Below are 515,138 nucleotides of genomic sequence, written 5' to 3'. Positions count from 1 at the left end.
ACGCACTCACCCCTCTCAAACACACACACGCACTGGCCCCTCTCAAACACACACACGCACTCAACCCTCTCAAACACACACACACCCCTCTCAAACACACACCCGCACTCACCCCTCTCAAACACACACCCGCACTCACCCATCTCAAACACACACCTGCACTCACCCCTCTCAAACACACACACGCACTCACCCCTCTCAAACACACACACACTCACCCCTCTCAAACATACACACGCACTCACCCGTCTCAAACACACACACTCACTCACCCTTCTCAATCACACACACACACTCACCCCTCTCAAACACACACACCCACTCACCCCTCTCAAACATACACACACACTCACCCCTCTCAAAAACACACACACTCAACCGTCTCAAACACAGACATACACACACCCTCTCAAACACACACACACACTCACCTCTCGCAAAAACACACACACATTCACCCCTCTCAAACACACACACACACACACACCCCCTCTCAAACACACACACTCATCCCCCTTAATCACACACACACTCACCCCTCTCAAACACACACACGCACTCGCCCCTCTCAAACATACACACACACTCAGCCCTCTCAAACACACACATACACATTCACCCCTCTCAAACACACACACACACAAACACTCACCCTCTCAAACACACACACGCACTCATCCCTCTCAAACACACACACGCACTCACCCCTCTCAAACACACACACACGCACTCAACCCTCCCAAACACACGCACGCACTCACCCCTCTCAAACACACACACGCACTCACCCCTCCCAAACACACACACGCACTCACCCCTCTCAAACACACACACGCACTCACCCCTCTCAAACACACACACGCACTCACCCCTCTCAAACACACACCCGCACTCACCCCTTTCAAACACACATCCGCACTCACCCCTCTCAAACACACACACGCACTCACCACTCTCAAACACACACACACGCACTCACCCCTCTCAAACACACACACGCACTCACCCCTCTCAAACACACACACACCCCTCTCAAACACACACCCGCACTCACCCCACTCAAACACACACCCGCACTCACCCCTCTCAAACACACACCCGCACTCACCCCTCTCAAACACACACACAAGCACTCACCCCTCTCAAACACACACACGCACTCACCCCTCTCAAACACACACACCCCTCCCAAACACACACACGCACTCACCCCTCACAAACACACACACGCACTCACCCCTCTCAAACACACAAACGCACTCACCCATCTCAAACACACACCCGCATTCACTCCTCTCAAACACACACGCACTCACCCCTCTCAAACACACACACGCACTCACCCCTCTCAAACACACAGCCGCACTCACCCCTCTCAAACACACACCCGCACTCACCCCTCTCAAACACACACCCGCACTCACCCCTCTCAAACACACACACCCGCACTCACCCCTCTCAAACACACACCCGCACTCACCCTTCTCAAACACACACCTGCACTCACCCCTCTCAAACAGACACACGCACTCACCCCTCTCAAACACACACACAAGCACTCACCCCTCTCAAACACACACACACACTCACCCCTCTCAAACACACACACACCCCTCTCAAACACACACCCGCACTCACCCCTCTCAAACACACACACACCCCTCTCAAACACACACACGCACTCACCCCTCCCAAACACACACACGCACTCACCCCTCTCAAACACACACACGCACTCACCCCTCTCAAACACACAAACGCACTCACCCCTCTCAAACACACACCCGCATTCACCCCTCTCAAACACCCACGCACTCACCCCTCTCAAACACACACACGCACTGGCCCCTCTCAAACACACACACGCACTCAACCCTCTCAAACACACACACACCCCTTTCAAACACACACCCGCACTCACCCCTCTCAAACACACACCCGCACTCACCCTTCTCAAACACACACCTGCACTCACCCCTCTCAAACACACACACGCACTCACCCCTCTCAAACACACACACACTCACCCCTCTCAAACATACACACGCACTCACCCGTCTCAAACACACACACTCACTCACCCCTCTCAATCACACACACACTCACCCCTCTCAAACACACACACCCACTCACCCCTCTCAAACATACACACACACTCACCCCTCTCAAAAACACACACACTCAACCCTCTCAAACACAGACATACACACACCCTCTCAAACACACACACACACTCACCTCTCGCAAAAACACACACACATTCACCCCTCTCAAACACACACACACACACACACCCCTCTCAAACACACACACTCATCCCTCTTAATCACACACACACTCACCCCTCTCAAACACACACACGCACTCGCCCCTCTCAAACATACACACACACTCAGCCCTCTCAAACACACACATACACATTCACCCCTCTCAAACACACACACACACACAAACACTCACCCTCTCAAACACACACACGCACTCATCCCTCTCAAACACACACACGCACTCACCCCTCTCAAACACACACACACGCACTCAACCCTCCCAAACACACGCACGCACTCACCCCTCTCAAACACACACACGCACTCACCCCTCCCTAACAGACACACGCACTCACCCCTCTCAAACACACACACGCACTCACCCCTCTCAAACACACACACGCACTCACCCCTCTCAAACACACACCCGCACTCACCCCTTTCAAACACACATCCGCACTCACCCATCTCAAACACACACACGCACTCACCCCTCTCAAACACACACACACGCACTCACCACTCTCAAACACACACACGCACTCACCCCTCTCAAACACACACACACCCCTCTCAAACACACACCAGCACTCACCCCGCTCAAACACACACACGCACTCACCCCTCTCAAACACACACCCGCACTCAACCCTCTCAAACACACAACCGCACTCACCCCTCTCAAACACACACACGCACTCACCCCTCTCAAAAACACACACACCCCTCTCAAACACACACATGCACTCACCCCTCACAAACACACACACGCACTCACCCCTCTCAAACACACAAACGCACTCACCCATCTCAAACACACACCCGCATTCACTCCTCTCAAACACACACCTGCACTCACCCATCTCAAACACACACACGCACTCACCCATCTCAAACACACACACCCGCACTCACCCCTCTCAAACACACACCCGCACTCACCCCTCTCAAGCTCACACCCGCACTCACCCCTCTCAAACACACACACCCGCACTCACCCCTCTCAAACACACACCCGCACTCACCCTTCTCAAACACACACCTGCACTCACCCCTCTCAAACAGACACACGCACTCACCCCTCTCAAACACACAAACACGCACTCATCCCTCTCAAACACACACACACACTCACCCCTCTCAAACACACACACACCCCTCTCAAACAAACACACGTACTCACCCCTCTCAAACACACACACACTCACCCCTCTCAAACACACACACCCACTCACCCCTCTCAAACATACACACACACTCACCCCTCTCAAAAACACACACACTCAACCCTCTCAAACACAGACATACACACACCCTCTCAAACACACACACACACTCACCTCTCGCAAAAACACACACACATTCACCCCTCTCAAACACACACACACACACACACCCCTCTCAAACACACACACTCATCCCCCTTAATCACACACACACTCACCCCTCTCAAACACACACACGCACTCGCCCCTCTCAAACATACACACACACTCAGCCCTCTCAAACACACACATACACATTCACCCCTCTCAAACACACACACACACAAACACTCACCCTCTCAAACACACACACGCACTCATCCCTCTCAAACACACACACGCACTCACCCCTCTCAAACACACACACACGCACTCAACCCTCCCAAACACACGCACGCACTCACCCCTCCCAAACACACACACGCACTCACCCCTCCCTAACAGACACACGCACTCACCCCTCTCAAACACACACATGCACTCACCTCTCTCAAACACACACACGCACTCACCCCTCTCAAACACACACCGCAATCACCCCTTTCAAACACACATCCGCACTCACCCATCTCAAACACACACACGCACTCACCCCTCTCAAACACACACACACGCACTCACCCCTCTCAAACACACACACGCACTCACCCCTCTCAAACACACACACACCCCTCTCAAACACACACCCGCACTCACCCCACTCAAACACACACCCGCACTCACCCCTCTCAAACTCACACCCGCACTCAACCCTCTCAAACACACACACATGCACTCACCCCTCTCAAACACACACACGCACTAACCCCTCTCAAACACACACACACCCCTCTCAAACACACACATGCACTCACCCCTCCCAAACACACACGCGCACTCACCCCTCTCAAACACACAAACGCACTCACCCCTCTCAAACACACACCCGCATTCACCCCTCTCAAACACACACGCACTCACCCCTCTCAAACACACACACGCACTGACCCCTCTCAAACACACACACCCGCACTCACCCCTCTCAAACACACACCCGCACTCACCCCTCTCAAGCTCACACCCGCACTCACCCCTCTCAAACACATACGCACTCACCCCTCTCAAACACACACACGCACTAACCCCTCTCAAACACACACACACCCCTCTCAAACACACACACGCACTCACCCCTCTCAAACACACACCCGCACTCACCCCTCGCAAACAGGCACATGCACTCACCCCTCTCAAACACACACCCGCACTCACCCCTCTTAAACACACACCCGCACTCACCCCTTTCAAACACACATCCGCACTCACCCCTCTCAAACACACACACGCACTCACCCCTCTCAAACACACACACACCCCTCTCAAACACACACCCACCCCTCTCAAACACACAGCCGCACTCACCCCTCTCAAACTCACACCCTCACTCACCCCTCTCAAATACACACACGCACTCACGCCTTGCAAACACACACCCGCACTCACCCCTCTCAAACACACACGCGCACTCACCCCACTCAAACACACACATGCACTCAACCCTCACAAACACACACACACCCCTCACAAACACACACGCGCACTCACCCCTCTCAAACACACACACGCACTCACGCCTTGCAAACACACACCCGCACTCACCCCTCTCAAACACACACGCGCACTCACCCCACTCAAACACACACACGCACTCACCCCTCTCAAACACAAACCCGCACTCACCCCTCCCAAACACACACGCGCACTCACCCCTCTCAAACACAGACCCGCACTTACCCCTTTCAAACACACACGCGCATTCACCCCTCTCAAACACACATGCGCACTCACCCATCTCAAACACACAGCCGCACTCACCCCCTCAAACTCACACACGCACTCACCCCGCACAAACACACACGCGCACTCACCCCTCTCATACACACACATGTACTCATTCCTCTCAAACACACACACCCCTCACAAACACACACGCGAACTCGCCCCTCTCAAACACACAGCCGCACTCACCCCCTCAAACACACACACGCACTCACCCGTCTCAAACATACGCGCACGCACCCCTTTCAAACACACACACGCATTCACTCCTTAAAAACACACAAACATGCACTCACCCCGCTCAAACACACACACGCATTCACCCCTCTCAAACACTCACATCCCTCTCAAACAGACACACGCAATCATCCTGCTCAAACGCACACACACTCACCCCACTCAATCACACACACACTCACCCCTCTCAATCACACACACACTCACCCCTCTCAAACACACACCCGCTCTCACGCATCTCAAACAAACACGCGCACTCCCCCCTCTCAAACACACACGCGCACTCGCTCCTCTCAAACACACACGCACTCACCCCTCTCAAACACACACACACCCCTCTCAAACACACACGCGCACTCACCCCTCTCAAACACAGACCCGCACTTACCCCTTTCAAACACACACGCGCACTCACCCCTCTTAAACACACACGCGCACTCACCCCTCTCAAACACACACGCACACTCACCCATCTCAAACACACAGCCGCACTCACCCCCTAAAACTCACACACGCACTCACCCCTCTCAAACACACACGCACTCACCCCTCTCAAACACACAAGCGCACTCACCCCTCTCAAATACACACGCACACTCACCCCTCTCAAAAACACACACACACACTCACCCCTCTCAAACACACACACGCATTCACCCCTCTCAAACACGCACACAACCCGCTCAAACACACACACGCACTCACCCGTCTCAAACGCACACACACTCACCCTTCTCAATCACACACACACTCACCCCTCTCAATCACACACACACTCACCCCTCTCAAACAAACACATGCACTCACCCGTCTCAAACACACACACGCACTCACCCCTCTCAAAGAAACACATGCACTAACCTCTCTCAAACACACGCACGCACTCACCCCTCTCAAACACACACACGCACTCACCCCTCTCAACCATACACACACACTCACCCCTCGCAAACACACACACACTCAACCCTCTCAAACACACACACACACTCACCCCTCTCAAACACACACACGCACTCACCCCTCTCAAACACACACCCGCACTCACCCCTCTCAAACGCACACCCGCACTCACCCCTCTCAAACACACACCCACACTCACCCATCTCAAACACATACGCTCTCACGCCTCTCAAACACACACATACACTCACCCCTCACAAACACACACACACCCCTCACAAGCACACACATGCACTCACCGCTCTCAAACACACACACACACTCACCCCTCTCAAACACACACACACACTCACCCCTCTCAAACACACACTCACCCTTCTCAAACACACACTCATCCCTCTCAAACACACACTCACCCTTCTCAAACACACACTCATGCCTTTCAAACACACACTCATCCCTCTCAAACACACACACCCCTCTCAAACACACACGCGCACTCACCCCGCTCAAACACACACGTGCACTCACTCCGCTCAAACACACACGCGCACTCACCCCACTCAAACACACACCCGCACACACCCCTCTCAAACAAACACGCGCACTCACCCCTCTCAAATACACATGCACTCACCCCTCTCAAACACACACATGTACTCACCCCTCTCAAACACACACATACATTCACCCCTCACAAACACACACACACCCCTCACAAACACACCAGCGCACACACCCCTCTCAAACACACACCCGCACTTACGCCTTTCAAACACACACAAGCACTCACCACTCTCAAACACACATGCACATTCACCCCTCCCAAACACACACACAAACTCAACCCCTCAAACACACACCCGCACTCACCCCTCTCAAACACACACCCGCACTCACCCCTTTCAAACACACACTCACCCCTCTCAAACACACACGTGCACTCAACCCTCTCAAACACACACGCGCACTCACCCCTCTCAAACACACATGCGCACTCACCCCTCTCAAACACACAAACGCACTCACCCCTCTCAAACACACACCCGCATTCACCCCTCTCAAACACACACGCACTCACCCCTCTCAAACACACACACGCACTGACCCCTCTCAAACACACACACCCGCACTCACCCCTCTCAAACACACACACGCACTCAACACTCTCAAACACACACACACCCCTTTCAAACACACACCCGCACTCACCCCTCTCAAACACACACCCGCACTCACCCTTCTCAAACACACACCTGCACTCACCCCTCTCAAACAGACACACGCACTCACCCCTCTCAAACACACAAACACGCACTCATCCCTCTCAAACACACACACACACTCACCCCTCTCAAACACACACACACCCCTCTCAAACAAACACACGTACTCACCCCTCTCAAACACACACACACGCACTCACCCCTCTCAAACACACACACGCACTCACCCCTCTCAAACACACACACACATACTCACCCCTCTCAATCACACACACACTCACCCCTCTCAAACATACACACACACTCACTCCTCTCAAACACACACACACACTCAACCCTCTCAAACACACACATACAAACACCCTCTCAAACACACACACACACTCACCTCTCGCAAAAACACACACGCATTCACCCCTCTCAAACACACACACACACACACACCCCTCTCAAACACACACACTCATCCCTCTTAATCAAACACACACTCACCCCTCTCAAACACACACACGCACTCACCCCTCTCAAACACACACACGCACTCACCCCTCTCAAACATACACACACACTCAGCCCTCTCAAACACACACATACACATTCACCCCTCTCAAACACACACACACACTCACCCCTCTCAAACACGGACACACACTCATGTCTCTCAAACACACACACACATTCACGCCTCTCAAACACACACACACAAACACTCACCCCTCTCAAACACACACACGCACTCATCCCTCTCAAACACACACACGCACTCACCCCTCTCAAACACACACACGCACTCACCCCTCCCAAACACACGCACGCACTCACCCCTTCCTAACAGAAACACGCACTCACCCCTCTCAAACACACAAACGCACTCACCCCTCTCAAACACACACACGAACTCACCCCTCTCAAACACACACCCGCACTCACCCCTTTCAAACACACACCTGCACTCACCCCTCTCAAACAGACACACGCAGTCACCCCACTCAAACTCACAAACACGCACTCATCCCTCTCAAACACACACACACACTCACCCCTCTCAAACACACACACACCCCTCTCAAACACACGTACTCACCCCTCTCAAACACACACACACACTCACCCCTCTCAAACACACACACGCACACACCCCTCTCAGACACACACACACACTCACCCCTCTCAATCACACACACACTCACCCCTCTCAAACACACACACCTACTCACCCCTCTCAAACATACACACACACTCACCCCTCTCAAACACACACACACTCCACCCTCTCAAACACACACATACACACACCCTCTCAAACACACACACACACTCACCTCTTGCAAAAACACACACATTCAACCCTCTCAAACACACACACACACACCCCTCTCAAACACACACACTCATCCCTCTTAATCACACACACACTCACCTCTCTCAAACACACACACGCACTCACCCCTCTCAAACACGCACACAACCCTCTCAAGCACACACACGCACTCACCACTCTCAAACACACACGCTATCACCCGTCTCAAACACAAAAACGCACTCACCCCTCTCAAACACACAAGCGCACTCACCCCGCTCAAACACACATGCGCACACACCCCTCTCAAACACACACGCACTCACCCCGCTCATACACACACATGTACTCACCCGTCTCAAACACACACACACCCCTCTCAAACACACACACGCACTCACCTCTCTCAAAAACACACACCCACTCACCCCTCTCAAACACACACACGCACTCACGCCTCTCAAACACACACACTCACTCACCCATCTCAAACACACACACGCACTCACCCCTCTCAAACACACACACGCACTCACCCTTCTCAAAGACACACACGCACTCACCCCTCCCAAACACACACACGCACACACCCCTCTCAAACACACACACGCACTCACCCCTCCTAAATACACACAAGCACTCATCCCTCTCAAACACACACACGCACTCACCCCTTTCAAACACACACACGCACTCACCCCTCCCAAACACACACACGCACTCACCCCTCTCAAACACACACATCACTCACCTCTCCCAAACAGACACACGCACTCACCCCTCTCAAACACACACACGCACTCACCCCTCTCAAACACACACACGCACTCACCCCTCTCAAACACACACGCGCACTCAACCATCTCAAACACACATCCGCACTCACCCCTCTCAAACAGACAAACGCACTCACCCCTCTCAAACACACACACACGCACCCACCCCTCTCAAACACAAACACGCACTCACCCCTCTCAAACACACACACACCCCTCTCAAACACACACCCGCACTCACCACTCTCAAACACACACCCGCACTCACCCCTCTCAAACTCACACCCTCACTCACCCCTCTCAAACACACACACACGCACTCACCCCTCTCAAACACACACACGCACTAACCCCTCTCAAACACACACACACCCCTCTCAAACACACACACGCACTCACCCCTCCCAAACACACACACGCACTCACCCCTCTCAAACACACACACGCACTCACCCCTCTCAAACACACAAACGCACTCACCCCTCTCAAACACACACCCGCATTCACCCCTCTCAAACACCCACGCACTCACCCCTCTCAAACACACACACGCACTGGCCCCTCTCAAAAACACACACCCGCACTCACCCCTCTCAAACACACACACGCACTCAACCCTCTCAAACACACACACACCCCTTTCAAACACACACCCGCACTCACCCCTCTCAAACACACACCCGCACTCACCCTTCTCAAACACACACCTGCACTCACCCCTCTCAAACAGACACACGCACTCACCCCTCTCAAACACACAAACACGCACTCATCCCTCTCAAACACACACACACACTCACCCCTCTCAAACACACACACACCCCTCTCAAACAAACACACGTACTCACCCCTCTCAAACACACACACACTCACCCCTCTCAAACATACACACGCACTCACCCGTCTCAAACACACGCACTCACTCACCCCTCTCAATCAAACACACACTCACCCCTCTCAAACACACACACCCACTCACCCCTCTCAAACATACACACACACTCACCCCTCTCAAAAACACACACACTCAACCCTCTCAAACACAGACAAACACACACCCTCTCAAACACACACACACACACTCACCTCTCGCAAAAACACACACACATTCACCCCTCTCAAACACACACACACACACACACACCCCTCTCAAACACACACACTCATCCCTCTTAATCACACACACACTCACCCCTCTCAAACACACACACGCACTCGCCCCTCTCAAACATACACACACACTCAGCCCTCTCAAACACACACATACACATTCACCCCTCTCAAACACACACACACACAAACACTCACCCCTCTCAAACACACACACGCACTCATCCCTCTCAAACACACACACGCACTCACCCCTCTCAAACACACACACACGCACTCAACCCTCCCAAACACACTCACGCACTCACCCCTCTCAAACACACACACGCACTCATCCCTCCCTAACAGACACACGCACTCACCCCTCTCAAACACACACACGCACTCACCCCTCTCAAACACACACACGCACTCACCCCTCTCAAACACACACCCGCACTCACCCCTTTCAAACACACATCCGCACTCACCCATCTCAAACACACACACGCACTCACCCCTCTCAAACACACACACACGCACTCACCCCTCTCAAACACACACACGCACTCACCCCTCTCAAAAACACACACACCCCTCTCAAACACACACCCGCACTCACCCCACTCAAACACACACCCGCACTCACCCCTCTCAAACTCACACCCGCACTCAACCCTCTCAAACACACACACATGCACTCACCCCTCTCAAACACACACACGCACTAACCCCTCTCAAACACACACACACCCCTCTCAAACACACACACGCACTCAACCCTCCCAAACACACACGCGCACTCACCCCTCTCAAACACACAAACGCACTCACCCCTCTCAAACACACACCCGCATTCACCCCTCTCAAACACACACGCACTCACCCCTCTCAAACACACACACGCACTGACCCCTCTCAAACACACACACCCGCACTCACCCCTCTCAAACACACACCCGCACTCACCCCTCTCAAGCTCACACCCGCACTCACCCCTCTCAAACACACACACACGCACTCACCCCTCTCAAACACACACACGCACTAACCCCTCTCAAACACACACACACCCCTCTCAAACACACACACGCACTCACCCCTCTCAAACACACACCCGCACTCACCCCTCGCAAACAGGCACATGCACTCACCCCTCTCAAACACACACCCGCACTCACCCCTCTTAAACACACACCCGCACTCACCCCTTTCAAACACACATCCGCACTCACCCCTCTCAAACACACACACGCACTCACCCCTCTCAAACACACACACACGCACTCACCCCTCTCAAACACACACACGCACTCACCCCTCTCAAACACACACACACCCCTCTCAAACAAACACCCACCCCTCTCAAACACACAGCCGCACTCACCCCTCTCAAACTCACACCCTCACTCACCCCTCTCAAACACACACACACGCACTCACCCCTCTCAAACACACACATGTACTCACCCCTCTCAAACACACACATGCACTCAACCCTCACAAACACACACACACCCCTCACAAACACACACGCGCACTCACCCCTCTCAAACACACACACGCACTCACGCCTTGCAAACACACACCCGCACTCACCCCTCTCAAACACACACGCGCACTCAGCCCACTCAAACACACACACGCACTCACCCCTCTCAAACACACACCCGCACTCACCCCTCCCAAACACACACGCGCACTCACCCCTCTCAAACACAGACCCGCACCTACCCCTTTCAAACACACACGCGCATTCACCCCTCTCAAACACACATGCGCACTCACCCATCTCAAACACACAGCCGCACTCACCCCCTCAAACTCACACACGCACTCATCCCTCTCAAACACACACACGCACTCACCCCTCTCAAACACACACACGCACTCACCCCTCCCAAACACACGCACGCACTCACCCCTTCCTAACAGAAACACGCACTCACCCCTCTCAAACACACAAATGCACTCACCCCTCTCAAACACACACACGAACTCACCCCTCTCAAACACACACCCGCACTCACCCCTTTCAAACAAACACCTGCACTCACCCCTCTCAAACAGACACACGCAGTCACCCCACTCAAACTCACAAACACGCACTCATCCCTCTCAAACACACACACACACTCACCCCTCTCAAACACACACACCCCTCTCAAACACACGTACTCACCCCTCTCAAACACACACACACACTCACCCCTCTCAAACACACACACGCACACACCCCTCTCAGACACACACACACACTCACCCCTCTCAATCACACACACACTCACCCCTCTCAAACACACACACCTACTCACCCCTCTCAAACATACACACACACTCACCCCTCTCAAACATACACACACTCCACCCTCTCAAACACACACATACACACACCCTCTCAAACACACACACACACTCACCTCTTGCAAAAACACACACACATTCAACCCTCTCAAACACACACACACACACCCCTCTCAAACACACACACTCATCCCTCTTAATCACACACACACTCACCTCTCTCAAACACACACACGCACTCACCCCTCTCAAACACGCACACAACCCTCTCAAGCACACACACGCACTCACCACTCTCAAACACACACGCTATCACCCGTCTCAAACACAAAAACGCACTCACCCCTCTCAAACACACAAGCGCACTCACCCCGCTCAAACACACATGCGCACACACCCCTCTCAAACACACACGCACTCACCCCGCTCATACACACACATGTACTCACCCGTCTCAAACACACACACACCCCTCTCAAACACACACGCGCACTCACCTCTCTCAAACACACACACGCACTCACCCCTCTCAAACACACACACGCACTCACCCCTCTCAAACACACACACTCACTCACCCATCTCAAACACACACACGCACTCACCCTGCTCAAAGAAACACATGCACTCACCTCTCTCAAAAACACACACGCACTCACCCCTCCCAAACACACACACGCACTCACGCCTCTCAAACACACACACGCACTCACCCCTCCTAAATACACACAAGCACTCATCCCTCTCAAACACACACACGCACTCACCCCTTTCAAACACACACACGCACTCACCCCTCCCAAACACACACACGCACTCACCCCTCTCAAACACACACATCACTCACCTCTCCCAAACAGACACACGCACTCACCCCTCTCAAACACACACACGCACTCACCCCTCTCAAACACACACACGCACTCACCCCTCTCAAACACACACCCGCACTCACCCCTTTCAAACACACATCCGCACTCACCCCTCTCAAACAGACATACGCACTCACCCCTCTCAAACACACACACACGCACCCACCCCTCTCAAACACAAACACGCACTCACCCCTCTCAAACACACACACACCCCTCTCAAACACACACCCGCACTCACCACTCTCAAACACACACCCGCACTCACCCCTCTCAAACTCACACCCTCACTCACCCCTCTCAAACACACACACACGCACTCACCCCTCTCAAACACACACACGCACTAACCCCTCTCAAACACACACACACCCCTCTCAAACACACACACGCACTCACCCCTCCCAAACACACACACGCACTCACCCCTCTCAAACACACACACGCACTCACCCCTCTCAAACACACAAACGCACTCACCCCTCTCAAACACACACCCGCATTCACCCCTCTCAAACACCCACGCACTCACCCCTCTCAAACACACACACGCACTGGCCCCTCTCAAAAACACACACCCGCACTCACCCCTCTCAAACACACACACGCACTCAACCCTCTCAAACACACACACACCCCTTTCAAACACACACCCGCACTCACCCCTCTCAAACACACACCCGCACTCACCCTTCTCAAACACACACCTGCACTCACCCCTCTCAAACAGACACACGCACTCACCCCTCTCAAACACACAAACACGCACTCATCCCTCTCAAACACACACACACACTCACCCCTCTCAAACACACACACACCCCTCTCAAACAAACACACGTACTCACCCCTCTCAAACACACACACACTCACCCCTCTCAAACATACACACGCACTCACCCGTCTCAAACACACGCACTCACTCACCCCTCTCAATCAAACACACACTCACCCCTCTCAAACACACACACCCACTCACCCCTCTCAAACATACACACACACTCACCCCTCTCAAAAACACACACACTCAACCCTCTCAAACACAGACAAACACACACCCTCTCAAACACACACACACACACTCACCTCTCGCAAAAACACACACACATTCACCCCTCTCAAACACACACACACACACACACACCCCTCTCAAACACACACACTCATCCCTCTTAATCACACACACACTCACCCCTCTCAAACACACACACGCACTCGCCCCTCTCAAACATACACACACACTCAGCCCTCTCAAACACACACATACACATTCACCCCTCTCAAACACACACACACACAAACACTCACCCCTCTCAAACACACACACGCACTCATCCCTCTCAAACACACACACGCACTCACCCCTCTCAAACACACACACACGCACTCAACCCTCCCAAACACACTCACGCACTCACCCCTCTCAAACACACACACGCACTCATCCCTCCCTAACAGACACACGCACTCACCCCTCTCAAACACACACACGCACTCACCCCTCTCAAACACACACACGCACTCACCCCTCTCAAACACACACCCGCACTCACCCCTTTCAAACACACATCCGCACTCACCCATCTCAAACACACACACGCACTCACCCCTCTCAAACACACACACACGCACTCACCCCTCTCAAACACACACACGCACTCACCCCTCTCAAAAACACACACACCCCTCTCAAACACACACCCGCACTCACCCCACTCAAACACACACCCGCACTCACCCCTCTCAAACTCACACCCGCACTCAACCCTCTCAAACACACACACATGCACTCACCCCTCTCAAACACACACACGCACTAACCCCTCTCAAACACACACACACCCCTCTCAAACACACACACGCACTCAACCCTCCCAAACACACACGCGCACTCACCCCTCTCAAACACACAAACGCACTCACCCCTCTCAAACACACACCCGCATTCACCCCTCTCAAACACACACGCACTCACCCCTCTCAAACACACACACGCACTGACCCCTCTCAAACACACACACCCGCACTCACCCCTCTCAAACACACACCCGCACTCACCCCTCTCAAGCTCACACCCGCACTCACCCCTCTCAAACACACACACACGCACTCACCCCTCTCAAACACACACACGCACTAACCCCTCTCAAACACACACACACCCCTCTCAAACACACACACGCACTCACCCCTCTCAAACACACACCCGCACTCACCCCTCGCAAACAGGCACATGCACTCACCCCTCTCAAACACACACCCGCACTCACCCCTCTTAAACACACACCCGCACTCACCCCTTTCAAACACACATCCGCACTCACCCCTCTCAAACACACACACGCACTCACCCCTCTCAAACACACACACACGCACTCACCCCTCTCAAACACACACACGCACTCACCCCTCTCAAACACACACACACCCCTCTCAAACAAACACCCACCCCTCTCAAACACACAGCCGCACTCACCCCTCTCAAACTCACACCCTCACTCACCCCTCTCAAACACACACACACGCACTCACCCCTCTCAAACACACACATGTACTCACCCCTCTCAAACACACACATGCACTCAACCCTCACAAACACACACACACCCCTCACAAACACACACGCGCACTCACCCCTCTCAAACACACACACGCACTCACGCCTTGCAAACACACACCCGCACTCACCCCTCTCAAACACACACGCGCACTCAGCCCACTCAAACACACACACGCACTCACCCCTCTCAAACACACACCCGCACTCACCCCTCCCAAACACACACGCGCACTCACCCCTCTCAAACACAGACCCGCACCTACCCCTTTCAAACACACACGCGCATTCACCCCTCTCAAACACACATGCGCACTCACCCATCTCAAACACACAGCCGCACTCACCCCCTCAAACTCACACACGCACTCATCCCTCTCAAACACACACACGCACTCACCCCTCTCAAACACACACACGCACTCACCCCTCCCAAACACACGCACGCACTCACCCCTTCCTAACAGAAACACGCACTCACCCCTCTCAAACACACAAATGCACTCACCCCTCTCAAACACACACACGAACTCACCCCTCTCAAACACACACCCGCACTCACCCCTTTCAAACAAACACCTGCACTCACCCCTCTCAAACAGACACACGCAGTCACCCCACTCAAACTCACAAACACGCACTCATCCCTCTCAAACACACACACACACTCACCCCTCTCAAACACACACACCCCTCTCAAACACACGTACTCACCCCTCTCAAACACACACACACACTCACCCCTCTCAAACACACACACGCACACACCCCTCTCAGACACACACACACACTCACCCCTCTCAATCACACACACACTCACCCCTCTCAAACACACACACCTACTCACCCCTCTCAAACATACACACACACTCACCCCTCTCAAACATACACACACTCCACCCTCTCAAACACACACATACACACACCCTCTCAAACACACACACACACTCACCTCTTGCAAAAACACACACACATTCAACCCTCTCAAACACACACACACACACCCCTCTCAAACACACACACTCATCCCTCTTAATCACACACACACTCACCTCTCTCAAACACACACACGCACTCACCCCTCTCAAACACGCACACAACCCTCTCAAGCACACACACGCACTCACCCCTCTCAAACACACACGCTATCACCCGTCTCAAACACAAAAACGCACTCACCCCTCTCAAACACACAAGCGCACTCACCCCGCTCAAACACACATGTGCACACACCCCTCTCAAACACACACGCACTCACCCCGCTCATACACACACATGTACTCACCCCTCTCAAACACACACACACCCCTCTCAAACACACACGCGCACTGACCTCTCTCAAACACACACACGCACTCACCCCTCCCAAACACACACACGCACTCACCCCTCTCAAACACACACACGCACTCACCCATCCCAAACACACACACGCACTCACCCCTCTCAAACACACACACGCACTCACCCTTCTCAAAGACACACACGCACTCACCCCTCCCAAACACACACACGCACACACCCCTCTCAAACACACACACGCACTCACCCCTCCTAAATACACACAAGCACTCATCCCTCTCAAACACACACACGCACTCACCCCTTTCAAACACACACACGCACTCACCCCTCCCAAACACACACACGCACTCACCCCTCTCAAACACACACACACTCACCCCTCCCAAACACACACACGCACTCACCCCTCTCAAACACACACACGCACTCACCCCTCTCAAACACACACACGCACTCACCCCTCTCAAACACACACCCGCACTCACCCCTTTCAAACACACATCCGCACTCACCCCTCTCAAACACACACACGCACTCACCCCTCTCAAACACACACACACGCACCCACCCCTCTCAAACACAAACACGCACTCACCCCTCTCAAACACACACACACCCCTCTCAAACACACACCCGCACTCACCACTCTCAAACACACACCCGCACTCACCCCTCTCAAACTCACACCCTCACTCACCCCTCTCAAACACACACACACGCACTCACCCCTCTCAAACACACACACGCACTAACCCCTCTCAAACACACACACACCCCTCTCAAACACACACACGCACTCACCCCTCCCAAACACACACACGCACTCACCCCTCTCAAACACACACACGCACTCACCCCTCTCAAACACACAAACGCACTCACCCCTCTCAAACACACACCCGCATTCACCCCTCTCAAACACCCACGCACTCACCCCTCTCAAACACACACACGCACTGGCCCCTCTCAAACACACACACCCGCACTCACCCCTCTCAACACACACACGCACTCAACCCTCTCAAACACACACACACCCCTTTCAAACACACACCCGCACTCACCCCTCTCAAACACACACCCGCACTCACCCTTCTCAAACACACACCTGCACTCACCCCTCTCAAACAGACACACGCACTCACCCCTCTCAAACACACAAACACGCACTCATCCCTCTCAAACACACACACACACTCACCCCTCTCAAACACACACACACCCCTCTCAAACAAACACACGTACTCACCCCTCTCAAACACACACACACTCACCCCTCTCAAACATACACACGCACTCACCCGTCTCAAACACACACACTCACTCACCCCTCTCAATCAAACACACACTCACCCCTCTCAAACACACACACCCACTCACCCCTCTCAAACATACACACACACTCACCGCTCTCAAAAACACACACACTCAACCCTCTCAAACACAGACATACACACACCCTCTCAAACACACACACACACACTCACCTCTCGCAAAAACACACACACATTCACCCCTCTCAAACACACACACACACACACACACCCCTCTCAAACACACACACACGCACCCACCCCTCTCAAACACAAACACGCACTCACCCCTCTCAAACACACACACACCCCTCTCAAACACACACCCGCACTCACCACTCTCAAACACACACCCGCACTCACCCCTCTCAAACTCACACCCTCACTCACCCCTCTCAAACACACACACACGCACTCACCCCTCTCAAACACACACCCGCACTCACCCCTCTCAAACACACACACGCACTCAACCCTCTCAAACACACACACACCCCTTTCAAACACACACCCGCACTCACCCCTCTCAAACACACACCCGCACTCACCCTTCTCAAACACACACCTGCACTCACCCCTCTCAAACAGACACACGCACTCACCCCTCTCAAACACACAAACACGCACTCATCCCTCTCCAACACCACACACACACTCACCCCTCTCAAACACACACACACCCCTCTCAAACAAACACACGTACTCACCCCTCTCAAACACACACACACTCACCCCTCTCAAACACACACACGCACTCACCCGTCTCAAACACACACACTCACTCACCCCTCTCAAACAAACACACTCACCCCTCTCAAACACACACACCCACTCACCCCTCTCAAACATACACACACACTCACCCCTCTCAAAAACACACACACTCAACCCTCTCAAACACAGACATACACACACCCTCTCAAACACACACACACACACTCACCTCTCGCAAAAACACACACACATTCACCCCTCTCAAACACACACACACACACACACCCCTCTCAAACACACACACTCATCCCTCTTAATCACACACACACTCACCCCTCTCAAACACACACACGCACTCGCCACTCTCAAACAACACACACACTCAGCCCTCTCAAACACACACATACACATTCACCCCTCTCAAACACACACACACACAACACTCACCCCTCTCAAACACACACACGCACTCATCCCTCTCAAACACACACACGCACTCACCCCTCTCAAACACACACACACGCACTCAACCCTCCCAAACACACGCACGCACTCACCCCTCTCAAACACACACACGCACTCACCCCTCCCTAACAGACACACGCACTCACCCTCTCAAACACACACACGCACTCACCCCTCTCAAACACACACACGCACTCACCCCTCTCAAACACACACCCACAATCACCCCTTTCAAACACACATCCGCACTCACCCATCTCAAACACACACACGCACTCACAACTCTCAAACACACACACACGCACTCACCCCTCTCAAACACACACACGCACTCACCCCTCTCAAAAACACACACACCCCTCTCAAACACACACCCGCACTCACCCCACTCAAACACACACCCGCACTCACCCCTCTCAAACTCACACCCGCACTCAACCCTCTCAAACACACACACATGCACTCACCCCTCTCAAACACACACACGCACTAACCCCTCTCAAACACACACACACCCCTCTCAAACACACACACGCACTCACCCCTCTCAAACACACACACGCACTGACCCCTCTCAAACACACACACCCGCACTCACCCCTCTCAAACACACACCCGCACTCACCCCTCTCAAGCTCACACCCGCACTCACCCCTCTCAAACACACACACACGCACTCACCCCTCTCAAACACACACACGCACTAACCCCTCTCAAACACACACACACCCCTCTCAAACACACACACGCACTCACCCCTCTCAAACACACATACACACTCACCCCTCTCAAACACACACACGCACTCACCCCTCTCAAACACACACCCGCACTCACCCCTCTCAAACACACACCCGCACTCACCCCTTTCAAACACACATCCGCACTCACCCCTCTCAAACACACACACGCACTCACCCCTCTCAAACACACACACACGCACTCACCCCTCTCAAACACACACACGCACTCACCCCTCTCAAACACACACACACCCCTCTCAAACACACACCCACCCCTCTCAAACACACAGCCGCACTCACCCCTCTCAAACTCACACCCTCACTCACCACTCTCAAACACACACACACGCACTCACCCCTCTCAAACACACACACGCACTAACCCCTCTCAAACACACACATGTACTCACCCCTCTCAAACACACACATGCACTCAACCCTCACAAACACACACACACCCCTCACAAACACACACGCGCACTCACCCCTCTCAAACACACACACGCACTCACACCTTGCAAACACACACCCGCAGTCATCCCTCTCAAACACACACACGCACTCGCCCCTCTCAAACATACACACACACTCAGCCCTCTCAAACACACACATAAACATTCACCCCTCTCAAACACACACACACACAAACACTCACCCCTCTCAAACACACACGCGCACTCACCCCACTCAAACACACACACGCACTCACCTCTCTCAAACACACACCCGCACTCACCCCTCCCAAACACACACGCGCACTCACCCCTCTCAAACACAGACCCGCACCTACCCCTTTCAAACACACACGCGCATTCACCCCTCTCAAACACACATGCGCACTCACCCATCTCAAACACACAGCCGCACTCACCCCCTCAAACTCACACACGCACTCACCCCGCACAAACACACACGCGCACTCACCCCTCTCATACACACACATGTACTCATTCCCCTCAAACACACACACCCCTCACAAACACACACGCGCATTCACCCCTCTCAAACACACAGCCGCACTCACCCCCTCAAACACACACACGCACTCACCCGTCTCAAACATATGCGCACGCACCCATTTCAAACACACACACGCACTCACCCCTCCCAAACACACACACGCACTCACCCCGCTCAAACACACACACGCATTCACCCCTCTCAAACACTCACATCCCTCTCAAACAGACACACGCAATCACCCTGCTCAAACGCACACACACTCACCCCACTCAATCACACACACACTCACCCCTCTCAATCACACACACACTCACCCCTCTCAAACACACACCCGCTCTCACGCATCTCAAACAAACACACGCACTCCCCCCTCTCAAACACACACGCGCACTCGCTCCTCTCAAACACACACGCACTCACCCCTCTCAAACACACACACACCCCTCTCAAACACACACGCGCACTCACCCCTCTCAAACACAGACCCGCACTCACCCCTTTCAAACACACACGCGCACTCACCCCTCTCAAACACACACGCGCACTCACCCCTCTCAAACACACACGCGCACTCACCCATCTCAAACACACAGCCGCACTCACCCCCTAAAACTCACACACGCACTCACCCCTCTCAAACACACACGCACTCACCCCTCTCAAACACACAAGCGCACTCACCCCTCTCAAACACGCACGCACACTCACCCCTTTCAAACACACACACGCACTCACCCCTCTCAAACACACACACACACACTCACCCCTCTCAAACACACACACGCATTCACCCCTCTCAAACACGCACACAACCCGCTCAAACACACACACGCACTCACCACTCTCAAACACACACACACACTCACCCCTCTCAAACACACACTCACCCTTCTCAAACACACACTCATCCCTCTCAAACACACACTCACCCTTCTCAAACACACACTCATCCCTCTCAAACACACACTCATCCCTCTCAAACACACACACCCCTCTCAAACACACACGGGCACTCACCCCGCTCAAACACACAAGCGCACTCACCCCTCTCAAACACACACGCGCACTCACCCCACTCAAACACACACGCGCACACACCCCTCTCAAACACACACGCGCGCTCACCCCTCTCAAACACACACGCACTCACCCCTCTCAAACACACACATGTACTCACCCCTCTCAAACACACACATGCACTCACCCCTCACAAACACACACACACCCCACACAAACACACCAGCGCACACACCCCTCTCAAACACACACCCGCACTTACGCCTTTCAAACACACACAAGCACTCACCACTCTCAAACACACACGCACATTCACCCCTCCCAAACTCACACACAAACTCAACCCCTCAAACACACACCCGCACTCACCCCTCTCAAACACACACCCGCACTCACCCCTTTCAAACACACACTCACCCCTCTCAAACACACACGTGCACTCAACCCTCTCAAACACACACGCGCACTCACCCCTCTCAAACACACATGCGCACTCACCCCTCTCAAACACACAAACGCACTCACCCCTCTCAAACACACACCCGCATTCACCCCTCTCAAACACACACGCACTCACCCCTCTCAAACACACACACGCACTGACCCCTCTCAAACACACACACCCGCACTCACCCCTCTCAAACACACACACGCACTCAACCCTCTCAAACACACACACACCCCTTTCAAACACACACCCGCACTCACCCCTCTCAAACACACACCCGCACTCACCCTTCTCAAACACACACCTGCACTCACCCCTCTCAAACAGACACACGCACTCACCCCTCTCAAACACACAAACATGCACTCATCCCTCTCAAACACACACACACACTCACCCCTCTCAAACACACACACACCCCTCTCAAACAAACACACGTACTCACCCCTCTCAAGCACACACACACGCACTCACCCCTCTCAAACACACACACGCACTCACCCCTCTCAAACACACACACATACTCACCCCTCTCAATCACACACACACTCACCCCTCTCAAACATACACACACACTCACTCCTCTCAAACACACACACACACTCAACCCTCTCAAACACACACATACAAACACCCTCTCAAACACACACACACTCACCTCTCGCAAAAACACACACGCATTCACCCCTCTCAAACACACACACGCACTCACCCCTCTCAAACACACACACGCACTCACCCCTCTCAAACATACACACACACTCAGCCCTCTCAAACACACACATACACATTCACCCCTCTCAAACACACTCACACACTCACCCCTCTCAAACACAGACACACACTCACGTCTCTCAAACACACACACACATTCACCCCTCTCAAACACACACACAACCCTCTCAAACACACACAAGCACTCATCCCTCTCAAACACACACACGCACTCACCCCTCTCAAACACACACACGCACTCACCCCTCTCAAACACACACACGCACTCACCCCTCTCAAACACACACACGCATTCACCCCTCTCAAACACTCACATCCCTCTCAAACAGACACACGCAATCACCCTGCTCAAACGCACACACACTCACCCCACTCAATCACACACACACTCACCCCTCTCAATCACACACACTCACCCCTCTCAAACACACACCCGCTCTCACGCATCTCAAACAAACACGCGCACTCCCCCCTCTCAAACACACACGCGCACTCGCTCCTCTCAAACACACACGCACTCACCCCTCTCAAACACACACACACCCCTCTCAAACACACACGCGCACTCACCCCTCTCAAACACAGACCCGCACTTACCCCTTTCAAACACACACGCGCACTCACCCCTCTTAAACACACACGCGCACTCACCCCTCTCAAACACACACGCGCACTCACCCATCTCAAACACACAGCCGCACTCACCCCCTAAAACTCACACACGCACTCACCCCTCTCAAACACACACGCACTCACCCCTCTCAAACACACAAGCGCACTCACCCCTCTCAAATACACACGCACACTCACCCCTCTCAAAAACACACACACGCACTCACCCCTCTCAAACACACACACGCATTCACCCCTCTCAAACACACACACAACCCTCTCAAACACACACACGCACTCACCCCTCTCAAACGCACACACTCACCCCTCTCAATCACACACACTCACCCCTCTCAATCACACACACACTCACCCCTCTCAAACAAACACATGCACTCACCCGTCTCAAACACACACACGCACTCACCCCTCTCAAAGAAAAACATGCACTCACCTCTCTCAAACACACGCACGCACTCACCCCTCTCAAACACACACACGCACTCACCCCTCTCAACCATACACACACACTCACCCCTCGCAAACACACACACACTCAACCCTCTCAAACACACACACACACTCACCCCTCTCAAACACACACACGCACTCACCCCTCTCAAACACACACCCGCACTCACTCCTCTCAAACGCACACCCGCACTCACCCCTCTCAAACACACAGGCGCACTCACCCATCTCAAACACACATGTACTCACCCCTCTCAAACACACACATGCACTCACCCCTCACAAACACACACACACCCCTCACAAACACACACACGCACTCACCCCTATCAAACACACACACACACTCACCCCTCTCAAACACACACACACACTCACCCCTCTCAAACACACACTCACCCTTCTCAAACACACACTCATCCCTCTCAAACACACACTCACCCTTCTCAAACACACACTCATCCCTCTCAAACACACACTCATCCCTCTCAAACACTCACACCCCTCTCAAACACACACGCGCACTCACCCCGCTCAAACACACACGTGCACTCACTCCGCTCAAACACACACGCGCACTCACCCCACTCAAACACACACCCGCACACACCCCTCTCAAACAAACACGCGCGCTCACCCCTCTCAAACACACATGCACTCACCCCTCTCAAACACACACATGTACTCACCCCTCTCAAACACACACATACATTCACCCCTCACAAACACACACACACCCCTCTCAAACACACCAGCGCACACACCCCTCTCAAACACACACCCGCACTTACGCCTTTCAAACACACACAAGCACTCACCACTCTCAAACACACACGCACATTCACCCCTCCCAAACACACACACAAACTCAACCCCTCAAACACACACCCGCACTCACCCCTCTCAAACACACACCCGCACTCACCCCTTTCAAACACACACGTGCACTCACCCATCTCAAACACACACGCGCACTCACCCCTCTCAAACACACAAGCGCACTCACCCCTCTCAAACACACACGCGCACTCACCCCTCTCAAACACACACCCGCATTCACCCCTCTCAAACACACACGCACTCACCCCTCTCAAACACACACACGCACTCACCCCTCTCAAACACACACGCACTCACCCCTCTCAAACACACACACACACCCCTATCAAACACACACCCGCACTCACCCCTCTCAAACACACACCCGCACTCACCCCTCTCAAACACACACCTGCACTCACCCCTCTCAAACACACACACGCACTCACCCCTCTCAAACACACAAACACGCACTCATCCCTCTCAAACACACACACACACTCACCCCTCTCAAACACACACACACCCCTCTCAAACAAACACACGTACTCACCCCTCTCAAACACACACACACGCACTCACCCCTCTCAAACACACACACGCACTCACCCCTCTCAAACACACACACATACTCACCCCTCTCAATCACACACACACTCACCCCTCTCAAACATACACACACACTCACTCCTCTCAAACACACACACACACTCAACCCTCTCAAACACAGACATACAAACACCCTCTCAAACACACACACACACTCACCTCTCGCAAAAACACACACGCATTCACCCCTCTCAAACACACACACACACACACACCCCTCTCAAACACACACACTCATCCCTCTTAATCACACACACACTCACCCCTCTCAAACACGCACACGCACTCACCCCTCTCAAACACACACACGCACTCACCCCTCTCAAACATACACACACACTCAGCCCTCTCAAACACACACATACACATTCACCCCTCTCAAACACACACACACACTCACCCCTCTCAAACACAGACACACACTCACGTCTCTCAAACACACACACACAAACACTCACCCCTCTCAAACACACACACGCACTCATCCCTCTCAAACACACACACGCACTCACCCCTCTCAAACACACACACGCACTCACCCCTCCCAAACACACGCACGCACTCACCCCTTCCTAACAGAAACACGCACTCACCCCTCTCAAACACACAAACGCACTCACCCCTCTCAAACACACACACGAACTCACCCCTCTCAAACACACACCCGCACTCACCCCTTTCAAACACACACCTGCACTCACCCCTCTCAAACAGACACACGCAGTCACCCCACTCAAACTCACAAACACGCACTCATCCCTCTCAAACACACACACACACTCACCCCTCTCAAACACACACACACCCCTCTCAAACACACGTACTCACCCCTCTCAAACACACACACACACTCACCCCTCTCAAACACACACACGCACACACCCCTCTCAGACACACACACACACTCACCCCTCTCAATCACACACACACTCACCCCTCTCAAACACACACACCTACTCACCCCTCTCAAACATACACACACACTCACCCCTCTCAAACACACACACACTCCACCCTCTCAAACACACACATACACACACCCTCTCAAACACACACACACACTCACCTCTTGCAAAAACACACACACATTCAACCCTCTCAAACACACACACACACACCCCTCTCAAACACACACACTCATCCCTCTTAATCACACACACACTCACCTCTCTCAAACACACACACGCACTCACCCCTCTCAAACACGCACACAACCCTCTCAAGCACACACGCTATCACCCGTCTCAAACACAAAAACGCACTCACCCCTCTCAAACACACACACGCACTCACCCCGCTCAAACACACATGCGCACACACCCCTCTCAAACACACACGCACTCACCCCGCTCATACACACACATGTACTCACCCCTCTCAAACACACACACACCCCTCTCAAACACACACGCGCACTCACCTCTCTCAAACACACACACGCACTCACCCCTCCCAAACACACACACGCACTCACCCCTCTCAAACACACACACGCACTCACCCCTCTCAAACACACACACACACTCACCCATCTCAAACACACACACGCACTCACCCTGCCCAAAGAAACACATGCACTCACCTCTCTCAAAAACACACACGCACTCACCCCTCTCAAACACACACACGCACTCACCCCTCTAAATACACACAAGCACTCATCCCTCTCAAACACACACACGCACTCACCCCTTTCAAACACACACACGCACTCACCCCTCACAAACACACACACGCACTCACCCCTCTCAAACACACACATCATCACCTCTCTCAAACACACACACGCACTCACCCCTCTCAAACACACACACGCACTCACCCCTCTCAAACACACACACGCACTCACCCCTCTCAAACACACACACACGCACTCACCCCTCTCAAACACACACACACGCACTCACCCTCTCAAACACACACACGCACTCACCCCTCTCAAACACACACACGCACTCACCCCTCTCAAACACAAACACGCACTCACCCCTCTCAAACACACACACACCCCTCTCAAACACACACCCGCACTCACCACTCTCAAACACACAACCCGCACTCACCCTCTCAAACTCACACCCGCACTCACCCCTCTCAAACACACACCCGCACTCACCCCTCTCAAACACACACACGCACTAACCCCTCTCAAACACACACAAACCCCTCTCAAACACACACACGCACTCACCCCTCTCAAACACACACACGCACTCAACCCTCTCAAACACACACACACCCCTTTCAAACACACACCCGCACTCACCCCTCTCAAACACACACCCGCACTCACCCCTCTCAAACACACACCTGCACTCACCCCTCTCAAACAGACACACGCACTCACCCCTCTCAAACACACAAACACTCACTCAACCCTCTCAAACACACACACTCACCCCTCTCAAACACACACACACCCCTCTCAAACAAACACACGTACTCACCCCTCTCAAACACACACACACTCACCCCTCTCAAACATACACACGCACTCACCCGTCTCAAACACACACACTCACTCACCCCTCTCAATCACACACACACTCACCCCTCTCAAACACACACACCCACTCACCCCTCTCAAACATACACACACACTCACCCCTCGCAAAAACACACACACTCAACCTCTCAAACACAGACATACACACACCCTCTCAAGCAACACACACACACTTCACCTCTCGCAAAAAACACACACACATTCACCCTCCTCAAAACACACACACACACCCCTCTCAAACACACACACTCATCCCTCTTAATCACAACCACAGACTCCACCCTCTCAAACACACACACGCACCTCACCCCCTCTCAAACACACACACACGCACTCAACCCTCCCAAGAACACTACGCACGTACTCACCCCTCTCCAAACACACACACGCACTCACCCCTCCCTAACAGACACATGCACTCACACCTCTCAAACACCACACGCACTCACCCCTCTCAAACACACACACGCACTCACCCCTCTCAAACACCACACCCGCACCCTCACCCCCTTTTCAAACACACATCCGCACTCACCCATCTCAAACACACACACGCACATCACCCCCTCCAAACACACACACAAGCACTCACCCCTCTCAAACACACACACGCACTCACCCCTCTCAAACACACACACACCCCTCTCAAACACACACCCGCACTCACCCCACTCAAACACACACCCGCACTCACCCCTCTCAAACACACACCCGCACTCACCCCTCTCAAACACACACACATGCACTCACCCCTCTCAAACACACACACGCACTCACCCCTCTCAAACACACACACAACCCTCTCAAACACACACACGCACTCACCCCTCTCAAACACACACACGCACTCACCCCTCTCAAACACACAAACGCACTCACCCATCTCAAACACACACCCGCATTCACTCCTCTCAAACACACACGCACTCACCCCTCTCAAACACACACACGCACTGACCCCTCTCAAACACACACGCACTCACCCATCTCAAACACACACCCGCACTCACCCCTCTCTAGCTCACACCCGCACTCACCCCTCTCAAACACACACACCCGCACTCACCCCTCTCAAACACACACACGCACTCATCCCTCTCAAACACACACACACCCCTCTCAAACACACACCCGCACTCACCCCTCTCAAACACACACCCGCACTCACCCCTCTCAAACACACACCTGCACTCACCCCTCTCAAACAGACACACGCACTCACCCCTCTCAAACACACAAACACGCACTCATCCCTCTCAAACACACACACACACACTCACCCCTCTCAAACACACACACACCCCTCTCAAACAAACACACGTACTCACCCCTCTCAAACACACACACACTCACACCTCTCAAACATACACACGCACTCACCCGTCTCAAACACACACACTCACTCACCCCTCTCAATCACACACACACTCACCCCTCTCAAACACACACACCCACTCACCCCTCTCAAACACACACGCGCACTCACCCCGCTCAAACACACACGTGCACTCACTCCGCTCAAACACACACGCGCACTCACCCCACTCAAACACACACCCGCACACACCCCTCTCAAACAAACACGCGCGCTCACCCCTCTCAAACACACATGCACTCACCCCTCTCAAACACACACATGTACTCACCCCTCTCAAACACACACATACATTCACCCCTCACAAACACACACACACCCCTCTCAAACACACCAGCGCACACACCCCTCTCAAACACACACCCGCACTTACGCCTTTCAAACACACACAAGCACTCACCACTCTCAAACACACACGCACATTCACCCCTCCCAAACACACACACAAACTCAACCCCTCAAACACACACCCGCACTCACCCCTCTCAAACACACACCCGCACTCACCCCTTTCAAACACACACGTGCACTCAACCCTCTCAAACACACACGCGCACTCACCCCTCTCAAACACACATGCGCACTCACCCCTCTCAAACACACAAACGCACTCACCCCTCTCAAACACACACCCGCATTCACCCCTCTCAAACACACACGCACTCACCCCTCTCAAACACACACACCCGCACTCACCCCTCTCAAACACACACACGCACTCAACACTCTCAAACACACACACACCCCTTTCAAACACACACCCGCACTCACCCCTCTCAAACACACACCCGCACTCACCCTTCTCAAACACACACCTGCACTCACCCCTCTCAAACAGACACACGCACTCACCCCTCTCAAACACACAAACACGCACTCATCCCTCTCAAACACACACACACACTCACCCCTCTCAAACACACACACACCCCTCTCAAACAAACACACGTACTCACCCCTCTCAAACACACACACACGCACTCACCCCTCTCAAACACACACACGCACTCACCCCTCTCAAACACACACACATACTCACCCCTCTCAATCACACACACACTCACCCCTCTCAAACATACACACACACTCACTCCTCTCAAACACACACACACACTCAACCCTCTCAAACACAGACATACAAACACCCTCTCAAACACACACACACACTCACCTCTCGCAAAAACACACACGCATTCACCCCTCTCAAACACACACACACACACTCACCCTCTCAAACACCCACACACTCATCCCCTTAAACACACAGCCGCACTCACCCCTCTCAAACACACACACGCACTCACCCATCTCAAACAAACACACACACTCACCCCTCCCAAACATACACGCGCACTCTAACCTCTCAAACACACATACACACTCACCCCTCTCAAACACACACACGCACTCACCCCTCTCAAACACAGCACACACTCACGTCTCTCAAACACACACACACAAAACACTCACCCCTCTCAAACACACACACACACTCACCCCTCTCAAACACACACACGCACTCACACCCCTCTCAAACACACACGGGCACTCACCCCTCCAAACACACGCACGCACTCACCCCTCCTACAGAACACGCACTCACCCCTCTCAAACACACAACACGCACTCACCCCTCTCAAACACACACACGAACTCACCCCTCTCAAACACACACCCGCACTCACCCCTTCAAACACACACCTGCACTCACCCCTCTCAAACAGACACACGCAGTCACCCCACTCAAACTCACAAACACGCACTCATCCCTCTCAAACACACACACACACTCACCCCTCTCAAACACACACACACCCCTCTCAAACACACGTACTCACCCCTCTCAAACACACACACACACTCACCCCTCTCAAACACACACACGCACACACCCCTCTCAGACACACACACACACTCACCCCTCTCAATCACACACACACTCACCCCTCTCAAACACACACACCTACTCACCCCTCTCAAACATACACACACACTCACCCCTCTCAAACACACACACACTCCACCCTCTCAAACACACACATACACACACCCTCTCAAACACACACACACACTCACCTCTTGCAAAAACACACACACATTCAACCCTCTCAAACACACACACACACACCCCTCTCAAACACACACACTCATCCCTCTTAATCACACACACACTCACCACTCTCAAACACATAAGCGCACTCACCCCTCTCAAACACGCACACAACCCTCTCAAGCACACACGCTATCACCCGTCTCAAACACAAAAACGCACTCACCCCTCACAAACACACACACGCACTCACCCCGCTCAAACACACATGCGCACACACCCCTCTCAAACACACACGCACTCACCCCGCTCATACACACACATGTACTCACCCCTCTCAAACACACACACACCCCTCTCAAACACACACGCGCACTCACCTCTCTCAAACACACACACGCACTCACCCCTCCCAAACACACACACGCACTCACCCCTCTCAAACACACACACGCACTCACCCATCCCAAACACACACACGCACTCACCCCTCTCAAACACACACACGCACTCACCCTTCTCAAAGACACACACGCACTCACCCCTCCCAAACACACACACGCACACACCCCTCTCAAACACACACACGCACTCACCCCTCCTAAATACACACAAGCACTCATCCCTCTCAAACACACACACGCACTCACCCCTTTCAAACACACACACGCACTCACCCCTCCCAAACACACACACGCACTCACCCCTCTCAAACACACACATCATTCACCTCTCCCAAACAGACAAACGCACTCACCCCTCTCAAACACACACACGCACTCACCCCTCTCAAACACACACACGCACTCACCCCTCTCAAACACACACCCGCACTCACCCCTTTCAAACACACATACGCACTCACCCCTCTCAAACACACACACGCACTCACCCCTCTCAAACACACACACACGCACTCACCCCTCTCAAACACAAACACGCACTCACCCCTCTCAAACACACACACACCCCTCTCAAACACACACCCGCACTCACCACTCTCAAACACACACCCGCACTCACCCCTCTCAAACTCACACCCTCACTCACCCCTCTCAAACACACACACACGCACTCACCCCTCTCAAACACACACACGCACTAACCCCTCTCAAACACATACACACCCCTCTCAAACACACACACGCACTCACCCCTCTCAAACACACACACGCACTCAACCCTCTCAAACACACACACACCCCTTTCAAACACACACCCGCACTCACCCCTCTCAAACACACACCCGCACTCACCCTTCTCAAACACACACCTGCACTCACCCCTCTCAAACAGACACACGCACTCACCCCTCTCAAACACACAAACACGCACTCATCCCTCTCAAACACACACACACACTCACCCCTCTCAAACACACACACACCCCTCTCAAACAAACACACGTACTCACCCCTCTCAAACACACACACACTCACCCCTCTCAAACATACACACGCACTCACCCGTCTCAAACACACACACTCACTCACCCCTCTCAATCACACACACACTCACCCCTCTCAAACACACACACCCACTCACCCCTCTCAAACATACACACACACTCACCCCTCTCAAAAACACACACACTCAACCCTCTCAAACACAGACATACACACACCCTCTCAAGCACACACACACACTCACCTCTCGCAAAAACACACACACATTCACCCCTCTCAAACACACACACACACCCCTCTCAAACACACACACTCATCCCTCTTAATCACACACAGACTCACCCTCTCAAACACACACACGCACTCACCCCTCTCAAACACACACACACGCACTCAACCCTCCCAAACACACGCACGTACTCACCCCTCTCAAACACACACACGCACTCACCCCTCCCTAACAGACACATGCACTCACCCCTCTCAAACACACACACGCACTCACCCCTCTCAAACACACACACGCACTCACCCCTCTCAAACACACACCCGCACTCACCCCTTTCAAACACACATCCGCACTCACCCATCTCAAACACACACACGCACTCACCCCTCTCAAACACACACACACGCACTCACCCCTCTCAAACACACACACGCACTCACCCCTCTCAAACACACACACACCCCTCTCAAACACACACCCGCACTCACCCCTCTCAAACACACACCCGCACTCACCCCTCTCAAACACACACACGCACTCAACCCTCTCAAACACACACACATGCACTCACCCCTCTCAAACACACACACGCACTAACCCCTCTCAAACACACACACACCCCTCTCAAACACACACATGCACTCACCCCTCCCAAACACACACGCGCACTCACCCCTCTCAAACACACAAACGCACTCACCCCTCTCAAACACACACCCGCATTCACCCCTCTCAAACACACACGCACTCACCCCTCTCAAACACACACACGCACTGACCCCTCTCAAACACACACACCCGCACTCACCCCTCTCAAACACACACCCGCACTCACCCCTCTCTAGCTCACACCCGCACTCACCCCTCTCAAACACACACACCCGCACTCACCCCTCTCAAACACACACACGCACTCAACCCTCTCAAACACACACACACCCCTTTCAAACACACACCCGCACTCACCCCTCTCAAACACACACCCGCACTCACCCTTCTCAAACACACACCTGCACTCACCCCTCTCAAACAGACACACGCACTCACCCCTCTCAAACACACAAACACGCACTCATCCCTCTCAAACACACACACACACACTCACCCCTCTCAAACACACACACACCCCTCTCAAACAAACACACGTACTCACCCCTCTCAAACACACACACACTCACACCTCTCAAACATACACACGCACTCACCCGTCTCAAACACACACACTCACTCACCCCTCTCAATCACACACACACTCACCCCTCTCAAACACACACACCCACTCACCCCTCTCAAACATACACACACACTCACCCCTCTCAAAAACACACACACTCAACCCTCTCAAACACAGACATACACACACCCTCTCAAACACACACACACACTCACCTCTCGCAAAAACACACACACATTCACCCCTCTCAAACACACACACACACACACACCCCTCTCAAACACACACACTCATCCCCCTTAATCACACACACACTCACCCCTCTCAAACACACACACGCACTCGCCCCTCTCAAACATACACACACACTCAGCCCTCTCAAACACACACATACACATTCACCCCTCTCAAACACACACACACACAAACACTCACCCTCTCAAACACACACACGCACTCATCCCTCTCAAACACACACACGCACTCACCCCTCTCAAACACACACACACGCACTCAACCCTCCCAAACACACGCACGCACTCACCCCTCTCAAACACACACACGCACTCACCCCTCCCTAACAGACACACGCACTCACCCCTCTCAAACACACACACGCACTCACCCCTCTCAAACACACACACGCACTCACCCCTCTCAAACACACACCCGCACTCACCCCTTTCAAACACACATCCGCACTCACCCATCTCAAACACACACACGCACTCACCCCTCTCAAACACACACACACGCACTCACCCCTCTCAAACACACACACGCACTCACCCCTCTCAAACACACACACACCCCTCTCAAACACACACCCGCACTCACCCCACTCAAACACACACCCGCACTCACCCCTCTCAAACTCACACCCGCACTCAACCCTCTCAAACACACACACATGCACTCACCCCTCTCAAACACACACACGCACTAACCCCTCTCAAACACACACACACCCCTCTCAAACACACACACGCACTCACCCCTCCCAAACACACACGCGCACTCACCCCTCTCAAACACACAAACGCACTCACCCCTCTCAAACACACACCCGCATTCACCCCTCTCAAACACACACGCACTCACCCCTCTCAAACACACACACGCACTGACCCCTCTCAAACACACACACCCGCACTCACCCCTCTCAAACACACACCCGCACTCACCCCTCTCAAGCTCACACCCGCACTCACCCCTCTCAAACACACACACACGCACTCACCCCTCTCAAACACACACACGCACTAACCCCTCTCAAACACACACACACCCCTCTCAAACACACACACGCACTCACCCCTCTCAAACACACACCCGCACTCACCCCTCGCAAACAGGCACATGCACTCACCCCTCTCAAACACACACCCGCACTCACCCCTCTTAAACACACACCCGCACTCACCCCTTTCAAACACACATCCGCACTCACCCCTCTCAAACACACACACGCACTCACCCCTCTCAAACACACACACACCCCTCTCAAACACACACCCACCCCTCTCAAACACACAGCCGCACTCACCCCTCTCAAACTCACACCCTCACTCACCCCTCTCAAACACACACACACGCACTCACCCCTCTCAAACACACACACGCACTAACCCCTCTCAAACACACACATGTACTCACCCCTCTCAAACACAAACATGCACTCAACCCTCACAAACACACACACACCCCTCACAAACACACACGTGCACTCACCCCTCTCAAACACACACACGCACTCACGCCTTGCAAACACACACCCGCACTCACCCCTCTCAAACACACACGCGCACTCACCCCACTCAAACACACACACGCACTCACCCCTCTCAAACACACACCCGCACTCACCCCTCCCAAACACACACGCGCACTCACCCCTCTCAAACACAGACCCGCACTTACCCCTTTCAAACACACACGCGCATTCACCCCTCTCAAACACACATGCGCACTCACCCATCTCAAACACACAGCCGCACTCACCCCCTCAAACTCACACACGCACTCACCCCGCACAAACACACACGCGCACTCACCCCTCTCATACACACACATGTACTCATTCCTCTCAAACACACACACCCCTCACAAACACACACGCGAACTCACCCCTCTCAAACACACAGCCGCACTCACCCCCTCAAACACACACACGCACTCACCCGTCTCAAACATACGCGCACGCACCCCTTTCAAACACACACACGCACTCACTCCTTAAAAACACACAAACATGCACTCACCCCGCTCAAACACACACACGCATTCACCCCTCTCAAACACTCACATCCCTCTCAAACAGACACACGCAATCACCCTGCTCAAACGCACACACACTCACCCCACTCAATCACACACACACTCACCCCTCTCAATCACACACACACTCACCCCTCTCAAACACACACCCGCTCTCACGCATCTCAAACAAACACGCGCACTCCCCCCTCTCAAACACACACGCGCACTCGCTCCTCTCAAACACACACGCACTCACCCCTCTCAAACACACACACACCCCTCTCAAACACACACGCGCACTCACCCCTCTCAAACACAGACCCGCACTTACCCCTTTCAAACACACACGCGCACTCACCCCTCTTAAACACACACGCGCACTCACCCCTCTCAAACACACACGCGCACTCACCCATCTCAAACACACAGCCGCACTCACCCCCTAAAACTCACACACGCACTCACCCCTCTCAAACACACACGCACTCACCCCTCTCAAACACACAAGCGCACTCACCCCTCTCAAATACACACGCACACTCACCCCTCTCAAAAACACACACACACACTCACCCCTCTCAAACACACACACGCATTCACCCCTCTCAAACACGCACACAACCCGCTCAAACTCACACACGCACTCACCCCTCTCAAACACACACACACTCACCCCTCTCAATCACACACACACTCACCCCTCTCAAACAAACACATGCACTCACCCGTCTCAAACACACACACGCACTCACCCCTCTCAAAGAAACACATGCACTAACCTCTCTCAAACACACGCACGCACTCACCCCTCTCAAACACACACACGCACTCACCCCTCTCAACCATACACACACACTCACCCCTCGCAAACACACACACACTCAACCCTCTCAAACACACACACACACTCACCCCTCTCAAACACACACACGCACTCACCCCTCTCAAACACACACCCGCACTCACTCCTCTCAAACTCACACCCGCACTCACCCCTCTCAAACACACAGGCGCACTCACCCATCTCAAACGCACAAACACTCACCCCTCTCAAACACACACATGCACTCACCCCTCACAAACACACACACACCCCTCACAAACACACACACGCACTCATGCCTCTCAAACACACACACACACTCACCCCTCTCAAACACACACACACACTCACCCCTCTCAAACACACACTCACCCTTCTCAAACACACACTCATCCCTCTCAAACACACACTCACCCTTCTCAAACACACACTCATCCCTCTCAAACACACACTCATCCCTCTCAAACACACACACCCCTCTCAAACACACACGCGCACTCACCCCGCTCAAACACACACGTGCACTCACTCCGCTCAAACACACACGCGCACTCACCCCACTCAAACACACACCCGCACACACCCCTCTCAAACAAACACGCGCGCTCACCCCTCTCAAACACACATGCACTCACCCCTCTCAAACACACACATGTACTCACCCCTCTCAAACACACACATACATTCACCCCTCACAAACACACACACACCCCTCACAAACACACCAGCGCACACACCCCTCTCAAACACACACCCGCACTTACGCCTTTCAAACACACACAACCACTCACCACTCTCAAACACACACGCACATTCACCCCTCCCAAACACACACACAAACTCAACCCCTCAAACACACACCCGCACTCACCCCTCTCAATCACACACCCGCACTCACCCCTTTCAAACACACACTCACCCCTCTCAAACACACACGTGCACTCAACCCTCTCAAACACACACGCGCACTCACCCCTCTCAAACACACATGCGCACTCACCCCTCTCAAACACACAAACGCACTCACCCCTCTCAAACACACACCCGCATTCACCCCTCTCAAACACACACGCACTCACCCCTCTCAAACACATACACGCACTGACCCCTCTCAAACACACACACCCGCACTCACCCCTCTCAAACACACACACGCACTCAACCCTCTCAAACACACACACACCCCTTTCAAACACACACCCGCACTCACCCCTCTCAAACACACACCCGCACTCACCCTTCTCAAACACACACCTGCACTCACCCCTCTCAAACAGACACACGCACTCACCCCTCTCAAACACACAAACACGCACTCATCCCTCTCAAACACACACACACACTCACCCCTCTCAAACACACACACACCCCTCTCAAACAAACACACGTACTCACCCCTCTCAAACACACACACACGCACTCACCCCTCTCAAACACACACACGCACTCACCCCTCTCAAACATACACACATACTCACCCCTCTCAATCACACACACACTCACCCCTCTCAAACATACACACACACTCACTCCTCTCAAACACACACACACACTCAACCCTCTCAAACACACACATACAAACACCCTCTCAAACACACACACACACTCACCTCTCGCAAAAACACACACGCATTCACCCCTCTCAAACACACACACACACACACACACCCCTCTCAAACACACACACTCATCCCTCTTAATCACACACACACTCACCCCTCTCAAACACACACACGCACTCACCCCTCTCAAACACACACACGCACTCACCCCTCTCAAACATACACACACACTCAGCCCTCTCAAACACACACATACACATTCACCCCTCTCAAACACACACACACACTCACCCCTCTCAAACACAGACACACACTCACGTCTCTCAAACACACACACACATTCACGCCTCTCAAACACACACACACAAACACTCACCCCTCTCAAACACACACACGCACTCATCCCTCTCAAACACACGCACGCACTCACCCCTTCCTAACAGAAACACGCACTCACCCCTCTCAAACACACAAACGAACTCACTCCTCTCAAACACACACACGAACTCACCCCTCTCAAACACACACCCGCACTCACCCCTTTCAAACACACACCTGCACTCACCCCTCTCAAACAGACACACGCAGTCACCCCACTCAAACTCACAAACACGCACTCATCCCTCTCAAACACACACACACACTCACCCCTCTCAAACACACACACACCCCTCTCAAACACACGTACTCACCCCTCTCAAACACACACACACACTCACCCCTCTCAAACACACACACGCACACACCCCTCTCAGACACACACACACACTCACCCCTCTCAATCACACACACACTCACCCCTCTCAAACACACACACCTACTCACCCCTCTCAAACATACACACACACTCACCCCTCTCAAACACACACACACTCCACCCTCTCAAACACACACATACACACACCCTCTCAAACACACACACACACTCACCTCTTGCAAAAACACACACACATTCAACCCTCTCAAACACACACACACACACCCCTCTCAAACACACACACTCATCCCTCTTAATCACACACACACTCACCTCTCTCAAACACACACACGCACTCACCCCTCTCAAACACGCACACAACCCTCTCAAGCACACACACGCACTCACCCCTCTCAAACACACACGCTATCACCCGTCTCAAACACAAAAACGCACTCACCCCTCTCAAACACACAAGCGCACTCACCCCGCTCAAACACACATGCGCACACACCCCTCTCAAACACACACGCACTCACCCCGCTCATACACACACATGTACTCACCCCTCTCAAACACACACACACCCCTCTCAAACACACACGCGCACTCACCTCTCTCAAACACACACACGCACTCACCCCTCCCAAACACACACACGCACTCACCCCTCTCAAACACACACACGCACTCACCCATCCCAAACACACACACGCACTCACCCCTCTCAAACACACACACGCACTCACCTTTCTCAAAGACACACACGCACTCACCCCTCCCAAACACACACACGCACACACCCCTCTCAAACACACACACGCACTCACCCCTCCTAAATACACACAAGCACTCATCCCTCTCAAACACACACACGCACTCACCCCTTTCAAACACACACACGCACTCACCCCTCCCAAACACACACACGCACTCACCCCTCTCACACACACATGTACTCACCCCTCTCAAACACACACACGCACTCACCCCTCTCAAACACACACACGCACTCACCCCTCTCAAACACACACACGCACTCACCCCTCTCAAACACACACCCGCACTCACCCCTTTCAAACACACATCCGCACTCACCCCTCTCAAACACACACACGCACTCACCCCTCTCAAACACACACACACGCACTCACCTCTCTCAAACACAAACACGCACTCACCCCTCTCAAACACACACACACCCCTCTCAAACACACACCCGCACTCACCACTCTCAAACACACACCCGCACTCACCCCTCTCAAACTCACACCCTCACTCACCCCTCTCAAACACACACACACGCACTCACCCCTCTCAAACACACACACGCACTAACCCCTCTCAAACACACACACACCCCTCTCAAACACACACACGCACTCACCCCTCCCAAACACACACACGCACTCACCCCTCTCAAACACACACACGCACTCACCCCTCTCAAACACACAAACGCACTCACCCCTCTCAAACACACACCCGCATTCACCCCTCTCAAACACCCACGCACTCACCCCTCTCAAACACACACACGCACTGGCCCCTCACAAACACACACACCCGCACTCACCCCTCTCAAACACACACACGCACTCAACCCTCTCAAACACACACACACCCCTTTCAAACACACACCCGCACTCACCCCTCTCAAACACACACCCGCACTCACCCTTCTCAAACACACACCTGCACTCACCCCTCTCAAACAGACACACGCACTCACCCCTCTCAAACACACAAACACGCACTCATCCCTCTCAAACACACACACACACTCACCCCTCTCAAACACACACACACCCCTCTCAAACAAACACACGTACTCACCCCTCTCAAACACACACACACTCACACCTCTCAAACATACACACGCACTCACCCGTCTCAAACACACACACTCACTCACCCCTCTCAATCACACACACACTCACCCCTCTCAAACACACACACCCACTCACCCCTCTCAAACATACACACACACTCACCCCTCTCAAAAACACACACACTCAACCCTCTCAAACACAGACATACACACACCCTCTCAAACACACACACACACTCACCTCTCGCAAAAACACACACACATTCACCCCTCTCAAACACACACACACACACACACCCCTCTCAAACACACACACTCATCCCTCTTAATCACACACACACTCACCCCTCTCAAACACACACACGCACTCGCCCCTCTCAAACATACACACACACTCAGCCCTCTCAAACACACACATACACATTCACCCCTCTCAAACACACACACACACAAACACTCACCCCTCTCAAACACACACACACACTCATCCCTCTCAAACACACACACGCACTCACCCCTCTCAAACACACACACACGCACTCAACCCTCCCAAACACACGCACGCACTCACCCCTCTCAAACACACACACGCACTCACCCCTCCCTAACAGACACACGCACTCACCCCTCTCAAACACACACACGCACTCACCCCTCTCAAACACACACACGCACTCACCCCTCTCAAACACACACCCGCACTCACCCCTTTCAAACACACATCCGCACTCACCCATCTCAAACACACACACGCACTCACCCCTCTCAAACACACACACACGCACTCACCCCTCTCAAACACACACACGCACTCACCCCTCTCAAACACACACACACCCCTCTCAAACACACACCCGCACTCACCCCACTCAAACACACACCCGCACTCACCCCTCTCAAACTCACACCCGCACTCAACCCTCTCAAACACACACACATGCACTCACCCCTCTCAAACACACACACGCACTAACCCCTCTCAAACACACACACACCCCTCTCAAACACACACACGCACTCACCCCTCCCAAACACACACGCGCACACCCCTCTCAAACACACAAACGCACTCACCCCTCTCAAACACACACCCGCATTCACCCCTCTCAAACACACACGCACTCACCCCTCTCAAACACACACACGCACTGACCCCTCTCAAACACACACACCCGCACTCACCCCTCTCAAACACACACGCGCACTCACCCCTCTCAAGCTCACACCCTCACTCACCCCTCTCAAACACACACACCCGCAGTCACACCTCTCAAACACACACCCGCACTCACCCTTCTCAAACACACACCTGCACTCACCTCTCTCAAACAGACACACGCACTCACCCCTCTCAAACACACACACACGCACTCACCCCTTTCAAACACACACACGCACTAACCCCTCTCAAACACACACACACCCCTCTCAAACACACACACGCACTCACCCCTCTCAAACACACACCCGCACTCACCCCTCGCAAACAGGCACGTGCACTCACCCCTCTCAAACACACACCCGCACTCACCCCTCTTAAACACACACCCGCACTCACCCCTTTCAAACACACATCCGCACTCACCCCTCTCAAACACACACACGCACTCACCCCTCTCAAACACACACACACGCACTCACCCCTCTCAAACACACACACGCACTCACCCCTCTCAAACACACACACACCCCTCTCAAACACACACCCACCCCTCTCAAACACACAGCCGCACTCACCCCTCTCAAACTCACACCCTCACTCACCCCTCTCAAACACACACACACGCACTCACCCCTCTCAAACACACACACGCACTAACCCCTCTCAAACACACACATGTACTCACCCCTCTCAAACACACACATGCACTCAACCCTCACAAACACACACACACCCCTCACAAACACACACGCGCACTCACCCCTCTCAAACACACACACGCACTCACGCCTTGCAAACACACACCCGCACTCACCCCTCTCAAACACACACGCGCACTCACCCCACTCAAACACACACGCGCACTCACCCCTCTCAAACACAGACCCGCACTTACCCCTTTCAAACACACACGCGCATTCACCCCTCTCAAACACACATGCGCACTCACCCATCTCAAACACACAGCCGCACTCACCCCCTCAAACTCACACACGCACTCACCCCGCACAAACACACACGCGCACTCACCCCTCTCATACACACACATGTACTCATTCCTCTCAAACACACACACCCCTCACAAACACACACGCGAACTCACCCCTCTCAAACACACAGCCGCACTCACCCCCTCAAACACACACACGCACTCACCCGTCTCAAACATACGCGCACGCACCCCTTTCAAACACACACACGCACTCACTCCTTAAAAACACACAAACATGCACTCACCCCGCTCAAACACACACACGCATTCACCCCTCTCAAACACTCACATCCCTCTCAAACAGACACACGCAATCACCCTGCTCAAATGCACACACACTCACCCCACTCAATCACACACACACTCACCCCTCTCAATCACACACACACTCACCCCTCTCAAACACACACCCGCTCTCACGCATCTCAAACAAACACACGCACTCCCCCCTCTCAAACACACATGCGCACTCGCTCCTCTCAAACACACACGCACTCACCCCTCTCAAACACACACACACCCCTCTCAAACACACACGCGCACTCACCCCTCTCAAACACAGACCCGCACTTACCCCTTTCAAACACACACGCGCACTCACCCCTCTTAAACACACACGCGCACTCACCCCTCTCAAACACACACGCGCACTCACCCATCTCAAACACACAGCCGCACTCACCCCCTAAAACTCACACACGCACTCACCCCTCTCAAACACACACGCACTCACCCCTCTCAAACACACAAGCGCACTCACCCCTCTCAAATACACACGCACACTCACCCCTCTCAAAAACACACACATGCACTCACCCCTCTCAAACACACACACGCATTCACCCCTCTCAAACACGCACACAACCCGCTCAAACACACACACGCACTCACCCCTCTCAAACGCACACACACTCACCCCTCTCAATCACACACACACTCACCCCTCTCAATCACACACACACTCACCCCTCTCAAACAAACACATGCACTCACCCGTCTCAAACACACACACGCACTCACCCCTCTCAAAGAAACACATGCACTAACCTCTCTCAAACACACGCACGCACTCACCCCTCTCAAACACACACACGCACTCACCCCTCTCAACCATACACACACACTCACCCCTCGCAAACACACACACACTCAACCCTCTCAAACACACACACACACTCACCCCTCTCAAACACACACACGCACTCACCCCTCTCAAACACACACCCGCACTCACTCCTCTCAAACGCACACCCGCACTCACCCCTCTCAAACACACAGGCGCACTCACCCATCTCAAACACACAAGCACTCACCCCTCTCAAACACACACATGCACTCACCCCTCACAAACACACACACACCCCTCACAAACACACACACGCACTCATGCCTCTCAAACACACACACACACTCACCCCTCTCAAACACACACACACACTCACCCCTCTCAAACACACACTCACCCTTCTCAAACACACACTCATCCCTCTCAAACACACACTCACCCTTCTCAAACACACACTCATCCCTCTCAAACACACACTCATCCCTCTCAAACACACACACCCCTCTCAAACACACACGCGCACTCACCCCGCTCAAACACACACGTGCACTCACTCCGCTCAAACACACACGCGCACTCACCCCACTCAAACACACACCCGCACACACCCCTCTCAAACAAACACGCGCGCTCACCCCTCTCACACACACATGCACTCACCCCTCTCAAACACACACATGTACTCACCCCTCTCAAACACACACATACATTCACCCCTCACAAACACACACACACCCCACACAAACACACCAGCGCACACACCCCTCTCAAACACACACCCGCACTTACGCCTTTCAAACACACACAAGCACTCACCACTCTCAAACACACACGCACATTCACCCCTCCCAAACACACACACAAACTCAACCCCTCAAACACACACCCGCACTCACCCCTCTCAAACACACACCCGCACTCACCCCTTTCAAACACACACTCACCCCTCTCAAACACACACGTGCACTCAACCCTCTCAAACACACACGCGCACTCACCCCTCTCAAACACACATGCGCACTCACCCCTCTCAAACACACAAACGCACTCACCCCTCTCAAACACACACCCGCATTCACCCCTCTCAAACACACACGCACTCACCCCTCTCAAACACACACACGCACTGACCCCTCTCAAACACACACACCCGCACTCACCCCTCTCAAACACACACACACACTCAACCCTCTCAAACACACACACACCCCTTTCAAACACACACCCGCACTCACCCCTCTCAAACACACACCCGCACTCACCCTTCTCAAACACACACCTGCACTCACCCCTCTCAAACAGACACACGCACTCACCCCTCTCAAACACACAAACACGCACTCATCCCTCTCAAACACACACACACACTCACCCCTCTCAAACACACACACACCCCTCTCAAACAAACACACGTACTCACCCCTCTCAAACACACACACACGCACTCACCCCTCTCAAACACACACACGCACTCACCCCTCTCAAACACACACACATACTCACCCCTCTCAATCACACACACACTCACCCCTCTCAAACATACACACACACTCACTCCTCTCAAACACACACACCCACACTCAACCCTCTCAAACACACACATACAAACACCCTCTCAAACACACACACACACTCACCTCTCACAAAAACACACACGCATTCACCCCTCTCAAACACACACACACACACACATACACACCCCTCTCAAACACACACACTCATCCCTCTTAATCACACACACACTCACCCCTCTCAAACACACACACGCACTCACCCCTCTCAAACACACACACGCACTCACCCCTCTCAAACATACACACACACTCAGCCCTCTCAAACACACACATACACATTCACCCCTCTCAAACACACACACACACTCACCCCTCTCAAACACAGACACACACTCACGTCTCTCAAACACACACACACATTCACGCCTCTCAAACACACACACACAAACACTCACCCCTCTCAAACACACACACGCACTCATCCCTCTCAAACACACACACGCACTCACCCCTCTCAAACACACACACGCACTCACCCCTCCCAAACACACACACGCACTCACCCCGCTCAAACACACACACGCATTCACCCCTCTCAAACACTCACATCCCTCTCAAACAGACACACGCAATCACCCCGCTCAAACGCACACACACTCAACCCACTCAATCACACACACACTCACCCCTCTCAATCACACACACACTCACCCCTCTCAAACACACACCCGCTCTCACGCATCTCAAACAAACACACGCACTCACCCCTCTCAAACACACACGCGCACTCAAACACTCTCAAACACACACGCACTCACCCCTCTCAAACACACACACACCCCTCTCAAACAGACAACCGCACTCACCCCTCTCAAACACACACACGCACTCACCCATCTCAAACACACAGCCGCACTCACCCCCTCAAACTCACACACGCACTCACCCCTCTCAAACACACACGCACTCACCCCTCTCAAACACACAAGCGCACTCACCCCTCTCAAATACACACGCACACTCACCCCTCTCAAAAACACACACACACACTCACCCCTCTCAAACACACACACGCATTCACCCCTCTCAAACACGCACACAACCCGCTCAAACACACACACGCACTCACCCCTCTCAAACGCACACACACTCACCCCTCTCAATCACACACACACTCACCCCTCTCAATCACACACACACTCACCCCTCTCAAACAAACACATGCACTCACCCGTCTCAAACACACACACGCACTCACCCCTCTCAAAGAAACACATGCACTAACCTCTCTCAAACAGACACACGCACTCACCCCTCTCAAACACACACACGCACTCACCCCTCTCAAACATACACACACACTCACCCCTCTTAAACACACACACACTCAACCCTCTCAAACACATACAAGCACACACTCACCCCTCTCAAACACACACACGCACTCACTCCTCTCAAACACACACCCGCACTCACTCCTCTCAAACGCACACCCGCACTCACCCCTCTCAAACACACACGCGCACTCACCCCTCTCAAACACACACGCACTCACCCCTCTCAAACACACGCGCACTCACCCATCTCAAACACACAGCCGCACTCACCCCCTCAAACTCACACACGCACTCACCCCTCTCAAACACACACGCACTCACCCCTCTCAAACACACAAGCGCACTCACCCCTCTCAAATACACACGCACACTCACCCCTCTCAAAAAAACACACACGCACTCACCCCTCTCAAACACACACACGCATTCACCCCTCTCAAACACGCACACAACCCGCTCAAACACACACACGCACTCACCCCTCTCAAACGCACACACACTCACCCCTCTCAATCACACACACACTCACCCCTCTCAATCACACACACACTCACCCCTCTCAAACAAACACATGCACTCACCCGTCTCAAACACACACACGCACTCACCCCTCTCAAAGAAACACATGCACTAACCTCTCTCAAACACACGCACGCACTCACCCCTCTCAAACACACACACGCACTCACCCCTCTCAACCATACACACACACACACCCCTCGCAAACACACACACTCAACCCTCTCAAACACACACACACACTCACCCCTCTCAAACACACACACGCACTCACCCCTCTCAAACACACACCCGCACTCACTCCTCTCAAACGCACACCCGCACTCACCCCTCTCAAACACACAGGCGCACTCACCCATCTCAAACACACAAGCACTCACCCCTCTCAAACACACACATGCACTCACCCCTCACAAACACACACACACCCCTCACAAACACACACACACACTCACCCCTCTCAAACACACACACACACTCACCCCTCTCAAACACACACACACACTCACCCCTCTCAAACACACACTCATCCCTCTCAAACACACACTCATCCCTCTCAAACACACACACACACTCGCCCCTCTCAAACACACACACACACGCACCCCTCTCAATCACACACTCATCCCTCTCAAACACACACACACCCCACTAAAACACACACATGCACTCACCCCGCTCAAAAATACACGCGCACTCACCCCTCTCAAACACACACGCGCACTCACCCCACTCAAACACACACCCGCACACACCCCTCTCAAACAAACACGCGCGCTCACCCCTCTCAAACACACATGCACTCACCCCTCTCAAACACACACATGTACTCACCCCTCTCAAACACACACATACATTCACCCCTCACAAACACACACACACCCCACACAAACACACCAGCGCACACACCCCTCTCAAACACACACCCGCACTTACGCCTTTCAAACACACACAAGCACTCACCACTCTCAAACACACACGCACATTCACCCCTCCCAAACACACACACAAACTCAACCCCTCAAACACACACCCGCACTCACCCCTCTCAAACACACACCCGCACTCACCCCTTACAAACACACACTCACCCCTCTCAAACACACACGTGCACTCAACCCTCTCAAACACACACGCGCACTCACCCCTCTCAAACACACATGCGCACTCACCCCTCTCAAACACACAAACGCACTCACCCCTCTCAAACACACACCCGCATTCACCCCTCTCAAACACACACGCACTCACCCCTCTCAAACACACACACGCACTGACCCCTCTCAAACACACACACCCGCACTCACCCCTCTCAAACACACACACGCACTCAACCCTCTCAAACACACACACACCCCTTTCAAACACACAGCCGCACTCACCCCTCTCAAACACACACCCGCACTCACCCTTCTCAAACACACACCTGCACTCACCCCTCTCAAACAGACACACGCACTCACCCCTCTCAAACACACAAACACGCACTCATCCCTCTCAAACACACACACACACTCACCCCTCTCAAACACACACACACCCCTCTCAAACAAACACACGTACTCACCCCTCTCAAACACACACACACGCACTCACCCCTCTCAAACACACACACGCACTCACCCCTCTCAAACACACACACATACTCACCCCTCTCAATCACACACACACTCACCCCTCTCAAACATACACACACACTCACTCCTCTCAAACACACACACACACACTCAACCCTCTCAAACACACACATACAAACACCCTCTCAAACACACACACACACTCACCTCTCGCAAAAACACACACGCATTCACCCCTCTCAAACACACACACACACACACACCCCTCTCAAACACACACACTCATCCCTCTTAATCACACACACACTCACCCCTCTCAAACACACACACGCACTCACCCCTCTCAAACACACACACGCACTCACCCCTCTCAAACATACACACACACTCAGCCCTCTCAAACACACACATACACATTCACCCCTCTCAAACACACACACACACTCACACCTCTCAAACACAGACACACACTCACGTCTCTCAAACACACACACACATTCACGCCTCTCAAACACACACACACAAACACTCACCCCTCTCAAACACACACACGCACTCATCCCTCTCAAACACACACACGCACTCACCCCTCTCAAACACACACACGCACTCACCCCTCCCAAACACACGCACGCACTCACCCCTTCCTAACAGAAACACGCACTCACCCCTCTCAAACACACAAACGCACTCACCCCTCTCAAACACACACACGAACTCACCCCTCTCAAACACACACCCGCACTCACCCCTTTCAAACACACACCTGCACTCACCCCTCTCAAACAGACACACGCACTCACCCCACTCAAACTCACAAACATGCACTCATCCCTCTCAAACACACACACACACTCACCCCTCTCAAACACACACACACCCCTCTCAAACACACGTACTCACCCCTCTCAAACACACACACACACTCACCCCTCTCAAACACACACACGCACACACCCCTCTCAGACACACACACACACTCACCCCTCTCAATCACACACACACTCACCCCTCTCAAACACACACACCTACTCACCCCTCTCAAACATACACACACACTCACCCCTCTCAAACACACACACACTCAACCCTCTCAAACACACACATACACACACCCTCTCAAACACACACACTCATCCCTCTTAATCACACACACACTCACCTCTCTCAAACACACACGCACTCACCCCTCTCAAACACGCACACAACCCTCTCAAGCACACACACGCACTCACCCCTCTCAAACACACACGCTATCACCCGTCTCAAACACAAAAACGCACTCACCCCTCTCAAACACACAAGCGCACTCACCCCGCTCAAATACACATGCGCACACACCCCTCTCAAACACACACGCACTCACCCCGCTCATACACACACATGTACTCACCCGTCTCAAACACACACACACCCCTCTCAAACACACACGCGCACTCACCTCTCTCAAACACACACACGCACTCACCCCTCCCAAACACACACACGCACTCACCCCTCTCAAACACACACACGCACTCACCCATCCCAAACACACACACGCACTCATCCCTCTCAAACACACACACGCACTCACCCTTCTCAAAGACACACACGCACTCACCCCTCCCAAACACACACACGCACACACCCCTCTCAAACACACACACGCACTCACCCCTCCTAAATACACACAAGCACTCATCCCTCTCAAACACACACACGCACTCACCCCTTTCAAACACACACACGCACTCACCCCTCCCAAACACACACACGCACTCACCCCACTCAAACACAAACATCACTCACCTCTCCCAAACAGACACACGCACTCACCCCTCTCAAACACACACACGCACTCACCCCTCTCAAACACACACACGCACTCACCCCTCTCAAACACACACCCGCACTCACCCCTTTCAAACACACATCCGCACTCACCCCTCTCAAACACACACACGCACTCACCCCTCTCAAACACACACACACGCACTCACCCCTCTCAAACACAAACACGCACTCACCCCTCTCAAACACACACACACCCCTCTCAAACACACACCCGCACTCACCACTCTCAAACACACACCCGCACTCACCCCTCTCAAACTCACACCCTCACTCACCCCTCTCAAACACACACACACGCACTCACCCCTCTCAAACACACACACGCACTAACCCCTCTCAAATACACACACACCCCTCTCAAACACACACACGCACTCACCCCTCCCAAACACACACACGCACTCACCCCTCTCAAACACACACACGCACTCACCCCTCTCAAACACACAAACGCACTCACCCCTCTCAAACACACACCCGCATTCACCCCTCTCAAACACCCACGCACTCACCCCTCTCAAACACACACACGCACTGGCCCCTCTCAAACACACACACCCGCACTCACCCCTCTCAAACACACACACGCACTCAACCCTCTCAAACACACACACACCCCTTTCAAACACACACCCGCACTCACCCCTCTCAAACACACACCCGCACTCACCCTTCTCAAACACACACCTGCACTCACCCCTCTCAAACAGACACACGCACTCACCCCTCTCAAACACACAAACACGCACTCATCCCTCTCAAACACACACACACACTCACCCCTCTCAAACACACACACACCCCTCTCAAACAAACACACGTACTCACCCCTCTCAAACACACACACACTCACCCCTCTCAAACAAACACACGCACTCACCCTTCTCAAACACACACACTCACTCACCCCTCTCAATCACACACACACTCACCCCTCTCAAACACACACACCCACTCACCCCTCTCAAACATACACACACACTCACCCCTCTCAAAAACACACACACTCAACCCTCTCAAACACAGACATACACACACCCTCTCAAACACACACACACACTCACCTCTCGCAAAAACACACACACATTCACCCCTATCAAACACACACACACACACACACCCCTCTCAAACACACACACTCATCCCCCTTAATCACACACACACTCACCCCTCTCAAACACACACACGCACTCGCCCCTCTCAAACATACACACACACTCAGCCCTCTCAAACACACACATACACATTCACCCCTCTCAAACACACACACACACAAACACTCACCCTCTCAAACACACACACGCACTCATCCCTCTCAAACACACACACGCACTCACCCCTCTCAAAGACACACACATGCACTCAACACTCCCAAACACACGCACGCACTCACCCCTCTCAAACACACACACGCACTCACCCCTCCCTAACAGACACACGCACTCACCCCTCTCAAACACACACACGCACTCACCCCTCTCAAACACACACACGCACTCACCCCTCTCAAACACACACACGCACTCACCTCTCTCAAACACACAAACGCACTCACCCCTCTCAAACACACACCCGCATTCACCCCTCTCAAACACACACACACTCACCCCTCTCAAACACACACACACCCCTTTCAAACACACGCCCGCACTCACCCCTCTCAAACACACACCTGCACTCACCCTTCTCAAACACACACCTGCACTCACCCCTCTCAAACAGACACACGCACTCACCCCTCTCAAACACACAAACACGCACTCATCCCTCTCAAACACACACACACACTCACCCCTCTCAAACACACACACACCCCCTCAAACAAACACACGTACTCACCCCTCTCAAACACACACACACTCACCCCTCTCAAACACACACACGCACTCACCCCTCTCAAACACACACACACACTCACCCCTCTCAATCACACACACACTCACCCCTCTCAAACACACACACCCACTCACCCCTCTCAAACATACACACACACTCACCCCTCTCAAACACACACACACTCAACCCTCTCAAACACACACATACACACACCCTCTCAAACACACACACACACTCACCTCTCGCAAAAACACACACACATTCACCCCTCTCAAACACACACACACACACACACCCCTCTCAAACACACACACTCATCCCTCTTAATCACACACACACTCACCCCTCTCAAACATACACACACACTCAACCCTCTCAAACACACACATACACATTCACCCCTCTCAAACACACACACACACTCACCCCTCTCAAACACAGACACACACTCACCTCTCTCAATCACACACACACATTCACCCCTCTCAAACACACACACACAAACACTCACCCCTCTCAAACACACACACGCACTCATCCCTCTCAAACACACACACGCACTCACCCCTCTCAAACACACACACACACTCATCCCTCCCAAACACACACACGCACTCACCCCTCTCAAACACACACACGCACTCACCCCTCCCTAACAGACACACGCACTCAACTCTCTCAAACACACACACGCACTCACCCCTCTCAAACACACACACGCACTCACCCCTCTCAAACACACACACGCACTCACCCCTTTCAAACACACATCCGCACACACCCATCTCAAACACACACACGCACTCACCCCTCTCAAACACACACACACGCACTCACCCCTCTCAAACACACACACGCACTCACCCCTCTCAAACACACACACACCCCTCTCAAACACACACCCGCACTCACCCCTCTCAAACACACACCCGCACTCACCCCTCTCAAACTCACACCCGCACTCAACCCTCTCAAACACACACACATGCACTCACCCCTCTCAAACACACACACGCACTAACCCCTCTCAAACACACACACACCCCTCTCAAGCACACACACGCACTCAGCCCTCCCAAACACACACGTGCACTCACCCCTCTCAAACACACAAACGCACTCACCCCTCTCAAACACACACCCGCATTCACCCCTCTCAAACACACACGCACTCACCCCTCTCAAACACACTGACCCCTCTCAAACACACACACCCGCACTCACCCCTCTCAAACACACACCCGCACTCACCCCTCTCAAACTCACACCCGCACTCACCCCTCTCAAACACACACACACGCACTCACCCCTCTCAAACACACACACGCACTAACCCTTCTCAAACACACACACACCCCTCTCAAACACACACACGCACTCACCCCTCTCAAACACACACCCGCACTCACCCTTCTCAAACACACACCTGCACTCACCCCTCTCAAACAGACACACGCACTCACCCCTTTCAAACACACAAACACGCACTCATCCCTCTCAAACACACACACACTCACCCCTCTCAAACACACACACACCCCTCTCAAACACACGTACTCACCCCCTCAAACACACACACACGCACTCACCCCTCTCAAACACACACACACACTCACCCCTCTCAATCACACACACACTCACCCCTCTCAAACACACACACCCACTCACCCCTCTCAAACATACACACACACTCACCCCTCTCAAACACACACACACTCAACCCTCTCAAACACACACATACACACACGCTCTCAAACACACACACACACTCACCTCTCGCAAAAACACACACACATTCACCCCTCTCAAACACACACACACCCCTCTCAAACACACACATTCATCCCTCTTAATCACACACACACTCACCCCTCTCAAACACACACACGCACTCACCCCTCTCAAACATACACACACACTCAGCCCTCTCAAACACACACATACACATTCACCCCTCTCAAACACACACACACACTCACCCCTCTCAAACACAGACACACACTCACCTCTCTCAAACACACACACATTCACCCCTCTCAAACACACACACACAAACACTCACCCCTCTCAAACACACACACGCACTCATCCCTCTCAAACACACACACGCACTCACCCCTCTCAAACACACACACGCACTCACCCCTCCCAAACACACACACGCACTCACCCCTCTCAAACACACACACGCACTCACCCCTCCCTAACAGACACACGCACTCACCCCTCTCAAACACACACACGCATTCACCCCTCTCAAACACACACACGCACTCACCCCTCTCAAACACACACCCGCACTCACCCCTTTCAAACACACATCCACACTCACCCATCTCAAACACACAAACGCACTCACCCCTCTCAAACACACACACACTCACTCACCCCTCTCAAACACACACACGCACTCACCCCTCTCAAACACACACACACCCCTCTCAAACACACACCCGCACTCACCCCTCTCAAGCACACACCCGCACTCACCCCTCTCAAACTCACACCCGCACTCAACCCTCTCAAACACACACACACGCACTCACCCCTCTCAAACACACACACGCACTAACCCCTCTCAAACACACACACACCCCTCTCAAACACACACACGCACTCACCCCTCCCAAACACACAAACGCACTCACCCCTCTCAAACACACACCCGCATTCACCCCTCTCAAACACACACCCGCACTCACCCCTCTCAAACACACACACGCACTCAACCCTCTCAAACACACACCCGCGCTCACCCCTCTCAAACACACACCCGCACTCACCCCTCTCAAATACACAAACAGGCACTCACCCCTCTCAAACACACACACGCACTAACCCCTCTCAAACACACACACACCCCTCTCAAACACACACACGCACTCACCCCTCCCAAACACACGCACGCACTCACCCCCTCAAACACACAAACGCACTCACCCCTCTCAAACACACACCCGCATTCACCCCTCTCAAACACACATGCACTCACCCCTCTCAAACACACACACGCACTGACCCCTCTCAAACACACACACCCGCACTCTCCCCTCTTAAACACTCACACGCACTCACCCCTCTCAAACACACACATACCCCTTTCAAACACACACACACACTCACCCCTCTCAAACACAATCCCGCACTCACCCTTCTCAAACACACACCTGCACTCACCCCTCTCAAACAGACACACACACTGACCCCTCTCAAACACACAAACACGCACTCATCCCTCTCAAACACACACACACACTCACCCCTCTCAAACACACACACGCACTCACCCCTCTCAAACACACACACACACTCACTCCTCTCAATCACACACACACTCACCCCTCTCAAACACACACACCGACTCACCCCTCTCAAACATACACACACACTCACCCCTCTCAAACACACACACACTCAACCCTCTCAAACACACACATACACACTCACCCCTCTCAAACACAGACACACACTCACCTCTCGCAAAAACACACACACACACCCCTCTCAAACACACACACTCACCCCTCTTAATCACACACACACTCACCGCTCTCAAACACACACACGCACTCACCCCTCTCAAACATACACACACACTCAGCCCTCTCAAACACACATACACATTCACCCCTCTCAAACACACACACACACTCACCCCTCTCAAACACAGACACACTCACCTCTCTCAAACACACACACACATTCACCCCTCTCAAACACACACACACACACTCACCCCTCTCAAACACACACACACACAACCACTCTCACTCCTCTCAAACACACACACATTGACCACTCCAATGTATACACACTGCCATGAAGCTATTAATATATATAATGTTATTGGAAATTATTATTTTTAAATGGATGGTTAGTCTGTGGATGTGTCCTAATTGGATTAAAGCCAGCTAGTCCGGACACTTTCATGTATACTAGTTTTGAGGTGTAAGTGAGGTAGAGTGCATTTGCATTTTGTTGAGTAGTGCATTCAAGAAGGGGAGTGAAATCTGTCACCTAGCTAGCAGAGACCAAGCAATGTTGCTATTACTAATAAAATTGGTACAATGAAAGGTGTTTTATTGTTAGAGGAGGTGGAGTTCAAAGGGGCTGGTGATATAATGAGAATTTACATTGAATGAGCTGTGCTAAGTATAACAGTTGGCAGTTGTGTGTGTGTGCAGGGCAGAGAAAATGTAAGATCAAAGCCTGTCAGCCTACCATTGTGTCTGCAAAGAAACCAAAGTAAAAAGAACCTCATTTTGAATTTGTAAATTGAAAATGCTTTGCCTGGTGTCTGCTTAAAGTTTATGGGTTACTGCTGCCTTAATGGGAATTAGTTTGGGAATTTGTTATAAGTTATGATAGTAGTAATTCGTAGCCATGAGTATATATTTAACTTGTGTAAATTAATAAATGTTTCATGTAGTTTGATATAAAACCTCTCAAGAACTGGTGGTCTGATTCCTGAATTTAGAGTTGCATCCCAAACAATACAAATGAAAATCTGGATTATGTCAGTTATTTAAAGTTCCCCTCTGGGATTGCTAAATAACTAAGCTATCCCAACTACTGGGTCATAACAACACACACGCACACTCACATTCATCCCTCTCCCTCTCTCTCTCACACACACACACACACACACACATTCACCCTTCTCTCACACACAAAAACATATTCACCAGTTTCATACACACACTTTTCTCGGATTCACAGCTCACACACACTCTCCCCTCTCTCTCTCTCTCTCTCACACTCTCCCCTCTCCTTCCCACCCCCTCCCCCCTCACCCTTTCCCCGCTCTCTCCCACCCTCTCTCTCTCTCACACTTTCTCCTCTCTCTCCAAGCCTCTCACCTCTCTCTCACTCAACCTCACCCCCATCTCTCTCATGCTCCTCCATCTGTCACACGCTCTCCTCTCTCTCGCGCACGCACTCCCCCCTCTCGCACACTCCCCTTCTCGCACATGCTTTCCCCTCGCTCTCGCACGCGCTCTCTCCTCTCGCTCTCCTGCTCTCCCCTCACCCTGACTCTCGCTCTCCCCTCGCCCTGGCTCTCCCTCTCCCCTCGCCCTGGCTCTCCTTCTCCCCTCGCCCTGGCTCTCCCTCTCCCCTCGCCCTGACTCTCGCTCTCCCCTCTCCCTGGCTCTCCCTCTCCCATCGCCCTGGCTCTCCCTCTCCCCTCGCCATGGCTCTCCCTCTCCCCTCGCCCTGGCTCTCCCTCTCCCCTCGCTCTGGCTCTCCCTCTCCCCTCGCCCTGACTCTCGCTCTCCCCTTGCCCTGGCTCTCCCTCTCCCATTGCCCTGGCTCTCCTGCTCTCCCCTCGCCCTGGCTCTCCCTCTCCCCTCGCCCTGGCTCTCCCTCTCCCCTCGCCCTGTCTTTCCCTCTCCCCTCGCCCTGTCTTTCCCTCTCCCCTCGCCCTGGCTCTCCCTCTCCCCCCGCCCTGGCTTTCCCTCTCCCCTCGCCCTGGCTCTCCCTCTCCCCTCGCCCTGGCTTTCCCTCTCCCCTCGCCCTGGCTTTCCCTCTCCCCTCGCCATGGCTCTCCCTCTCCCCTCGCCCTGGCTCTCCCTCTCCCCTTGCCATGGCTCTCCCTCTCCCCTCGCCCTGGCTCTCGCTCTCCCCTCATCCTGGCTCTCGCTCTCCCCTCGCCCTGTCTCACGCTCTCCACTGGCCCTGTCAGATGCTCAACACTCTCTCTCACAATCTCCCCTCTCTCTCGCTCAGACCACACTCTCTCTCTGTCTTCCCTCCCTCTCGCTCAGACCACACTCTCTCTCTCTTCCTCTCTCTCGCTCAGACCACACTCTCTCTCTTCCTCTCTCCCCTCCCTCTCGCTCAGGCCACACTCTCTCTCTCACTTGCTTTCTCTTGCTCAGACCACATACTCTCTCATGCTCTCCCCTCTCTAGCTCAGAGCACACTCTCTCTCTCAGACCACACTCTCTCTCTCACGCTCTCCCCTCTCTCGCTCTACCCCTCTCTCGCTCTACCACACTCTCTCTCTCACGCTCTCCCCTCTCTCTCTTCCTCTCTCTCGCTCAGACCACACTCTCTCTCTTCCTCTCTCCCCTCCCTCTCGCTCAGACCACACTCTCTCTCTCTTCCTCTCTCTCGCTCAGACCACACTCTCTCTCTTCCTCTCTCCCCTCCCTCTCGCTCAGACCACACTCTCTCTCTCTTCCTCTCTCTCGCTCAGACCAGACTCTCTCTTTCTTCCTCTCTCCCGTCTCTCTCGCTCTACCACCCTCTCTCTCTCTCGCTCTCCCCTCTCTCGCGCTCAGACCACACTCTCTCTCTCACACTCTCCCCTCTCTCGCTCTACCCCTCTCTCGCTCTACCACACACTCTCTCTCACGCTCTCCCCTCTCTCGCGCTCAGGCCACACTCTCTCTCTCACTTGCTTTCTCTCGCTCAGACCACACTCTCTCTCTCTTCCACTCTCCCTCTCTCACTCAGATCACACTCTCTCTCTCATGCTCTCCCCTCTCTCTCGCTCATACCACACTCTCTCTCTCACGCTCTCCCCCTCTCACACTGTCCCCTCTCTCCCGCTCAGACCACACTCTCTCTCTCATGCTCTCCTCTCTCTCACTCAGACCACACTCTTTCTCTCTTCCTCTCTCCCCCCTCTCTCGCTCAGACCACACTCTCTCTCTTCCTCTCTCCCCCCTCTCTCACTCAGACCACACTCTCTCTCTTCCTCTCTCCGCTCTCTCGCTCAGACCAAACTCTCTCTCTATTCCTCTCTCCCCTCTCTCTCACTCAGACCACACTCTCTCACGTTCTCCCCTCTCTCTTGCTCAGACCACACTCTCTTTCTTCCTCTCTCCCCTCTCTCTCGCTCAGACCACACTCTCTCACGTTCTCCCCTCTCTCGCTCTAGCCCTCTCTCGCTCTACCACCCTCTCTCTCTCACGCTCTCCCGTCTCTCTCGCTCAGACCACACTCTCTCTCTCTCGCTTGCTTTCTCTTGCTCAGACCACATACTCTCTCATGCTCTCCCCTCTCTAGCTCAGACCACACTCTCTCTCTCACACTCTCCTTTCTCTCACGCAGACCACACTCTCTCTCTCACGCTCTCCCCTCTCTCGCTCTACCCCTCTCTCGCTCTACCACACTCTCTCTCTCACGCTCTCCCCTTTCTCGCTCTACCCCTCTCTCGCTCTACCACACTCTCTCTCTCACGCTCTCCCCTTTCTCGCACTCAGGCCACACTCTCTCTCTCGCTTGCTTTCTCTCGGTCAGACCACACTCTCTCTCTCTTCCACTCTCCCTCTCTCACTCAGATCACACTCTCTCATGCTCTCCCCTCTCTCTCGCTCATACCACACTCTCTCTCTCACGCTCTCCCCCTCTCACACTCTCCCCTCTCTCCCGCTCAGACCACACTCTCTCTCTCATGCTCTCCTCTCTCTCACTCAGACCACACTCTCTCTCTTCCTCTCTCCGCTCTCTCGCTCAGACCAAACTCTCTCTCTCTTCCTCTCTCTCCTATCTCTCACTCAGACCACACTCTCTTTCTTCCTCTCTCCCCTCTCTCTTGCTCAGACCACACTCTCTCGCTCAGACCACACTCTCTCTCTCGCTCAGACCACACCCACTCTCTCACGCTCTCCCCTGTCTTGCTCAGACCACACACTCTCTCTCACGTTCTCCCCTCTCTAGTTCAGACCACACTCTCTCTCTCACGCTCTCCTTTCTCTCGCACAGACCACACTCTCTCTCTCACGCTCTCCCCTCTCTCTCGCTCACACCACACTCTCTGTCTCTTCATCTCTCCCCTCTCTCTCGCTCAGACCACTCCCTCTCTCTTCCTCTCTCTCGCTCAGACCACACTCTCTCTCTCTCTTCCTCTCTTCCCTCTCTCTCTCACTCAGACCACACTCCCTCTCGCTTCCTCTCTCCCCTCTCTCTTGCTCAGACCACACTCTCTCTCTTCCTCTCTCCCCTCTCTCTCTCACTCAGACCACACTCCCTCTCGCTTCCTCTCTCCCCTCTCTCTTGCTCAGACCACACTCTCTCTCTTCCTCTCTCCCCTCTCTCTCTCACTCAGACCACACTCCCTCTCGCTTCCTCTCTCCCCTCTCTCTTGCTCAGACCACACTCTCTCTCTTCCTCTCTCCCCTCTCTCTCGCTCAGACCACACCCTCTCTCTCACGGTCTCCCCCCTCTCTTGCTCAGACCATACCCTCTCTCTCTTCCTCTCTCCCACACCCTCTTCCTCTCTCCCAAACCCTCTTCCTCTCTCACAGTCCCCTCTCTTCCCACTCTCCCAGTCCCCACTCTCCAGTCCCCACTCTCCCAGTCCCCACTCTCCCAGTCCCCACTCTCACACTCTCTCTCCTCTCTCTCACACTCTCTCCCCTCTCTCTCACATTCTCTCCCCTCTCTCTCACACTCTCTCCCCTCTCTCTCTCTATATATATACACCCTCTCCTGGAAATTCCTCTTGAACAGCACTGTTGGTATGCCTACACTATATGGACAGCAGCGGTTCAAGAAGGCAGCTCTCAAGGGCAATTAGGGGTGGACAATAAATGCTGGCCTTGCCAGAGATGACCATATCCCATTCATCAATAGTGGAAAAATAAGGGCACCACTACCCCCCCTCATATTTTAAGTCCAAGAAGTGTACTCACCTTTTGCTTTTTTTGATCTTGGGATGTGGCCAACACCGGCAAGGCCACATTTCGTGCCGATCACTTGTTGTCCTGAGGCCATTAACAGTTAAGCACTTGGTGACGAACTGGAAAACAAGAGCTAGGAGTGAAGGCAATTGATGAAGAGACTAAAGGATCCAAATATATAACTCATTGATAGTGAGGAAAAGATCTGCTGCCTGACAGAGCCTTGTAAGCACAACCTTTGTGCGCACTGTTTCTGTCACAGACTGTAACTCTCTTACAAGTTACCAGTGGACAAACTCCAGTGACACTGGTTGCTTATTTCAATGCACCCATACCATGGACTATACCTCGATGTCATGAAACTGTTAATATATATAATGTTATTGGATTTTTTTTTTAAATAGAGGTTTAGTTTGTGTGTGGTTCAACTGGATTAAAGCCAGCTAGTCTGGGAGCTTTGATGTATAGTAGTTTTGAGATGTAAACACAGAGGTAGAGGACACTTGCATTTGGTTGAATAGAGCGTTCAAAGACTGGGGGTGAAATCTTGCACCTAGGCAGAAGAGACCTATCAATGTTTATATTACTAATAAAATTGTACTATGAAAGGGGTTTTATTGTTAGAAGAGGTGGAGTTCAAAGGGCCTGATGGTACAATGAGAATTTGCATTCAAAGGGGAGTGCTGGGTATAACAGAAAGCAGTTTTGTGTGTACAAGGCAGAGGCTGTAAGCCTACAACTGTCTGCAAAGGAACCAAAGTGAAAGGAACATCATTTTGAAATTCTAAGGTGAAAATGCTTTGCCTGGTGTCTGCTTAAAGTCTATGAATTGTTGTTGCCTTAGTGGAGATAAATTTGGGAATTTGTTAAAAAGTTATGAGAGTAGTAATTTGTAACCATGTTTATATGTTTAACTTGTGTAAATTAATAAAGTCTCATGTAGTTTGATTTAAAAACCTCTCGAGAACTGGTGGTTTTACTCCAGAAGTTAGAGCTGCATCTCAAACATACCACTTGAAAATATAGGTTATGACAGTTGTTTAAAATTTCCCTCTGGGATTTTAAATAACAGTCTTTACCAACTGCTGGGTCATAACACTTGACAACATTCGGGTGATGGCCAATGCTCCATTCAGCCTATCTTTCTCTGTATTCCAGTTGAAAAGTGAACATCTAGAGGGGAACAAAGCCCCTTTATTCATGTTCCATGTTGTACCTCTTCTTGTCTGTGCCAAGCAATGGCTGGTACATTGAGAGTGGATTTTATAAATTAAGGCACGATCTGGCCAAGGTAGACTGGGAACAGCTACTTGTGGGGAAATCTACAGAGGAGCAGTGGGCGGTGTTCAAAAAGGAAGTGGGGAGCATACAGGCTCAACATGTTCCCTTTAGGGTGATAGGAAGGAGTAACAAGCCCAGAGAACCATGGACAACCAGAGATAGTCAGGATAAGATGAGAAAGAAAAGAGAGGCTTTTAACAGGTACAAGGGAAGCAAATCAACAGAGGCATTAGTGGAGAACAGAAAGTGCAGGGTGGAGCTTAGGAAAGCAATTAGGAGAGCAAAGAGGGCATATGAGAAAGCTCTGGTTGGTAAAAGTAGGGAAAAGTCCAAGATATTCTATAAGTATATCAATGGGAAGAGTAGGGCTCATAAGGGACCAAGGGGGCAATCTACGGGTGAAGCCAGAGGACATTGGTAGAGTGTTGAACGAATACTTCTCATCCATCTTCACCCAAGAGAATGAGGATGAAGGTATCGAACTTGAGGAGAGAGACTGTGAGGTTCTTGAGCAAATTGATATAGGGAGTGACAATGTATTGGAGGTGTTAGCAGGCTTAAAAGTGGACAAATCTCCAGGTCCGGATGATTTGTGTCCCAGGCTGCTGAGGGAGGCAAGGGAGGAGATCGCAGGGTCTCTGACCCAAATTTTTAATTCCTCTCTGGCCACGGGGAAGGTGCCAGAGGAGTGGAGAACAGCTAATGTGGTTCCGCTATTTAAGAAGGATTGTAAAGATAAGCCAGGGAACTAAAACCAGTGAGTCTCACGTCAGTGGTAGGAAAACCATTGGAGAAAATTCTGAAAGAGAGAATATATCTCCATTTGGAAAGGCAAGGTTTGATCAGGGATAGTCAGCATGGCTTTGTCAGATGGAGGTCATGCCTAACAAATTTGACTGAATTTTTTGAGGAGGTGACCAGGTGTGTAGATAGAAACATAGAAACTAGGAGGAGGAGTAGGCCATTTCGCCCTTCAAGCCTGCTCCGCCATTCATTATGATCATGGCTGATCATCCAACTCAATAGCCTGCTCCCGCTTTCTCCCCATACCCTTTGATCCCTTTCGCCCCAAGAGCTATATCTAACTCCTTCTTGAAAACATACAATGTTTTGGTCTCAATTACTTTCTGTGGTAATGAATTCCACAGGCTCACCACTCTCTGGGTGAAGAAATTTCTCCTCATCTTAGTCCTAAATGGTCTACCCCATATCTCAGACTGTGACCTCTGGTTCTGGACTCCCCCATCATCGGGAACATCCTTCCTGCATCTATCCTGTCTAGTCCTGTTAGAATTTTATAGGTTTCTATGAGATCCCCCCTCATTCTTCTGAACTCCAGCGAATATAATCCTAATCGACTCAATCTCTCCTCATGTGTCAGTCCTGCCATCCCAGGAATCAGTCGGGTAAACCATCGCTGCACTCCCTCTATAGCAAATACATCCTCCCTCAGGTAAGGAGACCAAAACTACACACAATATTCCAAGTGTGGTCTCACCAATGCCCTGTGCAGTTGCAGTAAGACATCCCTGTTCCTGTACTCGAATCCTCTGGCTATGAAGGCCAACATACCATTTGCCTTCTTTACTGCCTGCTGCACCTGCATGCTTACCTTCAGCGACTGGTGTACAAGGACACCCAGGTCTCATTGCATATTCCCCTCTCTCAATTTATAGCCATTCAGATAATAATCTGCTTTCCTGTTTTTGCTACCAAAGTGGATAATCTCACATTCATCCACATTATACTGCATCTGCCATGCATTTGCCCACTCACACAGCTTGTCCAAATCACACTGCAGCATCTCTGCATCCTCCTCACAGCTCACCCTCCCACCCAGCTTTTTGTCATCTGCAAATTTGGAGATATTACATTTAATTCCCTCATCTAAATCATTAATATATATTGTGAATAACTGGGGTCCCACCACCGATCCCTGCGATTCCCCACTAGTCACTGCCTGCCATTCGGAAAAAGACCCGTTTATTCCTACTCTTTGTTTCCTGTCTGCCAACCAATTTTTTATCCATCTCAATACACTACCCCCAATCCCACGTGCTTTAATGTTACACGCCAATCTCTTATGTGGGCCTTTGTCAAAAGCCTTCTGAAAGTCCAAATAAACCACATCCACTGGCTCCGCCTCATCAACTCTACTAGTTACATCCTTGAAAAATTCCAATAGATTTGTCAAGCATGATTTCCCTTTCATAAATCCATGCTGACTCTGTCCGATTCTGCCACTGTTTTCCATGTGCTCAGTTATTAAATCTTTTATAATGGACTCTAGAATTTTCCCCACTACCAACGTCAGGCTGACTGGTCTATAATTCCCTGTTTTCTCTTTGCCTCCCTTTTTAAATAGTAGGGTTACATTAGCTACCCTCCAATCTGTAGGAACTGTTCCAGAGTCTATAGAATCTTGGAAGATGCATCCACTATTTCTAGGGCCACTTCCTGAAGTACTCTGGTATGTAGATTATCAGAACCTGGGGATTTATCGGCCTTCAATTCCATCAATTTCCCCAACACCATTTCCCTACTAATACGGATTTCTTTCAGTTCCTCCCTCTCAGTAAGCCCTGTGTTCCCCAACATTTCTGGTAGTGCAGTTGATGAAGTTTATATGGATTTCAGCAAATCCTTTGACAATGTCCCACATGGGAGACTTATAAAGAAGGTAAATGCACATGGGATACAGGGTAATTTGATAAGGTGGATTCAAAATTGGCTTAGTTGTAGGAGACAGAGGGTGATGACAGAAGGATGTTTTAGTGACTGGAAGCCAGTGTCCAGTGATGTACCACAGGGATCTGAGCTAGGTCCCCTATTATTTGTCATTTATATAAATAACATAGATGACTATGTGGGGGGTAGGATTAGTAAGTTTGCGGATGACACAAAGATTGGCCGGGTGGTTAACAGTGAGGTTGAGTGTCTTGGGCTACAGGAAGATATAGACAGGATGGTCAAATGGGCAGATAAGTGGCAGATGGAATTTAACCCTGAAAAGTGTGAGGTGATACACTTTGGAAGGAGTAATTTGACAAGGAGTTATTCAATGAACGGCATGACACTAAGAAGTTCTGAGGAACAAAGGGACCTTGGCATGTGTGTCCATAGATCTCTGAAGGCAGATGGGTCTTGTTAGTTGGGTGGTGAAAAAGGCATATGGGACACTTGCCTTTATCAATCAAGGCATAGATTACAAAAGTAGGGAGGTCACGTTGGAGTTGTACAGAACCTTGGTGAGGCCACAGCTGGACTACTGTGTGAAGTTCTGGTTGCCACATTATAGGAAGGATGTGATTGCACTGGAGGGGATGCAGAGGAGATTCACCAGGATGTTGCCTGGGATGAAACATTTAAGTTATGAAGAGAGATTGGATAAATGTGGGTTGTTTTCGTTGGAGCATAGAAGACTGAGGGGCGACCTGATCGAGGTGTACAAGATTATGAGGGGCATGGACAAGGTGGATAGGGAACAGCTGTTCCCCTTAGTTGAAGGGTCAGTCACGAGGAGACATAAGTTCAAGGTGAGGGGCAGGAGGTTTAGGGGGGATGTGAGGAAAATCGTTTTTACCCAAAGGGTGGTGATAGTCTGAAATGAACTGCCTGGGAGGGTGGTGGAGGCGAGTTGCCTCACATCCTTTAAAAAGTACCTGGATGAGCACTTGGCACGTCATAACATTCAAGGCTATGGGCCAAGTGCTAATAAAAGGGATTAGGTAGGTCAGGTGTTTCTCATGTGTCGGTGCAGACTCGACGGGCCGAAGGGCCTCTTCTGCACTGTGTGATTCTGTGATACACCAAGCAATTGTGGTTACGATAGTTTATTCTTATTATTAATTAATGAATTATTTATTGAGAGTCATGAGAACGAGGGGAATGACAAAAGCTGACCCTAAGATTTAAACAGATGGAAGGTAGAGAAGCAACGGAAAAGTGAACAGCACTTCAGGAAAAAAAAAAACTGCAAAGTGACCCTGCAGCACAAGAAGGACTGGTGAGTATTAAGCTTTCAGGCATTCATTTCCATTAACCTACCTATAACTTCATTCAGATTGAGAAATTAGCTTAAAAATAAAAAAAACCTAATTGAATCAGAGAGCCTGGAGATAAGAGAGCATAAGTCTTATGAAGAATTCATAAAAACACCTAAAGTGTCATCAGCAGAAGGGAAGTGAGCAGCTAATGATTTTTTTCAGTCTTAAGTTTATTTCTGTTAAGTTAGTTAATAGTGTAATGGAGACATTGCAGGGCAAATCAGTCATGTGCCATGAAGCTATTAATGCATATAATATTTTGGAAAATATTTTTCTTTTAAAATAGAGATTTAGTCTGTGGATGTGTCCTAATTGGATTAAAGCCAGCTAGTCTGGGTGCTTTGATGTATACTAATTTTAATATATAAGAGAGATAGCGTGCATTTGCATTTTTTTGAACAGAGCATTCAAGAAGTGGGGTGAAAACTTGACGCTTATCCAGCAGCTACCAAGCAATATGTTTCTATTCCTAATAAAACTTGTACTTGAGAGAGGTTTCATTGTTAGAAGAGGCTGGTGAGACAATGAGAATTTGAATTCAATCAGTGGTGGTAAGTATAACTTCAGCAGTTTTCGGGTGTGCAGAGCAGAGGCGATGTGAGATCAAAAGGCAGCTGTAAGCCTCCAACCGGCTCCACAAGAACGAAAGTGAAAAGAACCTCATTTTGAATGTGCAAGGTAAAAATGCTTTGCCTGGTGTTTAGTTAAGTCTAAGGGTTGCTATTGCCTTAATGGAAATTTAGTTTGGGAATTTGTTAAAAGTTATGATAGTAGTAATGTGTAGCCATGTATATATATATATATTTGAACCTGTGTAAATTAATAAAATGTTTCACTTAGTTTAATGTTAACCTCGAGAACTGGCGGTCTGAATCCTGAATTTAGAGTCACATCTCAAACATAACACTTAAAATTATAGATTACGACAGTTGTTTAAAGTTTCCCTCTGGGATTTTTCAGTAACTCCACCTTCCAACTGCATCTGCGATAAAACCTGTGCAATGAACACAGGTCCCTGAAGATAGCAGGACATGTTGATAAGGTGGTTAAAAAGTCACATGGAATAGTTTCCTTCATTAGCCAAGGCATAGAATATGAGGGTAGGGAGGTTGTGCTGGAGAAATATAAAACACTAGTTAGGCCACAACTTGAGTACTTAGTGCAGTTCTGGTCACCTCATTACAGAAAGGATGGAATTACATCTGACAGGGTACAGAAGAGAGTTATGAGGATGTTGCCAGAACTGGAAAATTGCAGCTCTGAGGAAATATTGGATTGGCTGGGTGTTGTTTTCCTTGGAATAGAGGAGCCTGAGCTGAGATTTGATTGAGATGTATAGGTTATGAGGGGCCAGGATAGAATGGATGAGAATGACCTATTTCCCTTAGCAGAGAGGTCAGTGACTAGGAGGTATAGATTTAAAGTGATTGGTAGAAGGATTAGAGGAGAGGTGAGGAAAATTGTTTTCACCCAGAGGGTGGTAAGGGTCTGGAACTCACTGCCTGAAAGTGCAGTCGAGTCAGAAACTCTCAACTCATTTGTGTCTTGATATGCACCTGAAGTCCCGTAACGTCCAGGGCTATGGATCAAGCGCTGGAAAACAGCATTAGGCTGGGTGGCTTGTTTTTCCACTAGTGCAGACATGATGAGCAGAGTGGCCTTCTTCTGTGCCATACGTTTTTCTTCATTTTCTAAATATCTGAAAAGAAGGAATGGGCAGGGATGTGGGGAGAAGATGGGGCAGTGACAGTACATGAATTGCTCCTTGCGAGAGCCAGCACTTGACACATATGAACGTACGAAATAGGAGAAGTAACCAACCATTCAGCCACTCGAGTCTGCTCTGCCATTCAATAAGATCATGGCTAATCTGTTTGTGTTTCGAGTTCCACATTCCCATCTATCCCCGATAACCTTTGATTCCCTTGCCTAATAAGAATCTATCTACCTCTGTCTTAAAAACACACAGTGACCCCGCTTCCACCACTTTCTGAGGCAGAGAGTTCCAAAGTCGCACAACCCTCAGAAAAACATTCTCCTCACCTCTGTCCTATAAGGGTGACCCCTAATTTTAAAACAGTGCCCCTAATTCTGGACTCACCGACAAGAAGAAATATCCTTTCCACATCCACCTTGTCAAGACCATCCAGGATCTTATATACTTCAATCAAATCACCCCTCACTCTTCTAAACTCCAGTTCTAAACAAGGCCATCCGGTTAAACCTTTCCTCATAAGGCTCATTCCAGGTATCAATCTATTAAACCTCCTCTGAACTGCCTCCAATACATTCTCATCCTTCCTTAAATGAAGAGACCAAAACTGCACACACTATTCGACATGTGGTCTCATCAATGCACTTTTATGTTTAATACCTCTTGTAATAAAGGATAGCATTCCATTAGCCTTCTTGATTACATGCTGTACCTGCATACTAACTTTGTGACTCATGCACGAGAACACCTAGATCCCCCTGCAGCTTGGAATTCTGCAATTGTTCTCTGTTTAAGTAATATTCTGCTTTTTTATTCTTCCTGACAAAGTGAACAAATTCACATTTTCCCAATTTATACTCCATCTGCCAGATTTTTTCCCACTCATTCAACTTATACAATATGTCTGCAAAATCTTTATCTTTTCTACCTATCTTTATGTCATCTGCAAATTTAGCTACCATGCCTTCGCTTCCCTCTTCTCAGTCATTAATATAAATCATAAAACGTTGAGGCCAGAGCACAGACCCCTCCGAGACTCCACTTGTCACATCCTGCCAATCAGATAAAGACTCATTTATGCATAGTCTCTATTTTCTATCAGCCAGCCAATCTTCCATCCAGACTATGTTACCCCCTACAACATGAGCTTTTATATTCCGCAATAACCTTTGGCGTGGCACCTTATCAAATGCTTTCTGGAAATCCAAGTACAGTATGTTTACAGGCTCCCCTTCATTCATAGCGCATGTGATTCCTTCAAAGAACTCCAATGAATTGGTTAAACATGATTTCCTTTTCACAAAACCATGCTGACTCTTTCTCATTACCTTGAGTTTTTCCTCAGTGCCCACCTCTTCAATGATTGACTCAAACACCTTCCCCACGATAGATGTCAAGCTAACTGGCCTATAGTTTCCTGTTTTCTGCCTCCCTCCCTTCTTGAGTAGAGAGTTATATTTGCTAGTTTCCAGTCTGATGGAACCTTTCCAGAATTTAGGGAATTTTGGACAATTAACACCAACACGTTTAGAACCACATTAGCCACCTCTTTTAAGACCCGTGGATGAAGGGTCTTAAAATCTGGACCCAGAGAATTGTCAGCCTGCAGCTCCATCAATTTGCCTAGTACTGCTTCCTGGGTGACTGTAATTTCACCAAGTTCCTCTCTCCCCTCCACTTCTTGATTTATAGCTATTACTGGAATGTTTTTTGTATCCGCCAAAGTGAAGACAGAAGCAAAATATTTGTTCATTTCATCAGCCATTTCCTTATTATCTACTATTAACTCCCCATTCTCACTCTCTAGAGGACCAACACTCACTTTACTTGCTCTTTTCTTATTTAAATACCTGTAGAAACCCTTGCTATCCATTTTTACAATATTAGCTAGCTTCCTCTCATACCCTAATTTCTTTCTCCTGATGAACCTTTTAGTCATTCTCTGCTGTTTTTTTATATTCTGACCAATCATCTGACCTGCCACTCATCTTTGTGCAGTTACATGCTTTTTCCTTAAGTTTGGTGCTTTCCTTAACTTCTTTAGTTAACCACGCATGGTGGGTCCTCCATTTAGAATTTTTCTTTATTGTAGGAATATACTTATTCTAAGTATTCTGAAATATCTGCTTAAATGTCTGCCACTGCTTCTCTATTGATCTATTCCCTAGCCTAGTATTCCAGTTCAATTCAGCTAGCTCAGCTCTCATGCCCACATTGTTGCTCTTATTTAAGTTTAAAATACTAGTCTTAGACCCACTCTTCTCCCTTTCAAACTGGATATGATGGGCAGAATGGACTTTTTCTGTGCTGTGACGATTCCATGATTCTAACATACTGTGCCATGTGAAAACTCCAGGGTACTTCTTGTGTCCTGGACAACCACTTGGCAAGAAGTGTCATCAGCTGGGAGATCTCAAACCCCAGGGGTCAGAGCTGGAGGGGCAGTTGGCATCACTGTGCTACATGCACGAGGCTGTGAGCTACGAGTTTGAGGCAGGGGATTGGCACTAGGTGAATTGCTCCTTCAAAAGGCCAGTAGAAGGAACCCCCTCATCCTAGTAATCAACCTATCAACTTTCTCTGATCTGCCTCCAATGCAAACATATCCCCCCTTAAATAAGGAGACCAAAAATATTCCAAAAGGTACTTTGCTTCTGTCTTCCCCAAGGAAAATGCTACCTAAGTCATAATGAAGATGGAACACTGCCTGGGCTAAAAATTGATTCAGATGAGGCACGAGAAAGGCTGACTTTACTTAATGCTGTTAACTCATCAGACCTGGATAGGATGCATCCAAGGAAGCTAAGGGAAGTAAAGGTTTATTTCTGATGAGAGTTTTAATAATAATGACTGTCAAATGAAAAGAATAATTTAGGAACAGTCAATCCTAACATAATTATGTTTCAATTTACTCCTTAACAGCAGGTTTCAGTTTCCATCTCAAAATTTAATTAATTAATGACTGTCTAATTGCAAATGGTAAAAAGAGGTAGCTACAGTAAGTTAATTAGGTAGCTAGTTTGAACAAGTTTCTCTAGCCAGCAGTGCTGACTCATCTCTGTAGAATTTCAGCTAGTTTAAATAGAGCTGATCTTGCTAAATGCACAAAGTAAGCAAGAACAAATTCAGCATCTGGTCACTGAATGCAACTAATCACATAGTATGTGCCTGGGAAGTTGGTCAGTAAGGGAGGAGTTGCTGTTAATTTAAGTAGCTACCTTAACTTTGAGTTTAAAAGAGCGCGGAAAGTGGCAGACCAGTTTAAAAGAGCAAGGGAGCTCATTCTGTGGATCTGCCGCGTTCTGAGAAAGCTCAAAGTGTGACTCAGGGAAACTGATAAGTAATTGGTTGGTGATTATTTTGCTCACTTATCTTTTAAAATCTGTGTAACTGATTGTAATGTTTACTAGCAATAGTAAAGCTTATTAGCAAGAGTAAAGTTTATTAGGAGTAGGAGGATTTATTAATTATCAAATTAATTAATTAAACATAATAAAGATGGTAAAGCAGGTGATGTGTTGTGACTGCAGAATTTAGGTTTCCTGGACACCAGTGCGATCCAGGGCAAACAGGTCTGCAATAAGTGTCTGTGACTTGAGGAGCTTAGGCTCAGAGTCATTGAGCTGGAGGCCAACCTGCAGACACTGCGGAAGGAAAGAGTTAAATGCTCTGTATCTGAATGTGCATAGCATTCAAAACAAAACGGATGAATTGACGACTTAAATAGAGATAAATATGTATGATCTGATAGCCATCACTGAGACATGGCTGCAAGATGCATCAGGATTACCTGGACACTGTTTCAGGAGGTAGTCAAACCCATTAGGATAGGGTCTTATTATTTGGGACAAGAAAGTGTGTCTGTGATTTAGGCAGGTAAAGAAACCAAGAAGGTAGAAGTGGAGGAGCCTCAGCCCTTGCAATTGTCCAATGGGTTCAAGGTTCTTGCAGCTTGTGGGGGGCGAAAGGCAGGGGGCTTCAGGGTGGAGGAGAGAATTGGCCATGGTACAGGAAGCCATTCATGTGGGGGAGTAGCATGACACTAGGAAGTTCTGAGGAGCATAGGGACCTTGGTGTGGGCGTCCATAAATCTCTGAAAGCGGAGGGGCATGTTAGTGGGGTGGTGAAAAAGGCATATGGGACACTTGCCTTTATCAATCGAGGCATAGATTACAAAAGTAGGGAGGTCATGTTGGAGTTGTACAGATCCTTGGTGAGGCCACAGCTGGAGTACTGTGTGCAGTTCTGGTCGCCACATTATAAGAAGGATGTGATTGCACTGGAGGGGGGTGCAGAGGAGATTCACCAGGATGTTGCCTGGGATGAAACATTTAAGTTATGAAGAGAGGTTGGATAGACTTGGGTTGTTTTCATTGGAGCAAAGAAGACTGAAGGGCGACCTGATCGAGGTGTACAAGATTATAAGGGGCATGGATAGGGTGGATAGGGAGAAGCCTTTCCCTCTAGGTGAAGGGTCAGTCACGAGGGGACATAAGTTCAAGGTGAGGGGCAGGAGGTTTAGGGGGCATGTGAGGAATAACTTTTTTAACCAGAGGGTGATGATGGTCTGGAATGCATTTTCTGGGAGGTTGGTGGAGGCGGGTTGCCTCACATCCTTTAAAAAATACCTGGATGAGCACTTGGCATGTCATAACATTCAAAGCTATGAGCCAAGTGCTGGTAAATGGGATTAGGTAGGTAGGTCAGGTGTTTCTCACGTGTCGGTGCAGACTCGATGGGCCTCTTCTGCACTGTGTGATTCTGTGAATATGATATTGTTGCTATCACAGAGACATAGTTGAGGGAAGGGCAGGACTGGCAGCTCAATATTTTAGGGCATAAAATCTTCAGGCGTGATGGGGGTGGGTGTGTGTGTGTAAAAAGGAGGTGGCATTGCACTATTGCCAAGGAGTCAATTACTGCAGTAAGGAGGGATGGTATCTTAGTAGGTTCAAATGAGGCCATATGGGTAGAACTTAAAAACAGCCGATTTCAATATGATAAGACAGGATCTGGCCAAAGCGGACTGGGAGCAGCTACTTGTAGGAAGGTCTCCACCAGACCAGTGGGGGTCATTCAAAAAGGAAATAGTGAGAGTTCAGGGCCAACATGTTCCCGTAAAGGTGAAGGGTAGGACCAACAAGTCCATGGGAACCCTGGATGTCAAGGGTAGAGGATTGGATAAGGAAAAAAAAAAGGAGGCTTATGGCAGATACAGGGGTCTGAAAACAGCAGAAGCCCTAGAGGAGTATAGAAAGTGTAGCGGGGAACTTAAAGTAATTAGGAGAGCAAATACACTGGTGGGCAAGATAAAGGAAAATCCCAAGGCATTTTATAAATATATTAAGGGCAAGAGGATAACCAAGGAAAGAGTAGGGCCCATTAGGGACCAAAGTGACAATCTGTGTGTGGAGCCAAAGGATGTAGGTGAGGTTTTCAATGATTACTTTTCATCTGTGTTCACTATGCAGAAGGACGATATAGGTGTAGAAATCAGGGAGGGGGACTGTGATACACTTGAACAAATTAGCACTGAAAGGGAGGAGGTATTAGCAATTTTAGCAGTCTTAAAAGTGGATAAATCCCCAGGCCCAGATGAGATGTATCCCAGGCTGTTATGTGAGGAAAGGGAGGAGATTGCAGGGGCTCTGACACTAATTTTCAAATCCTCTCTGGACACAGGAGAGGTGCCAGAGGACTGGAGGACAGCGAATGTGGTACCGTTATTCAAGAAGAGTAGGGATAAACCAGGTAATTACAGGCCAGTGAGCCTAACATTAGTGATAGGGAAACTAGTGGAAAATATTCTGAGGGACAGGATTAATCCCCACTTGGAGAGGCAGGGATTAATCAGGGATAGTCAGCATGGCTTTGCCAGGGTGCGGGGTAGGGGGGAATCAGGTCTAACAAATTTGATTGAATTTTTCGAGGAGGTGACCTGTTGTGTAGATGAAGGTAGTGCAGTTGATGTAGTCTACATGGACTTCAGTATGGCTTTTGATAAGGTCCCGCATGGGAGAATGGTTAAGAAGGTGAGAGCCCATGGGATCCAGGGCAATTTGGCAAATTGGATCCAAAATTGGCTTCGTGGTAGGAAGCAGATGGTGATGGTCAAACGTTGTTTTTGCGATTGGAAGCCTATGACGAGTGGTGTACCACAGGGATCAGTGCTAGGACCCTTGCTGTTTGTAGTGTACATAAATGATTTAGACATAAATATAGGAGGTATGATCAGTAAGTTCGCAGATGACACGAAAATTGGCGGTGTCGTAAATAGTGAGGATGGGCTGGTAAGATGGGCAGAGCAGTGGCAAACGGAATTTAATCCTGAAATGTGAGGTAATGCGTTTTAGGAGGGCTAACAAGGCAAGGGAATACACATTGAATGGTAGGACCCTAGGAAGTACAGAGGATCAGAGGGACCTTGGTGTACATGTTCATAGATCCCTGAAGGCAGCAGCACAGGTAGATAAGGTGGTTAAGAAGGCATATGGAATACTTGCTTTTATTCACCAAGGCACAGAATATAAGAGCAGGGAGGTTATGTTGGAGCTGTATAATAGGCTAGTTAGGCCACAGCTGGAGTACTGTGTGCAGTTCTGGCCTCCACACTTTAGGAAGGATGTGATTGCACTGGAGAGGGTGCTGAGGAGATTCACCAGGATGTTGCCTGGGCTGGAGTGTTTCAGCTATGAAGAGAGACTGGATAGGCTAGGGTTGTTTTCCTGAAAGCAGAGAAGGCCAAGGGGGGATCTGATAGAGGTATACAAAATTATGAGGGGCATAGATAGAGTAGAAAGGAAGAAACTTTTCCCCTTAGCGGAGGTGTCAATAACCAGGAGGCATAGATTTAAGGTAAGAAGCTGAAGATTTAAAGGGGATTTGAGGAAAAAAAATTTCACCCAGAGGTTGGAATCTGGAACACACTGCCTGAGGGGATGGTAGAGGCAGGAACCCTCACAACATTTATTTAGATGAGCACTTGAAACACATAGCATACAGGGCTATGGGCCAAGTGCTGGAAAATGGGATTAGAATAGGTAGGTGCTTGATGGCTGGCATGGACACGATGGGCCAAAGGGTCTGTTTCTGTGCTGTATAACTCTATGACTCTATAAATCTATTTCCTTCTTAATCATATTTAGTGACGGCCTCCACAGCCCTCTGTGGTAGAGAATTCCACAGGTTCACCATCCTCTGAGTGAAGAAGTTTCCCCTCATCTCAGTCCTAAATGGTCTACACCATGTCCTGAGACTGTGACCCATTGTTCTCGCCCCCCAGCCAGAGGAAATATTGTCCCTGCATCTAGTCTGTCCAGCCCTGTCAGAATTTTATGTTTCAATGAGATCCCCTCTCATTCTTCTAAACTCCAGTGAATACAGGCCTAGTTAGCCCAATCTCTCCTGATACGACAATCCTGCCATCCCAGGAATCAGTCCGATGAACCTTCGCTGCACTCCCTCTATGGCAAGTATATCCTTTCTTAGATAAGGAGACCAAAACTGCACACAATACTCCAGGTGCGGTCTCACCAAGGCCTTGTATAAAATCAATATTGGCGGAGGGGAAAATGTGATAATTTGAAGAGAGAGGATAAGGAATGAGAACAGAGTAGCAATCAGGGAAATATTAATCAGACTGTGGCAGAAAGAGACAAAGCATGCAAACTTTAGAGTGTGCCAGCACAGAAGGCTAAACGTTGTGAAAATAGTAAAGAGAACTAAAGGCTCTGTAGCTGAGCTGAAAGAAGGATCATACGGACTCGAAATGTTAACTTTGTTTTTCTCTCTCCACATATGCTGTCAGACCTGCTGAGTTTATCCAGCATTTTTTGTTTTTGTGTCAGATTTCCAGCATCCACAGTATTTTGCTTTTAGCTCTGTTGCTGAATTGTGCATAGCATTTGCAACAAAACGGATGAATTGATGGCTCAAATAGAGATAAATATGTATGATCCGATAACCATGACTGAGACATGGCTGCAAGATGACAAAGAATATTCAAGGGTACATGACATTTCAGACAAGAAGCTAGGAAAAGGTGGTGGGGTAGCTCTGTTAATTAAGGATGACGTCTGTACATTAGACAGAGATGCCCTTAGTTCTTAAGGTCAAGACGTAGAATCAGTTTGTGTAGAAATAAGCAACTAATAAAGGTAGGAAGTCACTTGTGGGAGTAGTTTATTGGCCCTCTAACAGTAACCACACTGCAGGACAGGATATATAGGAAGAAATAATGGGGGCTTGTGAGAAAGATACGGAGGCAATCGTGGGTGATTTTAATCTATGTATAGATTGGACAAGTCAGATTGGCAAAGGTAGCATGGAAGATGAGCTCAGAGTTTCTCAGGACAATTTCTTAGAACAGCATATCCCAGAGCCAACCAGAGAGCAGACTGTTCCAGATCTGGAAATGTGCGACAAGGCAGGATTAATTCAAGACCTCTGATATGAAAGGTCCTCTAGGTAGCAGTGATCATAATATGATTGAATTTCACATTTGGTTTTAGGGAGGGAAGAGTGGATCTAAGGCTAATGTTTTAACCTTAAATAAGGGCAATTCTGTGGATATGAAGACCAAGCTGGCTAAAGTGAACTTGGACATAAGGTTAAAGGATAAGTGAGCAGAGATGCACTGGCAGACATTGAAGGAGATATTTCATAACACTCAGGGAAGATACATTCCAGAGAGAAAGAGCGGCTCTAAATGAAGGACACATCATCTGTGGCTAACTAAGGAAATCGAATCTAGTAACAAATTCAAAGAAAAAGCATACATTTCCAGCAAGATTAGTGGCAGGTTAGAACATTGGACAGAATACAGAAAACAGCAAATAACAAAAAGATTAATAAGGGGAGAGAAAGTACGAGAGAAAGCTATCTAGAAATGTAAAAACAGAAACTAAGAGTTTCTAAACCATGGGGAGGGGGTGGCATAGAGGTAATATCATTGGACCAGGAATCCAGAGGCCCAGGATAATACCATGGGAACATGGGTTCAAATCCCACCATGGCAGCTGGTGGAATTTGAATTCTATTAATAAAAATCTGGAATTTTTTATAAAAAGCTGGTCTCAGTAATGGTGGCCATGAAACCATTGTCGATTGTAAAAACACATCTCGTTCACTAAGGAAGGAAATCTGTTGTTCACAGCTGTCTGGCCTACAAATGACTCCAGACCCAGAGCAATGTGGTTGACTCTTAAATGCCCTCTGGAATGGCCAAGCATGCCACTCAGTTGTTTCAAACTGCTATAAAGTCTAAAAGGAATGAAACCGGATGGATCACCTGGCATCAATCTAGGTACCAGAAACAATGACAAACCTAGCCCTGTTGACCCTGCAAAGTTCTTATTACCAACATCTGTGGGCTCATGGCAACACTGTCAAGCAACAGCCTGACATAGTCATACTCACAGAATTATACCTTACAATGTCCCAGACACCACCATCACCATCCCTGGATATGTCCTGTCCCACTGGTAAAGGTGGCGGCACAGTGGTATACAGTCGGGAGGGAGTTGTCCGGGGAGTCCTCAACATCAACTCCGGACCCTATGAAGTCACACGGCATCAGGTCAAACACGGGCAAGCAAGCTTCCTGCTGATTACCACCTACCACACCCCCTTCAGTGGATGAATTAGTACTCCTCCACGTTAAGCACCACTTAGAAGAAGCACTGACAGTGGCAAGGATATAGAATGTATTCCGGGTGGGGGGACTATAATATCCATTACCAACAGTGGCTCATAGCAGCATTACTGATTGAGCTGGCATGAGTACTCAAGGACATAGTTGCTGGACTGTGTCTGCGGCTGCTGGCGAGGGAACAAGAGGAAAACATCTACTTGACCTCATCCTTACCAATGTACTGTTGCAGATGCATCTGTCCATGATAGTATTGGTAGGAGTGACAATCGCACAATCATTGAGGTCTTGAAGTCCTGTCTTCACATTGAAGATATCCTCCATCATGTAGTGTGGCACTATCACTGTGCTAAATGGGATAGATTTCAAATAGTTTGAGCAGCTCAAAATGGGGCATCCATGAGGCGATGTGGGCCATCAGCAGCAGCAGAATTGTATTCGACCACAATCTGTAACCTCATGACCCAGCATATCCCCCACGCTACCATTAGCATCAAGCCATGGGATCAACCTTGGTTCAATGAAGAGTGCAGGAGGGCATGCCAGGAGCAGCAACAGGCATACCTAAAAATGAGGTGTCAACCTGATGAAGCTACAACACAGGACTACTTGAGTGCCAAACAGTGTAAGCAGCAAGTAATAGACAGAGCTAAGCAATCACACAACCAATGGATCAGATCTAAGCTCTGCATTCCTGCTGCATTCAGTTGTGAATGGTGCTGGACAATTAAACAACCCAACTAGAGAAGGAGGCTCCAGTAATATCCCCTTCCTCAATGATGGGGGAGCCCAGCACATCGGTGCAAAAGATAAGGCTGAAACATCCGCAGCCATCTTCAGCAAGAAGTGCCAAGTGGATGATGCATCTCAGCCTCCTCCGGTGGTCCCCAGAATCAAGCAGTCTTCAGCCGATTCAATTCACTCCATGTGATATCAAGAAACAGTTGAAGGCACTGAATACTGCAAAGGCTATCTGCCCTGACAATATTCCGAAAATAGTACTAAGGGCTTGTGCTCCAGAACTAACCGTGCCGAGCCAAGCTGTTCCAGTACAGCTACAATATTGGCATCTATCCAGCTACGTGGAAATTTGCTCAGGTATGTCTTGTACACAAAAAGCAGGATAGATCCAACCTGGCCATCAGTCTACTCTCGCTTATCAGCAAAGTGATGGAAGGGGTCATCGACAGTGCTTTCAAGCAGCACTTGCTTAACAATAACCTGCTCACTGATGCTCAGTTTGGGTTCTGCCAAGGCCACTCAGCTCCTGACCTCATTACAGCCTTGGTCCAAACATGGACAGTAGAGGTGCACTCCAGAGGTGACAGGAGAGTGACTGCCCTTGACATCAAGGCCATATTTGACCGGCTCTGGCATCAAGGAACCCTGAAAAACTGAAGTCAATGGGAATCAGGGGAAAAAACTCTCTGCTAGTTGAAGTCATACCTAGCATAAAGTAAGATGGTTGTGGTTGTTGGAGGTCAATCATCTCAGTCCCAGGACATGACTGCAGGAGTTCCTCAGGGTGGTGTCCTAGGATCAACCACTTCAGCAGCTTCATCAATGATCTTCTCTCCATTATAAGGTCAGAAGTGGGGATGCTCACAGACGATTGCACAATGTTAAGTATTTGCAACTCCTCCAATACTGAAGCAGTCCGTGTCCATATGTAGCAACACCTGGACGATGTTCAAGCTTGGGCTGATAGTTGCCACTGTCACTCACGCCACACAATCTTCCCATCTCCCACTGACATTCAATGGCATTACCATCACTGACTCTCACACAATCAGCATCCTGGGGGTTAACACTGACCACAAACTGAATGGACCAGCCATATAAATTCTGTGGCTGCAAGAGCAGGTTAGAGAATGGGAATTCTGCAGTGAGTTACTCACCTCCCGACTCCCCAAAGCCTGTCCACCATGTACAAGGCACAAGTCAGGAGTGTGATGGATGAGTGCATATCCAAAAACACTCTAGAAGCTTGACACCATGCAGGACAAAGCAGTTGTTTCACTGGCACCTCATCCACCACCTTCAACATTCACTCCCTCCATCACTGAGGCATTGGCTGCAGAGTGTACAATCTCCAAGATGCACTGTAGCAACTTCAACAGTACCTTACTAACCCGTGGCCACTACCACCTAGAAGGACAAGGGCAGCAGACAAATGGGAACACCACCGCCTGAAAGTTCCCCGCCAAGCCACTCACCACCCTGACACTGTCACTGGGTCAAAATCCTGGAACTCCCTCCCTAACAGCACTGTGCATGTACCTACACCACATGGAATGCAGCAGTTCAAGAAGACAGCTCACCACCACCTTCTCAAGGGCAATAAGTGCTAGCCCACCAGTGATGCCCACATTCCATGCAGGCAAAGAGTAAGTAAAGTGAGGGTTGGTCCTCTAGGGAGATAGTCTGGAGAATTTAATAATGGAAAATAAGGAAATGGCGGATGATTGAACTGGTATTTTGTCAGTCTTCACTGTGGAGGATATAAATAACATGCCAGAAATAATTGTGAATCCAGAGGTGAAAGGGAGGGAGGAACAAGAAACGATTCCAGTCACCAAGGAAATGGTACTGAGAAAACCATTAGAACTAAGTTCACAAGTCCCCAGTTGATGAGAGATCCATAGCATCTGTTTGTGGTGGCATCTGTCACTTGGTTTCAAAATGTGGTGTGCTTGACTACAGGAATGTGTACTTACTGTGAACATTAGAGTATAAGATAGCTTTTGTAACTTGTGTTATCCATATAAATCTTTATATATCTGTAAAGATGTAGTTGTGGGTGACAGAGTATTGAAATATCATTCATCTTTTCTTGTTTAACAAATGTTTTATTCCTTTGTTAAGAGTTCATCAGCTCTCTCCTGTGACTCTGTTCAGTAGCCACCCTCCACCTATCTAAACAAAAAATAAAAGTTAGGATCTATCAACCCAGGTTCCACCCTGGGATCAGGCTTGTCCAGCAGTAACGTCAGCTGGGATCATCACAGTATGCAGGCACAGCAAGTGATTTGGAAGACAAAGGGAATGTATATATATAAAGTGCATGAGAAGAAGTTCAGAGGAGATTCATTTCACTGATTCCTTGGGGTGGGTGACGAGGGCTGGGAGTTATTTTATGAGGAATGGTTGGGTCTGGAAACACTGGAGTTTAAAAAGAGAAGTGATCTTATTGAAACATCTAAGATCCTGAGTAGGCTTGACAGAATGGTGATGAGAAGATATTTTCCCTTGTGTGAGACACCAGAACTGGAGGACACGGTTTAATAAGGGGTCTTCCATGTAAGGGAGAGATTAGGAGAATTTTTTCTGAGTTGAGAATCTGTGGAACTCTCCCCCAGAGAGCAGTGGAGGCAGGGTCATTGAATATTATAATAACTGTCACTTGAAGGAATGTAGTGACTGTAGCTTTAAGACTTATTGTACAATGTGGCTTCACATGACAGCATGAAGGAATCAGCACCAAGAGTGGGGAACCTTATGGGGTGGAGTTTGTGCCTGGTTGTGGTTCTTGATGGAAGCATGTAACTGCTGCTGATGCCCTGTAAATAAAGTTCACTGTTTCTTATGAGAAACCTGTCTGGAAAAATCAAGTCCAGAACAACTATATTTTTAAAGGGGGAGGTAGATTGACACATTTGTTCGTTAAGGAGTATAGAAGGTAAAAATGAAAGTGGAATTGCGGCCCCAGTCTGACCAGCCATGACTTGATCTTGCGGATCAGTGGTCAAATGGCCTGATCCTGATGTCTTGTTGTTCCCCTGCATGGCTTCATGAGAGTGCCTGATGCTGCCTGTGCACAGCTGCTCCTCCTGGTGTTGCTGCACGAAAACCAACCACAGCCGCATCAAATCACCACATTGAATTCAAAAAGACAGACAGCTGGGAAAGCTCAGCAGGTCTGACAGGCAGATGCTCTGCGGAGAGGGGCACAGTCAACCTTTGGAGACCTGCTGAGTTTTTCCAGGTGTTTTTTCTTTTGGATTTCCAGCATCCGCAGTTGTTTTGCTTTCACCGCATTGAATTGTCTGGGAGAACGACTGTGGAAATAGAAGATACATTTTATAAAACAAAAGGGGTTGAGAAAGAAATAATGAATGAAGTTCAGTTATAAACAAAGGTACCCGCTTCCCTCCAGGGAGAAATTCTCCCTGTCTGATACAGTTAGACAGAGGGCAGACACTCCACTTGCCTGGACGACACCACCAGGACCATAGAGCCGCTTCATCGGCAAACCCGCATCAGCTGCGATAAAAGGCCCGCCACAGCCCTGCATTCTTCACCCCGGAGGTCCCAAATCTCCCTCCCGCAAACCCGAGGCCGAGGCCTAAACCTGACAAACGGTATCCAAGGAGCGGGGGGGGGGAGAGGTGGGGCTGTGTGGCACGTGACGCAATCGAAGGAGCCGGACCTGGAGCGCGTGACGCAATCCAAGGGGCGGGGCCTGTGGCGCGTGACGCAATCCAAGGGGCGGCCCTGTGGCGCGTGACGCGATCCAAGGGGCGGGACCTGGTTGGAGAGCGGAAGATGGCGGCGCGAACAGCGATGGCAGCCGGAGCCCGTGCGATGCAAACGGCCTGGCGGTTGACGGCTATTCGAGGCCCTGGTCCAGTTTTCCGTTTCAACCGTGTCCCCTGCAGGGCGCTGGCGTCTGGCGGTGAGTAAAGCGGGAGCGGGGAACGGGAGCGTGTTGAGTGCCCGACTGAAGCTGAAGGTCATCGAGCGGAAGCGAGGGAGCGTTTCACCCCCGAGCTCCTGGTTATTGGGGCTGGACAGGTGACTTCAGGCCTTGGGCCTGGGGATGTGGTTCAGACACAGCAGGTGGAATTTGATGTAATTTGGGAGGCACATTGAGAAGATGCGGGGATCAGGGCAGGCACACACACATTCCTTTTCAATGTAAGTTGAATAGTATTGAGAGACTTTATTAAGAAACGTATTGAGTACAAGAAACAAAGTTATCTTGAACCAGGACATCATGAGGTACGTCCCTGCCGACATGTGGCGTCAAACTTCAGCTGGGTGCAGAGGAGATTTGAGAATCGTACCAGGGGTACCTACCTTCAGATTAAAGCAAAATACTGCGGATGCTGCAAATCTGAAACAAAAATAGCTGGAAAAACTCAGCAGGTCTAACAGCGTCTGCGGGGAGGAACACACAAGTTAACGTTTCTCTTCAGTTCTGGTGAGTCATTCGGACTGGAAACGTTAACTCTTGTCTTCCTCTCCACAGATGCTATCAGACCTGCTGAGTTTTTTTTTTCCAGATACTTACCTTCAGTATGTGAAAACTTGGCATTGTTCTCCTTTGGAGCAGAGAGTGACGATGCATAATTTCTGCTGGCCGCAGGATTGGTAACCAGAGGAAACAGACTAAAAATAATTGGCACAAAAATTTTAGGTGATGTAACGTTTTCTTACATCCCAAGTTGCTGTGATTTGGAATGTGCTGCCATCAATGGCGGAAGGTGAAATTGGAATTTTCAAATGGGAATTTGATAAATGCTGGAAACAGGGTGCCTGCCCTTAAATGGTTTATTTCTGTTGTCATTACATGTAGTGGCATTTTTGGGGAGCCTGCCATAAAGTCCACCAGTGCAGCCAACCCACTTCTGCAATTGACAAGACGCTGGGTGCATTAATGAGTCATCTGTTGATGGGACATTGCACCACTGGACCTTTGGAGTTGAAACTGTGAATGAGAGGAATAAGGTCAGTGGGATCGAAGGCTTGGCATTGGCAGCTGATCTCACTACTTTAACCATAATGCTTGGCTGTAGATCAATGTTGTACCTCATTTTCTAACACAGTTGGGCCGATAGCAAGCATGCAGTTGTGTTTGAGAATAGTGTGGTGTGGGGTGCTTGGTTCTGCAGCTGACATATGCCATTACTGCCTGACTTGTCAACCTTCTGGGCGTTACACTAAACATAAACTGAACTGGACCAGCCATATAAATATTGTGGCTACAAGAGCAGATCAGAGGCTAGGAATCCTGCGGCGAGTAACTCACCTCCTGACTCCCCAAAGCCCATCCACCATCTACAAGGCACAGGACAGGAAAGGAGTGTGATGGAATACTCCCCACTTGCCTGGATGAGTGCAGCTCCCACAACACTCAAGAAGTTTGATGCTGCCCAGGACAAAACAGCCTGCTTGATTGACACCCCATCAACAAACATTCACTCCCTCCACCACCAATGCACAGTAGCAGCAGTGTGCATCAATTACAAGATGCACTGCAGGAACTCACCAAGGTTCCTGAGACAGCACCTTCCAAATCCACAACTGCTACCATCTAGGACAAGGGCAGAAGACACCTGGAAGTTCCCCTCCAAGTCACTCACCATCCTGACTTGGAAATATATTGACGTTCCTTCACTGTTGTTGGGTCAAAATGAATGAAGAAAAGAAAAATAAAGCTCCCTTGTGCCCAGGAGCCAAATGCACCTCCTGGCAGCTAGCAGGCACAGGTGAGGAAAGTCTGTGATCTTGCCCTCTGAACTGGTGGCTTGCTTCAATGTCCATTGTTGGGGGAAAATTGGTTAAGATCAATATTTGGACAAAAAGGAACTGAATGGAGCAGTGTGGGAAGCCCAAGTCGAAGTAAGCCCAAGAAAAACCCATATGTTCACCTTGCCTGTTCCATGTTTAATCAAAATTCTTTCCCCTTTGAACTGTAGGTATTCCGACTGATGAAGAGCAAGCAACTGGGATGGAAAAGATGATCATGCAGTCTATGAAAACTGGGAAGGTACTTAAACTGTTTGCCAGTTCCCTATTTGAAGAGACTGGTAATCTCAAATGTTCAGGAGACATGGGGAGGGAGTGTCTCAGGGCTGTTTGAATATGTATTCTTCTGCTTCAATGGAGATCTGTCCTTTAAATGTTCCTCTCTAATCAGCAAGTTTGAGGTGGGTGGGGCAGATTGAACCCGAGAACCTACACTAATCTCTTGCCCCCTCACTGGTCGAATGTATTTAGAGGCTCTAATCCAAGCTGATTGTATGAGGGTCATCTGATGTCAGAACTGTGGCCAGGCCATTTCTTTTAGCAGGTGTCTGGGCCTTTGCCCAATGAAGCTTGGGTGTTTAATTGTGGCCAGAATTACGGGGCAGGGCTGCTCTGCTGTTTCCAATAACAGCTTGTGTGTGACTGAGTATGAGGGTGCCCTGTCGAGAACATATGTTGCCCTGCTTGAGGCTGTACTGAAGTTTTCACAACCTTGCTGTCCTATTCCACAGAATGCTAAGTGGAAGATTGTAAAGCTGTGACTTTGTATAAGTATTGAGCAGGGCTCCTTCATTCAACTGGATCTGATATTTCCTTTAGGATCCCTTTAATATGCTGAAGCCTAAGGAGTATGCTGGGACCAAAGACGATCCTCACATTGTACCATCTGTCACCAACAAGAGACTTGTAGGCTGCGTTTGTAAGTACAATATTCACTGCCTGTACACACAATGAAGGGCAAAGTATTGTTGTAATTTTCTTCAACTGAATGTCTGCTTTCACCTACTTCTGCCTGTTAGCTGTACAAATGGTGGCTGAAAACCAATGGCAAGTGAAAAGACCCTTCATCCAGAAGTTGTTCTGTTTTATGGGAAGGATTTTTGATGAATTACAAAGCCCAGGATGAGTTAGTGAATGTGCCAGGTGGTGACCAAGAGTAGGTTGAGGTAACACTTAGGTGGCAGTGCCTTGTTGCAGCCTGTAGCTGTGATCCCCATGTGCTGGGAAAAGGATTATATGTTAACATTAATGAGGCACTTTGCTTTGTAGGTGAAGAGGACAATACTGCAGTCATCTGGTTCTGGCTTCATGAGGGAGATGCACAGCGCTGCCCCTCCTGTGGGGCTCATTACCAGCTCGTACCCCACCATCATTGAATGTTGACAATACTGGGTACATTCCATTCACTCATCTGTATTTGATGGATCTTGCTTCGTGTTTGTGGTTCGGGACCCAACATGTAACACTCCAGGCTGTGTGCCACTGTATTCTTACAGAAGTATAAAATATTAAAAATGAAATTTACATCTACCAGTGTTGTTTCCTGGACTTTATTGTAAGTCACAATTTTCAAAGGGTTTTTCTGAAGAATGCTATAGCTTAGGGTCTGTGACTGGTTAGCCAGTTGTAAGAGATGCTGCTTCAATTGGCCTGGGTTCAACATAGATTCTGTCTTTGCACCCCTCTCCCCCCACAACAATACTGGAGGGGGAAATCTGACTTCTAGGCCATGAAGCAAAGAGAAGAAAAAAGTGGAGTAAACACCTCAAAAGCAAGACAATAATAGAATACAAGGAGCATTTACAAGAATCAAAACATTACAAAAGTAAACAACCACACCAAAATGGCACTGTACAAATTTCCCAGTGCCTCAAATTGAGCAATGAATACCCTCATAGAGGGGTTATTTGCCGTTTGGATTGAACTAGTAGCAGTGGGAGGGCAAGGAAGGGTGGGTTACTTTAGGTCAAGGGTCCTTGCTGTGCACTAGGTGATGGTGTACCTGTGGGGTGGGGAATCTCTGTGGTGTGGATTATGGTGCTGCCTTGGTCCATCACAGAGGGCATCTTTCCCAGGGTCTCACTGCTGCTGGGCCTTGTGCCTGGGGTTTTGGAAAGGGGTGAGGCAAGGCCAAATCTTTCCCCTGCTCCGGCAGGTTGTACTTCACTCTTAGTGGTGAGAATCACTGTCTTTGAAGAGCTCTGAAGAACAGGCCCCACTTTGGAAAGCATCACGGTGCAGGTAGAGCTGGTGATAGTAGGAGCCAGTACAGGACCAGCTGTGTTTGAGGACGGGGTTCCTAGCAACTTAGGAGTGGAGGCTTCGAGTGGACTGACTATAGACTTTGTGAGAGCTGACATCTTCGCATCAGACATCACGTAAAGGGTTTTTGTTGGACTTGTAGTAACTGCAAAAGAATGAAAGAAGGGTTAGTGATCAAACTATCACTTTTAGTGAAGTTCAGTACAGCCACAGCTCCTCACTAACACTTAACTGGCTGTAACAATTCCCCTGATATGCTGCATTTCCCATATTCAGAGACACTTAATTATTTCAACATTGGAATAAGCTGAATGCCTAAGAACTGAGTATTAGTTAGTGCTGTTTGCACTCAGCACCACCATTCTCCCACCCCTTCAAAAACAGTTGGGAGTAAATGCACTGCTGTCAAGTTCCAAAGCCGCTTCTTGCACTACCTGTTCTGTTGGCTTTGTTGTTTCTCCCCCTCCCCTTCTACATGACTACTCAGAGAACACAGTGATTCTGGAGTTTGATGCTTGGTCTTTGCCATTATTGTACAGGAAAGGGTGGGGGGGGTGCGGTTAGATTGTGACTCATTTTGCACATACTCAAGTGGTGAGGGCTTACTGGATCCCACTCCTGTCACATTCAGTAAACAGAATCATAACTGATCAGAGAAACAGCTACCCGATTCAAAAAGCATCGAATCTATAGCGTTTAAACAGGCCCTTCAGCCAAACATATTTATACTCCACGAGCTTTCTCCCACCCTCCCTCTCATCCTGTCAACATATCATTCTATTCCTTCCTCCCACATCTAATTATCTAGCTTTCTCTGAAATGTTTCTATTCTCTTCACCTCAACCACTCCATGTAGGAGCAAATTACACATTCTCACTGCTCTCACAGTAAAAAGAAGTTTCTCCTAAATTCCCTGTGGGAATCAACAAAATAAAGTTCTCAAGGACCCAGCCCCCAGTAGAAACATTTTCTTCATGACTATCCTATCAAACCCCTTCATTGTTTTAAACACCTCAGCATTCTTTCCTGAAGAAAGAGCCCCAGCCTGTGTCTGATGGGTATAACCTCTGAGCGCGCTTCCTGCAGTGTTTCTTGGTCAGTTCAGGGAATCTTAAAACTCTTCCTAAAAATCTAATATTGTATAGAGTTAACATTTAACTGCAAGTGTTGTTTAAATTCTCATCCAAGGGACCGAAACAGGGAGATAGAAGTGATCCATTGGCAGCAGCTGAAATGTCCAACTTGGGAAACTAGCTCAAACTGGTTTCTTCTGTACCTGGGCTCAGTCCCTCAGTTTCAGAACATGTAAATTCAGACATTCTCAGTGTGACTTTAACAGAGTGAGAGTTTGGTGAGGGGAGGGAGGTATCCCCTTTGTTTATATCTAATTTTTTTCACCTTGCAGGAGTTGCGGTTTGGTAAGTGGATAAGTTTAATCTATCGATAAGGCTCAAAATAATACAGGAATTTGTGGTAAGATTTTTAAAATACATAAAAGAAAATAAATAATTGAAGCACATAAACATGGCACACCGCCTGTCCTGCCAATGGCTGCAGCCTGTGGGAGCTCCAGTATGTCAGTGTGATCCAGGGCAAACGTGTCTGCACCTTAAGGAGCTTCGGCTCAGTCATTGAGCTGGAGGCTAAGCTGCAGACACTGTATCACATCAGAGAGGGGCAGAGTTACCAGGACACTTTGTACCAGGTGGCGGTCACACTCCTTAGGATCGGGTGTTCTAATTTGGAAGGTGGCCAGGGAAAGGAGGCAGTGACTGCGAATGAGACACAAGGGGACCCAGAGGCAAGGAGTTTGAGCCTGTGCTATTGTCCAACAGGTTTGAGGTTCTCTCACTTGTTTGGATGGGATTGAGGGCTGCAAGGTGGATGAGCTGACTGACTATGGCAATGTGGTACAGGAAGCCGTTCAAGTGGGAGAAGCAAAAAGGAATGTAGTGGTCGTTGGGGACAGTATATTGAGGGGCCTGACACTGTTTTCAGTAGCAAAGGGCCAGAGTCTAGGCGGCTGTGCCAGGGTTTAGGACATTTAGGTGTGGAGAGGAACTTAAAATGGGAGGGGGAGGATCAAGTTGTCGTGGTCACATGTAGGTACCAACGACATAGGCAGGACAAGGAAGGAGGCTCTGCATAGGCAGTATGAGGAGCTAGGCGCCACATTAAGCAAGAGAACCTAAAAGGTAACTCTGGATTATCACCTGAGCTACATGCAAATTGGCATAGGGCAAAAAAGATTACAGAAATAAATACATGGTGTCACGAAACTGCTATTTTTTAAATAATTTTCTTGGGGGGTATTGTAAAGTAGGCTTACGTTTGTGTGTGTGTGGATGGTTCTGTCTGTGGCTGATGTAATTGAATTTGAGTCAGACAGACTGCAAGGTTGAAATTATCAGAAGAGTTAGGTGTAAAAAGGGTATTTGAAATGCTAATGAGTGACTAGGGTAAAGTCTGTAGATGGGGTGCGAATGAAAATTGCATTTTAAGATAGGTGAAAAGTTGTTGGATTTTCAAAGAAACATGATAAAGTTTTACGACTGACGAGATAAATAGGGCAAGGTTATTACATTTATTTTTCCCAAAAGGAAAAGGCCATATTGACAACATAAAAGATATTATTATGGGATAAGTAAATTCCAAAGACATATGGGAACAATGGGATTTACAGATTAAAGAGGAAGAAATATATTTAAAGAAGGATGGAGGGTTGCATCAGGGGTGGTTGTGTAAGACCTCATAGACACACCATGGAAAACAGCCTCTAGCCACTTTGCAGAAGTCTGCTGGTCCAGTAAGCAAAGTTGTGTTAAAAGCCTTTAAAATTGCAATGTCGAGTGGGTGCCTGTGGTAACCTTGCTGGATTGTCTTATCGACATTTAAAATCTATTTTATCCTGTTGCCTTAAAGGATATGTGAAGTTGGGAGTCAGGTTAATTAGGAATTTTGGGATTTATTGTAATATCAAGTAACGGCTTGGCTGTAATCTTGTGTTTTATTCCTTTGTTTTGTTAATAAATATTTTAATTTAATGCTCAAAAGTGTTAGTGGATTCTACTTCTAAATTCAGTGCGCAAACCTTCTCGTAATAAATACAAATTGCAAAAGCGCTGTGAATAACATGGCCAGGTTTCCCTTGAGGATTTGGTCAGCCTGGCAAATACCACCTGCCGAATCATGACAGTGGCTCAAAGACAAAGGAGAAGTGTGTTCTAGTTTGTGGGGCACTAGCACCAGTACTGGGCAAAGTTGGGACAGTCTACCCTGAACCATGTTGCAGCAAGCCGCACTAATGGGAACTTGTCAGAAAGGTACAGTAATAATCATGGCAATTTTAATCTACAGATAGACTGGAAAAATCAGATGGGTAAAGGTAACCTAGATGAGTTCAAAGAAAGTTTTGGCAATAGTTTCTTGGAACAGCACATTCTGGAGCCAACCAGAGAGCAGGCAATACTGGACCTGGTACTGTGCAACGAGATAGAATGAATTCATAACCTCATAGTGAAAGCACCCCGAGGTAGCAGCGATCATATGATGATTCAATTTTACATTCAGTTTGAGGGGCAGAAGACTGGGTCCAGGATTAGTATTTTAAACTTAAATAAGGACAATTATGACAGCATGAAAGCAGAGTGAGCTCGAGTGAACTGGCAAATGAGGTTAAGGGATAGATATATCGCGATGCAGTGGCAGACTTATAAAGGGATATTTCAGAATACACAGAATAGATACATTCCAGTGAGAAAGAAGACTTCCCAAGGGAGAACCCACCATCCGTGGTGAATGAAAAAACTTAAAGACAGTATCAAACTTAAAGAAAAAGCATATAATTCTGCAAAGATGGGTGGCAGGTCAGAAGATTGGACAGAATATAAAGAACAGCAAAGAATGACAAAACAGATTAATGAGAGTATGAGAGCAAGCTGGAAATATAAAGATGGATAGTAAGAGTTTCTACAGATATTTAAATAAGAAAAGGGTTAACAAAGTGAGCGTTGGTCCTATAGAAAGTGAATCTGGGAAATTAATAATGGAAAATAAGGACATGGCAGATGAACTGAACAGGTATTTTGCATTGGTTTTCATTATAGAGGATATGAATACCATCCCAGAAATAGCTGTAAATCACAAATGGAAATGGGAGGAACTCAGTAAAATTATAACCACCAAAGAAGTGGAATTTAGCAAATTGTTGGAGCTGTGGGCTAACAAAGCCCCAGATCTTGATGGAATTCATCCTCAAGTCTTGAAAGAAGTGGCAAGTGAAATAGTTAATGCATTCGTTTTAATTTTCCAAAATTCCTTATATTTGGGGAAGGTTCCATTAAATTGGCAAATAGCGAATTTAACTCCTTTCTTCAAAATAGGAGGGAGACAGAAAGCAGGAAACTGCAGGCCAGTTAGCCTAACATCTGTCAAACGGAAAATGTTAGAAGCTAATATTAAAGATGTTATGACGGGGCATTTAGGAATGTTTAAGGCAATCAGGCAGAGTCAAGCTGGTTTTGTGACAGGGAAATCATGTTTAATCAATTCATTGGAGCTCTTTGGAGGAGTCACATGTGCTGTGGATAAAGGGGAACAGGTGGATGTCGTGTACTTAGATTTCCAGAAGGTATTTGACAAAGTGCCACATCCAAGGTTATTGCAGAAAATAAAAGTTCATGGGTGTAGGGGCTAAGATGTTGGCATGGATAGAAGATTGGCTTGCTAACAGGTAACAGAGAACAAAGAAAAGTACAGCACAGGAACAGGCCCTTCGGCCCTCCAAGCCTGCGCTGAACATATTGCCCATCAACTAAAACATTTTGCACTTCCGGGGTCCGTATCCCTCTATTTCCATCCTATTCATGTATTTGTCAAGCTGCCTCTTAAACACCACTATCGTACCAGTTTCCACCACCACCTCTGACAGCGAATTCCAGATATTCACTACCCTCTGCATAAAAAACTTGCCTTGCACATCTCCTCTATAGTTTTCTCCTCTCACCTTAAATCTATGTTCCCTAGAAATTGACTCTTCCACCCTGGGAAAAAGCTTCTATCTACTCTGTCCAAGCCACTTAAAATTTTGTAAACTTCTATCAAGTTGCCCCTCAATCTCCGTCACTCTAGTGAGAACAATCCGAGTTTCTCCAACCTCTCCTCATAGCTAATAACCTCCAGACCAGGCAGCATCCTGGTAAACCTCCTCTGCACCCTCTCCAATGCCTCCATATCCTTCTGGTAATGTGGTGACCAGAATTGCACGCAATATTCCAAGTGTGGCCTAACCAAGGTTCTATACAGCTGCAGCATGACTTCCCAGCTTTTATAATCAATACCCCTGCTGATGAAGGCAAGCATGCCATATGCTTTCCTGACTCCCTTATCCACCTGCGTTGCCACTTTCAGTGACCTGTGGATCTGTACACCCAGATCCCTCTGCCCGTCGATGCACTTAAGGGTTCTGCCATTTACTGTATAATTCCTGCCTGTATTAGACGTTCCAAAATGCATTACCTCGCATTTGTCCGAATTAAACTCCATCTGTCATTTCTCCGCCCAACTCTCCAACCGATCTATGTCCCGTTGTATTCTTTGACAATCCTCTTCACTATCTGCAACTCCTCCAACCTTAGTGTTGACTGCAAACTTACTAATTACCCCAGTTACATTTTCCTCCAAATCATTTATGTATACTACAAACAGCAAAGGTCCCAGCACTGATCCCTGCGGAACTCCACTATTCACAGCTCTGCATTCAGAAAAGCACCCTTCCACTGCTACCCTCTGTCTTCTATGATCAAGCCAATTCTATATCCATCTTGACAGCTCACCTCTGATCCCATGCGACTTTACCTTCTAAGGGTAGCCATAAAGGGGTCTTTTTCTGGTTGGCAAGATGTAGCAAGTGGTGTGCCACTGAGATAGTGCTGGGGCCCCTCAACTGTTTGCAATTTATATAAATGACTTGGATGAAGGGACAGATGGTACGGTTGCAAAATTTGCTGATGACACAAAGACAGGTAGGAAAGTAAGTTGTGAGGAGGATGTAAGGAGGCTACAAAGTGACATAGGTTAAGTGAACGGACAAAGACTTGGCAAATGTGAAATTGTCCATTTTGGCAGGAAGAATAAAAAGGAAGCATATTATCTAAATGGTGAGAGATCGCAAAGCTCTCAGATTCAGAGACATCTGGGTGTCCTAGCACATGAATCACTAAAGGCTCATGTGCAGGTACAGCAAGTAATTAGGAAAGCTAATAGAATTATCATTTATTTCAAGAGGAATTGAATACAAACGTAGAGAGGTTATGCTTCAATTGTGCAGGACACTGCGGAGATCACATCTGGAGTCCCGTGTACAGTACAGGTCTCTTTATTTAAGGAAGGATGTAAATACGTTAGCAGTTCAGAGAAAGTTTACTAGACTAATACCTGGAATGGGCAGGCTGTCTTATGAGCAAAGATTGGACAGGTAAGGCTTGTATCCACTGGAGTTTAGGAGAGTAAACGGTGACTTGATCAAAACCTTTAAGATCCTCAGGGATCTTGACAGAATGGATGTGGAGAAGATGTTTTCTCTTGTGAGCAAATCTAGAACTAGGGGTCACTGTTTAAAAAAAAGGGGTCACTTATATAAGACAGAGATGAGGAGAAATTTTTTTCTCTTAGAGGGTTGTGAATCTTTGGGACTCTCTTCCTCAAAAGGCAGTGGAATCAGGTCTTTGAATATTTTTAAGGCAGATCTGGATAGATTCTTGATTAACAACGGGGTGAGAGGTTATCGGGGGCAGGCAGAAGGTTAAAATCAGATCAGCTATGATCTTATTCAATGGCAGAGCAGGCTTGAAGGGCTAACTGGCCTACTCCTGTTCCTAGTTCATATTATTTACCAAAGGTTCACGATCATTTTACTCCAATGTGCATTAACATCCTTAACAATCTCCAAGAGAATTTATAACCTCAACAGTTACTGTGGAATGAAGATCCATATTCACAACCGAAGCTCAATACCACAATCTACCAGCTCTATTGATGTGGCCTCACCTACAACTGTTGATGAAGACTGAGGAGTTGGAACCTTTTCTCCGGAAGGTAGTTCCACAGGGGATTGACCTTTGCTGATGTCTCCTGGTGCATTGGTCTGTTTGACTGTGGTGTTGCCTTGGGAGCTCAAGACTGACAGTAGAGAATCACAGCACTGCAGAGAGAGAGAGAAATATGAAAGGTCAAAGGCAATGTTTCCTTTAAAGTTCATGAGCTGTGCGTGGGGCTCTCTAAATTTCTATGTGTAGTCTCACACAGATGTCATCCCAGAAGAAAGCTGTGCAGTTTAGCAGGACCATTGATTAGAGGTGGAGAAATACCACCAAAGGTGGCAAGCGTGTTATTACTTGTACAACATGAGAAGCCACCTCATCTGATAACCCCAATAACACAGTTCTAGTAGATATAGGTAAGGAATCTTGCAACTCCATGGACTTGTTACATGAAGCTTTAATCTGTATCCAGTCTAGGCTGTATCAGCCCTGGGTAGATGGAAAGCAATGCAACCTCGACAGAGTCCAATTAAATGTTCCCGGGGCAGGTACAGCACCAGGTTAGATTAAGAGATCTTAATTTTCTCTCTCTGGAAGTCAGGACCAACACCAGACTGTGAAGTCTCAATCCTCCTGAACCTGTTGCATAGCTGAAGGCATTCAGCCTCTCTATCTGGTTCCACCATAGCATCAGATCGTGGCTGAGCCATATCTTAACATCACCTACCCGATTTTGCTCCATAACCATGGGTACCCTTACTTAACAAGAATCTTATCATTCTCAACCTTGGAAGGTGCTGCCTATGGAGCCTTAGTGAGTTTCTACATTGCATCTTGTAAATGGTACACACTGCTGCCACTGTTTGTCGGTGGTGGTGGGAGTTTGTGGATGTGGTGCCAGTCAAGCGGGCTGTTTTGTCCAGGATGGTGTCAAGCTTCTTGAGTGTTGTGGGAGCTGCACTCATCCGGGCAAACAGAGAGTACTCCCATCACACTCCTGACTTGTGCCTGGTAGATGGTGGATAGCCTGTGAGGAGTCAGGTGAGTTACTTGCTGCAGGATTCCTAGCCTCTGACCTGCTCTTGTAGCCACAGTATTTAAATGGCTAGTCCAGTTCAGTTTCTGGTCAATGGTAACCCCTAGGATGTTGATAGTGGGGGATTCAGCGATGATGCCACTGAATGTCAATAGGCAATGGTTAGAGTCTCCCCTGTTGGGGATAGTCATTGCCTGGCACTTGTGTGGTGCGAATGTTACTTGACATTTATCAGCCCAAGCCTGGATATTGTCCAGGTCTTGCTGCGTTTGTCCATGGACTGCTTCAGTATCTGAGGAGTTATGAATGCTGCTGAACATTGTGCAATCATCACCAAACATCCCCACTTCTGACCTTATGATGAAAGGAAGATCATTGATGAAGCAGCTGAAGATGGTTGGGCCTATGACACTACCCTGAGGAACTCCTGGGACTGAGATGACTGACCTCCAACAACCACAACCATCTTCCTTTGTGCTAGGTATGACTCCAACCAGCAGACAGCTTTCCCCGATTCCCATCGATTCCAATTTTGCTAGAGCTCCTTGATGCCACACTCGGTCAAATGCTGCCTTGATGTCAAGAGCAGTCACTCTCACCTCACCTCGGGAGTTCAACTCTTTTGTCCATATTTGAACCAAGGCTGTAATGAGGTCAGGAACTAAGTGACCCTGGCGGAACCCAAACTGAGCGCCAGTAAGCAGATTATTAATAAGCAAGTGCCACTTGACAACACTGTTGATGACCCCTTCTATCGCTTCACTGATGATCAAGAGTAGACTGATGGGGTGGTAATAGGCCAGGTGGATTTGTCCTGCTTTTTGTGTACAGGACATACCTGAGAAATTTTCCACATTGCCGGATAGATGCCAGTGCTATAGCCGTACTGGAACAGCTTGGCTGGGGGCGTGCGAAGTTCTGGAGCACAAGCCTTCAGTACTGTTTCCGGAATATTGTCAGGGCCAATTAGCCTATGCAGTATCCAATGCCATAAGCTATTTCTTGATATCGCGTGAAGTGAATCAAATTGGCTGAGGACTGGCATCTGTGATGCTGGGGTCCTTTGGAGGAGGCCAAGATGGAACATTCACTCAACACTACTGGCTGAAGATTGTTGCAAATGCTTCAACCTTATCTTTTGCACTAATGTGCTGGGCTCCTCCATCACTGAGAATGGGGATATCTGTGGAACCTCCTCCTCCAGTGAGTTGTTTAATTGTTCACCAACACTCACGACTGGATGTGGCAGGACTGCAAAGCTTAGATCTGATCTATTGGTTGTGGGATCACTTAGCTCTGATTTTCACTTGCTGCTTCAGCTGTTCGGCACGCAAGTCGTCCTGTTTAAAGAGTCATACGGACTCGAAACGTTAACTGTGTTCCTCTCCGCAGATGCTGTCAGACCTGCTGAGTTTTTCCAGGTATTTTTATTTTTGTTTTGGATTTCCAGCATCCACAGTTTTTTGCTTTTGTCCTGTTTTATAGCTTCACCAGGTTAACACCTCATTCTTAGAGATGCCTGGTGCTGCTCTTGGCATGCCCTCTTGCACTCTTCCTTGAACCAGGGTTGATCCCATGGCTTGGTGGTAATGGTAGCATGGGGGATATGCCGGGCCATGAGGTTACAGATTCTGGTTGAGACCTATTGTACTGCTGCCTCATGGTTGCCCAGTCTTGAATTGCTTGATGTTTTCAAAATCTATCCCATTTAGCACGGTGGTTTTGCCACACCACACAATGGAGGGTATCCTCAATGCGAAGACAGGCCTTTGTCTCCATAAGGACTGTGTGGTGGTCACTCCTACCAATACTGTCATGGACAGATGCATCTGCGGCAGGCAGGTTTGTGAGGATGAGGTCAAGTATGTTTTTCCTTCTTGTTGGTTCCCTCACCACCTGCCGCAGACCCAGTCTAGCAGCTCTGTCCTTTAGGACTCGGCCAGCTTGGTCTGTGGTGATGCTACTGAGCCACTCTTGGTGATGGACAACAAACATTCCATTAGCTTTTAAAATTATTTTCTGTACCTTTCCACAAGCTGTTAGTGAATTGTACTCCTCTCAGCCCCACCAAACAGGTGAATCATGAGCTTTCCTCATTTGTTAAATGGCAACAGACATAGTACAAATCTCCAGTATCTCACTTGCTCTAAAAGCAAGCATTTGATGCACAGTAAAAATTTCATATTGCCACTTTGCTTTTTAAACCAGTTTGATGTTAAAAATTACATTTCTCAACTGCCTTTGAAAAACATGAGACTCATGGACACTCACCTGCTGACTCTGGGCTGCCTGCACTTTGACCTCTTGATCCATCTCCTCAAGGTTAAGACCCAGGCTACCCACCGTGCTACATAAGCTGGGCATAGCACTGACAGTACTAGGTTGGCTCAGGGTGGGCACTCGGCTGCCCTGGGTCCTCAGAGTCACAGTGATAGTGGTTGGAGGCTTCGCACCTGGAGAACATGATGGATAAATGTACAAAGGTCAACGAATGGCCACAGAGCACAGACTAGAACACAGAGATAATTTTATAAAAGAATTTCAGGAAGGAGGCGTCACCTCTGGCTGAGTGTCTGGCATTCTCAATTTGGAATAAAAGGTCATGGATTCAAAGCCCAATTCCCAAATGCTTTAGCCCATAATTCAGGCTGCAATTCCCGTGCAGTACCATGGAAGTGCTGCACTTTTGGAGGTACAGTGCCTAGAGCATGCTGCACTGTTGAAGGGGCATTACTGAGGTTGTGTTGTGCTGCACTACCAGTGGTGCATTACTGAGGGTGCGGTGCACTGGCAGAGGAGTGTTACTGAGGGTGCGCTGCACTGCCAGAGGGATGTTACTGAGGGTGTGTTGTGCTGCACTGCCAGAGGGGTGTTACTGAGGGTGTGTTGTGCTGCACTGCCAGAGGGGCGTTACTGAGGGTGCGCTGCACTGCCAGAGGGGTGTTACTGAGAGTGTGTTGTGCTGCACTGCCAGAGGGGCGTTACTGAGGGTGCGCTGCACTGCCAGAGGGCTGTTACTGAGGGTGTGTTGTGCTGCACTGCCAGAGGGCTGTTACTGAGGGTGTGTTGTGCTGCACTGCCAGAGGGGCACTACTGAAGGTGCGCTGCCCTGCCAGAGGGGCACTACTGAAGGTGCGCTGCACTGCCAGAGGGGCACTACTGAAGGTGCGCTGCCCTGCCAGAGGGGCACTACTGAAGGTGCGCTGCCCTGCCAGAGGGGCACTACTGAGGGTGTGTTCTGCTACACTGCCAGAGGGGCACTACTGAAGGTGCACTGTACTGCCAGAGGGGCACGACTGAAGGTGCACTGCACTGCCAGAGGGGCATTATTGAGGGTGCACTGCACTGCCAGAGGGGCATTACTGAGGGTGCGCTGCACTGCCGGAGGGGCATTACTGAGGGTGCGCTGCACTGCCAGAGGGGCACTACTGAGGGTGCGCTGTACTGCCAGAGGGGCACGACTGAAGGTGCACTGCACTGCCAGAGGGGCATTATTGAGGGTGCACTGCACTGCCAGAGGGGCATTACTGAGGGTGCGCTGCACTGCCGGAGGGGCATTACTGAGGGTGCGCTGCACTGCCGGAGGGGCACTACTGAGGGTGCACTGCATTGCCAGAGGGGCATTACTGAGGGTGCGCTGCATTACCAGAGGGGCATTACTGAGGGTGCGCTGCACTGCCAGAGGGGCATTACTGAGGGTGCGCTGCACTGCCGGGGGGCATTACATTTATCCCCCAGCCAGCATCAATAAAATCGGAAGGTCCTGAAACATGAACACTGTTTCTCTGTCCATAAAGGCTGCCCGACCTACTGGGTATTCCAGAATTTTATGTTTTTATTTCAATAAAAATCAGATTATCTGGTCACAATCACATTGTTGTCTCCTTCACCCTCATATCCAACAGTAAGTGCAAGGAGTTCATGGATTTCTTTATCACTGAGATCAGCTGCCTCTATTATGTCCCTTCCTTCCACAGGCCCCCAGCCAAACTTACTCTAAACCTTCCCACTGGCCTAGCCCTGAAATCACAACTTTCTTTCCTCTTTCCCCTGATGACCCCTCTGAATGCTTCTTGTCCACAAGATTCACCTCTAGTTCCCTTTGATCCTATTCTCATTAAACTGCTGACCACCCAATTTCCTGTCCTAACCCCCATGTTACCCCATCTGTCTTTCTTCAAGTGTTCTCCCTCCCGCCTTTAAACCTGCTATCAACACCCCTCCCTCCTCAAAAAAACAAACCCCTGACCCTCCTTGCAAACTACCAGCCCATCCACAATCTCCCTTTCCTCCCCAAAGCCATTGTACATGTGGTCGCTTCCCAAATTGATTCCCATTTTTCCTGGAACTCCATGTTTGAATCCCTCTAATCAAGTTTCCACTCCTGTCACAGTATTACAACACCTCTTAACGATGTCACTGTGACAAAAGAAAACCTTTTGTCCTCATTCTTCTCACTGTGTCTGCAGTCTTGAATATGGTTGACTATACCATCCTCCTCACCTGATTCCATTCTAACCAATCGAATCGTAGCAAGAAAATCATGTACAATGGCTTCCCCTCCTGCTCCTGCACTATTACCTCTGGTGTCCCCCAAAGATCTAATCTCAGCCCCCTTCTATTTCTCATCTATATGCTGCACCTCAGCAACATCACCTGAAAGCACAACATTAGTTTTGACTTGAATGTGGACGACACCCACCTCTACAGCACCACCACCACCACTACCCCTTGACTCTCTGCCATTGCTAAATTATCAGACTGCTTATCCAACACCCAATACTGCATGAGCAGAAATTTCCAATTAAATATTGGGAAGACTGAAACCATTGTTTTTGGTCCCAAAGCTGTGTTCCCTAGCTACTGACTTCGCCTCTCTCCCAGGCGACAGTTTGAGATTAATGAGTTCTGTTCACAGCTTTGGTGTCACATCTGACTCTGAGATGAGCTTCTGACCTCATATTCATGCCATCACTATGCCTGCCCATTTCCACCGACCTGACTTGGCCCATGTGTCAGCTCATCTGCTGCTAAAATCCTCAATCATATCTTTGCTAGCTCTGGACTTGACTATTCCAACACACTCCACCTTGCGTAAACTTATCATACAAATCTCTGCTGTCCATGTCGTAAATTGTCCCAAGCTTCGTTCCCATGTCAGCCGTGCTTGCTGACCTACACTAGCTCCTGGTCAAGTAGCACCTTGATTTTAAAATTCTTGTCCTTGTTTTAAAATTCCTCCATGACCTCCCCTCCCAATCTCTGTAGTTTGCTCCAGCCTGCACAAACCTCCAAGATTTCTGTAGTCCTTTAAATCTGGCCTCTCGTGCATCCCTGATTCCAATCGCTCCACCACTGGTGAATGTGTCTTCAGTTGGCTTGGCCTCAGCTCTGGAATTCCCTCCCTACAGCTTGCCATCTCACCATCTCACTTTCCTCCTTTAAGACACTCCTTAAAATATTAATCTTTGGTCATCTGTATGAATATTTTTTATATGTCTCGGTGTTATAATTCTCCAGTGAAGCATTCCAGAATTGTATTACTTTTAAGGCACCATCTAGGTTGTTGCTGTTTGTGGCACCGTGTAAATTGGCTGCCACGTTTCCTGCATATTACAACAATGACATAGGTACCAGAGCGGTGAGAGGATCTGTAGAAACTCTTTACTTACTTGCAGTGGACAAGCTACTCGTCAGTTTGGACAGTCCTCCGTTGGTCAGCAGTTGGTGGATGGCGGTGGATTTGCTGCTCCCGTTACCGCCCAGGAACCCCGGTGCAGGCGATGCACTGACTGTGCGGACAACAGGATTTGCTGCCATGCTGACGTGGCCCAGCGTGGAGGCTGAACTCTTCACATTTGGGGTCTGTGGACGACATGGTTGCTGAAACATCAAGGTAAACGCAGGGACCAAACACACCAGGCACAGCCATACAGGCCTGAAAACATGGCAGCACCAGAATGGGTGAGCCCAGGTTATTGAGGGAGCCAACTAGAGCCCATCCAATTTCTAGACCACCACTCGCTGCCCCACTCCACTTATTCCCCACCCCATACCCAATTAGCTCCACGCTCCTCCAGCTTCCCACCCCTAGGAGCAGAGGAATTGATAGACAAAGAAAATTCAAGATCCATCTTGTGTTCCTTCTAACATCATGGTAGCCGTATTAAATGGAAAATTGAATTGTCGGCTAATCAGAGCAATCAAACTCTATCAATTAGTCTACAACAGACCCTAACATGAATGATAAAAAAAATGCCTAATGTTGGGCTGCTTTTGAAATGGTGGTTGAAAATCAAACTCACTGCATGCACACACGCCATGTCTCAAACTACTCATATCCTGGATTCAGAAAATTACATTTTTAAAAGATATCTATCTAATTTACATTTGAATAAATACCAACTGTTTCCACCAGATCCCTTGGGCAGTCTATTCCAGAGATTCATCACTCACTCATTGAGTTATTATTTCCACAGATCAGTTTTAAATTTACACCCCTTCAAGCACATGCCCTGTCCTTTGGTTTAACTCCTTTGACCACGGTGAAATAGCTGGCCATGGTGGACATTGTCCAGTCCTTTAGAATGTGAAAAAGCAGCAATCTGTTGTCAACCTTCTCTCAACGCAACGGTCTAAAAGGTATGAGATGCTGTGCAGGTGAATTGTACTGTACCTGGCCTGGGCTGGCAGATGTTAGGCTGGAGGCCTTCGTTCCAATCTCTTGCAGACTAAAGCTCAGTCCCTGGAGCAGGCTACTGGCAGATGGAGTCCCTAAACACAAACCAAGATGTCAGTAACCAGGATCCGCAACAACTGTGCAAGATCACTCATATTATTACAAAGCTAAAACACAACCATGTTTACACAGCCCTGGGGTCCTTTCCTGACCTATGTGGGCTGAAATAGCAGCTTGGGAGCAGGAAGCAGCACTTATAACCTCACTAAGTCAAGGTGGAAAAGGAGCCACAATTCTTCACCTGATTATTAAGCACTGCCTCCCATCAAGATCCAATTATGTGCAGTTGATGACAAAGAACATGATCAGGCTCAGTGGCAATGCTGAATTGCCCAAAACTCATGAATCTAGCCTAATACCAGAATAGCCAACGTGAGCAAGAAAAGTGGGACAGAAAATTATGTTTTGACCATTTCATGAGTGCTTGGATCTTGAGTCAGAATAAGTGCCCAACATATAAATTAAGATATGCTCTTAAGGGCAGTGTCAACTTCTTGGTACATTCAAACCATATTAAACTGTAGCCTTTTAAAAAATTATTTCATGGGATGGGAGTGTCACTGGCAAGGTCAGTATTTGATGCTTATACCAAATTGCCCTTGAGAAGATTGGTGAGTCACCTTAAACCACTTCTCAAAGATGATTTGTTCCAAGTAGGAATGGTATGTGGCTTGGAGAAAAACTTGCAGGTGGTGGTGTTCCCATGCATTGGCTGCCGTTGTTTTTCTCGGTGGTAGAGGCGTGGGTTTGGAAGGTGCTGTTGAAGGAGCCTTGGCGAGTTGCTGCATTGCATCTTGTAGATGGTACACACTGCCGCCTCTGAGCGTCGATGGTGGAGGGAGTGAATTTTGGAGGTGATGGATCAGATGCCAATCAAGCGGGCTGCTTTGTCCTGGATGATGTTTAGCTTCTAGAGTGTTGTTGGAGCTGCACTCAGCCGAGCAAGTGAAGAGTATTCCATCACACTCCTGACTTGTGCCTTCTGGATGGTGGACAGGCTTTGGGGAGTCAGGGGGTGAATTACTTGCTGTATAATTCCCTGCCTCTGGCCTGATGTTGTAGCCTCAATATTTAAAGGGCTGGTCAAGTTAAATTCCAGTTCTCCAAGACAGCGATCTTGCAGAGTGCCCCTGTGCTTCAAGTCTCCTCTTACCCACAAATTAGCAGCATCTCTGCAGCAGCAGTTCTCCACACATCCTGGACCCAATCTATGCTGCTCATCAGCTAACACAGGAAAACATATTAAAGGCAGATGACCATTTCTGCGGTTACATTCTTCAGGGTCGATCTTGCAAACACAATGAAATCTGCTCACTGACAAGCCCAGCACTTCTCAATGAACTCAGCACTCAGAGCTTGGGGCAGGGGGAGAGTGGAGATCTTAACCAAACAGAATCATTCAGTTGTCCACACCAGAAGTAGCATTTCTTTCCGTTAACTAGGCCAAAGATGGAGCGCATTGCTGTGTTCAACAGCCCATACAAGAGGCCCCGATGGCTTGGCCACATTCGGGATTATGCTGGTCTGTAATACTCCTCGCATAGTAAAATAGCCAACCAACATTCAGTGGGGAGTCGGGAGATATGGGCAAGTGTCAAGCCCCAGTGACACCAAATTCCAGCAAGAAGATAGTGTTAACAGGAAATCAAAATCTTACTGAAGCAGCCATTCAGCCTAACGTGCATGTGCAAGCTCTTTGAAAGAATTATCCATTTCCTGCGCTTTCCACAGAGACCCTGCAATTGAAAAAATTTTTTTTTGTACAACTTCCTTTTAAAAGTTGCTAATCAATATGTTTCTGATGCCCTTTCAGGAAGCACATTCCAGATCACTACCTAAGCAGAATTCTCTCTTTTGCCAACTATCATTAATTTGCATCTTCTAGTTACCAATCCTCCTGCCACTGGCAATAGTTTCTCCTTATTTACTCCAAGAGAAAGTAATGGATTAAGGAACATATAGAGCGTTAAGTACCTGAAGTTGTGATAGGAGCAGAATGAGGTTGCTGTGAAGTGCTGGAGCCCGGCGCAGCGACCAGTCTGGCCTGAATGGTATGGAAGGCACTGGCTGTTGTGCTCATGGCTGGAGCAGGTGAGGTTACTGGACTTGGGCAACTGGCGAATGTGTCCACAGAGACTGATCTGAGAGAAGCAGAGAGAATATGAGGAGATAAAGTCATCTTCATATTAAGAGAAGAACAATTGCATTTCACAAAGTTAAGACATGCCAAAGTGCTCTTGACTCAATGAAGTATTTCTGAAGTGTTATCATTGTTAGAAAGTATGAAACGCAATACAAATTTGGAGACAGCAAGATCCCACAAATGGCAAGGAGATAATTGTTGTATTATTTGTTCATGGGGTGTTAGCATTGCTGGCTAGAACAGCTTTTTAATGCCCATCCCTAATTGCCCTTGAGAAGGTGGTGGTAAGCTGCCTCCTTGACCCACTGCAGACCATGTGGTGTAGGTACACCCACAGTGCTATTAGGAAGGGTGTTCCAGAATTTTGACCCAGTGACAGTGGAGGAACGGCAACGTAGTTCCAAGTCAGGGTGCTGTGTGGCTTGGAGGGGAATTTTTGGTTGGCGGTGTTTGTGTGCGTCTGCTGCCCTTGTCCTTCTCGGTGGTAGCAGTCGTGGGTTTGGAAGGTGCTGTCTCATGAGGCTTGGTGAATTCCTGCAGTGCATCTTGTATATGGTACACTCTGCGGCCACTGTGTGTCGGTGGTGGAGGGAGTGAATGTTGAAGGTGGTGGATGGGGTGCCATTCAAGCGGGCTGCTTTGTGCTGGATGATGTCCAGCTTGAGTGTTGTTGGAGCTGCACTCATCCAGGCAAATGGACAGTATTCCATCACAGTCCTGACTTGTGCCTTGCAAATGGTGGACAGGCTTTGGGGTGTCGAGGTGAGTTACTTGCCGCAGAGGTCCAAGCTTCTGACCTGCTGTTGCAGCCACAGTATTTATATGGCTAGTCCAGTTCAGTTTCTGGTCAATGGTAACCCCAGGAAGTCGATAGTGGGGGTTCAGCAACAGTAATGCCATCAAATGTCATGGGGAGATGGTTAGATTCTCTCTTATTGGAGATGGGGATTGCCTGGCACTTGTGTGGCACGAATGTTACTTGCCACTTATCAGCCCAAGCCTGAATATTGTCCAGGTCTTAAATTATCAAACCATCTGCTTCAGTGATGTTGACTGTGACATAAATATTGGCCTGGACACCAGAAAGAACCCTCCTGTTCTTCTGTGAAATAGTGGGATCTTTTACATCATCAAAGTTCTTGAACTTTTTTTGGCTGAACGGCTCCTTTCTAAATGGATTAATAATCACGGACACCCCAACCAAAATTATAATACTATAAAATAGGAAAATACTGCATGTTAAAAAAAAAGTTTCAATGATGCTTTCAAGGTATTTACTTAGTTATCAGTGAGATGGATGTGCTTGCTTGATCCTTACACATTCCCCTGTTAGGTGAAACAGCCAGTTCACTTTGTGGCAGCTGCACATGACTCTTGGTACTTGGCTCACATTTCACATTATTTTGCAAACCTCCGAAAAGTCTCTGATCCTAATTTGAGAACAAGTGTTTTTATGTGACTTGAGAGACAAACGGAGACTCACAATTTAACCGCCTCAGAAAAATGACACCTCGGGCAGCGCAGCACTCCCTCAGAACTGCATTGAGTGGCAGCCTGGATTATGGGGCACAATTCTCTGCAACCTGAACATGATCTCCTGACTCAGAGACAACAGTATTGTCCCCTGAGCCATGGCATCATTTCTATATCTACTGCTTGGTTTTGTCTCTGTCCATGTCCTTGAGTTAGCTGACTGACTGCTGCCCAGCTTGTCCTATTGGAAAGTGTATGTGGTGAAGGGACAACGCAGTGTGAGTCTCTGCATTTAGTCCTTCACTATAAGGTTTGCAGCAGGGATGGTCGTTAATGGAAACTTCGTCCATGATAGCCACTTATCAAAAACAAACCAAGCATCTAGCCTGGTGTAACTGTAGCCCCTTTCACAGTGACCTCTGTTCTTCAGGCTCCCACCTGAGGGTCACTAGGAACTGTAGTTTGTAGGACTGCCTGTTCCCTGCAGAGAGCCCAACTCTTGTATATTGATGCAGCCCTCAGAGTTATGCAACTGAGCTAACTAATTTGAACTACCATCACCTGCAGTTCAACCTTTACCAGCACCAAGTGGCTCCTCAGTGAAGCGGGGCTGAAGGCCAGGTACTCGGCCTGGATTAACACCCTTCCTCTCCAGTTTCATCCAGCCCGAGCCTGTATCAATGCTCCAGGGAGTAAATATTGCAAATGAAATCGTTCATAAAATGTTGCTGCACAGGAGGCTGCCATTCGCTCTATCTTGTTTGTGCTGCTTTTTGAATGGGTTACTAATAAACCCCACTCACCCATTCTTTCCCCATATTTCTGCATATTTCTTCCATCACGGGTGGATACAGAATATAATCCCAGTCACAGGCCTTCAAACATCCTGATTCTTAGATTCATGGAAAATCTTATACTCTCTGTTCCAATTTTACAAATAATTTACAGAGGCACCAGAGAGGGCTGATGAGATGTACATGGACTTCCAAAAGGCATTCAATAAAATGCAACATAACAGGCTTGGCAGCAAAGTTAGAGCCCATGAAATAAAAGGGAGACAGTAGCAATACAAGTACAAAATTAGCTGAACGACAGGAAGGAGAGGGTAGAGGTGAATGGTTGTTTTTCGACTGCAGGAAGGTTCCCACGAGGTTGGTGTTAGGACCCCTGCTTTTCTTAAAGTATATTAATGGCCTAGGCTTCAATGTACAGGGCACAATTTCAAAATTTGCAAATGACAGAAAATTTGGAATTTTGTCAACTGCTAGGAGGATAGTATTCAATGAAGAACATTGACAGACTGGTGGAATGCACAGACAAGTGGTAGATGAAATTTAATCCAGAAAGTGTGAAGCAACCATTTTGGTAAGAATAAAGAAAGGCACTAAAAACTAAATGGTATAACTCTAAATGGGATGCAGGAACAGAAGAACGTGGGGTTATTTCTGCACAAATTATTGAATGCGGCAGAGCAGGTTGAGAAAGTGGTTAAGATGATATATGCGATCCTGGGCTTTATAAATAAGGACAGAGTATAGAACGAAGGAAGTTATGATAAACATGTCTAAAACACCAGTTCAGACTCAACTATAGTATTATGTCTGGTTCTGGGCACCACACTTTAGGAAGGAAGTGATGGCATTAGAGAAGGGGAAAGAAAGATTCATAACAATGTCTCCAAGGGTGAGCGACGTCAATTATTGGATAGATTGGAGAAGCTGGGGATGTTCTCCTTGGAGAAGAATGAGAAGAGATTTGATGAAGGTTTTCAAAATCATGAGAGAACTGGACAGAGTAGATGGGGAGGAACCTTTCCCCTTTGTGGAAGCATCGAGAACCAGAGAACACTGATTTAAGATAATTGGCACAATAAGCAATAGCAACACAAGGAAAATCTTTTTTACCTAGCAATGGTTAGGATCTGGAAGGCACTAGCTGACAGCATGCAAGCGGCAGATTCAATCTTGGCCATCAAAGAGGAATTAGATCATTATCTAAAGAGATTATTTTCAGAGCGATGGGGAAAAGGTAAGGGAGTGGGACTAGGTGAGCTGCACTCGTCAAGCGTCAGCACAGACACAATAAACCGAATGGCCTCCTGCTGTGCTGTAACCATTTTATCATTCTACGATCCAGACACGAGAGACAGTGCTTCTGAGCTCCAGGAGAGTGACTGGTGGACATATATGAGCCAGATCAATGGGTACAGCCACTGATGAGATTCAGGATCGATAGCCAGGCCACAGTGCATGGTAATTACTCAAGATTGGAACACAGTCCACAGTACAAAGGGTGCCCTAGCACTGGGACACTAATCACATTGCAGCCAGTAACCAGACACTGAGGCACTGACCAAAGTGCAGCCAGTGTCCAGACACTGGGACACTGATTACACTGCAGCCAGTGCTTTAACACCAAAACATTGATCAAATACAGTCAGTGATGAACTGGTGTAGTTTTTATCCATACTGCAGCACATTGCTTTGTATTAACACAATTCAAGGAGAGGTGGAATTACAAAGTAACTGAATGTTGTGAAGCTATAAATGTATATATTATTGGAAAATATTTTTCTTTTAAAATAGAGGTTTAGTCTATGGGTGTGTATTAATTGGATTAAAGCCAGCTAGACTGGGTGCCTTGATGTGTACTAGTTTTGAGATGTAAGAGAGGTAGAGTGTATTTGCATTTTTTGAATAGAGCATTCAAGAAGTGGGGTGAATTCTGGCATCTAGCCAGCAGGGAAAAGCAATATGTTTATATTACCAATAAAATTGGTGCTATGAAAAGGGGTTTTATTGTTTGAGATGGAGTTCAAAGTGGCTGGCGATACAATAAGAATTTACATTCAATGGGCTGTGCTAGGTATAACAAAACAACCATGTTGTGTGTGTAAAGGAGAGGTAATGTGAGATCAAAAGCAGCTGTAAACCTCCAACTGTCTCCACAGGAACCAAAGTGAAAAGAACATCATTTGGAATTCTTAAAGTTAAAATGCTTTGCCTGGTGTCTATGGGTTGCTGTTGCCTTAATTGAGATTAGTTTGGGAATTTGTTAAAAGTTATGATCGTAGTAATTGTAGCCATGTGTATATATTTAATTTGTGTAAATTAATAAAACTTCTGGAGAACTGATGGTCTGATTCCTGAATTTAGAGTTGCATCTCAAACATAACACTTAAAATTATAGGTTATGACAGTTGTTTAAAGTTTCCCTCTGGGATTTTTTTAAATAACTCAGCTTTACCAAAAGGCTATCTCATAACACTGAACAACTCCTTATGAAGAAATCAAGACTGGAGGAAGTATTTTTGAATTCATTGACAGAACCAGTCCAAGGCCCAGAGGTCAATAAATATTAAAAGCTCACCTTCCAACAATTATTCAACAAGCTCACTCTTAAACCAGATGACATATCAAAGGCCAGCTTTCAAAGGGGCTTGAAGTACAGCCGCTGTCACCCTCACTGCCCTTGATGTAGGCTCTCAGGAGAGGGGTATCATATATCTCAGAACCCTGAGTATCATGGCACTTTCTGTCCCTAGGCCCGAATCTGGTTATGTCACGTTCCATGTGCAGCTCGACCCTACACCAGTGCAACTCCTTCCTCTCAGAAAGCTGTCACTATGGCTTTTTGCAGGTAAACATCTCTACAATTTCACACTATGAAAATTTCCTGGGATTTATGCTGCTGCGTGAGACCGCACTCACCTTTGACCTGTTAGAGATCCAGTCAGTTCCTTGCTGCCAGATCCTGGTTGACTCACTGACAACGTTAAGGATTTCCCTGCCCCACCTGTCAAGTAGGAAAAATATATCAAGTTGTCTCCATCAGCCTGACTCAGAGTCAACACTCACCGTGATCAGATGACATTTCTGCTCCAACTTGGTTAAAAACTCTTTTACAATTTTACTAAAAATTCTTACAGCAGCCTCCACTCCCCTTGGTCTGGCAGTTACCCCACTCTCTGGACCAGAGTCCTCTGGCTTTTCAGTGCCCAGCACAACATTTTCAAATTTCTCAAGGGAACAGATAAGCTGACCCCAGGTACAAAAGTTAAAAACAGCAGATGCTGGAGATTTGCAATTAAAACAGGAAATGTTGAGAATACTCAGCAGCTCTGGCAACAACTGTGGAAAGAGGAACAGAGTTAATGTTTCAGGTCAATGACCTTTCACCAGAAACCAGTCATTGACCTGAAACGTGAATTTTGTGTCTCTCTCCAGAGATGCTGCCAGACCCGCTGAGTATTTCCAACATGATTTTTAGAACACCCAAACTCAACTATGTTCAGAATTGCTGTAGAACTCCAGGCTAGGGCAACAAAAGGACCAGTCTTCAGAAAGAGATGCCCAATTTAGATTCAACTTTGCAACATCCCTTCTACCCCTAGACTGCTTTAAGGCATTTAGTTAGAGAACTTTTCCTTGGATTCAAAGCTATTCCCCTACTGACCACAATCATCAATACTGAGCGCAAAAGAAGAGACAAGCAGCAGCAATCCTTTAAGGCCAGACATTTAAGATGTGACCTGCTGCACAAATGGAAAGTGCACCGACAGCGGATTAAAATTATTTTAGTGAGATCCTGATGAGTACAGCACCACTCCTACCTGAGCAGCTGTGTCAGTTGCCATCTCGAGGCCATGTTCTTCACCAGAGCAATCATCCTTGAACTGCTCCTCATCTGGCTCAAGTCTAACTTACTTGTGCATCTTTAGGATTTACAGTTAGCTTTCTTATGCTCAGCCTCCCAGATCACTGTGACTTACAACCCAAAATGTAAGCCCTGCACTCAATCTGGTGAGGTTGCACCAAAAGGGAAAAGAGACATGCTAGGCACTATATTCAGCTTACCGCATGCAACAACCCTGATTCCCTAGACCAAGGACAATGAAAGAAAATAATCTACAATCAGACTGTGATAAATATGCTACAAGCACTAGAACAGAGTAGCTTAGAGTAACAGGTGAGCAGGACAGGAGGCAGTGCAGCACTCCCCATTCATTGTGACTACATTCCCTCTACAACTAGAAGCTCCGACTTGCTTCTTCCCCAAGGCTCCCCCTCACAAATCCTGTTAATTTCATTTTGGGTTTCCCTCATGGCTGCCATAGCTCCTCGTAACCTCCAACACAAGTGCAGCATTGATGGTGCTTCAACCAAGTTTTCCAAATTTGGAACATGGTTTATGAACTCCCCAGCTATCTAAGTGCACGTGTGAGAGATATCCAGCAGAATATGTTAAACAGTTTCTACTTGCTTTGCAATTGGATTTATTTGCTCAGCTTGATGCTGATTGCCCATTCCCCACATCGGCACCCAACAGAGCTCTCACGTAACAATTTCTGGAACATCAGCTCCCAAAGCAATGGAGGAGCAAGGAATTGCAGTAGGAAGGAAATGGGACAAGGACTGGTTCCCCTCTCCTTCAAGGGCCAGTTGCTTTTCTGCTCATAGAGGGTACTGAACTATGCAATGAAGCCTAATGGCGTGATACCTGCTTACCCTCCTTGGCACCTGTGTAAGGCATGGTAGCAGCTGACGTCTCTCCTTGGGAGAGAATGGTTACTTTGATCTTGGCTCTTTTTGCAGGCTTGGAGACCACTTGAGTTGGGCTGGATGTTTGCCGTCTTTTCAGCTGATTCTTCATGTCCTCCTTCTCCACCAGCTCTTGCTGCTCCGAGGACAGTGGAACTGAAATTCAGCAATGTACATTGTAACTGATGGGAGCAGTCCAGTAAAACAACAATAAAAGCTGCAGCGTTCAAAACACTCCTCATTTAATTGCTGATGGACAATTAGCAATGGTTGAGAGTTAAGCTTCTGAACATAAATCATGCTGAGACTCCAGTGCAGTACTGAAGTGGTAATGCACTGTCAGAGATGCCATTTTTCACATGAGACATTGAATCAAGGCTCCATCTGCCCTCTCAGGTGGATGTAAAAGATCCCGTTTCACTTATCAAATAAGAGGGAGGGTGTTCCCGCTCATGCTAGGGTTTGACAGGGTAAATGCTGAGAGGCTATTTCCCCTGGCTGAAAAGTCTATAATTACTGGTCATAGTCTCAGGAAAAGGGGTTGACCATTTTTAATTGAGGAGTAACTGTTTCACTCATTGGGTTCCAGATCTTTGGAACAGTTGAACCCAGGGAGGTGCAGCTGCTCAGTTATTGAGGATATTCAAGGCTATGATTGATAGATTTCTGGGTGCTAAGTGAATTAAGGGATATGGGATAGTGCAGGAATCTGCAGGTAAGGTCGATGACGAGGCCTGATCATACTGAATGGTGCAGCGAGCTCAAAGAGCCAAATGGTTTATTTCTGGTCCTGTTTTTAATGATCTGATGGGAATTCAAAGCCAACCATTAGCCTTTGAGAATTGGAATTCATTTGGAAAAACAACAAGGAAACTGCCAGTTTTTAACCAGTAAAAGTGGCCATGAAGCTCTGGATTGCCATTAAATCCCAATTAGTTCAATGGTGTCCTTGGAAGAAAGAAAGCTGCCCTCCTGCGCTTATACTCCACTCCAGGCCCACATCAATAGCATGGACTTTTAACTGCCCTCTTAAGCATCCACACAGTTCTATCAACTGTGAGCTTTTTAAAATTGTGGAGGAGGCATGAGATGGCTTTTTTTTTAATGTTCTTATTCTTTGGCCAATATTTATCCCGCAACCAACTTGATAGAATCATTAGGCCAAGTTTCTTTTAGTAAGAAAGGAAGGTGACAGATTGGTGAGTATTAACACAGTAATTTTTTTTCACTCCAAGTTAGGACAGTGGGTTAAATTAAGTTAGTTAGTGGGTTTATAAGTTAAGTAGATTTAAAAGGTAGATTTAGATGACAAAAAATGGGAGGAGGCTCAAGTGGAACAAAAACACCAGCATGGACTGCTTGTGCCCAATGTTCTGGTTTCTGTGCTGTATATTTTGTGTAAACACCAGAAACGTTGCACACAGATCACATACAATGGCCCTTGAAATTGCCGTGTGTATCCAGCCACAGAAAAAAAATTTTAATCGTCTACACACTTAAACAAGTTGTCCAGGCACTCAAAAAAATTACAGCCTATGTTGGTGGCAGGGACAGAAACCCTCATCTCATTTAAAAACGCTTGACCATCCACTTGAAACGCTGTGAGCTAGGGCTACGGATCAAGAGCTAGGAGTGAGATTACTATTTTTTTTGAGTAGCACCGACACGATGGGATGAATGGCCGGCTTCTGTCTCATAAATTTTTCTGTGCTTTTAAAACATATTACTTTATCATGATCACACTGCCAGTTTGTGGGAGCTTGCTGTATGCAAATTGGGTGCTGTATTCTTTACATTTCAGAAGTGAGCACATGTCAAAAAAAGTACTTGTGACTGTAAAGCACTTTGGCAGGTCTTGGGATTGTGAAAGGCTGGTCAGGGTTTAGAAGAATGAGAGATGATCTCACTCAAACATATAAGGTTCTCAGAGGGTTTGATAGAACGGACGCTGAGAGGCTGTTTCCCCTGTCTGGATGGAGAGTCTGGAATTCAGGGGTTCCATCTCAGGATAAGGAGTGGGCCATTTTGATTAAAATCAGGAGAAATTTCTTCACTCACAGTGGTGAATCTCTGGAGTTCTCTATATTGAGGACCCTGGTTGCTCAATATATTCAAGACTGGAAAGAGTTTTGGTGAATGAGGAAACTGAGGGATATGGGAAATGATGGGGGGGGGGAATGATTCGTCATTTATATAAACGACATAGATGACGATGTGGGGGGTAGGATTAATAAATTTGCGGATGACTCAGAGATTGGCCGGGTGGTTAACAGTGACGTTGTGTGTCTTGGGCTACAGGAAGATATAGATGGGATGGTCAAATTGGCAGATAAGTGACAGATGGAATTTAACCCTGAAAAGTGTGAGGTGATACACTTTGGAAGGAGTAATTTGACAAGGAAGTATTCAATGAACGGCATAACACTAGGAAGTTCTGAGGAACAAAGGGACCTTGGCGTGTGTGTCCATAGATCTCTGAAGGCGGAGGGGCATGTTAATGGGGTGGTGAAAAGGCATATGGGACACTTGCCTTTATCAATCGAGGCTTAGATTACAAAAGTAGGGAGGTCATGTTGGCGTTGCATAGAACCTTGGCAAGACCACAGCTGGAGTACTGTGTGCAGTTCTGGTCACCACATTATAGGAAGAATGTGATTGCACTAGAGGGGGTGCAGAGGAGATTCACCAGGATGTTGCCTGGGATGAAACATTTAAGTTATGAAGAGAAGATGGATAGACTTGGGTTGTTTTCGTTGGAGCAGAGAAGACTGAGGGGTGACCTGATCGAGGTGTACAAGATTATGAGGGGCATGGACAGGGTGGATAGGGAGCAGCTGTTCCCCTTAGTTGAAGGGTCAGTCACGAGACGACATAAGTTCAATGTGAGGGGCAGGAGGTTTAGGGGGGATGTGAGGAAAAACTTTTTTACCCAGAGGGTGGTGACGGTCTGGAATGCGCTGCCTGGGAGGGTGGTGGAGGCGGGTTGCCTCGCATCTTTTAAAAAGTACCTGGATGAGCACTTGGCACGTCATAACATTCAAGGCTATGTGGGCCAAGGGCTGGTAAATGGGATTAGGTAGGTAGGTCAGGTGTTTCTCACACGTTGGTGCAGACTCGATGGACCGAAGGACCTCTTCTGCACTGTGTGATTCTGTGAAAGTGGGGTGGCTGTCGAAGTTCAGCCTTGATTTTATTGAATGGGGGAGTAGGTTCCAAGGGCTGTGTGGCCTATTTGTGCTCATTTCTTTACACTGTCACATTAAATTTAGCTCCTTCTTTCTCTATCTACAAGAATCAATATCACAGATCAAGATCTTCAGTTTTAATCATTAATATGCACCAAGTTCCTTGGTCTCAGCCTTAAAGCTCCGAGGGTTTTGGAAAGGAGGAAAAACAATATCAGGATGTTGGGCACCAACATAAGTTCAATTGTGGTCATTTCAATGGTCCAACAGTCTAAACTTCAATGTTCCCTCTGATTTTTTTTTTGGTGTACTGTCTATTCATTTAAGCGCATAGACCCTTGAAATTATTTTGCACAGCCACAGATACGCAGTAACTGAAAGGGACCAATTTATGCTTGGCCAGCATGGGAGCTCCAGATTCAATCAGATAACCTCTCATTCTTCTAAACCCAATTTTACTCAATATCTCCTCATCTGACAACTCTCTCATCCCAGGAATCAATTTAGTGAACTTTTGTTGCACCCTGTCTAAGGAAAGTGCATCATTCCTTGTGTACGGAGACCAAAACTGTACACGGTACTCCAGCTGTGGTCTCACAAAGCTCTGTATAACTGCAGCAAGACTTCCTAACTGTTATACCCCAAACCCATTGTAATAAAGGTCAACATACCATTTGCCTTCAAAATTGCTTGCTGTACCTGCAATTTAAGTTTGTGTTTTGTATACAACAGACGTCAATCCCTCAGAGAAGCAATATTTTGTTATTTCCCACCATTTTAAAAAAAAAATCAGGTTTTCTAATCTTCCTACCAAAGTGAATCTCCGTATATTAGCTGCTTGTACAAAGACTGTATGGTACAGATTTAAGGTTTTGGGCAAGAGATACAGGTAGCATGTGAAAAAGATCATTGCAGTAAGGATCTGGAACCTGCTGTCTGCGAGGGTGGTGGAAGTGGAGATGATTGATGATTTCAAAAGAAAACTGGATGGGCACGCGAGAGATATAAGCTTGCAAGGCTGGGGGATAGAGTAGGAGAATGGGATTGACTGCATTGCTCTACAGAGAGCTGGCATGGACCCAGTTGGTCGATGGACCTTCTTCTGTGCCTTAAATGACTAGACATAATAATTCAACTGTTACCTTCTTACCCACTTCATGCATTAAATTCAATCGCAATGAATCCCTAACTTTTATACTCCATTTAAATTGCACTTTGTGCATCAGCAGACACTGTTTACTTTAAAAGCCCTTTTCCAATCACCAGTGCTCAGTCAGCTTCCTGGTCAGCCCTATTCAGGCAATCATTTACAGCTGATGAATTGTTAACTGCCACAGCCAGTTTCTGTCAAGTGTTCACTACCTTGTAGTTTCTTTTACAGTTTTTAAAGTTTAAGCTTAATTAAAAACTAAATTTAAGTTTGAGACTACTCAACCACTAAATATCAGAGACTTCTCACTGTCACCAAATTTCCAACTTCTATATTCTCTAAATGATGCACTCCATGTATCATCACTTTGTAACTACTCTCTTGACATTATACTCGAGTTACCTAGCTGATCCCTCCTTCTGTAAATAACAGGAATGTCATTTACAACTTTCCAATTCCCAAGGAACAATACCTGAATCCAGGGAACTTCAGAAAATTATGGGCAAAACATATGCAACTTTCTAACTTTTTAATATCCCAGAGTGGAAGCCTCAGCTCCTAAACATTTGTTCAGCTTAAATCTTATTATTTTTCCCATGACATTTTTTCTAAATGGTAACAAATTAGATTTATATAGCGCCTTTAATGTAATAAAATGCCTCAAGGAACTACATGCAAGTGTTATAAAATAAAATTTGATATCATACCACATTAAGAGATGTGAGGACAGATGAACAAAAGTTATGCTTTAAGGAAAATCTTAAAGGTAGAAAGAGAAGTAGAGAGACAGATTGGTGTAGGGAGGGAATTACAGAGCTTGGGGCCCAGGCCACCAGCAAGGGAGTATTAAAATTGAGGCTGCAGAAGAAGCTAGAATTAGAGGAGTACAAATAGCTAGTAGGATTTTAAGGCTAGAGGAGATTATTGAGAGGAAGGAACCGAAAACAGAAATGAAGTTTTAAAACTAAGGCATTACTTAACCAGGAGCCAATGTAGGTTGTCAGTTCGCACAGAGGTGATAGGTAAATGGGATTTGGTGTGATCTTGGAGGTAGAACATGGTGCTCAATCAGCAATGAATTGGAATAGTCAAGCCTCAAACTAACAAAGCCATGGATGAGGGTTACAGTAGCAGATAAGCAGAGGCAGGGTCCAAGTCCTGCAATGTTATGGGGTAGAAATATGCAGATACCTAAACAAATATGACACCATGGTTGAGAACAATCTAGGTCAGCGTCAGAGAGGTGCTTGGTGGGGTTGCCAACCCTCCAGGATTATCCTGCAATCTCCAAGCACTGAAGATCAACCTTCAGGACACTGCTGTGTGCAACCCTGGAGAAATATCACAGGGATATTAAAAAAGAATTTTTTTACTCATTTTCTTTGAGCACTTCTCTTTACCAGATATAAAAATATTGTAAATGGGAAAAAGGCTGGTTGGCTGACAGTCAAGTATCATCCAATTGGGTAACGAGTCTTTTTGCTTTCCAATTGGTGAGGAAGACAGTACGCCACAGGGATTGATGTGTTGGCCGACTAGCAGCTGGAGCGTGGGGAAAGTCATGTGATTAAAAACTCTAAGAATACATTAAATTGCAGATAGCAACCCCGGTGCTTGGGAGAGGGACAGAGTTGGTGGCTGGTGCGAGGTTTTTGGATGGGGATTAAAGACAATGGCTTTGGTCTTCCAAAAACTTAGTTGAATGAAATTTCTGTTCATCCAGTACTGATCATCAGACAAGTTGTCTGATAATTTAGAGAGAGTGCAGGGGTTGAGAGAGATGCTGGTAGGCTAAGAGCTGGGTGTTGTCAGCATGCTTGCATCTGGAAACTGACGTAGTCAGTTAAATCCAGTAAGCTCCTCCTTGAACTTACTTTCGGTTTCTGCTGCACTGAAAATCAACACTGCTGAAATCCAGCTCTAGTAACAAGCAACCAGTGTAGATGGAACCAAACGTGCATTCACACAACATGATACTGAAGCATGGGATTCAGCATCAGTGTGTCAAGTCCTGACTTGAGCTAGGATGCCCGAGAGGAGACAGACTTACCAAAGACACAGGATGAGCTGGCTGGATTCAAATTCTTCCTCACCAGCATGTTTTGTTTCAGAAAAGCAGCAAACTGAGCTGGAATCAATCATAGGACAATTAGCAAATCACAAGACTTCCAGTCCCATCTGTAAGATTCTCAGAAATGCACACTGATTCATTCAAAGTTAAACTTAGGATCCACAGACAGTGGACTGTCCAGATCTGGTGCAGCCTTGCTGCTCAGTGATTGGTGTGGAACTCAAAGAATCACAGAATGATACAGTAAAGTTAGATGAGAAAATAAGCAGTGAAGAGAATACAAAAAGCCTGCAAAGGGATATAGACAGCTTAAGTGAGTGGTCAACAATATGGCAGATGGAATATAATGTGGGAAATGTGAAGTTGTCCACTTTGAGAGCAAAAACAGAAAATCGCATTTTCTTTTACATGGTATGCAACTGGGAAACTGATATTCAGGAGGGTCGTTGTACATGAATCTCACTAAACTAACATGCAGGTACAGCAAACAATTAGGAAAGCAAATCATAAGTTGCTCTTTATTCCGAAGAGATCGGAGGTTAAGAGTGAAAAAGTCTTACTGAAATTGCACAGGGGTTTGATGAGACTACATCTGGAGTATCACACAAAGATGTCCCCTCCCAAAGATGCATATACTTGCCTTGGAAGGGGTACACAAAATTTTACTGTATCAATTCGGATGAGGAAATCGCCCTATCAGGAGAGATTGAGTAGACTTTATCTATATTCCCAAGAATTTAGGAGAATCGGAGATAATCTCATTGAAACAGACATATAAAATTCTTTAGGTGCTCAACAAAGTGGAGGCTAAGAAGCTGTTTCCCATGGCTGCTAAGTCGAGAACGAGGGGTCATTTCTCAAGATAAGGGGCTGGCCATTTAGGACAGACATAGGGAGAAATATCTTCAATCAAAGGGTTGAGGCCTTTTAGAATTCTTGAACCCCGATGTGGATGCTCAGTAACTGAGCATTTTCAAGGCAGAAACTGATTTTTGGAAATGAAGGGAATTAAAAGGAATGGAGATTGTGTGGGATGGCAGAGTTGAGGTCAAGAATCAGCTAAGTTCTTATTTAATAGCAAAGCTGGTGCAAAGGGCCAAATGGTCTACTCCTGCTCCTATTTCTATACATTCTTATATCAGAAGGCCATTTGGACCATCATGCCTGTGCGAGCTCTTTGCTGGAGCTATCCAATTAATCACAATCCACTGCTCTTTCCTTATAGCCCTGTCAGTTTTCCCCTTTCATGTACTTATCCAATTCCCTTTTGAAAGTTAACATACAAGCCACTTTCTCTGCCTTTTGAGAGAGTGTCTTTCAGATCACAACAACTTGCTGCATGAGAAAATTCTCAGTACTGAAATATGGGATTAAGAGTATCTCAACTAAGTTAACATATCATGATTCCAACCAAAGCCTCAGCAGATTCTGTCCATTCGAGATGAATCCTTGAACATTCAGCACTGGTGGAACTCAAGACAAATAACTAACACTGTAAAGCACAAATGATACAAGAACAGAGCGCATGGCGCAAGGATGGAGGAGGGGGGGCGCACACGGTGGGAGAGAGGTTGCGCCAGCACCGGGGTGGGGATGGAGAAGAGGTCACGACGGCACAGAGGGAGACAGCTCACAGTATGGAGGATTACACGGTGACACAGATTGGATAGGCTTTGCTGAAACAACCTGCGTGCAGAATTCAGAGATTTAGTTCTAACCCTCAAAGCTGTACCACACTGCGCACCCCTCCCTGGAACTCCTCAGCATCTCACCAGCCAAGTGTTGGTCTAATTTGTGCAACATGTGCCCTTAACTGCTCTGAGTTACCTTGAGCTTGTTTCTGGGTCAGCACCGTGCCAGTCCTCTGCATGTGCTGTTTGAGAATGTGGGTGAACTGAGCGGAGAGGCTGGGCGACTGGCTGGCAGCAGTGGCAGTGGCTGTGATCAGGCTGGCCTTCTGGGCGGGTGACAAGGTTGAACTCTTGGTCTTCGGGCTGGAATTAGGGCTGCTTGACACACTGGATGTGCCCTGTGAAGACAGACGGAACGTCAGAACATATAAAATAGAAGTAACAGAAGGCCATATGGTCTGTTGAGACTGCTCCAACATTCAATAAGATCACAGCTGATCCAATTTTGAACTCAACTCCATTTTCCTGCCTGTACGCCATAACCCTCAGCTCCCCTCTAGTCCAAAAATCTTTCTCAGCCTTGAATATATTCAGTCACATCTCAACCACCCAGCTCTCTGAGTAACATTTACCCAATCTTCTGGTCTACTACTCATCTTCACAACATTATATGCCTTTTCTTTCAATTTGATACCATCCTTAACTTCTTTAGTTTGACAAAGATGACTGATACTTCTCGTTGAGTTTTAGGAACATAGGACTTAGGAGTAGATTATTCAGTCCTTCTGGTTGTGCTCTCAACTCCACTTTCCTCTCTTCACCAACCCCCATTAACTCCTGACTCCCTTGTCTATCAAAAATCTGTCTAATTCTGCCTTGAGTAAATTCAATGACCATTTTCCAATACTTTCTGGGGAAGAGAGTTCCACATTATCACGATCCTTGGGCAGAAACAATTTCCCCTCATCTCCATGTTAAACAGGAGACCTCTTATTCTTAAACCGTGCCCCCTGGGATCTCATCTCTCCCACAAGTGCTATCTACCCTATCAAATCTCCTCAAGATCTTATATGTTTTGATATGATCATCTCTCATTCTTCTAAACTCCAGTGGATATAATGTTAAACCTTTCTTCAGAGGATAAGCCCTTCAACCCAGTCATGAGTCAAGTGAACCTTCTCTGAACTCTTCTAATGCAATTATATCTTTTTTCAAATAAGACAACCAATACTGTACAGGGTACTCCAGGGGTGGTCTCACTAATGCCCTGTACAGTTGCAGTAAAACTTCTTGACTTTTATATTCCAATCCCCTTGCAATAAATGCCAACATTCCATTTTCCTTCGTAAGCACATGCTGTACCTGCAAAATAACTTTTTGTGATTGATGTACCAGGACACCCAGATCCCTCTGTACTACCGAGTTCTGCATTCTCTCTCCATTTAAATAGCATACTGCTTTTCTATTCTTCCTGCCAAAGTGGACAAGTTCACAATTTCCCACATTCCACTCCATCTGACAATTTTTTTTGCCCACTCACTTAACCTATATCCTTTTGCAGGCTCCTCTTCCTCCTCTTGACAACTTACATTCCTACCTATTTTGATGTCATAGACAAATTTGGCTACAATACATTCAGTCCCTTCATCCAAATCACTGATGTAGATTGTAAATGGTTGAGGCCCCAGCACTGATCCCTGTAGCACTCCACTTGTTGCAGCTTGCCAACCCAAAAAGACCCATTTCTGTTCACAAACCAATCCTATATCCATGCTAATATGTTATCCCCTGCACCATGTTGTAACCTTTAATGTGGCACCCTATCAAATGCCTTCTGGAAATTCAAGTACACCACATCTACAAGTTCCTCTTGATCCTCCTTGTTATTCCTCAGAAAACTCTTTAAAAAAAAATTAGTTAAACATGATTCCCATGCACAAAGCCATGTTGACTCTGCCTGATCATATTATGATTTTCTATGTATCCTGCTATAACATCCTCAATAATGGATTCTAGCAATTTCACTATAACAGATGTGAGGCTAACTGGCCTGTAGTTTCCTAATTTCTGAGCCATCCTCTCTTGAATAAAGGTGTTAGCTATTTTCCAATCCACTGGGACCCTTCCAGAATCTAAGGAGCTTTGAAAGATTGTAACCAATGCATCCATCTCTGCAACCACTTCTTTTAAGACCTGAGGATGCAGGCTATCAGGTCCTGGGAGCTTAATCGTTTTCCCAGTACCTTTTCCCTGGTGATGGTGATTGTTTTCAGTTCCTCCCTCCCTTTCACCTTTTGATTTTCAACTCTTTGGGATGTTTTCCAAATCTTTTACAGTGAAGACAGACACAAAATACCTGTTCAACGCCTCTGTCGTTTCCTTGTTTCCATTATCAATTCCCCAGACTCTCTTTAGAGGACCAATACTTACTTTAGTTACTCTTTCACTATTTAAATACTTGTAGAAACTCTTAGTATCTGTTTTTATATTACGAGCTAGCTTTATCTCATATTCTTTCTCAATGAAACGTATCTTTGTTGAGAATTATAAAATATCCCCTTAAATACCTGCTACTTTTTATCTCCCATTTTACATTAAAATCTATTTTCCCAGTCCACTTGAGCCTTTATTTGTACCTTTATTTAAACTCATAAAAAGTGGCCTTCATGAGGTTTTAATCCCCTCACTCTGATGGTGCAGAGCTTCCTCAGCACCACCCCTCCGACAGTGCTCAGCTCGCTCCGTACCACACCTTCTGGCAGTCTGGAACTCCATCACTACTGAAATCAGAGTGTCGGCTGAATTATCCACTCAAGTCTCTTGAACGGTTTTTGAACCCGTGATCAGCTGTACTCGAGGTGAGAGATTTACGCAATGAGGCAGTGTTGGCACTGATGTGTCTATACACATGCAGCAAGAAGGCAGTGAATCCAGTGAATCTATCTGAAAGGTAGTGCAGCAGACCAATACTGGTGCTAAGCTCAACCATCATAGCACAGATCAGGGAATCAAACCTCAGATCTTCCTGTTCTGTATAGGACTATGAGGTAGCCAGCAAACCTCAGATCTTCCTTATATGTATGGGACTATGAGGTAGCCAGCAAACCTCAGATCTTCCTGTTCGGTACAAGACTATGAGGTAAGCAGCAAATCTTCAGCTGTGGAAGTAACTTATTGCTTGTACTGAAGTCCCTGCACCACAATACTTGATACACAAAGTCTAATTCACAGGTTCTGCCTACCCCATGCACTGTGTACCACTTCCTCGACTCTCACCTCCTTTATCAAGTGCTGTTCCACACTGATAGATTGCAGCAACACCAAATTCCCAGAGTTAAAATGCTTGATTCCACAGAACAACAACAACTTGTCCTGAACGAGGTTCCTAAAACCTTCATCAAAGAGGTAGGTTTTAGGGATCATCTTAAAAGACGAGAAGAGATCCTAGGAGAGGATTCCAGTGCTTAGGCAGCTGAAGGCAAGGCCACCTCTGGTGGAGTGATGAAATTTGAGAATGCACTAAAGTCCAGAACTGGAGGGGTGCAGAGATCTTGGAAGGTTGTTGGGCTGCAGGATGTTAGAAATAGGGAGGACCAATGCCATTGGGCTTTCAATTTTAAAATGGGGATGTTACCAGACCAGAAGCCAATTTAGGTAAGCAAATACATGGGGGATAGAGGAGTGGGGCGCTAGTGTGATGAATCTTGTGCCTTGCAAAAGCCTGGATTTATGCTTTGACATTTTATTTTCTTTACTATTTCATGGGATGCGGACATCGCTGGCAAGGTCTGCATTTGTTGCCATCCCTAATTGCCCTTGAACTGACTGGCCTTCTACGCCATTTCAGAGAGCAGCTAAGAGTCAACCACATAGCTGTGGATCTGAAGTCACATCAGCCAGACCAAGGAAGGACAGCAGATTTCCTTCTCTTAAGGCCATTAGTGCATCAGATAGGTTTTTACAAAACTTGATGACAGTTTCATGATCACCATTACTGAAACCAGCTTTCAATTCCAGATCTTATTAATTCAATTCAAATTCCACCAGCTGCCATGGCGGGATTTGACCCCATGTCCCCAGAGCATGAGCATGGACCTTGGGATTACTAGTCCAGTGACATTACCATGACAACACCCCTTTAAATCCAAAGTGAAGCCAAGCTAACTTTGGAAAAGGAGGGATTAATTTGATCTCTTGGGCATAACATCACTGCTGAGAAGTTCAACTCTGGCTGAGGTTGCTATAGGAATGCAAGGTAAGAATATCAAGTTACAGCCGGTCTGAGCTGGTGAAGAAGTCGGAAGAATTCTCTGAGAATAAGACAGGATTGTGAAACTGTGGCTGCGAGGCAGCTGGGGACGGAGGTTGTGACAGAGCAAGCAAAGGAGACCATAAAGGTCAATTCTGGGAATCAAGCAGTTAAGGTTGGGAAGGACGTGCCTTTTGGGGATCTGTGGAAATCAGGTAAGGTGAGGCTGCTGCCTGAAAGGGCTTCTGGCCTACCTCCTGTCTGAGTAAAAGAACTGAATCTCCACCTGGGAAATACAGGAGACCGTGGGACTCAGTACCTGAGTTTAATGCCATATATGCTGAGATGGGTGTGTTTGTAAATTCATATGGCATACCTTTCTTGTATTAAGTGTAAATTACTTCTCTGAATTACTTTGTGAAATCTTGTCCATTGTCCACAAAGTCATTTGGGAAACGCTTATTTTACTAAGTTATTAGACTCTACTAGGATGAGAACAATAGAGTCATTCACCTCAGAACCAGAGGGAGAAGCCGGCACTCGGCTGAACGGAGAAGTGGGGCGGCTACTTCGTTCCGGCAGCTCAAAGGCCAAGTCCCTGCGAGCATCCCGGCACCTCTTCTTCTTCTCCGCATCCACATCTTTGGCCTCAGCCCCTGAGTGTGATTCAGTCTTGGTCAGGACACCAGTAAGGAAATCGCCAATTTCATCCTGAGGTTAAAAAATCCAAAGGACTTGTCAACTTTTCATTACACCAAACTCGGAGGGAGATGAGAGAAAAAATCTCTGGGGTGTGTCAGGATGGGGGATGAAACCAGAATGGCTTTATTTTGCCATAATGTCACGGGCTGCACAAGAAACGAAGTTGTGTGGGGAGCAAGGGGATGTGAGTAAGGTTGCGTGTGATGAACATCAATGCACAGTGTGTGATTGTAATACAAGTGTCTGAGTCGACCTGTAAGTGAGAGTTGGCAGAATTCACATGCGAGTGAGTGTGTCAAGAAATTACATGTGACAGCCTGAGTGTGTCAATCTACTTGTGAGTGAGAGTGAATGTGTTAAGAGTCTATGTGAGTGCGTCAACACTATATGAGTGACAAAGTACTTGTCAATACATGACTAACAGTGAGAGAATGAGTGTTCCAAAATCCTTCGGTTAGTGAGAGTACCTGGATACACCTGTCCACCATGCTCTGCGTGAGACCCTCCACCTTCTTCTTTGCTTTGCTGATCCTGTAGTGAAACATGATGAGATTTATACACAGTCCAAATTCACCTTCCAGGCCCTTCCTTCCTCTCCCATCAACCACCACCCTCAGGCACACCTTCCTCTTTGAAGGCTGCTCTTCACCTGGGTCCATGATGGCAGGAACAGAGAATGGTCTGTTCGTGCTCAATGTGGGACTCATTGCGTCAGAGTATCCTGATGCCAAATTTAAATTGCTTGGCACTTGAGGAGCGACAAGAGAATGTGAACATGAGTGATGTGCCACAGCTTGCAAAGGGAACACTCTGGCAATAGGCCCTCCCATAGTTCTGTACAAATTAGCATGAGTTACACAACAATTTATTTCAATGAGCAGTAGCCAGAATCTCTGCCACTCCATTTCAAGCCTAGTAGCACAAGAAATAGAGTTGTCCGTTCAGTAAAGCCCTGTAGCACCTGTGAAACCAGGCTACAGCAAGGAGACGGGAAGGGAGAGCGACTTGAGTATATACAGCACCTTTCCAATCTGAGGATGTCCCAAAGCACTTTACATCAAAATGAACTATGTTTAAGGTGTTGTCACTGATGTGATATAGGAAATATCACAAATTGTGAATGGCAAGCTGATAAATTACCATCTGGGATCTTTTACAGCCACCTGAGAACAGAAGGGATCTCGGTCTCACCCAAAAGATGGTACGTGCTACAGTGTGGCGCTCCCTCAGTATTCAGCCTCTGACAGTGCAGTGTTCCCGCAGTACTGACCCTCCCACAACTAGGCACTCCCCTCAGTGTTCACCTTCTGACAGTGCAGCACTCCCTCAGTACTGAACCTCCAGCAGTGCAGCATCCCTCAGAAATAATCCTCCAGCAGTGCAGCACTCCCAGTATTGACCCTCTAACACTGCAGCACTTTCACATCACTAATACTCCAACAGGACAACACTCCAACTGCTCTGACCCTCCAATAGGGCAGTGCTCCATCAGTACTGACCCTCAGCAGCACAGCACTCCATCAGTACCGACCAACCGACAGAGCAGCACTCCCTCAATACTGACCTTCCAACAGTGCAGCACCCCCTCAGTACTGACCAACCGACAGAGCAGCACCCCCTCAGTACTGACCTTCCGACAGTGCAGCACTCCCTCAGTACTGAGCCTCTGCATTGCAGCACACCCTCAGTACTGATCTTCCGACAGTGCAGCACTCCCTCAGTACTGAGCCTCCGCATTGCAGCACACCCTCAGTACTGATCTTCCGACAGTGCAGCACTCCCTCAGTACTGACCTTCTATGACAGTGCAACACCACACTGGGAACATCAATTTTAATGTGCTCAAATTTTTGGTGTGGGACTTCAACCCACAAACCTCTGACTCAGGGGACAAGTGCTACAACTGAGCCACAGAAGGAAAAAAGGGATGAGGGGTCAAGTTGCACAAATACCTCAGATTGTCGTCTGCGCCTCCAATTATCACCATACTGTTTTCAGCACGAAGTTTCTCCCGGAAATCCTCAATGGTGTCAGCGTTGCACTGCACAGAGTTCTGCCCGATCACAAATAAGACAGGGGTCTTCATGTCCAGCAACGGGTCATCAACATCCTGAAGGGAAAAGTCCAGACACTTAACATCACAGTAACAAACTGGAGGATGGCCCTCAGACATTCCACCCATCATTAAGTATAGCTCCCTTTGGGCTAATTGTGGGACCAATGTGCCGACAGCCACCTAGTCCCCAATCTCTAGAATTCATAGGAACACAGGAACAGGGGTAAAATACTCAGCACCTGAAGTCTGTTCCACCAATGAGGTCATAATGTCATGAACACATAATTATGATATTACAGATTTTAAAGACAACTGTTTTCAAAGCACATTTCTGTTCTCAAACATTTACACTGAGTTCAAAAAGCTTTTTTCCAAACGGAATATGGGCAGACAACATGGCACCTTCTGGTGTTTAAACACTGTCAAACTCATAACTCTACATCTGGCTGTGAAGAGTCACTAAAAAATGCAGACTCCTCCAGGGATACCCAATGATGTCCAAAACGTGTTAAAGACCATTTTACTTCTGAGAGAACAGGAGACAGGAAGGACTTCTTCAAAACACTGCAATTTAATCGACTTCTTTGCTCTGTGGGACAAGGACTCACTGAAATTAACACAGCAGCCATTTTGTGTTTCTGAAGTATAAAAAGGGCTGCAAGAAGCCATTTTAGTGTAGCAGTTTTGAGACACACTATCAGCAGACAGCTCTCAGCTAAAACACATATAAGAGCTGGGGTTCCTTGCCACCTGGGCCTACAAAGGAAGGTACCCAGAAGAAAAACATCGCATTTCTGCTAAAAAAGGAAACCAGGCAATCTTCAAACGTCCTACTGGCAGGACCCATAAAGGAACGGGACCTTCACTTGCTCCTCAAAGCTGCTGACCTGCTCAGTCCACCGGTACAGGCAACCTCTCAACAGTCGACTATTCAGGCCATCGCAGGCTATAGAATCTGACTTCAAGTTTCAAACCCTTCACTTCGGGAGGAAGGAATTCAAAGCAACAGGCCCACAATGATGGTTCACAGAGGCTGATTTGAAATCTCATCTTTAAGTATTCTTTTCACTTCTTTTTGCAATTTAATCTTTGTATCTGTATTTCTGTTTCTAACTTTATTACTTTTTACCTAAGTAACTTTCAGCAGTCACCTTGTAATAAACTAACTTTTATTTTGTTTAAGACTAAAGCTTGTCTGCTGGTTTATTTTTAATTGAATCAGTCATAAATTAAAAGGGGCTATATACACACACACACACAAATTCTGTTTAAGGAAAGGCCTTTTACATGACTGTGACAATAGTGATCTGTGACCTAACTCCAAGTACCAACCTTTGTCCCATAGCCCTAAATAGTTTGGAGTTCCAAAAATTCATTACTGATTGAAAAATTCACAATTGATCTAGCATTAATTGCCATTTTTAGAAGAGAGTTCCAAATTACGACTGCCCTTTCTGTGTTGTGTTTTCTGTTTACACTTGTAAAAGATTTAACTCTAATAGTGCATGAATGCACTCATGAATCTGACATTTCTCAACCAACAGAAAAAGTTTCTATCTAATCCATCTGTTCCCATTAATAGCTTCAAAAAGTTGATTAAATCATCCCCATCCTTATGCATTCCAGGTAACAGAACCATAGTTTGTGCAAACTCTCCTCCTCATGAAAGCCGTGGAGACCAGGTATCATTTTGATCAACCTACTCTGCACTCCTTTCAAGGCCAATATATCCATCCCAAGGTGTGGTGCCCTGAGCTACTTATAGTACTGCATGTTTGGTCTAACCAGGTGTTGGGCCTGGGGCATGAAAAGGAATCCAGAATTTTATTCTTATTGCTATTTTTTTCAAATGGACTTTCTGCTGAACCAAAAGAAAATGGCTGCTACACGTCACATGACCACAGGGTTGGCCTTTTGTCCTGGGGGCTGCAACGAGTTACAAGAAAAACAGAATTCTTTTCTTGGCCGGTGGTATCTCACACCTCATTGTATAGACCCCTTGTAATCACAAAAACCAGGAGAATCACACGTTGAAACTCATTATGCCTGCAGAGCTGCTAAGACCCATATCACGACTGGGGCTGTCCAGGTCCATTTCAAAAGGGAATCAAAGGGATGTCATTTGCATCTGACAGGCTCACCTTGCTAGCGGAGTCAGTGAATCTGCCTAAACAATGCCTTCCTGACACCTCAATATGGATGGTAACTCTTCCAACAACTAATGACTGGGACATTATCAGTCCTGAAATCAAAGCCACTTCCAGACACTGGATAAACATCCCTTTTGGAAGTCATTGTGGAAAAAGAAGTTCACATGACTTGAGTGACCACTTTGAAATCCAAATGCCTTTGAGAACTGAGAAATCCTCAGCCTGCTGTTTTAACATCAACTAGAGAGCAATTCAGCCGCCTGGTTGAGCAAGCAGTTGGTTACCATCTCAGCTCCTCCAAGCCTGTCTCTGCTGGGAGGTTCCTACCATCACCTGCAGAACCAACCCAGCCTCTGTGTACCTACTTCATCTACGTATCCACACCAGCTGTAAACAAAACCCAACAACTCCTGCCTTTAGTCAGCTGAACTTGAATTCCTACATGAAAGAATTCCTCACTGGACTCTGATTCTGGAAATCAGGTAAACTACTATTCATTTCTAAGGTCCTTGTACTAGTCATATTGGTAGTTGTAAAACTCCTTTTCCTATCCCTTTGCTGAGTGTGTATGTGTGTGTGTGTGTGAGAGAGAGAGAGACTCATCCAAGCTCTGAACCAGCTCAATAATTTACCTTTAATGTCATGTGTTTCAACAAACAATCTCTCGAGAGGGATTTTATCAAATGCCTTCTAAAGTCCGTATAAAAAACATTCATTGACGTTCCCCTGTCCGTTACTTAAGTCACTTCTTCAAAAAATTCAAACAAATTTGTCAGGCATGACCAACCCTTTTCAAATCCATGCTGGCTCTTTCAAGGTGTTGTCACCCCATCTTTAATTATAGACTGTAGTAATTTCCCAAAGACAGGTGTTAGGCTAACTGGTCTACAACGCCCTGGTTTTATTTTCTCATCTTTCTTAAATAGTCGAGTGACATGAGTATCTTTCCAACTTAAAGGGATGGTTCACTGAATAAAGAGAACTTAGGAAATTTCTAGGGCTCTGAAGAAGAGTCATGTGGCCTCAAAACGTTAACTCTGTCTTTCTCTCCACAGATGCTGTCAGACCTGTTGAGTTTTTCCAGCATTTTCTGTTTTTGTTTCAGATTTCCACCAACCGCAGTATTTTGCTTTTATCTTGGGAAATTTCTAGTTCGGGCATCTGCAATATTCCCACCTACTTCCTTAAAACCCACAGATGGAAACCATTTGACCTTAGGGATTTGTCATTCTTTAATGCCATTTTTTTCCCTCACTACTATTATTTTGTTTCTAGTTGCTTGATAGTACAGAATTTGAGTATTGCTGAAAAGAGAGACATGTTCTCAAAGCTTTTCATCTTGCACTCATCAGGACAGATTCCTAACTCCTTGCAACTCCGTCCTGATGAGTGCGAGATGAAGCACTTCCACAGCATGTCTCTTTTTTTCAGCAATACTTTATTTTTGCGAATTTTGGTGAGTCTGTCCCTGATTCAATCTTCGTTTTCTTGGGAATTGCAGCATGCTGAACTCTTCCTCTTCTCAGAATCAGATTCAACTCAGAATCATAGAATGGTTACAGCAGAGGCTGCTGCCATCTGGCCCATTGCGCACATGCCGGCATCCCTGTAACCCTGCAAATGTCCACCATTTCCTTATTTTCACTGACAATATCACCGTTATCAGCTTTGAAGGGGCCTACATTGCTCCTGGACACTGTCTTTTTCCCAATATTTACTTCATTTCACAGAATTTTTACAGCGCAGGAGGCAGCCATTTGGCCCATCATGTCCAGACCAGCTCTCCAAATGAGCACTTTTGCTTCATGCCACTTTCCTGCCTTCTCCCCATAACCTTGCACGTTGTTCCTTTTCTAATTCCCTTTCAAATGCCTCAATTGAACATGCCTCCAACACATACTTAGACAGTGCATTCCAGACCTTAACCTCTCGCTGCGTGAATATATTGTAAACATGTTTTGTATTCATTTTAATACTGATTTTGATACCTCTTACAAGATTTTAATACTTCTTTTTTGTAGCTCATTATCTGTTTGGTCACCAGTTGTAGTTTTTTATATCTTCCCATTTGTCAGGATGGTGCTATTTTTTGCTCTTTTGTACGCTCTTTAGTTTTGCATTGTCACTGGCCTCTTCAGCTGTCAATGCCTGTCTTTTTTGCTAAGTAGAGCTCTTGCCCCTAAGAAGTATAAACTGGTTCTGTATCACAAATTCTTCATTGAGCACCTTCCAATGACCTTCTGTGGTTTTATCCATAAACAGATTTGTCCAGTTTCACGTGGAGAGTGTGTGTATGATTGCACTGAAGGTAACCTTAACGAACTCTCGAATCTTAGTGTCTGTTTCACAGTTCTTCCTCTCAAACACTATGCTGAATTCAATCATATGATGGCCATTAGATGATTGTTCACATACCATTTGGTTCTCAACTAGATCTGACTCATTGTTCATTACTAAATCTAATACAGTATTCAACAGTCTTTTGTCACATACTGCTGCAGAAAACACACTGAAGAAATCTGCTACCTTTCTGATCTGCTAGTCTGATTGTCCCAATCTATACTAAAACTTAAATACCCCATTAAAACTACTCTATTAGGGGCACAACTCTCATTCCAGTCTTAAATGCTTTTCAATTTCTTAATTCTACTTGTCAAACTCTCCACTCCTGCTTATCCCTCATTATCTCCTCTTTTATACTAAGATGACTTCATCTTTAATCACAAAAGCTACTCCTCACCCCCACTCCGCCCATTTTTCCTATCCTTCCTTTAAAATCTGGTATATTTAGTTCCCAGTTTTGACCACCTTGCAGACATGTCTCAGTAATGGCTACAATGTTATGGCCTCCAAGATGAATTTGCTCGTACAATTCCTTCGATTTGTTCCTTATACTTTGTGTTTGTAGAAAGAACACTTAGTGGTCCATGCAGCCTAACCTGTCCTTAGGCTCTTATGTTTTCTTACACATTTATTCTTTCTCTCTCCCAGTTTAATTACTTTATATCTTGCAGTTCTTTCTTTCCCTAAAGCACAATTTCTGACTGTTGCTCTACTTTCATCCTTTTCCTTTGTTTTTGAACTATTATTTATTCCCCCTTTTCCACCTGAACACCCATTCCATCTCCATTTACCAGTTTTAAGTGCTGGTGACTGACCTATATAGCCTTCCCTGGTCTATTTGGGACCCTGGCCCCAGCCCAGATCAGTTGTAGCTCATGCCAATGTTACAGGTTCTTCACATCCGAAAACAGGTGCCAGTGTTCCCCTCTTTCCCACACTATAACTTCAGCGACATATTCAACTCTCTAATCCCTACACCAATATGTATGTGTCTCAGGTAATAATTCAGAGATAATAACCCTTGAGGGCCTGCTCTTCAATTCAGCTTCTAGTTCCTGGTATTCACCAAACAGGATCTCTTGCCTACTCTTCCCCCCAAGTTAGTGATCCCAACATGGATCACAATGATTGGATCCTTCCCCTTTCTTTCAACCTGGTTCAAGATGTCCATTGCCCAGGCACTGGGGAGGCAATATACCATGTAGGACTCTCAATCCTGCTTACAAAACATGCTATAAGTCCCCCTAATTAGTGAATCCCCAACAACTATCACATCACGTTTCCACTCCTCCTCCTTTTTTGTCAGCCTCCTGCTCAAAGATCTGCATCTAGCTGTTCTTCCCATATTCTTCTCTCCCAAGGCAGGGGATACACTGTACTCTTCAGATAGGATCAGTTTTTGCAGATCCTCATGCTCCATCTCACCTGGGTTCCCCAGACACTGTACACTACTGGTCACACCAACCCTGTTCTGAACCTGCAGCACGTGACGAGGTGCGACTGATGTCTGGAGCAAACTGCCCAAATATTGCTTCCCCCCACCGTTTACAAGTTGGAGTCTCTCCAACTTTCACTCCAGCTCAATGACTCTCAACCAGAAAGTTTAGGAATGAAGACACCTACTGCAGCTAAGTTTACTTGGGACAGTTTCATTGCCTAGAAGCTTACACATGGTACGTTCTCAAAACACAACCTGCTCTGCATATCTTAGTCTGATTTATTCATAGCTGCTTCTTACTTTGTTGCAAGATTCTTCCTTATACACTAACTTCCAGTAAGCACTGAAGCACTGGAAAAATAATTTAAATACTTAGTACCTCAAGCTTAGGCAAATCACTGTAAATTTTGAAGGAAAACACAGTACCTCCCGCACTCTTTTCACCAAATTCCCAACTTTTGTACTCTTCATGAGGCAGAATTCTGTGATCACTCTGTGCTTACTCTCAATTCTCTCATTAAACCTCTCCGATCTCTCTCTCCTTTAAAAGGCTCCTTTGTTCCCAAGCTTTTAGTCACCTGTCCTAATAGCACTGTATGAGGTTTGGTGTTGATGCGCGTTTGCTAATATTCCTGTGAAACACCTTGACACGTTATACTGCCACTGAAAAGTATAAAAGTTCACGTTGCAAAAGAACATGTGGTCTAGGCTGTGACTGGAAACATGGGTTCAGAGTGGCAATGCCATCTGCAACACTGTGTGCCAAGCACACAGAACCCCAAAACAACAGCATCACAGCAAATACTCATCACAGCATTTCTCCCTCTGCAGTTACCAACATAAAGTGGGGTTCAGCATTACCCAGCCTCACCCATTTTTCTAAGTGCAGTGACTGCTGGAGACTGATTCAACAATTAAGTCTGTGGTTGGTTTTTTTCCAGGCTCAGGGACACAGATCCTAGTCAAATACTCCCAGAATATTTGTTGGGGCCAAATGTTGACCTTTCACTTCAGACAGCTCACTTCATATCAGCCACAGATTGATGGGATAAAATCTACTGGTGGTCATGGTCCCACCTCAAAGACTGAAATCTTCTCAATTGCAACCCTGCCCAATAAGGAGTCTCAGCACATAACAGTCTATACGTTCCACTAATGTGACAATCATATTCAGAGATGCACAGCGATGGCTATTGTCACAAAGAGTATTCACACTGGTGTAGTAGGAAGTACTGTGTTCTGGCAGTATAAAGGGAACATTATTCTGTGTCTGACCAACATTGTACCTGCCCTGGGAATATTTCATGGGACAGCATAAAGGGAGCTTTACTCTGTACATAACCCCATATTGTGCCTGCCCAGGGAGTGTTGAATGGGGTATACTGAGACCCCTTACTTGTGCATCTAACACCATGTTGTACCTGTCCTGGAAGTGTTTGATGGGGACAGTGTAGAGGGAGCTTTACTCTGTATCTAACCGCATGCTGTACCTGTCCTGGGAGTGCTTGATGAGTGTAGAGAGCTTTACTCTGTATCTAACCTGTACTGTACCTTCCCTGGAGTGTTTGATGGGGAACAGTTTAGAGGGAGCTTTACTCTGTATCTAACCCTGTGCTGTACCTTTACTGGGGGTATTCCATCAGATAAAAAAAATATTTTCCAACACCAGCATTTATAACAACATTTCACCATTTAAAAATAATTAAAATAATTTGACCCTTACTCCTCTTGGTCCTTCAACAGTGAGTAGAGGAAATCCGAGACAGACAACAGCTGAGACAAACTCCATCATCGAGACCTGTATAGAAACACATCAACCGGTAACTTCAGGCAGCATTTCCGATTTTACAACAGTGACTACACTTTAAAAAAAGTACCTCACTGGCTGCTAAGTAGTGCAAGACATTAGAGAAGAGCATTACATAAATGCATAAACATCTCCTACAAATCCACTACTCTGGTGCACAGATTGTACTTTGCCAGTTTAAATGAGTGTTCCCTAACTGCAACAGAGGTTTCATTTGATAGAAATAGCACTTTGCAGAAAGAGAGCGAGTGTTCGAATCATCACTAATGCTAATGCTCGTGGGTGGCAGGAGGAAGCAGGAAAGAGAGTCAGGCTATCATTCGATTCACATTGAAAAACATATGTTTGAAGATTATGGAAGTAATGGACTCTCTCAGAAAGGCCCCCAAGCTGGTTCATACACTTCACAAGCTTAAACCAGGATGACCACCTGTTCTCCATACTGGAGATCTGAAAGTTCACACAGCCTGACTCCAGTGGACACAGTCAGTGGCAGAACCAACTTGAGCATTTTCTGGGTTCATGTTTAGAGTTAACCACAGGCTCTTAACTGTGCGTCTCCTTAATTTATGGGGTGGATCATGAGACAGTTCCTGCTAGCCCAGACCCTGGATTACTTCCTGTTCCCAATCCCAGACTCCGCACTACTGCCTGTTCCCAATCCCGGACTCCACGTTACTGTCTGTTCCCAATCCTGGACTCTCCATTACTGCCTTTTGCTAATCCCAGACTCTATATTACTGCCTGTTCAGCCAATGCTGTCCTGGGACTCACTTCTTCCCACTTATTTCAATAACTGCGATTTTGCTTGCTTGTCAGAAATCCTGCACTTGGTGCTCACTGCTGACTGCTCTGCTATGAATTTATGGGATGTTTATCCTTGGGAGCTGTGCTGTATAAATCTGGGTTGCTGCTGATGTTTTATCTCTGACAGCAGTAGTCAGGGTGCAGGGATGGAGAACTCGCCTGGAGTCTATAATTGACTAAATGACTGAATCTCCCCGACCAGAACATGTCTGACTCAGGCTCCTTACATGGCAAGCTACGAGGGCTCCGACATTCCAACCAATCAGCACAATTGGTCTGCTCGCAAAGTGGGTCTGCAGCTGAAAGAGAGAGACATAGGTTACAATCCACTCCTGCAATACCATCTTCAGTGACACCAAGATTCACCCCTACCTGGAGCCTGGAAGTAGGGTGTCATGCAGGCAGATTCAATTGTAGCTTTCAAAAATGAACAGGAAAAGCACCAGAAGATAAAAACATTGCTGGGCTACTGGAAAATGATGGGGGAAGTGGGATAATCTGATTTGCTCTAGCAGAGAGCCAGCACGGTCACGACAGGCTCGATGGCCTCTTTCAGTGCTGTAACCATTCCATGATAACACTCCCAAGATTCTGTCCAACCTCCCAATAACACGCTTTATCCATAGTTCCTTCCCCTATTCCTGGTTTATATTGCAGACCTTGTCCCTACAAATGCAAGTAACAAGTTGATTACGCCAGTGAGGGTATGTTAGAAAGAGCCAGCAAGGGAAAATTACACATTGGGGATGGATAGAGAGAGAGAGAGAGAGAGAGAGAGATAGACAAAAAAAAGAGAGGTAAGCAGGCAGCAGGCCCAAGAGAGAGGAGCCGTTAAGTTCTCAGAAAAGAATGAAGAAATCTGATATATAAAAAAACAAGTGGACAGCAGAGGGAGGGTGACAGGTGATGGCAGCAGTGTGGGCCTGTATCACAGGCACAATATCTGCTGGATTTAAAACACCATGGCGAGGATAGGTTGGAAGAAAATGGGAGGTTGCAAACACAGGATCCTGGGGGGCCAAGTAGTGGCCTCCTGTTCCAAAACTACACTCTCTAACTCCTGGTGCGTCAAATCACCTACCTCAAGGATCTTTGCTCGAATCGCTCCAATCATGTGCTCTAGACACTGCACCACACTCACTCCTGAACCTCCAGTTACAATATGCATGGTGACTGGGATAACCTGTAGGACAAAAATCAGAAATGAAACTTCCTTACTGTCCTCCACATCATTCCCCCACTGCATTCATGGCCACTGGTTTTCAAGTCGAGCTCCAGAGTTATAGCAAATGCCAGTGCTTTTATTCATCTGCATCAATGTATTATATCTGCTTCCAATATTCAACAGGACATCTGGAGTTTGACTCCTTGAAACAACTGGCAACTATCCCGAATTTCTCAGCATTACACATAGCCACCTCCCCATCCGCACTTCATCCTCCCTCCATCTCTCATCAACAACCCATCCCTGCTCACGCTCTCCCCATTCCGTGCCACCTCTCACTAGTAGCTGACCACCCTCCCATCCCTACCCACTCTGACAGGCAACAGACATGTTACAAGTGCAGCGATGAAATATCCACCTATCTGAATGGAATTTATCAATAATTTCCCAATGAGAAGATTTGCTGATGACACAAAACTGGGCAGGGTTGTGAGGAGCATGTAAGGAGGCTTCAAGGCAATTTAGACAAGTTGTGTGTGTGGGAAAACACATGGCAGATGCAGTATAACATGGATAAATGTGAAGTTATATGCTTCGGGGTGAAAAACAGAAAGGCAGAGCATTATTTAAATGGTGATATATTGGGACATGTGGATGTACAAAGGGATCTGGGTGTCCTTACCAGTCAATGAAAGTAAACAGGCAGGTGCAGCAAGAAATTAGGAAGGCAAATGGTATGTTGGCCTTCATTGCAAGAGGATTTCAGTTCAGAAGTAGGGATGCCATACTGCAGTTATACCACACCTGGAGTACTGCGTGCAGTGATTGATCTCCCTACCTAAGAAAGGATATACTTGCCATCGAGGGAATGCAACGAAGGTTCACTAGGCTGATACCAGGGATGCAGGACTGTCATATGAGGAGAGATTGGTTCAACTGGGTCTGTATTCACTAGAGTTTAGAAGAATGAGAGGGGATCTGATTGAAACATATAAAATTCTAACAGGGCTAGACTGGCTAAATGCAGGGAGGAGTTTTCCTTGGTTAGCGAGTCTAGAACCAGGGGCCACAGTCTCTAGATACAGGGCAGGCCATTTAGGACTGAGATGAGGAAAAATTTCTTCACTCAGAGGATGGTCAACCTGTGGAATTCTCTCCCGCAGAGGCTGTGGAGACCGGTTCAGAGTATATTCAAGAAAGAAATTGATCATTTTCTTGGATATTAGGGATAACAAGAGTATGGAGAGAAAGCGGGAGTATGGCGTTGAGATAGAGGATCAGCCATGATCATACTGAATGGCAGAGCAGGCTTGAAGGGCCGAATGGCCTATTCCTGCTCCTAGTTTCTATGTTTCTATCCATATGCAGGCACCACTGGGATCAAGGTTGCAAAACAGCTCACTCAGAAATAAACAGAACAAATTTCTTCACAGTGTGATTAAAATACATTGTTAACACAACAAACCTTTCCCAAACAGGACAGCTGCGATAACCAGAAACGATTTCTGCGTGATGCAGATGTCATGTTATTCATAGGTCCACTGGGAGTGACAAGCAGCAATGGAGAACCTGGAATCTTGCTCTGCAGGTGAAAACATTAGCATTAAAAAAACTTCCAACAGCAATCATCAGACCTGAACAGACCCACAGGAGTCAACATCTGTGCATGCAGTGCAGCCAGCACCAACTGTGGAGTTAGTAAAAGGAGCCATTATTCTCAGTCATTCCAGCCCCTCCACACCCCCACCCAGCTTGGCCTCATCCGCATGTACATATCTGCACCCACACCCTTACTGTCCACCACACCTGTCCCCACCCTGTGCCTCCAGCCTCATCCCTCCCTGGCCCCAACGATCCCGGCATAGCACACCCCACCCCGCCAACAACCTCTCCCCTGACCCTCATGCCAGCCCACCACCCGAGTCAACCCACCCACCAGCCCTCTACCAACCTCATCAACTCCAACCGCTCACCCCTGTCACGTCTCCGCCAGCTCACTCACTCAGCAATTTATACCATCTCCCAAAACACATTAAGAACCAACATTCCATGCTGACTGCACTTATTTCAATTCAACAATAATGTGAATCCAGCCCATCGGTAGCCCCCCGTGCAGTCAAGAAGTTTATATTCCAGATAAGGAACTCACAGGTTTGTTGTGAGAAAGCACGCCCACTGCAGGATCCCAGGGTCGTTTCAACAGCAAGGACAAGGCTTCAGCTCCAGCAGCTCCTGACTTTGTGGTAGAAGAGATGATCATTTTATCAATCAGCGTTGGGACCTGAAAGGAAACAGATCAGAGAGGAGGGAAGCAGGCAAGTCCAACTGGATAAGCAGACAAGATGAAATACAGTCAGGGTGCTCAGGGAAACCTCAGCAAAGACAAACAGGTGACCTGGGTACAAAAACAAAAATACCTGGAAAAACTCAGCAGGTCTGACAACACTTGCGGAGAGGGATACAGTTGACATTTTGAGTCCGAATGACCCTTCATCAGAACTAAAAAATACAGAAATGAGATGAAATATAAGCTGGTAGAGGGGGGTGGGTGGGACAGGTAGAGCTCGACAGGGGGCCAGTGATAGGTGGAGGCCAAGAAGAGACTGCCAAAGATGTCATAGACAAAAGGACAAAGGGGTGTTGACGGTGGTGATATTATCTGAAGGATGTGCTACTGGGGATATCAAGGGTAACAAACAGGACAAGCTAGTGGCAGGGCCCTAGTGGGGATGGGGAAGGGATCGAAATGGGCTAAAAGGTGGAGATGAAACAATAAATCGAAATAAATTTAAAAATAGGTGGGAAAAGAAAAATATATTTGTTAAAAAATTATAAATTATTGGAAAAACGGGGATCAGAAAAGGGGTGGGGATGGAGGAGAGAGTTCATGATCTAAAATTGTTGAACTCAATATTCAGTCCAGAAGGCTGTAAAGTGCCTAGTTGGATGATGAGGTGCTGTTCCTCCAGTTTGCGTTGAGCTTCACTGGAACAATGCAGCAAGCCAAGGACAGACATGTGGGCATGAGAGCAGGGTGGAGTGTTGAAATGGCAAGCGACAGGGAGGTCTGGGTCATGCTTGTGGACAGACCGTAGGTGTTCCACAAAGCGGTCACCCAGTCTGCGTTTGGTCTCTCCAATGTGGAGGAAACCACATTGGGAGCAGCGAATGCAGTAGACCAAATTGAGGGAAGTGCAAGTGAAATGCTGCTTCACCTAAAAGGATTGTTTGGGCCCTTGGACGGTGAGGAGGGGAGAAGTAAAGGGGCAAGTGTTGCACCTTCTGCGGTTGCAAGGGAAGGTGCCGTGGGAGGGGGTTGAGGTGTAGGGGGTGATGGAGGAGTAGACCAGGGTGTCCTAGAGGGAACAATCCCTGCAGAACGCTGCCGGGGGCGGAAGCGGAGGGTGATGGGAAGATGTGTAGCATGAGTCGGGAACATAGGAGCAGGCCATTTAGCCTCATGGGCCTTTTCCACTTCTCAATGAGATCATGGATGATCTTTGAGCTCACTCCATATGTCTGCATTTCCCCATATTCCTTTACACCTTTGGTGAACAAAAATCCAGTCAACCAAAGAAAGCTTACAGCACAGAGAGGCGCCAACTGGCACATTATGTCTGTGCCAGCTGAAAATTGAGCCACCAGCCTAATCCCACTTTCCAGCCTTTGTTCCGTGGCCCTGGAGGTTACAGCATTTCAGGTCCATATCCAGATGCCTTTTAAATGAGTTGAGAGTTTCCGCCTCTACTACCCCTTCAAGCATTGAGTTCCAGGCCTCCACAACCTCTGGGTGGGAACAATTTTCCTCATCTCTCTTCTAATCCTTCTTCCAATCACTTTAAATCTATGCTCCCTAGTCAAGGACCTCCCTGCTCAAGTAAGTAGGCCCTTCCCATCCAGTCTACCAAGGCTCCTCACAATTCTGTGCACCTCAATCAAATCTCCCTTCAGCCTCTCTGTTGCAAGGAGAACAACACCTAGCCAATCCAATCTTTCCTCATTGCTGTAATTTTCCAGTCCAGACAGCAGTCTCGTAACTCTCCTCTGTACTCTCTCCAGTGAAATGGCATCTTTGCTGTAATGAGGTGGCCAAAATTGCACACAGTACTCAAGTTGCAGTCTATTGTTTTATATAGTTCCAGCATAAACTCACTGCTCTTACATTCTATACCTCAGCTAATAAATGAAAAAATTCCACATGCCTATCTAACCACTTTATTATCCTGTCAGAGATCTGTGGTCATTCACTCCAAGGTCCCTCACTTCCTCTAAACCTCTCAGTAGCCTCCCATTTATTGTGTATTCCTTTGCCTTGCTTGACCTCCCTAAATGCATCACCCTCACATTTCTCTGGGTTGAACTCCATTTTCCAGCCACAGATTTGAAATTAACAACTGATCCTGCACTAATTGCCATTTGTGGAAGCGAGCTCCAACTTGTACCACCTTTCCTGTGTAAAAGTATTTACTAATTTCGCACCTCAAAAGTCTGTCACTAATTTTTACACTCTGCCCCAGTCCTCAATTCCCAACCAATAGAAATAGTTTCTCTTGATTTATCCTATCTGTTCCCATTGCATAAAGCTATAGCTTAGACCTAACTCAACCAATACAAATATAAATTACTTGAAACAATCTCTAGTTCCTAACAGTCGTGGTTAATGGATGTTTTCAGGCGAAAGGAAGGTTTGTACTGGAGTTTTCCAGGAGTCGGTGTTGGGACCCTTCTTTTCCTGATATATAATAATGACCTAGACTTTGGTGAACAGGGCACAGCTTCAATTAACGGATTATATGAAACTTGGAAGCACTGTGAACGGAGGAAGATAATGTAGAACTTCAAAAGGACACAGGCAAGTTAGTGAAACAGACAGACAAATGACAGATGAAGTTCAATGTGGAGAAATGCGAAGTGATACACTTTGGTAGAAAGAACATGGAGAGACAATGTAAAATAAAGGATAAAACATTAAAGGGGGCAGAGGAGCAGAGGGATCTAGGTGTTTATATGCATAAGTCATTGAAGGTGGCAGGACAAGTTGAGAGAGTGGTTAATAAAGCAGACAGTATCATAGGCTTTATTAATAGGGGCATAGAGTACGAAAGCAAGGAGGTTATTTTGAACTTGTATAAGACACTAGTTTGATCTCAGCCGGAGTCTTGCGTTCAGGGCATTGCACTTTAGGAAAGACGTGAAGGCACTGGGGAGAGAGAGAGAGCGCAGAAAAGATTTACGAGCATGTTCACTGGGATGAAGAACTTCAGTTATGAAGATAGATTGGAGAATTTAGGACTGTTTCCCTTGGAAAAAGAGCTGAGAAGAGTTTTCATAGAGGTATTCAAAATCATGAGAGATCTGAACAGAGTAGACAGGGGGAAACTGTTCCCATTGGTAGAAAGATCGAGAATGAGTGGGCACAGATTTAATTTGCAAAAGAAGTGCAATCTAAAAGAATGGATAGACTGCAAGGTTGAAATTATCAAAACAGTTAGATGTAAAAGGGCACATGAAATGCTACTAAGTGAACTAGGGTAAAATCTAGGTAGGTAGGGTGTGAATGAAATTTACATTTTAAGATAATTGGAGAGGTGTTTGGCTTTCAATGAGACAGGGACGGTAGTTTGTTCACAACTAACAAGATAAATAAGGCAGGTTGATTTTTCTCAAAAGTGCTGACCATATTGACACCATAAAAGATTTTATTATGGGAAAAGTAAATTCCAAAGGCATGTGGGAACAATGGGATTTACAAATCAATAAGGAAAAATATATTTAAAGAAGGATGGAAAGCTGTATGAGGTGTGGACGTGTAATATCTGAAAGGTACACCATGTGAAACAGACTTGGGGAGAAGCCTCTACCACTTTGCAGAAGTGTGTTGTTCCAGTAGCCCAAGTTGTGTTAAAAGCCTTTGGAATTCCACTGTCAAGTGTCGCTATAAATTTAAAATGTATTTTTGGATTGTTGCCTTAAAGGGGATGTGTAGTTGTGAGTCTGGTTAACTAGGAGTTCTGGGAATTGTTATAATATTATAATATTAATAAACCGTGTAATTGTAATTTTGATTTATGCTTTATTCTTTTCTTTCGTTCATAAATGTTTTAATTTAATTTGTAAAATCTCTAAAGGTGGTAGTGGACTCATAACTTCTGAATTGAGTGCACAAATCTTCTTGTAATAAATACAAACTGCAAAACCGTTGTGATAGCATGGCCAGGTTTCCCTTGTGGATTTGGTCAGCCTGGCAAATACCACCTGCTGTGTCATAACAGAAGCAAAAGTGACATGAGGAAAACATTTTCATGCAGCGAATGGTTAAGGTCTGGAATAGGCTGCCTGAGAGTGTGGTGGAGGCAGGCTCAGTTGAAGTATTAGATTTAGATTATTATTTGAAAAGGAACAATGTGCAGGGTTGTGGGGAGATGTCGGGAATTTGCTCATTCAGACGTGATGGGCCAAATGGCCACTTTCTGCACTGTAAAATTCAGTGATTCTGTAAGATCTTAAAAACAGACAAATCACACATTTACCTTCTAAAACCAAAGGAAAGTAATTCTATTTTGTGTAATCTCTCATGATTTAACCCTTGGTGTCCAGCTAAATCTACGATGCACTCCGTCCAAGTCCAAATATACCTTTCCAAAGGTGTGGTGTCCAGAACTGCTCACAATACTCCAGGGGTGGTATAACCTGGGTTTTTTATAATTCAAGCACAACTTCCACCCTATTCTCATCCTCTAAATATAAAGCCCAGCATTCCTTGAGTCTTTTGGATGATTTTCTGAGCCTGTTCATGACATTTTAATGATCCATGTACCTGGGTGCCTCGTCTCTTTAAACTGTTCCGAGCTTCTCACCATCGCTTGGGTAACCTGTTTTATCCTTTCTTCAGTCCGAAACAGATAGCCTCATATTTGCTCACGCAGAAATGTATTTGCTGGTTTTGTGCTTTCACTTATTCTATCAATGTAAGTATCAAGGAAGCAGGGTTTAAAGGTTCACCAGGAATGGCAGCCTGTGTCAACTCAATGAGCTTAGAAAACCAAAAGGAGGCCTTAAATTCTGTCAGAAGCACTCAGTAAGTTGATGGCAAGGGTTGAAGTAAGGAAGATAAAGGTCAGGCAAAGGAGGTGGTAAAGAGCTCGGGGCCGGAGGGGTGCGGCCCGAGGGAAGGGGTGCAGCCGGAGGGGAGGGGCGTAGCGAGCGAGCATGGCAGGAGGGGAGGGTCGCGGCGGGGCAGGAGGGAAGAGGCACAGCGGGAGGGGAGGGGCGCGGCGGGGCAGGAGGGAAGAGGCACGGTGGGGGGGAGGGGTGCGGCGGGGCAGGAGGGAAGAGGCACGGCGGGGCAGGAGGGAAGAGGCACGGTGGGGGGGGAGGGGCGCGGCGTGGCGGGAAGAACAGGGCAGGCCGAGCACAGCAGGGCAGAGGGGCGGGAGAGGCAGCCAAGAGACAGACCGAGAGAGCTCACTCAGTACTGACCCTCTGACAGTGCAGCGCTCTCTGGATGTCTCTCCGATGGTACAGCACTCCAGTGTGAGCTTGAATCACAGGCTCAAGCTTAACGTTCTTGAACTGTTTTTAGCGATTGGGCTTTTAAGTGTCTGTTGTAGCTCAGTGGGTAGCGCCATCACTTTGCAGTTCCTGTAACATGCTTGAGTTACAAGGTCACATGATCATATCCACTGCATGAGAGAGAGCACAAAATCTGAAATGATACTTTCCAGGGCTGCACTGTCAGAGGGGTCAGTGCTGAAGTGTTGCTGCACTGTCTTAGGTTCTGTCTTTTGGAAGAAATGCTCCACCCAAGTCCCGCTTGTCTTCTCAGCTGTATATACAAAATTTCTATGAACTATTGCAAGAGCAGGGGTATTGCCTCTTGTCCAATATTTATTCCTCAACCCACATCAATACAACAAGATTACGCAGTCATTGCCATTTTGCTGTCTGTTGGAGCTAGCTCTGTGCTAATTTGCCTCTGCATTTCCCTACAACTGGAAGGCAACTTTGGCCCGAAAGCAACTTTGTAATTTCCTGAGGCCACAAAAGGAACAAGATAAATGCATTGTTCTTTCACCAAGTGAATGCAGTTGAGTTCCCCATCGCCATACCTTGCATTTCAGGGTCTGGAGCACGTCTAAGTAGGCTGCCAGCATCGGCAGGCTGAGGGTTTCCACCAGAGTCGTGTGCAGCCATTGCGTTAACTTGGTGTCCCAGTTCACACTGGCAAGGGCCTGTCGAATGCGCCGAGCACACTTGTCCACCGCTATCCTCCGCAGCACCGGCTCATTGCTGGCCTGAATAAAAAAGCCTTGGTTTTACATTGGCCGATCCATTACAAATCCTTCACGAACAACAATTTCCTATACTTGGACTTCCCCTCCCTCCCAAGCAGGAGACAGAGAGACTTAGTCCCCAATTATTTACATTTAAGTCCAAATCATTTATGTACACCACAAACCGCAAGGGCCCCAGCACCAAGCCCTGCGGAATCTCACTGGAAACAAACTTCCAGTCACAGAAACATCCCTCTACCATCACCCTATGCTTCCTGCCTCTCAGCCAATTTGGGATCCAATGTGCCACTTTGCCTTGGATCCCATGGGCTCTTACTTTCTTGACCAGTCTGCCATGAGGGACCTTATCAAAAGCCTTGCTAAAGTCCACGTAGACCACATCAAAGACATTACCCTCAACAACACTCCTGGTTACCTCCTCAAAAGATTCGATCAAATTTGTTAAACACGACCTTCCCTTGTCAAATCCATGCTGACTATCTGTGATTAACCTGTCTCTCTCCAAGTGCAGATATATTCTGCCCTCAGAATTCTTTCTAATAACTTCCCCATCACCAAGGTTAGACTGACTGGCCTGTAATTTCCTGGTCTATCCCTTCCTCCCTTTTTTAATAATGGGACGTTAGCAGTCCTCCAGTCCTCTGACATCTCACCTGTGGCCAGAGAGGATTTGAAAATTACTGCCAGGGTCTCTGTTATCTCTTCCCTGGCCTCCCTCAACAGCCTGGGATACATCACATCCGGGCCTGTGGATTTATCCACTTATAAGGCCGCTAAACCTGCTAGTACCTCCTCTCTCTCTCTGTTAATTTTCTCTAATATTTCACAGTCCTCCACCCTGATGTTTATACCTGCATCGTCCTTTTCCATTGTGAAGACTGACGCAAAGTATTCATTGAGGACTGTACCCACAGAGATTACCTCTATGGTCCCTAATTGGCCCTCTCTTTCCCTAGTTACTTTCTTGCTCTCTATATATTTAAATAACCTCTTTGAGTTTTCCTTTATTCTACTCACCAATACTTTCTCATGCACTCTCTTAGCTTTCCTAATTTCCTTTTTAAGATCCCCCCTGCACTCTTTATACTCCTCTAGATACTCTGCCGTATTGAGCCCTCAGTATCTGCCATAAGCTTCTCTTTTTTGCTTAATCCGAACCTTTATGTCCCTTGACATCCAAGGTTCTCCAGACTTGGATCCCCCCCTTTGTCTTTACGGGAACGTATTTGCCCTGTACTCTTGCTATTTCTTCCTTGAATGTCACCCATTGCTCTGACACAGTTTTATCTGCAAGTAGCTGCTCCCAGTCCACTTGGGACAAATCGTATCTCATCTTAGTAAAATTAGCCTTTCCCCAGTTTAGAACTTTTATTCCCAGCCCAAGCTTATCCTTTTGCATAACTATCCTAAATCTAACTGAGTTATGGTCACTATCTCCAAAATGCTCCCCTACTGGTGCGCCTTCCACCTGCCCGGGCTCATTTCCGAATATTAGGTCCAGCCTTGTTGGGCTTTCTATGTACTGGTTAAAGAAGTTCTCCTGGATGCACCTTAAGAATTTTGCTCCCTCCCTACTTTGCACACTAAAACTATCCCAGTTAATGTTTGGGTAGTTAAAATCCCCTATCATTACTGCTTTATTATTCTTACACTTCTCTGAAATTCGATTACACATTTGATCCTCTATCTCTCCCTGACTGTTTCGGGACCTAGAGGACACACCCAACAGCTTGTTTTCTCCTTTTGTGTTTTTTACTTCTACCCTTATGGCCTCATTTGATGATCCTTCCAAGATATCATCCCTCCTTGCTGCAATAATTGATTCCTTGATCAATATTGAGACCCCCCTTCCTCTTCTATCCCCCTCTCTATCTCATCTGAACCCCAATAACCAGGAATGTTGAGATGCCAATCCTGCCCTTCTTTTAGCCAAGTCTCGGCCATAGCTATGATATCATATTCCCGTGTGCCTATCTGTGCCCTCAGCTCATCTGTCTTATTCCTCAGGCTCCTTGCATTAAAATATATTCCATTTGGCTTTGCTAACCTCACTTCTTTGTTATTTAGCCTATGTTTCCTCCGCCTTCCAGACTCAATTACTAGCGTTTTAACTTCTAATTCCATCTCAGCTTCTTTCCCCTCTGAACTACTTTTCAGGATCCCATTCCCCTGCCAATTTAGTTTAAATCCACCCCAACAGCATTAGCAAACCTCCCCGTGAGGATGTTGGTCCTGTTCCTGTTCAACCCGTCCAACTTGTACAGGTCCCACCTCCCGCAGAAACAGTCCCAAAGCCCCAGGAATCTAAAGCCCTCCCTCCTGCACCATCTCTCCAGCAATGCATTCATTTGCTCTATCCTTCTGTTCCTATACTTACTACTGCGTGACACCAGGAGTAATCCGGAGATTACTATCTTTGAAGTCCTGCTTTTCAATTTCCTACCTAACTCTCCAAAATCTGCTTGCAGGGCCTCATTTCTCTTTCTTCCTATGTCATTGATCCAACATGGACCACGACCTCTGGCTGTTCACCCTCCCCCTTCACAATGTCCTGCAGTTGATCTGTGACATCCTTGACCCTGGCACCTGGGAGGCAACATACCAACCTGGAGTCACGTCTATGGCCGCAGAAGCACCTGTCTACTCCCCTCACTAACCCCTACCACTATTGCCCTTCCACACTACTTCCTCCCTCCCCGAGCAGCTGGACCCCACAGTGCCATGGCCTTGACTCTGGTTGGCCTCCACAAAGGAACCGTCACTCTCAACGTTTTCCAAGACCGATAAATGGTTTGAGAGATGCACTCGGGGGATTCCCTCATTACCTGCCTGGTCCCCTTCTTCTGCTGTAGGTCCCCTATTCCCTCTTTGTTTGCGCTTCCTTAAGCTGCGGGGTGACCACGTGCTGAAATGTGCTATCCACGAACCTCTGAGCCTCGTGAATGACCGTAGTGCCCCCAGCTGCTGCTCAAGCACCAAAACCGGGAGCTCGAGTTCCTCCTGCACACATGGTCATCCAGGCCATCAGCAGCGTCTAGGATTTCCCACATAGTGCAGGATGTGCAAATCACGGGACTGAGCTCCCCAGACATATCTTAACTTAATAGAATATGGACCCTTGTTTTTATTTTACCCTTACTCCTACTTGAGTATAGACTAGATGCTCGATCCTCCAGATAGACTAGATCCTCTAGTTGCTGTTGACTGCCTGTCCAAGGATGGTCCTCTCACACTCTCGGGGAGATCAGAGATGGAATTTGGGGTTTCTCTGTGTGGCTATTTAAAAGCAGTCTCGTAAATGCATCCTATTATTTCCCATCTTTAGAAGCATAACCAGATTATTAAAAGTGTGATATCACCCTCACCCTGCCTTTGACTGACCACCAAAGTGGGTGAGTTGCCATTGCCTCGCTGAGCAGATGAGCAACCAACATATTGCCTGGGTTTGGATCAAACAGTGCAGATTGGTGATGTGGGAGTGAGCGGGGGGGGGTAGGTAGGCAAGGGTGGGAAGATGCTCTTCCAAAACCACATATCTTACCATTAACACCCACCCCCCACACCACTCCTCTGGGTGCCCCTATATCCCAAGGCACCTGTCCCTAAGTCAGACAGACTCCCCCAATTGTCAGGCTGTGCTCTAATTCAACTGTTCAGTACCCACACCATAGGCCAGGATTCAATCAAACTCATCCATCACCTCAATATCCAGCTGTTGGCAACAGCTGCCATCTATCTTTGAGGGAGTTAGGGCATTACATGCCAAACATGCACCAGGCTTAGTAATCGCATGGTACTCACCCCCTCGTTTGCCAGTCTCGCCAACCGGTCCGAATGCAACGCCTTCACAATCTTGTTGAACAGTTTGTTCTGAGCAGCAGTCCATCCTAACCTGGATAGGAGATGCAAGAGATGGATCAGACCCACCAGGCAGCACATGCACAACAGAAAAAACAGAGGCCCATGAACTCATTGGCCAAAATCACCTAATTCACTCGAAATGGAAAGAAGTGCTATAAAGAAAGAAAGGTCGACAGCTTGTCAAGCCTATTCCACCCCCCATTGCATTAACTCATGGGAGGAGGGGAACAGGTGAGAGCACACCTCTGGGAAATGTAACAGACACAGTCAAGGGCCCTGTCAACCAATGTAAGGGAATCCCAGGGAGCTCTAGAATGAAAGTGGCTTTGTCAGAACAGATGTGACAGAGACAGGGAAACTGGGAAAATGGAACAGCGTTCTTACAAGAAGCCAGGAGGGAGAAAGTGTCGCTGTGGGCGTCAGTGGGTTTCTTGTGGATTTTGGTCAAAAGTCTATTCCCCAGAAATGGAGATAGGGGATTCAAGGAAGGAAAGGAAAGAGTTGCAAATGAACCATGGAGCCAAGATGGAAACTGGAAGCAAAGCTGATGCAATTCTCCCGTGTGGAGCTAGAGAAGGAAATGGCAGTGATAGTCAAAAATATACCACACACATCTTCATCCCCCTCCTTTCCTTTTGGCATGCTGAATGTGCCACTCTCTCTGTGAGATGCTGGTCCACTCTAATAATGGCAACACCCCTACACTTGGCAGACAAATGCAGGAGATACTGACCTTTTCCTTTTATTTCCTCCCTTCTCAACATCCTAACATTCTTTCCAGGCGAAACAGGGATTTATTTGTACTTCTCTCAATTTAGTACACTGTGTTCACTGCTAATGATGCAGTCTCTCTAACATATGAGGATTGGGTGACCAATTTGTGGAACACCTCCGTCCGTTCATAAGTTCATAAAAAATAGGAGCTGGAGCAAGCAATGTGGAGCCTGCTCTGCTGCTCAACAAGATCATGGCTCATCTTCTACCTCAACTCTACTCTCACACACTATCTCCATATCCCTTAATACTTTTAAAGCTATTGACCCCAATCTTAAATATCCTCAACAACTGAGTATCCACAACCCTCTGGGTTTGAGAATTACAAAGATTCACCACCCTTTGACTGAGGAAATTTCTCATCTCAGTCCTAAATCCCTGATTCTCAGTCTATATTTTCCCAGCATCTACCCTGACAAGCCCCTGAAGAATTTTATTCAATGAGATCACTTCTCATTCTTCTGAACTCTGGGGAATATAGGCACACTGTATTCAATCTCTGCACATCCTAAGCAACAGTCCGGTGAACTTTCAGGCGCCCCATTTGGGGCAACTACGACCTTCCTTAGGTAAGGAGCCCAAAACAGCACAAAATTCTCCAGGTGCAACCTCACCAATAGTCTGTATAACTGCACTTATTCTTACACTTCCATCCCTTTGTTAAAAAAAGCTAACATAGCATTTCCCTTATAATAAAAACAGAAAATGCTGGAAAAACTCAGCAGGTCTGAGAGAATCTGTGGAGAGAGAAACAGAGTTAACATTTCGAGTCTGTATGACCCTTCTTCAGAGCATACGATTTCCCTTTCTCACCGCTTGCTGTACCTGCACATAAATTGTGGTGATTCATGTAAATGGACGCTCAGGTCCCGGGAATGCAAACATTTTCCAATCTCTCACCATTACAGAAATATTCCGTTTTTTTTAGTTTCCTTATCAAAGGGGATAACTTCACACTTGACGTGGGATATTCCATTTGCCATGCTTTGCTCCATCACCCAACCTTGCCTATGAAGCTCTGCAGCTTCTTAGTGTGCTCCTCACCACTGATATTCCCACCAAGCTTTGTATCATCAGCAAACTTGCATTCATTTCACTCAGTCCCTCATGTAAGTCATTAATGTCGTTTCTAAATAGCTGAACCAAGTACTGATCTCTGTGGTAACCTGCTAGTTCCAGCCTGCCAACTTGAAAAATCTCCGATTTATTGCTCCCTTATGTTTTCTGTCCATTAATCAATTCTCAGCCCATGCTAATATAGTACCCCCTCCCATGGGTCCTATAGTTTTGTGTAACAACCTTGTGTGGCAGCTTACCGAATGCTTTCTGAAAATCCAAATACAAGACATCCACTGGTGGCCCCCACTGCCGCCATTCATCGCACGTTACATTCTTAAAATACTCTTTAACAGATTTAACAAACATGATTTCCCTTACACAATTTCTGATTTTCTATGTGCTTCTTAGCATGTCCCTGATAATAGATTACAGTATTTCCCCAACTACAGTTGATTGCCGAACCTGCCAATACTTCTCCATTTTCTCCCTTACTCCTTTCTTAAACAGCAGGAATATATCTGCTACTTTCCGATCCTTGGGAATGTTCTAGGATCTAAGAAATTCTGTAAAATCAATGTGCTCACTGTCTCGGTAGTCAACTCTTTTAAAATTCTAGGATGCTGCAACTTAGTCTCAATCGTTTCACCAATACTATTTCTTTACTCATAGCACTTTAATTCTCTCGTTTCCCATTATTTCCAGAATGTTTTTTGTGTCTCCAAGTATGAAGACAGATAACAAAGCCTTTGTTTAGGCTGAGTTTAATGATGCAACAACCACAAAGGTGCACTTCCCACACCTTGCTTCACACTGCCTGCGATGTCAATGTCAGTGACTGAAATGCTCTGATGATAAAAATAGTACAGATTTGTAGAATGGTTTAAAGCAGAGTGAATTGCATAACTCTTCTTCAAGTGTCATGTTAGTCCCAGTGGAAACAATCCAAATGGTGGTCAGGAAACTCTACTTACAAGGTTACACCTTAATGTCCACTGTTTCCCAGACTGCAAATGTGCTCACACATGCCTACACTATACAATGTCATGAACAGATCAATGTCTAATGTTATTGGAAATTATTTTTTAAAATAGAGTTTAGTGGTGTGTGTGTCTATATGTGTGCATGTGCCTTACCTGGATTAAAGCCAGTGGGTCTAAAGGCTTTGATGTATAAAAAGTAGGTTTGACATGGTAATTAGATAAACATGGGGAGGTTCAGAAGCATAGGTGTCAAGGTGGCAATGTGCATTTTTAAATCAAGTATTCAAAAGAATGGGTGAAATCTTGCACCTAGCTAGAAGATGCCAAGCAATGTGTTTATTGTTTCAGCTTACTAACAAAATTGGTGGAATCAAAGGATGTTATTGGATGAAGAGATAAAATGAAAAACCTAGCAAGACGATGGAAAATTTACATTCAAAGTATAAAGGAGAAAGGAGATTGTGTGTAAGGAAGAGGCATTGTAAGATCCATCAAGTGTGAGAAGCCTCCAGTCTGTAAACCTCTAGTCTATCTGCAAGGGCCCAGAGCTGAAAGAAACTCATTTTGAATGCGACTGTCCAGGGGGTGCTCTGCCAGACATCCTTTTATATCTATGAGTTTTACTGTTGCTTTAATGGGGGTATAACTGAGCGTCAGATTAATTAGGGGATTTTTGTAGTTATTATAGTAGTAAATTTGTAGCCATGTGTATGTGTTTACAATCTTGTATTAATGAATGTTTAATTCATTTTCATAAAAAAAAACTTCTTGAGATTCAGTGGTCTGAATTCAAAGCCTGCATCTTGAAACATACAAATTGCAAAAATGGGTAACGACAGTTGTTTCAAGTTTCCCTCTGGGATTTGAACTCAGCCTTTACCATCAGCTGTGTCATAATAATGAATTCCTGCGTTTGAATTTTGCCAAAGCTGTCTGGTGTGAAAGCTATTGACATTGCCTCGTATGTACTGAGATGCACAAATATTTTGGCACTCACAAATAGCTAACCACCAGCAGGGCCAGATAGACCATGGCTCATAACTGCCAGAGATGGGAACGCAGCATGGCAAGGGGTTGGCAGAAGGCTGCCGAGATCATAACCATGACCATATCGAGGGCTCAAGGGAGGGCTGGAGGCAGTGGAGAGAGAGCCACTCACTGCTCGGTGAAGTGGAGAGAGTGAGCTAGCAAGGCCTCAGGGTGATGGAGGGAGTGGGGATGACAGACAGAGAACTAGAGCAGGAGCTTGGGGTGGTGGAGAGAATACAACAGCCACAGCCAGCGAGGGCTCAGGGCAGCAGAAGGAGCGAGAGAAAAAGGGCTCAAGGCACATACCCATTTCACCAGCAATGGGATTAACTGTGAGGGTGGCGACAGATGCAGTGCGAGCTGAGTGCGCATGCGGAACTGTTCCTTGAACCTGGCCGATCAGCGTCAGGTGTTACAGTGACTTGTTTAATTTTCTGTAATTTTGTTACCATTATAATTTTCTAGTCTTTGCCTCTCATGTGCTCATATTTATTTTACTAATGTCTTCCTATTTACATAACCATAGTCTACTCTCAATTTCATTTCTTAGCAATTTCTTGGTCCTCCTTTGCTGAATTCTAATTCTCCCAATCCTCAGGCTGACTACTTTTTTTCGCAACATGATAAGCCTCTTCCTTTGAAATAAATACTGACTATCTTTTAACTCCTCATTGTCCATGGTTGAACCACTTTCTCAGTGGGGTTTTTGTGCTTAAAATGAAGGTGTATATGTTGGCAATGATGTCTTAACTAGCAGAGACCTGCAAAACGACTGCGGTGAAATTAGTATCTTTATTGCAACAGAGGTTCTTTAAATACAGGATTGAGGGTTATGTTTTCACGAAAAACTTGAACAAAATTGAAACTGCTCAGTCTTCTCAAGTTGTCCATGTGTAAAAATGGAATAGAAATTAAAACCATATCGAATTTTGGCATGTGACTTTTTCAGAATCATAGAATATAAAAGTCGAATTGAGAGCTGTTTTCTCCAGAGTTGAAAAGGCAGGTTTATACTTCATGGACTCAATCTTGTTCGAGAATTAAAATCTCTTACTTCGTTCAAATCTATCTGCTATAAAAGCAATGTAAAGCTGTAAATGTTTTTTTTTATTCATTTAAGGGTTGTGGGTGTCACTGGCTAGAGGAGCATTTATTGCTCATCCCAAATTGCCCTTGAGAAGGTGATGGTGAGCCACCTTCATGAACCGCTGCAGTCCATGTGGTGTAGGTACACCCACAGTGCTGTTAGAGAGGGAGTTCCAGGATTGCGACCCAGCGACAGTGAAGGAACGGCAATATATTTCCAAGTCAGGATGGTGAGTGACTTGGAGGGGAACTTTCAAGTGATGGTGTTCCCATCTATCTGCTGCCCTTGTCTTCTAGATGGTAGTGGTTGTGGGTTTGGAAGGTGCTGCCTACAGAGCCCTGGTGAGTTTCTGCAGTACTTCTTGTAAATGGTGCACACGGCTGCCACTGTTCATCAGTGGTGGAGGAATTGAATGTTTGTGGGAAGGGTGTAAATCAAGTGGGCTGCTTTGTCCTGGACACGTCAAGCTTCTTGAGTGTTGTTGGAGCTGCACTCATCCAGGCAAGTGGAGAGTATTCCATCACACTCCTGACTTGTGCCTTGTAGATGGTGGACAGGCTTTGGGGAGTCAGGAAGTGAGTTACTCGTCACAGGATTCCTAGCCTCTGAACTGCTCTTGTAGCGAAAGAATATATATGGTTAGTCCAGTTCCCTTTCTGGTCAATGATAACCGCCAGGATGTTGATTGTGGAGGATTCAGTGATGGTGATGCCAATGAACGTCAATGGGCAATGGTTAAATTTGCTCTTGTTGGAAATGGTCACTGCCTGGCACGAATGTTACTTGCTACTTGTCAGCCCAAGCCTGGATATTGTCCAGGTCTTGCTGCATTTGGACATGGACTGCTTCAGTATCTGAGGAGTCGTGTATGGTGCTGAACAATGTGCAATCATCAGTGAACATCCCGGCTTCTGACCTTATGATGGAAGAAAGGTCATTGATGAAGCAGCTGAAGGACTGAGGACACTACCCTGAGGAACTCCTGCAGTGGTATCTTGGAACTCGGATGACTGACCAACAACCACAACAATTTTTCTTTGTGCTAGGTATGACTCCAAATGTGTAAAAACAGGGCTCAGAAAAAAAGTGCAAATTTTGCCGACAGTCTGGCCTTGCTGTGTGCTGATTCTTGGTTTATTTCTACACCATCAGCAACCTCCACAGCCCACCATCGCAGCCAGCAACCATTTGTACTATGTGTGCAGTATGAAGTTTATTGGTGGTATTTCCATCTGCGAAGCAATACCCCACCCCTGCCCCCTCCCCTTGCCATGTCAAAATTTTCTGCCCACTTTCAAGAAACAACATTTATAGCTATCAGGGGGGAATCCACATGCAGTACACTGTTATAATCAAGTTTTTAAATATCTTATCATCCAACCATCATCCCATAGGTGCAGGTATGTTTATGCCCTCTTACCTTTGTTACTGATCTGCACTGCTTATTTTTACCCAAAGTGATGCTTTTAAATTTCCCCTTTCCTGAATCCTCTCATCCCATCTTTATTCTTTTAAAGCTCTGTGTACTGGCTGAATTACTTGATTCGCAAGGACACTGATCCCCACTCAGTTTAAGTGGAGCCTGTCCCAACAGAACAGCTCCCTTTATCTCCAGTTGGTGCCAGACTGGATGCATGACTCCCCCTAACTTCCAGATTCCTGTCATTTTAATTCTCCCTTTCACTCTGACCTCTCTTTCCTTGGCCTCCAACACTGTTCCAATGAAAAGCCCAGCTTTCGATTAGGTATTTTACAGCTGTCTGGGCTCAACAATGAATTCAATAAGCTCAAATCATAAACTCTGCCTCCAGTTTTTCCTGCATCAGCTGTTGATGATGCCACCATTCCACTTTACAGCTCCTCTGGACACACAGTTTGTTCCTTTAATAAAAACAGAAAATGCTGGAAATACTCAGCAGGTCAGATAGGTTTCTCTCCACAGATGCTAGCGTTTCAGATCAAAGACCCTTCATCAGAACTGAGGAAAGATAGAAACGTATTCGATTTTAAGCATGAAAGGGAGGATGCAAGAGGATAAACAAAAGGGAAGATCTGTGATAGGCTGGTGGGCAGGAGAGATTAAAAAGCAAAAGGTTTTGTGGTAACAGGTGCAGTAAAAAAGGTGTGTCCAAATGAGGTGTGAATGGCTCGCAAGCAGCTGTCCAGATGAACAAATAAAGAACCAGCCAAAAAAAAAGAAATGGAGGCACAGATTATGATCTAAAACTGTTGAACTCAATGTTGAACCCAGAGGCTGTCAAAAGATGAGGCCCTGTTCCGAGAGTTTGCATTGGAACAATGAAGGAGGCCAAGGACGGAAAGGTCAGAGTGGGAGGGGGGGTGGAGAATTGAAACGACAAACGACACGAAGCTCGGGGTCATGCTTGCGAAGTGAACGGAGGTGTTCTGCAAAGTGGTCACTGCGTCTGCGTTTGGTCTCCCTAACGTATAGGAAACCACATTGTGAGCAGCGAATACCATATATTAAATTGGAGCAATAGATAGAAGCAAAATATGCAGATTCTGGCAATCTGAAACAAAAATAGAAAGCGCTGCAAATACTCAACAGGTCTGGCAGCATCCATGAAGAGAGAAACAGAGCCCTTCCCCTCGCTCCAAGAATCGCGATACAGTTCCTCCTGTCTTCACTTTCCACCCCATCAAACTCTACATTCAAAGGATCATCTGATGCCATTTAGGGGGAGGTGATGGTATGGTCACTGGACTAGTATTCTGGAGACACGGGGTAATGCTTTGGGGACCTGGGAGCGAATCTCATCATGGCAGATGGTGAAATTTGAATTGAATAAGAATCTGGAATTAAAAGTCTGATGTTGACCATGAAACCACTGTCAATTGTTGTAAAAACCCATCTGGTTCACTAATGTCATTTAGGGAAGGAAATCTATCATCCTTACCTGGTCTGGCCTACATGTGACTCCAGACCCACAGCAATGTGGTTGACTCTTAAACGTCCTTTGAAATGGCCACACAATTGTAACAAACTGCTACAAAGTCACAAAAAAGGAATGAAACTGGACGGACCACCTGGCATCGACCTAGGCACCAGAAACAACAACAGCAACTCAACTCTGTCAACCATGCAAAGTCGTCCTTACTAACATCTGGGGGCTAGTGCCAAAATTAGGAGAGCTGTCTCACAGACCAGTTAAGCAACAGCCTCACAGTCATCCTCACGGGATCATAACTTACAGATAATGTCCCAGACTCCACCATCACCATCCCTGGGTACGTCCTGCCCCAGCAGCAGGACAGACCCAGCAGAGCTGGCGGCACAGCGGTATAAAGTTGCCCTGGGAGTCCTCAACATTGACTCCGGACCCCATGAAGTCACGTGGCATCAGGTCAAACATGGGCATGGAAACCTCCTGTTGATTACCACGTGCCGCCCTCCCTCAGCTGATGAATCAATGCTCCTCAATGTTGAACACCACTTGGGGGTAGCACTGAGGGTGGCAAGGGTGCAGAGAGCACTCTGGGTGGAGAACTTCTCTACTGACCGAGCTGACCGAGTCCTAAATGGCATAGCTGCTAGACTGGGTCTGCGGCAGATGGTGAGGGAACCAACAAGAGGGAATAACATACTTGAACTCATCCTCACAAACCTACCTGCCGCAGATGCATCTGTCCATGACAACATTGGTAGGAGTGACCACTGCACAGTGTTGAGGAGATGAAGTCCCGCCTTCACATTGAGGACACCCTCCATCGTGTTGTGTGGCACTACCACTGTGCTAAATGGTATAGATTTCGAACAGATCTAGCAACTCAAGATTGGGCATCCACGAGGCACTGTGGGCCATCAGCAGCAGCAGAATTGTACTCGAACATAATCTGTAAACTCATGGCCTGGCATATCCCCCACTCTACCATTACCATCAAGTCAGGGGATCAACCCTGGTTCAATGGAGAGTGCAGGAGTGCATGCCAGGAGCAGCACCAGGCATACCTAAAAATGAGGTGTCAACCTGGTGAAGCTACAACACAGGACTACTTGAGTGCCAAACAGCAAAAGCAGCAAGTGATCAAGTGATAGTCAGAGCTAAGCAATCCAACAACCAACGGGTCAGATCTAAGTTCTGCAGGCCTGCCACACCCAGTCGTGAATGGTGGTAGATGATTAAACAACTCACTGGAGGAGGAGGAGGAGGTGGCTCCACAAATAGCCCCATCCTCAATGAGGGAGGAGCCCAGCACATCAGTGCAAAAGATAAGGCTGAAGCATTTGCTACAATTTTCAGCCAGAAGTGCTGAGTGGATGATCTATCTTGGCCTCCTCCTGAGGTCCCTGGCATCACAGATACCAGTCTTCAGCCATTTCAATTCACTTCACGTGATATCAAGAAACAGCTGAGGGCACTGGATAGTGCAAAGGCTACCGAGCCTGACAATATTCCAGCAATAGTACTGATGACTTGTGCTCCAGGACTTGCCGCACCCCTAGCCAAGCTGTTCCAGTACAGCTAAAGCGCTGGCATCTACCCGACAATGTGGAAAATTGCCCAGGTATGTCCTGTACACAAAAAGCAGGACAAATCCAATCTGGCCAATTATTGCCCCTTCAATCTACTCTCAATCATCAGTAAAGTGATGGAAGGGGTCATTAGCAGCGCTATCAAGCAGCACTTACTTAGCAATAACCTGCTCATTGACACCTAGTTTGGGTTCCTCCAGGGCCATTCAGCTCCTGACCTCATTGCAGCGTTAGTTCAAACATGGACAAAAGAGCTGAACGCCCGAAGTGAAGTGAGAGTAACTGCCCTTGACATCAAAGCCCCATCTGACCAAGAGTGGCACAAAGGAGCCCTAGCAAAACTGAAATCAATGGAAAGCAGGGAGAAAACTCTCCACTGGTTGGAGTCATACTGAGCACAAAGGAAGATGGTTGTGGTTGGTGGAGATCAGTCATCTCAGCTCCAGGACATCACCGCAGGAGTTCCTCATAGTAGTGTCCTTGGCCCAACTATCTTCAGCTGTTTCAGCAGTGACTTTGCTTCCATCGTAAGGTCAGAAGTGGGGATGTTCACTGATGATTGCACAATGTTCAGCACCATTCACAACTCCTCAGATACTGAAGCAGTCCATGTCCAAAAGAAGCAAGACCTGGACAATATCTAAGCTTGGGCTGACAAATAGCAAGTAATATTCACACCACACAAGTGTTAGGCAATGACCATCTCCAACGAGAGAGAATCCAGCTATCGCCCCTTGATGCTCAATGGCATTACCCTCACTGAATCCCCCACTTTCAACATCCTGTGGGGTTACCATTGACCAGCGACTGAACTGGACTCGCCATATAACCACTGTGGCTACAAGAGTAGGTCAGGAGCTAGGAATCATGCAACGGGTAACTCACCTCCTGACTCCCCAAAGCCTGTCCACCATCTACAAGGCACAAGTCAGGAGTGTGATGGAATACTCCCCACTTGCCTGGATGTGTGCAGCTCTAACAACATTCAAGAAGCTTGAATGGCACACGTCCACAAACAATCACTCCCTCCACCACCGACGCACAGTAGCAGCACTGTGTACAATCTACAAGATACACTGCAGGAATCCACCAAGGTTCCTTAGACAGCACCTTCCAAACCCATAACCACTACCATCTAAAAGGACAAGGGCAGCAGATAGATGGGAACACCATCACTTGGAAGTTTCCTCCAAGTCACTCACCATCTTGACTGTGAAATATATTGCCGTTCCTTTACTATCTCTATTCAATAAGGGAGGGAGGCAGAAAACAGGAAACCATAGGCCAGTTAGCTTGACGTCTGTCATGGGGAAGGTGTTACAGTCGATCATTAAAAATAAGTTATAGCTGGGCACTTAGAAAAGCTCAAGGTAACCAGTATGGTTTTATAAAAGGTAAATTATGTTTCAACAATTTATTGGAGTTCTTAGAAGGAGTAACATGTGCGGTAGATAGTAGGGAGCCTATAGATATCCCATACTTGGATTTTCAGATAGCATTTGATAAGGTGCCACATCAAGGGTTACTGCAGAAAATAAAAGCTCATAGTGTATGGGGTTACATACAAATCAGGACAGAAGATTGACTGGCTGGCAGAAAACAGAGATATATGCATAAATGCGTCTTTTTCTGATTGGCACGCTGCAATGAGTGGAGTCCCACAGGGGTCTGTGTTGGAGCCTCAACATTTTACAATTTACATCAATGACTTAGATGCGGGGGGGGGCGAAGGCATGGTAGCTAAATTTGGAGACAACAGAAAGAAAGATAGAGGAAAGTATGTTGTGAAGAATACATACGGAGTTTCCAGATAGATATAGGTAATGTTATGATCCCAGGTGATGTTACTTCTGGGCACGCCAGATCCCAGGGTGGAACCCGGCTTGATAAATCCTAACTTTTATTTTTTGTTTAGATATGTGGTGAGTGGCTACTGAACAGAGTCACAGGAGTCAGCTGAAGAACTTTAACAAATTTAACAGAAGAAGCAAGATGAGCTATATTACAATACTCTTTCACCCACAACTGTACCTTTACAGATATATACAGATTTGCAAGGAAAACACATGTTACAAAAGCTATTTTATGCTCTAGTGTTGGCAATAAATATACAGTCCATGTGAACCAATAGATGGCCTGGGGTCAGACAAACTACACTCTGAAACCAAGTGACAGATACCACCCGAAACATGCTAATGGATCGCTCACGAACTCCCCCCAGCTGCTTGTCACCCTGTGAGCCTACCAGTCTCACTGAACTCCGTCTTTCACATGAGGGTTTCAAAACTCCAATCTCTTAGAACCTGCTTCAGAATCTTCTCCCAAATGGCCCTTTCACAAGGGTCCATCTCCAGGGTTTCGAACTCTCCTTCCAATGTTCCTTTTCCCTGGATCACCACATGCATTTAATCTTTCTTCCACGCACTCTCTCTCTGACTCAGCCAAACTAACAGAACACCACTGCTTCACAAGCCTATAGTAAAGAGTTACAGACTTTCAGCTGTCTCCTTGGAACTCTGGCTTCTCGCAAGCCTATTTTTGCTTTAAATCTGCGTCCTGTAGCTTTCCCTCTTTAAGCTTGGAGTCTTTCTCTGCTCCTCACTCTTAACTGCACTTAAAAGAACCTTTTCCTGATTCTTGTTCGTTCTCTTTGCCCATTGATTAGAAGGTCTTCTTGGGACTCTTTCTTCTTCTGTTCTTTGGGGAAATCTGCTTCCTCTGCAGTTCCCTCTGTGTCCAGCCTCCCATGACATCTACTTCCAACTGAACTGAAACATGTGTGTGTGTGGCCTCCCTTCTGCACCCCTGTTGCTAGGCAGTTTTTTCCTACTTTGCTTTAACTTCCCTTCAAGAGTCATAAAATCTCATTGGGATGCAGGCACCTTTTCAAGTGAAAGTAAAACTTAAGTTTCTCCTTTTCTTAACACACAAATACAGAAACACAAATCAAACTTCATTCCTAACACCCAGAAGTATGGATTGGGAAAATGCAAATTTGTTCAATTTGGCAGGAAGAATAAAAAAGCAGAGTATTACTTAAATGGAGAACAACTGCAGAATTCCAAGGTGCAGAGGGATCAGTGTTCTGGTGCAAGAGTCACAAAAAGTTAGTATGCAGGTACAGCAAGTAATCAAGGCTAATACAATACTATCCTTCATGACAAGAGGAATTGAACATAAAAGTACAGATTTTATACAGGGCATTGGTGAGACTGCATCTCGAATACTGTGTGCAGTTTTGGTCTCCTTATTTAAGAAAGGATGTGAGTGCATTGAAGACAGTTCAGGGGAGGTTTACTAGATTGATATCTGGAATGAGTAGGTTGTCTTATGAGGTTGAACAGGCTGAGCTTATCTCTACTGGAGTTTATAAGAGTGAAGGGTGACTTGATTGAAGTATCTAAGATCCTGAATGGTCTTGACAAGGTGGATGTGGAAAGGATGTTTCCTCCTGTGGGTGAGTCCAGAACTAGGGGGCACTGTTTTAATATTAGGAGTTGCCCTTATAGGACAGAGATGAAGAGGAACTCTCAGAGAGTTGTGTGACTTTAGAACTCTCTGCCTCCGAAGGTGGAGAAGGCGGGGTTATTGAATATTTTTAAGACAGAGGTAGATAGATTTATGTTAGGCAAGGGAATCAAAGGTTATCGGGGATAGATGGGAATGTGGAATTTAAAACACAAACCGATCAGCCACGATCTTATTGAACAGCAGAGCAGGCTCGAGGAACCATATGGCCTGCTCTATTTCGTATGTTCATCTTTAACTAACAATGCCACCCCACTCCCTTTTACTTTTTGCCTGTCCTTCCTAAAGTTCCCAGCATTAGTCACCCTGCAGCCAAGTCTCCGTAATCGCAAGCATATCATACCTTTTTACATCTATTTGTGCTGTTAATTCATCTACCTTATTGCGAATGCTCCATGCCTGCATTTACAGTAGCTTTAGACTTGTCTTATTAACATATATACACTTTTTTTTATACTAGGGCCCTGTTTACTGCCAGCCCTTGTTTCCACTTTTACTTGTTACTTTTCAGTCTTTCATTCCTATCTTTGTCTCCCTCTCTTCTGTTTCCCCACTCAGGTTGCCCCGCAAAACAATTGACTCCAGCAGTATCCAAAATGGAAAATCTGTTAGAGAGGAAGATGGACCTAGGGGACTCCTGCATTACCTGCCTAGTGCTTTGACTCTGTCTGGCAGTCACTCATTCCCTTTCTGCCTGTGCGCTCTTTATCTGCAGTGTGACCACCTCACTGTACATGCTATCCATGAAGATCTCACCCTGCAGATGCTCCGCACTGATTCCATCCATAGCTCCAGCTCCGAAACGTAGATTTCAACTAGGTGCATATGCAGACATGTCCTGCACACGTGGTCGCCCTGGATATGTCCCTGACTTCCCACAACACACGGGAGCACAGGCCAAGCTGCCTTGTCATGACTTACCCTTGAATTACTCCCTTTACTTTACTTACTCTAGTTTAGAGAAAATCAAGGACAGCAGATATACTCACCAGGTCCTTCTTACCAAAGCCACTACTCTTCTTTCTGAGGAAAGGTAGCAAATGAAAGGATCACCTCCTTCCCTCTTCACTGAACTCCCTCACTCACCAAACTCCAATTTAAGCACTCTAAGGGCCCAAAGCAGCACTCCAGTGCACGCATACTCCATCCCTCGCCCTGCTAACAATCTGAGATTAAAGCAGTCTGTTTGAATCCTGGGTGAACTATAGGTGTATTTCTGAGCACACATTCACACCATTTCCAGTTCTGTAACATTGCCCGACTTCGCCCTGTCTCAGCTCATCTACTGCTGAAACCCTCATCAATGCCTTCATTACCTCTAGACCTCTCCAGTCCGACGCAGCCCTGGCTGGTGTCCCACATTCTACTCTCAGTATATATGAGGTTATCCAAAACACTTGGTACCCATGTCTTAACTTGCACCAAGTCCATCCCCCATCACCCCAGTGCCACTGACCTGCGCTGGCTCTAAAATCATCATGCTCGTGCAAACCCCTCCATGGCCTCACCCTTCCCAATCTCTAATCTCCTCCAGCTCACATGCCTCCAAGATACCTGCTCTCATCTTATGCTGGCCTCTTGACAATCGCTATTTTTATTGCACCACTGCTGGTGGCTTCGCCTTCAGCTGCCTCGGCTCCAATTCCCTTCCTTCACCTCGCGACCACGTTTTCCTCCTTTCAGATACTTTTTAAAGCCTACCCCTTCAACCAAGCTTCAAGTCATCTGATGTACTATCTTCTTACTGGCTTGGTGTCATACCTGACTCTATAATACTGGTGTCAAGGGCCTTAGATTTGTATAGTGCCTAAATGCCCCAAGTTGTTCACATTGTTGATTATGTACCCCTGCACCCCTTTCAAGGTCAAGGTATTTTGGCTAAGTTGCGGTTCCAGAACCAAATGCAGTTGCTCCAGTTGGGGACCTAACAGAACTCTAGCACAAAAACTGCCAACCATTTGTATTGCACCTGTCTTGAGATCAAAGCCAACATTCCATTTATCCTTTCAGTTATATTTTACACCAATGATTGGACTAACTCATGTTGAAAGTACTTGCGTTACAACAAGTCCTGCTGTAATACAAAACAATCGCTAAGTAGACCTGACTGACAACACATGCAAAACAGCGAAGTAGAGATTTGATCAGCTTATTGAAATGCCTGAGTGTGTACGCAAGGCTCATTGCACCAACAGATGGTTTTGTTGTAATAAGAATGCCATCTATTGATGATGATTCCCCACATGCGGCACCAGCCCAGGAGCCACTGACATCAAGGGTGCTCAGTGTGGAAGGTACCCACCTGTTAATGTGATCCTCCCAATCATCAGGCGGCAGAGGAGCATCTGTGTCTGTTCTTGCAAAGATGACATGGCGCTCACACTCGTTCATCACACTCCGAGCCTTCTGGTTATCATACAAGGGTGTTGGGGTTGGAACCACTGTTTCCACATCTACAGTCACGTCACAATCACTGCAAAACACAAAACCCATCATTATTTGCGGCAAGGGTGGCAATCCAAAAAAAAGTGAAAAATTCTGGAACTGCCATGGGACAGCATTTGGGTGGAGATTCAACCACTTTTCCATTAAGGTTATACATAATTACATAAAATTCACAGCACAGGAACAGGCCATTTCGCCCAACAGCTCTGTGATGTTAATGCGCCACTCTAACCTCACCAAATCAGCATAACCTCCTATTCATCTCTCATGTGCTCATCTAGCTTCTCCCAGAATTGCATGTGTGCTATTTGCCTCAACCACTCTCTGCAGTATTGAGTTCCACATTCTCAGCACTCTCTGGATAAGGAATTCCCAATTAGGTTAATTAAGGGATAAGGTGGAGAAGTGGAGCTGAGGGGGAAAGTCAGCTATGATGTTAATGAATTGCAGAACAGGCTGAAAGGACCAACTGGACTTAGATTGCACACATTTCTTTGTTTCTTTTCTTATTAGGCATTGCCATCTTCTTTCCTTCTACACAAGATGATGGGTGTGCAGCAAATCAAGTTCATTGGGGATGAGTTAGATTAATTTGATGCACTTTTCCTGATGGCTGGAGACCAATCCGTGGGTAACAGGTTTTGCCACAAGTGCCGCATATGAAGTGATTTATCAGGTGTCCTTTTGGGTAATTGTTTTTATGTTGCCACTTGTTGCCAAGCCACTGTGGCTCATGCTGGCCCACTGGCGTTGTCATTTTCCTCTGTCATCGGCTAGTGTGAGCATCAACCTTTAAGCTCTTCATGTGACGCTTGAAAAATTCTTTGAAAAGGAGCTCAGCATGCCTGGTCATCTAGCTCCAGCTACCTCGCCATATAGAAAATCTTTAGGTAAGCATCCGACTTCCGTCCTGTGAACAGGCCCAAGCCAGCAAAGTTGCCTCTGCTTGATCAGTGCCAACATACTTGGGAGCTTGGAGATGAAGACTGCCGCATTCATAATTTTGCCCTCCCATAAGACATCCAGAATGTGCCAGTTGTTGAGCTTTGTTTCTTGATCGCTCTAAGCCCTCCACGTTTCACAGTCAAACAACAAGGTGCTGAGAAAACAGGCCTCAGAAATAAGTATCTTGGTCCTAAGAGTCAGCTGGATGTGATTCCAGGCAAGTTGAGAGTCGAACAAAGGAGGCAGCCACATTCCCTTTGCGAGTATCAAGTTCTGCATCAAGAGACAATGTCTGTCACCGTGGACCCAAGGTTGCAGAATATGCAAACTACTTCATGTTTTCTTGATGCTTACAATAAGGGAGAACGATTTACAGACATAGAAGAGACAATCCTTGACTTTTGTAGTTGAGTTTCCATATAAACAATTAGTACGGCATCAGCGCAGAGGAGTTTCTGATTATGAGGTGCTGCATTTGCCTTTGCTTTCAGTCTGTACAGCTTGCCATCTGATCTAATATGCAGGTCAGGGTCACGTAGATGATGATATTATTGCTAATAACAAAATTTTATTCTTTTTGGCCCCAAGTTCTGGTCTCCACCTCAAGCACAAATCGTAGGAGTTGCAGGGTTTTGACTCAATGACAGTGAAGGAACAGCGAGGATGCTCAAGTCAGGACGGTGCATGGCTGGGAGAGAAACTTGCAGCTGGTCATGCTCCTGTGCCCTTTTCCTTCTCGATGGTAGAGGTCAGAGATTTGGAAGGTGCTGTCGAAGGCAACTTGGCTAGTTGCTGGTCCGTACTGTAGCCATCGGCATGTCGGTGGTGGAGTGAATGAATATTTAAGTGGTGCCTGGGGTGCCAATCAAGCAGGCTGCTTTGCCCTGGATTGGGTTGAGCTTCTTGAGTGTTGTTGGCACCACACTCAGCCAGACAAGTGCAGCGTATTCCATCATACTCCTGGCTAGTGCCTTGCACTTGGTGGACAGACAACTGCGCACAATACTCCAGGCGTAGTCTCAGCGAGATTTAATCTAACTTTTTGAGAAAGAAACCCGCAGGCTGAGAGTTCTCATGACCTTATCTACTTGGAGTGATTTGTGGATGTGCCCCTCGGCCCTGTCCATCCCCCTCGGACCTGTCCAACCCCCTCTCCCCTGTCCATCCCTCTCGGCCCTGTCCAACTCCCTCTCCGCTGTCCACCCCCCTCTCCCCCGTCCACTCCCCTCTCCCCGGTCCACTCCCCTCTCCATCCCCCTCGGCCCTCTCCATCCCCCTCTTCCCTCTCCACCCCCCTCTCCCCTCTCCACCCCCCTCTCCCCTCTCCACCCCCCTCGGCCCTCTCCATCCCCCTCGACCCTGTCCATCCCCCTCTCCCACCACCACCCCCCCTCCCCCCAACCTAAATGCTGACCCTTCGGGCCCTCACCTACTGCTGTCCTGGTGCCTCCTGGGTGTAACGAAGAGAAGCCGGGCCGGCCTGGAGCTGCTGGCCTCCGGGTGGGCGCTCCAGGGTTTGGCGTAGCTGTGATCCAGAAAGACCAGGTCCAGTTCCCGCTCGTGGGCCGAGAGCTGCAGCAGGAGGGAGGCGCCCATCCGCCGGGCCGAGCTCTGCAGGTCCCGCTCGCTACCCCGGCAGCACATCGAGCCTGAGTCACGGCTCCTGGGCCTCAGGGAGGGGGGGGGGGGGGACACAATTCACCGCCTCTCCTCAGCGACGCTGCCGGGGCCTCCGGTCTCTCTCCCTCTCTCTCTGCGGCCAAAATCGCAACTCAGGCCTCGGCGACGGAAAGTCAAGCAAGCGCCCGGCGGCCTCCGCAAACAGCGCCGCCCGCGGCTACTCGGGGAGCTGCTTTCGCTGGAGTCAGAGAGGCTCCGGGAGGAGACACCTGGACCTGGGAGCGAGCGCGAGGGCAAAGGCGGCCCTTCATGCCCGTACCCTTTAGCTGAACTATCCAACCTAGCTAATGGGGGCTGGGAATTGTATAGACACCTCGGGCTGTACGACTCTCAATAAATTTATGCCGCGAATACTAAATGTATCGTAATTGTATTGAAGCACCTCACGAGTGTAACCTGATGTATGTCGATAACTCCAATCCCATTGCACTAATGGTCTGTAATGATCATATTGAAATGACTGTAATATTCATTGGGAGGGATAGAAACACAGAAACTAGGAGCAGGAGTAGGACATTCGGCTCTTCGAGCCTGCTCCGCCATTCATTATGATCATGACTGATCATCCAACTCAATATAAAAACAAAAAAACTGCGGATGCTGGAAATCCAAAACAAAAACAGAATTACCTGGAAAAACTCAGCAGGTCTGGCAGCATCGGCGGAGAAGAAAAGAGTTGACGTTTCGAGTCCTCATGACCCTTCGACAGACCTTGAGTTCGAGTACAAGAGTTGAAATATAAGCTGGTTTAAGGGGTGGGAGGGGGGAAGAGAGAGAGAGAGAAGTGGAGGGGGGTGGGTGTGGTTGTAGGGACAAACAAGCAGCGATAGAAGCAGATCATCAAAGGATGTCAACAACAATAGAACAAAAGAACACATAGGCATTAAAGTTGGTGATATTATCTAAACGAATGTGCTAATTAAGAATGGATGGTAGGGCACTCAAGGTATAGCTCTATTGGGGGTGGGGAGAGCATAAAAGATTTTAAAATATTTAAGAATAATGGAAATAGGTGGGAAAAGGAAAATCTATATAATTTATTGGAAAAAAAAGGGGGAAACAGAAAGGGGGTGGGGATGGGGGAGGGAGCTCAAGAACTAAAGTTGTTGAATTCAATATTCAGTCCGGAAGGCTGTAAAGTGCTAAGTCGGAAGATGAGGTGTTGTTCCTCCAGTTTGTGTTGGACTTCACTGGAACAATGCAGCAAGCCAAGGACAGACATGTGGGCAAGAGAGCAGGGTGGAGTGTTAAAATGGCAAGCGACAGGGAGGTTTGGGTCATTCTTGCGGACAGACCGCAGGTGTTCTGCAAAGCGGTCGCCCAGTTTACGTTTGGTCTCTCCAATGTAGAGGAGACCACATTGGGAGCAACGAATGCAGTAGACTAAGTTGGGGGAAATGCAAGTGAAATGCTGCTTCACTTGAAAGGAGTGTTTGGGCCCTTGGACGGTGAAGAGAGAGGAAGTGAAGGGGCAGGTGTTGCATCTTTTGCATTTCATCAACTCAATAGCCTGCTCCTGCTTTCTCCCTGTACCCTTTGATCCCTTTCACCCCCAAGAGCTATATCTAACTCCTTCTTGAAAACATACAATGCTTTGGTCTCAACTACTTTCTGTGGTAACGAATTCCACAGGCTCACCACTCTCTGGGTGAAGAAATTTCTCCTCATCTCAGTCCTAAATGGTCTACCCCATATCCTCAGACTGTGACCCCTGGTTCTGGACTCCCCCACCATCGGGAACATCCTTCCTGCATCTAACCTGTCTAGTCCTGTTAGAATTTTATAGGTTTCTATGAGATCCCCCCTCATTCTTCTGAGCTCCAGCGAATATAATCCTGATTGACTCAATCTCTCCTCATGTGTCAGTCCTGCCATCCCAGGAATCAGTCGGGTAAACCATCGCTGCACTCCTTCTATAGCAAGGACATCCTTCCTCAGATAGGGAGACCAAAACTGCACACAATATTCCAGGTGTGGTCTCACCAAGGCCCTGTACAATTGCAGCAAGACATCCCTGTTCCTGTACTCGAATCCTCTGGCTATGAAGGCCAACATATCATTTGCCTTCTTTACCGCCTGCTGCACCTGCACTCTTACCTTCAGCGATTGGTGTACAAGGACACCCAGGTCTTGTTGCACATTTCCCTCTCTCAATTTATAGCCATTCAGATAATAATCTGCTTTCCTGTTTTTGCTACCAAAATGGACAACCTCTCATTTATCCACATTATACTGCATCTGCCATGCATTTGCTTACTCACTCAGCTTGTCCAAATCACACTGAAGCATCTCTGCATCCTCCTCACAGCTCACCCTCCACGCAGCTTTGTGTCATCTGCAAATTTGGAGATATTACATTTAATTCCCTCATCCAAATCATTAATATATGAATTAATGTGTGAATAACTGGAGTCCCAGCACCGATCCCTGTGGTACCCCACTAGACACTACCTGCCATTCGGAAAAAGACCCGTTTATTCCTACTCTTTGTTTCCTATCTGCCAACCAGTTTTCTATCCATCTCAATACACTACCTTTAATTTTACACGCCAATCTCTTATGAGGGCCTTTGTCGAAAGCCTTCTGAAAGTCCAAATAAACCACATCCACTGGCTCCTCCTCATCAACTCTACTAGTTACATCCTCAAAAAATTCCAGTAGATTTGTCAAACATGATTTCCCTTTCATAAATCCATGCTGACTCTGTCCAATTCTGCCACTGTTTTCCATGTGCTCAGCTATTAAACCTTTTATAATGGACTCTAGAATTTTCCCTACTATTGACATCAGGCTGACTGGTCTATAATTCCCTGTTTTCTCTCTGCCTCCCTTTTTAAATTAGAATATAGTGGCATGAATTGAGAACTGGTTAACGGACTGTAAACAGAGAGTAGGAATAAATGGGTCATTTTCAGGTGAGCAGGCTGTAACAAATGGAGTACTGGAAAGATCAGTGCTTGGGCCCAAGCTAGTCACAACCTATATCAATGATTTGGATGTGGGAATTCAAGGTAATGTTTCTGAGTTTGCAGATGACACAAAAATAGGTGGAAGGGTGAGTTGCGAGGATGCAGCAAAGGTGCTTCAAAGGGATTTGGGGGCTAAGAAAATGGGCAAAAATTTGGCAGATGGAATACAATGTGAAGAAATGTGGTGGAAAAAACAGAAATGCATACTATTAAAGGATGAGAACTAGAAAATGTTCAATTTCAAAGCAACTTGGGTGTCCTTGTTCATGAGTAACTGAAAGCTAACATGCAGGTACAGCAAGCAATTAAGGCAGCAAATAGTATGTTGACCTTAATTGTAAGAGGATTTGAGTATAGGAGTAAAGATGTTCGTGCAATTCTACAGAACCTTGGTGAGACCGCATCTGTGTGCGGTTTTGATTTTGTTACCCAAGCAAAGATATACTTGCCATAGAGGCAGTGCAACAAAAGTTCACAATTAATTCCTGGCATGGAGGGATTGTCCTATAAGGAACAATTAAGTAGACTTGGCCTTTACTCACTGGAGTTTAGAAGAATGAGAGGTGATCTCAATCAAACATACAAAATTCTTAGGGCTTGACAAAGTAGATGCAGGAAGGATGTTTCCCCTGGCTGCGGCGTTTAGAACCGGGGGACAGAGTCTCGGAATAAGGGGCAGGCCATTTAGGACTAAGATGAGGAATTTCTCTCAGAGGGTTGTGAATCTTTGAAATTCTCTGCCCCAGACGGCTGTGGATGTTCAGTCATTATGTTCAAGACTGAGACTGATAAATTCCTACATATTAAAAATACCAACGGATATGGGGACAGTGCTTGAAAATGGTGTTGAAGTAGAATCTCAACCATAATCTCATTGAATGGTGGAATGGGCTCAAAGGCCTACTCCTGTTCCTGCTCCTATTTCTTATGTTCTTAAATTTGGTGAAAATTGTGGTTTCAGCTGATCCAATAATGGGACTGATGCAGAAATACCACGGGATCAAAGTTTTGGTTTGGGAAGATGATCTTCCATATTCAAAAGGGTACCATGCACACAATGAATGGACTGTGAAGACTCCTGCCTGAGGCTTGAGGAGGAAAAAGGGGGAAATTGTAACTCCCCAGAGACTGACTGTGGGATCAGCTAAGTAAAAGCAGATGTTGGGGAAGGAGCAGCAGTGCAGGCCATGCAGAAGGACGTGGGACCTTCCTTGCGATGTTTGATGGCCACACAAAGTCACCAAAGGTAAACCAATTACATGGACCTTGGCTGGAACAAGTCAGTCTTTGCCCTTCAGAGCATGACATGGCACCAGCCATGTTAAGTGTATCCTATCCTTTAAATCACACTTTAGGTCTTTGATCTGCTAATTTTTGCTTCCCAGCACCTTCAACAAACCATCCATTCCATGAATCTTCCTACAGCCCTTTGCTGTGGAAATTGTGTTATTCTTGTGTTCTTCAATGCAATTGGGAGGGTAGACAGAGTGAGAGAGAAACTATTTCCTTTGGTGACAATAGTCCAGAACAAAGTGGCATAACCTTAAAATTAGAACTGGGACATTCAGGGGTGATGTCAGGAAGCACTGCTTCACACAAAGGGTAGCAGAAATCCATTACTCTTTCCAAAAATTCTTGTGAGACTGTGTCAATTGAAAATTTCAAAACAGCTTCATGAATTTTTGTTCCACCAGGACATTTTGGAACCAAATCAGGTAAAGTGGAGTTCAAGAACACATCACCTATGATCTGACTGAATGGAGAGCAGGCCTGAAGGACTATATTACCTACCATTTATGTATATATAGCATTCATGCAGATGCGGAGTCTGTCGGAGTTTGGAATTGAATGGGAGTAAAAGGCAACTCTGGCCCTGGGCATAGAACAAATGGATGAAGGGGAAGATGGATGACAGAGTAAGGGCTCCCCCATGACATCTCTGCTTTAAAATTCCCTTTGGTAGTGACACATTGCTTCCCCTTCATTTCCCTTATTAGAATCTTCAGTCCATGCCCCTTGTTGCTGATTTACCAAGTGGGGACAACCCTCCGTGAACCTTTCAAAAATTTGGTAATTTCTTCAAACCTGACTTAACCACCTATGTCCCTAAGAGGAAAGGACATTTTTTATTGCTAAGTGGCAATGGGATGTTTGGGGGGGTGGCAGTGGTGACATGAGTAAGGGTTTGAGGCATTGTTTTTAACTCTAAACTCTCATATTTGCTCTAATTCTGCTGCATTTTCCTTTTCCACGATTCTAATTCTCTCCACTCGATAGGGTGCCCAGAATGTACAAATTCACCATCACTTTCTCGTCTTCGTATTTGATAGCTCCAAGATTCCAACTCAGAATCCTACCATATTTTTTTAAAATATGCCTGCCATTAAAATTACAAGGGTCTGGACCCAAACTCCATTCTGTTGTGATGTGAAGAGCTCAATTCAGGCATGCCTTCCATTGCATTTGTCACCTGCCTACTCACACCACTTACCTCCACTAGTATTCTGTGATGAACTTGTATCCTCGGCCCCACAGGTTGGATTTTTTTTCTTTTAATGATTTCTCTGCAGTGCAAAATTGTGGATGACACAGGCACCCACAGGCATTTAGTTGAAGCCATATATCAGATTAATGTTTGGTAGGTGCCATTACTGAATGATGCAAATAACGTCTTTCTATTGCTTTTTTCATGACCTCAGTATGTTCCAAAGCACTTTTTACCAATGAAGTACTGTCTGAAGTGCAGTCACAGTTGCAAAGTAGGAAACACAGCAGCCAATTTGGACTCAGCAAAATTCCACAAACAGCAATGACATAATTGTCAGATGATCTGTGTGAGTCCTTGATGATTTAGGGATAAATATTGGCCAGAACAATGTGGAGAACTTTGCTCTTCTTCCAACAATGACATGGGGTCTTCTAAGTCTACTTGAAAGAGCAGACAGACCCTCGGTTTCACATCTCAACTGAAAGATGGGTTTTCTGACTGTGCAGCAGTCCTTTGGTACTGAGAGCCTCAGTTCTGCACTGGGTATGTCAACCAGGATTATGTGCTCAAGTCACTGGAGTGGGATGAGAACCCACAACCTTTCGACCCTGAGGCAAAAGTATTTTTCCTTAAAATGAAGCAGAGCTGAAAGACACAAATTTCACTCAATGATTATTCCATATTTTTGAAAAATAAATATGATTGTATGAGTGATTCTGTCCAGCTTCTGTGCATCTTGAAGCTCCATCAAAAATCAGAGAAGTTCAAACACTGTCAAGTTGCCCTCAAGTCAAAGCCTCTGAAGATTTGAGCAGAAAATAACCACCTACCAGAGCGCAGCACAAAAGATCCCAGAATATGTAGAGCTTCAAAAAAAAAGAGAAGCTTAGGACAAGAGACCAGAAACATACCAAAGCAACTGAGTAGATCAAAGTGTAACCAAGATTAAAATGACGAATTTGCCAGATTTTGTCATCAGTGCGTAAGGAAGCATGTAAGGTTTTGCTGGGAACAACGGTGAAGCAATACTGGGGGATACGGTGCTCGTCATTCCCTTGCACAGCTGACCTACGGGCAGTATCCTTGGACCCATAAACGTTCAGGGCAGCGCTTTTACGATCTGTCCCCACAAATCTGACCGAACAAATCAATGTCACATATACATTAGAGTCTGGTAGATCAATGGGATGTTGAAGATGATTAAAGGAATTGATAGGGTCGACAGAGAAAATTGCATTCCACCCAGAGCAAAATCAGAGCAGTCATTTAGGCAACATGACAGGAAACTTCTTCAAAAGGGTAGTGGAAATTTGTAATTCTCTCCCAGAAAAAGCTGTCAGAGCTGGGGAATCAATTGCAAATTTCAAATTTGAGATTTGAAATTTGTTGAGGGATGGTATGAGGAGTTACAGATATATGGCAGGTTGATGGAATGAGGGCACAGATCAGCTACGATCTAACTGAATGGTGGGAACAGGCTCAACATGTTCCTAGCCCAGATGGCCTGTATTTCACTTCAATAGAGACAATAAGCAACTAAGTTACAGCAGAAACCAGCCACCAATTTATTCACATAGCATAGGAAAGGACTTTGCATATTCAAACAAACCGTTAAAAAAGACAAAACACTACATGGTACCAACAGCAGAGGCTAGATCATTAAGTGAAAGCTGAGTTAAACCCCATCATTTTTTTGAACTTAAAAACCATGTATATTTGTTCTTTTCCATTCTCAATCCTCGTTTTCGTTCATTTTGAAATAATACATTTCGCAAAGGAGTGTACAAACTGCCTCGAATCCTATATCAGATCGAGCAAGTGTGACTGTGCACCGGGTAAAGTGCAGCAGGCACAGATTCCATTCAGTGCCATTCATTTACATGCTTCAAATTCTCTGCAATTGGAATGGAATTCTCTGAGTGTACCTCTGATATTTAAGCCAGGAGTCACCCCATTTGGCAGGACACGGCAGGGATTACTGATCTTCCAGGGCGAGACTCCAGCCAGTTCACAACCACTGGCACCTAATCACCCTGGGGTAAACTCTACTCGGGCTCATGACCAAGGACAGGAACAGCATCCGTGTTCTTCGAAACAGTGGTATGACACAAGGTCCTTAAATGAAATTACTGCAGAATCAAGTACTGTCCAAGTAATCATTGTTCTCTCATCTGCCCTGAAATCTGAACCTCCAAAGTCAGTTTAACCAATAGGGAGCAATCGCAAGCCCCTTTTACCTAGCGGCAGGTTTACAGAGGCGTTTGCACGCCACAGAGGCCCCAGGGTGCACTGGATGAATGGCATGACATTGAAACACACAAACCAGGAAGATTCCAGTACAGAAGCAGTGTTTCTTGCCTCCTGATCTCTTCTCTGTCGAGTTAAGCCTTAGCTAGGGTGACAATATCTGCATTCTAATCAGCCTCAGTGCTCCTGAACTCAGGCTTTGATTGCACTCCTGACTGCTGCCCAATGGCTGTTGCTGGTCAGTTAGCCTGTTATCAATGAGCCTGCCAGCACTCACTAATCTAATATCGGGGATCTCAGTTTACAATCTCACCCAGTATACTGGAATCAAAATCTACTCTGCCGATGACTGTAAGAGCCCTATTTCGAACGTACCAAGGACACCCTCGGTCCAGTCACAAGGAAGCAAGGGCCTACAGTACTGGTCGGAAATCTCACTCTTGGGCCGCAGAATATCTGGTGCAATTCTCAATCGTGCAGTAGGACCTCCCTGCCATTCATAGCAGTCATTTGGAGAGGCGGGGAGGGGGGGGGGTCATTAAAAACATACCATGGGGTCCCCAATGATTCTGTGGGCAGTGCGGCAAAGGCTAACAGATAAGGGAGACCCTGGTTCCAGTTCTGGCACCTACACTGGGTCTCAGCCTAGCCGGCCCTCCACGGACTAAAAGTAACCTGATCTTGGGGGATGAAGGGGAATCCCCAGCCTGTGACGAGCAAGCAGGAGGGAATGGGATGAGGCAAATGAATGAACCACCAGAGTGGCTGCTTGGGGCACCTGCACCAGCAGAGCCCATACACCTCAGGACAAGGGAGTAGCATCCAAAGGATGTAGGGGTAGGGATTCAAAGCAAACTGTTTCCTAAGTAAATAGCAGCCATACACCAGTTGATATCTGCAAAGGAGCATTCATTCCCAGCAAAGTTCAGCAGGTGCGTTGCAACCGTGTCGACACACGGATATGAATTGCACTATTCACTAAAACCGTGCTCAAGAGGCTCTGTGATTTCTGGGTATGTACAGACACACTTATATAATCTATATATAAAAAAAAACACGCACTCGACAGGATGCAGTGCAGACAGCATAAATAGAGCAGGAAAACAAGCTTCACATTTCCAAAAAATAAACACTTACTGAGTTGCTATTCCCTCCCTCCTATCTGTGACTGGTAAAATGCTGGGGGACCAGCGAACAATTGACTGTGGTCACAGAAACTGGCGATAAAAAAGGAAATATGTATATGTATATTTCAAAATACACATCCATATATGGCAGGCCGACTGCTCGAACTAGGCCAGAATGCCTCAGCACTCAGACACAGAGCTCCTCACCCTTCACCAAGTATAAAATTCATTGTGAATGGCACATGGGATTCCATAAAACTGCAGCCAGCTTTTATTTTTGCATTCCAGATTATGTAAAGGAGTTATTATTTCTTGTCTGTCACTGTTACATTGCATATTTGTTTGTCCAATCTCTGGCCAGTTTGTTGTACCTAGAGCAAGAGAGAGAAAGAGTGATTATTATTGCCAGCTTTAAGTTTGCAAACTTTCTCTTTGTGCATCCATCCAATCAACTTACAACAGCATTCTGACCCTCCTCATAAGACCAGGTCAAGGCGCACAGCCCCCTTCACCTGCCCCCACCTCTCAGAGATCCTGGTCATGTCCAACACCACCCTCCACCTCACACAGATCCTGGCCATGTCCTGTCTCTCCCTACCCCATCTCACACAGATCTTGGCCATGTCTGTCTCTCCCCATCCTCCACCTCACACAGATTCTGGCCATGTCCTGTCTCTCCCCACCCCACCTCACACAGATCTTGGCCGTGTATAACACCACCCTCCACCTCACACAGATCCTGGCCATGTCCTGTCTCTCCCCACCCCACCTCACACAGATCCTGGCCATGTCCTGTCTCTCCCCACCCCACCTCACACAGATCTTGGCCATGTCCTGTCTCTCGCCACCCTCCACCTCACACAGATCTTGGCCATGTCCTGTCTCTCGCCACCCTCCACCTCACACAGATCCTGGCCATGTCCAATGCCACCCTCCACCTCACACAGATTCTGGCCATGTCCTGTCTCTCCCCACCCCACCTCACACAGATCTTGGCCGTGTATAACACCACCCTCCACCTCACACAGATCCTGGCCATGTCCTGTCTCTCCCCACCCCACCTCACACAGATCCTGGCCATGTCCTGTCTCTCCCCACCCCACCTCACACAGATCTTGGCCATGTCCTGTCTCTCGCCACCCTCCACCTCACACAGATCCTGGCCATGTCCTGTCTCTCCCCACCCCACCTCACACAGATCCTGGCCATGTCCTGTCTCTCCCCACCCTCCACCTCACACAGATCCTGGCCATGTCCAATGCCACCCTCCACCTCACACAGATCCTGGCCATGTCCTGTCTCTCCCCACCCTCCACCTCACACAGATCCTGGCCATGTCCAATGCCACCCTCCACCTCACACAGATCCTGGCCATGGCCTCCTTATTCCCCAACCTCACACAGATCCTTTGCTATGCTCTCCATCTCAGACCGATCCTGGCATATCCACTCCACTCTCTACCTCAGACAGATCTGCACTGTGACACCATTACCTTGAAAAATGTTTGGGATCAACCTTATCTTATTTAATGTGCAAGGTACCCTCTCATCCACTCCCATTCAACATCAGAGTCCCTCCTGAAGACCTGACCTGAATACAGTACTCAAGGTGCAACTTCTGCATTTCATGATTGAAACATTTGGGGCTTTTGTTCAAACAATGCAGATTGAGCAGTGATGTAAAACAAGTGTTTAAAATTTCTGAAAAAATAGGACAGGGTTGATTGGGACAGACTGTTCTGAACAAGGGATCCGAGCTACAAGGATAAATATAAAAGCATGGAGTAGGACAAGCTGAAATAGCATTTGCATCACTCATTTGAGAAATCCCAATGTTAGTTTCATGTGCACTCGATATGCTTTGATGCAAGCTCCAAACTGCTCATTAAACAGGAAAATTGTTCCATCCCAGGAGGAGGCGCTGTCCTGAACACTTACTTCTCCCTGTCAGATTTGTAGGTGTGTGCAATCTCTGGTACCAAAGGATCATCAGGGTTTGGATCACACAACAGCGAACAGATAGACAGAAGAACTGAAGGAGAGAGAAAGACATGGCAACAGGTTACTTAACAATATATTGCCTTCTATAGGTTCAACGTTCAGCAGTTCAAACTTAACCTTGTTGCTTGACATTCTCAACAGATCAATAGGACAAAGGTCAGTCTGTGATTCCCTACAGGATGATAGGATGAGAGTCAGTCTGTCATTCCCCATAGGGTCATGGGACAAGATTGAGTCTGTGATTCCCCACAGGATGATGGGACGAGAGTCAGTCTGTGATTCCCCACAGGATGATGGGACAAGATTGGGTCTGTGATTCCCCACAGAATGTTGGGATGAGAGTCAGTCTGTGTACCCCACAGAATTGTGGGAGGAGAATCAGTCTGATTCCCCACAGGACACAGATGTTGGGACAAGAATCAGCCTTTGGCTCCCCACAAACTGATGGGATAGAATCAGTCTGTGACTTACTTCTCAATCCTCCTTCTGTGGGGCTAGCACCTGCTATTGGATCAGCAAGGAAACATACAGGCACCATTATCTCTATTGAGAGGTTACAATTGTACCAGCCCCTTTCACCTATGGTGTAGGAGGGGAGAGAAAATAGCACTGTTTCGGTGCAAACTAAAGTACAAATCAAGGATGCCATTCTACCCATCGACTTATAACTCCGAAGAGAATTCAGGTCCCCCTCTAGTTTTAGAATAATGTTTTTGCTTTAAAAACAGCATGCCATGAGAAAGGCCAAATTTGCTTTTTTTTCCTCAGTCTGAAACTGGTATTATCCTTTCCTCATCAACTTTACATCACATTTTGAAAGCCCCATTTTCATTTGCTTTCTTTTTCTTGTAACTCAGTTGCTCCAACCAAATCAATTAGCTTCACCATCCCCCTCGCACTGCATATGCTATAACAACTGTGGATATATAGACCGCACTGTTCAAAATTATACATTCTGGCATGTGCAGCGATACATTTTTCATACTCAGTTCTGTCAAACCTTAAGATCTCAGAGCGACAAAAACAAGACATGAACAAACACCCCATTACCCCCCAGTACCTTACGTGTATGGCTAATTGGGATTCAATCTCTGGTCTACACTCCATTTCTGGATACAAGCTGGATTGCTGTGATTCATCACTTGCACTGCATAAGGTGATTATGGGGTGGGGAGAAGAGAGGTCAAAGTCTGCTGTGGACGCGACTTCAGATTACTGCCCTTGCGAGAATTATGGCATTAACATGTATCTATATACAGTGACTATAAAAAATTCCAAAGTGCTTCATAGGTGTGAGACTGAGACACGTGAAATACTAAGACAGGTGACCAAAGGTTTGGTTAGAGACGTAGGTTTTGATGAGTACGTTACAAGTATTAAGAGAGGAAGAAAGGTGGAGAGGTTTAGGTAGCAAATTCCATAGCTTAGGGCCTAGGCAGCTGCAGGTATGGCCAGCAATAGTACCATGTGTCAGTTAGAGAGTCATTATGACACAGGAGGTGGTCACTGAAGTCAGCTCATGAGTCCACGCTGGCTCTGTGTGGAGCAATCTAGTCTCTATAATCCCTTTGCCCTGCAAGTTTATTTCACCCAAGTGTCCATCCAAATTCCTTTGGAAATTATCATCTCTGCTTCCACCACTCTCATAGGCAGCGAGTTCCAAGTCTTCACCATTCACTGTGTAAAGTTCTTTCTCACATTTCCACTGTATCTCTTGCCCAAAGCCTTAAATCTGTGTCCCCTGCCCTTATACCAACAGCTATTGGGCAAAACGATTAAAATGAGAGAGGACCAAGAGGCCAGAATTTTAGGAACTTAGAGATCTTGCACGGTTTTAGATTCGGAGGAGGTTACCAAGGTAGAGAGGGGAAGGCGAGGCGACAGGTCTGAGAATTTTCAAGTTGAAGTGTTGCCAGGTCAGGAGTCATGGCAGGCAGTCGAGGACAGGAGTGATAGGTAGATGGGACTTGACTCCAGTTAACAACAGTTCGGCTAGCTATTTGATCATGGAGGACACTGGCAGCAAACCCAATGCTACTCTTGGCTCACAGGCACACAGAAATCAGTAAGCGGCGATCCGGAGCAGGACAGCTGACAATGTTCCCCTGGCCTCGTCTCAGGGCCAAATGTCCCATCCCGAATGTCGCCTGGTCAAGATGAGCTAACTCGAGTCAGAGTCAGAGTCCTTACAGCATAGAAAGAAGCCATTCAACCCACTGACTCAATGCCTGCGCTCTGGAGAGCAAACCAGTCAATCCCATTCCTCTGCTCTGTTGCCATAACCCTGCAAGTTTATTTCCCTCAAATGCCATCCAATTTCCATTTGAAATTACTGACTGTCTCTGCTTTCACCACCGTCATAGACAGTGTTTTCCAGGTCATTACAACTCACAACGTAACAAAGTTCTTCCTGACAACTTCCTACATCTCTTGCCCAAAACCTTAAATCTGTGTCCTGTGCTCCTTGTACCATCAGCTAACGGGGACAGATTTTCTTTGTCAATCTTGCCCAAACCTACATAATCTTCTACACCTCTATCAAAACTCAGCTCAATCTCTTTTGCTCCAAGAAGAACCACCCCATCTTTCCAACCCAATTTTTTAGCCAGTATCTCGCATCTCTGGATCCGTACTGGGTAAATCCTCTGCACCCTCTCGAGGACTCACATCCTTCCTCAAGTGCGTTGTCGAGAACTGGGCACAATATTCTAGTTGTGGCCTATCCAGAGCTTTTTAGAAACTCAGCATAACGTCCCTGCTTTTGCACTCAAAATCTCTATTTATTAAGCTCAACATCCCATATACTTTGCTAACCACTCTCCCATTATGTCCTGCCACTTTCAAAGACCTTTCAGATGCAACCCAGGTCCCCCTGTCCATGCACAATCTTGACAATTGTGCCATTAAATCTGTACTGCCTCTTTCTATTACTTCTGCCAAAATGCGTCACCTCTCACTTCTCTGTATTAAAGTCATTCTGCCACTTGTCTGCCCATTCTGCTGGCCCAGCACTGACCTCGATTGGTTATCGGCCTCATTTTCCAATATCCGAGTCACATAAAAACCAAAATAAGCAGTGGTCTTTTCACTGAACCTTGGAGAATACCACTGTCTACCCTCCTCCAGTCTGAAAAATGACCATTTACCACAATTCACTGTTTTCTTTAAACCAATTTTTTTAATCCAAGTCACACTGACCCTCCTATTCACAAGCCTCAATTTTGCTAACCAGCCTTTTATGTGGTAAAAACAAAAAAACTGCGGATGCTGGAAATCCAAAACAAAAACAGAATTACCTGGAAAAACTCAGCAGGTCTGGCAGCATCGGCGGAGAAGAAAAGAGTTGACGTTTCGAGTCCTCATGACCCTTCGACAGAAGGGTCATGAGGACTCGAAACGTCAACTCTTTTCTTCTCCGCCGATGCTGCCAGACCTGCTGAGTTTTTCCAGGTAATTCTGTTTTTGTTTTTTATGTGGTACCTTGTCAAAAGCTTTCTTAAAATCCACATAGAAAACATTCATTGCGCTCCCTTCATCAACCTTCTGTGTTACTTTATCAAAAAAAACAATTAGTCAAGCGTGATCTTTCTTTTACAAGTCCATGCTGGCTCTCTTTAATTAAATGGAACCTCAACACAGAGATTGAGGAACCTTTCTGGTCAGCAGGATGAGTATGGTCACAAGGCCATGTGCTTATCCACTGAGCCCCTGCTCCACTGGGACAATCAGGATGGGTTGCCCTTACCTTTTGACAATGTTAAAGCTGGAGACCATTGCGAGCGGAGAATATCAAGGCAAATGCTGCCATTACTGTTAATGTTTGGATGATAGATCTTTGTTGTGAATGAAACCTGTGGAAAGAGAGGTGGGGAAAAGAGAGTATTACTCCCCCTGTAGCAGGCACATTGACACAAGCAACAATGGTTAGAATATCAAGCTGTGGCTCCTACCTTAGGCGGCTTGAAAGGATAATCTGAGGGAAAGTGGATATTCAAGAAGAAGACACCACCTTGGTAAGGGCTATCACTCTACAATAAAACAGCAGAGAGAAGAATCAGCAAAAACAATGGCACAGACAGTGAAAGGCACTTTGTACAAAGACAGGATACTTACTGGCCCCATGATAGTCGCTTGCCAGTGAAAATCTGTGAAAGAAAGAGGAGTGTAAGTTGGCTTTTCTCTTCAAGTCAGCAATTACTTCATTCCTATTCTCTATTTCTCGCTCTCTAAACCTGGAGGTTTCACCTTTCCCTAAACACTGTGTAACTCTGGGGCACAAAAGTTGTGGGAACAGGTTTGTCACAGATTAAAACCAGGGGACAGTACAGGTGGGTACAGCTCTGTCAATGTCTAATGCTGGATATAGGTGAGTCACTGTATAACACTGGGATACAGTACTAGCGGGGACAGGTCTGTCATTTTATAATACTGAGGTACAGATCTGTCACTATCAAACACTGGACACAGACAGGTCAGTTACTGTCTAACACTATAATACAGTACTGTTGGATACAGGTCTGTAACTATATAACACTTGGTACCGTACCACTGGTGGGTGGGTAGAGGTTAATGATGGCAGCCTTCAGTCTCTAAGATGGTGGTTTGCACGTGGCAGTCAACTTTGTTTTAGACGTCGCCTGGTGTGGCTCAGAAGCCTCACTCTAGTATGGCAGTCTCTGCCACATTTGCTGCACAGGAAAACAGCGGGCTGAGAAAATGCATGATTCACTGGCCTCTGTTATCTCTGATCCTAGCCTCAGCCAGCTGAACTTTCTGTTTCTGCTCATCTCTTCCAATTCCCTTCTAGTCAACCTCCAGAAGTCACAGCCATCAGCAACTGTCTCCCAGTTGCTTGTTTTCAATGTCCAACATCTTCATATCTCTCTTATAGGTGTGCTTTAATGGACATGAGTGCCCAAGTGGTAGTGACTCAATGGCCAGTTCAGCGTACAGAAGGTCATTGGGGATGTGGCCGTCATCCATTCGATTATTGTGACTGAGCCAGCGTTGACATCGTTGGTTTAGCAATGAGTGCATGCAGGTGGACTTGGCACACTCCAGGACCTCTGAGTTGGTGACCTTGTCCTGCCAAGAGATTATCAAAGATAAGTCTAAGACTGTGAAGGTGGAAACTGTTCAGTCTTTTCTCCTGCCTAGTATACGTAGTCCAGGTCTCACCACTGTAGAAAAATGCACTGAGGACTTAGGCTTGGTAGGCTCACAGTTTGGTGTTCTCAGTCAGGTTGCTGTTGTTCCACTTTCTTAGTCAGCCCATGTTGCCCTTGTGAGATTGAAGACCCTGGCTGAACATATCTACCCTGAAACCTAGTGTGTTTTCATAACTGTAAGATCTACAATTGACATGATCTTCTCAGTCCACAGCTGTAAGAAAATGCTGTGAACAAAGGAGACCACTATATATTGCCTTCATCAATCTCACTAAGGCATTCGACCATGTGAGCAGAGGCGCTCTATGTAAGCTGGAGAAAACTAGCTGCCTCCCAAAGCTGCTCAATGGGATCTCTTCTTTCCATGATAATGTGATGGGTAAGGTCAGCTATGAGAGGGCAACATCAGAACCCTTTGAGATCCACAGTAGAGTCAAACAGGATGTTTTGTGGCAGTGACACATTGGCGTATTCTTCTCTTGGTTGTCGTGATGTGCCTTCATGCCTACAGAGGGTGTCTACTTACATACCAGAACTGACGGAAAGCTATTCAGCCTTGCTCGCCAGAAATCCAAAACAAGGGTAGGCCAATCTTTCATCAGAGAATTGCTCTACGCTGACAATGCCACACTAGCATTCCATACAGAGGAACACCTTTGGCAGCAAACAAACAGACTCTATCACACTTGTAAAGAATGGCCATCGGCATCAGGAAGACAAATATCAGGTCCAGGACATTGTCATGCCATCTATCAGCATTGACAATGTGACACTAAAGGTTGTGACAGCTTCACAATCACTACTTGATGGTGTAATCAACACATGCATCGCAAAAGCTGCAGCTACTACATCCAAACTGAATATGTGAGAGTGGGTACAGGTCTCTCACTGTCTAATATTGGGGTACAGTACTGGTGGGAACAGGCCTGACACACCGTTTCATACTGGGCTGATTATAAATTGTGCCCACATCTGCGAAACAAAATAGCCAAGTATCGTTACCCAGTCTCACCTTGGTGGATAGGGTATAACTGACTAGTTCACATCAGCGTATCCATTTGAAATGAGTGTATTGGAATCGGAATGGAGAAAGATGACAGGAAATATGTGCCCAATGTATTAGGCACATGAGAACATTATTTCACAAAACTAAAACAAGTCAACATTTTGGTGACTCGGACGTGACCATGTTTGAGCTCAAAACACCTGAAGTGGGAGTGACCTATTCACAATACAGCTGTACATAACCTCCACTAAGATAACTAACATTTATTAGAACATCCTGCTTTCAGGCACATGCAGAAAACAGACACTTCTTGCCTTTCATTCAAATACCAGAGGCTTATGTAAGTGGCACCTGAAATGCAACAATTATGTCAACAGGTGAGGTGAGAGTGATGATTTGACCAAGTGTGGCATCAAGGAGCCCTTGTAAAACTGAGTCAAAGGGAATCAAGGAGAAAACTTTCCGCTGGTTGGAGTCATACCTAGCGTAAAGGAAGATGGTTGTGGTTAATGGAGGTCAATAGGGAAGGCATTGACATAGTGGTATTGTTGCTGGATTAGTAATCCAGATACCCAGGGTAATGCTCGGGGCACCATGGCAGATGGTGAAATTTGAATACAATAAAAATCTGGAAGTGAAAGTCTGATGATGACCATGAAATCATTGCCGATTATTGTAAAAAACATCTGGTTCACTAATGTCCTTTAGGGAAGGAAATCTGCTGTCCTTACCTGGTCTGGCCTACATGTGACTCCAGACCCACAGCAATGTGACTGACTCTTAAATGCCCATGAGCAATGGCAATTAGGGATGAGCGACAAATGCTGGCCTAGCCAGCGATGCCCACAAACGAATAAAAAAAATCATCTCAGTTCCTGGAGCTCCTTAGTGTAGTGCTCTTGGCTCAACCATCTTCAGTGGCTTCACCAATGACCTTCCTTCCATCATAAGGTCTGAAATGCGGATGTTCTCTGATGATTGCACAATGTTCAGCACCATTCATGACTCCTCAGGTACTGAAGCTGTCCATGTCCAAATGCAGCAAGACCTGGTCAATATCCAGGCTTGGGCTGACAAGTGGCAAGTACCATTCGTGCCACACAAGTGCCAGGCAGTAACCATATCCAACAAGAGGGAATCTAATCATCTCCCCATGACATTTAATGGCATGATCATTACTGAAGGCCCCACTATCAAATCTTACGGGTTACCATTGAACAGAAGCAGAACTTGACAAGCCACATAACTACTGCGGCTTCATGAGGTCAGAAGCAAGGAATCCTGCAGCGAGTAACCCACCCCCTGATTTCCCAAAGCCTGTCCACCATCTACAAGGCACAAGTCAGGAGTGTGATGGAATACTTTTCTGTGGAAGGGTCATGAGGACTCGAAACGTCAACTCTTTTCTTCTCCGCCGATGCTGCCAGACCTGAGTTTTTCCAGGTAATTCTATTTTTGTTTTACTTTTCGCTAGCCTGGATGAGTGCAGCTCCCATAACACTTAAGAAGCTTGACACCGTCCAGGACAAAGTGGCCCACTTGTTTGGTACCTCATCCGCAAACATTCATTCCCTCCACCACTGACGCACAGTGGCCGCCGTGTGCACCATCTACAAGATGCACTGCAGGAACTCACCAAGGCTTCTCAGACAACACCTTCCAAACCCATGACCGTGAACATCCAGAAGGACAAGGGCAGCAGCTACATGGGAACACCATCATCTGGAAGTTCCCCTCCAAGCCACTCACCATCCTGACTTGGAAATATATATCGCCGTTCCTTCAATGTCACTGGGTCAAAATCCTGGAACTCCCTCCATAACAGCACTGTGGGTGTACCTACACCATATGGGCTGCAGTGGTTCCAGAAGGCAGCTCACCACCACCTTCTTGAGGGCAATTGGGGATGGGCAATAGATGCTGGCCTGGTCAACAACACCCACATCTCATGAATGAATAAAAAAATACTTTTAGACACTCAAATAATGCCTCTTGCCGTAACAATTTTCATGGAGTCAGCAATGAAGCTACTGTTTCTGAAGGAATGGAGCTGCTGGAATAATGGAGTGGGGCCATGACTGCAATCCTCTTCAGCTTTCCTTCTTGACCAATTATCTTTGTGCCAATACTTACTGTTAAATTCAGGACTTCAATTTGATCCTTCCCCTGGTATTAGACAGTGATAGACCTATTCCTACCAGTACTGTACCTGAGTGATATAAAGTGACGGATCTGCATGCACCTGTGCTGTATTTCAGAGTTCCGGATAGGGGTCTACTTAGTATAGATTATAAAACTCATTTCTAATCAAAAACACACCTCAAAAAGGAAAATGACAAACAATGCAAAATTATTTTTCAGGGCTACAAAGAAGCTGGTCCTTTCTTCCTCTGCCTGCTTGAGGTTGATTCTTTGTTTGCATTTGTCCTCAATGGATAATATTTGCATAGGAAGCGGTTCAGAGAAGGTTCACTCCGCTGGCTTCTGGGATGAAGGGTTTGCCTTATGAGGAAAAGTTGGGCCAAAACTCATGACACTTTGGAAAAATGAGAGTTGATGTAACTAAACCATAAAAGATCCCGAGGTAGATGCTAGAGGATCTTGTCCCTCATGTGAAAATGTAACACTAAGCAGTTTAAGACAGAGATGAGAAGGAATTTCTTCTCTCAGAGCCATTTGTAATTCCTGCACAGAGCAGCCAAATCCTTTGGAATATTAATATTTACTTCATTGTTGCCAATATGCATTGATACGCAGGTGACTGGGGGAGTGACTGACAAAGGGCAACAGACCTTGTTCTGATTGGTCTCTCTCCTGCAGTTTGCAGAGTGAATCACGATCCAAAAACAGGATTCAGAGAAAATTGGATCAGAGAAAATCAAACCCAGTTTCTTCCCATTTCGCAGTCATAAACTTGGCCTTTGATCCCAATGTTAACACCTATTGTGCCAGCAAGTGATGGCATTGTGGAGCTTTCATTGACAACAGGGTATGTTTACAGTGTGACAAGTTTACATAGGCAATGATAAATAAATATCAACAAAGGAAGTTACTATGGAAAGGCTGATGAGTAGAATGCACAGACATTGGATTCGTAATTAAAATAACAGATGATGCTGCACTTCCGGGCGCTGCAAAGATCCTGCAGCAAACCACTGAATATACACCATAGATATCATTGGCCCCTTAAGTGCTAATTCGGCATTATTCATATTCATATAAATGCACACCATCCTGACTGACTTGAAATTATGCCCTCTGTCTCAGAGGGTAGTGAATCTGCGGAATTCTTTACCGGAGGGCTGTAGAGACTGGGTCATTAAGTATATTCAAGGCTGAGATAGAGACACAGATTTTTAATCAGTAAGGGAGTCGAGGTTTATGGGGAAAAGGCAGGAAAGTGGAATTGAGGATTATCAGATCAGCCATGATCTCACTGAATGGCAGCGCAGACTTGATGGGCCTAATAGTCTACTTCTGCTCCCCAAGCCTTATGGTCTTATATGTTATATCGTGTCCATTTATTTAGATAATTCTGCCATCCTGTTTTTGTCACATTTCACCAGTCAACCTAATCCCGCCATAACTCCAAAAAATCCATGTAATCTGAGCATGTCCTCTCCCCTAATTTCCTAAAATGCATCTGAATTTCTGTCATCAGCACTGATGCAATATTTTTCATCAGCTTCTGGCACTTGCTGTGCAGTTTTTCTTCAAATCAATCATTTGAAAAAGCTGCAGGACAAATTTCAAAAGCTTCACTCTCAACTGCACATGTTACAGCATTTCTCTTGCCCCCCCCCTCAACAAACACTGCCTCATGTCTATTCCATCCCTTAAAGAAAGAGAAATATATTGAACACGTATGCAATATGAGATATCATGAGACACGAGAGAAGAAACAAGCGAGTAAGCCAGAAACGTGATAAGGATTAACAAGGTGGAAAGTGTGCAATAGCTAGAACGAGAGAGAAAAAGGTCAGAGTGCAAACAGAAATAAAGATTTGGCATGTGAATGAAGGTTAAAGGCAGATGGAAGTGATTTGCTTATCAAGCTAATTCTAGTTTTGTGACCATGTATCCTCCAATTGACAATAGAAGGCCATTCAACATCACAACAGCATCAAGGTTTAAAGAAAAACTTATTTAGAAAACTTTATGTCAAAGTTTCTTTGAACTTTGCCTTTAGTCATAATCCCTTTGAGACCAATTAGTATCCAATGAAAACAACCTTTCACCATTTAGCCTTTCACTAAAAACCTCCATTGAACCACCATTTTCTATTCGGGAAGACAGGAAAATAAATGCCTATTTTTTTTTAACTTTTCTTCACAATGCTAACTCAGTCCAGCTTTCAGCGTCTTTTTCTGAATGTAGACATTTAAATGGAAGTCTTGCCCTCAAGTGAACACCACACAAGAAACCCATTCCTTAAGTTCTGTACACTTACAGTCATCTCCTACTGGACCTGCTGAACAGAGTGCTGGAGGGTCACGCTCCAAGTCCTGGTATTCCTGGTGAAGAATAAATAACAAACTTAAGACATGCAGGTTTCATTTGGTTGCAACTCTCAACATACAGGTTCAGCAATACTATATGGATACACAGACCAAGAATTGACAGGGCAATAGTTAGGTGACAGGCTGAGGATTGACAATAAGATACACAGTAAAGGTTATGTTCTTACTAGTTTTTTTTTTGCTTACAATCAACCTATTACCATTACAATTTGAAAAATATTCAAAAACCACACAGCATGCTCAGCTTGTGCAGGCAGACCAATGTCTAAAATTCAAAATCAGACCTTAACCCTGCTGTCAACAGGAGTAGCATGCCATGGGATTAACAATGATTGTAGCCAAGACATTCTTTGCACCACTCACTTGTGTGTTTTCAAAAATCTCCTATCAGCCCTGACCACAGAATGAAGCCATTCAGCATACCTGTCCTCACTTATCTGTCACAGGTGAATCTGTCCATAACAGTATTGGTTGGAGTGACCACTGCACAGTTCTTGCAGAGATGAAGTTCTGCCTTCACTCTGAGGTAATCTCATAATTGTGCAGCACTACTAACGTGTTAAATGGGATAGATTCAAAAATGATCTAGCAGGTCAAAACTGGGCATCCAGAAAGTGCTGCGGGTTATCAGCTGCAGAATTGAATTCAACCACATTATGCAACTTCATGGTCTGGCATATCTCCCCACCCCTCACCCCCCACCATTACCAGCAAGTCAGGGGATCAACTGTGGATCAATGAGGTGTAGGACAGCATGACAGCAAGAGGATCAAGCATATATGGAAATGAGATGTCAAGCTGATGAAGCTACAACACACCACATGCATACTGAGCAGCCGAAGCAGCATGCGATAGACAGAGCTCAGGGGGAATCCCCCCCCGCACACACACACACAACCAACAGGCCAGATTAAAGCATTAACGCTCTACAGTTCTGTCCCATGCAGTTATGAATGTTGTCGGACATCCAACAACTAACAGAAGGAAGATATTCCATGAACATTCTCAAAGATAGCAGTCTGGCACCTAAGTGTAAAAGACTAGGCTAAAACATTTGTAACTATTTTCAGCCAGTGTCATACAAGTGAGTCTTCAGCAAATTTGATTCATTCCACATAATATCAAAAAGCAGTTGGGTGCACTGGACACAGCCAAGGCTATGGGCCCTGACAACATTCCAGCAGAAGTACTGAAAACTTGTGCTCCAGAACTTGCCATACCACTAGCCAAGTTGTTCCAGTTCAGCAATAACACTGGCTATGAGGAAAACTGCAAAGCCATGTTATGTCCACAAAAAGCAGTCCAAATTCAATCCAACTAATGACCACCCAATTAGTCCACTTTCAATCATCAACAAAGTGTGGGACTGCATCATTGGCAGTACTATCAAGTGGCACTTACTCACCAATACTCAGTTCAGAGTCTGCCAGGGCAAGTCAACTCCAGACCTCATTTGTAGTCTTGGTTCAAACATGGACAAAACGGAGTTCAAGAGGGGAGGTGAGAGCAACTTATCCTTTTTACTATTTATATACATCACTTGGATGAAGGGACAGATGGTATGGTTGCTAAGTTTGGCGACACAAAGATAAGTAGGAAAGTAAGTTATGAAGAGGATGTATGGAGGCTATAAAGGGATATAAATAGGTTAAGTGAATGGACAAAGACCTGGCAAATGGAGTATAATGTGAGCAAATGTAAATTTGTCCATTTTGGCAGCAAGAATAAAAAAGCATATTATCTAATTGGTGAGAGATCGCAGAGCTCTCAGATTCAGACCTCGGTGTCCTAGTGTATGAATCACAAAAGGCAGGTAGAGGAAGCAATTAGGAAAGGTAATAGAATATTATTGTTTATTGCGAGGGAAATTGACTACAAAAGTAGACAGCTTATGCTTCAGTTATACAGGGCACTGTTGAGACCATACCTGGAGTACTGTGTACAATACTGGTCTCCTTATTTAAGAAAAGATGTAAATACGCTAGAAGCATTCAGAGAAGATTTACTCGGTTAATACAAGAAATGGGCGGGTTGTCTTATGAGAAAAGGTTGGACAGGTTAGGCTTGTGTCTACTGGAATTCTACAGTAAGAGGTGACTTCATCGAAACCTTTAAGATCCTGAAGTACCTTGACAGAATGGATGTGGAGAGGATGTTTCCTCTTATGGGAAAACCTAGAGCTAGGGGTCACAGTTTAAAAATAAGGGGTCAACTCATTTACAACAGAGATGAGGAGAATTTTTTTTCCTCAGAGGGTTGAGAGTCTTGGATACCCTCTTCCTCAAAAAGCAATGGAAGCAGGGTCTTTGAATATTTTTACGGAAGAGCTAGATAGGTTCTTCATCAAAAGAGGCGAAAGGTTATCGAGGGTAGGTGGGAATTTAAAATCAGATCAGCCATGATCTTATTGAATGGTGGAGCAGGCTTGAAGGGCCGAGTGGCCTACTTCTGCTCCTAGTTCGTATGTTCGACATCATGGCTGAGCATGGAATCAACGAGCCCCACATTCTATTGAAATCAATGGGAATCAGGGGAAAAACACTCCACAGGCTGGAGTCATAACTAGCACAAAGGAAGATGGTTGGGATAGTCAAAGGCCAACCATTTCAGTATCAGGACAGCAATATCAGAGGCCCAACTATATTAAGTTGCATCATCAATGACCTTTCTTCCATCATAAGGTCAGAAGTAGGAATATCTGATGATTACAGTTTGCACTTTCATATACAATTCCTCAGGTAATCAAAGAAACACTGCCCACACACAGCAAGGCCTGGACAACATTCAAACGTGCTCATAGGTGACAACTAAGACTCACACCACACGCCAAGTGCCAACAGCTTAAACACTCACTCCTCCCAGCACCAGTGCCATTTGCAAAATGCACTGCAGCAACTTGTCAGGTATCCTTCAACAGCATAATCCTAACCCCTGACCTCTACTGCCTAGAAGGACAAAGGAAGCATCACCAACTGCAAGTTGCCCTCTATCCATACCATCCTGTGTTGGAAATATATTGCCAATCCTTGGGTCATCACTTGATCCAAATTCTGGAACTTCATCCCCAATAGCCGTGGGAATACTCACCCCTACATTGACTGCAATGGTTCAGGCTACAGCTCACCTCCACCTTCTCAGGGCTGCCTGATTAATGCTGCCTTGCCAGCGATGCTCATGTTCCATGAACAACAAGTGACTGCGCTGGTCCTTTGAAATGGTTATCACATTACCCCATTCCTTTGCTTTTGCCCAATAGTTCTGGAAATTTTTTCCCTTCAAGTATTTGTCTAATTTCTTTTTAAAAGATATTATGCAAACAGCTTCCATGACCCCTTATGGCACTGCATTCCAGATCACTTAAAAAAAGTTTTCTTATAATGCCTCTGGCTCTTTTGCCAATCACTGTAAATCTTTGTCCTCTGATTACCAATCCTCCTGCACTGGAAACAATATCTGCTTATTTAGTCTTCGCAGAACAGATCTTCATTTTGAACAACTCTAGGTTCTCCAATTTCCCTCCAACATGGAAGTCCCTCACCTGCATCTCTTCAGCATGCTCTGTAAGATATTGGCAAAGTCCAGCTGAGGCCTAACCGTGTTTCACAAACTGCAGCATAACTTGATGGCTTTTGTAAAGAACACTGCAGCAGGCCGAGGACAGAAATGTGGGCATGAGAACAAGGTGGTAAATTGAAATGGCAAGCAACAGGAAGGTGGGGGTCATGCTTGCAGACGAAGCAAAGGTGACCTGCAAAGTGGTCACCCAGTCTGTGTTTAGTCTCCCCAGTGTAGAGGAGACCGCCTTGGGAGCAGCTCCCACAGTGAATTTAAATTCCAAGCTCTGAAGAATCATATAGGCTCAAAATGTTAACTCTGTCTCTCCACAGATGCTGCCAGACCTGCTGAGTTTTTTCCAGCATCTGCAGTATTTTGCCTTTATTTTATATTATTGCTTGCTTTTGTATTGTCTCTATGAGTAAAGCCAAGAATCACATATATTCCACTTCTAAAAAGTCAACTTAACTTTGTCCTCTGATCCTCAAATAGCGTAAGCACATGCCCAGATCTCTCTGTTCCTGTATCCTCTTTACAAATGTACCAGTTTATGTTGCCTCTCTTCATTCTTTCTACCAAATGTATCATTTCATACTGCTACATGTTAAGTTTCAGCTGACACATGTCTGCCCATTTCACCAGTCCATGTCGCCCTGCAGTCTGTTACTGACATCCTCATTGCTTCATTCACGAACTCCTGGGGAGCAGTACTAAAGTCTGAAAAACAACTGTTCACCACTCCACTCTGCCTTCTGTCCCTTAGTCAATTTCACACCCAATCTCACTGTCCCTTCAGTCCTATGGGTGTTAATTATAATTGAATGACAATCATTTGCACTTTAAATGAAAGTTAGCTTACATACAAAATTCATTATTACACAAAAGAAAATGGACGTAGCCAATAAGCTCTGGACTTGCACAACTGGGAAGTGTCTGCCCAAAATCTAAAAGGACTTTGCAAAATTTTTTACACCAAATTTTGGGTGGTGCTGACAAAGGAGTGCCTCTGGCAGAGTCTACCACCTCTGCCCCAGGAAGTCCTGTGTAACCAGGGAAATGAAAACAATTGGACCAAGAATGGATGGAATAGGGAGAACACCATTGAGGCCATTTGCCTGGGTCTCCTAAGGCACTGTGCACAAAAAAAAATTGAATTATTTCCCACTGGACAGGCAATAGTCTTTTTAATTTTGACGTTCAAATCGTCGTCTGAATTTTGACGTTCAGATTGCTGAGCTTAATTCCGCTGATGACCAGTTGTTTTTAGCACCCAATCTATATATTAGACAAAAGTAAAATACTGTAGATGCTGGAAATCTGAAATAAAAACACAACACACTGGAAAACTCAGCAGGTCTGACAGCATCTGTGGAGAGATAAACAGAGTTAACGTTTTGAGTCTGTATGATTGACTAGTATGAGTATGAGATGAGCTTTTCCACCATTTTCTGTTTTTATTACATATTAGATAACATGGATCAAATAGAAGCTGCAGATTTGGATTGCATGAACATATCAACCTCAAGATAACAACTGATGTCATTCAATTAAAAGCATTATCAACAGCTCCATGGGAAACTGGATACCAGCAGCTATCTTTGGACAGATATGATCTGACTTTGTCTCTAGAGACAAGATAATATTTTTTAGAAAGTATTTTGTTTTAAACTCACAATATCACAGCCTAACTAAAAAAGGCTATATTACAATTTAAAACAAACTGGGTTTCCATCCTACATTACAGTGTACATATAAATTAGTCCTTACTGCACATCTGTATTGGAATCCACAAGAAATGTGGGGTTCTGATGAAGGGTCATCAAACTGAAACGTAAACTCTGCATCTGTCTCCACAGATGCTGCCTGATCCGCTGAGCAGTGACAGCATTTACTGTTTTTATTACACATTTGTGGGGGGCTGTCTGTCTGAGCTGGGTAGGTCTTTTCCAGTCGTTCCTCTTATGTTAAGTGTAAAGATAACTCATGTGTCCAAGAGCTTATTGTGGATGATTGCATCAACATCATAGCCTTGAATGAAACCTGCCTGAGGGGAGTTGACAACTTCCCCTAAATGAAGTCTCTTCATCTGGCTTTATTTTCCATCACTTGCCCCAACAAGACCATAGCTGTGGCATGTGACTCTTATCACTTGCACACACCTTGTTTGACATGTGTCCCTATTCCTCTGGCACTTGCACCTCCTTGAGCATCTCGCCTTGCTGCACGCCTGATTTGGTTAAACCATTCACCACTATATCTTCCTGGACCATATGAATCGTTATCAGGTCCTCTTTCACCTGCCAAAACTGATCATTTATCTAGAAACACAAAGATAATCCTCAGCTTCTTCACCTCACCCATTTCTCTCGTCTACTTCATCCTCACCACAAATGACAAGTGCAAGGAGCTCTTGGACTTACTTTGTCATTGGCAGCAGTCGACCAGCTGCCTCTGCCATTTCGCTCCTTTCCCTGCGCCCAGCAGATCAAACTTCCTCTGAAGCTCCCCCATTCCCTTGCCCTGAATTTCTGTGACCCCGAAACTCCTGTTCACAAGATCCAGCTCCTGCTCCCTCAATCTTATTCCTGCTAAATTAATGGCCACCCAACTTCCCTTCCAGGTTCTATGTTAGCCGATATTGTTAATGATGCTCTCCTTGGTGTTGGTATTGTCCCTCACTCTTTCTAAACAGCCATCATCACCCTTCTCAAGAAGCTTACACTCAACTGGACCATCCTTGCAAAGCACTTCTCTATCGCAAATCTCCCTTACCTCTCCAAGGTTCTTGAATGCACTGTCACCTCCCAAATCTGTCCCCATCATTCCCAGAACTCAATGGACGAAATGTTCCAAAACAGCCTTCTGTCCCTGCCCAAGTACCAAAATGGTTCCTACCTTGACATTGTTGACAACACCACCCTCCTCCAACACCTTTGTATCATTGTCCACCTGAAAGGAACTGCACTTGCCTAGTTCCATTCTTAGCTATCTCAGTGAAGCCAGAGTTATCACTTGCAGTGGCTTCTCTACCTATTTATGCACCGTTAAGGATTTATCCTTGGCCCCCACCTATGATTCATCTACATGCTGCCCCTTGGCAACATCATGCGAAAAGTCAGTTATCACATCAATGCTGATGACCCAGCTCTACTTCACCACTGCCTCTCTTGCCTCTTCCCACCTCAAAATCAAACTGGATGAGTAGGCCATTCAGCCTAATGAAACAATCATGGCTGATCATCCACTTCAATGTCAGTTTCCCCACACTGAGCCTGTATCCCTTTATTTGATTTCAAAATTCTCATCCTTGCTTTCAAATCCCTCCATACCCCTTCCCTGTCACTGTCATCTCCTTCAGCCCCACAACCCTCTGTGCTCTTTAATTCTGGCGGCATCTTGCGCATCCCTGATTTTAACTGCTCTGCCACTGGGCCCTAAAGTCTGGAATTCCCTCCCTAAAGCTCTCTAGCTTTTTCCTCCTTCAAAATGCTCCTTAAAACCCACCTCTTCGAGCAAGCTTTTGGTTATCTGCCCGAATATCACAAGAGATTTGGCGTCAAATTTTGCTTCTTTACACTAATGAAAGGTGATATATAAATACAATTTACTGTGGTAATAAAAGCATTCTTTTTGGATATGTGTTAACTTGGCCCAGCTGCTGTAACACTTATTTGAGTTTGAACCTTGTGTTTCAGGCCTCTTTTCAGTCATGTCCATGTAATGCAGGGTGACACTTTAGTGCAGTAGAGAAGGGAGCACTCGAGTACCACCGAGGAACAGGTAGACCAACCATTCAACCCCTTAGCTGTTTCGCTTTTCAAAAACATCAGAGCTGATCTTTTAATAAAAACAAAATGCTGCGGACACTGGAAATCTGGAACAAAAACAAAAATTGCTGGAAAAACTCAGGTCTGACAGAATCTGCGGAGAGAAAGACAGCCAACGTTTCGAGTCCGTATGATTCTTCTCGATCTTACCTTGATTTAATTCACCTGCCGTACTAGCCCGAGCTAATAACTCAAATCCACAGCCCCATCTACTCATGAGAAGGTGATCCCCCCCCCCCCCCCAACATTGAACCAATTCCACTAAAGGTCATCGAGCTCAACTGTCAACCCTCCCTCTCTGGCTACTGAAGCTTCTTTTTTTAAAACAGGCTACCGGAAGCATTTGCTGTTTTTATTCCAAATTTCCAGCATCTGCATTATTTAGCTTTTGTTTCACTGACCAACCTGTATTTGTGTGATTTTGTGATCCACAAAATGGGATCTTTTCAGTTCACTTTCATCAGGCTGAAGAGAGAGGGGTCTCCATGTCTTCCAGAGGCAGACCCCCTCACCTCTGGCTTAGGGAAGCGGCTGTGGGCTGGGGGGCCTGGCTGGATGGCTGCCGGCCGCTTGCTGGGGTGGGGCATCAGCTCAGGGTCATAGAGAACAAGCAGCCGCAAAGCTCCTTGGCCGGACTCTGCCAACTCCCACAGGGAGCTCCAGGCTTGAGGCCTCGGTCTATCCACCGGCCTCCCGACCCTCCCAAACTCCGGCTGCTGAGAGCTCGCCCCCCCTCCCCCCTCGCCCACACGGTGCCGCGGGGACCCGGCCTCAAATAGGGTCCCCAACTGCCGCAAGCGGGTGGGGCCTAACCCAGGACGGCTCCCTCCTTCAGCCCACCGGCCTCGCTTACCTTCTGGATCCGCCTGAGCGCCATCCCCCGCCGGCCGGCCTCGCCGCACAATCCCCTCCGCACTGGCGTCACTCAGACCGCGGGGGCCGCACCCTGGGCGCAGGCGCAGCAGCGGGCAATCCCGGGCCGGGCCGGCACCCGGCAGCGCATGTGCGGGAAACTGCCCGGCAGTCCCACCGCGGAGAAGCGAACCGGTCCCAGCGCGGAGCTCCGAGGACAAGAGCCGGGGTCCCCAGCGCGGAGCTCCGGGGACAAGAGACGGGGTCCCCAGCCCGGAGCTCCGGGCACAAGAGACGGGGTCCCCAGCCCGGAGCTCCGGGGACAAGAGACGGGGTCCCCAGCCCGGAGCTCCGGGGACAAGAGACGGGGTCCCCAGCCCGGAGCTCCGGGGACAAGAGACGGGGTCCCCAGCCCGGAGCTCTGGGGACAAGAGACGGGGTCCCCAATCCGGAGCTCCGAGAACAGAGCCAGAGTCCCCAGCCCGGAGCTCTGTATCTGACCCAACATGGAGCTCTCAGCCTCCTGCCCCATCTTCGAGAATCAGCCATAGGCCAGAGTCCAAAAATTCCACCATCACCACCTATGCCCTGAAATAATCTCCCTGAACCTTCCTCTGTCCTGCTCGAGTCCTATCTATTAGTCCCCATTAAAACCGTGAATGCTAGAAATAAAGAGAATGGTAATCGACCTGGAAAATCTCCTTCCAGGTGCTGTCTGGCTGCTGGCTTTTAGAATTGTTCCAACATTTTCTGCTTTTATTTCCAATTTCCAGCAAGTTCCACAATCTAACCACTCTCAAGGTAAAGTTTCTGCTGAATTCCTGATTTGATTTTTGATAACTATCATATAATCATAATTGTGGCTTTTCAGCCCATCGACTCCTTGCTGGCTCTCCATGAAGAATCCAGTCTGCCGTCCCTTTCCCTTACTCTATCCCAGTAGCCCTGCAAGTTTATTTCCCTATCGCAAATTTATGGCCTCTAATTTCCCACAAATGCAAATGTTTGTGTTCATTCTATCAAAACCTTGCATAATTTTAATGACCTACATTAGGCCACACCTCAACTACCTTCTTTCCTGATTTTACACATCCACTGTTTTCCTCCTGTCTACATTTTGTTGCTGCTTCAAAGAATTCAAAAGGTTGGTCAAGCAAGACTCTCCCTTTTGAAATTGATGCTATTGTATTTTTGCTTCCTTGATGTTTTTCTTTTATATTTGAGGAAAGATTCCATTATTTCTCTGGTCAACTACATGCTAATTGGTCTATCATTCCCTGGATATGTTCTACTCGTTTTTTAAAAAATAAAGAAATAACAGGAGCTGCCCACCAGTCCTCTGGTACGATCCCTTTTTCTCATTTTTATATCTAACCACCTCCACAATCTGTTTTCATGTGCATGAATCCAACTGACTGAACAGGGTTGTATCCTGCATCAGTATGATAGTATATCCATTATCTCTCCTGTTTCTATATTGAATGTCTTCACATCTTTTTTGAAGTCGTGCTATGTCATGTCCAACTCCTTTCCCTCCCTCATAAACACAAATAGGAGGCAGCAAACCAATATTTCTGCTGTTTCGCTGTCATTGCCAGTATAGTTTGTGCATTTGTAAGCGGCCCTATCTTGATTTTCCTTTATTCATGTCTGTCGAATACTTTACTAGTTCTTTATGCATTTCTCCATAATTTAAGTTTTTAGTCCTGCTTTGCTACTTTATTGACTTTCAACTGAACCTTTTCCTATACCCTTTCGTTATCCTATTCTTTAATGCCAGTGTACTTTGGCATGCCTTTTGATTTAGTTTCAATTTACCCTTATCATTTTATTCATCATTTCTTGTGAGGGGAATTGATTACAAAAGTAGGGAGGTTATGCTTCAGTTGTACATGCATTGGTGAGACCACATCTGAAGTATTGTGTACAGTACTAGTGGTCTCATTTAAAGAAAGATGTAAATGTGTTAGCAGTTCAGAGGTTTACTGGACTAATACAAGGAATGGGCAGGTTGCCTTATGAGGAAAGGCTGGACAGACTAGGCTTGTACCCACTGAAATTTAGAAGAGTCAAAGGTCTGTTAATTGAAACTTTTATGATCCTAAGGGGTCTTGACAGGGTAGCTGTGGAGAGGATGTTTCCTCTTGTGGGAGGATCTAGGGGTCACTGTTTAAAACTAAGGGGTCACTCATTTAAGACAAGGGAGGAGGAGAAATTTTCTCTCTAATATGGTTGAATGTCTTTGAAACTCTCTACCTCAAAAGGTGGTGGAAACAGAGTCTTTGAATATTTTTAAGGCAAAGCAAAATAGATTCTGAAGCAGAGTCATACAGACTCAAAATGTTAACTGTATTCCTCTCCACAGATGCTGTCAGACCTGCTGAGTTTTTCCAGCTATTTTTGTTTTAGATTTCCAGCATCCGTAGTATTTTGCTTTTATCTAAGTAGATTCTTGATTAACAAGGGGGTTAACAGGTTATCAGGGGGAGGCAGGAATGTGAGGTTGAGGTTACATTCAGATCAGCCACGATCTCATTGAATGGCAGAGCAGGCTCAAGGGACCGAGTGACGAACTTCTGCTCCTATTTCATAAGTTCGTGTCCATAGCATGTCACAACTAGCCTGTGTGGTTTTTTTTTTTTAAGGAATTTATTTTCTCTATTTATTCCTTTATGAAGTCTATTGATCAGTGATTTAAATATTTATGCTGCTTTTCTCTGCCTTTTTTCCATTTCCTCTTCCCAAGTTCCATTCACTCAAAATTAGCTTTTTTCTGATATTAGCTTTACTTCTTTGTCAATAACGATTTTGATCCTCAGGTCTTCACTATTGCTGAAATGTTCTCCCCACAGTTACTTCTCCTATCTGCTCTGGTTCTTTCCCCACTACTAGATCCTACAGTCATCTCTCGTTGGGCTTTTTACATGCTGTGTAATAATTCCCACAATTAGCACCTGTGAAGTATCACTAACCTCTACAGCTATCACCCTTTCAACCCTGACAGCCAGTACCCATTGTTTATTTTTTTTCCACTAATTAACGCCCTTTGATTTCCTTTTACAGTATCTTCCGTACGTTGTTAATGTTCGATTTTAATTATTCCAATTTCCCATGTCCTTTCTGCACTACAACAAATTACACCTATATCATGCTTTTAATGTAGTTAAACACCCCAAGGTACTTAACTGGAGCGTAATCAGACCAAATGTGACACTGCGCTAAAGAAGCAAACATTATGCAGGTAAGCAAAAGCTTTGACGTATAGCCCTATGATGAGCTTTACCTATTGGTCCTCAGTGCATCATGTGACTTCCATTAAAATTTCAGTTTTATTTATATTCATTTGTTTATTTATCAAAAAGAGCAGGAGGAGAGGTCGCCTGGGGTCCAAGTCAACATTTATTCCTCAACCCAATACCAAAAATTAGATTCTCTGGTCACAATTACATTGTCATATTACTTTACTGTGCACGAATTGTACAACATGGCTACACTTGAAATGTATTTTGTTGACTTTAAAGGCCGTGGGGACACTCTGAAGTGCTGACAGACACAAGATAAATGCTGGTCTTGCTTTCTGCCACCCCTCTGGTTTCCAAGACTCAAAACTCAAAAGAGGCCTAAGGGGTTGGACTAAATTGAAAATCTCTGCCCTGTTCTGTCTGCATTGCTAGATGGCCAAAGAGGAGTCATTGAAGTTAATGGGCAGCTCCAAGTCTGGCACAGGATTGAAGGATTCACATTCTTGGGCATTGCATTGATTTGCGAAACAAGGGAAGTCTGTGCGTTCATCTCAATGCTCACAAGCACTCGTATCCAAAATCAAATTCGTGCCGAAGTTTCGACTGCCACTAGAGTCTGAAACCCCATCTCTCCCTCCATACCAACCACTGCCTCTACCCACTACCCCCCTCACAAGAATGCTCAATTACCACAAAATATCTATCTCACCCTTCCACTGGATGTCGCTGCCACTCGTGTCCAGAGGAGGGGGGGGGGGGGGGGGGGGGGTGAAAAAAGGAGAATGATGGGAGGGGTGGAAAAAGGAGGTGGTGGGAGGGGTGGAAAAAGGAGATGATGGGAGGGCAAGGAGATCATGGGGGAAACGGGGAAAGGAGATGATGGGGGGGAAGGAGATGGTGGGGGGGGGGGAAGGAGATGGTGGGGGGGGGGAAGGAGATGGTGGGGGGGGGGAGGGAGATGGTGGGGGGGGGAGGGAGATGGTTGGGGGGGGAGGGAGATGGTTGGGGGGGGGAAGGAGATGGTGGGGGGGGGGGGGGAAGGAGATGGTGGGGGGGGGAGGGGGAAGGAGATGGTGGGGGGGGGGGGGGAAGGAGATGGTGGGGGGGGGGGGGGGGGGGAAAGGAGATGATGGGGGGGGGGAAGGAGATGATGGGGGGGGAAGGAGATGATGGGGGGGGAAGGAGATTATGGGGGGGGAAGGAGATGATGGGGGGGGAAGGAGATGATGGGGGGGGAAGGAGATGATGGGGGGGGAAGGAGATGATGGGGGGGAAAGGAGATGATGGGGGGGGGAAGGAGTTGATGGGGTGGGAAGGAGTTGATGGGGGGGAAGGAGATGATGGGGGGGAAGGAGAAGATGGGGGGGGAAGGAGAAGATGGGGGGGGAAGGAGAAGATGGGGGGGGAAGGAGAAGATGGGGGGGGAAGGAGAAGATGGGGGGGGGAAAGGAGATGATGGGGGGGAAAGGAGATGATGGGGGGGAAAGGAGATGATGGGGGGGAAAGGAGATGATGGGGGGGAAAGGAGATGATGGGGGGGAAAGGAGATGATGGGGGGGAAAGGAGATGATGGGGGGGAAAGGAGATGATGGGGGGGAAAGGAGATGATGGGGGGGAAAGGAGATGATGGGGGGGAAAGGAGATGATGGGGGGGAAAGGAGATGATGGGGGGGAAAGGAGATGATGGGGGGGAAAGGAGATGATGGGGGGGAAAGGAGATGATGGGGGGGAAAGGAGATGATGGGGGGGAAAGGAGATGATGGGGGGGAAAGGAGATGATGGGGGGGAAAGGAGATGATGGGGGGGAAAGGAGATGATGGGGGGGAAAGGAGATGATGGGGGGGAAAGGAGATGATGGGGGGGAAAGGAGATGATGGGGGGGAAAGGAGATGATGGGGGGGAAAGGAGATGATGGGGGGGAAAGGAGATGATGGGGGGGAAAGGAGATGATGGGGGGGAAAGGAGATGATGGGGGGGAAAGGAGATGATGGGGGGGAAAGGAGATGATGGGGGGGAAAGGAGATGATGGGGGGGAAAGGAGATGATGGGGGGGAAAGGAGATGATGGGGGGGAAAGGAGATGATGGGGGGGAAAGGAGATGATGGGGGGGAAAGGAGATGATGGGGGGGAAAGGAGATGATGGGGGGGAAAGGAGATGATGGGGGGGAAAGGAGATGATGGGGGGGAAAGGAGATGATGGGGGGGAAAGGAGATGATGGGGGGGAAAGGAGATGATGGGGGGGAAAGGAGATGATGGGGGGGAAAGGAGATGATGGGGGGGAAAGGAGATGATGGGGGGGAAAGGAGATGATGGGGGGGAAAGGAGATGATGGGGGGGAAAGGAGATGATGGGGGGGAAAGGAGATGATGGGGGGGAAGGAGAAGATGGGGGGGAAGGAGAAGATGGGGGGGAAGGAGAAGATGGGGGGAAGGAGAGATGGGGGGAAGGAGAAGATGGGGGGGAAGTAGAAGATGGGGGGAAGGAGAAGATGGGGGGAAGTAGAAGATGGGGGGGAAGTAGAAGATGGGGGGAAGGAGAAGATGGGGGGAAGGAGAAGATGGGGGGAAGGAGAAGATGGGGGGAAGGAGAAGATGGGGGGAAGGAGAAGATGGGGGGGAAGGAGAAGATGGGGGGGGGAAAGGAGAAGATGGGGGGGGAAGGAGAAGATGGGGGGGAAGGAGAAGATGGGGGGGAAGGAGAGATGGGGGGGAAGGAGATGATGGGGGGGAAAGGAGATGATGGGGGGGAAAGGAGATGATGGGGGGGAAAGGAGATGATGGGGGGGAAAGGAGATGATGGGGGGGAAAGGAGATGATGGGGGGGAAAGGAGATGATGGGGGGGAAAGGAGATGATGGGGGGGAAAGGAGATGATGGGGGGGAAAGGAGATGATGGGGGGGAAAGGAGATGATGGGGGGGAAAGGAGATGATGGGGGGGAAAGGAGATGATGGGGGGGAAAGGAGATGATGGGGGGGAAAGGAGATGATGGGGGGGAAAGGAGATGATGGGGGGGAAAGGAGATGATGGGGGGGAAAGGAGATGATGGGGGGGAAAGGAGATGATGGGGGGGAAAGGAGATGATGGGGGGGAAAGGAGATGATGGGGGGGAAAGGAGATGATGGGGGGGAAAGGAGATGATGGGGGGGAAAGGAGATGATGGGGGGGAAAGGAGATGATGGGGGGGAAAGGAGATGATGGGGGGGAAAGGAGATGATGGGGGGGAAAGGAGATGATGGGGGGGAAAGGAGATGATGGGGGGGAAAGGAGATGATGGGGGGGAAAGGAGATGATGGGGGGGAAAGGAGATGATGGGGGGGAAAGGAGATGATGGGGGGGAAAGGAGATGATGGGGGGGAAAGGAGATGATGGGGGGGAAAGGAGATGATGGGGGGGAAAGGAGATGATGGGGGGGAAAGGAGATGATGGGGGGGAAAGGAGATGATGGGGGGGAAAGGAGATGATGGGGGGGAAAGGAGATGATGGGGGGGAAAGGAGATGATGGGGGGGAAAGGAGATGATGGGGGGGAAAGGAGATGATGGGGGGGAAAGGAGATGATGGGGGGGAAAGGAGATGATGGGGGGGAAAGGAGATGATGGGGGGGAAAGGAGATGATGGGGGGGAAAGGAGATGATGGGGGGGAAAGGAGATGATGGGGGGGGAAAGGAGATGATGGGGGGGAAAGGAGATGATGGGGGGGAAAGGAGATGATGGGGGGGAAAGGAGATGATGGGGGGGAAAGGAGATGATGGGGGGGAAAGGAGATGATGGGGGGGAAAGGAGATGATGGGGGGGAAAGGAGATGATGGGGGGGAAAGGAGATGATGGGGGGGAAAGGAGATGATGGGGGGGAAAGGAGATGATGGGGGGGAAAGGAGATGATGGGGGGGAAAGGAGATGATGGGGGGGAAAGGAGATGATGGGGGGGAAAGGAGATGATGGGGGGGAAAGGAGATGATGGGGGGGAAAGGAGATGATGGGGGGGAAAGGAGATGATGGGGGGGAAAGGAGATGATGGGGGGGAAAGGAGATGATGGGGGGGAAAGGAGATGATGGGGGGGAAAGGAGATGATGGGGGGGAAAGGAGATGATGGGGGGGAAAGGAGATGATGGGGGGGAAAGGAGATGATGGGGGGGAAAGGAGATGATGGGGGGGAAAGGAGATGATGGGGGGGAAAGGAGATGATGGGGGGGAAAGGAGATGATGGGGGGGAAAGGAGATGATGGGGGGGAAAGGAGATGATGGGGGGGAAAGGAGATGATGGGGGGGAAGGAGATGATGGGGGGGAAAGGAGATGATGGGGGGGGAAGGAGATGATGGGGGGGAAGGAGATGATGGGGGGGAAAGGAGATGATGGGGGGGGAAAGGAGATGATGGGGGGAAAGGAGATGATGGGGGGGAAAGGAGATGATGGGGGGGAAAGGAGATGATGGGGGGGAAAGGAGATGATGGGGGGAAGGAGCTGATGGGGGGGAAAGGAGATGATGGGGGGGAAGGAGATGATGGGGGGGAAAGGAGATGATGGGGGGGAAAGGAGATGATTGGGGGGAAAGGAAGATGATGGGGGGGGAAAGGAAGATGATGGGGGGGAAGGAGAAGATGGGGGGGAAGGAGAAGATGGGGGGGAAGGAGAAGATGGGGGGGAAGGAGAAGATGGGGGGGGAAGGAGAAGATGGGGGGGGGCAGGAGAAGATGGGGGGGAAGGAGAAGATGGGGGGGAAGGAGAAGATGGGGGGGAAGGAGAAGATGGGGGGGAAGGAGAAGATGGGGGGGAAGGAGAAGATGGGGGGGAAGGAGAAGATGGGGGGGAAGGAGAAGATGGGGGGAAGGAGAAGATGGGGGGGAAGGAGAAGATGGGGGGGAAGGAGATGATGGGGGGGAAAGGAGATGATGGGGGGGAAGTAGAAGATGGGGGGGAAGGAGAAGATGGGGGGGAAGGAGAAGATGGGGGGAAGGAGAAGATGGGGGGAAGGAGAAGATGGGGGGAAGGAGAAGATGGGGGGAAGGAGAAGATGGGGGGAAGGAGAAGATGGGGGGAAGGAGAAGATGGGGGGGAAGTAGAAGATGGGGGGGAAGTAGAAGATGGGGGGAAGGAGAAGATGGGGGGGAAGGAGAAGATGGGGAGGGAAAGGAGAAGATGGGGGGGGAAGGAGAAGATGGGGGGGAAGGAGAAGATGGGGGGGGGAAGGAGAAGATGGGGGGGAAGGAGAAGATGGGGGGGGGAAGGAGAAGATGGGGGGGAAGGAGAAGATGGGGGGAAGGAGAAGATGGGGGGGGGGAAGGAGAAGATGGGGGGGGGGAAGGAGAAGATGGGGGGGGAAGGAGAAGATGGGGGAAGGAGATGATGGTGGGGGAAGGAGAAGATGGGGGGGGGAAGGAGAAGACGGGGGAAGGAGATGATGGGGGGGGAAAGGAGATGGGGAGGGGGGGAGGAGATGGGGAGGGGGAGGAAGAGTAAGTGGGGCCGTCCCCCCTTCCTCTTCCCGCTCCCCATCAGTCTTATCCTCCCCTTCGGTCCCCGTCCACCTCAACCTCTCCAGTTGCTGCCTGGCCAGGGCTCGAAGGCATCAACTGGGATTCTGAGTCAAGGGAGCCGTGAGGCCTAGAATGGAGGGAGGAGGCGGAGAGTTCGAGTTCAGTTCAGGCCTAGGCCGGGGCCTGGCTACTTTGCAACCGCTTGCCCTGCCGCGCTTACCTTGAGGATCCGCCTCTTCGCCATCCCCGCCTGGCCGAGTGTCCAGCCCGACCACACTACGGGTTGACGTCACAGCGGGCGCACGACGCGTTGAGGTCACCAAAGCATCGGTCACGTCACCACACAGACAACGCATGCGCAAATACCATCAGTTAGAATGGAGGAGAAAGCTGAAGAAGTCACTTTCCCCCATGGAGACAGATCAGTGACATTCGCATCAGACAGAGTGCGATAGGGGTGGAGCTCAGAGTGAGAGGGTTACAGAACAGGAAGGAATGCTTGTCCCCCGCCGCCCCAAATCTGTTTGCAGGTTTTGCCGGAGCCGATTCCAAGACTGAGCCACCAGAGTGAACTCATTCACCAGTGTGGCCTTGGGGAAGGGGGGAAATGGCGGCCCCACCCTGCCCCAGCCCCGCTCCCCCAGCTCCACCCCTCCCCCCCCAACCCCGGCTCCCCCATCTCCACCCCTCCCCTCTCTCACCCTCCCCCTCCCCCAGCTCCACCCCCTCACCCCACCCATGTACCTCCCCCAGCTCCACCCTCTCACCCCACCCCCCACCTCCACCCACCCCTGTACCTCCCCCCCCCCTGCTCCCCCACCTCCACTCTGTCACCCCACCCACACTCCCCCATCTCCACCCCTTCTCCCCCACCCCTCTCATCCTCCCCCTCCCCAGCTCTACCCCTGCCTCCACCCCTCTCTCACTCTCCCCCTCCCCAGGCACCTCCCCACCCCCCCCTCCCCCAGTTCTACCCCCGCTCCCCCACTCCCCCATCTCCACTCACCCCCCCCCCCCCCCCCCCCCCCCCCTCTGGCCCCCTCCCACAACTCTTTCTCCGGTACATCAATGATTACTTCGGTGCTGCTTCATGCTCTCCTCTGGGCCTGGAAAAATTTATTAATTTTGCTTCCAATTTCCACCCCTCCATCATTTTCACATGGTCCATCTCTGACATTTCCCTTCCCTTCCTTGACCTCTCTGTCTCAATCTCTGGTGATAGACTGTCCACCAATATCCATTACAAGCCTACCGACTCCCACAGCTACCTCGACTACAGCTCCTCACACCCCGCTTCCTGTAAGGACTCCATCCCATTCTCTCAGTTCCTTCACCTCCGTCGCATCTGTCCTGATGATGCCACTTTCAAAAACAGCTCCTCTGATATGTCTTCCTTCTTCCTTAAATGAAGTTTTCCACCCAGAGGTTGACAGGGCCCTCAACTGTGTCCGGCCCATCTCCCACGCATCCGCCCTCACACCTTCCTCTCGCTCCCAGAAACATGATAGGGTCCCTTGTCCTCACTTATCACGCCACCAGCCTCCACATTCAAAGGATCATCCTCCGCCATTTCCGCCAACTCCAGCATGATGCCACCACCAAACACATCTTCCCTTTACCCTCCGCACCCCCCCCCCCCCCGACGGCATTTCGCAGGGATCATTCCCTCCTGGACACCCTGGTCCACTCCTCCATCACCCTCTCCCATGGCACCTTCCCATGCAACTGCAGAAGACGCAGCACCTGCCCTTTTATTTTCCCACCTATTTCCATTATTTTTAAATGTATTTCCATCCATTGTTTTATCTCTACCTTTTAGTCCTTCCCTTCACCCCACCCCCACCCGGGCTATCTGTACCTTGCTTGTCCTGCTTTCTACCTTTAGCACATTCCTTAGATAATATCACCACTTTCAACACCTCTTTGTCCTTTTGCCTATGACATCTTTTGGCAACCTCCACTTATCACTGGCCCTCTCTCCAGCTCTACCTGTCCCACCCATCCCCCCCACCACCTTAAACCAGCTTATATTTCACCTCTCTTCTATTTTCACTTAGTTCTGTTGAAGAGTCGTATGGACTCGAAACATTAACTGTATCCCTCTCCACAGATGCTGTCAGACCTGTTGAGTTTTTCCAGGTATTTTTGTTTTTGATCACTCTTCTGTTGTTCGAACAGATCTGAGATTTCCCAGGACGTTTGCTACTCTGTCTCTCGCAATTTGGAGGCCTATGGAATACCCCAAGGTTTAAGATAATACTCTTATTCCTCAACTTTAATAAAATGGATTGTGTCCTTGTCCCTTCAAAGATACCCTCTGTTTCCAACATTACATTGTCTTTCTTGATCGGTACTGCCACCCCACCTCCCTTTTCCTTCCCTATCTTTGCTGACCACTTCAGCCATGTTTGCATTATTGCTGCTACATCATATTCTCCCACTGATATTTGTGCTTGCAGCTCACAGACCCTATTCACCACACTTTGTGCATTTACGTACATGCATTGTTATCCTGCCTTTGTATTCCTCGTAGTTCTTCGTCACCTCTTATCCAAAATGGAACTACATCCTTCTTTGGTACTGCCCAACACCCTGACTTAATGCGCCTCTTTTCCACATTTCTACTTTCATGTGTTCATGCTAACCCTCTGCCAATTTAGTTTGAAACCCTCCCCATCCACACTCGTGAATCTCCCCATGAGAACATTGGTCCCATTCCAACTGGGGTGCAACCCATCCCTTTGAATAGGTGCCTCCTGGCCCACAACTGGTTCCACTAATCTGAAGCTGTCTCTCCTGCACCATGCCTCAAGCCACGCGTTGATCCTTCTTGTTATATTGCTATTTCTACTCTCACCAGCAAGTGGCACTGCATATAATCCAGACATTCGCATCTTTGGGATCCTCATTTTTAACTTCCTTCCTTGCTCCTGAAATTCTGACTATAGGGTCTCAATGCATGCCTTTGATATGCTGCTGGTGACAACGTGTACCTCAACTTCTGGCTCACTCCCTTCTGCAAAATATTCTGCACCCTCTCCATCTTGTCTTTTATCCTGGCATCAGAGAGGCAACACCTCATACAGGACTCACAAAGCTGGTTACAGAAATGCCAATCTGTCTCCCTGGCAATAGAACCTCTTAAACTTTGATGACTGCATTCCTACACTTAGCAATTGTAGTGATAACATTACTCAGGCCCAAGCTAATACTCTGGGGACTTGAGTTCGAATCCAACCGCACCAGCTGGTAGAATTTAAATTCAATTAATAAATCTGGAATTAAAAGCTGCTCCCAGTTATGTTGACCATAAAACCATTGTCAATTGGCAGACAAAACCATCTGTTTCACTGCGCTTTGGGGAAGCAAATCTGCTGTTATTGCCAGGTCTGGCCAACATGTGACTCCAGGCCCACAGCAATGTGATTGACTCATATGCTCTCTGAAATGGCCTAGCAAATCACTAATTTGTAACAAACCGTTCCAAAGTCTGAAAGGAATGAAAGCAGCCAGACCACCCAGCATCAACCTAGGCACCAGAACGGACAATGGCAAATCCAGCCCTGTCCACCCTGTCCTTCTTACGAACATCTGGGGGATTGTGCCAAAATTGGCAGTCAAGCAACTGCCTGACATAGTCATTCTCACAGAATCATATCTTAAGATCATGTTCCAGACCCTATCGTCACCTTTCCTGGCTATGTCCTGTCCCACCGGCTGGACAGACCCAGCAAAGCTGGCGGCACACTAGTATAAAGTCAGGAGGGAGTTGCCTGGGAGTCCTCAACATCGACTCCGGTCCCCATGAAGTCTCATGGCATCAGGTCATACATGGGCAAGGAAACCTCCTGCTGATTACCACCTACCATACCCTCTCAGCTGATGAATCAGTGCTCCTCCATGTTCAACACCACTTGGAGGAAGCATTGTAGGTGCACAGAATGTACTCTGGGTGGGGGACTTCAATGTCCACCACCAACAGTAGCTCAATAGCACCACCACTGACTGAGCTGGCTGAGTCCTAAAGGACATAGCTGCTAGACTGGGACTGCAGCAGGTGATGAAGGAACCAACAAGAGGGAAAAAGTTACTTGATCTCATCCACACCAACCTGTCTGTCGCAGATGAATCTGTCCATGACAGTATCGGTAGGAGTGACCACTGCACAGTCCTTGTGGAGACGAAGACCCGTCTTCACACTGAGGATACTCTCCATCATGTTGTGTGGCACTGCCACCGTGCTAAATGAGATAGATTTTGAACAGATCCAGCAACTCAAGAGTGGAAATCCATGAGGCTCTGTGGGCCATCAGCAGCAGCAGAATTGTACTTGAACACAATTTGTAACCTTGTGGCCTGGCATTTCCCCCACTCTACCATTGCCATCAAAACTAGGGATCAACCCTGGTTCAATAAAGAGTGCAGGAATGCATGCCAGGAGCAGCACCAGGCATACCTAAGAATGAGGATCAGCCTGGTGAAGCTACAACACAGGGTTTACCTGCATACCAAACAGTGGAAGTAGCATGTGATAGACAGGGCGAAGCGATCCCACAACTAATCGATCGGATCTAAGCTCTCCAGTCCTGAATGGTGGTGGATAATTAAACAACTCAATGGAGCAGGAGGCTCAACAAATAGCCCATTCTACACAGCAGTGCAAAAGGTAAAGCTGAAGTATTTGCAACTATCTTCAGCCGGAAGTGCTGAATGGATGATCCATCATGTCCTCTTCCAGAGGTGCCCAGCGTCACAGATGCCAGTCTTCAGCAAATTCAATTCACTTCACACGATAGCAGGAAACGGCTGGAGGCACTGGACACTGCAAAGGTTCTTGGCCCTGACAACATTCCGGAATTGGTACTGAAGACTTATGCTCCGGAACCAGCTGCGACCCTAACCAAGCTGTTCCAGTACAGAGACAAGACTGGCATCTACTCAGCAATGTGGAAAATTACATAGGTATGTCCTATACACAGGAAGCAGGACAAATCCAACTGGCCAATGATTGCCCCATCAGTCTACTCTCAATCATCAGTCACGTAATGGAAGGGGTCATCAACAGTGCTATCAAGCAGCACTTGCTTAACAATAACCTGCTCACTGACACTCAGTTTGGGTACTGCCAGGGCCACTCAGCTCCTGACCTTATTACTTAAGGCTGTCACGAAATCTACTGATCTGTGTGTCCCTTGGTGTTAAATTCGCAATCGGTGGAGATTGTAACATTTAAGGTACAGTATGTTCCAATGCTTGTTACATGGGTTCCTGCCTAGCAACAAAGGCGGGATGCTCTAGGAGTGTTTTGATAAGTCAACAGATCAGTTCAAGGGTAAGTGAACATCACTTTGTGAGGCAGTCCGTTTGACAGAGTCTGCTAGCCTGGAAGTGTCACAGAGATAATAACTTTACCTAAAGAGGGCCGTTGGGGCAAAGGTACCCCTTTGGACCAATTGTGTTCTGCTTGGCACGGCCATTGGTCTTAAAGTGTGTTTGAAAGCTTGTGTTTGAATTACTCGGGAACCCAGGGAGAAATCATTCCGGAAGGCGAGATTGAAACCCTGAAATGTGGGCCATTGTTAAAGCCATCGTTTGGACAGAATTCCAAGGCAGGATCTTCAAAGCTGGAAGCCCTAGAGGGAAAGACAAAGCTTCAGTGGTATTGCGTGACTCACAGTGAGACAAACGGCTTGGTGATTTCTTGAGAACTCTACAGATTCTGTTTTTGGTTGCACCTGTCATTTAGTCTGCAGTGTGGTGTGTTCTACCACAGTTTGTTGATTCAGATTTACTTCATATTTACCCTGAAACATAGATTATAATTTACATATTGTACATTGTTTTATCTCCCTGAACTTGCATCGTAAAGTTTGTTTCCCGTTTTTGCTCATTCGAAACCTGTGGAATCTTGTCACTTTCTCCAAAAGCAGGTGTCTTGAATCTCAATCTTTGTCTACTTTACACAAAACGTTTTTGGTCCTGGGGTTGTGACAAAAACATAAATAGACGTAGTAGGCCATTTAGCCCTTGAAGCCACTCCGTCAATGAGATCGTGGCTGATCTTCTACTTCAACACCAAGTAGCTGCACTATTCCTGTATCGCTCGATGTTTTTAGTACATGGAAATCAATCAATCTCAGTTTTGATCATACTCAATGACTGAGCCTCCTCAGCCCTCTGGGACAGAGAATCCCAAAGATTCACCACCCTCTGGTTAAAGAAATTCCTCCTCATCTCAATCCTAAGTTATGGTCTTGGTTCAAACATGGGCAAAAGAGCTGAACTTCAGAAGTGAGGTGAGAGTCACTGCCTTGGCATCAAGGCCACATTTGACCGAGTGTGGCATCAAGAAGCCCTAGCAAAACTGGAGTCAATGGGAATCAGGGGGAAACGTCTCCACTGGTTGGAGTCATAGCTAGTACAAAGGGGGTTGGTTGTGGTTGTTGGAGGTCAGTCATCTCAGTCCCAGGACATCACTGCAGGAGTTCCTCAGGGTAGTGTCCTTGGTCCTACCATCTTCAGTGACTTCATCAATGACCTTGCCTCCATCATAAGGTCAGAAGTGGGGATGTTCGCTGATGATTGCACAATGTTCAGCACCATTTGCGACTCCTCAGACACTGAAGCAGTTCATGTCCAAATGCAGCAAGACCTGGATAACATCCAGGCATGGGCTGACAAGTGGCAACTAACATATGCATCACACAAGTACCAGACAATGACCATCTCCAATAAGTTAGAATCTAACCACAGAGATAAAAACAAAAAACTGCGGATGCTGGAAATCCAAAACAAAAACAGAATTACCTGGAAAAACTCAGCAGGTCTGGCAGCATCGGCAGAGAAGAAAAGAGTTGACGTTTCGAGTCCTCATGAGGCTGTTGAAGGGTCATGAGGACTTGAAACATCAACTCTTTTCTTCTCCGCCGATGCTGCCAGACCTGCTGAGTTTTTCCAGGTAATTCTGTTTTTGTTTAGAATCTAACCATCTCCCTTGACATTCAATGGCATTACCATCACTTAATCCACCTCCTGGGGGTTACCATTGACCAGAAATTGAACTGGACTAGCCATATAAATACTGTGGCTGCAAAAGCAGGTCAGAGGCTGTGAATCTTGAAGTAATAAACTTGTCTCCTGACTCCCCAAAGCCTGTCCACCATCTACAAGGCACAAGTCAGGAATGTGATGGAATACTCTCCACTTGTCTGGATGAGTGCAGCTCCAACAACACTCAAGAAGCTCGACACCATCCAGGGCAAAGCAACTCGTTAATGACCACCCTATCCACCACCTTCAACATTCACTCCCTTCACATTGACACACAGTGGCAGCAGTGTGCACTACATGCAAGAAGGACAGTGGCAGCAGTGTGCACCACCTGCAAGAAGCACTGCAGAAACTCACCAAGGCTTGTCCAGCAGCACCTTTCAAACCTAAGACCTCTACCACCTAGAACAGGCTTGTCCAATCTTTGTGTGTGAGGGGTCACACATGATCCTGACTTGGAAAACCTGGATCACATGACCAGGTGCAGCGCACCATTGCAGACAAGTGTCCCAGGCAAGGGATCAAGAGAGGTCTGAAAGGGAGCACAGGCAGGCAGAGGGCCATAAAGAGGTCTCCCAGATAGGGACAGAGACAGGTCTCAATTAAGTTAAGGAACAAAAGAGAGGAGCAGAAATAGAAGCTCCAACCAGAGAAAAGTTGTCAGGCTTTAAGTGGGGAGGGCTCAGGAGAAGCACTGATGACCTAAGGCGGCAGCGAAAGGTTTCTGACTCCATGCTGGGGACCATTAGGGCATAGGTTACACTGTGGAGCAATAATATTCTACTCAGCGTGGCCAAAAAACACAAGTTGTGCTTGTGATTTGGTGCTTGAGTGCATACTCAGGAATCCAGGGGAATGGGATCAGGAGACAAGATTGAAACTCTGTGAGGTGGGCCTTCGTTGATGTGGTTCGAGTTGGAATTGACTCCAAAAGTCAATCCAAGGTTAGATCTTTGGAGGCAAAGAATCTTTCACACGAGAAACAAAGTTTCAGTGAGATTGGTTGAATCATGGTGTTTACTGACATCCGGGTGTCTTGCTGAGAAATCTGTGGAATCTGTCTTGGTCGCAGTTTATCATGCAGTGTTTAACCATAGTTTGTCTGTGGATTCATGTGTACCTCATATTTACCCTGAATGTTAAGAGTAGAAGATAGCTACTGTAAATTGTTTTATCTTTCTGATCTTGTATAGTGAAGTTTAATTTTGTTTGTCCAAAACACATGTTGTTATTCTCTTAGCAGCCGTCTCGAATCTCAAATTGGGGGTCTGGTCCAGGATCGTAACAAAATGGAGAAATGGAAGCTCGGAGCCACATCAGCAGCATACTGGATGGGTATCTACAAAGACATTGGATGAATGCTGTGCACATGAAGTGTATGCCATAAGTATATTATGTACCACCCATACCATGGCAGATTGTACAGCCGACCACTTCACGCACAACCATGAATGGTATCTTACCATAGCAGGCTATTACTCAACATCCCCATTCATGAGAAGGTTGAAAGATTGGAGAACCATAACAAGCACCACCGCAGTACAAGTCCTGTTTGCTGTGATAATGGAACCCAATTTACCTCCAAAGAGTTTAAAGAGATTGTTGAACACTACAGTTTCAACATTGTTAACTCAGCCCCACATTGCCCAAGAGTACACTGTTTCACAAAAAAAACACCTCCGCACAGTCAAGAGGACCCAGAAGTGCTAAAAAGAAACAAGGCAAGAGCCAAAGCTCCCCTTATGGTCACTCTGTCCTTCACCTCTCAAGACTTACAGAAAGGAGAAAAAGCAGAATATAGGAGGGTCCGTATCCAGCCAGATAAAAAATGGTTTTATGAAGAAAGCAGAGTGTCTTGGTGGATGGATGTCTTTTCGACTGCAGGGTGGTAGACGGTGGTGTTCCTCAAGACTAAGTGCTTGGATCATACTCTATATAAATCACTTGGATCTTGGATTATGGGGATCAAAATTTGCCGATACCAAAATTGGAGGAGTGGCAAACAGTAACGATGATATGAATATGCTGGCAGAATGGGCAGACAAGTGGCGATGGGATAAATTCAGAGAAGTGTGAAGTGATGCATTTTGGCAGAAAGGATAGGAAGAGGCAATATAGACTTCATGATCCAGTTCTGAAGAGTATGCAGGAACAGAGGGAACTGAGAGTGCATGTACATTGATCTTTGAAGGTGGTTGGACATGTCGGAAGCGTGCTTCATGAAGCACAAGAGATCCTGGGCTTCATAAACAGAGCTATTCAGTAAAAACAGCAGGGATGTTCCGCTGAACCATTATCAAGCTCTAATATGCACCAAATAAGAGTACAGCGCCCAGTTCTGCTCAGCACACTTTAGCAAAGCTGTGAAGGTCCTTGAAAAGGTGCAAAGGAGATTTACCAGAACTGGGGGTTTTAGTTACAAGGTTAAGTTGCATTAGCTTAAGTTGTTCTCCTTGGAGCAAAGGATATTGAGGGGAGATTTGATAGCAGTTTACAAGGTTATGACAGCATTAGATAAGGTAGACAGAGAAAGAACTCTTCCTGTCAGCTGATGGTACAAGGACCAGGGGACACAGATTTAAGGTTTTGAACAAGAGATAAAAGGGGGTACGTGAGGAAGAGCTTGTTTACGCAGCAATTGGTAATGTCCAGGATAGCTAACAGCAAACAGATTTGGCATAAATGGGTCTTTTTCTGGTTGGCAGGATGTGACGAGTGGTGTGCCACAGGGAACAATTCAAAGGAACCTCATTTTGAATTTGTAAGGTGAAAATGCTTTGCCTGGTGTCTTAAAGACACCAGGTTGTTGTTGCCTTAGTGGAGATTAATTTGGGAATTAGTTAAAAATTATGATAGTAGTAATTTGTAGCCATGTGCATATGTTTAATTTGTTGTAAATTAATAAATGTCTCAGTTTGATATAAGAACCTCTCAGGAACTGGTGGTCTTATTCTGGAATTTAGAGCTGCAACTCAAAACATACCATTTGAAAATATCCCTCTGGGATTTTAAATAACAGCCTTTACACACTGCTGTGTCATAATAATTGGGGGCTCTTGGTGGGATAACATTTATAATTCCTGGACAAAAATAAAAATACCTGGAAAAACTCAGCAGGTCTGACAGCATCTGTGGAGAGGAACACAATTAACGTTTCAAGTCCGTATGACTCTTCAACAGAACTAAGGAAAAATAGAAAAGAGGTGAAGTATAAGCTGGTTTAAGGGGGGTGGTGGGACAAGTAGAGCTGGATAGAGGGCCAGTGAAAGGTGGAGATAGCCAAAAGATGTCATAGACAAAAGGACAAAGAGGTGTTGAAAGTGGTGATATTATCTAAGGAATGTGCTAATAGGTTACATTAAGGGTAGAACAAAGAACAAAGTACAGCACAGGAACAGGCCCTTCGGCCCTCCAAGCCTGCACCAATCATTTTGCCCATCAACTAAAACATTTTGCATTTCCAGGGTCTGTATCCCTCTATTCCCATCCTATTCATGTATTTGTCAAACTGCCTCTTAAACACCATCGTAACTGCTTCCACCACGTCCTCTGGCATGGAATTCCAGACACTCACTACCCTCTGCATAAAAAACTTACCCCACACATCTCCTCTATAGTTTTCTCATCTCACTTTAAATCTATGTCCCCTAGTAATTGACTCTTCCACCCTGGGAAAAAGCTTCTATCTACTCTGTCCATACCACTCATAATTTTGTAAACTTCTATCAAGTCGCCCCTCAATCTCCGTTGCTCTAGTGAGAACAATCCGAGTTTCTCCAACCTCTCCTCATAGCTAATAACCTCCAGACCAGGCAGCATCCTGGTAAACCTCCTCTGCACCCTCTCCAACGCCTCCATATCCTTCTGGTAATGTGGCTACCAGAATTGCACGCAATATTCCAAGCGTGGTCTAACCAAGGTTCTATACAGCTGCAGTATGACTTCCCAGCTTTTATACTCAATACCCCTGCCAATGAAGGCAAGCATGCCATAGGCCTTCCTATCTTATCCACCTGCATTGCCACTTTCAGTGACCTGTGGATCTGTACACCCAGATCCCTCGGCCAGTCGATGCACTTAAGGGTTCTGCCATTTACCGTATAATTCCTGCCTGTATTAGACCTTCCAAAATGCATTACCTCGCATTTGTCCAGATTAAACTCCATCTGCCATTTCTCTGCCCAAGTCTCCAATTGATCTATATCCCTTTGACAATCCTCTTCGCTATCTACAACTCCTCCAACCTTAGTGTCATCTGCAAACTTACTAATTAACCCAGTTACATTTTCCTCCAAATCATTTATGTATACTTCAAACAGCAAAGGTCCCAGCACTGATCCCTGCGGAACTCCATTAGACACAGAAAAGCACCCTTCCACTGCTACCCTCTGTCTTCTATGACCAAGCCAATTCTGTATCCATCTTGCCAGCTCACCTCTGATCTCGTGCGACTTTGCCTTCTGTACCAGTCTGCCATGAGGGACCTTGTCAAAGGCCTTACTGAAATCCAAGTAGATAACATCCACTGCCCTTCCATCGTTGATCATCTTTGTCACTTCCTCGAAAAACTCGATCAAGTTAGTGAAACACGACCTCCCCTTCACAAAACTATGCTGTCTCTCACTAATACGCCCATTTGCTTCCAAATGGTAGTAAATCCTGTCACGAAGAATCTTCTCCAATAATTTCCACACCACTGACGTAAGGCTCACCAGCCTGTAATTTCCTGGATTATCCCTGCTACCCTTTTTTAAACAATGGAACAACATTGGCCATTCTCCAGTCCTCTGGGACCTCACCCGTAGCCAGTAAGGATACAAAGATTTTTGTCAAGGCCCCAGCAATCTTCTCCCTTGCTTCCCTCAGTACTCGGGGGTAGATCCCATCAGGCCCTGGGGACTTATCCACCTTAATATTCTTCAAGACACCTAACACCTCTTTTTTGATCTCAACATGATCCAGGCTATCTACGCACTCTTCCCTAGACAAATCGACCGCTAACTCCTTCTCTTTGGTGAATACTGATGAAAAGTATTCATTTAGTATCTCTCCCATTTCTTCTGGCTCCACACACAGATTCCCACCTCTGTCCCTGACTGGGCCTACCCTTTCCCTGGCTACACTCTTGCTTTTTACATATGTATAAAAAGCCTTGGGATTTTCCTTAATCCTGGTTGCCAGGACTTTTCATGAACCCTTTTAGCCCTCCTGACTCCTTGCTTAAGTTTCTTCCTACTTTCTTTATATTCTCCGAGGGCTTCATCTGTTCCCAGGCATCTAGCTCTTACGAATGCTTCCCTTTTCTTTTTGACTAATCTCACAATATTCTTCGTTATCCAAGGTTTCTGAAACTTGCCATGCTTATCCTTCATCCTAGCAGGAACATGCTGGTCCTGAATTCTTATCAACTGACGTTTGAAAGCCCCCCACATGTCAGTTGTTGATTTGCCCTCAAACATCCGCCTCCGCTCTAGATTCCTCAGTTCCTGCCTAATATTGTTATAATTAGCCTTCCTCCAATTAAGCACCTTAACCCGAGGATTCATGTCATCCTTATCCACCAGTGCCTTGAAACTTACTGAATTATGGTCACTTTTCCCGAAACGCTCCCCTACTGAAACTTCGACTACCTGGCCGGGTTCATTCCCTAATACCAGGTCCAGTATTGCCCCTTCCCTAATTGGACTATCTACATATTGTCTCAGGAAGCCCTCCTGGATGCACCTTACAAATTCTGCACCATCCAAACCCCTAGCACTAAGTGATTCCCAGTCAATATAGGGAAAGTTAAAATCACCTACCACAACAACCCTATTGCTTTTACATCTTTCCAAACTCTGCCTACATAACTGTTCCTCAATCTCCCGCCGGCAGTTGGGAGGCCTATAGTAAATCTCCAACATTGTGACTGCACCCTTCCTATTCCGGAGCTCTACCCCTATTGCCTCGCTGCATGAGCCCACCGAGGTGTCCTCCTGTCGTACAGCTGTGATATTCCCCTTAACCAGCAGTGCAACTCCCCCACCTCTCCTACATCCCTCTCTATCCTGCCTGAAACATCTAAATTCTGGAACGTTTATCTGCCAATCCTGTCCATTCTGCAACCAAGTCTCTGTAATAGCAATAACATCATAGTCCCAAATACTAATCCAAGCTCATCTGCCTTGCCTGTTATACTTCTCGCATTGAAACAAATGCAGTTCAGACCCCCAGTCCCACTGTGTTCAGTAATTTCTCCCTGCCTGCCCTTCCTCTTAGTCCTACTGGCCATATTCACTGATTCCCAGTCATTTATTTCACCTGCTGACCTTTTGCTCTGGTTCCCACCCCCTGCCATACTAGTTTAAACCCTCCTGAATGACACTAGCAAACCTCGCAGCCAGGATATTGGTGCCCCTCCAGTTTAGATGCAACCCGTCCTTCTTGTACAGGTCACCTCTGGGTAGAAAGCAGGACGAGCAAGGGACAGATTGCCCTAGTGGTGGTGGAGTGGGGGGAAGGGATTGAAATAGGCTAAATGGTAGAGATAAAACCATGGATGGAAATACATTGAAAAATAATGGAAATAGGTGGGAAAAGAAAAATATATATAAATTATTGGAAAAAAGGGGGATCGGAAAAGGGGTTGGGGACGGAGTAGAGAGTTCATGATCTAAAATTGTTGAACTCAATATGAGGAGCGGGTAATAATAAGTGGGGTTCATAGCAATGCTAAATCTATTCCATTGTAGAAGATAAATTTAAAGAGCAAATGGAGTGGTGGAAAACTTGCCCATTGCAGGGGTTCAATTTATTCTGGGTAATGATATAGCTGGATCGTAAACATGGGTGATGCCTATGGTAGTTGAGCAGCCTGTAGAAGTGTTTTCAACAGAGATGTTACAGAAGGAACATCCTGGATTGTTTCCTGATTGTGTTGCAACGAGATCAAAGGCTCATGGAGAAGAACAAGAAAGGTAGACAGTTCAAGGGCAGGAACAAGAAGTTTCAATGGACACTGGAGTGTAAGAAGTCATTTGATAGTTTATAAAGTGTATTAATTATGACACCAGTTTTGGCAGTACTGAATTATGCCAAGCAATTCAAGTTGGCCTTTGACACAAGCAATATAGGCTTTGGGGCTGTAGTGTTACAAGAATATGACACTGGAATTGAGAAACAAAAAGGGTATTTTTCATGGAAGCTAAATGTACAACAGATAACAAAAACAGAATTACCTGGAAAAACTCAGCAGGTCTGGCAGCATCAGCGGAGAAGAAAAGAGTTGACGTTGCGAGTCCCCATGACCCTTCGACAGAACTTGAGTGAATCCAAGAAAGGGGTGAAATATAAGCTGGTTTAAGGTGTGTGTGTGTGTGCGTGTGTGTGTGTGTGTGGGGGGGGTTTGGGTGAGGGGAGAGAAGTGGAGGGGGGGTGTGGTTGTAGGGACAAACAAGCAGTGATAGAAGCAGATCATCAAAAGATGTCACAGACAACAGAACAAAAGAACACATAGGTGTTAAAGTTGGTGATATTATCTAAACGAATGTGCTAATTAAGAATGGATGGTAGGGCACTCAAGGTATAGCTCTAGTGGGGGTGGGGGGAGCATAAAAGATTTTAAAATAATGGAAATAGGTGGGAAAAGAAAAATCTATATAATTTATTGGGAAAAACAAAAGGAAGAAGGGAAGAAACAGAAAGGGGGTGGGGAAGGAGGAGGGAGCTTAAGACCTAAAGTTGTTGAATTCAATATTCAGTCCGGAAGGCTGTAAAGTGCCTAGTTGGAAGATGAGGTGTTGTTCTTCCAGTTTGCGTTGGGCTTCACTGGAACAATGCAGCAAGCCAAGGACATACATGCGGGCAAGAGAGCAGGGTGGAGTGTTAAAATGGCAAGCGACAGGGAGGTTTGGGTCATTCTTGCGGACAGACCGCAGGTGTTCTGCAAAGCGGTCGCCCAGTTTACGTTTGGTCTCTCCAATGTAGAGGAGACCACATTGGGAGCAACGAATGCAGTAGACTAAGTTGGGGGAAATGCAAGTGAAATGCTGCTTCACTTGAAAGGAGTGTTTGGGCCCTTGGACGGTGAGGAGAGAGGAAGTGAAGGGGCAGGTGTTACACCTTTTGCGTGGGCATGGGGTGGTGCCATAGGAGGGGGTTGAGGAATAGGGGGTGATGGAGGAGTGGACCAGGGTGTCCCGGAGGGAACAATCACTACGGAATGCCGATAGGGGGTGAAGAGAAGATGCGTTTGGTGGTGGTACCATGCTGGAGTTGGCGGAAATGGAGGAGGATGATCCTTTGAATAAGGAGGCTGGTGGGGTGATAAGTGAGGACAAGGGGGACCCTATCATGTTTCTGGGAGGGAGGAGAAGGTGTGAGGACGGATGCGTGGGAGATGGGCCGGACACGGTTGAGGGCCCTGACAACGAATGTGGGTGGAAAACCTCGGTTAAGGAAGAAGGAGGACATGTCAAAGGAACTGTTTTTGAAGGTAGCATCATCGGAACAGATGCAACGAGGCAAAGGAACTGAGAGAATGGGATGGAGTCCTTACAGGAAGCGGGGTGAGAGGAGCTGTAGTCGAGATAGCTGTGGGAGTCGGTAGGTTTGTAATGGATATTGGTGGACAGTCTATCACCAGAGATTGAGACAGAGAGGTCAAGGAAGGGAAGGGAAGTGTCAGAGATGGACCACGTGAAAATGATGGAGGGGTGGAGATTGGAAGCAAAATTAATACATTTTTCCAAGTCCCGACGAGAGCATGAAGCAGCACCGAAGTAATCATCGATGTACCGGAGAAAGAGTTGTGGAAGGGGGCCGGAGTAGGACTGGAACAATGAATGTTCCACATACCCCATAAAGAGACAGGCATAGCTGGGGCCCATGCGGGTACCCATAGCCACACCTTTTATTTGGAGGAAGTGAGAGGAGTTGAAGGAGAAATTGTTCAGTGTGAGAACAAGTTCAGCCAGACGGAGGGGAGTAGTGGTGGATGGGGATTGTTCGGGCCTCTGTTCGAGGAAGAAGCTAAGGGCCCTCAGACCATCCTGGTGGGGGATGGAGATGTAGAGGGATTGGACGTCCATGGTGAAGAGGAAGCGGTTGGGGCCAGGGAACTGGAAATTGTTGATGTGACGTAAGGTGTCAGAGGAATCACGGTTGTAGGTGGGAAGGGACTGGACAAGGGGAGAGAGAAGGGAGTCAAGATAACGAGAAATGAGTTCCATGGGGCAGGAGCAAGCTGAGACGATCAGTCTACCGGGACAGTTCTGTTTGTGGATTTTGGGTAGGAGGTAGAAGCGGGCCGTCCGAGGTTGGGCGACTATCAGGTTGGAAGCTGTGGGAGGAAGATCCCCAGAGGAGATGAGCTCTGTGACAGTCCTGGAAACAATGGCTTGATGTTCAGTGGTGGGGTCATGGTCCAGGGAGAGGTAGGAGGAAGTGTCTGCGAGTTGACGCTCAGCCTCCGCGAGGTAGAGGTCAGTGCGCCAGACAACAACAGCACCACCCTTGTCGGCAGGTTTGATGACAATGTCAGGGTTGGACCTGAGAGAATGGAGTGCAGTAAGTTCAGAGAGAGAGAGAGATTAGAATGGGTGAGAGGAGCAGAGAAATTGAGACGACTAATGTCGCGCTGACAGTTCTCAATGAAAAGATCAAGAGAAGGTAAGAATCCAGAGGGAGGGGTCCAGGTGGAGGGAGAATATTGGAGGTGGGTGAAAGGATCCGTTGAACAGGGAGAGGACTCCTGCCCAAAGAAGTGAGCCCGGAGACGAAGACGGCGGAAGAAGAGTTCAGCATCATGCCGAGCCCGAAATTCATTGAGGTGAGGGCGTAAGGGTATGAAACTAAGTCCTTTGCTGAGCACTGAACGTGCAGCATCGGAGAGGGGAAGGTCAGGGGGTATAGTGAATACACGGCTGGGGCTGGGATTGGAAGATGGGGTGGGGACGGAGGGACAGGCAGGGGTGGAGGGTCCTAGATGGGTGTTGGTGTCGATGAGTTGTTGGAGCTTGTGTTCCTTAGCACTTGAGAGAAAGAGAAAAAGTTTCTTGTTGAGGCGTTGGATGAGACGAAGAATAAAATGAAACTGGGGGCACGCAACAGATAAGATATTCAATGATCGAAACAGAGACTTTGGGTTTGGTGTTAGCAGTGCAGTATTTTGATATTTATGTTGCAAACAATTAATCAGAAAGAATTGTGTATACACTCCATAATCCTTTAAAGTTTCTGGAGAAATCTTGAGACAAAAGTGCAAGACTTTTCAGATGGAGACTATTATTACAACCATTTAATCTATGGATTATACATATTGCTGGAAGAGAAAATCTGTTCGCTGATGCATTATCAAGAGTTTGAAGCTTAAAAGAAAACTGGACATTTTTAAGACCCTGGACACTGAACTGGAGTGATATCTCTTGATACCAAGGACTTGTGTGTATATATATATAGTTATGTTATTGCATGCATCTGGTAACTTAGCAGTGTAATAAGTATAGTGGTTAATGTGAGATGGGTTATTAAAAAATGAAGCCCTCTTTTAGAATTATGACGGTTCATTTTCTGATAGGAAGAGGGATGTCATGAAGCTATTAATGTATATAATGTTATGATATTATGTTATAATGTTTGATATAAAAACCTCTCAAGAACTGGTAGTCTTATTCCTGAATTTAGAGCTGCAATTCAAAACATATCAATTGAACATATAGGTTATGACAATTGTTTAAAGTTTCCTTCTGGAATTTTAAATAACAGCCTTTACCACTACTGTGTCATAACATGGGGGCATCAACTTTTTACAATTTATATAAATGACTTGGATGAAGAGACCAAAGGTATGGTTGCTAAATTTGCTGATGACACAAAGATATGTAGGAAATTAAGTTGTGAAGAGGATATAAGAAGGCTACAAAGAGATATAGACAGGTTAACTGAATGTACAATAACCTGGCAAATGGAGTATAATGTGAGCAAATGTGAACTTGTCCATTTTGGCAAGAAGAACAAAAAAGCATATTATCTAAATGGTGAGAGATTGCAGAGCTGAGATGCAGAGGGATCCGAGTGTTCTAGTGCATGAATTGCAAAAGGTTCGTAATTAGGAAAAGTAATTAAGAAAGCTCATAGAATGTCATCACTTATTGCGAGAATTGATTACAAAAGTAGGGAAGTTATGCTTCAGTTGTACAGGACGCTGGTGAGACCACATCTGGAGTCCTGTGTAGAGTACTGGACTCCTTATTTAAGGAAAGATGTGTTGGAACAAGTTCAGAGAAGGTTTACTAGAATAATACAAGGAATGGGCGGGTTGTCTTAAGAAGAAAGGTTGGATGGGTTAGGCTTGTATTCACTCAGAAGTGATTTAATTGAAACCTTTAAGATTGTGAGGGGTCTTGACAGGGTGGATGTGGAGAGGATGTTTCCTCTTGTGGGAGAATCAACAACAAGGGGTCACTATATAAAAATAAGGGGTTGCTCATTTAAGACAGAGATGGGGAGAATTTTTTTCTCTCAGAGGGCTGAGTGTCTTTGGAACTCTTTTCCTCCAAAGGCGATGGAAGCAGAGTCTTTGAATATTTTTAAGGCAGAGCGAGATAGACTCTTGATAAACAACAGGATGAAAGGTTATTGGGGTAAGCGGGAATGTGGGGTTGAGGTTACAATCAGATCAGCCATGGTCTTAATGAAGGGCAAGTGACCTCCTCCTGCTCCTAATTTGAATGTTCATAACTTGCTGCCCACGCGGTTGGTGGAACTGGAGACAATCAATGATTCCGAAAAGGAAATTAGAGGGGCACTTTAAGGTAATAAACTTGCAGGGCTAGGGGAGATTGAGCTATGGAGTGGAGTGTTCCACCCGGAGCCAGTTTGGACTCGAATGGCCGAATTGTCGCCTTCTGTGTTGTAAATGATCCTCTGACTCCACAAGACAACTTTGCCAAGCAAAATACATCCTCCAAATGGCTAGAAGGAAGCGAGCCAACAACTCACTGATGCACAGGTAGAAAAGGGTCAACACTTCAACAAGCATGCCAAATCCTTGTATCGGTTGCCAAGAGAATCAACTGTGCCCATACAGGATTCAATCCTGAAAACCTGGAACCGAGCAAAGGGTAAAGATCACCTCCAAGATCATAGATGATCGTTACTGAAACTGGTAAACTGGTGCGAAGAAACAGAAGTAGTAAAGCAGAAGAAGTCATCAGTAACATAACTAACAAGCGTTGCAACAAGGACAACAACATCAACAAGTGACACAACATCAAGTACAACTCGGGCAACACCAGCAGCAGCATGCACAACGTGGCCATACAGCAATACAGTACTGCCAATTGAGAGAGATCAATCACAGCCAAATCCACAAAATGCAGGTACAACATTTGCATATTTGAGCAATACAGTAAATAATGTTTTTTGGGCAAACAAGCTGAAGAAGAGTCTTAAGCCATTCAGAATTACAAGCTTAATTATAAAAGCCTATGGTAATTTCTCTTTGGCGTAGAAATAATATACATAAAGAAAAACGTTAATGATTGGAAAAGTTATGTGGATATGAAGAGGCATGACAATATTTTTTTAAAAAGAAAAAGGTTGTTATATTCTTCCAAAATGATTTAGGAACCATTTTGTCATGTGCATATTTACATGTATATCCCTCGCTGAAACATCAATGCATCATTCTGCCACACACTGAGATCTGAAAAATATAGTCAATTAAAAGCTCCAGTGGCACAAAATGTGATTATTTCGACTTGTGGGAACCACATGCAGTAACATCCCCTGTACTGAGACTCAGTTTCCCCAGACAGACGGAATATCATCCTGTACAATATTCACTCCAACAAAACTTGTTATCAATTTGGAAAACCCCTTTTCTACTTTATCCTCTATTTATTAAGTCAATCATCTCGTATGCTCCTTTTTTAAAAAAATGGCCTTCTTACTCACTTGCTCTGTCCTCATTTAAGACAACACCAAATCACAGATATGAACAGACAGAAGGAAGTAATTTGGCTTATCACATCTGTGTCTTAAGTTTGAGTGTCTACCTCTCCTGCTCATTCATTTGACTCTACCTATTCGACCAAGCTCTGTGAGGCTCGGTGTCAAATTCTGTTTGATAACAATCCTGTGGACTGCCTTTGGAGGTGTTAGCACTTTTAGGGAGCTACAAATACAAGTTACTGTTGGAATTCTTTCATTTTCTTTCCCCACTTGTCACTCTGTATTTACTTAGTGCTCTCTCCACCTTATGACTGAAGATTTCCCACCACTTCTCCAACTCATTTGCTAAGTTTTCTGCAGTGAAGTCAAGCAAGAGCCCATGGGATCCAAGGCAAAGTGGCACATTGAATCCAAAATTAGCTGAGAGACAGGAAGCAGAGGGTGATGATAGAGGGATGTTTCTGTGACTGGAAGTCTGTTTCCAGTGGGGTTCTGCAGGGCTCAGTGCTGGTGTACATAAATGATTTGAACTTAAATGTAGGGGGTATGATCAAGAAGTTTGCGGATAACACAAAACTTGGTAGGGTGGTAAGTAGTGAGTAGGATAGCCGTAAACTGGTCAGGTGGGCAGGGCAGTGGCAAATGGATTTCAACCCAGAAAGGTGTGAGGTAATGCACATGGGGAGTGCTAACAAGGCAAGAGATTACACTCTGAATGATAGGACCCTGGAAAGTACAGAAGATCAGAGGGACCTTGGTGTCCATATCCACAGATCCCTGAGGGTAGCAGAGCAGGTAGATTAAGGTGGTTAAGGTGGCAAATGGGATACTTGCCTTTATTAGCCGAGGCATAGAATACAAGAGCAGGGAGGTTATGCTGGAACCGTATAAGACGCTGGTTAGGCCACAGCTGGAGTACTGCTTCCATTTCTGGTCACCACATTATATGAAGAATGTGATTGCAGTGGAGAGAGTGCAGAGGAGATTTACCAGGATGCTGCCTGAGTTGGAGGGTCTGAGCTATAAGGAAAGATTGGATAGGCTGGGGTTGTTTTCCTTAGAGCAGCGAGGTTTGAGAGGGGACCTGATAGAGGTGTATAAGATTATGAGGGGCATAGATAGGGTCAATAGGAAGGCACTTTTTCCATTAGCAAAGGATTCAAAAACCAGGGAGCATAGATTTAAGGTAAGAGGTAAAAAGCTAAGAGGGGAGTTGAGGAGAAATTTTTTCACCCACAAAGTCATGCATCAAGCCTTAATTCCAGTATCCCAGAGATATGGCAGATGTGATGATTCAAATTTTCTTCTGAACAAGGTCTGCCAACACATATTGAAGAAAAACATTTTGTAGCCACATTAACAAGTGCAGTTCAGTTCCCTGTGGCATCGCAACAACACCACCGAGTTAAACAGTACAACTGCATGTGCTCACATTTGGCAGCAAACGCAGCCTAAAAATAAACCATGGTCATTTGGGTCTGGAGTCACATACAGCTCCAGAATGGGCCATGATGCCAGGTTTCCCTCCCTAAAAGACATGTGAACCAGTTGGGTTTTTATGACGAAGAATTCAACAGCTTTACAGTCACTTTCCTGATCCCTGACTTTCAAAAGCGAATTCCAAGTCTCAAACTGCTCCGACGGGATGGTATTTCCGTCCCCCACGTTGTGAGTCAAGACTTCTTGTTTAACAGGACAGGTAACGAAACATTTGACTAAAGACGTGGGCTTTATAAAAGCCCTGAAAGGAGGAGTGAGAGGTGATGAGCTTGAGGAATGGAATTTCAGAACCCAGGCAAATGAAGACATGGTCATCAACAGTGCTGCAAATGAAGGACGGCCATTTCCCAGGCTGTACTTCCCAACCTTTTCTCCTTCCAGGTCTTTCTGCCTCAATGTCCATGAACCACTGCCTCTGACTTCTCACTCCCAACTCATATCGCTTCTGACCATTCTCCCTCCCTGGCCCCAATCCTGCTGATCCCAGCTGAACCATGCAGGCCTCTCCCCTGCTCTGAAGAAGAGTCATACAGACTCCAAACGTTAACTCTCTTTCTCTCTCCATAGATGCTGCCAGACCTGCTGAGTTTTTCCAGCATTTTCTGTTTATGTCTCTCCCCCCGCCCCCGCCCCCGCTCCCGCTCCGTGTCTTTCCCCATTCATGGTGACCTTGTTGATCCCAAGTCCCGGTTACCATGTTTCTCCTGATTCCATTTCACCAGCGACGCCGCCGCAGACTGAGTGCGCTGACGTCACGCCGGCCAGAAGCCTCAGGTGCGAAGCGGACCAATCAGAGCGTTCCAAGTGCGCATGTCCGTATAAATGGCGGGATTTGGGAGGAAGTGGGGTGTCCATCAGGTGTACTCGTGTATTGCCTGCTGCCCGTTCAAACTCCTTCCCACTGACACTTACCCTGTTTCTCTCTCCACCATGGCTGACATAGATATACTGAGTTTTTCCAGCACTTTGCTTTTATTCCTTCTGAGTGACAGGATACACGGAGAGGCAATTTAATCCCTCCAACCTGCCCCAAAGCTGCTGTCAGTGCTGATCTGGACCTCCTCCCCATCCGTCGACCTTTGCTCTAAATCTCTTAATGGAGCAGATAGAAACTAAAATCATCTTAAACACCTGGACTCAATCTTCTTTCATCAAAGAACGCAGGCGGTAAAAGGTGTAGGACCGTTTAGGGACCTAAAAGGGAATTTACAAATGGATGAAGGGGCCATGGTATTAAATGAATACTTTTCGTCTGCCTTTAACGAGGAGGTGGTTGCTACCCAGGCCATGGTGACAGACGAGGAAAGTCTGTCACAAGGAGGGTTCAAAATTGATAAGGAGGAAGTGTTGAAGAGACTGTCAGTACTTCAAGTTGACAAGGCACTAGGACCGGATGAGATGCATCCAAGGATATTGAAGGAAGTGAGAGTAGAAATTGCAGGGGCACTGGCCATAATCTTTCAGTCTTCCCTAGACTCAGGGAAGGTGCCAGAGGACTGGAGAATTGCAAACATTACACCCTTGTTCAAAAAAGGTTGTAAGAATAAGCCCAGCAATTATAGACCAGTCAGTTTAACTTCAGTGGTGGGCAAAGTTCTAGAAACAATTATTTGGGTTAGAATTAGTAGTCGTGGAAAAGTATAGGCTGATTAGGAAGAGCCAGCATGGATTCTAAAGTGTAAATTGTGTTTAACTAACTTGGAGCTTTTTGAAGAGGTAACAGAAAAGGTTGATGAGGGTAATACTGTTGATGTAGACTTTCAAAAAGTATTTGACACAGTGCCAAACAACACTTGTGAGAAAAGTTATTGCTCATGGAATAAAAGGGACAGTAGCAATGTGGATACAAAATTAGCTGAAAAATAGGAAGCAGAGAGTAATGGACAATGGAAATTTTTCACGCTGGAGAAAGGTTTGCAGTGGAGTTCCCCATTGGGACTCTTGCTTTCTCTGATATCTATTAATGATCTAGGTCATGGTGTGCAGGGGACAATTTCAGAGTTTGTGACTGAAACGAAGCTTGGGAGTGTTGTGAACTGGGAGGAGGATGATGTAGAACTTCAAGAGGACATAGACAAGTTGGTGGAATGGGCAGGTAGGTGGCAGATGTAGTTCAATGTGGAGAAGTGTGAGGTGATGCATTTTAGTAGGAAGAAAATGGGCAGACAATATAAAATGAGGTAAAATTTTGAAGGGGGTGCAGGAGCAGAAAGACCTGGATGTATATGTGCATAGATCATTGAAGGTGGCAGGACAGGTGGAGAGAGCAGTTAATAAAGCATATGGTAGCCTGGGCTTTAGTAATAGAGGCATAGAGTACAAGACCAGGGAGGTTATGCTGAATTTATATAAACCACTCATGAGACTTCAGCTGGAATATTTTGTAGAGTTCTGAATGCCACACTATAGGAAGGATATGAACGCATTGGAGAGAGTGCAGAAGAGGATGAGAAACTTCAGCTATGAGGATAGATTGTAGAGGTTCAGACTGTTCTCCTTGAGAGAAGAAGAGGAGATTTGATAGAGATGTTCAAAATCATGAGGGGGCTGGACAGAGTAGATAGGGAAAATCTATTCCTGCTCATAAAAGCATTAAAATTGATAGGGCACAAAATATTTGCAAAACGATACACAAAAGAATGTGATATAAGAAAAAACTTTTCCACACAACGAGTGGTTTGGGTCTGGAATGCATTGCCTGGAAGTGTGGTGGAGGCAGGTTCAATCGAGGCTTTCAAGAGGGCATGAGATGATTATTTGAATAGAAACAATGTGCAGGGGGGAACGAATCGAGGCTTTCAAGAGGGCATGAGATGATTATTTGAATAGAAACAATGTACAGGGGGGAATGGGGAAAAGGCAGGACAATGTCACTAAGTCATAATGCTCATTTGGAGAACCAGTGCAGACACAATGGGCCAATCTGTGAATAAAAGCCAAGTCTGGAATCTGTCCTCATAACTTAACTCTTCATCCTGACATCATTCTGATGAACCTGCAATGTATTCCCTCTTATTTATCATATCTTTCCAGAGGTGCTGTGTCTAGAACTGAATGCAATGGGGCTATCCCCGACCAGATCAGGGTGGACTCCTTAAAACTCAAATAGCTCACTATTGCAGATGGAAAAAGAACTTCCAGCTTCTTTTTAATGTTGCAATCTATCTTCTTAAACCCCTCACTCCACAAGACCACCTGGCAATTCAAAAGAAACTTTATTCAGAGAGGTGACAATGAAGAACTTGCTACCACAGAGAGTGGTTTAAGCAAATAGTTCAGATGCATTTCAGGGGAGGTGAGACAAGTGTCTGAGGGAGAAGGGGACAAATGGTGCTAATGATAGATTTAAGTGAGGAAAGATGGGAGGAGGCTCATGTGGACCATAAACACCTGAACACCGGCCTGAACTAGTTGGGCCAAATGGTCTGTTTCTGTATTGTATAATCCAACGTAAACATATGTAATAAGTGCGAGGAGCTTATGGACATCTTTGTCATTCAGAGCAGTTTTTCTCCAATCTTACCAATAACTTGGATTAAGGAATGGAGTTATAAAACTCTAGGTTTGCTGATGACACCCCATTAGGAGGTGCAATAAATTGGAGGGGGACATTAACAGATGTGAGCAGAACTATGGAAGATGGGGTTCAATTTGGGGAAATCTGTGTGCATGAACTTTGAATTCAAGAAATATAGGTCAGGGTGACTGGAAACTTTGGAGAAGCAGAGAGATTTAGGTGGCTTGGTACAAAAATCATTAAAAATTGGTAGACAGGTCGAAAGAGAAATTAAAAACTCTAATACAATGTTGGTCTTTATATCCAAAGGGTTGGGATACAAAGGGGTGAAGGTTCTGCATCAGTTTTGTAAATCCCTGGTTCGCATAGCAACTTATATTTACATAGCATCATTAACGTAATGAACCGTCCCAAGGTGCTTCGCAGGAGTATTCAAAAACAAAGTATGATCCCGAGTCATGTAAGGAGATATTAAGAGGTGACCAAAAGCTTGGCCTGTGAGCTAGGTTTGAAGGAATGCCTTAAAGGAGGAAAGTGAGGTAGTGGGGTGCAGGGAGGGAATTTCACAGACTTTGGCAGAGGCCATCAGTGGTGGACTGATTAAAATCAGGAATGCACAAGAGGCCAGTATTGGAGGACCGCAGAAATTGCAGAAGAATGGAGGAGATTACAGAGACAAAGAGGATTGAGACCGTGGAGAGATTTCTTCAAAACAAGGATGAAAGTTTAAAAACCAAGACGTTGCTTAGCTGGGAACCAACATAGGTCAGTGAGCACAGGGTGAGTGATGGGTGAACAGGATTTGGGGGAGTTCAAATACAATCAATCAGCAAAGGGCCAAAAAATCAGAGACTGAAATAGCCATTTTCATCTAATCAATCAAATTGGTGAGGCAGAGAACTGATGTTGGACGGATTGAACTGCGTGGTCGCCGAACATCTTTCCCAGCTCTCCCTCCCATCCAAGTCCCATACTCACACCAACCATATCACACCGACACATCACTCCCCCTCCCCTCCCATCCTTATCCTCCTCTTCCAATCCCCTGTCCCTCACCAGCCTCCCACATTCCTTCCATCCCCTCACCGACCATTTCAGGTTTGAGTCTTGATTGTTCTTGGCTTTAAGCACCAGGTCCCTGGGGTCTCTTTACCGTAGAAAAAACACAAAAATTCTTCTCGATTCTGGGCCAATGAGCTGCTTTGATCTGTTCCCCCAGTGTGTCCATAACTTGGATCCAAAACTGCAGTTGTCAACTCAAGATTGTCTCATTGTCTGGAAATCAGTTAGAACACGCAAGGGTTAATTCACGTGTAAAATGATAATCAGGAACCTGTGACTTAGTCTGATGCCAAACATTACAGGGAGAGAGGAAATGCCAGAAACAACAGCATCCATTTAAGCACACACTTTGCACTAACTCAGCATAAGAGCAAGTAGTGATGCACTCGGATCAGACAGGACTCCAGCGCTCAGAGGTGGAACTGAATTCTCTAACAAGTATATTCTGGATTTTATATGTGTTTATATTTGTCATGAAGCGAGAACAAGACCCAAAATGCTGGACTGAAGGAAACCAATCATATGGTCCAAGTGAGGACTGCTGGCTCAGGAGTTGCTTCTGAGAGCTCTAACAAATCAGGGCATTGATCATGAATGCTTCTCTGCTTTTCTGGGATCCAGAATATCTCATTTGAATATCAGGTCACATTGGAGTCGATGTAACAATCTCGCAGCCGTCAGAAACCAATCCAATTATCTTGTTTCTCTCCACCCTCCCCAAATAAGACACAGTGCTCAAAGTGTGTCTGGAAGTATCAGCATTCAATACAAGCTGTTACTTTCGAGGACTTGTGTTTGATCCCTGGACCCAGAGAGTCTAAGATCCGATTTGCCCTTTTCCCAGGACATGTTGATGGTTTAGTTTTGCACTTAGCTTCCACCAACCCACCACAATCCCATGATTTCCTGTGGACTGTTCCTCTGCAGTGTTTTCTTATCTCATTTCCTACGTGCTATTCCCCACATTAAAGAACATCCCCCACATTTGCCCAGTCAATCAACTTGACCACAAACATTTACTCACTATTCATGGCTGCTGTCACTTGACTCTCTACAAATGCTGAGACCCTTCCTTCAAATAGTTACTGTACACTGTCTCATTAACATTTCCTCACTGTATCCAGAAGTTACCTGCAGATGTATCTTTGCCTGTGGATTTCACCCCGCCTCATGCACTCTCAATTGGACTAGTTATTCATCTGTAACATTTCCTTGGAATCCATGAGTCTTCAACTCATGGTGCAATTTTCTCGGACTTCTCTCCCTTGGTTCATTCAATTAACTTACCTCCTTCTTTACTGGTGATGTCCCTCATAGAGAAGGCAGGTTTGTCACATGAGAAAACACCTGTTAAACCATAGGGACTGTCTCTTATTCTCTGCTGCTTCTTACCCCTCAGTCAAGGATGTAAACTCTCCCGCTGCCACCCATAAGATTGGGGAGTTGGTTTCTCCATATCCCTAATGTTCTTTCATAGTGAGAGAAGATCCCAATATCCCAGACCACCCCCACCAACCACTCCAAATTCTGAAGGGTCATTCCAGAATGTCCCTTCCATTTTTGGTCTCATGACATACCAACTCCGGTTGAATGTACTCCTGGGATGTTTCATCACATGACATCTCACCTCCAAATCGCACCATCTGATAAAAGATCCTGCCTCCATCAACCCCATTGATCCCCCAGCCCCAAAATTCTCAATACCATTTGCAATATAAAAATCTTCAAAAAAAAAAATTTCTTTTTCAAAGACACAAATGTTTTTTTTTTCTCTCAGTGATGCCAGGGCTGCCCACAAACTAACTCTGGGGCTTGGAGAGCAAAAGGAAGCTCAATTTTATTCAAAGAATCTTCATTTTCTCCCCCCCCCCCCACCCCCGACCCTCCAAAATTTACATGTGTTGGTTCTGTTTATTTACACATCTCAAACACGGAAGAACATTCTGGAAACTTCTGTTTCCAAAAGCAGAAATATGCTAAACATAAATCTGTAAAAAACCCCTAAATACAAAGAATTTTTCATGTACAATGTTTATGCAGTAAAATTTTTACATTTTTTAAAACGAGGCAAATTTTAAAAAAGAGACGGAGGGAATACTGCAGATGGGAAGTGGAGGCGTGGATATGAGACGGAGGGAATACTGCAGATGGGAAGTGGAGGCGTGGATATGAGACGGAGGGAATATTGCAGATGGGAAGTGAAGGCGTGGATATGAGACGGAGGAATACTGCAGATGGGAAGTGGAGGTGTGGATATGAGTCGGAGGGAAACTGCAGATGAGAAGTGGAGACATGGATATGAGATGTAGGGATACTGCATTGGGAAGTGGAGGCATGGATATGAGATGTAGGGATACTGCAGGTGGGAAGTGGAGGCGTGGATATGAGACGGAAGGATACTTAAGATGGGAAGTGGAGGCGTGGATATGAGACAGAAGGATACTTTAGATGGGAAGTGGAGGCGTGGATATGAGACGAAGAGATACTACAGATGGGGAGTGGATGCGTGGATATGAGACTGAGGGATACTGCAGATGGGAAGTGGAGGCATGGATATGAGACGGAGGGATACTACAGATGGGAAGTTGAGGCATGGATATGAGTCGGAGGGATACTACAGATGGGAAGTGGAGGCGTGGATATGAGTCGGAGGGATACTGCAGATGGGAAGTGGAGGCATGGATATGAGACGGAGGGTTACTGCAGAAGGGAAGTGGAGGTGTGGATATGCCAACATGCAGCTGAATGGAACAGGTTGGGTCTGTTTGAGCGTATTCCCCGAGGTTGGGATCTGTTTGGACCTATTTCCCCAATGTCCTCCTCACTGGTGAACTATCTCAAAATCAAATTCCATACTCAAATCAAGAGAGAAACACATTCTCCTTTTGGATTGACCAGTCTTGGCACTGTGCCATCCAAAATCGCAAATGATGGCAGCCCTCCTGTCACAGCAACGACTTTCAATGGGATCTGGTGCCCTGTCCTTTCCTCAGCAAATATTCTGTCAGCATCAAAAGCATGAATGGGCCATTTGACGACAGGATCAGTGCACCTTGAACAACATCGCTGCAGAGGGGCATTTCTTTCACCCAAGACCTAGGAGCAACACAAGGGTCATCACAGGTGAAGACCAGAATTGGTCTGCTCTTCCCAGCAGCACACAGGGCAGCCTGACTCCCCAATGAAGCTATCAACAAAGTTCTATCTCAGCCAGAAACTTTTGATTAAAAACCCCACTTGCTCATCAAACTCTTATCCTTTTAAAACCAAGGATCTGTGATGCCAGCTTTGGCAGAGGAGCTACCCACCTTCTGTAGGATAGATGTTGAATTTTCTTTTGTCCAGAATGATTCATGGACTGAATTCTACAACCTACATCCATCATTGGACAGGGAACAGCTCCTGAAGTTTCCTCAAGTCTCCCCTCCCTGTCAAGCATCAAGACTAGCATTACCCAGCTAGGAAACTGCTCCCAGCAGGGGTAGGGGGGGCTGGCAGTTTCAGTGGTACCATGATTGTCTCACTTGTTTGTGCATCCATCACCTGCCCCACCAAACCCCTGCTCTGCAGTAAGGCTCAGATGAAACCAGTTCAGGGTTTGGGTCCCTCCACCTCTCGAAATCCTGACTGACTTGTGATCAGGAGCCCAGGCCATTATCCAACTCTGCTCAATAACCTCCCACCTACCCCCATATCTCCTCTGCCCCACCTGACCAATACTGTGAACCTGCCCCATCCCCGCCCAAACTATTTTTCCCAACCTCCCACCCGCCCAGCCCCTGGGCAGTGTCAGCCTTTTCCATGAAGAGGCCAATGTCTGCCAGAGCTCCAGTGAGATCTGGGAATTCAGCCATCTCTCCCTGACCCCTGATGAAACCTGATCCCCACACTCAGGTAAGGCGGGAGTTCAAAGGGCACCTCCACCAATAATGTTGAACTCAAGAATTGAAACTGAGCTGGTTCAAACAGAGAAAGAGAGAGAGAAAGACCCCCCGTAGTCAGCGGAACACCTCACTTGCACCTCACTTCACCCCCTCCCTCCAGCTGCATCAACTGAAAAATATATTTACAGGTTTCAGTATCAGAATTGGGTCAAATATTGACCAGCAAAGAACATCTTTTAAAAACTCTCTGGGAGGATGCGGGTCTGAGATACGGGCTGTACACGGTCACTCCACAGATTTGGTCACGAGGGACAATGGCTGCGTCTGCATGGCAGGTACAGCGTGTTGGGAATGTGTAGCGGCCTCCACTGATGAGGGAGGAGTCAACAAGAAAGTGGGGATGGCAGTGTAGGAGAGCTGCCGTGCACTGGCAGGTGAGGGGCTACTCTCGGTAAGGCCGGAAGCTGGGGTAATAGAGGATGGGGCGCTCAGCTTTGTGCTGAGTGACAGGGGCTGAGCTTGCTCGGAGGCTGGGGGATCTGGCAGTAGCTGCAGAGTGGACGGCGAAGGTGGTGAGTCCAAGATGCTGCCGCTGGCAGAGACAGGTGGGGCGCTGCTCTCATCTGCCCGCAGGTACTGGACACACTTCAGCCTCCGACGGGACACTGGCAAGGAGAGATCTAAAAGAGAAGAAACAATCATCAGAGTGAGACAAGAAATTGAGGAAGTCACAGCGAAATACACAGTACCTGCCTTTCACACCATCACCCACTCCACACTCACAGCAATTGTACATCCCACTGGATGGCTAACTGAGGAGGTAGCAAAGGAGGGAAATAGAGTCCCAGTGATGCAGTCCCTGGGGGTTGGGAGGGATGGAATCCCAGCGGCACAGCCTGTGGGACTCCGCAGAGACAACATAAAACTGAAAGCAAAAGCTCATCAAATTGCAAATAAAATCAGATCCTAACCAATGGTAAACATACAAAGAAGTGTAAAAGGTGAGAAATATCAAAGGAATATCAAAATCAAAAAAAAAATTACAACTATGATCATAAAAATAGAGTAGTCAGGAGCAGTGCAGGCCCTTTGAAAATTGATATGTAAATCAAAGAAATGGTAGACCTGCTAATTGATTAATTTGCATTAGTATTTACAGCAAAGAGGTCAGCTTGCCAGATATCCTAAGGAAACTAAGATTGATTCAAGGGCAGGTTATTAGCAAAATTAACAAAATAAGTTCTGAAGAAAATACTGCGCTAAAAAAACAACAAATCTCCAGGATCAAATAGTTTCCATCTCAGCGATTTAAACTAAGTAATTGCAAAGTTGGTTGGGATCAAATGGAGATTTGATAGATTGTGACAGGCTTGGATCAGGTAATCAAAGATGTTCCCATTCACTGATGGTGCAAAGACGAGGGAACACAGGTGTAAGGTTTTGGGCAAGAGATGCAGGGGGACGTGAAGAAGAACTCTACGCAATGAGTAGCCATGACCTGGGACTTGATGCCTATGAGGGTGGTGGTAGCGGAGATGATCAATAATTTCAAAAGGAAATCAGATGGGCACTTGAGGGAAATAAACTTGCAGATCTACAAAGATAAAGCAATGGAATGGGATTGACTGGACAGCTCTACACAGAGGTGACATGGATTGGATCAGCCAAATGGCCTCCTTCTGTGCTGTGACTCCAGGTGGGGAAATTGCTGACACTCTAACTAAAGCTTCTCCGCTTTGAGGACTTAAATGGGAAAATTACACATGTCACTATGCTATTTAATAATGGTGAGCAACGAAAACCAGGGAATTATAGACCAGTTAGCCAAACATCTGTTGTCAAGAAAATATTAGAATCTGTAGTTAAGGATAGGGGGACAGACAGCTTGAAATTTTTCAGCAGATCAGAGAGAACCTACATGGATTTGAAAAGTGTAGGTCATTCCTGTTAAATCTAACTGAATTTTTTGAAGAGGTGATTAAAGTAGTGGACAAGTGAATGTCTCTGGATGTTATTTATATGGACTTCCAGAAGGCAATTGATAAAATCCGTCGGAAGGAACCATTTGCTTAAGTTGAAACCCATGGAAGTGAAGACAAATTATTGACCTGGCTCAGAGATTGGCTGAGTGGCAGGAAACAAAGAGGGGTCATGGGGAGGTTCTCCAAATGGTAGGGTGTGACTGGTGGTGTCCAACAAGGATCTGCGTTGGGGCCTCAACTATTGACTGTATTTTATAAACTTAGATGATGTGATAGAAAGCCACATACCAAATTGTCTGATGTCACAATGATAGGCAGCATTGCAAACAGTGTAGATGCAAGCATGAAATTAGATATGTTGATAGAATAAGTGAATAGGCAAAACTGGCACATGGACTTCCATGTAGGCACATGTGGTCTGCCTATAGAGATCATTAAAATGTTCTGAATAGGTACAGAAGGAATTGGAAAAGTGAATGGAATGCTGGCCTTTACATCCAGAGGAACAGAATACAAGGCCATAGATGTCATGCTGCAGCAGTTCAAAGCCCTGGTTAGACAACACCTGGAGCAACGGCAGAAGTTTGGGCACCACATCTTCAGAAGGATATCTTGGCCTGGAGAGACTGGAACAGAAGTTTACTCAAATGTTACTTGGTTAAGAGGAGAGACTACACAAATTACAGTCATAATCCCTGGAGTTTAGAAGGTTCAGGAGCAATTTAATCAAAGTTTTCAAAATATTAAGAGGTATATATAGGGTAAACAGAGGGAAGTAGTCTAAAAGTTAAGAGCCAGACCTTTTAGGAGTGTAATTAGAAAATACTTCTTCACACAATTTGGAATGCTCTCCGCAAATGGCAATTGATGCAGGATCAATTGTTAACTTTAAAACTGAGATAGTTTAATTTTTGTTAAACAAAGGTATTTAGAGATATGGGGCAAAAATGAATAGATGGAGTTAGATTCCAGATCAGCTATGATTTCGTTGAACATCAAACAGGCTCCAAGTGCTAAATGCCCTGGGAGTCCTGAACATCGACCCCGGACCCCATGAAGTCTCATGGCACCAGGTCAAACATGGGCAAGGAAACATCCTGCTGATTACCACCTACCACCTCTGCCCACGACCACCCCCCACCTCAGTTGATGAATCAGTACTCCTCCATGTTGAACACCACTTGAAGGAAGCACTGAGGTTGGCAAGGGCACAGAATGTACCGTGGGCGGCGGACTTCAATGTCCATCATCAAGAGTAGCTCGATAGCACCACTACTGACAGAGCTGGCCGAGTCCTAAAGGACATAACTGCTAGACTGGGTCTGCGGCAGGGGGTGAGGGAACCAAGAGAGAGAAACATACTTGACGTCATCCTCACCAACAGAAGAATCTATCGGTCGGTGGGACCATCGCACATTCCTCGTGGAGATGAGGTTCCTGTGTTCGTATTAAGGATACCCTCCATCGTGTTGTGTGGCACTATCCCTGTGCTATGTAGGATAGATTTCAAACAGATCTAGCAACTCAAGACTGGGCAACCATAAGGCGCTGTGGGCCATCAGCAGCAGCAGAATTGTACTCGAACCCAATCTGTAACCTCATGGCCCGGCATATCCCCCACTCTACCATTACCACCAAGCCAGGAGCTCAACCTTGGTTCAATGAAGAGTGCAGGAAGGCATGCCAGGAGGAGAACCAGGCATAACAAAAAATAAGGTGTCAGCCTGGTGAAGCTACAACACAGGACTACTTGCGTAGCTAACAGCAGAAGCAGTAAGTCATATTCAGAGCTAAGTGATTCGCAACCAATGGATCAAATCTAAGCTCTGCAGTCATGCCACATCCAGTCATGAACAGTGGTGGACGATTGAACAGTTCACTAGACGGGGAGGGTCCGCAAATAGCCCCATCCTCAATGACGAGGGAGCCCAGCACATCAGAGCAAAAGATAAAGTTAAAGTATTTGCAACAATCCTCAGCCAGAAGTGCCAAGTGGTTGATCCATCCTGGCCTCCTCCTCCAGTCTCCAGCATCACAGATGCTAATCTTCAGCCAATTCAATTCACTCCAAGTGATATGGCTGAAGACACTGGATACTGCAAAGACTATGGCAATATTCTGGCAAAAGCACTAAAGACTTGTGCTCCAGAATTTGCATGACCAGAGTCAAGCTGTTCCAGTGCAGCTACAGCACTGGCGTTCCATACAACCGGAGAATGTGTCGGTTCACGGATTCCCAAGAGGCCTGTGTCTTTTGTGGCCTTGTGGAGTCCACGCACCACACTTATGTAGGTTGTTGTAGCTGCATGTCCTTTTTTGTTTCTCGAAAAACCTTTTATTGTTGTTTTGTTTGCACTTCAGTCCCACGCTCCTGATCTCTGAGCACCCAGTGCAGTGAGGGGTGTGGAGGGAGGAGGACCTCCTCATGAACCTGCTCCTGGGCCTGGCCAAGTTGGCCATTAACAGGTCCAGGCAACGGGTGATCGGGGGTGGTGGGAGGGTGTTGGCCGACCCGACGGTCTGCCTCTCTTTCGCAGCCGGGTGTCCCTGGAAAGGGAGCATGTGGTGTCCGCCAGCACCATCAAGGCCTTCTGTGTTCAGTGGGCACCGCGGGGACTGGGGTGTTTTATCACATTGTGATTTAATGTAGGCAAGTTTCCTCTAAATTTTGTCTTTTATTTTTGCTGTTTCCCTTTAAGGGGCTGCCTTTTACTTTGTCCCTTGATTTGTTAAGTAGCTTATTTGGTTTTGACTCGAAAGAGTTACAATGCTGGCATCTACCCAGCTATGTGGAAAATTGTCCCGGTGTGTCCTGTACACAAAAAATAGGACAAATCCAACCCAGCCAATTACCACCCCATCAGTTATACTCTCATATATCAGCAAAGTGATGGTAGGTGTTATCAACGGTGCTATCAAGCAGCATCAGCTTAACAATGACCTGCTCACTGGCACTCATTTTGGGTTCTCTCAGGGTCACTCAGCTCCTGACTTCATTACAGCCAAACATGGACAAAAGAGCTGAACTCCTGAGGTGAGATGAGAGTGACTGCCCCTGACAATCAAGGCAGCACTTGACCGAGTCAAAGGAGCCCTAGCAAAACGAGTCAATGGGAATCAGGGGAAAAGTCTTCACCAGTTGGAGTCATACCTAGCACAAAGGAAGATGGTTGTGGTTGATGGAGGTCAATAATGTCAGTTCTTGGACATCACTGCTGGAGTTCCTCAGGGTAGTGTCCTTGGTCCAACCATCTTCAGCTACTTCATCAACGACCTTTCTTCCATTGTAAGCCCAGAAGTAGGGATGATTGCACAATGTTCAGCACCATTTGCAACTGCTCAGATACTGAAGCAGTCAATGTCCAAATGCAGCAAGACCTGGACAATATCCAGGCTTGGACTGACAAGTGGCAAGAAACATTCACGCCACACAAGTGCCAGGCAATGACCATCTCCAACAAGAAAGAATCTAACCATCGCCCCTTGACATTCAATGACATTACTTTTGCTGAATCCCTCACAATCAACATCCTGGGGGTTACCATTGACCAGAAACTGAACTGGACTAGCCATATAAATACTGTGGCTGCAAGAGCAGGTCAGAGGCTAAGAATTCTGCAGCAAGTAACTCACCTCCTGACTCCCCAAAGACTACCCACTGTCTACAAGGCATAAGTCAGGAGTGTGATGGAATACTCTCCACTTGCCTGGATGAGTGCAGCTCCAATAGCACTCAAGATGCTTGACACCATCCAGGACAAAGCAGCCGGCTTGATTGGCATCCCATCCACAAACATTCACTCCCTCCACCACTGATGTACAGTAGCAGCAGTGTGTACCATCTATAAGATGCACTGCAGAAACTCACCATGCCTTCTGGGACAGCACCTTCCAAACCCACAACTGCTACCATCAAGAAGAACAAGGGCAGCAGATATATGGGAACACCACCACCTCAACTTTCCACTCCAAGCCACTCACCATTTGACTTGGAAATATATCGCTGTTCCTTCACTGTCACTGGGTCAAAATTCTGGAACTCCCTCCCTAAAAGCACTGTGAGTGTACCTATGCTACATGGACTGCAGTAGTTCAAGAAAGCAGCTCGCCACCACCTTCTTAAGCGCAACTGAGATAGGCAATAAATGCTAGCCTAGCCAGCGATGCCCATATCCCATGAATGAAGAAAGAAATACATGCTCGATCTGAACTTCACTGCCAATACTTGGGGAGTGCTGCAACACCTGACGGACATTACTCAGGGAGCACTGCACTGTTGGAGGGTCAGTATTGAGGGAGCACTGAACTGTTGGAGGGGCATCACTCATGTGGGTTCATTGTAGAGGGTCAGTAACTGAGGGTGGGACCGTACTTTTTGTTCCCTCTTGTCTTTGGAAATGCACAGATGCAACCTATATTTTGAAGAGGTTTTATCCGTCAAGATATTCGTGGGGGTGGTGTCGGGGGCTACGCTGAGGGAGCAACGTCCAAGGTCCTTTATTGCAGATGAGACATTAAACTGCGGCTCACCAGCCCTTTCATGTGGGTGTGAAGGATCTTACAGCCATTATTGGAAGAGCAAGGGAGTTCTCTCCAGTTGTCCAAGTCAACATTTATCCCTCTACCAACATCACTAGAACACATAATTTTATCTGACTGCTGTGGTGGCATTTTCTGCGTACAAATTGGCTCCCATGGTTTCTACATTACAACAGTGATTACATTTCAAGGAGTACTTCATTGGTTTTGGGCCATCCTGAGGGTGTAAAAGCTCCAAAATAAACAGGAGTCCTTCCCTCAATCAATCAGTTAAGGCTTTGACTTCTAAGGCTCTCGGTGGAATCCCTGGAGTTTTGCCATCACCCAACCACACCCACAATGCTCATTCACACTATTCACCCCTGATCTGCTCAGGAATTGAAACATGGCCCACGTCAGGGAGATGCAGAGGGAGGAAACTGTGTCAAGCAGAAATCCCTCACACAGCACTGGCTTCCTGAAGCTCTGACATCCAACTGACCCCAAAAACACACACACACACACACGTGACACAGCAGAGCTAGACAACCGGGCTTCGATCACACACACACCACGCACACACACCTCACCTCGACTGTCTGTCTCTGCCTGCTGCTTGTCCCGTTTCCTCTTCTTCCTCTTCCCCTGTCAAACAGATACTTCAGAGTCAGTGCTTCCCTTCCACAATCAACATAAAACAGTGAGATGTGGGGCATGGCAAGGAAAAAATAATGCTCTAACAGTCAGGAGATGGTTAGAACACTGATGACTGTCCTGGTGCAGCTGGCCTGAACTCACCTAGCCTCTCCTTGGCTCTGTCCAGCTGGTACCTTGTAAGACTGGTGGTGGTGGGGGGGTGGTGGTGGGGGGGGGGTCCCCCCAGTCTCACACACCCTCCAAATTAAATCACATTCCCCCAGCCTCTCCCCACTCCCATGGTCAATGGGCTGTGCTTGCTCAACCCACGCTGGATACTCACATAATTGTCCCGTGCTGACCACCCAGGATACAGCTGAGAGTGGAGTTGTCGTTCCTTCCTTGCGAGTTCGTAATATTTCGACTGCTCTTCTCTAGTCAAAGCATGCCACTGTCAGGAGATACAATGAGAGAGTTCACCTGCAGCAAGTGTAGGAGACAATTCACCCCCATCCCTCCCAACTAAAGCATATCCCATCCACCCCAGCCTCATACAGCCAGAGTCCGAGCAAGGCAGCTTCCAATGAAGATATTTTCTGGAATCCATTTCAATCAGGATCCTGCTCCAGGTTCAAGCCAATACAAGCTGAACAACAACTTGTGTTTATAGGGCACCTTTAATTTTGTAAAATGTCACAAGGCACTTCACAGGAACTATTATCAAACAGGAAATGGAAATTATCTGCAGAACATGTTAAAATGATATTAATGTGATAATGTGGAGAGATTGACTAGAAGACAACTGCAGTGGGTCCAGAATCAGTACAGGTTCTGCAGCCAGCCTCCATCGTAATACATGAGGCCCACCCTGGCCCTGACTAACCTTGCGTCCCAGGATCTGGTTAATGGCAGCACTTTCTTTCAGTGTACACTCCGCCACCACTTTAGCCCGCATCTCCTTCATGTACAACATGAAAGCGTTCAGTGGCTTCTTGATGTGAGGCTTCCTCTTCTCATCTTCCTTCTTCACCACCAGGGGCTTCCTGAAATAAACACACGGTTCACATCAAGAAGAGCTGACCAAGACAGGAGACACTGGATGTGGAGGTGCATACATACAACACACTCCTTCCAATGCTAACCTCAATCCGCACTTCCTGTACTTCACTCATGGGAGCAGGGCCAAGTTCATTGAACGCAATCCCAATGGAGCACACTCCTTTCCATTCACTCCCGCTGTGCAGAATCCCAATGGACTAAACCCCCTTCCCATTGGGACCAATACATGATCCAATATCTCAGGAAATCTGTGCCAGGAAATGAATCTTCTTTTCATAGTATGTCCACCATCATGGAGGTGAAGTTTTAAGCCATTTTCCACACCTTGACCCTGAACCATCACCCCTACCCTCCACCCCACCTCCCGATGAACTCCGAAATCAGAGCCAATTGATACAACATGCAAATTATTCCATTTACTGCTTAACGTCCAAAACTTAGAGCAGTAAGAAAGGAATGGCATACTCACGAGGCATCGTTGGGGCTGGGCTGGTTATGAAGCCGTTCCTGTTTGATACCTGTTGTCACTATGGCTGGATGAGGAATTCCAGTTGCATGTGAAGCATGTGGTGCTGGGGCCATGTGAGGAGAAAACCTTCAAAGAAGCAGCATCAGTCAAGAAAGTAGGCAAACAAAGAACTCTGCCAGGCAACTGAAGCAGCACCCTCAATTGCTAAGTGCAACGCTTACTCAATTGGAAATTCCAATATAATCTGGTCAATATCAAGGCATGGGTGAACCAAACCTTCAATCAACTGAACAATGGGAAGACCAAAACTATCTTAGCTCCTGCTTTAAAAGCTCTGTAGCTTTGTCCAACCCTCCACTCTAATCCCACATCTGCCCAGTCACTGTGAAATCATGTTTGACAAATTTGGACTTCTTTGTGGATGTAAAAAACACGGTGGATAAAGGGGAACCAATAGATGTAGTGCATTTGAATTTCCAAAAGGTGCCACATAAAAGGTTACTACACAAGCTAAGAGCTCATGTTGGGGGTAGTGTGTCAGCATGTATTGAGGAATGACTAACAGGAAACAGGGTCTGGATAAACGGATCATTTTCAAGCTGGCAAACTGTAACTACTAGTGTGCCACAGGGACCAGTGCTCGGACATCAACTATTTACAATCTACATTAATGACTTGAATGAAAGGACCAGCTGTACTGTAGCCAAATTTGATGATGCTATAAAAATAAGTAGGAATATAAACTGTGAGGAGGTCACAAAAAGTTTGCAAGTAGATATAGTTAAGCGAGTGGGCAAAAATTTTGCAGACGGAGTACAATTGGGAAAATGTGAGGTTGTTCACTTCAGCAAGAACAATAGAAAAGCAGAATATTATTTAAATGGAGCAAGTGGTTCAGAGGGATCTGGGTGTCCTGGTACATCAATCACAAAATGTTAGCATGCAGGTACAGCAAGTAATGAGGAAGGCAAAGAGAACATTGGCCTTGACTGCAAGGGGGATGGAGTATACTGTAAGAAAGTCTTACTACAACTGTACAGGGCATTGGTGAAACTCAGCTAGAGTACAGCATACAGTTTTGGCCTCCTGACTTGCATTAGAACCAGTCCAGAGAAGATTCACTGGGCTGGTTCCTGGGATGATGGGTATGTCTTATGAGCAAATGTTGAGCAGGTTGGACCTACACTCATTGGAGTTTAGGAGAATAAGAGCTGATCTTATGGTAACATATAAGATTCTGAGGGGGCTTGACAAGGATAGATTCCAGAGGATGTTACCCGTTATGGGGGAATCAAGGCCTAAGGGGCACAGTTTCAAATTAATGGACTTCTCATTTAAGATTGAGACGAGGAGGAATTTCTCTGAGGGTCATTATTTTTTGGAATTCTCTTCCCCGGAGAGCAATGGAGGCTGGGTCCTTGAATATATTCAAATCTAAGTTAGATAGACTTTTGATCTACAAGGGAGTCCAGGGTTATGGTGGGCAGTCAGAAAAGTGGAGTTCAGACCAAAGTCAACCAGTCATGATCATACTGACGAGTGGAGCAGGCTCAAGGAGCCGAATGGCTTACTCCTGCTCCTATTTCTTACGATCCTATGATCCGTCAGGCTGAAAGCCCACATCAGAATGCCAAGCCTCACATTCTACCAAACTGAAAGATCAAGTCGGAATTTGCGTCCCTTTAGCCCTTTTCAGGACCCTAGGATGACCCAAAGCACTTCACAGTCAATTAAGTATTTTTTGGAGTGCAGTCACAGGAACATGGAACAGGAGTCGACCATTCAGCCCCTGAAGTCCGATTCACCGTTCCATGAGATCATGGCTGATCTGTATCTTATCTCCATTCACTGGCCAGCAAAAATCTTCTGACGTTAGATTTGAAGCCCATTGAGAAAGCATCAATGGCTTTTTGTGGGAGACAGTTCCAAACATCTCCCACCCTGGGTATGACAAGAAGTGTTTCCAAACTTCTGAATGGTCTGGCTCAGATTTAAGGTTATTGCATCTCTACCAGCAAAACATGTTTCTCTCTACCTATCCTACTCACTCCTTCAAAATCTTAAAAATCATATCACCCCAGAACCTTCCATTCTAGTACATGTAATTCTCCTCTCAAGGGCAGTTCAGATGGGCAACAAATGCTGGCCTTGCTAGTGACAGTCACATCCCATAAAAGAAAAAAAAAACTTCACTCTTGGCACGTTGGTAACATTCTGGTGAATTTGTGCTGCCCTCCTTCTAAGGTCAATGTCTCCTTTCTAAGTTGCAGTGGCCAGAACTGTCCACAGTACTCCAGGTGTGGTCTAACCAGAAACTGAACAGCTGCAGTAAAACTCCATCCTTTTTATATTCTAACTCCTTAGATAGAAAGGCTAGCATGTCACAAGCTTTTCGGATTATTTTCTGTGGCTGACCAGTATAATATATCTGTGTACATGGGTCCCTCAATCTCTTTGGATCTCCACTTTTCCTAACTTTTCATCATTTGAATACTACTCGGATCTTTTTACTTTACTCCAACGGATGATCTCACACTTGCCTGTGTTGAAATCCAGCTGCCACTGTTTCATCCACTCAATCTACTCATGTCTCTTCTCTCCACTTTGTATACCGCCAATCCTTCTGTCATCACCAAACTTGGAAATATAGCTTTCTATTCTTTTATCTAAGTGGTTAATAAATCAATCCTTTTGGGGCATCACAAGTCACTTCCTTTCAATTCAAATCTATACCCATGGTCTCTAATTTCTGCCTTTTTCACCTAGCCAGGTTAATCATTTATCTTCAATTTCACGAGTTTTAATTTGACGTTACAGTCTCTTATGCGGAACAGACTTTGAAGGTGGGGGCAGGATGGGGCGGTGAGGGGGCAGTGGAGCTGCACTAGACCTGCACTGACTGCAGGGGAAGGCGAGGGTCAATAGAAGTGTACTGGCCTCGCACAGGCTGCCAGGGTGTGGAGCCAGTTGAGTTCTACTGTCCCCACAGTGGCCACAGGAGGACAGTGGAAACTGCACTCTTCTGTCGGGGTCTCTGAACAACAGGTAAAACAGAAAATGTAGAACCTTCCACACACCTGGACATGGAAGCATTGACAGTCAGCGCTGTGTGGTAGGAGGGCCTGAAGCTTCCTGCTGGAATCGGGTAGAGCGGTGGACTTTGCCTGGGACACAACAACATCAGTGAACAAGCTGGAATCCCACTCCACTGACTCAACACAAACAAAACAGGAGGTAAACGAGAGGAATAAATAACAAATCAAAAGCCACCACCCAGCAGCTTGGCAACCAACATTCCCTCATCCAACTCATGGTCACTCCCCAATCCTTCCCACCTATTCCCAGGGGACAATCCCTGCCAGCCCCAACCCCCTCATCTACCCACACCAGACAGCACTCAGGGTTCCAAGAGGCTCCAGTGCAACTAACTCCAGATTCCATTCAAATTTCAACTCCAATGTTGATACAGGCACCAAGGGCCAAATGGTCTCCATCTCTGCTCTAAGATTCTAGAATTCTAATTCTTCACTTATTTGGGGCCCACTTTGCTCCTTTAGATCTTCCATACTGCTCATGTCACTGCAACACGAGCACCAGATGTGGTGCAAAGTTCTAGACAATGTCCCCGTCACTTACTCCCATGACAGGTACAGCACAGGGTTAGATACAGAGTAAAGCTCCCTTGACACTGTCCCCATCAAACACTCCCAGGACAGATATAGCATGGGGTTAGATACAGAGTAAAGCTCCCTCTGCACTGTCCCCATCAATCACTCCCAGGGCAAGTACAGCACGGGGTTAGGTACAGAGTAAAGCTCCCTCTACACCGTCCCCATCAAACACTCCCATAACAGGTACAGCACGGGGTTAGGTACAGAGTAAAGCTCCCTCTACACTGTCCCCGTCAAACACTCCCAGGACAGGTACAGCACGGGGTTAGGTACAGAGTAAAGCTCCCTCTACACTGTCCCCATCAAACACTCCCAGGACAGGTACAGCACGGGGTTAGATACAGAGTAAAGTTCCCTCTAGGAAGAGAGACTCGCGTTTCAATAACACATTTCATGATCTCAGATTATCCCAAAATGCTTTGTAAGCAATGAGGTTCTTCGGAAGTTTAAGGTAGGAGACATGGCAGCCAATTTGTCTGCAGCAAATTCTACAAACAGCAACATGATAACAATGAAAGAATCTGTTGCACTGATGTTGGCTGTGGGATAGATTATGACCTCAGGGTGAGACTCCCTGCTCTTCTTCCAAGAATGGCCATTGGATCTTTCATGTCTATTTGAGAGGGCAGCTGGGGCCTCGGTTTACTGTCAGATCTGTCAGACAGCACCACCCTCAGTATTAAAACTCGGAGTGTCAGCCTAGATCATATGATCAAGTCTTGAGAGTGGGGGCTTGAAGATATGACCTCCTGACTGAAAGGAGAGAGTGCTACTCGGCTGGTGGTAAAGCACTTTGAGGTAACCTGAAGTCAAAAAAGGTGCTGAAGAATACACTTTTCCCTCTTGATAACTGGTGAGATGCCAGGGGCTCTACTTCTCCCACAGCCGAGAGATGATCTTTTTGGTCCATTACGCACAGCCAGATCTGAACCAATGATCACCGAGGTTTACAATCAATGTCTGACCTTGTAGCTGCCTGGAGATCTAGCATGCTGATTGGGCAGAGTGCCACTGACAGGATGGCAGGGCATGGGCATCATCTACGACACCAACAGCTGCAATTCCTGGAGACAAGACAAAGGCCAAAAGATTGCTGGCAGGAGGCAGAAGAGAGAAATAACGGAATGTCTTACGGTGGCATGACCCAGCTCAATGGGTGAGCGATCTGCCCCACTGTGCCAGGAGACAGTGGGTAGTAAGGAGACAGCTCGGAGGGGTGTGGAACCCGAGGGAGTCCTGCGACAAAGGACAAAAGAGAGCAGAGGATCAAGATGGTGGTCAGGATTCCAGAAAGGCCGAGTTTGAAGGCAAATTTAATTACTCACCAGCCTTGGAGTCGAGCTCAGAGGATAGATGAGGGGTTGGGTTCCCTGGCGAGAAGTGCTCGTTGCTGTATGTAATGAGTGGAGTGAGGGGATGCATGTGGTGAGCATGCTGCACCAGAGGCAACCTATTCGTCTACAGGAAAGAGAGAGAGGACACAGCAGTCAGCAAGTTTCCACAGATGCCCCGACCCCTGCGGTTCATTGATAAGAAATCCTGTTGTGCCACACCCCAGGGCCCCTCGCATTTCCACCAACCCAGTGTAAGATAAACACCATTGCAGAGATTAAGGAAGGTGAAGTGGGCGGGGAGGGAGAGATGCATGTATTTGCGAGGGGGGATGGGGGAAATGCGAGAGGTAGGGTGATCCGTATCTGAACTCTATCAATCCGTCTCGCTTCTGTAACCCTTAATCCACTCATTCAATAGAAATCAAGATGCATGTGGTGAGCAACTCAGTGCTGAAATGTTCATCTGACCTCCAGCCTCCACAGCATTTTGGAGGAGACAATTCCAGATTTCCACTGTTTGTGTGAAAAAGTGCTTCCTCCCATCACCCCTGAATGGCCTGCATCGAATTTCCAAGTTTTTCCCCCTTATTCTGGACTCCCCAAATCAGAGGAAATTGTTTCTCTGTACCTATGCTGTCAAATGCTTTAATCATTTTACGCATCTTGATTGAATCACTTTTTAATCGTCCATACTCTAGGGTGTACAGGCCTAGTCTGTGCAACTTGTCATCACAATTAAACCCTGTTAAGTCCCAGTATTATGCTGATAAATCTGCATTGCACATCCTCCAAGGTCAAACTATTCTTCTTGAGATGTGATGCCCAGAATTCTTTTTTTTTAACTAATTCATGGGATGTGGGCATCGCTGGCTCAGCCAGCAATTATTGCCCATGTTCAGAGGGCATTTAAGAGTCAACCACATTGCTGTGGGTCTGGAGTCACATATAGGCCAGACCAGGTAAGGACAGCAGATTTCCTTCCCTAAAGGGCATTAGCGAACCAGATGGGTTTTTACAACAATCAGCAATGGTTCCGTGGTCATCATTAGACTTTTAATTTCAGGCTTTTATTGAATTCAAATTCCACCATCTGCCATGTCAATTCGAACCCGGGTCCCCAGAGCATTACCCTGGGTCCCTGGATTACTGGTCCAGCAACAATACCACTATGCCATCACCTCCCCCATGCCATCCCCCATCCCTCCCGAATGAACAAATGAACACCGTTACTCCAGATGGGGTCTAACCAGAACTCTTCATAACTGAAGCACAACTGCTCCTTTATATTCCAGCCCATATGAGACAAAAGCCAACATTCCATCAGCACTTTAATGATTTCTGTACTTGGGCCCCAAAACCTCATTTACAGTTCCTCAGTTATCATCATTTTGTTAATTCTAAAAGACTTGGATTGATCTCAAATCCAAAGTGGGATCACACTTTGCCCTAGTGGTCTGTCTGACAGTTTCTCAGCGGCATTCATCACCCACCCAGAATAAATTGGCTGCTCCAATCCAAGTGGTCAGCTCATCGCCTGGCCCACTGTTCCAGCCAACTCACAAAATGTTTGATGTTACTCACCAGGTGGATGGGAGATGGTGAATCTTTGAGACAGCTGGCCGCCTGTACATCTAACAGAGGCCACTTCATCTGCAGGTACTGGAAAGAATCAAAATGCAGTCAGAATATGGCAATGGATCAAATAAAATACCAGGCAACAGTCTCAACCAGAGAGGAAAAGCTGCTTTCTCTGCAAAGTCCTTTATCAATCCCAAACCAATCCCCACTCTGCCCAAAGTCCTGTAACAATCCCAGCCTAATCCCACTGCTCCACCATCTCTCTACAGCACTGTCTCAGTCCCAAACTAAGCCCACTTCGTTTCCCTGATCTCACCCCATAGCCCTCTGCCAAGTGCAAACTAATCCCACTGTGCCACTCCTTCCCAAAGCCCTGTATCAATCCCAAATTAATGCCCTGCTGTCTCCCCATGCCCTCCATAATTGCCAATTAATCCCCAGTCCCACCGTTTGCCAAAGTTCTATCAATCCTAAACTAGTCCCACTTTCCTACTGTCCCCCAAGAGCCCCGCATCAAACCAAGTTGAGGCATTCCACCCCATAATTCAGCTGACATTCCCAGTGCAGCAGTGAGGGCATGCTGCACTGTCAGAGATGCCAATTTTCAGACAAGATCTTCAACAAAAGCCTTGGCTGCTCTCACATGTGGCTTCCACAAGGCTATATGATAAAAGCAGGGCCAAGATTTATTTCTCAACCAGCATCACTAAAACAGATTATCCAGTCATTATCACATTGCTGTTTGTGGGATCTTGCTGTGCAAAAATTTGCTGATGTGTTTCCCACATGACGACAATGACAACACTAACAGTACTTTGTTGTCATGAAGCATCACAGGATCTTCCGAGGTCATAAAAGGCACCACATAAAAGCAAGTTCTTCCTTCTCTCTTCACTTAGTGAGGACATTAAACTGATGATCTCATATCACAGAGAGAATAATCACTCTCCCTCTCTTCCTGACCCCCCTCTCTGTTCATCGGACACTTGTAGTCACACATTCTGGCCAACACACCTCATGGCACAGGATGGCAGCAGTTAAGAATTTGGGCACTGCACTGTGCCCAAGGGGATTTAGGAGTTTAATGGTCAATGCCCGTGATCTTTCTCCTCCCAAAAGTGTCCTGGAAATTGATCTTTAATTCTTAGAGACTTAAGCTAATCCTGGAAACTGAGGCAGCCAAGTTAAGCACAGCAAGATCCCACAAACAGCAATAAGCTAACTGTACAGGAAATGAGTTTTCACAATAAAAAAGACTTGCACTTATATAACACTGTTCAAGACTCAAAGCACTTTACACCCAATGAAGACTTCTGAAGTGTAGTTACTGTTGTAATGCAAGATTTAATTGAGGGATAAGTACTAACCAGGACAGCCTGACTCTTGAACAATGCTGAGCTTCTTGAGCATTTTGCTGGGTATCTCAATATGCTTTTGTGCTCAAGCCTCTTGAACTCTGTACCTTCTGACTCAAAGGCAGGAATACTACCCACTGAACCAACCTGACACTTACTACCACAGCCTTGGAGTCTGATAATATCCCTCTCAGTTCTCTCTGCTTTGTGAGCTCACATTACCTCATCTTCCAACACCCATTCTTCCCCCTCTCTCTCCATCCTCACCATATTGGAATGGAGACCTCTCGGACCATCTGGATTTCCCATGGACCTCTCTCAAAGAAACATAGATATCTCAGTTGGATCAAACCTACCAACAGTTCAAGAAGGTGGCCCAACACGCCCTTTACAGGGCAACTGAGGATGGGAAATAAATGCCAGCTTTGTTAGTGACACGCACCTCCTGAGAATGAACAGATGTATTGAGAAAAGATCGAGAGACAAAGGCAGCAATAGAAAATTAGCAGCTTTTTAAGCACTGGGACAGAGAAAGTCAAGAGGATCTAATCAAGTTTTTCAAAAAAGTGTGATCAGAACTCGGAATATGTCATCGTAAGGTGAACAATGGGCTGACTTTAAAGAAGAGATGATTCAGGCACAGTTAAGATACATTCCACAAGGGAAAAAAGTAGGACAAATAAAGCCAGAGCTCCCTGGATGATGAAAGAGGTAGAGAAAATATGTACAGGGGCGGAGATGATGGGGTAGTGGTAACGTCACTGGACAAGTAATCCAGAGATCATATGAACAGAAGAACTAGGAGGAGTAGGTCATTCGGCCCCTCGAGCCTGCTCCGCCATTCAATACGATCATGGCTAATCTTGTGTTTCAATTTCCACATTCCATCTACCCCCGATAACCTTTGAATCCCTTGCTGAACAAGAATCTATCTACCTCTGCCTTAAAAATATTCAATGACCCCGTCTCCATCACCTTCTAAGGCAGAGAATTCCAAAGTCGCACAGCCCTCTGAGAGAAACAATTTCTCCTCATCTCTGTCCTAAAAGGGCAACCCCTAATTTTAAAACAGTGCCCCCTAGTTCTGGACTCACCCACAAGAGGAAACACCCTTTTGACATCCCACCTTGTCAAGGCCATTCAGGATTTTAGATACTTCAATCAAGCCACCTCTCACTCTTCTAAACTCCAGTGGAAACAAGCCCAGTCTGTCCAACCTTTCCTCATAAGACAACCCACTCATTCCAGATATCATTCTAGTAAACCTCCTCTGAACCGCCACAATGCATTTACATTCTTCCTTAAATAAGGAGACCAAAACTGCACACAGTATTTGAGGTGCACTCTCACTAGTGCCCTGCATAACTGAAGCATAACATCTTTTCTTTTATGTTCAATCCTTCTCGTAATAAAGGATTAGCATTCCATTAGCCTTCATAATCACTTGCTGTACCTGCATGCTAACTTTTTGTGACTCATATACTAGAACACCTAGATCCCTCTGCACCTCAGGATTATGCAGCCGTTCTCCATTTAAGTAGTACTCTGCTTTTTTTGTTCTTCCTGCCAAAGTGAACAACTTCACATTTTCCCACATTAAACTCCATTTGCCAGATCTTTGCCCACTCACTCAACCTATCTATATCTATCTGCAACCTCCTCATCTCCTCTTCACTACATACTTTCCTACCTTTGTAAATTTGCTACCATGTCTTCGCTCCCCTCATCTAAGTCATTGATGTAAATTGTAAAAAGTTGAGGCCCAGTACACACCCCTCTGGGACTCCACTCGTCATATCCTGCCAGTCAGAAAAAGACCCATTTATGCATACTCTCTGCTTTCTGCCAGCCAATCTTCTATCCATGCTGATATGTTACCCACTACACCATGCGCTTTAATTTTCTGTAATAATCTTTGATGTAGCACCTTATCAAATGCCTTCTGGAAATCCAAGTGCAGCACGTCTACAGGTTCCCCTTTATTCACAGTATATGTTACTTCTTCAAAAATACTCTAATAAATTGGTTAAACATGATTTTCCTTTCACAAAACCATGCTGACTCTTCTTAATTGCCTTGAGCACTTCTAAGTGCCCAGCTGAAAGGTGGTCCAAACGAATACTCTGAGGTCACAGGTTCAAATCCCACCATGACAGCTTGTGCAATTTATATTCAATTAATAAATCTGGAAATAAAAAGTGATGGTGACCATGTTCTTTAAGAAAGGAAATGTGCCATCATTACCCCGTCTGGCTTACAGGTGACTTGAGACCCACAGCATTGTGGTTGATTCTTAAAATGCTCTCTCAAATGGCCTAGCAATTAGAAATCAAGGGCAATTATGGATGTGCCACAAATGCTGCCCTTGCCAACAATTCCATGAAAAAATATGACAGATGCGAGCTGGATAATACCTGGAGAACCAGGCTGAATGTAGAAAATTCAGAGGGCAAGTGAAAAGAGAAATAAAGGAAGCAAGGAGAGAGCATAAGAGACTGACAGCAAACATAAAGGGAATCCAAAAGTCTTCAATAGGCAAATGATTAACAAAATGGTGGAAATGAAGCAGTGGGGCCGATTAGGGACCAAAAGAAGTTTTATGCATGGAGGCAGAGGTACTAAATGGGAACTTTGCTTCTTTATCAAGGAGGAAAATGCTTCCAAATTGATGGTGAAGGAGGTGAATAAGCTAAAAATTTAAAAATTGTACTTGAACTTGTTAAGTCACCAGGATCAGAGAACATACATGCGAGGATACTGATGGGAGAAAAAAAAAAGGGAAATTGCAGAGGCATTGACAATAAGTTCCCAATACTCCTTAGACTCAGGGGTGGTGCCAGAGGACTGGAGAATTCCAAATATTACACGCTTGTTCAAAAAGTGGTGAGGATAAGCCCAGCAACTACAGGCTAGTCCATTGAACCTCAGTAGTGGAAAGCTTTCAGAGCTGATAAACCAGAACAAAATTAATAGTCATCTGGGCAAATATGGATTAATTCAGGAAAGCTTGCATGGATTTGCTAAGGGCAAATCGTGTTTAACCAACCTGCTTGACTTATTGGAAGAGGTAACAGACAGTGTTAATGAGACTAATTTGTTTGATGTGGTGTACGTGGACCTCCAAAAGGCATTTTATAAACTGCTGCACAACAGACCTGTGAGTCAAGTTACAGCTCATGGAATACACGGGACAGTAGCAACAAGGGTAAAGCTGGATGAGTGACAGGAAACAGAGAGTAGTGATAAACTAAGGTAAAAGCAAAAAACTGCGGATGCTGGAAATCCAAAACAAAAACAAAAATACCTGGAAAAACTCAGCAGGTCTGGCAGCATCGGCGGAGAGGAACACAGTTAACGTTTCGAGTCTGAATGACTCTTCAACAGAACTAAGTAAAAATAGAAGAGAGGTGAAATATAAGCTAGTTTAAGGGGGGAGTGGGACAAGTGGAGCTGGATAGAGGGCCAGTGATAGCCTTTTAGCCATTTTTGATTCCTTCACCCCACCCCACCCCCACTAGGGCTTTCTATCCCTTGCTTGTCCTGCTTTCTCCCCCTAATTAGCACATTCCTCAGATAATATCACCACCGTCAACACCTCTTTGTCCTTTTGGCTGGGACATCTTTTAGTTATCTTCACCTATCACTGGCCCTCTATCCAGCTCCACTTGTCCCATCGCCCCCCTTAAACCAGCTTATATTTCACCTCTCTTCTATTTTTACTTAGTTCTGTTGAAGAGTCATTCAGACTCGAAACGTTAACTGTGTTCCTCTCCACAGATGCTGCCAGACCTGCTGAGTTTTTCTAGGTATTTTTGTTTTTGTTTTGGATTTCCAGCATCCGCAGTTTTTTTGCTTTTACCTTAGTTTATCACTACTCTGTTTCCTGTCACTCATCCAGCTTTACCCTTGTTGCTACTGTCTCGTGTATTCCATGAGCTGTAACTTGACTCACAGGTCTGTTGTGCAGCAGTTTATAAAATGCCTTTTGGAGGTCCATGTACACCACATCAAGCAAATTAGTCTCATTAACACTGTCTGCATGACACAAAGCTTGGAAGTATTGTGATTTGTGAGAAGGACAGCTATAGGCATCAATCAGACCTGGACCAGAGATGAAATAGGTAGACAAGTGGCAGATATAATTTTATGCAGACAAATGTGAAGTGATTCAGTTTGGTTAGAAGAACATGGAGAGACAATTTAAAACAAAGGGTACAACATTAAAGGGGATACAGGAGGAGGAGGACCTGGGGTTTTTGTGCATAAATTATTGAAAATGGAAGGGGCAGGTTGAGGAAGCAGTTAATCAAGCATCCGGGATCCTGGGCATTATTAAGGCATAGAATACAAAAGCATGGAGCTTACAGTCAGCCTTTATAAAAGGTCGGCCTCAACTGAAGTAAGGCATCCAGTTCTGGGCTCCACACTTTAGGAAGGACGTGAAGGCATTAGAGAGGGCGCAGAAAAGATTTACAGAACTGGTTCCAGGGAAAACACAGCTCCAGTTGTAATGCCAGCAATGTCTTGCTTGGGCAGCCTGAGCCAAGTGACCTCCTCCTGACCTGTTGAGTCAATAGTGTTCGCTCTTTGTGGCCATCATGAGCAGGAACCGCTGGTCTTACCCAGGCAATTTGACCCTACTCACAGGACCTAATTAAGATGCATCAAATAAACACAGATAGGAACTGAAGCTAGGATTCTCTGTCTCCTGTGTGATTCAATAACAGACCAGGACACTGCTCCTGAGCCTGCATCAGCTCAATTAAACACTAAGATAAAAGTAAAATACTGCGGATGCTGGAAATCTGAAACAAAACCAGAAAATACTGGAAAAACTCAGCAGGCCTAACAGCACCTGTGGAGTGCAAAAAAAAACAGAGTTAATGTTTCGAGTCCTTATGACTCTTCTTCAGAGCTCTGAAGAGTCATACGAACTCGAAATCATAACTTTTTTTTTCCTCTCCACAGATGCTGTCAGACCTGCTGAGTTTTTCCAGCATTCTCTGTTTTTGTTTCGACATCAGCTCAGTTTGCTTTGAACTTTTTGCTCTTCAGGTATCTTTACTTCAGCACCTATTGGAAATTGGTGACCGAATCTATGAGAGAATGCCAGGAGGGTCCTGTTGGAAAACAAGACATTCTCACCATGGCAACACTCCAGTAAAGTCATTATTTATGAAACCAAAAATTGCAAGGATTTGTGCCAAAGTGTTACAACTGCAAACAAGGCCCAGCTGACACTTCAATTTTCACACTTTGCAAACAGGTCCCAAGATTACACAGCCCGAGGTAAGAGCAAGGTTCACAAGAAGCACATAACAAGAGTAAAGCTCCCTCTCTACACTCTCTCACCAACATTTCCAGGACAGATACACCAAGGGGTTGGATAGAGAGCAAACTGTCCCAAACCTTTTCAGGATCAACATTCCCTCCAAGCTGCATGGGGTGCTGGGCAGAGCTTTGCTCCCTTGGGGAATTAAGTAACCTGGGAGGAAGAGGATGGGAAGGTGGAGTTGAGGCAGATCAGTCATGAAGGTATTGAATGGCAGAGCAAGCTCAAGGGGTAGTCTGGTCTATTTCTGCTCTTGTCTCTTATATTATGCTCTTAATTGAAAATGTGTTGTGCAGGACAGAAACAGACTGTGCACAAGCAGCAGTCCCTTTAAGAAACTTGCATGTGTGGTTGAGCAGCAAACTAAAAAGGACCACACAGTGCATCTAATGGGCTACACACAGTGAAGGGAATTTAAAAAGACCATTGCTCAGGATAAGAGTGAGGGGGAGAAGGAGTATATGAGGAGTGGAGACTGGGGGATGAGGAGTGTTTGGAAAGGGAACAAAGAGCACAAAGCTTTCCCACATTCCAGTCCCTGAAACCCAACTCTATTCTCCACCAAAGTCTGCAACCTCAAATCCCAAGTGCTGCAGTTGTGCTATACGACATGGTTGAAGCTAAAGTGGGTTGGAGGGGGGAGGGGCAACAAGAAATTCAGAGCTCAGATCTCCAGAAGGTGGCAGCTCATTCCCACACTGCAGACTGGGAACAGAGAGGCAATTGTGAAGCAGCTGCTCACCACGACATACTTCAAATGTTTGTAATGAAAACAAAACGTAACAACTCGTCACTGATTCAAACCAGTTTACAAATGCTGACAGAGGACCAGGCACTGATAGCGACACCATTAATAGGGTTAATGGGGAAAGGCAGAGCCAGAGTGAGCAAGTTAGAAAGCAAGGGTGTGTACAAGAGTGGCAAAGAGAAACAGCACCCAGTCAAACAGACTTTTGCAGTTGAACCGACACACAGAATACCTTCTCAAGTTCTGTGCAATCCCCTTCCCAACGTCTGACTCACTGCATTGTACAAGTGACAGCAACGATGCCAAATGTGCACACGGGGGACACAAGGGGACCCAGAACAAAAAGTAGTGAGATCGCAGCCAGACCAACTTCACAGAATCACAGAATTTTAAGGAGGCCTTTCAGCCCATCGTGTCCAGCTCTCCATTATGACCTAGTGCCATTGCTCTGCCTTTTCCCTCTATCCCTGCACATTGTTTCTATTCAAATAATCATCTAATGCCCTCTTGAATGCCTCAATTGAATCTGCCTCCACCACATTTCCAGGCAGTGTATTTCAGACCCGAACCACTTGTTGTGTGAAAAAGGTTTTTCTCACATCACATTTGCTTCTTTTGCAAATCACTTTAAAGCTGTGCTCTCTTGTTCTTGATCCTTTCATGAGCGGGAACAGCTTCTCCCCATCTGCTTTGTCCAGCCCCCTCATGATTTTGAACATCTCCATCAACTCTCCTCTTAGCTTCTCCTCTCCAAGGAGAACAGTCCCAACTTCTCCAATCTATCTTCGTAACTGAAGTTTCTCATCCCGGCAACCATTCTCGTAAACCTTTTCTACACTCTCTCCAGTGTGTTCACATCTTTCCTTTAATGTGGAGCCCAGAACTGTACAAAATACTCCAGCTGAAGTCAGGCCCATTGCACAAAGGGAGTGCCAAGAAACCTATAGGGTTTTAACTTGCTCCACACGCCTCACAGAATCACACAGTGCAGAAGAGGCCCTTTGGCCCATTGAGTCTGCACCGACACATGAGAAACACCCGACCTACCTACCTAATCCCATTTACCAGCACTTGACTCATAGCCTTGAATGTTATGACGTGCCAAGTGCTCATCCAGGTACTTTTTAAAGGATGTGAGGCAACCCGCCTCCACCACCATCCCAGGCAGCGCATTCCAGACCATCACCACCCTCTGGGTAAAAAAGTTTTTCCTCACATCCTCCCTAAACCTCCTGCCCCTCACCTTGAACTTATGCCCCCTTGTGACTGACCCTTCAACTAAGAGGAATGGCTGCTCCCTATCCACTGTGTCCAAGCCGCTCATAATCTTGTACACCTCGATCAGGTCACCCCTCAGTCTTCTCTGCTCCAATGAAAACAACCCAAGTCTATCGAACCTCTCTTCATAACTTAAATGTTTCACCCCAGGCAACATCCTGGTGAATCTCCTCTGCACCCCCTCCAGTATAATCACATCCTTCCTATAATGTGGAGACCAGAACTGCACACAGTACTCCAGCTGTGGCCTCACCAAGGTTCTATACAACTCCCACATGACCTCCATACTTTTGTAATGTCTCGATTAATAAAGGAAGGCAAGTGTCCCATATGCCTTTTCACCACCCCACTAATATGCCTCTCCACCTTCAGAGATCTATGGACACATATGCCAAGGTCCCTTTGTTCCTCAGAACTTCCTAGTGTCATGCTGTTCATTGAATACTTCCTTGTTAAATTACTCCTTCCAAAGTGTATCACCTCACACTTTTCAGGGTTAAATTCCATCTGCCACTTATCTGCCCATTTGACCATCCTGTCTACAACTTCCTGTAACCCAAGACACTCAATCTCACTGTTAACCACCCGGCCAATCTTTGTGTCATCCGTAAACTTACTAATCCTACCCCCCACATAGTCATCTATGTCGTTTATATAAATGATAAATAATAGGGGACCCAGCACAGATCCCTGTGGTACGCCACAGGACACTGGCTTCCAGTCACTCAAGCAGCCTTCTGTCATCATCCTCTGTCTCCTACAACTAAGCCTATTTTGAATCCACCTTATCAAATTACCCTGTATCCCATGTGCATTTGCCTTCTTTATAAGTCTCCCATGTGGGACCTTGTTAAAGGCTTTGCTGAAATCCATATAAACCACATCAACTGCACTACCCTCATCTACACACCTGGTCACCTCCTCAAAAAATTCAATCAAATTTTCTCCAATAGTTTCCCTACCACAGACATGAGACTCATTGGCCTGTAGTTCCCTGGCTTATCTCTACAATCCTTCTTAAATAGCAGAACCACATTAGCTGTTCTCCAGTCCTCTGGCACCTCCCCTGTGGCCAGAGAGGAATTAAAAATTTGGGTCAGAGACCCTGCGATCTCCTCCCTTGCCTCCCTCAGCAGTCTAGGACACAAATCATCCAGACCTGGAGATTTGTCCACTTTTAAGCCTGCCAACACCTCCAATACATTGTCACTCCCTATATCAATTTGCTCAAGAACCTCACAGTCTCTCTCCCCGAGTTCGATACCTCCATCCTCATTCTCTTGGGTGAAGACAGATGTGAAGTATTCATTCAACACTCTACCGATGTCCTCTGGCTCCACCCATAGATTGCCCCCTTGGTCCCTTATGGGTCCTACTCTTTCCCTGGTTATCCTCTTCCCATTGATATACTTATAGAATATCTTGGGATTTTCCCTACTTTTACCAGCCAGAGCTTTCTCATATCCCCTCTTTGCTCTCCTAATTGCTTTCTTAAACTCCACCCTGCACTGGCTGGACTCCACTAATGCCTCTGCTGATTTCCTTCCCTTGTACCTGATAAAAGCCTCTCTTTTCCTTCTCATCGTAACCTGAATATCTCTGGTCATCCATGGTTCTCTGGGCTTGTTACTCCTTCCTATTGCCCGAGAGGGAACATGTTGAGCCTGTACCCTCCCCATTTCCTTTTTGAACACCCCCCACTCTTCCTCTGTAGACTTCCCCACAAGTAGCTGTTCCCAGTCTACCTTGGCCAGATCCTGCCTTTTTTTACTAAAATCCACTCTCCCCCAATCCAAAACATTTTTTTGCAATTTGTCTATTTCTTTGTGCATAACAAGCTTAAACTGTACCATGAGATAAAAACAAAAATAAAAACAAAAAACTGCGGATGCTGGAAATCCAAAACAAAAACAGAATTACCTGGAAAAACTCAGCAGGTCTGGCAGCATCGGTGGAGAAGAAAAGAGTTGACGTTTCAAGTCCTCGTGACCCTTCAAGAGAACTAGGTAAATCCAAGGAGAGGGGTGTAATATAAGCTGGTTTCAGGGGGGGGGTGTGTGTGTGTGTGTGTGTGTGTGTGTGTGTGTGTGTGGGGGGGGGGGGGGGGGGGGGGGCGGGGGGGGAGAAGTGGAGGGGGGTGGTATGGTTGTAGGGACAAGCAAGCAGTGATAGGAGCAGCTGCTCTCTCGCCCCCCCGCCCGCCCCCCCGCACCCCACACACACACACACACACACACACACCTTAAACCAGCTTATAGTTCACCCCCTCCTTGGATTCACCTTGTTCTGTTGAAGGGTCATGAGGACTTGAAACGTCAACTCCTTTCTTCTCCGCTGATGCTGCCAGACCTGCTGAGTTTTTCCAGGTAATTGTTTTTGTTTTAAATTGTACCATGTTGTGGTCACTATCACTAAAATGCTCCCCCACAACCATCTCAGCCAGCTGTCCGGCTTCATTCCCCAGAATTAGGTCCAGCACTGTGCTGTCCCTTGTTGGAATCTCTACATACTGACCTAAAAAGTTCTCCTTTACTTGTTTCAAGGAATCCACTCCATTCAAGCTCTTAACACAATGTCAATCCTAATTAATGTTGGGAAAGTTGAAAGCACCTAATATAATGACCCAGTTGTTATTATTTTTACACACCTCCACAAATTGTGCACATATTTGCTCCTCAATTTCCCGCTGACTATCTGGGAGTCTATAATAAACACCTAACAATGTGGCTGCTCCTTTTTTATTCCTAAGCTCTACCCACAAAGTTTTATTCGATGCCCCCTCCAAGATATCATCTCTCCTTACTGCAGTAACTGACTCCTTAACTAATAACGCAATGCCTCCTCCTCTTTTACCTGCTCCCCTGTCTCGCCTGAAGATTCTCTATCTCAGAATGTTGAGCTGCCAATCCTGCCTTTCCCTCAACCACGTCTCAGTGATGGCTAATATATCGCAATTCCACGTGTCAATCCTCACCCTTAACTCATCCGTTTTACCTATAATACTCCTGGCATTAGAGGCCATCCAGCCTTGCCTAATGCCCTTGAAGCTTAGTGCAGCTGTACTCCCTCTGACTTGATTGTTTTACTGTATTATGATGTGTCCCTATTCTGCTAACATTCTGTGTCCCCTCCCTGCCAAATTAATTTAAACTCCTCCCAACAGCACTAGCAAACACGCCCGCAAGGATGTTAGTCCCACTCTGGTTCAGATGTAGACCGTCCTGCTTGTACAGGTCAGGCCCATTGCAGAAAGGGAGAGCCAAGAAACCAAGGGGGTTTTAACTTGCTCCTCAAGTACTTACACAGTGTGGACAGTCAGCCCATTCAAAGTGGGACATACTGCACATAGAGGTGAATGGGAATGCACCATGAGATGCTGCCACCAAAAGGACAAATCCAACCCAGCCAATTATCACCCATCAGTCTACTTTCCATCATCAGCGAAGTAATGGAAGGGGTCATTGACAGTGCTATCAAGCAGCACATACATGGCAATAACTTGCTCACTGACGCTCAGTTTGGGTTCCATCTGGGGCTACTCAGCTCCTGACCTCATTACAGTCTTGATCCAGAGGAGAGGCAAGAGTGACGGCCCTTGACATCAAGGCCGCATTTGATTGAGTGTGACATTAAAGGGTCAATGGGAATAAGGGGGCAAACTCGCCACTTATTGGAGTCACACTTAGCACAAAGGAAAACGGTTGTTAGAGGTCAATCATCTCAGCCTTGGGAATTCACTGCAGGAGTACCTCAGAGTAATGTTCTCAGTCCAACCATCTTCAGCTACTTCATCAATAAGCTTCCTCCATCAAAAGATCAGAAGTGGGGATGATTGCAAAATTCGGGACTCTTCAGATACTGAAGCTGTCTGTGCCCATGTGCAGCAAGACCTGACAAATTCAGGCTTGGTCTGACAAGTGAACTGGCAAGTAACATTCATGCCACACAAGTGCCAGGCAATGACCATCTCCAACAAGGCAGAATCCAACCATCTCCCCTTGACATTCAATGGCATTACTCCCACAGAATCAACATCCTGGGATTGACCAGAAATTTTATGGGCTAGCCATGTAAATACTGAGGGCAAGAAATGTTAGAGGCTGGGACTTCTGTGGCGAGTCGCTCACCTCCTGACTCCCCAAAGCCTGTCCGTCATCCAAGTCAGGAGTGTGCTGGAATAGCCTGCTTGATTGGCACTCCACCCACCACCTTCAACATTCCCTCCACTACCAACGCACAGTGGCAACAGTCTGTACCATCTACAAGATGCACTGCAGTAACCCACCTTTAACAGCACCTTCCAAACCTCCAACTTCTACCAGCTAGAAGGACAAGGAAGCAGATGCATTGGAACACCACCACCTGCAAGTTCCCCTCCAAGCCACACACCATCCTGACTTGGAACTATATTGCCATCCCCACTGTGACTGGAACTCTCTTCCTCACCTGCACCACATGAACTGCAGCAGTCCAAGAAGGCAGCTCACTACCGTGCTCTCAAGGGCAATTAGGGATGGGTAATAAATTCTGGCCCAGCCTGTGACGCCCACAACCCATGACTGAATAAATAAAATTATCAGGAGTCAGAGTGGGTGGGAAATGCTCCTGGGGCAGCACACAATATAGAACCCACAGATTGTGAATCCAAATCACTCTCTGTCCATCTTTTCCTCACTTCATGTCCATCTCTGTCCTCCCTGTTCCACTTGCTCTGCTACTCACCATCTCAAAAACACACTACCATAACACACCTTTCCCTCTCCGCTGAATGCACAGCATTACCTCCAGCCCCAAGCATTCTCAGCACAGAAGGAGGCCATTCAGCCCATCATATCTGTGCCAGTGAACAAAGATCAGACAACACTAATCCCATTTTCCAGCACTTGGCCCATAGCTCTGGAGGCTATGGCTTCGCAAGTGAATATCTAAATACTTCTTAAATGTTACGAGAGTTTCTGACTCAACCACCCTTTCAGGCAGTGAGTTCCAGACTCCCACCACCCTCTGGGTGAAAAACTTTCTCATCAACTCCCCTCTTAGCCTTCTACCTCTTATCTTAAAGATACGCCCCCTGTACTAATGGAAAAAGTACTTTCCTATCCACCCTATCTATGCCCCTCATAATCTTATACATCTCTATCAGGTCGCCTGAACCTTCGCTGCTCCAAGGAAAACAACCCCAGCCTATCCAATCTTTCCTCATAGCTCAGACCCTCCAGCCCAGGCAGCATCCTGGTAAATCTCCTCTGCACTCTCTCCACTGCAATCACATCCTTCCTATAATGTGGAGACCACAACTGCACACAGTACTCCAGCTGTGGCCTAACCAGTGTTTTATATAGTTCCAGCAAAACCTCCCTGCTCTTGTATTCTATGCCTCAGCTAATAAAGGCAAGTAACCCCTATGCCTTCTTAACCACTTTATCTACCTGCCCTACTACCCTCAGGGATCTGTGGACATGCGCACCAAGGTCCCTCTGTTCTTCAGTGCTTTCCAGGGTCCTCCTATTCAGAGTGTAATCCTTTGCCTTGTTAGCCCTCCCCAAATGCATTACCCCACACTTTTCCGGATTGAATTCCATTTGCCACTGCTCTGTCCACCTGACCAGTCTACTGATATCCTCCTGCAGTTTACGGCTATCCTCCTCACTATTTACCACCCTACCAATTGTCATGCCATCCCCAAACTTTGTTGATCATATTCCCAACATTAAGTCCAAATCATTTATGTACACCACAAACAGCAAAGGCCCAGCACCAAACCCTGTGGAACCCCACTGGAAACAGACTTCCAGTCACAGAAACATCCCTCTACCATCACCCTCTGCTTCCTGCCTTTCAGCCAATTTTGGATCCAATGTGCCACTTTGCCTTGGATCCCATGGGCTCTTACTTTCTTGACCAGCCTGCCACGAGGAGCCTTATCAAAAGCTTTGCTAAAGTCCATGTAGACCACATCAAATACATTAACCTCAACAACACTCCTGGTTACCTCCTCAAAAAATTCGATCAAATGTGTCAAACACGACCTTCCCTTGACAAATCTTTGCTGACTATCTGTGATTAATCTGTGTCTCTCCAAGTGCAGATATATTCTGTCCCTCAGAATTCTTTCTAATAACTTCCCCATCATCAAGGCGAGCCTGACTGGCCTGTAATTTCCTGGTCTATCCCTTCCTCCCTTTTTCGTTAATGGGACAACATTAGCAGTCCTCCAGTCCTCTGACATCTCACCTGTGGCCAGGAAGGATTTGAAAATTATTGACAGGGCCCCTGATATCTCTTCCCTTGTCTCCCTCAACAGCCTGGGACACATTTCATCCGGGCCTGTGGATTTATCCACTTTTAAGGCCGCTAAACCTGCTAGTACCTCCTCTCTCTATGTTAATATCCACCAATATTTCACAGTCCTCCACCCTGATGTCTATACCTGCATTGTCCTTTTCTATTGTGAAGACTGACACAAAGTATTCATTGAGGACTGTACCCATGTCTTCCGGTTCCACACACAGATTACCTCTACAGTCCCTAATTGGCCCTATTCTTTCACTAGTTATTCTCATGCTCTCTATATATTTAAAAACTCCCTTTGGGTTCTCCTTTATTCTACCCACCAATGCTTTCTCATGCACTCTCTTAGCTTTCCTAATTTCCTTTTTAAGTTCCCCCATGCACTTTTTATACTCCTCTAGATACTCTGCATTATTGAGCCCTCAGTATCTGCCATAAGCTTCTCTTTTTTCCTTAATCCGAACCTTTATGTCCCTTGACATCCAAGGTTCTCCAGATTTGGTTCCCCCACTTTGTCTTTACGGGAACGTATTTGCCCTGTACTCTCACTATTTCCTCCTTGAATGCCTCCTACTGCTCTGACACAGTTTTATCTGTGAGTAGCTGCTCCCAGTCCACTTGGGCCAAATCGTATCTCATCTTAGTAAAATTAGCCTTTCCCCAGTTTAGAACTTTTATTCCCAGCCCAACCTTATCCTTTTCCATAACTATCCTAAATCTAACTGAGTTATGGTCACTATCTCCAAAATGCTCCCCTACTGGTGCGCCTTCCACCTGCCCGGGCTCATTTCTAACTATTAGGTCCAGAACTGCCCCCTCCCTTGTTGGGATTTCTATGTACTGGTTAAAAAAGTTCTCCTGGATGCAACTTAAGAATTTTGCTCCCTCCCTACCTTGCACACTAAAACTATCCCAGTTAATATTCGGGCAGTTAAAATCCCCTATCATTACTGCTTTATTATTCTTACACTTCTCTGAAATTTGATTACATATTTGATCCTCTATCTCTCCCTGACTGTTTGGGGATGTATATTCCACACCCAGCAGCGTGTTTTCCCCTTTTATGTTTTTTACTTCCACCCCGTGGCTTCATTTGATGATCCTTCCAAGATACCATCCTTCCTCACTGCTATAATTGATTCCTTGATCAATATTGTGACCACCCCACTCCTCTTCTATCCCCCTCTCTATCTCGTCTGAATACCCTATAACCAGGAATTTGAGCTGCCAACCTTGCCCTTCTTTTAGCCAAGTCTCGGCCATATCATATTCCTATAGCTATGATATCATATCCCGTGTGCCTATCTGTGCTCTCGGCTCGTCTGTCTTATTCCTCAGGCTCCTTATGTTAAAATATATTCCATTTAGCCTTGCTAAACTCACTTCTTTCTTATCTAGCCTATGTTTCCTCTGCCTTCCAGACTCACTTACTAGCATTTTAACTTCTAATTCCATCTCAGCTTCTCTCCCCTCTGAACTACTTTTCAGGATCCCATCCCCCTGCCAACTTAGTTTAAATCCACCCCAACAGCATTAGCAAACCTCCCCGTGAGGATGTTTGTCCTGTTCCTGTTCAGATGTAACCTGTCCAACTTGCACAGGTCCCACCTCCCCCAGAAACAGTCCCAATGCCCCAGGAATCTAAAGCCCTCCCTCCTGCACCATCTCTCCAGCCATGCATTCACTTGCTCTATCCTTCTGTTCCTATACTTACTACTGCGTGACACCAGGAGTAATTCGGCGATTACTATCTTTGAAGTCCCGCGTTTCAATTTCCTACCTAACTCCCCAAAATCTGCTTGCAGGACCTCAGATCTCTTTCTTCCTATGTCATTGGTCCCAACACGGACCACGACCTCTGGCTGTTCACCCTCCCCCTTCAGGACGTCCTGCAGCTGTTCCGTGACATCCTTGACCCTGGCACCCGGGAGACCAGGAGTCACGTCTACAGCCACAGAGGCGCCTGTCTACTCTCCTCACTTCTTCCTCCCTCCCTGAGCAGCTGGACCACCCACAGTGCCATGGCCTTGGCTTTGGTTGGCCTCTACAGAGGAACCGTCACTCTCACCGTTTTCTAAGACCGATAAATGGTTTGAGAGTGAGATGCACTCGGGGGGATTCCCTCACTACCTGCCTGGTCCCCCATTCCCTCTCTGCTTGCACTTCCTTAAGCTGCGGGGTGACCACGTGCTGAAATGTGCTATCCGCGAACCTCTGAGCCTCGCGAATGCACCGTGGTGCCCCCAGCAGCTGCTCAAGCACCAAAACCCAGAGCTCGAGTTGCTCCAATCAGAGGCACCTCCTGCACACATGGTCATCCAGACCGCCAGGAATGTCTAGGATTTCCCACACAGCGCAGGATGTACAAATCACAGGACTGAGCTCTCCAGACATATCTCAATGAAATAGAATATGGACCCTTGCTTTTATTTTACCTTTACTCCTACTTGAGTCTCACTGTTTTAACCTCTCTCTTCTGAAGTCTCGCTATTTTAACCTCTCTCTCTCTCCCAAGTCTCCCTGTTTTAAAAGCAAAAAACTGCGGATGCTGGAAATCAAAAACAAAAACAAAAATACCTGGAAAAACTCAGCAGGTCTGGCAACATCTGTGGAAGGGAGCACAGTTAACATTTCGAGTCTGCATGACTCTTCAAGAGAACTATCCCTGTTTTAACCCCTCTCTCCCGCAGTCTCCCTGCTGTAACCTCTCTCTCCCGCAGTCTCCCTGCTGTAACCTCTCTCTCCCGCAGTCTCCCTGTTGTAACCCCTCTCTCCCGCAGTCTCCCTGTTGTAACCCCTCTCTCCCGCAGTCTCCCTGTTGTAACCCCTCTCTCCCGCAGTCTCCCTGTTTTAACCCCTCTCTCCCGCAGTCTCCCTGTTTTAACCCCTCTCTCCCGCAGTCTCCCTGTTTTAACCCCTCTCTCCCGCAGTCTCCCTGTTTTAACCCCTCTCTCCCGCAGTCTCCCTGTTTTAACCTCTCTCTCCCGCAGTCTCCCTGTTTTAACCCCTCTCTCCCGAAGTCTCCCTGTTTTAACCCCTCTCTCCCGAAGTCTCCCTGTTTTAACCCCTCTCTCCCGCAGTCTCCCTGTTTTAACCCCTCTCTCCCAAAGTTTCCCTGCTTTAACCCCTCTCTCCTGCAGTCTCCCTGTTTTAACCCCTCTCTCCCGCAGTCTCCCTGTTGTAACCCCTCTTTCCCGCAGTCTCCCTGTTTTAACCCCTCTCTCTCCCGCAGTCTCCCTGTTTTAACCCCTCTCTCCCGCAGTCTCCCTGTTTTAACCCCTCTCTCCCGCAGTCTCCCTGTTTTAACCCCTCTCTCCCACAGTCTCCCTGTTTTAACCTCTCTCTCCCACAGTCTCCCTGTTTTAACCCCTCTCTCCCACAGTCTCCCTGTTTTAACCCCTCTCTCCCACAGTCTCCCTGTTTTAACCCCTCTCTCCCACAGTCTCCCTGTTTTAACCCCTCTCTCCCGCAGTCTCCCTGTTGTAACCCCTCTCTCCCGCAGTCTCCCTGTTGTAACCCCTCTCTCCCGCAGTCTCCCTGTTTTAACCCCTCTCTCCCGCAGTCTCCCTGTTGTAACCCCTCTCTCCCGCAGTCTCCCTGTTTTAACCCCTCTCTCCCGCAGTCTCCCTGTTTTAACCCCTCTCTCCCACAGTCTCCCTGTTGTAACCCCTCTCTCCCGCAGTCTCCCTGTTGTAACCCCTCTCTCCCGAAGTCTCCCTGTTTTAACCCCTCTCTCCCGCAGTCTCCCTGTTTTAACCCCTCTCTCCCGCAGTCTCCCTGTTGTAACCCCTCTCTCCCGAAGTCTCCCTGTTTTAACCCCTCTCTCCCGCAGTCTCCCTGTTTTAACCTCTCTCTCCCGCAGTCTCCCTGTTTTAACCCCTCTCTCCCGAAGTCTCCCTGTTTTAACCCCTCTCTCCCGCAGTCTCCCTGTTTTAACCCCTCTCTCCCAAAGTTTCCCTGCTTTAACCCCTCTCTCCTGCAGTCTCCCTGTTTTAACCCCTCTCTCCCGCAGTCTCCCTGTTGTAACCCCTCTTTCCCGCAGTCTCCCTGTTTTAACCCCTCTCTCTCCCGCAGTCTCCCTGTTTTAACCCCTCTCTCTCCCGCAGTCTCCCTGTTTTAACCCCCCTCTCTCCCGCAGTCTCCCTGTTATAACCCCTCTCTCCCGAAGTCTCCCTGTTTTAACCCCTCTCTCCCGCAGTCTCCCTGTTTTAACCCCTCTCTCCCGCAGTCTCCCTGTTGTAACCCCTCTCTCCCGAAGTCTCCCTGTTTTAACCCCTCTCTCCCGCAGTCTCCCTGTTTTAACCTCTCTCTCCCGCAGTCTCCCTGTTTTAACCCCTCTCTCCCGAAGTCTCCCTGTTTTAACCCCTCTCTCCCGAAGTCTCCCTGTTTTAACCCCTCTCTCCCGAAGTCTCCCTGTTTTAACCCCTCTCTCCCGCAGTCTCCCTGTTTTAACCCCTCTCTCCCAAAGTTTCCCTGCTTTAACCCCTCTCTCCTGCAGTCTCCCTGTTTTAACCCCTCTCTCCCGCAGTCTCCCTGTTGTAACCCCTCTTTCCCGCAGTCTCCCTGTTTTAACCCCTCTCTCTCCCGCAGTCTCCCTGTTTTAACCCCTCTCTCTCCCGCAGTCTCCCTGTTTTAACCCCTCTCTCCCGCAGTCTCCCTGTTTTAACCCCTCTCTCCCGCAGTCTCCCTGTTTTAACCCCTCTCTCCCGCAGTCTCCCTGTTTTAACCCCTCTCTCCCGCAGTCTCCCTGTTTTAACCCCTCTCTCCCACAGTCTCCCTGTTTTAACCCCTCTCTCCCGAAGTCTCCGTTTTAACCTCTTTCCCGCAGTCTCCGTTTTAACCCCTCTCTCCTGCAGTCTCCCTGTTTTAACCCCTCTCTCTCCCAGTCTCCCTGTTTTAACCCCTCTCTCTCGAAGTCTCACTGTTTTAACCTCTCTGTCCCGAAGTCTGCTGGTTTTAACCCATCTTTCCTGAACTGAACTCTCCATCACTCTCCGCGCCCTTTCAAACGGAAGTCTCTCCCGCTCTCCACACCCTTTTCAAACTGGTCTCTTCCGCTCTCTGTGCTCTTTTTAAACTCTCTATTCCCCGCCCCCTCTTACATCCAGGCCCCATTCCAGACTCTGTCCTGGAGCCAGTTCCCAGCTATGCCCCATTCTTCATACAAGAGGCAGGAAGTTCATAAATGTTCCTTCCGCCTATGCCATGCTGTGTGGTGACATATTGACAGCCAGGTGCCCATTAATAGGTGCAACTACCCACTCCGTGTTGATGGGAGACGAGATACCCAAGATTCATGTTACCAGTGAGCAGTGGATTTGGAAGGAATTCAGACATGAGTTGAAGTTGCTGCACACGAATCATTCATCAATCAATCGGACCTATAGACACCAAATTAAAACTCTTTTATTTTTAACTGATACAGAGCGCTGGGGCATAACGGACAGCATAAAGGGAGCTTTACTCGGTCTAACCCCATGCTGTACCTGTCCTGGGAGTGTTTAATGGGAACAGTGTAGAGGGAGCTTTACTCTGTATCTAACCCTGTGCTGTACCTGCCCCAGGAGTGTTTGATGAGGACAATGTAGAGGGAGCTTTACTCTGTATCTAACCCCGTGCTGTACCTGCCCTGGGAGTGTTTGAAGAGGACAGTGTAAAGGGAGCTTTACTCTGTATCTAACCCTGTGCTGTACCTGCCCCAGGAGTGTTTGATGGGGACAGTGTAGAGGGAGCTTTACTCTGTATCTAACCCTGTGCTGTACCTGCCCCAGGAGTGTTGATGAGGACAGTGTAGAGGGAGCTTTACTCTGTATCTAACCCCGTGCTGCACTGACCTGGGAGTGTTTGATGGGGACAGTGTAGGGGGAGCTTTACTCTGTATCTAACCGCGTGCTGTACCTGTCCTGGGAGTGTTTCATGGGGACAGTGTAGAGGGAGCTTTACTCTATCTAACCCCGTGCTGTACCTGTCCTGGGAGTGTTTCATGGGGACAGTGTAGAGGGAGCTTTACTCTGTATCTAACCCCATGCTGTACCTGTCCTGGGAGTGTTTGATGGGGATAGTGTAGAGGGAGCTTTACTCTGTATCTAACCCCGTGCTGTACCTGTCCTGGGAGTGTTTGATGGGGACAGTGTAGAGGGAGCTTTACTCTATCTAACCCCGTGCTATACCTGTCCTGGGAGAGTTTGATGGGGACAGTGTAGAGGGAGCTTTACTCTATCTAACCCCGTGCTATACCTGTCCTGGGAGGGTTTGATGTGGACAGTGTAGAGGGAGCTTTACTCTGTATCTAACCTTTGCAGCCCTTTATTCACGAGTCAAAGACAAAAATGGACCATTATTCAAAAAGGGAGGGAGACAGAAAGTGGGAAACTACATTCCAGGTACCTCAACAAGTGTTATAGGGAAAATGATAAAAGTTATTATTAAAGAAGCTATAGCAAGGCACTTGGGGAAGTTCAAGGTAATGAGGCAGAGTCAAGACAGTTTTGTGAAAGGGAAATTATGTTTGACCAATTTATTGGAGTTCTTTGAGGATGTAACATGTGCCGTGGATAAAGGGGAACCGGTGGATGTCCTGTACTTAGATTTCCGAAAGGTATTTGATATAGGGACACATCAAAGATTACTGCGGAAAATAAAAGCTGATGGTGTAGGGAGTAACATATTGGCATGGGTAGAAGATTGGCTGGCTAGCAGGAAGCAGAAAGTAGGCATGAAATGGGTCTTTTTCAGGTTGGCAAGATGTAACAAGTGGTGTGCCACAGGGATCGGTGCTGGGACCTCAACTGTTCACAATCTATATATATGACTTGGATGAAGGGATGGATGGGATGGTTGCCAAATTTGCTGATGACACAAAGACAGGTAGGAAACTAATTTGTGAAGAGGACATAAGGAGGCTACAAAAAGATATAGATAGGATAAGTGAGTGGGCAAAGATCTGGCAAATGGATTATAATGTGGGAAAATGTGAAATTGTCCATTTTGGCAGGAAGAATAAAAGAGAGGCATATTACCTAAATGGTGAGAGATTGCAGAGCTCCAAGATGCAGAGGGATCTGGGTGTCTTAGTGCTTGAATCACAAAAGGTGAGTATGCAGGTACAGTAAGTAATTAGGAAAGCTAATAGAATCTTGTTGTTTATTGCGAGGGGAATTGAATACAAAAGTAGGGAGGTTGTGCTTCAGTTGCACAGAGCACCGTGAGATCACATCTGGATACTGTGTTCAGCACTGGTCACCTTATTTAAGGAAGAATAGAAAGATAGAAACTAGGAGCAGGAGTAGGCCATTCGGCCCTTCGAGCCTGCTCCGCCATTCATTATGATCATCCAACTCAATAGCCTGCTCCCGCTTTCTCCCTGTACCCTTTGATCCTTTCGCCCCAAGAGCTCTATCGAACACCTTCTTGAAAACATACAATGTTTTGGTCTCAATTACTTTCTGTGGTAACGAATTCCACAGGCTCACCACTCTCTGGGCGAAGAAATTTCTCCTCATCTCGGTCCTAAATGGTCTACCCCATATCCTCAGACTGTGACCTCTGGTTCTGGACTCCCCCATCATCGGGAACATCCTTCCTGCATCTAACCTGTCTAGTCCTGTTAGAATTTTATAGGTTTCTATGAGATCCCCCCTCATTCTTCTGAACTCCAGTGAATATAATCCTAATCGACTCAATCTCTCCTCATGTGTCAGTCCTGCCATCCCAGGAATCAGTCGGGTAAACCATCGCTGCACTCCTTCTATAGCAAGTACATCCTCCCTCAGATCAGGAGACCAAAACTACACACAATATTCCAGGTGTGGTCTCACCAAGGCCCTGTACAATTGCAGCAAGACATCCCTGTTCCTGTACTCGAATCCTCTCGCTATGAAGGCCAACATACCATTTGCCTTCTTTACCGCCTGCTGAACCTGCATGTTTACCTTCAGTGACTGGTGTACAAGGACACCCAGGTCTTGTTGCACATTTCCCTCTCTCAATTTATAGCCATTCAGATAATAATCTGCCTTCCTGTTTTTGCTACCAAAATGGATAATCTCACATTTATCCACATTATACTGCATCTGACATGCATTTGCCCACTCACACAGCTTGTCCAAATCACACTGCAGCATCTCTGCATCCTCCTCACAGCTCACCCTCCCACCCAGCTTTATGTCATCTGCAAATTTGGAGATATTACATTTAATTCCCTCATCTAAACCATTAATATATGAATTAATGTGTGAATAACTGGGGTCCCAGCACCGATCCCTGCGGTACCCCACTAGACACTGCCTGCCATTCGGAAAAAGACCCGTTTATTCCTACTCTTTGTTTCCTGTCTGTCAACCTGTTTTCTATCCATCTCAATACACTACCCCCGAACCCATGCGCTTTAATTTTACACGCTAATCTCTTATGTGGGCCTTTGTCGAAAGCCTTCTGAAAGTCCAAATAAACCACATCCACTGGCTCCCCCTCATCAACTCTACTAGTTACATCCTCAAAAAATTCCAGTAGATCTGTCAAGCATGATTTCCATAGAAACATGGAAATGCGTTGGAAACAATTCAGAGAAGGTTTACCAGACTAGTACCTGGAATGGGCAGGTGTCTTATGAGAAAAGGCTGGTCTTGTTTCCGCTGGAGTTTAGAAAGTAAGAGGCAACTTGATTGAAACATATAAGATCCTGAGGGGATTGACAGGGTGGATGTAGAAAGAATGTTTTCTCTTGTGAGAGAATCTAGAACTAGGATTCACTCTTTAAAAATAAGGGGTTGCCCATTTAAAATGGAGATGAGGTGGAATTTTTTTCTCTCAGAGGGTCGTTGAGTCTTGTAAGCTCTTCCTGAAAAGGCAGTGGAAGCAGAGTCTTTGAATATTTTTAAGGCAGAGATGGACAGATTCTCGGTAGATAAGGGGGTGATAGGTTATTGGGGGTAGGCAGGATGCAGATTTGAGGTTACTATCAGGTCAGCAATAATCTTATTAAATGGCAGAGCAGGCTCAAGGGACCGAAAGGCATACTCCTGCTCCTTGTTCGTATGTTGTATTATCTCAAGAGCACTGACAAGAAAGAACTCACATTTATACAGCGCCTTTCATAACCTCACAATGTATCAGAGCACTTCACCGTCAACCCAGTACTTTGGAAATGCCGTCACTGTTGGAAAGCAGGAATGGTGGCCCAGCATATTCCCACAAATAGCAACGTGATCATGCTGGATGAAGGATAAATATTGACCAGGACATGGGAGAGAGATCCGTTGTGCTTCTTCAAACAGTGTTGGGGCATTTTTTTAAAAATATAGATAGGGCAGATAGGGAAAATGTGTCCTGGAGTTCATCTGTCATCTGAAGATGACATCTTCAACCGTGCAGCTTTACCCACCCAACCAACAATGCAGCACTCCCACAGTCCTGCCCCACCTAAAGTACGGTGCTCCCTCAGGGCACCCAGCCAGGGCAGCAGGGCTTCTGCAGGCCGCCTCCATTCAGACTAATGTGGCGTTCCCTCCCCTCCAACCCTCAGTGCTGTCCCTCCAACAATGTTGAACTCACTCAATGCTGTACCTATGGCAACACCGAGCTTCCTTGACCATGTCCCTGCGACAATGCAGAGCGCCCTCAATAATGGTCCTCCAACAATGTAGCACTCCCTCAGTACTGATCCTTCAACAATGAGGCAATCCTTTTGCACTGCCTCTCCGACAAGCCAGCATTTGCTCAATTCCTACCTCTTCAATAATGCAGCTCTCCCATGGCACTGACTCTTCAACATTACAGTGCATGGTCAATACTGACCCTTTGACAGTGCGGAGCTCCTTCAGTATTGATTCTCCAACAGTGCAGCGTCTCTTCAGCACCTACCACACTGGAATGTCAGCCTTAACCATTTGCCCAGAACTCCAGCTGTCTTTGCCATTTCCCTTAATTCCCTTAGCCCACCAGACAAATGTCTCTTAAGGTTTTCCCCAAAGTAGCCTCAACTCTCATGCGGTATGGTATTATTGTCTCTCTGTTACTGGACTGGTAATCACAAAGGCCTGGACTAAGAATGTGGGAACACAAGTTGAAATCTCACCATGTCATTTGGGGAATTTAAATTCAGCGAATTAAATGTGGAACAAAAATGTCGAATTAGACAAGGTTACCATGAATCTAACAGTTTGTCATGAGGACCCATATGGTTGACTCATGTGCTTGATAGAATGAAATCTGCCATTCTTACCAGTTGAGCCTGGATGTGACAACAAAGTCTCAGCAACCTGATTGACTATAACTATCCTCTGAAATGGCCTAGCATGCCACTCAGCTGTACTACACCTTGACAAAAAAGAACCTATATTAAGAATAAAACGGGGTGACCAGCCAGAATCCACTTAGGCACCAAAAAACAACAAAGGCAATCCTGCCAAGTCAACCCTGTGAAGACAGAATCACAGAGAAGAGGCCCTTTGGCCCATCGAGTCTGCACTGACACATGAGAAACACCCGACCTACCTACCTAATCCCATTTACCAGCACTTGGCCCATAACATTGAATGTTATGATGTGCCAAGTGCTCATCCAGGTACTTTTTAAAAGATGTGACGCAACCCGCCTCCACCATCCTCCCAGGCAGCGCATTCCAGAACGTCACCACCTTCTGGGTATAAAAATCTTTTCTCACAGCCCCCCTTAATCTCCTGCCCTTCACCTTCAATTTATGCCCCCTTGTGACTGACCCTTCAACTAAGAGGAACGGTTGCTCCCTATCCACCCTGTCCATGCCCCTCATAATCTTGTACACCTCGATCAGGTCACCCCTCAGTCTTCTCTGCTCCAACGAAAACAACACAAGTCTATCCAACCTCTCTTCATAACTTAAATGTTTCATCCCAGGCAACATCCTGGTGAATCTCCTCTGCACCCCCCTCCAGTGCAATCACATCCTTCCTATAATGTGGTGACCAGAACTGCACACGGTACTCACCAAAGTTCCATATAACTCCAGCATGACTTCCCTATTTTTGTAATCTATGCCTCGATTGATAAAGGCAAGTGTCCCATATGCCTTTTTCACTACCCCACTAACAAGACCCATCTGCCTTCAGAGATCTATGGACACACACGCCAAGGTCCCTTTGTTCCTCAGAACTTCCTAGTGCCATGCCGTTCATTGAATACTTCCTTGTCAAATTATTCCTTCCAAAATGTATCACCTCACACTTTTCAGGGTTAAATTCCATCTGCCACTTATCTGCCCATTTGACCATCCCGTCTATATCTTCCTGTAGCCCAAGACACTCAACCTCACTGTTACCTACCCGGCCAATCTTTGTGTCATCCGTAAACTTACTAATCCTACCCCCCACATCGTCATCTAAGTCGTTTCTATAAATGACAAATAATGGGGGACCCAGAACAGGTCCCTCTGCTATGCCACTGGACACTGGCTTCCAGTCACTCAAGCATCCTTCTGTCATCATCCTCTGCCTCCTACAACTAAGCCAATTTTGAATCCACCTTATCAAATTACCCTGTATCCCATGTGCATTTGCCTTCTTTATAAGTCTCCCATGTGGGGCCTTGTCAAAGGCTTTGCTGAAATCAATGTAAACTACATCAACTGCACTACCCTCATCACACACCTGGTCACCTCCTCAAAAAATTCAATCAAATTTGTTAGGCATGACCTCCCTCTGACAAAGCCATGCTGACTACCCCTGATCAAACCTTGCCTCTCCAAGTGGAGATAGATACTCTCCTTCAGAAATTTCTCCAATAGTTTCCTTACCACTGACATGAGACTCATTGGCCTGTAGTTCCCTGGCTTATCTTTACAATCCTTCTTAAATAGCGGAACCACATTAGCTGTTCTCCAGTCCTCTGGCACTTCCCCCATGGTCAGAGAGGAATTAAAAATTTTGGTCAGAGACCCTGCGATCTCCTTCCTTGCCTCCCTCAGCAGTCTGGGACACAAATCATCCAGACCTGGAGATTTGTCCACTTTTAAGCCTGCTAACACCTCCAATACCTTGTCACTCCCTATATCAATTTGCTCAAGAACCTCACAGTCTCTCTCCCCGAGTTCGATACCTTCATCCTCATTCTCTTGGGTGAAGACGGTTCTGAAGTATTCATTCAACACTCTAGCGATGTCCTCTGGCTCCACCCATAGATTGTCTCCTTGGTCCCTTATGGGCCCTACTCTTTCCCTGGTTATCCTCTTCCCATTGATATACTTATAGAATATCTTGGGATTTTCCCTACTTTTACCAGCCAGAGCTTTCTCATATCCCCTCTTTGCTCTAATTGCTTTCTTAAGCTCCACCCTGCACTGTCTGTACTCCACTAATGCCTCTGCTGATTTGCTTGCCTTGTACCTGCTAAAAGCCTCTCTTTTCCTTTTCATCATAATCTGAAGATCCCTGGTCATCCATGGTTCTCTGGCTTGTTACACCTTCCTATCACCCTAGAGGGAACATGTTGAGCCTGTACCCTCCCCATTTCCTTTTTGAACATCCCCCACTGTTACCCTGTAGATTTCCCCACAAATAGCTGTTCCCAGTCTACCTTGGCCAGAACCTGCCCAATTTTACTAAAATCCACTCTCACTCAATCCAAAACATTTTTTTGCAACTTGACGATTTCTTTGTCCATAACAAGCTTAAATTGTACCATGTTGTGGTCGCTATCGCTAAAATGCTCACCCACCACCACCTCAGCCACCTGTCCGGCTTCATTCCTCAGAATTAGGTCCAGCAGTGCACCGTCCTTTACTAAGGGGGACTGCTGAGGGCTGTGCTATGGACTAGACAAGCCTGATGTAGGGATACTCATGGAATCAAACCTTTCAGCCCATGTCCCAGGCCCCTCCATTACCATGAATAGCAAAAGAAGCACAAATTGTGGAAGCACTTAGGAAATCAGGCACTATCTGTTCAGATAGAAAGTGAGTTGATCCATCAGTTCTGATGAAAAGTAATTGATGAAATGTTAAATGTTTCTCTCTCCATTAGTAATGCCACATCTGCTGAGTATTTCCAACATTTTCTCTTTTTATTACCCCATATTGCCATACCTTGAAATGTCATATCCCAACTGATGGCTCACAGTTATGACCGATGCAGTTGGTAAAGTGGAGTTATTTAAAAATCCCAGAGGGAAACTTTAAACAACTGTCATAACCTATAACTTTAAGTGTTATGTTTGAGATGCAACTCTAAATTCAGGAATCAGACCAACAGTTCTCGAGGTTTTACATTAATCTAAATGACTCATTTTATTAAGTTACACAAGTTAAATATATATACACATGGCTACGAATTAATACCATCATAACTTTTAACAAATTCCCAAACTAACCTCCATTAAGGCAACAGCAGCCCATAGACTTAACCAAACACCAGACAAAGCATTTTTACCGTGCACATTCAAAATGAGGTTCTTTTCACTTTGGTTCCTCTGGAGCCAGTTGGAGGCTTACAGCTGCCTTTTGATTTCACATTGCCTCTGCCCTACACACCCAAATGGTTGTCTTGTTATACCTACCACTGCCAGTTGAATGTTAATTCTCATTCTATCAGCAACCTCTGAACTAAGCCTCTCGAACAATAAAACCCCTTTCATAGTACCAATTTTATTAGTAACATAAACTTATTGCTTGGTAGCTGCTAGATATGTGCCCGTTTTCGCCCTTCTTCTTGAATGCGCTATTCAAAAATGCAAATGCACGCTACCTCTCTTACATTTCAAAACTAGTACACACCTAAACACCCAGACAAGCTGGCTTTAATCCAGTTAAGAAAAATATTTTCCAAAATATTATATACATTAATAGCTTCATGACACTCACCAGAGGTACTGTTGTATACATTCAGCAGAAGAGTGCTCAAAATTGTCTCTTAACCCCACAAAGTCTCAAAACATGAGCATGGAAATCTCCTGGTGATTCCCACCTACCACCCTCCCTAAGCTTATGAATCAGTACTTCAGAACAGGCAGATCCATGAACATCCCCATTCTCAATAATGGCAGAGCCCAACATATCAAGGCAAAAGGCAAGGTTGAAGTGGCGATAGTGTGGTGGTATTGTCACTGGAATAGTAGTCCAAGAGACTCAAGGGGGCACTGGGGTTCGAATACCGCCAGGGCAGATGGTGGAATTTGAGTTCAATAAAAATCTAATGATGACGATTGTTGTAAAAACTCATCTGGGAAGAAATCTGCCATCCTTGCCTGGTCTGGACCACATGTGACTCCAGACCCACAGCAATGTGGTTGACTCTTAAATGCCCTCTGTTGTATCGAACCACTACAAAGCCCCTCCAAAAAAAAGGAATGAAACCGGATGAACCACCTGGTATCGATCTAGGCACCGGAAACAACAACGGCAAACTCAACCCTGTCGACCCTGCAAAGTCATCCTTACTGACATCCGAGGACTAGTGCCAAAATTGGGACAGCTGCCTCACAGACCAGTCAAGCAATAGACTGACAGTCAGTCTCACAGAATCATACCTTTTGAGATAATGTCCCAGACTCCACCATCACTGGCTATGTCCTGTCCCACCAGCAGGACAGATCCAGCAGCCGTGGCAGCACAATGGTATACAGTCAGGACTCAACATCGACTCTGGACTGCATTAAGTCTCATGGCATCATGTTAAACATGGACAAGGAAACCTCCTGCTGATTGCCATGTACAGTCCTCCCTCAGCTGATGAATCAGCGCTCCTCCATGTTGAGCACCACTTCAAGGAAGCACTAAGGGTGCCAAGAGCACAGAATGTACTCTGGATGGGGGACTTCAATGTCCATCACCAAGAGTTTTTTAAATTCATTCACGGGATGTGGGCTTCACTAGCTGGGCCGCTGCAGTCCATGTGTAGGTACACCCACAGTGCTGTTAGGAAGGGAGTTCCAGGATTTTGATCCAGCGACAGTGAAGGAATGGCAATATAGTTCCAAGTCAGGGTGGTGAGTGACTTGAGGGGAACTTCCAGGTGGTGGTGTTCCCATCTATCTGCTGCCCTTGTCCTTCTAGATGGTAGTGCTTGTGGGCTTGGAAGGTGCAGTCAAAAGGGTCTTGGTGAACTCCTACAGTGCATCTTGTAGATGGTACACACAGCTGCTATTGTGCGTCAGTAGTGAAGGGAGTGAATGCTGGTGGATGCGGTGCCAATCAAGCGGGCTGCTTTGTCCTGGATGGTGTCGAGCTTGAGTGTTGCGGGAGCTGCACTCATCCAGCGAAGCCCATATCCCATGAATGAATGAAAAAAAAAATTAGAACCATAACATCACAGATGGAGGCTATTTGGACCTTTGAGTCAATGCCAATTCTGTGGTGAGTAATTCAGGCAGTCCCATTTCCTTGCTCTATCCCTGTAGCCCTGCAAGTTTACTTCTCTCAAGTGCCCATCCAATTTCTTTTGGAAATCATCAATCGTCTACACTTCCAACCCCCTCTAAGTTCCATGTCATTTCCAATCACTGTGAAAAAGCTTTTCCTCACATCCCCCTTTAATCTCTTGCTCTAAACCTTCAATGTGTGTCCCCCAGATTATTTACCATCAGCTCTGAGCAGCAGCTTTACTTTGTCCATCATATCTATTGAAGAGAATCATGGAATAGTTACAGCACAAAATGAGGCTCCCTGTAAAAGCAAAACAACTCATCCCATTCTCCTACCTTTTCCCCTTTTCTCTTCAGATCAACCAACTCCCTTTTGAAAGCCATGATCGATTTTGCCTCAACCACAGTCTCAGGCATTGTGTTCCTGATTGTAACTACTCACTGCGTAAAATAGTTATCATATCACCACTGCTTCTTTTGGCACTCCTCTTACATCAGTGTCATCTGGCTCGCAACTCTTCGATCAATGGCAACAGTTTTTCTCGTATCTACTCAGTCTAGTCCCCCCATGATTTTGAACACCTCTATTAAATCTTCACTCGACCTTCTCATCACCAACGAGAACAGCCCCAGCTTCACCAATCTATTCTCTGAACCAATGAAGTCTCATCTCCGGAACCATTCACAATTGTGTTAAGAATTATTTTGTGTGGCACTTGGTCAACCACTTTCCTAAAATCCATACAGACAACATCCATTGCAGTGCCTTCACCAGCCTTCTCTATTACTTCAACAAAACATTCACAGTCTATTACAAATCCATGTTGACTCTCCCAATTGACTCAAACCTCTCGAGTGCCTGTTAATGTTTCACAATTATTGTTTCTGAAGCATTACCCAACGCCAATGTTAAACTGACCGGTCTGTCGTTAATGGCAATTTCCTTACGCCATCTCTTGAATAATTTGCCAATCTCCAATCCTATGGCAAATCCCTCTAATCTCAGGAACGTTGGAAGATTATGTCAAGTCCTTTAGCTATGTCCATCTCACCTCCTTCAGCAACCAGCATCCAGACGAGGCAACTTATCCACTCTAAGCATAACCAGCCACCTTCAGCTCGAAGTGCCAACTGGGCCTCCTTCCACCATCCCAGGAGCGAGTCTTCAGCCAATACGATTCACTCCACGTAATATGAATTTCCAGCTGCGCACACTGGAAACAGCAAAGGCTCTGGGCCCTGACATCATCCCTGCTGTAGTCCTGAAAACGTTTGCTCCAGAACTAGCCACAGCCCTAGTCAAGCTGTTCCAGCGCAGCAATGACACTGACATCTGCCTGACAATGTGAAAATTGTAAATGTCAAGGGGAATCAAAGGGAAAACTCCCTCCTAACTGGAATCATGCCTAACACAAGGAAGATGGTTATGGTTGTTGGAGGCTAATCATCTCAGACCCAGGATATCGCTTTGAGTTCCTCAGTTTAGTGTCTTAGGCTCAACCATCTTAAGTTGCTTCATCAATGACCTTCTTTTGACATAAGATCAAAAATGGGAATGTTAGCTGGTGACTGCACAGTGTTCAGTACCATGTGCAACTTCTCAGATACTGAAGAAGTCCCTGTCCATTTGCAGCAACTTTCTGGCTCAAGTTGATAAGTAACATTCAGGCAACAACTATTTCTAACAAGCAAGAGTCTGACCACCTCTCTGAACATTCAATGGCACTACTATTGCTAAATCCATAAAACTATATTTCCACCAATCTATTCACCATCTAACTTCCCTTCCCAACCCCCACATGAGCTGATATTCTTCACGGTTACCTCACCTTCGGTTCTATCCCATCTCTACTTTAAATCTGCTAGCATCACCCCTCTAAAGCAACTCACCTTTCACCCCTCTGTCCTTGAAAATTACTGACCCATCTCCAACCTCCCTTTTATTTCAGATCATCCGCATCCGCAGTATTTTGCTTTTATTTATCTGAGCTGAGTATATCCAATCCATCACCAAGACTGGCCACTTCTGTAACATCGTCTAACTCAGCTCACTTGCTTTTACTAATTCACGGCATGTGTGCATCACTGACAAGGTCAGCCTTCAGTGAGGATGCCTAAATCCACCTAAAAAAGGTGGTAGTGAGCTGCCTTCTTGAATAAAACTGAGTGGCTTCTTGGAACATTTTAGAGGGCAGTCAAGAATCAATCATATTACTGTGAGGAGTCACATATAGGTCAGACAGCATAAGGACAGCAGCTTTTGCTCCCTAAAAGGCATTAATTAACCAGATGGGTATATACAAAGGTCAGGTAGTTTCATGGTCATCATTATCAATACTCACTTTTTAATTCCAGATTTTTAAATTTTTCAAATTAATTCAATTTAAATTCCGCAGCTGCTGTGCTGTCTCCAGATTATTAGTCCAGACCTCTGGATGACTCATTCAAGAAGATGAGCACAATACCACCATACCACTGTTGCTGAAACCCTTATTCACATCTTTGTTACCAAATGCTCTCCTGACCACTGCCATCACTCTGGCAAGCCAGTGCCTCTCCCCCAATCCTCATCTCTCATCTTCCACCTGACATGAAATTGACTCAATCCAACTTCTACGTCCATATCCTAACTCACAAGTGCTGTTCACCCATCACCCTCTGTGCCCACTGACCTACATTTATTCCTCATCTGGAAACATCACTATTTCAAAATTCTTATCCTTGCTTTCAGATCCCTCCATGATATATGTCATGTGCTGTCACATTTTGTGATGGACACCACTAGAGTGGCAGCAAGAAGACTGAGTGTAACCAAACACAGAAACACATCATGACATTTCCCTGTCTCAGAAACCTCCTCCAGGCCTGCAAGCCTCAGGTTTCTGCTCTCCTCCAATTCTCGCCTCTTGTCACACATTCAATTTTAATCGCTCCACCATTGGTGGCTGTGACTTCAGCTGCATGGGCCCAAGCTCTGGAATGCCCTCCCTAAACTCTCTCTCCTCCTTGAGATGCTTGCTAAAACCTTTTGGATCAAGTTTCAGTCATCCGTCCAAATATCTCCTATTATTTGGTGTCAATTTTTTCCATGCTCCTATGAGGCACCCTGGGGCATGGAAAGGGCTGCGTGGAAGCTTAACAACAAACTAACTGGACCGTTGGTTGCTCAGCGCTTCATTGACAGCCACAAGTGAATTTGCCACCCTGTCATATTGTCCAGCCTAATGTCGAGCATTCCAAATAGCAGCACATCCACACCAGCATTTTCCAGCTCAGGTCTGATCCAACATATGCCTCAGAGTTACACAGGATGAACGCATCCTGAAAATCGACAAGCCACGGTCCTGTTCACTCAGCCTAACGATCACAATAGAGGGAGCCAAAATTACAGAGTGAATGCTGTTGCTGAGCACAGATTGAGAGATGAGGAGACATTACAACCAGATCATGAGTTAACAGGGTTACAAAGATACTGGCACACAGAGACGGAGAGGGAGTGATAGACACCAGCAGAGTGGCAGAAGGAGAGAGAGAGAGAGAGGGAGCAATGAGTAGAACCAGTTAAATCCAGGGAACCCTTGAACTGGAGAGCCACTGCCATCACTCTGGCAAGCCAGTGCCTCTCCCCCAATCCTCAGTGTGGGTTTCACTCCCTGTGCCCCAGTGTTTAGTATTCAGCCCATGCTCGGTGGGGGGGGGGGAGCAGATTCTGAGGCCAACACTTTATGTAAATTACCCGCCCTGGGGCCCTTTCAAGCTGCAGAAAGTTATCCCAAACTTTACAAAATGTTCAGAGGAGAGAGCGAGTAACAGGGACAAACATACAGAGTAAGACACACACACACACACACAGATTTGTCTGCCCATCCCGGCTGAGTCTCAGGCCAGAACAAAAGGCTGAGAGGCCAGTCTTGGGGAGGGGAGGGGGTGGGGAGAGGTTGGGGGTTGGGGGGGGGGGGGAGAAGATGACGTTGGGAAAAGGAAACGGGAAAAGGAATGGGAACAGGGAAAAGGAATGGGAACAGGGAAAGCTCCTGTCTCTCCACCCCCCCCCCCCCCTCCACCCCTCCACAGGCTCCAAATCCCCACCCAGCCCCCAACAAACAAAACAAACCGACCGGAGGCAAGTTGGGAGAAAAAGTTTGCGGAGACTTACCGTTCGAGCCCCTGGAGACAGGGATCCGCTGGGGAGGTAGGGAGCCGACAGGTCCGGGATCATGATGAAGGGGTAAGCTGCTCCCTTGAACAAACCTCCATCTTGCCTTTTGACTGGGAATTTGGGAACATGGCCGAGAGAGAGAGAGAGAGAGAGAGAGAGCGAGGAGGAGGAGGAGGAGGAGGAGAGAGGAGGAAAAAAAAAAGTTGATCAAACTTTCTTAATTCCGAGGAATGTTGCAAAGATGTGAATGCAGAAAGGGGGCGTTTATATCGCAGCGAGAAAGACTCGAGCTCTCACCTTCGTGCTGATAATCCTGGGGTTTGTCCGCATAACGCTCTGTGTTCCTGGGCTGAGGACGGCGATCAGCCTGAAGGAGACAAGAGCTGTTAAAGTAGGAGGGAGGGTGTGGACAGAAAGCAGGGGGGAATGGGGGGTTAGGGGAAGTGAAGAGCAGAGGGGAACGAGAGGCTGCCCCAGTCTGAATGGCCTCACCTCGGACTCTGGCGAGCTGCTGCGAGTGTCCGTCTCCTCCGTCTCGTTGACCAGCGACGACTTGACATCGGCCAGATCCCTCTCGGCCGACACGCTGCCCGGACTCTTCTCCTCCTGTTCCCCCTCGTCCTTAAACGAGATCATCTCATCGCTCGCCCCCAGATCATCGCCTCCGTTAAGCTGTGGCATGATTGTGGGACTAGCGATCTCCCTGTCTCTCTCTCTCTCTCTCTCTCCCTCTCTCTCTCTCCCTCTCTCCCTCTGTCTCTCTCTCTCCCTCTCTCTCTCCCTCCTGGAGCTCCGCTCCTCACCGCGCTCTGATTGACACATTGATGGACACCAAACTTCCAAAGCTTTCTCCAATCAGCAGCCCCCCCGGGGGCGGGGCTATCACCCTGAAATTGACTTGATCCCAGGAATGACCCTTCCCTTTTCCCTCCTTCCCTGCACCCCCCCTCTCTCCCTCCATCCCCCCACCCCACCTTTCACCCCCAAATGCCTTTCCTCCCCTCCACCCTCTCCCAACTTGTTTCCCAACTCTTCAGCAACGCTCTCTCCCATCCCCACATCCCTGGTGCTCGGAGTTTGGCAACGCTGCAGCCCCTCGCGTTTCAAAACCCCATCCTCAAATCGGATATATGATGGGAGGAGGGAGTGGAGGAGGACGAGGAGAAGGGGGGGGGGGGTGGTGGTGGAATATGTCCTGTGGGTTCCACTCCAACTCCCGCTCGATTCTGCTCTTTAAACGAGAGCTACGTGAAAACTCAGCCAGCAAATTGTGCACTCCCAGAGAGGCTGCGGGTCTGACTCTACTGCTGACAAAAAAAAAGCAATTGGAGGCAAACACTAAGACAGATACGGGAGTGACCAAACAGCCCCATTATATACACCGCACCCCTCAGACCAGTCCCATTATATACACACACGACGAAGGACAGGAATTAACACACTGAAACAACCATACAAATACAGGACAGGCTAATATACACCAGACAGTTGGTCACAGATACACAAAAGACACAGAGGATCAGAGGGACCTTGGTATGCATGTCCATAGATCCTTGAAGGCAGCAGCAGCACAGGTAGGTAAGGTAGTTAAGCAACATGTCTTTATTAGTCGAGGCATAGAATACAAGAGCAGGGAGGTCATGATGGAACTGTATAAAGCGTTAGGTTGGCCACATCTGGAGTACTTGTTAGCTGGGCTGGAGCATTTCAGCTATGAAGAGAGACTGGATAGGCTATGGTTAAAAATATATAAAAACAAAAAACTGTGGATGCTGGAAATCCAAAACAAAAACAGAATTATCTGGAAAAACTCAGCAGGTCTGGCAGCATCGGCGGAGAAGAAAAGAGTTGACGTTTCCAGTCCTCATGACCCTTCCACAGGACTATGGTTGTTTTAATAGGATATGGTTGTTTTCCTTGGAGCAGAGAAGGCTGAGGGGGGACCTGATTGAGGTATACAAAATTATGAGGGGCATAGATAGGGTAGATAGAAAGAAACTTTTCCCTTCAATAACCAGGGGCCATAGATTTAAAAAAAGGGGGCAGGAGGTTTAGAGGGGATTTGAGGAAACATTTTTTCACCCAAATGGTGGGTGGAATCTGGAACTCACTGCCTGAGGGGATGGTAGAGGCAGGAACCCTCACAACATTTAAGAAGTATTTAGACGAGCACTTGAAATGCCACAGCATACAGGGCTACAGGCCAAGTGCTGGAAAATGGGATTAGAATAGATAGGGGGCTTGATGGCCTGCACGGACGTGATGGGCCGAAGGGCCTGTTTCTGTGATGTATTACTCTATGACACATAAAGACACATATGAGAGGAAACAGCAGACAGAGATACACAATGGCTCACGACCAGAAAAAATAAATTGACAATAAATTGAAGAGAATGAGATTATGGCAACACAATCCTGCTATATACACCGTATCCCTCAGACCAGTCCCATTATATACACCACACCCCACAGACCAGTCCCGTTATATACACTGCACCCCTCAGACCAGGCCCGCTATATACACCACACCCCACAGACCAGTCCCATTATATACACCACACCCCACAGACCAGTCCCGTTATATACACCACACCCCTCAGACCAGTCGCTCTAGAAATACTGGGAGTTCTCCTGTATCTTCTTACATGAAGACAGACGTAAAGTAACTGTTTAGTTTCTCCACTTTAAATTCTCCTGTCCCCACCTGTAATGGTCCCACATTTGTCCTCGCTAATCCTTTCCTTTTCACGTACCTAAAAAAGCTTTTATGTTACCCACTAGTTTGTATTCATATCCTCTTTTCCCTTTCTTAATCAGTTTCTTGGTCTTCCTTTGCTGGATTCTAAATTGCTCCCAATCCTCAGGTTTACCACTTTTTCTGGCATCTTCCTTTGATCTAATGAAATCTTTAACTTCTTTCATGAACCACAGTTGATTTACCGTTCCCTTTGGGTGTTTGTGCCTTAGAGGAATGTATATCTGGTGTACACTGTGTATATTTCTTTAAATACCAGTCTTTGCCTGTCTATTGTCAAACCTTTTAGTGAATTTTCCAAATCCACCATAGACAATGTGCTCCTCACACCTTCATTATTTCCTTTCTTCAAATTTAAGACCCTAGTTTCAGAATGAACTGTATCGCATTCAAACCTAATGCAAAATTCTAAAATATTATGGTCACTATTTCCCAAAGGCTCCTTTACAGCAAGGTTATTAATCAGGCCTTTCTCATTGCACAACAATAGAACCATAGAAAAATTACAGTACAGAAAGAGGCCATTCAGCCCATTGTGTCTGCGCCAGCTGAAAAAAAACTAGCTGCCCATTTTAATCCCACCTTCCAGCACCTGGTCCTTGCAGGCTACAGAACTTTAGGTGCAGATCCAGGTACCTTTAAAATGAATTGAGGGTTTCTGCCTCCACCACCAAACCAGGCAGGGAATTCGAAACATCCATTACCCTGTGGGTGAAGATTTTCCTCATGTCCCCTCTAATCCTTCGACCAATCACCTTAAATCTGTGCCCCCTGGTCATTGACCTCTCTGCTAGAAGAGGCAGGGCATCCCTGTCTACTCTACCTAGGCCCCTCAAAATCCTGTACACCTCAATCAGGTCACCCCTCAGCCTCCTCAGTCCCAAGGAAAACAACCCCAGCCTACCCAATCTTTCTTTATAGCTGCAATTTTCAAGCACTGGCAATATTCTTGGAAATCTTCTCTGTGCTCTCTCCAGAGCAATTATGTCTTCCTGTAATGTTACAGCCAGAACTGTACACAATATTCCAGCAGTGGCCTAATCAGTGTTTTATACAGTTCCATCATTACATCCCTGCTTTTGTATTCTATACCTCATCCAATAAAGGAAAGCATTCCATATGCTTTCTTCACAACCTTATCCACCTGTTCTGCCACCTTCAGGGACCTGTGGACATACACGCCAAGATCTCTCACTTCCTCTACTCCTCCCAATACTCCTACTCTTCTACTCCTCATATGTTTGCCCTCCCCAATTGCGTTACCTCACACTTCTCTGGACTGAATTCCATTTGCGACTTTCCCGCCCACTCAGCCAAACAATTGATATCATTCTGGAGACAACAGCTATCCTTTTCACTATCAACTACATGGCCAAGTTTTGTGTCATCTGCAAATTTCCCAATCATGCCTCCTACATTTAAGTCCAAATCATCAATATATGCAACAAACAGCAAAGGTCCCAACGCTAAGCCCTTTGGAACACCACTAGAAACCATTTCCATTTGCAAAAACATCCATCGACCATTACCTTTTGTTTCCCGTCACTGAACCAATTTTGAATCCAATTCGCCACTTTCCCCTGTATCCCATGGGCTTTTACTTTTCTCACCAGTTTACCATGTGGGACCTTGTCAATTGGCTGACTAAAATCCATGCAGACAACATCCACTGCACTACCCTCATCAATCCTCCTTGTTACTTCCTCAAAAAATTCCATTAAATTAGTAGGACATGACCTTCCCCTAACAAAACCATGCCGACTGTCACTGATTAATCCGTTTCTTTCTAAGTGACAGTTTATGCTGTCTCTCAGAATTGATTCTAATAATTTGCCAACTACAGAAATCAGACTGACTGGCCTATAATTATTTGGTCTATCCCTTGCACCCTTTTTAAATAATGGGACAACATTTGCTGACCTCCAATCCTCTGGTATCTCGCCTAAATACAAAGGAGTGCAATCCTTAGTTGGCTCCTCAACAGACTGCTCCAGAAACCCATCTCGTACACATTCCTTCTCCACAGCATGAGTGCTGATTTGGTTAGCTTGGTCGATATGTAAATTGAAGTCACCCATTATTACTGGATCACCCACGTTACATGTATCTCTAATTTGGTGATTTATACCATGCCCAACATTAGCACTACAGTTTGGTGGCCGATAAACAACTCCCACTAATGTTTGAAAAAAACTCAGCAGGTCTGGCAGCATCTGTGGAGAGAGAAACAGCATTAATGTTTCAAATCCATCTGGCTCTTCTTCAGAGTTCAGAGTTTTTATTTCAGATTTCCAGCATCCGCAGTATTTTGCTTTTATCCCACGAATGTTTGCCGCCCCTTGCTGTTTCTTAGATCCACCCAAACCGATTCTACATCTTGATCCTTCAATCTAAGAACGTGTCTTACTAATAAAGTACAGATCTCATCTCTTATTAAGAGTGCTACCACACCTCCTCTTCCTTTTTGCCTATCCCTCCTAAATGCCGAGTATTCTTGGATATTCAATTCCCAGTCTTGGTCACCCTGTAGCCAGGTCACTGTAATGGCAATTAAATCATAATCATTCACCTCAATTTGTGCATTCAAATCATCAACCTTTTTGTGAATGCTATGTGCATTCAGACAGAGTGCCTTTATTCTGCTTTTTTTTTTACATTATTCTCTATTTTGATCCTATTTGATGCTTGCCAATGCTTCGTCTGTCTTCTATTTTTGCTTTCTACTTCCTTTTACCAGTTTTGCTTCCCTCGGATTAGAGCTCCCTCTCAGGTTCCCAGCCCTTGCCTAGGTAGTTTAGACCTTTCCCAACAGCACTAGCAAATCTCCCCACGAGACATTGGTGCCACTCCTGCTGAGATGCAGCCCGTTCATCTTATACAGGTCCCACCTGTCCCAGAATCAGCCCCAATGCCTCAGAAATCTGATGCACTCCCTCCTACTCCAGTTTTTCAGCCACGTGTTCAATGGTTCAATTTTCCTATTTCTATGCTCACTAGCACATGGGACTGGAAGTAATCCTGAGATTACTGCTTTAGAGGTCCTGCTTTTCAATCTCTTTTCTAGCTCCCTGAAATCTGCTTTCAGGACTTCATCCCGTTCCTACCTAAGTCATCGGTACCGATGTGGACCACACTTCTGGCTGTTCACTGCCCCCAGAATGAAGTCCTGCAGCCATACTCCTCAGACCCAGTACCTCTATATATGATACACTCCTCAGACCAGACCCTCTATATGTACCATACTCCTCAGACCGAGCACCTCTATATACACTGCATCCCTCAGACCAGACCCTCTATATGTACCATACTCCTCAGACCGAGCACCTCTATATACACTGCATCCCTCAGACCAGACCCCCTATATGTACCATACTCCTCAGACCGAGCACCTCTATATACACTGCATCCCTCAGACCAGACCCACTCTACATACACCGCAACTCTGAGACCAGTCCCTCTATATACACCGCAACCCTCGGACCCAGAACCTCTATACACACTGCAGCCATCAGAATCCATCCCTCTTCTTCACTGCACCCTGCAGGGCAATCCATCTGTATACACTGCCTCCCTCAGATCAGATCCAACTCTTGCCTGAAGGAACTCAGCAAATCAGTGTCCATCACACGATATGTCAGCCTGTTCCTAAGATCCATCATTCTCTGGGAAAAGAACCATCGCTTCATATCTAACCTAATTTTCACATTACACAACATGAGATTAGGGCCCCTGATCCTCCCTGACCTATATATTTGGAACAAACCATCAAGACAAACACAATCTCTTCCTTTCATTGCCACAAAAACCTATTCCCCACAACACCTGAGTTCACTCACCCTTCCTTCACATGCTGCTAACTCTGGAACACTCTCCAGTGCTAAAAATATAACTTGAAAGTTATATAGTTTGAAAGATATCTCAGGCCAGGATGTTTGGAATGCTCAGCCTGATCTCTCCCTTGTAGCTTCCGACCTTGTGTTGTGGGCTTAGACCTATCTCCACCAGTCAGACGACACTCGATATCAGGTAAGGACTCCATCCCTTTCTCTCAGTTCCTTCGCCTCCATCGCATCTGTTCTGATGATGCTACCTTCAAAAACAGTTCCTCTGACATGTCCTCCTTCTTCCTTAACCGAGGTTTTCCACCCACGGTAATTGACAGGGCCCTCAACCGTGTCCGGCCCATCTCCCGCGCATCCGCCCTCACACCTTCTCCTCCCTCCCAGAAACATGATAGGGTCCCCTTGTCCTCACTTATCACCCCACCAGGCTCCGCATTCAAAGGATCATCCTCTGCCATTTCCGCCAACTTCAGCATGATGCCATCACCAAACACACCTTCCCTTCATGGCCCCTGGTGGCATTCCGTAGGGATCATTCCCTCCGTGACACCCTGGTCCGCTCCTTCATCACCCCCTACCCCTCAACCCCCTCCCATGGCACCTCCCCATGCAAACGCAGAAGATGCAACACCTGCCCCTTCACTTCCTCTCTCCTCACCGTCCAAGGGCCCAAACACTCCTTTCAAGTGAAGCAGCATTTCACTTGCACTTCCCTCAACTTAGTCTACTGCATTCGTTGCTCCCAATGCGGTTTCCTCTACATTGGAGAGACCAAACGCAGACTGGGTGACCGCTTTGCAGAACACCTTCAGTCTGACCGCAAGCATTACCCAGACCTCCCTGTCGCTTGCCATTTCAACACTCCACCCTGCTCTCATGCCCACATGTCCGTCCTTGGCCTGCTGCATTGTTCCATGAAGCTCAACGCAAACTGGAGAAACAGCACCTCATCTTCTGACTAGGCACTTTACAGCCTTCCGGACTGAATATTGAGTTCAACAATTTTAGATCTTGAACTCTCTCCTCCATCCCATCCCCTTTCTGTTTCTTCCCCCTCCTTTTTGTTTTTTTCCAATAATTTATATAGATTTTTCTTTTCCCACCTATTTCCATTATTTTAAAATGTATTTCCACCCATCGTTTATCTATACCTTTTATGCCCTTTTAGTTTTATTTCACCCCACCCCCACTAGAGCTATCTGTACCTTGCTTGTCCTGCTCTCCACTTTTAATTAGCACATTCCTTTAGATAATATCACCACCTTCAACACCTCTTTGTTCTTTTGTCTGTGACATATTTTGGTTATCTCTACCTATCACTGGCTGCTTGTTCCAACAACCCCACCCTTTAAACCAGCTTATATTTCACCCCTTTCCTATTTTTACTTAGTTCTGTTGAAGGGTCATGAGGACACGAAACGTCAACTGTGCTCTTCTCTGCCGATGCTGCCAGCCCTGCTGAGTTTTTCCAGGTATTTCTGTTTCTGTTTTTGTTTTGGATTTCCAGCATCCGCAGTTGTTTTGTTTTTGTTTTTATCTCGATATCAGGTGCCCATTGCTGAGTTCCACTCTGCTCTTTTACTCTTCACACTCCACTTCTGATTTCTGTATTAACTTTTGCTCATTAATTCACTGCATTTCACTCTGCTCTTACTCTCTTCCTCTTGTTTTTTTTATCCTTTCATGGGATGTGGCCGTCACCGGTGAGGCCAGCATTTGTTTCCCACTCCTAATTGCCCTTGAGAAGTGGTTGTCAGCCACTTTCTTGAACCACTGCTGTTGATGTGGTACAGCTACAGCGCAGTGCTGTTAGGAAGGGAGTTCCAGGATTTTGAAGGAACAGATATAGTTCCAATATAGTATGTGGCTTTGAGGGGAACTTACAGATGGTGTTGTTCTCCTGTATCTGCTGCCTTTGTTCTTGTCTTCTTGCCTACTCTCCTGGTTCACTGTGACACCTCTCTTCTGCTTTCGCTCTCTCACCTTTCATCCCTTTCTATCTCACTCTTTCACTCTCCCACTCTCTCTTTCACACTGGACGGAGATTGGTTGCGATTGCAGAGAGTGGGGACATGGAGAACGTCCAAGTTAGCAGCGACCCAGGTTCACTCCTGCTCCTCCAGGACCTACAAAAAGGATCTGAGACTGATCTTTCATTGGGCCAGTTCTCCTCCATTGCCCATGGCACTGCTCAAGAAGTACTGTGGAATCCCAATCTAAAATGTAAACCGGCAGACCTATTTACCCAGCTGCACTTTCAGTGCTAATGGGTCAGTAAGACCACCCATTTTGAGGGTATTGTCACCTCATTAAACAACCAACGAAGAGAATCAAAGGCCACCTGTGTTTGCTCTTTTTCTCGTTGTCACTCTCGATGCTGTTCTCCTCGATTCTCAGTTTCCCCTTCTCTGTTTCTGATGTTCCAATTTCAACCCCTGATGACAACGGTGTGAGGCACCATTTCAATTGGTGCAGCATGCTCAGATAGTTGGGCCCAATGCCAATTCAACAGGTATTTCACAGAAGTGTGCAAGAGCTTCATTAACATTTCCAAGTTGGGGTCTGATGACACATTTCAGACCTAGACAAAATTCTAACTGGCCGATACTTACATTGCTGGGAATATTGGATTCCACGGGGTTGCAAGCTCAGGAAAAGGACAAAAAAAGTTAGTTCTATTTATTTTATAATGGATTCACAAACAAAAGGACAAAGAGGTGTTGAAGGTGGTGATATTATCAAAAAGAATGTGCTAATTAAGAGTGGAGAGCAGGACAAGCAAGGTACAGATAGTTCTAGTGGGGGTGGGGTGAAATAAGACTAAAAGGGCAGGAAGGAGCAGGAGGTATACTCCGGGAACCCACAGGATACCTGATGCCTCCCCTGTCCCTATCTTTTTGTTATTTACTCTCAGTCACACTTTAATACCATAAATTAAAATATATGAATACAAGCCATCAATATTGCAGAGCAATAAAGCAATGTAAATATCACTGTTTGATATAACAATTAATATCACCCTTAAATATCATTAATATCAAATAATAGTACAGATCTAAGATTAATAAAACACATTAATATCTCTTAAATAGTGGGAAGGAGGGAGAGGAGAAAGTTTGCAGCAAATGACAAATGCTGCAAGAACCAGAGTCATGGTAATGGGGAACTTCAATAGCCCTAATCTAGACGGTGATAGGAACAGTGTGAAAGGCAAAATGCAGAGAGGGAGATTCCTGAAATGTATATAAGGGAATTTCTTGACCAGTGTGTTTTCAACCCAATGAGGAAGGAAGCAGTGCCAGATCCAGTTCTGGAGGTTGAAGGAGCAAGTGGATCATGTTTCCATCGGGGAGCATTTGGGGAACAGTGATCAGACTATCATCAGATTTAGAATAGTCGTTTGGTAGTACAGAACTGGAGTATTGCTAAAATATGACAGATGCTATCAAAATGTTTCTTCTTGCACTCATCAGGACAATTCGCAAGAATATCAAATGTGAAGGGAACAACAAAATATACTTAATGAGAAAAGAATGCTGATTGGTTGGCAAGTGGACTCTGATTGGTAGAGGCATTGCCATGGAGAATGAACCAATAAACTGATGACTGACTGTTCTGAGACAGCCTTTCAGTAAAGCTGAGTTATTTAAAAATCCCAGAAGGAAACATTAAACAACTGTCATAACCAAATTTTTAAGTGGTATGGTTGAGATGCAACTCTAAATTCAGGAAGCAGACCACCAGTTCTCGAGCGGTTTATATTAAACTAAATGAAAAATTTTATTAATTTACACAAGTTAAATATATATACACATGGCTACAAATTACTACTATCATAACTTTTAACAAATTCCCAAACTAATCTCTGTTAAGGCAACAGCAACCCATAGACTTAACCAGACACCAGGCAAAGCATTTTCACCTTATAAATTCAAAATGAGGTTCCTTTCACTTTGGTTCCTGTGGAGACAGTTATAGGCTTACAGCTACTTTGATCTTACATTGCCTCTTCCCTGCACACAGAAAACTGCCGAAGTTATACCTAGCACAGCTCATTGAATGTAAATTCTCAATGTATCACCAGCCTCTTCTAACAATAACGTCCCTTTCATAATACCAATTTTATTAGTAATATAAACATATTGCTTGGTCTCTGCTAACTAGGTGCCAGATTTCACTCGCCTTCTTGAATGCTCTATTCAAAAAAATGCAAATGCACCCTACCTCTCTTACATCTCAAAACTAGTACACATCAAAACACCCAGTCCAGCTGGCTTTAATCCAATTAAGACACACCCACAGACTAAACTTATATTTTAAAAGAAAAATATTTTCCAATAATATATATATTAATAGCTCCATGACATTGACAGTTAACTGCCAAGCTTTGTTTAAATTCCTTGCCAACCAATCAGCACTCTCTTGTCATGAAGTATAAATTGTTAGATTTACATTTGGTATTGTAAATTGTACTGATAAGTGCAAAATGAAAATCTTTGACAACATGTCTTTTCTCAGCAAGACTTAGAATAGTTATAGAAGAGGACAAGGGCCAATCAACTGTAAAAAAAAAATGTGATACTCAACTCAAGCAAGTTTGACTTCAGTTCAAAGGGGATCTGACCCAGGTGAATTGGAATCACGAATTGGTAGGTGAATGAATTATGAAACAATGGGAGGCCTTCAAAGATGAGGTGGGTCAGTTACAGAGTGTCTCTCCCCATGAGGGAGAAAGGAAAGACATCAAAAGACAGAACTCCCTGGGTGACCAAAGATATAAAGGTTAAAATGAAACAGTAAAAGGAGGCTTCTGCCAATGGTAAGGTTAGTAATATAATAGAGAACTAAAGTGAACTTAGTGCAGAGACTAGGCTGGGCAGATAGAGAGAGAATGAGAACAGATTAGCGGCTAACCTAAAAGGGAAATCTTTTACAAACGTACAAATAATAAAAGGGTAGTCAAACAAAGGATGGGGTCGAATCAGAACCAAAGAGATCAGTTTATGGAGGCAGAGGGCATAAATGAGGTACGAAGTGAATATTTTGCACCTGTCTTCACCAAAGAAGAGGATGCCACATTATTATGTCTTGTCAGCAAAATTCAAGACCATTGGATTAAACGGGCAGTGGCAGCTTGGCTGCAAAATTGGCTAAGGGAGGGAGAGCAGAGAGCAGTAATGTACACTTGTCCTCACACTGGATAAAAATATACAGTGGTGTTCCCAGGGGTCAGTATTGGTTGCCATTGCTCTTTTTCCTATATATTCATGAGCTGGACTTGGGTTTACAGGGGCATAATTTCAAAGTTTGCAGATAATGCAAAATTCTTAAATATTAACAATGAAGAAGATAGTAACTGACTTCAAGAGGACAGAGACAGCCTGGATAAATGGGCAGACACATGGCAAATAAAATCTACCAGAGAGAAATTGATATAGACTCAGACGTTTACAGCACAAAAGGAGGCCATTCAGCCCATCATGTTCGTGCCAATCAACAAAAATCTGACTCCACAAATCCCATTTTACAGTGCTTGGCCCAGAGCCCTGGAGGCTATGGCAACACAAGTGAATATCTAAATACTTCTTAAATGTTACGTGAGTTTCTGACTCAACCACCCTTTCAAGCAGTGAGTTCCAGACTCCCAACACCCTCTGGATGAAAAAAGGTCTCATCAACTCCCCTCCTAGCCTCCTACCTCTTACCTTAAATCTATGCCCCCTGATTACTGACCCCTCTACTAATGGAAAAAGTGCCTTCATATCCACCCTATCCATGCCCCTCATAATCTTATACACCTCCATCAGGTCCCCTCTCAACCTTCGCTGCTCCAAGGAAAATAACCCCAGCCTATCCAATCTTTCCTCATAGCTCAGACCCTCCAGCCCAGACAGCATCCTGGTAAATCTCCTCTACACCCTCTCCACTGCAATCACATCCTTCCTATAATGTGGTGACCACAACTGCAAGCAGTACTCCAGTTGTGGCCCAACCAGCATCTTATACAGTTCCAGCATAACCTCCCTGCTCTTGTATTCTATAACTCGGCTAATAAAGGTAAGTATCCCATATGCCTTCTTAACCACCTTATCTACCTGCCCTGCTACCCTCAGGGACCTGTGGATTTGGACATCAAGGTCCCTATGATCTTCAGTACTTTCCAGGGTCCTACCATTCAGAGTGTAATCCCTTGCCTTGTTAGCCCTCCCCAGGTGCATTACCTCACACCTTTCTGGGTTGAATTCCATTTGCGACTGCTCTGCCCACCTGACCAGCCCACTGATATCTTCCTGCTGTTTATGGCTATCCTCCTCACTATTTACCACCCTACCAATTTTCATGTCATCCGCAAACTTCTTGATCATACCCCCTACATTTAAGTCCAAATCATTTATGTACACCAGCACTGAACCCTGCGGAACCCCACCGGAAACAGACTTCCAGTCACAGAAACATCCCTCTATCATCACCCTCTGCTTCCTGCCTCTCAGCTAATTTTGAATCCAACGTGCCACTCTGCCTTGGATCCCCTGGGCTCTTACTTTCTTGACAGTCTGCCTTCATAAAGTCCATGTAGACCACATCAAATGCATTATCATCGGCAGCACTCCTGTTTAACTCCACAAAAAATTGAATCAAATTTGTCCAACACGACCTTCCCTTAACAAATCCATGCTATCTCTCGCAGAGGCTGAGCGTCAACTCACAGACACTTCCTCCTACCTCTCCCTGGACCATGAGCCTACACTGAACATCAAGCCATTGTTTCCAGGACTGTTACTGACCTCATCTCCTCTGGACATCTTCCTTCCACAGCTTCCAACCTCATAGTCACCCAACCTCGGGCGGCCTCCTACCCAAAATCCAAAAACAGGACTGTCCCAGCAGACCGATCGTGTCAGCCTGTTCCTGCCCCACGGAACTCATTTCTTGCTATCTTGACTCCATTCTCTTTCCCCTTGTCCTGACCCTTCCCATCTACATCTGTGATTCCTCTGACACCCTACATCATATCAATAATTGCCCAGTTCCCTGGCCCCATCCGCCTCCTCTTCACCATGGATGTCCAATCCCTCTACACCTCCATCCCCCACCGGGATGGTCTGATGGTTCTCCACTTCTTCCTCGAACAGAGGCCCGAACAATCCCCATCCACAACTACTCTCCTCCGTCTGGCTGAACATGTTGTCTCACTGAACAATTTCTCCTTAAACTCCTCTCAATTCCTCCAAATAAAAGGTGTGGCTATGGGTACCCACATGGGCCCCAGTTATGCCTGTATCTTTATGGGGTATGTGGAACATTCCTTCTTCCAGTCCTACTCCGGCCCCCTCCCACAACTCTTTCCCCAGTACATCGATGATTGCTTCGGTGCTGCTTCATGCTCTCGTGTGGACCTGGAAAAATGTATTAATTTTGCTTCCAATTTCCACCCCTCCATCATATTCACATGGTCCATCTCTGACACTTCCCTTCCCTTCCTTGACCTCTCTGTCTCAATTTCTGGTGATAGACTGTCCACCAATATTCATTACAAGCCTACTGACTCCCACAGCTACCTCGATTACAGCTCCTCACACCCTGCTTCCTGTAAGGACTCCATCCCATTCTCTCAGTTCCTTCGCCTCCGTCGCATTTGTTCTAATGATGCCACTTTCAAAAACAGTTCCTCTGACATGTCTTCCTTCTTCCTTAACCAAGGTTTTACACCCACGGTGGTTGACAGGGCCCTCAACCGTGTCCAGCCCATCTCCCGTGCATCCGCCCTCACACCTTCCTCTCCCTCCCAGAACCATGATAGGGTCCCCCTTGTCCTTACTTATCACCCACCAGCCTCTGCATTCAAAGGATCATCCTCCGCATTTCCGCCAACTCCAGCATGATGCCACCACCAAACACATCTTCCCTTCAACCCCCCAGCGGCATTCCGCAGGGATCGTTCCCTCCGGGACACCCTGGTTCACTCCTCCATCACCCCCTACACCTCAATCCCCTCCCACGGCACCTTCCCATGCAACCGCAGAAAATGCAGCACCTGCCCCTTTACTTCCTCTCGCCTCACCGTCTAAGGGTCCAAACACTCCTTTCAAGTGAAGCAGCATTTCACTTGTACTTCCCTCAATTTAGTCTATTGCATTTGTTGCTCCCAATGCAGTTTCCTCTACATTGGAGAGACCAAACGCAGACTGGGTGAGCACTTCGCAGAACACCTTTGGTCTGTCCGCAAGCATGACCCAGACCTCCCTGTCACTTGCCATTTCAACACTCCACCCTGCTCTCATACCCACATGTCTGTCCTTGGCTTGCTGCGTTGTTCCAGTGAAGCTCAACGCAAACTGGAGGAACAGCACCTCATCTTCCGACTAGGCACTTTACAGCCTTCCGGACTGAATATTGAGTTCAACAATTTTAGATCATGAACTCTCTCCTCCATCCCACCCCCTTTCCGATCCCCCTTTTTTCCAATAATTTATATAGATTTTTCTTTTCCCACCTATTTCCATTATTTTTAAATGTATTTCCATCCATTGTTTTATCTCTACCTTTTAGCCTATTTCGATCCCTCCCCACCCACCCCACCCCCACTAGGGCTATCTGTACCTTGCTCGTCCTGCTTTCTACCCTTAATGTCACCTATTAGCACATTCCTTAGATAATATCACCTCCTTCAACACCTCTTTGTCCTTTTGTCTATGACATCTTTTGGTTATCTCCACCTATCACTGGCACTCTATCCAGCTCTACTTGTCCCACCCCCCCCCCCCACCTTAAACCAGCTTATATTTCACCTTTTTTCTATTTTTCCTTAGTACTGTTGAAGAGTCATACGGACTCAAAATGTTAACTGTGTTTCTCTCCGCAGATGCTGTCAGACTTGCTGAGTTTTTCCAGGTATTTTTATTTTTGTTTTCGATTTCCAGCATCCGCAGTTTTTTGCTTTTACTTGATTAATCCATGTCTCTCCAAATGCAGATATATCCTGTCCCTCAGAATTCTTTCTAGTAATCACCCCACCACCAAGATTAGACTGACTGGCCCGTAATTTCCTGGTCTATCCCTTCCTCCCTTTTTTGGTTCAAAGGCTGAAGAGAAACAAACAAACTAAATTGTACGATTTTAACAGGAGTGCAGAACAGAGAGAGCTGGGATGCATATTCACAAGTCTTTGAAGAGGCAGGATAAGCTAACAAAGCAGCTCATAAAACACATGGGATTCTGAACTTTATAAATAGAGGCATAGAATACAAAAGCCAGGAAGATATATTGAACTTTTATGCAACACAAGTTTGGATTCACCTGGAATATTGTGTTCAGTTCTGGGCAGCTCACTTTGGGAAGGATGTCAAGGCCTTTGAAAGGATCAGAGGAGATTCATGAGACTGGTTTCGTACATGAGGGATTACAGAAAATGGAGAGGCTGGAGAAGCTAGAATTGTTCTCCTTACAGAAGAGAAAGATGAGGGGTATTTAAAATAAAGAAGGTTTCAGATTGAAAAATGAAAGAAAAGCTGTTTCAAATGACTGAAGCATTGAGAACCGGAGAGCACAGATTTAATGTGACTGGAAAGAGAGTCAGGGCTGACATAAGAACATTTGTTTACACAGCAAGTTGTTGTGATTTGGAATGCACTGTCCAAAAGGGTGGTGGAAGCAGATTCAGTCATAACTTTTAAAAGAGAATTCGATAAACATAGAGGAAAGAAAAATACAAAATTATGGGGAAAGAACAAGGGCATGGGATTAACTTAATAGCTCTACCAAAGAGCTGGCACAGGTACAATGGGCTAAACTGACCTCCAACTGTTACTCAATGATTAATATGATGGATGGATATCTCACATTAATATGTAATATTAAGATGTCACACTGATATTAATATGTCACACTAATATCCTACAGAGCAACCAAAAGCGTTATTAAAAAGGTTGGTTTCTAAGGACCATCTTAAAGGAGGAGACAGAGGTAGAGAAGTGGAGGGATTTAAGGGGACAACTTCAGAACTAAGGGCATAGGCAGCTGTAGGCCTGGCCACCAATGGTGGAGCAATGCCAGTCTTCAGCCAATTCGATGCATGCCACATGATATCAAACATCAGATGAAAGCACTGGATTCTTCAAAGGCAATGGGCCCTGACAACATTCCAGCAACAGTACTGAAGACTTGTGCTCCAGAACTTGCTGCGCCCCTAGCCAAGCTGTTACAACACTGGAATCTACCTGGCTGCGTGGAAAATTGCTCAGGCATGTCCTATACACAAAAAGCAGGATAAATCCAACCCGGCCAATTACCGCCCCTTCATTATACTCTTGATCATCAGTACAGTCATGGAATGGGTCATCAACAAGCGGCACTTGCTTAGCACCGACGCTCAGTTTGGGTTCTGCCAGAGCCACTCAGCTCCTGACCTCATTACAGCTTTGGTTCAAGCATGGACAAAAGAGATGAACTCCCGAGGTGAGGTGAGAGTGACTGCCCTTGACATCAAAGCAGGATTTAACCGAGTGTGGCATCAAGGAGCCCTGGCAAAACTGGAGTCAATGAGAATCAGGGAGAAACCTCTCTGCTGCTTGGAGTCATACCTAGCACAAAGGAAGATGGTTGTGGTTGTTGGAGGTCAGTCATCTTAACTCCAGGACATCACTGCAGGAGTTCCTCAGGGTAGTGTCCTTGGCCCAACCATCTTCAGCTGCTTCATCAATGACCTTCCTTCCATCATAAGGTCAGAAGTGGGGATGTTCACTGATGGTTGCACAATGTTCAGCACCATTTGTGACTCCTCAGGTACTAAAGCAGCCCATGTACAAATGCAGCAAGACCTGGACAATATCCAGGATTGGGCTGACAAGTGGCAAGTAACATTCATGCCAGAAAAGTGTCAGACAATGACCATCTCCAACAAGAGAGAATCCACCCATCACCCCTTGATGTTCAATGGCACTAACATCACTGAATCCTCCACTATCAACATCCTGGGGTTACCATTGAGCAGAAACTGAACTGAATTAGCCATATAAATACTGTAGCTATAACAGCAGGTCAGAGGCTAAGAATCGTGCGATGAGTAACTCACCTCCTGACTCCCCAAAGCCTGTATATCATATACAAGGCACAAGTCAGGGGTGTGATGGAATACTCCCTATTTGTCTGGATGAGTGCAGCTCCCACAACACTCAAGAAGCTTGACTCCGTCCAGGACAAAGCAGCCCGCTTGATTGGCACCACATCCACAAACATTCACTCCACCCACTACCGATGCACAGTAGCAGCAGTGTGTACCACCAAGGCTCCTTAGACAGCACCTTCCAAACCCACGACCACTACCATCTAGAAGGATAAGGGCAGCAGATAGATGAGAACACCACTGCCTGGAGGTTCCCCTCCAAGTCACTCACCAAACTGACTTGGAAATATATCACCGTTCCTTCACCGTCGTTGGGTCAAAATCTTGGAACTCCCTTCCTAACAGCACTGTGGGTGTATCTACACCACATGGACCGCAGCGGTTCAAGAAGGCAGCTCACCACCAATTTCTCAAAGGCAACTAGGGATGGGCAATAAATGCTGGCCCAGCCAGCGAAGCCCACATCCCATGAGTGCATTTTTAAAAAAAAATAAAAATTGGCAATGCACAAGAAGCCAGAATTGGAGGAGTGCAGACATGAGGGTTTTAGGACTGAGAGAAGGTTACAGAGATAGAGAGGGGTGAGGCCATGGTGGCGGGGGGGGGGGGTGGATTTAAAATCAAAATTGACACATTGCTGGACTGGGAGCTAGTATTGGTCTGTAAGTACAGAAGGTAATGGGTGAATGGAACTTGGTGAGAGTTAAAGGTATAAAAGTGGTTAGTTTGTAAACAGGAAAAGCACAAAGACCTCTACCAGGTTACCTCTCAGTCTTTGAAGATTGCTCTCCTTCAGCTGGACTTCCAAACTTTGTTCAACATGAATCTTTAAACGAGGAGAATTCGGATTTACAAAAGGACATTGTCTTATTAAAGGCATCAGGGCCTAACAGGCTAGAGTTGCACACAGAATAACTAGCAGGAAAGACTGAACAGGCTGGAGCTCGTGGCTCTAGAAAAGAGGCTGAGAGGTAACCTGGTAAAGGTCTTTAAAAATAGAAAGGATATAACGTGGAAGACGTGGAGAACATTTTTCCATTTGTGGGCAGGAGCAAAACTAAGGGCCTTAAATTTAAGGTTGTCACTACAAAATCCAACAGAGGCAGTGGAACTTGCTACTACAAAGAATGATTGAAGCCAAAAGTATAGATGCATTTAAGGGGAAGCTAGATAAACAGGAAGAAAGGAAGAGAAGGAATATTTCTTGGTGATTTTAAGCTATGGATCACTCTGGGTTGTCAATGTTTACTTTAATTCCAAGTTTCATGCATGTTGTTACTTGTCTATCTACTAGTTCTTGTAATCCTTCTTCGTGCTTGCTGCAAATGCGTTGTCATCTGAAAAATGTGAAGTGTGGTCACTATTGTCATTTTAGGAACATGGCAGCCAGTTTTTGCACAGCAAGTTCCCACTTGGTGCCCAGATCACGTTGGCCCTGCCAAGCAAGTGTACTTTCACCTTGTGGCTCTTTCTGACAAAGATTGAGGAAGTCTGGTGGCCAAGGCTTGGGATTTATTGTTCGACACCAAACAAAAGATTCTCACCACGCGTAAAGGGACTCAGCATCAACAGGAGGTAAACACTGTCGGTCCCCACCACAATACATCCCATTGCAGCGCACAGAGGGCTGTAGGATGAATATTGATACAAAATGCAGTCAGTGAACTGTGTTGTCCCCTCACTGTCCCAACGTGCAGCCTACACACCGCCCATCCTTCAACTCTCGCAGTCTGGTGGGAAATCAAGATCTTTCCCTCACGCCCTCCATTGCCTCTCTCCCTCAACCCCCAGCACGGGAAAGCATCCCGGCGGGAAGAAATTGCAAGCCAAAGAGAGCTCACTCGGTAGCTCCATCGCCTCATTCAGAAACGATAGTAAATCCAAGTCCCCGTCCGAAAACCTGAGGCAAGCGCGGCACTGAGGGAGAGCTGCACTGTCCGAGTGACATCTGCCACGAAATGTTCAGTCCAGGAGCTGTCTGCCCTCGAATGTGATTGGAATAGGAGCAGGGGAATTCTTCCTGGTGTCCAGGGCTTGGCAAAGGATCGATATAAATAGGGAAAACCGGTGATTCGATCCGGATTAATATATCACTCAGTTGAGAAAAGCGGCAGGAAAGATAAGGAAAGTGGAGTGCGGGCTCTGGAGGAGAGAACAGTAAAAGTGGTGAAACCGCTGGGGAGATCAAAGTGGATAGAGGCTCATGAATAATCCAGCTCGTGTCGCTGTTAGCTCTGCTCCCACCACTGGTCGGTCATTCCTGCTCCTTGCTCAACACATGCTGGGAGCTCACCATGAAGGAGAAACAGCATCTGGCAAGGTTAAAAAGGGATTATTACCAGGCAATGTGCTGAATTCAATCTATCAACACACCAGGCCCGGGAAACTCTTAATATTGAGATGACGAACTGTAAACATGAAGCTAAGTGCAAGAGATGTGAAGCCCAACTCCCCCAGGCAACCAGTGAATTTAATGAGATCCGCTGGGATTGACAATTTGTCAATCATCCCTAACTTCTGACACCACAACAACATCAAATGCTTCTTGCGGTGGAATTGATGAGACGGATGGACAGACACAAAGCAAAACTCCCAGACCTGACAGCCGTGTTTTCTCCAAGCCAGGAACTGCAAGTAGCCTCTGACTGAGTGCCAGAGCTTGGAGAGTTGAACGAGGGCTCGATGCCTTCCCTGGCTGCATAGCTATTTGCAAATTAGTACCTCCTTTACATCCAAAACAAACAGACGAAATTTAAGGCAGCAAACTGATCACAAGTCTCAACAAAAGAACCTCACTGACTGCATTTTGTATCAATATTCATCCTGCAACCCTCTGTGCGCTGCAATGGGATGTATTGTGCTGGGGACGTACAGTGTTTACCTCCTGTTGATGCTGAGTCCCTTTACGCGTGGTGAGAATCTTTCTTTGGTGTCGAATAAATCCCAAGCCTTGGCCACCAGACTTGCTCTCACCCTCTCACACCTCAGACTGGCCACTCCACTCCTCTGAGGCCTGGGCTTCACCTGAGAAACCAGGATCTCTCTTTCTCTCTGGGTCTCTAATCTTGGTTCTGAGCAGCCAGGAAAATTCCGAAACTTCCCTGTGAAAAAACAGACATGGAGCTCTGAGAATCTCGCAACTCCAATTCCACCCCCTCCTCCGCACTCAGATACTCAGTTAATCTTCCAAAGACAGTGGGCTCACTGAACTATTCGACTTCAGAAGCAGAGCTAGATCTTGCTCAGAGCCGGACTGTGAATTTCCTGGGGCCTGTGTGCATACAAACCTTTTCACACACACCTCCCGGAGACTGTGTGCATACAAACCTCCAGCCACACAGTCCACATGCAACACGGTGTAAATGGTGAATATAAAATCGATAGCCATGATCTTCACACACATCGAACCAGTTTCACAATCAGGGAACCATCTGAACTACAGACTTAATTAGAAGATTTCATATTCCACCAGGACATGAAGAAATACGTTACAGATCTGGATACATAATTCATGAACAGTTAGTTATACACGCAGTGATTTTAACCCCACCTCCACCTCTCCTGTTATACTCAGCATTCTAGAATATAAGCTCACCAAACACTGTGTATTTTGACAAGGAATCTTGGTACCACTCTTGACACCACGCTCCAGTTATCTTCTCTCTCCTCTCCCCCACTTTGACTCCCATTCCCACTCTCCCTCTCTCTTTCATTCTTCCATTCAGTAAGAATGATTCCAATCCACTACAGCAGGACATTCATGGGTTTGCAGAATGGACAAATAAGTGCCAGGTAGAACTTAACAGAGAAATGCGAGGTGATGCATTTTGGCAGAAGGGATAGGGAGAGGCAAAGTAGACTTAATGGCACAATTCTAAGGAGTGTGCAGGGTCTCTGGGTGCATTGATCTGTGAAGGCACCATATTGAGAGTGGTTAGCAAAGTATATGCGACCTTAGGCTTCATAAATAGAGGTACTGCATGCAAAAGCAAGCAAGTTATTCTGAACATTTATAAAACTCTGGTTAGGCCACAACTAGATTATTCTGCCCAGTTCTGGACAACACACTTTAGGAAAGACTTGAGAGTCCTTGAGGGGATGCAGAGGAGATTTACCCAGAATGGTTCTGAGCTAGAAAATTGGGTTGGAAAAACTCGAGTCACACTCCTTGGAGGTTGAGGGAAGATTTAATCGAGGTGTACAAGACGATGACAGGTAGACCTAAGATGGGAGGAGAATCGCTAGTGGACAGGATGTTGTGAATATGTGTAGCGCTGTGGGAGACCGGCGATTGGCCACAGGAGTGAACTGATTTTCCCTTTATCTCTCTTCTGAAGAAAAGTGAGCTGAAACAGTGCACAAATAAGAGAACAATTGCTTTCATCTCTCAAGCTTGCAAATTCTTGATCAGGATCATCCTAGAGCAGATCCGGAAAAAGACAGAGTGAGATTGCTGAGAAGCAAGCTGGATTTCAACATGAAAGACAAACCAGAGACCAAGTCACTGATCTTGGAATCATAATGCACAAAGTCCAAGAACATCAGCAGCCAATTTACATGTGCTTCTTTGATTTCAAGAAGGCATTCAATTCAGTCTCACACAAGCAACTCTGCTTCACAATGTTAGACATGGGATACCCACCACACTTAATCAAGTTGCTAGCCAAGCTTTGTCATAAGCAATGAGCTAGGGTCAGAGTTGCCAGCACCCTTGCAAATGGTTCAGAGCCAAAAAAGATGTCTCACCACATTTGTTAAACATCTGCGCAGAAATAGTCATGGAGGAGATATTTGATAGATACAAAGGTGGGACACTGATTGGTGGGCAATGAGTTTTGATTCTTTGATATGCTGATGACATATCTATAACCTATCTATATTCTGTTGCTTGCTAACACAATGGAGGAGTTACAGGACTTGGCGGATTGTCTTGATCAAGTTAACCGTGGTCTCCTGATCAATGTCAACAAGATAAAGGTGATGGGGGTGGGTGGAAAGACCTGCAAGATTCTGATAAATAAAGTTCTGCTTGAACAGGTTGGTACCTTCTGCTATCTTGAGTCACTCATCACCAAAGATACAGAGCCTACCAAGGAAATTCAGGCAAGACTTACAAGGGTCATTGCAAAAAAGAATATGGAGTAGCCATAGCATCTCCATTAGAACAAAAATTAGTCTTCTGAACACTCTTGTGTGGCTGGTGACAATGTATAGCTGTGAAAGCTGGACCATCAAGAAGAGTCAAGAGGCTCGAGAAAGAGCATTTGAAATGATGGATATTACGCGTGTCACGGACTGCAAAGTGAACAAACGAGTGGATGTTTGAGAAAACTGTGTTAAGAGGAATTTGTTTGAGGCAGTGATATCAAGGAAACTCTCATATTTTGAACACATGATGCGAACAGGTTGGGGGTTGGTGGGGGGGGGGGGGGCGGGGGGGGGGGCGGTGGAGGGGTGGGGGTGGGGGGGGGGGGGGGGGTGGGGGTGGGGGGTGGGGTCGGTGGTGGAAAAAGAGGCAAGGTAAAACACCCGGAAAGTGTGCGTAAAGACAACTGAAGATGGCAGGCCTGGACAATATCAGAACAGGCACTTGCCTCTTTATAGGACAGGTAGTGAGGACAGCAGGGAATAGAAAGCAGTGGAGGAAGATCGTTCATAGTGCAGTCAGCCCTATGAACGAGGAGGGATGAAAGGCAAAACAAGACAAAGAAAAGGTGTTCCCAGTAGGCTGATGGTATTAGGTCTAGGGGACACAGATTTAAAGTTTTGAGCAATAGATATGGGGGGGGGAATGTGAGGAAGAACTTCTTTCTGCAGCAAATGGTAATGACTTGGAACTCTTCCTGCCAGGGAGGAGGAAGTGGATACAATATTTTAAAAGGAAATTTAATGGGCACTTGAGGAAATAAATTTGCAATGCTGCAAGATACAGCAGGACAATGGGACTGACTGGTTTGCTCTGCAGGAAGCTGGCATGGACTCAGTTGGTTGAATGGCCTCCTTTTGTGCCTTAATGACTTGATGACTCTAATTATAAATGGAACGGTTTGAAAAGTGTAGACGAAAGACACCTTGGTATCCATGTACACAAGTCCTGAAAGGTAGCAGAGCAAGTTGATCAGATGGTTCAAAAAGCTTACCTGTTAGTTAGGTTTATAAATATAACCACAGAACATAAAAGCAAACACATCATGTCAGAACTTTGTAAATCACTGGTTGGGCCTCAGCTGCAGTGCTGTGAACAATTGTGGAACACACACTTTAGGGAAGATGTAAAGGCCTAAGCAAGGTTTACCATTAAGTTCCCACAGATGAAGGATATCAGTTCTGAGGAGAGATTGGAAAAGTGAAGGCTGTTCTCCTTGGAATAGAGGAGGTTAAGAGGTGACCAGAAAACCTTTTCAAGATGATTTGAGGTTTTTGATAGAATAATTCAGGAAAAAAATATGTCCTCTCGTGAGTGGGTCAGTAACCAAAGGCTGGAGAATTAAAATCATTGGTAGAAGCTTGAGAAGGGATGGGATTTGGAACAGTCTGCGTGAAAAGGTGGTGGAAGTTGATTCTGTACATACTTTTAAAAGGGAGTTGAACAGTTTCTTGAGAGTGAAAAAGTTACAGGTCACGGACAAAGTGGGAGACTAAGTACAACGGCTCTTTCAAAGATTGAGTAAAGACATGACAGGCCAAATGACCACCTTGCTATGCTACGAGTTTATATAATCCTATGAACTTGGGGACCAGCACCCATCCAACCAGAGATTAATGAGAAGGATTTTGATTGCCTGCTTCGTGGCATTTAAGATTAAACTAGGTCACATGGGACCGAAGCAATTGGTGGGCCAGAATGGGCCAATAACCTGCTGATTGATGCTCAGTTTGAGTTCTGTCAGGGCCACTCAACTCCTGACCTCATTACAGCCTTGGTTCAAGCTTGGACAAAAGAACTGATCTCCTGAGTTGAGGTGAGAGTGACTACCCTTGACACCAAAGCAGAATTTGACCGAGTGTGGCATCAAGGAGTCCTAGCAAAATTGGAGTCAATGGGAATCGGGGAAAATTCTATGCTGGTTGGAGTCATACCTAGCACAAAGCAAGATGGTTGTGATTGTTGGAGGTCAGTCATCTCAGTCCCAGGATATCACTACAGGAGCTCCTCAGGGTAGTGTCCTCAGCCCAACTATCATCAGCTGTGTGAGAATGTTAGAGTGTGGGTTGTGGGGGATATTTGAGTGTTACTGTGAGGAGTGTGGGGTATATCAGAGTGTTAAAGTGAGGTGTGTGAGGTATATTAGAGTGTTACAATGCTGTGTAGGTGTCATGAAGCTATTAATGTATATATATATTTGGAAATTATTTTTCTTTTAAAAATAGAGGTTTAGTCTCTGGGTGTGTCTCAATTGGATTAAAGCCAGCTAGTCTGGGTGCTTTGATGTGTACTCGTATTGAGATGTAAGAGAGGTAGGGTGCATTTGCATTTTTTGAATAGAGCAGTCAAGAAGGCAAGTGAAATCTGGCACCTAGCTGGCAAAGACCAAGCAATATGTTTATATTACTAATAAAATTGGTACTATGAAAGGGGTTTTATTGTTAGAAGAGGTGGATTCAAAGGGCTGGTGATACAATGAGAATTTACATTCAATGAGATGTGCTGGATATAACCGATAGCAGTTTCTGTGTGTGCAGGGCAGAGGCAATGTAAGATCAATGTAGCTATAAGCTTACAATTGTCTCCACAGGAACCAAAGTGGAAAGAATCTCATTTTGAATTCATAAGATGAAAATGTTTTGCCTGGTGTCTGGTTAAGTCTATGGGTTGCTGTTGCCTTAATGGAGATTAGTTTGGGAATTTGTTAAAAGTTATGATAGTAGTAATTTGCAGCCATGTGTATATATATTTAACTTGTGTACATTAATAAAATGTTTCATTTAGTTTAATATAAAACCTCTCGAGAACTGGTGGTCTGCTTCCTGAATTTAGAGTTGCATCTCAAACATACCACTTAAAAATATAGGTTATGACAGTTGTTTAATGTTTCCCTCTGGGATTTTTAAACTCAGCTTTACCAGCTGCTGAATCATAACAACAGGTTATATCAGTGTTACAGGGAGGGTTGTGGGGTATATCAGAGTGTTAAGGAGATCACTGTTACAATGAGGGGTGTGGGGCATATCAGAATACTATAGTGAGGGGTATGGGTTATATCAGAGTGTTACAGTGAGGGGTGTAAGGTACAGCAGCATAATGGTTATGTTATTGGACCAGTAATCCAGAAGCATAAATTCCAATGCCACCATGACAGTTGGGGAATTATTCAGCTAATTAAATAAATCTGCAATTTAAAACCTAGTCACAATAATAGTCACAAAATCCTGGAACTTCCTTTCTAACAGCACTGTGGGTGTACCCTCACCACACGGACTGCAGCGTTTGAAGAAGGCAGCTCACCACCACCTTCTCAAGGGCAATTAGGGATGGGCAATAAATGCTGGCCCACATCCCATGAATGAATACATTTTTTAAAATGATAGTGATTGAAGAGTTTGAGATCCAGAGTTTACATTAGAGAGTCGAGTACTGCTGCATTTTACTGACTTAAGTTAGGGTAATAAAAATTTGGGTGTTTATGGGATGCTTCAAGAGATTTGGGGGACTGCAGAGTGGGCCTTCTGGGACCTGAGGGATGTATTGCGACGAGAAGTTAGGGGACGAGAAAGATGGGCTCCAATTAAGATCTGAACAAACTTTTGAGTTAGCATACCCACAAGTCAAATGGGTTTTTCTTGGCTTCTCTCAAACGAAAGCAACAATGCCTATCAAATGATATTTTAGCCACACATCTCAGTTAATGTTCCAAGATTTGCACATAAAGATGTTCGCACTGTTGAGATGAAAGGGAATGATTTAAATTGGTGTTACCACAGCAGTAAGCCTCTCATTACCAGTCGGAAGAGTTGCCTGCTCAAGTTAGAGTTGTGTGACCTTCCAATCTGAATATGTATGACCAGATGGTAAAGACAACTCAATCAGCTAACAACCACCGTAAGGCCTGCATCTTTTCCTTGCAAATGAACAAGTAGCAGCTGTAGTGGCAGCCTCTTTGCCCCTTCTTACTTGTTGCCTTGTGTTGCCCCCTTGAGGCCTCGCAACTTTATCTGTGCTGTCCTGGCAACAGGCCTTGAATCAGCTCACAAGAAATTCAACTAATTACATTTATATACTGATGGTAATGTACTAAGGATGTCCTAAGGTCCTTCACAGGAGTCTTACCGAGCAAAATTTCACACCGAATCATATCAGGAGATATTAGAACTGATGACCAAAGACTTGGTCCAACAGATAGATTTTAAGAGGCACCTTAAAGGAGGAGTCAAAGAGGCATCACAGCACAGAAGGTGGACATTCGGCCCATTAAGTCCCTGTCAGCTCTCTGTAGAGCAATCCAGTCAGTTGCATTCCTCCGCTGTCTCCCTGTAAACCTGCACGTTTATTTTGAGGAGCCGATTGGCCTACTCCTAACTTCCACAGTGCCCGTCCAATTTCCTTTTGAAATCATTGATCGTCTCTGCTTCCCCTAGCCTCATAGGCAGCGAGCTCCAGATTATGAATACTTACTATGTAAACAAATTCTTCCTCACAACTCCCCTGTAGTGAGCCTGTGCAATGTGTTGCCAGCTGGTGTGGTGGTTGCTGACTCTCTGCCATCGATAGGGAGATGGACTGATTCTGACTGGCAAGAAGATTATATCATTCAGAAGCCGAGTCGTTATATAAAGAAGACAGTTTGTGTGATCTCTTCAGTTAGTTTTTAATTGTCTGATTAGCTCTGGGGTTTCCCTAATTTTTTTGTCTCTCACAGATTGCACAGCTGAGGGAGTAGGGGATGGGTGTAGATGGAGAAGTGTGGGGTGGAAGGGGAGATGGGGCAGGGGTGGTAATGCTGTGGATTCACTAGAATAGATTGTGTCAGGGAGATGCCTTCACTCAAAAGACAACCCAGTGAGTCAAGGCAATGCATCCCCATCTTTGAACCGCAACTATGGGAGCTGTTGGGCCACAGATTCCCACCTCATTCTGCTACAATCCCAAAGAGACCACTAACTGTTTAAAAAGAAAGGAATGCCAACAGAGAGGAAACCGCTGGACAAGATTTCACTTTTTAAAACTTTTACTGTAACAAACCACCTAAAATCAACTTACAAGTGAAGGATATTTCAATTAACATGTAAATTTCACTGCAATTGTTGATTCAAAGATATGCCTCATGTGGTTACAAGTACTCGTGTTACTTCAAGCAGGATAGATAAAGGGAAGCCAGTAGATGGAATATATTTGGATTTCCAAAAGGCGTTCAATAAGATACCACACATAAAGCTACTTAATAAGATAAAAGCCCATGGTGTTGGGGTAGTATATTAGCATGGATAGAAGATTGGCTAACTAATAGAAGACAGAGAGTTGGGATAAAGGGGGCATTTTCAAAATGGCAATCTGTAATTAGTGGAGTGCCACAGGGATCAGTGCTGGGGCCTCAATTATTTACAATATATATTAATGCCTTAGAAGAGGGAAGTGAATATACTATCGTGAAGTTTGCAGATGTCACAAAGATAGGTGGGAAGCATGACATAAGGAGTGTACGGAGGGATATAGACAGGTTAAGTGAGTAGGCAAAAGCTTGAAAGATGGAGTACAATGTGGGAAAATGTGAGGTTATGCACTTTGGCAGGAAGACTAGAGGAGCTGAATATTATTTAAATGGAGAAAGACTGCAGAAAGCTGCAGCACAGATGGATTTGGGAGTCCTTGTGCATGCATCCCAAAAAGCTAACATACAAGTTCAAGGTAATAGGGAAGGCAAATGGAATGTTGGCCTTTATTTCAAAGGGAATGGAGTATAAAAATAGGGAAGTCTTGTTAAAACTATACAAGGCACTAGTAAGACCACACCTAGAATACTGTGAACAGTTTTGGTCCCCTTATTTAAGGAAAGATATACTGGCATTGGGGGCAGTCCTGAGAAGGTTCACTCAGTTGATCCCAGGTATGGAGGGGGTTTTCTTATGAGGAGAGGTTGTGTAGGTTGGGCCTGTACTCATTGAAGTTTAGAAGAATGAGAGGTGACCTTATTGAAACATATAAGATTATTAGGGGGCTTGACAGGGTAGATGCTGAGAGGTTGTTTCCCCTTGTGGGAGAGTCTAGGACCATAGGGCATAATGTCAGAGTAAGGGGTCACCCATTTAAGACAGAGATGAGGAGGAATTTCTTCTCTCAGAGGCTGGTGAATCTGTGGAATTCTTACCCACAGAGGCTGGGTCGTTAAGTATATTCAAGGCTGAGATAGACAGGTTTTTTATCAGTAAGGAAATCAAGAGTTATGGGAACAAGGCAGGAAAGTGGGGTTGAGGATTATCAGAACAACCATGATCTCATTGAATGGTGGAGCAGACTCGAAGTGCCAAAGGCCTGCTTCTGCTCCTACATCTTATGGTTTTCCACCCAAATGTGGGACCACGTGCAAACTCAGTCTTTCCAACTCAGCCTCTGCTGTGTAGGATTTCTCACTTCCCATTCAATTGTTTCAGCCCTGAGTTGCATTCATTAGCAGTTATCAGGGAGATATAATAATTTTCATAATGTTATTGGAATTCATTGTAGAGAAAGAGTGGGGTCTGTGTGTGTGTGTGAGAGAGACTTAATTGAATTAAAGACAGCTGGTCTGAAGGCTTTGATGTAAGAAGAGAAGTTAGGTTTGAAATGCTAAATAGGTAAACATGGGTGTGGTTTCCGAATGTGAGGTGTAAAGGGAACATTTGTATTTTTAAATAAACCATTGTAGCTTGAATTCAAAAAGGGGGATGAAATATTACACGCAGCCAGGAGAAGTTAAGAAACAGTGTGTTTATTTTTCCCAAAGATTACTGGTAAAATTAGTACTACAATAGAATTTTATTATTATAGAGGTCAAATCCAAAGACATAGTGAAACAATGGGAATTTGCATTCAAAGGGGAAGATATGTATAAAGGAGAGAGGCTGTGTGAGACAGGCATTTTAAGATCCTATACAAGTGTGAAAAGCCTCCAGTATCTAAGCTTCAAGCTGCTGTCTACAAGGAACTGGAGCCTAGAAAACTCATTTTGAATTTGACTGTCCGGGGTGTGTGCTTTACCTGGGTCTGTTTAAATCTATGCATTTTACTGTTGCTTTAACAGAGGTGTAACTGGGAGTTAGATTAACTAGGGGAGCTAGGAGTTATCATGGTAGTAATTTGTAAACCTATGTATGTGCTCAAAATCATATTTTTTATTTTTATTAATAAAGGTTTAATTTAGTTTTGTAAGGAACATATAATACTCGGTGGTCTTATTACTACTGAATTCAAGGCTGCATCTTGAAATAAATACAAATTGCAAAATAGTTGTAGCAGTTGCTTCAAGTTTCCCTCTAGGATTTGAACAGCTCAGCATTTACCATCCACTGTGGCATAACAGCAGTCATAATCAATTCAAAGTACCCAGACATGGTTACTATCGAAAAGGTGCGCATCTATGAACCCTCTCTCACTCGGGTCACGACAGTCCTAATGGCACAGGTGTCCAAGAGACTTCCTTCTCTGACACCTTAGTGTACTTGGGCATAACTTGGACAGTAGCTATTAGTCTTGTCCAATGCAAAATCCTTTGCCCTTCCTGTCTTCATTTCTCTGTGCTTTTCAACTACATAACACATAGGAACACAATCTCAGCTCTATTCTGTGAGACCTGCTTCAACACCACAATCTGTTTGAAGACCACCAAACAGAAAACTGTTCCATTCAGAGAGGACCTTGCTTATTTCCACTTGTTATGGATTATCAGTGTGTTCTGAACTGCCAAACAGAAAGCATAGGCTGAGCCAACCCCACTGCAATTAGCTTTCTATTTACCCTTTGCTTCCAAGTTGTTCATCTTCATAGCGACATCAGGTCACATGGGCATTTCTAGGAACCTAATGATGTCATAATCAGAAAACCAATTAACTGTTTCTCAGAATACTCCCCAGTTCACCATGATCTTAAAGAGGACATCACACAAAAATAAATATATTTGCTTTTCCTTAAGGAAATGGGTCATCACAATTCCCATCATGAAACTGGATCAGGTTTTGCGCAGAAACTCCCTGGAACAATGTTTTTTTTTTAAATTCCTTCGGGGGCGTGGACATTGATGAGCCTCAATCTGGAACTGCTCCAGTCCATGTCCTGTAAGTACATCCACAGTGCTGTTAGGGAGGGGCGTTCCAGGATTTTAACCCAGCAACCGTGAAGAAACAGCGATATAGTACCAAATCCAGATGGTGTGTGACTTGGAGGGGAACTTGCAGGTGGTGGCATTCTCAAGCACCTGCTGCCCTTGTCCTCCCAGGTGGTAGAGGTCATGGGTTTCGAAGCTGCAAAGTCAAAGCAAGAGACTGATTTCTTTCCTTATCACTGAAGTCATGTAGGAAGATCCTCCGACATGCCGACACGCTTGAGTAGATTGGTGTTGATGTGACATTGTGATCCTGTTTGTAGTGAGACAACCCTTGGCCAACTGTCTCCATCACCCCGCAGCAACAAGGAGCTTGAAGTCAATGATTCAATAACCAATACACAGCAGCACAGGGGGCCCATTGTGAAACCACAATAAGTTTTAGCCGTGTCTTTTACTGCTGGATATAGCTCACAGGTGTCTGGTGTGACCAGCTCTGCCTACAGGCGTGGGCTGTGTCTCCAACTATGATGGCCACAACATTTCCAGTAAGAGCTGGCCACAGTCAGAGGAACAAAAATTAGTGAATGACTTTGTATCCACAGATTAATGAGTCTGAGCTGATAAAAGGGCAAGGGGCTGAATGGTTGGCTCCTGTTTCTCAGATGTTTTTTCTGTCAGAATAGAGAAATTGGCAATGTTTTTTAATCCAAATTTTTGGAGGTCTGTATGAAAGGAACACTGCATTTTGGAGGGTCAGTACTGAGGGAGCACTGCACTGTCAGGAGGATGAGTAGTGAGGGAGTGCCACACTATCAGAGAGTCAGTACTGAGGGGGTGCTGCATTGCCAGAAGGGCAGTACTGAGGGAGCATTGCACTGTCTGAGAGACAGTACTGAGGGAGTGCTGCACCTTCCAAGGGTCAGCACTGAGGGAGCACTACAATGTCAGAGGGGCATTACTGAAGGAGCGCCGCAATATCTGAGGGTCAGTACTACAGGAGTGCTGCATTGTCAGAGTGTAAGTACTGAGGGAGTGCCGCACTGTCAGAGGGGCAGTACTGAGGGAGAGCTGCACTGTCCCAGGAGCAGTACTGAGGGTGCGCTGCACTGTCCCAGGGTCAGTACTGAGGGAGCGCTGCACTGTCCCAGGGTCAGTACTGAGGGAGCGCTGCACTGTCCCAGGGTCAGTACTGAGGGAGCGCTGCACTGTCCCAGGGTCAGTACTACCGGAATGCTGCATTGTCAGAGGGGAAGTACTGAGGGAATGCTGCACTGTCCCAGGGTCAGTACTGAGGGAGTGCTGCACTGTCAGAAGGGCAGTACTGAGGGAGCGCTGCACTATTAGGGGCCGTACCAAGGGAGCATTGCCCTATCAGAGGGGCAGTAGTGAAGGAGGGCTGCACTACCAGAGGGGCAGTAGTGAAGGAGGGCTGCACTATCAGAGGGGCAGTACTGGGGAACCGAGCTGTGCTGTTGAATGGGCAGTCCTGAGTGAACTCTGCACTGTCAGATGGTCCAGCTGAGCTGGCTAAAATTTATCCCGCAAGGGACTGTCACGAGCTTATACACTCTTTACATTTCTTATTGTCTGGTTAGCCAATTCTTTTCATGTCCTGCTGTCCAGAGCTCTCCTTCAATTAGCAGCTAGAACACTATCACAGATCCTTCCACCTATTCCAACCGTGCACTGCCCCCAGTCCCTCTGACCAACGCACCAACTCCTGAGACCCATTGCTCACTGCCCTCAGATCCACTACCCACTCTCAACAACAGACACAAGTTGATGTTACTGATTGCAGGCTCCTCCAGATAATGCCACGTCCCTCTTGGTGTCTGCCCAGTGGAGGGAGTTTGGGAGGAAGCATATCGTGTGGTCCTAGGGACAGAGGGCCTCTGGGATGTGCCACCTGTTAACCCTGCTCCCTCTGCTCTCTTATGTGGCATGATAGAAAATCTCAGACTGGTCTTCAGTAGAGAACAGGAGTCCTGCTCAAGGTGCACCTTCAATCAGTCACTCAACTAGCATTGTCCTGTCAATAATCAATCTGACCATTCTGCAATGGGCAAAGCAAAAGGGAGCCAGAGCAAGTAGAAAAGACGGCCAAAGAGATGAGCTCAGGTGCTTGCTTGGCTAAAGATAGAGATCAAAAGCTGCACCTTTCAGAGAAAAATTAAACAGTTGTTTCTTCTATTGATCATCTCTCAGGAGCTGCCACAGTGTGTGGAGAGTCTGCTACCATCACCCTGTGTGTGTTCTGGTCCATGGCATTGACACTGCAGTGAAGCATGGTGTGTTTGTGCAACTCAATGGGCACAGCACATGGATCTTCCATATAGGAAGCTCTGGAGTCATTCTACAGGCATTCTCACCCTGAAGCTTTGAACGCCTTTCATCTCCTTCACCTTGCATAGGTCACAGAGTGTAGGGCCTGTGATGGGGTCATGGATGTCAGTTATTACTGAATCACAGAATGGTTACAGCACATGAGAGGCCATTTAGACAACCGCATCCATGCTGTCCCTCTGCAAGAATACCTCAGCTAGCCCCACTCCCCTGTATCCATGCATTTTTTTTTTTACATATTCCCTTTTGAAAGCATTGATTGAACCTCCGTCCATTACACTCTCAGGCAGTGTATTCAAAATCCTAACCATTCACTGCATAAAGAAGTTTTTCCTCATGTCACCTTCGGTTCTTTTGCCTTTCACCTGAAAAGGTGTCTTCTGATTCTCAGACATTCTGCCATTGGAAACAGTTGTTCCCTATCTACTTTGTCCAGACCCCTGATGATTTTGAGCACTTCTATCAAATCTCCTCTCAACTTGCTATTATTGAAGGACAACAGTGCCAGCTTCTCCAATCTATCCAAGTAACTCAGCTTCCTCATCCCTGGAACCATTCTCATGAATCCTTTCTGCCCTCTCTAATGTCTTCACATCCTTTCTAATGTATGGTTCCCAGAATTGGACACAATACTCCACTTCAGGCTGAACCAGTGTTTTACACAAGTTCATAAGAACATAAGAAATAGGAGCAGGAGTAGGTCATTCGGCCCCTCAAGCCTACCCCGCCATTCAATAAGATCATGGCTGATCTGCCCCAGGCTTCAACTCCTCTTTCATGCCAGCTCCTCATAGCCCTCAACTCCCCAATATTTCAAAAATCTATCTACCTCCTCTTTAGATACTTTCAGTGATGTAGCCTCCACAACTCTCTGGGGTAGAGAATTCCAAACATTCACTACCCTCTGAGAAGAAATTCCTTCACATCTCAGTTTTAAATGAGTGTCCCCTTACTTTGTAAATATGTCCCCCAGTTTGAGATTCTCCCACTAGTGGAAACATCTTCTCAACATTCAACCTGTCAAGCGCTCTCAGAATCTTGTACGTTTCAATAAGATCACGCCTCATTCTTCTAAACTCTAATGAATAAAGGCCTAACCTGTTTAGCCGTTCTTGATAAGTCAACTTCTTCATCCCAGGAATCAGCCTAGTGAATCTCTTTTGAACTGCCTTGCATTAGTACTCTATGCCCTTATTTATAAAGCCTAGGATCCCATTTGCCTTATTTTCTGCTCTCTCACCCTGTCCTGCCACCTTCAATATCCCTCTGCTCCTGCACCTCCTTTAGAATTGTATCCTTTATTTTATATTGCCAAAATACAACACTTCACACTTTTCTGCATTAATTTTTCCCTGTAATTTCCCCTTGTAACTATTCCACCAGCTTAAGTCCTCTTGAAGTTTATCACTATCCTCCTCTCAGTTCACAAATTTTATGTCATTTGCAAATCTTCGTACCTTCACACCCAAGTCGAGGTCATTAACACAGATCAAGAAAAGCAGGGGTCTTAATACTAACCCCTGGGGAACTTCACTATAAACCTTCCTCCAGCTTAAAAACAAATGTTGACCACTACTGTTTCCTGTCACTCAGCCAACTCTATATCCAAGCTGTCACAGTTCCTTTTATTCTATGGGCTTCAACGTTGCTGACAAGCCTGTTATGTGGCACTTTCTCAAACACCTTATGGAAATCCATGTACACCACATCAACCACAAAATTCTAACCAACTCCTCTGTTATCTCATCAAAAAATTAAATCAAATTATTTCAATACAATTTGCCTCTAACAAATCCATGCTGGCTTTCCTTAATTAATCCACATTTGCCCAGATGACTGTTAATTTTGTCCCAGATAATCATTTAGAGCCAGAGAACCATGGAAATGTTGGGGCACAGAAATAGGCCATTCAGCCCGTTGTGTCTGCACCGGCATGAAAGAGAGGCAAAGGAAACTAACCACTTACTTTTAATGCCACTGTCCAGCACCTGGTCTGTAGCCCAGCACTTCAGGTGCTGAACCAGGTATCCTTTAAATGAGTTGAGCATGTGAGCTTCAACCACCATTTTAGGCAGTGAATTCCTGACGCCCACTACCCTCTGGGTGAAAAAAGTTTTCCTCATGCCCCCTCTAATCCTTCAACCAATCACCTTAAATCTATCCTTCAATCATAATAGATAATTAAAGCACTGCCATTCTAACTACACCATAGTTTTTGCACTTCTCTGTAATATCCTTGTTTATTTGTTCCTTCATATCTTTCTCACTAGCCTTAGCTGATCGAATACACTCAATAGTGCAATGACTTTACATCGGATTACAGAGGATATACAGGCTATTTGGCCCAATCAGTCCTTGCTGGTGTTTATACTCTACAGGAGCCTCCTCCCATCTTTCCTCATCTAAATCCACCATTGTAACCATCTATTCCCTTCCTTCTCATATACTTGTCCAGCTTATTCTTACATGCATCTACACTATTCGTTTCAATCACTCCCTTATGGTAGTGAGTTTCACATTCTCACCATTCTTTGGGTGAAGGAGTTTCTTCTCAATTCCATCTTGGATTTCTGGTGACTGTATTATATTGATGGCCTCAAGTTATCCTCTTGCTCACAAGTGGAAACATACTCTCTGTATTCAATCAATCAAAACTTTTCCTAATTTTAAATACCTCATTTGGCCATCTCTCAACCTTAATTTTTCAAGAGAGAAGAGATCGAGCCTGTCAGTCCTTTCTGTTATGTATACCCACACATTTCTGGAATTATCCTTGTAAATCTTTTCTGCACCCTCTCCAGTGCCTCTATATCCTTCTTCTAAGATGGAGAACAGAACTGCACACGCTATGCTAAAGTGTGGTCGAACCAAGGTTTGATGCAGGTTTAGAACAACTTGCCTACGTTTCAATTCTAGCCCTCTAGAAATAAAGCCTAGTGATTGGTTTGCCTTATTATGGCTTCACTAACCTGTGGTGATTCATGTATTTGTACTCTCAGATCCCTTTATTCCTCCACCCTACCTAGACTTGCATGTTGCAAGTAATAAGTGACCTCCATATTCTTCCTACCAAAATGTTCTACGTCAAATTTATCCCCATGTTGGACTTCTCATTTCTAGACGTTTTTCTATTCTTTATTTTAAGAAGAATTGCATTATTTTTCCCACCATTCTTCTTAAGCAGTTACTCGGGATCAAGGAGAATTGCTTCTACCCAGGTTCAATGGGTTTTGAGATGGCTGCTAAGTCCAATGTGCAATCTGCAGACTCTATCACATATGGGGCAAGTGGTGCTTGAAGGATTGGGTAGATAGGTTGTTTGCATCCTCCCCCACCCAACATCTCAACTTTGCCTCTACGCATTCCCGATGAATGTGTTCGGTGCTTTCTCTAATGAGTCTTCTCCATTTTGGCTGGTCACAAGCCAGAGTCTCCCATGAGTCGACAGGTATGGTTGATCTCTTCAGACGTACTATGAGGCCATCCCTAAAGTGTTTCCACGATCCTCCTGGGAGTCTCCTGTCGTGACTGAGTTCCGAGTCGAGCAGTTGCTTCAGGAGTCTGCTGTCAGGAATATGAATGACACGTGCTGCCCAGAAGAGCTGGCTTTGAATTATTAGCACCTAATGTTAAGCTGACTGGTCTCTAATTCCCTGGCCATGCTCTATCCCCCTTCTTAAATATAAGAATTACATTAGCAATCCACCAGTTCTCTGACACTAGGCCTGTTCTAACCAATTATCGAATATGAGTAGTAATGCTTCTGCTTTCTCTGCCTTACATTTTTTAAAATGCATGGATTCAATCCATTCAGACCAGGATGCTTTTTGCGTTTATTCAGTACATCCCTGTAAATGCATTCTCTCATTACTCATCTAATTACAATGTCCTATCTGTTTGATGTCCCTGGTAAATGCCAAAGCAAAATAATTAATGTTTCTACAATCTCTCTATTGTTACCGATGGGATTGCCTGACCAGGACTCTTGAGATTTTCTCACAGGCTATCTTTTGATTTTTGGGAGCTACTTTTTTGTTTTTAATGGCTCCATTTTCATTCTCACTAACTCCTTTATTAGGTGATGCAGTCGCGTATTATTATCTTCCAAATTTATGCTGATTTTTGGAAGGTTTCTTTAGATAGATAAGATGGCACAAATACCAAAGACTGTTTGTATATATTATTAAATCTTTTTAATTGGAATCTAGAAGAAGATGTTTTTGTTAATTCATTATAAATAAATTTACCACACTATTTCCAAAATGAAAATTCTAACTACTTGGCACAAGGTAATTTATTAACAATGAGTCTTACATCTGAAGACCCTTTTAAGGATTAATTGCAAACAATTAGCACTCTCCAGCATTCATTGCTTTTGTTCTGCCAATTTCAAGTTTATTTCCCTTCAATACTTCGGTTTAAAGTGAATGCTGACAAATACGTCAGGATACTGACTTCCAAAGGTCCAACTATGCAATAAGAGGAATACACACAAATTAATTCTGCAGCATAAGCTAACCATCAGATAAGGAGTGGTTTAATGCACATATGCTTCACATTTCAGTGATTTTTTTTACCAGACTGTGCTTTCATGAATCATAGATTGGAACCCCTTAGCACAGAAGTGCCCCAGTTACAATAAAGACACATACCACTTTATGGAGGTGGTTAAATTACTAACCATATCCCCCAATACCATGCATATTTTATAGTGGAAATTGAAAGTCTGTACACAAATATAGAAACAGATGGAGGTATATTGGCTGTCCAAAATATCTTGAATAAATTTCCCAGCCTGACAGACCAGATAAAGCTATAATCCAGTTACTACGCTTAGGTTTAACGAAAAACGACTCTGACTTCAATAATGCTTTTTTTACTCCAAATCAAAGGCACAACTATGGGTAAGAAATTTGCCCTAGCCTGTGCAAATATAAATATATGACAGAGCGGGTAGAGAGTGTGTTTAAAAAGTGTCCCAGGCTCCCAATGGTGTTACCATAGATATTTGGATGACAGACGGGGTATTTGGACTCACACAGAAGCACAATTAGAAGAATTCATCAATGTGCTCAATAATTATCACCCCTCTTAAACTTAAAGCCACAACACACAAGGAAAGCTTTAGTTTCCAAGGTACCATGGTATTTAAATTGGCACAAGAAAACAACAGGCATAAGCTAGCAACAAAAGTTTGTTTCAAAGTAACTGACACACAAAAAGCCACCATCCTAAACACACCTTCTGCAGACTGGTGAGGTCAAAGTTAATGCATTTTCATCACATAAACACAAACTTAGAAGATTACAACCAGACAGTTACAACCTTCTTCACTGCATTAAGACAGAGAGCTCACACAAGATTCCTCAGATATATCAAGTCCAGTTTTTTGAGAGCTCGGCAACTCACCATTGCAAAATAGGTGAACAAGAAGACCCTTGCTAATTACAACATACTTCACAATGACCAAACCAAGAAATAAAATACTTAAGAATCATTTTGAAAAGTTAATAGAGGATGTTAATTCTCTGAGGCAATATAACATAACTTTTAAAAGCAGCCAAAAACCTAATGGTTTTATCAATCTACCCCACTTTCCAACCCTCACAGTCTCTCTCCCTCTCAGCATCTCTCTCCCCATGTCTCCTTCTCTCCTTCTCCATGTTTCTCTGTCTCCCTTTTCCCGTGTCTCTCTCTCCCCACCTGTGTCTCTCTCTCAATCTCCCTCAGTGTTTCTCTCTTTCTTTTCCCCTCAATGTCTCTCTCTCTCTCCGGCTCTCTCTTTCCTCCTCAGTGTCTCTCTCTCTCACTCTCCAGCTCAGCGTCTCTTGCTTTCTCCCTCTCAGCATGTCTCCCTCTCTCTGCCTCAGTGTCTGTCTCTTCCCCTCAGTGTCTCTCTCTCTTTTCCCGTGTCTCTCTCTCTCTATTCCACTCACTCTCTCTCTCCCTCAGTCTCTCTCTCTCGCCCTCACTCCCCAGGTGTCTTTCTCTCTCTCCACCCTCAGTGTCTCTCTCTCTGCTCCCCTCAGTGTCTGCCTCTCTCTCTCCCTATCAGTTTCTCTCACCCTACCCCCTCAGTGTCTCTCTCTCTCCCTCCCCCTTCAGTGTCTCCCCCCTCCCCCTCAATGTTGCACGCTCTCTCCCCCATAAGTTTCTCTCTCCCCATGTGTATCTCTCTCTCTCTCTGTGTCTCTCTCTCTTCCCCGCAGTGTCTCTCTCTCTCCTTCAGTGTCTCTCGCTCTCTCCTGCCGCGTCTTATTCTCCCTCTCCCCCTCCCTCAGAGTCTCTCTCTCTCTCCCTCTGTGGCTCTCTCTCTCTCTCTCTCCCTCTGTGGCTCTCTTTCTCTCTCCCTCTGTGGGTCTCTCTCCCCTAGTCTCATAATCTTTCAGCCTTCCCCAGGCTCAAGGAAGTTGCCAGAGGACTGGAGAATTGCAAACATTACGCCCTTGTTCAAAAAAAGGTTGTAAGGATAAGCCCAGCAATTACAGACCAGTCAGTTTATCTTCAGTGGTGGGGAAGATTCTAGAAACAATTATTAGGGACAGAATTAGTGGTCAAATGTGTGTTGATTAGGAAAAGCCATCATGGATTTCTAAAGGGGAAATCGTGTTTAACTAACTTGCGGAGTTTTTTGAAGGGGTAACAGAAAAGGTCGATGAGGGTAATGCTGTTGATGTGGTGACGTGGACTGTCAAAAGGCATTCGATATAGTGCCACACAATAGACTTGAGAGAAAAGTTATTGCTCATGGAATATAAGGGACAGAGCAAGTGGATACAAAATTGTCTGAAAAGTAAGAAAAAGAGGTTAATGGTAAATGGATACTTTTCGGGCTGGAGGAAGGTTTGTAGTGGAGTTCTCCATGGGGTTGGTATTGGGACCCTTGCTTTTCCTGATATATATTAATGATCTAGATCTTGGTGTGCAGGGGACAATTTCAAAGTTTGTGGGTGAATCAAAACTTGGGAGCAATGTAAACTCTGAGGAGGACAGTGTAGAACTTCAAAAGGACAGAGACAAGTTGGTAGAGGGGGCAGACAGGTGGCAGATGAATTTGAATGTGGAGAAATGTGAGGTGATGCATTTTAATAGGAAGAACATAGGGAGACAATATAAAATAACGGGGACAATTCTTAAGGAGGTGCAGGAGCAGAGGGACCTGGGTGTACATGTGCATAGATCATTGAAGGTGGCAGGATAGGTAGAGAGAGCAGTTAATAAAGCATATGGTAGCCTGGGCTTCATTAATAGGGTCATAGATTACCAGAGCAGGGAGGTTATGATGAGTTTATATAAGACACTGGTGGGCGCCACATTATAGGAAGGATGTGAACGCATTGGAAAGAGTGCAGAAGAGGTTTACAAGAATGGTCCCAGGGATGAGAAACTTCAGCTATGAAGAAAGATTGGAGAGGTTGGGACCGTTCTCCCTGGAGATGAGAAGGCTAAGAGGAGATAGAGGCGTTCAAAATCTTGAGGGGGCTACACAGAGTACATGGGGAGAAACTGTTCCCACTCGTAAAAGGATCAAGAACGAGAGGGCACAAATTTAAAGTGATTTGAAAAAGAAGCAAATGTGATGTGAGAAAATCTTTTTCACACAACAAGTGGTTCAGGTCTGGAATGCACTGCCTGGAAGTGGTGGAGACAGATTCAATTTAGGCATTCAAGAGGGCATTAGATGGTTATTTCAATAGAAACAATATGCAGGGGTACAGGGCAATGGCACTAAGTCATAATGCTCATTTGGAGAGCTGGTGCGGACACGATGGGCCAAAGGGCCTCGTTCTGCATCGTAACAATTCTGTGATACTTTCTCTCTGAGTATCTCTCCCCCCCTACCCCTCCTCTTGTACTCCTCAACCTCACTCTCTCTCTCCCCCCTTCAGTCTGTCTGTCTGTCTCCCTCCCCTCTTCAGTCTGTCTGTCTGTCCCCCTCCCCCTTCGGTCTGTCTGTCTGTCTCCCTCCCTCCCACCTTCAGTCTGTCTGTCAGTCTCCCTCCCTCCCCCCTTCAGTCTGTCTGTCAGTCTCCCTCCCTGCCCCCCTTCAGTCTGTCTGTCAGTCTCCCTCCCTCCCCCACTTCAGTCTGTCTGTCACTCTCTCTCCCTCCCCCACTTCAGTCTGTCTGTCAGTCTCCCTCCCTCCCCTCCTTCAGTCTGTCTGTCACTCTCTCTCCCTCCCCCTTCAGTCTGTCTGTCAGTCTGCCTCCCTCCCCCACTTCAGTCTGTCTGTCACTCTCCCTCCCTCCCCCGCTTCAGTCTGTCTGTCAGTCTCCCTCCTTCCCCCCCTTCAGTCTGTCTGTCACTCTCTCTCCCTCCCCCATTCAGTCTGTCTGTCTGTCTCCCTCCCCCCTTCAGTCTGTCTGTCAGTCTCCCTCCCTCCCCCCTTCAGTCTGTCTGTCAGTCTCCCTCCCTCCCCCCTTCAGTCTGTCAGTCAGTCTCCCTCCCTCCCCCCCTTCAGTCTGTCTGTCAGTCTCCCTCCTTCCCCCCCTTCAGTCTGTCTGTCACTCTCTCTCCCTCCCCCATTCAGTCTGTCTGTCTGTCTCCCTCCCCCCTTCAGTCTGTCTGTCAGTCTCCCTCCCTCCCCCCTTCAGTCTGTCTGTCAGTCTCCCTCCCTCCCCCCTTCAGTCTGTCAGTCAGTCTCCCTCCCTCCCCCCCTTCAGTCTGTCTGTCAGTCTCCCTCCCTCCCCCCCTTCAGTCTGTCTGTCACTCTCCCTCCCTCCCCCCTTCAGTCTGTCTGTCACTCTCTCTCCCTCCCCCATTCAGTCTGTCTGTCTGTCTCCCTCCCCCCTTCAGTCTGTCTGTCAGTCTCCCTCCCCACCCCCTTCAGTCTGTCTGTCAGTCTCCCTCCCTCCCCCCTTCAGTCTGTCTGTCACTCTCCCTCCCTCCCCCCTTCAGTCTGTCTATCACTCTCCCTCCCTCCCCCCTTCAGTCTGTCAGTCAGTCTCCCTCCCTCCCCCCTCAGTGCCTCTCTCTCACCCTCGCCCTTAGTCCCTCTCTCTCTCTCCCTCCCTCCCCCTCCATCCCTCTCCTCTCTCTCCATCCCTCCCCCTCAGTCTCTCTCCCTCCATCTCTCCCTCCCTCCCCCTCTCTCAACCCCTCCCCCTCCGTCTCCCCCTCCGTCCCTCCCCCTCAGTCTCTTCCATCTCCGTCTCGCCCTCCGTCTCCCACTCTTCCTCCGTCTCCCCCTCCGTCTCAATCCCCCCTCCGTCTCCGTTCCCCCCCCCTCGGTCTCCATCTCCCCCGCCCCCCCTCAGTCTCTCGCTCCCTCTTTCTCCCCTTTCCCCTCCCCCTCCATCTCTGTCCCTCCCCCTCCCCCTCCACCCCTCTCCCCCTCCCTCCCCCTCCGTCTTCCCCTCCCCCTCCATCCCTCCCCCTCCGTCCCTCTCCCCCTCCCTCCCCTCCCCCTCTGTCTCCCCGTCCCTCCCCGTCTCCCCCTCCCTCCCCCTCCCCCTCCGTCGTCCCCTCCCCCTCCCCCTCCGTCTCCCCCTCCATCTCTCACTTCATCTCCGTCTCCCCCTCCCTCCTTCTCCCCCTCTCCCCCTCAGTCTCTCGCTCTCTCCTTCTCCCCCTCAGTCTCTCTCTCTTTCTCCCCCTCTCCCCCCCTCAGTCTCTCTCTCTTTCTCTCTCCCCCCTCAGTCTCTCTCTTTCTCTCTCCCCCCTCAGTCTCTCTCTATTTCTCCCCTCTCTCTCCCTCAGTCTGTCTCTCAGTCTCTCTCCCTTTCTTTCTCTCGCCCCCCTCGGTCGCCCCCTCTCTCTCCCTCTCAGTCCAGTGCTCATGCTGCTGCAATGCCACTCTCTTTTGCAGAAACACAGAATTGTTGTGGTGTAGAAGGAGGCCATTCAGCCCATCGTGTCTGCACCGGCTCTGAACCTTTTAACTTCGTACCAATCTCCTGCCTTTTCCCCGTAACCCTGCATGTTGTTTCTATTTAAATAATCATCCAATGGCCTCTTGAATGCCTCAATTGGACCTGCCTCCACCACACTTCCAGGTAGTGCATTCCAAACCCTAACTACTCGCTGTGTGAAAAACTTTTATCTCACCTCAAATTTGTTTCTGTTGACAAACACTTTAAAACTGTGCCCTCTGGTTCTCGATCCATTTACCTGTGGGAACAGTTTCTCCCTATCTACTCCGTCCAGGCTCCTCATGCTTTTGAAAACTTCCATCAAGTCACCTCTCAGCTTCTTCTTTCCAAGGAAAACAGTCCCAACTTCTCCAACCTTTCCTCAAAACTAAAGTGTCTAATCCCTGGAACCATTCTCGTAAACCTCTCCTGCACTCTCTACACATTCCTTCTTATAGTGTGGCGGAGAACACAATACTACAGCTGAGGTCTAACCATGTCTTATATAAGCTCATCATAACCCCCTTGTTCTTGCCCTCTATGTCCCTATTAATGAAGCTTAGGATACCATATGCTTTTGAAACAGCTCTCCCTACCTGTCCTGCTGCCTCTAATGACCTTTGTATATATACACCCAGGTCTCTCTGCTCCTGCACACCCTTTAGTATAGTATCCTTTATTTTATATTGTCTCTCCATGTTCTTTGTAGCAAAAGTGTATCACCTCACACTTCTCTCTCCAGTGTTTGCTGCTGCTAGCCTCACCAGTGAAATGCAGCTGAACCTATCAGCGGTAAAGGCGGGAGAACCAGTCTGTGATTGGTGCAGCAGTGGGAAACAGCAGCTCCTCACAAATTCTGTTACTTCCATGTGCAGGGAGCACCTTTTTCTTTGATGGGTCACCCCTTTTGCTTGAAATTCCACGGATTTTTGGGGCTTTTGAGGGCAAATTCACCTGCCACTCTTTTGTATTTGAAACCCTGATCCTGTCTATTTCTTTATGGTCCTATTCCCATCACAACCTTCCTTTGTTTTTTTATTGATGTGCCTGTTTTGATGTTTTATGTTTCCTCATAATTTAATTTCATAGTTTCTCTTTGCCTTCCTAATTATTTTGTTTTACTTCTCTCTAAATCCTGTTGTTTTCTCTCTTATCTTGCATTCCTCTGCTGTCCATGCATTTGTTTGCCACTTCCCTAACACTCAGTTGTTCCCTTAGGTCTTTATTCATCCATGGAGTCTCACTAGTGTTTAATTTGTTCTTTCCTTTTATAAAGAACATATCTTTTTATTTCTGTTGGCCTGCTGTAAAGAGCATATCATTTTATTTCTGTTTCTCTGCAGATTAAAATTACAATGGCTGCAGTTTGAAAGACATATCCACTGGAACAGTGTGAGGGATATATACAATGTTGCTGTTCTGGAACCGAGAGTATTATGAAAGACAGGATGGTGCCGAGAAGGAGTCCGGTCTAATGGGGAACTGCCTGGCAACAATGTTTTAATTGGCTCCTGACCAGGTGACCAGGATTTGTTCAAGAGCAGTGCAGCAGAATAGCTGCAAAGTAAAAGGACCTAAAACCTCTCTCTCCTGTGCGTGTAATATTCCAGTAATCCTACAATAATAGCTGGCTGGCTTTTTCTCCTCATATTTCTATAGCCTGCTCTCTCTCTCTGAAAACCACTGTCAAGAGGCAAAGGGGAAAATCAATGTTGGAGACATTGAAAGGCAAGCGCTCAACCAGTGAACTAAAGACTGAAAGTGCTGGAAGACCACCTCGTGTCATCAATAAAGAACTGAAAGGAATTTGAAAGACATCATTCAAAATCAGCCCATCGAATCCTGTACTCCAGAAGTGGTGCTATTGAACTGTTCTATCCCACCCTTAAAATCCATGTTTTTGTGTGACTTATGTGTCTTGTATGTGTGTGTACAGGGATTTAAGAAGGGGTAGTGTTTAGGTTATAGAGTTAGAAGTTAGTAGTTCATATTTCTTCCTTTTGCCACTGGTTAAAGACAATTTGTTCAATAAACGATTATTTATTTATTAAGTTTACAAACCTGGTGCCCGTATTCTGTTACCTAAATTAAACAATTAGATGGATTGATTAAACTTTTTTCACATTTGTCATGGCTCAGGAAACATTGGGGCTTAATATTACAGTGCACCCAGTGAGTCATGACACCTTTTGTGGAATATATTTTTCCTGCTCTCTGTTGAACACTGTTTGAAATGTTTCCCCACGTTTCTCTACATTGTTGTTTGCCCAATATTTTGCTCATTTTATTTTCCCAGGTTGCCCTCAAAATGAGCTTTTCTCCAACCTATCAACTTGGTTTCTGCATACTTATGTCCTTCTCCATCATCACATTCAAGTGTCTTATATTGTTGTCTAGATGTTCCTCTGCTTTTACTTTTCTTATCTACTCTGGTTCATTCCCATACATAAGAAATAAGAACAGGAGTAGACCATTCGGTCCCTCAAGCCTGCTCTGCCATTCAATAAGATCATGGCTGACCTTGTGTTTCGATTTCCACATTCCCATCTACCCCCATTAACCTTTGATTCCCTTGCCTAACAAGAATCTATCTACCTCTGCCTTAGAAATATTCAATGGCCCCGCCTCCCTTGCCTTCTGAGGCAGAGAATTCCAAAGTCACACAACTCAGAAAAAAATTTCTCCTCATCTCTGTCCTAAAAGGGTGACCCCTAATTTTAAAACAGTGCCCCCTAGTTCTGGACTCACCCACAAGAGGAAACACCCATTTGACATCCATCTTGTCAAGGCCGTTCAGGATCTTGTATACTTCAATCAAATCATCCCTACTCTTCTAAACTGCAGTGGAAACAAGCCCAGTCTTTCCTCATAAGACAACCCACTCATTCCAGGTGTCAATCTAGTAAACGTCCTTTGAACCGCCTCCAATGCATTTACATCCTTCCTTAAATAAGGAGAACAAAACTGCACACAGTATTCGAGGTACAGCCTCACCAATGCCCTGTATAACTGAAGCATAACATCCTTACTTTTATGTTCAATCCCTCTCATAATAAAGGATTAGCATTTCATTACCTTCTTAATTATTTGCTGTACCTGCATACTGACTTTTTTGAGAGTCATGTACCAGAACACCTGGATCCCTTTGCACCTCAGAATTATGCAGCCGTTCTCATTTAAGTAGGATTCTGCTTTTTTGTTCTTCCTGCCAAAGTGAACAACTTCACATTTTCCCACATTAAACTCCATTTGCCAGATCTTTACCCACTCACTCAATCTATCTATATCCATCTGCATCCTCCTCATGTCCTCTTCAATTTACCTCAATAAATGAAATGAGGGGAATGAAGACATGGTAGCAAAATTTGCAGATGACACAAAAATGTTATGAAGAGGACATGAGGAGGTTGCAGATGGATATAGATAGGTTGAGCAAGTGGGCAAAGATCTGGCAAATGGAGTTTAATGTGAGAAAATGTGAAGTTGTTCACTTTGGCAGGAAGAACAAAAAAGCAGAGTATCACTTACATGGGGAACGGCTGCATAATCCTGAGGTGCAGAGGGATCTAGGTGTTCTGGTACATGAGTCATAAAAAGTTAATATGCAGGCACAGCAAGTGATTATGAAGGCTAATGAAATGCTAATCCTTTATTACGAGAGGGATTGAACATAAAAGTAAGGATGTTATGATTCAGTTATATAGGACAATGGTGAGACAACACCTCGAGTAGTTGTGCAGTTTTGGTCTCCTTATTTAAGGAAGGATGTAAATACACTGGAGGCGGTTCAGAGGAGGTTTACTAGGTTGATACCTGGACTGAGTGGGTTGTCTTATGAGGAAAGGTTGGACAGACTGGGCTTGTTTCCACTGGAGTTTAGAAGAGTGAGGGGTGATTTGATTGAAGTATACAAGATCCTGAACGGTCTTGACAAGGTGGACATGGAAAATATGTTTCCTCTTGTGGGTAGGTCCAGAACTAGGGGGCACTGCTTTAAAATTAGGGGTTGCCCTTTTAGGACAGAGATGAGATTTTTTTTCCCTCAAAGGGTTGTGTGACTCTGGAACTCTCTGCCTCAGAATGTGGTGGAGGCGGGGTCATTAAATATTTCTAAGGCAGAGGTAGATAGATTCTTGTTAGGCAAGGGAATCAAAGGTTATCGGGGTTAGATGGGAATGTGGAAATCGAAGTACAAGGTCAGCCATGATCTTATTGAATGGCGGAGTAGTCTTAAGGGCCCGAATGATCTACTCCTGTTCCTATTTCTTATGTTCTTATATCGAGTACCCTGGATATTCAGTTCCCAGCCTTGGTCACCCTGCAGCCCTGTCTCCGTAATCTCAATCACATCGTACCCATTTACATCTCTTTGCACTGTTAATTCATCTACCTTATTGCGAATGCTCCATGCATTCAACTACAGTGCCTTTAGAATTGTCTTTTTAACACTTTTACACTTTTTTTTTGTTATGTCCCTATTTGGTGCCATCCCTTGTTTCCTCTGCCTTCCACTTTGCTTTCTACTTATCCGTCTTTCGTTTCTATCTTTGTTTCCCTCTCTTGGGTCTCCCTGCTCAGGTTCCCATCCCCCTGCCACTTGAGTTTAAACCCTTCCCTACAGTGCTAGCAAATACCCCTGCGAGGGTATTGGTCCCAGTCCCGCTGGGGTGCTTGTACAGATCTCATCTTTCCCAGAATTGGTCCCAATGCCTCACGAATCTAAATCCCTCCCTCCTACACCATCTCTCCAGCCTCATCCGTTCTATTCTCCTATTCCTGATCTCACTAGCACGTGGCACTGGGGGTAATCCTGCAATTACTACCTTTGAGATCCTACTTTTTAATTTATTTCCTAGCTCCCTATATTCTGCTTTCAGGACCTCATCCCTCTTTTTACCTATGTTGTTGGTACCGATATGGACCACAACCTCTGGCTGTTCACCCTCTCCTTTCAGAATGTGCTGCAACCGCTCAGTGACATCCTTGGCCCTGGCACCAGGGACGCAACATCCCATCCTGGTGTCACATTTACAGCCGTAGAAACATCTATCTGTTCCCCTTACGATAGGATCCACTATCACTATTGCTCTCCCATTCTTTTTTCTGCCTCCTGTGTAGGTGAGCCACTCATGGTGCCACGAAGTTGGCTCTTGCTGCATTCCCCTGAAGAACCAATTCCCCCAGCAGTATCCAAAACAGAACATTTTCTTTAAAAGGGGGATGGACCCAGGGGACTTCTGCACTACCTGCCTGGTACTCTTACTCTGTCTGGTGGTCAGCCATTCTCTTTCTGCCTGTGCACTCTTTACCTGCAGTGTGACCAGCTCACTGATGCTTCTCATCCTTGCAGATGCTCCGCAGTGACTCCCGCCACAGCCCCAGCTCCAAAATGTGGATTTCGAGTTGTTGCAGCTGGAGGCACAACCTGCACACGTGGTCATCCTGGACACCGGAAATGTCCCTGATTTCTCACATCGCGCAGGAGGAGCATTCCATGCGGCTGAGCTGTTCTGCCATGACTTATCCTTAAATGACTCCCTTTACTTTTGCTTCCTCTAGTTTAGAGAATATTAAGGACAGAAGAAATACTCACCAGCTCCTACTTACCAAGGCCACCACTCTTTTTCCTAAGGAAAGGTAGAAAATGAAAGGATTACTTCCTTCCCTCTCTCACTGAACTCCAACTTAAGCATTCTAATGCAACCCAAAGGAGCACTCCAGTGCAGACACAAGCAGCACTGTAAGATGGTCTGCTTTTATGCTGTCTAAATCTAGCTTCTGAAAACCTGTTTAAACCAGTTATCTCATTCATTTGGCTGCAGCTACAAGCAGAGCCTGTATAACCCCTGTTTTAAAGCTGGACTAAAACTCAACTTCACTAAACCCAAAGAGCAACTTTTAGTTAATTGCCAAATTAAAGAAAGATTAGACTTTAGATAGAGATTAACCATTAAAAGTCCCCCTCTCACCAAACTCCAATTTACACACTCTAATGCAGCCCAAAGCAGCATTCCAGTGCAGATTTAGTACTAAGACCTGTGCTGTTTTGAACCAGATTTCCATTATTGCCACAGCATCATATTCCTATGTGGCCTACAGCTTATCAATGTTATTTACCATGTGTCATGTGTTCATGCATATGCACTCCAAAACTAACTTAAACCTTATTGTGTTCTCTCTTACTCTAATCCAACCTTATGCCTTCCTGTTTTTTACTCTAGTGCTCTCTTGTCTCTCCAGATTCTTTGTGCACCTTATTTTTCCTCTCTAATGTTACCATTTCCCTGCTAACTTAGTTTAAACCATCCGAATAACTCTCGCAAATTGCCCCGTGAGGACACTAGTCCCGACTCTGTTCAGGTGGAACCCATCAACCTGTACAGGTGCCATCTTCCCCAGAACCAGTCCTAACATCACAGGAATCAAAATCCTCCCTCCTGCACCATCCTTACAACCACAAATTCATCTGCTCTGTCCTATTTCTCTACTCATTAAAGCATGGTACTGGGAGAAATCTGAAGATTACTACACCTGAGGACCTGACTGCTCATTTCTATCCTAGCTCCCTAAAATCTACCTGCAGGGCCCCATCCCTCTTTTTACCCATGTCATCAGTACCGATTTGGACCATGACCACTGCCTGTTCATCATGCCGCTCAGTCTTTTGGAGCCACTCAATGATTTCCTTGACCCTGGCAAAAGGGAGGCAGCATACCATCATGGTTCACATCTGCAGCTGCAGAAACGTCTGTCTGTTCCCCTAACAATCCTAGGACATAGGTCTTAGGAGCAGGAGGAGGCCATTCAACCCTTCGAGCCTGCCCCACCATTCAATAAGATCATGGCTGATTTGGTTGTGGTCTCAACTCCACTTGCCCGTCTGCCCCCCCTTAACCCTTGACTCGCTTGCCTATCAAAAATCTGTTTAACTCAGCCTTGAATAAATTCTACTTTCTTTGGGAAGTGAACTCCACAGACTAACCATCCTCTGCATGAAAAAATATCTCATCTCCATCTTAAAAAGGAGACCTCTTTTTCTGAAACTGTGTGCCCTGGTTCTAGTCGCCCCCAAAGAGGAAACATCCTCCCAGTATCCACCCGATCGAGTTCCCTCAGGATATTATGTGTTTCAATCAGATCGCCTCTCATTCTTCCAAACTCCAATTGGTATGGGCCCAATCTGTTCAATCTTTCCTCATAAGATAAGACCCTCATCCCAGGAATGAGTCAAGTGAACCTTCTCTGAACTGCTTCTAAGGCAATTATATCCTTTTCAAATAAGGAGACTACAACTGTACACAATAATCTAGAGATTGTCTCACCAAGGTCCTGTACAGCTGTGGTAAAACATCTGTACTTTTATATTCCATTCCTCTTGTTACACACGACAACATTCCAATTGCCTTCCTAAGCACTTAATGTACCTGTGAACTAACTTTTTGTGATTCATGTACCAGGACACCCAGGTCCCTCTGCTTCCTGCTAACCAATCCATTATCCATGCCAGTATGTTACCCTCTAAACCATGTACTATTATCTTGTGTAGTAACCTGTGATGCCACCTTATCAAATGCATTTTGGAAATCCAAGTAAACCACATCCACAGGTTCCACTTCATCCAACTTGCTTGTTACTTGCTCAAAGAACTCTAATAAATTAGTTAATTTATTAAACTCTAATAAATAAATAAAACCATGTCGACTTTGCCTGATCACATTATGAATCCCTGATCACTGTTCCAATCGTCCTCCTGTCCATGTACAGCAAAGCCAGTCACAATGTTGTGGACTTGGGTCTGGCTATACTCCAGACAGGAACTACCCTCACCATTATAAAGAACTGAATACTTGTTGGAGAGTGAGCTTTATTTAGGAGACTTCTGTGCTATGTCCTTGATCCTTCTTGACTGCCTGGTGGTCACCTCTCTGCCTACACTCTTAAACTGAAGGGTAACCACTTCTAGAAACGTGCCATCTACATATCTCTCAGCCTCATGGATGCAACACAGTGTTGCAAGATGCTGTTCAAGCTCTGAAACCCAGAGTTTCAGCTCCTCCAGCTGATGACGCTTCCTGCACATGTGGTCGTCCAAAACATGAGAAGTATCCTGGCATTCCCACAGGAACAAGATGTGCATCCAACAGGGCTCAGGTGCGCTGCCATGTCCCTATTTATCAGAGTACTAACTGACTGAACGGAAATAAACTTAAGACTTAAATATATAAGTAATCACCACTTACTCATCAATCAGCTGTTTCCCTTGTGCTGATATCACTTGATTTTTAGGGAGATGAATTCAAATCAAGCGTAAGACCTACTTAAACGTCAGCTTACTTCAATATACTAAATTTAAAACTTAGCAAATTTAAAAATCTATTCATCAGTTAACTAAATTTATTTGTTTAATCCACTGCCCTCAGATAATAGGTAATGTTCACCAATCAATCACCTATCTATCCACTGAATGTCTGCTGCTGCCATTTAGCTCCGTATGTGTCTCCCGCTCGATGTAATGCTGCTTCCACTACTCAGCTTTGCACTCTGTGGATCAGGGATCTGCTCCCCAAACTAGCCCCCATCCAAAGCCTTAACTGCAGCAAGCGGTTAAGAAGGTAAATGGCATGTTGCCTTCATAAGAACATAAGAACTAGGAGCAGGAGTAGGCAATTCAGCCCCTCGGCTGCCCCGCCATTCAACACGATCATGGCTGATCATTGCGAGAGAACTTCAATACAGGAGCAAGGATGTCTTACTGCAGCTGTACAGGACCTTGATGAGACCACACCTGGAGTATTGTCTGCAGTTTTGGTTTCCTTACCTAAGAAAGGATATAATTTCCATAGAGGGAGTGCAACAAAGGTTCACTAGACTGATTCCTGGGGTGGCAGGATTGTCATATGAGGAGGGACTGGGCCAACTAGGCCTGTGTTCACTGGAGTTTAGAAAAATGAGAGCAGATCGCATTGAAACGTATAAAATCCCGACAGGGCTGGACAGGCTGGATGCATGAATGTCACCTCCTTTAGCTGATAGGTCTAGAACAAGGGGTCACAATCTCAGGATACGGGGTAGGCCATTTAGGACTGAGGTGAGGAGAAACTTCTTCCACTCAGAGATTGGTGAACCTGTGGAATTCTCTACCACAGAGACTGTGGAGGCCAAGTCACTGAATATATCTAAGAAGCAAATAGATAGATTAGTGGACTCTAAAGCGTCAAGGGGTATGGGCAGAGCACGGGAGTACAGTGTTGAAATAGAGGATCAGCCATGATAAGATTGAATGGCACAGCAAGCTCGAGGGGTCGGATGACCTACTCCTGCTCCTATGTTCCACGTTTCTATGTCTCTGTCCTGGATCAGGCTGCAGTCTGAGAGTTCCATCTTTGAGCCCAGGCCTGAGTCAAATCTCCAGCCGCTGGGCCGGGTGGGTGGCGGAGGGTGAAGTGGCCTCGATGGAGCCAAAGGCCATGTAAGATTGACACAAGAGACTTTTACTAGGCTGATCATTAGGACTCTGATTTTGTAGGGGAATTTAAAAGAAATAAAGAATTGTATTTCTATAGTCCCTTTCATGACATTACATTCACACTAGGGCTGATTGGATATATTCCTGGAGTTTCTTACATGACTTTGCACCATTGGTCACCAAACACAACGATCCCCACAACCTTCCCAGCCAATCAGGAAGCCAGCAGACTTTTCAATCTTTGAGCTGATTGGCTGATCCTTGACAGTCAAACAGCATTTTTTCCATCTCCAGTCGAACAAATAAACAAAACTGTTAAACAAATGCAACATGGCTTAGGCAGTTGCTCAGACTTGTTTGGGAGTTGAAGTTATAACTTTGGCCCGTTTACAAAAGATAACTAAAGTTAAATTAATGGAATTGGTGGATAAATTATAACTGGGGTTATCTGTAGGGGCAAAGAAAGCAGATATAATTGAAGGTATAGCGCAGCATTTAAAGTTGGAAGTGATACCTGGCACTACTGAGTCACAGCTGGAGGTAGTGAGACCTCAGTTAGAAATGAAGAAGCTTGAACTTGAACAAGCAAAAGAAATGAAAAAACCTGAGCTAGAGGCAGCAGAAAAGGAAAGGGCAGAAACAGAAAGGGCATTTCAAAGAGAGCAAGCAGAAAGGCAGGAGAAAGAAAGGAAGGTGGAACTGGAATTCCAGACAAGAGAGAAGGATAAAGAAAGAGAAGCAAGAGAAGGAGAGAAGGGAAGAGAAAGGGCATACCAGCTTAAAAGGCCGGAAGTTAAAAAAGAGATCACATGTTCTGAGGAAAGTTCTGATAAGGAAAAAAACTTTAACCCCTGTGGGGAGATGTTTAAATTTGTAAAAGCTCTTCCAAACTTTGAGGAAAGAGATGTGAAGCATTCTTCATCTCATCTGAGAAGATAGCTAAACAAATTAAATGGCCACAGGAAAATTGAACATTGTTGTTACAATCCAGGTTGGTGGGTAGAGCCCATGAGGTTTATGCTTCATTGTCAGAATAAATATCGGTTAACTATGATGTGGTAAAAAAGGCTATTTTGAGTGCATATCAGTTGGTTCCTGAGGCATATAGGCAGAAATTTAGAAATGTAAGAAAACAGCCTGGGCAAACTTATAGAAAGAGTAAAACAATTATTTTGACTAGGGGATATGGGCATTAAAGATAGAGACAACATATACAGCTCTTAGAGATGTAATTCTTTTGTAAGAATTTAAAGATTCAATCCCTTCGGTAATGAGAACTCATGTGGGGAAACAGAGGGTTCAAAACAGTAAGACAAGCAGCAGAGATAGCTGATGATTATGAGTTAGTTCATAAAGCTAAACCTTTTTTTCATCACCCTTTTAAATCAGAAAAGGACAGAAAGTGGGAAGGTGAAAGGAAGGTAAGTAGTCAGGGAAGAGGAGTAGGTGGAAATTCGAAGGAAGTTTTTTCTCAGAATAAAAAGGAAGGTGCTGAGGGTAGAAGTGACATTCGAAAATTGAGGTGTTTTCATTGTAATCAAGTCGGACAAAATCTGTGTGCTGGAAATTGCAGGGAAAATCTGTTGGAATTATAGGGGTGCAGAAAAGTTCTGGACTGTGGGCTCTGAGGTTCAGGCACAGGAAAAACCAGTGGTTTGTGTACAGAGAGAATCAGTGATAGGTAAAGAAGTGGGAATGTTTTCACAATTTCCCCAAGGGAGTTCTGGGGAGGAGGCTGCAGAAATGTTTAAAGATTGTGTATGTGAGGGGAAAGTTTTTCCATGTGTACAGGGTGGAGTAGGTAAAGGTATTAAAATTTTAAGAGACACAGGGGCTAGGCAATCCTAAATGTTGTGGGATAGTGACATTTGTTGTTCAGAGGGAGTACTCCAGGAACAGGTGAAAGTAAGTGGGGTTCCTGGAGATGCTAAACCTATTCCATTGTGGAAGGTAAATTTAAGGAGTAAGTGGAAAACAGGTGAGGTGATTGTTGGAGTAATGGCAAATTTGCCCATTGCAGGGGTTCAATTTATTCTCGGTAATGATATAGCTGGATCACAGATGTGGGTGTTGCCTATGGTAGTTGAACAGCAACAGAGGTGTCACAAGAGGAGCATCCTGGTTTGTTTCCAGATTGCGTGCTAATGAGGTCACAGGCTCATAGGCTGAAACAAGAATAACAGGAAGTTCAAAGGCAGGGAGAAGGTGTGGAAATCCAATTGCTGACACTGTGTTTGATAAGGTTGTTCAGAAAGAAAGACTAGAAGACTATTCAGCTGAAGTGTTTAACTCAAAGTCAGTGGAGTTACAGAAAAAAGATATTGCAACATTTATATCAGACAGCTTACTCAGAAACAAGGACAAAGTGTATTCCAGAATGTTATTACCTTAAGGGTAATGTTTTAATGAGAAAATGGAGGTCTTATCATGCTTCAGCAAAGGAAAGCTGGAGAGAGGTGCATCAGATTGTACTACCAGTTGGATATAGGAATGAGCTTCTGAGGATAGCTCATGAAATGCCAATGGGGGAACATCTAGGAATTAGAAAGACACAGGTGAAGATATAAAAACATTTTTTGGCTCGAATGGCATAGGGATGTAGTCAAATTCTGTAGAACATGTCACACATCAGGTGACAGGGAAACCACAAGTACTGATTAAGCCAGCACCTTTAATTCCAATTCAAGCTTTTGAAAAATCCTTTACTCGGGTCATGATTGATTGTGTAGGACCCCTCCCTAAGACGAAAAGTGGAAATCAGTACTTACTGACAATAATGGATGTGTCTACCAGGTTTCCTGAAGCGATACCTTTGAGAACCATTACAACAAAAAAATTGCGGAGGAGTTAACTAACTTTTTTGCAAGATGGTTAACCTAAAGAAATACAATCAGATCAGGGTTCAAAATTCATGTTGCAGCTGTTTAAGGAGGTTATGGACAGTTTGGGGAAAAAACAGTTGAAATCAACAGCTTACCATTTTGAATCACAAGGGGCTTTGGAAAGATGGCACCAAACTCTAAAAACTATGATGAAAGTGTATGGTCAACATTATCCACAGGATTGGGATAGGGGAATTCCATTCTTGTTGTTTACTATTAGGGGCGCTCCTAATGCATTGACTGGTTTCAGTCCTTTCCAACTAGTTTTATGGTCATGAGGTGAGAGGACCACTGAAATTGATTCCTGAGAAATTGGTGGGTCAAAATTCAGAAACTACTCTCCTGGATTATGTATCAAATTTCAGAGAGATTGAACACAGCATGAGAGTTAGCTAGGGAACATTTAAAGATATCACAGCAAGTGATGAAAGTGAAAGACAGGAAAGCTACAGCTCATAGTTTTGTGGTTGGGGAGAAAGTGCTAGTTCTATTACCAGTACTGGGTGACTCATTAAAGGCAAGGTTTAATGGGCCTTACAGGATTGAAAAGAAACTGAGTGAAGTAAATTATTTAATAAATACGCCAGATAGAAGAAAGAAGCAGAGAGTGTGTCATGTAAGTATGCTTAAAAAGTACTTTGATAGGGAAGAGAAGCAAAAGGAGGTATTAGTGGTGGTAGATAATGAGAAAGAAATAGAAATGCAGGATTCTGAAATTTATTTTCCTCTAATCAAATTGGATAATGAGGGGTACTTGAAAATTTAAATGTAATATTGAGTTACCTTCCAGACAAGTGTCAAAGTGAAGCTATTGTGGTCACACAAAGATATTTGTGGAAATAAGTTAGGAAGGACAAATTTAGCTTACCATCTTGAATCACAAGGGGCTTTGGAAAGATGGCACCAAACTCTAAAAACTATGATGTGAGTGTATAGTCAATATTATCCACAGGATTGGGATAGGGGAATTCCATCCTTGTTGTTTACTATTAGGGGCGCTCCTAAAGCATTGACTGGTTTCAGTCCTTTCCAACTAGTTTAGAGGTGTAAGTGTAGAAGTTTAATCTTCGCTAAGGCAACATCCTTGTAGATTAAATCCAGCAAAGTTATCACAAGCACAGAAAGAAGTTGAATTCGTGTTTCAAAATGATGTCATTGAGTCTAGTTGCAGTAACTGGAGTTCGCCCATTGTGCTGGTACTGAAACTGGATGGAACACAAAGACTGCGTGTGGACTATCGAAAGGTGAATATAGTGAAAAAAGCAGATTCATATCCTATACCATAGTTGGAAGACTGTGATGAGAAAGTGGAACAATGAAATGTTTATCACAAAGATTGATTTGCTAAAAGGATATTGGCAAGTACTGTTATCGGAGAGAGCAAAGGAAGAATCAGCTTTTGTGACACCAGATGGACTATATCATTTTAAAGTCATGCTGTTTGGTATGAAAAATGCACCTGCAACATTCCAAAGACTGAAAAACAAAGTAATTGCAGGTCTAAGCATTGTGCTGTTTACATTGACAACTTGATAGTTTTCAGTCAGACGTGGGAGGTGCATTTACAACATCTGGAAGAATTATTTACTCGATTGCAAGAAGCTAATTTGGTGATGAACTTGGCTAAAATGATTTTGCAAAAACGCAAATTATATATCCAGGCCATACCATTGGACATGGTGAGGTGGCTCCGAGAGATGTGAAAGTCAAGGCTATCGTGGATTTCCCAGTGCCTACAACTAAACAAGAAGTTTGGAGATTTCTGGGCATGAGTGAGTTTTATCAGAAATTTGTACCAAATTTTAGCCGTGTGGTTGCTCCACTGACTGCACTATTTTTTAAAAAAACAAGAGCTTCAGTGGACACAGGAGTGCCAGAAGGGATTTGACAGTTTGAAAACTGTATTAGCTACAACACCAGTCTTGACAGCACCCAATTACGCCAAGCAATTTAAGTTGGCCGTTGACGCAAGTGACATAGGCACTGGGGCACAAGAAAATAGAATTGAAAAACCGATCGGGTATTTTTCACAGAAATTAAATGTACAACAGAGAAGATATTTAACGATTGAAAAGGAGTCTTTGGGTTTGGTGTTAGCATTATAGCATTTTGAGATTTATGTTGCAAACAATTCGTCAGAAACAACTGTTTATATAGACCTCAATCCTTTAAAGTTTCTGGACAAATTTCATGACAGAAGTGCAAGGCTATTCAGATGGAATTTATTAATCCAACCATTTAATCTACAGATTGTACTTGCGGCGGGAGGAAAAAATCTGATTGCAAATGCATTATCAAAAGTTGAAGCTTAAAGGGAAAATTGGACATTTAAAATCTGGACACGGAACTGAAATGATTTCTGTCGATACAATGGATTTGTGTATATATATAAATATATATATATATATACATGCATCTGCTAATGTAACAGTGTAAGTACATAGATAAGTATAGGAGATAGTAAATAGTGGGTTAATAAAAATGAAGCAGTCTTAGTAAAAATGAACCGTCATAATTTAAAATGGAGGGGTATGTCAGGAAGATATAATAATTCTCAAGATGTTATTGGAATTTATTGTAAAATAGTCGTATCTATGTCTATGTGTCTTAATTGGATTAAAGGCAGCTGGTCTGATTGATTTGATGTGGTAGATGAGGAGCTAGGTTTGAAATGTTAAGTAGGTAAACCAGGGTATCAAATGACCATTTGCATTTTTAAATAAACCAGGCTAAATTGTTTTTAAAAGAGGGAGTGAAGTGTGTCACACAGCCAGGTGAAGTTCGGAAACAGTGTGTTTATTTTTCCCAAAGATTACTGGTAAAATTTAGTACTGGGAGATTTTTATTATCAGAAAGATAAAATCCAAAGACATAGTGATTTTAAGATCTAACAAATGTGAAAAGCTTTCAGCGTCTATGCCTCAAGCTGCTGTCTTCAAAGAGCTGAAGTTAAGAAAACTCACTGGATTCAATTGGTTCAGGGAATTGTGGGTCACACTGCCTGGCGCTTTATAAATCCAGTCTCACTGCTGCCTTAACAAAAGTGTAACTGGAAGTCAGATTAAGTAAGGGATTTAGAAGATTTCATATTAGTAATTTGTACATCTAGGTATGTGTTCAAAAATAATTTTTCTTGTAAATAAATGTTTAATCTAGTTTTGTAAAAACCAATAAGACAAGGTGGTTATTACTACTGAATTCCAGGCACGCATCTCAAAATCTGTACAAATTACACAACAAGTTTTCCATTTGGAATTTGACCAAATTCGCATTTGCCATGGAAGTGTTTTAGGGGACTGTGTAGAGGCAGCTTTCCTCTGAATCTAACCCGGTTCTGTACCTGTCCTGGGAGTGTTTGATGGGGACAGTGTAAATGGAGCTTTACTCTGTATCTATCCCCGTGGTGTACCTGTCCTTGGAGTGTTTTATGGGAATAGTGTAGAAGAAGCTATACTTTGTATCTTATACCGTGCTGTACCTGTCATGGGAGTGTTTTATGGGCCTAGTGTAGAGGGAGCTTTACACTATATGTAACCCCATGCTGTATCTGCCCTGGGAGTGTTTGATGGCAACAGTGTAGAGGGAGCTTTACCCTGTATCTAACACAATGTTGTACCTGCCCTGGGAGCATTTGATGGCGATGGTGTAGACAGAGCATTGCTCTGTATCTAACCCTGTGCTGTACTTGCCCTGGGAGTGTTTGATGGCGACATTGTAGAAGGAGCTTTACTCTGTATCTAACCCCGTGCTGTCCTTGTCCTGGACGTGTTTGATGGGACAGTATAGAGGGAGCTTTACTCTGTATCCCACCCCATGCTGTACCTGCCCTGGAAGTGTTTGATGAGGACAGTTTCAGGGGAGCTTTACTCTGTATCTAACCCCATGCTATACCTGCCCTGGGCGAGTTTAAGGGGGACATGATAAAGAGAGCTTTACTCTATCTATGCCTGTGTTGTAACGGCCCTGGGAGTGTTTGATGGGGGCAGTGCACGGGGAGTTTTAGTCTGTATCCAACCCTGTGCTATACCTGTCCTGGGAGTGTTTGATGGGACAGTGTAGAGGGAGCTTTATTCTGTATCTAACACCGTGCTGTACATGCCCTGAGAGTTTTTGCTGGCAACAGTGTAGAAGGAGCTTTACTCTGTATCTAACCCCGTGCTGTCCTTGTCCTGGACGTGTTTGATGGGACAGTATAGAGGGGGCTTTACTCTGTATCTAACCCCATGCTGTACCTATCCTGGGAGTATTTGATGGGACAGTCTAGAGGGAGCTTTACCCTTTATGTAACCCCGTGCTGTACTTGTCCTGGGAGAGTTTGATTGGGACACGATAAGGAGAGCTTTACTCAATGTATGCCTGTGCAGTACCTGCCCTGGGAGTGTTTTTTGGGAACAGTGTAGAGGGAGCTTTACTCTGTATGTAACCCCGTGCTGCATCTGCCTTGGGACTGTTTGATGGTAACAGTGTAGAGGGAGCTTTACTGTGTATCTAACCAAGTGTTGTACCTGTCCTGGGAGGGTTTGATGGCGATGGTGTAGACGGAACATTGCTCTGTATCTAACCCCTTGCTGTACCGGTCCTGGGAGTATTTGATGGGACATTGTAGAGGGAGCTTTACTCTGTATCTAACCCCGTGCTGTTCCAGTCCTGGGAGTGTTTGATGGGGACAGCGTGGAGGGAGATTTGCTCTGTATCTAACTGCGTGCTATACTTGTCCTTGGAGTGTTTGATGGGGACAGTGTCAGGGGTGCTCTACTCTGTATCTAACCCCATGCTGTACCAGTGCTGGGAGTGTTTGATGGGGCAGTGTAGAAGGAGATTTACTCTGTATCTAAACTAGTGCTGTACCTGTCCTGAGCGTGTGTGATGGGCACAGTGTAGAGGGAGATTTCGTCTGTATCTAAACCTGTGCTGTACCTGTCATGGGATTGTTTGATGGGGATAGAGTAGGAGGAGCTTTACTCTGTATCTAACCCCGTGCTGTCCTTGTCCTGGACGTGTTTGATGGGGCAGCATAGAGCGATCTTTACTCTGTATCTAACCACGTGATGTACCTGTCCTGGGAGTATTTTATGGGGATGGTGTAGAAGAAGCTTTACTCTATATCTTATCCCGTGCTGTACCTGTCTGAGAGCGTTTGATGGGGCAGTGTCAAGGGAGCTTTACTCTGTATCTAACCCCGTGCTGTACCTGTCCTATGAGTGTTTGATGGGGCAGCACAGAGCGAGCTTTACTCTGTATCTAACCCCGTGGTGTACCTGTCCTGGGAGTATTTTATGGGGATGATGTAGAAGAAGCTTTACTCTGTATCTTATCCCGTGCTGTACCTGTCTGAGAGTGTTTGATGGGGCAGTGTCAGGGGAGCTTTACTCTGTATCTAACCCCGTGCTGTACCTGTCCTGAGCGTGGGATGGGCACAGTGTAGAGGGAGATTTAGTCTGTATCTAACCCTGTGCTGTACCTGTCATGGGAGTGTTTGATGGAGATAGAGTAGGAGGAGCTTTACTCTGTATCTAACCCCGTGCTGTCCTTGTCCTGGACATGTTTGATGGGGCAGCATAGAGCAACCTTTACTCTGTATCTAACCCCGTGCTTTACCTGTCCTGGGAGTGTTTGATGGGGTAGCACAGAGCGAGCTTTACTCTGTATCTAACCCTGTGGTGTAGTTGTCCTGGGAGTATTTTATGGGGATGGTGTAGAAGAAGCTTTACTCTGTATCTTATCCCGTGCTGTATCTGTCATGGGAGTGTTTTATGGGGACTGTGTAGAGGCAGCTTTCCTCTGTATCTAACCCTGTGCTGTATCTGTCCTGGCCGTGTTTGATGGGTACAGTGTAAAGGGAGTTTTACTCTGTATCTAACCCAGTGTTGTACCTGTCCTGGGAGAATTTGATGGCGAAGGTGTAGAGGGAGCTTTACTCTATATCGAACCTCGTGCTGTACCTGTTCTGGATATATTTGATGGGACAATCTAGAGGGAGCTTAATCTGTAGCTACCCCCGTGCTGTACCTGCGCTGGGAGTGTTTGACGGGACAGTGTAGAGGGAGCTTTATTCTGTATCTAACACCATGCTGTAACTGTCCTGGGAGTATTTGATGGGACAGTGTAGGCGAAGCTTTACTCTGTATCTAACGCGTGCTGTACCTGTCCTGGGAATATTTGATGGGACAGTCTAGAGGGAGCTTTACTCTGTATGTAACTCCGTGCTGTACTTATCCTGGGAGAGTTTGATGGGGACATGATAAGGAGAGCTTTGCTCAATCTATGCCTGTGCAGTACCTGCCCTGGGAGTGTTTGATGGGGACAGTGTCAGGGGAGCTTTACTCTGTATCTAACCCCGTGTTGTACTTGTCTTGAACGTTTTTGATGGGACAGTATAGAGGGAGCTTTAGTCTGTATCTAACCCAGTGCTGTACCTGCCCTAGGAGTGTTTGATGGCAACACTGTAGAGGGAACTTTACTCTGTATGTAACCCCAGGCTGTATCCGCCCTGGGACTGTTTGATGGCAACAGTGTAGAGGCAGCTTTACTCTGTATTTAACCATGTGTTGTATCTGTCCTGGAAGAGTTTGATGGCGATGGTGTAGATGGAGCATTGCTCTGTATCTAATCCTGTGCTGTAGCTGCCCTGGGAGTGTTTGATGGGACAATGTAGAAGGAGCTTTACTCTGTATCTAACCTCGTGCTGTCTTGTCCTGGATGTCTTTGATGGGACAGTATAAAGGGAACTTTACTCTGTATCTAACCCAGTGCTGTACCTGTCATGGGAGTGTTTTATGGGGACAGTGTAGAGGCAGCTTTCCTCTGTATCTTAGTCTGTGCTGTACCTGTCCAAGAGGGTTTGATGGGGCAGTGTCAGGGGAGCTTTACTCTGTATTTAACACCGCGCTGTACCTGTCCTGGAGTATTTGATGGGGACAGTGTAGAGGGAGCTTTACTCTGTATCTAACACCGTGCTGTACCTGACCTGGGTGTATTTGATGGGCACAGGGTAGAGGGAGCATTATTCTGTATCTAACACCGTGCTGTACCTGACCTGGGAGTGTTTGATGGGGACATTGTAGAAGGAGCTTTACTCTGTATCTAAACCCATGCTGTCCTTGTCCTGGTCGTGTTTGATGGGACAGTATAGAGGGGGCTTTAGTCTGTATCTAACCCTGTGCTATACCTGTCCTGGGAGTGATTGATGAGGACAGTTTCAGGGGAGCTTTACTCTGTATCTATCCCTATGCTATACCTGTCCTGGGAGAGTTTAAGGGGGACATGATAAAGAGAGCTTTACTCTATCTATGCCTGTGTTGTAACTGCCCTGAGAGTGTTTGATGGGGCAGTGCAGGGGGAGTTTTAGTCTGTATCTAACCCTGTGCTATAACTGTCCTGGGAGTGTTTGATGGGGACAGTGTAGAGGGAGCTTTACTCTGCATCTAACACCATGCTGTAACTGTCCTGGGAGCATTTGATGAAGACAGTATACAGGGAGCTTTACTCTGTATCCAACCCCGTGCTGTAGCTGCCCTGGGAGTGTTTGATGAGGACAGTGTCAGGGGAGCTTTACTCTGTATCTAACACCATGCTGTACCTGTCCTGGGAGAGTTTAAGGGGGACATGATAAAGAGAGCTTTATTCTCTCTATGCCTGTGCTGTAACTGCCCTGGGATTGTTTGATGGAGGCAGTGCAGAGGGAGTTTTAGTCTGTATTTAACCCTGTGCTATACCTGTCCTGGGAGTGTTTGATGGGACAGTGTAGAGGGAGCTTTATTCTGTATCTAACACCGTGCTGTACATGCCCTGGGAGTTTTTGCTGGAAACAGTGTAGAAGGAGCTTTACTCTGTATCTAACCAGTGCTGTACCTATCCTGGGAGTATTTGATGGGACAGTCTAGAGGGAGCTTTATCCTGTATGTAACCCTGTGCTGTACTTGTCCTGGGAGAGTTTGATTGGGACATGATAAGGAGAGCTTTGCTCAATCTATGCCTGTGCAGTACCTGCCCTGGGAGTGTTTGATGGGATCAGTGTAGCCGGAGCTTTACTCTGTATGTAACTCCATGCTGCATCTGCCCCTGGACTGTTTGATGGCAACAGTGTAGAGGGAGCTTTACTCTGTATCTAACCAAGTGTTGTACCTGTCCTGGGAGGGTTTGATGGCAATGGTGTAGACGGAACATTGCTCTGTATCTAACCCTGTGCTGTACCTGCCCTGGGAGTGTTTGATGGGACAATGTAGAAGGAGCTTTACTCTGTATCTAACCCCGTGCTGTCCTTGTCCTGGACGTATTTAATGGGACAGTGTAGAGGGAGCTTTACTCTGTATCTAACCCCGTGCTATAATTGTCCTGGGAGTATTTGATGGGCTTAGTATAGAGGGAGCTTTACTCTGTATCCAACACCATGATGTACCTGTCCTGGAAGTGTTTGATGGCGACTGTGTAAAAGAAGATTTACTCTGTATCTAAACCTTGTGCTGTACCTGTCCTGGGGGTATTTGATGGCAACAGTGTAGAAGGAGCTTTACTCTTTATCTAACCCTGTGCTGTCCTTGTCCTGGATGTGTTTGATGGGACAGTATAGAGGGAGCTTTACTCTGTATCTAACCCCATGCTGTCCTTGTCCTGGACGTGTTTGATGGGACAGTATAGAGGGAGCTTTACTCTGGATCTAACACCGTGCTGTACCTGACCTGGGTGTGTTTGATGAGGACAGTGTCAGGGGAGCTTTACTCTGTATCTAGCCCCATGCTGTCCTTGTCCTGGACGTGTTTGATGGGACAGTATAGAGGGAGCTTTACTCTGGATCTAACACCGTGCTGTACCTGACCTGGGTGTATTTGATGAGGACAGTGTCAGGGGAGCTTTACTCTGTATCTAGCCCTGTGCTGTACCTGTCCTGGGAGAGTTTGATGGGGACACAATAAGGAGAGCTTTACTCATTCTATGCCTGTGCTGTACATGCGCTGGGAGTGTTTGATGGGGGCAGTGCAGAGGGAGCTTTGATCTGTACCTAAACCCGTGCTGTACTTGTGCTGGGAGTGTTTTATGGGGACAGTGTAGAGGCAGCATTCCTTTGTATCTAACCACTTGCAGTAACAGTCTGGGAGTGTTTGATGGGGACAGTCTAGAGCGAGCTTTACTCTGTATGTAACCCCGTGCTGTACTTGTCCTGGGAGAGTTTGATGGGGACATGATAAGGAGAGCTTTGCTCAAGCTATGCCTGTGAGTACCTGCCCTGGGAGTGTTTGATGGGGACAGTGTCAGGGGAGCTTTACTCTGTATCTAACCCCGTGTTGTACTTGTCTTGAACGTTTTTGATGGGACAGTATAGAGGGAGCTTTAGTCTGTATCTAACCCAGTGCTGTACCTGCCCTAGGAGTGTTTGATGGCAACACTGTAGAGGGAACTTTACTCTGTATGTAGCCCCAGGCTGTATCCGCCCTGGGACTGTTTGATGGCAACAGTGTAGAGGGAGCTCTACTCTGTATTTAACCATGTGTTGTACCTGTCCTGGGAGAGTTTGATGGCGATGGTGTAGATGGAGCATTGCTCTGTATCTAACCCTGTGCTGTAGCTGCCCTGGGAATGTTTGATGGGACAATGTAGAAGGAGCTTTACTCTGTATCTAACCTCGTGCTGTCTTGTCCTGGATGTCTTTGATGGGGCAGTATAAAGGGAACTTTACTCTGTATCTAACCCAGCGCTGTACCTGTCCTGAGCGTGTGTGATGGGCACAGTGTAGAGGGAGATTTAGTCTGTATCTAAACCTGTGCTGTACCTGTCATGGGAGTGTTTGATGGGGATAGAGTAGGAGGAGCTTTACTCTGTATCTAACCCCGTGCTGTCCTTGTCCTGGACGTGTTTGATGGGGCAGCATAGAGCGATCTTTACTCTGTATCTAACCCCGTGGTGTACCTGTCCTGGGAGTATTTTATGGGGATGGTGTAGAAGAAGCTTTACTCTATGTCTTATCCCGTGCTGTACCTGTCTGAGAGCGTTTGATGGGGCAGTGTCAGGGGAGCTTTACTCTGTATCTAACCCCGTGCTGTACCTGTCCTATGAGTGTTTGATGGGGCAGCACAGAGCGAGCTTTACCCTGTATCTAACCCCGTGGTGTACCTGTCCTGGGAGTATTTTATGGGGATGATGTAGAAGCTTTACTCTGTATCTTATCCTGTGCTGTAACTGTCTGAGAGTGTTTGATGGGGCAGTGTCAGGGGAGCTTTACTCTGTATCTAACCCCGTGCTGTACCTGTCCTGAGCGTGTGATGGGCACAGTGTAGAGGGAGATTTAGTCTGTATCTAACCCTGTGCTGTACCTGTCATGGGAGTGTTTGATGGGGATAGAGTAGGAGGAGCTTTACTCTGTATCTAACCCCGTGCTGTCCTTGTCCTGGACGTGTTTGATGGGGCAGCATAGAGCGACCTTTACTCTGTATCTAACTCCATGCTTTACCTGTCCTGGGAGTGTTTGATGGGGTAGCACAGAGCGAGCTTTACTCTGTATCTAACCCTGTGGTGTAGTTGTCCTGGGAGTGTTTTATGGGGACTGTGTAGAGGCAGCTTTCCTCTGTATCTAACCCTGTGCTGTATCTGTCCTGGCCGTGTTTGATGGGTACAGTGTAAAGGGAGTTTTACTCTGTATCTAACCCAGTGTTGTACCTGTCCTGGGAGAATTTGATGGCGACGGTGTAGAGGGAGCTTTACTCTATATCGAACCTCGTGCTGTACCTGTTCTGGATATATTTGATGGGACAGTCTAGAGGGAGCTTAATCTGTAGCTACCCCCGTGCTGTACCTGCGCTGGGAGTGTTTGATGGGACAGTGTAGAGGGAGCTTTATTCTGTATCTAACACCATGCTGTAACTGTCCTGGGAGTATTTGATGGGACAGTGTAGGCGAAGCTTTACTCTGTATCTAACACGTGCTGTACCTGTCCTGGGAATATTTGATGGGACAGTCTAGAGGGAGCTTTACTCTGTATGTAACTCCGTGCTGTACTTATCCTGGGAGAGTTTGATGGGGACATGATAAGGAGAGCTTTGCTCAATCTATGCCTGTGCAGTACCTGCCCTGGGAGTGTTTGATGGGGACAGTGTCAGGGGAGCTTTACTCTGTATCTAACCCCGTGTTGTACTTGTCTTGAACGTTTTTGATGGGACAGTATAGAGGGAGCTTTAGTCTGTATCTAACCCAGTGCTGTACCTGCCCTAGGAGTGTTTGATGGCAACACTGTAGAGGGAACTTTACTCTGTATGTAACCCCAGGCTGTATCCGCCCTGGGACTGTTTGATGGCAACAGTGTAGAGGCAGCTTTACTCTGTATTTAACCATGTGTTGTATCTGTCCTGGGAGAGTTTGATGGCGATGGTGTAGATGGAGCATTGCTCTGTATCTAACCCTGTGCTGTACCTGTCATGGGATTGTTTGATGGGGATAGAGTAGGAGGAGCTTTACTCTGTATCTAACCCCGTGCTGTTCTTGTCCTGGACGTGTTTGATGGGGCAGCATAGAGCGATCTTTACTCTGTATCTAACCCCGTGGTGTACCTGTCCTGGGAGTATTTTATGGGTATGGTGTAGAAGAAGCTTTACTCTATATCTTATCCCGTGCTGTACCTGTCTGAGAGCGTTTGATGGGGCAGTGTCAGGGGAGCTTTACTCTGTATCTAACCCCGTGCTGTACCTGTCCTGAGCGTGTGATGGGCACAGTATAGAGGGAGATTTAGTCTGTATCTAACCCTGTGCTGTACCTGTCATGGGAGTGTTTGATGGGGATAGAGTAGGAGGAGCTTTACTCTGTATCTAACCCCGTGCTGTCCTTGTCCTGGACATGTTTGATGGGGCAGCATAGAGCAACCTTTACTCTGTATCTAACCCCGTGCTTTACCTGTCCTGGGAGTGTTTGATGGGGTAGCACAGAGCGAGCTTTACTCTGTATCTAACCCTGTGGTGTAGTTGTCCTGGGAGTATTTTATGGGGATGGTGTAGAAGAAGCTTTACTCTGTATCTTATCCCGTGCTGTATCTGTCATGGGAGTGTTTTATGGGGACTGTGTAGAGGCAGCTTTCCTCTGTATCTAACCCTGTGCTGTATTTGTCCTGGCCGTGTTTGATGGGCACAGTGTAAAGGGAGTTTTACTCTGTATCTAACCCAGTGTTGTACCTGTCCTGGGAGAATTTGATGGCGACGGTGTAGAGGGAGCTTTACTCTATATCGAACCTCGTGCTGTACCTGTTCTGGATATATTTGATGGGACGGTCTAGAGGGAGCTTAATCTGTAGCTACCCCCGTGCTGTACCTGCGCTGGGAGTGTTGATGGGACAGTGTAGAGGGAGCTTTATTCTGTATCTAACACCATGCTGTAACTGTCCTGGGAGTATTTGATGGGACAGTGTAGGCGAAGCTTTACTCTGTATCTAACACGTGCTGTACCTGTCCTGGGAATATTTGATGGGACAGTCTAGAGGGAGCTTTACTCTGTATGTAACTCCGTGCTGTACTTATCCTGGGAGAGTTTGATGGGGACATGATAAGGAGAGCTTTGCTCAATCTATGCCTGTGCAGTACCTGCCCTGGGAGTGTTTGATGGGGACAGTGTCAGGGGAGCTTTACTCTGTATGTAATCCCGTGTTGTACTTGTCTTGAACGTTTTTGATGGGACAGTATAGAGGGAGCTTTAGTCTGTATCTAACCCAGTGCTGTTTCTGCCCTAGGAGTGTTTGATGGCAACACTGTAGAGGGAACTTTACTCTGTATGTAACCCCAGGCTGTATCCGCCCTGGGACTGTTTGATGGCAACAGTGTAGAGGCAGCTTTACTCTGTATTTAACCATGTGTTGTACCTGTCCTGGGAGAGTTTGATGGCGATGGTGTAGATGGAGCATTACTCTGTATCTAACCCTGTGCTGTACCTGCCCTGGGAATGTTTGATGGGACAATGTAGAAGGAGCTTTACTCTGTATCTAACCTCGTGCTGTCTTGTCCTGGATGTCTTTGATGGGACAGTATAAAGGGAACTTTACTCTGTATCTAACCCAGTGCTGTACCTGTCCTGAGCGTGTGTGATGGGCACAGTGTAGAGGGAGATTTAGTTTGTATCTAAACCTGTGCTGTACCTGTCATGGGAGTGTTTGATGGGGATAGAGTAGGAGGAGCTTTACTCTGTATCTAACCCCGTGCTGTCCTTGTCCTGGAAGTGTTTGATGGGGCAGCATAGAGCGATCTTTACTCTGTATCTAACCCCATGGTGTACCTGTCCTGGGAGTATTTTATGGGGATGGTGTAGAAGAGGCTTTACTCTATATCTTATCCCGTGCTGTACCTGTCTGAGAGCGTTTGATGGGGCAGTGTCAGGGGAGCTTTACTCTGTATCTAACCCCGTGCTGTACCTGTCCTATGAGTGTTTGATGGGGCAGCACAGAGCGAGCTTTACCCTGTATCTAACCCCGTGGTGTACCTGTCCTGGGAGTATTTTATGGGGATGATGTAGAAGAAGCTTTACTCTGTATCTTATCCTGTGCTGTACCTGTCTGAGAGTGTTTGATGGGGCAGTGTCAGGGGAGCTTTACTCTGTATCTAACCTCGTGCTGTACCTGTCCTGAGCGTGTGATGGGCACAGTGTAGAGGGAGATTTAACCCTGTGCTGCACCTGTCATGGGAGTGTTTGATGGGGATAGAGTAGGAGGAGCTTTACTCTGTATCTAACCCCGTGCTGTCCTTGTCCTGGACGTGTTTGATGGGGCAGCATAGAGCGACCTTTACTCTGTATCTAACTCCGTGCTTTACCTGTCCTGGGAGTGTTTGATGGGATAGTATAGAGGGTGCTTTACTCTGTATCTAACCACGTGCAGTACCTGCCCTGGGAGTGTTTGATGCCGACAGTGTAGAAGGAGCTTTACTCTGTATCTAACCTCGTGCTGTACCTATCCTGGGAGTATTTGATGGGACAGTGTAGAGGGAGCTTTATTCTGTATCTAACCGCATGCTGTGCCTTTCTGGAGCGTTTGATGGGGCAGTGTAGAGGGAGCTTTATTCTGTATCTAACCCTGTGCTGCAGCTGTCCTGGGGTTGTTTGATGGGGACAGTGTAGAGGGAGATTTAATCTGTATCTAACCAAGTGTTGTACCTGTCTGAGAGTGTTTGATGGGGCAGTGTCAGGGGAGCTTTACTCTGTAGCTACCCCGTGCTGTACCTGTCCTGGGAGTGTTTGCTGGCGACAGTATAGATGGAGCTTTACTCTGTATCTAACCCGTGCTGTACCTGTCCTGGGAGTATTTGATGGTACAGGCTAGAGGGAGCTTTACCCTGTATCTAACTCCATGCTGTACTTGTCCTGGACGTGTTTGATGGGCACAGTGTAGAGGGAACTTTACTCTGTATTGAACCCCATGCTGTACCAGTCCTGGGAGCATTTGATGGGACAGTGTAGACAGAGCTTTACTCTGTATCTAACCCCGTGCTGTACCTGTCCTGGGAGTGTCTGATGGGGACGGTGTAGAGGGAGATTTACTCTGTATCTAACCCTGTACTGTACCTGTCCTGGGAGTGTTTGATCGGGACAGTGTAGAGGGAGATTTACTCCGTATCTAACCTGTGCTGTACCTGCCCTGGGATGTTTAATGGCGACAGTGTCTGTGGACCTATACGCTGTATCTAACCCCGTGCTGTACCTGTCCTGGGAGCGTTTGATGGGGACGGTGTAGAGGGAGCTTTACTCTGTATCTAGCCCCGTGCTGTACCTGTCCTGGGAGTGTTTGATGGGGACAGTGTAGAGGGAGCTTTACTCTGTATCGAACCCCGTGCTGTACCAGTCCTGGGAGCATTTGATGGGACAGTGTAGACAGAGCTTTACTCTGTATCTAACCCCGTGCTGTACCTGTCCTGGGAGTGTCTGATGGGGACGGTGTAGAGGGAGATTTACTCTGTATCTAACCCCGTGCTGTACCTGTCCTGGGAACGTTTGATGGGGATGGTGTAGAGGGAGCTTTACTCTGTATCTAGCCCCGTGCTGTACCTGTCCTGGGAGTGTTTGATAGGGACAGTATAGAAGGAGCTTTACTCTGTATCTAACCCCATGCTGTAACTGTCCTGGGAGTGTTTGATGGGGACAGTGTAGAGGGAGCTTTACTCTGTACCTAGCCCCATGCTGTACCTGCCCTGGGAATGTTTGAGGGGAACAGTGTAGTGGGAGCTTTACTCTGTATGTAACCCTGTGCTGTACCTGTCCTGGGAGTATCATTCCCTCCGTGACACCCTGGTCCACTCCTCCATCACCCCCTACTCCTCAACCCCCATCTACGGCACCTCCCCATGCAAATGCAAAATATGCAACACCTGTCCCTTCACTTCCTCTCTCCTCATCGTCCAAGGGTCCAAACACTCCTTTCAAGTGAAGCAGCATTTCACTTGCATTTCCCCCAACTTAGTCTACTGCATTCGTTGCTCCCAACGCGGTTTCCTCTACATTGGAGAGGCCAAACGCAGACTGGGTGACCGCTTTGCAGAACAACTTCGGTCTGTCCATAAGCATTACCCAAACCTCCCTGTCGCTTGCCATTTTAACACTCCACCCTGCTCTCATGCCCACATGTCTGTCCTTGGCTTGCTGCATTGTTCCAGTGAAGCTCAACGCAAACTGGAGGTACAGCACCTCATCTTCCGACTAGGCACTTTACAGCCTTCCGGACTGAATATTGAGTTGAACAACTTTAGATCTTGAACTCCCTCCTCCATCCCCACCGCCTTTCCGTTTCTTCCCCCCTCCCTTTTGTTTTTTCCAGTAATTTATATAGATTTTTCTTTTCCCACCTATTTCCATTATTTTCAAATTTATTCCACCCATTGTTTATTTCACCCCAGCCCCACTACCTTGCTCGTCCTGCTCTCCACTCTTAATTAGCACATTCTTTTAGATAATATCACCACCTTCAACACCTCTTTGTTCTTTTGTCTGTGACATCTTTTGGTTATCTCCTACTATCACTGCTTGCTTGTCCCAACACCACCCCACCTTCTTCCCCACCCCACCTCTTAAACCAGCATTAATTTCACCCCTTTCCCACTTAGTTCTGTTGAAGGGTCATGAGGACTCGAAACGTCAACTTTGCTCTTCTCCATCGATGCTGCCAGACCTGAGCTTTTCCAAGTGTTTCTATTTCTGTCCTGGGAGTGTTTGACGGGGACAGTGCAGAGGGAGCTTTACTCTGTATTTAACCTCGTGCTGTACCTGTCTGGGAGTATTTGATGGGGCAGCGTAGAGGGAGCTTTACTCTGTATCTCACTCCCAGCTGATTTTGGTTGTAGAATTCTGGGGCTGACAAGGTTTGAAATCTGTATGTACGTGGGCATTGCCCTCATGTGGTTCAATTGTGGAATTACAGCCAGTTCACACAAGCTGAATCTGCACTGAATCCAGTTCACATCAGACTCGTCCAGAACATCCCAGATTAGAATTAGGTCAGGCCATTGAGAAGTCACCATGCAGTGTTCATTGCTCATTGGCTCCTAACCCCGCAACTCAAATTGCATATAAAATCCTTGCATAAGCTGTTCCACATTCTTGCCCCATTCAGTCTCTGCAGCCTCCTAGAGCCTAACAACCCACTTAAACACTCAAAGACTTCAGTCTTCAACATAACTCTTCCCTCCACCCACTCTCCAGAAGTCTCATCTAAAACCTTCCAAGTCTTGGATTCTTACTCCCTCACAAAATGGTCCTCACTCTTTCCCCCCCCATCCACTTCCTCTCTCTCTCTGGTCAGGATGAAGGGACCAAGCACAGTTGTCTAGTTGTAATTATTGGAGGTCAATCATCTCAACCCCAGGACATCGCTGCATGGGTTTCTCAGGCCAGTGTCAAAGGTCTGACCATCTTCATCACTGACCTCCCCTCCATCTCAAGGTCATAAATGGGGATGTTCGCTGATAACTGCTAAAAGTAGCATAAAGGTCAAATAGCAGAATGTGTCAATAGCAGAACAAGGATCAGCGCTCTCTGAAAGCAAAACATAAGAACAAGTCAGACAGGCCCTGTCAGGGGAGGGGGTTTGGGAAAAAAAATCAAAATGGTGGAGTTTATGGTCTGAAGTTGTTGAGCTGAACGTTCAGGGTGTAAAGTGCCTAAACAAAAACAAAAATAGCTGGAAAAACTCAGCAGGTCTGACAGCATCTGTGGAGAGGAACACAGTTAACGTTTCGAGTCCGTATGACTCTTCAACAAAACTAAAGAAATATAGAAATGTGGTGAAATATAAGCTGGTTGAGGGGGGTGGGACAGGTAGAGCTGGATAGACGGCCACTGATAGGTGGAGGCAAAGAAGAGATTGATAAAGATGTCATAGACAAAAGTGTTGATGGTGCTAGTAGGTGACATTAAGGGTAGAAAGCAGGACGAGCAAGGGACAGATAGCCCTAGTGGGGGTGGGGTGAAGGGAAGGAATCGAAATAGGCTGAAAGGTAGAGATAAAACAATGGATGGAAATACATTTAAAAATAATGGAAATAGGTGGGAAAATAAAAATCTATATAAATTATTGGTAAAAGGGGTATCAGAAAGGGAGTGGGATGGAGGAGAGAGTTTATGATCTGAAATTGTTGAACTCAATATTCAGTCCGGAAGGCTGTAAAGTGCCTAGTCGGAAGATGAGCTGCTGTTCCTCCAGTTTGCGTTGAGCTTCACTGGAACAATGCAGCAAGCCAAGGACAGATATGTGGGCCTGGGCCTGGGCTCCCTCCCCCCCGCCTTCTCCACTCTGGTCATTTTGTTTAAACCTCTTACATTTCTAAAACAAAAACAGAATTACCTGGAAAAACTCAGCAGGTCTGGCAGCATCGGCGGAGAAGAAAAGAGTTGACGTTTCGAGTCCTCATGACCCTTCGACAGAACTTGAGTTCGAGTCCAGGAAAGAGCTGAATATCACCAACTTTAACACCTATGTGTTCTATTGTACTATTGTCGTTGACATCTTTTGATGATCTGCTTCTATCACTGCTTGTTTGTCCCTACAACCACACCACCACTCCACTTCTCTCCCCTCACCCAAACCCCCCCCCCACACACACACACACACACACACACACCTTAAACCAGCTTATATTTCAACTCTTTCTTGGACTCGAACTCAAGTTCTGTCGAAGGGTCATGAGGACTCGAAACGTCAACTCTTTTCTTCTCCGCCGATGCTGCCAGACCTGCTGAGTTTTTCCGGGTAGTTCTGTTTTTGTTTTGGATTTCCAGCATCCGCAGTTTTTTTGTTTTTATCTCTTACATTTCTAACTTGCTTCAGTTCAGGTGAAAGGTCATGAACCTGAAACGTTGACTCCGCCCCAAACTCTGCTGAGCTTTTCCAGAATTTTCTGTTGTCGTTGCAGGTTTTCAGCATCCGCACTGACTGAGCTTTATTTCAGGCGCCAAAAGAGACCGGAAGCTTCATCTCACTGACCCAACTTCCGGTCATCTGCCCCCTCATTGCCTTAACCTCCGGTTATCTGCCCCCCTCATTGGCTTAATTTCCGGTTATCTGCCCCTCTTTGACCTAACTTCCAGGCATCTGCCCCGCCCCTCCCATTGACTCATTTCCGGTCATCTGCCCCTCACTGAACGAACTTCCGGGCATCTGCCCCCCAATGATTTAATTTCCGGTCATCTGTCCTTTACTGAACTAACTTCCGGCTATCTACCCCTCACAAAGATGGCGTCTGTAACAGAGCTAAACTGTGGAGTGGATCAGGAATCAGACCCGCCCCGTTTCTTCAAATAACCACAGCTCAGCTCCCTAAAACCTTCCTCTGCAAATAACTTCAATCATAGAATTGTCTTAAACATTTATAAAAAAAAGCAATTTGATAGGAGGGAGGATTCTAGAGGAGAGAAAGTTGGGGTCCAGACAGAGGAAATGGGGGGAAATCGTTCCCGTTAATGAAAGGGTCAAAAAACAGAGGGTCTCCATTTAAGGTGATTGGCAAAAGGAGCAGAAACTTTTCCCGCAGCAAGTGGTTCGGATCTGGAAACATTGAAGAGAAAACATGTCCAAAGCTGCGGGTAAAAGGCCAGGAGCCGCTTCAGTGAAATAATTTCTCAGGTGGACAATTCCAAAGAGGCCAAATTCCCCCTCACCCCCTCCCCCATTCCCCCCTCCCCATTCCCCCTCCCCCTTCCCCCTTCCCTTCCCCCCTCCCCATTCCCCCTCCCCTTCCCCCTCCCTCTCCCCTATTCCCCCTCCCTCTTCCCCATTCCCCTTCCCTCTACCCCATTCCCCCTACCCCCTTCCCCATTCCCCCTCCCCCCCTCCCCCATTCCCCCTCCCCCATTCCCCCCTCCCCCATTCCCCCCTCACCCCCTCCCCATTCCCCCTCACCCCCTCCCCCATTCCCCCTCCCCATTCCCCCTCCCCCTCCCCATTCCCCCTCCCCTTCCCCATTCCCCCTACCCCATTCCCCCTCCCCCCCTCCCCCATTCCCCCTCCCCCCCTCCCCCATTCCCCCCTCCCCCATTCCCCCCTCACCCCCTCCCCCATTCCCCCTCACCCCCCTCCCCCATTCCCCCTCACCCCCTCCCCCATTCCCCCTCACCCCCTCCCCCATTCCCCCCTCACCCCCTCCCCCATTCCCCCTCACCCCCTCCCCCATTCCCCCTCACCCCCTCCCCCATTCCCCCTCACCCATTCCCCCTCACCCATTCCCCCCATTCCCCCCTCCCCACCCCCTCCCCTCCCTCCCCCTCCCTCCCATTCCCCCTCCCTCCATTCCCCCTCCCCTCCCATTCCCCCCTCCCCTGAGCTTCATGGAAAGGAAATTCTCAGTGGTCAATCCTTCAGGGGAGAGTAGAGCAGAGGAGCCGACAAGGCGAGATGGGCCGAGTGGCCTCGCTGACTCCAGGCCGGCCTCTCTCTCTCTCTCTCTCTCTCTCTCTGCTCCGGCTATTCGGTGTCTCCGCTCCGGCTTCTTATTGCGGACAGGATGAGGCGGCGGCGGCTGTTGTTGTTGCTGCTGGTGTTGTTGTTGTGGATCGGTGAGTGCGGCCCCTGCCCGGACACCGGACACTGGTCACCGGTCACTGACTGACCGACCCCCGCCGCGGCTTCAGGGAATTTTGCCCCGTGTCCTGGAGCCCGGGGATGTCCCGAGTCCTAAAATTCCCCCATTTCCGCCAAACCTTCCCTCCCTCCGCTCGCCGCTTCTCCGCCGAATTTTTAACTTCTTGTTTCTTTGCTCCTCAGATCCGGTTCATCCAAATCCAATCCCAGCGGCTCCGGAAACCAATCGCAGCCTCCCTGGGGGAAACAATAATGGACATGCTGGAAACAGCCAGGGTGGAAACAAGCAACTTAACTCGGAGGCCAATGCGGAGAGTGGCACCGTGGGCAGGGGCGGGGGTGGGGACCTGGGCATGACCGAGGGTGGCCAGGGCAAGACCAATGTTGGCGGCCAGGGCAAGACCGATGTTGGCCAGGGCAAGACCGAGGTTGGCGGCCAGGGCAAGACCGATGTTGGCGGCCAGGGCAAGACCGATGTTGGCGGCCAGGGCAAGACCGATGTTGGCGGCCAGGGCAAGACCGATGTTGGCGGCCAGGGCAAGACCGATGTTGGCCAGGGCAAGACCGATGTTGGCGGCCAGGGCAAGACCGATGTTGGCGGCCAGGGCAAGACCGATGTTGGCGGCCAGGGCAAGACCGATGTTGGCGGCCAGGGCAAGACCGATGTTGGCGGCCAGGGCAAGACCGATGGCGGCCAGGGCAAGACCGATGGCGGCCAGGGCAAGACCGATGTCGGCCAGGGCAAGACCGATGTCGGCGGCCAGGGCAAGACCGATGTCGGCGGCCAGGGCAAGACCGATGTCGGCGGCCAGGGCAAGACCGATGTCGGCGGCCAGGGCAAGACCGATGTCGGCGGCCAGGGCAAGACCGATGTCGGCGGCCAGGGCAAGACCGAGGTTGGCGGCCAGGGCAAGACCGATGTTGGCGGCCAGGGCAAGACCGGGGACAATACCGGAGCTGCCGGCACAAACAAGATTGAGGTTATGGGCAAGGACAAGAGCAACACTGAGGGAAGAACTGATGGCAATATCCCAGGTGGTAGCGTGGGCAAGATTGAGGGCAGGACTAGGACTGGCAGTGAGGTCAAGACCAGTGCCACTGGCAGTGGAATCCACAATGTTGAGAATGGTGATCAAAGTTCAAAAACTGGTGCAAATCAAGGCAATGGGGCACTGAATGGGGTGGAGGAGGTGAGCAGTGACAACCAGGCAGTACCTGAGGACATGAAGCCAGTCGATGGGCAGAGCAATAAGGCCAAGGACGATGAGGGGGATGGCAAGGAGGGTGGTGCTAATGAAGAGGAGGATGAGGAGACACCAGAAACGGAGGGGGACGGGAATGTCGTGGAGGCTAACGACAGTGCACCTGCTGGCGGAGGATTGGTGAAGAATGGAGCTGGGACGAACATAGGTGCTGATTCGGTGCCTAGCGATGAGCCAGAGAGCAGCCATTTCTTTGCCTATCTGGTGACCACAGCAGTCATTGTTGCTGTCCTGTACATCGCCTATCACAACAAACGCAAGGTGAGGGATGATTGGGGGGTGGGGGCTGAGCCATGAGATTGACACTGGGAAATTGCAGAGACTTTTAATAAGCATTTTGTATCCTTCTTAACAGTAGAAGTCACAAAAGCATCCCAAGAATAGTTGAAAGTCAAGAGGCAAAGGGAGGGAGGAACTTAGAACAATCACTTTCACTGGAGAAAAGGTCATTGCTATATGAATGAGACCTGATGGTCTGCATCCTCAAATCTTCAAAGAAGTGGCTACAAAGATAGTGGATGCATTGGTTGTAATCAAAAATACTAAATAATCAAGAGGCAAAAGGGGGTGAGGAAATAAATACAAGAACTATCACTAGAGAAAAAGTACTAGGGAAACTAATAGGGCTAAAGGCCGATATGTCCCTTGGACCTGATGGGTTGCATCCTAGGATATTAAAGGAAGTAGCTACACAAATAGGGGATGCACTGGTAGTAATCTTCCAAGGATCCTTAGATTCTGGAAAAGTCCCAGAAGATTGGAAAACTGCCAATGTAACTCCCTTATCCAAAAAGGGAGGGAGACAAAAACAGGTAACTATAGGCCAGTTAGCTTAATATCTGTCATTGGGAAAATGTTAGAGTCTATTATTAAGGATGTAATAGCAGAGCATTTAGAAATACATAATATAATCAAGCAGAGTCAGCAAGGCTTCATGAAGGGGAAATCATGCCTGACAAATTTATTAGAATTCTTTGAGGAGGTAACAAGCAGGATAGATAAAGGAGAACCAGTAGATGTAAAATATTTGGATTTCCAAAAGGTATTTCATAAGGTACTGTACATAAGGCTACTTAATAAGATAAGAACCCATGGTGTTGGGGGTAGTATACTAGCATGGATAGAGGATTGGCTAACTAATAGAAAACAGAGAATTGGGATAAGGGGGGCATTTTCAGAATGGCAACCTGTAACTAGTGGAGTGCTGGGGCAACAATTATATACAATATATATTAATGACTTAGATGAAGCAAGTGAATATACTATCGCCAGGTTTGCAGATGACACAAAAATGGGTGGGAAGGCATGTGGTGAAGATGACACAAACTGTTTACAGAGGGATATAAACAGGTTAAGTGAGTGGGCAAAAACTTGGCAGATGGAATATAATGTGGGAAAATGTGAGGTTATGCACTTTGGCAGGAAGAATAGAGGAGCTGAATACTATTTACATGGAGAAAGATTTGGGGGTCCTCGTGCAAGAATCCCAAAAAGCTAACAGGGAAGGTAAATGGAATGTTGACCTTTATTTCAAAGTATAAAAATAGGGAAGTCTTGCTAAATATACAAGGCACTAGTTAGACCACACCTAGAATACTGTGAACAGTTTTGGTCCCCTTATCTAGGGAAAGATATACTGGCATTGGAGGCAGTACAGAGAAGGTTCAGAGGTTGATCCCGGGTATGGAGGGGTTTTCTTATGTTGAGAGGTTGAGTAGGTTGGGCCTGTGCTCATTGGAGTTTAGAAGAATGAGAGGCGACCTTATTGAAACATATAAGATTCTTAGGGGGCTTGACAGGGTAGATGCTGAGAGGTTGTTTCCCCTTGTGGGAGAGTCTAGGACCAGAGGGCGTAATCTCAGAGTAAAGGGTCGCCTGTTTAAGATAGAGATGAGGAGGAATTTCTTCTCTCAGAAAGTAGTGAATCTGTGGAGTTCTTTACTGTAGAGGATGGGTCGTTAAGTATATTCAAGGCTGAGATAGACAGACAGATTTTTAACCAGTAAGGGAATGGAGGGTTATGGGGAAAAGGCAGGAATGTGAAGTTGAGAATTATCAGATCAGCCATGATCTCATTGAACGGCAGAGCAGACTCGATGGGCCAAATGGCCTACTTCTGCTCCTGCATCATATGGTCTCATGGGTTTGTCTTATGAGGAAAGGTTGAGCAGGTTGGACCTATACTCAATGGAGTTTAGAAGAATGAAAGGTGATCTGATTGAAACAAAAGATTCTGAGGGTGCTTGACAGGGTAGATGCTGAGCGAGCGTTTCACCTCATGGGGGAACCTAGAACTCAGGGACATCATTTAAAAATCGGGGGTCTCCCATTTAAGACAGATGAAGATGGATTTCATCTCTCAGAGGGTTGTTAGTCGTTGAAATTCTCTTCCCTGGAGAGCAGTGAAGGCTGGGTCATTGAATATATTTTTGATTGACAAGGGGTGTCAAGAATTATTGGGACTGGCTGGAAGGTGGATTCAAGGGCACAGTTAAATCAGCCAATCTGTGGAGCAGCCTGGAGAGGCCCAGTGCCTACTGCTGCTCCTATTTCTTATGTTCATTGGCTTGCAGGGTTCAGCAATGCTTCATATTAAAGCAAGATATTGTATTTCCACTCTTACTCCCCCCCACCCCCCCCGCCCCCCTCCCGCCACCACCAGCCCTGCCACCGGAACCTCAGTGTAGAAAAGGTGGCTTTTTGAAGGATGGGAGAAAAGAGAGTTTATCCCAGGTGTTTACCCCTGGGTGGTAAGGTGGGCGGGACGGGTTTACGCCCTGCGGTGGGGGCGGGTTTACGCCCTGCGGTGGGGGCGGGGTAGAGCGGGTTTACACCCTGTGGCGGGGGTGGGTTTACACCCTGTGGTGGGGGCGGGGTGGAACGGGTTTACACCCTGTGGTGGGGGCGGGTTTACACCCTGTGGCAGGGGCAGGGTGGAGCGGGTTTACACCCTGTGGTGAGGGCGGGGTAGAGCGGGTTTACACCCTGTGGTGGGGGCAGGGTAGAGCGGGTTTACACCCTGTGGCGGGGGCGGGTTTACACCCTGTGGTGGGGGCAGGGTAGAGCGGGTTTACACCCTGTGGTGAGGGCGGGTTTACACCCTGTGGTGGGGGTGGGGTGGAGCGGGTTTACACCCTGTGGTGGGGGCGGGGTTACACCCTGTGGTGGGGGCGGGGTGGAGCGGGTTTACACCCTGTGGTGGGGGCGGGTTTACACCCTGTGGTGGGGGCGGGGTGGAGCGGGTTTACACCCTGTGGTGGGGGCGGGTTTACACCCTGTGGTGGGGGCGGGTTTACACCCTGTGGTGGGGGCAGGGTGGAGCGGGTTTACACCCTATATTTAATTCGGTTTTTCTGTTGCAGATTATTGCTGTTGTTATTGAAGGGAGGAGGTCGAAGGCCAATCGACGCCCAAAATCAACAGATTATCAGCGATTGGATCAGAAGGTACGCCTCCACCTCCCATTCTCCCACCCGCTCTCCCCTTATTCACCCCTTCTCCCTCTTGGCCTTCCCTGCCCCTCACTGAAGGCTTAAATTTAATTTTATCTTCTGCATTGTCTTTCTAGATGTGAAGGTCCTCTGAGCACTGATGGAGCCCCTCCCCCCCGCTGAGGCACAGCATCCCCCCACCCCCCCACCTTCCCGTCTAAAATGTGAGACCCTTTACGTCAACCCAATGCTAGATCAACAGAGAGTTTGATCCAAAATCAAGGACTGAATCATTTCTCCAGGCGCCAGTTAGCTTGGTGTGGATGTCATTTCCCGATCAGTTCAAAGGCTTTAAATTATGTTTCTGTGTGGTGGTGGTGGGCGGGTGGGGGGGGGGGGGGGGGGGGGGGGGGGGGGGGGGGGGGGGGGGGGGGGGGCAGTGGTGAAGGGGGCAATACTGAATTGATTTGTAACTGTCTGATAATCCAGAGCTCAGCCACAATGTGCTGGTGGGGGTGAGTAGGGGTAAAGCAGGGATGAGGATTGATGAGTGGAGGTGTGGTGAAGACATGGGATTCAGTAGAGGGTTGAGTGTGGGTCAGGAGGAAGAACGGTGGTCCAGTAAGGGAGTGTTATTCGGGGCTAGAGGGGGAGGTGGGACAGTGGGGTGTCTTGCATTTCCAGTGAGACGGAGTCTGGTCAGACATCTCGGCGACACTGGCGATAGTTGCTGTTGTTTCTTGGCCATGTAGGTCTAAAGGGGAGTGGAGTTTCTGTGTCATCTCTTCAGTTCTTATCAACTTCGAGGGAATCTCCTGCTCCCCAACTTACCCCACATTCAGGGCACCAGTATTTGCAGGATATGTGATGTGGAAGATTTGGGGTGTCCTGTTTCAGGCCCACCAAGGCCTTGCTGAATGAGCTGCTGAACAGTTAGTAACTTGGGCTTTACAGTATGTCTCTTTGTGACCAGTAAAGGAAGTACACAGACCAGCACTGCTTTCACTGACCAACTCCAGACACAGCCCCGTATATTCGGGTCATACTCGGTCTCTTTCTGTTTGTAATTTGGGTTGAAAATGTCAGTGAACTGTTGGAGCAGAGGGCTGCTCAGTGCAGAGTCTGTGTCCACTGTGGGGTGAGTCTCCCCTGGAGTCCAGCCATGCCATCATGTAATCATTCGAAAGAGAATTAAACTCAATGCTGTTACATCTCTTGCCTGTTTGTCCAGTGCATCCTTAATACTCCTGTTCCTGCTTCCCACATTAGACCATTTTAAACCTTTACTGAGACACTCAGATTTGGGAAGGTTTGGGAGAAGAATTGTTATCTATCCTGAGATGATCCATGAAACACAGTTCACACAAAATAAAGCAATTCTTTATGTAAAGTGCTGGAAGTACTCACTGGTCGGGCAGCATTTGTGATGAGAGAAACAGAGTTAATGTTTCAGCTCAATGACCTTTCATCAGAACCCTTCTATGTCTGGAGAAGTGCCTGTGAATGTGAGTTCTGATAGATACCTGATCAAACACTAAAAGGAAATAGAAAACAATGAAGGCGGACAAGGTAAAAGAGGAAAATGGAAATCCTGTCAGAGAACAGCAGAAATCCTTCAAGGCAACCATCTTTGGAAGAGAACGTGAATTAACCACAGATACGAAAGCAAAATACTGCAAATGCTGAAAATCTGAAATGAAAACAAAGTGCCGGAAATACTCAACACATCAGGTAATATCTGTGGATCTTCATGGATGCTGCATGACCTGCTGAGTATTTCCAGCATTTTCTCTTGTTATTTTCAATTTCCAGCAACTGTGGTATTGCTTTTGCAATTCCTTTTCTGAATGGTGTGTGAGATGTGTGATGGAAAGAATTGAATGGGATTTAATAAGCGGGTCTGGTCCTAGTGGAGATTTGGATCTTTCACTGCTGGGCCCTGTAAGGCCCTGCCCACTCAGACACTGGCAGCTGACCCTCAATTCCCTTAAGTCACCAGGTAATGGAAAATGTCACTCACTCAATCACTTCTTGACAGGTCAAAAAACAAGTTTTATTTTCAACTAAACATTATGCAGAAGCAGAACTACTGCTATGAGGACAGGACGAAAGCATACATACAGACGGACGAGAGAATTAGGGCACTTATCCATCAATTACAAAGGTGCCTGAATTAAGACAGCCTCTGAGCTGGATCCCTCAGGCACTGAGTTACAGAAAAACCTCATTCCACACTTGAGCAGCAAGCCCATAAACAAAAAACAGGATTACAGTTACCTTTTCCCACTGTCTGGACTGTGTTCTTGCAAGCGAAACAGCAGCAAGTTGCAATATCTTTGGATAAACTCTGACAGTGAAGGTGAGACTACACATCTTAGAAACCAATCACTTGATGCTCTGCAGTGACAGATATCTCACGAGTTCAGCTCACTGGAGCCCAGTGAGGGTTTCACCCAGACACCCTTCTTCCGGCTACTGGCCATTGCTAACACACTTTCATCAGAGCCAGAAGGTTGTAGCTTCAAGCTTCACTCCAGAGACTTGAACAGAAAATCCAGACAACACTACCAATGTAGTACTGAGGAAGTGCCACACTGTCAAGGGGTACTAACCCATAGCTAGCTTTTTAACCAAGGTTTTTCATTCTCTGCTCTAATATCTCCATATATGTGGCTTGGTGTCAGATTTGGTTTGATAAGATGATTTCACATTCCTGTGAAATGCTTGGGGATGTTTGACTACTGTCAAGGTGCTATATAAATTGTTGATTGAAACATTGGAGCAATCAAGACTCAGTAGGTAGAGATGTGCTTGGGCTTGGGAATTATCGGTGTGTGGGGAGAGTTGAGGTTGATCTAGCAGAGAATGGAAAGACCTCTCGTTGCAACTTGCTGATGAAGCAAGGCATCTGCTTCTTGCCCCCAGTATTCTGTCCTCTGGACTCAAAGTTCCAGGCGACCAGCCAGTTAACCCGAGTCATGATGCGCAGTAGCTCCCAGTGTCTCTGATCCCCGAGCAGCAGCTGACACAAACTCTGGAGGAACACTGAACCACCTGGGCTTAAGAAGGCACCATGATCTATAAACACAGAAATATAATCTCAGTGTGATCTGTAAACAGTGATATTGGCCAATATGCACAGTCCTGTCTACAGGCCACTTTAGGGAAGGAGAACAACGTAGTCATGTCAGCTAAAAACAATAACAATAGGGTAATTATATTAGGTGATTTCAACTTTCCTAACATTAATTGGGATAGACATAGTGTTAAGGGCTTGGATGGAGTGGATTTCTTGAAATGTGTACAGGGGAACTCTTTAGGTCAATATGTAGAGGGTCCAACAAGGGACAGTGCAGTGCTGGACCTAATTCTGGGGAATGAAGCCGGACAGGTGGCTGTTGGTGGTGGGGGAGCATTTTAGCGATAGCAATCACAACATGGTACAATTTAAGTTTGTTATGGACAAAGAAATCAACAAGTTGCAAAAAAATGTTTTGGATTGGGGGAGAGTGGATTTTAGTAAAATAAGGCAGGATCTGGCCAAGGTAGACTGGGAACAATTACTTGTGGGGAAATCTACAGAGGAAGAGTGGGGGGTGTTCAAAAAGGAATTGGGGAGGGTACAGGCTCAACATGTTCCTTCTTGGGTGATAGGAAGGAGTAACAAGCCCAGAGAACCATGGATGACCAGAGATATTCAGGTTACGATGAGAAGGAAAAGAGGCTTCTAGCAGGTACAAGGGAAGGAAATCAGCAGAGGCATTAGTGGAGTAGAGAAAGTGCAGGGTGGAGCTTAAGAAAGCAATTAGGAGAGCAAAGAGGGGATATGAGAAAGCTCTGGCTGGTAAAAGTAGGGAAAATCCCAAGATATTTTATAAGTATATCAATGGGAAGAGGATAACCAGGGAAAGAGTAGGGCCTGTAAGGAACCAAGGGGGCAATCTATGGGTGGAGCCAGAGGACATCGGTAGAGTGTTGAATGAATACTTCACATCTGTCTTCACCCAAGAGAATGAAGATGAAGGTATGGAACTTGGGGAGAGAAACTGCGAGGCTCTTGAGCAAATTTATAAGGAGTGACAATGTATTGGAGGTGTTAGCAGGCTTAAAAGTGGACAAATCTCCAGATTCAAATGATTTATGTCCCAGACTGCTGAGGGAGGCAAGGGAGGAGATCGCAGGGGCTCTGACCCAAATTTTTAATTCCTCTCTGGCCACGGGGGAGGTGCCAGAGGACTGGAGAACAGCTAATGTGGTTCCACTATTTAAGAAGGGTTGTAGAGATAAGCCAAGGAACTATAGGCCAGTGAGTCTCACGTCAGTGGTAGGGAAACTATTGGAGAAAGTTCTGAAGGAAAGTAACTATCTCCACTTGGAGAGGCAAGGTTTGATCAGGGATGGTCAGCATGGTTTTGTCAGAGGGAGGTCATGCCTAACAAATGTGATTGAATTTTTTGAGGAGGTGACCAGTGTGTAGATGAGGGTAGTGCAGTTGATGTAGTTTATATGGATTTCAGCAAAGCCTTTGACAAGGTCCCACATGGGAAACTTATAAAGAAGGCAAATGCACATGGATACAGGGTAATTTGATAAGGTGGATTCAAAATTAGTTGTAGGAGGCAGAGGGTGATGACAGAAGGATGCTTTAGTGACTGGAAGCCAGTGTCCAGTGGGGTACCACAGGGATCTGTGCTGGGTCCCCTATTATTTGTCATTTATATAAACGACATAGATGACTATGTGGGGGGTAGGATTAGTAAGCTTGCGGATGACACAAAGATTGGCCGAGTGGTTAACAGTGAGGTTGAGTGTCTTGGGCTACAGGGAGATATGGATGGGATGGTCAAATGGGCAGATAAGTGGCAGATGGAATTTAATCCTGAAAAGTGTGAGGTGATTCACTTTGGAAGGAGTAATTTGACAAGGAAGTATTTAATGAACGGCCTGACACTAGGAAGTTCTGAGGAACAAAGGGACATTGGCATGTGTGTTCGTAGATCTCTGAAGGTGGAGGGGCATGTTAATGGGGTGGTGAAAAAGGCATATGGGACACTTGCCTTTATCAATCAAGGCATAGATTACAAAAGTAGGGAGGTCACGTTGGAGTTGTATAGAACCTTGGTGAGGCCACAGCTGGAGTACTGTGTGCAGTTCTGGTTGCCACATTATAGGAAGGATGTGATTACACTGGAGGGGGTGCAGAAGAGATTCACCAGGATGTTGCCTGGGATGAAACATTTAAGTTATGAAGAGAAGTTGGATAGACTTGTGTTGTTTTCGTTGGAGCAGAGAAGACTGAGGGGTGACCTGATCGAGGTGTACAAGATTATGAGGGGCATGGACAGGGTGGATAGGGAGCAGCTGTTCCCCTTAGTTGAAGGGTCAGTCACAAGGGGGCATAAGTTCAAGGTGAAGGGCAGGAGGTTTAGGGGGGATGTGAGGAAAAACTGTTTTGCCCAGAGGGTGGTGATCGTCTGGAAAGCGCTGCCTGGGAGGGTGGTGGAGGCAGGTTGCCTCACATCCTTTAAGAAGTACCTGGATGAGCACTTGACAAATCATAACATTCAAGGCTATGGGCCAAGTGCTGGTAAATGGGATTAGGTAGGTAGGTCGGGTGTTTCTCACGTGTCAGTGCAGACTCGATGGGCCGAAGGGCCTCTTCCGCACTGTGATTCTGTAAAAAAGACTAATTATCAGAGCCTGGAATTTTCCAGTCACCCTGCTGGCTCTCTGTCAGGAACAGCTGGTGGCAGCTTCCTGCTTACAGGCTGATGGGCTGGGGGTGGGGGGACAGCACTCAGGCAGGCAGGCTCTGAGACCCTCTCTACTTACTTGGCCATGGCTGTGAGGCAGGCTACCCTATGGAAAGATTCACCTTCCGAGACTGTGGCCCTGATTCTGTGGCCATTTTTTAAATTGGAATGCTTTAAAAGTTGTTGAGAGGGCATCTCAAGCTAAGAGGCACCCTCTCTTTCTCCCTTTCCTGCAATGGCAGGCTCAAGCCGCAACTCCTTCCATGCTAAAATAGCTTCCTATTGGCCCACCCACCATCTTTAGTTGGACAACAAACATGCCCTTTTACCACTAATTGGCTAATTCAAGCAAAACCACAGTCGGGTGAGTGTTCCCCCCACACACAAGGCAGGATCAGGACCTCCATTCAATGCCCCCCAAACCTCCCCTCTATCCAACCCAAAAACCAAAAATCCTGGCCATCATCTCAGTGATCACCATGAAGTCACAGAGCGGTTCAATAAGAACTCAAGAAAATAGGAGCAGGAGTGGGCCGTCTGGCCTATTGAGCTGGTTCCCTCATTCATTAAGATCATGGCTGATCTTGGGCTTAAATTCCACCTTTCCCCATATCCCTTTATTCCCTGAGAGACTAAAAATCTGTCTATTCAATGATGGAGCATCCAAAACCCTCCAGAGAACATAGACCCAATTTACTCAGCCTCTCATCATAGGACAACCCCCTCATCCCAGGGACCAATCCAGTGAACGTTTGCTGCACCGTCTCCAATACAAGCATATCCTTCCTTAAAGGTGGAGACCAAAACTGCACACAGTACTCCAGATGTGGTCTCACCAAAACCTTGTACCACTGCAGCAAGACTTTTTAAATCTTGTAATCCAAGCCCCCTTGCAATAAAGGCCAACATGCCATTTGCCTTCCTAATTTCTTGTTGCACCTGCTTGTTAACTTTGAGTTTCTTGTACAAGCACACTCAAGTCTCTTTGGACGTCAACATTTATGCATTTCACCCCTTTTAAAAAAATATTCTGTTTTTCTAACGTAACGAATAACTTCACACTTAAAAACACACAATCAAGGTTAGAAGGTTCCTCAAATGAGGCCATATGGTTAGAGCTTCAAAGGAAACAGTGAGAGTGCAGGGCCAACATGTTCCTGTAAAGGTGAAGGATGGGACCAACAAATCCAGAGAACCCTGGATGTTGAGGAAAGTACAGGTTTGGATAAGGGTAAAAAAAGAGAAGCTTAAGGTAGACACCGAGGGCTGAAAACAGCGGAAGCCCTAGAGGAGTATAGAAAGTTCAGGGGGGTATTTAAAAAAGCAATTAGGAGAGCAAAGAGGAGGCATGAAAAAACACTGGCGGTTAAAATGAAGGAAAATCCAAAGGTGTTTTATAAGTATATTAGGGGCAAGAGGATAACCAGGGGAAGAGTGGGGCCCATTAGGGACCAAAGTGGCAATCTGTGTGTGGAGCCAGAAGGCATAGGTAAGGTTTTAAATGAATACTTTGCATCTGTGTTCACTATGGAAAAGGACGATGTTGGTATAGAGTGAGGGGGACTGTGATATACTTGAACAAATTAGCATTGAGATGGAGGAGATATTAGCAGTTTTAGCAGGCTTAAAAGTGGATAAATCCCCAGGCCCAGATGAGATATATCCCAGGCTGCTGTGGGAGGAAAGGGAGGAGATTGCAGGGGCTCTGACATTAATTGTCAAATCCTCTCTGGCCACAGGAGAGGTGCCAGAGGACTGGAGGACAGTGAATGTGGTGCCATTATTCAAGAAGGATAGTAGGGATGAACTAGGGAACTATAGGCCAGTGAGTCTAACATCAGTGGGAGGGAAACTTTTGGAAAAAATTCTGAGGGGCAGAATTAATCTCCACTTGGAGAGGCAGGGGTTAATCAGGGATAGTCAGCATGGCTTTGTTGGGGTGGGGAGATCATGTCTAACAAACTCGATTGAATTTTTTGAGGGGGTGACTAATTGTGTAGATGAGGGTTGTGCAGTTGATGTAGTTTGCATGGACTTCAGTAAGCCTTTTGACAAGGTCTTGCATGGGAGAATGGTCAAGAAGGTGAGAGCCCATGGGATCCAGGGCAATTTGGCAAATTGGATCCAAAATTGGCTTAGTGGCAGGAGGCAGAGGGTGATGGTTGAAGGCTGTTTTTGTGGCTGGAAACCTGTGTGCAGTGCGGTATTGCAGGGTTTAGTGCTGGATCCCTTGCTGTTTGTAGTGTACATTAATGATTCAAAAATGAATGTAGGAGATATAATCAGTAAGTTCATAGATGACACAAAAATTGGTGGTGTTGTAAATAGTGAGGAGGAAAACCTTCAACTACTGGATGATAGAAACGGGCTGGTCAGATGGACAGGACAGTGGCAAATGGAATTTAATCCTAAAAAGTGTGAGGTGATGCATTTGGGGAGAACTAACAAGGCAAGGGAATACACAATGAATGGTAGGACCCTAGAAAGTACAGAGGATCAGAGGGATCTTGATGTGCATGTCCATAGGTCCCTGAAGGCAGCAGGACAGGTGGATAATGTGGTTAAGAAAGCATATGGGGTACTTGCTTTCATTAGTCGGGGCAATGTAGAGAAGAGCAGGGAGGTTACAATGGAGCTGTGTAAAATGCTTGTTGGGCCACAGCTGGAGTACTGTGTGCAGTTCTGGTCACCACATTATAGGAAGGATGTGATTGCACTGGAGAAGGTGCAGAGGAGATTCACCAGGATGTTGCCTGGGCTGGAGCGTTTCAGATATGATGAGAGATAAGATAAGCGGGCGTTGTGTTCCTTAGAGCAGAGAAGGCTGAGGGGGGACCTGATTGAGGTGTACGAAATTATGAGGGGGCATGGCTAGAGTAAATAGGAAAAAACTTTCAATAACCAGGGGGCATAGATTTAAGGTAAGGGGCAGGAGGTTTAGAGGGGATTTGAAGAAATGTTTTTTCACCCAGAGGGTGGGCGGTATCTGGAACTCACTGCCTGAAAGGCTGGTAGAGGCAGGAACCCTCACAACATCGTCTTTTATTCGTTCATGGAACGTGGGCATTGCTGGCTCAGCCAGCATTGGTTGCCCATCCTTAATTGCCCTAGTTTAGGGAGTATTTAAGAGTCAACCACAATGCTGTGGGTCTAGAGTCACATGTAGGCCAGACCAGGTAAGGACAGATTTCCTTCCCTAAAGGACATTAGTGAACCAGATGGGTTTTTATGACAATCGGTAATGGTTTCGTGGTCATCATTAGCCTTTGATTCCAGATTTTCATTGGATTCGAATTCCACCCTCTTCGAACCCCAGTCCCCAGAACATTATCCTTAGGTTTTCAGATTACCGGTCCCCAGAGCATTATCCCTAGGTTTCCAGATTACCCGTCCCCAGAACATTATCGCTAGGTTTCCAGATTACCGGTCCCCAGACCATTATCCCTAGGTTTCCAGATTACCCGTCCCCAGAACATTATCCCTAGGTTTCCAGATTACCGGTCCCCAGAGCATTATCCCTAGGTTTCCAGATTACTGGTCTCCAGAGCATTAGCCCTAGGTTTCCAGATTACCGGTCCCCAGAGCATTATCCCTAGGTTTCCAGATTACCGGTCCCCAGAGCATTATCCCTAGGTTTCCAGATTACCGGTCCCCAGAACATTATCCCTAGGTTTCCAGATTACCAGTCCAGTGATAATACCACTATGCCACCATCTTCCCTAAGAATTATTTAGATGAACACTTGAAACGCCATACAAGGTTACAGACCAAGTGCTGGAAAATGGGATTAGAGTGGGCTTGGTGACCGGCACAGACACGATGTGCCAAAGGGCCTCTTTCTGTGCTGTAAATTTCTATGACTCTACAAAGAGCAGGATTAGGCCATTCAGCCCCTTGAACCTGCTCTCCCATTCTCCCAATCATTTTCTCTCTCATCTTTCTCTCCCTCGTACCCTGTTTATCTTGCTCTGTCCCTTCCCTCGCACAGTTACTGTGTTGAGTTGCCTGAATACTGTATGTCCAAAAGTGTAACATGTTCTCCAATACCTACCAGAACTAGTGGAGAAATGGACAGCAGTGTCTTCAGGCACTGCCTCATAATGTGAGAAGGAATTCTGTGCAGAGCAGCCGCTGTCTGTTTCAGTCGCCCCATCAGTTTCCAGATACACACCATCATCCACCTCAGAACCTCTGCAGGCCTGAGTAAAGCAATATCAGTTGTGAATGGGGCAGATATTGGGGTAAAAGCAAAAAAACTGCAGATGCTGGAAATCCAAAACAAAAGTAAAAATCCAAAACAAAAATAAAAATACCTGGAAAAACTCAGCAGGTCTGACAGCATCTGCAGAGAGGAACACAATTAACATTTTGAGTCCGAATGACTCTTCAACAGAACTAAGGAAAAATAAAAAAAGAGGTGATATATAAGCTGGTTTAAGGGGGGGTGGGACAGGTAGAGCTGGATAGGGGGCCAGTGATAGGTGGAGATAACCAAAAGATGTCACAAACAAAAGGACAAAGAGGTGTTGAAGGTGGTGATATTAGCTAAGGAATGTGCTAATTAAGGGTAGAAAGCAGGACAAGCAAGGGACAAATAGCCCTAGTGGGGGTGGGGTGAAGGGAAGGGATCGAAATAGGCTAAAAGGTAGAGATAAAACAATGGATGGAAATACATTTAAAAATAATGGAAATAGGTGGGAAAAAAAATTTATATAAATTGTTGGGAAAAAAGGGGGGGATCGGAAAGGGGGTGGGGATGGAGGAGAGAGTTCATGATCTAAAATTGTTGAACTCAATGTTAAGTCCGGAAGGCTGTAAAGTGCCTAGTCGGAAGATGAGGTGCTGTTCCTCCAGTTTGGGTTGAGCTTCACTGGAACAATGCAGCAAGCCAAGGATGGACATGTGGGCATGAGAGCAGGGTGGAGTGTTGAAATGGCAAGCGATAGGGAGGTCTGGGTAAGGCTTGCAGACAGACTGGAGGTGATCTGCAAAGTGGTCGCCCAGTTTATGTTTGGTCTCTCCAATGTAGAGGAAACCGCATTGGGAGCAGCGAATGCAGTAGACTAAATTGAGGGAAGTGCAAGTGGAATGCTGCTTCACCCTTTTGGGTCCTTGGATGGTGAGGAGAGGGGAAGTAAAGGGGCAGGTGTTGCACCTTCTGCGGTTGCATGGGAAGGTGCTGTGGGAGGGGGTTGAGGTATAGGGGGTGATGGAGGAGTGGACCAGGGTGTCCTGGAACGATCTCTGCAGAATGCTGCCGGGAGAGTGAAGGGAAGATGTGTTTGGTGGTGGTATCATGCTGGAGTTGGCGGAAATGGCAGAGGGTGATCCTTTGAATGCGGAGGCTGGTGGGGTGATAAGTGAGGACAAGGGGGACCCTATCATGGTTCTGGGAGGGAGAGGAAGGTTTGAGGGCGGATGCACGGGAGATGGGCCGGACACGGTTGAGGGCCCTGTCAATGACCGTGGGTGAAAAAACTCGGTTAAGGAAGAAGGAAGTCATGTCAGAGGAACTGTTTTTGAAAGTGGCATCATCAGAACAGATGCGACGGAGGCAAAGGAACTGAGAGAATGGGATGGAGTCCTTACAGGAAGCGGGGTGTGAGGAGCTGTAGTCGAGGTAGCTGTGGGAGTCGGTAGGCTTGTAATGAATATTGGTAGACAGTCTATCACCAGAAATTGAGACAGAGAGGTCAAGGAAGGGAAGGGAAGTGTCAGAGATGGACCATGTGAAAATGATGGAGGGATGGAAATTGGAAGCAAAATTAATAAATTTTTCCAGGTCCAGACGAGAGCATGATATTGGGGTACTGTGGCAGATCAGACACAGACATAGGGGTACAGCATAGATCAGGCATGTATATACATGGGTGCACAAAATTACATAAAATTTACAGCATAAAACAGGCCATTTGGCCCAACTGGCCCATGTCAGTATTTGTGCTCCACATGAGCCTGCACCCACCTTCCTTCACCCCATCACCACACCTTTTTATATTTCTGTCTCGCCTGTTTTTCCAGCTCTCTCTTAAATTGGTTTGAACTGTTCACCTCAACTATTCCGTGGTATCAAGTTCCACATTCTCACTGCTTTCTGTGAAAGAAACTTCTCCTGAATTTTCTGTTGGATTTCTTGGTGACTATTTTATATTGATGGCTTCTAGTTTTACTCTTCCCCACAAGCGGAAACATTCTCTCTGTCTCCAATCTATCAAAAGCTTTCATATCATTTTGAAAATCTCCCGTCAATCCTTTCCTTATATGTAAACCTACACATTTCTGGTAATATGCTTGTAAATCTTTCTCGCACACTCTCCGGTACCTCTACATCCTTTCAGTGATATGGCAAACAGGACTGGACACAGCACTCCAATTGTCATGTCATCAAGGTTCACGATGTTTGACATCATTTCCCTATTTTTCAATTCCATCCCTCTAGAAATTAACCCGAGTTTTTCTGCATCACAAATTGTTGTGATTTGACTGTTTGTTCTGCCAGGTCCCTTCACTCCCCATTTAGATTCCCATTTTCTAAGCAAAATGCAACCCTCTTACTTTTCTTACCAAAATGTGATGCCTCACATTTATCTGTGTTGATTTTCCAGTTATATACTCAGTTTGCAAGCTCATGAATAACTTGTAATTTGTTGCAGTTGTCCTCAGCAGTGAGTATCATGGCATCCTGCCCCCTAACAACAATCAATTTGTTTGGAACCTGTACTTTTGATTCCAAAATCAACAAGGTAAACTGTGAACAATAACGTCTCTCAAGAAGTCAATGAGTTCGAAAAAGGAAGACATTCCTCTGATAGCTATGCAGGCTGTTGGTTGTTATATTTTTAGTTTCTCAGGTTTTCGTTTCTCTCCTTCAGTAGGGATTCCATAAATTTTCCTGTCACTGATGTTAAGCTGCCTGATCTATCATTCCAAAGTTAGGTTCCATCTCCTTTCTTAAAAACAGATTGAATGTTAGTTATCCATCAGTCCTCTGGTGCCACACAGCCTTTGAACAAACTATGACATATGTCTAATAGTCCTGCTGTCTCTTCCCTAGACTTCTTTTAAATTGGACGGATGCAATCCATCCAGCTGAGAGATTTTCTCGTCTTTCGTTTGATTAGTCTTTTTAATATTTCTTGTCTTTCTATTTTAAATGCAATTGATCATTCCTCACCTCACCTTCTGATGTCACGTCTACCTATTCCACCTCACTGGCAAATACTGAAGCAAAATCATGAATATTTCTACAAGTTCGCTATTGCTGCGTGGAATTTTTCTCCTGTCTGCCCCTTGATGACTCTATTCCCAATCCAACTTCTTTTTTATATGACGTGGCTGTAGAGTAGTTTACTATTTTGGATCATGCAAATGACAAAACAGGCAGAATCAGGGATACAGGGCAAAATGGGCATAGATACAAGGGTACAAGGCAGAACAGCTGCACATACAGGAGGACAGGTCAGAACCAGCACAGAGACAGAAATTCCATCTCTTTTTGCTCAGTATAAACACACATACCTGAATGAAGAACACCTTTAGTTTCCCAGCGAGTGATGGACAGCTCTGTGGTGTGAACATGGAATAGATATCTCTAAGCTTCACAGGGTGACCGTCCGATCCATAAATTACTCCTTCCTCACCATGGCTGGAGATTATTGAGATGAAGCAGGAGCCATGAGTCCGACCGCTTTCTGTGAGTGGGGACGAAACCTAACACTGAACCAGGATCCAAATATTGTACACACCCCATACCAACTCATCCTACTGTCCCGCTTACTCCTCAAACGCTTAATATCCCACCCAGTCTAACTCAGTCCCCACATCCTTTTAATCTCCCACTCAGTCTAATCTCACTCTCATCCCAGTCATTTACCTTTGCTGTACTCCTGTAGGATCTCCTTTGCTGTGTAATCAATCTTAAATTCCACCTCAAAGCCCAGGTTGGACAGCACCTTGTGAAGTTTCTTGGTATCCCTTGAAGCTCCAACCCTGTTTTTGAAGTTTGAGGGAGGGTAGAATTTTTCCACTGTCAAGATCAGCACTCTGGGTTTGAGGCTGCCGTATGAACCAACCAGGGAATCTGTCATTTCAGCCATTAACTGGAAACAGCTCTGATAATCTGCAGCTCACAGTGACTAATAAGAGTCAATTAGAGGCAGTTCACAGACACAGCTCCCAGCATGCTCGTGGCTCCACCCTATTCAATCTAAATTCAAGGGAAACTACAGTCACCAGGATAAGGTTTTGTTTGAATGTTAATTTTCTGGAGTTTGGCAGACATAAGGAGCAGCCATTACTTCTGCTCCAGTAGGATCCAGAGACATTTCAGTGATGGACGTTAAAATAAAACATTCAGCAGAAGTTTCAGCAAAATATTGCACTTTAAACAAGGGTCAAGAACCCAAGAATTACCTGGAAAAACTCAGCAGGTCTGGCAGCATCGGCGGAGAAGAAAAGAGTTGACGTTTCGAGTCCTCATGACCCTTCGACAAAAATTGAGTTCGAGTCCAAGAAAGAGTTGAAATATAAGCTGGTTTAAGGTGTGTGTGTGTGTGTGTGGGGGGGGGGAGAGGGGGCAGAGAGATAGAGAGAGAGAGAGGTTGGGGGGGGGGTGTGGTTGTAGGGACAAACAAGCAGTGATAGAAGCAGATCATCTGATGATAGTTCTGTCGAAGGGTCATGAGGACTCGAAACGTCAACTCTTTTCTTCTCCGCCGATGCTGCCAGACCTGCTGAGTTTTTCCAGGTAATTCTGTTTTTGTTTTGCTTCTATCACTGCTTGTTTGTCCCTACAACCACACCCCCCCCCACCTCTCTCTCTCTCTATCTCTCTGCCCCCTCTCTCTCCCCCCCCCCCCCCCCCCCCCCCACACACACACCTTAAACCAGCTTATATTTCAACTCTTTCTTGGACTCGAACTCAAGTTCTGTCGAAGGGTCATGAGGACTCGAAACGTCAACTCTTTTCTTCTCCGCCGATGCTGCCAGACCTGCTGAGTTTTTCCAGGTAATTCTGTTTTTGTTTTGGATTTCCAGCATCCGCAGTTTTTTTGTTTTTATCAAGAACCCAAGAGACTGGACAGTTAAAACAGTAAACACAGGAGAGAGTGTAAATCATGCAACAGATACCAGATAATAAAAACAGAGAAAGCTGAACACCTTTAACAAGTCAGTCAGCATCAGTGGAGAGTGTGTGTGTGTGTTCATGTTTCAGATAACCTGGCTCAGTTCTGTTGAAACATTTTTTAAATCTGTTCCTTTCTCCACATATGCTGCCTGACCTGGAGTGTTCCGAGCATTTTCTGTTTTTATTCTAGATTTCCAGGATCCTTTAGTAGTTCGCTTCAGAAATAGGTGGGTTGAAACTTGATGAGTTGGACACTGGACTTGGCAAAATGCCATGATTACGATCCAGACAATGACTCTGTCCCAGGTGTGGCTTACGTAGTAAGGCTGCTTACTATGTAAGCAGCATTTTGTTATCTGGACTCATAAAAGCCCAGAGACACATTGCACTTTTTAAAAATTCTTTTATGGGATGTGGGTGTCACTGACTAGTCCAGGATTTATTGCCCTCGAGATGGTGGTGGTGAGCTGCCTTCTTGAACTGCTGCAGTCCATGTGGTGTAGGTACACCCACAGTGCCATTAGGGAGGGAGTTCCAGGATTGTGAACCAGCGACAGTGAAGGAACAGCGATATATTTCCAAGCCAGGATGGTGGGTGACTTGGAGGGGAACTTCCAGGTGGTGGTGTCTGCTGCCCTTGTCCTTTTAGGTGGTAGAGGTTGTGGGTTTGGAAGGTGCTGTCGAAGAAGTCTTGGTGAATTCCTGAAGTGCAGACAATATTCCAACAAAGGAAATTCACTTTCTTTTAAGGCAATGACCTTTAGCTCTAATACTGGATTCTAATACTGATCTGGGTACTTGTGGCAACACCTAACCAAAGACAATTGCCCATCAACTGGCAACATCCTACAGAAATGCTCACTTCCTTGGAAGTGCTCTACTACTGACCCCAAATTTTCTCTCCTGACAAATGCCCCCAGCAACTGTCCTGAGACAAATGCTGTCCCCTGGCAAAGGCAAAGACCCAAGTGATGCTTCCCTATTTTTGTACTCTTTTTGCAGACAGCTTTTGCAACATTCAGCCCAACTCTGTGCACCTGTGTCAAACATAACTAATAATTTCTAACTACATTTTTGCAATTCTTGAGTGCTTCTGAATTCTCTGCAACAAACTGACCTGAACCTTTCAGTTTTTTACTGGAGGCCTTGCTATCTGAGCCCTCAGGGCATTCTTCTAGCCAACCAGTGTCACAGGCTTGGCCTCTGTTTACTGCTAATGGTAGACTCACTGGAGCCCAAATGTGCCCTAGCTTCCTATTCTTTCTTAAAATACAGTAGTATTTTGTCACTTCAAGAGATGCCAACTCAAAGACTTCCCACGAAGACGTAGATCAGGTCAGAGGCTGGGAATCCTGCGCTGAGTAACGCATCTCCTGACTCCCAAAGCCTGTCCACCATCTACAAGGCACAAGTCAGCAGTGTGATGGAATAATCCCCACTTGCCTGGATGAGCACAGCTCCCACAACACTCAAGAAGCTTAACAACATCCAGGACAAAGCAGCCCGCTTGATTGGCACCCCTCCACAAGTATTCACTCCCTCCACCACTGACACACAGTGGCAGCAGTGTGTACCATCTATAAGATGCACTGCAGAACCTCACCAAAGCTCCTTAAGCAGCACCTTCCAAACCTATGGCCACTACCATCTAGAAGGACAAGGGCAGCAGACACATGGGAACACCACCAGGAAGTTCCCCTCCAAGCCACTCGGAAATATATCGGCCGTTCCTTCAATGTCGCTGGGTCAAAATCCTTGAACTCCCTCCCTAACAGCACTGTGGGTGTTCCTACACCACATGGATGCAGCGGTTCAAGAAGCCAGCCTCAACATCACCTTCTCAAGGGCAACTAGGGATGGGCAATAAATGCTGGCCCAGCCAGCGACACCCACATACCGTAAAAAAGAATTTTTAAAAAGTCCTGTTCACCCATTATTTTTGACCTACTCTGGATCCCCTTTTAAGAAATGTTTGCCTCGATTTTAAACTTTTCATCTTGTTTTCAAGTCCCTCCATGCTCTCAACCCTTCTTATCTCTGTAACCTCCTCTGAACCAACCATATCCCATCTTTCCCGAAGAGATATCTGTACTCCTTTAATTCGGACCTTTGCACATTCCTCCATCATTAGTGATCAAGGCTGCAAACTCTGTAATTCCCAACCTAAACCTCCCTTTCCTTCCTTTAAGATGCTCCTTCAAATCGACCTCTTTGATCAAGGTTTTGGCCAATCTGCTCCACTATCTTCTGATACGGCTTGGTTTGAAATTTTGCTTTGGGACACTCCTGTGAAGCGCCCTAGGATATTTCATTATCTTAAAAGTGCTCAAGCGTTCTCCTAATCATCATTGCACTGCTGCTAGTTCACAGTTCAATTTGATTACGAGATTACCTTCTCTCACAGTTAATGTTTATCTACGTGATTAACCTAAGATAACTCAAAGCTTGGCTGAGTGATGCAGCTGTAAGAGTGGAAAGACTTGCACTTACATAGTACTTTTCACAACCTCAGAATATCGCAAAGCATTTTGCAGCCAATCAAGGATTGTTGAAATGCAGTCACTGTCGCATTGTGAAGCCCAGTTGCCAACTTGCACACAGCAAGCTCCCACAAGCAGCAAATAAATAAATAGCCAGGACAACAGTTTAGATAAAAACAAGAACAGAATTACCTGGAAAAACTCAGCAGGTCTGGCAGCATCGGCGGAGAAGAAAAGAGTTGACGTTTCGAGTCCTCATGACCCTTCGACAGAACTAGGAACAGTTTAGATGTTGGTTGAAAGATGAATTCCCCTGCTCTCTAAATTAGTGCCATGGGATATTTTACATCAACCTCCATGTGCAGACAGTGCCTCAGTTTAACACCGGAATGACACCTCTGACAATGCAGTGCTTCCTCGAGTGTCAGCCTAGATTTTGCGTTCAGCTCTCTGGAGTGGAATCTGAATGACGATCAATAACAACCTCAGTGTAACCCGAGCCAGTCACTGACTTGGACTCCTTAATAGGTCCTGGAAGTTTGCATTGTGTGGGGAGCACTTTCACCGGTGCTGGTAGTGCCTTCTGATCTCCTTTAAACACTGCATCGTTTGGGGAGGATGGCATCCAATCCAACAGTACCATTGAAGCACACTGCTGTGTTTATCGCTCAGTCAGTACCAAGAAATCCAATACAAAACTCAGGAAAAAACTTCTTTAACCAAAGAGTGATGAGAATGTAGAATAGGATAGATCCATTTAAGAGGAAACTAGAAAAGCATTCGAGATGGAAGGGAAAAGATGGTTCAGATCGTCGATTTGGATGAGGAAAGATTGGAGGCAGCTCACTAATGCCAGCATGGACTGGTTGGGCTGAACAGCCGGTTTCTGTGTTGTACATTCTGTGTGTTTTTGTGAGCTGAAGTTACTGTGATGGATTTGAGTGAGCCAAGTTGAGTGGATAAAAGTCAAGTTTAAATGCAAGTCTTTCAATACCTTTAATGACCTCAGGATGGCCCAAAGCGCTTTACAAGTAATTTTTGAAGTGAATTCACGGTTTCAGAATTTGTGCACAGCAAGGTCCCACAAACAGCAATGTCACAATGACCAGATTATCTTTTTTTATATTGCTAATTACAGGATAAATATCAGCAGAACATTGGGGAAACCACAGCTCCCCCTCTTTGAATTTGTGTCATGGGATCTTTTGTATCCTCCTCAGTGGGTAAGAAGGAACTTCAATTCAATATTGCATCCAAAAGGTGATGCTGGAGTGTAGCATTTCCTCAGCAGTGTGTCAGCCTGGATTATCGGCTCTCAAATCTCGAGTGGGATTTGAACCCGCAATCTTCTGACTCGGAGGCTGGAGTGCCACGGCTGAGTGGCGCCAGCTTATGTGGGTAAATAGGCACCAAGTGCAACAAGGCTGATCAGGCCCAGAGTTTTGCTGTCCCAAAGCCAATCAGATACCTATGAAACACAGAACCTTGTTCTAACATAGGAATCTCTAATAGTATTGAATCTGAATCTGAAATTTGGTATTGTAAAAGCCTGTCCATTACAGCAGGCAAGGAAAGCCAAGCAGTTCCACAGGAGACTACAAGGTGATTCCTGATTCCAAATGAGAATTCAGTGCCAGGTGACCTGCCCAACCAGTCAAATGCACTGGGAAAGGTGTGCAGCCTAGAGCAGTTTGTGATCAGGGAAATAGCAAAGTTTCTGGGGTAAGGTGCAATCTACCATCTACCTCAAGCTGTCAAATGGCAACGCCCAAGTTTCAATCAATGAATGCATTCATATGTAATCGCAGTGCCAGTAGTTTCATAACTGAAGCTCACTGTTCTGAAACTTCTGCTGATTGACCTACCTTGTGCAATCACCATCTCACTTGCCTCAACAGCGATATGTTGTCATTGATTTTGCATCACATCACAGGAACTGATGTTTAACTATTTGACTGCACAACATTCAAGGTTCCAGAGAACTGGCTTGACTGAAATCCATATTTTCTTGAATTCTTTGTTGGGATGAGGATGAGTGACAAAGCCAGTGTTTATTACCCCTCCCTAACTGTCCTGGGGAGGTGATGGCATAGTGGTATTGTCACTAGGCTAGTAATCCAGAAAATGCTCTGGGGAGCTGGGTTCAAATCTGGCCATGGTAGATGGTGGTATTTGAATTCTATATATATATAAAAAAAAAAATCTGTAATTAAACCATTGTCAATTGCTGTAAAAACCCAGCCGGACTTTCCTTTAGGGAAGGAAATCTGCTGTCCTTACCTGGTCTAGCCTACATGTGACTCCAGACCCTTGACTCTTAAATGCCCTCTGAACTAGGGTATGAACGAATATTAAAAAAAGGTGGCGGAGAGCTGCCTTTTTAAACTGCTGCAGTCTGTCTGCTGAAGGTACTCCCACAGTTTTGTAAGTTCCAAGGTTTTGGACTAATGACGATGAGAATGACAAAAACTGTCCAAGTTGGGATGGTGTGCAGCCTGGAGGTGATGATGTGCAGCCTGGAGATGATGATGTCCTTCTAACAAAGAATTAGCCTGCATTTACATACCATCTTCATGACCTCTGGATGTTCCAGTGCACTATACAGCCAACACAATACTTTTGTAATGCAGAAAATGCAGCAGCACATTTGTGCACAGCAAGCTCCCAAAAGCAGCAATTTAAAAGGTGCTGTTAAAGAAGCCTGATAAATTGCTGAGGATTATCCACAATGTAGCCACGCTGGTTGATGCTGTGCTGTTCCTAGTGTTAGCTGGTGGGGCGGATACCTGTTGGCTTTATGTCCTGAGCCCACCATTTAGCCGAGGCTCAGGAATGTGGGTGCAGAGATTTGGATGGTCCATTTTAACTGCTCAGTGAACAATGCAGCAGCAAGGTTCTATGGGTGAGGCACAGGTAATATTAATTTCATCAATTAACAGCAACTTCCAGCCCCACATTCAAGCTTACATTCATCCCCCACTCAAACCGAACCGTCCTGACTCCCCAAAACCTGTCCACAAGGCACAAGTCAGGAGTGTGATGGAATAGTCCCCACTTGCCTGGATGAGTGCCGCTCCCACAACACTCAAGAAGCTCGACACCTTCCAGGACAAAACAGCCCGCTTGATTGGCACCCCATCCACAAGCATTCACTCCCTCCACCACCAACACACAGTGTCAGCAGTGCTTACCACCTACAAGATGCACTGCAGAAACTCACCAAGACTCCTTCGACAGCACCTTCCAAACCATAACCACTACTAACTAGAAGGACAAGGGCAGCAGATAGATGGGAACACCACCACCTGGAAGTTCCCCTCCAAGTCACTCACCATCCTGGCTTGGAAATACATCGCCGTTCCTTCACTGTCGCTGGTTAAAAATCCTGGAACTCCCTCCCTAACAGCACTGTGGGTATACCCACACCACATGGACTGCAGCGGTTCAAGAAGGCAGCTCACCACCACCATCAAGGGCAACTAGGGAAGGGTAATAAATGCTGGCCCAGCCAGTGAAGCCCACATCCCGTGAATAAAAAAAATACACCAATCCCCAGCCCTCCTACCAGTGACAAGAAGATGCTGCTGTGATCCCAACCAAGTGCTGCCCTGGTTTGAGAAGTTGCAACCAGGCTTGCAGGGAGCTGGCAATTCAGTCCCTCACCTGCAGCCATTCCACTGTCACCCCCGAACATTCAGGTAGTGCCACAGGGAGCTGGGTGACAGGAACATAGGAACAGGAGTAGGCTGCCAATGATGCGTGCTAAGCCCTGCTTTGTGAACACAATGAATGGAGTGTGTTAGAGGGAAAATATAAGGATACAGTAGAAATATATGTTGACAAGATAAAAAGTATAGGGATGTAGTAAGAATCTATTAAAGGTCTCTGGGGTTACTTAAAATACCTAAGCATGCAAAGCCTGCAATTAACAGTTAAACGTCAGGCTGAATAGAGAGAGATTTGAACCTTGCACACCCTTAGAGCTCGTGATTACCAGTCAGGCCATACTGGACAAAGAAAAATGCAACTATGATAGATTGGTTGCGCTGTAAGTCAGACTGGAGCCTTAGGTTGGGCAAAACAACCAAGATTGGGTTTGTTTGTAGTAAATAAGGGAAGAACAGATGGTCATAGTGGAGATAGGGGAAAGGTTGCCGGGGTGAAAGTAGGGTCAGATGATGCACGTACCTTTGTACCAGAGACTTGTCTGCTTAATGTAAACCTCTCTGTTGACAAGATCGAAATCTGGAGGATGTTCTTGTATGTGACCAATAGTGTATAAATATGGTGAACATTTGTAGTTTAGCAGGGTGCTGTCTCAAGCTGTATTGTGATAGTGCCCTCCTTGCAATTGCTCGAATAAACGATCGTAACCTGTACCTGAGTCTTCTGTGGTCCGTTCATCAAAGATACCACAACAATTTGGCGTATTGGCACGATACTCGGAACAGCTGTGCAAAGTGGGTGAGTATATTTATTTACCACTCGTAGTTAGTGCAGTAAGCCTACCCGAGAATGGTCCGGTCAAGTATCAAAAGAATCAGAAGGGGAACTCAGGACAGGAGGCGCCAGGGAGGTAATAGGCGTAGGAGCCGTGCAGACGGGCTAGAGGTGCTGAAGCCGCATAGGGAGGCCGGACTACTACCAGAGAGAGGGGATCCCACTAGGAGGACGGAGCTGTGCTGGTAGGCTATGGGTTGAAGGGTAACCTAACCTTAGACAAAACCACGCAGGGAGGCCGTATCCAAGTAAGAGGAGGGTGGAGCTGTGCTGGCAGGCTACGGTTTGAGAGATAACCTTAGCCAAAGCCACGCAGGGAGGCCAGAACCCAGTGAAACTGCACATACCTCAGATAATTAAGTTGTTAGGACCGTACAAAACTTACCGCACGGAGATAGATGGGAATAAAAACGGAATGGCGTCAGGGAAACAGAATAATGCTACGGAACACGACTGGGGAACCGCAGACTCCGTTACAAGGTACATAGCGGAACAACAGCCAAAACTAATTATAAAAATGCAGCAGGAGGGGCGGGACCTACAGGGAACTCCTGGAGAACAAAAACAGTAGTGGATGGGGCAGAAAAAGGATAAGGAAAAGAAAGGGATGATAGTCATTATCACCTTGTACCTGCAGTTGTGCAGACGGGTTAATGCTAAGTTCCGGTCGGTGAGAGAAAAAGAGACAAGGTCAGACCCAGAACAGATCAGAGCAATGGCGACAGCTTGTAGTAATACTGATCAAGAGGGGGAAAACTCCGAAGGAGAAACCTATGAGGGAGCTGAGGCAGTTCCGCCCTCATATGAACTAACCGCCCCACTGTGCCTGTTGAAACCCATGGCCCCTACGGCAGGAACTGTTAGGAAAAGTAGTCAGGAAAGGCTAATTAAAAATCGAAGGGAGAAAGGGAGCTGAGGAATAGGGGGAGGATGAGGAGATTGAGGGGGTTACGGAGAAAGTTAAGCAGGTACCAGTCATCCCGGAGGAGAATCAGGTTTTGCTTAAAGAACTGCCGAGACTTAAACTCAGCGCAACAACCCAGATTTCTAAACTAAATTGCGGGAAATGCAAGATGTCCATGCAATGCACCCCCTTGATACCCACATACTGGTCAAGGCTAAATGCCCAGGGGATATCTGGGGAAGATTCCCCCTGCAGTCTAGAACTGGAGACTGGGCAAAACCTGGGGATGTCCCAGATCGGGAGAAGGCTAGAGCCCTGCACGGGGACTTTGAGGGAGTTAAGGAAGCCTTGGGGGAGGGAGAAACGAATTGGGGGTGTATTAATGTCCCATGCGGGATGACGAGATTTTCCTGAAAATGTGGAAGGATGATTGGGACCTGAAAGGTCCGCTACTCAATTTTCTGTAATTAAAAAAATAAATTGATCTTAAGTTACAAGAGCTGCTTGTGCTGGAGAGAGAGAGAAAGAGAGAGAGAGAAAATGGGCGTACCCCTAGGGGAGTTAATAAGCACTGATAGGCAGGGGAAATGTGAGCTTTCGTCAGTTTGATTGTCCCTATAGGTGGAGCCTTTAAGATCCCTTTATTTCCCCCACTGCTATTTGAAGTTTCATTTAGAATATGAGAGTTTTAAGTCGTTAAGTTACGGATACAGGAATATAAATACATACCTGGAAATATGTTTGTTTGTGTGCAAGGAAGCATTCGTATGTGAGCTTTAATGTGTTTTCTTCCATAAATTGTTATTTGTGTGTGCAGTTCAGCACTTTAGGGTTGAAAGCCCCTTTTAGATTAAAGGAAAAGTATACTCAAACATTCCAAAGTTTTGAGTATAAGGTTTGAGTTGAGATTTCTGGCAAAAAGGGTCGCAATTTGAAGGTATCATGAAGCTAGACAGGGTTAGATGAACCAACCTTTGTACCACCCCCTTTGCAGACTAGCATCACCAGCTCCCAAACTGATTGGGATTGATACATTCAAGTTACATTAACTCATACGAGTTAGTATTCTAAAATTCTGGTGAAAAATATTACCTGAAATTCAAGGGATTCTAGGAAAACCAAAAGGCATAAACACACGGTCTAAGTGGTTCCAATGGATAAAAAGGGGCTTCTTTTGATGAGATGAAATAAATATGAAAGGAAATCTGCATCCCAACAGCACTGTAATTTGAATTTGGGACAATCTTGAGATGTAAAGTGCAGTGTAATTTAACAGGTTACTTTTGAATCACTAGGATGCTAAGATAAAGAATGTGTCAATAAACATACGGGAATTATAACTTGGATACAAATCAATACACATAAGAAAGAGGTAGTTTTAATTTTGTTAGTGTAAATTACATTTCTTACAAAGTTTAAAATTTGAGGTTTGGTTCCTGATAATTTCTCAAAAGGGAATTTTCATTTTAAAAGGTTTGACAACAATTGGCACTAATTCAAATGCTGCAAGCCTTTGTATTTGTAAAGTCTGTTCCCAAATATGAAGCTAAGCTCAAGACCTTGACAAAGTTTGGCAGAAATCCAATTTTGGCTGAGTTAATGAATTTGGGATAATTCTAAAAGAAGTGGGTCAGACACAATTTAGCAGGGTGCTCTTCAAATTACTTTCCAGGCAGGAGGATACCATCATATTTCTGCTGAAACCACCTCATTGATTCCTCCCTGGAAATTTTGTGTTGCGTGGGTTACTTTTGAGACAATAAAATGCTGTTTGAGAAGAAGATAAGGAACATGTCAATACCTGATTTCTGTATTTAAAACTGTTATGAGGATATTTTATTTATTTTAAAGTCTCTCCAGGTAACCTGAACAAGATAAGATGGTAGCTGTTGTATGTGTAAAATGGTATGAGGCAAGTAGGAGAAAAGAGGTAGGGAAAGAGGACACAATGCACAAACTTTTTTAAGGGAGGTGAATTTGATAATCTGGCCATCAACTGAGACTTTGGAAACGCACAGGGGGAGATAAGCAAAGATCTAGAGACAGAGATCCCCGTTGACATGGAATTGTTAATACGGCCAGAAGACCAAGGAAGCATTATAAATGATCAAGTCAATACAGAAACTTAAATCAAGAGAATCTTAGGATGATCATCGTCAGGAAAAAAAAACTTAAAGAGGTAAAACTTTTTGGAATCTGTAGTTCAGGAGTTGAAATGTAAGGAGAAATAATACTTAACAATTTAGCACAAGATGGATACAAGTAAAGGGAAAGCTGGAAAAAGGCTAAATAGATGTATTACTGATTGTATTAATATGCCTTCAAGGTACAAAAAGTAAGGCCACAGGATTAACGCTATGATGACAGACAGAGTTAAGCTGCTCGCTTAACTGTCACTGGATGTGAAGATACCGAGCCATTGAAAGATAGGATAAGAAGGTGCACTGTAGAGTTGTGTCGGCAGTTTAAGGGAATTGAGGTCTGACGTGGGACAGCAGCAGGAGACAGTAGACTGGAAGGAGTGGAGGGGGCCTATCCAGATGGATTCAGATCAGGAAACTCATTTCACAGGAAGAGTCATTAAAAAAATGTATAAATTTAAATATAAACAGAAATTCCACATTCCCTACTAGCCACAGAGCTCGGGGATGGTGGAAAGGATGAACTGAACTTAAAAAAAAACAATCACAAAAGCAATTCGAGAGACAGGGAAGAGCCCAATATTCTAATGTGCCTTAGGGCTACCCTAAGCAGGACCGCCGGGTTCACCCGATTTGAAATAATAACAAGGAGAGCAATGCAGTTACCCAAGGGAATCATAGTAGGAGTGGGAGATGTAGGACCACTAAAAGAAAGGATGCGAGACTACGTGAGGGAAATAAATAAGCAATTGCATGAGTTAAGGAAGGAAGTCAGAGACCGACAAGGTAATTAAGGATATGGAAACAGGCAAATCCAAAGAGCAACAATGGACCAAGTGGGAATAAGGTGATAGTCAAGGTGAGCTTGGAGCGAACAGACACGGACCATACGAGGTAATTATGACAGATGGCACATGCGCACTTGTAGATATGAGAACGGGAAGTAAAAGGAGGCATTACACACAGATAAAGATACATTACAATTGACCAAGCGGTAATCCGGAGAACGGGAGCCGATGTTAATGTCTCCACAGATCTACGATCCTGGTCGTGGGCCTATCAGTACTGGTAACAACGTCGGGGATCATCACTGCTCATCCTGCACCGCAGGAGGGAATTTGGTACATCATGGACAGTGCTGAATGCGACACGCAACGGGAAATGATAAATGTAACAGTAGGAGAACAAGTGTTTTCAAATTGTAGGAATGGTTTGCTTCAGATCGGGCAAAGGAGGTCCGCCACTACCCAGCCACCTCCCATCTCTACTTCCCACAGTCCGAGTAGAGATAATTGAAGCCCCTTAAACCACACCGACTGACCCATCTTGTCCGACTATGCATCCAGGACCGACTAATAGTTGGTACTGGTTAATCAGAAGTTTTGTATGATAATGTACACCAAGAGATGGTACCCGTAGTCTTGAACATATCCGGAATCGTCCTGCTCCAGTGGTGCTCAACCCATATTCGAGCACTATATACAGCTCTAATGGGTCAGTGATGACCCCAATTCGTTTATCTCTGCATCTCAGTTCAACAGCGAGATGCGATCAGGTTTGGGAGGGAACTGTGTTAAGCGTAGCCTGATAAACGACGCCGCTACGATATTCAATATAGGGACATCAGTGGTTAATTCAGAACCTGGCGACTGTTGGCCAGAAGGTCAATACCCCGAGCTTTAAGCTAAAGGAGATTCTAGACCGGGGACAGAGAATTCACAACACCCAATTAAATACAGACCAGGACATGACACAGTTAATTCAAAACCTGGCTACCGTGCTCGAAAGTCATGCGGGGACTATCAATAAAAAGATTGGGATAAAAAATATTTCAGACAAAGCGAGCAGAAATGATGTTTGCAACACCTATGGATCTTGGGCACTGGAACAAGCCCGAGAGAATTTAAGACAGATTAATGAAGGGGTAGTTCCTTTATGGTTAACTAATGAGCATTTATTTAATCTTTCATGACTCAAGGATCATGACTTGACCGGTTGCCAGCTCAGAGGTTTGACACGAGTATATAAAATGAATGTTGAATGTATGGTGAATAATAATATGCTAATAGGCATTATATTAGTAGTACCTGTCATACCTATGTCAACACCCGGCAGGACGTTATATAGAGTAGAAAACATTAGGGTTACACGGGGGGATTATTGTATTAAGTATCAGGATATTCCACCATACGCAGTAAACAATGAAGGAAATATAGTTAGCACCACATTAGAAGGGTGTAGTATAGAAGCCACTGCAGTAGAATGTGCACAGCCAATATATGAGACGGAAGAAGCAAAGTGCAGATTTAATGCAGCGGCAAACTGTACAATGGATTAGTTTAGTTAAGCATGGGGCAGCCGCCACAAAGGCGCAATGGGGAAGGGTCGCTACCTAAGACCTTTCTGCCACAGTGCACTGAGGGGCTGGGAACTGTTTAGAGCCCCTCCGGCTGTACAGCTTAAAATGAATGTCTGCCAATGATTGTAATATTCATTGTTTGTACTGATACACCTTGTGATTCACGTTGTAAAAGTTGAACCTGATTTTATTTTTGTAATGGTGATTTTTGAAATGGTTCAAAATGTTTTTGAAGATTTATGAATAAAGTATATTTTTGCAAAAAAAAAAAGGCAAACTGTACAATGGAGACTATATGGGTTGTAAAAGAACCGACCCATATTGCATATACAGGGGATGGGAGATATTGTATCACCACATGGCAGCAGAAGATCCAATACGGGAGCAACCAGATAATCATTCGGTGTGCCTAAATCCACAGGCGCCAGCAAGGGTAGGGAAAGTGGAACTGGTCAAAATATACAAGAGAGGATAACCTGACAGAGTATTTGAACCAGTTCTCCTATGAAATTCCCCTATTACCAGAGCACCTAACCACGATTTGAAGACAGGCTCAGCAGATATACAGGACTTACTATACACTGCAGCAACAGCAGGTTAGAGCCTCAAAGATGAATAGTGAACAAAAAGATTCTTCCACATGGTGGGAGGACCTGTGGAATTGGGGCTCAAATGTACAGATACACCCCTGCATTCGGATTATATCCCATGCCCTAGCTATACTTCAACTGATATTGATTATCTATCTAACATACTAGATTCATCGCACCTGGAAGTCACAAAAAAGGTAGCACCGGGGGAGTTTTAACAGGTGGAGAAGGAATTTAGTCAGCCTGAGGCCTGAATTGAATGGCCAGACGATACAGGTGGCCTGATGATACCTTTTACAACCCAAAGCTGGATGACTGGCCAGCATCAATGAGCAGCGGTGCATAAAGGAATGGATAACACCACTGTAATTGGCTGCCTTGGGCTAGGCCAAGGACCAAAAGGGGGGACTGTTAGGGGGAAAATATAAGGATACAGTAGAAATATATGTTGACAAGAAGTATAGGGCTGCAGTAAGAATCTATTAAAGGTCTCTGGGGTTACTTAAAATACACCTAAGCATGCGAAGCCTGCAATTAACAGTTAAATGTCAGGTTGAATAGAGAGAGGTTTGAACCTTGCACACCCTTAGATTACCAGCCAGGCCATACTGGACAAAGAAAAATACAACTATGGTAGATTGGTTGTTCTGCGAGTCAGACTGGAGCCTTAGGTTGGGAAAAACAACCAATATTGGGTTTGTTTGTAGTAAACAAGGGAAGAACAGATGGTCATAGTGGAGATAGGGGAAAGGTTGCTAGGGTGAAAGTAGGATCAGATGATGCATGTACCTTTGTACCAGATACTTGTCTGCTTAATGTAAACTGAAATGTTGACAAGATCAGAATCTGGAGGATGTTCTTGTATGTGACCAATAATGTATAAATGTGGTGAACACTTGTAGTTTAGCAGAGTCTGTAGTGAGATGGTGCCCTCCTTGCAATTGCTCGGATAAACGATGGTAACCTGTACCTGAGTCTCCTGTGGTCCGTTCAGCAAAGATACCAGATCAGAGTGAGTCTCCCTTTCCTGAGGCTCTGAGTGTAAAGCTGCAATGGCACGTCCCCACCACCCCACCATGTATCAGCAACCTGGCTGCAGGATTGAGCATTCACAGTGCTCTGTGCACAAGTGCTCATGACAGCACACCTCTGAGCAACAGTCCGACTCAACAATTAACCCCAGAACAAATAAACACAACACACACCGAACATTTTAAAAACAGTGAAGAATCTTTATATTGTAAATACTGTGACATCCTGACAGAGGACGGGGTAACAAGGGTCTAAGGAAAGGCAGCTGTGGAGGGAGAGAAATCTATTCCCACAAGCCTCAGCCTAGGGGGAGAGCTGGAGAGGAGGTTGAAATTGTTTGCTCAGTGAATGTTCTGGTCGGTCAGGTCCAACAATCAGTCGCCTGCACCCAGCAAGGGTCCAGGGAATGCTGTTATCTCTAGTGAGCCCTGCCATGTGTTACATGGGGAAATGAAGCCTCGACAGACTCACCTGGACTGGGCAAAGGCCCAGACCATGCCGACACCCCTGGCTCCAATGGAGGAGACATGGGGGAAAGAGAGAGCAGGTCCCGCTGAGGGCACCACTAAAACACAGATGTTTACACACAAATATACACATCGATCTCTGTTCCCCTATTGTACATCCTGAATATGATGCACAGGACCAATGTAAAAATCAAAACACACGGCACAATTCAGCAAACTTGCAGTTTGGAGTCACTTGGTATTTGTGTTCGGCCTTAATAAGATTAGGAAAGCAAGGGTTCAAGCAGGTCACAATATACGAATCTGATGCTAGCTCACTGTATTCTATCAAGGAGTCCACACACTCTCTCTGGGGACGAGGCCCCTTTCTCACTTCTCCTTCTTCTCCGTCACTGCGTTGTTCTGAGAGACAAAAGAAAAATCTTTAGAGTTACTACAGTCACTCCAGGCCAACACCCCACCAACACGCTACTCCAACCCCCGCCCCTGGCAGATCCTTCACCCACCTGCCAAAAGAGACAACCCACATTACCCAGACACACCCCTCCCTGGGAGACACATCCCAGCCTGCTGAAAGACCTACCCCTATCCCACCCCGAAGGCACCCAACTGAGACAAGCTGAACGATGACAGAGTGGACCGGGGCCAGTTCAGAGACAGGAGGGCAGGATGGTCCTTGGTGTTTGTACAATGGGGTGTTGAAGGGGATGTACATGGGGCACGTTACCTTTTTAATGATGCGCTGAATCTCCTCAATCATAGAGTTGAGGTTCCTGGTGTTGTCCTGGAGCCGCAGTTCATAGAATATCTTGAGTTTTTCTGCTGCCTTCACTCGATCCTCCAGTTCAGACACCTGTTTCTGCATCTCCTGCATCCCTGAGCTCAGTGACTTGTTCACGCTGTCATTTGAAGACAGCTTGCCCAGAGTTTCAGCTGCGCAGAAAACATTTTTCAAACATCAGTCGTAACACCAGAGCCCAACTCCCGATCCCCATCCATCGCCCACATCTAAACCTCCAACCCCACAATCCCACCCCCAATCTCCAATCACAATGAATCATAGAATCTTAATGCACAGGAGAAGGCCATTTGGCAATTCGTGCCTGTGCTAGCTCTTTGAAAAAAATTATACAATCAGCCCTACTATAACTTTCTTATCCCTTGACTCTTCAAATTTCTCCTTTTTAAATTTTCATCCAAACTCCTTTTTCTCAAGTTATGACCAGATCTGCTTCCACCACCCCTTGAGGCAGTTCTTTCCAAATCATAAATCTCTGCATTGAACAAATTCTCATCTCGCTTCTGGTTCTTTTGCCATTTAAATCTGTGTCCTGTTAACCTAGCTTCCTCCCAGTGGAAACACTTTCTGCTTATTTACTCCATCAAACTATCAGTTGGAATATCTCAATTAAATCTCCACCTTATGGTTCTGTGCTCTCAGAAGAACAACTCAGGTTTCTGCAGTCCCTCTACTTCTCTGGAACTAATCGAGCAAATCTCTTCACTACCCTCCAAGTTTTCCCCTCTCGACACCTCTTCAGCATGCCTCCCACCCCAGCATCTTTCATGTGCTCACCCAACTGGGACTCCATTGATTGCAGTTTGTTTTCCATCTCTGCGCGGTTCCTCTCATCTCGCTCCAATTTCTGGATCAAGTTCCCAACATTAACCATGTTGCCATTGTACTCAATCAGGCTGTTGTCTCCAGACCGGGTCCTCGGTTTACTGGGAGTGACAGTGGGGCAGGTTGGCAAGAGGTGCTGGTTACCTGAAGAAGATGCACAACAATCAAAGGCTGGAATTCCTCTCCTCTCTGAACAAACAGCCAAAGAAAGCAACCATAACCCACCACCCAGTCCCACTGACAACACCACCATGAGGCAACAGAGATCAGATGACAGGACAAGGAAAAAGCAGAGGTAGGGAGGGGGGAGAAAAAGGTAAAGGGGTTGGGGGGGGAAGGAAACAAGAGAAGAGGGGAATGAGGGGAAAGTGGACATGGAGCCATGGGCTTTACTGCATGCACTCAGGCAGGTTTGAAGCACAGGCCCAGGTTGACAGGAACTTTGCGATGGATTCGCTAACAGCTCAGATGCCTGCAGGTTAGGTATTTATTCCTGGACAGTGAGTGAGTAGCTGCTGGAGTGACAATCTGTGCCATATCTCTGTCACATGTGAACATAAATTGAAGTAGCTATGACCATGCAGCCCCTCTTGCCTGCTCTTCATTCCATAAGGCCATGGCCAATCTTTGGTCTCAATTTCATTTTCCTGCCTGATCCTCATATCTGCTTATTTTCCTAGAATCCAAAAATCTAGATTTCAGCCTTGAATAAATTCAATGGCTAAGCATGCAGTGTGCAATCAGCAGTTGCATGGGAGTTCAGTGGCTGATCTGTGCTCACCATAATTGGAGGCAATGATTGCCCTGGGCTAGTGAGCGACAGCAGCAACCATAGTTCAATTCCTCATGGCTCGACAGCGTTGGCACCAGTATTTGGAGGATACACAAAAGAAGAAAAGCCTTACCTAGCAGCATGTCCTCTGTCACAAGACTCTTGTTCTCCAGTTTCTCCAGGTCTCCTTCCCAGCCATCGGTAAGGGTTCGATAAAGACACATGTTCTGTGAGCACACCTTCCCCAGCAGCTGCTTAATCTGCAACACACGTATGCAAATCTGAGTTAGGGTATATTGATTGCAAGCCCCTTCACTGAGCTCTCATTGATTGGTTCCAGGGACGCATGCCCATTCGCTTTCAGCAGTCCTGCCCCATGGTATTCACTTAATGAGCCATATCACCACCCCTGTGATGATTGGTCAGTGAACAGTGATCTAGTGAGGAAATAGAGATTGACTCATAGCCCATGGCACTTAACTCACTTACCACCACACCCGTGGTGGCAGCTCTCCTGAATGTGACACTTGGCAATATAACAGTGATGATGGCGACAAAATGTTTCAATGAATCCACACTGAATGCAGTGACACAAGGTGCTACATCACAGATGCACGCACAGGACACCCAAGGTGCCAGGTCCTTTGCAAATATGAGTCAAGTGCCTTGCAGAGAGGGACTCTGAAGATTGCTCCAGTCAATGTATGAGAGCATTGTTACTTAGGGCCCAGGAAGAGTCAGATTCTGTGCTCTTGCTGTTCAACTGTGACCTGAATAGCTTGCAATCAAAATCTTGATTCTCTGCACAGTCGACTGATCTTAACTGGGGATCCTTTGGGGACCTATGTGGTCAAGTGTAGGAAATCAGGCAGGTTTCCAGCTGCCAAGCACAAGAATGTTGATTTTGAAAGGATACAACGTGGCTGCAGACTCTCTCAGCGCAACAGCTAGTGCCTGAGTTCACTCCAAAAGTGAAGTCACAAGGCAGCGGTGCTGGTGCCCATGGGATTGTAGGTCAAGTGGAAGGGGGAACTAATCTGGATTAAACAGGAACAGGAAAGCTGTGATGGAAGCACGCAGATTCAATGGAAGCTCATGTACACGGTATAAATGAGCAAGGTTGCAGCATACCTGAGCTCTGGACAGGTGCAGTCCCAAGGTGCACAAAATTTGCTCCAGGTCTTTCTCTAGAATGTAACTACACAGATTGCGGTCAAAGTAGATGAAGGCAAGCAGAAGATCCTTGCGCAGTGACACCATCTGACTGACATCCTTCTCCTGTTGTACAGAGGGATAAAAGCAGAGTTATGTTACTATCCTTCCAGCTCTGGCCACCGTGAATGTTCCGAAGCTGTGCTGACTGGACTGAAGTTGCGTGCTGGGAACTCTGCTTCAAAGCTTGCACTGGGTGCAGCATGAGGGTCTCAGTCTCCTGTCCACCACCAGCCCCACAAAGCCCAATCAGCCTCCTCCTATTCCACCATGCCAGCACACAGCCAGTGCTCCACCAGCTCCGGTGTGCAGCCTTTTGCTGTGACCGATAGCAGAGCCTTTCACCCTTGCTACAACTCTCCTTAGTCACGTTCTCTGATCTTGCTGCTTACATAGCCTGTCTCCCAGTGGACAATCACTGTTCTCCCTATGGAGCACCTCATCCCAAAGGCTCTGAATTGTGTGCTGCTATTCTCAGAATTCCCTTGCTGCCCGGCTGTCTCTGATTGCATTAACATTTCCTTACCATCTCTTTAATGGATTCACTCTCCGCGTCGTTCCCTTTCCCAGTTGGCTTTTTCTCATCAACGTTAGAGATGCCTGCAGAAAGCACAACCAAACATCATCACAAACTACAAGAAATGAGACTGGGGACAACAACAGGGAGGGAAGCCATGCCAGTGGGTGGGTGGGGTGTCAGAGCTGGCATAGCAGGATTAGATAAAGCTCCCTCTACACTGTCCCCATCAAACACTCCCAGGACAGGTACAGCACAGGGTTAGACAGAGTAAAGCTCCCTCAACACTGTCCCCATCAAACACTCCCAGGACAGGTACAGCACGGGGTTAGACAGAGTAAAGCTCCCTCAACACTGTCCCCATCAAACACTCCCAGGACAGGTACAGCACGGGGTTAGACAGAGTAAAGCGCCCTCAACACTGTCCCCATCAAACACTCCCAGGACAGGTACAACACGGGGTTAGATATAGAGTAAAGCTCCATCTAAACTGTCCCCATCAAACACCCCTTCATGTTAATTGTACAGTAATTGAGCATTCAGTTGAGCAAGGAACCTTCTGCTGATAACCATGTACTACACCTCCCCCACCTCCCTCAGTACTCGACCTTAAACACCACTTGGAGGAAGCACTGACAGTGGCAAGGGCGCAGAACATACTGTGGATGGGGTCTTAAACATCCATCCCAAGAGCGGCTCGGGAGCACCACCACTGACCAAGCTGGCCGAGTCCTAAAGGGCATAGCTGCTAGACTGGGTCTGTGGCAGGTGGTGAGGGAACAAGTGGGAAAGATACTTGACCTCATCCTCATCTATCTGCCTGCCGCAGGCAGATCTGCTCATGACGGTATTGGTAGGAGTAACCTCCGCACGGTCATTGTGGAGATGAAGTCCTGTCTTCACATTGAGGATACCCTCCATTGTGTTGTGTGGCATTACCACCATGCTAAATGGGAAAGATTTCAAACAGATCTAGAAACTCAAGACTGAGCAATCGTGAGGTGCTGTGGGCCATCAGCAGCAGCAGAATTGGACTCTAACAATCTGTAACCTCATGGCCCGGCATATCCCCCACTCTAGCCAGGGGATCAACCCTGGTTCAATGAGGAGTACAGGAGGGCATGCCAGGAGCAGCACCAGGCATACCTAAAAATGAGGTGTCAACCTGGTGAAGCTATAACACAGGACTACTTGCGTGCCAATGTAAACAGCAAGCGATAGATAGAGTTACAACCAACGCATCAGATCTAAGCTCTGCAGTCCTGCCACATCAAGTCATGAATGGTAATGGACAATTAAACAACTCATTGGAGGCAGCGGCTACACAAATATCCCCATCCTCAATGATGGGGGAGCCCAGCACATCAGTGCAAAAGATAAGGCTGAAGCATTTGCTACAAACTTCAGCCAGAAGTGCCAAATGGATGATCCACCTCGGCCTCCTCCGGAGGTCCCCAGCATCACAGATGCCAGTCTTTGGCCAATTCAATTCATTCCGTGTGATATCAAGAAACAGCTGAAGGCACTGGATACTGGAAAGGCTATGGGCCCTGACAACATTGCAGCAATTGTGCTGAAGACTTGTGCTCTAGAACTTGCTGCGTTTCTAGCCAAGCTGTTGCAGTACAGCTACAATACTAGCATCTACCTAGCAATGTGGAAAATTGTCCAGGTATGACCTGTGCACAAAAAGCAAGGCAAATCCAACCCGGCCAATTACCGCCCCATCAGTCTACTCTCAATCATCAGTGAAGTAATGCTATCAAGCGGCATTTGCTTAGCAATAACCTGCTCACTGGTGCTCAGTTTAGGTTCTGCCAGGGTCACTCAGCTCCTACCCTCATTACACCTTGGTTCAAATATGGACAAACGAGCTGAACTCCAGAGATGAGGCGGGAGGCAGCATTTGACCGAATGTGGCATCAAGGAACCCTAGCAAAACTAGAGTCAATCGGAATCAGGGGAAAGCTCTCCGCTGGTTGGAGTGACATCCAGCACAAAGGAAGATGGTTGTGGTTGTTGGAGGTCAGTCATCTCACTTCCTGGACGTCACTGCAGGAGTTCCTCAGAGAGTTGTCCTTGGCCCAACCATCTTCAGCTGCTTCATCAATGACCTTACTTCTATCATAATGTCAGAAGTGGAGATGTTCGCTGATGATTGCACAATGTTCAGCACCATTCGTGACTCCTCAGATACTGAAGCAGTCCACGTCCAAATGCAGCAAGGCCTGGACAATATACAGGCTTGGACTGACAAGTGGCAACTAACGTATGCATCACACAAATACCAGGCAATGACCATCTCGAGCAAGAGAATCTAACCATTGCCCCTTGACGTTCAAAGGCATAACCATCACTGAATCCCCCACTATCAACATCCTGGAGGTTACCATTGACCAGAAACTGAACTGGATGAGCCATGTACCATCTACAAGATGCACTGCAGGAATTCACCAAGGCTTCTCAGACAACGCCTTCCAAACCCACAGCCACCACCATCTAGAAGGACAAGGGCAGGAGACACATGGGAACACCACCACCTGTAAGTTTCCCTCCAAGCCACTCACCATCCTAACTTCTAACTATATTGCCATTCCTTCACTGTTGCTGGGTCAAAATCCTAGGACTCCCTCCATAACTGCACTGTGGGTGCAGCAGTTCAAGGCAGCAGCTCACCACCACTTCTCAAGGGCAATTAGGGATGGGTAATAGATGCTGGCCTAGCCAGTGACACCCACATCCCATGAATGAATTTCAAAAAATAACTAACTGGGAGTCATTTGGGCTCCTATATATGGAACAGATTAAAATGGTGAATTTTGAGATTAGGAGTTGCATGTTTGTAATGTATGCCTCTGCAAATCAAAGCTCAATTTTGTAAGTTCCAGTCCTATCCTTCACCACTTGGCTTTCTGGGGTCAAGCACCAGGGCGTGGTACAGCGCTGGTCTCATACACCTGAATTCCAGTGCTTTGAATTGTCCACATCGAATGCATTTCCTGGAGTCTTGCTGGTGCCCATTTAACTCAATACCGGACAGCTTATTGATGTTCGCACTGGAAGGACAAAGATTGGCGCAAAGTGTTTTCCTCCTGATAGCCAGATGAAGGGTGACACTGGAGCCAATCTTCATTTGCTTTAGATTTATTTGCAGAGTGAAAGATGACAAGTATATAACTCCTAATTCCACCACAACACCGTGTAACTAATTGTCTATTCATATGTGCTGAAATAACAACCTAATCAATGCCCTCCACCTATGTTTAGTTAAACACAATTGATATGTACAGTGAACATGAAGATCAGTGAATTGCAGCTGAGAGAGGCATACACCGCATTAAAGAGCGGTTCCAATGGGATCCAACAGCCTCCACACTATGTTTTGGGACGATTAGGACTATGTTGCCATGTTCTCTAACTGTTCCTCACCAAAGTCCTCCTCGTTTTCCTCCAGGAGCAGAACATCGTCAATCTGTAGGAGAGCATCATCTTCAGACTCTTTCTCTTTTACATCCTTTTCTTTAGTCACCCCCTCTTCTGGCTGCAATCAACATTGGAAAGTTCTGGTTAATCATAAATAAATGACATTTTTAATGAGGGATGGCTAGGAGATGTGGGGGAGCAGAGGGATGAGTGGTTTTGGAATCACAAGTTTATTAAAAACAGTCCCTCATGTCAAAGAGCTGGTTCACTGTTAGATTTACAGCAACAGTTTTCAAATATAAAAATGAAGATGTAGCGAGGAAACTCAGTGAGACCACAGTTGGAGACCATGTGAATTTCTAGGTTCGACTCTAACTGGACGAGTAATACAGAGGGAACAACACTCTGGGATCAGGCAGAAATAAAATACTGCGGACAATGGGAATACTTAGCAGGTCAGAGTCTCAGTCTCTATTCTCCATCTGCCAAAGGTTTATCCACAAACTGATTCTTACAGTTCAGCAGTCAATCATAAACCTTAAACCATCAGCAGCACCTCAGGGTTTGATCTCCCACCCAGTGAATCTCAGCAATGCTGAAGTGAAGAATATTTTACATCTCTTCCACTCAATGAAAGGACATGTTCGCAAACTGGCCTCAACTATCAAACATCCCTCCCTCTGATCCAGAGCTCCCCCGAAACTACCCCAACAACGCCCCAGCCCAGAGCTCCACGCTCTCCTTTCACTTCCCACCCCAATTCTCAGGCCGGGTTCCTTCTTTCCCTTACCCTAGCTCATGAGCTGCCATTCACTATCCTCTCCACTGTCTCCCTCCTATTAGTCATACTCCATGTCCCCCTCTCCCTTTGGCCTTCCTCCCCATTCTTCAATTTGCTATCAACCTAATTCAAAACGCTCTTATTGGTTACTTTCTGTTTCCCCCACTGGCTACCTTCCCCATACCTTCTCTCCCATTGGTTATTCTCCCCAGACCACCTCCCCCAATTGGTTACCATCTGTGAGGAACTGATGTTTTTTTAAAAATATTTTTGGGGAATATTGTGTTATTCTGTGAAAAAAAGCTGTGTGTGTGTGTGTATGATTGAATTAAGATGGGCAGATTAATAGGAGACAGGTTGGCTGGGGGTTTAAAATATGAAAAGGATAGAGGTGTTATGTTTGAGGTACAAGTAAATAGGTTAGATCTAACATTTGCATTTTTAGCTAAGTTGAGAGTTTCTTTGAATATCAAAGGGAAGCCAGGAGTAACAAGAAACATGCTTGTAACTTGCAGGAGCTCCATAGGTAAATAGAAGTGGGGTATTATATTTTATTGACCTGAAAGCAAAGACAAGATGGAAACATGAAAGATCTTATATTTGGAAGGATCTGAGTTTCAAAGAGGTGTGAGAACAATGGAACCTTAGGTGAAAAGGAAGAAAGGTATTTTACAGTTGGGAGCTGTTTGAGCTGTTGGACTAGAGCTGTGAGATGTAGTGGCTGGAGCTGTGGGCTGGGGGAGGACGCTGTATTAATCAGCCAACCAGTCAAGCCAGATAAGTCTTGGGCTACAAAAAATAGTTTTATTCTGAAGTTTCGATCTCCATCGCAAAGTGGAAGAGGGTGAGAGGTCATGTGATACGCCTTAATTGAGGCTACAGCAGTTTGCCTTTGGTAACGTTACTGGATTTTTATAGTTAGACGTTTATAAGGGAGTGTTGCATGGAAGAAGTTTACTTGTTGGTCTGACCAAGTAGTGTGTCTTTTCAGGGGAATGTTTGTAAGACTAAGTTCAACTATGCAACTGCAATCTTCTGTGAAGTTTTCTTTTATTCTTGTTGATAGAACTTGCACTTGTAATTTTTTAAATCCAAAAGTGTTCCTGGACTTCTTGCTACTGAGATCAGTGCATCTTTGCGTTTTCAGAATACAAAAAAAAAGGGTCTGGCCTGTAAGCCAAGTTTCCCCTGGGATTTGGTTTGTGCAGCAATTAACATCAGCTGCGGTCATAACACATCTCCTTGACCAGATTGGTCCTGTATCAGTCTCTCTCTTTTCACTGCATTGCCCTTAACCAAGAGCCAAAAGCAACAATTCAAACCCTTCACATCTCTGAATTCCATTGGCTCAAATGCCCGTATCTCTCTCTCTCTCTCTCGCTTTCCCTTTCTCACTGTCTGTACCTTTGTCAGCTCCCAGTCCCAGTTCTCATCCTCTTCCATTGCAGTGGCTTTAGCTGGCATGTCACTTGGTTCCTTCATCTCCTCTGCCTCCATCAGCTCCTCTGCTTCCTTCGCCTCCTCAGTTTCTTCCTTAGGCTGTTTTAACTTTTCCTCTTGCTCAATCTCCTTCTGATCTTTTTCTCCATGATCTTCATTGGCACTTGCTGCCTTCGGCTTCACCTCCACCTCCTCCGGCTTCCTCTCTGGGAATGCAAGCAGGGCCTTGTAGATGGTGTACCCGAAGTCCCTTTGCAGCATCTCACCAAACAGCTCAGCAAGCCACAAAACCTAGGAGCAAAACACACAGTCAGACTCAAAATCAAATCTTCCTTCTCCAATGCATCACCATCACGCTGAAAACTGAAATGACAGGACAGGTCCGGTAAAGATTAGGAACAGAGGAAAGCTTCCTCTACACCATCCCCATCAAACATTCCCAGGACAGGTACAGCACGGGGTTAGATACAGAGTAGAGCTCCCTCTACGCCGCCCCCATCAAACACTCCCAGGACAGGTACAGCACGGGGTTAGATATAGAGTAAAGCTCCCTCTACACTGTCCCCGTCAAACACTCCCAGGGCAAGTATAGCTCAGGGTTAGATATAGCGTCAAGCTCATCCTGCATGGCCTGAACATTGTGCCCAGGTGCCAACTTCAGCAGTCACAGAAAAAAGTGTGAAACACTTTGTCACATTCTGATAGAATGGCACTCATACAAAGTCAAAATGAAAAAAAAAAATTACCTCAAATGAATGGCCTTTGGAATCATTGCGGTAGCTTCTCAGTGTACTCAAAGACAGAACAGCACAGCCAAAATTGCCCCCCATAGTGGAACGATTGGGACGCACAATCACAGCAGGCTCAGCAGGGAGGGGGCAGCGAGGCTCTTGCTTCGGCACAGCGGCAGAATCTTCAGACTGCTTCCCCTCAACAACCTGTACAGATTTCAATAACACGCAAGTCAGCTTAACGAAACACAAGCAAACCAACACAGCACTCAAGTGGGAGATAAAGACTGAAAGGGTGAGGGAGGGCGATGGGGGGGGCAGGCGAGGGTGAGAGGTGAAATGAACGTAGGAGAGACTGGGGAACAGGAGGGGGGGAGGTGGGTAGGAGAGAGGGCGGGGGAGGAGAGAGAGAGAGAGAGAGAGTGGGGGGGGCGGGGAGGAGAGAGGAGGGGCGGGGGAGGAGAGAGAGAGAGGGGGAGGAGAGAGAGAGAGGGGGAGAGGAGAGAGTGGGTGGAGAGCAGAGAGGGGGAGAGCAGAGAGAGAGACGGAGAGGGGGGCAATGAACTTACGAACATAGGAAATAGGAACAGAATAGGCCATTCAGCCCCTCGAATCTGCTCTGCCATTCAACCAGATCATGGCTGATCATCTACATCTGCGCCATTTTTTCCCACAGTCCCCATATCCCTTGATTTTATTAGCCTACAGAAATCTATCGATTTCTGTCTTGAACATGCTCAATGATTGAGCTTCCACCGCCCTCTGGAGTAGAGAATTCCGAAGATTCACCACCCTCTGAATGAAGAAATTCCTCCTCCTCTCAGTCCTAAATGGCCCACCCCTTATTCTGAGATTGTGTCCCCTGGTTTTCGACTCATCAGCGAGAGGAAACATCCTATCTACATACATCCTGTCATGCTCACTAAGAATTGTTTAAGTTGCAGTGAGATCACCCCTCATACTTCAAAACTCAAGGCTCCAGTCTCGTCAATCTCTCCTTATAAGACAAAGCTGCCATCCCAGGGATTTGTCTGGTGAACCTCTGTTGCACACCCTCTATAGCAAATATATCCTTCCTTAGATAAGGAGACCAAAACTGTACACAGTACTCTAGGTGAGGTCTCACCATGGCTCTATACAATTGCAGCAAGACATCTTTACTCCTGCGCTCAAATCCCCTTGTGGGGAAGAAAGGAGAGGGAGACAAGGAAGGAGAAGAGAGAGACAGAGTTGAAGGAGAAAAAAAAAGAGCAAGTCAGCAAGAAAGTGAGAATAAGGCTAAAAGGTGAAGCCAAAGGGGGAATAGATGAGACAGTCCAGAGAAGCCACGTGCATCAGACTTTTCTGCAGAGCAGTACATCCCAAACCATTTTCCAATGTGGCCCCATTTTAACACCTGAAAATTAACTTGATCCCGATCCCAGCAAAAACCTTTGAGCTCATGTTGGCTCTCCATATTCCCTTGCAACAGAACACTGAGGGAAGCCTCGCTCCCTCTCACCGCCCCAAAGTTGCACATTGTAATCCACTCCCCCAACACCGCCCCCACCTGCACAGGCCCCTCTGCCCAAACCCCTTCCCCCACCTCACTCACTCACCAGCCCCTCTTACCTTCACCCCCATTTGGTCTAGTTGCTGGTGCAAGTAAAACAGACTTGCTATTTGGAGGGGGGGAGGGGTCTGCACTCAAACAAAAACAAAACTACCTGGAAAAACTCAGCAGGTCTGACAACATCTGTGGAGTGGAATACAGTTGACGTTTCGAGTCTGTATGACTCTTCATCAGAACTAAGGAAATAGAGAAATGAGGTGAAATATAAGCTGGTGGGGGTGGTGGGACACGTAGAGCTGGATAGGGGGACAGTGATAGGTAGAGGCAAAGAAGAGATTGACAAAGACGTCATAGACAAAAGTACAAAGGGGTGTTGACAGTAGTGATATTATTTGAGGAATGTGCATTAAGGGTAGCAAGCTGGACAAGCTAGTGGCAGATGACCCTAGTGGGGGTGGGGTGGGGGGAAGGAATCAAAATGGGTTAAAAGGTGGCGATAAAACAATAGATCGAAATAAATTTAAAAATAGGTGGGAAAAGAATAATATTTTTTTTAAATTATAAATTATTGGAAAAAGGGTGATCGGAAAGTGGGTGGGGATGGAGGAGAGAGTTCATGATCTGAAATTGTTGAACTCAATATTAAGTCCAGAAGGCTGTAAAGTGCCTAGTTGGAAGATGAGGTGCTGTTCCTCCAGTTTGCATTGAGCTTCACTGGAACATTGCAGCAGGCCAAGGATGGACATGTGGGCAAGAGAGCAGGGTGGTGTGTTGAAATGGCAAACGACAGGGAGGTATGGGTCATGCCTGCGGACAGACCGAAGGTGTTCCGCAAAGCGGTCACCCAGTCTGCGCTTGGTCTCTCCAATGTCGAGACCACCGCATTGGGAGCAGCGAATGCATTAGACTAAATTGAGGGAAATGAAAGTGAAGCGCTGCTCCAAACACTCCTTTCAAGTGAAGCAGTGCTACACTTGCACTTCCCTCAATTTAGTCTACTGCATTCGCGGCTCCCATCTCATCTTCTGACTAGGCACCTTACAGCTTTCCGGACTTAAGTTCAACAATTTCAGATCATGAACTCTCTCCTCCAACCCCACCCTTTTCCCAATAATTTATAATTTTTTTAAAAATATATTTTTCTTTACCCACTTATTTTTAAATTTATTTCAATCTATTGTTTTATCTCCACCTTTTAGCCCATTTCAATCCCTTCCCCTTACCCCACCCCCACTAGGACCATCTGCCACTAGCTCGTCCTGCTTGCTACCCTTAATATCCCCATTAGCACATTCCTTAGATAATATCACCACCATCAACACCCCTTTGTCCTTTTGTCTATGACATCTTTGCCAATCTCTTCTTTGCCTCTACCTATCACTGTCCCCCTATCCAGCTCTACCTGTCCCACCCCCACCAGCTTATATTTCACCTCATTTCTCTATTTCCTTAGTTCTGATGAAGAGTCAGACAGACTCGAAACGTCAATTGTATTCCGCTCCACAGATGTTGTCAGACCTGCTGAGTTTTTCCAGGTAGTTTTGTTTTTGTTTGAGTGCAACTTTCCTGTTCTTTCTCTACAATCATTGCAATTTTTCTCCTTTTAGCCAATTCCCTTTTGAAGGCTCCAGTTGAAACTGCTTCCACCATCCTCTCGAACAAAGCTTTCCAACTACAAATCACTGAGTGCATGAACAAAGTATTCACTCATGTCACCTCTGGTTCTGTTGCCAATTGCTTTAAATGTGTGTCCTCTGCTTACTGATCTTTTTCTTCACGCTATCTAAATCTTTCGGAATTTTAAACACCTCCATCAAATTTCCTCTTAAGGACTTTTCTATTCTCCAGTCTATCAATGTGATTGCAATGTCTCATTCTCAGAATCATTCCAGTAAATCTCTCCACCTTCGCTAAGGCCTAGGCATCTTCCCTGAATTATGGTGCCCAGAACTGGACACAATGCTCCAGTGGAGGTTGAATTCGTGTTTTATCAAGTTTTGGCATACCATTTGACCTTGCATGCTCTGCCACGGTTAATAAAGCCTAGTCCCGTATGCTTTGAGAGCTGCTTTGTGAACTTGTTCAGTCACCTTTGAAGATTTGTGCATAATCAGCCCCAGGTCTCTGTTCTTGCACACTCTCCTTCCTCAATCTTGACTCCACTTTTGTGTACAAAAATTTTGAAATTGTATCCCATATATACATGCAATATTCTCACCTCCTTCTGCTCCTCCATGGAAGAGCTCTTTTCTTCTGTTGCTTCGATTTCTGCCTCCTTCTGGTCTGCGGTTTCATCCTTCTCAATCTCTTCCTTTGCTGCCTCCTCTTCCAGCTCTTTCTCTAGACGGCTCACAAGCTGAGCTTTCGTCCCCTTGGAGCTCAGATTCCTTGCTTTCAGCTCCCTGCGGAAGTCTTCCACCTAAAAGGATGTTAAAACCTGTCATAGCCCACTGGTTTAATCCAGGTTCATACCCTCTTTAAGCTTTTTGCTCCTGCAGTGATACCTTCACAGTCTCATCGTTCATTCAGCACAGTGGATTTGCAAAAGACCAAAACACTGTGGAGGATGAGGTGAGATGTTGAGAAAAATCAGGAAGTAAGAACAATTTGATAATTAGCTTGGGTTTCAAGAATGCTGATCACCCCTCTATAAAGCTGTATGTCCACATCTCAAGTCTAAACCGGTGCCCCTCATCCTGCTTCCTTGACATATCCAAGTATTACGTCAGACTTAATCTCTCTATTGCACTGTGTTTTATATGTTCTGAGGCAAAGCTTTCCATGACTAAAGGTCAGAAAAAAGAATTGCATTTATACACTGCCTTTCATGTCCTGAGCACTTCATAGCCAATGAAGTGCTTCACAAGGGTGGTTACTGCTGCAATGTTGGAAATGCAGCCACAATAATGTGACAATGACCAGGTAATCTGTATTAGAGATGGTGCTTCAGGGGTAAATATTGGCCAGAACACCAGGCCAATTCTTCAAATACTGGGTGTGGGATCATTTCCATGAAGCTGAGGGGGCAGATGGGGCCCCAATTTCAAGTCTCATGCTAATGATCTCTGACAGTGCAGCACACTCAACTACTGGCATTGAAATGTCAGCTGGATTTTGTGCTCAGGTCACTGGAGGGGGGCTTGAACCTAGAAACTTTTGCCTCAGACAAGTCTTCTGAGGCACAGATGACATCCAGGTTGAAGCTTAACAACCTGCTCTCACAGCTCAGCTCTCAGTTGGATTGATCTGAGGCCTGAGTGGTCCCCTTTAAGTTCCACCTGACTATAACTGTGCAGAGTACTCCATTGCTGGGTGTGATGGAGTTAAAATAGGAATTTGGATATAAATATAGCCGAGAGGAAAGTGAATAGGAACAGAGATTTCAAGTTAGGATGACACACCGACAATAACGTTATCGTGAATAGACATACACACAGACAAGCAGTCATCAGAAATGTAAGATACACAAGCAGGTCTTACTTTCATTGTCTTCAGGTCCAGACTGCTCCACTGGGTTGGAGTGGGGAGCGCATCTTCTCCCTGCTCTTCCATCTTCTCTTCAGTCTGAGGGGAAAAATATGTCTTACATTATTCTGAGCAGCCAGCAGTATCCACTGAGCTCATTTTCCTATCCAGGTTCCAAGGGCAGACTGTTAATGCACCAAACAGCCACATACAAGACCTCTGTTTGACCCTGTCCTATACCTTTGACCACCAAATGAAAATGCCTGGGCTAGCCATGGTCTGTGAGGTTTGCAACTTTGGATCATCTTGCTAAATGAGGGAGGGCACTCCTTGCAAAGGGCTCCATAGAACGTTTAGTGTCTTTCCCCACTCGCATTGATCAGAATGTTTTTTGGACCATCCATCTCCTCTACTACCCCTAACTAACTGTTAGTTGCTTAATGGAGCCAGATCCTTCTCTCCCCACATGTGCAAACAATTGCTGCTCAGCAATGTTTCTCGAATTTTCCTCTTCAAGGTTTGGGAATGCGACACTACAATTCAGGCACTTCATAGTAGCATCCAACACCCCGAGCCAGGCCCAGCATGGGTTAGATACAGAGTAAAGCTCCCTCTACACTGTCCCCATCAAACACTCCCAGGACAGGTACAGTACAGGGTTAGCCACAGAGTAAAGCTCCCTCTATACCGTCCCCATCAAACACTCCCAGTTAAGGTACAGCATGGGGTTAGATACAGAGTAAAGCTCCCTCTCCACTGTCCCATCAAACACTCCCAGGGTAGGTGCAATACAGGGTTAGATACAGAATAAAGCTTCTTCTACACTGTCCCATCAAACACTAATATGGCAGGCACACCACAGATTAGTCGCAAAGAAAAGTTCCCTCTGTACTGTCCCAATCTCTCAGCCCCAACTTGATGACAGCTCTGCAGTAACAGGGTATCCTTTTCCCCCTTCCTGCACTGACTGCCTGGTGCCTCTGCTGGACAGGATCGTCAACTGCCCCTAAAGAGACTCAGCTACCAATTCCTTCATTGCTTCTCTCATGTCCAGATGGACTCCAAACGAATACATTGCCTGGTAGGGAAGCTGGCACATGGACCAAAATTTCAGCAAACCATTATTTAAGCCATTTTGCCCACGTGAGTCAGATAAGGCCATGCTTTCAGCCAGCAGCAATGAGACTGTAGGTGATAACTCCGTCTGTTACAAATAGGAGGCCGCAAGGACCAGTCCACCAGCAGGTTCTTGCAGTAAGGGTCTCCTGTGTACAGGGTTCTACATGGCTACACTGTGTAATTCTACAACACGCGCCCAGCTCTTCATCCCGGATAAATCTCTTCCAGTGTTGAACTGAAATGTGGAGCAGCTCGTAACTTCTAACTAAGGTGTCGGCCAGAACCAGGTCCAGTCGGGTCAAAATTTGATTACTGTATAATGTTGGGTTACAGCACTGGTCACGACAGGTCTATCACTGTATAATACTGGGGTACAGGAACTGCTAGGTACAGATGTCACTCTACCAACTCATGCTACGTCAGTCCTGAAGTGGCCAACCTCGGGCAGGGGACCTTCCATACTTGTGTCATCCCCTCTTTTCTCTACCAGTAAAGTTCTGAGCCAGTGTTAAAACTTGGCTGACTGCACTTCCTGAAACCTGGATTGCCTGCTGCTAGTATTCCCATTCCCACATCATTGGAGAATTGTGGAGAGGTCCCGTTCAGGGTAGATACAAAACCTCTAGTCCACAAGTTAAATGTTTTCCCTTTCTGTGAATGCCACTAAACGACAGGCTTAGTTGTATCATAACTCACTACCTGCTCCACCATTAAAGAGCTCTGTTCTGAATGGACACCTGCCTGGGAATAGGACTCTCTTAAAAGAACTGAGGAGCGGTCTTTGTAATGTTGGTTCGTCAAATGAGATGGAAATCACCCAAGGAGTATCAGACTGAATAGCCAAAGCAGAAATGGGCCACACACACACAGGACAGAGCTCCTTATATTTGCAGATGGGGAGCTGAAGGGAGATAGCTTGTCAGGGGAATGAACAACAAACTGTCTGGCAAACTGTATCATAACAAGTGTTTCAGTAGGTGTGGAGGGATGTCACAGAGGTAGGTAGTGATGTATATGTGTGTGTGGCACAGAGATGTATTATTGGTGCATGTGTGTGTCTGTGCACACGCCAACTCACATTTCCTTAAACAGGGTATTTTGGGAGCTGAAGAATTTGCTGTTTTCCGTGTTCAACCAGAAATACAGAGTCTGCTATTTAGAGTGGAGACAGCATATTCACAGCTTCTATGCAGTGAGTAAAAGGGGCTGTTTAATTTAGACTGTTAAGTACACCAAGTGCTACTCTTTCTTTCTCTATGCTAGCCACCCCACTACTGTGTGCCTACAGCACCCAGGGCAGATATTACAGACACCAACCCACGTTCTATTACTCTATGGGGAATCACAGGCTGACCTGTGCAACATGCGGAGCACCGAATGAAGGTGCCCTGTGTAATGGTGATCCTTAAATCCAGCTTCCGCTCCTCCCCAAGAAGAAAGGCACAATATGTTACTGGCCGGGAGCCAATGGAGTGCATGTTACTGTTTCTTTCACTATGCATCAGTAACAGTTCCACAGTGAAGGTAAACCTTGCTCCAGAGTAAGAACTGTTGGGAGCAGACTCCAAATTATCCTTCAGATGATGCTGCTGGATAACTGCTGGATTAATTCTTAAAGATTTACTCAGATGCCAGTTCTTGTACCAACTTGACCCTGTTTGAGGAATTGAGATGTGGCCTGTTGCTGTGTGTGTGTGTGTGTGTGTGTGTGTGTGTGTGTGTGTGTGTGTCAATGAGCCCCCCTCCACATTCACACAGAGTGCCAAGAGGAGCTGCAATCATTCTTCGCTCCATCATTTGAAAATTTCAAGGTCAGAAACTTTTAAGGACGACAAATGGTCACGTCAACTGAGTGCTCCTGATCATTCCTGATATGGTAGTGGAGGGGTACAGGGGGGTGTGTGTGTGTGTGTGTGTGTGTGTGTGTGTGTGTGTGTGTGTGTGTGTGTGTGTGTGTGTGTGTGTGTGTGTGTCAGTGTTTGTGTAAGAGAATGGAGTAATAAAAAAAGATTCAATGCCTCATCTCGGTCCGTGTCCTTGTGCTCTGCCTGCTCCCTGTCAGTCAGCTGTTGCGTATATCCCAGGGACAGTGCGTCCCACTCCAAGCGAGTAGGGAGGCAATGCCAAACATCCGGCAGAAATACAACCACAGTCTCCACACGGGCTGGGAGCAGCCGCCCTTCACGGAGCTCTCCAGGCTGATGGTAGCGAATCTCAGCAAAGCGAAACCTGTCACAAGGGAAGAGGGTTATTGGATATAACAGCACACAGGACCAGAAATCCAATGCTCATAGTCTACAGTTCCGCGTCATTCCGCAGCTTTGAATTTAACCTCCCTTTCCCAACAAGGCTTTCATTCCCCCTGTGCCTAATTGCCTTCCCGCTACCCTCTTCATCAGCTGCGTAGACAGGCTCGGCTCTCAGATTTTCCCCACGGGAAAGGGCATCTGGTTCAGAAGACAGTGATAAATACTGGGACCCCCTCCACCCACCCCACAATCACAGTGATGGGCAATAGCCACCAGACTCCAGGTGGATCAGGCGAGAGTCCAAGGTCAGGGCTTCAGCTGGCCTCACACAGGTAGACTCAGTAATGCGAACCTTCCCCTGGGAACTTCCTCTCTTCTCTCCTCCCCCCACCCCCCCGACGCCCCCCAAAAACCCGATCACACCAAGCTCCCTCCCCATTTTCAGCCAGTAAACGTGAGGCCGATCAAGCAAGCTAATCGAGAGCAGGACCAGTTACCCTTCTCAGAGCTGCTTCTAGTTTTGCCTTTACAAACAAACTCGGGTTTGCCATATCATGTACAACACAAACAAACAGGCCAGTGAAGCTGAGACAGGGCCTCATTGCAGAGATTAGGCACAATTGGACAATGTCCAGGCTCTGGGGCCCAGGAGAGATTTAGTTTTAAACAGTCAGGATTTCCTCAGCATTTACTATTCAGAATATTTACCCAGGAAGCCATAAGGTCCTTCAAACAATGGCTAAAATGCATTGCAACAGTTATATATATTCCTTTCTGTCGCAAAACACAACAGAAAAAGTGGCCCAACCATGGCTAACGCAAGGAATTAAAGATAGTATTAGATCCAAAGAGCAGTCATATAAAGTCGCTAGAAAAAGTAGCAAATCAGAAGATTGGGGCCTATTTAGAATTCAGCAAAGGAGGACCAAGAGATTGATTAAGAGGGAAAAATAGAGTATGAGAGTAAACTTGCAAGGAACATAAAAGAGGACTGTAAAAGCTTCTGTAAGTATGAAGAAGAAAAAGACTGTTGAAGACAAATGTCAGTCCCTTACAGTCCGAAGCAAGAGAATTTATAATACAGAACAAGGGCACGGCAGGGCAATTAAACAACTAGATAAAAGCAAAATACTGCGGGTGCTGGAAATCTGAAACAAGAACAGAAAATGCTGGAAAAACTCAGCAGGTCTAACAACACCTGTGGAGAGAAAAACAAAGTTAACGTTTCAAGTCTGTATGACTCTTCTTCAGAGCGAAGAGTAGTAAAAATGTGATGAAATTTATATTGTTTAAGGGGGGGCTGGGGTGGAGCATGTGAAGTTGGATAGGAGGCCAGTGATAGGAGCTCTGAAGAAGAGTCATACGGACTCGAAATGTTAACTCTTTTTTTCTCTCCACAGATGCTGTTAAACCTGCTGAGTTTTTCCAGGATTTTCTGCAATTAAACAACTACTTTAGTTCTGTCTTCACTAGGAAGACACAAGTAACTTTCCAGGAATGCTAGCAAATCAAGGGTCTAGTGAGGAGGAGGAATTGAAGGAAATTAGTATTACTGGAAACACAGTGCTGGAGAAATTAATAGGACTGAAAGCCGATAAATCCCCAGGACCTGATAATCTACATCCCAGGGTATTAAAGGAGGTGGCCATGGAAATAGCGGATTCTTTGGTTGTCATCTTCCAAAATTCTGTAGATTCTGGAACAGTCACGGTAGGTTGGATGGTGGCAAACATAACACCACTATTTAAAAAAGGAGGGAGAGTAAACACAGGGAATTACAGACCAGTTAGCCTAACATCAGTTGTAGTGAAAATGCCAGAGTCTATTATAAAGGATGTGATAACAGGACACTTAGAAGATATTGGCGGGATTAGACAAAGTCATCATGGATTTATGAAAGGGAAATCACATTTGACCAACTTACTGGAGTTTTTTGAGGATGTAACTAGCAGAATAGATATGGGAGAACCAGTAGATGTGGTGTACATGGATTTTCAGCTTTTGATAAAGTCCTACATGAGGTTAGTGGGGAAAATCAAAGCACACAAGATTGGGGATAGTATATTGGCATGGATTGAGAATTGGTTAGCAGACAAGAAACAGTGAGTAGGAATTAATGGGTCCTTTTCGGAATGGCAGACAGTGACTAGTGGGGTACCGCAGGGATCAGTGCTTTGGTCCCACCTATTCACAATATATATCAATGATTGGGATGAGGGAACCCAAGTCTAATATTTCAACGTTTGCTGACGACACAAAACTAGGTGGGAATGTGAGTGGTGAGGAGGGTGTTAAGAGGCTTCAATGCAATTTAGACAAGTTGAGTGAGTGGGCAAATACATGGCAGATGCAGTATAATGTGGATAAGTGTGAAGTTAACCATTTTGGTAGGAACATCAGAATGGCAGAGTATTTTTAAATTCTGCTAGATTGGGAAATGTTGATGTACATAGGGAGCTTGTACACCAATCACAGAGCAAGCACTCAAGAAGGCAAATGGTATGTTGGCCTTCATTGCAAGAGGACTTGAGTACAGGAGCAAGGATGTCTTACTGCAGCTGTAGAGGACCTTGGTGAGACCACACCTGGAGTAGTGTGTGCAGTTTTGGTCTCTTTACCCAATGAGGGATATACTTGCCATAGAGGGCGTGCGGTGAAGGCTCACCAGGCTGATTCCTGGAATGGCAGGATTGTCGTATGAGGAGAGATTGGGCTGACTAAGCCTGTATTCACTGGAGTTTAGAAGAATGAGAGGAGATCTCATTGAAACAAAAAATTCTGACAGGACTGGACAGACTGGATGCAGGAATAGTGTTTCTTTTGGTTGGGGGGGGTCTAGAACAAGGGATCACAATCTCAGGATATGGGGTAGGCCATTTAGGACTAAGATGGGGAGAAACTTCTTCACTCAGAAGGTGGTGAACCTGTGGAATTCTCTACCACTGAGGCTGTGGAGGCCGAGTGACTGAATATATTGAAAAATAAAACATTTCTGGACTCTAAAGGTGTCAAGGGGTATGGGGAGAGAGCGGGAGTATGGTGTTGAGATAGAGGGTCAGCCATGATCATACTGAATGGCAGAGCAGGCTTTCAAACACAGAACAGCAGCAAATGACCAGAGATGAGGCGTCAGCCTCCCAGCTGTTTGCAGCAGGAATGCTGCATATCTGGACATCACGCCACCAGCAGAACTTCACTGGGCACTGTAAGGAAAGGCTCATGCTCTTAGAAGCCAAAGAGCACAATGGTCTATTTGACACCTGTGTGGCAATGGTTATGATGGCCCATAAACAAAGCTGCTCATTCTCCTCACTCGCTTTTGCACACTTGAGGCAATCCCTTACTCTGTGGTACTAAACATGATCCCCCCTCCGAAATATGTGAGAGACACCCTGGAGAATGCACCTCGCCTTGTCACTGTGCAGTTTCACCAGCAGGTCCTGCATACTCCCTACGAGTCCAACATTTGAAGGCGGCGTTAAAGTGAGGGAAGAACTTGTTCCATTGACCAAGTCCTGCAATGCACCAACGCTGAATGATGTAGTATACAGTAGAAGTGGGTAATTTTCTTCCCCTTATTAACGTGATGAACTGTGTTCTCTTCATCAAGGTTCCTGTCTTGCCCCTTCATCAAGCTTCCTGCATCCTTCAGAACAGCAACGTGCACCCACCCACTGTGCCCACCTGCTCCTCTGCTAGGTCAAAACTCACCACTGAGTGCAGGCGCTCAGGTCAATGCCAGTCAGGGACTTGGTGGTACGAATGGCAGTCTTGATCAATACTCTGGGATCCTTATCTGGACATGTGCCATCAAGGGAAGGAGACCAAGAGCCTCCAATCAGCACGGCTTCCTCCTGGCTCTTCATCCCCACCAAGAACTACATAAAGGAATGAGAGAGAGAGAGAGAGAGAGAGAGAGGAATCAGAAAGATGAAATCCACATACAATCAGGGGCAGTTCAGAAATGGTGAATAGGCAACAAACAAACTGCCCTGAGACACCAGCAGAAAATAATTTGCATTTCTATAGCATTTTACACAACCTCAGAACATTGCAAAGTACTTCACAGCCAATGAAACATTTCTGAAGTGTAGTCACTGTTGCAATGTGAGAAACACAGCAGCCAATTTGCATACAGCAAGATCCCACAAGCTGCAAGTGATAGATGACCAGATAATCTTTACGTGATGTTAGTTGAGGGATTAAGACTGGCCACAGAACACACTGGGAAGTGCTTTCCTCTTCTTCATTAAATAATGCCAGGGGATGTTTTACTTTCACCTGAAGGGGAAGATGGAGCCTCAGTTTAATGTCTCATCCAAAAGACGGCACACCTCCGAACTCACAGAAATCTCTCCCCAATTCTGACCCTCCAACAGTGCACGGCTCCCTCCGCACTGATCCTCTAATGGTGCAGCACTCCCCAGTACTGACCCTCTGACAGTGCAGCACTCCCTCATTACTGACCCTCTGACAGTGCAGCACTCTCTCATTAGTGACCCTCTGACAGTGCAGCACTCCCTCATTACTGACCCTCTGACAGTGCAGCACTCCCTCATTACTGACCTTCTGACAGTGCAGCATTCCCTCAGTACTGGCCCTGCAACAGCACAGCGCTCCCTCAGACCTGACCCGACAGGGCAGCACTCCTTCAGTACTGACCCTCCAATAGTGCAGCACTGCCTTGGTACTGGCCCTCTGACAGGGCAGCACTTCCACAGTACTGACCCTCCATCAGTGCCGCACTCCCTCAATAGTGACCCTCCGACAGTGCAGCGCTCTCTCAGTACAACCCTCTGACAGGGCAGCACTCCTTCAGTACTGAACATGTTGGCCTGGAGTATCGGGTCAATGACCTATTAATAATGATGCCAGGTGGCAACGGACTGAACTATTTAAACCACTAAGTCCTAGGGTCAATGTCCAAATGGCATGGAGTTGGTTTGATCTCAACTGCAACCAGGTGCTAAGCTCTACCCCATTGCCCCAAGAGTCTGAATTTATGCTTTCTCAACATCACAATGCAGTGGAAATTTAGGTGTGGGTACATTGGCTGAGGAGACGTTTGAGCTCAGTTCTGATACTTTCCCTGCTAAAGCAGCCTGGCAGAGTAGATTCACGCAAACAGAAATCTTCTGCCTGCTTGCGGTGCAAAGGTGCACAAACCCTTGCAGGCATTCATTACCCTTGCAAGATAATGGGAGAAAAAGCTCCCTTTGCAGAAGTCCAGCATGGAGCACCTACCTTAATCAGTTTGGTGGGATGTTGAGGAACCTCAGCTGTCTCTTTTGGGGCCTCAGCCAAGGTGCACGTTTGGCAGTACAGCTTCTGGAGGTCAGGGCACGACAACAGTATCACCTAAAATTCCAATCAGGACTGTCAATGAAAAGGCTGGAGACAAGCAGCGAATAGAAACCACTTCAATTCAAATTCAGAAAAGGCTGTCAACGGCAAACAAATTCATCCAAAGTACAGCACAAGAGGCAGCCGCTTGGCCCTTCGAACTGTGTTAATTCTTCACCTGGAGTGGTGTGTCTCAACCTGATTACCATCTGCACTTTCGTGGAATCTTGTGAGGTGAAATTGCTGAATAGTGTAAGATTTGAAGTGCAGCATGCACATGATGATACTGTAATCTTTAGAAAATATACTTTAGTTTCAACTGTAAATAGATGGGGAACTTGCTCCGCTCATGTGCAGGAGAAACGGGAGCTGCACTGTGTATATGTGTGTGTGTGTGTGTGTGTGTGTGTGTGTATACACGGGTCCGTGCACGTGGAAGAGACAGGAGAACTGCACTCTATGTATGCCCGAGTAAGGGAGAAAGATACTATGAGCAGGAGCCTCACACTGTCTGTGCAATGTTTCAAAGTGACATTCAAACTGTGCATACAGTAAGATTCATTCCCAGACATTCAACTCACCTTGGCACTGTAGGTGGAATCTGCATCAGCGGGTTCCACGTAACTCTCCTGTCCCTCAGCCAGGTCCGATCCATCCTCCATCACATGGAATACACATTTCTGTCCCAACTGGAAAGGTTCACTCAATGGAAATGTATTGACCCAGCACAGCTTGCTATCGAAGAATGTATCTGGGATATGGAGGCAAGGATATCGGCGCTGGACCTCGATTGCATCACAAGCAGAGCTGTAGAACAAGGTAAAAAACACTGCATTCACAAAGGCTGGCAATCTGAAAGATGAAACGCCAAGACCCCTAAACATCTCACTTCTCCCAATATAATATCAGTGATTGAGCCCAAAGCCCCACACCAAATTGGCACCAAACAGCAGGTCCGATTGATCCTATCAATGGTGTACAATTCACTGTGGCTCAACTCAGCAGCTCTGAATGGTGTGGGAACAAGACATCAGTCTGTGTCCTATTCCTATATAGACCAGTGTCCCAACACCCTGTAAGGAGTTAGAGACTGACCTTCATCCTGTCACCCTGTGGGCAATCACATACACTAACCAGAGGAAATCATGCAGGGTGTGACAGTGCTCAATGGAGAAGCTTTCAAGCAGGAAATAGACCGCGAACACACACCATTCGACTCAGACCAAGAGAGGCCATTCCAGCACTCTGGCACTAGTATGTACCAGTGGTGTTATAAAACCCTGCATCAGGGGTGAACAGTGCAGGCAGCTGCAGCCTAGCGCCCCTCATTCTCTCAGCCATCGCAATTCTAACAGCACTCAGGTATTTGAAGAGACCTACCTGTCCAGGGAGAAGCGGGCATACTGCACGCTGTACGAGGGGATGTAATGCCGTGCCTTTTTTGCTGGTCCTTCCCCTGATGCCATATCTTGGTACCGTTTCTGGGAGCTGCCCTGGCCACCCATGCGCTTGTAATTGTCTCTGTTTGACACAACAGAGAAATTAAACAACACAAAGACAGTTGGAGACTTTTGATGTATAAAATGGATTAGTCCCTCAGGCTAACACGGAAATGTTAAAAAAACAGCTGGGGTTCATGGCATTCATGTTCGAGGACTTTCCCTGTAAAATTAATCCAGTAAAATAAGATGCCACATCTAGACCATGTCCAACAGTCTGAGCTCAAAAACACAATGAGAATTTCCATTGACAGTTCTGGGCCGGGGTGAGGGACAGGAGATCAGGGACCGGGACGCAGGGTGGGAGACCTCAGTTCCAGGGGTTAGGGGCGGGAATTCACATTTCAGGGCTGAGCTCCCAGGGAGACCTGATGCTTAGCAGGAGCAGTCAAGTATCAGATCTCCACCTGCTCAGCTCTGATGCCCTCCGCAATTGAATAACTGACTCACACAGACAGCCCAGGTTATTCATGAAATCTCCCAATCGGTGAGACAGCATCAGATAGCCCCTGCCCAAACTGATCCACGACAGCCAACTCACAGCTGTTGGAGGAAGATCAACTCACTGGTCTCTCAACATTTCCCAATCCGTCATGAGCAGAGTTCAACACAGTTTGGAGAGCACCCTCCCATCATGAAATCTTCAAATCGCAAGTTCTTTCAAACCAGCACACATGCTATCTCGACATAATGCAGATGCTCCTACCTCCTGTCACCTCTCCGGCCAATGTCCATTCGTCCATTCCTCCCCATTGACCGCAGTCCCAAATCCAGCCTACGGCCAAGCTGGGCATGTGGACCCAAGTGAACCAAAGGCTGCAGCAAACCAGCTGGGAGGAGAGAGACAGAGAAAAAAAAAAACTCTTCAAACAGCATGACTACCATATAACACAGGCTAAAGTCGGGCAACAAGCAACAGGCACACAAGAAGTGATGGTTTCGAAAATCTCAGACCATGCTGGCTTCAAACCTCCAAGTTCCTTCCAAAGACACTGTGGATGCACTCATACCATACGGACTGCTGTTGTTAAATAAGGCAGTTCACCACTACCTGTTAAAGGGCAACTAGGGATGGGCAATAAATGCTGGCCTTAACACTAAATAAATTTAAAAAACACAATGGGAGTGTAAAACTCAAACAGCTCTCAATCCATTTTATTTGTATGACTTTAAGTTCAACAATCGAACATCTATAGCTGTTCTAGATGAGTGAGAAAGGAATTTTCTGTGGACATGTTACAGATTGGATGATGGATGAAGGATGAAGGATGACTTGGGTGAGCGCTGCAACCTGGCCCTCAGACACAAGCTGTTTTTCCTCACTATATGTCAGTAACTCCATCAGGAATTCTATCCTGGGTGTCATTCTAAGGCCATGGCAAGAGTGAGTTACAGGTTCTACACACAGGGCACAGGGATCCCCACTTTAGATGAACTAAGGAATCCGCAGGCTTGAAATGGGTTCAAAGGAAGCAGGTAAAATTTGGTGTTGCCAAAGTGTGAGGTGATGCAAAAGTGCTATGCAAGGAGAGAGGAATTTATAGCTAGAAATATGTGAACTTAAGATGCAAATAGGCCATTCAGCCCAACTTGTCCATGTTGGGTTTTGAACCTACACTCCATCAACTGGTTGGAATCACATTTCCCCATTGTATTCCTATTCTTTCAGCCACTAACCCGATCAAATGTGCATTGTTGACAGCCTCTGTCTCAGCCTCAGCCCACAATCCTACAAGCCATTTAGGTCCTAGTCCAGAGAATATTCAAAGCAGACCCTCATGTCGATGAGAAAAAGCTATTGGTATTTATGGTTTATCACAAAGGTGCAATCTCAGTTCCAACAATATTCTACCCTTACTGAGGCTCTAGTGATGATACAACAGAATCACTAGGATGCTGCCTGTTCTGAGAATACACAGAGGAAGATGGAGAAAGTAGTCTGTCATGAAGCTATTAACGTATATAACGTTATTGAACATTACTAAAAAGAGGGTTAGTCAGTGGGTGTGTCTTAATTGGATTAAAGCCAGCTAGACTGGGTGCTTTGATGTATACTAGTATTGAGATGTAAGAGAGGTACAGTCCATTTGCACTTTGTTGAACAGAGCATTCAAGAAGGGGAGTGAAATCTGGCACCTAGCTAGAAGAGGCCAAGCAATGTTTTATACTACTAATAAAATCGGTACTATGAAAGGGGTTTTATTGTTAGAAGAGGTGGAGTTCAAAGGGGCTGGTGATACAATGAGAATTTACATAGATGTGCTAGGTATAACAGAAAGCAGTTGTGTGTGTGCAGGGCAGAGGCAATGTAACATCAAAGCAGCTGTAAGCCTACCACTATGTCTGCAAAAGAACCCAAGTGAAAAGAACCTCATTTTGGATTTGTATGGTGAAAATGCTTTGCCTGGTGTCTGCTTAAAGTCTATACTTTGTCAGACCACATTTAGAATATTGAGAGCAATTTTGGGCCCCATATCTCAGGAAGGATGTGCTGGCCCCGGAGAGGGTCCAGAGGAGGTTCACGAGAATGATCCCAGGAATGAAAGGCTTAACATATGAGGAACGTTTGAGGACTCTGGGTCTATACTCGACGGAGTTTAGAAGGATGAGGGGGGATCTGATTGAAACTTACAGAATACTGAAAGGCCCGGTTAGAGTGGACGTGGGAAGATGTTTCCATTAGTAGGAGAGACTAGGACCCGAAGGCACAGGCTCAGAGCAAAGGGAACACCTTTTAGGACAGAGATGAGGAGAAACTTCTTTAGCCAGAGAATGGTGAATCTATGGAATTCATTGCCACAGAAGGCTGTGGAGGCCAGCTCATTGAGTGTATTTAAGACGGAGATAGTTAGGTTCATGATTAGTAAGGGGATCAAAGGTTACAGGGAGAAGGCAGGAGAATGGGGTTGAGAAACTTCTCGGCCATGATTGAATGGCGGAGCAGACTCGGTGGGCCGAATGGCCTAATTTCTGCTCCTCTGTCTTATGGTCTTTTACGTTGTTGTTGCCTCAATGGAGATTAGTTTGGGAATTTGTTAAAAGTTAAGACAGTAGCAATTCATAGCCATGTGCATATATTTAACTTGTGTAAATTAATAAATGTCTCAGACATTCCACTTAAAAATATAGGTTATGACAGTTGTTTAAAGTTTCCCTCTGGGATTTTTAAATAACTCCACTGTACCAACTGCTGGGTCATAACAATGTCTTTTTCTAATATAACACTGACTATGGGGCGATGCAAGAAATGTTTAAAACGTTGAAAGGATAAGATAGGGGAGACAGAAGTGGGCCAATTGGGGCAGACAGTGGCATAATGGTAATGTTACTAGAATAGTAATCCAGGCTCATGCTCTGACAACACAAGTTCTCACCATCCCATCATGGTAGCTCATCTAATGGTGACCATGAAACCACTGTCAATTGTTGTAAAAGCCCATCTGGTTCACTAATGTTCTTTAGGGAAGGAAATCTGCTTTCCTTATCTGGTTTCCACGTGACTCCAAACACACAGCTATGTGGTTGACTCTTAACTGCCCTCTGAAATGGCACAGCAAGTCACTCAGTTCAAGGGCAATTAAAAATGGCCTTGCCAGTGATGCCCACATAATATTTAAATGTCTGAGATAAAGAATGAGGGGCTTTTGATATAAGATTAAATGCGAGAGATTTAGACGAGAGGGCAGGAGAGTCTTGACCACAGATGTTGTGAGGCTGAGAGATTCACTTCCAGAGTTAGTGGCAGAAACCGTGACAATATTCAAGACTAGGCAGGATAAGTGGATTTAAGGGATAGGAATATAAAGCAATGACTAATGCCATTTAATTGTGTGGAGATAAACATTGATATGACATTGAAGGCCTGTTTCAGTGTTGTAGCTTCTGTGTTTATGTGCATAAAGCAACTGGGGTAAGCCTAACAAAACAGATTAGGTATCTGTGGATGGGACTAATGGGAGACAGATCTCACCCAAGAATGGGGTTACTATTCAAAGGCCTAAGTAGTTGTTTCCGTGGTTTCCTGACGCCAACGGATAAAGCAGTGTATTACTGTTCATACTCACGTTTGTGAGGAAGCTGGGAAAGCAGTGGCTGTGAGGATAACAAGGAGGGAATGCGTGGAGCTTGGAGTAGAGGCTGTGGCTGGGGCTTTGCTCCTAGGATCCCTTGCTTCTGACCAGACAACATGTGCGAAGGGCTCTGCAAAAAATAAACATTAGTCAGCACGAAGAAGGGTTTCCAAGCTGTTAACATATACAATGCCTGCTCTGGGAAGATTCCACAATCGCTGTGGAATCTCATACTTCTAAAGTGGGGTAGCAGAGATTCAGAGTGTTTAGAATCTCTAAAATGTAGCAAGCTGTTTGGAAAACCCGTTTCGCAGTCCTTCAGAGGCTAGACCCGAGTCCTCCTGCAGACTGAAATGTGGCAAGCAGCCCTGAGAGCCCCAGCTGAGAACAGCACATGGACTCCAGTGAGGGGCGGGAGGAGGGTGGGAAGAGTCATGGGGGCTCCAGTGACAGGGGAGTGCAGTCCCAAGATTCCAGTGACTCCTGCAGCCAGTGCAGTGATGATACCTCAATAAAATCAGATGGAGAGAGCAGTACAGCTGATCAGTGTCCAACAGAAAGCAGAGACTCGTCTAAATGGACATCGCGGTGAGTCCCACAGTCTCAGCATCAGCACCAAATATCTCAATTGTATATTATATACACACACATTCCACATTAATAATCCCCATGAACACCTTGTATTTAAATAACACCTTCAATTCAATGAAACACCCTATTGTGTTATACAGGAGCATTATAAAACCAAGTGTAACACCAATTGACACAGGAGATATTTGGTCAAAGTAGTTAAGTTTTAAGGAATGCTTTAAAGGAGCAAAGCGAGAGAGCGAGGCAAGTATTCAAGAGCTTGAGGCCTAGCTAACTGAAGGTACAGCCACCAATGGTGGAGCAATTAAAATTGGGGCCTCAAGTTTACAGAGGATAGAATGGAGGGACCAGTCATGTGTGCATTGGAGAAGTCGAGAGTTTCAGCAGCAGCTGAGCTGAGACAGGGCAAAGTTGGGTGATATTGCAGCGGTGGAAAGCAGTCGTCTTTGTGACAACACAAACGTGTGTTCAAGTTGGGGAAGCTCAAGTCGGTGTCAAATACCAAGGTTGCAAACAAACTGGTTCAGCCTCTGATAGTTACAAGGGAGGGGGATGGAATTGGTCCAAGTCAGGGTGGTGTGAGACTTGGAAGGGAAATTGCAGGTGGTGGTGTTCCCATGTGTCTGTTGCCCTTGTCCTTCTAGGTGGAAGAGGTCGTGAGTTTGGAAGGAGCTGTTGAAGGAGCATTGTTCAGTGCTGCAGTGCATCTTGTTAATAGTATATAGAGTAAGCTCAGAGACAGCACCTAGGGGGATACAGAAGAGGAACTAGAAAAGGGAGTTCAGAGCTAAGGCAAGGGAGAAATTTAAAAGCAAGTTTGGCCCAGTGGGTTCATGGAAGGGAGGGACACAGTGCAGGCAACTGATTGGATTGCCTCAATCTTAGTGACAAAGTTGTTCATGCTCTCCCTGCACATTGTGTTAGAGCTGACAGCCAAGAGGGATTTAGGACAACAGTTCACAGGAGAGGAAAGAAGCCAGAGGTTCTCTCAGCATTCCAGGATGACAGTGAGCAGATAATTACAAGATCCAATTGTCTGCACTGGAGTGGTGTTTGGCTGCAGTAGAGAGCTTCAGTTGGAGATTGGTGACTGAGGGAATTTAAGGGTTAAGTTCTATCTAAAGTCTAGTCTTTTTCTAATCTAGCAATTAACTAAAAGTTGCTGTTATGGTTGGAAGAAGGTGAGTTTTAGACAGGAGAGGAGAAGCCAGCGAGAGCGTTATAAAAGGGCTCGAAAAACAGAAGCTGAAACCAGAGAGGGGAGGCGTATCCTCAGGACATTCAGGTGATGGAGTTTGAAGTGGCATCACAATTCAAAAAGTGCGCCATGCAGGGGAGGCTGCTGATTGGTGAATAGGATCAGGTGAGTACTTCTACTTCTTCTACTAATTAAACTGCTGCGGTCCATTAGCTTAAACAAAATAATGTGAGGACTTTGGATTGTAGTGGGAGTGTCTGGAGTGGAATAAGGCCCCTAGCGTAGTTAGTATTCTTTAAAGGGAGTATCTAACAAGTTTAATCTAAAGGGAAGTCATAGCAGCAGAGCTCACACCCATGAAATGCTCCTCCTGTGCTATGTGGGAAATCACGGACACTTCTAGTGTCCCTGGCGACGATGTGTGCAAGAAGTGTGTCCAGCTGCAGCTACTGGCTAACCTAATTTTGGAGCTGTGGGTGGATTCACTGTGGAGCATCTGCGATGCTGAGATTATTGTGGACAGCACGTTCATTGAGGTGGTCACACTGCAAGTAAAGACTGAAAAGGCAGAAAGGGGATGGGTGACCGCCAGTAGAGTAGAGAAAGTCAGGTAGTGCAGGAGTCCCCTGTGGCCATGCCCCTCTCTAACAGATATGCTGTTTTGGATACTGTTTGAGGGTTGGCGGGGGGACTTCTTGGGGGAAAGCAGCAGGAGCCAAGACCATGGCACCATGGGTGGCTCTGCTGCACAAGAGGGGAGGAAGAGAAGTGGCAGGGGATTCATTAGAAAGGAGAACAGATAGGCAGTTCTGTGGCCACAAAAGAGACTCCAGGATGGTACGTTGCCGTCGTGGTGCCAGGGTCAAGGATGTTTTGGAGAGGCTGCAGGGCATTCTGAAGGGGCGGTTGGGCGGGGGGGGTGGGGGTGGGGGTGTGGTTAATAGCCAGTAGTAGTGGTACACATTGGTACCAATGACATAGGTAACAAAAGGGATGAGGTCCTACAAGCTAAATATAGGGAGTTAGGACGTAAATTAAAAAGTCAGGCCTCAAAGGATTACTACCAGTGCCACATGCCAGCGAGAGCTGAAATAACAGGACATATCAGATGAATAAGTGGCTGAAGAAATGGTGTAGAGGAGCAGGATTCTGATTCCTGGGACATTGGGATTGGTTCTGAGGAAGGTGGGAACAGTACAGGTTGCATCTGGGCAGGACCGAGACCAATGTCCTCGAGAGGGTGTTTGCTAGTGCTGTCGGGGAAGGTTTAAACTAGAATGGCAGGGGGATGGGAACCTAAGCAGGGAGACAAAGGAGGGGGAAACAAGGATAGAAACGAAAGACAGAAAAGTAAGAAGTAAAAATAGGAGGCAGATAAAACAAGGGCGAAAAACAAATGAGGTCATAGTGCAAAATAAAGCTAAGATGACTAACAAGGTTAAAAACACAAGTCTAAGGCATTGTATCTTAATGCTTGGAGCATTCGCAATAAGGTAGATGAATTAACAGCGCAAGTAGATATAAATGGTTATGTTACAGTTGCAATTACAGAGACGTGGCTGCAGGGTGACCAAGGATGGGAACTGAACATCCGGGGTATTCAATATTTAGGAAGGATAGAAAAATAGGGAAAGGAGGTGGGGTAGCACCGTTAGTAAAGGAGGGAATCAATGCAATAGTGAGGAAGGATATTGGCTTGGAAAATCATGATGTGGAATCTGTTTGGGTGGAGATAAACACCAAGGGGCAGAAGACGCTGGTGAGGATTATCTATAGGCCCTAAACAGTAATGGAGATGTAAGGGAAGGCATTAAGCAGGAAGTTAGAAATGCATGCAATAAGGGTAAAACTGTAATCATGGGTGGCTTTGATCTACATATGGATTGGACAAACCAAACGAGCAATAATACCGTGGAGGAGGATTTCCTGGGAGTATAGTAAGACTAATACATCAAGTAACCATCTGGAGAGCAAGCTATCCTTGACTGGGTATTGTACAATGAGAAAGGATTAATTAACAATCTTGTTGTGTGGGGTCCCTTGGGGAAGAGTGACCATGAAATGATGGAATTGTTCATTAAGATGGAGAGCGAAGAAGAGGATTCTGAAACTAGGGCCCTGAATCTAAACAAAGGTTTATGGTTTATAAACAAAGATTATGAGGCACGCGCTGGCAACGATGGATTGGGGAACCTTACTAATAGGGTTGACGGTGGATAGGCAATGGCTAATATTTAAGGAACATGTACATGAATTACAACAATCATTCCTGTCGGCACAAAAATGAAACAAGAAAGGTGGCTCAACCATGGATTACAAAATAAATTAACGATAATATTAGATCCAAAGAGGAGACATATAAAATTGCCAGAAAAAGCAGCAAGCCTGGGGAATGGGAGCAGTTTAGAATTCAGCAAAAGTGGACAAAAACATTGATCAAGAAGGGGAAAATGGAGTATGAGAGTAAACTTGCAGCGAACATAAAAACTGACTGCAAAAGCTTCTATAAATATGTGAAGAGAAAGATTAGCCAAGACAAATGTAGGTCCCTTACAGTCAGAAACGGGGAAAATTATAATGGGGAACAAAGAAAAGACAGAAGGATTGAACACATATTTTGGTTCTGTCTTCACAAAAGAGGACACAAATAATTTCCCAGAAATGTGAGGGAACTAAGGGTCTAGTGAAAGGGAGGAATTGAAGAAAATCAGCATTAGTAAAAAAAAAAAAACGGTGCTAGAGAAATTAATTGGGTTAAAGGCTGAAAAATCCCCAGGGCCTGATAATCGACATTCCAGAGTGCTAAAGGAAATGGCCCTGGAAATATTAGATGCATTGGTGGTCATCTTTCAAAATTCTACGGACTCTGAAGCAGATGGAGGGTGGAAAATGTAACCCCACTATTTAAAAAACAGAGAATTATACACCAGTTAGCCTTGTTTTTTAACCTTGTTAGTCATCTTAGCTTTATTTTGCACTATGACCCCATTTGTTAGCCTACCAGTTAGTCAGAAGAGGGGAAAATGCTAGAGTCTATTATAAAAAGCGTGGTAACAGAACACTTAGAAAACATTAACGGGATTAGACAAAGTCAGTACAGGTCTATGAAAGGGAAATCATTCTTAGCTAGTCTACTGGAGTTTTTTGAGGATGTAGCTAGTAGGATAAGGGAAAAACAATGGATGTGGTGTATTTGGATTTCAAGAAGGCTTTTGATGAGGTCCCGCATAAGAGGCTACTGGGCAAAATTAAAGCACATGGAATCAGGGGTAATATACTGGCATGGATTGAAAATTGGTTAGCAGACAGGAAACAGAGTAGTGAGGAGAATGCAAGGAGGCTTCAGGACGATTTAGACAAGCTGTGTGTGTGGGCAAACACATGGTAGATGCAGTATAATGTGGATAAATGTGAAGTTATACGCTTTGGAGTGAAAAACAGAAAGACAGAGTATTATTTAAATGGTGATAAATGATGACATTTGGGTGTACAAAGGGATCAGGGTGTCCTTGTACACCAGTCAACAAAGTAAACAGGCAGGTGCAGCAAGCAATTAGGAAGGTAAATGGTATGTTGGCCTTCACTGCAAGAGGATTTGAGTTCAGAAGCAAGGATGTCATACTGCAGTTATACAAGGCCTTGGTGAGACCACGCCTGGAGTATTGCGTGCAGTTTTGGTCTCCCTACCCAAGAAAGGATATACTTGCCATAGAGGGAGTGCAGCAAAGGTTCACTAGGCTGATACTGGGGATGGCAGGACTGTTGTATGAGAAGAGATTGGTTTGACTGGGTCTGTATTCGCTAGAGTTTAGACGAATGAGAGGGGATCTGATTGAAACGTATAAAATTCTAACAGGGCTAGACAAACTAGATTCAGGGAGGATGTTTCCCCTGGTTGGGGAGTCTAGAACCAGGGGGCCACAGTCTCAGGGTATGGGACAGGCCAGTTAGGACTGAGATTAGGAAAAATTTCTTCACTCAGAGGGTGATCAACCTGTGGAATTCTCTACCACATAAGGTTGTGGAGGCTGGGTCACTGAGTATATTTAAGAAAGAAATTGATCATTTTTTGGATATTAGGGGCATGAAGGGGCATGGAGAGAAAGCAGGAATATGATGTTGAGATAGAGGATCAGCCGTGATCATATTGAATGGCGGAGCAGACTCAAAAAGCCGAATGGCCTACTCCTGCTCCTAGTTTCTATGCAGTCCAGCCAGATCTGGCAGTTAATGGCTTAACCGTCTGCTAACAACTTTTCTATTGAAGGGATCAGAGATGAAGGCAGTCTCAGAGTGAACAACCAGAATAAAAGAGTGTAACGGGTACTAGGAAGAAGATAGAAGTAAGGGCACGGTTGACCAAATTGGAGACGAGAGCAGGGCTCCAAAGAGTGAGGAGGAGCAAAACAAGAGCTCAATCCAAGAACAGCAGGGCTCCAAACAGAAGACAAGAGCTCAGCCTGAGAGGTGAGAAACAGCGAGAACCATAAGACCTTAAGACGTAAGGGCAGAAGTAGGCCATTTGGCCCATCAACTCTGCTCCGCTATTCAATGAGATTCTGGCTGATCTGATAATCCTCAACTCCACTTTCCTGCCTTTTCCCCATAACTCTTGATTCCCTTACTGATTAAAAATCTGTCTATCTCAGCCTTGAATATATTTAACAACCCAGCCTCTACAGCCCTCTGCGGTAAAGAATTCCACAGATTCACTACCCTCTGAGAGAAGAAATTCCTCCTCATCTCTGTCTTAAATGGGCGACCCTTTACAATAAGATTATGCCCTCTGGTCCTAGACTCTCCCACAAGAGGAAACAACCTTTCAGCATCTACCCTGTCAAGCCCCCTAGAATCTTATGTTTCAATAAGGTTGCGTCTCATTCTTCTAAACACCAATGAGTACAGGCCCAACCTAATCAACCTCTCCTCATAAGGAAATCCCTCCATCCCTGGGATCAACCTAGTGAATCTTCTCTGGGCTGCCTCCAATGCCAGTATATCTTTCCTTAAATAAGAGGACCAAAACTGTTCACAGTATTCTAGGTGTGGTCTAACTCATGCCTTGAATAGTTTTAGCAAGACTTCCCTATTCCTAATGCAGACTGGGTGACCACTTTGCGGGAAACACCTCCAGTCTATCCGCAAGGATGGCCCAGACCTTCCAGTTTCTTGCCATTTCAATATACCACCCTGTTCTTATGTCCACATGTACAGTCTCGGCTTGCTGCAATGTTCCAGTGAAGCCCAACGCAAACTGGATGAACAGCATCTCATCTTCTGATTAGGCACCTTTCAGCCTTCTGGACGTAACAGTGAGTTCAACAACTTCAGACCATGAACTCTTTCCTTCATCCTCACCCTTTTTTCATTCCTTTTCTTCTACATTTATTTTTATTTTTTACCCACTTGTTTTATTTCTATTCATTTAATCCATAGTTTTATCCCCCTTTTTTATCACATCTGCTACCCTTTTTTCCCCATACCACTGCCACCTCCCCCAAACCCTACAGGGCCATTTGTCACTTATTCCATGTTGTTCTTTCACACAATGCTACCCTTGTTCTGCTATAATCACATTCTGCTTTCTTACCTTTATGCCACTATTAGCACTAACCATTACCATTAACAATCCCTTTGTCCTTTAGGTCATGACATCTTTGTCAATCCCCCTTTGCCCCACTATCGCTGGCCTTCTTTCCAGCTCCACCTGCCCCACCCCCTTTAAACAGTATAAATTTCAATACATTTCCACTTCTCTTCGACTCTGAAGAAGGGTCATATGGATTCGAAACATTAACTTTGTTTTTCTCTCCCCATAGATGCTGTCAGGCCTGCTGAGTTTTTCCAGCATTTTCTGCTTGTGTTTCAGATTTCCAGCATCCACAGTATTTTGATCCCTGTGGTATTCCACTAGTTACAGTTGCCATCCTGAAAATTCCCCCCTTATTTCAACTCTGTCTTCTATTAGTTAGCCAATCTTCTATCCATGCTAATATATTACCGCCAACACCATGGGTTCGTCTTATTAAGTAACCTTATGTGCAGTACCTTATCGAACGCCTTTTAGAAACCCAAGTATATTACATCTACTGGTTCCCTTTTATCTATCCTGCTTGTTACCTCCTCAAAACAGTGGGGCTACAAAGAGTACGGAAAGGGAAGACGAGCTCAATTTGAGAACAGCAGGGCTACAAACAGTGCTGAGAGGGAAGACAACAGTTCAGTCCAAGAACAGCAGGGCTACAAAAAGAACGGAGGGAAAAGGCAAGAGCTCAGTGCAGGACAGTGGGGTAAAATGGTTTCCAGTCAGAGCCCAGGTTAGTAAAGAAAAATCAAGGTGTGACATCACAGGGACACGGGCAGGAGATTGGCTAGTGAGTATTTTCGATCTAAAATATGGAATAAACAGGGGAGTCTTACCTTTTTTTATTGGGTAGGATTTATTTCTACCAGTAAGTTATATTAAGTATTACTAACACTTATTGGTATTGATATGTTTTTTGATAAGAAGGTTTATTAGTACAAGCAAGGTTTCATAAGTATTGGTAAGGTTTATCAATATAGTAAGGTTTATTAGTAGCAGTATGTTTTAATTAGTATTGGGAAAGATGTATTAACATTGGTAAGGTTTAACCAGGATGTGGTCACCCTGCAGTTTAAGAATATGCAGAGAGAGGGGAATGGGTGACCATCAGGCAGTCAAAAAGAAACAGACAGGTAGTGCAGGGGTCCTCGGATTACATCCCACTCTCCGACCCTGGAGAGCTCTGAATACTGATGAGAGTGAAGGTTCATCGGGGGAATGCAGCCTGAGCCAAGTCCATGGTACCATGGGTGGCTCATGTGTACGGGGGGGAACAAGGAAGATTGGAAGAGCAATAATGATAGGTGATTCGATAAGTTATGGGAATAGACAGGCATTTCTGTGGCCTCAGACGTGAATCCAGGATGGTGTGTTGCCTCCCTGGTGCTAGGGTCAAGGGTGTCACTGCGAGGTGACAGAACATCCTGAAGAGGGAGGGAAAACAGCCAGCAATTGTGGTCCACATCTGTACCAATGACATAGTTGCAAAGAGGGATGTGGTCCTGCAATCCAAATTTCGGGAGCAAGGTAGAAAATTAGCACACAGGACTTCAAAAGTAGTAATCTCCAGATTACTCCTGTTGCCATGCACAAATGAGTACAGAAATATGAGGATAAGGCAGTTGAATGTGCGATTGGAAAGATGGTGCAGGAAGCAGGCCTTTAGATTCTTGGGGCTAGCACTGGAGAAGATGGGACCTGTACAGGCAGGACAGGCTACAGCTGGACAGAGCCAGGACAGAGTTGCTTGTGAGGCTTTTTGCTTGTGCTGTTGGGGAGGTTTTAAACTAACTCAGCAGGGGTGTGGGAACCAGGGGAGTATATTATAGAGGAATACCAGGGTGCACAGAATACTGGCAGAGATAGACAGCGCTAGAGTCAGTAATACTAAGTTAGCTGGTGGGGCTAGAGTCAAGGAGAAAGTGATAGAGTCTATATCAGAGTAACTGTGTACGTATGTGAATGCATAGGGTGTGGAAAAAAAGACTGGTGAGTAACAGGAGCAGATTGCCATTTGGAATATGATGACATGGCTATAACAGAGACCTAGCTCAAGGAAGGGCAGGACTAGGTGCTAAATATCCCTGGATACAAGCTGGTCAGGAAAGATAGGAAAGGAATAAAAGGGGGAAGGGTGCCAGTATTGATTAATGAGAACATTGCAATGCTGGAGAAAGAGGATGTCCCAGAGGGATCAAGGGCAGAATCTATTTGGCTACAACTCAGGAACAAAAACGGTGCATAGACATTGCTCAATGTAGATTACAGGCACCAACTAGTGGGAAGGATGTAGAGGAACAAATTTGCCAAGAAATTACAGAGAGGTGTAAAAATTATAGTGTGCTTAAAATAGAGGAACTTCAATTATCCAAATATAGACTGGGATAGTAGTAGAGCAAAGGACAGAGGGCCAAGAGCTGCTTGAGTATGTTCAGGAAAATTTGCTTCAGCAGTGTGTCTCCTGTCCAAGAGAGGAGGCACTGCAAGGCCTGGTTCTTGGAATGAGGTGGGTCAAGTGTCAGTAGGAAAACATTGCAGGGACATTGATCATTGTATCATATGTTTTAGGCTGGCTATGGAAAAGGATAAACAACAGTCCAGACTAAGAAAAATTAATTGGAGAAAAGCCACTTCAAAAGTTCAATGGAGCAAGAACAATCTGTACCCAATAAATTGGAATCAAAGATTGGCAGGTAAAACAGCAGCTGATCAATGGGCTATCTTCAAAAGAGGAGATGATTCGGGCACATTCAAGGTATATTCCCTCAAAAGGGAAAGGTAGGGCAAACAAATACAGAGCTCCGTGGATCACAAAGGAGATGGAAATTAAGATAAAGAAAAAGTGTGCTTAAGACAGGTGTGAGTTAGAAAATACAATTGAAAACCAAGCTGAACACAGGAGGTGCAGAGAGATGCGAAAGCAAATAAGAGAAGCAAACAGGGAATATGAAAAGAGAATGTCAGGTAACATAAAAGGGAATTCCAAAGTTTTCTATAGGCATTTAAATAGTAAATGGTAAAAAGGAGTAGGGCCAATTAAAGACCATGGGAGCAGGGGGTGCAGCTGAGGTAGTAAATGAATACATTGCCTCTGTCTTTACCAAGGGAGGATACGCTCCCCAGGCCATGGTAAAAGATGTGGTAATTCAGACACTAGGTGGGTTTAAAACTGAAAAGGAGGTAGTATTGGATAGGGTATCTGGATTGAAAGTTTGCAAGACACGGGGACCGGATGAGATGCATCCAACAATGCTGAGGGAAGTGGAAGTGCAAACTGCAGAGGCACTGCTCATCATTTTTCAGTCTTTCTTGGACTTGGAGTGGTCCTGGAGGACCGGAGAACTGCAAACGTTACACCCTTCTTCATAAAACAGTATAAAGATAAGCCCAGCAACTACAGGCCAGTCAGTTTAACTTTGGTGGTTGAAACCGTGGGTGCAGCGAGGCCCTGTTGAGATGGCAAGGTCAACAGTGTGGCTGTGAATCTGCATTGGGCAGTTTACATGGAGGGAGAGATGTATGGTAGTTAAGAGGGCAGTGAACTCAGAGGATAAAGAGTACGATAATTGAGATGGATCACTGAGGATAAGCAGATCAGTTTAGGGGCTGAAGGAGGAAAGCAGTGAAGACATCGTGATGAGAAAATTTATCATAAGTGGGATGACACAAGAACAACAATTTCAAATAATGAGAGGTGAGAGGCATTGAACAATATGAGATGTTCAATGGAAAAAAAAGTGCTTAGAAGAGTAAGGGGATCGGGTGAAGATTTTGGTGTGAAGCATTCACACCACCACCGCAATGATCTTGGTGGGTCAAGTGGTAGAAGATACAACAATCAGGCATGAGGTTTCATTTAAGGGAAAGGGTCATCACCCCTCAGCCAGCTTATCATTATGCAGTGATCCACAATAAGTTCATGGACGACAAAGGCCTTGTTCACAGGTGAAGAAACACTTTTGAGGAAGGTGCCTCGAGGGAGATGATCTGCCAGCAGAATCCACAGGGTCAGCACTGGAAGGGGTGAGTTAGACAGGAAGAAGATTGGCAAGGTTAACCCTCAGTGGGTATACTGCAGGGACAAGAAGTCTGAGAGACAGGGTAAGTGGATTTGCAACTCATCACAAGCCACTGCTGAGCACTTGATGAGCCCTTCAGAGGATATGAAGAGAGGCAAAGAGGGAAGCTGCATCTTATAAGACAGGGAGAAAAACCTGGATGCAACTCCAAAGGAAGGTTTTATTCCTACCTCAGGAATGCCAGGGTACTAACAACGAAGAGAAAATAGACTAAATGCCAGTCATGGTGTGAAGATGAAGCACTGAACTGTTCCTGCCTACAAAATGCAGCTCTTTGGAAATACAGGCAATAACGATGAAGGGCAGAAAGGGGGCTCGAAGACAGCAGGGGGGGTTAACGGGGGAGGGGAGTTCAGAGACGGGGGAGGGGAGCTCAGAGATGGGAGAAGGCGAACAGGGCCCTCGAAGTGGGTGAGGCTCAGAGACAGACTGGGGGGGGCGGTATTAGAGAGGGAAGGGAGTGCTCAGAAAAAAGCTGTTTGAGTAGGCAGATTGTTGCAAACATCAGCGTCAGGCCCTACGTCACAGTCTACAGTCTCTGTCACAAACCCCATCTCACAACATGGGTAGAATGAACCAGGAAAAGACAATGCAATTGTCACCCTGTTTTTGCCTGCCTTTCACTTATTCATGTGCTTCCCTTGCTGCCAAACTTAAGCCTGTACCTGTGTAGGCTGCACCTGGACTTTCAGTGCATTCCACTTCACTGAGTGACTGGGGTTGTACACAGCTTTCACCAGCACTCGCTCCCCAGCCTGGGGCATCCGTCCCTTCACCACACTGCAATACAAAGACACAGAGATCAGAACTCTTCCACATGCTGCTTAAACTGCTCAGTACTGCCAGCACACACGGCAGAGATGATCAGGAGATGGTTGGGATGGGGCACGGACTGCCAGGAATTCAGGCCACTGGCACCCCATTAAAGTTGCCAATCCTCATGTGAGCTATTTGATAATGGTGTGAATCACCAGCTGAGGTTAGCCCCGTGGTATCGCCTGTTCCAGCAATGAGGAGCAAGGTCTCAGGGGGGCACATTCTCCACTTTAAACCCAGAGGCACTGGGGCAAACTGTGGCACAGGCTGGTGATCAAGCTTAGAGCAACTGTGATGTGAGGTGACTCTGTATCTGACAGGGCAGCAATATTTAACAGAGGCCTCTGTTAGCGCACTGTCTGCTGGTTCGCGCAACACTTACTTCAGATGGAACAACACTTCCTCATCAATGAAACCAAAGTAATCGTGAAGACTTGTGACTACTCCTGTGAACACACGCTGCTTCTGCGATTGGCCCGCCTGCCCGTGGCCCTGCCAATAGCAACAGAACCGGTGTCAGTATTATGGCAAGGGGCAGCAAATCTCCAGCTGGAGCCCCTAACAGGACAAGTGCACTACAAAATCTTTTCTATGTCAGCACCCCAACCCCTCCACAACTCTGTGGCACAATTCCATGTGCACCCTTCAGTGGAGGCCTGCTGTTCAACTGCCAGCCAGATATTCAACTGCAAAGACTTTCTAAGTGAGTCTCAAACTGCTCTCAGCTAAAGTCCCTGCATGTGTGGTTCCCAAGTTTAAAATTTATTTGGGACATATCTCAAAGACTCCATGAAATATTCTGCTGTTAATTCTTCATATAATTGCTAAGGGCAGACCCAATAAAGCTGCAATAGCTAATGCACAACTTAATGAACAATCTAGTTTTAATGTGATGCAGAGCGGACACTGAGTCAAACTTTATGGGTGTGAAGGATCCAACTCCACCAGCCAAAAACAGCATGGTCATTCTTCTCGTGTCCTAGCCAATATTTATCCCAAAAGTAACACGACCATAAAACATGAACTCATCGTTCATGTCACCTGTGTGTTGTGACATCTAGCTGCCCACAAAAGATTTGTTACATTCTGAAAGCAGACTGAACTTATAAGCAATTCACTGGCTATAAAGTTCTTCAGTATATCCTGAGGACTTGACAGTGCAATTCTGAAGCAATTTCTTTACAACGACATGCATTAGTCTAACACTTTTAACAAAGTAAAATGCTTCAAGATGCTTGACAGGACTGTAATCAAATAGAACGTAACTGATATCAAGACAGGTTTAGGCAGAAGAGCTAGGTAATAAGAAGCTTCTGCAAAGAAGATAGAAAGTCCAGAAGTTTAGGGAGAGAATTCCAGAGCTTAGGACCTAGGTAGTTGAAGGCATCGCCCCTGGTAAGGGAAATGGAATGGGGGGTGGGCGAGAGACCAGAGTTGAAGGAGCGCAGGAATCTTGGAAGGTTATCGGGGCTGGATGAGGTCAGATAGATGAGGAAGGGGTAAGGCCATGGAGGGATGTGAACAAGAGATCGAGAATTTGAAAAGTGCAGCAGAGGTTTGGGTGAGCTGCAGTTAGAGAGGGTGAAAGATGGGAAGCTGGATAATGCAGTTTGGAATAGTTGAGCCTGGAGGTAACAAAAGTATGGAGGAGTATTTCAGCAGGTGAGCTAAGGCAGGGATGGGGTGGCAGAAGCACAATGAGATGAAAGTAGATGATCTCTGTGACAAAGAGGATATAGAGTTCGAATCACAGCTCAAATATCAAACTCAATCTAGTTATCACACTTTGATGCAACTATTATTAACTTGCAAATTATCTGAGAGCTACATGCTTTGACTGAAATGTTGTCTGACTTCAAGGATTCAATTTAGTTCTGCTCCTCAGCGAGTGCTTTAATGTGACTGTAGCACTTGGCACAGTGAAGACAATCAGACCTATGTCCTTATGAAAAGGAAACACAACAGGTTAGTCAGCATCTGTCAGGGAACTGGCAAGCTCAAAGACAAAGGCATCTTAGTCAGGCAGGAAGTTAAAAACACAGATCTGAGCTGTTGAATGGAAAAGGAGGAACTGAATGAGAAGATGGGGAGATCACCTATTTCTACTCTGCCCAGGGTAAAAGCATTCTCAAGAAGTTATTATACCAGAGAGTTTGATGGCCCAAAATCAGTTCCTCACAACTTAGTAAACACAAAGACCCAAGAAAATGGAAAGATAGCTTGAAGTTCAAGTGGAAAATCAGATCTTTTCATTCATCCAGAGACCACTCCATTTTCACCAGAAAGACTGTCTCCACATTTAATCTGCCACTAGGGCACGTGGGGCAACTCAACAAGTCCAGTGCTCGCGAACCTGAATGGGCTACTGAAACAGTCCAGTGCACTAAGATAAATTCATTCACAAAATGCCAGAAATAAACACCACTCTCCAACATTACCCTCCATCTCAGAGTGACACCACTCTCCAACATTCCCTCCTCAGAGTGACTGCCCTCTCCAACATTTCCCTCCACCTCCGAGTGACTTTACTCACCAAAATTCCCCTCCACCTCCGAGTGACACCACTCTCCAACATTCCCTCCACCTCAGAGTGACACCACTCTCCAACATTACCCTCCTCAGAGTGACTGCCCTCTCCAACATTTCCCTCCACCTCCGAGTGACTTTACTCACCATCATTCCCCTCCACCTCCGAGTGACACCACTCTCCAACATTCCCTCCACCTCCGAGTGACAGCACTCTCCAACATTACCCTCCACCTCAGAGTGACACCACCCTCCAACATTCCCTCCTCAGAGTGACTGCACTCTCCAACATTTCCCTCCACCTCCGAGTGACTTTACTCACCAACACTCCCCTCCACCTCCGAGTGACACCACTCTCCAACATTCCCTCCTCAGAGTGACACTACTCTCCAATATTCCCTCCTCAGTGACTGCACTCACCAACATTCCCCTCCACCTCTGAGTGACACGACTCTCCAACATTCCCTCCTCAGAGTGACAGCACTCTCCAACATTTCCCTCCACCTCCGAGTGACTTTACTCACCAACATTCCCCTCCACCTCAGAGTGACGCCACTCTCCAACATTCCCTCCTCAGAGTGACAGCACTCTCCAACATTTCTTCACCTCAGAATGACATCACTCACCAAGGTTCCCCTCCACTTCAGTGACATCACTCAGCAACATTCCCCTCCACCTCAGAGTGACAGATCTCACCCTCATTCCCCTCCACCTCAGAGTGACAGATCTCACCCACATTCCCCTCCACCTCAGAGTAACAGCACTCCCCATCATTCCCCTTCACCTCAGAGTGACAGCACCCACCAACATTACCCTGTGCCTCAGAGTGACGCTACTCTCCAACATTGCCCTCCACCTCCGAGTGACACCTCTCCAACATTCCCTCCACCTCCGAGTGACACCACTCTCCAACATTGCCCTCCACCTCCAAGTGACACCTCTCCAACATTCCCTCCACCTCCGAGTGACAGCACTCTCCAACATTACCCTCCACCTCAGACTGACACCACCCTCCAACATTCCCTCCTGAGTGACTGCACTCTCCAACATTTCCCTCCACCTCCGAGTGACTTTACTCACCATTTCCCTCCACCTCCAAGTGGCAGCACTCTCCAACATTCCCGCCTCAGAGTGACACTACTCTCCAACATTCCCTCCTCAGTGACTGCACTCACCAACATTCCCCTCCACCTCCAAGTGGCAGCACTATCCAACATTCCCACCTCAGAGTGACACTACTCTCCAACATTCCCTCCTCAGTGACCGCACTCACCAACATTCCCCTCCACCTCCAAGTGACACCACTCTCCAACATTCCCTCCTCAGAGTGACACTACTCTCCAACATTCCCTCCTCAGTGACTGCACTCACCAACATTCCCCTCCACCTCTGAGTGACACCACTCTCCAACATTCCCTCCTCAGAGTGACACTACTCTCCAACATTCCCTCCTCAGAGTGACACCACTCTCCAACATTCCCTCCTCAGAGTGACTGCACTCTCCAACATTTCCCTCCACCTCCGAGTGACTTTACTCACCAACATTCCCCTCCACCTCAGAGTGACGCCACTCTCCAATATTTCTTCACCTCAGAATGACATCACTCAGCAACATTGCCCTCCACCTCAGAGTGACAGCACTCACCCACATTCCCCTCCAACTCAAAGTGACGGACCTCACCAAGATTCCCCTCCATCTCGGAGTAACAGCACTCACCATCATTCCCCTCCATCTCAGAGTGACAGCACTCACCATCATTCCCCTCCATCTCAGAGTGACGGACCTCACCCACATTCCCCTCCACCTCAGAGTAACAGCACCCACCAACATTACCCTGTGCCTCAGAGTGACGCTACTCTCCAACATTGCCCTCCACCTCTGAGTGACTTCACTCAGCAACATTCCCCTCCACCTCTGAGTGACAGCACTCTCCAACATTCCCTCCTCAGAGTGACAGGACTCCTCATCATTCCCTCCACCTCAGAGTGACAGACCTCACCAACATTCCCCTCCGCCTCAGAGTGTCGGTGCTCCCCAACATTACTCGACCTTCCCGCCCTCAAGTTATAGTAATGTGTCCATTGTGCAGTGATTACCTGTAGCAGTGCCTGTTGTAAGGATGGAGGCCCAGGTCCCAGCAGCGACTGTTGCTGGCCGCCATGAACACCTACGAGAAAGAACACAGGCTTCAATCTCAGTTACAATTGTGAACTTTACACACAAAACCCTGGGTTGGGCCCTGAATCTTTCAAGGGGCTTTGCTGGAGGCTGGGGGAAGACGGTGGGTATGTGCAGGGACCACCCTGCTCTCCAGAAACCAAAGCATGTTAGCACTCACATGAACTGGTCCACACAATACCATGTGAAGAGCTTCTCTATTGATAATCCTGTGCTATAGTTTGTGATCTTATTGAACAGCTCAGTGTCCACACCTTAGTTTCCATACCTAACAACTGTTCCATATTCATAGTGGACAGATACAGGAGCAGTCATTCTGCCAAAGAGAATAGGGCATGACATCAGTAGCATCAGAGCAGGAAATGAGAGATTAGGTGCAGTAATGTTGCAGGCCGTGGCCTGTGGATGGGATGGGTGAGGAGCCAGGAAGGGAGCACTGGGTCTGATCCAGGGGCCACAATATGGAGGACAGCAGCAAGGAAGGGAGAGCCCAGTGGCTGAGGATGGCAGGATAAAGGCCGGAAGGAAAAGCCCGAGGCCGTAGCAGGGAGGGCCCGGAAACTGGGCCTGAGGACCGGGGGCAGCTCAGGGTTGAGAGGTGAATGAGAAATGAGGAAGAGGAGGTCAGAATGGATTGGTGGTGATCTAAGTGTGAGGAACATTTTGATATGATGAATGAAGAATACTAACAGCAGTTCATAAAATAGCAGACTCACTCGGTGACTACATACCTGCCTTGGTCGCAGACTGAAACTGATTGCCCCACATTGATCTCGTCTATTCTCCTCACCAACTAAGAACACAATGTCGTCCTTGAGGAGCTCGTGTCCCGATTCAGCTGAAAGTCACCTGAGAAATAACATGAATTACAGACAGTTCACACACTTGAATCTGGATGACACTGACAATCTGTTCTCCAATCAGCATTTAGGGCAACGCAATTCACTCAATAAATGACCAGTGAACCTGGTCAGTTAAGATCATGTGAAAGAAACAGAGCTGTGCCCATCTCATCTATACCTGAATGAAAAGCATACATTGCACTGACGTGCACTGACACTGACATTGTGTCTAATCGCAACTGTGATCACCTCGACATGGCTCCCCTCAGGGACATGACAGCAATAATCCAAGTGCCAGAAACAGTGCAGAGAAGCGGCAATGTTCGAGGAAACGTGACAAAAGGTTGAAACTTTACCACCTTGAGAGAACGCTCTGCTTGCCCACAGTCCAAGGTAGACAGCATCATCACATACATGGTCATAGCCATGGTCAGGAGGGCACTTGGCATCTTTACCATGCCCAGCAGCCAGACCCCAGCCATGTTGCTCTGACACATAGGGAGAGGTGCAGCAAGAACCCCATCACAATCATCACCTGAGAATGGATCAACATGGAGCTACGAGACATCTGGAGCAAGCTTTCCCTGCTCCAACCTCAGACTTACCCACTGAGAGGTGGCTTAGAGCCCACTTGAGGCCTCCAGCAGGACGCGACTTCAAAAAGCAAAAATTCCTAGAAAGTCAGTGAGATAGGGAGAAAGTTAAAAAGTAGGATCTCTGGACTACTCCCAGCACCATGCACTGGTGACAGCAAAGGTAGGAAGATATTGAGGATCAATGTGTGGTTTAAAGAATGGTGCAGGAGGGAAGGCTTCAGATTCTTGGGGCATTGGGATCAGTTCTGGGGCAGGAGGCACCAATTCAAAATGGACGGGTTGCACTTCAACAGGGCTGGGTCCAATGTCCTTGCATGAGCTTGACTAAGGTGGCTTCAAATTAAATTGGCAGGGGGGGGTGTGCACCAGCTTATAAAAGTAGAAAAGAGGAATAAGGTGCATAGAGTAAGGGTGTTGAACAGTACTGGAGACACGTGGAGTAGGATGGTGAGTTCCAAGCACAAACAGTTGAATGAAAATGATGGAAACATGGCTTAAAATGGTGAGAACTGGGCAGTTCATACTTAAGGATACAAAGCGGATAGAATAGATGGAGAAGGAAGAAAGTGAAATGGGGTGGCTGTACTGATTAGGGCAAAGATTGTTGTGTTGAAAAAGGAGGATGTCCTTGAGGGGCAAGAACAGAATCCATTTAGTTCGAGTTGAGTACCCAAAAAGGGTTTGAGCACATGGATGGGAATATTCCCCAGGCTTTCAAATAGTGAGAGAGAGAAAGAGGAACAAATCTGCAGGAAAAATCACAAAGGTGCACAACTCTCCAGTAGTGATATCAGGGGATTTTAATGTGTTAGAGTAAAGGGTAAGGAGGGGGTAAAGCTTCTGAAATGTGTTCAGAACTTCCTTTATAGGACTTTTTCAGTGCAACTAGAAAGGAGGCATCGCTTTATCAGCTGCTGGGAAATGAGGAAGGCCAAGTGCCAGTGGGGCAACACTTGGTTAAGAGTAATCATTGTATCAAAAGGTTTGGGTTTGTAAGGGACAAGAGCAAGGAACAACCTCGAGGTAAAGGTCTAAATTGGAAGAGAGCTCACATCAATGGGATGACAGTGGATCCAGCCAGGCTGAAATGGAAGTAAAGACTGACAGGGAAAACTAACAGAACAATGGGTGATTTTTAAGGAGATGTTTCAGATACAGGCTCGGGATGTTCCAACAAAGATGAATGGTGGAGGAACTAAAAGATCATAAGCAATAGCAGGAATTGACCATCTGGTCCACCGAGCCTGCCCCACCAACCAATAAGATCATGGCTGCTGTGATTGTGGCCAGAACTTCACTTTGCTGTCATAATCCTGGACTCCTTTGTAGATCAAAAATCTATTTACCTCAGCATTGAATACATTCAATGACCCAGCATACGCCACTCTCAGTTGAAGAGAATCCCAAAGACTAAAGACCTTCAGAGATAAAACTCCTCCTCATCTACTGAAAGGCATATGGTATCTTAGGTTTTATTAATAGGGGCATTGTGTACAAGGAGCTCATGTTGAACTTGTATAAGACACTAGTTAGGCCTCATCTGGAGTACCACGCCCAGTTCTGGGCACCATACTTGGGGAAGGATGCGCTGGTGAAAGTACAGGGGAGATTCACAAGAATGATTCCAGGGATGAAAAACTGTAGCTACGAGGATAAATTGGAGAATTTGGGACTCTTTTCCTTGGAGGAAAGAAGGCTGAGAGTAGTGTTGATAGAGGTATTCAAGATCTTGAGGGGTAAATTGTAGAAACCGTTCCCACTCAAGAGAGCATCAAGAACTAGAGGGCACAGATTTAAAATAATTGGCAAAAGGAGTAAAAGTGACATGCGGAAAATTTTTTTCACCCAAAGGGTGGTTGGAATCTGGAACAAACCATGAGAGGGTGGTGGAGGCTGCTTTGATCAAAGTATTCAAAAGGGAATTGGATTGCACTCTGGAGAGTGTGTGCAGGATTACAGGGATGTGGAACTAGGTAGAATGCTCTTTTAGAGAGCCAATTGCAGACTCAATGGGCTGAATAGCTTCCTTCTGCACGGTAAAGATTCTGTCCTGGTCTAAAATGGGAGGCTCCTTCTTTTTAAACCATGTCCGTTGGTTCTAGATTCCCCGAGGGGAAACATTGTCCCAACCTCTCCCCTGTCAAGTCCCCTCAGAATCTTATATGTTTTAATAAGATCACGTCTCATTATTCCAAAATCCAATGAGTATAGGACCAACCTGCTCAACCTTCCCTCAAAAGACAACTCTTTCATCCCAGAATTCAGCCAAGCGAACCTTCTCTGAACAGCTTCCAATGCAAGTATTTCCCTCAAGTAGCCTCATTTTTGCCCCACGATTGTGCATTTGCCAAATATTTTCCCACTCTCTCAACTGATTTACATCCCTTTGCAGACTTTGTATCCTCTTCACAACTTGCTTACCGAACCATCTTTGTATTGTCAGCAAATCTGGCGATAATACAATCAGTTCTTTCTGCCAAGTCAGGAATATAGATTGTAAATAGTTGAGGTCCCAGCACTGATCCCTGCAGCACTACACTAGTTTGTTTGCCAACCTGAAAATGACCCATTTATCCCAACTCTTTTTCACGTTTGTTGGCCAATCCTCTATCTATGCAAATAAAAAGCACCCCAATCACCATCTTGGCTGTGGTACCTAAACTTTGCTGCACTGTCCATCGTCTTTCAATTTGATAGCATCCTTAATTTCGTCAGGTACGGATGGTGAGTCCTTCCTAATGCAATATATCTTTGTAGAGTGAGGAAATATCCCCCTAAATATCTGCCACTGCTTATCTACCGTCTTACCTTTGAACCTCCTTTCCAATTTAGCCAACTCTCTCTTCACATCCTTGCAATGGCCTTGATTTAACTTGAAGACTCCAGCTTCAAAGCCACATTTCTCACTCTCAAACACAATGTGAAATTCCTGCTTACCTGGAGAACTCTTCACGATGAGGTCATTAATTAACCCCAACTCATGACACATGGCCAGGTCTAAAACAGCCTTTCTCTGGTTGAGTCCAGAACATATTGATCGAAGAAACTGTCCTGAATACACTCCACTAACTCATCCTCCTGGCTACCATTTGCCAATTTCATTCATCCAATCTACATGAAGATTTAAATCTCCTATGATTAGTGAGTACCCTTCTGGCAAGCCCCACTGCTTTTTCATGTGTACTGTCCTCCAGTGTCGATGTCAGGGGGCCTAAGAAGTACTCGCACCAGTGACTTCTTTCCTTTGTTATATCTTACCTCCACCCAGTCTGATTCTACATCCAGGGCTCCTTGGATACTGAGGGGGAAATTGAGAATAATGATGAAATAACAGGTGATGCACGTTAGGGGAATTCTTCAAGCGAGAACCAGGTCAAATACAATAAGTTAAGTGAAGTGTAGAAGGAAATTAGTCTGGCAAGGAGCGAGTGTGAGAATAGAAGGATGGTTAATCTAAGAGTCTCTGGAGGCAGTAAACGGTTAATAAGATGGATGATGATGGGGGGGCGAGATTCTGGACAAAGGAGGTGATTCGGGCTTCGGGGTGTTTCCTGAGGAAGAGGCAGCAAGTCCTGGGGAGATTGACGGAGAGACGGGTGATGCTCTGAAAGGGGCCATTATGTAGACGCTGTGACTCAGGCAAGCGGGCTGGCGGCCTCTTTCTGTTCTGGGCTCCGAGGGTTGAAGGCCCCGGACCTGAGGCCGCGGTCTCTCCGCTTCCCGCGCTCTTTCCCCGGGTGCGGGTCTGCGGCGAGGCCGAGGCTTTTGGGGTGGGTGGGGGGGTGCCTCAGCTCCTGATTCGGAGCGAAGGCGCCCCGTCCTCCCTCTCGCTCTGGCCTCTGGGCCTCCGGCCGCGGGCCTGGGCCGGGACACCTACCGTAGACGATCCACCGCCTCGCTCGCCGCCCGCTCCCGCTGGAGGACTCTGCCAAGGCCGAGGAGTGTGCGCTGCGCCAAGCGGAACCTGCCGCGGCAGCGCCTCCCTCCGGCCTGGAGGTCCAGCCAAAACTGGTCCTCCTGCAGCACCCCCACCTGGCGGCGCCTGTCGGTATTGCAGGGGTCAGCGCAATAAGATAGACAACTCATTCAGAACACACAACACAAACGACACAGGTCAATTCAAAAAGAAACACATACAAATTTTTATAAATAATACAAAGTAATAACAACAGTGCTGCAACAGACACATAAGTGCTCACAAAGATGTTATTAACGCTTAACATTCCCATTGCAATTCATTTGAGCAGCAAAGAACCTCATCGATTTGACCAACGGTTTGCTACAATATTAGTGTCTTCATGTGATGATGAACAGTCTGATCCCCTTGTGCTTTATCCCAGAACTCTGCCTCCACTGCTTTTCACTCTGACAACAGAATGCAGCCTTCCTGCCCACCACTTCATCTGGACAAAGACCACAGCACAGATAAGAGAGTCATGGAACAAAAACAAAAATAGCCGGAAAAACTCAGCAGGTCTGGCAGCATCTGCAGAGAGGGACACAGTTAGCATTTCGTGTCCATATGACTCTCCATCAGAACTAAAGAGAAAAAGAAATGTGGTGAAATATAAGCTGGTTGAGGGGGATGGGACAGGAAGAGCTGGATAGGGGGCCAGTGATAGGTGGAGGCAAAGAACAGGTTGCCAAAGATGTCATAGACAAAAGGTCAAAGAGGTGTTGACGGTGGTGATATTATCTAAGGAATGTGCTAATAGATTACATTAAGGGTAGAAAGCAGGACGAGCAAGGTACAGATAGCCCTAGTGGTGGTGGGGGTGGGGTGGGGGAGGGAAACAAAATAGGCTAAAAGGTGGAGATAAAACAATGGATGGAAATAAATTTTAAAAATAATAATAGAAATAGGTGGGGAAAGAAAAATACATATATAAAAAATATATATAATAATTATGATTAAAAAAAGGGGTGAGGATGGAGTAGAGAGTTCATGATCTAAAATTGTTGAACTCAATATTCAGTCCGGAAGGCTGAAAAGTGCCTAGTCAGAAGATGAGGTGCTGTTCCTCCAGTTTGCGTTGAGCTTCACTGGAACAATGCAACAAGCCAAGGAAGAACATGTGGGCATGAGAGCAGGGTGGTGTGTTGAAATGGCAAGTGACAGGGAGGTCTGGGTAATGCTTACGGACAGACCGAGGGTGTTCTGCAAAGCGGTCACCCAGTCTGCGTTTGGTCTCTCCAATGTAGAGGAAACCGCATTGGGAGCAACGAATGCAGTAGACTAAATTGAGGGAAGTGCAAGTGAAATGCTGCTTCACTTGAAAGGAGTGTTTGGGCCCTTGGATAGTGAGGAGGGGGGAAGTAAAGGGGCAGATGTTGCACCTTCTGCAGTTGCATGGGAAGGTGCCGTGGGAGGGGGTTGAGGTGTAGGGGGTGATGGAGAAGTGGGCCAGGGTGTCCCGGAGGGAACAATCCCTGCGGTTTGCCGATAGGGGGGTGAAGGAAAGATGTGTTTGGTGGTGGCATCATGCTGGAGTTGGTGGAAATGGCAGAGGATGATCCTTTGAATGCGGAGGCTGGTGGGGTGATAAGTGAGGACAAGGGGGCCCTATCATGGTTCTGGGAGCGAGAGGAAGGTGTGAGGGCGGATGCGCGGGAGATGGGCCAGACACGGTTGAGGGCCCTGTCAACCACCGTGGGTGGGTGGAAAACCTCGTTTAAGGAAGAAGGAAGACATGTCAGAGGAACTGTTTTTGAAAGTGGCATCATCAGAACAGATGCGACGGAGGCGAAGGAACTGAGAGAATGGGATGGAGTCCTTACAGGAAGCAGGGTGTGAGGAGCTGTAGTCGAGGTAGCTGTGGGAGTCGGTAGGCTTGAAATGAATATTGGTGGACAGTCTGTCAACAGAAATTGAGACAGAGAGGTCAAGGAAGAGAAGGGAAGTGTCAGTGAAGGACCATGTGAAAGTGATGGAGGGGTGGAAATTGGAAGCAAAATTAATAAATTTTTCCAGGTCCAGACGAGAGCATGAAGCAGCACTGAAACAGTCATCAATGTACCGGAGAAAGAGCTGTGGTAGGGGTCCTGAGTAGGACTGGAAGAAGGAATGTTCCACATACCCCATAAAGAGACAGGCATAACTGGGGCCCATGCGGGTACCCATAGCCACATCTTTTATTTGGAGGAAGTGAGACGAGTTTAAGGAGAAATTTTTCAGTGTGAGAACAAGTTCAGCCAGGTGGAGGAGAGTAGTGGTGGATGGGGATTGTTTGGGCCTCTGTTCGAGGAAGAAGCGGAGAACCATCAGACCATCCTGGTGGGGGATGGAGGTGTAGAGGGATTGGACATCCATGGTGAAGAGGAGGCGGTTGGGGCCAGGGAACTGGAAATTGTTGATATGACGTAGGGTGTCAGAGGAATCACGGATGTAGGTGGGAAGGGACTGGACAAGGGGAGAGAGAATGGAGTCAAGATAGCAAGAAATGAGTTCCGTGGGGCAGGAACCGGCTGACACGATCGGTCTGCTGGGACAGTCCTGTTTGTTGATTTTGGGAAGGAGGTAGAAGCGGGCCATCAGAGGTTGGGAGATTATGAGGTTGGAAGCTGTGGAGGGAAGATCTCCAGAGGAGATAAGGTCAATAACAGTCCTGGAAACAATGGCTTGATGTTCAGTGGTGGGGTCATGGTCCAGGGGGAGGTAGGAGGAAGTGTCTGCGAATTGACGCTCATCCTCTGTGAGGTAGAGGTCAGTACACTAGACAACAACAGCACCACCCTTGTCAGCAGGTTTGATGACAAAGTCAGGGTTGGACCTGAGAGAACGGAGTGCAGCAAGTTCAGAAGGAGATAGGTTAGAGTGGGTGAGAGGAGCAGAGAAATTGAGATGACTGATGTCAGGCCGACAGTTCTCAATGAAAAGATCAAGAGCAGGTAAGAGTCCAGAGGGAGGGGTCCAGGTGGAGGGAGAAGAGGGTCATGGAGTCATTTATAGTACAGAAGGAGGCCATTTGGTCCATTAAGACCATAAGGTGTTGGATAATCCTCAACTCCACTTTTCTGCTTTTTCCACATAACCCTTGATTCCCTTACTGATTAAAAATCTGTCTGTCTATCTCAGCCTTGAATATACTTAATGACCCAGCCTCTACAGCCCTCTGCAGTAAAGAACTCCACAGATTCATTACCCTCTGAGAGAAGAAATTCCTCCTCATCTCTCTTTTAAATAGGCGACCGCTTACTCTAAGCTTATGCCCCCTGGTCTTAGACTCTCCCACAAGATCAAACAACCTCTCAGCATCTACACTGTCAAGCCCCCTAAGAATCTTATATGTTTCAGTAAGGTCGCTTCTCATTCTTCTAAACTCCAATGAGTACAGACCCAACCTGCTCAACCTCTCCTCATAAGGAAATCCCTCCTGGGATTAACCGAGTGAACCTTCTCTGGACAGCCTCCAATGCCAGTATATCTTTCCTTAGATAAGGGGACCAAAACTGTCACAGTATTCTAGGTGTGGTCTAACTAGTGCCTTGTATAGTTTTAGCAAGGCTTCCCTATTTTTATACTCCATTCCCTTTGAAATAAAGGCCAACATTCCATTTGCCTTCCCTATTACCTGCTGAACTTGTATGCTTTTTGGGATTCATGTAAATCCCTCTGTGTTGTAGCTTTCTGCAGTCTTTCTCCATTTAAATATTATTCAGCTCCTCTTCTTCCTGCCAAAGTGCATAACCTCACATTTTCTCACATTATGTTCCATCTGCCAAGTTTTTGCCCACTCACTTAACCTGTCTATATCCCTCTGTAGACTGTTTCATCCTCACCACTTGCCTTCCCACCTATTTTTGTGTCATCTGCAAACTTGGTGATAGTACATTCACTTCCCTCATCCAAGTCATTAATAAATTATAAATAATTGTGGCTCCAGTATTGATCCCTATGGCACTCCACTAGTTACAGGTTGTCATCCTGGAAATGTCCCCCTTATCCCAACTCTCTATCTTCTATTAGTTAGCCAATCCTCTATCCATGCTAATGTAGAGCCCCCAACACCATGAGCTCTTATCGTATTAAGTAGCCTTATGTGCGTTACCTTTTGAAACACCTTTTGGAAATCCAAATATATTACATCTACTGGTTCTCCTTTATCTATTTTGCTTGTTAGCTCCTCAAAGAATTCTACTAAATTTGTCAGGCATGATTTCCCCTTCATGAAGCCATGCTGACTCTGCTTGATTAGATTATGTAATTCTAAATGCTCTGCTATTACATCCTTTATGATAGACTCTAACATTTTCCCAATGATGGGTGTTAAGCTAACTGGCCTATAGTTACCTGTTTCTTGTCTCCCTCCCTTTTTAAATAAGGGTGTTACATTGGCAGTTTTCCAATCTTCTGGGACTTTTCCAAAATCTAGATTCTTGGAAGATTACTACCAGTGCATCCCCTATTTGTGTAGCTACTTCCTTTAATATCCCAAGATGCAACCCATCAGGTTCAAGGAACTTATCAGCCTTTAGTCCCATTAGCTTCCTCATACTTTTTCTCTCGTGATAGTTATTGTATTTATTTCCTCACCCCCTTTTGCCTCTTGATTATTTAGTATTCTTGGAATGGTATTCGTATCTTCTACAGTGAAGCCTGATGCAAAGTATTTATTCGACTCCTCTGCCATTTCCTGGTTCCTCAATATCATTCCCCCAGTCTCATTCTCTAAGGGGCCAATCTTCACTTTGGGTCTCTCTCTTCCTTTTTATATATTTAAAGAAGCTCTTACTGTCTGTTTTTATATATTATTGTCTGTTTTTATATTACTTGCTAATTTACCCTCAAAGTTTATTTTCTCCCTTTTTTTGTCATCTTTTGTTGCTTTTTAAAACTTTTCCAATCCTCTAGCTTACCGCTGATCTTTGCCACATTGTATGTTTTTTCTTTCAATTTGATACTGTCTTTAATTTTCTTGGTTAACCATGGTTGGTTTATCCCCTTCCTCACTGGAATGTACCTTTGCTGTGAGTCATGAACTATTTTCTTAAATGTCTGCCATTGTTCATCAACCGTCTTTTCTGTTAAACTCCTTTCCCAGTCCACTCTAGCCAACTCTGCCCACATTCCATTGTAATTACCCTTATTTAAGTTTAGCACAGTTGTTTCCGACCCAAGTTTCTCACTCTCAAACTGAATACTAAATTCTACCATGTTATGGTCACTGTTTCCTAGGGGACCTTTTCCTCTGAGATCATTTATTAAACTTGCCGCATTACCAGATCCAAAATAGCCTGATCCCTGGTTGGATCCACAATGTATTGTACTAGGAAACTGTCCAGAATACACTCATGAATTCTTGCTTGTGGCTACCTCTGCCAATTTGATTTTCCCAATCTACATGAAGATTAAAGTCGCCATGATTAATGTACTGCCTTTTCTACATGCCCTTCTTTTTACATTCTGTCTTCATTTATTCTCTGTCCTACAGTATAGCTGCTGTTAGGGAGGCCTATGGCCTACTCCCACCAGTGTCTTCTTCCCCCTGTTATTTTTTACCTCCACCCATATGGATACATCTTCTGAACTAAGATCATTTCTTGCTATTGTACTTATTCTATCTCCTATTAACAAAGCTACTCCACCACTCTTTCCTTCCTGTCTGTCTTTTGAAAAGTCACATACCCCTGAATATTTAGTTCCCAGCTTTGATCTCCTTGTAACCAGGTCTCCAGCTATAAGGTAATATCCATTAACCTCAATTTGTGCCATTAATTCATTTATTTTGTTCTGAATAATACGTGCATTTAAGTAAACAGCTATTAATTTTGCCTTTTGACCATTTTTTCCCTCTTTGACCCTATTTGCTGCTTTTTTTAATGTTTGTACACTCTGTCCTTTCCTGTCATGCTCTGGGTATCATTACCTAAATAGCTGACATATCCTTTTGCTTTGTGAGCCTAAGTATCCCCTCTCCAGAACTCCACCACCCTCCCCTGTCCTCTCTACAGCCGATTATTCAATTCGCCAAGACAGCAGGTACAAGGGAAGCAAATCAGCAGAGGCATTAGTGGAGTACAGACAGTGCAGGGTGGAGCTTAAGAAAACAATTAGGAGAACAAAGAGGGGATATGAGAAAGCTCTGGCTGGTAAAAGTAGGGAAAATCCCAAGGTATTCTATCAGTATATCAATGGGAAGAGGATAACCAGGGAAAGAGTAGGGCCTATAAGGGACCAAGGGGGAAATCTATGGGTGGAGCCAGAGGACATCGCTAGAGTATTGAATGAATACTTCACATCCGTCTTCACCCAAGAGAATGAGAAAGAAGGTATCGAACTCAGGGAGAGAGACTGTGAGGTTCTTAAGCAAATTGAAATGGGGAATGACAAGGTATTGAAGGTGTTGGCAGGCTTAAAAGTGGACAAATCTTCAGGTCTGGATGATTTGTGTCCCAGACTACAGAGGGAGGCAAGGGAGGAGATTGCAGGGGTTCTGACCCAAATTTTTAATTCTTGTCTGGCCACGGGGGAGGTGCCAGAGGACTGGAGAACAGCTAATGTGGTTCCACTATATAAGAGGGGTTGTAGAGATAAGCCAGGGAACTACAGACCAGTGAGTCTCATGTCAGTGGTAGGGAAACTATTGGAGAAATTTCTGAAGGAGAGTATCTATCTCCACTTGGAGAGGCAAGGTTTGATCAGGGATAGTCAGCATGGCTTTGTCAGAGGGAGGTCATGCTTAACAAATTTGATTGAATTTTTTGAGGAGGTGACCAGGTCTGTAGATGAGGGTAATGCAGTTGATGTAGTTTATATGGATTTCAGCAAAGCCTTTGATAAGGTCCCACATGGGAGACTTATAAAGAAGGCAAATGCACATGGGATACAAGGTACTTTGAAAAGATGGATTCAAAATTGGCTTAGTTGTAGGAGGCAGAGGGTGATGACAGAAGGATGCTTTAGTGACTGGAAGCCAGTGTCCAGTGGCGTACCACAGGGATCTGTGCTCGGTCCCCTATTATTTGTCATTTATACAAACGACATAGAAGACTATGTGGGAGGCAGGATTAGAAATGTGGATGACACAAAGATTGGCCGGGTGGTTAACAGTGAGGTTGAGTGTCTTGGGCTACAGGAAGATATACATGGGATGGTCAAATGAGCAGATAAGTGGCAGATGTAATCTGAACCTGAAAAGTGTGAGGTGATACACTTTGGAAGGAGTAATTTGACAAGGAAGTATTCAATGAATGGCATGACTCTAGGAAGTTCTGAGGAACAAAGGGACCTTGACATGTGTGTCCATAGATCTCTGAAGGCAGAGGGGCATGTTAGTGGGGTGGTGAAAAAGGCATATGGGACAATTGCCTTTATCAATCGAGGCATAGGTTACAAAAGTAGGGAGGTCATGTTGGAGTTGTATAGAACCTTGGTGAGGCCACAGCTGGAGAACTGTGTACAGTTCTGGTCGCCACATTATAGGAAGGATGTGATTGCACTGGAGGGGGTGCAGAGGAGATTCACCAGGAAGTTGCCTGGGATGAAACATTTAAATTATGAAGAGAGGTTGGATAGACTTGGTTTGTTTTCATTGGAACAGAGAAGACTGAGGGGCAACCTGATCGAGGTGTACAAGATTATGAGGGGCATGGACAGGGTGGATAGGGAGCAGCCGTTCCTCTTAGTTGAAGGGTCAGTCACAAGGGGACATAAGTTCAAGGTGAGGGGCAGGAGGTTTAGGGAGGATGTGAGGAAAAACTTTTTTACCCAGAGGGTGGTGACGGTCTGGAATGCGCATCCTGGGAGGGTGGTGGAGGCGGGTTGCTTCACATCCTTTAAAAAGTACCTGGATGAGCACTTGGCACGTCATAACATTCAAGGCTATGGGCCAAGTGTTGGTAAATGGGCTTAGATAGGTAGGTCAAGTGTTTCTCACATGTCGGTGCAGACTCGATGGGCCAAAGGGCCTCTTCTGCACTGTGTGATTCTGTGATTCTGTGACTGGTCCCAGCAAGGTTCAAGTGAAGCCTGTCTCACCCGAACAGCTCCCTTCTACCCCAGTACTGGTGCCAGTGCCCCATGGACTGAAACCCATTCCTCCCATACCAATCTTTGAGCCACGCGTTGAACTCCTTGACTTTATTTACCCAATGCCAGTTTGCTCGTGGCTCAGGTAGCAATCCTGAGATTATTACCTTGGAGGTTCTGCTTTTTAACTTAGCTCCTAACTGTTCAAATTCTTTCAGCAGAATCTCCTTTCTAGTCCTATCAATGTCGCTGGTACCAACGTAGGAGATGACAACTGGTCCCTCCCCTCCCATTCCAAGTTCCTCTCCAGGCCTGAGGAGATGTCCTTAACCCTGGCACTGGGCAGACAACACAGCTTTCAGGACTCATGCTCATGGCTGCAGAGAACAATCTCTATCCCCCTAATTATACTGTCCCCTACCACGACGTTCCTATTTCCTCCCCACACTTGAATGGCTCCCTATACCACGGTGCTGTGGTCAGTTCACGCATCCTCCCTGCAGTACCCGCTCTCGTCCACACAGCTTGCCAGAACCTCGTAACTGTTGGACATTGCAGTGGCCGAGGCTCCTCGAGCGCTACCCCCTGGGTCCCCATACCTGCTTCACCTGCAGTCACACCTTCCTGTCCCTGATCATAGACCAAATCTGAATTACCTTAAGTCTGTGCTGGCTTCTTGTGGAGTAATCCAGTCAGTCCCCCTCCTCTGTCCGCCCACAATGCCCATCTAATTTCATTTTGAAATCATTGATTGTTTATGAGATTGAAAAAAATGTTGTGATGTATTTTCAGATGTAACAATGTCGGGTAGGATTTTCCGGTCTGGAAACCCTGTCCAAGGTCAGCAGACCAATAGCTTGTCTGTCAGATCCTGTCCGCGGGTTTTGTAACAAGCTTGGACCTATTCGAGGTTAAAGAAGCAACAAATGAGGATTATAAACCAACTGTCAGTCTGGAATGATAAATATTTGAATAAAATAGCAACTCGTGTTGTGGAATTTTCCCAGAATTGCATTAAGTGCGGTAGCAGGTGGGTAAAATGGAGTCCTACCTGTCGACAAAAATGACGGGTTTTCACACCGTCTCTTCCCGAGCCCACCTCATCATTTATGCATTCCCGGGGAACACGCCGTTTCCATGGCGGCTGGGCTCTGATTCGCCGACTCGCCATCACCCCACTGTTGCATCATGTCGGCCGCCATCTTTAAAAGTCAGCCGCCAGCAAAGCGCTCATCGCCGCCAGCCCACCACCCCTGCCTGGGTGACATGGTCAGCAAAGGCTAAAAGACTGGAGCCCCCACTTCAACGACAGGTCTCTGGATGCCGTGGAGGCTCATCGGGATGTCCTCTACCCCCCGCTCTGGCTGCAGGATGGGCAGCAACAGCACTAACCCAGCTTGGCAGGCAGTGTCAGCGGTGGTCAGCGCCAACGCCCCGCAGAGTGAGGACAGCCACCCAGTACTGCAAGAGGATGAACGATCTCTTCCATTCCGCCAGGGTAAGTCACTCTTCTCATCGCTCTCAACTCACACACTCACAAACCCATCGCACACCCACAGGGCCCTCACTCACTGCTGGTTCGAGGGACATCACCATTCACTCTCTCACAGTCACCGTCATTGTCCTCATCCTGTCCATGGGACCACTCACCACCCACTCAGGCCATGCACACTTGTCATCTGGCCTGGCAGGTGTCCTGATACACTCTCCCCATCTCTATCCATGCAGGACAAACTGGCTCACAACAGGGGGGAAAGATCTCAGACAGGTGGAAGGATGCTGGAGATCAAAGTTCTGACATAATTCGAAAACATCCAGCTGGCCGGTGATGACCGGGACCGGTCCTGTGCTGACAGTGAGGGTTGGCGCTGCTCTACCAAGTGAGGATCCACCACTGCAACATCCATCAGACAACCATGCTGTGAGTGATGTGTCCCTGTTTCACAGGCCACTGCAATGCACTAATTATCTCCCCCTTGTTTTCGCAGGCACATCTGCCAAACAGCCAGCAGAGTCCATGGCCCAGGGCCTCCAATCAAGCCCCGAAGAAACCTCTGAAGAGGAATCTGGAGGCACCCTCCCTGAAGACCCATCACAGTGCTCACCCTCACCCTGCACCAGCACGAGACACACACCTCGGTGGGACTTGGCTTTAGAGTAGCCTCGGTGTCACAATCTGGTGAGCACATCGCACTGTCTGATCCACAGCAGGCGCGGGCAGGGACTCCCCAGGTCCCCGGTACTCAGAGGACTGCTGGAGGCCGGAACGTTGCTGAGTCTGAGTCAGATGAGGAGCCTCTGGACTCGGTCATTTCACAGTTGCTGGAGCTGCAAAGGCAAGCTCGGGAACATCAGGAAGGGATGTCTGCTGCACTCCTCAGACTGCAAGGCACAATGGAGGAGTCTGTCCGTCTTCACTCTGAGGTGATAGCGCCGGCATGCCAACACACCGAGATCATCACTGGCAGGATGACAGCCACCATGGAGACCTTGGTCCAGGACTTCACTCCTGCACTGCTGCGTGGGCTTAACTCCATAGCTGATGCCATCATTGGCCTCCAACAGTGTGTACACGGGAGGGGTGCGGGGAAGCTCGATCTCACTCCAGCAACACCTTCCGCTCACGGAGTCAGCCAGGGGCCCTCGGGCACCTATAGGGAGGAGGATCAGCAGGTACACACTCCGGGCCCATCCAGCCAGGTGACTCTGGGACTGTCTGGCCCATCTGACTCCCCTCTTCCTGTGACCTCAGCAGCTCCAGCTCCACAGGCCGAGGAGGGAGCCACTGCCACACAGCAGGAACCCGAAAGCAGGCCGGGGCTCTCCAAGTCTCAGCCCTCCAGAGGACGCCCACCAAAGTCATCACAGAAAGGACCTCACAGTCAGCAGGCTGCCTCCACCTCTGCTGTGGATGTCCGGGGAGCACCAAGACGTAGCGGCAGGGTTAGGAAAGTTAGGTAAAAATAGTTGCACAGCCTGGCAATGGGTGTTGATCACTTGTACATAATGTTCACTATTGTCAATAAACTCCCAAGAATGTCCCCCTGCCTATGGCTCCTTGTTCTGATGAGCAGTGTTCTTGTCACTCAGATGTGAAACCTTTCTGTACAAGATAAAGGCAGGTGTCTCAGTTCAGGGCCTCTTCCCTGTTCAGTGCGTAACCTTCAGACCAAAGTGATGGTCCAACCTCACACTCCCTGGAAACATTGCTGATGCCTGCACCTCGGTGGTGCTGGTCATTGCTGCCAGAATGTAGTGGGCAGGCACCACAGAGTTCCTTCATTCTCTCTGTGTGTTCTCAGCACCCCAATGGTTTGCTCCATCAAGTTGCAAGCAGCTGCATGAGCCTCATTATAGCGTCGTTCTGCTGCAGTCTGAGGCCACCACACGGGTGTCATCAGCCACAGCCTCTGTGGGTAGCCCTTGTCCCTGAGGAGCTGTCCCTGAGGAGCTAACCCTGCAGCCTCTGTGGACCCTGGAAGTCTGCAGGGATCTGTGAGCAAGTCAAGATGTAGGCATCGTGCACACTCCCTGGAAACCGTGTGCACACCTGCAGGATGCGTTTCTGGTAGTCGCTTACCCGCTGCAATTTCAGTGAGTGGAATCCCTTGCGGTTGATGAAGTCCACTGAGTGTAATGACGGAGACCTGAGCGCCACATGGGTGCAGTCAATCGCACCCTGCTCCTGTGGGAATCCCGAGATCAGGGTGAATCCAATGGCCCTTGTATCCTGGCTGTCCCGGTCCCGGGCGAAATGCACAAAGTTGTTGCCATGGAGAAGATGGCATCCGTGACCTCATGGATGCATTTGTGGGTGGCGGATTGTGAAATTCCACAGGGGTCACTTGTGGAGCCCTGAAAGGAGCCACTGGCGTAGAAATTGAGCGCCGCTGTCACATTCACAGCCACTGGCAGTGGATGCCCTCCATGTCCCTGCGGCACCAAGTCCAGCAGTAAGTGGCAGATGTGAACGACCAGGTCCCTAGACATGCACAGTCGGCGACACTGGTTCTCAGTCATCTGCAGGAATGTCTATAGACCCTGGGTCTCGCTGGGCGCCGACCAGCCAGGGCTCACTGTCCCTCCTGGGTAGAGTGTGTGGGAGTCCCTGCTGCCCCTTCTTCCTGAGGTTGCTGCTCCTGCCTTTGCTTGGCCAGGAGCCTCAGTCGCTCTCTCCTCCGTCTTCTTTGCTCTCTGTAGACCATCAGGCACACAGCATGGTCACCAGGATCCATGATCCTGACGTGGTCCTCCTGCAGCATGTTAGAGAGAGAGACGTGGTTATCATGGGTGTACTTAGCACATTTCCTGGCCCTGTGTGACCGCCCCTTAACGCTTCCCGAAGAGTGCTGGTCAGCCCTCGGATGGCCAGAGCTGAGCGCGCTGCACGGCTGCCCTGTCAACCTGAGACATGGGGGAGACTGGTCTAAACCGGGATGCTGAGATTACAAGGGGCTGTGAGCACCTCCAGCAGTGACTGCTACATGGCCAGCGTTGGCGAGGAGATTGTACAATGTGCGCAGTCCAGCTGCTCCACGGTCCAATAAAGTGGTGGCGGACTCGCAGTCTGTACCGGGGGGAGGGGAGGGGTGTGAGTGGGGGGTGCTAGGGGGTGGGGGTGGGGTAAGGCATGGGGTGCTTGGTGGCCCATTGCTGACTCCGTGATGCTTGCCTGGGTGGGCAGGCTAGGAACCCGACCCCAATCACATCACTGTGGCTGCGCCTGACCTGTCTCAGTTGCAGAGACCTGGTCAGTTTATACAGGGTGTCCCTAATGCGCGGCCACTTCCCTCGCTTACCACCCCCCCCACCACCCCCCCACCCCCCCCAACCCCCCCCCACCAGGACAGCACATGATCCCCCTCCAACCTCAGCAGTCGCCTCCCAGGCCGGCCGGCACTTGCCCCGAGACACCATCACCCCCACCCCCCCCGCCCTGCCCCGCCCTGCCCTCAGCAGTTGCCCCCCCCCGGGGGGCCAGGCATCAGTTGCCCCCCCACACCCCCCCCCCCCCTTGTAGACAACAGGCGAGCTGAGGAGAAGCTGTTGCTCACTCACCTCAGCCTCAGTTCCCTCAAGATGAAGGCCGCCAAGTGCATGTTGCCCGTGAGCTGTTGTGAAACATGTCGACCAATGCAGACGCACGATACTCTGGTGTTCCCGAGCCTGGCGGGGTGGCCCTTTAATTATATGCTAATTTGTTACGATTAGCTCCCCGCCGACCGAAGGCGGGAAACACAGCCCACCATCGGCAGGCTGAGCGGGCGATCACAGCCTCCCTTCGCGCCGTCATATACTTTCCACACGCACCACCTATCACACCCATCACCCTTTTTATAGCAAATCTCCTGATCTTGAAGTATTTTTCTCCTGATTTCCAATGACAGTTGGGTTTGCATTGCTGCTCTCCCTGAGATCCATGCCTGTCATGCTGCACCATCACAGACAGCACCCTGCACTTCATTCCGATTTCCTCCTCAGGAGGAGGCCACTCAGCCCCTCAGGTCTGTTCCACCGTTCAATTAAATCATTGTTAATCTGGATGTCAGCTCTATTTAATTGTCTTGGTTTGATAGCCCTTAATATCCCCAACCCAACAAAAATCCAGAAAGATAAAAGCAAAAAACTGCGGATGCTGGAAGTCTGAAACAGAAACAAAAATAGCTGGAAAAACTCAGCAGGTCTGACAGCGTCTGCGGAGAGGGACACAGTTAACGTTTCGAGTCCGCATGACTCTTCAACAGAACTAAAGAAATATAGAAATGAGATGAAATATAAGCTGGTTGATGGGGTGAGACAGGTAGAGCTGGAGAGAGGGCCAGTGATAGGTGGAGGCAAAGAAGAGATTGCCAAAAATGTCATAGACAAAAGGTCAAAGAGGTGTTGACGGTGGTGATATTATCTAAGGAATGTGCTAATAGGTTACATTAAGGGTAGAAAGCAGGACAAGCAAGGTACAGATAGCCTAGTGGGGGTGGGGTAGGGGGAAGGGATGGAAATAGGCTAAAAGGTGGAGATAAAACAATGGACGGAAATAAATTTAAAAATAATAGAAATAGGTGGGAAAATAAAAATATATTTTAAAATTATAAATATTGGAAAAAGGGGGATCGGAAAGGGGGTGGGGATGGAGGAGAGAGCTCATGATCTAAAATTGTTGAACTCAATATTCAGTCCAGAAAGCTGTGAAGTGCCTAGTCGGAAGATGAGGTGCTGTTCCTCCAGTTTGCGTTGAGCTTCACTGGAACAATGCAGCAAGCCAAGGACAGACATGTGGGCATGAGAGCAGGGTGGAATGTTGAAATGGCAAGTGACAGGAAGGTCTTGGTCATTCTTGCGGACAGACTGAAGGTGTTCCACGAAACGGTCACCCAGTCTGCGTTTGGTCTCTCCAATGTGGAGGAAACCGCATTGGGAACAGTGAATACAGCAGGCTAAATTGAGGGAAGTGCAAGTGAAATGCTGCTTCACTTGAAACGAGTGTACGGGCCCTTGGACGGTGAGGAAGGGCGAAGTACAGGGGCAGGTGTTGCACCTTCTGCGGTTGCATGGGAAGGTGACATGGAAGGGGTTTGAAGTGTAGGGGGTGATGGAGGAGTGGACCAGGGTATCCCAGAGGGAATGATCCCTACAGAATGCCACTGGGGGGGTGAAGGGAAGATGTGTTTGGTGGTGGCATCATGCTGGAGTTGGCAGAAATGGCGGAGGATGATCCTATGAATGCGGAGGCTGGTGGGGTCATCTCTTGTTTGCCTCCACCTATCAGTGGCCGTCTATCCAGCTCTACCTGTCCCACCCCCCTCAACCAGCTTATATTTCACCTCATTTCTATTTTTCCTTAGTTCTGATGAAGAGTCATACGGACTCGAAACGTTAACTGTGTTCCTCTCATCAGATGCTGTCAGACCTGCTGAGTTTTTCCAGGTATTTTTATTTTTGTTTTTGTTTCAGATTTCCAGAAATCTTGCTTTTGAAATTTTCACTTGACCCCTGGCCCCAATGTGGGGAGAGAGTTCCAGATTTCCACTTGTAAGGAAGGAGTTAACAGCCTGGCCAAGAGCTCAGAGCATTGTTTGTTCTCTGAAAACAAGATGGGTGTGGTACAGTGATACAGGTTGTATTGAAGAGGACAATTTTCACTAAATAGAATAAGTTGAACTGAAATAGACCAGTTCACCACAGGAAACTGATCGAAACCAGACAAGTTTCAATGGGAAGCGAATGGGAAGAAATCCTTATATGGCTAAGCCACTGGAAGACAACTTGGGAAAACACTGACCAACCACAGCCAATAGTGCTCCCAACCAATCTGCATCCAGAAAAGGATTGTGCATGAATACTTTCACAAACTGTCTTCTGTATACGAATCCCTGAAATGACCCACACAGGAGCACTCAAGAAAGAAGAGAGAAGTAACATATCAATGGGAAGAGTCCCAGTGAACCAAACAGGAAGATCTCAGTCAAACATCACTCCAAAATGATCTGTAATCATAAAATCAAAATACTGCGGATGCTGGAAATCTAGAATAAAAACAAAAATACCTGGAAAAACTCAGCTGGTCTGACAGCATCTGTGGAGAGGAATACAGTTGACATTTTGAGTCCGTATGACTCTTCATCAGAACTAAGTCATATAGAAATGAGATGAAATATAAGCTGGTAGAGGGGCTGGGTGGGACAGGTAGAGCTTGATCATGTCAGATTGACCACCCAAGGGGTAATTGATTAAATTGGAACCGTTTCACTTAAAATTCTCAACAAAGGTTTTGGATCTGATGTGAATAGCATTGTGTCAATTGTAATTCTTGATCTTCGAATTTAAGAAAAGGGTAAAATCACCTATAACTCCTCTTTGTGTGAAGAAGGGCATTCTGACATGACCCCTGAATGATCTGGCTCGAATTTGAGCATTTTTCCCCATCTTCCGGACAATCGCTGTAAGATAAGGGATTAATTTGAACTGATATGCTATGAAAGACAGTGTACATCATCACTGGAGTTGTTGCACTGTCTCATGATCTCGCTCTCTCGTGGACTTCATGGAAAGATGTAGACACAGTGTTTCAGTAAACTTCACGTTTTCCTTACCTCACCAGACTCTGTGAATATTCTGTTTGCACGGAACCGAGAATATTCTGCCACCCGCCCCACACCCCCCACCCCACCACAACCAGAGTTAGCTTCTACCTTAATATTCTGACCACCACCACCACCCCCTACCCCCCACCAACTCAGAGTTAGCTTCTACCTTATCGAGTTGAATCATCACCTCAATCTTCTATATTCAAGGGAACACAGGCCTAGTCTTTGCAACCTGTCTTCCCAACTTATTCCTCTTAGCCCAGGTATCCTTCTGGCGAACCTGCACAGCATCTCTTTCAAGGCAATATGTGCTTCTGAGGCACAGTGTCCAGAACTGAACATATGGCCCAAGTTGTGGTCTGACCCAAGGCTCTATATCACTGAAGAATCACCTTCTCCTCCTTTATGTTCCAGTCCCCCTTAGGATGAAGGCACACATTGCATTTGCCTTTTCTTGTCACTTTTGTACCTTTTCACCAGCTTTTCAAGATTTCTGTGCTTGGACTTTTAAATTTCCCCACTCATTCAGAGTTCCTCACTTCTCACCATTTCATAATACAACCGGCAATGAAGTTCAACATGGATGTCCTCAGACTGCATTCTGTCTGCCATAGCCTCGTCCACTCACTTCATTGGTCAATGCCCCTTTCACACCTAATTCACCCTATCAGAGGTAACGCTCCAGCAATTTCCAAATCAACCAAGTGAATGTTAACAGGGGGCTTTGCAGGCCAGGCCAGGTTGCTTCTGTTCACTGAGGCACTTCTCCCTCAGGAGTTAGACAATGAACAGGAGGGTGAACAATTCTCAGTATTCCTCTCCTTAACTCAGTGCTCTGCTAACTGAACATAGCCCAGGAACTGAAACTCAGATCGCTGGTCCATAGTCCCAGCAAGCGGCTCAGCCATCATGGTAGCAGTGTTCACAGTCATGAGTTGGGTCACCCTGGTCATGTAAATGGCCATCGCCAGGCAGTGACATTCTTGCCGGAGTCAACAGCCGGCAACACAACCTCACCCCAGGATGGTGTGTGCGTGAGTGAGTGAGTTCCTTTATTGAATGGGATGAGGGTTAGCGAGGCCAGTTTTAAAAGGAGCAGACACAGGCACAATGGGCTGAAGGGCCTCTTGTGCTGTTTCACTTTACCAGAACCTATATGACTGTGACCATGTGACTACCCCTCTATGTCCTCCTCGACCTGTCTGCAGCCTTTGACATGCTTGACCACACAATCCTCCTTCAATGCCTCTCCACTGTTGTCCAGCTGTGACTGCACTGACCTGGTTCTATTCTTATCCTGCTCAACATGGACAGAGAATCTATTGCCATGGCTTCTCTTCCTGCTCCTGCACTGTAACCTCTGGTGTGCCCCTAGGATCAATCGTTGGCTCCCTTTCCTATTTCTCATCCACATGCTGCTCCTTGACAACATTTTCCAAAGGGTCAGTGTTTTTGTTTTCAAGAGTGCTGACAACACCCAGCTCGACCTCACCGCCCCTTGGCTGTTGCTAACTGATCGGTCTGCTTATCCACAATCCAGTGCTGGATGAACAGCAATTTCCAATTAAATCTTGGGAAGTCTGAAGCCATTTCTTCAGCCCCTTCTCCAAACTCTTCCCAAGCTCCTGACTCAGGTTCTCAGGTGCTGAATCAGGCTGCTCACAGCCTTTGAGTCATATTTGACCCCCGCATGAACTTCTGCCACATATTCACACCCTCACTGAGATCACCTATTCCCACCTCAGAAACATTGCCTGCCTTAGCTCATCTTCTGACGAAAGTCAGTCACACATTTGTTACCTACACTTCACGATTCCAAAGCACTCTTGGCTGCTCTCCCACATTCTACCCTCTGTAAAGTTGAACTCATCTAAAAGTCTGCTGCCAGTGTCTGAACTCATACTAAGTCCTGTTCATTCATCAGCCCCACGCTTGCTGACCTACACTGATTCCCAGTCCTTCAATTTTAACATCTCTGCCTTGTTTTTGAGTTACACTATGGCTTCAACATTACAATGACCGCACTTTACGAGAGCTTCATTGGCTATAAAGCACTTCAGGATGTCCTAAAGTTGGGAAAGGAGATACATAAGCCTTTCTTTCTGTAACCTCTTCCAGTTCTCCAGATCTTGGAGATTATGTGCTCCTGTTGCCTATCCACCAATTTGAATCACTCCATTGTTGGTTGCCATGTCTTCAGCTGCTGGGGCCTGAAGTTCTGGAATACCCTCCCTGAACCTCTCTCTGTTCCTTTAAGACATTCCTTAAAACCAATCTCTCGGCTCAAGCTTTCGGTCCTAATACCCCATGATGTGGTTTGGTGTTAGATTATGTACGATTACAGTCCTGTGAAGCCCCGGGGTGGGGGGGGGGGTGTTATTTACAAGGCTAATGGCTCTATCTAAATGCAGTTTGTTCAGGTTTGATGTGGAGAATGGGGAAAGGAAGTGGACAGGAGCAAACAATTGATATGAAATGACAGGAGTGAGTTTCAGTAAAACCTCTGCAACCACCTCCCAAACTCTCAGCAATGGTGTAGTCAGTGCGGATTGTCAAAGCTGTTGCTTCAAGTCCCAGAAAGGATGTTCAGGTTAAACTTATATTGAGAAGAAGGAGAAGGAGAAAAACTCTGTGGAGAGGAACACAGTTAATGTTTCGAGTCCGTATGACTCTTCACCAGAACTAAGGAAAAATAGAAAAGAGGTGAAATATAAGCTGCTTTAAGGGGGGGGTGGGACAGGTAGATCTGGATAGAGAGCCAGTGATAGATGGGGATTGCCAAAAGATGTCATAGGCAAAAGTTACAGCACACTTGGAGTGCTGTGAACAGTTATAAGAAGCATAGAGAGAGAGATTCACAAGAATGATACCAGAGCCAAGAGGTGATCACCAATCAGGAAAGGCTGAACAGCCTGTGACTTTTCTCAGCCAAAGAGACAGCGGAGAAGTCATCGAATAGAGGTAAGAGTAAAGAGGGAGATTCAGGAGGTGAGTGAGGAGGAGGCAACATGGGAAGCCCCTTGCTCCTGAGTGGGGCCGAGCAGCTTATCAACGTCTCGATGCATTTTCCAGTTATCTTGTACAGCCAACACATTTATTGTTTAATTGAATTGAATACAGAAGGCAGTCCAGTTAATGGAGCAATGTGAATGGACCATTTCCATATCTTTCCTGGAACTGCAAGCTCAGATTGTGTCCCTCCACCCGCCCTGCTCCACCAGGATACAATCACAATTTATACAGCTAAGTGTATCCATGGAATTCCGTGCTGATGATTTCCTCCTTGCCCAGTGGGCGTAGCCTTCATTCCAAATCCCTTTGAGCTCTCACTCCTTGGATTGAGCAGCCGTGTGACTGAGGCATCACCTCCACTTCTGAGGCTCCGATAAAGCTGAAATAAAGAACAGGCTCCTATCAGCAAGTCCCTTAAAATTATAATCTCTTTGCCACATCACAGAGCCACAATTTATTTCCCAGTGAAAATCCAGGGTGTTTTGCCCAGGTCTGCTCCATCCAGCAATCCCTCCCAGGAACGGGGATTAGTGTTCACCACTAAAAGCCTTTCCGTCTAGGCCAAAGTCTGTGGCCTTCTCCCCCATGGGTGCTGAGGCAAAGCAGCAGCCTGAGAAGAGGAAGGGTTTCGGGGATGAGAGAGGAGCTTCAATGGGATTGGCTGGTCCTTTCTTACATGTGTCACATTCGCATGAACACAGGGTCACCCAAGCTAAAAGCTCCCTCTGTCCCCCTGCACCACTTGAAGAAGAGCAGGGGAGCTCTCCCAAATGTGTTTATCCCTCAGCCAACGACATGAAAGCAAGTCTTCCCTTCTTCTATTTAAAAATCAGAGGAATCTCTGGCAGTGTGTCTCCTTGCGAGAAGGTGCTGGAGCTTATTAGTAAGTCACAAAGATGGAGTCCCACACCCTCCGCTGCTGATGGTGATGACTATAGGGTTCACACACTCCGTGCTAGATGCACCTTCACTGCCAGTCAGTAGAGAAGGCTTCCTCAGTGTGGACCAGGTTCCCCCAAAACAGGACAATAGGAAGCTGCATCTTCCTGTTTATTCTCTGTTGAGATGTGGCATCACTTGCCCAAACCTTTTAATACCTTTCTCTGATTTCTCTCCGACACTGTTATCCTGAAGCTTCATGAACACAAACAATTCTCTTCATTCAGCTTCCCTCACTTCCAAAAAGACCAAACTCAACCTTCAAGCCCTTCTTTGATGTTGTGGAAGGTCCCAAAGCAGCTCCCACCCATCCGACCCTCACCCACCCCCCCCAATTTCCCTCCTCCGACCCCCACCCACCCCCCCCAATTCCCCTCCTCCGACCCCCACCCACTCCCCAACAAATCCCCCCTGACCCCAATCCTCGCCCCCAATCCCCACCCACCCACCCCCAATTCCCATTCTCTAACCCCCACCCACCCCCCCAAACACCCTCCTCCAACCCCCCCACTCCCCCCAAACACCCTCCTCTAACCCTCACCCACCCCCCCAATTCCCCTCCTCCGACCCCCACCCACCCTCCCAATCCCCCCGACACCCACCCTCCCCCCAATCCCCACCGACCCCCACCCACCCCACCAAACACCCTCCTCCGACCCCCCACCCATCCGCAATCCCCCTCTTCCGACCCCCACCCATCCCCTCGACCCCCACCCATCCCCCCGACACCCACCCTCCCCAATCTCCCTCCTCCAACCCCCACCCATCCCCCCGACCCCCACCCACCTCCCAATCCCCCTCCTCCGACGCCCACCCACCCACCAATCCTCACCTCCCACCCCCCACCCTCCCCCTCAATCCCCACCCCCCAATCCCTACCTCCCACCTCCCACCCCTCAATCCCCACCTCCCATCCCCACCCAACCCCCCAATTCCCACTTCCCACCCCAATCCCCACCCCCCCACCCCCTCCTCCTCCTCCTTCCCCCTCCTCCCACCCCCCCCCACCCCCACCTGCTGACTTCCCAGCTTCAGTCTGACAGCCTGTTGAGTATTTGCATTCTCTCAGTCTGTCTGCGTCAGGTTTTCTTTTCATAATTTACCGGTGGTTCTGATGACTGGAGCCTTTAAACTGGCTCACAAAACTGCCTCTTCTCCTGGACTTGCCCTTCAAGCGATGCAGCATGTCCCTCACTCTACCCCAGTGAGGCTGACGGGCCTGAAACAAGGAATGAGACATTTGGACTTCAGTTCAATGCAGGTGAGCGGCTTCAAGTTAGTGCTTCAGGATGAAGAGTTGAGAGAGATGGGCTTAATCAGTGATGATTGCAAAAAACACCCCAGTTGGGAGAGCCGTGAGTTTTTTGTCCATGTGTCTACGAGCAGCATTTGATCAGAGATTTATAATCCCAGCCAGATCAGAGCTTTATAATGAAAATGACGTGTCTGCTATTTGTTGGAGGGATAGATGAGGCCCAGAAGTCAAAGTCTTTGAGGGGGAAGGGATATTTTTAAGACTGATGGGATATGAATAAAGGCAAGGCCCAGAATCTGTGTTTGGACCTTTGTCATTTTCCCTCAGTAGAAATGATGTGGATGGAGGCACAGGAATAATATTGAGGCTTGTGATAGGTGGCAAACCGGATGGACTGGGCAGAAAGGAGGCAGATAGAGTTTAGTACTGAGGGATAGAAAGCCGTGCATCTTGGAAGACGGAAACTCAATGGGATGTGCTCCAAATGTTGAGATTGTAACAGAGCGAAGGAAGAGAGTGAGGGACAGAAACATGGAATCTGTAGCTGTGGGAGTTAGGAAAAGCAAATAGAATTCTGGCTTTCATATGCAGGGGCTTTAATTGAAAAGAAGTAAATAATGCTGTATCTGCGTGAGTCTTTGTTCAGGCCCCTCTTACCGGAAGAGAAAAGAGGCAGTGAAACTGCAAACAAAAGCAACTCCTTCCTCCCTCTTCTTTGCCCTCTGGGCCTCATTTACCTCCTTCATGGAGATGGGAGGGTAAAGAAAGACAGAGACACTGACGATGTGAAACGCAGAAAGTGAAGTGGGAGATTTAATAGAATGTTTCAATGTTTGGAGAGTTTGTGAAAAGGGACAAATGGAAAAAAAAACGCTCCCACCAACGAGACAATGACTGAGGATAAAGATTGGAAGAATGAAAGATGAGATCAAAAGGAATATTCAGACAGAAAAGTTATCACCACATGTGGTTATTGAGGCAGAGACTGGACATCAGATAAAACGGGGGTCAGGATCTGGGAAAAGAGTTTGTAAAAGATGCACAGGCAAAGAGGGTGAGAGTAGACCTCAGCAGGTGGAGTGAGCGCCAGTACAGTCATGATGGGCTGAATGGTCACAGTGTGTGCAATAACTCTGTACATGGCAGCAGCAACACTTCACCTTGGTAACGTGAGCAGTATTAGGTTGAAAGGTTTCTCTTTGAACCCTGCAGGCTAGATGATCCTTACTCCCATATTGGCAGGAATCAGCTTCATCGAGGTGGAACATGCTGCCCCCTGTGAAAGGGAGAATAATGACAAAAGCAGGAGATCAGGGAGTGATCAGAGATAAAACCCCAGCTTTTAGAGTCTCTCAGTCCTGGTCCTGTGCAGAATCTAATTCTCACCCTCTCCTTGACAAAATGTTAAGTGAATGTCATTCACAACACATTTCCAAAGTTTTCCCTCGAATTCAGTATGCCTCACGCATTTCAGAGGGCAGACTCGTCTCAGAAAGACACCACCACCAACAGTACAGCACTCCCTCAGTACTGACCCTCCGACAGTGCAGCACTCCCACAGTACTGACCCTCCGACAATGCAGCACTCCCTCAGTACTGACCCTCTGACAGTGCAGCACTCACTGAGTATTGACCCTCCGACACTGCAGCACTCCCTCAGTACTGACCCTCCGACAATGCAGCACTTCCTCAGTACTGACCCTCCGACAATGCAGCATTACCTCAGTACTGACCCTCCGACAGTGCAGCACTCCCTGAGTATTGACCCTCCGACAGTGCAGCACTTCCTCAGTACTGACTCTCTGACAGTGCAGCACGGCCTCAGTACTGACCCTCTGACAGTGCAACACTCCCTCAGTACTGACCCTCCGACAGTGCAGCACTCCCTCAGTACTGACCCTCTGACAGTGCAGCACTTCCTGAGTATTGACCCTCCGACACTGCAGCACTCCCTCAGTACTGACCCTCCGACAATGCAGCACTTCCTCAGTACTGACCCTCCGACAATGCAGCGCTTCCTCAGTATTGACTCTCTGACAGTGCAGCACTCCCTCAGTACTGACCCTCTGACAGTGCAGCACTCCCTCAGTACTGACCCTCTGACAGTGCAGCACTTCCTCAGTACTGACCCTCTGACAGTGCAGCACTTCCTCAGTACTGACCCTCCGACAGTGCGGCACTCCCACAGTACTGACTCTCCGACAATGCAGCACTCCCTCAGTACTGACCCTCTGACAGTGCAGCACTCCCACAGTACTGACCCTCCGACAGTGCAGCACTCCCTCAGGACTGACCGTCTGACAGTGCAGCACTCCCTCAGTACTGACACTCTGAAAGTGCAGCACTCCCTGAGTATTGACCCTCCGACACTGCAGCACTTCCTCAGTACTGACCCTCCGACAAAGCAGCGCTTCCTCAGTATTGACTCTCTGACAGTGCAGCACTCCCTCAGTACTGACCCTCTGACAGTGCAGCACTCCCTCAGTACTGATCCTCTGACAGTGCAGCACTCCCTCAGTACTGACCCTCTGACAGTGCAGCACTCCCTGAGTATTGACCTTCCGACACTGCAGCACTTCCTCAGTACTGACCCTCCGACAATGCAGCACTCCCTCAGTACTGACCCTCTGACAGTGCAGCACTCCCTGAGTATTGACCCTCTGACACTGCAGCACTTCCTCAGTACTGACCCTCCGACAATGCAGCACTTCCTCAGTACTGCCCCTCCGACAGTGCAGCACTCCCACAGTACTGACCCTCCGACAATGCAGCACTCCCTCAGGACTGACCGTCTGACAGTGCAGCATTCCCTGAGTATTGACCCTCCGACACTGCAGCACTTCCTCAGTACTGACCCTCCAACAGTGCAGCACTCCCTCAGTACTGACCCTCTGACAGTGCAGCACTCCCTCAGTACTGACCCTCTGACCGTGCAGCACTCCCTCAGTACTGACCCTCCGACAGTGCAGCACTCCCTCAGTAATGACCCTCTGACCGTGCAGCACTCCCTCAGTACTGACCCTCTGACAGGGCAGTGCTCCCTCAGTCCTGCATTGGGAGTGATTTTGTGTCTAAGTCCCTGGGTAAGACCTCATAATAATCTCATAACCTCCTGACTATGAGCTGGGTGAGAGCACTTCCCATTGGGCCACTGTTGGCACATTGGAACCTCCTGGAAAGTTTGTAACTTAAACCCTGATGCTCCCATCACCCCCAATACCTCCCTCCAAATCCCAGCTCCTCAAACCCCTCCATTCCTATTAGCTCCAACCAACTACTGCCCGCCCCCACTGATCCCTGTGGTGTGCCATGACCACTGCCCCCAAACCCCGATTCCTTGGTCTGTCACCCACCCATCCCCCCTAATCCCTGCCGTCTGCTCTACCCTCCCGTGGTCAAATATTTCCCCCAATATTCACTTGACCAAATCTATTTATCTTAAATGCTAATTTCCAGCTAATTCCATGTTATAAATTGATCATGCAGAGAATTTATTAATATTCACACAATCTCACCCTTGGCCTCACACAAGTTGTCCAAGTCGGATGCCCATCTCTTTTGCAAGGAGATGTGGCAATAGTGCCCAGAATGTTCCGGGGAGTGTTGGGGCTGACGTCGGGAAAGGGTTGTGGAATTGTGAGTGAGATGTGGAGAATCCTTGTGCCCACGCAGATGGAGTTCTCCTGTCGTTCCCAGGTACAAAGCTGCTGAACCACAGGAACAATAGTGTTGAAGAAGCTCCTGTATGACAGAAAGGTATCATGGCTACTTCTACATGAACTGTATCAAGCAGAAACACACTTACTCAACCTCGGAGTGAAACCTGTTAAACAGACCCGTTTTACACTTGTTTGAAGTGATGAACTGGCGCCCAGCAGAGCAATGTAGGGACTGCTCGTGTGAACATTCTGGACTCTCTGTTGACTATCGAGTACGTGTGAGTGCTGGGAGTGACAGCAGCCAGAGAGGGTTCGGCATAACTCAACTACTAGCTGAGATTAGAGAGCAATGTCCACTTGCAAAGAGCCCCAGTGTGGGAGAAGAGAGTCAGTGACCCCAGGGGGCAGTAATGGTGGCCCCCAAGAGGAGGGAGAAAGGCGTCAGTGGCGCCCAGAGGTGAAGGGGTGTTGGGGTGGGAGTTGTTATGGTTGTGGAACGGGAAGGGTGCCAGTGGCCCTCCGGGTGGGCAATGCCAAGGAACCCCCCCCACCCCCATGGTAGGTCAGTGGGGAGGATGATGCCAGCAGCCCTGTGGGTGGGCAATGCCAAGGAGCCATCTTTAATGATACCTGTTGCTTTTCTTTTTGTCTCAGTTTCTCTTCCATCTGCAGTTTGTCCTGTTTCAGCACTGAGTTCCTTTCCTGAAGGTCAGCGATCCTGTCCAACAAGCGACACACCTGTTCCAGGTACCTCCAGCCTGGAGCCCTTGAGCCAGGTACTTCCCATTTCTCCTGAGACAGACAAGGTGCAGAAAGTCACAATTCCGACTGGGAGACAGGGAGACAAGGGGGCACTGGGGTGATCTTGGTTCCAGCCTCTCGAGCCAGTGAGTGGTGTTAAATGACTCAACTAATATTCCCAGAAAAACCTGTACCTTCGAACCCACAGGTAGTTTCACACCCACACAACAACAGGTCTCATTCAGCTCATAGCTGCCAACAGAAACCAAACATTGGCACCGCTCCATAAAGCAAAGTTCGAGGGAGTGGAGGATTCACTCCGAGGTGTTGCGAGTTGCCATTCACAGTGACACACAATAAAGCTATGATAATGAGAACAGCTATATGACCACCAGGAATCCAGTGACAAGGACAGATGATTCAGAGATAGGTATTCAAATCTCAGAGATCCCTTACCGAAATAAATCTGGAATTAAAAATTAGTCTCAGTAATAGTGACCATGAAATAATCAGATTATTTTCAAAACCCATCTGGTTCATGAATGTCCTTTCGGGAGAGAAATCTGCCATCTTTACTGAGCTACCCCGGAAAGACAAGCTGTGAAGGAATCCAAGTGGAGCACAATCTTTACACACTTTACACACATGTACTTGCTCACCCAACAATTACCGTTTCAATCTAATTCTATGATTCTATCTAGGAGCCCAAGTGACTCCCCAGTTCCTGCCCACCATCTGAATATTAACTAGACGCTCAGTTACTGTACTGTACAACGGACACTCAGCTGGTCTCACCTACATGTGACTCCAGTGCCACTCTCAACAAGACTCTGAAATGGCTGAGAAAGCCCCTGAGAAAAAGACAGCTCCACATCACCTTCTCAAGGCAACTAGGTATCAAGGAAAAATAAATGTCACCCTTGCTAGCAATGTCACATCCCAAAAAGGAATGAAAAAATTACACAGACACACACACACACTCACACTGATCTACACAGACACTGTCTCCTGCACACACACAGACACACACACTCTCACACTGATCTACACAGACACTGTCTCCTGCACACACACAGACACACACTGTCACATTGATCTACACAGACGCTGTCTCCTGCACACACAGTTGAAAGTGTGCTCGGACAGTGAATAGTTAGTCATTAGGAAGGGTTCATGCCGCATGCTGTGGGGAGCTACTCTGATACACAAGAGACCAATTCCCCTGTGATGTCTCCTGTCAGGTCTCTGGAACCTGAACCAGTCCAGACTGTGGGGACATGGGCTATTGAGATGACCAGCCAGCACCAGGGCTGGGGAACAGAGTGATAGAGGAATAGGCTGGAGCAGAGAGTAACTCTCCAACACTGATGTGGGTGGTGAGGGAGAGAAGGAGCTGGAGGACTGGTCTGATATCCTCTGCCCTCTTCCCGGCATAATTTTGAAAAGCAGGGGAGTTAATCTGGAGCCAATATTTATCGCTCAATCGTCATCACAAAAACAGATTTTCTCATCATTACCACTCTGCTGTTGGTGGGATCTTGCCATGCAAAAAATGGTTGCTGCATTTCCTACATTGCAACAATGACGGCAGTCAAAAGAACTTAAGTGCTGGAGTGCTTTGGGATGTTCTGGAGCCATGAGAGGTGTGACAGAAATGTAAGTTCTATCTTTCTATCATTCATTCATTCAACAAAGCTTATCACTGCCCTGCTTCTGATCTTAAAGAATTTCAAAGGAGGGGCGATTGGAACTAGTTTTACAAACCGTGGCTCTCAGCCAAGGAGTGGGAGAGATTCCTCCTCTCACCCACCCAGCACTGGACATTCTAGCTCTCTCTAATCTGCCAACAACACAATTTACTCCCATCAGTTTAAACAGCACACGCCACTCAGGTTCTTTAACAAACTCATTGCACAGTGACTGGCTTTAATAGCCACTTACTAAAAGCAGACATACTGTACTGTGAAGAATCTTCCCTGAAACTCACCAGGTTAGGAATGCTCAAGCCTACTTTCGTAAGCTCCAGACTCAACTATTCCAACAGCTCGGATTCACAGCTTCCACCCTCTGTACATTTCAATTCATCCAAAACTCTGCTGTCTGCTCCGAGTTTGCACCAAGTCCTGTGCACCCATCGCCCTCTGTGCCCACTGACTTACACTCTCTGCTGGTCCAACAATGCCCCCATTTTAAAGACAGTCACTCTGGGTGCTTACCTGTAGGTGGTCATTCATGCTGTTGGTGACTGTGATCCTCTGAAGGGTACACAGAGACCCTGGCATCACCCCCTTACCACACCTGGCAAGTATGGGCTGTGACTGGGCCAGGGGCTTCAGTGACAAGAGTGAGCGCCCGTGGTCTGGTCCATCAGACACAGCCTCCCAGGGTCCACTTGCTTCTCTTTGTTTCCGTGACAATGTTCTCTGCAGGACCCTCTCCAGCTTCTGGTGTACTGGGTCCAGTGGAGGGAAGGAGGTGTTCAGGACACCCTCCTCCGAGCCTTGGCCCACCTCCAACTCCGACCGATGCCGTGCCAGAGGGGTTGCCATGGAAACTTGCGGGATTTTCCACAGGCTGACAGTACGGGAGAGTGCGGGCATGTCTCGCTCAGAGCCTGAGGTCAAAGGGCAGCAGGCCTCAGTGCTTGAGACTTGCACTCCGGGATCTTCCAACTTGGACTTGCTGACAGCCAAAGTCTCACCACCCGACCCTGACAGAACACTATCCACTGATCTGCTCCGGGAATCCATTTTGGTTAAGGCTGAGGTGCTGCCCGTGTCTCCAGGGAGGGAGTTTCAACTCTAGACAGGCAGAGAACCAGTGAGTAAAACAGCTCGAGTTAAACGTTCAGTCCCAGAGCTGCTGGAACTTGGAGAATGTGAATCCCTCGAGGCAGGAAGAGAAACAATTCCTCAAACCCAGCAACTGGGATCATCTAACCTCACACCCACAACATCTTACACAAGCCTCCTCCCACTCAACAAGCACATGCTCAGACTCTCTGCTGTTTACAGGACCAGTTTTCAAAAGAAACAAGACAAAATGATTGAGAGGAAACTGTTGACTTTTTTACTTCAGGAGCTGACAGCGTGAGGAGGGGAGGAAGGAGATATAGTGTGTGTGTGTGTGTGTGAGAGAGAGAGAGAGAGAGAGAGACAAGGGGACAGGTGGGGGTGGGGGGGGGTGGGAATTTGGTGGTCAGGGATGGGAGAAACTGAACAAGGTGTGGACACAAAGCAGAGACATGAGGGGATGGGGCGAGTAGCCAGTGACAGGGGGCACAGTCGAGAAAGAAGCAAGGAGAGGCTACAGAAGAAAGAGATGGATGGAGAAAGAATGAAAGAGAGTGAGAGAGAGAGAGATGTGGCGCGGAATCTTACAGCCCTGACAGGGTGGGGATGGGGCTGGAAAATCCATACGACACTCCATTGACTTTGGCGGGTCCGGGAAGTCCGCTGTGGGCGGGGCTGTAAAATTCCACCCCAACAAGAATCATATTGGTCTCGAAACGTGAACCCTTTTTCTCTTCCTACGGATACCACCTGAGCTTTTCCAGCTCCTTCTGATTTTATTCTAAAACATCACGAATGATGTGATCGTGAAATAAGAATCAACCGTGTGGTAACTAAACAGCAGGATCCATCGACGTGTGGAAGGTTTGACAGTCACGATGGAGCCCAGAGGCCTGAAGTGGGCCTTGTCTCGCTCCCCTTCTCTGCCTGGGTCTCCCCAGGCTGCCATCACCTCTCTTTGGGCAGGATTTTCTGTTGCCGGGCGGGTGGTGTCAGGTGCAGCGGGGAGAAGGTCTGTCACCCACAATCAGCCCCCCACCCCCACCCGGCTGCAAATTCACGCTGGCCGGCCAATTAACGGCCAGTTAACAGCCGGCCAGCGTGAAAGCCACGCCGAAACGCTCAGCACTGCCGGGGTAGGGGTGGGATGAGGGCGAGAGGAGGGCCAGCGTGGAAGTTTGCACACGTGCGTGGGGAGGGGGGGGTGCGGGGTGGGGGGAGGTGAGGGGGAGCGCGGGCTGGCAGCTCCCTGAGGGCACAGAGCTGTCTCAGGGAGCTGAAGAACTGGACAAAGGAAAATAAAGATTGTGGAAATCGTACCAACACGTCCCCACATGTGACTCAATCACACGAAGAGGGCCACGTTTAAAATGAAGTTGAAAAATATTTTATTATTTACCCTCGGGAGCCTCATCCCACCCCCGGATGAGGCTTCGCAGAAAAATGCAAAGGCTGCTTGGCCTACTCGCCCGCCTGCCAACCAAGCGGTTAGACGGGCAGCGACAAATACAAATTAATTACTTGCTAAAGGGCCTTGACAGGCCCCTTAACTGCAGGCGGGCGCACTGCCGGCTCTCGCGTGTGCCCAACCAACCAAAAGATCACGAGAGTGCGTGATGACATCGGGACACTCGGCCCCCCCCATGTCACCGCGCGTGATTTTACGCCCAATCAGGTTGGGCATGTGTCCACCCGCCTGCCCCCGGGATGTGGGTAAGCTCAGGTGCTGCTGTCACTCGCTTCACCCACCAATTCAGAAAAGGATGTAGGACAACCCACATCACGGCGGACAAATGTGTGGAATGTGAAAGCTGCTCAGGATGACAATGGTACTGAGTCACGGCTGATTACACCATCCTGGGTTGCACAATGTCTTCTCATAACTTTGCAGGAACCACATCATGGTATGAGTTTTCAGTCACTCCATACCAAGTATATGATTATACAGATTGATTCTATAGCAAATCTCCAGTGGCAGCTGACTCTGCTCACCTGACAGGCACTGACTGAGCTGTGGAGCATTTCTAGTATTTGTGAACTTGTCTGTCAGATTTGGGGATTGTCTGATGCTTGGACTCAAGCTGTGCTGAGGGGCTGTGGGGTACCTCACTTCCCATAAAGTGACGCTCCTGTAACTTCAGCATTTACTCAAACAGGTGGAGAGCCGGGTTTTTAAAGGATATGGAGGGGACAATTTAGGAGGGGGTGGGGGTGGAGGGATAGTGACAGAGAAAGAGAGAGAGAGAGAGTGGGGAACAGGGATGAAGGGATAGTGAGAGAGAGAGAGAGAGAGAGTGGGGAACAGGGATGGAGGGATAGTGACAGAGAGAGAGAGAGAGAGAGAGAGAGTGGAGAACAGGGATGGAGGGATAGTGACAGAGAGAGAGGGGGGAACAGGGATGGAGGGATAATGAGAGAAAAAGAGACAGAGAGAGAGAGAGGTGAACAGGGATGTAGGGATAGTGACAGAGAGAGAGAGTAGGGAACAGGGATGGAGAGATAGTGAAAGAGAGAGAGAGAGGGGAACAGGGATGGAGGGATAATGACTGAGAGAGAGCAGACTAGAATATTTTTCTCATTCTGATTTTTCATGAATGATTTGATGAGAAAGAACTCTGCTTCAAACACATCTGTCTGCCTCTCCCCACCCCAATCAACTCAAAAACTATCACTCACAGTAACCCCTGAACTGCCAGAGTTTCTGAAACATGTTCAACTCGGTTCAGAGTGGGGGAGGGGGGAGAACATGAAGGAAGAACTGAAGCAAGAGTTGGCAGGGATGGGGGGAGTGGTTGGAGGTGGGAAAGGGCAGAAACAGCCTCTGTACCACCAGATCAGGGAGCTTGCAGTAAATCCTGTACTCCAGCTCTCAGACCCTGGGAAGTCGATACGGAGTTCGTCAGCATTTCCCCTTCAGATCCTTTCCCCATCTGTGCAGTTTGTCTCCACCACCCCAGCGGCTCACTCTCACTGTCCCTCAACGTGCAGTCTGTCCAGCTGTGGAGCCCCATGTCTTAGTCTCAGCCAACAAACACTGACTGGGTTACACTGACACTCCCCAACACTGCAACATGGAAATGGTGGATCACCCAGCTGCTGCCAGAATGGAGTCCATTCCTGGGAAACTCCTGGGAAGATTAGGAACTCTATCCACCAAGGAGCCATTCCTGACTTTACTGAAACACTAAGTGCAGACCCTGTTCAGGATGAGTTGCTGCCTCCACACCCCCCCACCAATCCAGCCACCTCCCCCATCCAGCACCCCCCATGCACCCCTCCCCCAAACCTTCCATCCCCTCCCCCCTCCTCCACCCCCACCCCCTTCCCTCCCCACTCCTCCACCCCTCTCCACAACACCACCCGCTCCTCCCCCTCCCCGCCTCCTCCATCCCCCATCCCCCACCCCTCCCCCTCCCCGCCTCCTCCATCCCCCCTCCCCCACCCCCTCACCCTCCACCCCCTCATCCCCTCCTCCACACCCTCACCCCCCCACCCCTCCTCCCCCACCCCTCCTCCACCCCCTCCCCCTCCTCCCCCACCCCTCCTCCACACCCCCACCCCCTCACCCCCTCCTCCACCTCCCTCCACCCCCTCCCCCCTCCACTCCACCCCCTCCCCCTCCCCCACCTCCCTCCACCGCCTCCCCTCCTCCCCACCCCCTCCCCCCTCCACCACCCCCTCCCCCTCCACCCCTCCTCCACACCCCCACCCCCTCCCCCTCCCTCCCCCGCCTCCCCTCCTCCCCACCCCCTCCCCCCTCCACCACCCCCTCCCCCGCCTCCCCTCCTCCCCACCCCCTCCCCCCTCCACCACTCCTCCCCCTCCCCCTCCACCCCTCCTCCACACCCCCTCCCCCCACCCCCTCCCCCTCCCTCCACCGCCTCCCCTCCTCCCCACCCCCTCCCCCCTCCACCACCCCCTCCCCCTCCTCCACCCCCTCCACCTCTCCTCCACACCTCCTCCACCACCCCCCTCCACCCCCCTCCTCCACCTCCACCCCTCCATCTCCCCTCCTCCACCCCCTCCCCCCTCCTTCACCCCTCCCCCCTCCTCCACCTCCACCCCTCCATCTCCCCTCCTCCACCCCCTCCCCCCTCCTTCACCCCTCCCCCCTCCTCCTCCCCTCCTCCACCCCCTCCCCCCTCCTTCACCCCTCCCCCCTCCTCACCACCCCCCCACCCCTCCCTCCTCCACCCCCTCCACCTTTCCTCCACCTCTCCACACCCCCCCTCCTCCACCTCCACCCCTCCACCCTCCCCTCCAGGAATGAGCTCATTCAAAGCTCTGCTGTCTGTATCCTACCTCACAGAAAATCTCGTTCCCCTATCACCTCCTGGGCTCTCTGACCTATATTGGTTCCCAGTCCAGTGACACCTCCACTTGAAAATTTCCACCTTGTTTTCGAATCCTCCATGGTCTCAACCCTCCCTACGTCCATCAGCTAATCCAGCCATCCAACCCTCCGAGATCCCTGATCCCTTCCAGTTCAGCTCCCCGGAACATTCTCGATTTTAATCTTCCATTGACGGCTGTGCTTCCGGCTACTGGAGTCCCAAGCTTTGGAACTCCCTGCCTAAGCCTCTCCGACTCCCTACCTCATTTTCCTCCTGAAAGCTGCTCTTTAAAACGACCCCTTTGACCACAGCTTTGGGCACGTCTCTCCAACTCTCCATATGTGGCTACATGTGCTCACATGAAACACCATGTAATGTGCTCCATGTTAAAGGGTCCTGGTTCGCAGTGCTTCTGGTTTACAATCTCCACATCGCTCATTCCTTGAATGCTTCACAAAATAAAAGTCACAACTGGGGGGAGCCCTCAGGGTTTCCTTAATGGTGAGGTTGGGGACTCAGGTTAAAGTTCAGGTCACTGGGGGTGGGGTTGGGGGGTAACTCAAAATGCCCGTTGGGATGACAATACAGATCGCATTCAGTAAAGTTCTTTCTTTTCACAGGGGCACAAATAATGTAAATTAAACATGAACGCAAGGAAAATGATCAAGTGAAGGCATCACATGGTTCCAACGTTGATGAAGATTGAGGCCATTCTGCCCTCAGGCTGCAGGCTCCCTCTGCAGGAACACCAGCTGGTGGGATAGAGGTGGTAAGTCTGGGTGAATGACCTCCTCAGTTGTCTGCTGCCTGGATGTATCGATATTCACCTCGGTCAGTGTTACCATTCCCATCGAGACCCAGAACTTGTGAAAAGATATTTGAACTTGCAGTGACTGACTGGAAGGATCAGATGATGAGATTTCATGTTCGAGGACTTTTACTGGCAGTAAAATTGACTAACCGCTATTTTGTCAGTAACTTATACTCTTAAACTACTCTAAAAGTTTCCCCATTTCCCCGAAAATCCCCCGGCACAGGTATACACTGTCCCTTAAGTGAACACTGAATTCTCCCAGAATCAGTTGAAAACTATTCTCTGCTCTCAGTCGGCCTGCTTCCTTTTGTCTTTTCTAACCAGGTGACTTCTAATTTCAGAACTGACTTCCACTGTGAGGGCTACACGAGAGATTCCTTCTGTCTAGCCCAAGCTAGGTAAATCTGCCAGCCCCCCCTTTAAATCCCTATGTACTCAGTCTCTTCAATCTGAGCGCCAGCTCCCACCCTGTGTTCTGCATGATGAACATTCGGGCCAGCATTTCCCTGATTCAGGTGCAGGACTAGCTGCCTCTATCTTCCTTTCACTGTCTCTCAGGTAGCTGCAAACTGCCTTGTGTCTGAGTTTCAGGGATGTCTAAGAAACCCTATAACCCGATACTACAATGGTTTGCTATAGACTCTTCCTTTCCCAAAGCCCATTTCCACAGGCAATGTGAATTATATGGGCCTTGTGTCCAGGTAGAAATGCTAATTAGGTTTCCTGTACACCCACAATGCCATTCTATCATGGAATTAAACAGACAGTTTAAAGTATAACAGTTAATAAAACCTGACATTCCTCACACCTCCCTGTGACTTGTAGACTAACAGTCTATCCACAGTCCAGCGCAACTGCTTTTACCATTGTCTACAAGTGTGAATGTCTTGCACCTTCTTCTCAAGCCTCTTCACTTTGGCCTGTCTTGGCTTCATAGCAACCAAGCCACCCAGGCTTTGTGCCAGGTAGAATTCACATGAAATCCTTCATTCTTCCATTTTACCTTCAATTAAAGAGACAGTCCCAAAACATGACAAGCTTGTGGATTTCAGATTTGTAACATCAGACCCAGGAACGTTCCCACCAGGAGGTGACCAACCACCCATTTCCTTTGCATAGAGGGAGCAAAGATCAGAAATGGAGGTAGAGGGGCTGCAGCCTCTCCCAGGTGGTGTTACAGTCAAACATGGATTCTTCCAGGTCGCAGGAATTACAGGCAGACAGAAATCACTGAAATGATTGTAAAAAAGGATTGAATCAAGCAATACCCTCCTCTCAGGTTCCCCAAGAAAGTCAGTAGGGTTAGAACCCACTCAGACCCTTTCCATCTGCAAGGATCATTCAATGTCCTCAGTCCAATGACAGACACAGAGATGCTCAAACTCAGACAGAGACACTCACAAAGACAGAGATGCTCACACAGAGACGCTCATACAGACAGAGATGCTCACACAGACAGAGACACTCAAACTCAGACAGAGACACTCACACAGACAGAGACGCTCAAACTCAGAGACACTCACACGAACACAGACGCAAACTCAGACAGAGACGCAAACTCAGACAGAGACACTCAAACAGAGACATTCACACAGACAGAGACACTCAAACTCAGACAGAGACACTCAAACTCAGACAGAGACACTCACACAGATAGATACGCTCACATGGACAGAGACACTCAAACTCAGAGACACTCACACAGACAGAGACGCTCAAACTCAGAGACACTCACACAGACAGAGACGCTCAAACTCAGACACTCACACGGACAGAGACACAAACTCAGACAGACACTCACACAGACAGAGACACTCACGCGGACAGAGACACTCACGCGGACAGAGACACTCACGCGGACAGAGACACTCACACGGACAGAGACACTCACACGGACAGAGACACTCACACGGACAGAGACACCCAAACTCAGACAGAGACGCTCACACGGACAGAGACGCCTAAACTCAGACAGAGACGCTCACATGGACAGAGACACTCACACAGGCAGAGACACTCACACAGACAGAGACACCCAAACTCAGAAAGAGACGCTCACACGGACAGAGACGCCCAAACTCAGACAGAGACGCTCACACAGACAGAGACACTCCAACTCAGACAGGCATACTACGCACTCCATTATGTTCCCGGACTAAAAGATAAGGGAGGTGATACACAAGGCTCTACACAGGACCCTCTCTCTCTCTACATGCTGTTAGCATGTGATCTTACATGATGTAGACTGTATTTACATATTTAACATTAACCCTTAATGCTACACTCCCACTTACACACAGACCACACATGCACACACTCTCACACAGGCACAATCATACTTACACACAAACACACTCAATTACCAGACCTGTCGCTTGTGTTAGTCAGCACCCAGACACATTCCCTTCTCAAAACCCCTTCACTGAATGGTCCCCAACCCCATCACACTGACATCTGCTAGTGCTTTTGACTGAGCTGTGATGCCCCACTTAGTGGAATAGCCTGCCATCAGCTGGGCTTTGAGCAGAGTAAAGGCTCCCAGTGAGAGTCTGCAGACAGTGGACTGTAGCCCAATCAAGGATATGGGGGAAGCACCAACAGCTTTTCATCCCATCTCAAAGAGCCAAAAAGTGTCCACTTCCACTGCCTCACCTCGGAGCTGAATGGACTAGTGTGGCTGAGGAGCCGGGTATCTGAAGCAGTCAGAGATTTCCAGTTCACCCTGATTAGGGCCTGAGCCATTGACCCCGAATTTCAACCCCAGCATCAACATTCTGGGGGTTACCATTGACCAGAAACAGAACTGGACTAGCCATATAAATACTGTGGCTACAAGAGCAGGTCAGACGCTGGGAATCCTGTGGCAAGTAACTCCTGTCCAGACTCCCCAAACCCTATCCACCATCTACAAGGCTCAAGTCAGGAGTGTGATGGGAGACTCCCCACTTGCCTGGATGAGTGCAGCTCCCACAACACTCAAGAATCTCGATACCGCCCAGGACAAAGCAGCCCCGCTTGATTGGCACCATATCCACAAACATTCACTCCCTCCACCACCGACACACAATGGAAGCAGTGCGTACAATAAGAGTGTCGGCTGTGGATTCTTTGGCAGCATTCTTGCCTCTGAATCCAGTTCCAGGTTCAAATCCCACTTCAAAACTTGAGTACAAAAATTCAGGCTGACTCTCCAGGACAGTACTGAGTGCAGATGTGCCGTCTTTTGGATGAGGTGCTAAACTGAGCCTGCTCATGTGAATGTCAAAGATCCCATAACATGGAATGTCAGAATTTTAATGGCACAGAAGGAGGCCATTCAGCCCATCGTGTCTGCACCAGCTCTCCAAATGACCATTATGACCTAGTGCCATTACCCTGCCTTTTCCCTCTACCCCTGCACATTGTTTCTATTCAAATAATCATCTAAAGCCCTCTTCAATACCTCGATTGAATCTGTCTCCACCACATTTCCAGGCAGTGCATTCCAGATCCTAACCACTCGTGTGAAAAAGTTTTTCTCACATCACATTTGCTTCTTTTGCAAATCACTTTAAACCTGTGCCCTCTCGTTCTTGATCGTTTTATGAGTGGGAACAGCTTCTCCCTATCTACTCTGTCCAGCCCCTCATGAATTTGAACATCTCTAACAAATCTCCCTTTAGCCACCTTCTCTCCAAAGAGAACAGTCCCAACCTCTCCAATCTATCCTCATAGTTGAAGTTTCTCTTCCCTGGAACCAGCCTTGTCAACCTCTTCTGCACTCTCTCCAATGTGTTCACATCTTTCCTATGATGTGGCGCCCAGAACTGTACAAAATATTCCAACTGAGGTCTAACAAGTATCTTATATAAATTCAGCATAACCTCCATGCTCTTGCCCTCTATGCCCCTATTAATAAAGCCCAGGACTCTATATGCTCTCTCCACCTGTCCTGCCACCTTCAATGATCTATGCATAAAAAACCCAGGTCTTTCTGCTCCTGCACCCCCTTCAAAATTTCACCCCTTATTTTATATTGTCTGCCCATTTTCTTCCTACTAAAATGCATCACCTCACACTTCTCCACATTGAACTTCATCTGCCACCTATCTGCCCACTCCACCAACTTGTCTATGTCCTTTTGAAGTTCCACACCATCCTCCTTGCAGTTCACAACACTCCCAAGCTTCATATCATCCACAAACTTTGAAATTGTCCCCTGCACACCTAGATCTAGATCATTGATATATATCAGGAAACGCAAGGGTCCCAATACCAACCCCCAGGGAATTCAACTACAAACCTTCCTCCAGCCCGAAAAATATCCATTGACCATTACTCTCTGCTTCCTATTTTTCAGTGAATTTTGTATCATTGTTGCTACTGCCCCTTTTATTCCATGAGCAATAACCTTTCTCACAAGTCTGTGTGTGGCAATGTGTCAAATGCCTTTTGAAAGTCCATGTACACCACATCAACAGTATTACCCTCATTGACCTTTTCTGTTACCTCTTCAAAAAACTCCAGCAAGTTAGTTAAACACAATTTCCCCTTTAGAAATCTATGCTGGCTCTTCCTTATCAACCCATATGTTTATATATGACCACTAATTCTATCCTGAATAATTGTTTCTAGAAGCTTCCCCACCACTGAAGTTAAACTTACTGGTCTGTAATTGCTGGGCTTATCCTTACAACCTTTTTTGAACAAGGGCGTAATGTTTGCAATTCTCCAGTCCTCTGGCAACTTCCTTGAGTCTGGGGGAAGATTGTTATGAAGAAGAGCAGGGGAGTTCTCCTCAATGTCCTGGCCAACATTTATCCCTCAATCAACATCACAAAAATGACCATATTGCTGGTTATGGGAGCTGGCTCTGCACCTATTGGCTGCTATATTTCCTGCATCTCAACAGTGGCTACACTTCAATTGTACTTCATTGGCTGTAAAGTGCTTTGAGACTTCCGGTGATTGTAAAAAGCTACATAAATGCAACTCTTTGTTATCCTTTCTCACTCATAGGCAAGATGCACTGCAGCAACTCACCAAGCCTCCTCCAAACGGGCGACCACTATCACCTAGAAAGACAAGGGCAGCAGTTACATAGGAACACCACCACCTCCAAGTCACTCACCATCCTGACTTGGAAATACATCACCGTTCCTTCACTGTCACTGGGTCAAAATCCTGGAATTCCCTCCCTAACAGCACCGTGGGTGTACCTATACCACATGGACTGCAGTGTTTAAAGAAGGCAGCTCACCACCAGCTTCTCAAGGACCATTGGGGATGGGCAATAAATTGCGGCTGAATCAGATGGTGGCCACTTCCGGTGAAGGAATAAAGAAAAACTCCCTGCAGTCCTGAGCCATGGCAGGAGGGTGATAGGCCAGTGCACATCGTCACCTGTTGGCTTCACCCGCTCTGGAGGAGCAAACACTGGCTGAAAAGTCCAGGTCCAAATGGCAGAGGTGCTGATTGTAATTAGATATTTAGGGCAATTCCTGTCCTTGGCGCAGGGTTGGACTGCCGTCAGCCAACTGGTTTCAACTTGGTATTTTTGGCACGCTGAGGAATTCGGCTGTCCTTGAACACAATCCACATAAAGTTAATATGCTAATGCAGTGAGCATTGGGGAGGCAAAGAACGTTTGTCTTCATTTCAAAAGGATTGGAGCATAAGACTATGGAAATCTTTCTGCAATTAAATTGGACTTTGGTGAGACCACATGTAGGGTACTGTGTACAGTTTTGGTCTCCCCATTAAGAAAGGACACACTTGCCTTAACAGGGAACAAGAAAAGTTTACTAGATTGGGATCTGGAATGAGAAGTTGTCTTGTGCAGAGAGACCAAGTAAATTAGGTCGATTTTCTCTACAGTTTCGAAGAATGAGGTGATCTCATTGCTACATACAAGATTGTGAAGGGGCTTGACAGAGCAGACACCGAGACATCATTTCCACTAGCTGGGGAATTGAAAACACCAGGGCACAGTCTCAGAGTGAGGGGGTGATCGTTTAGGACTGAGCTGAGGAGAAATGTATTCACTCAAAGAGAATCTTCAGAATTCTCTAGCCCAGAGAGCTATGCATATTCACTGAGAATATTCAAGGCTGAGATTGAGACATTTTTGGACACTAAGTGAATTGAGGGATCTGGGTTTAGGACAGGGAAATAGAATCGAGGTCAAAGATCATGTATGATTTGAATTGTGGAGCAGTTCCCCAGGGGCTGAACGTATTCCTATTTCTTCGAACCCTCATACTCCAAGTCTGTAGAACTGAGTGTCACTGTGTCCGTAACCACTGAGCACTTCACAGGGAGATCAGCAGGTTTATTTTATAGAATGAAGCATACTTGGAGTGTGGGAAGCCCTGAGCTCATATCTGACACTCCCAAGCCCCTTCACACTCATCCCATTCCCTCACCATAGCCATACTGCAATTGGATCATGTGCCAAGCTGCTTGGTGAAGACCCCTTCTAACTCCTGCCCGTATCAGTCAGCTCTGATATAAGAAGAACAGTAACCAGCAAGAAAGAGCGACTCCGTCAAACATCAGATGAGAGGCACCCTCTACATGGTCATACACCTACACCCAGCCAACTAAAGTCAAGGAAGAGCTTCATGAACAGTTCCATTACAATCAACCCCATCTGAAGCCCACATCGCCTTGTGGAAAGACTGGCTCGCCAGTCTCGAACAACGCCCAGCGATGGAAATTCTACTGGATGAAAGCCTTCCCCCAGGAGCTAATTGCAACTGGACAACCTGGAAGTGCCTTAACAGACTTAGGACTGGTGTAGGTTGTTCAAAGGTGTCACTAAGCAAATGGGGATGCACAACCAGCCCAACAACTTGTGAATGTTGAACTGAGCCACAGATTATGCAACATCTCCTGCAATGTCTATCGCTAGAGGAACCCTGCACTGTTGCAGATCTTGCCAAATTCAACAACAAGGCGCAAAAACGTGTCCAGTTCTGGCTGGGCCGTGTATAGACTGTCCGTGGACACGATAAGAAGTCAGCTCAGGAGGGGCCTCCACAACTTGGAAACTCCCAGCCATAGTTCAATGGGTGGTACTCTCACCTGGGTCAGATAGTCCTGGGTTCAAGATTCACTCTTGAGGCTTTAATATTTGACTGAGGCCAGCACTCCCACGACAATACCAAGGGAGCAGTGTGCTGTGGGAGGGGCCATATTTTGGATAAAACATTAAACAAAAGCCACATCTGCCTCAGGATCCCACACTGAGTATTGGAAGAGCATTGGGGCTCTCTCTAACCACCTGATCACTTGAACAGATTTTCCAGTCATTATCATGTTCTTGTTTGTGGGATCTTGCTGTGTGCAATCAGTGGCCTCGTTTCCGACATTTGCAAAAAGTGTTTCAGCAGGTGGCAGCATTTAGCAATGTCCCGAAATCATGAAAGGCCCCCTCAGGTAAGATAAACCTCTTTTTGGAATGAATGGTGAGAATGTTCACATTCTGAAAGTAAAGAATGCTTTTTCCAACAAATACAAAGTACCCCTCAAATCCAGGCTGAGGATTCAGGCAACACACAGGCCTCACCCTGTCTCTATGCCAAGAGGTCAGAGAATAATCCACAAACTGCTATAATTCCTTTATTAAATCGTCTGATATTTTACAAAGGGATTTTCGGTGGTCATTGGAAGCGTGTCAAAGGTCAGACTGATAGTTAAACTGTGCCCAGGTCACAAGCTACCCTCTGCAGCCTGGAAATGCTGCTGTGCGTGTTTCTCACAGTACATCTTATCCCTGAACCAGAAATGACCCCTCATGCCGAGGTTCAGGCCACAGTCTGTGCAAGTGTAGCAATTGTGGTGCCGGTAACAACCATCCCGAATCTTCACTGCCTCAGTCCTGTGTCACAACACAAAGAACAGGTGAATAACAGGAATCCCAAACTGACAAAGCCATCCCTTATCACATACACTGTCACAGTAACTCAGTAATACACCCATCCCCCACAACCCCACATAAGCAGGGAAACCCTCCCCACATGTTGGAATTAAATTAGATTGGTACAGAATTAAAGAGGGAGAGAGACAGGGACAGCGGGATTAGTTCGGAGATTGATACAGGGTTATGGAGAAAGAGGGATTTATGGGATCGATACAGGGTTATGGGGAGAGAGTGGGGCAGTGGGATTAGTTTGGGATTGATACAGGGCTATTGGGAGAGAGTGGGGCAGTGGGATTAGTTTGGAATTAATATAGGGCTATGGGGAGAGAGTGGGGCAGTGGGATTAGTTTGGGGATTGATACAGGGCTATGGGGAGAGAGTGAGGCAGTGGGATTAGTTTGGGATTGATACAGGGCTATGGGGAGAGAGTGGGGCTGTAGGATTAGTTTGGGGATTGATCCAGGGCGATGGGGAGAGAGTGGGGCCGTGGGATTAGTTTGGGGATTGATCCAGGGCGATGGGGAGAGAGTGGGGCTGTAGGATTAGTTTGGGGATTGATCCAGGGCGATGGGGAGAGAGTGGGGCCGTGGGATTAGTTTGGGGATTGATACAGGGCTATGGGGAGAGAGTGGGGCCGTGGGATTAGTTTGGGGATTGATACAGGGCTATGGGGAGAGAGTGGGGCTGTGGGATTAGTTTGGGATTGATACAGGGCGATGGGGAGAGAGTGGGGCAGTGGGATTAGTTTGGGATTGATACAGGGAGATGGGGAGAGAGTGGGGCAGTGGGATTAGTTTGGATTTGATACAGGGCTATGGGGAGAGAGCGGGGCAATGGGATTAGTTTGGGATTGATACAGGGAGATGGGGAGAGAGTGGGGCAGTGGGATTAGTTTGGGATTGATACAGGGCTATGGGGAGAGAGCGGGGCAATGGGATTAGTTTGGGGATTGATACAGGGAGATGGGGAGAGAGTGGGGCAGTGGGATTAGTTTGGGTTTGATACAGGGCTATGGGGAGAGAGCGGGGCAATGGGATTAGTTTGGGGATTGATACAGGGCTATGGGGAGAGAGTGGGGCAGTGGGATTAGTTTGGGATTGATACAGGGAGATGGGGAGAGAGCGGGGCAATGGGATTAGTTTGGGGATTGATACAGGGAGATGGGGAGAGAGTGGGGCAGTGGGATTAGTTTGGGATTGATACAGGGCTATGGGGAGAGAGTGGGGCAGTGGGATTAGTTTGGGATTGATACAAGGAGATGGGGAGAGCGCGGGCAATGGGATTAGTTTGGGGATTGATACAGGGCTATGGGGAGAGCGTGGGGCAATGGGATTAGTTTGGGGATTGATCCAGGGTGACATTCTGATGACATGCTATTGAAGTCAATAAAGTCTGGAATGGGGAGTGTGTGGTCCCTGTTCAGAATGACCAATTCCTCTCCCTGAGCACTGAGTCACCTTGCACCAAGGCACCCTCCCTACTTCCTGCCTCTTGCACCTTGGGTCAGTTTAAATGGATTAAAATCCATCAGCCCGCACTTTGTACTCACACAATGCTGGAGCCACATTTCTCGCACATATGGTACTTGGATACTCCTGTGATTGGAGCCGAGGGAGAGAATCTCCCCGGGAATTGAACTGCAGCTCCTAGGCGGAAGGAGACCAGACAGTCAATCACACAGAATCCAGCTTCTCTCCCTCACGGCTGAGCCACCTCCCCCACCCCCGCAGTGTCCCCCTCCCCTTCTCAAACATCCCCAACCCTCCCCTCACCATCCTGATGTGCATCCAGGGCCTCCTGAAGCTGGCGAAACCGGTTTGATTGTCTCGGAGGCTCTTTCGCTGCTCGATTCTCCTGGATCATCTTATAAACCTCGGAGTCTTTGTCGATTCGATTCAAGGGGCGACAATCAGGTGCTCTGAGTCTGAGGACATACAGGAAATGGATAAAGATACACCAGCAGAGCCAGGAGACTGAATGAGGGGCCCAGAAACTGCTGCCAGATTTAGCAGGAAAAGGGGAAATAACTTTTATCAAAATCTGCAACTTGCAGTTAAATCATATCTTTCATGTAATAAAATATCCGCAGGTATTTCCCAGGGACATTATCAATTCGACTGAGCCTGGGTGCAGTTCATGCGCTCACTTACATCCCTGTGTGGGGCTGCTGTATTCAGTCCCACATTAACCCTGCATGTGCCAGACCCTTATACTACACCAATGATCCCCATGAGCTCTTGCCTTACCCCATCAGTTCTGTCCTGTTCCCTCATTGACAATACTGGGATCTTGCTGTCTGCAGATTTGCCACCAAGTTTCCTACTTTACATCACTGGCCATACGTCAAAGATATTTCATTGGCCGTGTAGCATTTTGTCATGTCCTGAGGTGGTAAAAGGTGCTATAGAAATGCAAGTCCTTCTTGTACTTGCTGAGAGACAGCTCAGGAAACATTGGCACCTACCCTTTGCTCAAAGAAACAGACTCGGGAGACTGCAATTCTTCACGATGGTCCCTCACCTCCGAAGGACTGGAGTCTGCTGAGTGGCTCACCCTGGGCACCGAGTGGGAACTGGAGATAGGCGAGAGGCTCCTGCGGCCCCCAATTCCCACTTGGAATCCCTGAAAAACAAACACGGAGGGGAGAGTCAGAAAGCAAACCCCAAACCCACAGGAGAGGAGAAGGTCATTCAGGCTCTCACTAGGACACCGAGAGGGGCCAATTATGTCTGTCATCTCTACATAACCCAGCTTCTGGAGAGTGAGAGCGAGAGAATGAGAGAATGCAAGTTTAGTCCTCCTCCTATTCACACCCATTCTTCCAGTCTCTCCTCCTCCTCCCTACTCATATCCCTGCTCAGGATAATGTCCCGTCCACAATGACCACTTACCTTCGGCACTATGTTACCCCGATATGGACTGTCCTCCTTCTCCTCTCGTGTGCTCCAAACTGGGGATATAGACCTGGAACCAACCAGAGTTCATGTAACTGAAACTTGCAATTGACAGTTGCCATGGTGAGCCTGAGAGGGCAGATGTTGCTGGTTTAGGGTCTTTACCAAGGACCCCACCACCCCTCCCTCAACCTAAAAAGGCATCTTCAGGCCAATGTTAACATAGCATCCCCTCAATGTGAACAGCAGACAGGATTGGTGACAGGGAAGAGGTGGATATCAAAGGAGGGAGGGGAATCTGCCTGCCTGAATAGTCACTCCAACTTCAGTTTGGGTGGTTGGTTTAATAAGTCAATCATGTGATACATAAATAAAATATCCTATCAAAAAGGTACCTGTTAGTTGCTTTCTTCCAACCAAGTGAAAACGAAGGGCTGTATTGACTCTGATCCATTTCTGCCACTGTATAATTTTGCCTTTGGATAAATCTAACTTGGAGTCTTATCCTGCTGTCTATGCTTTGACAGTATGATGGTCCTATCTCTGGTGTAATCCCAAAGCTAGATTGTTTGCCTTTAGTGGAGATATTGGTGCATAAGTACCAGCTTGGTTTATACAAGTGCGGGGTTACTTCAAGGAGCCCAGGTTTGAAGTTGCACTCATGTATTGGCAGGAGACTGAATGGGCTTCCAAAGGGAATTCATTACGAACAAGCGACCTGATTGGCTAATTGGAAAGATTGGGCTTCACTTTGGGATCCTTGACACCGTCACCTTCTGAATCCAAAATTAAACTCAGAGCTTGAAAAGTTCTAAAAGCTAATTAAATAGTACAACCACTCACACCCTGAATTCATATACCACATGTGACCCAGTAAAACATCTGAAAGGTGATTCACAGGAACGTTATCAAACTAAATTAGACACAGAGCCACACGAGGCAGTATCAGGACATGGTCAAAAGCTTTAAGGAACAAACTGAGTGAGGTAGAGAGCTGGAGAAGTTGAGGAATGGAATAGCAGAGCTGAAGTCTGGGCCACCACTGATGAGGTAATGAAACCCCAAGGACCAGAACTGAACGAGTGCAGAGATCTTGCTTCTCTGCTTAACCAGCACTTCTACAGCACTGGAAACAATATCTTTCTAATGAAAATGGAGACTTCAGTTGTCCAATTTGAACCATAGATCTTCCAGAAATCCTGGTCGAAAATTCTGGGGGTGGGTGAGGGAAGGAAATTGCAAGGTGAGACTTTTGGAATTGGATGGTGGGCCTGAAAAGTCCCTTTTCCCAGTTCTCGTCGGAGGGGGGAATAGTTTTTTTCCCCACAGCCATTGGGGCTCGGATTTGGAATGTCTGTCAGTGCTAGTCTCTGCATCTCCAGCAACCCACTCTCCTCAATCCCTGCTAGTCAAAGAGCCCCAAACCAACCTGGAAAAGCAAAGATCAAGAGAGAACAGTCACATTAAAAAAACAATCCCCCCTGCAGGTTTAAACCATCTCCCAAGTTGGAGTCAGGACAGGTATTGACCATTTTCTTGTTGACAAGCAGCTTTGAATGCAAGCACAAGTGGACTTACCTCCTGCCTGAACTTGGAGAGATGGATTTGGGATCAGGTGCCGGAGAGAGGGATCTGAGTGGTGGCAGGCGAAGGGAACCTGGGCTGCTCGACGGTCTCTCCACAATATTTTTATTCTCATCCCTGCTCGGGTGAAGGACAGTCTGTGAAAAAAAGGAAAAATTAGTCACATGTCTCTAAGCAAGTTTCTCCCCCTGGCCCTGGGTATTTCAAAATAGCCTTTCACCATCTTCCGATATCTAATACATAGCCAATGAAGAACTTTTCAAGTTATTCAGTGCCATCATATTGGAAATATGACAGTCAATTTGCACACAGCAAGCTCCCAAAGACAGTCATGACCAGATTATCTGTTTCAATCACTGTTATTTAAGGGCTGAATATTGACTCCAAGGCACTGGAGATAAGATCTCTGCTCTTCTTCAAACAGTGGCTGTGGGATCTTCTACAGACAGAGGGGGTCGTGGTTAAATATCTCATTGAAAAGCTGAGCCTCCGACAGGGCAGCGCTCCCTCAGTACTGAGCCTCCGACAGGGCAGCGCTCCCTCAGTACTGAGCCTCCGACAGGGCAGCGCTCCCTCAGTACTGAGCCTCCGACAGGGCAGCGCTCCCTCAGTACTGAGCCTCCGACAGGGCAGCGCTCCCTCAGTACTGAGCCTCCGACAGGGCAGCGCTCCCTCAGTACTGAGCCTCCGACAGGGCAGCGCTCCCTCAGTACTGAGCCTCCGACAGGGCAGCGCTCCCTCAGTACTGAGCCTCCGACAGGGCAGCGCTCCCTCAGTACTGAGCCTCCGACAGGGCAGCGCTCCCTCAGTACTGAGCCTCCGACAGGGCAGCGCTCCCTCAGTACTGAGCCTCCGACAGGGCAGCGCTCCCTCAGTACTGAGCCTCCGACAGGGCAGCGCTCCCTCAGTACTGAGCCTCCGACAGGGCAGCGCTCCCTCAGTACTGAGCCTCCGACAGGGCAGCGCTCCCTCAGTACTGAGCCTCCGACAGGGCAGCGCTCCCTCAGTACTGAGCCTCCGACAGGGCAGCGCTCCCTCAGTACTGAGCCTCCGACAGGGCAGCGCTCCCTCAGTACTGAGCCTCCGACAGGGCAGCGCTCCCTCAGTACTGAGCCTCCGACAGGGCAGCGCTCCCTCAGTACTGAGCCTCCGACAGGGCAGCGCTCCCTCAGTACTGAGCCTCCGACAGTGCAGCGCTCCCTCAGTACTGAGCCTCCGACAGTGCAGCGCTCCCTCAGTACTGACCCTCCGACAGTGCAGCGCTCCCTCAGTACTGACCCTCCCACAGTGCAGCGCTCCCTCAGTACTGACCCTCCCACAGTGCAGCGCTCCCTCAGTACTGACCCTCAGAAATCCTGAGTCTGACTAGCTCAGGCTCCTGAGAACAACCACAGACCTGGAAAGACCAGAGTCTTAGCAGAAAGAAATCAAGTGAAGACCCACAGCAGAGCTACACCATCAGTGTTTACATTCAAACTGACAGGGATCCACTCTCCACTCTCCACTCACCTGGCAGAGGGTAAGGCTTTCTTCTTGCCCAATACTGTCAGAGACAGGAAGAGTCTTGGAATAATTTTCCAGTGCTTGTTGACACAACAATTTAGTGACACTAAAGTCACTAACTAGAACATCCTGGATTAGCTGAAGAGCTCAGTCACCATTGGAGATGGATTGGCCATTAGTATTTAGGGAAGGCAGGAGTTCAATATTTTGCCAAACTTCATCCGCGAGGAAGTAGCCTTTTCACATCCAAGGCTGATCCCAGAGGCAAACGCCATGGAACTAACTGATCAAGAACAGGCAGGGGTGAGCGGAGAGTGCGAATGTTTCCTTTCACCCTCACAGTAACCAGAATCCTGGGCGGGGAAATTGGCAGCCCCCGTGCTTTCATACTGTCCTCTCGTCCACCTGATTTACAAAGACATACCAAAATGCTCGAATCTATCATTCAAGACATGGTAACTGATAAAACGACCAAACAGAGTCAACGTGGATTTGATGTAAGGGAAATCATGTTTGTTAAATCTGTTAAAGAGTATTTTAAGAATGTAACGTGCAATGAATGGTGGCGGTGGGAGCCACCAGTGGATGTCGTGTATTTGGATTTTCAGAAAGCATTCGTTAAGCTGCCACACAAGGTTGTTACACAAAACTATAGGACCCATGGGAGGGGGTACTATATTAGCATGGGCTGAGAATTGGTTAATGGACAGAAAACATAAGGGAGCAATAAATCGGAGATTTTTCAAGTTGGCAGGCTGGAACTAGCAGGTTACCACAGAGATCAGTACTTGGTTCAGCTATTTAGAAACGACATTAATGACTTACATGAGGGACTGAGTGAAATGAATGCAAGTTTGCTGATGATACAAAGCTTGGTGGGAATATCAGAGGTGAGGAGCACACAAAGAAGCTGCAGAGCTTCATAGGCAAGGTTGGGTGATTGAGCAAAGCATGGCAAATGGAATATCCCACGTCAAGTGCGAAGTTATCCCCTTTGATAAGGAAACTAAAAAAAAAACGGAATATTTCTGTAATGGTGAGAGATTGGAAAATGTTTGCATTCCCGGGACCTGGGCATCCATATACATGAATCACCACAATTTATTGTGCAGCTTTACGAGAACGAGAGGTGATCTGATTGAAAGATGTAAAATACTTCCGGGACTTGACAGGGTGAATGCTTGAGAAAGTTCTGCTGGCTGGGGAAGTTAGAACGTGGGGGTCAGAATCTCAAAAAGAGGCTCCAATGCAAGAATAAACACCTCCACAGGCGAGGGGTTGGGAATCTTAGAAATTCTTTGCCCCAGAAGGTTGTAAATGCTCAGCTGTCGAGTATATTCAACTCAGCGGTCGAGAGATTTTTAGTTACAAAGAAAACTAAGTGATATGGGGATTGTGCAGGAAGTTGGAATTGAGATAGAAGATCAGGCTTAAAGGGCTGAATGACCTGTTCCTGCTCCGAATCCTTATGTTGTAGATGAAGGTTTGGTGTCAATCCCAGGTCAGCACTATCAGCAATGATAGATCAGTGTTAAACAGCCCTGAGAGGTGGAGGGTGTGAGATTCTGTTACAGAGATACAGGGAGAGAGAGCGTGAGAGATACACACAATCTCATCTTAACTTCCTATAACCCAAACTGCAGGGGGTTCATGGCGAGGGGAGGGGGGGGGGGGGTGGGGGGCAGGGCGAGACGGGGGGGGGCCACGGCGAGACGGGGGGGGGCACGGCGAGACGGGGGGGGGGCACGGCGAGACGGGGGGGGGCACGGCGAGACGGGGGGGGGCACGGCGAGAGGGGGGGGCACGGCGAGAGGGGGGGCAGGGCGAGAGGGGGGGGCACGGCGAGAGGGGGGGGCACGGCGAGAGGGGGGGGGCACGGCGAGAGGGGGGGGCAACAAACAAGCATCCCTCCTGACTGCTACTAAACCAGGTGGCACACCGGTGACGAGTAAGTGGGGCCTGGATCACAGTCGCAGCATCTCTGCATCCTGCTACAGCCACTGTGTTTCCCGTCTGGGCAACATCCCCACCAACACTGACCTGGAATCTCTGTGCAAGCGAAGTGTCTGTGCAAGATCCATCGAGCACACTCGGGGACCCTGCCACTGGCCTGAAACAAATAAGTATCAAGAGGTCAGGACAGTGAGAATCAAAGTTTCCAGCATCGGTCAATCCCTGAAGTTGGCCATGTGGTGCTACCACAGTTTCACGTTTCCAACCACCACCCTCGCCATGAGTCTCCAAGCGGAGTGCTTAATAATGCACAGACACACGTTCAAATCTCCATGCAGAGGGCTGAGAATTTCATGAAAAAACAACAAAGTAAAGGAACGAGCAACAAAGTGTCACCGAGGCTGTCAGGTTGTTGTTGAAAAGCCAACTGGATCATGAATATCATTTAGGGAAAGAAATCTGTCGTCCTTTATCCGCTCTGGACCAAAATCAACAGGGTTGATTTTGAACTGTCCTGTGATGGTGATTCAAGAAGACCCAGCACCACCCGAGGACAAGTGGGATGTCCAATAACCACAAGCGACACCCAGACTGGGAGCGTGAATGAAAACACAAACTGTCACGGTTTCCTGGGAATGTTTCAATGGGCCGGTCACAGTCCGTGCAGCCGTTCCACACTCAGCATTTCTCAATGGAAGTTGCCTTGTCCAACATGAGTAAGGAGCAGTTCACTGCTTTGCCAGACAGCGACTGCAGAATCAAGCATCTGCTGATCATGGGTGAATGGCTGACTGGGGAATGTCTCTGAAACCCTCTCCAATTAGGCTGCGCTCCCCAAGTGGCTGGATGAGTGCAGCTCCAACAACACTTGAGAAGCTGGGCTCCATCCAGGACAAAAACAAAAAACTGCAGATGCTGGAAATCCAAAACAAAAGCAGAATTACCTGGAAAAACTCAGCAGGTCTGGCAGCATCGGCAGAGAAGAAAAGAGTTGATGTTTCAAGTCCTCATGACCCTTCAACAGCCTCATGAGGACTCGAAACGTCAACTCTTTTCTTCTCTGCCGATGCTGCCAGACCTGCTGAGTTTTTCCAGGTAATTCTGCTTTTGTTTTCCATCCAGGAGAAAGCACCCCATCCACAAACATTCATTCCCTCCACCACTGACGCACAGTAGCAGCAGTGTGTACCATCTACAAGATGCACTGCAGGAATTCACCAAGGCTCCTTGGACAGCACCTTCCAAACCCACGACCACTACCATCTAGAAGGACAAGGGCAGCAGATAGATGGGAACACCACCCCCTGGAAATTCCCCTCCAAGTCACTCACCATCCTGACTTGGAAACATATCGGCCGTTCCTTCACTGTCGCTGGGTCAAAATCCTGGAACTCCCTCCCTAACAGCACTGTGGGTGTTCCTACACCACATGGACTGCAGCAGTTCAAGAAGGCAGCTCACCACCTCCAAAGAGCAGCTGAAATACTGCCCCATTGCTGCTCACAACTTGTGGTTGTTACAGATATTGTTGACTCCGGTTACACCAATGCCCTCTTGATCAGTTTTACTCAGTTCTGGAGACTGGAATGCAGAAAGTCTTTCCTCTCTTTCAGTCCCTGGTTCACTAGAGGCCTTATACCAGGGCCGAGTGCCAGGTTCCTGATCTCCTCCCTCCAGCTCTCAGGCTCACTACCTGAATTATTTTTAGATTCATCAAAACCCTTTAAAAATTGCGGAGTAAACACGTAACCCTGAAGTCATCCATTCTCGCTTGTTGTGCCCATTCCTGTGTGCCCTGGGAAAGGTGTGGCAGAGCAAGGAGGAGGGGGTGAAAGTCTGATTTCACATATTGGGGGAGGCAGCCCTGATCCTCACAGGTTAACACTGCAGCTCCCAATATAGATGGCTGGGAGCAGGGAAAATGGACAGGGAAGACATGCTGAGCCCTTGCAGACCCGAACTAGAGAAACTGAGTAGACAAGGAGCAAGCTGGAAGCATTAGGGAGGGGGAGCAGGATCAGTTAGAGTTTTGCTTGACCGGACAAGGCAGCAAACCTGAAACTGGTCATCCTAAAATTCTCTGCACTTTCCTGCCCCTCCTGGGGGCTGCGATAAACAGTATCGACCATACCCCAAATTAAACCGCTTACCTCTCGACACTGAGGATGAGGTCCCCAGGGCACATTCTAATCTTGTTCTGGGCCTCCATGTTGATCATGTCACAGGCTTCAGATCCATTTATGCTGGTGATCAGGTCTCCGACCTGGAGATCCACTAAATCTGCTTTGCTCCCGTTGATTACCTGTGAAACATTACTGTCAGTCTGGACAAAGGAACCCAAGGTCACAAGCATCTTCCAGCCTAACCTTCCTTATTCATTGGGGAGTACTCTCACCCAAGAGTCAGAAGGTACTAGATTCAAATCTCACTCCAGAGACTTCAGCTCATAATCCAAACTGACATTCCCTATTCAGTGCCGAGGGAGCGCCGCACCGTCTGAGGGTCAGCGCCGAGGGAGTGCTGCACCGTCGGAGGGTCAGTGCCGAGGGAGTGCTGCACCGTCGGAGGGTCAGTGCTGAGGGAGTGCTGCACCGTCGGAGGGTCAGTGCCGAGGGAGTGCTGCACCGTCGGAGGGTCAGTGCCGAGGGAGTGCTGCACTTTCGGAGGGTCAGTGCTGAGGGAGTGCCGCACCGTCGGAGGGTCAGTGCTGAGGGAGTGCCGCACTGTCGGAGGGTCAGTGCTGAGGGAGTGCCGCACTGTCAGAGGGTCAGTGCTGAGGGAGTGCCGCACTGTCAGAGGGTCAGTGCTGAGGGAGTGCCGCACTGTCCGAGGGTCAGTGCTGAGGGAGTGCTGCACTGTCGGAGGGTCAGTGCTGAGGGAGTGCCGCACCGTCAGAGGGTCAGTGCTGAGGGAGTGCTGCACCATCGGAGGGTCAGTGCTGAGGGAGTGCCGCACTGTCGGAGGGTCAGTGCTGAGGGAGTGCCGCTCTGTCGGAGGGTCAGTGCTGAGGGAGTGCCGCACTGTCGGAGGGTAAGTGCTGAGGGAGTGCCGCACTGTCGGAGGGTCAGTGCTGAGGGAGTGCTGCACTGTCGGAGGGTCAGTGCTGAGGGAGTGCCGCACCGTCAGAGGGTCAGTGCTGAGGGAGTGCCGCACCATCAGAGGGTCAGTGCTGAGGGAGTGCTGCACTGTTGGAGGGTCAGTGCTGAGGGAGTGCCGCACTGTCGGAGGGTCAATGCTGAGGGAGCGCCACCAAAACCAGTCACCTTGGCAATGCTTGTTGGGTAACATTATCACGCATGCGATCACAGGGTAGTATTACAACAAACCTGCTTTTTATATCTGTTAAATCAAGATTTTACAGACAGGAAAGGAACCAGTGCAATGCCCTGCTTGTGATTTACTGAGCTAAGATGACTATGGTCAAAATATCAGGTGTGGAGCTATCTGGTACCAAACAGTGGCTAGATTGGATAAAAGCAGGAGTGTCCAGTCTAAAACAGGACCTCTGGCCATCCTAAATAAAGGGCTCTGGGTTTTATACACAGGGAGACCTGCCTCTATGTTGACTTTGGACTTGGCTTTGATTGGAACCCAGTTAAATATTACAAAGGAGAAACAAAAATAAAAATAGCTGGAAAAACTCAGCAGGTCTGGCAGCATCTGTGGAGAGGAAGACAAGAGTTAACGTTTCCAGTCCGAATGACTCTCCATCAGAACTGCTCAAGAGTCATCTCTGCAGATGCTGCCAGACCTGCTGAGTTTTTCCAGCTATTTTTATTTTTGTTTTGGATTTCCAGCATCTGCAGTTTGTTACTTTTATCTAAATATTGCAAAACCTTTGGGCTCTCATTTGTATTGATACAAGATGTGGGGTAAATATCTAAATTGAAGAGTAGTTTTGAGAGGGGATAAAGGGACAGATTGCTCCAGCCAGTTGAAACCAATTTCAGCAGTCAACCTGAAAGAGACTTCATTTTCTGTATTTAAAAACAAATTAAAGGAGTGCGAAGTGAAATTCCAACATAGAAAAGGAGACACAGACACACAGACAGAGCGAGCGAGCGACACACACACAGACAGAGCGAGCGAGAGAGAGGGAGAGACGCACACAGACAGAGCGAGCGAGCCAGAGGGAGAGACGCACACAGACAGAGCGAGCGAGCCAGAGGGAGAGACGCACACAGACAGAGCGAGCGAGCCAGAGGGAGAGACGCACACAGACAGAGCGAGCGAGCCAGAGGGAGAGACGCACACAGACAGAGCGAGCGAGCCAGAGGGAGAGACGCACACAGACAGAGCGAGCGAGCCAGAGGGAGAGACGCACACAGACAGAGCGAGCGAGCCAGAGGGAGAGACGCACACAGACAGAGCGAGCGAGCCAGAGGGAGAGACGCACACAGACAGAGCGAGCGAGCCAGAGGGAGAGACGCACACAGACAGAGCGAGCGAGCCAGAGGGAGAGACGCACACAGACAGAGCGAGCGAGCCAGAGGGAGAGACGCACACAGACAGAGCGAGCGAGCCAGAGGGAGAGACGCACACAGACAGAGCGAGCGAGCCAGAGGGAGAGACGCACACAGACAGAGCGAGCGAGCCAGAGGGAGAGACGCACACAGACAGAGCGAGCGAGCCAGAGGGAGAGACGCACACAGACAGAGCGAGCGAGCCAGAGGGAGAGACGCACACAGACAGAGCGAGCGAGCCAGAGGGAGAGACGCACACAGACAGAGCGAGCGAGCCAGAGGAGAGACGCACACAGACAGAGCGAGCGAGCCAGAGGGAGAGACGCACACAGACAGAGCGAGCGAGCCAGAGGAGAGACGCACACAGACAGAGCGAGCGAGCCAGAGGAGAGACGCACACAGACAGAGCGAGCGAGCCAGAGGGAGAGACGCACACAGACAGAGCGAGCGAGCCAGAGGGAGAGACGCACACAGACAGAGCGAGCGAGCCAGAGGGAGAGACGCACACAGACAGAGCGAGCGAGCCAGAGGGAGAGACGCACACAGACAGAGCGAGCGAGCCAGAGAGAGAGACGCACACAGACAGAGCGAGCGAGCCAGAGAGAGAGACGCACACAGACAGAGCGAGCGAGCCAGAGAGAGAGACGCACACAGACAGAGCGAGCGAGCCAGAGAGAGAGACGCACACAGACAGAGCGAGCGAGCCAGAGAGAGAGACGCACACAGACAGAGCGAGCGAGCCAGAGAGAGAGACGCACACAGACAGAGCGAGCGAGCCAGAGAGAGAGACGCACACAGACAGAGCGAGCGAGCCAGAGAGAGAGACGCACACAGACAGAGCGAGCGAGCCAGAGAGAGAGACGCACACAGACAGAGCGAGCGAGCCAGGAGAGAGAGACGCACACAGACAGAGCGAGCGAGCCAGAGAGAGAGACGCACACAGACAGAGCGAGCGAGCCAGAGAGAGAGACGCACACAGACAGAGCGAGCGAGCCAGAGAGAGAGACGCACACAGACAGAGCGAGCGAGCCAGAGAGAGAGACGCACACAGACAGAGCGAGCGAGCCAGAGAGAGAGACGCACACAGACAGAGCGAGCGAGCCAGAGAGAGAGACGCACACAGACAGAGCGAGCGAGCCAGAGAGAGAGACGCACACAGACAGAGCGAGCGAGCCAGAGAGAGAGACGCACACAGACAGAGCGAGCGAGCCAGAGAGAGAGACGCACACAGACAGAGCGAGCGAGCCAGAGAGAGAGACGCACACAGACAGAGCGAGCGAGCCAGAGAGAGAGACGCACACAGACAGAGCGAGCGAGCCAGAGAGAGAGACGCACACAGACAGAGCGAGCGAGCCAGAGAGAGAGACGCACACAGACAGAGCGAGCGAGCCAGAGAGAGAGACGCACACAGACAGAGCGAGCGAGCCAGAGAGAGAGACGCACACAGACAGAGCGAGCGAGCCAGAGAGAGAGACGCACACAGACAGAGCGAGCGAGCCAGAGAGAGAGACGCACACAGACAGAGCGAGCGAGCCAGAGAGAGAGACGCACACAGACAGAGCGAGCGAGCCAGAGAGAGAGACGCACACAGACAGAGCGAGCGAGCCAGAGAGAGAGACGCACACAGACAGAGCGAGCGAGCCAGAGAGAGAGACGCACACAGACAGAGCGAGCGAGCCAGAGAGAGAGACGCACACAGACAGAGCGAGCGAGCCAGAGAGAGAGACGCACACAGACAGAGCGAGCGAGCCAGAGAGAGAGACGCACACAGACAGAGCGAGCGAGCCAGAGAGAGAGACGCACACAGACAGAGCGAGCGAGCCAGAGAGAGAGACGCACACAGACAGAGCGAGCGAGCCAGAGAGAGAGACGCACACAGACAGAGCGAGCGAGCCAGAGAGAGAGACGCACACAGACAGAGCGAGCGAGCCAGAGAGAGAGACGCACACAGACAGAGCGAGCGAGCCAGAGAGAGAGACGCACACAGACAGAGCGAGCGAGCCAGAGAGAGAGACGCACACAGACAGAGCGAGCGAGCCAGAGAGAGAGACGCACACAGACAGAGCGAGCGAGCCAGAGAGAGAGACGCACACAGACAGAGCGAGCGAGCCAGAGAGAGAGACGCACACAGACAGAGCGAGCGAGCCAGAGAGAGAGACGCACACAGACAGAGCGAGCGAGCCAGAGAGAGAGACGCACACAGACAGAGCGAGCGAGCCAGAGAGAGAGACGCACACAGACAGAGCGAGCGAGCCAGAGAGAGAGACGCACACAGACAGAGCGAGCGAGCCAGAGAGAGAGACGCACACAGACAGAGCGAGCGAGCCAGAGAGAGAGACGCACACAGACAGAGCGAGCGAGCCAGAGAGAGAGACGCACACAGACAGAGCGAGCGAGCCAGAGAGAGAGACGCACACAGACAGAGCGAGCGAGCCAGAGAGAGAGACGCACACAGACAGAGCGAGCGAGCCAGAGAGAGAGACGCACACAGACAGAGCGAGCGAGCCAGAGAGAGAGACGCACACAGACAGAGCGAGCGAGCCAGAGAGAGAGACGCACACAGACAGAGCGAGCGAGCCAGAGAGAGAGACGCACACAGACAGAGCGAGCGAGCCAGAGAGAGAGACGCACACAGACAGAGCGAGCGAGCCAGAGAGAGAGACGCACACAGACAGAGCGAGCGAGCCAGAGAGAGAGACGCACACAGACAGAGCGAGCGAGCCAGAGAGAGAGACGCACACAGACAGAGCGAGCGAGCCAGAGAGAGAGACGCACACAGACAGAGCGAGCGAGCCAGAGAGAGAGACGCACACAGACAGAGCGAGCGAGCCAGAGAGAGAGACGCACACAGACAGAGCGAGCGAGCCAGAGAGAGAGACGCACACAGACAGAGCGAGCGAGCCAGAGAGAGAGACGCACACAGACAGAGCGAGCGAGCCAGAGAGAGAGACGCACACAGACAGAGCGAGCGAGCCAGAGAGAGAGACGCACACAGACAGAGCGAGCGAGCCAGAGAGAGAGACGCACACAGACAGAGCGAGCGAGCCAGAGAGAGAGACGCACACAGACAGAGCGAGCGAGCCAGAGAGAGAGACGCACACAGACAGAGCGAGCGAGCCAGAGAGAGAGACGCACACAGACAGAGCGAGCGAGCCAGAGAGAGAGACGCACACAGACAGAGCGAGCGAGCCAGAGAGAGAGACGCACACAGACAGAGCGAGCGAGCCAGAGAGAGAGACGCACACAGACAGAGCGAGCGAGCCAGAGAGAGAGACGCACACAGACAGAGCGAGCGAGCCAGAGAGAGATACACAGAAAGAACGAGCGAGCCAGAGAGAGATACACAGAAAGAACGAGCGAGCCAGAGAGAGATACACAGAAAGAACGAGCGAGCCAGAGAGAGATACACAGAAAGAACGAGCGAGCCAGAGAGAGATACACAGAAAGAACGAGCGAGCCAGAGAGAGATACACAGAAAGAACGAGCGAGCCAGAGAGAGATACACAGAAAGAACGAGCGAGCCAGAGAGAGATACACAGAAAGAACGAGCGAGCCAGAGAGAGATACACAGAAAGAACGAGCGAGCCAGAGAGAGATACACAGAAAGAACGAGCGAGCCAGAGAGAGATACACAGAAAGAACGAGCGAGCCAGAGAGATACACAGAAAGAACGAGCGAGCGAGCGAGACACACACACGCGGACAGAGCGAGAGAGACACACACACACAGAGCGAGCGAGAGAGAGACACACACAGAGCGAGCGAGAGAGAGACACACACACAGAGCGAGCGAGAGAGAGACACACACAGAGCGAGCGAGAGAGAGACACACACACAGAGCGAGCGAGAGAGAGACACACACACAGAGCGAGCGAGAGAGAGACACACACACAGAGCGAGCGAGAGAGAGACACACACACAGAGCGAGCGAGAGAGACACACACACAGAGCGAGCGAGAGAGACACACACACAGAGCGAGCGAGAGAGACACACACACAGAGCGAGCGAGAGAGACACACACACAGAGCGAGCGAGAGAGACACACACACAGAGCGAGCGAGAGAGACACACACACAGAGCGAGCGAGAGAGACACACACACAGAGCGAGCGAGAGAGACACACACACAGAGCGAGCGAGAGAGACACACACACAGAGCGAGCGAGAGAGACACACACACAGAGCGAGCGAGAGAGACACACACACAGAGCGAGCGAGAGAGACACACACACAGAGCGAGCGAGAGAGACACACACACAGAGCGAGCGAGAGAGACACACACACAGAGCGAGCGAGAGAGACACACACACAGAGCGAGCGAGAGAGACACACACACACAGAGCGAGCGAGAGAGACACACACACACAGAGCGAGCGAGAGAGACACACACACAGAGCGAGCGAGAGAGACACACACACAGAGCGAGCGAGAGAGACACACACACAGAGCGAGCGAGAGAGACACACACACAGAGCGAGCGAGAGAGACACACACACAGAGCGAGCGAGAGAGACACACACACAGAGCGAGCGAGAGAGACACACACACAGAGCGAGCGAGAGAGACACACACACAGAGCGAGCGAGAGAGAGACACACACACAGAGCGAGCGAGAGAGACACACACACAGAGCGAGCGAGAGAGACACACACACAGAGCGAGCGAGAGAGACACACACACAGAGCGAGCGAGAGAGACACACACACAGAGCGAGCGAGAGAGACACACACACAGAGCGAGCGAGAGAGACACACACACAGAGCGAGCGAGAGAGACACACACACAGAGCGAGCGAGAGAGACACACACACAGAGCGAGCGAGAGAGACACACACACAGAGCGAGCGAGAGAGACACACACACAGAGCGAGCGAGAGAGACACACACACAGAGCGAGCGAGAGAGACACACACACACAGAGCGAGCGAGAGAGACACACACACACAGAGCGAGCGAGAGAGACACACACACAGAGCGAGCGAGAGAGACACACACACAGAGCGAGCGAGAGAGACACACACACAGAGCGAGCGAGAGAGACACACACACAGAGCGAGCGAGAGAGACACACACACAGAGCGAGCGAGAGAGACACACACACAGAGCGAGCGAGAGAGACACACACACAGAGCGAGCGAGAGAGACACACACACAGAGCGAGCGAGAGAGACACACACACAGAGCGAGCGAGAGAGACACACACACAGAGCGAGCGAGAGAGACACACACACAGAGCGAGCGAGAGAGACACACACACAGAGCGAGCGAGAGAGACACACACACAGAGCGAGCGAGAGAGACACACACACAGAGCGAGCGAGAGAGACACACACACAGAGCGAGCGAGAGAGACACACACACAGAGCGAGCGAGAGAGACACACACACAGAGCGAGCGAGAGAGACACACACACAGAGCGAGCGAGAGAGACACACACACAGAGCGAGCGAGAGAGACACACACACAGAGCGAGCGAGAGAGACACACACACAGAGCGAGCGAGAGAGACACACACACAGAGCGAGCGAGAGAGACACACACACAGAGCGAGCGAGAGAGACACACACACAGAGCGAGCGAGAGAGACACACACACAGAGCGAGCGAGAGAGACACACACACAGAGCGAGCGAGAGAGACACACACACAGAGCGAGCGAGAGAGACACACACACAGAGCGAGCGAGAGAGACACACACACAGAGCGAGCGAGAGAGACACACACACAGAGCGAGCGAGAGAGACACACACACAGAGCGAGCGAGAGAGACACACACACAGAGCGAGCGAGAGAGACACACACACAGAGCGAGCGAGAGAGACACACACACAGAGCGAGCGAGAGAGACACACACACAGAGCGAGCGAGAGAGACACACACACAGAGCGAGCGAGAGAGACACACACACAGAGCGAGCGAGAGAGACACACACACAGAGCGAGCGAGAGAGACACACACACAGAGCGAGCGAGAGAGACACACACACAGAGCGAGCGAGAGAGACACACACACAGAGCGAGCGAGAGAGACACACACACAGAGCGAGCGAGAGAGACACACACACAGAGCGAGCGAGAGAGACACACACACAGAGCGAGCGAGAGAGACACACACACAGAGCGAGCGAGAGAGACACACACACAGAGCGAGCGAGAGAGACACACACACAGAGCGAGCGAGAGAGACACACACACAGAGCGAGCGAGAGAGACACACACACAGAGCGAGCGAGAGAGACACACACACAGAGCGAGCGAGAGAGACACACACACAGAGCGAGCGAGAGAGACACACACACAGAGCGAGCGAGAGAGACACACACACAGAGCGAGCGAGAGAGACACACACACAGAGCGAGCGAGAGAGACACACACACAGAGCGAGCGAGAGAGACACACACACAGAGCGAGCGAGAGAGACACACACACAGAGCGAGCGAGAGAGACACACACACAGAGCGAGCGAGAGAGACACACACACAGAGCGAGCGAGAGAGACACACACACAGAGCGAGCGAGAGAGACACACACACAGAGCGAGCGAGAGAGACACACACACAGAGCGAGCGAGAGAGACACACACACAGAGCGAGCGAGAGAGACACACACACAGAGCGAGCGAGAGAGACACACACACAGAGCGAGCGAGAGAGACACACACACAGAGCGAGCGAGAGAGACACACACACAGAGCGAGCGAGAGAGACACACACACAGAGCGAGCGAGAGAGACACACACACAGAGCGAGCGAGAGAGACACACACACAGAGCGAGCGAGAGAGACACACACACAGAGCGAGCGAGAGAGACACACACACAGAGCGAGCGAGAGAGACACACACACAGAGCGAGCGAGAGAGACACACACACAGAGCGAGCGAGAGAGACACACACACAGAGCGAGCGAGAGAGACACACACACACAGAGGCAGGCAGACAGACACAGCTATAGAGAGAGAGACACACACACAGGCAGGCAGACAGACACAGCTATAGAGAGAGAGAGACACACACACACAGGCAGGCAGACAGACACAGCTATAGAGAGAGAGAGTGAGACACATAGGCAGGCAGACAGACACAGCTATAGAGAGAGAGACACACATAGGCAGGCAGACAGACAGAGCTATAGTGAGAGAGACACACATAGGCAGGCAGACAGACAGAGCTATAGTGAGAGAGAGACACACACACAGGCAGGCAGACACAGCTATAGAGAGCGAGACACACACACAGGCAGGCAGAGAGACACAGCTATAGAGAGAGACACAGGTAGGCAGACAGACAGCTATAGAGAGAGAGAGAGAGACACAGGCAGGCAGACACAGCTATAGAGAGAGAGACATACACAGGCAGGCAGACACAGCTATAGAGAGAGAGAGACATACACAGGCAGGCAGACACAGCTATAGAGAGAGAGAGAAACACACATACAGGCAGGCAGACAGACAGTTATAGAAATAGAGAGAGACACACACAGGCAGGCAGACAGACACAGCTATAGAGAGAGAGAGAGAGACACACACACACACAGGCAGGCAGACAGACACAGCTACAGAGAGAGAGAGAGAGAGAGAGAGAGAGACAGGCAGGCAGACAGACACTGCTACAGAGAGAAAGAGACACACACACAGGCAGGCAGACAGACACAGCTATAGAGAGAGAGACACACACACACACACACACACACACACACAGGCAGGCAGACACAGCTATAGAGAGAGAGAGACACACCCACACAGGCAGGCAGACACAGCTATAGAGAGAGAGACACACAGGCAGGCAGACAGACACAGCTATAGAGAGAGAGAGAGAGAGACACACACACACAGGCAGGCAGACACAGCTATAGAGAGAGAGAGACACACACACACACACAGGCAGGCAGACAGACACAGCTATAGAGAGAGACACACAGACAGGCAGAGAGATTAGAGAGAGACACAGGCAGGCAGGCAGGCAGACAGACAGCTATAGAGAGAGAGAGACACACACACACAGGCAGGCAGACACAGCTATAGAGAGAGAGAGACACACACACACACACAGGCAGGCAGGCAGACAGACAGCTATAGAGAGAGAGAGGGACACACACACAGGCAGGCAGACACAGCTATAGAGAAAGAGAGACACACACACACACAGGCAGGCAGACAGACACAGCTATAGAGAGAGAGAGAGTGAGAGAGTGACACACAGGCAGGCAGAGAGAGTGAAAGCGAGAGAGAAAGAGAAAGAGAGACACACACAGGCAGGCAGACAGACACAGCTACAGAGAGAAAGACGCACATACAGGAAGGCAGACACAGCTATAGAGAGAGAGACACACACACAGGCAGGCAGAGAGACGCAGCTATAGAGAGAGACACACACACACAGACATGCAGGCAGACAGACAGCTATAGAGAGAGAGAGAGAGACACACACACAGGCAGGCAGACAGACACAGCTCTGGAGAGAGAGACACACACATAGGCAGGCAGACACAGCTATAGTGAGAGAGACACACACATAGGCAGGCAGACACAGCTATAGAGAGAGAGACACACACACAGGCAGGCAGACAGACACAGCTATAGAGAGAGACACACACACAGGCAGGCAGAGAGACACAGCTATAGAGAGAGAGACACACACACAGGCAGGCAGACAGACACAGCTATAGAGAGAGAGAGACACACACACAGGCAGGCAGACAGACGCTGCTACAGAGAGAGAGAGAGAGACAGGTAGGCAGACAGACACAGCTATAGAGAGAGAGACACACACACAGGCAGGCAGACAGACACAGCTATAGAGAGACACACACACAGGCAGGCAGACAGACACAGCTATAGAGAGAGAGAGAGACACACACAGGTAGGCAGACAGACACAGCTATAGTGAGAGAGAGACACACACACAGGCAGGCAGACAGACACAGCTATAGAGAGAGAGACACACATAGGCAGGCAGGCACAGCTATAGAGAGAGAGACACACACACAGGCAGGCAGACAGACACAGCTATAGTGAGAGACAGACACACACACAGGCAGGCAGATAGACACAGCTATAGAGAGAGACACAGGTAGGCAGACAGACAGCTATAGAGAGAGAGAGAGACACACAGGCAGGCAGGCAGACACAGCTATAGAGAGAGAGAGACATACACAGGCAGGCAGACACAGCTATAGAGAGAGAGAGAGAAACACACATACAGGCAGGCAGACAGACAGTTATAGAAATAGAGAGAGACACACACAGGCAGGCAGACAGACACAGCTATAGAGAGAGAGAGACACACACACACACAGGCAGGCAGACAGACACAGCTACAGAGAGAGAGAGAGAGAGAGAGAGAGAGAGAGAGACAGGCAGACAGACACTGCTACAGAGAGAGAGACACACACACAGGCAGGCAGACAGACAGCTATAGAGAGAGTGAGAGAGTGACACACAGGCAGGCAGAGAGAGAGAAAGCGAGAGAGAGAGAGAAAGAGAGACACACACAGGCAGGCAGACAGACACAGCTACAGAGAGAAAGACACACATACAGGAAGGCAGACACAGCTATAGAGAGAGAGACACACACACAGACAGGCAGGCAGACAGACAGCTATAGAGAGAGAGAGAGAGATACACACACACAGGCAGGCAGACAAACACAGCTCTGGAGAGAGAGACACACACATAGGCAGGCAGACACAGCTATAGTGAGAGAGACACACACATAGGCAGGCAGACACAGCTATAGAGAGAGAGACACACACACAGGCAGGCAGACAGACACAGCTATAGAGAGAGAGACACACACAGGCAGGCAGAGAGACACAGCTATATAGAGAGAGACACATAGACAGACAGGCAGAGAGACACAGCTATAGAGAGAGAGACACACACACAGGCAGGCAGACAGACACAGCTATAGAGAGAGAGACACACACACAGGCAGGCAGACAGACACAGCTATAGAGAGAGACACACACACACAGGCAGGCAGACAGACACAGCTATAGAGAGAGAGAGAGACACACAGGCAGGCAGACAGACACAGCTATAGTGAGAGAGAGACACACACACACAGGCAGGCAGACAGACACAGCTATAGAGAGAGAGACACACACATAGGCAGGCAGACACAGCTATAGAGAGAGAGACACACACACAGGCAGGCAGACAGACACAGCTATAGTGAGAGAGAGACACACACACAGGCAGGCAGACAGACACAGCTATAGAGAGAGACACAGATAGGCAGACAGACACAGCTATAGAGAGAGAGACACACACACACAGGCAGGCAGACAGACACAGCTATAGAGAGAGAGACACACAGGCAGGCAGACAGACACTGCTATAGAGAGAGAGAGAGAGCGAGAGACACAGGCAGGCAGACAGACACAGCTATAGAGAGAGAGAGAGAGACACACACACACACACAGGCAGACAGACACAGCTATAGAGAGAGAGCGAGACACACACACACACACACACACACACACACACACACACAGAGGCAGGCAGACAGACACAGCTATAGAGAGAGAGAGAGAGAGAGAGAGACACACACACACAGGCAGGCAGACAGACACAGCTATAGAGAGAGAGAGAGAGAGAGAGAGAGAGAGAGAGTGACACATAGGCAGGCAGAGAGAGAGAGAGAGAGAGAGAGAGAGAGAGAGAGAAAGAGAGACACACACAGGCAGGCAGACAGACACAGCTACAAAGAGAAAGACACACATACAGGCAGGCAGACACAGCTATAGAGAGAGACACACACATACAGGCAGGCAGAGAAACGCAGCTACAGAGAGAGACACACACACACTGGCAGGCAGACAGACAGCTATAGAGAGAGAGAGAGAGAGAGAGAGAGAGACACACACACACAGGCAGGCAGACAGACACAGCTACAGAGAGAGAGAGAGAGAGAGAGAGAGAGAGAGAGAGACAGGCAGGCAGACAGACACTGCTACAGAGAGAAAGAGACACACACACACAGGCAGGCAGACAGACAGCTATAGAGAGAGAGAGACACACACACACACACACACACACAGGCAGGCAGACACAGCTATAGAGAGAGAGAGACACACCCACACAGGCAGGCAGACACAGCTATAGAGAGAGAGACACACATGCAGGCAGACAGACACAGCTATAGAGAGAGAGAGAGAGACACACACACACACAGGCAGGCAGACACAGCTATAGAGAGAGAGAGACACACACACACACACACAGGCAGGCAGACAGACACAGCTATAGAGAGAGACACACAGACAGGCAGAGAGATTAGAGAGAGACACAGGCAGGCAGACACACAGCTATAGAGAGAGAGAGACACACACACACAGGCAGGCAGACACAGCTATAGAGAAAGAGAGACACACACACACACAGGCAGGCAGACAGACACAGCTATAGAGAGAGAGAGAGTGAGAGAGTGACACACAGGCAGGCAGAGAGAGAGAAAGCGAGAGAGAGAGAGAAAGAGAGACACACACAGGCAGGCAGACAGACACAGCTACAGAGAGAAAGACACACAGACAGGAAGGCAGACACAGCTATAGAGAGAGAGAGAGTGAGAGAGTGACACACAGGCAGGCAGAGAGAGAGAAAGCGAGAGAGAGAGAGAAAGAGAGACACACACAGGCCGGCAGACAGACACAGCTATAGAGAGAGAGAGAGAGAGAGATACACACAGGCAGGCAGACAGACACAGCTATAGAGAGAGAGAGAGAGAGAGAGAGAGAGAGAGAGACAGGCAGGCAGACAGACACAGCTATAGAGAGAGAGAGAGAGAGAGAGACACACACACACACAGGCAGGCAGACACAGCTATAGAGAGAGAGAGAGACACACACACAGGCAGGCAGACACAGCTATATAGAAAGAGACACACAAACAGGCAGGCAGACACAGCTATAGAGAGAGAGACACACAAACAGGCAGGCAGACAGACACAGCTATAGAGAGAGACACAGGTAGGCAGACAGACAGCTATAGAGAGAGAGACACAGGCAGGCAGACAGACACAGCTATAGAGAGAGAGAGACATACACAGGCAGGCAGACACAGCTATAGAGAGAGAGAGAAACACACATACAGGCAGGCAGACAGACAGATATAGAAATAGAGAGAGACACACACACAGGCAGGCAGACAGACACAGCTATAGAGAGAGAGAAACACACATACAGGCAGGCAGACAGACAGATATAGAAATAGAGAGAGACACACACAGGCAGGCAGACAGACACAGCTACAGAGAGAGAGGGAGAGAGAGAGACAGGCAGACAGACACTGCTACAGAGAGAGAGAGACACACACACAGGCAGGCAGACAGACACAGCTATAGAGAGATTAGAGAGAGACACAGGCAGGCAGACAGACACAGCTATAGAGAGAGAGAGACACACACACACAGGCAGGCAGACAGACACAGCTACAGAGAGAGAGAGAGAGAGACAGGCAGGCAGACAGACAGACACTGCTACAGAGAGAGAGAGAGAGACACACACACAGGCAGGCAGACAGACACAGCTATAGAGAGATTAGAGAGAGACACAGGCAGGCAGACAGACACAGCTATAGAGAGAGAGAGACACACACACACACAGGCAGGCAGACACAGCTATAGAGAGAGAGACACACACATACACACACACAGGCAGGCAGGCAGACACAGCTATAGAGAGAGACACACACACAGGTAGGCAGACAGACAGCTATAGAGAGAGAGACACAGGCAGGCAGACAGACACAGCTATAGAGAGAGAGAGACATACACAGGCAGGCAGACACAGCTATAGAGAGAGAGAGAAACACACATACAGGCAGGCAGACAGACAGATATAGAAATAGAGGGAGACACACACACAGGCAGGCAGACAGACACAGCTATAGAGAGAGAGAAACACACATACAGGCAGGCAGACAGACAGATATAGAAATAGAGAGAGACACACACAGGCAGGCAGACAGACACAGCTACAGAGAGAGAGGGAGAGAGAGAGACAGGCAGACAGACACTGCTACAGAGAGAGAGAGACACACACACAGGCAGGCAGACAGACACAGCTATAGAGAGATTAGAGAGAGACACAGGCAGGCAGACAGACACAGCTATAGAGAGAGAGAGACACACACACACAGGCAGGCAGACAGACACAGCTACAGAGAGAGAGAGAGAGAGACAGGCAGGCAGACAGACAGACACTGCTACAGAGAGAGAGAGAGAGACACACACACAGGCAGGCAGACAGACACAGCTATAGAGAGATTAGAGAGAGACACAGGCAGGCAGACAGACACAGCTATAGAGAGAGAGAGACACACACACACACAGGCAGGCAGACACAGCTATAGAGAGAGAGACACACACATACACACACACAGGCAGGCAGGCAGACACAGCTATAGAGAGAGACACACACACAGGTAGGCAGACAGACACAGCTATAGAGAGAGAGACACACAGGCAGGCAGACAGACGCTGCTATAGAGAGAGAGAGAGAGAGAGACAGGCAGGCAGACAGACACAGCTATAGAGAGAGAGAGAGAGAGAGAGAGAGAGAGACACACACACACACAGGCAGGCAGACACAGCTATAGAGAGAGAGAGAGACACACACACAGGCAGGCAGACACAGCTATATAGAAAGAGACACACAAACAGGCAGGCAGACACAGCTATAGACAGAGAGAGAGACACACACAGGCCGGCAGACAG

At 47.1% G+C, this 515,138-nt stretch overlaps 9 protein-coding genes across 21 annotated transcripts in view; 2 read left to right on the top strand and 7 right to left on the bottom strand.

Annotated features, from left to right (window-relative positions):
- The first annotated feature begins 84,400 nt into the window (after positions 1 to 84,400).
- On the top strand, positions 84,401 to 87,959 carry LOC121289746 (cytochrome c oxidase subunit 5B, mitochondrial-like). Its single transcript, XM_041209459.1, has 4 exons — positions 84,401 to 84,573; positions 86,600 to 86,670; positions 87,249 to 87,348; positions 87,699 to 87,959. The coding sequence occupies exons 1-4, from the start codon at positions 84,444 to 84,446 to the stop codon at positions 87,803 to 87,805; spliced, it is 408 nt and encodes a 135-aa protein (XP_041065393.1). The 5' UTR covers positions 84,401 to 84,443; the 3' UTR covers positions 87,806 to 87,959.
- A 4-nt stretch (positions 87,960 to 87,963) lies between these two features.
- Positions 87,964 to 167,651, bottom strand: kansl3 (KAT8 regulatory NSL complex subunit 3). 4 transcript variants are annotated; one of them, XM_041209454.1, is made up of 22 exons: positions 167,342 to 167,651; positions 164,825 to 164,995; positions 149,511 to 149,601; positions 145,524 to 145,709; positions 139,565 to 139,696; positions 138,881 to 138,997; positions 137,332 to 137,433; positions 136,478 to 136,549; positions 135,360 to 135,434; positions 127,602 to 127,759; positions 126,118 to 126,181; positions 125,462 to 125,659; positions 120,896 to 121,097; positions 119,048 to 119,125; positions 112,630 to 112,818; positions 110,833 to 110,917; positions 105,481 to 105,647; positions 103,444 to 103,541; positions 102,440 to 102,632; positions 99,039 to 99,229; positions 95,739 to 95,892; positions 87,964 to 88,836 (listed from the first exon to the last, which is right to left on the bottom strand). In XM_041209454.1, exons 1-22 carry the CDS (start codon positions 167,554 to 167,556, stop codon positions 88,391 to 88,393), a joined length of 3,384 nt encoding a protein of 1,127 aa, XP_041065388.1. In that variant the 5' UTR covers positions 167,557 to 167,651; the 3' UTR covers positions 87,964 to 88,390. The 4 variants fall into 4 exon arrangements, with proteins under 4 accessions (XP_041065388.1, XP_041065389.1, XP_041065391.1 ...); XM_041209455.1 differs by having other exon boundaries at positions 99,039 to 99,220; positions 167,342 to 167,648; XM_041209457.1 differs by having other exon boundaries at positions 167,346 to 167,535.
- Positions 167,652 to 174,590: 6,939 nt separating this feature from the next.
- Positions 174,591 to 206,392, bottom strand: LOC121289812 (ubiquitin-conjugating enzyme E2 D4-like). Of its 3 annotated transcripts, none has more exons than XM_041209669.1 (7): positions 206,289 to 206,392; positions 189,048 to 189,111; positions 182,537 to 182,568; positions 182,374 to 182,451; positions 182,169 to 182,274; positions 178,361 to 178,454; positions 174,591 to 176,794 (listed from the first exon to the last, which is right to left on the bottom strand). In XM_041209669.1, the coding sequence occupies exons 1-7, from the start codon at positions 206,310 to 206,312 to the stop codon at positions 176,749 to 176,751; spliced, it is 444 nt and encodes a 147-aa protein (XP_041065603.1). In that variant the 5' UTR covers positions 206,313 to 206,392; the 3' UTR covers positions 174,591 to 176,748. The 3 variants fall into 3 exon arrangements, with proteins under 3 accessions (XP_041065603.1, XP_041065602.1, XP_041065604.1); XM_041209668.1 differs by lacking the exon at positions 206,289 to 206,392 and adding an exon at positions 197,353 to 197,467; XM_041209670.1 differs by lacking the exons at positions 174,591 to 176,794; positions 206,289 to 206,392 and adding an exon at positions 197,353 to 197,467 and having other exon boundaries at positions 178,357 to 178,454.
- Positions 206,393 to 235,904: 29,512 nt separating this feature from the next.
- LOC121289590 (transcription factor 7-like 2) lies at positions 235,905 to 359,659 on the bottom strand. Of its 3 annotated transcripts, XM_041209168.1 has the most exons (12): positions 286,247 to 286,672; positions 286,052 to 286,121; positions 285,752 to 285,864; positions 251,265 to 251,342; positions 249,675 to 249,807; positions 249,483 to 249,585; positions 247,756 to 247,842; positions 244,679 to 244,804; positions 244,034 to 244,193; positions 243,494 to 243,601; positions 243,105 to 243,159; positions 235,905 to 236,694 (listed from the first exon to the last, which is right to left on the bottom strand). In XM_041209168.1, the coding sequence occupies exons 1-12, from the start codon at positions 286,574 to 286,576 to the stop codon at positions 236,300 to 236,302; spliced, it is 1,758 nt and encodes a 585-aa protein (XP_041065102.1). In that variant the 5' UTR covers positions 286,577 to 286,672; the 3' UTR covers positions 235,905 to 236,299. The 3 variants fall into 3 exon arrangements, with proteins under 3 accessions (XP_041065102.1, XP_041065104.1, XP_041065103.1); XM_041209170.1 differs by lacking the exons at positions 285,752 to 285,864; positions 286,052 to 286,121; positions 286,247 to 286,672 and adding exons at positions 334,510 to 334,529; positions 359,507 to 359,659; XM_041209169.1 differs by lacking the exon at positions 247,756 to 247,842.
- Positions 359,660 to 361,087: 1,428 nt separating this feature from the next.
- On the top strand, positions 361,088 to 366,344 carry LOC121289566 (uncharacterized PE-PGRS family protein PE_PGRS54-like). Its single transcript, XM_041209089.1, has 4 exons — positions 361,088 to 361,248; positions 361,457 to 362,796; positions 365,898 to 365,981; positions 366,104 to 366,344. Exons 1-4 carry the CDS (start codon positions 361,197 to 361,199, stop codon positions 366,107 to 366,109), a joined length of 1,482 nt encoding a protein of 493 aa, XP_041065023.1. The 5' UTR covers positions 361,088 to 361,196; the 3' UTR covers positions 366,110 to 366,344.
- Positions 366,345 to 367,998: 1,654 nt separating this feature from the next.
- On the bottom strand, positions 367,999 to 379,844 carry LOC121290082 (caspase-3-like). Its single transcript, XM_041210239.1, has 4 exons — positions 379,593 to 379,844; positions 379,238 to 379,410; positions 375,771 to 375,918; positions 367,999 to 369,044 (listed from the first exon to the last, which is right to left on the bottom strand). The coding sequence occupies exons 1-4, from the start codon at positions 379,813 to 379,815 to the stop codon at positions 368,791 to 368,793; spliced, it is 798 nt and encodes a 265-aa protein (XP_041066173.1). The 5' UTR covers positions 379,816 to 379,844; the 3' UTR covers positions 367,999 to 368,790.
- A 15,187-nt stretch (positions 379,845 to 395,031) lies between these two features.
- On the bottom strand, positions 395,032 to 447,504 carry LOC121289823 (cell division cycle and apoptosis regulator protein 1-like). Of its 3 annotated transcripts, none has more exons than XM_041209698.1 (23): positions 447,405 to 447,504; positions 442,821 to 442,938; positions 442,008 to 442,078; positions 437,767 to 437,876; positions 437,234 to 437,348; positions 425,111 to 425,246; positions 421,753 to 421,876; positions 420,928 to 421,068; positions 420,129 to 420,354; positions 419,449 to 419,562; positions 417,916 to 418,082; positions 413,974 to 414,184; positions 410,852 to 410,935; positions 409,590 to 409,790; positions 405,835 to 406,026; positions 405,053 to 405,379; positions 402,874 to 402,985; positions 399,454 to 399,527; positions 398,847 to 398,993; positions 397,849 to 397,975; positions 396,896 to 397,087; positions 396,047 to 396,252; positions 395,032 to 395,721 (listed from the first exon to the last, which is right to left on the bottom strand). In XM_041209698.1, the coding sequence occupies exons 2-23, from the start codon at positions 442,855 to 442,857 to the stop codon at positions 395,689 to 395,691; spliced, it is 3,147 nt and encodes a 1,048-aa protein (XP_041065632.1). In that variant the 5' UTR covers positions 442,858 to 442,938; positions 447,405 to 447,504; the 3' UTR covers positions 395,032 to 395,688. The 3 variants fall into 3 exon arrangements, with proteins under 3 accessions (XP_041065632.1, XP_041065633.1, XP_041065634.1); XM_041209699.1 differs by lacking the exon at positions 447,405 to 447,504 and adding an exon at positions 443,537 to 443,588; XM_041209700.1 differs by lacking the exons at positions 437,234 to 437,348; positions 437,767 to 437,876.
- Positions 447,505 to 466,656: 19,152 nt separating this feature from the next.
- On the bottom strand, positions 466,657 to 476,120 carry LOC121289996. 3 transcript variants are annotated; one of them, XM_041210103.1, is made up of 6 exons: positions 475,402 to 476,120; positions 473,075 to 473,233; positions 472,301 to 472,526; positions 469,946 to 470,061; positions 468,634 to 468,749; positions 466,657 to 466,970 (listed from the first exon to the last, which is right to left on the bottom strand). In XM_041210103.1, exons 1-6 carry the CDS (start codon positions 475,933 to 475,935, stop codon positions 466,883 to 466,885), a joined length of 1,239 nt encoding a protein of 412 aa, XP_041066037.1. In that variant the 5' UTR covers positions 475,936 to 476,120; the 3' UTR covers positions 466,657 to 466,882. The 3 variants fall into 3 exon arrangements, with proteins under 3 accessions (XP_041066037.1, XP_041066036.1, XP_041066038.1); XM_041210102.1 differs by having other exon boundaries at positions 473,075 to 473,236; positions 475,402 to 476,118; XM_041210104.1 differs by lacking the exon at positions 473,075 to 473,233.
- Positions 476,121 to 488,714: 12,594 nt separating this feature from the next.
- pdlim2 (PDZ and LIM domain 2 (mystique)) overlaps positions 488,715 to 515,138 on the bottom strand; it is a 34,482-nt gene continuing 8,058 nt past the window's right edge. The window contains exons 2-9 of one of the 2 annotated variants that reach the window (XM_041209874.1): positions 499,113 to 499,264; positions 497,050 to 497,119; positions 493,501 to 493,643; positions 491,920 to 491,992; positions 491,493 to 491,650; positions 490,801 to 490,952; positions 490,578 to 490,674; positions 488,715 to 488,986 (exon numbers count right to left, since the gene is read on the bottom strand). In XM_041209874.1, the coding sequence (XP_041065808.1) occupies positions 488,818 to 488,986; positions 490,578 to 490,674; positions 490,801 to 490,952; positions 491,493 to 491,650; positions 491,920 to 491,992; positions 493,501 to 493,643; positions 497,050 to 497,119; positions 499,113 to 499,264 (1,014 nt within the window). In that variant the 3' untranslated portion in view covers positions 488,715 to 488,817. The remainder of the gene's footprint in view (positions 488,987 to 490,577; positions 490,675 to 490,800; positions 490,953 to 491,492; positions 491,651 to 491,919; positions 491,993 to 493,500; positions 493,644 to 497,049; positions 497,120 to 499,112; positions 499,265 to 515,138) is intronic. The other variant, XM_041209875.1, reaches the window with a different exon arrangement.

The sequence above is a fragment of the Carcharodon carcharias genome, chromosome 17, assembly GCF_017639515.1.
Source record: "Carcharodon carcharias isolate sCarCar2 chromosome 17, sCarCar2.pri, whole genome shotgun sequence".
NCBI classification, from domain to species: Eukaryota; Metazoa; Chordata; class Chondrichthyes; order Lamniformes; family Lamnidae; genus Carcharodon; species Carcharodon carcharias.
The sequence above is the reverse complement of the archived record's forward strand: the minus strand, read 5'-3'. Positions and strand labels throughout refer to the sequence as shown.

Coding starts and splice junctions, on each gene's coding strand:
- LOC121289823 (XM_041209698.1), bottom strand. CDS start 442,857: ATGTGGGGCAATCAGTTTCAGTCTGCGACCAAGGCAG. Junction 421,877..425,110: donor TTCCCAGCTTCCTCACAAAC/GTGAGTATGAAC, acceptor CTCTCCTCCCAG/CTGGTTTGCTGCAGCCTTTG. Junction 418,083..419,448: donor ATCCCACCAAACTGATTAAG/GTAGGTGCTCCA, acceptor TCCTTTATGTAG/TTCTTGGTGGGGATGAAGAG.
- LOC121290082 (XM_041210239.1), bottom strand. CDS start 379,815: ATGGCTGAAATGACAGATTCCCTGGTTGGTTCATACGGCAGCCTCAAA. Junction 379,411..379,592: donor CCTACAGGAGTACAGCAAAG/GTAAATGACTGG, acceptor CCCCACTCACAG/AAAGCGGTCGGACTCATGGC. Junction 375,919..379,237: donor TAAAGGTGTTCTTCATTCAG/GTATGTGTGTTT, acceptor TGCTTTACTCAG/GCCTGCAGAGGTTCTGAGGT.
- LOC121289746 (XM_041209459.1), top strand. CDS start 84,444: ATGGCGGCGCGAACAGCGATGGCAGCCGGAGCCCGTGCGATGCAAACG. Junction 84,574..86,599: donor CAGGGCGCTGGCGTCTGGCG/GTGAGTAAAGCG, acceptor TTTGAACTGTAG/GTATTCCGACTGATGAAGAG. Junction 86,671..87,248: donor AGTCTATGAAAACTGGGAAG/GTACTTAAACTG, acceptor TATTTCCTTTAG/GATCCCTTTAATATGCTGAA.
- LOC121289590 (XM_041209168.1), bottom strand. CDS start 286,576: ATGTGTCAATCAGAGCGCGGTGAGGAGCGGAGCTCCAGGAGGGAGAGA. Junction 286,122..286,246: donor GCAGCTCGCCAGAGTCCGAG/GTGAGGCCATTC, acceptor TGTCTCCTTCAG/GCTGATCGCCGTCCTCAGCC. Junction 244,805..247,755: donor GTCAATGCTTCCATGTCCAG/GTGTGTGGAAGG, acceptor GCTTCTTTGAAG/GTTTTCTCCTCACATGGCCC.
- LOC121289996 (XM_041210102.1), bottom strand. CDS start 475,935: ATGGATTCCCGGAGCAGATCAGTGGATAGTGTTCTGTCAGGGTCGGGT. Junction 473,237..475,401: donor GCATGAATGACCACCTACAG/GTAAGCACCCAG, acceptor TGTCTGTCTCAG/GAGAAATGGGAAGTACCTGG. Junction 470,062..472,300: donor CAACTTGTGTGAGGCCAAGG/GTGAGATTGTGT, acceptor TCCCTTTCACAG/GGGGCAGCATGTTCCACCTC.
- LOC121289812 (XM_041209669.1), bottom strand. CDS start 206,312: ATGGCGAAGAGGCGGATCCTCAAG. Junction 182,275..182,373: donor ATCCTTTCAAGCCGCCTAAG/GTAGGAGCCACA, acceptor CTCTTTCCACAG/GTTTCATTCACAACAAAGAT. Junction 176,795..178,360: donor TACAAATCTGACAGGGAGAA/GTAAGTGTTCAG, acceptor CTCTTGCTCTAG/GTACAACAAACTGGCCAGAG.
- LOC121289566 (XM_041209089.1), top strand. CDS start 361,197: ATGAGGCGGCGGCGGCTGTTGTTGTTGCTGCTGGTGTTGTTGTTGTGG. Junction 361,249..361,456: donor GGTGTTGTTGTTGTGGATCG/GTGAGTGCGGCC, acceptor TTTGCTCCTCAG/ATCCGGTTCATCCAAATCCA. Junction 362,797..365,897: donor CCTATCACAACAAACGCAAG/GTGAGGGATGAT, acceptor TTTCTGTTGCAG/ATTATTGCTGTTGTTATTGA.
- kansl3 (XM_041209454.1), bottom strand. CDS start 167,556: ATGTGCTGCCGGGGTAGCGAGCGGGACCTGCAGAGCTCGGCCCGGCGG. Junction 126,182..127,601: donor GGCGCAGACGACAATCTGAG/GTATTTGTGCAA, acceptor GTTTCACTACAG/GATCAGCAAAGCAAAGAAGA. Junction 88,837..95,738: donor GTCTTCATCAACAGTTGTAG/GTGAGGCCACAT, acceptor ATTCTTTTGCAG/TTACTACAAGTCCAACAAAA.